This window comes from Crocodylus siamensis, chromosome 4 (assembly GCF_052110815.1).
Source record: "Crocodylus siamensis isolate JL-2025a chromosome 4, ASM5211081v1, whole genome shotgun sequence".
NCBI classification, from domain to species: Eukaryota; Metazoa; Chordata; order Crocodylia; family Crocodylidae; genus Crocodylus; species Crocodylus siamensis.
In genome coordinates this window covers 115,064,908-115,572,051 of record NC_143398.1, presented here as the reverse complement: position 1 = coordinate 115,572,051, position 507,144 = coordinate 115,064,908, and the positions used below count along the sequence as shown (strand labels likewise).

At 43.7% G+C, this 507,144-nt stretch overlaps 8 protein-coding genes across 39 annotated transcripts; 2 read left to right on the top strand and 6 right to left on the bottom strand.

The window, feature by feature from the left end:
• Positions 1-2,518: 2,518 nt before the first annotated feature.
• Positions 2,519-25,760, bottom strand: LOC149866383 (aldo-keto reductase family 1 member B1-like). Its single transcript, XM_090041105.1, has 10 exons — positions 25,695-25,760; positions 17,855-18,022; positions 16,111-16,227; positions 15,415-15,492; positions 14,425-14,547; positions 8,525-8,631; positions 7,767-7,848; positions 7,190-7,273; positions 5,505-5,587; positions 2,519-2,558 (listed from the first exon to the last, which is right to left on the bottom strand). The coding sequence occupies exons 1-10, from the start codon at positions 25,758-25,760 to the stop codon at positions 2,519-2,521; spliced, it is 948 nt and encodes a 315-aa protein (XP_089897231.1).
• Positions 25,761-40,552: 14,792 nt separating this feature from the next.
• Positions 40,553-74,039, bottom strand: USP18 (ubiquitin specific peptidase 18). 3 transcript variants are annotated; one of them, XM_090043505.1, is made up of 11 exons: positions 68,379-74,039; positions 61,781-61,951; positions 60,113-60,209; positions 58,543-58,688; positions 56,214-56,293; positions 54,898-55,044; positions 53,649-53,744; positions 52,193-52,363; positions 50,472-50,603; positions 46,086-46,135; positions 40,553-45,597 (listed from the first exon to the last, which is right to left on the bottom strand). In XM_090043505.1, the coding sequence occupies exons 2-11, from the start codon at positions 61,941-61,943 to the stop codon at positions 45,549-45,551; spliced, it is 1,131 nt and encodes a 376-aa protein (XP_089899631.1). In that variant the 5' UTR covers positions 61,944-61,951; positions 68,379-74,039; the 3' UTR covers positions 40,553-45,548. The 3 variants fall into 3 exon arrangements, with proteins under 3 accessions (XP_089899631.1, XP_089899629.1, XP_089899632.1); XM_090043503.1 differs by having other exon boundaries at positions 61,781-61,967; positions 68,379-68,836; XM_090043506.1 differs by lacking the exon at positions 50,472-50,603 and having other exon boundaries at positions 61,781-61,967.
• An 825-nt stretch (positions 74,040-74,864) lies between these two features.
• LOC149866381 (tubulin alpha-8 chain) lies at positions 74,865-83,938 on the bottom strand. 8 transcript variants are annotated; one of them, XM_090043496.1, is made up of 6 exons: positions 83,842-83,918; positions 83,574-83,754; positions 78,488-78,710; positions 77,627-77,775; positions 76,287-76,967; positions 74,865-75,188 (listed from the first exon to the last, which is right to left on the bottom strand). In XM_090043496.1, exons 2-6 carry the CDS (start codon positions 83,574-83,576, stop codon positions 74,895-74,897), a joined length of 1,350 nt encoding a protein of 449 aa, XP_089899622.1. In that variant the 5' UTR covers positions 83,577-83,754; positions 83,842-83,918; the 3' UTR covers positions 74,865-74,894. The 8 variants fall into 8 exon arrangements, with proteins under 8 accessions (XP_089899622.1, XP_089899624.1, XP_089899623.1 ...); XM_090043498.1 differs by having other exon boundaries at positions 83,574-83,701; positions 83,842-83,887; XM_090043497.1 differs by having other exon boundaries at positions 83,574-83,718; positions 83,842-83,882.
• A 7,504-nt stretch (positions 83,939-91,442) lies between these two features.
• LOC149866380 (tubulin alpha-8 chain-like) lies at positions 91,443-113,362 on the bottom strand. 3 transcript variants are annotated; one of them, XM_090043491.1, is made up of 6 exons: positions 113,225-113,362; positions 108,833-108,972; positions 102,561-102,774; positions 101,703-101,851; positions 100,662-101,342; positions 91,443-99,735 (listed from the first exon to the last, which is right to left on the bottom strand). In XM_090043491.1, the coding sequence occupies exons 2-6, from the start codon at positions 108,959-108,961 to the stop codon at positions 99,442-99,444; spliced, it is 1,467 nt and encodes a 488-aa protein (XP_089899617.1). In that variant the 5' UTR covers positions 108,962-108,972; positions 113,225-113,362; the 3' UTR covers positions 91,443-99,441. The 3 variants fall into 3 exon arrangements, with proteins under 3 accessions (XP_089899617.1, XP_089899615.1, XP_089899614.1); XM_090043489.1 differs by lacking the exon at positions 113,225-113,362 and adding an exon at positions 112,955-113,084; XM_090043488.1 differs by lacking the exon at positions 113,225-113,362 and having other exon boundaries at positions 108,833-112,511.
• On the bottom strand, positions 113,270-123,699 carry PEX26 (peroxisomal biogenesis factor 26). 3 transcript variants are annotated; one of them, XM_090043493.1, is made up of 6 exons: positions 123,483-123,698; positions 121,678-121,818; positions 120,919-121,232; positions 118,183-118,329; positions 117,249-117,400; positions 113,270-113,404 (listed from the first exon to the last, which is right to left on the bottom strand). In XM_090043493.1, exons 1-5 carry the CDS (start codon positions 123,626-123,628, stop codon positions 117,297-117,299), a joined length of 852 nt encoding a protein of 283 aa, XP_089899619.1. In that variant the 5' UTR covers positions 123,629-123,698; the 3' UTR covers positions 113,270-113,404; positions 117,249-117,296. The 3 variants fall into 3 exon arrangements, with proteins under 3 accessions (XP_089899619.1, XP_089899618.1, XP_089899620.1); XM_090043492.1 differs by lacking the exon at positions 113,270-113,404 and having other exon boundaries at positions 114,434-117,400; XM_090043494.1 differs by lacking the exons at positions 113,270-113,404; positions 118,183-118,329 and having other exon boundaries at positions 114,434-117,400; positions 123,483-123,699.
• A 35,313-nt stretch (positions 123,700-159,012) lies between these two features.
• MICAL3 (microtubule associated monooxygenase, calponin and LIM domain containing 3) lies at positions 159,013-390,248 on the top strand. 15 transcript variants are annotated; one of them, XM_090043473.1, is made up of 45 exons: positions 159,013-159,132; positions 238,900-239,283; positions 248,204-248,411; positions 249,942-250,058; positions 251,725-251,826; positions 252,597-252,752; positions 253,312-253,412; positions 257,468-257,725; positions 258,327-258,442; positions 260,110-260,236; positions 261,070-261,163; positions 262,290-262,437; positions 263,514-263,710; positions 265,248-265,360; positions 265,899-265,961; positions 266,945-267,118; positions 268,298-268,390; positions 274,050-274,148; positions 276,299-276,355; positions 278,031-278,120; positions 278,237-278,353; positions 281,521-281,628; positions 285,537-285,644; positions 286,471-286,657; positions 291,844-291,932; positions 292,609-292,696; positions 315,707-315,902; positions 330,033-330,271; positions 331,404-331,493; positions 334,963-335,100; positions 337,315-337,377; positions 340,730-340,834; positions 341,421-341,540; positions 341,942-342,033; positions 345,222-347,082; positions 348,102-348,196; positions 349,892-349,927; positions 352,815-352,865; positions 355,260-355,367; positions 356,122-356,215; positions 362,698-362,748; positions 377,157-377,222; positions 379,573-379,672; positions 383,051-383,124; positions 383,210-390,248. In XM_090043473.1, the coding sequence occupies exons 2-45, from the start codon at positions 239,020-239,022 to the stop codon at positions 383,392-383,394; spliced, it is 7,038 nt and encodes a 2,345-aa protein (XP_089899599.1). In that variant the 5' UTR covers positions 159,013-159,132; positions 238,900-239,019; the 3' UTR covers positions 383,395-390,248. The 15 variants fall into 15 exon arrangements, with proteins under 15 accessions (XP_089899599.1, XP_089899600.1, XP_089899598.1 ...); XM_090043474.1 differs by lacking the exon at positions 159,013-159,132 and adding an exon at positions 159,186-159,295 and having other exon boundaries at positions 278,240-278,353; XM_090043472.1 differs by lacking the exon at positions 159,013-159,132 and adding an exon at positions 159,186-159,295.
• Positions 390,249-394,993: 4,745 nt separating this feature from the next.
• BID (BH3 interacting domain death agonist) lies at positions 394,994-428,350 on the top strand. 4 transcript variants are annotated; one of them, XM_090043471.1, is made up of 6 exons: positions 394,994-395,070; positions 420,891-420,959; positions 421,823-422,039; positions 423,497-423,633; positions 424,450-424,638; positions 427,432-428,350. In XM_090043471.1, exons 2-5 carry the CDS (start codon positions 420,951-420,953, stop codon positions 424,633-424,635), a joined length of 549 nt encoding a protein of 182 aa, XP_089899597.1. In that variant the 5' UTR covers positions 394,994-395,070; positions 420,891-420,950; the 3' UTR covers positions 424,636-424,638; positions 427,432-428,350. The 4 variants fall into 4 exon arrangements, with proteins under 4 accessions (XP_089899597.1, XP_089899593.1, XP_089899594.1 ...); XM_090043467.1 differs by having other exon boundaries at positions 424,426-424,638; XM_090043468.1 differs by lacking the exon at positions 394,994-395,070 and adding an exon at positions 396,004-396,079 and having other exon boundaries at positions 424,426-424,638.
• Positions 428,351-435,019: 6,669 nt separating this feature from the next.
• Positions 435,020-505,622, bottom strand: BCL2L13 (BCL2 like 13). Of its 2 annotated transcripts, XM_090043466.1 has the most exons (8): positions 505,483-505,613; positions 500,271-500,503; positions 498,505-498,691; positions 474,869-474,976; positions 471,386-471,542; positions 465,200-465,269; positions 458,252-458,395; positions 435,020-436,052 (listed from the first exon to the last, which is right to left on the bottom strand). In XM_090043466.1, the coding sequence occupies exons 3-8, from the start codon at positions 498,623-498,625 to the stop codon at positions 435,237-435,239; spliced, it is 1,416 nt and encodes a 471-aa protein (XP_089899592.1). In that variant the 5' UTR covers positions 498,626-498,691; positions 500,271-500,503; positions 505,483-505,613; the 3' UTR covers positions 435,020-435,236. The 2 variants fall into 2 exon arrangements, with proteins under 2 accessions (XP_089899592.1, XP_089899591.1); XM_090043465.1 differs by lacking the exon at positions 500,271-500,503 and having other exon boundaries at positions 505,483-505,622.
• Between the last annotated feature and the right edge of the window lie 1,522 nt (positions 505,623-507,144).

Sequence of the window (507,144 nt, the reverse complement as noted above, 5' to 3'; positions counted from 1 at the left end):
TCACCTCCCAATCATGCATTGCGTCCCACCACATTTCTATAATCCCCACTATGTCTGGGCTGGTGTCAGCCAGCAGGAGGGTGAGTTCCTCCTGCTTGTTACCCACACTATGAGCGTTTGTGTAGAGGCATTTGAGGCCTCCTGTGGATGTGTGTACTGACCCCCAAGTCCCAGCGTTACTCTGGCCCCTATCTCTTACCTGTTTATTCGCTTCTCTCATTGGGCTGGGCTGGGCTGTACTTGTGGGTGCTGTTTGGTCTGGCAGATTTAGGAATTCTAAAAGTGGGGTGCATGAGTGCCAGGAACAGTGGCAGCTGGTGAGTTCCCTCTTCCAGGTGCTCCTTTTCCTTCCCCAGTCCCCTTGGGTGTCCAGCACTCACAAGCAGGTGCTGGAAGTGGGGACCAGCAGCCACTGCTGCCACCCTCAGCCAAGCTCAACACCCTGAGTAGCCACTCCCCATATTTGGAGCCCATAGGAGGAAGGAGAAAATGTGGTTAAAGGGAAAGAGCAGGGACTCATCAACTGTCACTCCTGCTGAGTAGTGCACAATCCTGCACAACTACTCCCTCCAGCCCCTGGCTGGAGCAGGGGAGGAGTAGTTCTGGGTCTTCCCCTGTCCCTACATCAGTTCAAGACAGTAGCAACAGTTGCTGGTCCCTTCTTCCTCATCGGTTCCCAGTTCCCTTTTTGCTTCCCCTGGGCATCCATGTCAGCCTGGGGCTCCAGCCATGCTTCAGAGTTCATAGGGGATCCAAGCATTTAGGGCCAATTATATGTCTACCTAATCTATCTAGACCATATTTCTAGGATTGTGGGACTCTGTCAAAAAGAGTTCTGGTAGGCTGAATCAACCTCATTCCCCTTGTCCATCAAAGCAGATAATTTGTCAAAGATTGTTTATCATGTTGTTGTGGAATGTTTTTTTCCCTGAAAAAATCCATGTTGGCCATTCTCTTATCTCATGAAATCTTCTTGTAACTGGAGGGCACATCTAGAATTCAGAGATAAAATATAACAACTTTAAAACCTAGACCTATAGATGTCTGCCTCTCGTTCAGTTTAGAGTCTTAAAAATAATCTAGGCTTTAGGTGCATTGTGTTTTTGAATTTAAAAAAAGGATTTCCTGCTGCAAACATGTGTCTTGTATCAATGAAACTACACTAAATACTTCTATTTAGTAAGAAAGTAGAACTGACAATCTGTCTGTTCACATTTGGACAAAATTTTTTTACATTGAGTTTACTAGCTTGCTAGAGCAGGGGTGGGCAGTTTTTTGGGTTCAGGACCACTTAAGGAGTTTTTGGTGAGCTGTTGCAGGCAGAGGGTGTGCGTGCTGACCTAGGCCAGTGCAATGGGGAAGTGGGAGGGCAACTGATCCTATCCAGCCCCAGGACCATCCATCCTCCATCCACCACCAGGGATGGATGGAGCAGGTGGGTGGGCAGGCAGGGTCTCCATGAAAACCAGCCCAAGACCCCCACAGGCAGGGTGGGCTCAGCTAAAAAGATGAGATGGGGTCACAGGTGTGTAAGGCATGGTGTCCAGGAGTGGGCTGGGGCCCAAGGCAGAGCTGTGAACCACTTTCCACATGTCCCTGCAATGGATGCTGGTTCACAGGCATGGATGTGCAGGGAGTGGATTGCAGCTACATCCTGGGCCTGGGCCCCAGCCACACACTGTCACCACCCAATGATCGCAGCCCTGACCCCCACCTCCCTGTCCAGCTCCTGGACATCGCTCTCTGCTCACCATCCCATTCACCCAGCCAAGCACACCCTGCCCATACAGATCCTGAGCTGGTCTCCCTGGAGACCCCACCTATCCACTTCATCTGGTACCCCTGGCTGTGGGTGCGGGGAGGACAGGCCAGGGTGCCAGGAAGCAGGGCAGGTTCTGGTGATGGCATTAGAGATACTGGTAGCAACAGCCAGGTAGAGTGAGCTGCTGCTGTGAGGGCTGCCAGGAAGCTGAGTTCAGGTGCTGTGTCACCCCTGCCCCACCACATGCCCGGGGGCAGTGGGACTGGCCCCATGTGCCACAGCCCAAGATGCCCCCAGCACCTGAGCTAGGCAGGGCCTAGGGACCCATCACAGGCCAGACAGTATCCCTTGGCGGGTTGGATCTGGCCCACACCATCTTTGGTCCACCCCTGAGTTAAAAAATTCTGCAGGTCAAAAATTGCTATAATTTTTTTGATGACTCCTTAAGAAGAGTTTGATGGAATATATTACAGGCAAGAACATGCATTTATATCCTAAAAACAAATAACAAATATAACTAAAGGATTACAAGAATTGTAACTGGTAGCTGTAAGAAAAGCAGCAAAATAGAGCAGGCTTATTATTTCTTCATCTGATTTCCTATAGGTTCCCTTCTTCCACCAGCCAATATAAACTATATTTATGCTGCAGGTAAGTAGCGCAAGTGAAAATGCCTAATACATCAGCTGAACAGAACCAAAGAATCCCAAAATACAATCCTTCCAAGCCATAGGACATGTCATGACAAGGCTAGTCTTATTCTTCTGGAAAGGGATAGTCCTTGTGATTTTTGCACCTGGAGAGAAAGGGAGGTTTAACTGTAAAATCTTCACAACAAAATACTATAAGGATATGCATAGATGCAAGCCCAAAATTAAAAAGAACTTCCTGATGGATGCTGTGCATAGTTCAACCCCTTCACTACCAATGATACTTCACCAGTCTCTCTCACTGCTTAATTCATACAGGACTGTTGAAGTTAATTCTCTGCTTTTTGTTATGGGGGATTTGGATATTTTGCTACTTAAATGGTCGGGCTTAGCCTCCTAATGCTCAGCTAGTATTCTTTTTTTCTAGCTTAGCAATTACTTCAAATTTTGTCTAAAAATCTACTCTCAGGAAATAATATACATTTTAATTATTTTGTACAGTTTCATATAAAACTAACAAATGTCTACACTTGACGTAGAGTACAAATGTATAAACTGTGAAAACTAAGTAGCAGAGCTGAAAATAGAACCCAGTAGGCATGGGTCCAACCATTCTACCATGTGGCCCTTATTTACAGGAGACCCTTGCCAGGAGGGAGCGCAGAAGCAGTGGTAGGAGCTCAGCAGCGGCAGTGGGAGCCCGGCGGAGGCACGCACGTAGCTCCCAAGGAGCTACTGTAAGTGTATTTAGGATTCAAGTTCAGCATTCACAAGTATTTGAAACTGCCGAACCTGCAAATAGCGAGGATTTCCTGTATCTCAGTGGAGGGATTATTAATTTTTTTAAATTCACAGAATAGGCAATATGGGCAGGTCTACATGTACACTGTCATGCACAGTACATACACGTACTCTGGGCATGGAGGGGGCAGCATTTTAATTAGAGTGGATTTGAGAGCCTCTCTAATTAAAGTGCCACTGCATTTCTTGTATCAGCATCCCTGCACTTAAAACTGGAGGTAGAGGCACTTGAACTAAAGCTCATTCAATGAGCTTTTATTCAAGCACCCCCACTGCCATTTTTAAGTTCAGGGACACTGATACGTGAGACTCTGGAGGCTGCCAGAGCACAGCAACTGCCATACTCCAGCAGACTTGATTAATCAATTAATTGAGTCTGCTCTGATGCACTGAAATTCCAGTGCGTCAGAGCAACCTTAACACTCGTGTAGGCACCCAGAGGTACTAGACTTAATGGACATTAACTAAAGCACATTAACATACATGTAGACACACCTTATGGGCATTTATCCACATGCTCTGGAGTGGCAGTGGGGGGGGGGTGCTTTAACTAGAGCAGTTCCAAGAGCCACTCTAATTGAAGTACCCAGAGCATCTCATGTATCAGCATCCCTGCACTTCAAAAAGGCAGTGGGGGCACTTTATCTAAAGCTCATTGAATGAGATGCTGGAGGCTGCTGGACCATGGTAATTATCATGGTCCAGACTCGATTAATCAAGTCTGCTCCAGCATACTGTAATTACAGCATTTTGAAGCAGCCTCCCTGCTTATGTATAGGTACCCTATATGTCTCTCTCCTAGGGCTGTGAAGAGATGTAACATCTGAAGTATCTCAAATGCCTTTAAAACACCTAAAAGGGCCAGCCATGGCAGATGCATAGGCCCTCTGAAGTACTCCAAAAGTGGTCAGAGGGTTCCAAAATTGTGCCTCAAAATGAGGTACTATTGGGAAGCATTTCACTTCCTCTTGCATCTGCACAGGGACAGGAAACCCAGAGGTCCTCCAGAATCCCACAGTGATCTGATCTACACCTCCCCCACCACCACCGAGATACAGGAAGACAGGAGAGACAAACTGATTGAGTGGTTCTCCAGGCCCCATCCTCATACCGCTCTAGTTCCTGGCGGGGAACAGGGTCTTTGGTTTCTCAGTTCCAGGGAAAATGGAACAGCAAGAAAGCATTCGCTAACCTTGGCTCTGCTCTCCTGTCATGGACAGGGATGGGAGAACAGGTCACAACAGCCTAACACCCTTTGGCTGGACAGCAGGTTGCTGCATGAAGCCACAGAGATTTTGAAGTGCTTCAGGTGCAGAATGCTACAGGGGTCGGACATATATCTGATGATAACTGAAACACTACCTTTTTGAAACGTTTCCAAGACCATTACATATTCATTTTAAAAGTTACGTCTGTCTGCAGCCTAAGTTTGCTCATTTAGATCTTTCTACAATGACATTTATTCACATTAAGCAAAAAAAATCTGAAGTCTATCTATTTTGGAGTTGTAAACAAACATTGCTTTTGCTAACATATGACTTTGGAGTAATTTGATGTTCAAATTGGAGGGAAAAAAAAGCAAACTCTACCAAGGCCATGTCTACATGAGACACTTACTGCACAGTAGCTCGTTGCAAAGCACGAACCATAACACAGTGCTACTGTGCAGTAGTAAGGAGCTACTCACATTGTCAGCATCACCATGAAGACATGGAGAGACACTACTGCACAGTTACACTGGTAACATCTGCACAGTCAGAGTCTTGTGTAGACATAGCCAAAGGGTACCAAATGACTAGTGCTCTAGTGCAGTGGTTCTCAACCTTTTTTGTACCAGGACCCATTAGTAAACATCAATGGCCAGTCCCTACTCAGTGCCCCTCACTCCCAACGCATTGTCTCCCCACCCCCAGACCCCTGGTCCCCCAGTGTGTGGTGGAGAGTGTGCAGCAGGAGGGGACCCAGTCAGCTCTTTGCAGGCTGGAACTCTGCCAGCCTGCAAGGGAAAAGCAACAGTTTCCCACATTTTTCTCCTTTAAAGAAGAATCAGTTTTAAATTTTGTTCACAACGCATTCACATATTCTTGTGACCCACTTTTGGGTCACAACCCACAGGTTGAGACGTGCTGCTCTAGTGAATGCTATCAGTGAATTTCAGTGGCTACGGATGGAACTTTTTGTGTAAGCCAATGGCTCAGATTTCCTATTCACTCTTTTACTACATGGCTGTAGATGTTATTAAATAAATAGACTCTTGGCATGCATTTGGCTACATGATTAGAGACACTCACAAGGTTATGGAACTGATTCTATGTCTTTTCTTAAAGCTGAGAATGGTTTTCATCTCTTTTTCAGTTAATTCGAAGTCAAACACCTGCAAATTTGAGAACAAAACAGAACGCCCACACAGAAAAATATTTCAGTTCTATAAGAAAGAGGTTGAAATACATTCATGTAAAGAAACTAAAGATGTATATGGAAATGAAACACATTTATTTAAGTGACAGGAGAAATCCATCTTTGTGAAAAATGCTATAATGAATGCTCAAAAGTTATGAAGAGTTATCTAAACTTTGGGGCCAGGTGTTCCAAATTTAGTGGCCTATCTTTCTCTGTTACATACATTATAGGTCCCATTGACTAAATTAGGAGTTTCCAGTGCTTTTCACTTGAGAACAATGTCAGTTTGGATCTATCCATGGGAAAAAATATGTTCAAATTGTTGGCATTTTAATCAATAGCAGAATCCTTTTGTTTAAACTTCTTTCTTATACTGGGGGAAAATAGTTCTCAAACTTTCAGAAGATTTCAATGAAGAACTCAACGGCATAGAGTTCAATGGTAAATTTGGTGTAATTAGGGCAGTGATGTGCTGTAAAATACTGGCAGTGCAGTATTTTTAAGCATTTCAGAATTATTTTTCAGTAGGGCTGACCCAAGTTTTGTTGTGTAAGTTATTTTAGGCTTTACATAGTAATATTTTCAAATCTTGTTTTCAGGAAATAACATATTCCTTAACAAGCTTCTGACACCTGAGTTTTCTCTCAGAAGTATAGCTCTATACATGATAATCCCACATGAAAGACTGATTTAATAGTTCTTAGCTGCTGCATGGTTAATTAAAGTCCAGAAGAATCAAAAGTCTGTGAGGAAATAACGTACATTAAATGAAGGGCTTCCAATATTTGGGTATAGCATAGCATTAACTTGATTTATGATAATAGAAGAAAATATGCTAGAATTTTAAAATGGAAACTGATAGGTTTCCTCGTCAGTCAGTGGAGTTAAGTTCAGTCTTCTTTTTCTGCTTCATCATTCTAATGAAGGAGATTGCCATTTTAAAACAGCCTTTGGCATTCACTGCAATGATAGGGGCAGGTTCCAGCCAAGAGGGCCAAGGCCCAAGCCCTCACAGCGGAATAAGGACTTACCCAAGCTGAAAGGGCCAAAAGCTGAAATAGGATGAGATGGACCAAGAGGGCCAAGCACCCCAAACAGGAGGAGGCAGACCAGGAGCCCCAAACAAAGGGAGACAAGCTGAAGGCCAGACCAGGCTGAGACTCAGAAACTGGGCTAAAGGAAATGGGCCTAGGCTGGCTATCTATAGCAAGAGTAACTAGCAGACTAAAGCTGAAGTCCATACAAGCTGGTATGTGGCTCTATGGTAACATCTGCAAGGCACGGGCATGGCTATAGGGGAGCACAGATGCAACAAATAACTCATAAGGTGACTGATACCCTGGGGCACTAATAGGGCCAGGAGGGCCCCAACTGAGTGTCTCAGTGTGGAGCTGGGCTGGTCTCACTCTGGGACCCTGGTGGCAGCCTCCTTTTCACACTAAGACTAATTACATCAAGGCATGATAGGTGTGGAAGAAGGGAGGGTACCCTGAGGAGCCGGAATTGGGAGCAAGAGTCAAGGGGCCACCAGGTGGTGTCATGGCCACCCTCAGAGGCCAGAACATGCCACACTTACCTTCAAATTTTCCTCTATATGATGGGGAGTGACAGATTTGGGAATTACACTCACATTTCTTTGGACCTGGAACCGAATCACCACCTACAAAAAGAGAGGTTGTGTGTCATCTGTGAAATACAACCCCATATCCACTCTCATATGCCATGGTGAATAATTCTACTAAATCAAAGATAAAAAAAGCAACTTAGCAGAGCCACCATGATATATGCACAGGCTCATTTAATCGCTAGTGTTAATAATGACACAAAAGCCAAGTGTAAACACAATTGGCAAAAAATTTGAAACTAACAAAGGATGCTGTATGTAGAAGTTGTAACTACACATTTCGATAGGAGGCCCTCCATTTTACCCACTTACAGTTGCGGTCAGTTTTAATCTTCTCCTCTCCTTTTGTACTACAATTGGATTCAAAATGACACATTTAAAAGCATCATACTGCAAAAGACATTTGAAACTGCAAGTGGCCCACATCCCAAACCTTTCCTCACCATTCTTTGTAAAAGTGGAAATTGGCCCAAGAGGAAAGTACTTTACAAAGAGGAAAAAAAATACAGAAAAGACAAACAGCCTGTACCTGAGCTGAGGTTTTCTTGTGTTTGGCTGCAATTTCTTTAATTTGGGGGTCATCCAGGAGGGAAAAGTCCTCAGGCTTGGGCCTTTAAGAAGAAAAAGTAGACCCTATCATGGCAGGGGAAAACATAACCTCCCCTGTCAGATATAATAGTGATAAGTTTTTGGTCAGTTTAGAAGTGGAGGAGGATAAACCATGGATTGTATGTTTAAGCTTACCTCCCACACCACTCCTTTCCCATTGGCTTTCATACTTAATATTCTTTTATAAAAAATGAGCTGAGTTATGCATCTAGGTCAAAGTACAGCTCATTGCAATATCCTCCCACAGAGTATTCTTCCACCTAGAACTCATCACCAAAAATACTTGTCTCCTGGATTCCAAGAGTTTCATCCTGGCTAGTTGCAGTTTCCATGTCCTTCCTGAGCACAGAGTTTCCCCACTAGATTGGTTAGAAGACTTTGAAGCCTTCTATGCTCAACCAAATCAAATCCTCAAAGCTCATCCCTTTCAAGCTCAGTTGAGTAAAAGACTGTAATCACCGTCATATACATGTTGTACTTATGCATCTAATAATTCAATAAAAGATCCATGGTTTCTAGGGATTTAGGTAGACTGGCAAAAAAAATTAAGGGTTTTTATAAATCTATAATACTTTTTCAATTTTTCTATTAGTGTCATCTCTGTGTCAAATACTTGAATTACGTCACTGAATGCACACCTTACCACACAGAAGGTAAGAAGGTACCGAGTAGTCTTACCACGGCCATTGGGGGCTTCCAAGGGGACAATAGGCAGTGACAGAGATCCCTTTGGATTGGCAATATTTAATCAATTCTTCTTGAGGAAGGTATGGGTGACTCTCAATCTACAAAAATAAGCACTAAGTTTACTCAGAGACAGACAGTACTATTGCACTTCAAGTAGTATAGATATTACGCTGACTTCCTGTAAGAGATACAACAGAATGAGCTCATCTATCTCATAAATCTCCCAAGCCCACAGAAGGCAACAGAGAAAAGCCAGTCAGTGCACTTGAAATTGTCTCTTTAAAAAGGGCTGCACTCTGAGGGTTGAGTGCAAGGAACTGAATCAATTGGACTTTCAATTTCCCTTGATCTGGAATATCTCACTGTACACAACCTCCATCTTGTTACCAGTTACAACACAACATCACTGTAGGCTTGCTTCCCTTCAATAATATACAACATTACAATAAGCTATTGTCTTCTTAATAATACCTTGCCAGGTTCTTCCACTGAGTGGAATTCTGACTACAAAAACTGTGTACAATGTTATCTTATTTTTCACTATTAATTATGAAGTTTAATATGCAGAAATTATATGTATGTAGTTTCCATTAACCTCAAGTAGAATTAAACGTGCAATCCAGTAGACTAGTGAAAGTGGAACAGACTCTGACTGAAAGACTTTATACGTTTCTTCCCAAACACACATTCTACTTTTGATCAGTAATGCTATACAGCTAACTGGGTTCTATACAGAAGTCAATAACATCTAGATAGCATCTTACATAATTCAAACTTCCTGGGCTGCTTCTGTTAGAAGTTCTTGGACTTTCTTATCTCTGTCACAATGCTTGTGATGGGCTGCCAATATTTCTGCTTTTGTTTATGCTTACATTATTTATAATGGCTACTTGACAATTATACAACTGTTACATGACCCTTCAACCAAAATTCCAGAATAACCTGGAATGTTGTTCACTGTGTAGCTACAGCTGCTTCCACCTAAGCTGCTTCTTCCTATGCATTTTCCATTGACATGGCTATTTTTCCTGAATTGTAGTGGCTACTGGAACAATATTCATAGACTGTTACTGGAGATGCAAAGTATAAAATTCCAGTCGCCTCACCCAGCTTCCCCACGTCCTTTACTCCAGACACTGTCCCAGTCCACGTCTCTCCTCCACAGACACTCCTCTCAGCTCATCTCCTTGCCCAGACAGTCCTAGTCTACCTGCAGCAGTTTATCCTTTACTGAGTGCATCTACAGGAGATGTTTTACTCAAGATATGGATTTTATTTTAAAGATCTCCCAGCCGGGGCCCTGTGTCCACAGGGCTTGGGCTGAGAGAGAAGGATCTCCCATCCCCCAGCTCTGTGATTGTAGGGTGGGGCTGGGAGCTCCTTGCCACCAGGGCAGGGGAACACTGTCCCTGCCCAGGCTCCAGTGTTGGAGCCACCCCAGCAGCAGGAAGGGTCAGGGAGCAATATCCCAGCCCCTGCCAGGAGACAGCTGTCTCCTGACTCTGTGCTTCCCGCCAGCCTCTGGGCTAGCGCCTAGGTGGAGCCTAGAGCTCCCCCTGGTTGCTTCAGGGGCCTGGTGCAGAGCCACAGGGAGTAGGAGCAGTCTGCTGCTAGGAGCAACAAATCTGCTCCCACATACCTGCACATGTAGACATGTGCCCAGGAGAATTTATTCAAAAGTACTTTACTCTAGAGTAAACTGCTCCTGGATTATTTGCAAATGTAGATGTGCCCAGTCTGTCTCCATTCCTCCCTCCTGACTTGTCCTTCCACTCATATTCTCCATCTCCAGTGACAGTCCCTTACACCAAACTCCTCTCCCAATCCCTGTGGGCTCCAGCTTTCATTTGGTTCCCAGCAACTTATCCCAGTCTGTCTTTCTCCCAACTAGTCATAGCACTCCACTTGTATCCTAGCTCCTTGTCAGATCTGACTACCATTCCCCAAGTGCTGCTTCCCTGTCTCCTTGTTCCATCCGGGCTTTAAACTAAGCCCGCTGAGGGATGGGGGGACTACTACCACTGCTGACCCACTGAGCAACCCTTGCAAAACCAGCAGGCCAAGGCACCCCTGCCCCAGCCCTGGTACAATCTGTGGGCAAGGCAAGAGCCCCCAAGGGGACACTTGCCTGCCTGTACACAAATGACAGGAGCAGGAGGAACTTGTCCTCCTGCTTAACGCAAATAATTACGACGTCATAGGGATAATGGAAACCTGGTGGGACTCCACCCATGACTGGACCATGGGTATAGATGGCTATACCTTGTACAGGAGAGATCGAGTAGATACAAGGGTCAGGGGTGTAGCTCTCTATGTTAAGGAAAGCTACATGTCCCTGCAAGCTGATGTTGGCAACCAGGGTGAACAACTGGGGACCCTCTGGGTTAAAATCCATGGAGAACACAGCACAGGGGACACAATGGTGGGAGTCTACTACAGACCTCCCACCCAAAGTCCTGAGCTTGACCATGAGTTCGTCCAGGAATTGGCTGAGGCCGCATGCTCCAGGACCATGGTTGTCATGGGTGACTTCAATTACCTGGGCATCTCGTGGGAGGATCATTCAGCAAAAACCGAGCTGTTGCAAAGCTTCCTCTCATGCATGGATGACATCTACCTGACTCAAGAAGACTATGGGCCAACGAGAGGCAAAGCACTGCTTGACCTGGTACTGGCTATGTGGGGAGATGGAGAAAAAGCAAGGGCAACATTGGACCCCTGCTGAACCAGATGGGACAACTGACAACTGAAGCTCAGGAAAAAGCCAACCTATTAAATGGGTACTTTTCATCCATCCTTCATCAGTCCCATGAGACGCCCATGCCTGCAACAGGACAGGGAGGTCCGGGTGAGGGAGATCCCCTGCCCTCCATCAATGCTGACCTCATGAAGGAACACCTTGAGAGGCTGGATACCTTCAAGTCAGCCGGCCCTGATAATCTGCACCCCAGGGTACTCAAGGAGCTGGCGAGCATCATAGCCCAGCCTCTGACACAGATCTTTGAAAACTTCTGGCGCTCTGGTGTAGTGCTCAAAGACTGGAAGAAGGCCAATGTGGTTCCTATCTTCAAGAAAGGGAGGAAAGTGGATCCAGCAAACTATAGGCCCATCAGCCTGACTTCTATCCTGGGGAAGATCTTAGAAAAGTTTATTAAAGAGGCCACCCTTAATGAACTGGCCAACACCAACATCCTGAGGGATAGCTAGCATGGGTTTGTTGCAGGTAGGTATTGCTTGACCAATCTCATTTCCTTTTACAACCAGGTGACCTATCACCTGGACAAAGGAGAAGAGATTGATGTCATATATCTTGACTTCAAAAAAGCCTTTGATCTGGTGTCCCATGATCACCTCTTGGCGAAACTGGCCAATTGTGGCCTTGGGTCCACCACATTCCGCTGGCTGGGGAATTGGCTCCATGGTTGGACCCAGAGGGTGGTAATTGACGGAAGTCAATCATCATGGTAACCTGTGACCAGTGGGGTCCCCCAAGGCTCTGTCCTTGGACCCATTAATGTCCTTGGATCTTCATTAATGATGTGGACATTGGAGTCAGAAGCAGACTGGCCAAGTTTGCTGATGACACCAAACTTTGGGGCAAAGCATCTACACCAGAAGACAAGCGGGTGATCCAGGCTGACCTGGACAGGCTCAGCAAATGGGTGGATGAGAACCTGATGGTGTTTAATACTGAAAAACGCAAGTTTCTCCACCTTGGGAAGAAAAACCTGCAGCATCCTTATAGGCTCGGCAGTGCTACACTGGCTAGCACTACAAAAGAAAGAGACTTGGGGGGTCATCATTGACCACAAGATGAACATGAGCCTGCAATGCGATGCTGCGGCTAGTAAAGCGACCAGGCTCAGGGGTGATCTGATAGCCACCTATAAGTTTATCGGGGGTGACCATCAGTATCTGGGGGAACATTTGTTCACCAGAGCGCCCCAAGGGATGACGAGGTCAAATGGTTATAAACTACTGCAAGACCATTTCAGGCTGGACATAAGGAAGAATTTCTTTACTGTCTGAGCCCCCAAGGTCTGGAATAGCCTGCCATCAGAGGTGGTTCAAGCACCTATACTGAACACCTTCAAGAGTAAATTGGATGCTTATCTTGCTGGAATCCTATGACCCCAGCTGACTTTCTGCCCTTTGGGCAGGGGGCTGGACTTGATGATCTTCCGATGTCCCTTCCAGCCCTAATGTCTATGAAATCTATGAAATCCATTCCTTCTCTGCCCATCTTTCAGTTCCTTCAGAAATCTCACTCTCTCAGTCTGTCCCAAAATGTTCCCATCCCAAGAAATTCAAGAATCTCTCCACTCTTTCAAATCCCAATCTCTCCCACAGCAGTCAGCCTTTTGTTCCTTTCCCTGTCCTCTGTTCTTTACTGTTGACTCTTTGAAACTATCTACACTCCTACACATACCATTCCCAGTTTGGTGCTTGTCTTATCTGTATTCACAGAATGTCATAGAAAGTTTTCTTCTCAGTGCTGCCTGCAAGTAGATGTGAAGAGCAGAGGAGAGAAAAAACGTGTCCTCACAGTGAATTTACTATGCCTGAAAGAATCATCCTCAAATGCATTATCCTGTGAAAGCAGCATAGCCACAGATGCCCAGCACTGTGTGTGAGCTACTTAGCATGGAGGTAGGCTCATTGGAGTCACGTAACGGTGCTATTTAGCTTATCCAAAGCATCGCAGAGACACAGCCAAATAGTTTCTGGTACAGGAGGTAACCCATGTAGAATCTTAATTGAGCATGGCTTTGCCAAGCATGGTAAATTTGCCATGGAAGCATTCCTAATATTTCCCAGGTCTTAGTTATCATGCCCAGCCAGCAGCTGCCGAGGGCTGCAAGGTACAGCCCATGTATGTAGTATGTAAATAGATTCTCTGAAATATTATATCTGCATAGCTCTATTAGGTCTCTAATGAGCATGTAACAACTGTTCATTGGCTTGCGGTTAGATTGAATTTGGGCATATTTTCATGGGAATATCAGAAGGCCAAATGTTGTGTTCCTGTTCTAAAGCAGAAAAGTGTCCCCCCCCCCCCCCCAAGAAAAAAAAAAAGGTTGTAGCATTACTCTCATGTAAGCAGAACAGATTTTCTCACCAGCCTTGCTTTCAGATGTAGTTGGAAAATTTCAGCCGAAATAGTTTAAATAAATTCAACCTAAGGCAGGGGTTGGTAACCTAGAGCCAGCAGCAGGCCAGATCCAGCCCACAGACATGGGGCTTCAGAGGCATTCGGCAGCAAGGGGCTTCAGCCGTGGTTGCTTTTCCCATGCCACCACAGAGAGAAATGGTGGCTGCAGGACTTCTCTTCCTGCTGCCATGGAGAGAAGAAGCACTGGTGGTAGCCAGGTCCTAGCACCCACCTGACCACCTGTCACTGCCTTAATTTGGGTCATTCCAGCTTGCAACCTGAAAAGGTTGCTGACCACTGGCCTAAGGCATGGATATCTAGCACAGATAGTTGTAGTTTAGATGCATTTTAAGAAGCTTTTTAAGAAGGGCCTTATAATGGGAAAGACTGGCAAGAACTTGCTAGTAAGTGGTGCCTTTAGTTCTAACTAGTAGCAAATAAAAATAGCCTCATGTTCTCAGGATGTTGACCATCTACAGCTCCCATTAAAGACTACAGACGTTGCAGCTTCTCAGCACTATGGAAAATTGGGCCATTTATCTAGATGCCATTAGGTATCTAATTTCCAGCTTCCCAAGATGGCTGTTTTGGAAAGAAGGGAATTCTTTCTTTTGCATGTACAGTATTCTATGTAATGCTCCTACCCCTTCCAAAATACAGATGTAAAACTATGTCACCTATTTACAATACTCTTCATCCAGGCCTTCTCCCAATACCCAGAATTCTGTGAAAAATTTACCTGGTTATTGGCTGGTTTGTATTTTAAATCAGGTTTGCTCAAGAGCTGCTCAATCTGATTTTTGTTAAAGTTGGCAATTCCAATAGCTTTCACCAATCCAGTTTCCACCAAGTCTTCCATAGCCTGAAGAGACAGCAGACTCAGACACTATGTATAACTACAGGCTTATCTACACAGAGAAAAGACCTAGTATAGTTACTTGGGTTGTAAGGTCTTTGGTATAGATGCTGTCTTTTGGTTTGGCATTTATACAGCACCTAGGCACACTGGGTTCATGGTCATGACTGAGGTGCTGGAGTACTACAGTGAAGTACAGGAACACAATAAAAGGGATAAGATTCTGGAGAAACAATGGTATAATGAAGAATAAGTTTCATATTTCAGAATAGAACTCTATTCACAAACTGAAGTAATTCCTTCAGAATAAAAATACCTCCCCCATGTGGAGTTAACCTGGGATAGCTATAGTAGAACAGTTACTCCAGAAAAGCACTGCTGGTCAATTTTCTCATATGTAAGTATATAAAGATGATAAAAACACTTAGATGGGTTTGCTGAGTATGGCATGTTTTGCTGGTCCTAAAGTTCATCTGAGAAGGAACTGCACAAATATAGTTTTGCATTAGTAAGATCCTGAAATTTCCACTTTCTTCTCCAAATCATCAATAAAGCTTGCTTGGTTTATAGAGGCCCAGTTGTCCCTTCTAATTCTGATGACTGTTTCATTCTTCTCTTACTCAAAGGATTAACCTAGTACAGTTGAGCACACAGAGACCCTGACAAGAAAGTGCTACTGTCAGTAGTAGGTGTAAAAACATTTCACTTCACAAAGAATAATGTAAAAGGTGTCAGAAATATAGAGCAAATCAGCTATCCTGGATTCCTGATGTCAGAAAGTTCCTCAAAAACGTTCCCACTAGGAAAAGAATGCAACTTGCTGCTGAAGAGTACAGAATAGCAAACAAACACAGAAACAAAGTTGAAGCTTACCTCCCACGTTTCCAGAAAATGTGTGTTACTGGGAATCATCATGCCATTTTCTCCTATGGGAAAAAGTTCCTCCCCTGCCTATTGTGAGACAAAGATAGTGTAAAGATATGTTGCATACTCAGTTGTAAGACAAAGGGGAAAAAATGAGCCTTGGAGAACCTAATGAAATATCCTTGACTTGAGCATCTGGCTTGGAGAAAGGAGACAAAAATAACAACTTTTACTAAGATAATTAACTTATAAGCACATGGTTGTTTTCTGACCCCAGGACAAGGGAGCACAGAAGTCTGAAAGCACAGAGGAAGAAAAAACTGACCATTAGTAGAAAGCTGTGGTAGAGAGGAATTCAGTACTGACCACTCTCAGACATAAATGTTGCAGAAGCAGCTGACAAACCAGCACTGAACTTTGATGAGGCAGAAGACCTAGATTTGATTTGGACCAACAGCACCATATTCCAGAAGGGTCTCGGGATGCTGAAGAAGCAAGAAAATGGTCAAGACCATGGGAGAAATCTGCTGCCTTAAAGATCAAAGACTACATTTCCTTCCAGAGCATTATAGGAGTGGCACCAATATGCTCAGATAGACAGACAATCTTCCTGGTCTGGAATGGTCCTTTCTTCTACCTGACAGATCAGAAAGGGAAAAGTATCTTGGATTCTCACAGAAAGGCTTAAAATTCAAACCACAGTACCTTGAATCCCATGGGCCAATGAATGAGGTAAAGGTCCAAGTAGTCCAGTTTCAGGGCAGTGAGAGTTTTCTGGCACGCTTCTTTCACCAGAGATTTCTCATGGAATGTGCACCACAGCTACCAGGAGAAAATATAGATGGATAGTTGCCTTTAGATACTTTACCAAGACTCCTGAGTGGAACAGATGTCTGTCACCCCAGACTGAAGCAGATCTGGGAGCACTGCGTCCTCCCCCACTTTTCCAGGAGAGTGAAACATGGTGGAAATTTCTGGGAATGTATAGGTTAAGTGAAGAACATTTGACTACAATGGGCGCTTTTACACGTGCTCCGGAGGAGGGGAAGGGGGCACATTAATTAGAGTGGTTCCAAGAGCGACTCTAATTAAGGCGCCGCAGAGTCTTATGTATCAGCATCCCCGCCCCTCACAATGGTGGAGAGAGTGCTTGAACTAAAGCTTGTTCGATAAGCTTTAGCTAAAGCACCCCCACTTCCATTTTGAAGTGTAAGGATGCTGATACACAAGATGCAAGAGACAGCTGGAGCATGGTAATTACCACGCTCCAGCAGACTCAACAAATCAAGTCTGCTCTGACGTGCTGTAATTACAGTGCATCAGAGCAGCCTCCCAGCATGTCTACAGGCACCCTGTGGATTTTTAAATTAAATTTACATAAATTGTGACATAAAGGTAAAAGTCAAAGGAAATGAAGCAAAAATGCAGGATTTGACCCACACAATAGTTTTCCAGTAGATGGAAAGCAATTTATTTTTTTCTAATATTGCCGCTCTGGGAAAATAAAAAATAGAAAGCATAACATACAAGAATGTATAGGCAACTCAGCAGGGCTCAGCAAGCATGTAATAGCAATTCTTCCTTCCTCATAGTTTCTGAAAGCTCACACCAACTCCTGCCTCCATAGATGGCAACCAATTCATACTAAGAGAACTCTAATCTAATGGGCATTGGATAAGAAATATCATATTTTCATTCCTTGTATCCACTTTACTTACAAGGTGGAACAAAGAAAACAAAAGACAGCCCTGTATACCTGTGACATTTCCAGTGCTACATTTGTAGTATTCCATGCAATGAGTGTCAAGGCTTGCACAGATGAAAAAGTGCATTAAAATGGCTGAAGCCTTTAAAAAGTGACCCACAAAAAAGGAATATATTTGAAATGCTTCCTGAAACATCTGTACACTCTATGGAACACTACATGGGATTCTGTGGTCCTCTGGCATTCCACAGTACTGTGCTCTTCCAGAAGCAGAGCAAACAGCTAGTGAGCACACTGCAGAGTGTTCAGCTGTCCTCAGGAGCCACTGGAGATTGAGAGGCATGAAAGGAATCCTTTTTTCCCAGCTCTCAGGCTGAAGAGCAAGAATCCCTACTTGCTTAAGCCTCTGGTCTCCCAAGGCTCTGGTCTCTTTGGGAGATGGCAGGGGACTGAGCAACTCCCTGTTGTGTTCCCCAACTGAAGAACACCACAGATGTATGCTGTCATCATAATTTTGAAGCGTTCTGGCAACAGAATATATTTGGGAGGCCTCATAAAGCAAAATTCAAAGAAGTTCAAAAGTAGGTCTGTCCATGACCAGAATTATGCCATGGATACAAACAAGCTATTTTCTAGTTAACTTTATACTGTGGAGATTGCATGTTGTGTTATGTGTCCTTTGCCTTTCTTTCTGCCAGATACTTACCTGACCCCTTGCTTAGGCTCAAGTAGAAAAGGTTATACCTTACTGATGATGAAGAGGTCTTCCCGTGTTACAGCTCCCTCCTTAATTTTCTCTTGAATTGCATCCCCTAGCTCACTCTCATTCTGGTACATATAGGCGCAGTCAAAGAGGCGGTATCCAGCATCAATAGCAAACTTTACTGAATCCTTTGCTTTTTCTAGGTGAGACTGAAATGAGACAAGAAAGACAAAAATTGAATTGTTCTAAAATGAAATAAGCAGTGGCAACTTTGAGTCTTAATCCACCTGCAATTATTGTTCAGTTACTTTGACAGCCAGGGCTCTAGAGGAATCATACATAGATCAAGTTAGACAGATACAAAGGTACATGGCATTACACAGTCTTATCTAGGTGAAAATCTGGCCAAAGGACGGATCAGGAAGATCAAAAGGGTAAGAAAAGGGCAAAAGTCAAAGAACAGGACCCAAAGGATTTATTTTCAGTCACTTCAGAAAATGTTTGCTTTGAAAACCGTGCCAAAAGCTAAAGTTTGTTCATGAAAGACTTGTAAGAATCCTTCAGACTGTTCTTCATAGCCAAAATATATGGAGATACAATGTTGTAGGTGTGGAGGAAGGAAGGAGTGTCTAATAGTGATTCTGAAGTATATGAAGCAAAACTTCATCAGGCTTAAAACACCCTGGTTTCAAACTAATTTCAATAATTAGATTTAAATTCTGTTTCTTCAGTCTCTGTCAGAAGATTGTCCTCCAGGGAATTCTCCACATGATCAGAAAGCCTCATTCACCTGTTTCATATTCTGTTTGCAGCCACACACACTCTAGGCACAAACAGAAATTATGTTTGTCATGCAATTGGTCCCTTGAAAGCACTCTATAGCCATGCCTTTACACAAAGGCATGGCTGCAGAGCACTTTAAAAGGGCCCAATCCCATGACAATCTCAATCCTCATTCCATGAGAGTCCAGATGAAGACGCTCCAAAGTAGAGTTCCTTTATTAACTTGAGCCTGCACATGCTCAGGGCAGGGCTGGGCTGATGCAACTCAGCCCTGTTCCTGGTACTGTCTTCAGAATGGAAAGGGGGAAGGGAGCAGATGGAGTTCCATCTAGGGTTTTTTCAGCTGGCACTGGATGGTGGGGTGAGTGAACTGGGGCTCCCCTGAGGTGGGAGGGCTCCAATCCTCCAACCCTCTAATTCAGTCCAATCCAGGCCTCCAATTCAATCCTCCAACCCTCCACTGCCAGCTGAAAAAACCCACTCAGCTCCCTCTGCTTCCTTCCCCTCCTCCCATTCTGAAATGAGCACTGGGGCTGAGTAGGGAGATGGGTGGGGCTGGGTAGGGGAGAGTGGCTGAAGACTCACAAATTGCAGCTGGATCCCCCAGCCCCTGGGATCCAACAGCAAATATCTGTTGGGTCTGAGGGACTGCTGTAACTCATTGCGCTTCCTGCTGTGGCGAAATGCCGGGCTAGCGGCTCCGGCACCGCTTAGGGGAGCCGCGGGCTTTGCGGAGTTGTGCGAGCGCGCGGCTTGTGGGGCGGGATTGAGGTAGCTCTTAGCCGCCCTCGAGGTTCGCCGAGTTGGCACAAGTAGACGACTTAGAGTAAGTAGTTAGTGTCTCTTAATCTATAGGGTGTCCGTTGGTTCACGAGGTTCCAGAGCCAGCCCTTGCGTTCCAACAGTGGAGCTAGTCCAAAGCTAGGTGCGGCTGCCGGCTCCTTAAGTTCCAGAACTGGTCAACGGCTCATTGATATGGAATGTTAGTCATAAAAGTTATTACGGAGTAGATATAGAGTAAAATAAAAAGATTTATTCACTCACCTGGCCTCACCCTCTTACAAGTAAGAGGGGAGGCCGGTTGGAACGAAGTTGCAGTAAATACAAGTATAGCGAGCGTAGATATGCTGTCTAAGCTATGATGAGAGGCAGTCGAGAAGCGGAGTCTCCGATGTTTCTTCAGTTACAGTATGCCGGATACTAAAGGGGTCCGTTGGTTCACGAGGTTCCAGAGCCAGCCCTTGCGTTCCAACAGTGGAACAAGTCCAAAGCTAGGTGCGGCTGCCGACTCCTTAAGTCCCAGAACTGGTCAACGGCTCATAATTGGGAAACACAAAGCAATACTGTAACACAGTGAATCGTTGTCTGTTGTCGGATTTCTGAGGCCTTTATCTTCGCTGGGATACGCCCAGGCGGGGAGGCTGAGAACCGGTCTGCGGGGTGATCAGGCCCACAGAGTTTTCCAGTTGTCGTCTCTGCTGCTTCCTGCTTTTTGCCTCTTTTATAAATGTTTGTTGGACTGCCTCTATGACACTAACTATAGTATACAGATAGGATAATTTTCTTTTACATAATTATTGCTAGGCAGATTTTCTACATAAGTTTCATTTCTGCAAAAATGACACTTTTAGATAAGAAATGAAATTTACAGAATGCGCATGTGTAGCTTAATGCCAGTGGAGAGAAGTACAAAGCGTTCATTTTGATTAACAGTCTACTTCAAGGTTACATAAATGTGAGAGTGCCGCGCGGCAGTTACACAAAAAAAAGAGAAAATAATATAAAGTCTTTGCTAAAAACTATAAGATAGTTACACCTGCGAAGTACCACGAGTCACAGTGGGGAGCTGCATGTCTGCCTGCATCCTCTGAGAATGACAAGCTGAAAGGATGTCTTCTGGATCACAGAACTTCTGACGAGAGACAAGATCCACTTCCACCCTCTACAGGTACTGAGCACAAGTGTCCAAAAAACAATGAATTTGGACATAACTTTTAATTAGCCACAAGAGTTTCATAGGTTGTAGGGATGGAAGGGACCTGAGCAGATCATCAAGTCCAACCCTCTGCCTTGGCAGGAAAAAGTACTGGGGCCAAATGACCCCAGCAAGGTGTTCGTCTAGCCTTGTCTTAAAGACCCCCAGGGTAGGAGGCAGCACCACTTCGCTTGGAAGTTGGTTCCAGATCCTAGCCGCCCTGACAGTGAAGTAGTGCCTCCAGCTGTCTAGTCTGAATCTACCCTCTGCCAGCTTGTGACCGTTTTTTCTAGCCACTCCTGGTAGTTCTCGGGGAAACAGGGATTTCCCCCAATGCCTAGTCCCCTCTGACTAGTTTGTAACAGACCACTAGATCCCCCCTCAGCCTTCTCTTTTGGAGGCTGAACAGGTTCAGGTCCCTTAGCTTCTCCTCGTAGGGCCTGCCCTGCTGCCCCCTGATCATGCGAGTGGCCCTCTTCTGGACCTTCTCCATGTTTTCCACATCCCTCCTGAAGTGCAGCGCCCAGAACTGGATTCAGTACTCCAGCTGCAGCCTGACCAATGTCACATAGAGGGGGAGGATCACCTCCTTGGACCTGCCTGAGATGCATCTGTGGATGCATGACAAGTTGCGGTTTGCCTTCCTGACCGCATCCCCACACTGTCGGCCTATGTTCATCTTGGCGTCAATGATGACTCCAAGATCCTTTTCTGCCTCTGCACTGACGAGAATGGAGTTCCCCAGCCTGTAGGTATGGTGCCGGTTGTTCCTCCCCAGGCGCATCACCTTGCACTTGTCAGTGTTGAAACCCATCCTGTTCTCATCCGTCCACCCCTGTAACCTGTCTAGGTCCGATTGCAGCCTATTCCTCCCATCTAGCGTGCCCACATCCCCCCACATCTTGGTGTTGTCAGCAAATTTGAACAGGGTGCTTTTTACCCCCTCATCCAAGCCACTGATGAAGATGTTGAACAGTGCAGGCCTGAGGACCGAGCCCTGGGGGACCCCACTGCCCACATCCCTCCAGGTTGAAAATGACCCATCCACCACCACTCTCTGGGTGTGGCCCTCCAGTCAGTTAGCGACCCATTTGACTGTGTAGGTGTTGACACCACAGCCCCCCAGTTTCTTAATGAGAACGGGGTAAGACACAGTGTCAAAGGCCTTCCGAAGTCCAGGAAGACTATGTCCACTGCTACCCCTGCATCTAAGGATTTTGTGACCTGGTCATAGAAGGCCACCAGGTTGGTCTGACAAGACTTGCCTCATATGAACCTGTGTTGGTTGACCCTAAGCATAACTTCCCCTGCTGGCTCCTCGTGGACATGTGCCAGAATAATTCTCTCAAAAACTTACCCAGGATCAAGGTAAGACTAACTGGCCTATAGTTTCCTGAGTCCTCCTTCCTCCCTTTTTTGAAGATGGGAACCACGTTGGCCCTCTTCCAGTCCTCTGGCACCACACCAGAACACCACGAGTGCTCATAAAGCCATGCCAGGGGTCCCGCAATGACCTCAGGTAATTCCCTCAGCACTCTGGGGTGGAGATCATCCAGATCAGCTGATTTAAATATGTCCAGTCCCTCCAGAAGTTCCATGACTAGATCCTCATTGACCCTTGACCTAGGTGCACCTCCCCTGGGGCCTGAGGGGGTTCTGGTGGGGGGGGCTGATTCAGTCCCTGCTTAGGAAAATGGAGGCAAAGAAGTTGTTAAATAGATTAGCTTTGCCATCTGGTGTGATCACCAGATTTCCTAGCGTGTCTTACAGGGGCTCCACATTACCCGGGACCTTCTTTTTGCCCTCTATGTATTTAAAAAAGGACTTCTTGTTGTCCTTGATCCGGGAAGCTAGTCCCAGTTCCATCTCCGCCTTGGCCTTCCTGACTAACCCCCTGCATCCCCGAGCAACCGCAGTATAGTCCTCCCTAGTGATGGTCCCTCCCTTCCATTGGGTGTGCGCCTCCCTTTTAGTTAGGAGACATTCCTGGATGCTTTTGGTGAGCTATGGGGGCGTTTGCCCCTTTTGATCTGTGTTGGGATTACCTCACTTCGGGCTTGGAGGATCGTCTCCTTAAGGAGCGACCACTCTTCTTGGATACCTGACTCCCGTCTCCTCCAGGACCTCAGTGCCTCCCCCATTATTCTCCTTAGCTCATTGAAGTCCGCCCTCCTGAAATCTAGGGCTTCTGCCTTGCTGCAGGCCTTTGCCACTTTGTGCTGGATGGTGAATTCCAGCAGGCAATGCTCACTATCACCCAGGTGGTCAAACACCCGCAGCCCCCTCACCAGGTTGTCACCTGTGGCCAGCACCAGGTCTAACAGGGCATCTCCCCTGGTGGGGCTGTGCACCTCCTGGGTTAGATGGAGGTCCTGCATTTTGGCTAGGAACCTACGTGAGCGGTCAGACCTGGCTGACTGCTCTTCCCAGCAGATGTCTAGAAAGTTCAGGTCACCCATGATGACCACATCTTCTGACCTAACTGCCTCCATGAGCTGACTTAAGAATTCCTGCTCTTCCTCTTGGTTGGGAGGTCTGTAGTAGACCCACACCATTAAGTCCCTTTACCCTCAACTGCCTTGTATTCTAATGAACCTTTATGCTGAATAGATTTTTTGATATGCTGTGCCTCACAAGCCCTGAAAAAAATTTGCATTGATGCAATGAATTATATGTTTAATTCCACAAAATTCCTAAGATTTTCAGTATTCCTAAGATCTTCAGTATTCCTAAGTTTTTCAATATTAAAATTCCCATAGAATCCTGAAGTTGTCTCTATTTCTCTGTTAGCCAGGGATCTTTTTTTTTATATAGTCACACTATACTCAACAATTTGCTACTCAATGGCTGCATCTACATAAGAGGCTGACTAAGCAGTCATTACTGTGCAGTCATTTAGCACTTGTATAAACAAGTATTAATGACTGTGCAGTAACCCGAGTTACTGAACAGTAGCACCGATGAATGCTTTTTGTGTGATGCTACTGTGCACTAGCCTAATACTATTGTGCAGTAGCATCACATCATGATTTTTGCTACATGACTCTATTGCAGAGTAGTATTGGGTTACTACATAGTCAGCGTCTCATGTAGATGCACCCACTGAATAAAAGAAACAGAAGAGCAGTTTTAAAGGTGGGTTGCTAGGGAAAATGAGGGAAGGAATAATCATTGGCAAGTCCATGGCCTATTGGGCTCAAACAAGCCCTATATTGAGGAGGTGACCACAGAGACACACAGAAGTACAATGCAAAACTATCAACAATGCTCAGTTCTGGATAAGCACAGCTTTGGATTTAAATAGCAGTTTGAATCTGAATGGTATTTTTGGCAAAAAAGACTGATAAATAGTCTGAATTTATCCAAAATCATGTATGGATAAGAGGCAGTTCGACGAAAATTTACTTCAAACTCTGAGCTACACATTCCTACTTTTACTTCAATATGAACTAAACCATATCATCATTGAGCACTATTTTTAAGAACACAGTTCTGAATCCATACTTGATTTGCCTCACTTAGAAAATGAAAAATCCCCACTTCTTGAATGAGGTCATTAACAAACAGGGACCTGATTTCAGGTTTTGAGAGTATCTCTTCCAGGTATTACTCTTGCAGCCTGAATTAATCTCTTGTTATATAAGCTTCTACAGCTTCTTCAGGTAATACAGGAAAGCTGGTTAGCTGTGACATTAGTGAAGTGCCAGTCATGGTAGACTATGCTGAACAATCCAGTGAGCAAAACATATATTCTGTGTAGTAGCTACACGTTGCACGAAAGCTTTCTGTAGGAAAGAGATCTCTGGGGAGAATGTAACATAGGTGCAACTTTCTTCATCCTACAGCAATGGTGACTGAGTTAAAAGGAAGACAAGAATGATAATTTGCTCTAAAATGCTATGTAAGATGAGACAATATTCAAAAGAATAATGCTTTTACAATTTATTTAAATTTTATTCAGCAGCAGCATCTACATGAGACACAAACTACTACTACAATACTACTCTGCAATAGTGTCATGTAGCAAAAATCATGATGTGATGCTACTGCACAATAGTATTAAGCTAGTGCATGGTAGCATCACACAAAAAGCATTCATCGGTGCTACTGTTCAGTAACTCGGGTTACTGCACGGTCATTAATACTTGTTTATACAAGTGCTAAATGACTGCGCAGTAACAAATGCTTAGTCAGCATCTCATGTAGCTGCAGCCACTCAGTAGCAAATTGTTGAGTACAGTGTGACTATAAGAAAAAGATCCCTGGCTAACAGAGAAATACAGAGACAACTTCAGGATTCTGTAGGAATTTTAATACTGAAAATCTGAGGAACCTTTTGTGGAATTAAACATATAATTCATTGCATCAATGCAAATTTTTTTCAGGGCTTGTGAGGCACAGGATATCGAAAAATCTTCTATTCAGCATAAAGGTTCATTCAGAGATTTCAGAAAGGAAATTGTATAGGAAACACTGAAATAACATAATGAAATATAAATGACAAAGTAATGAGTACCCACAACTGGAGTCAAGAGGAATCAAAGAAACTTTGCACCTTTCCTGCTCCCATTCACAAAAAAAGAGCAAATGAAAAAAATTAAGATATATAAATACCTCTTTTATGTACACAACAATTTCAAGAATTAAGAATGTTTGGTAAGTAAATATAGAAAGAATGTGACATTTAGCATAGCTTTAATAAAAAAATTGATTGTATCATAATTGTGCCATCTTCTGGCTGAATCTATTTAGTCTTTTTTGTTCTGGATCTTTGAGAGAATTCAGTAAGTCTTTAAAAACCTCCTTCCTTAGCCTATATTAATGGCAGGTGGGAAATGTAGTATATTATTGCAGTGACAAAACATTTTACACTGAGGGGCAAGAATCAGACATACATTTTCACTTAAAGCCTTAAGTGACAACAGTATGTAGAAGGGACCTCCGATACCTTGAAAATTTCAAGACAGCAGGTGCCAGGCAAAGCTACAATACTTGCACAGACAGAGGCAAGACATTTAACAAACCTCAACAGCTTTGTCATGTCACAGACAAGTGGCAAACTCTTTACAATAAGCACATGAATCATATTATAGCACTCAGGTGCTATCAGCTCCTACAGTTACCTGCCAGGTGCCCAGTCCTAGGATGGGCATCTTTGCCTTTGTGTTCAGTTCTACGTAGGTTGTCATGGCCCATCTATTATAATTTTCTCTGGAATGCAACCGTGTGAAAGAATAAGAAAACCCCTGGCAAAACCTTTAAAGAGCATCTTGCCCCACCCCACTGTTTGGTGATTGGCTGCAGACAAGGAGAACAAAAAAAAGAAGCATCAGGATGATGAGGTATCCCTTTCCCTTTGTCACTTGGTTCCCACTGTCAGTAGGTGTGAAACATATCTTTGTAGAATTATCATATTTTTCTCACATATAACACATACCTTTTCCCCCCAAATCAGACCACCAGAGTGCATTTACATGACATGCTTACTACACAGTAACCTAATAACACTGCTCAGTAGCATACCAGGCTAATGCACTACTGCTCAGTGTTATTAAGCTACTGTGCAGTAAGCATCACTAGAAACCAATGCACTGGCACTACTGCACAGAAGTGCGAGTTACTGTGCATTCATTTAGGACTTGGTTATCCAAGTACTAAACTTAATGCACAGTAACTACAGTGCATTAATGAATGTGTAGATGTGCCCTCAGTGCAGTAGGGAGAGGCACACGTGCCATACAGTGTTAAGGTAGGGGCTTGGGTCCACAGTGCAGCAATGGGGGAAGTCCCTGTAGGATGCAGCCCAGGAGGCCCAGGGCTCACCCTGGAGTGGCTCATTGGCATACAACACACACTGGAGCAGCCCGCAAGACATTCAGCTGCCAGCTGCTTAGAAGTTGGGCAGCCCTAATTTATGAGAACAAACGAATGTAAGCAGGTACAAGTCCATGTTATCTGTCAGAGCAATCAGGGCTGGGCTGATGCAGCTCAGCCCCAACCCTTTGTGCTGTCTGCAGGAAGGGAAGGGGTAAGAGGAGGAGGAGCTGCAGGCTGGGGTTTGCCCCGCCAGAGCTGGAGGGGGGGCAGGTGGATTGGACCCCCCACCTTTGTGCCCCTCTCCTTCCAACCTTGCTTCAGTTCAGGCCAGGCAAACCCCAGCCCGCAGCTCTCCCTCCCCCTCCTTCCTCCCTTCCTGCAGACAGCACTGGAATTGGGGCCAGGGGCAGGGCTGCATCAGCCCAGCCCCAATCATGGGACAGGAAGGCAGACTTGATTTCCACCCACCCCCAACCCGACAGGCAAATGTCTGTTGGGTCAGGAAGGATCACTCTAACTCATGGTGCTTTATGCAAAACACCATGAGTTAGAGTGGGGACCTGCACAACTGTCAGCACCCTTAAAGGAAAAATCAAGCCCAATGTACCTAGATATCAATTTGGTTTTTACATAGAACCAGATAATATCTCCATCAGTTATAGGCTAGCTATTGAAGTATCACGCCACTGACTACAGAATGAGGGGCAAATAACAAACAGAGTAGTAAGACTCCCCAAAAGGGAACAATATAAAAGTTGGAGTGAAGGCAGGGGAGCTACTACAGAAGTTAGTGTTGGAACCCCCATTATTTTAAGTTCTCATTATGGCCTTTATACTGGAAGTGAGGTAATCAACACAGACGGCACAAGGATATTGAGCTCCAACATGAAGCGGGGTAGAGGTTACTCTCAATTACAAGCAGAAGAAAGCATAAAGTGCAGCCACCTTCACAGAACTGAAGTTGCTTTCATACTTCTTTTGCACCTTACTCTTAAGGAAACTATTTAAAAAAAAGGTTTTATCCATGAAAACATGGTCAGCAGGTTTCTTGTCAATTAAGAACCAAGATCTATTCCACCTATGACTTTTTTCTAAATATAGTAATTAAATGTACAATACATAACTGTATTCCAGCACAAGCTAGAAAGCCATCTTTGCTGTGCCTCACTCTTGTACATCTCTCAGCTATACCAGGACAGACATTCTAGCCAACACTATTTCCATACAATTCTCACGGGTCCTGACACCTGGTCTTAGCACCCCCTTTTTCACCTAAACAGCACATGTGATCCTGCAAGAGTTGAGCACTGTTCAGCTAAGTGCGCATACCCATGCTTAACTTTAGGCATCGGCAGTCCCATGAAGCCAATGGGACAATGCCTATGTTTGATCTTTATTGTGTGTGTAAGTGCTTTCTTGAAGCCAAAGCGTGCAGCAGCTTGTAGGACTAAATTATGTACTTGACTTCAAAGAATGCTGACGTCACATCTGTTCCTTTGGTTGCTGCCATTGGACCTTTTTATAACATTAATGTTAATCTTTTTAAAGGAGTTCTTTGAAGCCCAGGCCCTTATCAGTATAATATAAAACTTCATTTCCAATGAGATTCTGTTTAGGAGGTACCCAAGCATGTATTCCTTATACTTACCTCAAAGACAGTAGTCTTCATAGTTCAGGTTAGTGAGTGTCCATTAGGGTTGTGCAAAGCTTTGGTCCCTGATTCGATTTGGCGGAGATTCAACCTGATTCGAGTGGCCAAATCTCCAAATCCAAATCAAATCTGAGAACCCTTTAATCTTTCTGAATCAATTTAGAACCCTCTGAATCGATTTGGAGAAATTCAGACAGATTTGGCAATTTGGACGTAGATGCAGCTTTAAATGTTTTTTCTACATACATCTAGGTAGCAGGCGGCTTGTGAATGCTGTAGTGCTGAGGCAAATGCAGTGTCCCACAGAAGTGCAGAGGGCTCCCCAGGGTGCTCAGCAGCAGACCCAGAAGTGGACCAGAAGCACTTCCAGTCCACTTCCTGGTCCACCAGGGAGCATGCGGGGGGGTCGCCCCGCCCCCCTACCCCAGCTTGGTGACTAGTGCTTCCTGGGTCTGGGGAGGCACCTGGGGTCCCCCTGTGACCAATGGCCGAGCCAGGGGGGCACAGGGAGACACCCAACAGGGTCCCTGGCAGACCCAGAAGTGGGCTGGAAGTACTTGCAGTCTACTTCCGGGTTCGCTGCCAACCATGCTGGAGAGCCCCACATGCTCCTGTGGAACACTCCATGTGCCCCAGCATCACAGAGATAATGAGCTGTGCTGGTACTTCAAGGGATGTAGAAAAAAACTTTTAAAGCTGTGCCTGTGTCTGAATCACTGATTTGCCAAATTAACATCAAATCGTCAGATTCGGATTTGGCCAAATCAAATCAGGGACAGTGATCTGATTCAAAGGATCAAATCACTGTTCCTGATTTGAGCCAAATCCAAATCAAATAGGGCCCATTTCACACAGCCCTAGTATCCATGTGCTTTGTTTTCAATTCTTTTTGGTGGAATTCCTAGCTATCAGTGACTGGTATACCATACCCCTGATTAAGAGCAATATCATTCCTTTTTCATTGATAGGTTCAAATAAGTGAAATTCAGGGAGGCAACAGAAGTTGCTATAGAAATGGACCAGTGTAAACTTTAGGTCTGGAATGAAGTGTGCTGAACAAGCTGTTCAAGAGAAAATTACAAGTGAAAGAGTCAAAAGAGGGGGAAATGTATTTGACAAAAATAAAGTAAACAGGTTTTGTTTTACTAATTCATTTTTCCCTATTCCTTTGTGTGCTCATTAGTTTGTCCAGTTTATTGAGAATGTTGTGACTTAAAACAAAGCCAGTGCCAAAAGTTCTCCCTTTAGGGATTATTGCTTGGGGAACTGTATTCACCTCTTAAGTACAAGGTTCATAATTATAGATGTGAAACCAAAGATAAAACAGGTGCTACTTGCCACTGAAAGTACAGGTCACCATGTAGAACTTCTCTCTGTTGTTCACAATGAGTCTCCATCTTCATATGTACACTAAAGATGACATTTTCTTGTTTATTATAGGTACTGCTAAAATGCAGCCTTATTGTGAAACAAAATTTTAAAATGGCAATTATTCTTATGCAACAAGCTTGTTGTCTGTGTACAATCTGCAGTAGAACAAATTTGCCACTCCTTTTAACTCTACAGAGACAATGCAGCTAAAGAGAATGAGCAGGACTTTATTCCTTGTGGGATACCATCAACAACAGTGTTTACTAAATTCCAACCCATTACACCTTTACAAACTCATTATAAGCAATGGGATTATTACCATTGTAAACCCAATTTGAAGACAACAAGTTTGAAAAAATAAGAACACTACTTGGTTTGCAGCATGTTTATTACCGGAGAGAAAGATCTGCCAAAAGGAAAGAACCCAGCTTCATTTACAGATCCCAGGCTGAGCTGCAGAACTGATGACTAAAAGTAACATCTTTTCACTAGTAAACTGGATACATCTGATACAGAAACACAGGACACTACAATGTTATTTTTGCAATCAATCACATTTCAAGGCTAGAATCACACTTCAGAGCACTATTGGCAAAAAAGGACTATGAACCTGAGATATTCCTGATTTATCTGAACTGATTTCTTGAAAGACAAGTTTTGAATGCACTTCAAGGTCTTCTAGGATGCACTGGAACATAAAGACTCATAGCTCAATAACATCTTTTATATTCCTTTCTATTTTTCTAAGGACTTGCTCCCAAAATCATGGAGCAGAGTCAGGCAATAGCTACAAATTTATCCAGAAAAGTTTTAATGTGGATATATGAATTCCTCACTCCATCCTACTTCTTAAGGAAATATCCACTTCTTGTCCTCAATGCACGTGAATCTTTCCATTCAACTACCTCACATCACAATTCTTCGGTTAATTTTAGAAGGTTGAGAAGTTGCATTTCATTGAATGTCTTTAGATTATTGGCTGTTGGGGAAAAACCAATACAATAACTTTAAGTTTGTTGTCAAATTCATGCAGCTTTGCAGTATTTTCCAGATGTAATGGACCAGGTCATAAGGCAGCTTTGTTTAGTGGTTAGGCCACCAGGGGAGGGCCAAAGGCAGAAATGTAGGCCAAATTGGAGGTCAGGAAACAGATAAGTTACCATATCTAGAGGAAAATTAAGGGGAAGGTCCATATCACAAGCCAAGTCAAAGTTCAAGAGTCAGAGAATGAATTACCAAATCTAAGAGGCAAGGCTTTCTTAGGAGAATATATTTTATTGGACCAACTGAATAATATAGTTTCTGAACTGATTTCTTGCTAGACATGCTTATGCAGTATGCATTTGGTCCAATAAAAGCTGTTCCCCTAAATAGTCTTCCCTCTTTCATAATTCCTGGACCATAATGGCTAGCATCACTCGTATATTTCCAAATCTAAGAGAATATCCAGAAGCCAGAGTCCAGGAACAGCACAAGCAGAGTCAGGAAAGCAGAAGCAGATCACAGAGGCTTGCCAAGGCAGACCTTCACCAGAAATCGTTGGCTGGCCCAGAGTCTACTGCCAGAGCTGGAACTAAATGGGTAGGCTGTTTTCAAAGAAGCCAGTCAGGTGGTAAGCTGGAATCATTAGCTGGGGTAGGGCTAACACTCAACACTCCAAGTAGGTGTGGCCCACCAGCCTCAGCTGTCAATTTTATTTATCTCTTCCTTATCCACAATCCTCTCTCTCTAAAGGTAACTGTTTCCTAAAAAATACTCCATAAACCTGAATTAAACCTCCTGCATGAAGTAATGATCTATAAGCACTGACAAAAGTGACATTTGTTGTACAATTGTCCACCTGAAAGCATTCTACGGCCCCCTGAAAGCAGGCATATATGCATGGCTACTAGGGCTGTGTGAAACAGCATCATTCTGCTTCAACTTCCATTTCAACGTTTCGACGGAACGGTATTTCGTTTAGTTTTGAAAGCACTGTTTCATTTTGTTTCATCAAAACTCTTTGGCTGTTTTGATGCTGTTTCAACATTTTACCCAGAGCCAGCACTGGGAAGATCAGTACTGCCGCTAGTCCCAGCCAGCAGCACTGGCCTCCTGTGATCTGGGAGGCACATTGAGGACCCGTACCCCCAGGAGCAGTCCAGCACAGCCCCTGCACCTCCCGGGGCTGCAGGCAAGTCCCTGATCTGCCTGCTGGATGACAGGAGGCTGGTGCTGCTGGCTGGAGCCAGCAGCAACACCGATCTTCCTGGCACAGGCTGTGTCCAGCCAGCAGCACCACCCTCCTGTCATCTGGAAGGCAAACTGGGGGCTCACCTGCACCCCTGTGCCAGACTGCTCCTGGGGGTGCAGGCCCTGATCTGCCTTCCAGATCACAGGAGGCTGGTGCTGCCACCTGGGGCCAGCAGCAGGCAGGACTGGGGCAAATCAGCTCATGAGGAAACCAAACCCTGCCTTGAGGTCAGGGTGGGGGCAGATCCCCAGAGAAGCTTTTTCTCATAGATTCATAGATGCCCCAGTCAGAAGTGACCTCAACAGATCATTGAGTCCAACCCCCTGCCAGATGACCCCAGCCAGATGCCTATACAGCCTTCTCTTAAAGGCCCCTAAGGTAGGGGAGAGCACCACCTCCCTGATTTGCCCCAGGTCCCCACACAAGCTGATTTTCCCCAGGCCCCACACCAGAGCTGATCAGAGGAGGGTGTAGGGCCCAGAGCAAGGCAGCTCATGCAGGGACCTGCCGCCATCTTGGGATCAGGGTGGCAGCAGGTCCGTACATGAGTTGAGTTGACCCAGGCCCTGCACTGGAGCCAATAGGACCCCTGGCTGTCAGCTCAGCCCTGGCTCTCCCCAGCTCCTCAGATAGGCTCTGGTATAGGTGTGCAAAGATTGATGATACCTTCTCACTGTACCCCCCGATCTGAGTGGTGCGTCCGTCAGAAGCGGTCTGGTTGATGGGAAGACCGACAATGCACTCCCTTGGGAACCCCCCAATCCAGGCTGTGGGGTTTTTAGAAGTCGTCTGGCTACACTCCGGAGGAAGCTTCCAACCTGCCCGGAGCCAACTTTACCAGCGTGTCAGTTGAGCTGGGTTGGCTCTCCCCAGGTCCTGGCACTTATTTCCGGTGGTACCCTCCGGCAGGAGGAGGAGAGGTGAAAGGAGGAGACAGAGCTGTCCGACAGGTAAATTACTTGACTGCCGGTTTGGACTGGAGTGTCCAGGAATGGGGCAGCAGGCCTACTGGGTCTACAGAGCTTGGAGGACCTCAGGAAACATGATTCCACATTAATCTGCTGCAACAGGTGGCCAGTTAGGCTGACAGTGCACCAGTTATTGAGATGGAGAAGCCGATTGCAGCCACAGCAGTTGGTATCTCGGGCTGAGCGAGGCAAGCAGCAGCAGTCACTGGAATCCCCTGCGCATTAGTGAAAAGCAAGGAAGTGGACACTTTTTTTTTTATCTGTTTTCTTGCGAAAATAATTTTTTTTCTTTTTACCAAATCCCCACATTGGACAAGTGATGGCCAGTGCCAGTCTGGGGAAGTCATCACCCTTCCCTAAACCAATTAATCCATTGTTGTGGCAGGAGAGACTTGAGAGGAACCCTGACCTGATTGGCTGGCTAGCATCTGCCTCACATAAGACAGGCAGGTGGATGTCAGTGGGATGCAGAGGCCTGCGTCCATATGCAGTGATATCCTGACAGCAGGGCCGGGTGCAAATCAGCTTGTGCACAGACCTGCTGCCACCCTGATCCCAAGGCAGCAGCAAGTCCCCGCACAAGCTGATTTGCCCTGTGCCCCACACCCTCCTCCAATCAGCTCTGGTGTGGGGACACAGAGAAAATCAGCTCATTCAGGACCCACCACCACCTTGGGATCAGGGTGGTGGCAGGCCCATGCACGAGCTGATTTGCCCTGGCCCCTACACCCTCTTTCGATAGGAGGAGGCAGGGAGGCAGGGAGAGCCAGGACTGCACTCCCCAATGGTCGGGGGAACAAGGACTTCACCAGTGCCTGCTGGTCCCCTCTGACTAGTTTGTAACAGGTCACTAGATCCCCTCTCAGCCTTCTCTTGTGAAGGCTGAACAGGTTCAGGTCCCTTAGCTTCTCCTCGTAGGGCCTGCCCTACTGCCCCCGATCATACGAGTGGCCCTCCTCTGGACCCTCTCCATGTTGTCCACATACCTCTTGGAAGTGCAGCTCCCAGAACCGGACACAGTACTCCAGCTGCGGCCTGACCAGTGCCGCATAGAGGGGGAGGATCACCTCCTTGAACCTGCTTGAGATGCGTCTGTGGAAGCATGACAAGGTGAGGCTGGCCTTCCTGACTGCATCCCCACACTGCCAGCCCATGTTCATCTTGGAGTCAATGATGACTCCAAGATCCTTTTCTGCCTCTGTACTGATGAGAAGGGAGTTCCCCAGCCTGTAGGTATGCTGCTGGTTCTTCCTCCCCAGGTGCATCACTTTGCACTTGTTGGTGTTGAATCCCATCCTATTCTCCTCCGCCCACCCCTGTAACCTGTCTAGGTCCGATTGCAGCCTATTCCTCCCTTCTAGCGTGCCCACATCCCCCCACATCTTAGTGTCATCAGCAAATTTGAACAGGGTGCTTTTTACCCCCTCGTCCAAGTCACTGATGAAGATGTTGAACAGTGCAGGCCCGAGGACCAAGCCCTGGGGGACCCCACTGCCCACATCCCTCCAAGTCGAAAAAGACCCATCCACCACCACTCTCTGGGTGTGGCCCTCCAGCCAGTTGGCGACCCATTTGACTGTGTAGGTGTCGACACCACAGCCCCCCAGTTTCTTAATGAGAACAGGATGAGACACAGTGTCGAAGGCCTTCTGAAAGTCCAGGAAGTCTATGTCCACTGCTACCCCTACATCTAATGATTTGGTGATCTGGTCATAGAAGGCCACCAGGTTGGTCTGACAGGACCTGCCGCTAATGAACCTGTGCTGGTTGCCCCTAAGCATGACCTCCCCTGCTAGTCCCTCATGGATATGCACCAGAATAATTTACTCAAAAGCTTGCCCAGGATCAAGGTAAGACTAACTGGCCTATAGTTTCCCGAGTCCTCTTTCTTCCCCTTTTTGAAGATGGGAACCACATTGGCCCTCTTCCAGTCCTCTGGCACCACACCAAAGCGCCACGAGTGCTCGTAAAGCCGTGCCAGGGGTCCTGCAATGACCTCAGCCAATTCCCTCAGTACTCTAGGGTGGAGATCACCCAGACCAGCTGACTTGAATACATCCAGTCCCTCCAGAAGTTTCCTAACTAGTTCCTCATTAACCTTTGGCCTAGGTGCACCTTGTTTTGGTTTTGCAGTTCTGAGCTTGAAATGAGTCGAAACAGCATCAAAACAAAACAACCAGTGAAGCTTCGCACAGCCCTACTGGCTACAGAGTGCTTTAAAAGTGGCCGATCACATGACAAATTAACCCTTATCGTATGAGGGATCAGATGAAGGCACTCCACTTTGGAGCACCTTAAGGAACTTCTGTTTCCTAGGATTAATTTATTCAGCCCCAGGTGTTGTCTACAGATAGGGAGGGCCAAGAAGGGCTGGGGAGGGTGGGAAGTGAGCTGCAGGCTGGGGTTTGCCCAGTCTGAACTGGAGGGGGGGCAAGTGGATTGGAGCCCCCCACCTTGCAGTCCCCCCAGGCTGCATGCTCCAAACAGGGACTCACAGACAGGGGATCGCAGCTCTGCCCCGGTTCCTTGCAGTGGTGACAGCCTGGTCTAGAGCTGGGGTACAGCTGCAATCCCCTGCCTGTGTGCCCCTGCCTAGAGCATGCAGGCTACAGATTGTGGTGCTGTCCTGGCTCTGGAGCAAGCTACCCCCATCACAAGTTCCCAGCAGCTCCAGAGGAGCCCCCTGCTTTGATCTGCCCTGTGCTCTGCCAGTGTGGCTGGGGCTGGTCTCCATGGCAACCCCAGCCTTGCGCTTCCATAGTGCAGGTGCAGCTGGGGACTCCATGGAGATATCAGCCCCAGCCATACACAGGGACTGCTGGGAAATGGAGTCTGACTCCTGCTGGCCAGACTTTGCATGTCTCTGGGCTAGGAAGTGAGGGAGGAAGTAGTGTAAAGGTAGAAGCTCTGCAAGTGAGGACATTGGTCAGTATGTGAAGAAGTATGAGGTGAGCCAGGTCTGGGGTATTGCAATACAGATGAGCAAGTATTAGCTACCCCTCTCCTCCAGCTGTGCTGAGGGCCTGTAACAATTTCAAGAACAAGGTATGGCAGATGAGATCACAGGCTACCAGGTAGTTGGGAGAGCAAGCCAAGTCTCTCCCTGAAAGAGGGCAATAGTATGCCCAAGGGTCATAGCTTGAGGGTGGTCACAGCTTCCTCCACAGCTCTCTCCGCACAGCTCCTTTGCTGTTCCAATAACTGTGCCTCTGTTTTCAGCAATGTACTTCTGTTCTGACTTTTAGCCTGATGGACCATTTCACTCATGGGCCCAAGACACCTCACTGCAGTGTACCTCAGCCCTGACCTGCTGTTTCTGCTGCAGGTCAAGTTCCCTCCTTGGATAACTGTCAGTAACTCATTCCATGGTGTATTATTTTCTATTCACTTGTCGTGCCTTACAATACTTCTGGAAGAAGCCATGCAACTTACCTTGTTTTCTATGGCTGTTTATAAGCACTCTAAGCACTTTAATATGTTAGTAGCTGCTTCCATTGCTACTTTGGGACCAAGGAGTTGGCAGGAGAGGGTCTCTTCCATACCTGCTTACACTCTCATTAAAGAATGCCTGCATGTTTCCCATCTTTGCAGAGTGACTGATTGTTCCTCACTTATTTAAGGTTTTTTAATTTTCTTTAGTAATTTTGTGCTGTTCTTGTTGTTTGTGAAATCAGGTGGTGTATATCGCAGTCAGGAGGTGTCCCCCTCACACCATGCTATGTTTCAGGAAAAATATATTTGAAGACTATGTACAAGTGTCTTTTTGGGGAGAAAGGTGGTGAACTTGAATACAATTCAATCACTAGTTACAGTCTGCAGCATCTAGTCTCTGTTTCCTGTATTGTATAGCTGCAAGCAATACACATTCTGCCAAACAAGCACTAGATGTCCTGACACTATATTTAAAGACTGTCCTGGAAAAGAAAAGAGGATTTGGGGTAAAGGGATATGGAGCATACACATAAGCAGTTACTGTGCAATAGCTGACACACAGACAATCTTCACCCCTTGTACATCAGTTTTAAAAAAAAAGTGGCTATTGACATTAGCCATTGCCCACTGATGGAGCCATTTTTGAGTGAGAAGATGAGACAAGACACTTGACAGAGCGTTGCAGGTGATTAATAATTGACTTTTGTTTCAGGTCTGATCATTTGTGTTCCTCTTATAGCATTGGGCTCATCCTTTTCTTACAGCAGCTGAGCATTTGTGCTCCTCTTCTTAACAGGATGTTCTTATGGCATCAGGATCACTTGCATGTGGGGATGTAGCAAAATAATTTTTCTGAAATTGTCATACTATTATAACTCTTAAATAGTTACTGTATTTACTTGCATGCAAGGCGATGGTTTTCCACCAATCAGCATGGGGGAAAAGCCACTTGTCTTAATTCACATACAAGGAAACATCATAAAATATAGTGGCTATCGTTAAACTTCTACCCAAAGCCACACGTGCTCAGAAATGAAAACCAAGTATGAAGTTGATTAAATGCAGCCAACACTGAGCGTAACTATAAAATACATGGCCCATATTGGGCAAACAGACTGAGGGGAACCTTTTTGTGCAGCCCTGAACAAATGAACAGTTGGTGTTCTCCCAGGAAAAAATGGACACCAGGCCTAGAGGTGCTGCAATACCAGACTAGCACTGGAGCAAGCTCTAGTACTCTTCTTTGATGCTAACAATGCTGATGGGATATCCTAAGGATAGCTTAGTACAGCCTATTGGATTAAGACATATGGTAGTATGCATTAAGTACCATCCCCATCAGTGCTCTCCTTTTACAGTCATAGTGAGCCACTATGTTGCGTACTCTTTTACTTACTCTTCACTATTGCAGTTGAGCTGCGACTTTCTTCCCCATTTCAAATTATTCCTGCTTCTTAACCAGCCTTAAATGTCTGGCAAACTTAACCAAATGGGGCCTGAAACAGTTTACCCAGAATCCCTCTGTTGTCCCTTCTCTTGGCCTGTTGCATATGAGTATTTCCCCACCCTCCATGAGGTGAAACTGGACCAGGTTGCCCTGTACCTTGCCTGCATATAATTTTTTAGTGGATCCCAGGACTCATGACAAGGATAACCGGTTCTAGTCTTAAGTTGGGGGTTGCTAATTAGCACACTGATCCTTTGAGGGGAGTGGGAGTATGTGGGGGGGGTGATTGTGACAGGTAAATGATAGGCACACAGATGCATGGTTGTGGTATTGTAACAAGAATGATGGTGAACTGTGTATGTGTGTTTACAGACTGTCAAGTAAAGTGGATCAGTCATGAGACCAGAACTGTAAAGGTATGGGGGGAGGGGAGGATGTATGTACATGTGTATTTATTTTTGTAAAAAAAATAATTTGTACATATATAAGCAAGTGCTAAATTGTTGTTTAAAAGTGTGTTTATGGAGTACCTGTGCTAAAATTTGCAGCAGTCTCAAAAAAAGGTAACATGCACCAGTTCTGGATGAAATAAGTTTATGGGTGCTATATACTAATTACTACAGCCATATTTAATTTCAAGGTCAGCGTTTTCAAGGTCAGTGTTTCCACATACTCAGGGAGAGCAGTCTGACAGTAAGGAGAGGGGAAGGGACTTCAGTGGCAAGCAGAGGGTAAGGGAGCTACCTGACCCCCTAGATTTATTTTCCCTGTTAGAGCAGTAAGAGAACAAATTCAAGGCAAACCTCCAATCACTAGATTCTACACGTAGAAAAATATACATGTATAAATGTTCCACATATAGAATTTAATTATTGGAGGGGTTATCTTATAATCAGGGTTGGCTTACATTTCAGTAAATAGAGTACTTCAGGATAGATGTTTTGTATTCTGTAAAAGCTGTGCCTTTTCACAATTCTACTTAAAATACTTACAAAAAGTGGAATAGGTATTCCAAATCAGAACTGGAAAAAAATCTTATTCTGGAATGCAAGTGTCCACCCAGGGGCTTATAGTGAAAATAAAAGTACCTCTGGCCACTTCCTTGTGTGAAAAAAAAGAAAGACATTAACAGGGTGCTATGTATAAGTTGCAACAGGTTAGTAGACCTTACCTGAAAAACTCCACCCTGGGGGTGTCTACACAAGATGCTAACTGTGCAGTAGCCTAATAATACTGAGCATGGACAGTGCTAATACGTTACTGCACAGTATTATTAGGCTACCTCACAGTAGCATCACTAAAAAGGTGTGTGCTTACCAATGCTACTGCACAGTAACTCAAGCTACTGCGTATATGTTTAATACTTGATTATACAAGCAGTAAATCAAATGCGCAGTAACTACTGTGCATTAATGAATGTGTAGACTTGCCCCCTGTTATCAAGTGCTAATTCTATGGGAAAAGAATTATATGGGTCCTGCTGTTTTACTGAGGCAAGTGGGACTACTCATGTTAGCATTAGGAACTTGTACAGATAAGCAAACTAGCTACTGGGTTTGGCCAGCAGGAGCTTTACGAGAGGTCATTCCTAGACACAATTCAAAGATTAAAGCTTCCTTAAACTTAAGATAAACTAAGCATGTTTGTTTTGTAGGAATGAAGAGATTAAAAAGATGTTGTAATTATCCTGAAAACAATGAGAAACCAGTTACAGTTAGACTTAAGACCTACAAACATGTTAAATTATAGAAGCATAGTTGGAGCACTTGAATTTAGCTTCAATCTTAGCTATTCATGGAATAAACCTATTATTATCAGTGCAGTTTGTGCTCCCCGGTCAAATTAAAGTGATTTTAAAACACATTCTTTTTTTTAATCTGATGGTGTCACTACAGATCATTCCTGTCTGCATGTTTTTAATGCTGTTGGGAAAACTATGATGGAATATAAAGCATAGGTGAAACAAACATTGCATAGTGTGATATGCAGGGGAATTTCATATCTAAAATACATTAGGATAAATGTATATAGAGATTCAGTCTTTGTGATTATACAGATCTGACAGTATTTGTTCTCCCTTTAATTTTTTTATATCACCTTAATATCCTTGAGGTGGTCCAGTCCACTCTGAAAAAGTCAATGAAGGCTCTTCAGTTGGACAATATCAAACACTTTCTTACTCATTCATAAAGAATTCTTTCTTATCGTGAGAGTCTTTCCTACAGCTCACTCTGCTTGAAGTCAGACAGTACATTAACTGTTTGACTCTGATATTTATGTAAAGAGAAGTGTTTTTCCTTATATCAAGGCTATACAGATAATCAAGGGAACAGACTGATTAAGTAATCATTGCGCCTCAGAAATAAATTTGCACTTAATGTGCTGTGAATATTGGATTGGGTTTTTTGGGGGTTGTTTTTCTTTTACATCTCTAATTCCAATTCCTGGAGTTTCTCTAGAAAGCAACTAATGGAAAACAAACTGAAGGCAGGTTTATCAGATGATATTTCCAAACAAAAAGAAACAAAAACTTAACTTGTGGATAGAAATGGACATGACTGTTGAGAAGAGAGGGATTTGTGCCACCTAGGAAGGGGCTGTCATGTTAAAGCATAACCTTAAGATACCTTTGCAAACCTGTCATCAAAACTTTCCAGTCCAAGCATGAGATCCACATACCCATGATCATATGAGAAACATGCAAGATCTCAGTTTATGAAAGCAAGGTAAACCTTAACTAACGAGGTTAAGGAAGAAACTTTACCTGAGGGGTTTTATTGATACCTGCTGTGGCATTTCTTATGCCTTCTTCTGAAGAAGCTGGCTCAAGTGCCTTTTGAAGAGGACCAGCTGGACCAGTGGTCTGCTCAGCACAGCTATTCCTATGATCTCACTTTTCCAAAAATCAGAGTTATTCCCCTGGGAGAGTGGTAGCACAGAGCATGATACAGTCATGTGAAGTTACAAGATTGCTAATAGATTAATAAAAGCTATGATACAGGAGCATGGCTAGAGCCCTTGCTGCTGCTTTTCTAATATAAATGAAGGATTTGTCAATCAACAAAAGCCATATTATTTATTTCCCCTCCACAGAGAATAAGCTGAGCTTCTTTGGGCATCTTTACATGAGATAAGGGGTTGCACTGATAAACCTAAAGATTAAAAAAAAACGTAAAATAAACGCTACACTCCTAACCAAACACTTACATGGTAGAAAAAGCTTGCATTTAGATCCAATACAAAAGGTAAGAAATAACGGACAGGGGGAAAAGGAGGGGGAACTCTAACATTTCCCTCCTTTTATGTCACTTTGACTGTTCCCTTGACAGAAAAAATATATATACACCACGTATGAGTTATACCCTTTGCCACATTTCATATGTGATATATGTGGCTCCTCTCAGGAAAACCACTACCCAGTTGATCAGAGAGCACACAGTCTTCTTGAAAGATGCCCAGATTTAACATTGTAGAAGGCTCCAGATCAGAATTGAAGCACCCAGTGCCTCTAGCTCTCAGTTTCATTGTAAGTCTTGTGATATGCCAGTATTCCTCATGAAGCTCCAGCTCTTAGAATGCTATTATTGTATGAACATCTCAGCTTTTATTTAAACAAACAAAATAACATTAACTTTATTTCATGGTTATAGAGTAACAACTGGAAATATAATCCAAGTGACCCCTAAGGGCTCAGAAAATGAAAGTCAAATAGAAAGAGCTTCATTTTATTTAAACCTCATGGTTTAAAAACTAATCTAAGAATATCTTACAGCCTGTGTGAACCAGAAGAACTTGGAATGAGGATGGAAGGGAATGATAACACAGGGTGCACTTTAATGTGAAGTAGCGTATTTTACTAAGCATTAAAGCATTACATAAAAACTGTGCTAATACACTAACATACAGTAAAATAGGCACTGCACATTAAGCATCACCAAAAAAGTATGCACATTCACTACTGCACATTAGGGCAGCCTAAAGCACATTTATTTAGTACCTCACATTAGAGATACTAAATTTAATGTGCATTAGGAAAAGTGCATTGTGACTTCATCCAAGCTCTAGATGGTGCTATTTAGCCCCAGTCTTGCAAGCCACATTACACAGGCACCTTTGTAGCAAGCACCAACTACATCTGCCTTGTCAGATGAACCTTGTCTTGTCAGATCTCTGACAGATATAAAGGTGCAGGCCTGAAGTACATTGGGCCAACTTTAAAATCAAACAGCTAGAAATGATCCTGAATGACACAGAGCTCAAGCATAAACCTACCTGCAACCAGATAACACTCTAAGTTTAGGTTGCCAAGGGATTCATTGTAGTACTATACAGAAATCTGGAGCCCAAGTACAGTAAATTCTGGTTGATTCACTACTGTAAGGGGAATGCAAATAATGGCAAATTATCCATTATCAGGAGTTGATTAGTAAGGAGGGAGGATCCTAGCAGGGAATTGTAACAGCAGCCAATTAAACATAGCGGCAAATAAGCTGAAGCTTAATGTATCATGCTGGAGAGCCTGAGTGGGGAAAAAGGGGCTACAAGATAAGTCAAGAGGAATAAAGTTAGATTCATTTGCACTTTGTTCTGCTCTTCTTTTCTCATAAAAGTCATTGATTTGGGGAGGAATGAAATTCCACAGAAATAAGTTTGTACTCAGGGAAGTTACAAGTTGTTATTGTTGTTTAGATGAGTTTCTCCAACCTTCAGGTTCACTGCAAACCTTGTGATATGCAGCATTTCTCATACAGTGCCAGGTCCCAAAATGCTGCTATTACATAAGAGTCTCAGCTTTCATTTAAGCACAACATACTAACTTTACTTCTTGGTTGCGATTCTCCTTCTCATATTGTGTTTTTAAGTTTATATCTATATTCTAATTCAGGAACAAAATTGTAAACACATTTCTCTGAGATTGTTTTCATACAGGCTAGGTACAGATATTCAAAAAGTCAGAGGCAGAACCAAAGTTACATTGTTTTTTGTAAGCGGCATAGTTCAGATTGGTAGCAAACAGTCACCCTTGGTGGGAAGCAAATCTTGGATCACTTTTTGCCATTTTGCAACCAGTCTGTGTGCTGAACTTCTATTCTGATATGGGTATAGACTGGTTTCTGATCATTTACAGTGATAAAAGTGCAATGTCTGCACCTGGCCTTAGATGCCTGATTTGTAGATGCAGTCAAATATTTAGATTTCAAAACAAGTGCAGCTGCAGGCATAAATAATGATGCCTGTCTTTACAACTACAGCACTGAAGGTCATTTTGCGAAATGGAGGTAGGAGAGGATGATGATGTTAAATGATCAGAAATATGTATCAGGCCAAAATGATAAGAACATTTATATTGTAGATTGGTCATTATCTAAGAGTGTGATGTGTTTTTATGATGCACACAAGGAGAGTTCCATGGGCTACTTAAAGTAAAAGGCGTGTATATAGGCACCTTATAGACCAGTGTTTCTCAGCCCATGAGTTGTGACCCAAAAGTGAGTCGCAGGAATATTTCAAAGGGTCACAAGCTGCAGCAAGGCAGAGGGGCAATGGGAGCAGGGGAAGGGGGTGGGGAAGGGCTGTGTGGCCGGGCTGGTGTGCTTGTGGTGGCAGGGTGACTGAGAAACACTGCTCAGGGGGGCAAGTGGGGCCATGACCAGGCTGCCTGGCACAGTGCAGCATCCTCAGTCCAGGGCAGGAGGTGCCATAGACCTCCTTCTCCCTCCAGCTTGTGCTGGGGCCAGACTGCCGCTTGCATGAGCCAGGGCTGCCCCAGTCACTGCACTCCAGCTGAAGCAGGACAGGGGCAGCTGGAGGCCCTTCTGGTAGGGCTGGGAGATAGGGGCGAGGCAGGAGACTAAGGGGCTGGGCACCAGCATGGTCAGAGGAATGTGGGCTGGGACAATTCATGGATCTTTGCAAATGGGTCCCAGTAGGAAAAAGGTTGAGAACCACTGTTACAGGCTAACCAAGGCAGACATAGATCTATAGGTATATATGAAGCACAAACTTTCATGGTATGAAACTCACATCACTAGATTAAAAATAAATTATTTTAAATATCATATATTTTATCTTCCTAGAAGTAGAAAAGGCACTAGATGCGCTGGTAATAGGCATAGCAGGAAGGAAGTAAATAATAATAGATACTATTGGAGATATTTTCTGTCTATGTCACTGTTTGTATAATCTGAAGTGTCCATTTTTCTAATATTTCAAGTTGAATGTAATCTCTGTCTCAAGGAATAGAATAGAATAGCTGGAGTTCTAAAAATCCAAAATATTGTCCTGATGGCTGATACTGCCCTGGGTTCCTAGAAAATGGTAAGGATAAAAGCTGACTGCATATGATGATGCATTTTTGGAAACACTCAATCGTCAGCCTCTGGGTTTTTGCCAAGCCCCATAATAAAGGTAAAAGTGCCACAGCTGCACAGTCCCCACAATCTTCTATACACTATTCTACAATCAACCACAGCACATCAAATAACTGGTCTTATTGGTCAGTAACGTTCTCCTACCATTCAAGCTAGGAGAACTATAAAGGGTCCTCTCTGGCCATTGTTACCCTGTCATAACTAAGCACTTGTCCACTTCCAGGCCACTTCTATACCTGACTGCCTCCAACAGTCCCTCTTCTCACTTTTAGCCACTCTCCTACTTGCACCCTGCTCAGTTCCACAGCTCTAAGGTTCCTTAGCTATTGGGATCAGTCTGGCACAAAGTCACTGTTGCTCTTATCTTCTTTAGTGGCCTGACAAACTGCTCCATCTTCCATAGCTTACCTTATATGTAGCCCCAGGTTGGGTGGAGTTGGAAGAAGGTGGGCCTCTTCCCCGTAAAGAGACATTTACCCACTTCACTAAAACCCCCAAGTCCCTTCTCTTACAGCACAGTTCAAGGACCTATGACACTGTGGCATCTAAGGCCTCAATGAAAGAATGAACCTAATTTCCCATTGATCTTCATGAACAACAGGCATACATTCTGAGCCAAAGGCACTAGGAAATCAGAAGCACGTGGCAGGGCATAAAGATTTTTCTGCAGGGATAATGGGATTCACTTTATAACCAGCTGATCTCTCCAGCACTGCTGAGGAGTTAGCAAGAAATGCACTGGAGGAGCAGATCCACCTAAAAGCATGTTTACAGTGTTGTGCCATGCAAAGATACCTGAACTGGATACCAGCAGCAGCATTACTGAATTTGTGCAGCACTGCCTGCACTTTGCCTCTCAACAGAGCTAACTGCACTGGCTTGTGTTGCACTTACACTGCTGTACTGCTTCTTTTACCCAAGCTTACTCCAGCATTTGCATGCACTTCATTGTGCTGGCTAATGGGCAGAGGAAGAGGGTACAGTCATTGGCTGCAGCAGCTGTGAGCAACAGGAACAATTCCTATAAATCAGAAAAATGGTGGGAAAAATAGAATATATAGGCATGCTGAAGTTATATCTCCCCTTCCCCTGTTTCAGGGCTCTTTCTGAAAAATTGTTACTCAGCTTTGAAAATGTTGGCCTTCTTGAACTTCCTTTCAGCACAACACCTGAGCCTGTTCTCTTGTGAAGCCAATGACAAAATGTCCCTAATCACCATCTGACCTACTGAACTTCCTATCCACCAGTGGTCCTCCACACACACCCACACATTCCTTGTGATTCCACTTGATCAAAACTCCTACCATAATTCCTGTTTTAAGAAGCAAATCTCTGGGTTGTTATCAATTGCCTGTTGTGCTCCATCCCAGAGGTAGTTGCCTATCAAGCAAGTCTTGCAAAGATATCTCCAAAAATCTCTTGGACATCCTTCTGTACTCCAGAAGGACCTTTGTATTTACAAAGGTTCTATGTAAATACAAAGAGTCTCATAGGGCTCTAGGAAAAGGGCATCAAAAAAGGATCTTGTAGTTCTTAAAATGCACCTCAGTGGCCAAGGTCCAGGCCTCTTTTCAAGTGGCTCTTCTGTTAGGCTTCATTCAAAAATTGTGAGGCTGCCATTCTTCTTGATGAGTGTTTTACCTCCATAATAAAGTCAGGGCCTGCCCTGAGACATTTGTGAATGAAGCTATTCAGTGTTCTTTTTCATGTAAACCAAGAGATAGGCAGTTTCACCCCTGGAGAAGGAAAAAAAGGGAAGGGGATCAAGATGACTGTAGTTAGATGCTCCAGTTTGCCTCTTTTCAGTTTTCCTACTAGAGGTAATATGACTTAATCCTCCTGTTACTTCTGAGACAGGGCTGTAACTGTGATAAACTAAAGGTGATGCTCCTGACAAGACAGATTTTCTCTGTCTTGCTTTCTTATGATTTATCAGTATATGAAAGGGGGAGGGGAGAGGAGGGAGGAGGGAAAGTGCGTTTTAGGGGAACCCAACAGAAATAGATAGTACATCACTATCCCTATGGTCTGTGTGATACTGATGGTGAATAAGGAATAATAAGATCACTGTCACTCACAGACTTGTGACTATACAGTACTAATCAGCCAGACAATTACTATAATATGAGAATCAATTCATTCTAGAGAAATAGAGTTTAGATTGTTTTCCACCCTACCACAAAGCTCCAGAGTGACTCTCAATAAAATGGAAATATGCCCTTACCAACGCAGGTCCGCCTTTCCGTAGGTACATTTGATATCATCCCATGATACCTGTAAGAAGCCAAACAGCAAAAAAGATGATGTTTAGACACAATAGATAGCATCACAGCGATTCCCAACAGGGTTCTATATACTGCCTTTGAATAATTACAGGCCCATCCATCAAGGGATTCAATGCATGATTGCTGGATGACCATTTTTGTCAACTGCACCTGAAAATCGTAAGTTACATGCTTGCAGAAAATGCAAGCCATTCTGTTTACTGCAAACTATTACAGAGGGAGGCACTGGGTGCTGTCATGGAGACTATTTTAGTTATTTCTTATTCTTGTTCTCTTAATCTTAAATAACAGTCACTCAGACTACAGTATCTGTTACATAAGAAAAGTACAGCATTTCTAATAACTGGTCCATTTTCTCAGTGGCGAGTGAACTGAGTTAGGCTCCGAAGCAGCAAGAGACACATGGGTGAAAGCCCGCTGCACCCCCACTCCCCTGAAGCCCCCCAGAGACCCCCCAGCAGTCACGGAGCCCCCCACCAACCCCCAGCACAGCCGGAGGCAAGGGGGGTACCCATGGTGGGAAGGGATTAACCCCTTAGTGAGTGGGAGGAAGGGGCTGAGTAGAGTTGGGCTGGGTCTCACCCCACCCAGGCCCCTACTTTGCTCAGCCCCCCAGGGAGCCAAACAGGCTGCGCAAAAAGGTGTGCTTGTCTGCCGGCGTGTGAGTTAGCGCAGAGTTCGCGCAGGAGGGAATACGGGAGGGCTGAGGCCCTGCCTGTGAGCCCTGCCAGGGTAGACAGTCCAGGCCGTAGCCAGCTTACCAGAGGCATGATGTGGATGGGCATGCACCGCACCCTGCAGCCCCCACCTCTGGCACCTCAGAGACGGCCACCCAGACGGCGCCCGTGGTCCCAGGCTCCACACAGACAGAGCCCCTGGCTCTTGGCTGCAGGGGCTGCCTGCCCTTTTTCAGGCTCTGGGGCCCGGGAGCATGGCCACCTCCCCTTGTGGGGTCTGCTCCATTTTGGGGTCTCTGGTGCGCCAGCTGGAGGAGATCCAGGCCACAGTCCAGAGACTGCATGCCATCAAGGACTGTGAGCAGGAAATATAGACTCCTACTGCCAGGCCCTTCTCCCCTGGGAGCCGGAGGGTAGACCATGGTCTCCCTCCAGGACAAAGGAGGACTCCGGGACCTCCCGCTCTGTCCAGTCAGGGACATGGACCAAGGTGGTCAAGGGCCCTAAGGCCCAACACACCAAGGCCCCTGTCTTGCTGGAGCTTAGCAACAGGTACGCACTTCTCGCTGCTCCAGTGGGTACAACCTGTGGGCAAGGCAAGAGCCCCCAAGGGGACACTTGCCTGCCTGTACACAAATGCCAGGAACTTGGGGAACAAGCAGGAGGAGCTTGTCCTCCTGCTCAATGCAAATAATTATAATGTCACAGGGATAACGGAGACCTGGTGGGACTCCACCCATGACTGGACCATGGGTATAGATGGCTATACCCTGTACAGGAGGGATCGTGTAGATAAAAGGGGAGGGGTGTAACTCTCTATGTTAAGGAAAGCTACACGACCCTGCAAGCTGATCTTGGCAACCAGGTGGACAACTGGAGACCCTCTAGGTTAAAATCCGTGGGGAACACAGCGCAGGGGACACAACGGTGGGAGTCTACTACAGACCTCCCACCCAAAGTCAAGAGCTTGACCAGGAGTTCGCCCGGGAACTGGCTGAGGCCACATGCTCCAGGACCATGGTTGTCATGGGTGACTTCAATTACCCAACATCTCATGGGAGGACCACTCAGCAAAATCCGAGCAGTCGCAAAGCTTCCTCTCATGCATGGATGACCTCTACCTGACTCAAGAAGTCTATGGGCTGAAATGCAAAGTGCTGCTCGACCTGATACTGGCTACTGGGGATGACCTAATCAGCAACCTAGTGATCGATGGGAAGCAGGGTGACAGTGACCACAAGCTCATCACCTCCACCATCTGCCGTAAAGCTGGCAAGTCAGTCAGCAACACAAAAGTCCTTCAGAAAAGCTGACTTTGACAAGCTCAGGAGGCTTTTCAATGAGGCCCTATGGGACCACGACCCCAGGGGGAAGGGAGTTCAAGAAGAGTGGCTGCTCCTCAAGGGAGCGATCCTCAGTGCACAAGCTAATTCTATTCCATCTCGGAGGAAAGGCAGCAAGAGGGCACAGCAGCCACCCTGGCTCTCCAGGGATCTAGCAGACCCCCTGAGGCTAAAAAGAAAGGCCTACAAAGGATGAAGAATGGGATTCACCTCCAAGGAGGATTATTCTGCACCGATCCAGTCCTTCAGGGAGCAAACAAGGAAAGCCAAGGCTGCAACTGAACTCCAACTAGCTTCGTGCATCAGGGAAGATAAAACGTCCTTTTTCAGATATGTGGGGAGCTGGAGGAAAAGCAAGGGCAACGTTGGACCCCTGCTGAACCAGATGGGACAACTGACAACTGACGCCCAGGAAAAAGGCAACCTATTAAGTGGGTACTTTGCGTCCGTCTTTCATCAGTCCCATGAGACGCCCATGCCCGCCATGGGACAGGGAGGTCCAGGTGAGGGAGATCCCCTGCCCTCCATCAATGCTGACCTCATGAAGGAACACCTTGAGAGGCTGAATACCTTCAAGTCAGCCGGCCCGGACAATCTACACCCCAGGGTACTCAAGGAGCTGGTGAGCATCATAGCCCAGCCCCTGGCACAGATCTCTGAAAACTCCTGGTGTTCTGGTGAAGTGCCCGAAGACTGGAAGAAGGCCAACGTGGTGCCGATCTTCAAGAAAGGGAGGAAAGTGGATCCGACAAACTATAAGCCCATCAGTGTGACTTGTATCCTGGGGAAGATCTTAGAAAAGTTTATTTAAGAGGCCATCCTTAATGGACTGGCTGATGCCAACATCCTAAGGGATAGTCAACACAGGCTTGTTGCGGATAGGTTTTGCTTGACCAATCTCATTTCCTTCTACGACCAGGTGACCTATCATCTGGACAAAGGAGAAGAGATTGACGTCATATAGCTTGACTTCAAAAAAGCCTTTGATCTGGTATCCCACGATCACCTCTTGGCAAAACTGGCCAATAGTGGCCTTGGGTCTACCATGATCTGCTGGCTGGGAAATTGGCTCCGTGGTCGGACCCAGAGGGTTGTAATTGATGGAAGTCAATCATCATGGTGTCCTGTGACCAGTGGGGTCCCCCAAGGCTCTGTCCTTGGACCCATATTGTTCAACATCTTCATTAATGATGTGGACACTGGAGTCAGGAGCGGACTCGCCAAGTTCACCGATGACAACAAACTTTGGGGCAAAGCATCCACCCCCGAAGACAGGTGGGTGATCCAGGCTGACCTGGACAGGTTCAGCAAATGGGCGGATGAGAACTTGATGGTGTTTAACACCAAAAAATGCAAAGTTCTCCACCTTGGGAAGAAAAACCTGCAGCATCCTTATAGGCTCGGCAGTGCTATGCTGGCTAGCACTATGGAAAAAAGAGACTTGGGGGTCATCATCAACCATAAGATGAACATGAGCCTGCAATGCAATGCTGCGGCTAGTAAAGCGACCAAAATGCTGGCTTGCATCCATAGATGCTTCTTAAGCAAATCCCGGGACATCATTCTCCCCTTGTACTCAGCCTTGGTGAGGCCGCAGCTGGAGTACTGTGTCTAGTTTTGGGCTCCACAACTCAAAAAGGATGTGGAAAAGCTTGAGAGGGTCCAGAGAAGAGCCATGCACATGATCACAGGTCGGGAAAACAGACCTTACGACGACAGGCTGAGAGCCATGGGGCTCTTTAGCCTGGAAAAGCGCAGGCTCAGGGGTGATCTGATGACCACCTATAAGTTTATCGGGGTGACCACCAGGATATGGGGGAACGTTTGTTCACTAGAGCGCCCCAAGGGATGACAAGGTCAAACGGTCATAAACTACTACAGGACCTTTTCAGGCTGGACATAAGCAAGAATTTCTTTACTGTCTGAGCCCCCAAGTCTGGAACAACCTTCCATCAGAGGTGGTTCAAGCACCTACATTGAACACCTTCAAGAGCAAATTGGATTCTTATCTTGCTGGGATCCTATGACCCCAGCTGACTTCCTGCCCTTTGGGCGGGGGGCTGGACTCGATGACCTTCCAACATCCCTTCCAGCCCTAATGTCTATGACATCTATGAAATCTACGAAACTGCCATTTACCATGATACAGATGTACAGCAGAAGGGCACAAGATGGAGAAAAGAGCTCAGAACCCATTCAGTTGTGCACATCTACTTGAACTAGAAGTGCTTTTTGTAAGCCTAGGCAGAGACTAGAAAGAGTGAACAGCAGAAAAGACTGAAGAGCTGGGGCTCTGTTTCCTCACCTGGCAGACGCTGGAATCATTGAAGCAGTACCACTGGTGGTCTGTAAGGCTCCGAGTATAGGCACAGTAGTGGCCAAAGTTGGCTGATCCCAAGTGAGCAACAACAGCAAAGAGATCATACTGCCAATCAACCTAAAAAGAGCCACAAAGAGCAACACTGTCACTGCAGCAGCCTCAAACTGTTGAGCAGAGATGATAACACAACAGATGTTATTGTCTTCATGAGAAATATGCCTTCTGCCCCACAGCAGAAGAGGGCAGTGGCAGTTTAAGATTTATTGGGACCCTGGGCAACTAGGAAACTGGAGGCCCCCCACCAGGCAAGAGCAAGTTCTCTCTGCACCCACCAAGGGCCGGCAGCTGGGCCAGCCCAGCCTCCTTTGTGCATCTGGGGTGAGTCAGGGGGCACAAGCACCGCTAAGGTGAAGGCAGCCTCAGCTCTGGACCAACCCAGCCCCTCCATCTGGCAGATTTTGCACAGCTGGGGCTGCAGTCCTCCAGTGCTGTGGGATGGGCTTGGGCCAGGGCCTGGGCTGAGGCCAGGGCTGGCCTGGGGCTGAGGGGTGGGGCACAGAAGCCACTGCCACATGCATGGAGTTCCACACCCACCCCTAGCCCCTGACCCTGGCCCGACTGGAGGGGAAGAGGTGCACACTGCCGCTCTGGATACCCATGACCATGATACCTGCCTGGACTGTGATGCCTCCAGCACCCCAGGGGGGCCCTGAGAGGGGGCAGGACAAAGATAGCCTTGTCCTGAAGATCATTTTCTTCAGTTTTGCCTAAAGGGAATTCAGTTTGAATATCCTGTTCTTCCAAACATCCATTTACTTATTTAGGAACCTAAGCCCTATTTAGGCCTTTGTTAATCAAGACCTTTGAAACCAAGGTTTTCAGGGCTTCATAATCATTATGGGTGAGATAAGATGAGCACAGCAGTCTTAAATGCCTTAATCTTATTGCCCACATAGCCCAAAGAAATAGCTGTAAACAGGGAAGTCCCATGGACATTAGGGGGAATAAGACTATGGCACACCACCAAAACTGCTTTGCAAACAAAAAAGGCAACCTCAAGCCCTTGCTGGTACTATACCCTCCTTCATTACAGGAAGGTTAACCAGTAGATCCACATAGCAACAGATCTCCCACCTATGTCTTTGCTCTGCTAATACTAACTCTTCCACAGGGGTAGAAATGAATCCCTGCTAATCACAGCCCTGTGAGATACAGCAGTGTGCAGGTTGCTCTGAGTGGACTGCCCACATCCTGACTTCTCATCCAGTGTGAAATGCAAGATTTGCTGCTCATTACCTCTCTGGTATCCATGAAATGGGTTTACAGAGCAAGGCAAGAGTTGCCAATTAAATACTCGTTATGATTAAGTAAGACATAAAGGTTCTTCTCTGTAACATAATTGGAAGCAGAGCAGCACTGGGAAAGTTATGATACTAGTCTCAAAAAAATATACAGGTTCAAGATTTTGAGATAGCAAGCAACTTAGTCTGCTGATTTAGCCTAAGTACAAAACCTGCAAAATGACAAAAAGTTAAAATCACAGGGTATGTGACAATGTTAGGTACAGGTTAAGCCCAGAGCCTAACCCCCTTACAACGGTACTGAACAGTGAGATAGATGTCTCTCGGACTTGTGAGTCTACTGAATGAACAGAAAGAAGGGTAGGTGATCTGTCTCTTTAGGTGAAATTAAATAAACCACTTCACCTTGTCTTTGGCATCTGCATGACACTGCTCTTGTGTCAGGATCTCACTGAAATTGAGGCTTTGTGGGAACGGTAGTGAATGGCTGATCTTCTGAATCCTAGTGGATTTCTTGCAGTAGAATCGTTTTAGGTGAAGGGTCAAGGTCAGTGGCAGCTGTTTTAGCCTTGTGCCCTGCAATGCAATAAACACTGGAGCTGAAGACTAAGGAATTGAGAGCGATTTAAGATGTTAAGACCAACATGAATGACTTTAGGATATAGAGTGGTCTGTGCTACAGTGAATTAAGTCCCCTGCTTTTTATTTTAGAAATTCAAAGTCTGCTTGACTGGAAATGCTAAAGGTTTACATACACACTGGGTTATAAACTATGTAAAGAATCCATGACCACAAAATCTCCTGGCTGTACCATGGTTTGTATCTTAGTTTTCGAGTGTTCATTCTGTGCATTACTTCTCTGTCTCTCTTTTATCCTTCCCTGAAGCATGTAGCTCTCTGTGTGGTTAGACAAGACTACAGGAGGTAATGCAGGGATAAATGCAATCATGGTTATAGTGACAGAAGCTATCATTTAGAGATGCTCCCTAGTTTGAAAAGTTGGGAGTTTTAGGAAATGGTTAGTGAGTTAGGAGACTCAGGTAGTAGTTAAGTTAGAGAGAAAAAGGATCTGCAGAGGTTAGCCTATTGCCCCCCAGTAAAGTTTGTTGTTTAGTTCTCATTCATGTATGCCTGTGTTCATTGAACCCAATGGTCACTACACTGGCAACATGTGAGATGCACAGAGAAGCATTGTAGGATACTGCTATGAGCAGCAGGGCTTCCCTGCAGAGTGCAGGATGGTTGAGAGGTAGGTCCATGGACAATTTCCCTTTCAGCAAGTGCCTACAAAGAAAACCTTAAGTGGTCTACCCTATCCTGAACAACATGCACCTTGGACAATATATGCTAGAAGGTTTTATAGTTTTCTTACAATTTGGCAACACTCAAATATCTTATCAGTCCAATAAAATCTCACTGATGAGTTGGAATTGGGGTTTGTTTACAGCCTCTGTCACTCTAGCAACATAACCAAACCAGGAAAGTCCTGTAGTAGAGAAACAGCAAAGTCCAGCAGAAGGTATTTTTGTGCTGGTATAGCTACAACACTTTGTCAAGGGTGCTGACAGACATGCAGGCCTCTGCTCAAACTCATGACGCTTTACAAGAAGTGCCATGAGTTACTGACCACTACCCACCCAGCCCAACAGACATTCTACAGCCTCTCTGTTCCAGTGCTTTACTACTCTCCTGTTGAGCGTTTTTCCTAATACCTAGCCTAAACTTCCTCTACTACAACTTGAGACTGTTGCTCCTTGTTCTGTCATCTGCCACTACTAAGAACAGTATAACTCCATTGTCTTTTTAGCCACCCTTCCAGCAGTTTCCTATTTTATAGGAGTTAGAGAAAATATTTTCTTACCTGCAGACATGGTGTTTTCTGCTTACACTGTTCACAGAAACACATGTCATTGCCAGTCAGCTGTTCAGGCTGGAAAAAGTGCTGTAGGGAATCCTCCTAGAAATACACAGAAGGTTTCTATCAGTCAAAAACAGGAACTGAATTCATCCAAGTTAGATTTCTACCACTTCTTCATTTCAAGGTATTTAGTATGAAGGCCCATACACAGAAGAGACATGCGATTTCAAGGTGCCTGGTGAAGGAAATAGTTTTTTTTTCTCTTGCTTTTTTCTGATAAATAAGATCAAAAACATTTTACTTCTTTAGTTTTATTTTTACCTATTTTGTTATAGGTTAGACCAGTGGTGCTCATCCTTTTGGTCCTGTGGGCCAGATGAGTAGTAAAGGATCCATCTGCAGGCTGGATTTAACCTTGAGGCCTAGCACCCTCCCACTTCCTCCACACATCAGGATTGGACTCTGGTGGCTTAAAACCACCCCCTCCCAGCCTCTGTGTGCAGGGATTGCATCCCTGGGGTCTGGGACCACAACTTCTCACCCCCCATACGCTGGAATTGGGTCCCAGGGGGCTGGCACCGCCCCCCCTCAAGCCAGAATTGGGCCCTGCCAGCCTGGTACCACCCTCTCCCAGCCCCCAACACTGGGATTGGGCCCTATGACCCAGTGCCAACCTACCCAGCCCTGTGTGCTGGGATTGGGCACCAGATCCATCACAGAGCTCAGGGCTCCCTTTGGGTCTGGAGATTTGGCAACAGGGGTATAGTGCCACCACTCCCCTGCCACCAAATTTCTAGATCTATGAGGAGCCCTGCAGATCATATGACGTAGCACTGCAGGCTGGATCTGGCCTGCAGACTGCAGGTTGAACACCCCTGAAGTAGACAAATTCCCTGTTTCAGCATTCAACAATCACTCTTCACCCTATCTAAGGTACATTACTGTGATATCTACGCTCTGCGGATTACATGCAGCTATTACTATGTGTTTTACATAGAGAGGGAACAGTGGACCAGATACCAAAATTATAACCTCCTTTCAGAAAGGAGCCTCAGGAGCTCTATCTTCCATGTGGAATTCCTCCAGGGACAAGTAGAAAAGGCAAAGATTAAATAGCACCCCAGCATAGATACTATATAGATACTAGACATGGCTCCTAGGAAAGGAGGCTCTTGAATCAGATTCCAGTGCCTTAGTGGAGTTGACTCTTTCTCCTAATAAAAGGCACAGTGAGAAGGGATGCTGAACCTACCAGTGTACTCAGCCAGTGAGATCTGGAATCAAACATTGGGAGTGGGAGAGTTATCATGTGGCTGTCCCAGTTTGTTTCAAAGGAACACCTCTGGCAAACCAGGTAGTCCTGCACCCAGATAGTGTACAAAGCAGTCAGCCTTTCCACCTGAAGGGGTAAAAAAACCAAGAAGAAATGGATACAAATCATACAATACATCTGCTAGTGGCTATACTTGGACACTCACTGATGTAGTGTCACTTCTTTAGGGCTTGAAACCAGATCTGGCACTTGTCTAGAAAGAGAGTACCTCATAGCATTGAAATAAGGACACTATAAATGCTTCACAGAAGTTAAACAGATGAACTGCTATTGTAGCAGATATATATATGTAAGACATCTACATGTATGTAATGGAGGAATCATATGCAGCTGACAGGTGTTCATTTAAAGGAGTGATGAAATATAATCCCTGATCCTGAAAATCATGCCCCCTTCCATGCCAAACGTGCCTGGCAAGATGCATGATTTTGGAATCAATTCCCAATTGCACCCTACTAGTCAGTGCAGAATCATGATTCCAGACTCCCCTATACTGGAAAGTTGAAAGCCCTGTGCCCCAAAATCCACTGGTTTTCAGATGGCTCCACCACTTCAGCAGGACCGGTTGGAGATCTGGTGCAGTCCTAGTCCTGCCACATGTTCAATTTAAGATGTGATGGAAACCAGCCACAAAAATTAACAGACTAATAGCATTTTAAGTGTAATGTCTCCCAAGGGCCATAGTTTTGTACCAAACCTACAATGTGTGTTTGTCTCCTGCATAAATAAATTGAGCTACTGGTTACTGCTTGTTCATAGCCTAGGAACCTCTCATGAAAAAAACTGCCTCCATTAAACATGTAAGCAGTAGCTGGCAGTAACTGAAGGAAGCTGACAGATACTAAGGCAAGGAGCAGTGACCATTTGAAAATAACACTGACTCATATTTCTGTAAATCTGAAATTGGAAGAAAACTGAGATTACCAAACCTGTTTTTGTAAAAGATTTTCTTTTTCTTTATTAACAAGTAGCTCCTGCAACAAGGATAATTATCCCTTTGGCCTGGCCTGAAAGAAGTTCAACTGAAATTTAACTGAAACTTGAAATGACAAAGTCCTTAGGAGCTTGATTCCCGGTGATTGGGAGATGAGAGAATAGAATCCAAAAGATAAGGCTGGGACTCCTGGACCTAGGACAAAGGCTGGCTGGTAAAAGGGATTCCTGTTAGAAAAAACAGTAAAAAAATTCTCATCCCCAGGGATAGATTGCATGACTTTTTCATTCATCACACTTACCAGGTCCGTGTTTGTGATTTGACTCTTAATGAGGTTCCAGAGGACCAGTAATAGCTGTGCAGCATCATGCTGGACAAACACTGGACACATCGAGACATTACAGTCAGTATTATGAACAATAAATCTTCCTCCCCTGATCCCCTTTCAGAGACATGAGGTTCCCACCCACTTCTTTGCCTCCAATCCTCCCCAGTCTCCATAGTACACCAGCTGGCTTTCCAACTGATGAGAGAAGGGTGATGTTTCCTCAGGATCCCCATCAGTGTTGTTTTTGAATTATCATTATATCTCACTACAGAAAAATGTGAGCCACCTACTTCCAGGCCAGCACTGTTTCATAGTTTCATAGTAGCTAGAGTCGGAAGGGACCTAGGTAGATCATCTAGTCCGACCCCCTGCCTTAGCAGGAAAGAGCACCGGGGTCAGATGACCCCGGCAAGGTGCTCATCTAACTTCCTTTTAAAAATCCCCAGGCTAGGAGCCTGCACCACTTCCCCTGGAAGCTGGTTCCAGGCCCTAGCCACCCTGACTGTGAAGTAGCGCCTCCTAATATCTAATCTAAACTTACCCTCCGCCAGTTTGTGACCGTTATTCCTGGTCACTCCTGGCAGTGCACGGGGGAACAGGGACTCCCCCAATACCTGCTGATCCCCCCTGACCAGTTTGTAGCAGGCCACAAGGTCCCCCCTTAGCCTTCTCTTGTGGAGGCTAAACAGGTTCAGGTCCCGTAGCCTATCCTCATAAGGCCTGCCCTGCTGACCCCTGATCATACGAGTGGCCCTCCTCTGAACTCTTTCCATATTGTCCACGTCCCTCTTGAAGTGTGGCGCCCAGAACTGGACGCAGTACTCCAGCTGCGGCCTGACCAGTGCCGCATAGAGGGGGAGGATCACCTCCCTGGACCTGCTCGAGATGCATCTGTGGATGCATGATAGGGTACGATTGGCCTTCTTGACTGCCTCCCCACACTGCCGGCCCATGTTCATCGTGGAGTCAATGACGACTCCAAGATCCTTTTCCGCCTCCGTGCTGGCAAGAGGAGAGTTCCCCAACCTGTAAGTGTGGTGCCGGTTCTTCCTCCCCATGTGCAACACCTTGCACTTATCAGTGTTAAACCCCATCCTATTCTCATCCGCCCACCGTTGCAACCTGTCAAGGTCAGCTTGTAGCCTATTGCATCCTTCTAGTGCACCCACATCCCCCCACATCTTAGTGTCATCAGCAAACTTGAACAGGGTGCTTTCTACCCCCTCATCCAAGTCACTGATGAAGATGTTGAACAGTGCAGGCCCGAGGACCGAGCCCTGCGGAACCCCACTGCCCACATCCTTCCAGGTCGAGAAGAACCCATCCACTACCACCCTCTGGGTGCGGCCCTCCAACCAGTTGGCGACCCATTTGACCGTGTGGGCATCGACACCACAGTCTCTCAGCTTCTTGATGAGGACAGGGTGAGAGACAGTGTCGAAAGCCTTCCGGAAGTCCAAAAAGACTACATCCACAGCAACCCCTGCGTCTAATGATTTGGTGACCTGATCGTAAAAGGCCACCAGGTTGGTCTGACAAGACCTGCCACTGATGAACCCATGTTGGTTGCCCCTGAGCATGCATTCCCCCGCAAGGCCCTCCTGGATGTGTGCCAGGATAATTTTTTCAAAGAGCTTACCCGGGATTGAGGTCAGACTAACTAACTGTTCCAGCAACACTCCCTGCCAGCACAAACTACTAAGGACTAGGCAAGAACACTGCACATGGATTTTCCATGGCAGCCCAAATAGCACATTTAATGACCCAGCTAGATGCAAAGGTAAACTCCTCAGCTGAAAGGCTGAACCTGGCCAGTTCTTCTCTTCGTGTTGATTTGATAAGTTCTGAATCAGAACAAGGCTTATCTGCTCACAGACTGGGGTGAGTTTGGTATAGTTTAACCACCTATCTTCCTGCCCTCCCTTCCAACTGGCACTATGAAAGAGAGATCAGCTTAAGAAGACATATCAAGCAATAAGCTACCTCACCCTCTATATCCAGTACATCCCACTCCCCTCTAAGACCCATCTGCTTTCCTTTCCTAGAGCAATGCAGGCTGTTACTTAAGAATATGGGCAACCAGCTCATGCCCTAGCCCTAGCCAAGAAGCAGGTTGCTCTTCAGGATCCACCTCCCCAAATCCCTTTCATCTGCCAATATGGAAATAAGGCCCAGCATCTCAAGTGTCTGCTAGTGGGATACAGCACACACCATGTGGCAATATGTCACCACTTCTCCCTTTCCTAAATCAGATGAAAAGGCGGGTGGGGTAGTACATAGGGAATAGTGGGCTACTGCTTACATTCCACACCGTGCAGTGAGAGACAGCGAGAAAGTTCCAAGGGAGATACAGCTTCCCGTTTGCCACGCTGCATCTCCTCCAGCAGCAGAAGCATCTGGTATGGGACATTCTTCCTCTGCTCTGCAGAGCTGAATGGCACTGTGATCCTGTGAACAGAAGCAGCCATAGGAGCTGTGCGACAGAAACAGAAAATTTCCACACCTGCAGTTCCTGCTCTTGGTAAGAAATAGGGCAAAGTTAAGAGGGGAAATGGGGTAAAATAGTAACTTGCATCACTCCTTAGAGTGCCTGGGTTTTACCATGAAAAGAGATGGCTGGTAGATACAATTCAGGACCTAAGTATGCAGTGGAGTTTCGTGGCTGTATTTCAACACTGGAGACCTAGATCCAAATTGTACTCCCTTTGCTGTTTGACTCTAACCAGCAACGTCTGTGATAGTTTGAGCTCAGTCCTATGCACAGCTAAGTAACATCAGGTTCCATTACTACAAGTAGCTTGGGGAATCAGCCTGGATGCTTGCCTGATAGAAGGAATAGAGCAGAACTAATTTAAAAAATTTGATAGACCATGCCCTCTGCCTATGAGGTGTCAAGTGCATCAGCCTTCCCCTCGCCTCCCACTTCCCCCAAAATTATCTGCGAGTAAAGGGCTGTGCTTTTGGAACTGTGGCTTGGCTTCTAGTTAGCTCCTTGCTATGAGACCCTTGTTCAGTGAGCTGGAAGACCTGGTATGTCCAGGCAATCCATTCCTGTGAATGGACAGGCCATGTAAAAATGGAGTTGAGTGAGTGAGGTGGTGGTAGTAGCATCACTGGGCGCGAGTAGATGAAATGGGAGCCCTAAATTGAAGCAGTGGGTTTTAAAAAATGCCACTTCAGTTTAGGGCTGATTAAACCCCTATGTTGTGCACACACCCCACTGAGTACCTGCCTCTCCGGCAGGGAGGGGAGGGTGAGCTGCCACCAGGTGGAGTGGTCCAGGGGCTGTGGGAGGGGGCCTGGTGCTTCCCTCCATGGCAGTGGTGCCCCCCCTGCTCCTCCTCTCCCTCACCCGGGTGGCACCCACCCACAGGCACCTGGTTCAGGTGGTCCTGGGGGATACCACAGCTGCAGAGGGAAGCACCAGGTCTTTCCTCAGCTCCGGCAGGCAGGCTCCAGGGGGAGGAGGGTGTGAAAATCAGGCTCCCTGCTTTTCTTGGGTGCAGCCTGCCTTCCCAGGCTGCTGCCAGGCTGCCTGCAGGGCTCCCTGCAGAGCCATGGAGATGCACAGAGCCCAGTGCTTCACTCTGCAGCTGTAGGGGCAGCAAACTAAAACTCCTCGAAGGAGTCATTTAAGGTACATTACATTTAAGGCAATGACTTTGAGGCTGCACCCCAAGTCATTTAAGGCACATTACACCACCGAAATTCCTACAGCAGCTGGAATTAATGCATAATATGCCGCCGAGGCATGCAAACACCGACACCATTAAAGCAGTGCAAAAGCATTTAGCCCACTTTAAAGTGTTGTGCACACCACCTCCTGGTAGTATAAGCTCAGGGAGTAGGCATTCTGCCTGCACATTTCCTACCTTCGCAGTATCACAGTGAAGTGTCTGTTCATGAAAAACACTTGGAGCAAGGAGTTCAGGCAGCAGCTCAGTCCAACGTTGTACAGCCCAATTGCTCCTATAGGCACAGAAAAGAAAGTGAGGCTTACATCTTATGTGCTGTGAGAGAGCTTCAATGGCACTGGAAAGATGGTAAATTTCCTGTTAGGCATTTACAGCTTGCTTAACACACAACCCCAGCACCTTGGCCAGGATTGTGGAAACACCAAATCTCCTCCCTCAAAATTGTAAAAAACAACAAAAACAAACAAAAACAAATGGAGTGTCATCTGGATATGAGAGGTGTCTATAGAGCCTTCTGTAGAGGTAGCCCCAAATCATACAGTGCAGATCTGGGTTTGAGTTCATAAAGTGCAGATCTGCTCCCCTGGATTCAGTGTTCCCCTTCAGACACATTTCAGATTTGGTTGTCAGTGTCAGGGAAAGGAACAAAGTTGAGCAAAGGGCAAGGAATTTTCACTCAGAGCCTCATGAAAAACAAAGGTATACAGGTTTCCCTCCCTTTATGCTATACTGTACATGCATTCCTGGAAAACAGCGTATAACTCAAATTCGCATAAAGGGAATCCACTTTACAATGTCACAAATAGGGACAGGTTCCAAGACCTCAACTATTCTGACCCCCAGACCCATTTTTATCACTTTTACAGGACAATTTTGGTACTCACCAACAGCAGACAGTACACACAAGCACAGGGCACTATCATAATGGGGACACCAACTACAGAAACACGTCACAGACAACGAATGAGTAGTACAGATCCACACAGGAGACTATATTTTGGTGCGTGTCATTCCCACAGTGCACTGCACAAAGCAGCTGACTGCCGGCTTCCACCACACTGATCGCATAAGAGTGAATTTTCCTTGCATATAACACATTTTTGGTATAAAAAGAGTCATCATGTAGGAGTGAATTCACACATACAGAACCCACATAAATCAAGGGAAACTGTATTTTGTGCTGAGTGCAGGTGGGGTAAGTGATGGGTGCTTCTGAAAAGTTTTACTTTTGGAGTAATCAGCTCCACCCAGACAGAGAGAGAGAGAGATGCATAGCAGTAAGGAAATGAATATAATAGGTGATAAGGAAACAAGGGTTCCAGAAGTTTATGCATACAGCAGGGGCAGGCAATTATTTTGGGTGGAGGGCCGCTTACTGAGTTTTGGCAAGCCATCGAGGGCCGCATGACAGGGGCAGATAAATATTAATTTTCTAAATTTTTTAGGGGCCCTGCAGGCCAGATAGAGTGGCCTGGCGGGCCACATCCAGCCCCCAGGATGCATTTTGCCCACCCCGGCATACAGTGAATGGGGATGAAGAGTGACGCAGGCAACATCTAACTTTCTTCAACTGTCATGACGAAGCTGCCCAGTTGAAGATTTGGAAAGGAAGAAACTATTTGGGATCATTTTCCGCAAAGTACAAAGCTTTCACTTGGTAGGGCCAAATATGTTGTCCTGGCATTTAATTTATAAGAATCCGCCATGTGTGAAATCAAACGAAGAGAAAAAGAACTGGGGGACAGAGAGAGAGAATGAAGAATTCAAGAGAAAGTGAGAGAAAGTGAGCAAAACACAGAAAAATAGAATGAGAAAGAGGGAGAGACATTTTTTAAAAAGCATTACCATTATTTAAGTCTGCCACACCATAGACAGATATTAGCTTCTGATCTCTGCTCTTCATAACTTTCTCTGTATCCTTTTCTACTTCTGCCGCTGTCTGCATGTTGAAATTCACTGGCAGCTCTGATTTGTTGCTTCTCATTTGTCGTCCAGTTCCCTGGCCCATAAACGGCACTAGGCAACACAAAAACTAAGAAGTATAGAAAGGTTGGAAAGATGTATAGTACACAGCAAAATAAAATTAATTTTTTCATTTGAAGTTTTCACAGCAAAAAAGATGGAATATCAAGAAATAAATGTTACTATCATCATTATGTTTTGGTGGGTTTGAGCTGGCACTCCAGGTCTCTGATGTGAATTGGCATGGCAGGAGGAATGAGGCTGTCACTTGCACTGCACTTCCTATATTTGTTTTGTTGCTAAATAAAGGTACAGACATAAGTGTAGCTCCCCAGTCTAACTCATGGCACTTCACAGAAATATTAATATTAAGAGTTTACAGATTGCTAGCTTATAACCAGAGCTGCAATAGTTTAGCTGCCAAATATCTTGAAGACTTTGTTTGCTTCAGATGTTTTCATGTGACCAGGAAGCCAGGGTTCTGTGCATTTTCTCATTAAAATGATATGACAAGGCCAGGACAGAAAATGTAATCGCCACATGATGAAACCCCCAAAAATAGTACAATTTTTCCACACTTCTTAATCCTGTAGTTGCAGCACCCTCTAGTGAAAGAATTGTGAATATCCCCTGGAAAGAAGGTCAAGTATTGAATATTACATAGATATCTGTCGAATAGAAAAGAGAGTGCAACAAATAATCAGCCTTTTAACAGAGTGTTCTGCTGTGTGTGTTAAAAGCAACCTTTTATTCCACTACAAACCTGGTGAATTTTCAGAACGGCAAATCTCAGCTTTTCCTGCCTTTAAACTGATGAGTTGTTTATCTGTCTGTTTTGTGTTAAAATGGCCTGAATCCCTACTCCACCACCCTGGACTGAGATTTTAAAGGAGCCTAATGAAATTAAGCACCCAGCTGCTACTGAATATCATTTATCCTTCTTTCAAAACTTCCATCCCTATTGGTTTAACAAGACTTTTACAACTCTCATTGAGCAATGGCATCTTGAAATTATCCTTATCTTTAAGGACTGGGTCCACAGAATCCATCAAATCACCAAAATAAAGCTAAAAGATGCATTCAAGCAATTGGACACCAGATATTGTCCATCCACCTGCGTGTTTGTCTATCCCAAATTGAGAATCACCCTCTAAATAATCACAACCCAAAAATCCTGAAGTTCAACATAATACAAATGATAGCTTACAAAGCGTTAGACTTCAAAATCAACTTCAGTGTCCTGAAAAGGTAAGAACCAAAGGCTCTTTAATACAAGTAGAGTATTCACTGTCTCACATATAAGCTACATAAGTATCTAAATGATGCCCAAGATATAATAACCACTTAGGTAGAAGAGCTAACTAGAATCCAAACAATTCACTACTTCCCTGGAAGTTGAGCTAGGAAAATATTTTTAGTATCATAGGGCTGATCCTACCAGATGCCAGGAGACCAGATTCTCAAAAGTACTTAGGCACTTTCATATGTTTGAAAATCTGATTCTAAGTGGATGTGGAGGTACCTCTTTAATGGAGGTAAGGGACAGGGATTTAGTCTTAGGGTTTGCCCAATCTAGGGAAATTTGGAACAGTGTAAATACATTAATGGCAATACCAAATGAAGTAGATTGTGGGCATGTCTACACAAGACAAGGTTTACTGCACAGTAAACTAATCTAGTAAAGCATGATTGGGGCACAGGGCTGGGAAGCAAGCAGCTGTCTGGGGCAGGGGACAGTTTCCCAGCCCCTGCCCCAATCGGCTGATCAGGGCATAGGTCTGGGAGGCAGCTGCCCTGGAGACAGAACAGCTACCACCACATCCCCCAGAGCCAAGGCCTGACCCCAGTGCCCCCTACCAGCCTGGGACTGACACCTGGGGGAGCCTGGAGCCCCCCTGGCTGCTGTAGTGGGGGCAGAGCAGGGCAGGAGTAGCCTTGCACTGAACTGCTCCTGTCGGGAGCAAATTTGTTCCCAACAGGTGCATGTATAGCTTTCTGGGGAAAGCTTGCCCCAACAGCTTACTGTACCTTATTTTACTATGTAGTGGGAGCATTTCCACAACACAGTAAATTCACAGTACATTAATTCTACTGCACAATAGCCCTGAAGGCAAAAATCATGCTAATGCACTAATGTGCAGCAGAATTAGCCTACTGCACATTAGGGCTGTGCAAAAGTTCACCAGCTGTTTCGATTCGACACTGTATTTCAAGCTCAAAACAAAGGGCTTTGAAACAGCCCCAAAACAAAACAAGGCTAGTTGAAATTTTTCGAAAGTTTCAAAGCAGCCAGCAGCAAGGTGGCGGGAGACAGGAGAGAACCAGAGCTGAGCTCCCAGCAGCAGCCTGGAGCACAGCCCTGGCTCTCCCCATCTCCCGGCGCCGGGCTGAAGGAAGCCAATCACAGCACAGAGGAAGGGAACTGAGCCCAGGGTCAGTTCCCCTCCCAAGCACTGTGATCAGGCTGGGGAAAGAAACTGAGCCCGATTGCTCAGTTCCCCTCCCCAGCCCCACGACTGATCAGGCTGGGAATGGGAAATTCCTTTCCCCAGCCCAATGGTCAGGCGAAACATTGAAACGGTGTTAAAACAGCCTCACTGTTTCGACAAAGCAAAATAGAACAGCTGTTTCAACTCAAAATGAAATTCAAAACAAAACACTGTTCCATCCAAACCTCGAAACTAAAGTCGAAATGGAACAGTGCCATTTTGCACAGCCCTACTGCACATTAGCATTACAAAAAAAACATGCCCTGGCGCTACTGTTCAGGAGTGCTGATTACAGTACATTAAGTTACTGCCTGTTATTAGAGGTACTAAACGTAATGCGCCATGATTACAGTGAATTAATTAATATGTAAACACACCCAATCATCTTAAAGCACATTAGTAGACACACCCACAGAGTCTTAACTGAGACGACCAGAAAGCAATCAACATTTCCTATTCAACAGTCCACACGGGAGGGGGAGAGCTAAACAGAGACAAAAATAAGGTGGAGAAAATTTGTGGGAACAATTACAGTTTATGGAAAAAGAAGGACCAGAACTTCAGGCCACTCAGAACCAGAAGATTTGGGCAGGTGAAAAGTATTTTTAATTGGTTATAGAAGAAAAAAGGAAATGAAAGAAAGACTGAAAGGTGCTGAGAAAAGGGAAGACAGGCAAAGTAAAAGAATTAATAGAGGGGAGGTGTCAGAGAGATCAAAAGTGGGAAAGAATACTGAAGGAAAGGAATTCAGAGAGGACAGAGGAGAACAGGGCAACACTTAAAAAGAGGCTGAATCAGAAAAGAAAGAGAAAACTGTAGTTTCTACAGTAACTGACACCTTTTACCTTCTAAAATACAGGCAAACTTGGTTGTAATCTATAAAGAGATGGGGAACTTTTTAGGATAAGCGGCTAAATGTCTCCTTTTGTAGTGTGTTAGTTTTAGCTATGGCAAACCAGACAATAAAAAAGTCACATTTTTTCAATGCGTAAAAAAAAAGTAGCTGTGGTTATCCTGAAGCTATCTGGCTAATTTAAATTTGCTAAATAGTGTTGAATTCACCAGGTAGTTTCAACTGAGGGAAAAAAATCAGATTCATAAAACTGCCTGACAAGGAGGTGGTTCCATTTTTTACCAGCTAGCCCAGTGGTCAAGCCACAAACTAGGATGTGAGATAACTAAGCTGTTTCTGCTTCTGCACAGTCAGAGCTTACCATATTTTGAACCTGAATCACATTCCTTCTAAGAAAAGTGACCAGTGACTACACTGCAGGGGATTCTGGTCTGTAAGTAGGCGGAAGAAGGGTGAAGGGTGTTCTCAATTTTTTGCTGTTCTATTTTGTATAAACACATAAATAGTTATTGTAGCAGTGCCAGGGAGCCATGTGAGTGCCCCAGTCACCAACCTATATCTCTCTTGCTTTCTAGGATTCACTGAATATTTTAGTACCTTATATAATGTAAAAGGAAATAACAGTAAAAAGTTTAGAACAATTTATATTAAACTGTATAGCATGCAGAGACATTTTGTTGTGAATGGAGTTAACTCTTTCAATCAAAAAGTATTACCTATTCAACAGCCACCTTGGAGTTGGGGGGAGAGCTAGATAGAGACAGAAATGAAATGGAAATGATTTGGGGGGGTCATCACAATTTATGGAAAGAGGAGGAGCAGAACAACAGGCCAGTCAGAACAGGAAGACTTGGGTAGGTGAAAAGGATTTTTTTAACAGGTTATAGAGTGAGCCTTCAAGAAAAAGACAGAACAGGGGTTAGATACAGGGCAGTTATAACAATAGCAGGAACCGAGAAAAGCTTGAGAGCGATGAAGAGTTTTGGACCAAACTCATATTTTTCCAGTTTGGCCTCCAAACCAAAAAGGGAAAGAAAAGAATTAGTTGCAGCCCTCCCATCATGTGCTATGAGCTCTTAAATTAAGAGCTACTTAATCTAAAAAAATGCATTATTACCAAATAATCAGGTTACATTTTTTTCAGACAGCATAGAAACTTTAAGATTTTACATTATATTTTAACACAGTACCTTTGTTTTCCAGCAGAGTATTTAGAAATCAGTAGAAAAGTTTTCTTCCCTGTGTTCACAATTCTCTGAATATTTTAAAAACAGATTTTGTAGCAGATCCCTAAGAGTCCCACTTGGCCCACAAAGACTTTGTCCTAGCAAGCCAGGAAGTGGGGTGCAGAAGAGCACTTAAGTTTCTGTTCCACCCAGGAGAGTACACAAACACCAGCAGACTCTCCCTGTGCCTGAAGAAGGGTGGTTGTGCCCAAAAATTTGTAAAGAACAATTTTTCCAACTGCTTAGTTGGTCTAATAAAAGAAATCACATTTACCCAAAGAAATTTGTCTGCAAAAAAGCAGTTAAGTCATTATGCTGTTTCTCCAGAGCTGTGAGTCTAGTCCTACTCTGGACTCATGCCATTCCCCGTCCCCCACGGATATTCAATCCAGCTGTAAAGGGGACGGTAGTCATTTAGGTCTAGGGAATCAAGGGAAACCAGTTATGATACCAGGTACGTCACTCCCTTTTGTGCTGCTTTAAAACCTTGCATACTTGACCACACTAGCCTGATAGGCTTGGATTGGTCTCTGACAAGGGACCCCACTGAAACCAGATAAGGCCATTTTTTCCATGGGAACTGAGATGGGGAAAAGATGATGGTAATGGCATTAAAATCCTTGATTTTTGCTTAGAATCAGGCCAGGATCAGAATTTTCTCAGGATCAGGTTAAGAATTTTTCTTATAATAGGATAATAAAGGTAATAGCCTATTACATGCAATAGCCCTATGATTGTACATGCAACATCATACATTTCTCTTATAGAGCAGGGAAACCATATACAAGAATGATAATTTTAAAAAATCATTCTAGATAGTGCTGCAAAAGGCAAGGACTTCTTAGGGTGACATCTTTTATTCGACCAACTGTGTAGTTGGGATAAAGTTAGACAAGGTTTCAAAAGGTTTCACATTTGTTTAACTTTATCCCAGTTACCCAGGTCCAATAAAAGATGTCACCTGCGGAAGACATGCTCTGCAGGCAGTTGGGGAGGTTAAGTTGCCACGTCCTTATGTCTGAGCTTTATCCTACATGTTTCAGGGTGTAGGTTGTAGCCGTGTCAGTCAAAGGACGTAGGTGGACAAGGTTCTTTGGGTAAATCCGGTATCTATTATTAGACCAACTAAAATTTTATGATTTTTTTTATTAATTTAGAATGTTATCACTTTCTTTGGGTAAATCCGATAACTAAAGTTGGTCTAAAGATATCGGATTTACCCAAAGACCTTTGTCTGCCTATATTCTTAGATGGGCACAGCTATACCCTTTAGGATAAAATTAGACAAGGTTTCAAATCTGATATCTTTTATCAGACCAACTAAAATTTTATTAGAGCATTTTATTTTATTAAAATTTTAGTTGGTCTAATAAAAGATATTGGGTTTACCCAAAGAAGGGGATATTCCAAATTCATTTTAAAAATCATAAAATTTAGTTGGTTTACAAAAAGTATCAGATTTACCCAAAGAACCTTGTCTGCCTATGTCCTGAGACCAACACCACTACAAACTTTGGGATAAAGTTAGACAAGGTTTCAAATCTGGTATCTTTTCTTAGACCTACTAAAATTTTATGATTTTTTTTTAAATGAATGTAGATTATCACTTTCTTAGGGTACATCCGGTACCTTGTATTAGACCAACTAAAATTTAAGTAGGTCTAACACAAGATATGGGATTTACCCAAGGAAAGTGATAACATTCTAAATTCATTGATGCCTCATTATAACTAGCCTCATTAGAGACTGCATACAAAAAGACTTTGGCTGGCCTAACCCAATTTGACATGGCTTTTAGTTGGTCTAAAAAAAAAAGTCTGGGATTTACCCCAAGAGCCTCGTCTGCCTGCGGTCTTTCTCCCTCAGCCCGCACACCTGGCCGCAGTGCTCCGCTGCCCGTGCAGAGTACTTACGGAGAGCCGTGCGACGGGCGCTCTGCTCCGCTCCTCTGCCGCCAGCAGCTGTGCTCAGGGCTACGGCGCGCCGGCTCTGCCTGGATCGGAGCTGCACCGCCCCCGAGCAGCACGGCCCCAGCTCGCCTTCAGTTTTGATTTCCCGCTGCCCAGCTGGGGAGGATAGAAAGTGAAACTTAGCGGCAGGAGAGCCTGCTTCTCCCTCTGCAGCCGCTGCGTGGAAACGTGACAGGCACCGCCAAGAGCCTGCATGCACCGCCCCGCCCCGGCGCTCTCTCTCTCTCTCTTTCTCTGTCTCACAGGAATCCCTGCCCAAGGACCTCGGGGAGAGAGGGGCAGCACAGAGAGCCACAGGGTCAGAGGCAGCCAGGCTTATGCTGGGCTCAAAATTAAGTCACTGATCGCTGAAAATCCCTGTCCGGGTGGACTAGAAATAGCCCTGGGGACGGGGTGGGGGAGTTACATCTGAGGGAGAGGGGGTGAAGGCAACCCTTTGTGTGACAAGCAGATGTATTGTAAAAACAGGTGAGCACTATAAGCTGGGGGGTTAGAAATAATGGGCATGTCTACACTCTTATTTCTTTCATATGCAGTGCCATAGCAAGGGGGGCAAGTGCCCCAGTCGCCAAAGCAAAGGGACACCAACAGGCACTGCCCAGTCGAGGTGGGGCATGGGGCAGTGCCGCAACCGGCTCGTTTGGGGGCGCAGGGATGGGGGTGGCTCCCACTGCTGCGTGCACTCCTGGGCAAGCATGGGGGGCATTTGCGGCTGCCACTGCAGGCTTTGCCCCAAGCACCAAGCTTCGTTGCTCCAGCGCTGTTCATATGGCTTTAGAAGAATCAAGGTGTATTGTCACAGTTTTCATTCCAAATTCCTCAACCAGACCAATGCCCTGCAGGAAAGCAAGTGTAGCTCCAGGATGTCACTCTCAAAGTTGTATCTGGGGCAGGATGTTGTGATGTGCTCCATGGTTTGGTCAGGGTTCCCACCGTTGCAGCCAGGCAAGGCTTTTAGGTGCCACTTGTACATCAGGTGGCCACGCCGGCCATGTCCAGTGCATATCCTATTAAGGGCTGTCCACATGCTCTGTGGAAGATTGAAGCCTGGTTGTTGCGTTGTTGGGTGGGAGACAAGGTTTTTATTTGGGAAAGTGTTTTGGCAATGCCCAGACTTATTGTACTATGCATTAGCGCAGCTGGTAAAAACTGCTAATGCACTATGTGCAGTAGATTAGTCCAATGAGCATTAAGCATCACAAAAAAAGCATTTGCTTGTACTAAAGCACAGTAGATTTAGTCCAATGAGCATTGTCACCAAAAGAGTTCATTTGCGCTACTGTGTAATTATGATGCATTAATGAAAATGTGTAGACATCCCCATTATGTCGCAGAAGGATACATTGCATACAAATATACAAATGTATGTCACAAAGATACATTTGATAGTGGTCAAAAGTACAGGATAAATTGCACAGGCATTCTATACTAGAAAGTATATGGTATTAGGAAAGGGAACTATCAGAGAAGGAGTCATTTCTCTGCTGCAGTTCTTCCTCTTTTATAAGGATACTGTCTAACGGTATTGTGAGGCAAGGCTTTTTATGGGGTGTGATAGTTTTTATTGGACCAACAGCCAGGTTAGAATAAGATTAGATGAGCTTGTTAATGTAATGCATTGCATATGGGACCTAACAATATTCTGATTCAGCCTCACTCCAGAGCTTGAAAATAGGGTTGGGTGCCCTTGGATATTTGTGCCTGCATCCTAATATTTATTTAATTTATGCGGAAGACCTTTTCAATCAGCCATATTTAACTTTTTTTTTTCCATCATGAATGTTGGGCAAGGTGCCATCCAAGTGATGAAATTTCCAGGCACGTGAAAAAAATGCTGCTTGTCTTTGAATACCATCTGCCCTCTGCCTGTTAATCCAGGGGAAAGGCAAACAGGGAAATGCACTTTTTTCTTTTTCTTGACTCACCTTCTCCCACCCAAGCATCCAAAGATGTCTGCTAGGACATCTAAATTCATTAATTCATCTAAATTCATCAACCTGTAGGTCACGACCCAAAAGTGGGTCACAAGAATATATGAAAGGGATGCAAACAACCTTTAAAAATGAATTCTCCTTTAAAAGAGGAAAATGTGGGAAACCATGGCTTTCACCTTGCAGGCTGTCAGAGTTCCAGCCTGCAAGGGGCTACCTCTGCCCCACACACCCATCCCCTGCTCCACACACTGGGAGGTGACAGGCAGTGGGTAGGGAGTGAGAGGCATTGAGTCGGGACTGGCCATCAATATTTACAAATGGGTCTTGGTACAAAAAAGGTTGAGAACCACTGTGCTAGGACAACATGCACAGAACCTGAGAAGTTAAAATTAATTGTATCTGCTAAGGACACATTTTACACAAGCAAGTCATCCACCAGCATATTATGAGAACTGACAGCTGAAATTCAGTTCTAGAAAATTACTTGGGCATTGGGTGACAGGATGTGCTAATCATGATTGCCTTCTGGCCAACACTGGTGATGGAATCTGAGAATTCTCAAATTAAAAGGATCTTCTGCAGTTTGAACTAAAGAGCCACAGCTCTTCAGAGAGGGGTTGGGGCAGTTTACATTCTCAGTGGAAGAGAGGGACTTGCTGGCTCCCACATCTCCTTGAGCTGAGTAACTGATTGTGTTGATGCAACTGCTGGGAAAAATATGCAGAGATGAAGGTTATTTTGTTAATTTGGTTTTATACTCCAGGGGCAAGTAAACCACTCACATTAGTTCTGTACAGAACAAAAAAAGATATGGTTTGTCAAAAGAATAAGCAAGACTTTTTCTCTGCACTAGGTAATCCCTTTGTTCCATGTTGTAGGTAGGAAAAAATACTTGGGAAACAGGAGACATAGGTTCTAGTTCTCAAAGAGGAGGTTTGGACATGGGAGGATGATATTGGCTACATCATGTAAGCATAATCTTTAAAATCCTTGTATGTATTTATAATTATAATTACATACGCGTGTGTGTGTGTGTGTGTGTGTGTGTGTGTGTATAAGGGTCCCATGGTACTATATATATATAATGCCATATATATATAGTGCCATGGGGCCCTTATACATGGTACTATATATATGTAGGGGGGGGCCTATATGTGTGTATAAGGGCCCCATGGTACTATATACCATTATATGCACCTATATAAAGTACCGTGTGTGTGTGTGTGCGCGCAAATCCTCACATGGTATTTAATTGGAGGCATGAAAGGGAGATGGATAAGAAGGGAAATTTCTGGGGGAATGGCTGTTGGTCTTTGATGACAGCACTTTTGCCACCTCCCAGAAGAGGGAGGCCTCCTGAGGAAATTCCCTAGAATTCCCTGTAGCTTTCAGGTAAATAGGGAGAAGCAGTTGCCAAGCAGCCAGTTTGCTTGCGTGCAAGCAGATGCAGCCGTAGTAGGGTGGAGCTTTGGGTAGGTGTGGATTTCAACAGCAGCTCAACAAGTGTGTACCCAAGCCGTTCCTTCCAGGTAACTCTTGGGATGGCCGTTCCTGTACTATTCTTTAGACCGGAAGTGACATCCTCCATGCCAACTGTCTCCTTTAGCCTTCATTTTTCATTGAATGACCTCCCTCTCAGATGTCTGTTCTTCCCATCTTGCTTTACTTCTATTTCTACTTATAAATGTAAGAACTTACTGTGTAATGGACATACGTCTTTTTTTAATATTGCATCTCCATAAGCTGTCTACTTTCTTTTCATGTTCTTGATTTGTCTCTTTAGAGGTGGATTCTCCTACCCTTATATCAAAATATATTTTAATCCACAGTAGCCATGTTGTAATCCTTAGCTCTTAACCATAGAGGAAGGTGCTAGTTTATGGTTAAGGGCTTCAGAATCTGTCCCTTTCCTTGTTCACTCCTTGAAGCAAGGACCTTGTTTACTTGCAACAGTTGAAAATCTTTGCAATGCAGTGACCTATTAAAGTTAGTACTTGTTAGGAGATAACTATTGCCTTAAAGCAAACAACTTTGCAATGCCCCAAGGGCACTTAATATGTGCTAAATTGCTTGAATGTGCCATCTGCTCATGTTTTAACTGAACTTAGTAAGTGTTAAGTTGAACACTTGGTGTAACTTCACCAGAGGGTGAAGTTACACATTACACTAAATCTGTGGAGCATTAAGTGGTGTTAAATTAGAATATGTTGTAAGCAGTCACACATTAATACCATTTATTACCTGCACATCTCTGACTTGCCCCTAAAGGGTTAGCAAGCAGGAGTGTGGCTAGGAGCCAGGACACCTTGGCTGTATCCCTGCTTGGGGAGGGCAAGGTGAGGAGGCTTGAAGCAGGGCATCCTGGGATGCTGGAGGACAGCACATTGCTCATTTACTCTTTGTAGTACAGCCCAGAGTTAACACTTGCCTGAAGTACAGTGCCATAGCAAAGGGGTGGGGGGCAGAGCAACCACCCCAAGCACAAAAGTGAAGGGGCACCAACAGGTGCTGCCCAGCCTCATATTAGAAACTGCATTCCCCACATAAGATCCTCTGTGATAGAGGGGAGGGGCTAAAATAATTGTAGAATGTATTTTTTCTAAGGCAGGTATTGCTTAAGTGTTATCTATTTATACAGTGCTTGGAACAATGAGACCATGATCCTCAAATGCCCCTGCAATAGGAATAGACTATAATAGCTATAATTATAATATTAAACTACACTGAGGAAGATTTTAGAAGCACCTACATGAGTTATGCCCCCAATTCCCATTAAAAATAAATGGCAGTTGAGCAGACTTTAAATCTTTTCCTAAATAAGTAAAGTGTTAAAAATGTGTCAGCGCCTCAGCAGGATGCTGGGTTGCTGGGTATGCTTCAGAGGTTTCACTGTACTTTCACCTTTACTCTTATTTCTTGTGCTTACATCCATTTTTTTCAGAAGTGCACACATTTCAGAAGAAAGCCACTAACTTTTGTCTAAAATCAGATATTTTTGTAATTTGCCAAGAACTAAGAAAACCTTTGAGCTGCCATATTTCTGTCAAATATTCTTTTTTTGATTTATCTGTTTTTCCTGTTTCCTTATAAAACAAGAATCCAAGTAAAGAAATTCAATGCAGAATGCTTCCAGGAGTACGCAGTAGGAATTTAACAGTTAAAATCACAAAGCCAGCAATGGAACAACTTAAGCTTTGCAACAATTGCATTAGTTTAGATGCTTTTACATTAAATATTATGTTACTGGTTTAGACCCCAGCTCAGGACAGTACTATTTAGAAAACCACTTAAACATGTTCCTAAGTTCCCATAGCATCAGTGATACTTACCTGTGTATTTATAGCACATGATGAAATCTGTCCTGAAGAGGGACATTTTTCTAAACTGAGACACTACTCCTTAAGTATGATGTTTAGTATATTACTACTTATATACTTAATGTAAAACATGCAGAATGTACAACACTTATAAGGTAATGTTGCACTGGGAACTTTTAACTACAGGCAGAGTATAGGTGAGGCTTTTTGATAAAAGTTTGTGGAGCTTTCATGGACAATAATGACTGGAACTGATTGACATCCTGTGATACATTGTGATATTTGCTCACCGTTATTCAAATTATTTTGCCTATTTAAATTATTGCATTGATTGTCCACTTTCAGATGTTACCATCCGCCATTAAATCAAGGCACAGGCAGCACAAGTTGTTTCTGGATGGAACAAGGATTACAGAAGAGAGAAGAACCATTCAAATGGAGTAAGAGGCTTTGGGACCTTTAGAACTCATGAAAGATGGTGCAAACAATTTTCCATACATCAGGGAATTATCAAATTGCAACAATTTCACAGGAACACAAAGGGGGGAAATCTCCTTTTATATGCTACAATTTTCAAGTTCCTGTGCCCAATAAAAACTGCTACCACAAGAAAGGACAAATATTTCCAAAAAGTGCACAAAATTCCATATTTCTATCAAAAATGGAAGTTCCATGGATCAAAAGAACAGACATATCTCATGTTGGTCACTCACTCACATACAAACTGAAGAGAGAGACAAACTGTGAAGCAAAAGTGGGCTCATTTATCTGTTTTCACATCTCCCGGCACCCCCAGCAACAAAAGGTAGGGATAAGCCAAATTTGCTCTATCTACAGTGTTTCCCTATGATTGTTTTACAGATTTGTATAACTGAGCCTGAGGGCTGAATGATAGTGATTTTATTACAGATGCAGTGGGTTAAACTGATAATTGAGTGGGACTAAGAAACTCATTTCTCCCAGGCTGAATTGACGATAAATAAAATTTAAACTGCTTTTCTTTGAGCATTTGAGTGGGGTTAATGCATTCAGCTCAGGTGGTCATGTTCCAAAAGATAATTTCCCTGTGATTTGAGGAGAACTTTACTGGCCCTTTAATTTTCATTGTCTACATTTTACATGAACATAGGTTGCCAGACAGGACAGTACACACATGCAATAGAGAAACACAGAGGCAATTCCATGCTAAGTGAAGGACAAAGTGTATTTTAAAATTCCTCCCCATCATTTTCTTCTTCCACTGAGTCAGTTCCCACTTCCTCATAGTCCTTTTCCAGTGCAGCCAAGTCCTCTCGGGCCTCTGAAAACTCCCCTTCCTCCATGCCTTCACCAACATACCAGTGCACGAATGCCCTCTTGGCATACATCAGGTCAAACTTGTGGTCCAGCCTTGCCCAGGCCTCAGCAATGGCTGTGGTGTTGCTTAGCATGCAAACTGCACGCTGCACCTGTGCCAGGTCTCCTCCAGGAACCACAGTGGGAGGCTGGTAATTGATGCCAACCTGAAAGTAAGAAGTAAAGAAAACAAAAGTTAAAGAAAAGGACGATAAAAACAAGAAACATCATAGGTGGGTGAAAAGGGGGCAGGTGTGAAGCGAAAAACAGAGTACTGAAATTATGTAATGTCAAATATCAGCTAAGTTGCCCTTTATTTAACTATTCCTTGTTCAGCTATAACCAATAAAAAACAAGGCAGAGCAACTAAACTGGGTACAGGGAACCAAGAGGGGTCATGCACTCTACAGTTGAATGTCACTGAGATTATCTATATTCTTCTCAGTGTTTAATGCCCACAACTGCTGCTCAACATGAATTACATTGTTGTATCCAGCTGTAAGGAAAATATGTTCCACCTACAAACTTTCAAATCAGGGCCCATCCCCTGAGAAATTTAGATTAGTTTTCCATATTTGCTGCTGTTAGCCTCTGGAAAACAAGTCTGTCAGTACTGCTGAATAGCCAGCAGTGGGAGTGCATGACTGGAAAATCACATTCATGACTTATTTAACAAGATGGATTCTATTTGTTTTTAAAATTATATTAATAGTTTAGGGGACAGTCTGACCAGCTTCTTTAGAATTTAATTCCTAATTTAACACCTCTTTAGTTTAAAACTTTCTTTAGAGTTGACATTTCCTACACTGCCAAACAAGCTAATGCTTAGGGGGCTGCATCAACAAAAATATCCAAATTCCAAAAGAGACACTGCAGATTTTACACACACACACACACACACACACACACACACTCCTAACCATTCATTTCTCTCACAATCATAAGTAGCAGAGAAGTGAAACCACATGTTAGTCTAGACCAGATGTGCTCAACCCCAGTCTGTGTGCCAGACCTAACTCACAACACCTCACAGGCTCCCCATGGGTCTGGAAGTTTGGCAGCAGCAGAGTGGTGCAGGGCCCCAGGGCTCAGTCCCAGCATGTGGGGCAAGGAGGGGGTGGTACCAGGCCCCAGGGCCTGATCCAACTCATGGACAGGCTCTGTGCCACTCATCTGGCCCACAGAACCAAAAGACAGGTGGTCTGAACTACTTCACAATGCATCTTTAGTAAAAAAAAAGGGCAGTGCACTTTTGCCTTCCTCACCTTGAAGCCGGTGGGACACCAGTCCACAAACTGGATGGTTCTCTTGGTCTTGATGGCAGCAATAGCTACATTGACATCTTTGGGGACCACATCACCCCGATACAGCATGCAGCAGGCCATGTACTTTCCATGCCGTGGGTCACACTTCACCATCTGGTTGTTGGGCTCAAAGCAGGAACTGGTGATTTCTGCTACAGACAGCTGCTCATGGTAGGCCCTCTCAGAGGAGATGATGGGTGCATAGGTCACCAGGGGAAAGTGGATGCGTGGGTAGGGCACCAGGTTGGTTTGAAACTCTGTCAGATCCACATTGAGGGCCCCATCAAAGCGCAGAGAGGCCGTAATTGAAGAGACTATCTGGCTGATGAGGCGGTTAAGGTTGGTGTAAGAGGGGCGTTCAATGTCCAGGTTGCGGCGGCAGATGTCATAGATGGCCTCATTGTCCACCATGAAGGCACAATCTGAGTGCTCCAGGGTGGTGTGGGTGGTCAGGATGGAGTTGTAGGGCTCCACTACAGCAGTAGAGACTTGAGGGGCAGGATAGATGGCAAACTCCAGTTTGGATTTCTTGCCATAGTCCAGGGAGAGCCGTTCCATCAACAAGGAAGTGAATCCAGATCCTGTGCCCCCACCAAAGCTGTGGAAAATCAGGAATCCCTGCAGCCCAGAGCAGGCATCAGTCTGAAAAGGAAAAGAGAGTAGATACAGTTTAAATCTGAGACTCCCATGACCTCCTCCTGAGACTGAATCTGGAACATTTATACCCAGTACATAGCACAGAGTTCAGCAAAGCTTTCCTGGAAAAAGATTCGTTCTCTCTCTGTCCTATGCCCTCTTCAACAACCCAGCTGAGGAACTATACATTACACTGGAGATTATCTTAGGCCTTTCACATGTCTCAGGTTTAGTTTTACCGAATCACTGGATGAACAAATACCTAGCCATACACTTATACACCAATATGTATCAATACTGGCTCTGATAAAGTGATAAGGGTTACAGTTTCTTATTCTAGGAGTCCCTGTTTAAATGGATTTTCTCTCTAAAGCAACCTCTGAAAACCCATAGTCTGTGGGCAAGATATGACCTGGAGAGTGGCAGGGAGGGAAGGGGCATGCTTTGGACCCACATTGGATCATTCTTACCTGCCACTGGAAAACCTTGCTGACTCCTGCTCTAGTATCATCCAATCAAGTGGGGTATGATTGACCAAACCTCTCTGACTGGGTGAGCTCTCTACTCTGAGTCAATGAGACTACCTGGAGCCAGATAAGATCTCTGTTCTGTTCCCCTGCCTTCACCACAAATCTAAATATCATTTCTTAAGGAATGGCACTTACCAGTTTACGAATACGATCAAGCACCTTGTCAATGCTTTCTTTGCCAATGGTGTAGTGACCACGGGCATAGTTATTAGCTGCATCTTCTTTTCCAGTGATCAGCTGTTCTGGATGGAAAAGCTGTCGGTAAGTGCCAGCCCGCACTTCATCTGTCCAAAAAAGTAAAACTGTGAGAAGCCTAAAGCAGGCAGGCTTCAATGGCAGTCAGTTCTGCTGAACATACTACACAGGAATGCTAAATGGAAGTACTGTATACTTTAAATCATGAAAGACCATTCTCTTTCAGATAAAAAGCTCTGTGGTGTCACAAAGAGAAGGTACTGGACCCACTGGAGGAAGAAGAAATAGATACTTTTTATTGCAATCAATTTGTTGTGGCAGTGCCAATTTGTGGAAGAACTTGTGGAAAAAAATAAGCTTCTGTACTGACTGGAGGACAAGCCATCAGAAAAGAAAGGAGCTTTGAATGAAATGGTGATTCCTCAAAAAAGGGAATGGAAAATTCTCAGGAAACCTTTTCAGAACATTCATTCTCCTCTCTCCAATCTGAATTGGGGGAATGCAGCATTCAGACCACAAAGTAAAATGCCATTATATACAAGATGTAAAAGTGATGAAGAAAAGGTACACAGATCATCTCACATTTATTAAATACAGGCCTCCTTTGATCTACCATTATCAAAGTCCACCTATGAAGGTAAAGGAATCTAATAGAATTTGGTACTAAAAGTCTCAGAAATATTTTATGCCCTAGCGATAGACCAAGATAAAGAAGTGCTACATTGGAGACTGGTGAAACACAATACTGAAAAGCTGAAGAGTAGGTTCTTTTTCATTTTCCGAGTTTAATTCTGTACTGACCTACTACAGTTGGTTCCAAATCCACCATGACAGCTCGTGGCACATGTTTTCCCGTGACTGTTTCACTGAAAAATGTGGTAAAGGAGTCATCATAATTGGGTTTGTTGGACGGATTCTTGAAGGTGCCATCTGGCTGGATGCCATGTTCCAGACAGAAGAGTTCCCAGCATGCGTTGCCAATCTGAACTCCTGCCTGACCGACGTGAATGGAGATGCACTCACGCTATAGGGAGAGAACAGAGGAAAAGTCAGAAGAACCAATGCATATCATACCTCCTTCTTATTCCTAAAAATTCTTTATGTCTAGAATACTACTGTGCAGAAATCTGAAACCAACTTCTAACTTGTTTTGGTCTGAATTCTCCAATGCTATGTGCACCCGAAGAATCACTGTGCAGAAGAGCCAGGGAACTAGGACTTGCCCACTTTCTTCTGTATGCAGTAAGAGTCCCAAATATTATTTACTAATGGGAAACTATGTATTTTGCTGTAGAACTATACATATGAATAAATAGCATCCCTCTCAAAAGGTAAGTGTATATTTGAAGGTACACATTTGAAGGTGTGTGTTTGTGTATGTGTAGCAGAAGCATGCATTTATATATGTTTATGCACATACAAACAGGAAAATATATGCAGGCACACAAAATGTTACCTTGCTTCACATGGACTGACAGACCCCAGAAGAGGAGCATGTGCCAGGTCTATTTATTTTCGTTCCTGGCGCAGACCTGACGCAGCTGTGTGGTATTTTTCAACTATATGTAATCCAAGAGAAGTGCAATGTCTTCTGATTCCTTAACCCTATTATGGCAGGCTGGAAAAAACTGCTCTAGGAACTATACATTCCCTTCAAAACTTATTTGAGATTCTTCTAATATGATACAGTTCTCTCTGAGACCCCCCTAGCCACCCATGTATTTACACCCTGCATGAGCAGGCATGGCTGCTCGAACAATGTTATTGCAACATAATATGAGCATATGCTTATATGTTTAAATAATTTTGAACAGTTATTACCATGGCATCCAGGCCCTTTAGCTAGAGAACAGTAATGTGAAAAATAAAAGCATCGAATTACATCCTCAACAAAGTAAGTGTGTCTGCCCTGAAGCTCTTTTAACTACACAGGAGTATGAATTTCAAATATCCCTCTGGGAAAGCCCTGCTGCTGGCTTTGATATGTTCAAATATAGATGCATATACCAAACACTTCTGAGCTGGTTTTGAATGCTATGGCATCGTTTAAATGACAGTTCTTTCCTTCATGTTCACATATAATAGTTGTCAAGCCAAATTCTGCTGTCAGGTACACTTGTATTAGCCCTTTACTACCAATAGAATTGCACCAGTGTACCTGAGAGTTTAATCTGAAGGTGGTAGAACAGCATTGATAGTGATGTAGGTATAGATGTACTGTGGAGAGTTATTTAGGTGTCACTGGTAGTATATTCTGGCCATGGAGAATTTTAATTACTGGTGATGTCACAAAATAAATACTTCAGTGTGAGTCTACTGGACTGGCAGTAAAAAAAATGAATCTCTTCCTTTGTAAACTGAGCACATGGGATTCATAGACACATGAAGCACGATAATCCCATGACAAGTGTTCACAGGGCGCGTCTACATGTGCACATTTACTGCGCAGTAGCCAAAATAACTGCATAGTACGGGTGCGAGTCTACACATGCGTATCCATACTTATGCAGACTTGAGCATAAATTTGATACCTGCATCATGCAGGTATCAAATTTACGCCCAGTTAGTTACTGCACAGTAACACACATGTAGATGCCTTACTTCGCAGTAATACTGTGTGTATGGACTGACTTGAGACTAACTTTAGTCCTAAGTCAGTCCACACACAGTATTAATACCTCTAAATTACTGTATGTGTAGACACTTATTCCTACCTACTGTGCCATAATTTACTGTGAGGTAAATTTAAGCCAGTGTAAATGCACGTGTAGACATGCCCACAGAATAGCATTCAGAGCAGAACCACATTTAGAAGTTGGGCATTGTCCTTGGAACCTGAGGAGCCCCTCTGCTCTCTGCCTCACATTAACAGATGGATACTGTCTGAACCTTTCTACTTCCTCAGACTCAAATGAGTGGGGTATTGATCCAGAGATTTAAAATTTGAGGATTTAATTTAGGATTAACAAAGACCACAGATCTCTTCCTTCCCTCTTAGTTCAGGCCTTCAGTCCCACTGATTTGATATGTTGCCTATTTAATGTGAATTTCTTAGTTCTGCCCTTGGAGCTGGCCAGAACTAATGTCTCTCAGCAAGAGGGAGATGCATCTACTCCCATTCTTTCTCCGTGCCTCCCTCCCCCTCCCAGACTACCTACAGTTTTGAAATGCTCTAACTGCCAGGGTGGAGAGAACAAAAAAAAGTAGAACAAGGTTTTGAAAGCAGGGTTTTCAAAATAAACAGCTTCAAAATAGGTCACTGTGTCTTTAATATTGAAGAGACTGGACTTGTCTTAGAGTGCCAGATAGAGTAAACAGATCTCTCTAAGACATTTAAATCTTGAGCCTACTCAAAACTCATATTTCACATTCCTTCTCTAGTAGCCTGGGTCTCACATTTGCTCTTATCAACTATGCTGCTGATCCAAAGCCCACAGAAGCTAATGGAAAAACTCCTATCTGCTACAATGAGCTTTGGATCGAGCTCTTCCTCTAAAATGCTCTTTTATAAAATCAGAAGCAGTAATGTTAGCAAAAACTTAAACACAATTTAACTTAGTTTTTAAATATACTGGGACGGCTTTTAATCTTCTGAATGTATCTGCATTGCTATTTCTGAACAGTATGCTATGTAGCAAACCAAGAGACATAGGTGCTGACTTTTATTTTTGCTGGAGGAAGGGAGGGGCAAGATGATGGACATGTGGAAAGTTTTACAGATTTCAGGAGACAGCCCTCTTCACAAGGGGGGCCAGGGCCTTCAGGCCTCCACATACTTGGCACATCTGCACCTCTGTGTGCAGTTAGGTTTGCCTAAGTAGACGGGGAAGCTGTGTTAGTATGCCTGCTTGTAAAGGGAGCATTCTAGATCCGGAGAGAGCACTAGTTCTTTACCAGGAAGGAATGACATAGTTCTCAGGACCAAAATAAAGCCCTCTAGAGCAATACCCAGGTTGAAATGGGTTTTTCAGCTGCATCTATAAAAAGGCTCCCAGAGTTAATAATGAATCTACCAGAAATTCCTAAAGATGAAATGCCGTTTTTTCTTCCTTTCAGCAGTATTTTCTTTCTCTCTCATGCACACATATGTGCATATCAACACCCACAAAGCCAAGCCAGGAACATATGTGTGTATATGTATGTGTGTGTGTGTGTTCAATGAATAGAGATTCACATGATTCTTATAAGGGTTACACTAATTTAACAAAACACTGACTTTTGTGACTATTTCAACTACATTTTTAAAGTGACTTCTTTTGAGTTTTCTAGTAGGAAGCTACAAATGATGTGAAATGCTATATTATCCATATGCTACTAAACTTAAGTTTCAGAATTACAAGCAAAAGGCACTGAACAGATTGTTCTGATTGTAACTCCACTGACTTAATTAGAATTCCACTGAAGGAAAATATGGTGTGCTATAATTTTCCCAGCCTGCATTTGACACATTCTGAATCTCACTTGCTCTTTGTATTCAGTAGCAGGAGTTTCTCCTTTTACTTTGTGATGTATCAGTGAGATCAGGGCTCTATGACACAAACAACTAATGACTGGCAAAAGGCTGATGTCATAACAGGGCCTGTGGGCATCCTTGAAACTTTCTTGGATCTGTGGTGATTGGAGACTGCTCACAACTCTTAAGAAAATAGAATCTAAAATCACAACCTTAGTGAACTGTCCAACCCTCGTACTGGTTTCTTATTCACAGTATCATTTAAAAATATATTTCCCTACCTAGATGAAAATTTCTGTATTTTTATTTTTGTTTCATTGCCATTGATTGCTGAAGTTATGAATTCTCTGACTCTACACAGGAGCTCAACAGATACAAAATTAGTGTTGTGGCCCTTTCATATCATATGGGATATGCTGGTATTTTTGTGTGTTCAGAATGAACTTTCCCAGCATGGATTCTGTGATGGATTAGAGGGATTTGATAGGAAGGGTTTGGTCTATCCTTGGATTTTCTTCTTCTCTGCTTGTCTGCTTTACAGGTAAGAGGAACACTCTGTTAAGCAACCTCCCAGGTGTAAGGGTTTCAATCTTCCACTTGAGGAATGAAGTAGAATAAAATGACAAGGAATAAAAGCACTCACTTGGCAACAAATGGGCTACTCTGTTGTAAAGGCTGGGCCAACAGGTATTCTCAATGCAGTTCACCTGCATCAGTACCTGATTGGATCTACCAGCTGAATCTAGACCCTGAAAGCGAAAGCAAGCTAAACCTTTTGCTTCTCATCAGGCTCCACAATAGGACATATAGCAGATCTCCCTGACTCCTTTCCTCTTCCTCCCCCACAAATCCTCCTATGCCCTGTATGACAGTGGCATTCCCATGGTCCCACTTACCATAATGTCTCCAGTGGTGTTCACTTCCCTTCTTGGTCAGCAGTAGCAGTTTTTGATACAACTTTCTCTGCTGTTGTGTGACTCTGAACTGTAAAGTAGGGGGGGAGCCTGGGCCATGCACCAAACACCTGCTGCTACTCATCAGTGTCATAGTGCAGGGTGGGGAGTAGGTCACAATCTCCACACCTCTTCCCATTTATATCACTAACTCCTATACCTACTCCCTCCCCACACACACAGAGTTCATCCCTATTCCCAATATTCAGGACACTACAAATTCTTCCCTACAGACATATAAAATTGGAGCATAACCTAATTCAGCATATATTGCAGATTCTTTGACCACTTAGATACACGCAAGATTAAATTCAGGCTCTCTGTACCTATATACGATTCACATATTCATATTCTCTCACCAGTAGCCTTTATATGTGCACAAGAATCTTTCCCAGGCTCCACTACAGAAAGTAGAGAAAACAAAGGAATGTGAAATACAAACAGAGCAGGAAATAAAGAGATGGAGAATAAGTATAATTACCATTCTGGTGTATTATACCACTGCTCTTGTCCAGTCCTTTCTATAGCTTCTTCTGTGTCCTTGCTTTTGTCTGACTCCCCTTGCATATCCTAATTTATTTTATTGCTTCTCTTTGCATATGTCAGTACCTGGGACCACAGTACAGCTGTGAAATATTCAAGTCAGAATCCAGCTGGTTTAACTGAACAAGAAGAGAATTGGCTTCTTGTTGCAGTGCTTATAGCAAAAGAATAGCTGAATGGATATACGCACACGTACAAGTACTTACATCCAGGGACTGCTTTACTGTCTGCTGCTTCTGCTCCAGGCTGAAAGTTGAAAACAGGAAACCTATCTCAGACTCAGAGCTCACATTACAAGGAGTATAACACAGTTAACTCCTCAGAATCTGAACAGTCTGTTCTCTCCTTTTCTTAGAATCACATTGTGTATATTTAGCTATTACAGTACAAAATGTACATTTCTTATTATTTAAGGTAAATTCACCTTACACAAGTTAGTACTGGGCTATTGTACTGTCCATTGGTAACCCGCTTTTAGCTACCGGTATATCTTTGCTTAATTCAATTCATTGTTTGCAGCTAGTTGGGGTGGATTGCCTTTTTATTTTGGAGTGGATTGTACTATTATTATAGACATGATGGTTCAGGAAATATGTGAGACACACAAACTCTGATGGATTTCTTATCGGGGGTGTTGCACAAATTATCCACCTCATCCGCACGCTACAACTTCACTTCCAATAATCATCACTTCTTCCAAACCATAACCACAGCTGTGGGTCACAAAGATGGCCCCTTGGAATGCCAACCTCTTCATGAGCCACCTGGAAGAAAAATTTATAGAAAACTACAATATCAAACTTGCACTATACCTGTTTGGTCCAGTTAATGAAGATATATCTTCATTAACTAAACAGAACATCAAGACTCACTTATTGACTTCCACCACAGATTTAACAACTATCACCCCTCAGTCAGACTTTCTCTGGAATACTCCTGCCTTAACATCAACTTTCTAGATAACAATTCATATCCAGAATAGCACCCTGCATACCACTATACACAGAAAACCCACAGATCACCATACCTATATCCACAAGACCAGAAATCTTCCAAAGCCTATCAAAAAAGTTGTAATCTACAGCCAGGATCTCATATACCACTGGGTCTGCTTTAAGGAGAACACTCATTGTGCTCACCTGACTAACCTAAAATCTGCCTTTATATAACCAGGACACTCCAGCTGAAAAACAGACCACACATTTGAAAGAGCTGTCCCTCATAGTAACTTGCTACAATATCAAAAGTATTTTTGACCACACACCCCTGGTGGTCACCTACTACCCCACACTGGAAAAGATCAAAAGAATCATCAGGTAACTACAACCTGTACTTGACAAAGATCAGACCTTGAGAGAAATATTCCGAGACCACCTGGTGATGGTTTTCAGACCAATTCATAACCTTTGCCCAACTCACAGGCAGGAGTGAGCCCACCTGCCATCCATTAACCACCCACCATCAGGCCAGAATTCTTGATCCCGGCAGAGAAAGCCACCATGTAGATGGATTGGGAAGCTTCCACCTGCTCCAGTTCATTATGGCCTTGGATGGTGAGGAGCATTTTTTTGGCATACACCAAAAGGACATTCTCATGGTCAGTTTAGTAAACACCAAACTCAACAACCACTTGCATAAGAGCCAAAGGAAGGGCCCTGTGGTGATGGTATAGAGCTGGATGTGGGGAGGCTTGACGCACTTCCCATCCAAAAGTGATGGATTCAATCAGGGTCCAGTTGAGCTTACCCCTTTGGAGGTACCTGGAGAAACCATATGAAACAAGGACCAAAGCCAAATTCCCTCCCTATGAGGTATCTGTTGGCCACTACTATCAAACATTTTCTCCTGGTTGAGGAACAGGAGGGTGAATGATTGGTAGTCCCTCCAAGTGAGCTTGAGGAGATCCTGGACCATGTACAGGTTATCAAAGATGATGCACCCTGGAATTGTGTACATCCAGTTGGGGTGAACTACATCTGCCAACACAGACCTCAGCCTCAACAAGATGGCTTTTGCTATGACCTTTAGTCCATGCAAAGAAATGAGACTGGGCACCAATTATTTAGATCACAGGAGTTTCCCTTTTGGGGCAGTATGATCAGCACACCCCTCTTGCTTGACAGGGGAAGCTCCCCATTCGTTTCAAATCAGACTGCAACACGATCTATTCAATGGGTGGTCTTCCAGAAGACATGGTAGAACTCCACTGTCTTACCACCAATACCCAGAGATTCACTGGTAGACGTCAGGCAGAAAGCTTCTGATAACACCTCAACCTGGTACTGGCTACAGGGGATGACCTAATCGGCGACCTAGTGATCGATGGGAAGCTGTGTGACAGCAACCACGAGTTGATCACCTTCACCATCCGCCGTATAGCTGGAAAGTCAGTCAGCAACACGGAAGTCCTTGACTTCAGAAAAGCCAACTTTGACAAGCTCAAGAGGCTTGTCAGTCAGGCCCTAACGGACCATGACCCCAGGGAGAGGGGAGTTCAAGGAGAGTGGTTGCTCCTCAAGGGAGCAATCCTCAGTGCACAAGCTAAGTCCATTCCATCTCAAAGGAAAGGCAGCAAGAGGGCACAGCAGCCACCCTGGCTCTCCAGGGATCTAGCAGGCCTCCTAAGGCTAAAAAGAAAAGCCTACAAAGGATGGAAGACGGGATTAATCCCCAAGGAGGATTATTCTGCACTTGTCCAGTCCTACAGGGGACAAACCAGGAAAGCCAAGGCTGCAGCTGAACTCCAACTAGCTTTGAGCATCAAGGACAATAAAAAGTCCTTTTTCAGATATGTGGGGAGCTGGAGGAAAAGCAAGGGCAACGTTGGACCCCTGCTGAACCAGATGGGACAACTGACAACTGACGCCCAGGAAAAAGCCAACCTATTAAATGGGTACTTTGTGTCAGTCTTTCATCAGTCCCATGGGACACCCATGCCCGCTACGGGACAGGGAGGTCCGGGTGAGGGAGATCCCCTGCCCTCCATAAATGCTGACCTCGTGAAGGAACATCATGAGAAGCTGGATACCTTCAAGTCAGCCGGCCCTGACAATCTACACCCCAGGGTACTCAAGGAGCTGGTGAGCGTCATAGCCCAGCCCCTGGCACAGATCTCTAAAAACTCCTGGTGTTCTGGTGAAGTGCCTGAAGACTGGAAGAAGGCCAATGTGGTGCCTATCTTCAAGAAAGGGAGGAAAGTGGATCCAGCTAACTATAGGCCCATTAGCCTGACTTCTATCCTGGGGAAGATCTTAGAAAAGTTTATTAAAGAGGCCATCCTTAATGGACTGGCTGACACCAACATCCTAAGGGATAGCCAGCATGAGTGTGTTGTGGGTAGGTCTTGCTTAACCAATCTCATTTCGTTCAATGACCAGGTGACCTATCACCTAGACAAGGGAGATGAGATTGCTGTCATATATCTTGACTTCAAAAAAGCCTTCGATCTGGTATCCCATGATCACCTCTTGGCGAAAGTAGCCAACTGTGGCCTTGGGTCCACCATGATCTGCTGGCTGGGAAACTGGCTCCATGGTCGGACCCAGAGGGTTGTAATTGATGGCAATCACTCATCATGGTGTCCTGTGACCAGTGGAGTCCCTCAAGGATCTGTCCTTGGACCCATATTGTTCAACATCTTCGTTAACGATGTGGACATTGGAGTCAGGAGTGGACTCGCCAAGTTCACCCATGACACCAAAGCATCCACGCCAGGTAAAAGGCGGGTGATTAGGCTGACCTAGACAGGCTCAGCAAATGGGCGGACAAGAACCTGATGGTGTTTAACACTGAAAAATGCAAGGTTCTCCACCTTGGAAAGAAAAACCTACAGTGTCCTTATAGGCTCAGCAGTCCTATGCTGGCTAGCACTACGGAAGAAAGAGACTTGGGGGTCATCATTGACCACAAGATGAACATAAGCCTGCAATGCGATGCTGTGGCTAGCAAAGCGACCAAAATGCTGGCTTGCATCCATAGATACTTCTCAAGCAAATCCCGGGACGTCATTCTCCCCTTGTACTCGGCCTTGGTGAGGCCGCAGCTGGAGTACTGTGTCTAGTTTTGGGCTCCACAATTCAAAAAGAATGTGGAGAAGTTTGAGAGAGTCCAGAGAAGAGCCACGCACATGATCAGTGGTCAGGAAAACAGACCTTACGACGACAGGCTGAGAGCCATGGGGCTCTTTAGCCTGGAAAAGCGCAGGCTCAGGGGATGATCTGATGACCACCTATAAGTTTATCGGGGTGACCACCAGGATCTGGGGGAAAGTTTGTTCACCAGAGCGCCCCAAGGGATGACGAAGTCAAACAGTCATAAACTACTGCGAGGCCATTTCAGGCCGGACATAAGGAAGAATTTCTTTACTGTCCAAGCCCCCAAGGTCTGGGACAGCCTGTCATCGGAGGTGTTTCAAGCACCTACTCTGAACACCTTCAAGAGCAAATTGAATGCATATGTTGCTGGGATCCTATGACCCCAGCTGACTTCCTGCCCTTTGGGCCAGGGGCTGGACTCGATGATCTTCTGAGGTCCCTTCCAGCCCTAATGTCTATGAAATCTATGAAACACAGCCAAATTGAGACAATCCTCCAGCTGGTCCCAGTCACCCATGCTGACCTGTGCTAGTCTCTCCCACAGGACCTTACAACATAGTAATAAGTTGGATCTGGACAGAAGAGTCCCATGTAAAAATCTCTTGCCCTTTCCCAGAGCTCACTGGGATCTGCGAGAAGATACCATCTTCTGTTAGGAGGCAAATGATGTACTTCTTGACACCACTCATTTTCTCCAAGGCATAAAAGAAGTAGGAGCTACAGTCAATCTCAAAGAGACAAATGTGCCATGGGCAACGTGTTTGTCCAGAGCTTGGAGCTCTTCCTGCTTCTCCTGACACTCTCTGCTGAGGGGCAGGTTTTCTGGGTTAGTGGCAAGAAGCCTCTCTAGCTCCAAGACCTGCCTCTCTAAGAAGTCTCACCAGCTCTGTGCCAAGGGAAAGGTCCACCTCTGTTTTGCCAGACTAGCCAAAACTCCCAGAAGGAGCTGCTGAAGGGGGCTAGAAGAATGCTAGAAAAGTATATACTTGGACAGTGTTCAGGAGAGAAATATAGATACTGTCTAGCCAGCAGTGTTGTGCTTGATGTTGCTTACCCTTGACAAAGGTGAATGTAGGGGTCTCATCAGAGCTTTAGGCACATCAGATGTCCATCAGGGAGTAGTCAGTGATGGCCTCTTTTGAGATGTTTGCCGTGGCCTGGCTATACTCTATGCTAGTCCAGTCCTCTGCCCCAAGTATGATGCTGAAGTCCCTGCCAAGTACCAAGCACTCATGAGGATTCAGGGTGCTGAGGTAATCAGCCACCTGCTAATAGATTCACATCATCTCCAGGCAGGGGCAAATCCAGAGGACCCTGCAACCACCATGTCCACTTGCCGTAGGTGTAGAAGGCATCATGAACGCTGTGAGCCCACTGGTCATTCTTAACATTCTGCTTCTTGGGCCCCTTTGTCTCCCATACCAGGGCTTTTACATCTTTGAGGGCCTGGTGGTAGTCCCTCCACCTATCTAGGGTGCACCGCACCCTCTTGTCCGTAGGTCCTCCAGGAGTTCAAGGGAACCATAAATGTCCCCTCTTCTCCACTGCCTCTTGAGTGGTGGCCTCTATGGCAAGGAAAAGCATCACCTTGCCAGACATCTTGGAGGCCACCATGATCTTGGAGGCATCCACTGCTTCTGCCAGAGTTCACACATAGGGTTGCATGTGGAGCACAGCAAGGACCTGAGCCCCCTGGTGATGTTGTGGAAGGTACCCTGGCTGCCCAAAATGGCTTGTGCAGAGAGACAGTGGAGGCACCAGAAAGGGCAGCTGTAGATTTCCCTTCATTTGCCTGAGCATAGCTTCAGGTACTCGTCCAAGCTCTGGAGCCTGCAGACTTGGTGGAAGGCTGGATGGGTGGGGTGCCAGTTAAAGAGGTACCTCTCACCAGGGATGGATCTGATTTGGCCTTCACAGCTGATTTGGCTTTTCCCTTGCCCATCCCCTTTGAGGAAGAGGAAGCAATTGAAGAGCCCTTGCCCCTGTCTTCATTCTGTTTTTCAGCTGCTATGGCTCCATCTGACGGGAGACTGTCCAGGTGAGGCCTCCCTGGTCCCTTCTCCCACACCCTGCTTAACTTTTTTCCTCCTTGTTAGAGGCTGCCAGAGAGGCATCCCCCTCAGGGGGGATCTTGCGCTGCCAAGGCAGTGGGGCAGGGAAGTGTGTGTAGAAGGAGCACTGGGCTCTCCTCTTTGCTTAGGAAAGAGGGAGCTGGCTAGTCAGGAGCATGCATCAAGGGTTTCCTCCTCATAAAAACAGCATGGGGGGTGTGGGTTAAGGCTTAAAGGAAAGTCAAGAGTTTCCATTACCTACTCTCAGCTCCAGAAATCCAGCACAGCTAGCTAGGAGTAGCATGGAGTGGTAACTGGGTAAAATGGACCACTGTTCTGACCATCTGCGCACATCCAGAAGTTCATTAATGCACAGTATTTTCTGCGCGTTTAGTTTAGTACTTGCTTAATGAAGTATTAACTAAATGTGCATTAACTACAGTTACTGCACCGTAGCAGTGGCGCATGGTTTTTTTTGTGATGGTTACTGCACAGTAGCCTAATAACACTGTGCAGTAGCTTATTAGCATGTTTTTTACCGGCATAATACTGCACAGTGTTATTAGGCTACCATGCAGTAAGCGTCTCATGTAGACGCGCCCTCAACGGCACTGCTTAAGATTTTACATTCTTACATATAGATAAACCACCTATCAGGAACAGGGGCCAAATCTTAATGAATTTAGCACAATAATTGGCTAATCCTAGAAAACCATGTATTTCTGGGGGCTTTTCTGGGGACCATGCTACAACTACTCCCCTTCTGCCTCCCCCACCCTGCACTCCTAATTTCTTCTGGTTCTGTATTTCTAACAGATGTTGCCTGGATCATGGAAGTCTATTTGCAATTTCTGCAGGTGGGAATCATGCTCTTTTCTATCACTCTTCTACTCATTAACCACGCTATAACAATGTCACCATCCATGTTTTGAGTCTTTTGCACCCTTATCAGATCTGCTAGATAGCATGTTGTCCCATTTATGGAGCTGGGAATGATTAAAGTATGGAACATTTGTACCTTTGAAGGGACAAATTTACCAGTCCCTCTGTAGTGGAGTGGCAGCTTGACCTGAGTCTTATTACAAACCTCTGAAGTAGGGAACACATGAGATTAGCTAGGCATTTGAAGGTTGGAGTGTGGACTAATGCCACTGAGAATCATGTTTGTCCATTAATAACTAATCACTGCCATTCCATTTTGGTAAGTTTAAATTGATGCATGTCTGAAGTATGTCAGTAGGGCACTGTCGCTGTGGATCATATGGCTAACTAAAGGACTGTGAGCTTCAGAATAGACCATTTAACACCTTTCTCTAGCACTTATTCATGTTAAACAAAAAATGAAAGCAAAACAGGAGAGAGAAATGTTCAGGTGGTTGTGCAGTCAGGCTGGCTGTCTTATTACATGAGTTGACAGATTACTACTAGGCAGGTGGAACTGAAACAGATTAGTACCTTGCATTGTTAATGTATTGGCATATTGTATCACTATTTACAGTTCATCAAATGTTATCATCTAAGAAGTCAGATTGATCTCTTTTTTCCTTATTAATGACAAGCCACAAGTAAAAAAAATCTTGTTGACACAAAGAGCAATAGCAAATGGACTATAAAAGCTTAAAGATCTTTTGTATAAAACTCAATCCTTTAATCTTATTGCCACCTAACAAAAGAATTGTGAACACATCACTTCCCAAAGTTAGAATAAATTAAGCCACAGATATTATACATATCCCATGTTATATGTATCATGAAAATATTTTCTTTAAATAGAGGGCAAGTCTGCATGTTTTAAAATAACTTTTTGTTCATTTAATCACAAAGGAACAACACAATATGTCATAGTATGCATTTCAAAAGGGTTGTTTCTCTTCTGCAAGAGCCACTGTCATCCACAAAATCTGTTTTTACATCTTGTACATGTAATTAAATTGCAGGTACAACCCTGCAGCTGCAAAAATAACTACTTCGTTGTGGTACAGGTGGAGCTACAATCATTCAGATTAGGAACAACTTTTCATTTTACAAATACAAAATGAGGCACATCAAAGTAGCCTCCTGAACACTTACGTGAAACATGGTATAATTCTCTAACATGGCTGAAATGTATGTGTTGTGGGTTTGTTTCTGTAACAATACCGATTATTTTTATTTAAAGAAAGACAATGATGACAAAATAATAATACATCAAGCAATAACAATAATAATGACATGCTGTTCTAAACTAAAAAAAAATTAATACCATTTAAAGGTGCAATCAATATTATATAAAAGAAATCACAAAGCCTTATCATGCATTCTTACGTTACCCATAGTCAAGCTATTTCTTTTGTCTGTCATGTCATAGACATTAGGGCTGAGAGGGACCTCACAAGATCATCAGGTCCAGCCCCCTGCCCAAAGGTCAAGAAGTCAGCTACGGTCAAAGGATCCCAGCAAGGTAAGTGTCCAGGTGTTTCTTAAAAGTGTCCAGAGTAAGTGCTTGCACCACCTCTGGGGGGAGTCTATTCCAGGCCTTGGGGGCTTGGATAGTAAAGAAGTTTTCCCTTACGTCCAGCCTAAAACAGTTTTGCAGGAGTCTGTGACTGCTGGACCTTGTCATTCCCTGGGGCGCTCTGGTGAGCAGGCACTCCCCCAGATCCTGATGTACACCCCGATGTACTTATAAGCAGCCACCAGGTCCCCCCTGAGCCTGTGCTTTTCCAGACGGAAGAGTCTCATGGCTCTCAGCCTCTCTTCATAAGGCCTGTTCTCTTGTCCTCTCATCATGTGTGTGGCTCTCCTTTGGACTCTTTCAAGCTTCTTCAAGTCCCTCCTGAATTGTGGAGCCCAGAATTGGATTCAGTACTCCAGCTGCAGCCTCACCAAGGCCGAGTACAGTGGGAGAGACATTCTGGGTCTTGCTTGAGATGCATTGGTAGATGCAAGCCAGAGTTTTGTTCGCTTTGCTGGCTGCGGTATCACAGTGGTGGCTTACTTTGTTCCAACCGTGGGGTGAAGGCAGCTTCTCTGACAACTTCTGTCAGCTTTGGGCCTGAATACAGACACACATTAACACCTGCATCTAGATGGGATGTCATGGGTATATTACACCTGCATCTAGATGGGATGCCGCATCAGCTATATTCCTGAGTAGGTGCTCAGTGTAGGCATCATTACAATGCCTCCATACAGCAATAGAGGAGGAGAAATTAGTAGCCTGTTAGCCTATAGAAAATGGCTATCCTGGGGCACCTCTGGATGCACACTCACAAGGACATAACTTTCAGTAGCACAGTTTTACCCTTGATTGTTTTTCCAAGGAAATTCTACACTGGACTCATGCAAGTCAGAGCTGTACAACTTCTGGATAGTGGAGGGACTGCATGGTGCACAGGTTGCAGACCCCCGGGGTTTCCCTTGCCCAGCTCTCCCCGACATGTGCAGCCCAGGCAGCTCGGCTCTTTCACTGTGTGTGCAAACAGCACAGACTCACTCACATGTACGTGGTTCCCCACTTGCAGCATGGGCAGCCCAGATTTCCCCCTGCTGCATGTGAAACAGCCTCCTGCCACCCAGCCCCACCTCAGAGCAGAGGTAGAAAGCAGAAACCAAAGAAGGAAAGGGAGCTGGTCACCAGCCACCAGCACAGAAAGGTGGGGGCAGTGGCAGCAGCTGGGCAGGAACTTGGGAGCTGTATGTTAACCCTTTTTGGGTATTTGTATCTGCATCATTACTATGTTAGAAGGATTCCCAGAACTTTTAGTACCATTGTCCTGTAACCTGTGTACTGCAGATACTGTTACTTCTAACGCTACGTCAATTATAGTTATTATCTGTTAACCAATTACACCAAGCCTATCAACATACCTACCTCTACAAACCAAACCTATCACTACATGGCTGTGTTTCTGCTGCAAGGGACAGAACACTCAAAAGTTGCTTTGAAGTCTGTTGGAGTTGAGGATACTTGGCCCAGTGAGGCTCTAGGCACTTACTGAGAACAAATCTCTTCATTACCTACGTTATAGTGGATTGTTAGTTGGTGAAGGACAACAGAACTGACCTCTTTTCAGCATCAGCACTATCAGCCACAGGTAAAATAGCTGTCTTGCCTTCCCTGCACACAGCCTTGTTCACAGGGGACAGAATACTTCCTAAAACCCAGTTGTCAGCTTGATTCTTTTTCTGCATTGAATCACAGGAAGAGAAAAGGGGAGGAAGAAGGGAATAAGGAAAGGTGATACAGAGGGTGCGGGGCAACTGAAATAAGAGGGCAATGGAAAAAGAGGTCAAGCCGAAGAATCTTGTGGAATGAGAAGAGCTCTGGGAATCAGGATGAGGAAAAGGTCTGTCAGGCTGGGACTGGAAACAGGGAAGACATTGTAATGGAAGCCAGAGTAGAAGAAGGCCTGGTAGGGTAAAACGTTTAGGATAAGGGGTAGGAGTCATTTGTCTGTGGGGGTACACTGAGGTTGAATGAAGAGGCTGGGGAAGGAGAAGGCAGTTGGGAGTGGGGACAGTGGATATGGGATGGTGACACTGGACAAGGAGCCAGAAGAAGGGATGCCAGGTCTGGGTGAACCAGGCAACAGGGACTGGACGTATAGACTGGGACTTGTGCAGGGCACCCAAACAGAAAGACAAGAACTGGTTGGGCAAGAAGCCTACAGCTAGCATGACAAACATGCATAACAGAGATAGTAATGGGTAGGCATGGAGAAACATATTAGGAAAAAGAACAGGAGGTGAGGAGAGAGGTGGGCAGGATTGGAGTGGAGAAATAAAAGGACCCAAGCCTAAGGTTCAGAAGAATCTTACCTACTAGGGAACACTCCCCTCCAGAGCCCCTCCACTGTCTCCCCATTTTACCACCCGTCTGCTGCCAGCAAGTGTCTGTGAAACCGAAAGGGAAAATGTGGGGCTTGCTCCTTTCTAATGTGGGCCCACATAAGGGACCTGTAATAAAGAGCCAGAGGGCTCCTATTATTTTAAGAGAGAGCTACAGCAAACTAAGCTGGCTCTAGGCAGGCTGGTAGCTAATACACAGGCTAACTGCTTGTAAACCATCTACCAGCTTACAGGCAGACCTGTAGTTACATGGTAAGAAGGGTTTCTACATGTCAGGAACAAAAGGAATGTCAAGGAAAGTGTGGGTCCCTTACTGAATTGGGCAGGCATCCTAGTGACAGATGATGAGGAAAAGGCTGAAATGCTCAATGCCTTTTTCACCTTAGTCTTCACAGACAAGGTCAGCTCCCAGACTACTATACCTGGAGGCACAGTTTGGGGAGGAGGTGAGCAGCCCTGTCTGGTGAAAGAACAGGGTAGGTACTATTTAGAAAAGCTGGACATGTAGAAGACCATGGAGTGGGATGCAATGCATCCAAGAGTGCTGAGGGAGTTGGCTGATGTGATTGTAGAGTTGCTGGCCATTATCTCTGAAAACTCATGGTGACTGGGAGAGGTCCCAAACAACTGGAAAAAGGCAAATATAGTGCCTATATTTAAGAAAGGGAAGAGGAGAATCCGGGGAACTGCAGACTTTCAGCCTTACCTCAGTCCCTAGAAAACTCATGGAGCAGGTCCTCAATCTATTTCTAAGCACTTGGAGGAGAAGACAGTGTTTAGGAACAGTCAGCATGAATTCACCAAGGGTAAGTCATGTCTGACTAATCTGATTGCCATCTATGATGAGGTGACTGGCTCTGTAGAAGTAGGGAAATCAGTAGATGTAATATACCTTGACTTTATTTGGCAAAGATTTTGATACCATCTCCCACAGCATTCTTGCAAGCAAGCTGAGGAAGTATGTGTTGGTTGGACGAAAGAACTGTAATAGAACTGAAAGAACTGGATAGAAAGCTGGCTAGATTGTTGGGCTCAATGGGTAGTAATCAATAGTTCAGTGTCTAACTGGCAGCCAGGCTCAGCCCAGGAGCCGTTTTTGTTCAATATCTTCATTAACAATCTGGAAGATGGGATGGATTGCACCCTCAGCAAGTTTGCAGATAACACCAATCTGGGGGGGTGTAGTAGATACAATGGAGGGTAGGGCTAGGATTCAGAGTGACCTTTAGGTTTAAGGGAGGTTTAAGTTGGATATTAGGAAAAACGTTCTCACTGGGAGAGTGGTGAAGTACTGGAACAGGTTACCTATAGAGGTAGTGGAATCTCCATCCTTGGAGGTTTTCAAGGCTCAGCTTGACAAGCCCTGGCTGGAATGATCTGGTTGGGGTTGGTCTGGCTTTGAGCATGGGTTTGGACTAGATGACCTCTGAGATCTCTCCAAACCCTAATTTTCTATGATTCTGTAGTAGTGGCTGCCCTGAGTGGGGAGGGAATAACTCTCCCCAGGGGACAGTCACAGAGCAACAAGCTGCAAAGAGATCTAGTATATAGACAGCTCAGAAACCCAGAGCTGCTGTCAGCTGAAACAAGAGACTCTAAAATCTGGAAACAAGATGCCTACAGGGAAGTAGGACCCAGTTTTGAGGGGAGCGTAGTGGTTCAGCCAGGGAGCTGATGCTTATGTTGAAGCGCAATCAGTGGAGAGTCTATGTTGCAACCAGAGGGCTTGTTCTTTTGTTATATTTTACTGGTGGGCCAGTTTAGGACTAGACAGGGAGGTCCCAATAGTGACTGAGGGTCACAGCACTCAAGGAAAGTGGAGACCAGGGACGGGGGCCCAGAGCCCAAGAAGGGGTGAGACTAGAGCTGGCATAGTGGGCCTAGGCAAAAAGCCCCAGCAAGAGAAAAGGGGCAGATGAGGCCCCAACAAGGATACAGAGGCCTGGAGAAACATGATATTGAATGGGGGGCTGAATGCCCACTGCAGTGATTAACTAGTAACACTTAGAAGGCATCGACATGTCTGTAGGGGAGGTTGGAGATCACAAAATTAGTCCTTAAGGCAGGGGTAAGCAAAATAAAGCCTGCAGGCCAAATTCAGCCCACCAACCGACTGGATCTAATCCATGGCTGCTGAGCTGAACATGCTTTCACTGAGATAGCCCTGGCCATGCTCCTATCCACGTCAGTTCTGGCAGACCTGTTCCTGGTGCTACTCTGCTCCCCTTGTCTTCAGTGGGAGCCACCTGGCTCTGGCTGTGGCTCTCCCCCTCCCCCCTGCCACCCACCCAGAGCAGTGCAGCTGGAGCTGGAGCTGGAGCTGGGGCAGAGCAGAAGCAGGAGGAGGAGCCACTGCTGGAGGTCAGGGGATCACAGCAGCATCCAACTGGCTGCAGCCCCACCAGAAGCTGTGCACTGGCTGGGGCTGCAGCCTGTGAGGTTATTCTGCTCCCTTTGCCTCCAGCTGCAACTCCTGTTTCTGCTCCTGCCCCTGCTGTGCCACTGAGTGGGGAGGAGCTTCAGCCAGGCGCCTTCTGTCCCACGGGGGCAGCCGTGGACTGGGCAAGCTCTGCTGCATATGTCCCCCCCCACCTCCTCTTCCTCCCTTCTCTCACCCCTAGCTAGCTCTGCTGCACATACCCCCTATCCCCCCACCCCTATACACACTCCCCACAGGACAGGGCATGCAGGGAGCAGATCGTGCCCGTCCCACTCCTGAGCACTGCTCCCCACCTGCCAAAGTCCCATAGGGAGTTTTGGTGAATTGTTGCACAAGGGGTGTGGGGAGGGGGAAGGTGCTGATCCAGCCCACAACAGCTCATCAAAACTTCCTTTATCATCCTTGGACCCAAATAATTTCCCACTCTTTCATTAACGTGACTAGTGCCGTAGAGCACAGATGGGACAGGAGGGCCCACTAAGTGTTTGGAGGGCAGGATGGAGAGCAGTGGGGTTTGGGAGGAACCCAATGACAGCTAGTAGATAAGAACTTGCTCTGGGACCTTGGGCACCCTCCCTTTATCCTAGTAACAATAACAGTAAGGTGTAGCAGGAAAGAGGGCAAAAGAGGGTGGGTACCCAGAGCCAGAGCCAAACAGGTGCTGCATGGCCAGCAGGGGGCATCATGGCCACCAGGGGAATCACAGTCACCCTTAGGGTCTGGTCTTGTTACAGGACCCCAGAGAAGATGACAACCTACTATTACTGTACATTAGCTGATATGGCAGAGATGCATGCAAAGAATCTAAAAGTTTCAATGATTGTGATGAACTATGATGATGATGAAATTTCAGTGATGACGATGAACTGAATTCATGGCACAAGCGGGGTGCGCTGGGGCTCCTTTAATTTTGCAGGTTCCCCCATACCCCTCTCCCCCACTGCTAATTGGTGTAGAGGCCCCACTTACGGCTTGCTGCTGATCAGTGGGAAGTGAAAACTGTGGTTTTAAATATGGCGCTATTTTGGCTTTCTGCCACTAATTGGCTGAGGGGCCGCAGACAGCCCTACTGTTTGCTGGTGACTGAAGGGGAGGCAAAAACAGCACCATGTTTAAAACCACAGTTTTAGCTTCCCTGCCAAACAGGAGGGAGTGGCAGGGTCCTTGACTAATCAGCATTAGTGGGGAGCAACAGGCAAGAGGCAAGGTGCGCAAGGAAGAACATGCAAGGTTAAAAGAGCCGCCATGCAGCCTACTTCCACTATGAATTTGGTAGGTCCCTAACTATGGGGTAGAGTACCACATGATGGAAATGCTGAGGGGGGTTGGTTTTCTTTTCTAAAAACTGAAAAAATAGTGCACAAAAATACAAAAACATACTCACATTTTAAAGCCAAGCTTAAAAAGGAAGTTAGGCATGCCAAACTCGATGCCAGACTGAGTGACCTTAATTTAGCTCTTTAGTAAAATATGTATTATGGATGCAATCTTTAACTATATAACCATGTACTATTTTTATCACAATGTCTCTTCCTAACTTATTGTGTTAAATAAAGATTAGCTAGTTCTGGGTCAGGGTTGCATAAGATCCCTACCTCATTTGTTGTATAAGTTGGAAAGTGTATAGTGAATGAAGTAAGAGATTGCGGAAAGTTAAGAAAGGGCAAGTGAGTTGAATGCTTCCCTGAAGAATTAAATTCTATTCCTGGCTCTGCCACAGAGTTCCTATGTGATGCTGGGCAAATCACTAGAATCAAACTATTCACATGCATCCATTCAGTCTGTGCTCTTTCTTTTTACTGAAGTGCTATCCCAAGCAATTACAGTACCATCAGAAAGCAAGAACAGGGTATCCTTCAGCAGGTCTTTGGTAGAGCAGGTATTTGATAGTCTTGAATGTCCACATACTTTTTTAAGCAGGGAAGATTTTACTAACATAATATTTTAAATTTTTGTATTGTCTAACTAGTTTTAAATTAAGGATAAACAATGCTATTGCTATTCAGTAATATTTCTTGCTGCAGTAGTAACCCTATAACTGTTTAAGCCTCACTGGCACAATTATATATTGTATATTAAAGCAAATATGATACACTCAAATTCCTCAAATCAGGATATTTCTGGGACCCACTGTATTCTATTGGAGCTCCAGAAAAATCCTTTTATCTTAGGATGTATTGGAAAGGACTGGTGCTTCCTGGAATCATGAGTTGGTGTGATCATGACCATTGTCTTTTGATTCAGTGAGTCAGAAAGAGTATTTTTGGAACTTGGACCTTTAGATACTCACAGACCATAGAAACTGCTATGTTAATACAAGGAAGAACCTACATGTGTGCCATAAAGAGATACAGAGACAATCTTATGCACACCAAGGGAGCAAAGTGTATTTTAAAATTCCTCCCCATCATTTTCTTCCACAAATGAGTCAGTTCCCACTTCCTCGTAGTCCTTCTCCAAGGCGGACAAGTCTTCTCGGGCCTCTGCAAACTCCCCTTCTTCCATGCCTTCTCCGACGTACCAGTGCACAAATGCTCTCTTGGCATACATCAGATCAAACTTGTGGTCCAGCCTTGCCCAGGCCTCAGCAATGGCTGTGGTGTTGCTTAGCATGCAGACAGCACGCTGCACCTGCGCCAGGTCTCCTCCAGGAGTTATTGTGGGAGGCTGGTAATTTATGCCAACCTGGAAGTAGGAAAAGTAAGATTGATAAGGGAAAAAAAAGGAAGAAGGAAAAGAAGAGAAAGGAAGAAAAGAGAGAAAAAACACAAGTAAAAAAAACATGTAGGAAGCATTGAATAACTTCATATGTGATTGTGAAGAGTGGATGACTTACAATATTGATATTATCCTAATGGTAAGTGCCATCCATAGAAACATTCCATTCACAACCAATATCCAGGAAACCAGAGAGGGAAACAGAAATTGGGCACAGGACTACAAATGAGGGTGTAACAGTGTTCAGTAGAGCACTGTTTTAACTGCCTGCCTCATTTTTTCTCCCTTAACACATACTGGTACCATACTTGCCTTTTTTGTTTTTTACTCCTGATGCAAAATTGAGAATAAACTTTCATCTAGCTCTTCCATATGAGCTAACACAGAAAGCATTTTCCACCTGTACATATTCACACTCAATATGCATCAATATGGATTATCTGGATTCACTGCTGATGTCAGCATGGATCTGAAAATGATGTCTATTAGAGCTTCCCACAACCAGAAGCAAGTACCGCGCACTTATACTGAGCTGTTCAAGACTAGAAGCTATCTTTATAAAAAGAAATTTCATCGACAAAGCAATTATATTCATGCTTCATTTACTCAGAATGTATTCATTTGTTTTGTTTTTTAAATAGAACCTTTTGTTTTGATTGTTTAGGTTTCCCAACAGTTTCTAAGGACTTTAAGTATTAAAAAAAAAGTTGGCATTTCCCAAACTGCCAAACAGCTCATGCTTTGGAGGTTGTGTCAAAATTCCAAAGGAGCCACACACACTACTAACAGTTCACTTCTCTCTTCAGTGAAAACAGAAGAGGTGAAACCACACTTAAGTCTAGACACACAATGCATCTTTACTAAAAAGGGCAGTACACTTTTGCTTCCATCACCTTGAAGCCTGTGGGACACCAGTCCACAAACTGGATGGTTCTCTTGGTCTTGATGGCAGCAATAGCTACGTTGACATCTTTGGGGACCACATCACCCCGATACAGCATGCAGCAGGCCATGTACTTCCCATGCCGTGGGTCACACTTCACCATCTGGTTGTTGGGCTCAAAGCAGGAACTGGTGATTTCTGCTACAGACAGCTGCTCATGGTAGGCCCTCTCAGAGGACAGGATGGGTGCATAGGTCACCAGGGGAAAGTGGATGCGTGGGTAGGGCACCAAGTTGGTCTGAAATTCTGTCAGATCCACATTGAGCGCGCCATCAAAGCGCAGAGAGGCCGTGATTGAAGAGACTATCTGGCTGATGAGGCGGTTAAGGTTGGTGTAAGTGGGACGTTCAATGTCCAGGTTGCGGCGGCAGATGTCATAGATGGCCTCATTGTCCACCATGAAGGCACAATCTGAGTGCTCCAGGGTGGTGTGGGTGGTCAGGATGGAGTTGTAGGGCTCCACTACAGCAGTAGAGACTTGAGGGGCAGGATAGATGGCAAACTCCAGTTTGGATTTCTTGCCATAGTCCAGGGAGAGCCGTTCCATCAACAAGGAAGTGAATCCAGATCCTGTGCCCCCACCAAAGCTGTGGAAAATCAGGAATCCCTGCAGCCCAGAGCAGGCATCAGCCTGAAAAACAAGAGAGAATGCAAGGAATCATTCTGCATCTCTAAGACTCCTATGACTCCATCCTCAGACTGAATCTGAAACATCTGTACCCAACACACAGCACAGAGTTCAGCAGGGAATTTCCTAGGAAAAGTCCCAATTTTTGAAGGGGGTTGGAGCCATAGGGTGATAACTCTAAGTTGCAGAAACCTTATTTCATGGCCTCTGTCTGAGTAGCCATCCACCAGGAGCTGACCTGTGTTCCCAGGACCTGACAGTCTCTATTCTGAGCCAATGACCTCAGTGGGACTAAAACAAGAAGTGATATCAACCACCTCTGCCACCAACCCCACTTCTCATTTACAATGTACTGACACTTACCAGTTTACGGATACGATCCAATGCCATGTCGATTCTGTCTTTGCCAATAGTATAGTGGCCACGGGCATAGTTATTAGCTGCATCCTCTTTTCCAGTGATCAACTGTTCTGGGTGAAAAAGCTGTCGGTAAGTGCCAGTCCTCACCTCATCTGTCCAAGAAAGAACAACCGCAAGGTTTTTTTAATATGCCATAGAGACCCTAAATAACAGACCTTTGTATTGGCAAGAACATGAAAAAAGAGGTCTGAATGCTACAAAATATGTTGACTCTGGTAAAAAGTTGTGTTGCTAAGATAAGGTGCACTAAGTTCCAGAGGCAAATATAAAAGTGGCCTTTCAAGCCACTACAACAGCTACTCTGTGGTAGCAATATGCTAATTTACAGTATGATGGTTGTGTCCAAACATGGAAGTTGTCAAAAGAGGGGAGATTTGCAGGAGTAAAATGCTGGTTTCCCAGAAAAGGAAGAGGGAATCTCAGGATCCATCCTACGCCGCCCCCGCCCCATGCCTTTATTCCTCTGTCTGTGATCTTTGCTGGAGAAAAGAAGCACTCAGATAGCAAAGGCAACTATTACCACAAACAGGAGCAGATATTCATGAAGAGAGGTACAGTAGACATGTTGTTGGAGCTATTGAGCTATAGTAAACTCTTGTCTTGGTTGATTGCAAGGCAGGGTATCTATAGCCAGGTATAATCAGTGTTATCACCTTCTCCCACCAGAAGCTGTAATCCCCCTTGAGAGATGATACGGTCCTTGCAAGTTTCTGTTTTTAAAGGCCTGAAATAGCCTATGTGTTCCTGATTATAGAGTTATCCTTAATCTTTTCAGTTTTCTAGGATTTATTTTGTACTCACCTACAACAGTTTGCTCCAAATCCACCATAATTGCCCGTGGCACATGTTTTCCTGTGCCTGTTTCTCTGAAAAAAGTGGCAAAGGAGTCATCATTGTAGGGCTGATCATTGAAGGTACCATCTGGTTGAATACCATGTTCCAGACAGAAAAGTTCCCAGCATGCATTGCCGATCTGAACTCCAGCCTGGCCAACATGAACAGAGATGCACTCACGCTATGGAGAGAAAAGAGAAGAGGTCAAAAAAATTAGTGCACATTATTTTTTCTCCTTTCAAATAGTCATATGAGCTTGGCTTACCTGCATTCGGAAATCCCAATCCAAATTCTCAATTTGATTTGATTTGATTTGATTTGGAGTTCCCAACCTTGCCTACATAACAGAAACTAATGTACACAGAGACCTAGAAAACTGTGGTCTAGCCACTGTTTTTCACATTCAATACAAGTTGCAACTCTTATTTACTAGTAATAGAGTGAATGTATGTTGTGGCAGAACTAATCTGGAACTGTGCACATGCATGTCTGTATACACCAGACATATGCCTGTAAAAACAGAAAAATGTTTGCAGGTATGTAAAATGCTGCCTTAAGGATTGTGATAGATTCAAGATGAGGTGCATGTGCCAGGCTCATTTATTTTATCCTTGGCTAGTACCCAGCACATGTACAATATTTTCTAAATAATGCCATCAACACATTCTGACCATGGAATCAAATATATTTAACTTATTTTTATAGTGGTCATGTCATGTCAGCTAAATATTTAATGAGAGCAAGCTAAAACACAAAATAAAATAATTGGATGCTGACAGAAATAAATGTGGTATTTATTGTGTACCATAAATGTGATACTGTGAATTCAAAGGGGACCTCTGAGAAGCACATATTCAAACATAAGACCTTGGAGAACATTTCCCGGCCAGTCATAAGATATGTCTCTTCACTATGGAGCTAATTTAAATTATCTACATTCAAATTACTTCTCCACTTTGGCAGTGTATTCACCTATATGTGGCACTAAAATTTCTGGGGATGAGTTTTCTCCCATGAGTTTTTGCACTGCAGGAAGCCAAGATTTTTTTTATGAAATCTTTCCATGTAAATTGTTAAAGAACTTGTCTGTCCTTCCTGAGCACACATATAGAAAGGCACTAGAAGACAAGAAACATTTGAACAAAACTAGCCCTTGTCTACACTCCGGAGTGCCCATACAAGCAGCTGATGAGTTATGATCAGGGCAGATCCAGGGTGGTGAACTTGTGCACTTGCACCCCACTTTGATTCTTGCTCCACCCAAATTTAAAACCAACAGCCTGTCAGTGGTAGCAGCATTTCAAGTCAGGCAGTGCTGTGGGAGTCAATTGACTTCCTGGCTTATTACGATCTAACTGATCCCTTCTAAACCCTTCATTCCAAGGGTGTTAATGACCCTCTCTTCTTCTTAATGAGACTGATGTTCCATCAATCAAGCTATCCTTTGTTCTACTGTTTTTCTAATGATTTTTTTGCTTCAATCTTAAATGGAACAAGAGAGCCCTAGGCCCCTAACATATTAGTAATGCTTCTAGTTTATTTTTAACTGGAGGAAAAAATGGTGTTTTATATGTAATGATGCACCTCACCATCTGCACCTCCCTTTTCCAAATTCTAGGTCTGCCCATGTTTATGATAAATTGAGCTACACCACCTGAAAGGGTAGGCTAGCTGAATTTAAAAACACATTAGTTATAAGAGTTTTTTGTGTGGACAGAACCAGAATTAGAGGCAAAACTCAAGCTGCAACTCAGGTTAACTTTGGAATGAAGATAACCCTTTAACTAACTGGCCTTATATGATCTACCAATAACATAAGAAGCTCTGAACATCAGTAACTCATTTAAATACAGCTTATACTGAAATTCAGTTTGAATAAATGTCATCAGGGACTTTACGTTGTGATCTGATATTTTCTTGGCATACAAATAAAATTATAAAGATTTTTTCCTAATTGCCAGGATTTCAGCCTAGGATTTGGCAATCAAGCCAATTTCTTTCTTATGCAGATTAAGCCTTCTGTTAGACCTGTACAACTCCACTAAAGTCACCAGCATATCACTTAAAGCATAATTTAACCTGAAGAATCTCTCTTGTTTATAACAAGACCATTACCTACAAATAGCAATAAAGTCCCAATTCTGTAAGATGATCTGTCACTGCAATGGTAGAGGTCAAAGAAGAATGAGGAATCCTGGGGGTAACTAGAGTTGTCACATTACCACTTCCTCAGTTCCCTTCTTTTCCATATAACCAGATAGGGGCTTCCCATACTGTATCTGTTCAGTGGCCTAGCATCCTATCCAGCAGTGGTTAATACAAACTATAAAAGAGAAGAAATTCAGAGGAATGAGCTTACTGTAGAAGTTGTTTTGGAACAACCTGCTCACAAGGAAAGTTTCTTCTTAACTTTGATACTATGACTTTAGCATGGAGAAGCTATTCGCAAAAGGTTATCTGCAGTATACTCAATCCATATCGATAGGAGCTCCAGTCAAAAAAAGCAAAAGTAGGTTCTACCTCCCTTTTTTATCTCTTAGAGTAAGACATCTCAGTGTACGTGATGGTTAACGCAGGCTACTAGGGTCTGCACACCAGACAATACAGCACATAATGGGTTCAGGATTTTTTTTAACTAGTGAGCAGTAAACCACACTTATCCTTATTTATGAGGAATTCTTTCCAGCAAGACCTTTAACCACAGACTTCTACATTGAACAGATGTGAATTTTGCTACCAAGAGAATATGATAGCTATTTCTATGTCACTGGTACACTAGTCTGGTTGTAGTCTCTAAGCAAGAGTTTGGTGCCCAGAAAACAAACATATGTTCCAGAGACTCATTTTTTCCTTGGAAGTTTCCTGGGCACATGTTTCTAGAGTCAAAGACAATGCATGCTGTGTGGTCTCAAAGGTATCACATACTCTCTCAGACTTAACGGGGTCTCTGTGATACTGAAGGATGACAAACTGGAAGTGGATTCATTTTATGAAACCTGTTAACCATATCTTAGATTTTCAAAACACAGGCTTGCTAAGAATTAATGTTTTCTTTTTTATTTTCATTCATACCAGATTTTTTGGAGGGGTTTGGTGAGAGTAAGCGTTATATAATGTAATATCTAATTTTTGGTTTCTTGTCCTTGCCTGTTTCTAATGTTAGACAGAGCATCTTATACAAAGTTTTCAATATGATAGCTCATTTTTCAAAAAAGGAAAAACCTCTGCTAAATTTGGATGAAAGCAAGAGTTGTTTTCTGGCCATATATTTTCCCTCTGTCTCCTCACAAAAGTGAAGCCTGCTTTGGAGAATTATTCATTTCATAATAGGATGTGTCTCTCATAAAAACTGCAGATCTTTTACTACTCCCCAAATAAGATACTGTTCCTTTCCTTCTGCCTTTAAGATAACTCCCTCCTGTAACTTCCAGTGTCAGAACTGGTCTGCATCAATTCTCATACTGTCCCACACTATCTTCCATTTGGAAACGCTCTGAGAAAAGGAAAAATAGCAACAGAAAAGAAACTTGAAACTATGTTTTCAAATAAATGGCTTGAGAACTGGTCTGAGAGTGAACATTTCTGAGAGTGAAAAGCGAGTACCTACCTCAGAGTTTCTAGCAGAGTAACTCATTTCTATAGACTATTTAAACCCTGCTCTTGGCTCCAAACTCATATTTAGAATTATCATTGCTGGCAATCCAAGGCTCACATTTGTTCCCATGAATTGTATCCACACTACAGTATAATAAACCAGCCCCTGTAGTCTTCAGATGTTTAGAGCACAATCTAATTTAAGCTTCAGGTCTATTAAAAAGGGTTCTTATCCTTTGGATTAATCTGTTGGATTATATTTACTACAGCAAGTTCATGTATGTGTTTAGATCTATCTAGGTAGATGGTAGTTCATCATCAAAACAAAGCCTTGTACTATCAACGATTATAATTTGAGCCCAGAATGGATGGGAATTAACTAGGAGAGATTTCTGTTTCATGGAAGAGTGTGCCATTGCCAAATGTAAGCATGAATGTTCTCGTGGAATAATGGTTCATTCTATCATGCATAGTGAAGAAGGAAAGAAATGGGAGAGTTTCTATTTCAATAGACTCTGAATCCAGACTTTTAACAATTTATTTTTCAGGATTTTGTTTTGAATGGGGTTGCTTCCCATTCTCTTGAACATCCAGGCCATGATTCTCACTTAACTAATGGCCCTCTGGCAAACCAAAGGGGCCTTACAGTGGGCATAAACTACTTTTGCATCTACTTTAAGACCCCCTTACACTGACAGAAGTACATAAAGTGGCTTTAGTTTAAATGAGAATTGGAAATAGGGTGTAAAATGAAGACCAGTACAGAAGTTAACAACAATCATGAAAAATAAACATTTCAGTACTGTTTTGAAATGGTGGTGCCATAGCTCCTCATACTTAGAAATATTTTCTAGAATCCTATATAGTCTCATTGTACGAGAACTACACTGTAATATTAAAATAAAAACCAAAATGACAAGTGGCAGGCACTAAGTAATTAAAAATGACAAGACCAGGTTCATGCAGCTAATAATTCCACTATTTGACTAGGGAGAATTTGGCTCAGTATGTTTTTCCCAGACTATATTTGACCCATTCTGAACCTTGCTCTTTTAGTGGCCTGCCAGTGACATCAAGGCTGTGATGTAAACCATTGATTATCATGAGGGCTGTGATGTCATGAATGGGGCTTTGCACAACCATGACTGTAAATAGGTAAAAGTGCTCACCTACATCTGTTCATGTAAATTTTCAAAAGTAACTTTTAATTTTACATTTACAGCATGATCCCCACCCTTCAATTAATCTGATTTTTCTAAGAGTGGGTATTCAGCCCTTTCTAAAAGTCAGACTTCTAAATTTCACCGGTAAAGTACCAAAAATCACTAACTGCTTTTGCACATTTATGCTGTGTACATCCTAGAACTGTTTTCCAGAACATTGCATTTTCTCACTCTTCTCTTGTATTTTGTACTAAGTTGTCAGAAATAGCAGTGGAATTTAGAAGAGTAAAATGTTTTCCTCTTAGGTGTAATTCTGTGCTTGTAATTTGGGGTCATTGCCTTTGTATTCACTGAAGTTATGGATTGTACAAGAGACATATATACAGGGATTACATAAATGAACCCAAATGTACTTTATCATAGTCACTTCCCAGATTATAATCAGATGTTCATTTGTCATCCATACTCATCGGGGGTACCGAGCACTTAACATTTTATTCAGTTAAAAACAATATTGGTGCCTCAATTAAAAATGTCAGTGTTGCCAGGTTGTTTTTTTGTTAAGTTTAGGTTTTTTGTTTTGTTTTTTGAGGAGAAATATGTTTGGGTACAGAGAAAGTTTGGTTTCTCCACAAATTAGATCTTCTTCCTCCTCTGCAGAAGCGAGAGACACTACATATATTAGGGCTAGCGTCTCAGCTCCAGAATTTCAATTTTCCTCTTACCAGTTAAAGAAAAAAGCTCCCCATTCTGGTCTCTTCTCTTTCTAGTACCAGAACACCTGCCGTGCCTTAGGGTTTGACCAGGAGCATCCAACCCCATCCACATTACTCCAATCACTAAAAAACTGGACAGAATTTAGAAGAGATGGAAGAATACTTGTCTAGGTCTGAAGGGCAAACCTTACAACTGGAGCCTGAAGAAGCTAAATCACTTTAGCTTATCAAAGAGACAGTTAGGTGGCAATTTGTTGATGGTTTGTATGTCTACACAAGCAGCAGATACCATGTTTAAACAAGAGGGATCTTTAATCTAGTTGATCAAAGCAAAGGATCCAATGGCTAGCACCTGAAGCTATAAAAATTTAAACTGGAATTAAATTTTTAAGTGAGTTTAAGATCAGACTGGATTAGATTCCAAATCACACGTAGTATATAAATTAAACTTGGATGTCTTTCCAAAAGATTTACTCAATTTCAGCTAAAACAACTGGGCTCGGCGCAGGAACAAGAAAGTGAAATTCCCTGCAGGATGTTAGTTTAAACAACCACAAGCCCTATGAACCAACAGCATTAATTTCTGGGCCTGTCTACCTTCAATTCGATTCCAAACTCTGAAGCAAAAAGCATCCTTGATCCTCAACCCATCAACCAACTCCAAAGCAAAGCAGGTTACTGTAAAGAGACAGCGATCTCATTGTCCCCATCCCCGCAGAACATTTTGTTCCCTCCTGGAGTGGGGAACTCCTGCATTTCTCCTTACCATGGTGCCTCCAGTGATGTGCTCTTCTCTTTTTGATGAGGACCAGCAGCTTTGGATATTGATGTTTCCCCTGCTGTATCTCTCTCTAAGCTGCTTGGTGGGAGAGCACACAGGCCATACATCCCACATCAGCTAGTGTCCTACAACATCACAGTGCAGATATGAAAAGAGGTCATAATCTCCCCAAGGCAACCTTCACTTCTCACCCACTGCATGATTACATCACCAACCTCCTCTCTCTTTCTCTCACACACATATTAACAAGGCAAGCCCATTGAAACCACATACACGCCCCCCCCAGTCCATTTTTTTCCCCAGTAATCTCTCATACTCATCTCCCTCTTCCCTGAGCTCATTCTTTATGAAAACTTCCCCATTAATTCTTTACAATAAATTTGGAGGTGGAAGATTTTAAGCTAAAGGCTTTCGTCATTGAAGAATTTTACATCAAAACATTTCTTGGAAACATATTCATTTTCCAGTCAGCCTGAGAACAAATTACATATCAGAAACCTGATCTTTTTACTCAAAGCACAGATGTTTTATAATGACTTTCAAAAGTCTCAGTTTCATTACAACCAGAAAAATGGTTTAAAAAACAGCTTTTTAAAACTGAAAAGTTTTCACAAAGCAAAATCTAAGCCAGGTAGACTTATGATGTACACCATATTTACAGCCCATTTATCCAACAATCCTTTAAAGGATGCTAAGTAAACATAAAATGGTATTACTTAACAGTGTTAGAGAAGTAGATTTCTTTTCACTTTGCATCTATAACAATTACATTTGGATCATGAGCCTCATTAGACAGATGTTTTGCTTTCATTTTCAATTCATCTTCATTTCCTGTCTCACCCCTCTCTGAGTAGTGTTCACTAATCTGAAATTCTATGAAATCCTCCTTAAAAACGGGGAACCAGTTTTCAGATCCACCAAGCATCCAAAACTCCAAGTGAGAAAGGTTCAGCTGTAGATGCTGTACATGTATATCAGAGGTGAACTACCTATGACCATGTGCCAGATCCGACCTGTGAAGCCATTTGAATTGGGCAGCTGACATGGGGCTTCAGCAGCATTTGGTACTGGCAGCAGTCACCCTACCATGGTGGGAAAAAGCACCAGCTGTGAACACTTTCCCCATGCCACTGCTGTGAAAAGTGGTGGCAGCAGCTAGCACCTGCCTGCCCACTTCTGACCCAAAATGGGCCAATTCAGCCCACAGCCTTAAGGCTAGGGACAGACATTATACATAAATCAATTTAAGTGATCAGAAACTGGTACACCTGTAACAGAATACAAGTTCAGTGCACATAAACCCATTTCAAAAATAGCTGAAACTGAATGGTTTAAGATAAACATGGCTAAAGTATCAGACTTGACTGATTTAGGTCAAACCAGTTTATGCAATATCTATCCCAGACCCCTTCCTGGTTTAAGTTAAACCAGAGTCACCCAGCATCCCAGATGCTTTGCAGCTCTGTGTGTGGCTCTCTGCTCCAGAGAATAGATTGGTCCCACCCTTTTGCTCCCTAGTCAGAGCTTCAGGGGAGACTGCAGCACAAGTAGGGTCTGCCTGGCTTCCCTTGCTGCTCAAGCAGGGATTCCCTGCTCTCTTCTATCTTCCACAGCATGGACCCTAGCCCCATGGGTCCGCATATGGCTTTGTAGACCTAATCAATAGGTCAGCAGTAATGCCCCTCCTTCCTTCTTCGGAAAAAGCTGTTTAAGAAGAGCTTGAACTAATGAGAGGCATTTGTTTTGTTGATGGGCTGAGCCCCCTGCTGGCTTTATCAGTTACCTTCATAAGGGCTGCAAACCAGCAGAAGCAGGGAGAGGGAGATTGAAAAGCTCAGTATAATCGATAGATGCATGCACTGCACACACACACACCCACCTCTGAGTGCTAGCGAAGGGCTGGGGTCTGGCAACACTCCCACCCCTTGAGCTGTGAGCAGGGAACAGCTTGAGGCGGTGCAGGCCAGGGTAGGGGTTTACACCCCACCCTAATAAGAGCATCCTGCTGGGGCCTGACTATACCCCTGAGCTCAGATCTAAGGAAAGGAAGGGATGGCTGCTCTAGTGCCCCCTAGCTTCTAGCCTGAGCTACTACAAGCATGTGCCTGCATTTCTTCAGTCCAGAGGGAATGTCTGTATGATTGAACTGAATCCAATTCAAACCAATTCAACCTGGGCAGGTTAGAGTAACCTGCAAAGATTGAATCAATTCTGAATTCAGGATTTCTGAATGTCTGTCCCCAACATAAAAGGTGGCGATCTGCCAATCTACATCTCTGAAAGTTAGGTGCTCAGTATCCAAATCAGGCCAGGCTGAAGCCAATGCACAGAACCAGGCCACTGGGCTGCCACGTGCAATGTGAGCCCTGTGCTGGCCCACTGTGCCACAGTGCATGAGGCTGCTCTAGCTCATGCACCACCTACAGCACACTCTGGCTTCAGAGCATGCTCTGCAGCAGCACAAGTTCTAGACCCATGTCTAGCTGGCATCACTGCCTCAGGCCATGCACCACATGCAGTGAGCCCTGGGGTTGGCCTGTGCTGCATACAGTGCACAAGTTGGACCCAGTGTCATGGCACTTTATGCAGCACAAGGGGTCAGACCCAATCCGACCCAGTGTCTTTCATCCAGCCCACAGGGCCAGATGAGTTTGACACCTCTGCTATAGATTGTTCATAGCAAAATTCTCTGTTATTAAGTGTTTCTTCTTTCTTGTTTCCACAGTGCTCAAATGTGGATTAAATTAATCACGGGAAAGGCATCAAGCCATACAATAAGCTGTGTCATGCATGAGCAGTAGAGCTGCACTGATATATTGGTTGCATACTGGATCAGCACCACTAACAGAAAAATGAATGGGATTGGCAATTGACTTCTTTGGGCTGATGATGTCACTGATAAATATCATGTACATGAACGCAGCCACAGCATGCACGCAGCCAGGAATGCAACCTGACAGCTTGAACAGCAACACCCTGCCAGTAAGTCTGTGTGGGGGGAATGGGCAGATTGAGGCCCTCACAGTGAGGGAGGGAATGGGGCAGGGGCAGGCACTCCTCAGCCAGGGCAATAAATAGGACCCTGGGGCCAGGAGCAGGACAGAACCACAGGCAGTCCATCCAGAGGGTATGGAGGGCTGGGGAGGTGGGGGGAAGCTCTCTGCTGCTGCACGTATCCCTGGGGGAGGCATGGGGGGCATCTGCCCCCCAGATCTGAGCACAGGGCAGGGGCAGGCAGGTTGTCCACTGTGGGCTGCACTCAAGGTGGGCTGGGGTGGGGTGAGTGTCGGCACTGGGAGGGGTTGCTACGGGAAATTTTGGGGTGGCTATAGATACCCAACCCCCACCTAACACCACCCCTACTCAAGGCACTCTGCCCTGCTGCCTTTCCCTCAGGAGCCCTGGTGCCCTGAGCAGGTGCAGTGCTGAGGGCTACTTGGTGGGGTCTAGTCACCCCTCTCAGCACTGCCGCCACTGCCTGCCCCATCCCCACCCCACCCGCTCCGAGGAAAGCCCCAGCACAGTGCCCTCCCTGCCCCTGCCAGGAAGTCTGGTGCAACCCCTGGCCCAAGCCTGCAGCAGGTAGCCCGCCCTTGCCCCGTGCACGAATCCGGGGAGAACTTGACCCCCGTGCCTTTCCCACGAATATGCACAGTGGCAGAGAGCTGCCCCACCTCGCAACCCTTGGACAAGCCACCTGCGGTTTCATCCCTCTCTTGGCCTGGGGGTCCTATTCATTGCCCTGGCTGGGTGGCACCTGCCCCTGCCCCACTCCCTCCCTCACCATGGGGGCCTCCATCTGCCCGCCTCATCCCTCTGCCTTCCTTCACACCCCCTCCCGCTCAGACCTACTGGCAGGATACTGCTTTTCAAGCTGCCCAGCTGTATCCCTGTAAACTGGCTATTGGATTGGTATCAGCCAATATGGCTGGTTAATAATCAACTATCGGTATCGGCCAAGAAAATCTTTATTGGTGCACCCCTAATGAGCATGTTTGCAGTAGCGTGCTTTCTGACTAAAGAGTTAGTTCCTCAACTGCACAAGCAAATCTGATGAGTTTGATCCAGGCTGACTTGAATAAACTTAATAAGTGGGTGAATACAAACCTGATGATGTTCAATACCAATAAATGCAAGGTACTCATGTTCAATACCAGTAAATGCAAGGTACTCCACCTCGGGGAAAAACAACCCACAGCACTCTTACAGGCTCAGCAGCGCTACGCTCGCTCACACCATGGCTGAAAGACACTTGAGGGTCATGATTGACCATAAGATGAATGAGCCAATGAGATGTCGCAGCTGGTAAAGCAAACAAAAGTCTGGTTTGCATTGATAGATGCTTCTCAAGTAAACCTAAGGATGTCATCCTCCCACCTTGGTGAGCTGAAGTACTATGTCCAATTTTGGGTCCATAATTCAAGAAGGATGTCGAGAAGCTTGAGAGAGTCCAGAGGAGAGCCATGTGCATGATCAGAGGCCTTATGAAGAGAGGCTGACAGGCATAGGACTCTTCATCCTGGAGAAGTGCAGGCTCACGGGGGACCTGGTGGATGCCTATAAGTACATAAGGGTGTACATCAGGATCTGAGGGAACATCTGTTCACCAGAGCGCCCGAAGGGATAACAAGGACTATTGGTCATAAACTCATCCAAGCCCATTTTAGGCTGGGCATAAGGAAAAATTTCTTCACTGTCCAAGCCCCCCAAAATAGATTCCCTCCAGAAGTGGTGCAGGCACCTACTCTGGACTCATTCAAGAAATGTTTGGATGCTTACCATGCTGGGATACTTTGCCCTACGTGACATCCTGCCCCTAGGGCAGGGGGCTGGACTTGATCTTCAAGGTCCCTTCCAGCCCTAATGTCTATGAAATGATCCCCTTAAAAAGACTGTAACTTTTCTATGTTCCTATAGAGACCTTGCTATTAACTACCAAAATTTAACACTCATTAACAAATAGCTAATGAATAGCTGAAGTTAGTTTGTAACAAAATATGGTTATTAACAAATGTATTGAATTATCATAAGTGCATGGGGCAATGTCAATGAGGGCATTTAAAGTAGTGGTTTAGTGACAGAAGGTAGCAAAGGAAGAATGGTAGTAAGCGTGTTATTTCAGATGCTATAAATTCTAGGGGCTAAAGCAATTCAGTGGTTTGAGGGCAGACGTATGCCTAAAGAATTCTCACTGGTAGATTATCTGCTCATCTGTATGCAACAAAGAGAACATTCCATTAGCTCCAGGCCTTCACCTCCCTCTTAGACAATCTTGTCTTTGTGGAGGCCACCCTGTTCAGTGGCATTTTTCAACCCTTCACCTGCAGAAAATATGTAGAAGTGTAGATATTAGCATCCTGCAAGACAGGGGGAGACAATGGAATCATCCCAAACACCTACATCTGGAGCTATTTGTTCAGAGAGACATACACAGTCTCTCTTTCCCCTTCAAAATACACACATATGAATTTGATGGCAAAATAATCTCACAGGTATGAGATATATGGTGGCATTTCCAGCCGTCCCCACCCCAACACGACAACAAAAAATTTCTAATTAAAGGTAAAGGAAAGAGAAAAATACAACTAAAGAAGAATCAAATACTTTATTTTTGGTTGTAAATTTCTGCCATTTCTGCCAATTTTGAAGTCTTAAACAGAAAGACAAAAAACACTGGTTTTCAAGTAATGATGCAACATATTTAATTTTTAATCAAAAGTTAAGGAAGATGCTCCAAGCAATTATTGATGAATCTGTCAACCTATTCCATGAAAATATAGACCCCGACTCTGCAAACACTATGTACTTGAGTTCAGTGGAACTAGTAAGTTGATTAAATTTGCTCAACTCCCTGACTTAAGTTACATGTGTCTGCACCATCAGGGCTGCAGTATGCACTCAAACAGAAATATTTCCCAAAGAATGATTAGAAAACTCTAAAAATGTCAACACACTAAATGTAAGTATTTCTTTAAAATATCTGCCTTATTAAAGATTGGGCACCAGAATATAGAGCAGGGGCAGGCAATTATTTCAGTTGGAGGGCCACTTACAGAGTTCTGGCAAGCTGTCGAGGGCCACATGGGTTGCTCTGCTCCTTGACAGGTGCCCCGCCCCTGGTCACCATCTTGGGACCAGAAGTCCCACCCCCTAACCCCTGACCTTTGCCACCAGAAGTCCCTCACCTTGCCCTCATAAGTACTCCTTTCGGCAAGGCGCGTTTGCCATCTCGGAACCAGAAAACTACCAAATTATATTCTAAAAATCAAACATCTATTATAACATTTATTAATTTGATTTCAAAAAATGTTTTGTCTGGATGTACATGCGTTTGTGTAGTGTACAGAGGTGACTGCACAATAGCTTAAAATGAAGTCTTACTCTTGTATATTGTGGGGGGTGGGGGACATGGGGGTTGCTGCCCTGCTCTGGACCCCCACTGGCCCTGGGGCACTGGTGCAGGCCCCACACTCCCGCCCAGCTGTCACTGCACTAATGCCTGTCCAACCGCTCACTGCCACTCACCCCCTTGCCTGCTGCCACCATTCCCCTGCTTTCCTGCCCGCTGCCACCGCTTCTCCCATCCCCTACCCACAGGCTGCTCCTGTACAACATGGTTCCCAGCTGCATCGCCAGATCACAAGACTCAGCAGGAACTGGCCCAGCTGGAAGGACTGCAGCCTCCCCAGAAAACAAGAACTGGAGTTTTTACTGCCAGGTTGATAAGGGGGGTCAAGGCTATATTCCCCACTTCTCCTCCCCCTCCCCCACCCCGTCCTTAAGTGACCTTGCCTAGTTTACGTCACAGTAACACTGTTATGCCTCATTTCCTCTATGATTTTATCTTATGATAAAAACAGACATGCATACCTTCACCTTTCTTTAGCAGTGAAGGCTCAGACTCAACAGGGTTGGGACAGCTAGCAAAGCATGCAGCTCTGTGCTGCTGCCATTTTGAGAGACTAGAAATAGTTACTACCTGACATGGACATTGTAAGAGGCAGACGGAAATACACAATGTATAGAGGGGACTGTGGTCGCAGGACACTGTGCCAGATTCTGCAGTGATTTTCCAGTAGGAAGAGGAGTTTGGAGAGTGGATTGGAATCTGCCTCAACATTTCTTTTCCTTTATGTAATGTTAGCAGCAGCAGTCAGCTAAGACACCTGATCTACAGCCCTCTCAGAAGACATAAGGGAACTATTGGCAGAGTGTTCTCCATGAGGACCCTTTGACTCCTGTTTGCTTGCTCCCCCCAAAGTAGCATTAATCTGCTGATTATCAGAACAGTGTGCAAAGACTGCAAACTATTTGTTACAGCACTGGGAAAGCATGAGTTGGAAGGGGGAGGGGAGGAGAGAAGAAGCTGTATTCTGTTGTCTATTAATTTAATTGTAAACAGAGTACAATATTGCTACTGGATGGTTACTCCTAACCAGGCTAGGTTTTAAAATATTTGTTGGATGTCTAAGTAAATACTATTACAGAAGACACTTAAGAAAAAAGTGAAAAGGGGAGGGAACTTAAGCTATTTAGCAAGTTCCTATTTCCCAACAGATATGACAATAATAAATATAGAGCATTTTAATAAAAACAAGTACAGCATGGTTGCCTCTCACCAACCACATATATTGTTCATCCAAACCTGAGCATTATCATTGACAATTAGCTAATAGGCAAGAAATTTTCTAATGTCTTATGCTGAGCCCAGTGTTCCTGGACAGGGGAGAGAATGACCTGGGTGACCCATCACCTCGATGTATCTACTTAAATGTGATTGTTAAATCCAGAATGCCTGTGCTAAGCATCAGAATCACAAGAGAAAACTCTGGTCCCCGTAAATGATGGACTCTTGTTTTCAGGCCCCAATGTTTCATCATGTTTTGCAGAAATGGCCTACATCTTAATGCTGCAAAAACTGGGTTCTGAAAGGGTGCCCAGGCAGGACAGCTGTTTGATTCCCACTGTTCAGTACAGACCCAGTACTGTGACATCTTTTACATGCGTGCCCTCTGGAATTCCACTCCCACTACTCAGAAACAATCTCAAACGCAACTGCAAAGATGGCACATCCTCCCAAAATGGCTGTCACTGCAGTTGGCCACACAACTCTCATTTCAGAGCTGTTCAAAATCAAATCATTTTAACAGTCATCTAAGGAAGGTTTAGATTATGATAGGAGCTAAAACCCCTCATGCCCACTTCTCCATACAGAGAACCATGCCCCAGAGCCTGACAAGGGAGACCAGTAACTAAAGACATTTCAACCTCCACAGCACTGAACCAGGTCCCTACTTTGAAAAGAGAAAAATGATTTGTGCTGAATCCCATATGGGGTCATTTTAACAAGTACACTGGTCTTAGGGAAGAACCTGATACAATCCTTATGACAAGCTGTCACCTGCATATTACAGGAGTCAAAAAGACTTGCTTCAAACGTCAAAACCACTTAGTCTTGAACTTGAGGCTTGTGGGGTGGAGAAAACACAGCTGCCCAGGCCTGATGGAAAAGGTGGATCAGCTTGTAAAGGAAGGGCAGGGATGTGGGAGCAGCTGCAGGGCAAGGGAAAAAAAGAGAGAGGGAGAGATTTGTTACAGAGGTAAGTGCAAAAAACATTACATTCAGAGTTACACTGGTCTGATCCCGACTAGGGCAAGTGGAAGCCTACTTTCTCCTGACCAGGAGCAGGAAGCTTCAGGGCAAAGAGCACTCAACTCTGGTGAGCTACACTGCAGTACACAAAGGCTGATTTGGACATTAGACTCACCTGTCAGTTGAAGCCTAGCAGCAGGGTACTATTAATGATTATATTTCCTAGGACTATTCCAGTCACTAGAAACACTCATTGCAAAGTGAACTTATTAAGTACTAATAAGTGCATTTTAGGGTAGTTTTGCTTTGCCTTGTACCTTAATTGGGTCTCAAAGTTAATGTCAGAATTTTATTTTCCCTTTCTGAAGTCCTGTGGTAGCAACCATTTTTACCAATCTGGACTTCTGACTGCCGCCACTCCTGCAGCATTTCTGGCTGACAGATGGATATAGGGCCTAGAGTATATGTGGACTTCCACACCCCAAAAGTCTGTGCTCCAAAATAATTACCTACATCACCACCTGTTGGGAAGGCTGAGGAATGTGTATCCAGCTGGCCTACACATTTCATTGTAATAATTCAGAAAGAAACTGAGGGTAGCTGAGAGCTGCCACATACCCACCACTAATACACCATATTCTAATGAGAGAAGCATGAATAAAGCCCATCTCTAGCAGTTTCTGATTTTTTATTCGCAGCCATAACAAATGACATGTAACATGCTGAAGCCTTAATCCCATACCTGGGTCGAGTCTCACCACAACAAGGTATAGCATAAAAGCAGCTAATAGCATCTTTTTGTAAGAGATAAAACAGAAGTGGCTTGACATGAACCTCAGTACTCTATGTAGAAGTTTCAGCATGCTCAAGAACTTTTCAGGTAGAGAGCCTGGAACAAGAGACAAAAAGTAGTGTGAGAAGACAGGCAACACAAGACAGAAACTTATGTCTTGAGTGACCTTCAATATCCCCACTTCGGGGCTGAAGCAGGTCTTCACTGACTTCATGACTTCCACGGAGATATCCTCGGGAGCAACTGGGCCAACATGAGACAGGGTATGCTTTGTTTTTCCTCTGCCTGAATACAGGAGCTCCATTTATCAGGGGAGGTGGGGATGGAGGTCATTAAGACACCTGTCATAGTTGGACCCCTACCTTCTAAAGGGCAGATCCCTGTCCTCCAGTATCCTCGCTGGGATAGTGATCTAAACTGATCTGTCCCCAGAGATTCATGAAGCCACTGAGATTCCAGAGCCCCCTGGGGTATGTTCCCACTGGCCTTGCTGGCTATTCTGTCAATGGCTTTGTCAGTTTGTGGAATAGCACACTGACTATAGCCACAGACCCAAGGGCACCCAGGCATCCACTCCCTCTGTGGCAGCAGCACAGTTCCCCCCTGGTATGCAGGAGACCTGAAGCAGAAGGGCAGGCAGTTAGAAAGAAGATGGCTCTTAACCCATATTGAAGATGACTGACTGTGGTGCAGATTCTTCTTAAAGACCAAAGGTATGTCAGGGTGACAGTGAAGATGCTTTTCTTCTCCACTGCCACCGCATCTGCATCTGCAAACTGCAGTTCAGCAGAACTGTTCCAGGTGCTGAATAGTTTAGCTAACCCAGAATGCCCCGCTCAGAAACCAAATTGTCTAGAGTCTGCAGTGAAGAGTTTGTCCTTTCCCACCCAGCTTGCCCCACCTTCCTCACAGACAAAATATAGGAGTATTTTGGTATATTTTGGTACAGTGTTACAGGACGATGTGTCTTGGGGACCACTACTTTTGTTAAAGAGTCAGAGTTCAGAGTTGAGGAGGTTGTTTTGTCCAGTTTATATGGATCAGTTTCAATGACTGTCACCCACTGACACAGGATGTACTCTGGGGGGGATACAGGCAACCAGCTATGACCTGGGTCTGTGCCCCTCCTAGCTTGTAAATAAAATGCTAAGGGAGACTGAAGTTATTGCTGGCAAGGACTGTCAATGCCTCCCCTTGGGTGGGCAAGGGACCAGACATTCTAAAGTCTGAGACTGTTCAGCCTCTATTACTTGACTCTGACTCCCCATCTAACTACCAAGCTCCACTACCTATCTCCAAGCTCCCCTTTTTTGGGGCAGATAATTGAACTGTGGTCACCCAACAGCACATATAAATGCAATTTGATTTCTGAAGCCTTGTTAGTCTGGCTTTTGCCCTAAATACAGCATGGAGGCTATCCTAATGGCCTTGGCTGACAATCTTTCCTTGGAGATTGACTAGGGAAACTGTGCCCTGTTAATCTTGCTAAGATGTTTCCTTGGTTCAGTTGACCATGAGGTGCTGAAAAAGCATTTGCATAGCCTGGAGGGTATATGTGGGACCACACTTAACTGGTTCTGCCCTTTCTTAGGAGAGAGGTTCCAGAAGGTGGTGATGAGTGATAGTTCACCATCCTCTTGGAACCACCCTATCACCCTGTTCAATGTGTATGCAAGGCCGCTGGGTGAGATCATACAGATATTTGTAGCGTGGTGACATCAGTATGCTGATGACACCCAACGTTTTCTTTCTTATCTAAAATAACCTGGACTCTGCAGGCTGTCCTTTCCCGATGCCTGGCTGCAGCTGGGGACTGGATGCAAATGAGCCAGCTAAAGCTGAATCCAGACAAGACAGAGGTGATGGTGATGGGCAGTCAGCATAACCTGGAGGGCAGGGTTTAAACACCTATCACTGATAGGGTTCGGTTTCCTTCTGTCCATCAGATTCACAGCTTTGGGGTGCTCCTGCATCCTCTGCTACACCTGGGTCACCAGGTGGCAACAGTGCTTAGGAGTGCCTTTCACCAACTTCATTGGTATAAAGGTTGCAACCTTTTCTTTCCAACTGAGATCTGGCCACCATCATCTATGCCTTCATAAGCTCAAGGCTAGACTACTGCAATGTACTCTTTGTGGGGCTGCCCTCAAGGACCAGCCAAAGGTGCAGCTGGAGCAGAATGCAAGCTTTCTAATGGGGGTGAGTCACATAACTAGCTCACTAGAGTCTGCACTGGCTCCCAATAGATTACCAGGAGCAATTCAGAGTGCCAGTTTTGATCTAAAAGGCCTGGGCCCTGCCATGACCATCTTCTCCCATATATCCCATTATGGTCTTTAAAGTCTAGGATCTCCTGTATGCCCCCCTGAGCCTTTGTTGGGAAGTGTGGTATATAAATGCTAATACATAAATATACAGTACAGCCTCTGCATTCCCACAGCAATCTTCATAGGGCAGCTTTATGAAAAGAAACACTGTATTCATCTCTGGGTTTCCCCAGATTTGCCTGGGCTTTATCAGAGATGTGACCTCACAACAGATACTGCAATTCAGAAAGTACCAAGGTAAGGGGACAGACAACTATTATTAGACACCTAAAAAACTATTTTGGCCCAATCTCAATTGCTTGCATTTCTAAAATCTGCAAGAAAAATGCAGGAGTATGAAAAGGAAGAGAAAACCTACCCAATGCCCTCTGCCTCACTGTGACAGGCTGCTCTCTGGGAGTTGACTGCATCTCTTCGTGGTGTACCCACTGATGCTTCCTCTCATGAATGGTACTGAGAGTCAAGAGTTGTTGCTCCTTGTCAAAAACTTCACAGCTCTGTGCCAGTTCCTCTGCTTCTGCAAACTGTCCAAGAGGCAGCAGCACATGCAACAGATAGAGCTCCATCACGGTGCCATATGAAGGAAGGCTTTTGTTGGTTAGATCCCTTAACCACTCATTGCCAACTTCCAACATCACATGGGGCTCCCTTACTCTGCTATATAAAAGGATACTAGAATGCAAGAAAGATAAACATTACAAACACAAGCTGTTACCCTCTTGACACCCTCAAGGATAAAAGATGCTGCAGAGAATGAAGTGTCCTACTTGTTCTTTCATTCTAAAAAGGTTTCCTCTGAACAAAGGCATGGCAGCACAGCTCCACACCCGGTCACAAATGGCATACATGGGGCAGTACCAGCCGCTGTGCTGCTGATGTCGACGACATGGCCAGCCACCAGTGCAGCAGCAGCTACTTCTCCACCCCTTTCTCAACAGACACAGTGCCTAGGGATGGGGCCGTGGCTGCCTCCCCTCCTAGTCCTACTCTCATGCAAGGCTGGAAAAAGAAGGGTGGCAAAAAGGAAGGAGAAAAATGACAGAACATGCTAAACGTATATGTTGCTGTACCTGGTTACTTTAGACAGCACATCTAGAAATTATTGGCAGGGACTCACCACAGCTCCAAGATTTTTGGAGGCAGATGTTCAGGGGTGTGGTAATACCGCAGGACCCAAGAAAGTACTTCTCTCCACCGGTTCATCTCTGACAGGGCCTGGATCCCCACAATGCACAGGGAACATTTCACTTCTTCTGAGCTGTCCAATGGATGAAACAGGCCAAATAAGCACTTTGCTGAGAAATGTGGTTTCAAAGCAGTTTCAGCTAATAGACCATTCCAGCAGCATGAATGGAAATATTAAGGTCAGATTCCTCATTCCATAAATGTGCACAGACCTTTTAATAGTAATAAAGATTTGTCCATATTTGTCCACATTTATACATATTAATAAAACTAAAATAAACCCAGTTATATCTAAACAGTCATTCAAGGTGTTACTAGAAAAGCATGACAAAAACTGGCATCATTATTATTAGTACTGCAATCACAATATAAATTTAGCATTAGGATAATTATTAGGATTTCCAAACTAAATAATACATGGTTTACAAAACACACTTCAAAACCAACCCCGTCCTTAACCTCCAAAACAAAATTCAGTGAGAAAAGACTCTCTTCTACCCAAGGCACTGGCCTGAAACCCATGAAATTGGATTCAGTTTCTGTTTACATCCTCAGGACCTGTAACCAGTCATTTAATCTTTTTCTGCCTCAGCTCTCCCTTTACAAAAGGGGACGTTTCTTTCTAACGCTTTTGATCAATCTCATCTATTTAGTCTACAGGCTCACTGACAGTCTGTATCCTCCAATGTTTCTACAGCAGGTAGCACCAGGAGGTGCTGGTCTGAGCTGGGGACACTGGATGGTTGTGTTATACAAACAATGAACAGCAATAAAATGGCAACTGAGAAAAAAAATAAAATACAAATAAAACCAAAACAACTTCCACTCACCTGCAAACTTTCAAAGTATCGCACTGTGCATCTTAAACCAGACAGTTCTACTTTTGGGACTAACTTTAACCCCTTCTTCCAGGAAACCACCATCACCAGGCCCCTCTCCACTTCCTTTAAATACCTTGGTGCACTGTGGGCCAAACTTTTCAGCAGATGTTCCACAAATTAGCCTGACACCTTCTCTGAGGGCCACTCTGATCCCCTCCCCCAATCTGCTGCTTTGCTTTTTGCCTCTTACCCCTATGTTCCCTCCTCTATCTGCTGCTCTGTCCCCTGCCTTATGCTCCCTGCCTGATCTGCCCTGCTTTCTGCTCCCTGCCTTGCACCCCTGTCCAACCTGTTGCTCTGCTTTTCTGCTCCATCCTGCACTCTCTGGCCTGTCTGCTGCTCACTTTCTGTTCCCTGCCCTACTCCTGCCTGTCCCCATCCCTATCTGCCCCATGTCACCTGTGATGCCCATGCCGTAGGCTGACCACCGCCATTCTGGCAGCAGCCCCTATCTGCTCAGTTCACCAGCGGCCAAATATTTTGGCAGACGTGCCACAAATTAGCCCAGCACGGTCCTTGAGTGCCACGCTGATGCTCTCCCCCAACTTGATGTATTGTTCTGCTTTCTGCTACCTGCCCTGTGCTTTCTGTCTGGCCTGCTAGTCTGCTTTCTGCCTGCACTGCTGCTTTGCTTTTTGCTTTCCACCCAGTCGTCCGCCCCACTTTTTGTTCCCCCATGTGCTTCCTCTCCGATCTGCTGCTCTGCCCTATGCCACAGACACCCCCTCCCTCCCGGTCATCCCGCCAGCCCTGTGCCCGCCGCAGCGATGCCCCTGGCGGAGGCAGGCGGCAGTGCCCGGGCACGCGGCAGGGCTCCCCCGCCCCTCCCAGGCCGTGGCCGTGGCCGAGGCCGTACCCGGGGCGGCCGGCCAGGAGGTCGCAGCCGCGCTCGCAGGCGTCCAGAGAGGCCGCGAAGTCCACATGCACCACGAGCAGATCCGCGGCCTCCTCCAGCAGCGCGGCGGCGGCGGCACCGGGCGCGGGGCCCGCGGAAACCTTCATGGTTCGCAGCCGCCGCCGCCTCCTCCCGCCTCCAGGGATCCCGGCCCGCCGCGCGGGGCGCCGGGAAGTGTAGTCCGCGCCCGGGAGCTGGGCGGCGCGGAGGGGGAGGGGGAGGGGGAGGAGTAGGGCTGGCTCGGAAAGAGAGCAGGAGTGAAGCGCTGGGGTGGGCGCCTGGAGCGGCTGTGGGGTCTCCATAGACCAAGCTCTGGCTGCGATGATCTGGCATCCAGGGGGAGGCAGCTTCGCTGTCTCTTGTGGGTTAAGAGCGAGTGTAGTCGCTGCACTGGTCTGTTACCCGAAACACAGTGGATTTTAAAGGGCGTTGGCAGCGCCGGATCAACCTAGCCACGTGCTCAGGGCCCTAGGTGAAGAAGAGGCCGAGTTGTGTTTATTTTACATAATCTAATTATGGAGAATAACATTTTTTGGTAATTCTTCTTCAGCTGGGGGCCCATGAGTTTGTTGGTCTAGGGCCCACTAAAGGGTTAATCCAGCCCTGGGCACTGTGTACTGGAAGGTGCACCCCTGTCCAAGACACTGCAGACAGGACACCCTCCCTAGGAGTCTTGTAATGAGCTCCCTGCTGGCCAGCTTCCCACCGGAGAGAGGACCTGGGGGACTCCTCCCTAGCTTGTTCCTGTGGCCTTTGGTTAAAGGCAAGTAAGTGACCATCCAAACCCCAAACCTCCAGACTTGGGTCTGCACGTAGGATGTCTACCAATGGATTTGGGAGTATCTGAACCCCCCAGCTGAAAAATCTGGGGTGGAGGGTACTTGTTGGCTGTAGCCCCATATCAAAAAGGATTCGGAACTGATTTAGCTGTTTTGACCTGGAATACAAAAATGTTACAAAGGGAGGAAAAAGGTATAGTTGCGGATGGTGCTACTTTAAGCAGGGGGTGGGACTAGGTAACCTCCTGAGGTCCCTTCCCATTTGCTTATTATATGAGCAAACTCTCATTTGCCATTATTGTATGAGCCATTCCAGATGGTAGGCCAATGCTATAAGCCCCCTTTAGTGTTGGGGGGGAGGGGGCATTAAGAGCACATGACCAATGGCTTAGGATCACATAAAAGACATAACAGGGGCAGGAGTGAAGGTCATGGGTTCAGGACTGCACTGAGGCAGAGGAGACACAGAACAGAGCAGACTGGACAGCACCCAGAGGCCCTTGAATGCATCCAAGGAGCCAAATGGACACAACCCAGCAGAGCCGGCCTTAGGGGTGAGTGACATGGGCAACTGTCTAGGGTGCCATAGTCAGGGGGGTGCCATATTAGTAAAGTTTCTATTTTATTTTTACTTGGAGAAAAATGTGTGTTGTATTATGTGATGGTGCACCACATCCCCTGCACGCCCTTTTCAACATTCTCTATTCTCCCGTGGGCATGAGCTTCTTTATGCAACACTCTTTCATCAGATTGTATTATTCTAATTAAATGCTATGAATGACTATTTGTAGCACCTGGTAAAGTAGGTTGTCACCTAGGAAAGCTTATGCCTCTTTGAACCACTCTGTCTGACTTCTCACTCTCACTTTCTGCCTGATGTCAGACTAACATGGCTACCCACCTCTCCATTTGCTGTGGCATGTAATTCTACAATAAACACCCAAGGGATCAGAGACAGCTTGTGACCCAGGGCCTGATTTTAGAAAGTTCTGAGCACCCACAGCATTGGGTGAAATCAGCTGGACCTGAGGATCTCTGAAAATCGGCCAGGTATTTAAAAAACTCATTTTAGTTACAGTACATGAATAACAAAACAGGAACCAAAGTTGGGGCATTACCCCACAATCTTGGGAACAGTGGGTTGTCGAGAGAGAGAATACTCAAGAGACAGGAATTTCCACTCCGCTACTGTAGGCTTATTCAACAGATAGCACACATACTCTTACACCAAGAAATTCACTAGTTACCTTGCAATTGAGTCTTGCTTCCTGTTCTACTGATCATATAGTCCAGGGTCTTGCTGAGACATTCAGGGACATAATGCAGTAGTCCAACAACCCTTTCTTTCCCAAACATTCTTTATACCCTTTGTTACTTGCATATTCATTATTTTTACTAGTACTACTACTACTACGGATTATTTGCAGGTTATTTATGATAAATTTCTCACTATTGAGTATTTTTCTGAAAACTTATATACATAAAAGCACCCATCCCTGCATACCTTTCATAAAAACACCCATCCCTGCATACCTTTCTTACACATTCTTCCCCCTACTGTCACTGACAGTTTTTGTGCATTGACAAAAATTGTAGCTGCTTGGTCAGTTTTAACCAGATAGTGACTTGCTCAGCAGCTCAACTGCTATGCAAAATGTGAGACATTGTGACACTGGTTGTTCTGTAGTTACTGCCAGTGCTGACAAGTTGCCACCTAATTGTTTTTCCCTCACATTAAAATAAGAAAGTGGGTTCTGTCCAATCCAGGTAAAAGGCCTGCAAGTGTTTTTTTTTTAATATTACTATAGGTACTTCAGTTATTTTATGGTAGTGATATTTTTTAAAACGTGGTACTGTGATCTGCATAAAGGGGACTGATACTAGAAGTCAAAAGTTCTGTGTTCTGTTCTGGTCTCTGCCACTGACTTGTAGGACCTTAGGTCAGTTTTTCAGGACATTTTAATAGCCAAACCTTATATTGAGTTTAACAGGAACTGTAAATGCTTGGCATCACCAAAAATCAAGTCGCATAACTTTGCATTAGTTCTTTTCTACCTACAGATGCCAACTACAGAAATTACATACCAAATAATATGCAAGAGGCAAGGATTTTTTGGAACAATGTAGGTTTATTCGACTAACTGTACAGGAATTATATATGGTTGCTCTAATAAAAAATATTACCCAAAAAATCCATGCCTTTCTCATATGTCCTGGGCTACAACATCACTATCAAGGCTACAACATCACTACAATATAAAGTAATACACATGGTTTGTTCTGTCTGTTATTTATGTCAAGCTACATCTGCTGTTTTCAGACCGAGAGAAAGCAGTCAGTGCCTGAAAGCTTGTACAACATCTCTCCCAATACAGTTGGTCCAATAAAAGATGCTACTAAAAAATCCTTGCTTCTTGAGCATTTTTAAGTCTGACATGCACAATTGTCCTAAATATTTACCATCAGACACAAGGCTTCCAGGGAAAGTTTTAATGGGAAAACATAATGGGAGGGAAATCTCTAAATGAAAAATTATTTTCTGTAGGCTACAGGGGGAGTTGAATTTTGTAAATCTAAATAATTTTATTGTTGTTACTATATATGGGAATTAACATCATCTACACACAAAGAATCAAGAGTCGGCGAGAGCTAAATAAAGTCATAGCTTGACTTGTTCCTGTAAAATTAATGATTTTCTTATGTGGCCTTAAATTGAGGGTGGATTATTTTAGCAGGTAAATTGTAAAAACGAGTCTGTGATTTAAGGGCATTTACTAATCAGGGTGGTACCTGCATAAAGTTAGTCAGTACTACGTATGTACAAAAGAGTAGTACGTTGTAAGAGATATAATAAAGGTCTTTCTGAGACTAGCCAGTCTCATCCACAGTGCTGGATTAACTGAGCCTTATTTTTTTGCATTTAATATTAAAGAAGGTAAGAGTTCTATAAATGTCAGTGACACAACTCTTGGTTGAACACAACTACAAGATGGCTTTTTAAGAATGCGTAACACTTGTGTGAGGTCTGCTAACCTTAACCATTTATTCATATTTGTCAGAGCCTGAAACTTCTCATTGGATGAGTCTACATGTCCACTTTAATGCATATTAACCTATTTAATGCTCATTAAAGCATCACATTTAAAACTATATTGTTTACTTAATGCATGTTAAAATAGGCTAATGCATATTATCTGTCACTTAAAAAGCATTTGCTTTATTTAATGCATGTTAAGCCAAGCTAACTCACAGTTTCCTGATACCTGACAATAGGGGGTGCCTGTACATGAGCACGGAGGCTGCTCCAATGCACTGTTAATCCAGTCAGCTGGAGCATGGTACTGTGCACCAGCAGCCTTCCTCATCTCTCATCTCTCCCTGCCTTTCAAAATGATGGTGGGGCTGCTTGGACTAAAGCTTGTTGAACAAGCCCAGAGGTACTAGATATAATGTTCATTAGCTAAAGCGCATTAGTGCATGTGTAAATGCGTCCATTGAGAGGAAAGGCAAAAAAACCTCCCACCATTTACCAGTACTTAATAGTGCAGGATGAAACCTACTCATCCATGCTCATGTTCTATATAAAGTTTTAAAATGAGCTGTGGTATAGAGCAGTGGTTTTCAACCTATTTTCATTTGCAAATCCCTAAAACATTTTAAACAGAGATATGGACCCTTTTGGGAATTTCAAATGAAGGTACCACCTCCCTTGAATTTTAAGTGTGGGCATTCCTATACCTTTTTTCATTATAGTCCAGACCAGACACAGGTGTGGGAGAACCAAGCGCCTGCCTGGGGCCCAAACAAAAAGGGGACCTGAAAATGGTAATTTTTAAATGATTATCTTCATTATCTCTGGCAAAAGGAGACCCGATACTAAAAGTTTGCCCAGGGCTGCCAAAGTCTAGGTATGGTGCTGATCATTGTAATCTATCATGAACCCCTTAGACATAGTCTGTAGCAGTCTGTGGACCAACAAGCTGAAAATCACTCATATAGATAATTCTTTGGCTTATTTTGTGCAGCCAGAAAGCTTTTTTCATTTACCTGTAGAAATGTCACGCTGTTTTCAGTATTGTATGCAGTACTATAATCAGAAAATCCACACTGTCCTTGGAGACAGGGCCTACCTTATTTTTACAGATCTGTGTGTGCAGGAGAAACAGACAGTGTGTTTCTTAATGTATATCTTGCCTCTGTCTCTTAGGGTCTAGATCTGAAAGCTTGGCTTTGATTCCAGCAAAGGTGCAACGTTCATCAAAGAGTTTTACTACTTTGACAGCAAAGGTCAAGTTCCCCACCTCTTAAATGTGCACAAGACTGGCTCTGGAAAAACTGAATCCAAGCCAAAGTTCTCCAGCTTTAGCTCTCCTCAAGGGAGTGAAAAATATCAAAGCAGCTAGAATCAATGTGATTAGCAGATTACATTTCTTGTTCCCAACACAAGGTGTCACACGAGCAACATACAAAAAACTAGAATATACATTTATTTAGCCAAAAAGTTTTAGACCCTCACTTATCTGGACCCCTTATTTTTGAACACTCGGATTGTATGAAGTCCCAACTTGATCACTAGCAATTAAAAACCGCACGTGCAGGTTTTATTTTTTTAAGTCGGTTTTGCATTAATTATAATAATGTTCCTGGACTGTTTAATATGTTTTTGTTTATTCTTCTTCATGGTTGATGCTGTTTTATATCAGAGATGTCTTGCATATCTGAACATTTTGCATATCTGAACAGGGGATGGGTTTCCCTGTGTTTCCATAGGGTTCAGGTAAATGAGAGCTACGGTATTTTAAAAGAGGGACTAAGGGTTTGGAGTCAGGTTGAAGCTACTGCATTCATTGGCAAAAGGTAATTAGCTAAAGTTGAGATCTCATTATTTTCCTCCCAAATTATAAGGCTTAATTATATGGCCAAATTATAATTAGCTTTTTGAGCTAATAAGGGGAAACTATTTATGATAAGGTCAGACTTCTGGTTTTCTTTAATGAGAAATTCCTGTTTTTCTTTCTGTTTCTCTCTCATACTCTTTCAAAGCTCTGCAGGGGGGTTGAATATAGCTCCCTTCTAAGCCTACCAGTGCCAATAGCTTTACAGTGTACTAGATAAATTTCTGCCTTCCTCTCTCTGCCTCTTACACCCCACTGTGGTTTCATAATTATAGTGGCTTCGTAGTGCTTAGGGTCAGGAGGGACCTAAACAGATCATCAGGTCCAACCCCCAAGTGTTTTCCTCAAGTGTCTTTTCTTTGCATGAGTATTCAGGCTTGTCTTTTACAACTGTGTTGTTTAAAACTGATTAAACCATTTGTCTGAGCTACAAACTTGGTATGACAATCAGCTTTTTCACCATGGTTTCACAATGTGCATGCCATATTATCAAATTCTACATATGCTTGTAGCTGGGATAAAGTCATTCTTCCTCAGTCAGGTCTCCGATTATAGGAAGCACAGCACTTTGCTTGCTTCACTTGCAGAGGCTAGCTTCCTATAATCAGAGATCTGAGGAAAAATGTCTTATTTTCAAAAGTGTGTCCAACTTCATCTCAACTACATAGTTGGTCCAATAAAAGATCTCACCCTAAGAAATCTTTTACTCTTGCATAATTTCTGGACCATGATGGCTACAATATTACAATATCACTGTTACCCTAACATGTTTGCAAACATTGTGTAATTTACATAAGAATCAGTATCACGGTGAGAGAACTCCTTCCAACCACATACTTCCACAGGACAGACAGAATATTTTATGTTATCTTATCTGAATCACTAATGGCCCATTGTTGTACAGTCACTTAATGTAGGAGCTCTGCAACATATATGCCTGCAACATGTATGCGCTTCAGAATTTGGATTAAAAGCTCAGCCTTACCCATGACTTCTGGTGGTTGCTTTTGTGCTTTTTCCATATAGTGATGCGATGGTGGTGGAGAAGAGCAGCTGTTCCTACCATAGGGAGGTAGGCAGATATTCTGCAATTGTAGAACTTTCCAGCCCACCTTTGCAATGTGCCATGTTATCTGTGACAGGTATCCAGGTTGTAGCCATGTTGGCCTAACGGAAAAAGCAATCAGGACTTGTAGTACAGTTGCTATCTTTTTATTAGACCAATAAGATTTTTGAAAAAAAGATTGTTTAATTGCAGGCTTTTGTGCACAAACACCCTTCATCAGGCATCTGAGAAATTGTAAAAGTTCTCCTGTTTCATTTCTACCCAAGAGAACTTTTAAAATCTTCTCTGATGCCTGATGAAGGGTGTTTGTGCCTGAAAGCTTGCAATGAAAGAGGGTTTTTTTGGTCGGGTTTTTTGTTTGTAAAATGTTTTTTTTTGTCGGGTTTTTTGTTTGTTGGTTTAATAAAAGATATCATCTCTACTGTGAGTCCTGATGTTATCTGTGAGGCATTTATGTGCTATGGTGATGACTGCAGTATGAAATCCTGGACAGATTCAGTAGAGATCCAAAGAGCATAATGTTTTAGCTTTTTTTTCTGGTTTGGTTTTAAGGTATAGTTTAATTAAACAGTCACACCAATTCAGCACACACTTTCAGAGGGCTTCTTATTTTGTTACAAATACTTCCTGTTTGTGTGCTGGAAAACCTTCCTTGTTGGAAACTACAACTCCCAGCGTGCACTTGTAGAAGAAAAGTCAGTTGCCCCACTAGTGCCCAACACGAATTCCCAAATATGGATAAGGAATCAATTTTGAAAGAGACTAACAGTCACAAAATACACCCCACTGAGAGCAGGGCCAGGAAGAGGAGAGAGCAGAGGAATAAGGTAAGCTCGCAAAAGCAGGCATACTGTTCAAACATGTTTTACTAAGAATATAGCCAAAAGAATGTTGTTCCTTGGAAGGAAAGAGCAGTGGGCAGTGTGGTCTTGATGATATGAGAAGGAGTTGCTTGATTTTTCTTTTCGAGCAGGAGGTTGTTTTAACATGAGGAAATTAACAACAGAAGCAAATGAGCTCCTCTGAGCCCCTGTTTCCTTGCAAATGCCCCAATCAATGAAACACAAAGGCAAAGATCAAGGCAGAGAGACAAGACTGGAGGGAGGTGGAACTGCTGCGAAACATCTGGTTTGCATAAGAGACGGGCTGAGGGCGTAGGAAGCTCAGCTGGATTGGAGGACACTCAGTAAATCCCAGGATGAAAGTCCAGGTCTGCTCTCCCAAGACACAGTGCAGTGTTTTTGTACTTCTCTCCCTATTCCTATAGCGTGGTACTTGCAAGGGGAGCCCCCCAGTAGTTATCATCAATGCCGTAAACAGCTGGAACTTGGTAACAGGTTCATTTCAATTGACCTCGCTCATGATTTTGGCAATGGGTTAACAAGAAAAATTAAATGACAGATCAAATCGGGTGCTTTTCTACTTCTAAATGAGAGACAAACCAACAGCCAGGTAGCTGTTTTGAGGAGACTTGTCTCTCTCAGGTTAAACCAACGTTTCACCAGTTGTATCATCATAGGACTGGTACAGTTATATTGCTTCAAACTCCCTCCCTTCAGCTCTTTGTCTGTTTTGCTTGTGAGGTGAGTTAGGTAGGACAGAGCCATTCTCCTGCCAGAACACAAGACTATACAGGGGAGCTATTTTTGTATATCAGGAGAGACTGAAACCTCAGATTATTCTAATAAATGTACCCCTCCAGACAAAGCCTGACTTCCAGAGAGTAGTTTCTGGGATCAGAAAGAACTAAATGGAGGGAGAATAATTCTTATCAACAGGCAGGAGGAGAGAGATATTTTAGAGTACCTTATCACATGTTTGTTTCTCCTATGCCTGAAGAAGGGTGCTTGTGCCCAAAAGCTTGCAATTAAATCTTCTTCTGTTTTTTTTTCCAAAAATCTAGTTGGCCTAATAAGAGAGATCACCTCTACCACGAGTTCTGATTTACTTTTGCCTCAGGTAAGACATTTATCTTTGGCTAGGGATTTCTTTGACCAGACAAATCATGATTACAGCAACTGAAATGCTTTTCTGCAGCAAAAAAACAGTGATGTGAATGTAACTTGTTTAAGGAGATGTGTTTTGTATTTTTATTATTTGTAAATTTGAAGGGCTTTCTTTTCCTCACTACTGAAGGAGATCTAGAGATACAGGCACCTGTAACAGTTTTCTGGGGCAAATCACTTCAAGTATTAATCCAGATTTGACCAGCACAGAGTCACTAGGCAGCACAGCTGGAAGTTGGCAATCCCTCACTTTTTCTGGCCTCTTCTATGTCTGTAGGCTGTTAATATGAGATTAGTAGCATTAGGAAGACTGAGCTGGAAAGTGAGGGCTTCTATTTGATTTGAGGAGAAAAGAAATCTCATAGGTCCATGTGAAGACAGGTGGCACAGATTGCATCAGAAACCAGAGCAAACAAAATACAGCCTCTAGGATAGCCATGGAGTTCAGCAATTTAGTCTAAAGCCAGCTATATTTCAAATAGGGAAATGTGACCCACAGGAACTATACATCCTGGCATATGATCCTGCATCTTGATCTGTTTTGGCTATTTGGATTAGAATAGGGCTTTACATCTGAATCCTAAATTTGTTAGGGGCAAGATTTCTGAGTTAAATACAAAGATGGCAGCTTACAATCTGCTGTGTTCCAAATGCCAGGCACCCTCTAGTTTTTGGCAAGTTCTTATTTCAGCTTTCAGGTAAGTGCAATTTGGATACTCCCATTATACATCTTTTAAAAAAAGATAAAACTGAGGTCCTGCTTTCCCATTTGAATGTACATAGTTTTTAAAGGGAAACAGTCAACTAGAAATCTAGTAAATTTTAAAGACCAAGGTGAAGTAGTTTCAGCTGGCTTATTTGACCTGGGACCACCTGCTAATATTTACAGCCAGGTTGTCCTATTATTAAAGCATTTGACTTTATTCTGGTTGCCACTTGGAAAACCTTTGCAAGCTATGGGAAATGAGTGTTCTAGATAAACAGTAAAGGTTATTACATGGAAAACTAGATTTCGATACAAACTGCAAATACAGAGAAAAGTATTTATATTTATAGGTACCTTATTCTTTTTAAGGCAGTTGTCTGATTCTCTTTTTATTGGTTGGTGCTTCAAATGTAGAATGAAGGGTTACCTGAAATGATGTTTAGGTGAACATTTTAGAATAAAGGGGGTTGACTTTATATTGCAGATATGCTTTGCTGTACGCTAAATAAGCAGAGAACTATGTCAACAGGTCACAGAATTTGAGAGGCAACATCCAAATAATAATTACTTTTTAATTGTTTATAATAACAATAATGTCCACTAGTGGGTGGTATTTCTGATCGCTTTATAATGACCAGCTTTTTCCTTTATACCAGCCACTCTTTAATTCTCAGAAAATACTAACAATGGTGGCCAGTATTGGTCAATGAAATCTTTGCAAAGTCCTGCATCTCTTTGCTACCTTTAATTCAAAGTTGCCAACTTTTATAACATTTAATGTTTTGTTTTGTTTCCTTAAAACCTACCTGCTGAAATCAGTTTATTAAAGACTTACATTTTTTAAAGTATATTTTTGCCTCATGATTGCAGAGTACGACTTACCAGTATGAACCATAAATGCAACAGAAGACAGATAATGAACTTTGGAAAATAATTTTTGGATTTTTTTTAATGGCTGTGGTTCTCACCCCCCGCCCTGATTTTAATCTCAAACATCTCCATTTTTTCAGTAGTAATCACTATAAGTTATTGACATTGTACATGCTAAATCTTGAAAAATAGGATACAGGAAACATTATATATTGGTTAAATGCTTTAGCATTAGCATTTCAGTGTTCTTTTTCAGGTTCTCTTTTGATTGGGCTTTGTGACGTTCATGACAGTGTTAATGAAGGTTATTTTATAAAAGCTGTACTGTGAAGTTGCTAGGTAACAGTTACAGTGTCTACACTCGGAATAGGATTAGCTAAAAAGAGGGTTCTGATGATGCCGTGTTTTTATCATGTGTCTTATTGGATGAACTTATCACCATTCCACATTCTTTTTGGGACCATGAGGACAGAATTCATAAATTGTTATTTTTCTAATTTGTCCTTGAACAATATCCTTGTTTGGGTATTTCCTCACGTAATTTTAAATGGCCAACATTAGTGCCTCATTGCACTGGACAACAAGGTTCTTTGAGTAAATGTGATATATTTTTATTAGACTAACTAAATAGTTGGAAAAATTGTTCTCTGCAAACTGTTGGGCACAAACAGCCTTCTTCAGGCATAAGGAGAGTCTGCTCTTGTTTTGTGTTCTCCTGGATGGAATAGAAGCCAATATGCAAAATGCAGGTCTGTGAAAATGCAGATACATGGCAATGAGTATCAGAGGCCATAGGAGATGATGGGTGTGAGACAGGTAGGTGGGGAGGAAGAGGGGGAATGTTGACCTGGTGACAGAATGTAGCTGGTAAAATGTAGAGAGGTTGCCTGGGGTTATCAGATGGCCATTGTCTATATTTAGTCCATGATTTTTTTTGTATCCAGTAGATTTATGAAATGAAGTTCATAGGCTAATCTGCGAAAAGTGTTTTATAGCTTCCCTTTGAGGATAAGAACAGAGAGATCAGAGAGAGTGGTTGTCTTTTGAGAAGTGTGCAGCCGCAGGTAATTGGATATTTTTGTCTTTGATAGATTTTTGGTGCATGTTCATTCTGGTACGCAGTTGTTGTTTGGTTTCTCCTACATATCTTCCATCAGAGCATTTGGTGCACTGGATGAGATGTATTACATTTCTGGAGGTGCAGGTGTAAGAGCCAGGAATGGTGATAGTTCTGCTGTGGGGTGTAGTTATTGTGAGAGTGGTAGAGATGTGTTGGCAGGTTTTTCATGTTTTGTCCTGGCATGGCCTGGATCTGTTTAGTGTTTTTTGGGCTGTAGGGAATTTGCGTCTGGGTGAGGTTTGGTGCTTGTTTAAAGGCTAGGATGGGTGGTTCTGGTATCTCTTTAAGAATTGGGTCTTCTAGTATGGGTTGCAGTTGTTTGAGGATTCTTCTGTATAGTTTCCAGGGAGGGATGATTCATAGATTCATAGATGCCAGGGTCGGAAGGGACCTCAATAGATCATCGAGTCTGACCCCCTGCATAAGCAGGAAAGAGTGCTGGGCCTACATTACCCCAGCCAGATACACATCCAACCTTCTCTTGAATACCCCCAGGGTAGGGGAGAGCACCACCTCCCTTGGGAGCCCGTTCCAGACCTTGGCCACTCGAACTGTGAAGAAGTTCCTCCTAATATCCAGTCTAAATCTGCTCTCTTCCAGCTTGTGGCCATTATTTCTTGTAACCCCCGGGGGCGCCTTGGTGAATAAATACTCACCAATTCCCTTCTGTGCCCCCCTGACGAACTTATAGGCAGCCACCAGGTCGCCTCTCAACCTTCTCTTGCGGAGGCTGAAAAGGTCCAGTTTCTCTAATCTCTCCTCGTAGGGCTTGGCCTGCAGGCCCTTAACCATACGAGTGGCCCTTCTCTGGACCCTCTCCAGGTTATCTGCATCCTTCTTGAAGTGCGGCGCCCAGAATTGCACGCAGTACTCCAGCTGCGGTCTGACCAGCACCCGATAGAGGGGAAGTATCACCTCCTTGGACCTATTTGTCATGCATCTGCTGATGCACCATAAAGTGCCATTGGCTTTTCTGATGGTTTCGTCACACTGCCGACTCATGTTCATCTTGGAGTCCACTAGGACTCCAAGATCCCTTTCCACTTCCGTGCCACCCAGCAGGTCATTTCCTAGGCTGTAGGTGTGCTGGACATTTTTCCTCCCTAGATGCAGCACTTTGCATTTGGATGGTATGTCATGACTAACGATGTGTGATTCATGGGGATTTTATTTTCTTACTGCAGGAATTCTTCACATGGTATCCAGGTGGCTCTTTCAAAAGTGTGATCTTTCTCTCTGGAGAAGTGTCCTTGTTGAGTGAAAGCCCCGTTGAGATTTGTGAGGTGATGATCACAGGTGTTCTCCTCACTGCAACTTCAGTGGCATTGGAGGGTTTGACTGTATATTACAGCTTGTGTTTAGGGTGATTGCTGGTTCTGTGCAGATATGTATGTTGGCTGTGGGTTTTTTATATATGGTGGTTTGTATTTTACCATTCTGGATATTGATTGTATTGTCTAAAAAGGAAAATATTCAAGAGAGTCTGATAGAGGGGTGATGATTATTGAAGTTGTGATGGAAATCAGTCGCAGATTGCAGGTTTTCGGTGCGGATTATGATGATGTCATCTATATATCTTAAGTATAGCATGGGTTTGATGGTGCAGTTCTTGAGGAATTCTTCTTCCAGATGGCCCATAAAAAGTTTAGCATATTGTGGAGGCATTTTGGTGCCCATAGCTGCGCCCGTGGTCTAGAGAAGTGTTGGTTATTGAAACTGAAGTTGTGTGTGAGGATGAAGTGTATAAATTCATTAATATCTTTAGGTCTGTACTCTGAGTTCAGGGTGTATTTGATTTAAATCAAATTAATTTAAATCATGATTTCAATCACTGGTCAAGAAGCCTCGGTTTTAATCATTGTTTTCTCCAAAAGGTGCATTCTTGTTGTGTGATATCCTTTATTAATTTAACTCCTTGAAACTTTGTACTTTTAGAGAAAGGTAAGGCTTGACTGGCTGTACACAAACTTGCAGAGAGACAAGAGGTCTGATGGGTGGGCAATCAGGTCTATTATCTCTCATCTCCATATACTGTCGTAAACAAGGATACTATTTCTACACAACAAACTCTCCCTATGCCTGAAGAAGAGTGTTTGTGCTGAAAAGCTTGTAAATTTTTTCTCCTCCCCAACTATTTAGTTGGTCTAATAAAATATATCACATCTACCCAAATAACCTTGTCTGCCTATGATCTCTGGAATCACAAATCCACGGTTTGAGAACTGAAACTAAGCATGACAGAGATGCTTAATGGGATCTTCCAGACTGAGCACTGAGTCCTGTTGGGTAGAGTGGTTTTCTTCAATCTTTGCGAATCTGTAGAGGAGCCTCTGGGAACCCTGTAAGATTGGGCCCCTAATATAGTCCTTGGCCTGTTGTGACTTATTTATAAAACTTCTCAAAAGGTTACATGAATATATTGCCTCAAATAGTATATAATTAGAAGTTAAAATCCCTATTCTATGATGATATCTTTGAGTTTTAACATATCTTAAATTAAAACTATATATCAGCTTTTTTTTCAAAGCATCTTAACAAAAATAAATACAATTAAATTAAAAGATTGATTTTTTTTTTTTTTGATTTTTTTTTTTAAATAGTTGATGTTTATCCACCCTATCTGAGTTGTAATCTTGCTTCTGTAGACATGTATGGCAGGCTTGGGTGCCATCCTGGTGTGGGATGTTGGTATATAAGCTGGTAACATCCATGGTGGCTAGGAGAGTACTGCTGGGAAGGTGGTAATGTCTTTAAGGTTTCATAGAAAGTCTGTTGCGTTTTGGACAAAACTCGCTTGTTGGGTGACAAGAAGTTTTAGGATGGATTCAGTTAAACCTGCTATTTCCTCAGTCAGGGTTCCTTGGTTGAATATTATTATAGGTTTGTCTGGGTTCCTTTGTTTGTGGATTTTAGGGAGCATGTAAAAAGTCCCTGGGTTGGATAGTGGGGAAGTCAAGTTCTGTAATTTTTCTTGTAGTTTAGATGGAAATTATTTGATGGTGGTTTTGAGTTTTTAGGTGAAAAGGGGAGTTGGATCTCCCCATTGGCGACACATAGGGGTTGCACATGGGTGCACCCCCTGGAAGCATCAGCTGCAAAACCGAAAGTACAGGCGGAAGTGAACTTCTGGTTTTTTGCTGCTGGCTCAGCGATCGGCCGCTGAGGGACCCTCTCTTGCCCCTGGTTGGGGATTTGGCTGCCAGGGGATCAGGTGATCTGGTGTCCCCCAGACTTGGGAGGCACCAGTCACCCATGGATCTTCCTCTAGTTTTTTTGTAGTTGCATTGGAAGCTTTGACGAAGTATGTGTAAAATGAATTTACATAGTGTATTTACTCTTGCATATTGGTTCTCTGCCACTTTCTTCCTTTTCTTCCTTGTTTCTTTCGGCTCATTCAGGTAGTGTCAGAGCAATGCCGGGTGCAGAAGAAACTGAGATTGGGTTTCTAATTAATCTACGGGTATTTGCATCTACTTGTTTACTTTTCAGCACTGAGAGAAGGGCATCTAGGAGAAACCTGACTGCTTCCTTCCCTGAGTTTTACAGCTTTAAGTGAAGCCTGAGTCAGGAGGACCATCTGTTTAAGGGAGAGTAAGTTTGTAGTTCAGTGCTTCCCAAACTTTTCTTCATCATGACCCTATTTATGACCCCATTTCCTCAGCATGGACCCTAAGTCCCAACCCACAGCCCCTTACCCTCTCGACCCCATCTGTTGATGTTGCGACCCCACTTGAGGTCACAGGCCACAATTTGGGAAACACTGCTCTTTTTTAATAGATGAAGAAAAGATTCAGTCAGGCTTTTTTGCACTTCAAATTCTCTGAGGTGGTTCTGACTGTAAGTTTTCATAATGCTTATCTCTGAAGAGTGACTTGCTGTGATTTCAGTGGCAGTCTGACATCCTTAAATGTCAAGGCCTCTGGAACTTTTTGAAACTCCAAACTGCTTAAATCTATATCCTTCTGCCTTTCAAATGATGGATCCCTAAAAGGGCTGCTTTCCAGTTTCAAAATGTGTTGGCAAATATGGTTTAATTAACATGCTTTTAAGCCTTAGCATAGGCTGCACAAATTTTGTTTGCATTCATTTTTTGGCTAGTCAAAGGGATGTCTAGATCTTTTTTAAATAATTCAGGTAAACCTTTTACTTACACACACTGCCACCCCCCCCCCTTTCGTTCTATCTAAATCAGGTAGGTTTGGCCAAAAAACAGGTCATTCCAAGCCTGCTTGGATTAGATCAATTTCAGATGTGAAAATTAGACCAAATTTCCTTAGATATGAAGCTGATTGGCTGAAGAACTCCTGCCATTACCCAAACCCGTAAAATTTGATCTCTCTGGGCACATCTACTCATTAATGCGCCACATTAAGTTTAGTACCTGTAATAACAGATAGTAACAATGCACCATAATCGGCACTACTGCACAGTGGTGCTGGCACACGTCTCTTACGCGGCACTAGTGGCATGTTTTTGCCTGCTGTGCTAATGTGCAGTAGAAATAGTCTACTGTGCATTTAGCATCTTGTGTAGACAGGCCCTCTGTGTCTCAAATTGCAGGTAATAAGTTGGGAGTGGTGCTGTTTCCCATATATCACAGAAGGACTGGTCAATTTATGACTTGGCTAATATTTTTTTTAATGCTTCAAGATGAAAGACCCTAGTAAAGAGCAAAGGAATAATATTTGTAGTAGTCATAGTAAATAAGACTAGTGATACGCATTAATAATTATTAATTATCATACGTGATAACTTAATTTCAGTAATAAAATTTACTGCTACTATTTTGGTTAAAGAAAGTAGTTCTAACAACCCCATGTTGAGAGCTTTGGTTAAAATTTGGAGGAGGGGGAAGAGGAGAAGTTGAAAGGATTCTGCTAGAAATTGATACCCTTGGTCCTGCATTTCAGTGTAGGATGTACCATCCTTCAGTGTAGTAGTGAAGGGATACTGGCAGGCCACCCAGCAGAGGAAAACTAAGTGTGCATTGGGAAGGAGCATGATGGGTTGATTCTGGGAATGGAAAAACTAAGTGATCGATGTCCCTGAAAAATGTAGAGGAAGGTCATGGTGAGGTGAATAGAGAGAGTGGAATATGACTGGTGATGTCTTTGGAGATTGGAATCAGAACCTTAAATAGCTCACAAGTACTATTCATGTCACTCACCCATGTTAACACTTGAACTCTGTATTCCTCACATTCAAGTTAAGTGGCATTTAACATTCCTTTTGCACAGTTAGCTTCCTTATCAGTAGCCTTGTTCTAAGTGTCTTTGAAAGGATTGTGCTCTGGTGAGCTGTGATCACCCAAGGAAATTCAAATATAGATAAGGTCATTCTCAGAGATGGGATCAAGGAACTCTGAGTCCCCAAAGAGCCTGACTCAAGATAGCTCTTACTAAATTAAATTAATTATAATTCTAACTACATTAAATGAGCAATGCCATTACAGCCATTGAACATGTTTGCATTCAATGTAAAATGAGCAGAATTTATTCCTCAATCCCTGCTCAAGCAAAGGCCTGAAACATTTGTTTCCCAAATGTGCTGTAATCTATGTTGGTGCTCAGCTGTAACAACTAACCTACCATTAGAAAATCCAGGCCTACCCGCAACAGGAAGCTTTCAAGCCAGGAAGAGGGACCTCTGCCATCCTGACTCATTTGGTGTCCTGGTCATCTTTTTATATCCCTGGATGATTTCAGGGAGAAGATGAATCTTTTTTTTTTTTTTTTTTCAATCTCTTAAGCCTGCCTCTGCCTGGAGTGTCTGAAATTGTTTTAAAGTGGTACAGCAGTAGCTTTCAGGCTGTTTTATCTTGTGAACCACTAAGAATTTCCTTCTAACCTCCCAAACCCTCTGAAGAAAATATAGTGTACTGTTGTAATGAGTGATGTGGCTGCATTCTTCCTCTCAACTTTATTATTTTTTTTCTGCACTGTTTTTTTCCTCTCATGGGGTATAGCACTATGAGGACTGAACCTCCCCTCCCCTCCCCTGCCTCGCTGGATGAGTTACGGAGGTCAGTAAGAGATGCTATGGTATATTGGCAGGCTTCCTCACACTTTTTGGTGGGGATTGACAAAGCTGTATTTCTTGAAAAGGCAATTCACACTGAAAAGAGTCCAAATATCCTACAACTAAACCATAAAGATTATCAATACCCATGAACAATAGCTGCCCGTGTGTAGGATTCAATGGTTTCAATAGTTAATCCTATACAGAAATCCAAATCTATAATAGAGATTAAGTGGGGGAGATTCACTTAGTTCAACCCCCAGAGAATTGTTTCATGCTGTTATGCTGATGGATATGCCTATACACATCATGTGAACCATCAGTGGGTAAAATGCTGCAGAGCTGAGAAGCTTCTTCCTATTAGATGACACATTGATCTCTGTACAGAGCAGCAGCCTGGGTTAATGAGCCAGAAGAAGCTGATTGCCAGATCCTGCAGTGTGTTTGTGGCCACAGACGAGGAGAATCTGCACCCTGCTCTCTCTCCTTGCTTGGTGAAAGAGGAGAAGGGGATGCTGTCATTGATTGTCTCTACCTTCTGCCCAGTCTCCTTCCCCTTAAGAACAGCCTTCCTGCTGCTTTTGTCCCTTTTACTCCACTGGGGGATCAGGCTATGTGAAAGGAGCTTTTAGAAACTGCTTTGGGACATCAGACTTTAGCCGTGCCTTGCATCAAAGTCTTCATTTAATGCTCACATCCAGCAGAGACATCTGTCAATCAGGATGGTGAGGAACAGTCATCATTTTAAGCTTTTATAAGCAAAATACTTACCTAGTACTCACTGAGATTTTGCCACACAGAGGCATGGGCTCACGTTATAAGCAAATATACACATTCTTCAACACATTTACTGTAGACATGCCTGTCAGAAACCCACACCAACCTTGATGTTCCCCTTTTGGACGCTTACCTACACCACTGTAGGCAACTTCTGCAATTTTACCATAAGCCTCACAGTATTTGTTGTTTTTTCTTAAAGCCCATAGTGACAGACACGAATCTGTGCAAGATTAGCTGTCTTTAAAAAGGACAGGAAGAAGGAAAGAAAGGAAGAATTAATTCTGGACTTCCAAGTTGTGGGTGAAACTTAAAAAGGCTAAGTGAATGAATGCTTAAGGCAATGTAGAACAAAGAAAAAGGCATCAACAATTAATATTTGGAAAAAACAAAACAAAAGCTCTTGATGTTTTAAGTTGATCCTGGTGTTTTGTGGTTCTTGAGGCTGGCAGTACTACACGCTTGCTGGCATACCCAGACCTCATCACTGACACTGGTATTCTCCCTGCCACGTGTGGGCTTCAGTTGTACTACCTTTGACACATGGATGTCCTATTGCCCTCTTGCTTATACACACAAACATTCACCTGTAGAAGGCTCCAGTGCTATTGTGAGCCCCAGCATGAATGTACAACCTCTTCTTTCAGGTTTTTATGTTAAACAGCAGTTGAGATCACAGCTCGGGGAAGATGCTCGGGGTCTGGTTTTTATACATGTCCTCTCAGTTAGGTGTTCTTAGCTCCCTCCCTTTCACTCTTGCTGTGCACTATTCATTTGTGTCCCTCTTGTATATCTGTCTTTTATTGCTCTTTCCCTTCTCTGCCAGTCTCTGCTCTTCAGTTGCTGGCTTACCAAAGCATTGGTGATTATGTTTGGTTGTCTGCCTTACTTTATGTACCCATGAGGGAAAGGATGTTGCTGTGGGTTTCCACCTGGAGAAATCTGACAGGCCCTTTGCCATCCTGACCAGCTAGCTGTCTCCATTAGCAACATTGTTTTGGGGACTGTAAGAGCCAGAATGGGCAAGGTTCAAAGAAGCCTGTCTTCATACCTTACAAAACCATGCCTGAAGCTGCTTATACCCTGTGGATAAGTAAGGAATGAAGCATTGTGGGACGGGACTGATTGGAGTGAATATATTCTGTCTGACTTCTTTTTTGTGCAAGAAACCTTGTACATAGCAACATCTATCCTCCTGAAAACTAGAGCTCCTCCTCCTTCACTCCCCTATGCCTTCTCAGTTGGGAAGTAATTTTGTGCTAGTGGCTATGAGCAAGGCTAGGAAGAAAGCAGCTTTTAAGGGTGTTTATCCTGTCTGGCAGTATAATTCACTGCTGCAATCTATTTGAGCATAAGCCCCTCTTCAGAGACTCTGGATGTAGCTAAAGCAATCTGAGGAGAAACTATTTGGTTCAGATCTGCTTCCCAGGTGTGTATTCAGTGGAAAATCTACTGAGTTTAGAGAGACAAGGAATTCTGATGCTGTAAGACCTGAGGAGTCAATGCAGATAAGGAAAAGGGGATGGGGTTCTCTTCCATTTTGTGTAGCATCAACAGAATACGTTATTACTTTCCAGTTATACTTGTGTAAATACAGTGACAACATTATTGAAGGCCTGGTGGTTTTATTAGTTGTTATTACGAAAAAGGGGAAATAACTGAGCTTGAATTTTTGTTCTGGGAAGAAGTAAACAAACAAACAAACCTCTCCCGTCTCCTTCCCCCCCCCCCCCAAGTAAAAATAAAATGCCCTTTTTTCTTTTGTAAATTGAGCACCTCTGATCTGAGGAGACAACAAACACAGAGCACACTGACTCCATTTGGGGTGTTGGGTATTCAGCATCTCAGAAAATCCAGCCCGAGGTGGTGAACAGGTGCTTTAATTTCATAGATTTCATAGACATTTGGGCTGGAAGGGACCTCGGGAGATCATCAAGTCCAGCCCCCTGCCCAAAGGGCGGGAAGTCAGCTGGGGTCATAGGATCCCAGCAAGATAAGCATCCAATTTACTCTTGAAGGTGTTCAATGTAGGTGCTTGAACCACCTCCGCTGGCAGACTGTTTCAGACCTTGGGGGCTCGGACTGTAAAGAAATTCTTCCTTATGTCCAGCCTAAAACGGTCTTGCAGGAGTTTGTGACCGTTCGACCTCGTCATCCCTTGGGGCGCTCTGGTGAACAAACGTTCCCCCAGATCCTGGTGGTCACCCCTGATAAACTTATAGGTGGCCATCAGATCACCCCTGAGCCTGCGCTTTTCCAGGCTGAAGAGCCCCATGGCTCTCAGCCTGTCATCGTAAGATCTGTTTTCCTGACCTCTGATCATGCGCGTGGCTCTCCTCTGGACTCTCTCAAGCTTCTCCACATCCTTTTTGAATTGTGGAGCCCAAAACTGGACGCAGTACTCCAGCTGAGGCCTCACCAAGGCCGAGTACAAGGGGAGAATGACATCCCGGGATTTGCTCGAGAAGCATCTATGGATGCAAGCCAGCGTTTTGGTCGCTTTATTAGCCGCAGCATCGCATTGGAGGCTCATGTTCATCTTGTGGTCAATGATGACCCCCAAGTCTCTTTCTTCTGTAGTGCTATCCAACGTAGCACTGCCAAGCCTGTAAGGGTGCTGCAGGTATTTCCTCCCAAGGTGGAGAACCTTGCATTTTTCGGTGTTAAACACCATGAGGTTCTCGTCTGCCCATTTGCTGAGCTTGTCCAGGTCAGCCTGGATCACCCGCCTATCTTCTGGCGTGGATGCTTTGCCCCAAAGTTTGGTGTCATCGACGAACTTGGCCAGTCCACTCCTGACTCCAGTGTCCACATCATTAATGAAGATGTTGAACAGTATGGGTCCCAGGACAGAGCCTTGAAGGACCCCACTGGTCACAGGGCACCACAATGAGTGACTGCCATCAATCACAACCCTCTGGGTCCGGCCACGGAGCCAATTTCCCAGCCAGCGGATCGTGGTGAAGCCAAGGCCACAACTGGCCAGTTTGGCCAAGAGGTAATAATGGGATACCAGATCAAAAGCTTTTTTGAAGTCAAGATATGACATCAATCTCTTCTCCCTTGTCCAGATGATAGGTCACCTGGTCATAGAAGGAAATGAGATTGGTCAAACAAGACCTACCCGCAACAAACCCGTGCTGGCTATCCCTTAGAATGTTAGCCTGGGCCAGTCCATCAAGGATGGCCTCCTTAATAAACTTTTCTAAGAACTTCCCCAGGATAGTGAGCCACACTAATTAAAAGTGCCTGACTGAGTGTCATGTGCATCATCATCCCGGCACTGAAAAGATGGGAGTGGGGCACTTCGACCTAAAGATTTTTCGAGCTTTAGTTTAAAGCTCCCCACCGCCATTTATTCAGTTCAGGGATGCTGATACACATGACACTGTGGCTGCTGGAGTGCATTCATTTCTGCATTCCAGCAGACTGAATTAATCAAGTCTGCTCTGATGCTCTGATTTGTAGTGCATCAGGGCAGCCTCTCTGCTTGTGTGTAAATGCCCTAGGTGTCTAGGGTTGAGCAACCAACAATAGGGGCACCCAAAATGAATGCACACTTCTGAAAATTTAGCTGTCTGTGACCTTCCCTAGGCCATGTATGTCAGTGGCAAAGTTTGGAACAGAGGACAGCTCTCTACCTGCAAGATCTGTTTTAGCCACTCTTCTTCATCTTTCTGGATATTATTACAGTCAGTTCTCAAGGAAGTCAAAGCTGGCTCCACTTACTGACCCATTTGAGATAATCCAGATCCCAGTAGCTGGAAAAAATTTCCTGTTAGAATCAGTAGTTACAGTTTATTTCAGGACTGGATTAGCTGGGAGAGTGCTTTCAGAAAAAGGACTGCAACCACTGTCACATGGAGTAAGTAGAGACTCATCTGTTATCACTAAGGTGCAGTTGCTGTAAGTGGATAGCTGCAGTGAGGTTGGAATTTGAGCCTGGCTGCAGGATGGCAGTGCTGGTAAATCAGTATTGGGCACAAGACCTTTACTACATTTTTAAACACTAGATAGGGCAAGGGATTGGAGTCCTGAAACCCTTGGCAGCCACAATACAGTGATGATGAACCCAAATGTGCCTACTTGTTTAGTTTGGCCTGAAGCTGGGGCATTGCTGGCTTTTGCTTAAAGAGACTGCAGGAAAAAGGGAAACGCCTAGAGAGCAACAACAACAGAAATGATAGTCTGATAAATAAACAATACCTAGCATTTATGTAGTGCTGCACCCATGCAAAGCATGGTACAAATGTTCACTAATTTATATAGGTAATGCAAGAAAAATAGAATTAAAATTATTAATATGAAATTCTGTATGAGGAAAGATGGAAATGCCTGTTTACTCATTGAGAGCTCTTCCTCAGTTTTGAATTAATTTAAGATATCGTAGATATCCATTTGAATAACTACAGGTGGAATTTTCTGTTACAGGACAGGGTGAAAAATCTTCTTTCATATGATTCATAGCATAGTATTATTCTAGAGAATACTTAGTGTTTTATTCAAATAGCATTGGCTATTGTACTGGCTTGACTAGAACTTATAAGAAACACCAAGTTAATGATTCAGGCATAAAGTAATGATCAGTGGGTGCATCTAAATGTGCTTTAGTGTGGAGTTGACTAATTAGCTCTGCAGTAAAGCGTCAGTGTCTGTATGTTTGCCCATATTAGGACTCAGTAAACTAATTAACTCCAGCATGGGATAATACTGTCCGTGACAATTATTATGTGGTAGAGTAATTTATGGTGCTGCAAAACATGTGTAGATGATGACTGGGGTTGGCTGGGTCATGAGGGTGCTACAGTGCAGGGGTGCTGTAGCACCCTCATGCCCCAGCCTGTTTCTCTGCTGCCACCAGGAGCCCTGGGCTGAACCCCAAGACCCACTGCCAGCCTGGGACTGTTCTGCCCTGGGTCAGTGTACTGCAGTCCCATATGCATGTGAAAATGCTCCAGCACAAATAGTGATGGACTGTATTTCTTCACCCTAACTGCATGTGTAGATGTACCTAGCATGTCTCAATTTCTCTTTCCCTCCTGAATAGCAAAACATTGCAGAATTGGGCCCATTATAGGGAATTTGTACTTCATTTCCTGTGGAGAATCCAGCATCAGCTGCTGTTGGAGACTAGCTACTGTGATGAATGAACCCTTGTATGTCTGTATGGAAGGGAAAGAGCAGTATCTCTCTGAATTGATCTGTTAATAGGCTTATGTATCCAACAGAAGTGAGGACTTGAGGGTTTTTCTTTGGAGAACCAGCATTCACCTGATTCCCAGTCACTACTGTTAATTTATTTGTCTTAACTAACTGCAGACAACTTATGTGGTCTGTACATAAGGTAAACTCCTTAAAGAGCTTAATGTGCCACATGCGTCTAATCTAAGTCAGTTCTTCAGTGTACCTGCAGCCTGGGAACTGGATAGCTTTAACCAGTCCAATACGTGCAGATAAATCCAACTCTATTCAAGAAAGTAGTGACTTAGCTGACAGATAATTGCTTTGCTATTCTGCCACATTCCTTCATGGAAGGGAGGATGTGAGATCTCTGCCCATGGGGTGACCCTCATTGTGAACAGTGAGAGCTGTAAAGCTTCTCTCTTCTTCCCCTTCTAACTGTGCTGGGGAGGGAGGATCCTGGCAGCTGGGTCTAGCGCAAGCTTTAGCCTTTTGTTTCAGTGCATTTTTCCTCTTGGCACAATTCAGAGGCTTTCAGTGTTGAGCTTCCAGAATCACATGATAAAATATTTGCACAGCTGCCTGAAGACAGAGAGAAGGAGGGGGAGAGAGAATCCCACTCTCCTATTGTTTAAAACTGAAAAATCAGAGTTAACATAAATGTAATCGCACACAAGTGCTCTCTCTCTGTCCCTCCCTAGGTAATAGACCATGTTTCATCCTGCTTTCCCTACTCTCTTGTATCCTGCTGATTTCATACATCCTTCCATGACCCCTTTGAAAATTCCCCCTACTCTCATAGGATATACACCCTATTGTATGCATTAACTTGCCCCCATGCATACAATTCTTTATCACATTCCCTAGTTACAGACATAGGACCAATTCTTGAAGTTTTTATCCCAGCCTTATTTGGGTAAAGCTCCCGATGAAGTCATGGAAAGTCCAATGATAAATGAGAAGTAGGAATGAGAGAGAAAAGTAGTTGGAATTATTAATATTAATAAAATTGCTGAGCTCCTAAACTCCTTTTTAGAATCTGCCTGTAACAAGGGCACTAAATAAAAAGTTTAGACAAGTAGGAAGTAATAAGTACCTTATAAACATAGTTATGAAAGTCAGGAAGTGACTGAAGAAAATAAGTTATACAAATCATGGGATCCAGATGATAAAACATTCTATGGAGCTGGTGGATTGTTAATGTGCTTAAAATTCCTACAGAATTAATGTTGAAATGTCATGAAGAATAGCATTGCAGAGGCTCTTCATATAGGGAAGAAGGATAAATGTGGGCATCCTAGTCTTCAAGAAAGGAAAGAAGAGTGATCTGGGAGTTAAACCCCCACACCCTTACCTCTTAACTTTAAACCTTAGGAAAGGAGTGTAACACATAGTGAAAGAAAAATTAATGGTGAAACAGGCTAGTGGTATCAAGAGCAAAGATGACAGGTCTTGCCAAACAAACTTTTGCAATTTTTTTTAAAGGAATTAACAATTTAGTAAGTGAATTATAAGTGCAGTAAATGTAAGTGAAGATAAGATAGATGCAATATATTGAGATACTTTGTCATAATTTAGTTTGCTTATATATAAGATGAAACGTACTTTAGAAAGAGCCAAGGAATAATCATGTTGCTTGATAAATTAATTTGAATACATCTGCATTGGTAAAAAGAATTAATAGATCTTTTCCAGCTTTAAGTCTATTTTTTGTGATTTGGGCATCTAGATGTATTCCCATTAGAGGCACTCTGCTTTCCTAGTCAAATATCCTTTCCTCTTACCCTGTTTTCTCACCAGAGCCCAAACCACACAATCCTTTACTGTCTTCATGACTCCCACCACTCATCCTGCTTCCCATCTCTTACCTTTGAGCACATAATATTTCCCACCCCATTTATTTTCTAGAAAATCTTTATTAATGTCTCCAGTCCTGAACAAACTCCATTCAAATGAAACCTCATGTTTGAGTTCTTGCTAATGCCAAGGTGAAAAAAGCAGGAAGGGAGATTGATAGATGGTCCGGTGATTGCAGCCATCCAGCTATGTGTGGGCAATTTGTACTAGTTCTATGAATGTACAGTTGCTGTAGTTCTGTACTTTGTTTGTGGCTAGGGGAGTGGACAAGCATGGACAAAGTCTTTTTGTGCTGTCCTGAATCTAATGGTCTGAGTGTCACTTCCAGTTCTTCAGCCACTACAGCATTTGGCTTGTGAAATCATGCTGATGAGGTAGCTGATGAGAAATGGGCTGCTACCCATTAGCTGCTGTCATTTTTATACCCTCCTTGATGAATGATGGAGCTGAGGAGGTTTTGTGATCCCATTAAACACCTCCAGAGCAGCTGCTAGAAGATGCAGCAGCAAAATGAAACTGTCACGTGGTTGAACCTGGTCTGCAACACCAATCTCAAACAGCAGCCCTACAGGCTTCATAAATCCTGAGAATCCCTCCCTGCCTAAGACAGTCTTAGGGAGGTAGCAGCCATATTTAGAAAGTCTGTACATTCACAGAGGCAGTAAACCTTTTCCAACAACACATCTCCTATGTTGTTCAGAAGATCAGTAAATTAAACCAAATTGAATTGAATTGTACATAAAACCACCGTTTCTCCTCCTGAGGGTGCAAGGGTAGTTCAGTTTGCATTCCTCTTCTGGTCCCCTTTGCTGCTGTCAGCAAGAATTGTATCTATTCTAGTCCTCGTGTGGATTTTTATGATGTGTCTGCAAGGAACTGAGTGCAGACCAACTACTCATTTTACACAAACCATTGAGCAGCCCTCTAGGATAATGGTAGCAAAGCAGTCAACTGGCTTCATAGGGGACTTCAAATCCACTAGGACCAGTCCTGAGGGAATGGAGTTGCTTGGTGGAGAGAACTCAGTGTTGCCAACACCAGCAATTTTGTTTTTCTTGAAGTTCCCTGTCTTAGATCATGCAAATGCATAACATTTTTAAATTTTTTTTTTTTATATAAATATGAAGTACTAGCCATTGGAGAAAAGCTAAAGGATTGAATCCTACACTTAAACAAAGCCAGATTTTTTTTTTTTTTTTTTTTTAATCTACTGGCTTTGGGATGGGAGGGGAGGGTGATTTGCAATTTTGCATTCCTTCTGACTGAAGGTGCCATTCTGAGTAAAACCTCCAGGCTGGTTGACCCTCTGTAATGACAAAATCTCCAGTTGGTATTGTGAGACTCCCTTCCTCTAGGGAGCTGCTGACTATAGCCTGGGAAAGATGGAGACTGACAAACCTCCCTTCTCTTGTGCCAGAGTCAAATTATTGGTAAAGGAGAGCAAACATGTAGGGTTTGTTTGTTTGTTTGTTTGTTTGTTCCTTGCTCTTGTTCCTGTCACCTAGATGCATACAAAGCAGTGCTTGTTACTAGTGTCCCAAGAGAAGAACTCTGGTACACTAGAAGAAGCAGTCAGCCTCAAGAAAAAACAACGAGAGGAGCAGCATAGACTTCATTACAGTTTTAATAAGAACACAAGATAAAAGGGATAGTCTAACTTGCAAAAAAAAAAAAAGTGCACAATCATTGTCCAAGGATTTTCTTTCCAGAATTCAGACAAGCCTAGTACTCAGGATTATTCCTTGTCCTGCAAAATAAAGTCAGCTCCTGCCATCCCAGTTTTTCTCAGCAAGGGATGCTGTGCAGAGCATGGTTTAGAACAGGGGTTAGTAACTCCCAGCATGCCCCAGCTGAGCATGGCACGCAAGGCTATTTTGCTTGGCACACCACCACCAGCCCAGGCACTAAGCAGCTGCTACCAGCCGCAGAGCCGAGGCTGCTTCCAGCAGGCAGCTGGGAGGCTGCAAGCCGTGCTGCAAGCAGACGGTGCTCCATGGGCCAGGCTGCACCTTCCAAGGTAGACATTGTGGTTTTTTTCAGCACTCTGGCCAAAAAACGTTGCCTACCCCTGGTTTAGAAAGTGACGGCATAGTTCACAGCTGTTGTAGTCTCAGGTTCTGCCAGCAGGTGACGCTGTGAACAGTGACATTAGAGTTACTGGTAATATTTATGTCATTTCTGTAATGGACACATTTAGAACAGGTAGGAAATAGGTCTTTTAGGGTACAGAAAGAGCAACTGCAACACTTCAGTTTAGGGAACAGAAGCAAATAAACCCTGCCTACTCTGGACTGTGTAGATCCTCTGCTGTAGACACAGCTTACCCTGCTTCCTACTCTGTGGGTCACAGAGATGCTATTGGCAGGAAATATTCTTGCTCTGGGTATTGTTTGTTAGTATCACAAATGTCAAATCTGCTTTTTTGTCTCGCTCAGGGAGCCAAAACTGCAATCCCCTTCCTGCTATGTTTCTTCAGGCACTTACACACTTGTGTTGTGGCTAAGATGTTTTCCACAGGAAGGTTTTCACATGACACCAGATTTCTCAAAGGACATGATTAGCTTTCTCAGGGTTATGTCATTCTCAAACCTCACCAGTGGAGTCACCAAAGCCAAAAACTTGGTTTCTAGAAAAATAGACTTTAAAAAATCATGTATAGATTGCCATGGTTTGAAGGAGCCTCTAAAGAGAGGCCAACCAACATTTTCTGTCCTACTACTGCCTCTGTGTTACCATGCCACCGAGACCACATCTCTGTTGCCATGACAACAGTGACGAAGCAGCAGCTAGCACCATCCTCATGCCGTCTCCAGGAGACCCAGAGGAGATGCTGTGGGAAAGGCTTACAGAAGGAGATGCACAAACTATATCCCATTTCCTTTTCACCTTGGTTTTATTCTGTGCCCCCAGAGGCACAGGGAGCAAAGGTATGAGTGAATGGTTTCCAAAGATGAGCCTGTGCACAATCACGGCTTGAGGGGAGGGGAGGGGACCCTGCTTTGGAGATTTGCTACAATATATGCTGTTGAATTGTGAGCACCTGTCAGGAAGGAATTTCATATATGAAGAGACACCTTCTTTTACAGCCCTGCTCTGTGAGTATTGATCCAGTCAGCATTTTACAGATTCAGAGTCAAACAAGTTTTATTGTCTATATTAACTGCAAGATGCTGGGGAGGTTTTTGCGGGGGAAGGAGTTGGGGAGGGGAGATCTTTTGTTTTTCTAGGGGAAGCGTTTTCCTTTGTTACCTGTCTATTTTAGTATGCCTCACATAACATGCAACAAAAGTACCATGTTGGTGCATGTTTCTAGCTACTAAAGTTCTGCAGAATTGACATGCCAACACACTTTTCCAGGTTTCCGCTCCCCAGGCTCTAAACCAGTTCCATATACTAGCAGATCAGTTACTAGGATTTGCACCGGGAGCTGCATGATCTAAATGCCAGTGAATTGGTTCCAGGATTTATGCTCCCTGCCAATAATTTAGCAGGATCCAAAGACCTTATCATGAGCATTTGCATTCATGCTTCCAGCCACAGCTATGTAAATATATTTGTTTCTCTTGCCATCACAGAACTTATAACTGGAAGGAGTGCAGGAAGTTGCAGCTGATTCACATTCAGGGTAACTTACTGTGACTCCAAAGCTGTGTCAGCTGCAGTGAGCTAAAAAGATACCTCAGCTACTCAGCTAGGATTACTGCTATGCTGCATTGATTCCCTGTTACTCCAGCATAGCATGCTGGTTTTCTTATACATAACATCTACATGTGGAGAGTAGACATGCACACAGGCAAACTGCAGGGGAGACTCCTCTGTTGCTGAATGTACAGATCTATAAAGAGCCCTCTAGTATAGAAATGCATTTTGGATTTAAAATTTAAAAAAAATACAAGTAATACAATCTGGAGGTATGTTAGAGGAACACGAGGCTTTTGTGGGGATGGAAAGAAAAGACAACAAAGAGAATGAGTGCACTGCAGTCCTGAAATCCTTCTCGCGCTGGGGACTGCTCAGATGAAAACTAAGGAGATTTCTTCTCCCCCACCCCCACCAAACTTGGTGTTTGTCTGTTCCTTGGCTAGACAGCAACACTGGGGCATCTGTAGCAGTAATCTTATTAAGGCTATTGAGCTAGGATTGCATTCTGCTGTCAACAGGGGTTTAGCCTGATAGAAGATGCTCAGAGCCTGGGTGGCTTTTGTAGCTGAAGGTAGAGAGACTACATTTTATTTCAGAAAGAGCAGGCCTCACCCGCCGAAGGCACTTGATCCAGTCCAGCAGAAAATACAGATACTACCTGGTCTGCTCAATCAAGCCTCAAAAGGGAAGTTTATGAATATGGTTCCTGCTAAGGCTAATAAGAGTGTGTACGTTCTTCACATAGTGAAGGCAGAATACACCCCCTCAGTGTGCAACTAAGATAAGATGTGCCTGTATGAGTGCTGGCATGAGGTTCTAAACTAGTATAGCAGAAGAGAAATCAGAAATGAATTATTTGTTCTTCTGCTCACCCCAACAGCAACCAGAGCAAGATGGATCCCTATGCTGAATCCTGCTTTGTCCAATTTGTTTTAAATACTGCAAGCATTGGAGCTTTCTCCACTGTGAGAAATGATCCTAAAATCAGAAATTCCTCAGTACTAGGAGATGTTTCTGTAGTCAGTTGAAAGCTCCTTTTACTCTTTCCAAAGCCCAGTCCTTCCCCCCACTTCCAAGTACAGTACACTAAAACATCATAAAACTCTTGGCTCCATTTTTGGAATTCTGCATCTTGCAAATCTTGGTAGGCAGCTGTCTCCTGCTGTGGCCAACAATGGTACCAACCTGCAGAAAATTGCTTGAGTAGACCCCAGGAAGACAAGGTTCTTTGGGTAAATATAAAACCTTTTATTAGACCAACTAAATAGTTGGAAAAATTGTTCTTTATGAGGTTTTGGGCACAACCACTCTTCAGGCATAGGGAGAGTCTGCTGGAGTTTGTGTACTCCCTTGGGTAGAATAGAAGTTTAAGCCAATATGCAAATGAAGGTCTGTGGCAGGGAAGATCAGAGAGGATGGGAGTTAATGGGTGAGACAAGGGTAGGTAAAAAGTAACATGAAAGAGGGGAATGACTAGTGATAGAATGTAGCTGGTAAAATGTAGAGAGGTTACCTGGGTTATTGGGCAACAGGCAGGTTATAATGTGCCATAAATCCAATGTCTATATTTAGTCCAGGGTTTTTGTATCCAGTAGATTTATGAAGTTAAGTTCGTAGGCTTGTCTATGAAAGGTGTTTTGTAAATTCCCTTTGACGATTAGAACTGAGAGATTGGAGAGGGAGAGAGTGGTTGTCTCATGAGAAATGTGCACCCACAGGTAATTGGGTATTTTTGTCTGATAGATTTTCAGTGTGCGTTCATTCTGGTGCGCAGTTGTTGTTTGGTTTCTCTTGCATAGTTTCCATCGGGACATTCAGTGCACTGGATGAGATTATATTACATTTCTGGAGGTGCAGGTGTAAGATCCCCAGACCCTAGGCATCCCCCCCTCTCCCCTTGCTGAATCAACATGAGCAGATGAATTCACTTCTTTGCAGGATTAATGCCAGCATGCCAAGCACTTCATAAATATATAGGAAGAAATGGCCCTAGTCCCACAGAGTTTATCAGCTAAAATGTTTAACAGATGTTCTGGGCTCTGGGAGAAGAAGATATAAGGTGCTTAAAGCAATACTTTAATGAAGTCATGCACAAATTAGAAACGACTGACACATCCTTAGCACTTGATGGCACATAGCTCTAAACTCTCAGGATAAACAAATCCTCTCAATATAAAGTGGCCTCATCTATTTTCTAGGTCCTGTTTATGACCCCATTGATAAAGGGTGGGCCTTGGATAAAACGTAAGTTTCATGCAGATTTCCTGTGGCTGTTGTTTTTTGAAGTCCAAAAGACAGCCTTTCTACCTGTACACTTGAAAGTCTTGACAAAACTAGCACCGCTGCTTCTTCCACTGCTGCTGCTTCTTGGAGGTCTTTCCTAACAGAGCCCTACCATGGATAAGTGAAAAAAAAGTATCAGACATGCTTAAAAATCTAAAACCTTTCTAGTTACTTCCCCACAGTTATAATCAGCACCGCTATGTTTGGGAATACATCTTGTTCTACAGCCCAATTCAAGGCGACAAAGCAGTTGCCATGAAAGCAAAATAATAACAAACAAAAACATTTGGATTTTACAGCCCCAAATGCCAGAGTTTGTACAACTTTACTATAGCCTGTAAAGAACTCTACCAGAACGATGCATGACCTGGTTAGCCTTGTTTTCTTTCCCCGTGCTTGTTTTGACCAAGATGCATCTAGTTGCATTAATCTTTGCTTTTCCTCTACTAGGGGATGTTGTGCTTACGTGTTCTGTGTATCAGCTGGCTTGTAGAGTGCTGATGATGTGGATTTTTCTCATAAAAGTGATTCAGTTTCTCTGCATGTTTATTTTGTTTTGTTAAAAGCAACTACCTTATGGGTTTGGGTGCTCTTGTAGTAATTCAAGTATATAAAAAGAGCCAATCCATTAGGAATATAAAGCAAATGAATTCTGAAGCTAGACCCATCTGGATTGTCTTCCCTTTTCCCCAGGACCCTGCATAAGGATTTTGATTAATCTTCTATCCTTCTATTAGCCTTTGCTTGTAATTGTTTGAAGAACAGCTTTATTCCAGGCTCTGTGGCTACTTGCATGTTTCTGCAATAGCAAAGTGAATTTAGAAAGTGTTTTCTGAGTTTCCTAAGGTCCCTACAGTCCTCAGTAGCAGCAGTGAAACTGGCTGGCAGCTCGTCAGAGGGTATGGACACATTTCCATTTGCAGCCCTTTCAAAAAGGCAGCAGTAATTGTTATGTTCTGTTACTGGTGGACAAACCAGGAACAATACAAAGCTAGCAACCCACTCCAACATTCCCTGCTTCAGCCACATTTGGTTGCTGGTGCTTAAGAAAGCCATGAGCACTCAAGGCACCAGGTAGGTACGTCTGCATGTAGAGCCAGGAAGACTGTTCCTCAAAATTTATGGTTTGGAACTGTAGTTTTGTTAAGGGTTCAGAACAAAACTAAAGATAAAAACTTTAATTTTATGGAATCTGCTGACCTGGCTTTTTCCGCTCTCAAATTGCTAAAGTAACCATTTGTTCTTGGTGAGTGAATAACTTAAATTGTCTCTAAATTAATTGAAAATAGATTAGAATAGTGCTTGTTTTCTTTTCAGAAAGTGTTCCTAGAAACTTATGTGCTATTCTGCTTCAGCCTAATGCACATAATAATGTTCCAGATCTGGCTTTTTTATTTTGTTCTTGTGTTTGAGGGAGAAAGGAACAGAATTATAGCATAATTTATTAATGTTGCAGTGCTTTAATCAAATGCTTAAACAATGAGTAGCTCTCTCCATTCCTGGGCAGGCCAAATATTTGGTGTCTTCTGCATCATATCATAGGCCTTTCAGGCATAAGCGCCATGCGTGTAGCCATGAGTGACTGGTCCCTCCTGAATCTGGGGACGCAGCCGCATAATCCGCTGATGGTGGTGGCCCTGTTGTGGGGGGGAGACACCAGCCCTACCGACAGCATCAGTTTTGACCATTGGGGGGAGGGGAGGTACTGGCCCTGTCAAGGGTGGATTCTGTATATCTTAAGGTGCAACATTTGTCAGTTTGAGTTGGTTGCTGTTTTAGCCCATGAGCATTAGTTTGGAGCATTAATTACATGGGTGATACAGTATCCCTAGTGCCCTTCCTCTTTAAAAATTAGCTTTTCACTTGCTTAAAAAAACCCCTCCATATGTGGAAATTCTGAGAGAGAGACACTTGGAAATTATAATTTGCTGTTCCTGTTAACTAAGATTACATTTCTACAAAAATGGGTCAGGCACCTGGCAAGAGGTGGGTTCTGGAAGGTCACCAGAAGGAAATCTTAAATATTTTCAGATTCTTTACTGGATTTTTAGGGTAAATTGCAGTCTTTATTTCTGCCCATTGCTTTAACAGAGATGTAAGGGAAGTGGAGCAGTTTTGTCTAACCAAGTGTAATTAGTTTAGACCTTTGCTCTCATAAAGTAGTGTGAAAAATCTTGTCAGATTTTGAGGAGATAATGATGCAAATAACTCTGTCATATCATTAACCTTTATGTGCCCTCATAAAGAAAAATGTCAGAAGATGTATAATTGGATTTGAAAAGCTGTTTTATGTTGGAGTACAGGTGGCAGCTTTCCCACTTGTGGAAATCTTTTGGGTTTTAGTATTGTACAGAGACTACTGTTAGACAGAACCTCCTTCCTGACTGTTCAGGTCCAGAACGAACACTCGCCCATTAATCAGTGAAGATAACAGTATGTGTTGGCTTCTGACAGAATTATTTAAAGTCTATTTAGTCTCTCCCATGTATAAGCCATTACCCCATCTGCCTATGTCTTTTAAATAATCTGATCTATCTAGAATGGTCTTGTGCTTTAAGAGGGCAGCATCTTTTCAGGAATGGTCACCTTGACTGAGCTATCATTACTAACACAAGCTGCTGCCTCACTGCAAAGAGCCACATCTATGACCAGTGTGAATCAAGCTCTTACTGTCATTTTGATCAGTTTCTGTGTATGAATATGCAGATTTGCTTAGGTAAGGACAAATGTTGCCTTTGCCATGTTTTTCAACATGCAAGCTGAGTCAGCATGCTGCAGCTCTTGAGCAATTGTAACCAGTGGCTCTAATTTATACACTTGTGGCAGTTTGATCACTTAGAGGAGCCAAGCATGGGTCAGCTAAAGAGCTTCCTCCATCTGTTGTCATATGGGGATATTGCTAGTAATGTAGGAATCATGAATGTGACTGGCTGATATTTTGTCACTTTGTGGCATAGCAACAATTTTGTTAGACATGCAGTGAATTATTTGCAGTTTATGTTGTTTACCTCTCTTGAATGGTATCTATGTACCTATCTTTTTCAGAGACAGCCTGTTATTGTAGTAGCCAAGTGCCTTCTGTGTAAAATCCATAGCAAACTTTCTCCTGGCTCCATAGAGTCCCTACCACTTTTATTTGGGAAGCTAAAACTGTGTAGCTTAGGTTGGAGGCATGTGTGTGGTTTTGGGAGGGGATGGCAGGTGAAAATAAAAAAGGAGGAGTTGAATTGTGTCACTTCTGGTGGAAAGCTAAATGGTGACACCTTAAACTCTCTGGATGGTGACACTCCCCAGAGCACTTCTAGTCAAGAAAAGGATCTTGTGATTTTTCCCTGTCCTATCAGTAATTCTCTTTACTTTGATCTAAGGGGTTAATCAGTACCAGAGTATTTTTACATTTTAGATCACAAAATATTTTTATCAGGAGGAGAAAGTGGTGATGAGGCCAGGCATTTCAGCCCTATGTGATGTACAACGAATGCAGGCAGTGGCCCGTTTCCCTGAGCAAAGCCAGAATGGAACAGCAGGTGACATCCTTGACTCCTAGTTACTAGCCTCTTTCTAGCAAGCGTTTCACCCAAAAGCATCCTCTTCACTGTTTAAGGTTCACCTTACAAGGGCTTCTCTGGCTTCCTTCCTTGTGTTTGTCTGCTCCTGCTCCTTTGTTCTGGCTGGCTCGCAGCTTCATCGAGCAATACCCAGCCTTTAGGCGCCAAGGAAAATCCTCAGAGGCTACCGCTTAGCTCTTGCTCTGGTCTTGTAGTGCAGGCTGTGTTTTCAGGCAGCGGATCCTGTTGTTCCAAGCCTGTACTCCATAGAGGGATGTACTTGTATCCTGAATGAATGGCATCAGTGATGTCCCTGCCCTGCCCCTAGTATCGGTGACGTCTCCCTCAGTCCTCAGCACAACCGTTCTCCGCCCCCTCCCCGTGCTTTAGGAAAGCTAGGGAGCATCCCCAGGGGCACCGTGAGCTGTTGCTCCAGGGTGTCGTTCTGGCTTTTGATCCAGGGTGTCAGATGTTCCACCTGTTTAGAGGGGAGGCACTACTGCCCGTAGCCACTAGACGCTGCCGAGCCGCTCTCACGCCCAGCTCTGGCTCCGCTCCCCGCTGTCACCTGAGGGACTGGCACGGACCCTTTAACGCCGCCCTGCGGCGCCTCACTGCGCTCTTTTTCGGATCTCCCTTCCATGCCTCCTATTGGCCGGCTCTTTCCCCTCCCTCCGCCCCTCGGCCGGGCGCGGCCAATGGCGGCCGGCCCTTTTTGTAACCGCGTTCGGAGCGTACCACGACTCCTTGCTTGGGGGGGGTGGAGGAGGTAGGTACCGTTCGAGTCGGACCCCCAGGGCACGGTCGGCGGGGGAGCGGCTTCCAGGCCCGGGGCCGCGGGCGGTGCGTGGCGCTTTAAGGCGGTAAGGAGCTGCCCGGGAGGGAGCTTGCGGGGGGCGGGTGCTCCCGGGCGCGCGGCGGCGGCGGCTCCTCCCCGTGTTCCCGGGCGGGCACGCAGCGAGCTCTCCCGCCTGCTTGCCGGGGAGCGCGGCGGCCGCGGGTGGGGAGCGGCGCCGGCAGCTGCAGGTGAGGAGGGCGGGCCCGCGGGCAATGGCTGGAGGGAGGCTACTGGGACGGGGCGGCCCGCGGGGTCCCTTCCCGGCCGGCCGCCTGCAGGCGAGGGGAGCCCGGGCAGCCTCTCGGCCGGGGGGAAAGGGGGCATCGGTACCTTGCGGTGAGCCAGCCGGAGGGTGGGTGGGTGTGTGAGTGCGTGTGTGATGCATGACAAGCTTTTGGAAGCTGAAGCTCACTTCATCCATCTCCCAGCCTCTCCGTAGGTGGGTGCGCACATACAGACGTACTTCAGCTAGTCTGTAAGGTGCAACACCCCACCACCACCCCGACTATCATTGACTTTGACCACACCACAGTAAACAAATCATAAAGCGAGTGGTGAGAAGAGCGGCTGGCTTGGCTGCACCCCCCCTGCTCGTCCCAGGTTTTGCTCTCCAGTTGAGGCTCCTGTGGTATTTTTTTCTTGCTGTAAAGAAGGGGGCAGGGGGCGTCAAGGGAGCTCTGTGCTGTTGCAGAGCCTGGATGTGGGGAAGTTCAGAAGCTCTCAGTGAAAGTTGTGGACAAATGTTAAGCTTTCAGTTTAGTGATTTGAAGTGGAGCTGTAAAGGACCCCTGGTTGACAGACGGTTATTTGATACCATCTTTTCACATGCTATGTTTTAAAAATTGAAGTAAATAAGTGAACGTAGCTTTTTTTCTAGCTCTGATGTTCGCTTGCACACAGTGAGGGAAAAAAATGCAAATCCAAGAAGTCAGTTTAACTCATACTCTTCACCATTGTGTTTTTGGCACTGATCTATTTGGGTTGCTTGTACAGCAGGGGCATGTTCAGTTGGTTAAAAATAACACACTTTTTAGTGGGAATTAATTCTTCAAAATCATGGGAATATTTATTTTGGTCTAGTGTTTTACAAAAACTTGTTTGCACAAAATCCAAACTTGGAGTCAAATTGGAGTTGACAGTGTTCCTCTGACCCGGCCAAGAAATCCACTGCATGTCTACAGCTTACAGCTCAAAGCAAATGTTTTACACCCTAGTCATAAACTAAACACATAACTTATGTTTAGTTTTACTAAAGTTTTACTTTCTAAAGTATTTCTCTTCAAGAACATTGAATACAAATCTAATTAAGACCTGTTTCTTGCTTTCTTAGAATATGTATACAGAATATAGATTTATAGAACTGCAAAGCCCTGCTAAAGAAAAAGGGTTAAATAGTATGTGACTATAACGTGGGAGCAAACCTAGGCACAGCTGGGCAAGGTCAAGTTGACATTTTACCTTAACCTTCCCTGCCTCTTGCTTTCTGTTAATGTGCAAGTCTGTAACTGTTTTTCTACCCGGACTCTCAAGAGTCTTATGGAAGTGTCACTTGAGAAACCTTAGTTGTTATGTGGTTCCTCTTTAGAGACTAAAGCATTGTTACTCATTTTGTGAGAAGGTTTAAATTGTTGTAAATCGCTTGGTAGTGCAGAGCAGATGTTAGATTTTTCTGTTCAGAGATTTTTCTGTTTTGACAGATCTGATCAGAGACTGATTTGTGGTGTGTGTCTGACTTTGCATTTTTTAAAGTAATTTCCCAGTACTTTGTGATAGTTATGGTCTTCCCTCAGCTTTCTCATGTGTATCTGCAGGGGCTCTGATGCAGCAGTTAAGGCTCTTTCTGTGGCTGTAACTAGAGCTACATTAATGTTTAGGCTAGATGCTTTTTTGTTGTTGTTGTTTGAGCAGATTCATAGATCTTGGGGGCTGGAAGGGACCTCATGAGATCATCAGATCCAGCCCACCTGCACTTAAGCAGGAATGACTGCTAGGGTCAAATGACTCCAGCAAAGTGTGTGTCCAGTCATCCAGATAAGGGTGCCTCTCATAACATTTCATTAATGTTGTAGGACATGGTCTATGGCAGTGGTTCTCAACCTTTTTTGTACCAGGGCCTATTTGTAAACATCAGTGGCCAGCCCCAGCCCCCCCCCCCCCGTGTGTGGGGCAGGAGGTGAGTATGTGAGGGAGGGGGCCCCAAGCAGCCCCTTGCAAGTTGGAACTCTGGCAACCTGCAAGGAAAGTCACCGTTTTCCAGGCTTTTCTCCTTTTAAAGGAGAATCCATTATTAATGTTGGTTGATCCATTTTTTAAGTTTGCTTGCAACCCTTTTATACAGGTTTCCCTCGCTTTATGTGGGTTGTGTGTATGCAAATTCACTCTTACACAATGACCCTTTTTATACCAAAAATTTGTTATATGCGAGGCAAATTTACACTTCTGTGATCGGTGTGGTCGAAGCCTGCAGTCAGCTGCTTTGTGCAGTGCACTGTGGGAGTGCTGTGCACCAAAATATAGTCTCCTGTGTTGAATCTGTGCTCCTTGCTCGTCTGTGACGTGTGTTTCTGGAGTTGCCATCCCCATTATGGTAACATTCACTACCACCCTGTGCTTGTGTGTAGTGTCTGCTGTTGGTGAGTACCAAAATTATCTTGTAAAAGTGATAGAAATGGGTCTGGGGGTCAATACAGTCAGTCTTGGAAGGTATCCCTATTTATTACATTGTAAAATGGGTTCCCTTTATGCAAATTTGAGTTATGCACTGTTTTCCAGCAACACATGTACAGCATGAAGCAAGGGAAACCTATATATTCCTGCAACCCACAGGTCAAGAAACGCTGGTCTGTGAGATGGGTGTAACTGACCGTTCGTTCACCTCCACTGGCAGTATCAGTAGCAAATGCTCTTAGAGAGAAAGAAGGGAGGGGAGGGCTTCAGCAGTTTGATTATGTGTCATCTAATCCTTATAATATGGCAGCAGTATGGTGGGGGATGGAATTCAATAGGCAAAACCCACTCTTGGTATGTAATTTCTACAGGTTACGTTGTTGTAGCTCTTACAACTTCATTTTTTGCCAGGAGAAATGTGGCTTAGCAGTTGGGGTTGGAAAAATCCACTTGCCCACTCCAAGGTTACGTTTGTGCTATAGATTTTGCTAACATGGCCCTCTATCAGGAGTATGATTTGTACTGGTGAGGACCCCAGTGCAAATGCAGTTATGTTGGCTGAATTATGTTTTTACCTATATTGTTTCTGTAGGTTGTACGGTATGTCTACTTTGTGGGTATATAGCATCACTGTCCAGGTGAGAGTGCTTTGCTGAACCAGTATCCCAACACAAGTAAAATACTGCTTGTGTAGGCATAACTTACAAGATTTTCTTAGGTTGATGGGGAAAGAACTTTTTTAGCATTTGCTTGAAAGGAAAATATGTTTAGCAAGTAACAGCCCAAACATGAGCTGTATGTAAATCTGTGCAAAGTGCCTTCCTCAGTCTGCACACAGTACCAGTACAGAGGCTGTTGCACCAAGATTTTCTAAGCAGCTTACTGAAACTAAGGAGGTATTCTTCAGTTTCAGGTGTTAACCATAAAGTTCTGACCAGCAGAAGGATTTAAAAATAAAAGGGGGTGATGGGGGAGGGATCACAGTCATTATGCTGCTAGTAGGAAAAGCTGCAATTAGTGGCAGAGACCAGCACTAGCATCATTCAGTGGAAAGGAATCTGGACAATGGAAGCAGAGTAAGAAGTTACCCCAACCATTGGCCTTTTTTCAGTGTTTCCAAAGAAGTGCTAATCTTCCATGGTAATTGTACTGGGGATGCTTTGCAAGACTATATCAGTAAAAGGAAAAGGATAATATGTATGAAAACCTCTTTATTCCAGTTGAGCTTAAACTAAGCACTGAATTCTGGCCTGTGTTCCTGCAGCTCAGGTTGTGGGAAGACTTGCTTTTGCTGCTGTCCACAGCACTACCATATCGTGGCTGCTTTCATCCTTGTGCTTGCATCCACAGCATGTCTCTAGCTTGACCAAAAAGCATGGTGATGCTTTTAGCAGTTGGGGATATTTGATGAGAAAAATGTTAAATTCCCAGGAGTGGGATGAGATGCAGGGAAGAAGCAAAGTAGTCTTGCTGTAGACTGGTGCCTGGACTTAAAAGATGTATTCAATCATCTGAAGTTTTAGATTTGGTAGCAGAAAGAAACCAAGAGGAAAATCTTACCCTTCCCCCCCCTCCCCCCATCTTGAAATAACATCAATTTAAAGTAATTGGGCAAGGTCAGAAAGACGCACAAAATTAAAGCCTTTGTTTTCCTGATGCAGTAGTTGTTTAACCATTTGAACACCAATATTGTTAACCTTTTAAATGGTATCTTTGCTATAGAAAAAGCTAGAAACTGATTTTTTTTATTATTATTTAGATTTATACCACATGCTATCCAGAAAGGGGGGAACTTGGGGAGAAGAATAGAAATTGCCTTTGCGAGGTTTGTACCATAGGTGTCCCATTTTAACTGCTTCCTCTCTAAAGCCTTGCATAAAGGCTTTGTCTAAATCTTTCTCTGTTTATAAAACAAAACAACCTTCCCACCCCTTTCCCCAGAGTTGTCAGCGCTTTGTCTTTGATCTGTAAAGGAGAAAATGTCCTGTGCTGCTCATAACCATTCAAAACCCCTCTAAAGAAATAATTTTTCTTGGTCAGTGGGGGCTAACCACTATGGCAGGCCTGATGCAAATTGGCCCACTACCCTCCAAGTGCCACTCCACCCCCTTCCCCTGACCGATGGGCTGCTTTATTTGCTTCCTGCCCTATGTTCCCTACCTAATATGCTCCTATACTTTCTGTTCCCCTCCCTGCCTGTCAGAGTGTTGTGTGTCCCCTCCCCTGCCTTCCTGTGCCTCATTGGACTCGCCTGTTGTCTTACCTATGGTTGGTATCTGTTGGGCAATGTTGCAGGGCATTAAGGTGACTGCTCCTTTAAGAGCAGAAACTGCCTAGAGAGAGGGCCCTAAAAGCCAGACAGAAACCCCACAGGTTACTATGGCAGCAGGCTAACAAGGGAATTAGCCTGCACCTGCACCCAGTCAGCTGACCAGAAGAAGGCAGGGCCCTGGGCATATATAAACCCCAGGGCTGAGACCAGCAGGAGTTAGTTCTCTGGCAGCAGTCAGGGGAAGGAGCCTCCAGAGAAGAATTGTCCAGAGATGCTGTGGCTGCTTGATATGCTGCATATAGGGCTAATGGGGCTCCAGGAACTCACCAGACACCCTGGCCTACAAGGCACTTGGGTACTGTATGGGGGAGTTTGGCTCTTTTAAAGGAACAGAGTGTACCCTGAACTGCTTGTATTATGTTATAGCCCCGGGGCTCATATTTTGGTGGTTGTTTATAAACTGGTGGACTGGGCTAAGGCTACAGGGGAAGGAGGAGGCCTCATTGGGGGCCCACTACAGTGTGGAGAGCCCAGTGCCGGAGGGGCGGAGAGACAAAGGGGCTGCAGAGAGCCCAGTAATGACTGGAGGCTGAGCTGGGCTAGGGCCTCAGAGAGACAATGTGTGAATGCCATCCATCTGTGAGGCTTGGGGTGTGGTAAGGGGGCAGTTTTGGAGCCATGCATCTAGCCCATAAGTGTGAGGGTGTTCTGTGAGGCATCCATTTTGAGCAGGACCCAAAAAGGGGTCCAGGAACCCACAGGGCTTAGCGGGGTCCATTCGGACTGTGTTCAAACAAACTTGAGGGCAACCTCCCTATTTATTATAATTACCAGTAAGATGTGGTAGGTGAGAAAATGGGTGCCTGTTCGGCAAGATTGGCGTGGTCATGGAGCCCTAAGGGCATCGCGGCCATCCCTGGGGACCCCATCCCGTGACAGGCAGGACCATTTTTGTTCTATGTTTGTACAGAATATAGCACAGTGGAGTTCTGGTTCCTAGCTAGGGTTACCAAGTGCTCCAAGACCGTTAACTCCTGTCAATGGTGCAAGAGTCCCTGACACTTGTTTCAGTGCGGGCTGCTTGGTTTTGTCAGTGTTGTTATATGTGTATTACAAACCTAATTCAAGCTGGGAAACAGCCCATTTATTGCATTTTTTTTTTCTTTCTTGTAGCTAGTGCTGTATTGCCCTTTATTGTCTGGCCGTGTTGTTTCTACAGTAGTTTCTCTGATTCTGCTGGGTTTTGAAGAGACTTGAATACTTCAGATCAGTTTAATTGAGGAAACCCTGTCAGACATTAACTAACCTCTATCCCTTTCCATAGCTTTTGAAGTAGCTAATCACAGAGTACATAAAGTTCATTGCTAAGCTGTAGGGACTGTTGATACTCTGACATTGTACAGGGAATCTTTTGCTGAAGTAGACAGGGCAACAACATTTGTACTGCTATATTGAACTGCTCAGCTTCGAAGAGCAATGAGTAGAAATGTTGATGGTCACTTGAGTTGTGTGTAGTTCTACTATTTTTAGCCCCACAGAAACTATCAGAAACAATGCAGCAGTCAGAATTTGCAAAACTGGTTAACGTAGGCAAGGCCTAGATGTACAGTTCTGCTTTTGCACAGCAGTTGCTAATTTTGTACTTACAGTTGGGCACATGTTCAAGTTTGCCCTTCAGCACTTGCACATCCCTGACACACAGTGCATCTTGTGCACGCCAAAGCTGTTTACACAGTACATGCTGTGCCCCAGGACCTAAAGTTTTATGTCATAAGGGGACACAAGGTGCATGCTAAATGCATCCTCTGGGTGTTGGCCTTCAAACTACTTATCTCCTCATCAGCCCTGAGGCTGGAAGTTATTGTAGTGTGTGCCCTTGTGAGGCTGGAAGTGATTTCATTTTTATTAATGCCAAGTACTCTACAGAACTTGCTTTTGAGTAGGATAGCTATGGATCTGTTGGGAGTGCCGGCTATTTGTTGCCAAAGAGGTCATGTCTGAGGCAAACCATGCTGGAGGGCCTTCTGGGATCTAAGCTGGCAGTCACAGGATTGAGGATGGTGGCAGGAAATTGCTCCACAGTGAACTGGAGGTATATGTCTAGAGGCTTGAATAACGTGATCTAAACTGCGTTTGTTAGTTTACCCAGATCTTGAGCAGCCATCCTGAGCCCAGAACCAGCACTGAAGGGTGTGTCCTCTGAAGATGAGTGGGATGAAAGCTGTCATGCTTCTGTGAGAGCCTACATGAAAGAGAACTTTCAACAAGTGCCTGTTTTTATTTAATGAACTACAAAAAAGCCCCATAAAGCACTGAAAATGGACCAGTTTAAATTTTAATCAATTTAAAAGCTGGATTCAACATGCACTTTGGATGTAGATAAACCTTTTTCTCCTTTTCTGGGTGGTCTGTCCTGGCTGTTGCAGCCTCTGGCCTTGTGCCTGCAGTGGGGAGGTATAGAGGTAAGAACATCTCTCATTTGTTGTGGGGGATCTGGATGGGTGGCAGATAATAGAACAAGGAGCAATTATGTTAAGTTGTAGCAAGGGAAGTTTAGGTTGAATATTAGGAAGAACTTTCTCACTAACAGGGTAGTAAAACACTGGAGTGGGTTACCCAGAGAGGTTGTGGACTCTCCATCCTTGGAGGCTTTTAGGTCCCAGCTAAACAAAGCCTTGACTGGGATGATCTAGTTGGGGATTGTCCTGCTTTGAGCAGGGAGTTGGGTTAGATGACCTCCTGAGATCCCTTCCAGCCCTAGTTTTCTTTGATTCTGTGACTGATATTTGATGAGCAATGGAGCTAGGTGTTTGTCTGGGAGCTCTGTACAATAATTTGGAAAAAGATTTCACCAGTTGTTACAAAATAAACAAGCCTCTCTTGAGGGACAAGACAGTAGTCAGGAGGTGTATGGGACTGCAGACTCCTTTAAATAAAACTGTTGCTTGTCTTGCTGTCTTCACAGAACAGTGCCATATTTGATCCTACTAGGGGAGCTAGAGAATGGCAAATGGCTTTCCCAGAAGTGTGGAACACTTGCGCCTTGCACCAGATGAGCAGGGGGAGGGTCAGTTTGCCTCTTGGCAGAATTTCAAATACTAGATATTTTATTGCCCATAAAATGAGTCTTGTGACACAGAGTGCATATGAAACATAGTGAATTATCAAGCAGAGCAGGGTTGCTGGTGTGACTGGGGCGCAGGGAAGGCAGCTTCTTGCTAGGTAGCATTTAGTTTCTGTAAGAGGGTGACTTTCAGCAGTTTTCCTTACCTTGGGTATGAATGGAGCACTCAAGGAGGTTGCATGCTGCCATCATTGTGGCTGGTGAATGATGGGAATCTACCAAGACCTCTGGTTCTGGTAGAGCAGGGAAGTAAGCTTCAGCCTTGGTGTTCATGGCTTTCTGTTACTAAGGTCTTTCTGTATGGCTCTTCAAAAGCTCCTTAGGGAGATGGATTGTTTCCTGCAACTTGGCTGTCATTATTTTTGATGCTATTCTCATGGCTTCTGCATTGGATACAGTATAGCTGTTGCATTACACCTGTGCAGTGGTTCTCAACATTTTTAGGTGTGAAGCACCTCTCAAAAATGCTGACTTTAGTTTTCATGTGGTTTGACTACAGAAAACTAATAAAGCAGTCCTTTTGTTCCAAGGAACTTGGAAATACCACAACAGGTCAGAATGTTTTAAACACTGAGTGTGCCCCCCACAAGCAGAAACGTGTATTCTCTGGGGACAACTAGCAGCAGCACAAATATGGGCCACTGTTAGTTGTCCCTGGGGAACACCTCTTTATGTGCACTGTGGCGTGCAGCATGTTTCCCCAGGTAGAGCAGAAGAGGGGAGGCTGGGGCCAGCACCTGGGCTGGCCCCATCGGCCTTACCTGCGGTCCTGGAGGCCTCCTGGGGCTCTAGTAGCAGCAATCCAGGTGTGCAGAGCCTTGGCAGCAGCTGGAATATAACTCTGACCAGCCAGGCTCTGGTTTTGGATGGTGCATGCTGCAGCCACATGAGCCACACAGCTTTTTTCTGGCACTAATTAGTAGCATGGCAAATGCCTGCGTGTGCAGCATGTGTGGTTTGCAGCACTGCAAACCACATGGGTGTGCTTGTCTAGACACACCCTATGAGTTCCTATTTGAATCATGTTTGTACACCTAACAATACTAACATTGTGTGGCACCCCACAGCACAAAAGAGTCTCAAGGCACCCTCGGATGCCGTGGCATCCTGGTTGAGAATCTTTGCCCTAGAGCTTAGAAAACCCATCCAGGATAAGTGCTCCATTATGCTAGGTCATTGGCGCTCAAACATTTTTGGGGTTGCGTATCTCTTTTTAAAATCTACTGCTGTGTGCCCTATGATTCTGCCATGTGGATAACAGAAAATAACACATCTCAATTGCCACATTGTAACTTTCTCAGCAAGGGGGGGGGTAAGTTTCACTTTTTCCTTTTTATTTCCCTTCCTCTTTCTGCTTTCCCATTCCTTCCTTTTGTATGTCCCTAGAATGTTGAGCATACCCCCACGGGTGGGAAACACTGTGCTCTGTGCTGTACTCTGTGGGGGTGTGTGGGTGGGTGGGTGGGTGCGTGTGAGAAATAAAGTGCTCTGAGAAACTTACAATATAAACTGATGAGAGAGGGAAAGGTGAAAGGAAGCACATATTATCCCAGTTTAACAGATCAAATAAGTGCCAGCAGTCCATGTTTAAAACTAGGCAGTGGAGGCAGAGGTTGGAAAATCCTGGCTTCAAAGAAAAGATTGTTCACTGAAAAATAAGTCATAATGAGGTGAGACCCATCCTTTGAGGTATTCTGTGGCGGCAGTGAGTACAGCAGGAGAAAATATGGTTCATGGTAGATGGGGAGGAAGGCACTAAGGTTGGTGAGTTGTATGGAAGTTCTTCTGTCCCAGAATGACAATTTTCCTGCTAAATATACCAGGCTTCTTACTTCACGGGTATATTTTCTGGAGTGATTTAATTTGGATTAACAGTTGCCAATTTTGGCATTATTCTGTCAGAGAGGAATCAATTTAGTGTTGAGTTTGAAATGCTGTTGCTACCGCTGTGCTTTTAAAATGACAACCTGCTCAGACGGTATCATGTGAGGAGTTTCTTCTTTTTGTGGAGGATGATGTAGGATCACTAGTAGCTTTAGTGTTAGCTGTTCTCTGGGGTGTTTATTTTAATATCAGCTGGAGATGTAGCCCTCTGTATGCTTCTTTTGGGGATAATGGTCACCAAAGCTCTAGGAGAAGCAGAAGAGAAATTTGCTTTTTACTAGGGTTGGCTGCAAACTTTCCTCTGCTGCTGCCTTTCTAGAGAACCAGAGGTTTTAGATGCTCTAAAATTATTTGACAAAATCTTGTGTGTTTTTCCTCTAGGAAAGCCTTTTATGGAACACAAAAAGTACAAAATACAAACCTTGAATTATTTTTGTCCAAACTTTTTTTTATAAGTCCAGAAATAAAGATTTCAAGTCAGAGGTTTCATGGCAGTACCTCACATACCTCCATTCTTTTCTCCTGTGCCCCAGAATAATGATTCTGTCTCAGAATAGTGATCTCTTCCAGGAGGGAGACTTCCCCCTTTCCTCACGGAAGGAAAAGCATAATGTGTCACAGTGGGACCAGGGAACTACAGCTCCCATAAGCAACTCTGTGACTGCACTTTTTAAAATATTTTTGTATTAAGAGGAGAAGAAACACTTCATTAACGCTTGCTTGCTTGCTCGCTCTATCAAGACTTGGGCTTTGAAACTTTCCAACCAAGTTACTTTTTTTTTTTTTTCCCTCTCCAACTCTTCCCCCTGACCCCCTCCTCCAACTCCTGCAGTGTCCAGGAGCTCCCCACCATGACTTGTCATGAACTATGTTGTCTCTGGTTGCCATTCCTGTGGGGATAGGTGAAGACCAATGTCCTACGGGAAACAGGTTGCGATGCAGCAAGCATTACAAAAGAGGTGTAGATTTTTCTCCCCAAGTCTCCATTAGTTTGCTGCCCCAGGGCGCTTGTACATGTGATGAAAATTTAGGTGGCTTAATGGCATTACACGTTATGTGAGTTTTGGGGGTTTTAAATTGGTTTGTATCGTCATAAAGTAGACCACATTCCCAATATAGCTTAGTTTGCAACGTTGCAAATTGGAATGTTGCAGCCATTAGTCTATCAGCTCGACCCCCCCCAGCTGTGGGATAGACAGGGAGGCTCTGCTGGAAAAAAGGATCGGGCCCCTCACTGCTTTTGCTTTCAGCAGCCCCCTGTGGCCCCCGAGGAAAGGGCTGGGGGATGTGGCAGGAGGGCGGCTGTGTGTGGTGGGAATGGTACATCAGGTGCTGGCCTTGGAGAAGAGTTGGATCAGGCACCTTCAAGCTAGGGCAGCACCTGGCCTGCTAGCAGCCCACCTTGCCAGGCCCAAGGGGTGCCACCAGGCTGTGATTCGGGTAGGTGACAGTAGTACCCCCTTGCTTTCCTGGGGGTGTGCGCAGCAGCAGGAGCCACCCCCCTCCCGATATGCCTCTGGACAAGCTGCGGTTCCATCCTGCGCCCTATCCTGGCTGTGCAGCCCCAGCCCCACTCCCTCACTACTGGGGCCTCGATCAGCTTCCCCCACTTTCCTCACAACAGACTTACCAGCTGGATCCAGCTGCTCTCCATGCTGCTGGGCTGCACTCCTGGCTGCCTGCGTGCTGTGCGTATGCATGAGACATTTATCGACCGCATCAGCCAAAAAAAGGCAATTGCCCATATAAGAAAAATGGACTGAATTGGTACCAATCTGGTATGGGACCAATGTATCGGTGCACCTCTAAAACAGTTTTTCCTAGTGTGTTCTGTGTATCCCCTATGACCTTTTTAAGTTCCCCTAGGGGTACACGTGCCCCTGGTTGACAGCCACTGAAATAGAGTAACTGTACTGGATTTCTGAGTCAAGGTTTGAGAAATGCACATGGAACAAGCAGTTACAGATCAGTGACACAAGGAAGTAGAAGCAGGGAGAAAAACCCAAGGTATAGAGCACAGGATCCTATTAAGGTCATCCTGGTACCTAGGTCAGAACTTGTACCGCGGAATAGTCAGTCCATCAGCAGTTGATAGACTGCACTCCTCACTGAGGCTGACTTCTAACTGTTGAGCAGAAGTTAATCTTGGAGGGAAAATGGTGAAATATTATCAAAGAACATAGTAAATTTAAAAGGATTATTTTCTTCAAATCCTTCATTATGTTAATCTTAGGCGCCTTATAACAGCCAGTGCAACTTTCAGACCCTAGTGTGACTTAAAACTAAGGGCCTGTCTGGCAACCTAATCAATGAATGGGAGTGGTTCTCAGGTTGCCTGCTGAATAAGGTAGGTGCCATTTACATTTGGTTCAAAGTTGGAAGGTTTATTTACAAATGCCTGGATTAGACTTTTTTTTCTTTTGTGAGTTAAGCTTTAGATTCTGCAGCAAAATGTTAAAAAGTTGAGGTGGGTCATTATATAATGTACTGCACTGTCTTGTTACTGGTGAGGGGAGGCTAGTCCTGAGGGGTCAGGGTGTCTTGGCCTGGGGTCTGGCTGTCATTAGATCCTGGCTCCTATTCCTGAAATTGCTACCAACTTAATATCTTGTATTGCTTCCTCTCCCTGGTTCTGTTTCCCCAAATGTACAATGGATGTATTCTGTATAATAGGTTCTGAGATTCTTTGGCCATACATGTGCCTGATATTGTTATTTGGTATGCTGGTCTTTCCTACCCCACTTCTCCATAACAAGCATGTTCTGTGTCCTTGGTTTTTCCCTTACTCCAGCAAAATGTTTTAGGTTGTGAGAACAAGGTCGTGTCTGTGAGGAGAACTCCTTGTGTGTGGCAGTCTCCTCCATGAAGAGGAGTATTTGGCAGGCATTTGCTTTTTATGAAGTGATAGCATTCAGACCCTGCAGAACTGCATCTTCTAGGGAAACTGTTACAAGTGTCAGGGGAGAGGACCCACCCTCAGCCCTGCTGCAGGGTTCAGAGGAAGTTTGTTTATTTTTTTATTCTAGGGGTGAGGCACTTAGGTGGCCCTTTTGGAGGTGGGCACTGGTGGGTGAGGCTGTCCATTACTGTTCAAGCATTAAAACTGAAGCATTTTCTTAATCTCCAGAATTGGTCTGTAAATCACTGTGGCTTGATTTTTAAGGGTGACCTTGTTGGGGGTGATGGGGTTTGAGGTGAGCCTGTCCCAATACCAGGCTGGGGGTTTCTTTTTAGGGGTTAAAGCTGAGTAAAGTGGGCTGAGAGCAGCAGTCCTTACTTAGGTCCGTGAGTAATTTCCTTTTATCCTCAATCTTTGGCTCATTATTTGCTCCATTTATTCTCCCCTTTCTGGAGGAGGGGAAGGGGTTTATCTCTGTTTTTGCTTTACTTGGTTTCCTGTTTATATTATTCTGCCCCTCTCCCTCCCCCATCCACCGATGTCACCTCCCCGTGGCAACTTGTCGCTGGCTCAGAAGCTCTCCATAAGGGTTCCCCACCCCAGAGTGTGTTGTGTTCAGCTTGCAGGATCTGCTTCTGTGAGCCTGTGCCTGCTCTGAGCACTGCAGAGAGCACAAGGAATGCAGAGCACAAGGGGGAAAACACTTTTCAGGCACACAGAGTATTAGAGCTGTCGCCCATTTTGCTGCTGGCAGGCTGTCAGCCCCCTGGGGTGAGTGAACATATGATGCAGTTACATATATATTGTTTTGAGGATGGAGGGAAATCCAGCAAATAGCTATGCTGTTGCTGAGAATGTGGGTGAATATGCAATGAAGCCTGGGTTTAATATGGAGTCTGCATATCACAGCAAACTGGCTTTGATGTTAGAGCTGGAACTTGGCTGAATACCCAAAGAGAGAGAATACAGGAAAACAGATTTTGGGGGTGCAGAGAGATTGGTTGGAAAGGAAAAAGTAGGGCGGATTTGGGTCCTCATGACCTTGAGTGTCCCTTTCTGCTACATCATCCATATTTAATTGGTACTTGGATGAGTACTGCTGCAGGCGTCTGGGTATAACATGCTTCACACCTCTTAGGGAGCCCTTTTGCTCTTTGAACAATATCTTAAGTAATTCTTGTCACCTTCTTTTTTTGTACATCTTTGTTAAAGGCTCCAGTCCCCTGGGTTCCTGAAATGACAGATACATTGACAAGATTTTTGCTTGGATTTCTATGGAAATGAATAGACTATTTTTTTAAATTTTTTTTTATTATTGAAATCCCCCTGCTTTCCCCAGACAAATGAAACTATAGATCTGCTATGTGTCTGCAGCAATGGTTGCCTGGCAACTAAGAGGCAGTCCAGTTTAAAAAAAAAATGGTTATAGGTCTGCACTGCTGAGTAGATTCATCCTTCCTGCACAAGTCCTTGCTCACTGTTGGAATGCCGTCTTGCTGTTCTTTAGCTTTGGGGCATTGGTGTTTTTTACTTTTATCTCTTACAATTTTTTTATACTTTCCATTGTTTGTAAAGTCTCTCCTAGAAACAAGCAAACAAAATTCCTTTCCTGCTTGACTTTGTGCTTTTCCATTGGAAGAAGTCAGCATCCTTGGGCTGATATGGTGGTGTTATTACAAACAGCACAGTTTGGGGCTGGACTAACCTGCTGCTGTACTGGCCTCAGCGGTTACTCCCCCCCCCCCCAGTGCTGTTTGCTTTGCAAGTAAGCCTTTTCTCTTTTGAATAACTAAAATACTTAAACAGGAGCAATAAAGTTGTAGTTAAAATACCACATCAAGAAATGCTGTCAGTACAGCTCTGGATACAATTTTACTTTTACCAGGTTACCTGAAAAGTAAGGGCATTCCTTTCTTCTCTCCTCTTCAGACTCTCCTATGTAACCCCTGTATGGAGAGATGAGATCATTATAATTGACTTTAAGAGGGAGTGCAGAGTTGCTGTAAACCTACACAATCCGTTGTAACTTTAATCTGTCTGCTCTTTTCTGCAGCAAATGGGAGTGAATCCACAGTCATTTAGCAGTAATTTCATTCAGGGATAACCTCTCCCAGTTTTGCTTCCACTTATTGTGAGAGATTGTAGACGCATGACACGGTTACAACTGATCAACCAATGCATGTTCTTAACTGGTAAAGCCCTCCCCAGCCCCTCTTATTTTGATAGTTGTCTAAAGGTATGGACAGAGAGAACTTCTGAGGCTCAAGGTAGTTCCTGCAACCTCCTCTTGCTTATAAGATTTAGCATGTCAGTGAACTGTCTGAAGACTTCAGGTTGTGTCGAGTCTATTGGGCAAACAGCTGGTTGTAGTCTGTTTTATTGTGTACCTATGTAAGGAAAAAGATTTGGGCTTATTTTTCTGCTTATGCAAGAGCCCAGGTGGAGTAGGGAGGGGGGTGATGTTCATTGTTGCTTTCACATCCTCTCCCTGTACTTTGCTCTCTAGTCATCAGGATTTCTCTCCACCCTGTACATTGTTCTTCTGATACAGGTGGTATTTCCTTTCTGCCAGCTGGAACTGTTCCCTTCATTGATTTATGACTAACTTGCCATTAGAACTTCTATGCAAATGATGCGCTGAAGTGCCTTTTCATCTACAGACTTTCCAAGTGCTTTCCAAAGGGCTAAGATCCCTGCCCCCATTTCTCAGATGAGATAAGTGAAACGAAGAGGTAACACAACTTCTTCAGTATCACAAGATGAAAACTTGGACAGCCCCCTGTGTGAACGGTGCGTCCAGCTTAATCAAAAGTTGCAATCTTTACAAATGCACAGATGGAATCCACACACTGGGTGATAATGTGGCTCAGATTTGGAAGTTGATATCTGACTCCATACAAAAGAGGGAGAGCATCACATAACATGTTAGTGAGGTAGGAAACGGAAACTGGATTTTCCGATTCCTATCCTGTTTTGTTCCACTAGACCAGTGGTCTCCACAGTGGGGTCTGCACACCCCAGTGGGTGCGCAAGACGATGCATTGGGGCGTGGGAAGAAAATATTTGAACTTCTATTTATATTTATTTTTTATCTTAAAAAAAAAAGAAAGAAATTAAGCTTTACTAATATTTAATATATGGATTGACACTGGCGCCCTCACTCCATCCATATGTCAGACGGTCATGTGTTTATAAATAAATAAATATACATGTATTGGGGGTGCGTGCTAAAATTTTTTACTGATAGGGGTGCGCGCTAAAATTTTTTACTGATAGGGGTGCGTGATCAAAAAAATTTGGAAACCACTGCACTAGACCACAAATGCCTGTGTCTAATTCTGTGCTAGCTACATGTTTGTGTGGTTTGTTTGTCAGCCAGTGCAGATGTTGGTAGATGGGGTATTCAAACCTACTCTTATGCATGTACATATTTTGAATCGGTGTATCATGAAAAGTCCTTATGAACCACTGTACATGTATAAATGGAGGTGTGGAGAAATTACAGCATTATGGCTCTGCTCCTTGCTATATGCCTATTATTGTATATAAATTAATACTTTGTATAGTATTAATAATGTAAGCTAGGAATAAAAAAAATCACTATTGTATTGATTTCTGCTGAATTTTTCAGCTTAAACAAATTCCTTATGGCTGTGATAAATTTTTGCATGTGCACCAATAGGGTGTTGCAGATGAGTAATTCCAGAACTACTTCAGCTGCTGTTGGTTTTATCCTCAGCAGCAAAATTAAACTGAAAAAAATTCTTATTTTTGCTTTTGTTCGGAACGGGATAAGCAGCAGTGGAACTGACAATCCACTGGGTTGCAGTTTGGTTTTCAGGCTCCTATCCAAAAAAGGTCTTGAATGCATGTACCAGCTGCTGCTAACATTTCCCAAACAAGTTGGTGAAGGAGTAACCATCCTCTTCAAGCAGGCAAGAACTGGGGGAAGGAATTGGTGGACTGGGTGGCAGTGTTGGGAAGAAAGCAGTTTAGAGGTGAGAAGAAAGCTAGAGCCTCTAGGTCAGGGTCAAAATCCTTCTGCTCAGGGTGAGTATTTAGTCTCTCCGTAGTGCCTAAAGCAGTGATTTCTCAACCAGAGAGTATGGCACCCTGGGGTGCCTTGAGATCCTTTCAAGGTTGCCATGCAAAGACACCTCTGTTAGGTGTGCAGACATGATTCACAAGATAAAGCTAGTTTCAAATAGGAATCCATAGTGTTAAAAACATGCTGACTTGTTATGGCCTTTCAGAGTCCTTTGCAGCAGAAAAATTATTTTATTATTTTTCTGCACTCAAGAAAAGAGTCAAAACTAAGACCTGCCACTTTCTGAGGAGTGCTTTGTGTCTGTTGGGGTTCTCTGAATCTATTGGGGGTGCCTCAAGCCTAAAAAGGTTGAGAATCACTTGCCTAGAGCCTTCTGAAGGGCAACAACACCTCTTTCATATTAGTGTCCTGAAGACTTTCCTGGCGCTGAGGCGCTATGTGTGGAACCACAGTTGTGAATTTTCAGATTCTTTTTTCATAGTTGAACCAGCCTGGTTTACAAATTTGTCCTTTCACATAAGCTAAGCATCTAAATAAGGGGTCACTTGGTCCTGAAATGACTTGTTGTTGGATGCAGTTTCTCTCAAACATTTAAAAAGATTTACAGCTAGCTGAAAATATGGACTTCACATAAACTATCTTTCTTGCAAGCTCTGATGTATAGGAGTATGAAAAAATTGCACCCCACTCCTTGACATCACTAAGCAGGCAAAACCCCAGGTGTGGGTGCAGCTCAGTGAACAAACAGTGCTTTTATTTCCTTGGCTTATGCTACTGGCCTAAGTTCTATTTATGCTTCAGCACTGCCAACAGAGCTGTAGCTGCAGAGGCTTTGTTGTGTAGACAAGACCAGGAAAGCTCACACTGGCAGCACAATTGCCAGTAGTAAAGTAATGAACTTGCCTGTAATTTACCCTGACATCTGATTTTAGGGCCAAGAGTAGAATTGTCCCCAGTTTTTTTGTATTTTCTTTCTCTGGTAGTTATGGTGGTGGTGCTTAGACCAGAAGTTTGTTTCCTCCCACCTGCCAAAGGACTGACTTGTGGAAGACAAATTACAGCTATGAAGAAAACCAGTTCTGATCTATCATTTCTTTGGATTGTCTCTCTTACAGTCATAGCTTTTGTCTTTTTGCAGACTTCCCATTCTTTACCTCCTTAAAAGTCTCCAGTTTCTCAATCCAGAGCTTATTGATTTTTTTTTTCTCCCTGATGCCTGCTATAAATTTCATCTTTTTTAAATTGCTGCTTATTAAATTTACATAAGCAAATTCTGACTATTACTTAGTCCACCAGTCTGCTTGAATTGTTGTGTGAATTGTCATGTACAAATCCTGAAGAGCATCAAAAATGAATTGAAATAAGATTCTTGATGCAACTACAACTTTAATGCATTTTTGAAAGGATATGCTAACAAAGTATTTACAGTCTCTTGCACCTGCATCTGTGTGCAGTTAATGTATCTTGCTTTTCCTTGTCCTGGTAAAGGCAGAGGCTGGTGGTATGGTTTTGATATTGGCAGCAGAACATCTCACTCTTATACCACAATGTCTTTTGGTATGGATATTTATTAAGGTGTCTACTCAGGGTTAACACTAGATGACAAGAAAAATTATAATAATGACCCATTTCAGAACCCTTGCTTTGCTGATACTAGGAGATTACTGGGTAGTCACAAGACAAGAATCAGTCATGACCACACCAGAAGGATTATCACAACTGGTATATTCACTGGTATCAACATACACAAGGTAAACATGTATAAGGTGCAGAGCTTGCAGTGTTGTCATCAATGGAATAGTAGGCTGCAGTTCTTGAGAGGATCTCATGAGGCTTTTTCACCACACACAAATACATTTAGAGTTGCTGTTGACATTCAGTGGATGAATGATTCCTTACCCAGTTATAAATGTCTTGATCCACTTTAGGTTTTGTAAATATCCCATCTTGGCTGATTTAACTGCAAGTGTATTTTTATGAGTGCCTCTTATTGTTTTTTGTGGAGTGTTTGGGGATTTTTTTTGTTTTTTTCCCCCTGAATCCACACAGAGCTATTTACTTTTGGATTGTCCTGTGGCAGTGAGTTCCATAAAATAATAATGTTGTTTTCAAAAAACCTTTTTCCTGGTTTTTGAACTGGTTGAGTCAAGGGCCAGCATAAAAAATAATAGGACTGTTTTAGCTTTATGTGTATTAGTAGACTTGGAGTATACACATGAAGCTATCCAAGTCACTGGCTTTTAATATGAGTAAGAAATAAAAATGGAGGCATCACTATTGACTTGAAAATATGTGACATTTTCTTACTCGGTTCTTCATCTGATGCCAGCTCATTTCCTTTAACTGTGAACCGCTTTAATTTTTTAAAAATAATCTAGTTTGAAATAACCTGTGGATTCTAAATCTGTTCTTTACCCTGCTGTTGGCTCTTTAGAGAGAAATAACTAACAAGTTATTCCCAAACCAGCGCCTCCACTGGTGATGTGGCATAAAGTGAATTGGAACAAAAAAGCATGCCAGATAAATAGGAGCGCATGTGCAGTTTGCCAGCTTCAGGAAATGTTTTTCATGCGACTGACAATTTTATCAATTCTTAAAAAGCATAAAGGTAATCCCAAACTCCTCCCTCATGTTTTCCTTATCTGTCTGGCTTGTCTGCATCTTTAGTAGTACAGTATACTATAAATATAGTTCATTATTGATGTGTTTCTTATACATGGAATTTTATCTTCAGTTTTTTGACTTGGCTTTTTTTTTCCTGGTTAAGGAATGCTCTGGGGTGGCATCACAGGTATAAAAGGACCAGAAATTTGGTGTCCTGTCTGTTAAGGAATGATCTTGGTTTTTTTTTTTTCCAATTCTTCTAAAGACTGGCCTGGGGAGTGAAGGAAGAAACTGCAAGTTTTGAAATACATTGGTTGCCTTGTGGCAAAAGGTTCAGTGGTAGAAAGTGGGGCCTGGTGTGTAGGGGAGTCAGCAGAGTTTTGTCTTAACGGTCTACCTAAGACAGCAGGAGGAGACTTTCATTTGTCAAATCTTGCTGCTGGCAGTGCTGGCAAGAATCTGCTCTTTTGTCTTTTGGTGGCCTCTTGTTTTCCTTCGACTACTCTGACCTAAAAGCTTGTGTTTGCAAGGGAAGACCATGCAGCTGCTGCTTTGTAGATAAGCTAGTTATAGGTCCCTTCCAGCTGTACTATCTTCACAAGGAAACCACCTCCCCCTTCTGCTGTCATGCCTGCAACAGAAGTCATCATGTAAAAGGCACCTCTCTCCTTCATATATGAGGATCATGTTCAGTACACGTTTCCCTTGCTTTATGTGGGTTTTTATGTATGAATTCACTCTTATGTGATGAACTTTTTTATACCAAAAATTCAGTATGTGAGAGAAAACACACTCTTATGTGATTGGTGTGATGGAAGCCCACAGTCAGCTGCTTTGTGCAGTGCATTGTGGGAATGACACACAGCAAAATATATTCTCCTGTGTGGATCTGTGCTGCTTGCTTGTTGTCTGAGACATGGGTTTCTTTAGTTACCATCCCCCTTATGCTGCCCTGTGCTTGTGTACTGTCTGTTCTTGGTGAGTACCAAAATTGTCTTGTAAAAGTGGTAGAAATGGATCTGGGGGTCAGTGCAGTCGAAGTCTTGGAATGTATCCCGATTTGTTACATTGTAAAGTGGGTTCCCTTTATGTGAACTTGAATTATGTGCCATTTTCCAGGAAAGCATGCACAACATAAAGCAAGGAAAATCGTAGATGACCTCACTGATACAGTTCCCATGCTGCATCTTCAAGTTGGCTCCCATGATAGGCCTGGATTCAGATGAACGGTTGCAGTTCTCTTTGTTGGTCGCTGAGACTTGTGAGCCTGTTGGCTTCTTGCTTCCTCTGCTGCTGGCAATTCTCAGCAACGAGCCACAGATCCTGCCTTCAACCAAAAAGGGACGTGGTCAGAAAACCCAAAACACCACCCAGTAAAGTGGTGGAAGAAAATACAAATACACTTCTTATTTTAAACTCAACTACAAGGAGATTTTACATCTTTGTTAATGTGGTTAAAAGAAAAACCTGTTGTAACCATGTCTAAGTGCTATGCAAATTTCTGTCAAGAGCAGCAGCTTTCTTAGAGAAGAAAATAGAACAGCTCAATTGGTTTCTTGCCACATGCTGTGGTTGTGACGTGGGCAAAAAAGACTTCTGACCTGGGTACCATAGGAGCAGCAGGCCACACAGTGGTTGTGGCATGAGTGGCCAGAGCTTAATTTTGTATGGGGAGGTGACAAACAATAGTGTTAGCAATTGAGAACTTTAGAAAGACTCTTTTAAAATAGAATACATATTTTTTTGCTGCCCCACAGTGAATGAAAATTTGTACTTGTACCCCATCCTCCATGAGCTGCTATTTTCAGAAACAGAAATGTGATAGCCATGATTGAGCATTGCAAGACCTCACAATCTTGTGAGATGAGACCTCTCATTCTTTTCTTCCATCCAGACACCTTAAGAAAAGGAGTGAGTTTGGCTGCAATTGTTTATATGGAACATTAAGCTTTTCTAGTCCCTTGTGAGCAACTCTGCCTTTGGGGGTAAGATCAAGAAGCTTGTAACTCTGTTCTTCAGATTCTTATGGTCTGCTATGTATTTTCAGGATGCGTGAATACGTGGACTCCATTCTCACTGTTTTGACATTCCACTCTTGAACACGCTGTCCAGTTTTAGTAGCAGACACTGAAGTTACAGCTTTCAGGAGTTGGTGCAGTATGTGTTTTGTTTGGGTTTTTTTTCCCACCTCCACTAGATATAATGCAATTAATGTAATTTGCCTTACACTTATTCGGCGGGTATGATGCTGACTTAATTTGGTGCATTGGATTTAAAGGGATACAACCCATTTTAAAATCTCATTTGAAAATGCTTTACCTATGGTAGTCTGCTAAGGGAATCACAGGCTTTATCTTCTGAGTTTTCTTTCAGTTTGTTTTTTGCATTTGAAGGCACTTGTTTTATACACAGTTTCACTACTCCCTTGTATAGTCAGCTTCTCCTGTGCTGAAAAGGCCTTGATAAACATCACCACAAGAGAAGGAAAAAAAAACATGTTGGCGTTTTAAGAAAAGTTTAACAACTCTATCGGGTCATGTCTCCTGGTTCTACGAGGCCCTTGGTGATCTCTTGGCATCTTTGCTGAAGTCCGTTGCCCTTTTGAGGAAAAGGGGCATCAATTTTTAAAGTTAAACTCTTCCTGCAAGTTAAATCTTTGCACATTTGAGTTTCTGGGATGAAAAGCTCTGGGTACAGGCAGGCCTAAAAATTAAAATGTTCCAGAGGGCCAGTTGTACAGACATCTGTGCCCTTCAAAATGTTTCAAACGCAGCTGAAACACTCCCATTATAGACCTCTTTACTATTTTACTCTTGGTGCATGGAGGCAGTACAGAGGAGCTGGGCTGGGACTGGATCCAAGCTTATCTTTGTCTACCCTACCAAACTTCTGGGGAGGCCCCAACATCAGGCCCCCACTGATGTTGGAGGTGGATCCTGACTCCAATCTCTTCCACCCCTCACTTGTTGGCTGGCATTTGAAGAAAGCTGCAGCATTTTGAAATGTTCCTGCTAGAATCCTTTCCTTTTTCACATCCTTGTGGCAAGGTATTCAGCAGAATTTGCAGACTTGTTGAGCATTTCTGCTACGGCCTTAAACTTGTGAGCTCTGGACTGTCAACCAGGTGCCTTAGTGCCTGCATCACCCCAGTCTCCTTCCTGCTAGGAATGGCATGGGGGTGTGTAACATTGGCTATAAAGCTTCCTTTGTGAAGTTTATTTGTGCGTTTCAGTGGGGCATGTTTCTGTTGCATCTGTCTGCACCTTATAAGGGCTGTTGTTACCCATTGTGCAGACTGGCCGTTTGAGTTGTGCCAACTGGTGCATCCTGGCAGCTGGAAATAGAACATAGATCTGCTGACTTGTAGCCTGAACATGGCCATCCATACACTTTCTTGTCCTTTTCTCCTTCTCACTTACTTCAGACACTTCTTTTGAATTTAATAGGATATTTTAAAGACTTTTCACAGGAAAAGCAGACACTAGTATTTAAGATGAAGCCTCCACAGGGCAAATCACAGGCCTGTACTAAAATAGTTTAATTCAGAACATGATTGTGCAGGCGGGTTTAATCAGTTTAATCAAACTGGAAAGGAAGCTACTGCTGATGTTGATGAAGATGAGGTGTAGAAAAACCAGCGTTATTCTGGTTGGGAAAAAACCAACCATTTTTGCATTGCAACACTCTTTGGGAACAGAACTTCGTAGGGATTTATCATCCAGGCTGGTGCTAGAAATGAGCTGTAGTCTGCATGCCGATGCAGCTGTTTTGCATCCCTTCCATGTTTGGAGGAACACAAAGCTCTCTGTTCAGGAAGATGACTCTGGGGGCTGATGTTTTAGAAGAGGTTTGGCTGTATTGCTGGCTGTTGTCAACTTGCTCAGGACTAGTTGCAGGACTGATAAAGCTCTGAGCTGACTTCTCATGTCTGTGTGAGAAATATGCCATTGCCTGGGTAGGGAGAGCTTGGTTTGCACAGAAGGATTTATTTTCCTGTGATAAAGTTCTGTTTAATTCATGAGAGATGCTGGACTCTTATCTTCAGACAGTAAAGCCTTCCATACCTGGATAGGTAGGATATAGCATGGTTGGTATTATGGCAAGAGGTATATTGTCTATGCACTTCAAGTGCCAAGATTAGAGAGCCTTCAAGAATGAGAGCATTTTGTTTGCCCCTTTTCCTCATTTTGTAGTTCACTCTCCAGTCCTCTGCCTTTTTGAGATGGCCAACGATATGCCTGTTGTACAGAACATTGTTATACTATGAGCCGAAGTCTTTAAGAGGAGGCTTGATGCCTACCTAGCTGGGATCATTTGAACCCAGTTTTTTTCTCCTGCCCTGGCATGGGGTCGGACTTGAAGATCTATAAGGTCCCTTCCGACTCAACTTCTATGATTCTATGAAGTGAGACCAGGACTTTTCAGAGAGGCTGCCAGATGGCTAACAGCAGCTTTTTGTTCTGCTTTGCCATTATAAACCCAGAAACCTAGTGACCTGAAGTGTCACCTCTTATTAAGTTACCAATCCCCAGATGTAAGTAGTCCCATGATGAAACTTTCATACTTCAGCAGCAGTTTTTCCTTTTCATACCAAAGCACATTTTCTGTGGAATTTTTCTTGGGGGCCGGGCATAAAGCACCCAACTCCTATTGAATGTCATTGGGATTTGTACAGCTACCTTCCTTCAGCTCCTTTGAAATACCAGCTTTTATGAATATTCCAAAAACAAACAGGTAAGCACAAGAGTGTGTGGTGGTGTTTTTAAGTAGACTTGAGAATAAGCAGTGCTACATCAGTACTGTAATTATCTCCAAACCAGGCATTCCAAAACCAGGAAATGGAGTAAAAAGTGGCACTCAAAAGATACCAAAGCATATTACGGTTGTTGCAAAGTACCTTTCCATATATAACCCTGACCTTTAGATATATAGTTTCATAGTTGGTAGGGTCAGAAGGGACCTGAGCAGATCATCAAGTCTGACCCCTTGCCTTGGCTGGAAAGAGTACTGGGGTCAAATGATCATGCAGTGACCACAGAATTGTGGAAAAGGGTGATTTGGTATTAAGTGTCATGTTGTTGGTGAGGATGGGCTAATTATAAAAACCTAGCTTAACTGCAAATTAATTTCAGTATGTCTTGCTTGCGCATAATATTTCAAAGAATTCCAACTATTTGGATGTTTTGAAGAATCTATATTAATCAGATAAGATTTGGCGGGGGGGGGGAGGGGGAAGAAAATTGGCCCATCTGTATTTGGTAAAACTGTTTTGAAATGAATTGCCTAATTAATAGTTGCTTCTAAATGTCCATAAAATTCATAGTGTCCAAAGAAAAAACACTGAAAGTTTGACGAGAAGAAGCCATGTTTTTGTATGCATCTTGGAAACTGAATATCTACTTTGAATACAAAATGTGACTCTCCCTTTTGTGTAGAAGCAATTAGATTCCTCCATGACAGTGAAACATTGTAGTCTGACTGTTTTTTTTTAAAGCTTGCTTGCTTCTTTCTTTTTTTTTTTGTGTGTGTGTGTAATAATTATCAGCATTTTAAATTAGAGGCCTGAGGAACCTCAACAAAGTACTGCTCATTTGTTGATTTAAATACTGTTTTTTATAAATACATATTGGTGAAAGCCTGGCGTGGTGTATTTGTAGGTAAACTTCCTTTGCCTGGTATTGGAACTGTTCAACAAAATGATGATCTGCAGCATTCTGGGATATAGGAATTGAAAATCAGGTGGAAACTGATGGCTTGCATTCTAACTTCTGCTGCTTTTTAAGAAAGTGGTATTACTGCCTTTGCTTCCAGACTGTGGATGTCTTGTATGGCAGTTTCCTTAGAGTTTGAAGAGACTTAATTTTCAGAGGGAAATTTTTCTGTGCATTGTTGATCTTTTTCTCTGCTGTGGTCAAATTTTTCACCCACATGTCAGGAGGGGGGGTGTCATTCTGCTGCCTGCCTGACATTTCTGCCCCCTTCTCTTTTTGATGTGAGGCTATATCTCATGAATATTTGAACAAATGTTAGGGATCTGATTAAATAAGAGTTGAAAAATTTTCATTATGTTGGCAAACATCAATGCCACAGATGTTGATGGTAAATAATTATTGTTTGTAGTTTTTATGGGGCAGTAGTTGCCTTCAGGCATCTCAGATCATATCTAGAATGGTTGGCAAAGGATACCCTGACTTCTTCACTTCCAGGTCACAACTTTTTTTTTTTTCCCCTCTTCTTACTCATATCATACCTTTTAGTAGATGTGGGTGGGCGGAGATTTTTCTTATTCATACACCTTTGGCCTGGATGACATGGGTAGCAGCATCCTTCAGTGTATTATTCATCTTCCATGGAGATTTTCATCAGGCTGATCTCAGGAAGGAAATGTCATCTCTGTTTGTGCAGAAGTTTAATGAAATACAACTCAAACTAGCTATGTAATCCAGAGTGCGGTGGGGACCGTAGAGAAGCCACCATCACAGAGTACTTTGTACCCTCTACTTGACTGCTGTCTTTCAGTATTTACTTGTGGATGAAGGGTTTTTTTCCACCCCTCCCTCTTACCCCCCTGCGGTGACTGTAAATACATCTGCAGCTGAGAACCTGCATCTGATTGATCACCCAAACTACTGAGCAGTCTGTTGCCAACATGTAGCTGGTGGGAGGCCACTTAATAACGAGGTTTCCAGTCTACAAAATTGGTTGTGTCATGGAAGTGAGAGTGGCCTGTCCAGCACCTAAAGAGGAGTTGCACCTCCCTAGAGCTTGGCTTTAATAAAATAAAAATAAATCGCACAGAAGTAAGTTGGAGTGGCTTTCTGCACAATGCAGTATTCTTTACTGTCTAACTCTTAATTGTCTCTTTGGTGGGGTATTTAGTGTTTCCTCTGACTTGTTGGGACTATATCCTGCGAATTGCTGCCAGTGATCTGACAGTCATATCCTTTCCCTGATTCAGGAGACAAAGGGAAGGCTTCCCAAGGTGAGGGGGAGGAGGAAGTAAATTTCTTACAGATGTATGCAAAGTTGGGGTATTGACTAATTGCAGCAAGAGGGAAGTGCTTGACTAATATACTACCCCATAGGTTCAGATTTAATTCAGTGTTCATTCCTAAAATCAGACAGATGCTGGGAATGTTTCAACATCTCCTTTTTCCTTCCTCCTGTTGGCTCCTCCTTCCCCCCCCCCCCAAAAAAAAAAAAAAAAAAGGGAAAAAAAATTATTCCAGGAATGACTTTGCCAGTACAGTGCACCTTTCTGGAACCCACACCCCCAGTTGAAGTTGGGAGGACAATCTTTGTGAAACCGAAAGAAAGGAGACTTAAAGAAGCTGCCATTTGGCTGCTTCTCTCCACCTCAGAATCCTATCCTGAGGATGGGTTTTGTTTTTGTTTTTTAAAACAAAGCAAAAGAAAAAGGAAAAAAAGAAAAGTTTCTCATGGTAGTTCCTTTTAGTTCCAGGCTAATGGTACCCAGCCTTCCAGGCCAATGGACTTGAATGGGTTGCATGGGGTCAGTCCATAGGCCAGGTCCCACACAGGACTAGTACATTAGGTCAGTCCAAAGGTGTGACTCTTCCACAGGCTTGGATCAAATGTGCAGGGCTACGTTATCCAGTCCATGTGGCTTCTCATGGACCCAGAAATTTGTCAGCAGGGGAGCAGTAGTTAACACTGCCACCTCTCTTCCCTCCTGCCAAATTTCCAAACCTGTGGAGAGCCTCACAGGCAGTATAATGGCTCCACAGGTTGGATTTGTCCTATGGGCCAGAAGTTGAGCACCAGTGCTGTAGATTGGGGTGCTCAGCCTCTGGCCCATGAGACTGATTCAGCCTGTGGAACTGTCATCTGGTCCCTGAGGCTCTCTACACGTCTAGAAATCTGGTGGCTGAGGAGCAGTGGCAATGAATATTCATTGCCACTGCTGTGTTGCCAAATTTCAAGGTCCCATGAGGTTGGATTGAATCCAGGCCCTGCCAGCCCACTGCCAGCCTGGCACCACTCATGTGGCCTGCAAGACTAAAAGGTCGGGCACCACTGTTCTACGTGAAATGGTCATTATCCCAGCTCATTCACTGCAGCAGTCTATGCATGTACATGTCCTGAATAGTGTAGCCTCTTTCTAGAAGGTTGCTGTGCTTATGCAGACATTAGACAAGGCAGGGACTTGCACTTGTTCTCTTTATTCCTAAACTAAAGGTTAATGCCATATCTTTACTATGTTTCGTTCCCATATGCAGCAGATCTACTGATTCTTTTTGGAGTGGAGAGTCTGTGTTGACATGTTGTGACTGCATGTGTTTCTGGGGAGATAGTATAGGCTCTTTAAACTAAGAAAGTAACTGCATCAGTCATATCTGAAGTTGTTAGCTGAGAACATTTTCTGTAGTAAATCTGATTCTGAGCAGAGACCCCTGGCTTTGCTGAAACTTGATTTGAGTAAATGAAAGATGAAGGGAAAGAATAACACCTGGCACACCCGAAGATTAATTGCATTTTGAACCATGGATATTGTGCTTTAGAAATCTAATCACAATCCTGAATGAATACCCTATTATGTTATCAACTATGCAGGCACCTTTTTTCTCTCCTCCTTCCTTCTCTGGTTGAATCTTTTTTCCAGCAGGAAATGTCTGACCAGAGAATAAATGCTGTCTCCAGCTGGAGGCTTGCAAAGCTACTAGTAGCTGTGAAAATCTGGCTTCTATTGTTAGTTTGTGGCTTCTGTAGCTGGGTACAAACAGGAGCAGAATCTGTGTAGTTGCCTCTACCTTCCCAGGTCACAGGAAGGAAAGAAGAGTGGGGAAAGAAGCAGTCTATTCTGCTATACCTGGTTTTGTTAACAGAGTCAATATTGTGGATGCTTCTTAACCATCTCCTGGTGAATAGCTTTGTTTATCAGCAGCGCTGGTCAGATGCCAGGGCTTTGTCTGTGTGCTGCTACCATCTTCCTGCCAGTTTTGCTGCTCAATAGGGGAGACGGCCTCCTAATCATGTCAGCATGCCAATCCAGTTAGCTAATACGATCTAAGGATAGCGTTGTAGTATATCTCACACACGCAAGGCCCTTGCAGGGTATAAATGTCGTATAGAAAAAGATGACCTCTGTGTAGGTTGTGCCTCTTCTTTTTATTTTTATTCTTTGAAATGGGGAGGGAGATATTTGTGAATGCTGCTTGATACACAAGAGTGAATGCACCTTAGAGCAGTATACTTTCTCCATTCTGGGGGAACTGGTTTTGGGAGTGGCTGTCAGTGGGTTTCCCTTTCCTGCTAATTTAAAGGAAGAATCCATCTAGCATTTAATTCCAGTAGCCAAAACCAAACCCTTGCCTGCTAAAATCTTACATCTTTCTAACTATGTATGTTTGGAAAAAAGTTTTTTTTCCCAGGACCAAGGCCTGGTTGGCAAGGACACTATTTAGTACCTTTTTGTCTGGACTCTATTATAGTGTCAAATAAAGCACATTTCCTTCCTCACAGATTATATGCAACTGTTTGCTAGTTGTTGCAATTCTGAAGGCTTATAAGTAAATATTTTTTTCACTTTGTTTAGTTCATTTATTTAGCAGTAATACCTGCAAGATGTTAGGCACTCCTATTTCTTATGGTGCTTAGTGCCTGGAGTGGATTTGTTGCTTGTCTTAATGAAGCACACTGGAACAGACTAGTTAATGATGACATAGCCATGCAAGAAATCTTTCCAAAAATGCCATTACATTTTTATCTTAAAAACGTTTTATCTTAACAAACAAAGGTGAAAGGGAGCTTTCAAGGAAAGAAATGCTAAGAAAGACACAGCAGTGTGTCTAGGGCACATGTCTGGGGAATATAAGAAGTTGCTAGTAGTGATGTTATGTTTGTTATTTTGATATCAATTGACCAAATACACTACAGACTTCAGGTCCCTTTGTGCTGTACCAAGGCCTGGAGTTGTGGGAAAATTAAATCTTTTCCCAGAATAGTGAAGGTACCATGGGTAGCAAGTAGGTATCTGTGATGGTGATGGAGAAGACATGGAAACTATTGCTTTGATTTTGATACAAATTAATATTCAAGGTTGCACATAAAATAAACGGATCATGATACACTAGCCTTGTAATGTCTTGATGTATAAACTGAGACTATATAAGCAGGGCATATTGTGTGGTGGGTTTGCTTTTTGTTGTTAAAGTCCCTTGTTTTCATAGATTTCATAGACATTAGGACTGGAAGAGACCTTGCAAGATCATCAGGTCCAGCCCCCTGCCCAAGGGGCAGATTGCCAGCTAATGTCAAAGGATTGCAGCAAGAGAAACATCCAAATGTTTCTTAAAAGTGTCCAGAGTAGGTGCTTGCACCACCTCTGTGGGAGTCTGTTCCAGACCTGGGGGGCTCAGACAGTAAAGAAGTTTTTCCTTATGTCCAATCTAAAACAGTCTTGCAGGGGTTTGTGAACGTTGGACCTTGTCATCCACTGGGTGAACGGATCCTGATGCACACCCCTTATGTACTTATAGGTTATAGGTTGCCACCAAGTTGCCCCTGAGCCTGCGCTTCTCCAGGCTGAAGAGCCCCATGGCTCTCAGCCTCTCTTCGTAAGGCCTGCTCTCTTGTCCTCTGATCATGTGCATGGCTCTCCTCTGGACTCTTTGATTTGTCAAACCTCTGTTGGACTCTGTTCTACACTGAAATAGGGGTTTTTGAGAGTCAAAAAAATGAAAAGGAATTTTTGTGAATTATCTACTGTATATTGGAGATATCACTTAGAACTTTTTTGATTTACGCTGCTCACAAATCATATGGTAATGTTTGGGGGAATGGGAGTGTGTGAGGTTGTGATAGTAGGCAGCTAGATTCTTGAAACATCAGTATTGGCTGCTCTGACTGCTAATCCTGTTAATTGAATTTTTCTGTTAAGATTGGGACTGAAATAATTGAGGGTTGCTACAAATGTTGGTCATTTTGGTTTCAGAGTTGACATTCAAGATAAGAGAGTTCACATTTCAGAGCTAATAAGGTCATTATTTCAGGCGCTTCCTGCATTTGAAGAAGACAACATTGTACTTGGATATTTGGCTTAGCTTTCTTTGTAAGAGTGAGAACTAAATAGTTAACTATTTTGCAATGAGAACTTTGTTTTGGAGTAGAATTCTATAGCACTATGGAGAGAGCACATACTAAACTGCAAGAAATGCAGAGCACTGGATACACATACTACTGAAAAGCTCTTCCTTTTAAATTAGATGATAGAGCTCTTGCCTTTTGGATTTGAAATGAAAAAGATCTGAGATTTGTACATACTTGTGCCCAGTTAGCATGTTTTCCTGTGTTACTCACCAGTGTAGTTTGTGCCAAGAGTGTGCTGCATTGGAGCAATTGAGGAGTTTTCTTAACCCAGTGTTTCTGTTCAATATACAATATGCCTACCAGAAACACAAGTTGCTATTTAGATCTGCAGCCAAGGCCACAGCCTTATTCTGAGAGAAGCTAATCCATTTGGCTGAACTGAGCTGCAGAGTGACAGCAAGCTGCCTGCAAATATCCTTTCTTAAGGCAGGGTTTAAAATGCTCTGCTATTTAAATTAAGGATTTAAAAAAAAATAGAAGTGTAAATGAAAAATCCTTAATTTTCAAGACAGAATCTATCTGGCTATAGCTTATACAAAAGCTTGGAAACATGACACATGATAAAATATGAGGAACTGGGGCTTAGCAGAACCTGTTGCATGTTGGAAACCTTGCTGCATTACAGCATTCAGCTCTCTCCAAGCAACCAGGGTAATGAAAAAAAAATCAGAAGGGTGGAATTTTCTATAAACAAACATCTAATCCTGGACGCAGGCAGGAATCTGAAGTGCAGTGGCTAAAGGTTATGCTGTACTTCACAAGGTGAAAAGGGGCAAGCATGAAAAAGTGCCCCTAAAAATACTTTTATGATCAACGCTCAGAGGCTTTCTTTCTCAGCAACCCCCTCACAGAAAAAAATCAACGAAGTGGCAGGAAACTGCTGTTAGAGCTGGACTTGGGGATATCTTAATTTGTCCTGGAGGGGTCAAGTTTCTGTGCTGCTTGGTGCAAGGTTGGTTTTTGGGTTTTCTTGTGTGCAGTTTTGTTAAGACTGTTGTATAGGTAAGTGAAAAGAGTTTGATACATGTATGTGGAGTTTATAGGGGCAGACTAACCTTTCCTGTTTAAGTAGGAGTTAAAGGCACTTGGTTCTTGGCAGAATCAAGCCCTAACTGCAGTCATGAGGTGAAGGAGCAGATGCACTTTTATCGTTTAGAGTTGTCTGTGTGAGTCACATTACTTCTGTAGTGCCAATACGTGACAACAGACACATTGCATGAGCTGGCACAATCTGTACATCTGTACAGCATCACCACCTGAGCTAAAGGAGAAGACATGGGTCTTGTCCACTGGTGCCTCTCTCCATCTTTTTAATCTGAGACAGTGCTACTCTTCACAGACCCAGTAATTGGGAGGAAGGGGGATATGCAGGAGAAGTAGGGACAGATGCCCACACTGTCTGAACCCTGCACTCAAGAGTCTTCTGCATCACAGAGCAAAGGTGGGTTTGTGTTTAGTCTGTCTGATTATGTCAGCTGCGTTCGGTATATTGGACACTCTCATTTGGTCTGCTTGCAAATGATCGCTTTGTTTTAAGCAGTTGCACTGTTGACCAGAAGGAAACAAAGGGGGAAATTATTTTAAATCCCAACAGGGCGAACATTTTTTTTGCCTTGTGTAAAATCATGCACAGTATCTGTGCTGTAGTGAACCATATTATTCCTCTCCTATGCACCCCCAGATTAGGTGGAGGTGGGGACAACTTCTATGACTCTCCTGCCTTGCGAGTGCTGTGGTCACTTTTGAGCTTGTTGTCATTGGTGTGAGTAAAAACCCAGAAAATGGTCACTTGTGTGCAAGGAACTTTCCAGATAGTGAATATATCATCTTGCTTGAAGTGTTCTGGGTTGTGAATTGAATTCTGCATGTAGTTAAACTGACCATTATGTGCTGGTTAGGGATCAGAAAGTATTTTCTGTCCTGTCAAAGCCTCCAAATGCAGCCTTGTCTTGCTTGAAAAAGGTTAGTCCCAGATGACAACCAGCACAGAATAACCTTTTGCTTGATGCTGCCATATCTAAAATCACTTATCATTTATATAGTGCTCTACGAACAAAGTACCTAATATTGCTACCTAAAAGACTACTTTTGAGTCTTTCTTTAAAAAAAAAAAAAAAAAAAGGCAGGGAAAAAATGGCAAGAGCTTGGTGGAGTACCCAACAGCTTTACAATTCCATTTAATTTATTTTAATGAGCCACAAACACATCAGGAGGAACTGGTTAATTATACCAGGGAAATAGGAAATGGGCTAGACACATAGTATTGTCGAAAGTGCAGCACATTAAGCCATGGTTATATCTTTCCTCTCTTACAGCCTTTTGTGTAATATTGTTCATAACCATAAAACACTTTTTATGGCACATATGAGGTTTTTAAGCTCTCTGTCCCTAAGGTTGTAAGGGTGAGAGAGGTATAAAATGTCTCTAATCTCCAAGTGATACCTGCTGTTTTCTAGGCTTTCATAAGACTCCTAGAGCAGCATTGCTCAACCTTTGGGTCCTTGGGCCAGATAAGTGAGTGGCTTGAGGCCCATCTGCAGCCTGGATCGGACTCTGTAGCCCAGCACTGCTCCTTTCTTGCCTGGTGCACTGGGATTGGGTCCTGGGGGCCTGGCATCATTCCTCCCTGCCTGCTGTGTATTGGAATTAGGTTCCAGGGGCCCAGCACCACCCTGTCCCACATGCTGTGTTCCAGGATTGGGTTCTAGAGGCCTCTCACCGCACCCTGCATGCCAGGATTGCATCCTGGCAGACCAACACAGCCCCCTTCATCCCCCTGCATGCTGGGATTGGATCCCAGGAGTCTTTCACCACCCCTTCCTTCCTCTGCGCTCTGGGATTGAGGCCTGGAGCCTGGCCATGTATGCTACCATTAGGCGGCAGATCCAACGTGCAGGGCCTGGGGCTCCCCATGGATCCAAAGAGTTGACATCACGGGAGTGGTGGCATTGCTTCCCCGCCACAATTTCTGGACCCATGGGGAGTCCTGCAGGCTGCGTTACATAGTGCTGAAGTAAGGTTTTTAAACTGTTTAATAGCATTGCTCCACACTGAAATCTTAAATGTGCCAAGACAAACCTGCTTCGTTCCACCTAAGTGGCATGACTTGATGGTCTGTATGTGATGGCAGTCTCTCATGGTTTTGTTCATTGGTGACACTAGCAGTGTTAAGCAGGTGCATTATTCCATGGACAAAATCTCATGCTTTTTTTTTTTTTAAAACAAGTTTCAGCTCTGTCTGCAGAGAACGGAGTCTGCTTGTTAAGTAGTGTTCTGCATTTTCAGTTTTGACTGAATTTCACTGGGAAATTACTGGATTTTTTTTTATTGAAGTTATTCAGTTTTTTACTGACATCCTGTTTTTCAGTGTAAATCAGTAAAAACTGATTGAGGGGCGGCAGGAGCTGTCAGTGGAGTGGGAGGCAAGGGGAGTGACAGTGGCCACATGGAGGCCAGGGGAGGGTGGCTGGAGCTGCTGCCTGGGGGCACAGGGCTCTTGGCTCTGACCCCGAGAGGGGCCATGGGAATCGCTTCCACAGTGAGGGGGTGGGTGGGTCCCAGCAGCTCCGGCTGCAGCCCTGCCCCAGGTACTGGGAACTGTGAGCCCTGCTGTGGGACAGGCAGGACAGCCTGACCCCACTGCCTGTGGCAGATGCTGTACCTGGCTGCTCCGCATGGGCCCTCGGGGCTGGAGCTGCTGCCTGGGGATGTGGGGCTCCTGGCTCTGAGGGGCCAGTGTTGGTGCTGCATTCCGACCTCCCCCCACATCTGGCTGCATGCCACTCCCCACTTTGCCCCAAGAGCTAGGGCAGCCCTGCAGCAGGCTGTTGCAGCACAGGGAAGGGGTGTGGCACAGCCTGTTGGCTGCTCCTGTGGCTGCAGCAGGGGACAAAGCAGGGGGAGCTGTCGGTGGGTGCAGGGCAGAGGGGCATGGCTCTTGCTGCTACGTGCTCCCTGGAGAGGGCTGTAGGCTGTGGGCTTGCGCCAGGCTTTTCCTGGGGTGGGGTGCATGCCCTCAACTGCGCGTGGGACAAGAGCAGGCTGCCGCTGCTGTCTGGGGCTGGTGGCGATATTGGGCTCTTCCCGGTGCTTGGGATGGGCAGCAGCCTGCTGTTTGTCCTGTGTGCAGATCTGGGGGCACGCACCCTCCAGGAAGAGCCTGGTGCAGCTCTCCAGCCTGTAGCCCTCCTGGGGGATATATAGCAGGAAGAGCCACAACCCCTCGCTCCCCCTGGCCTGTACACTGACAGTTCCCCCCTACTTGGCTTCCTGCTGCAGCCCTGGGAACGGCCAATGGGCTGCACTGCACCCTTCCCCCCCACCCCTTCCCTAGTCCCAGCCTTACTCCTTAATCCCTCACTGCTGCAGGAACATGTTGTTGTTTTTTCCTGATTTAAACCAGTTTTTTTTCCTTCTTCTTCCTCTTTTCTTCCTTTTATCCCAATTTCAACCCCGGCTTTTGTTTGGAAGATAAACCCTGAAAAATTCCCGGAATTTTTTTTTTAAAAAAACTGAAAATATAGAACACTATTGTTAAGGCATCTTGTCAGAAAATTGCAAATATGATTTCAAATATCAGTGGAGTTTGCTGCCTATAAAATGCTGCCTATAAAATATTAACATAATAGTTCCTGTGTCTCCCTGTTTTCTCCCCCATCTTGTCCCTGAATTATGGCTGAAAAGGAACTTCAAGTGCACTGAAGGGGCATCTCAATTTAGAGGCCTGTTGTTATAAAATAATGTGGCTCATCCACATTGTCCAGAGGCTTTTTCCCGGGAGCAGCTATAGCTGACGGCATCTCTCTACTTCAGTTTGTTTTTTCTCCTGAGAATCGTTTTAGGATGCTGTCAGCGCTCTGCTGGCATATTTTAGAATGGTGTCATACTGTTTCATTTCAGTCCCCAAATTATTTCAGTAGTAGATTAGAAAGGTGGTTAATTTACCTCTTTGTATGTATATGTTTTAGCAAGGCTTGCAGTGCAACCATTCTGGAGACAGGAGATGCATTGCACTCATGTATTTCTTGGAAGAATCTTTTATCAGAGCAGCTGATGAGGCTTAAGAGCTATTAGGATGCTTGCACAACATGGTTCACTTTTTGATACAGGAGAGTGAATCTAAATATAACTTTTCTTGCTGCTTGGGCTCCCAGCGCTACTCTATGCCTTTAAGGTATGTAGGCAAGAGAGCAGCTTTATCATTATATTTTTGTATTATGATAGTGCCTAAGGACTCTAGTCATGGACAAAGATGCTATTGTGCTTAGCACTCTACAGATGCACTCCAAAACAATCCCTGCTCTGAGGGGTTTGCAGTCCAAGATGGGAGTAAAGCAAATGGGCATGGAAAGCAAAAGAAAAGTGATTTTTGTGCTTGCTAGCTCTGCCTCGGCAGTCAGACCATCCTTATTGCTTAACCAGTGTCCAGTTTTTATTGTGCATATCAGAGCAAGGAGCAGTTCTTGTTTTACTGAGGGATGTGAAGAACAGTGAGGTAGCTTTGTGTACGTCTATATAAAGCTCTCTCTGTGCTTGAGAGGCAGCATGGGAGAAAGTGCAAAGGAGCTAATTTGAAAATTTTAATAAAGAGTGGTGAAAGTATACATCACTAGCTCACTGAAAGCAGGAGTTGAAACACAGGTTTTGGATGTTATCACTTCACCGAGCTCTTCAGCCACACATTTAGCACTGTAGCATTAATCTGGGGTCAGTGCTTCTAGCAGGAATATGTGGAAAAGTCCTCCCTGGTTTACAGAAAATGCAGTGTCTAAGTACAGGCCTGATAAACGGCTCCGTGACACTGTGGCTAGCAGAGGGTCAGAGGCTGCGTTTGCTTCATTCTGTTATCTGTAAGCCATTTCTTTGTACCTCTGGGTAGAAACGAGGTCCGTTTTTGCCAAGGATTTCCAGTGGCATGGCAGTGGGAAACATTTCAGATCCTTTCCAGAGTTGCTGCTTTTCAGAGGGTCAGGATTGTTTTATTTTGCTGATGCAGAATCCTAACATTTCATTCTTCTTTCTGTTCTTTGCTAACCTTACAGGCCTTTTGAGGTTAGGGATTTGACTACGAAAAACTAACTAGAGATGATAGATAGGCCTTAAGAGAAATTGTGGGTCAGGGGAAACGGAGTAATAGAAGTGTTTCTGAACGTACTTTGTTGTGAAATTATGAACAGTTGTAGTATATTGGTGAACAGGGAAGGAAAAGTGAGTGCTGCTTCTAAAGCAGTGGGGCTTGACCTTTTTGGCAGGTGTACCACACCCTCTGTGAATGCCACTCTGATTTCTTTCTCTTACCCAAGCTGCTGCTCATATTTCTACTTCCTGTCCATATTCCCTGCTGCTCTGCTCTTTGCTTCCTGACCAATGCCATTCTGGCACCGGTCCCTTCCCCCATCTGTCATATGCCAAATGGAGGCTGCCCATGTCATTTAGCACCCATGCCGCAGGTTGCGCCTCATTTTCCCCCCCCCCCTCCCCCCAGAGCAGAGCTGTCCATGCAACCCCTGATGAAGTTGGGGACCCCAGGTTCCCACATGGAGCCTAGAGTCAGTCTCCAGGCTCCCCTTCCCTCCTTTGGCTTGCACATCTTGCCCCCCACCCCTCAGTGCAGCTCACTGGCACAGCAGTAAATTGGATATTTTTCTATAAATCTCCAGCCCAGGTAGAGGGAAGAAACTGTGTCTGTCCAGTTGATGATAAATCGGGCTTTTCTCCACTGGTATTATTTGGAACTGTGTTTGTATTGAAGGATTGTGTTTATAAAACAAAGTCAACCATCTTCTCCCCTACTTTCCATTTTTGGGATAAACTTATTAGGTAGATGGTAAAGGATGCTTCTAATTAGCCTCATCTGTATCCCTCTGACAAGTTAAAAATAGAAACCCGTAACAGTAGCATGCTGCCAGACCCTAGCAATAATGTTTTTTCATGGTCAGAATGCCCCTCACCCACAGTTTTCTTCAGTGGGCCAGATTCTTTATTCAGGTGGTTTTGTGGTGCTCAGCTTGGCTCTGATTTGAAGAGAGATTCTTCTAACCTGTGCATCCCAGTGCTGTGGGACATCCAAGTCCCTGCAGCGATGCACATGTTGAGCGGCAGCCCAGCAGTGGTTAATTTCCAAGGGAGCCCTGAGGGGCCCCCTTCTTCGTTCCTGCACTCATTAAGTTTTCATGGAATGTTGCCCTGCTGCCCCTTAGTGAAGTGGAGGATGAGGTGGTACCATTCTCTTCCACGCCCCCATTCCTGTTGTTCAGGGCTTAATTTAATAATATGCTTGAACAGCCAGGGAGATCTTGTTAGCTTGGCTCAGTATTTGTAAACAATATTTGCTCTGTAACATTCTTCCGTGGGCTGCCCCACTCCCCCCCTCTACTCACATGCCCTTGGCCTAACTAAACAGCTCCATTCATGCAGGCGAAGTCCTTCCACGGAGCAAATGGGATGAAAGGGACCAGGCCTTTAGTGTCTGACTGTGGGTGGCAATGCTGAAGACCTCTTTTTGGATAGCAATTTGAAGCCAGTCTCTTTAAAAGTTGTTCCCTTGTCATTTTTGCCTTCCCCTTCCTCCACCCCTATCTTTCTGTCTTCACGTCAGAAATCTCCCTTTAAGCTTCATGACAACTCAGAGGACTTTCTTTTTGTTAGTGAAGTCATTGTACCCTCTAAAATAAAGGATTTTGACTTGAAATAATCGACTTTGGGGATTTGCAGTAAGTGATAAGAGAGCCAACTGCCATGTCACTAGGTCTCTCTTACTCAAGCATTTGGTTGTGTGAGACTAGTATTGAAATAATTTGTATAAGTTGCATGTATGGTTGCCAACCTTCTAGGATTGCCCTGGAGTCTCTAGGACTTGAGATACAAAACCCCAGGAGACTGCTGAGTCACCCAGGAGATAAATAATAGGGAATTCTTTAAAATAAATATTAAATGTTGACTCCAATTTATACAGTAGTCTAGTCGTTTTTTTTTTAATGCAATAGTAATGGGCATTTGCCTTCCTGACATCAAGTCTGTGCACTGTAATGTCTGTCATTACGTCATGTGATAAAAACTTCTCCTGGAATAGATTCAAACACAGTTGGCAATCTTAGCTGCAGAGTTGAGGGCCCCAAGTCTAATGAAGGTAATCAACGGCTGTTACACTTGCATCCTGATCTATCACTCCTCTCCTTAACATTGCCTGTGGTAGGTAGCCTTCTGCCTTACACCTGAGTTTCTTTTATAATCTGTCAGTGAGCACAGCTTCATGGATGAAGCAAACTCCATCTCTCTTGCATGTTGATTGGTGGTTGGTGATGTAACAGCATAATTCACACTAATCGGTCTCCCTGGAGTGGAAGACTGAAAAGCAGGATGTTAGCCAGCAGGCATTCCTCTGTTTCTCTTGTCCTAGAGGAATGGTGAAGTAGGGGATCAAAAATACTGGAGCTGCTTGCATCATTGCACCACTTCAGGCTAAGTGTAGACTCTGTCAAGGGGGTACTGGAGTCTTTTTCATAGTTTCATAGTTTCTAGGGTTGGAAGGGACCTGAGCAGATCATCTAGTCTGACCCCCTGCCATGGCAGGAAAGAGTACTGGGGTCAAATGACCCCAGCAAGATGCTTATCTGACCTCCTCTTAAACACCCCCAGGGTAGGAGCCTGCACCACTTCTCTTGGAAGCTGGTTCCAGACCCTAGCTGCCCTGACTGTGAAGTAGCGCCTCCTGATGTCTAACCTAAACCTACCCTCTGCCAGCTTGTGACCGTTATTCCTGGTCACTCCTGGCGGTGCTCGGGGGGAACAGTGACTCCCCCAATGCCCGCTGATCCCCCCTGACTCGTTTATAACAGGCCACAAGATCCCCCCTCAGCCTTCTCTTTTAGAGGCTGAACAGGTTCAGGTCCTGTAGCCTCTCCTCATAGGGCCTGCCCTGTTGTCCCCTGATCATACAAGTGGCCCTCCTCTGGACCCTCTTCATGCTGTCGACATCCCTCTTGAAGTGTGGCACCCAGAACTGGACACAGTACTCCAGCTGCGGCCTGACCAGTGCCGCATAGAGGGGGAGAATCACCTCTTTGGACCTGCTCGAGATGCATCTGTGGATGCATGCCAAGGTGCGGTTGGCCTTCCTAACTGCCTCCCCACACTGCTGGCCCATGTTCATCTTGGAGTCAGTGATGACCCCCAGATCCTTTTCTGCCTCCATGCTGACAAGAGGGGAGTTCCCCAACCTGTAGGTATGGTGCCGGTTGTTCCTCCCGAGGTGCATCACCTTGCACTTTTCTGTGTTGAAATCCATCCTATTCTCGTCTGCCCACCCTTGTAACCTGTCTAGGTCTGATTGTAGCCTGTTGCATCCTTCCAGTGTGCCCACGTCCCCCCACATTTTAGTGTCATCAGCAAATTTGAACAGGGCGCTTTTTACCCCCTCGTCCAAATCGCTGATGAAGATGTTGAACAGTGCGGGCCCGAGGACCGAGCCCTGCGGAACCCCACTGCCCACGTCCTTCCAGGTTGAGAAGGACCCATCCACTACCACCCTCTGGGTGCGGCCCACCAGCCAGTTGGCGACCCATTTGACTGTGTGGGTGCCTACACCACAGCCCCCCAGTTTCTTAATGAGAACGGGATGAGAGACAGTGTCAAAAGCCTTCCGGAAGTCCAGGAAGACTATATCCACTGCTACCCCTGCATCTAATGATTTGGTGATCTGATCGTAAAAGGCCACCAGGTTGGTCTGACAGGACCTGCCACTGATGAACCCATGTTGGTTGCCCCTAAGCATGCAGTCCCCTGCTGGCCCCTCCTGGATGTGTGCCAGCATAATTTTCTCGAACAGCTTGCCTAGGATCGAGGTAAGACTAACCGGCCTATAGTTTCCCGGGTCCTGGAAATGGGGATTTTATATTGTAGCAGAACAGAGAAGTGCTCCTCAGAAAGAGAGCCCTTTATGTAGTCTGCATTTTTCAGAAACAGTCGCTCTAAAATCTGGTGCACTGAAGCGAGGATAAAAAACCTGGTGTGTTGGGGGCAGAGAGGCGATTAAAATGGTAACTAGTGGAAGCTTATCTTGTCCATAGTTATTTTTGTGGGAATAATCCTTCTTGGTGCTGCTCTGACTAATAAAAGATTTTTTGTAATGAGCACTGTATGCACTTAACAGCTAAAGACATGTTGATTTACTAGTGAAAAACTTGTCTTACTGTACTTCACAAATTTCTATCCTCAAATTCATGGTAGCACCACTGACTTAGTCACCTGTATGGATTATCTGATCTGCCTGGGTAATGTGGAAGTCGCTAATGGTTTAACAGTGAAACTTGCTGAGTTACAGTCCTTAAACCTGGGCTGAGACACTGCCTCTAATTTTCTTAGGAACCCTGTATTTTGGTTTTTGGGAAGAACTATTTAAAGACAGCTGTCTCAGAAATTGCAGTTGCTCAGTCCATGACCTCACTCAGCCTGCTTAGGCAGAGCTTAATTCATTGCTTTCTTGCAAACATACAATCACTGCACTATCTTTAGCTGTTTTGTGGTGTAACTGTAATGGTCTCATTCTCCTGGGGTGCAGATGATTTACATTTTCCTGTACTAACCAGACTCTCGCTAAGAGGGCAAATATATTTCCCCTTGCATGCTTGCTGAAGCATTACTCAGCTCATTTATTAAGCAGCTTGCTTTCTTAACTTTTTTTCTTTTTCATGTGCATGGTATATTAGATATACGTTTTGAACTGACTAACAGCAGGAAAGAAAATCTTTATAAAAGCGAGATTTTGATCTGCCCAGCATTGTCTGAAACTTTCCCTTTTCCTCCTTAAAACTCACTGTGCTGGATTTATGGACATGGAGTGCATTGCAAGCAAAAGGTGGTAAGATGTCTTATTGACAAAAGTTAGAAACATGGCTTCAGGTATCCATGGGCATATAGGAAATGCACACTTGGAAGTAAACCAGAGCCAGGACACAAGAAAATCTACTCCTTTCCTAAATGTGTCTTAATTACAGTGGGATTCTAGTAAAGACCCACAATGACAAAATTGCATAGTCGTTTCCGTTCTGTTGTCCCCTGTCATGACTTTCTGAAACATCCAACTTCAGGGATGACATTTTCCAGGCATTGTTTTTTCCTGAAGGTGACTGTTGCAGCCAGTCATATGCAAGCCTCCTCCTCTCCCTCCCCTGGGCAGGTGGCTGGGTGGTGTGCATGTGACCTGCACATGGTGGGCACCACTACACTATGCCCCACATCATTTGCCTACAAAGCCCCCCCACAGAGCGGCACCCCTGCCCTCACCTCATGGCCCTGCTCCCTCAGCCCCCACACCCCACTTACCTCTAGGCCCAAGGGGCAAAGGGGATGGCTCTGTGGTGGCAGCGCTTGCCCGCAAAGCCCCCCAGCCATCATGCAGCCGCCACCACCCCACACTGCCCAGAGCCATGCAGCTGGTTGTGGGGCATAAGCAGCAGTGCAGTGGCAGCTGCTACATACAAGCCCCACTTTCCACTCCCTGGCCAGGCAGTATGTATGTGGCCTGCAAGTGTTGGCTGCCACCTCACTGCCAATACTGTGCTCTGTGCCACTTGCCCAGAAAGTCATGCAAGTGGCCATGGGATGGTAGTGCAGGGTGCAATGGCAAAGTTGTGGTAGCGGCCTCTGTGTGCAAACACTGTCAGGCTGGCTGGTGCATGTGTGGCCCGCAGAGTGGCACCCCTGCCCTCACCCCCTGGCTGTGCTCCTGGGAGTGAGCACAGGGTCTTCCTCCCCCCACCCCTTCTTGATCTATCCCCCCACAGCACCTTCCCTTCCCTTGACCCCCACATGCTTACCTGCTGGGGTGGGTGTCAGTGTCTGTGTGTGCCTCTGTCTGCATGTCTGTGGGTCTAGGGCCCTGTTGCAAGGGGCATCAGGAGGGCTGTTGAGACTGGGAAGGAGTGTAGGGCACTAGCGGTGGAGGGGGGCCTTTAAAAACCCAAAATCTGTGATAAAAATTAATTGGAGAATTTGCAATTCTTAATCAGAGAAAACCAGGATCCCAGGCCATTATGCATGCAAGGCTTTTAAGTTCCCCACACTTGAAAAAAACCCTAGGAAATTTTTTAACATTTTTGTGCAACATTACAATGGAACAGATAAGGTTTCGGTGCTGACATATATAGAAGTGCCTTGATTTGTTGCAGTGAAAATGTGCCTTTACTGTATAAAAATTTTTAAAAGTAGGGCAGAGAAGCTTCAGGAGGCCATCAAGACCAAGGATGCTTAACTCTTGGCCTGCAGGCGTGATTCAACTGCTGATTCCATGTCATCCAGTCTTTGGGGCTGCCAACAGTTCCCAAATTTGGGGGGAGTGGTGGTGCTGTGCACTGGATTGGGCATGCAGGGTGGTGTTGGTCTAAGTCCCAGCATTTGGGGCTAGATTGGAGCACATGATCCCAGTGCATGGGGGTGGCATGGGGCCCAGTCCAGGCACAAGGACCTGGTCCACAGATAAAGGTTGAGCTTCAGTTATCTAGACCAATCTCGCTGCTCAAGGAGGGAAAGTCCCAATGAAGAACAGTCCTAGCTAAGTGTTACATACTTCTAAAAATTATATTTTGCACACATTTTCTTGCTGATGTTTTTAAAGGGAATACTTAAAAATAGTAACATTAGTTATGCTAGCTATCCATATCCTATAAACTTCTGAATCTGGGCTTTTTTGAAAATGAGGTGGTTTATCATATATGTGTTTTCATAGAGAGAATTGGACACAGGACCTAAACCACCATGGACTACATAAAACAATAAGGTTGCAGATACTTAATACTCAGAATTTAATTGCAATAAATCTCTCACTGTCTTTATTATTGTTGTAAACTCTTTCTAAATTCAGTTTTTAAAACTCATTTTTTGATGCGTACTTTTGCCAGCTTAAGGGAAAAATATTTGTTTTTCTTATTCAGCTTAGAAAACTTTATTTTTATGGGCATGTTCATTCCTTGCTTTTCGTGTGGGGGTGGAGTGTATTTTTGAAAGGGTGATTTTTGTTACCTGATTCCTTTTGGAAATCTTACTGTGTTAGTAAGTGCCTTTTAACTCCATCTTGTGTCCCTTTTGGAAATCTTCCCCTCCCTTCCCCCTTGCCTCCCAATTCGCTCCAACCAAGGTATAGAATAGAGTAATTGGCACTTATTTGAACTTTACGTATACGTTGCATGAAGATTTAGAAAAGTTACTTCTGTGCAAACTAGATAAATAATACACGCTAGTAATTTTCTAATATTTCTCTAAAGAACAGGTCTTAAGATCTTAATATAGCTGCTATTAGAGATCTGTTGACAAAAGGTAAAAAAGTAAGTGATGGAAATAATCCAGTCCTTGGATAAATGAGAGCCTAACACTTAAATAAAGTCTAGTAGCTAAATTATTAGCAGGAATCCTGTTTTTCTCTGTTTAAAAATGGCATATTCTCTGATTTAACCCCTCCCACCCCAATCCATGTTTTTCCACAATTAAAACTAAATATAGCTATCTATATATCATAAAATGCATGTATATAAAATATAGGTATCAGTTGAATACAATGTTATATTGATATATTTACAATTTTAAAGCAATTTAGAAGCCTACCAGTGCCTCAGTCATTATAATAAAATAAATTCTAAATGCCTATACATTTTAGGTCTTGAATTTTTCGTTTTTTTATCATGGAAAATCAGAGCTCCCCTTGCCCACTTTGCTCCACCCCACTGCTTTTTGGTGCTAAGCAGCCCTAATGTTAGTCCCCATGCCCCTGCCCCTCACTTCCAAGCCACAGCCCTCCCTCCCCGCCCTGCTCTGCCAGAGCCCCTTGCTTGACCCTAGGGCATTGGGCTGCAGTTGGGTCAGACCAGCTCCGGGCAGAAGCAGCCTGTGGGGTCTGGTGCCAGAGGGAATGTTGTGCCACCATGGCCACCAAGGTGCGGGCTTGTGTTTCTGCTTGTATAGATATTGTAGAAGACAAATTTGTATCAATTTGTTGTAGGTGCCCCTGTGCCTAAAGGCTGTGCTCATCCAGTTGGACCATATCATAACCCATCTTGTATACAAGAAGGCTGTTTAGGGTTGTGTGCAATAAGCTTTGGTCACTTCTGACTTTTTGAATGCTCCACTGTGGGCAACCTCAGTGTTCTTAAGTTTGTCTTCAACATGTAGTTTAGCATCAGGTTTAACAGTTGTTTCTTCAGTAGTTATCTGACATCCCTGCTTCCATCATGAGAGGCGGTGACAAGCAGTTGTAATAAAACCACATCATCTGGAGTTCAGTATCTCTTTATAGCACAGAATAGATTGACTGAGCAAAAGGCTCTTATGTTCTCCAGAAACCTGATCTGAGAATATTGGGCTCCATGATAAAAACGTAGTGGTTGTTTGCTCCCTGGATCCCCCTACCTCTTCCTCTGAAAATATCTCTGCTGTAAATGTGGTTGGTGTGGATACTTTTTTTTATTTCTCCATAAGTCTTGGTGAGGTGCAGTAAGCAGATCAGCTTCTAAACTACATTCTGTAGCTATATGTGTGAATGTAGGAAGAAAACTACCTTAACAACCTTTGCAGGGTTGTACATGAGTTCTTTGAAGTCAGCTTGCTACAGATAAGCTTGCATCTTTGTAGTTTTTGATATGCAAGTATGAAACTTCTTCATTATAGTAGGTGTCTGGCAAAGGTAGAACATTAGGGTATTAATATCACACCAGAACTGTGGGCGACTTGAGATTTTAAATGCTGTAAGGAAACAAACAGTTTAAGCTCATTGTTTTGAAAGGGCATGCCTCCCACAACAACAAACCATTACTGTCTCAATACTTGCAAATGCAGTTGTGGATTTTACTTAATTTCCTTACCAAAAATCATACATATCAAACATGTCATCTTGCCAGCTATGTTTTATTCCTCAGTGTGGTTTTCTTTCTTAGTACTTTCTCCAGACTAACTTCAACTTATTTGAGCGACATAACTTCCCTTGAGATTGTCAAGTTAAATTGATACCTACCCACGTATTGATTCCCCCCCACCTTTTTTATAAGGATATCTTGATGATTTGCATAATTTACTTCTCTATTTAATAGCTTCTAATTCCATTGCTTTGCTTCCTCTTAAATAAGAGGCGTCTACAAAGGAAGAGAGATTACTTGAACTTCTAGCAGTGCAACTTCTGATTTGGGGAAAAAAGAACTAAAAAAGGCAAATTAAGGGCCAGTAACAGAATTTGCCTTGTTATAGAGCTGCTGGGAGCCTATACACATGCACCAATGCTGCTCAGACATGCTGTACTTGCAGTGCATTGGAGCAGACTTGATTTAATCAAGCTTTCTGGAGCAATGGTTAGGCTCCAGGAGTGGCCAGAGATGCGTGGGTGAAAGCCTGCTGTGCCCCTGCTCCCCTGAAGCCCCCCAGAGACCCCCTAGCAGCCATGGAGCCCCCTGCAAACCCCCAGCACAGCTGGAGGTAAGTGGGGCCCATGGTGGGAGGGGTTAACCCCTAGAGAGTGGGAGGAGGCAGCTGAGTGAGAGCTGGGCCAAGTCTAGCCTAGCCCCCCAGGGACCCATGTGAACAGGCTGCATGGAGTTCGTGCAGGAGGGTGCTTGGGAGTGTCCGAGGGCCTGCTTGTGAGGCCCCTAGGGTAGACGGTCCCATCCGTAGCCAGCCTACCAGCGGCATGATGTGGATGGGCACGTGTTGCACCCCGAGGGTCCCCTCGAGGTCTATGGCCACCCAGACGGAGCCCATGGTTCTGGGCTCCATGCAGACAGAGCCCCTGGCTCTCAGCTGCAGGAGCTGCATGTCCCTTTTTCAGGCTCTGGGGCCTGGGAGCATGGCCACCTCCCCTTGTGGAGTCAGCTCCCTTTTGGGGTCTCTGGCACGCCAGCTGGAGGAGCTCCAGACAACAGTCCAGAGACTGCGTGCCATCAGGGACTGTGAGCAGGAGATAGACTCCTACTGCCAGGCCCTTCTCCCCCGGGAGCCAGAGGGTAGACCACAGTTTCCCTCCAGGAAAAAGGAGGACTCCGGGACCTCCCATTCTGTTTAGTCAGGAGCATGGACCAAGGTGGTCAAGGGCCCTAAGGCCTGCCACACCAAGGCCCTGCCATGCTGGAGCTTAGCAACAGGTATGCACCTCTTGCAGCTCCAGCAGAGCCTGCTGAGGTGCCAGCTCCTGCAGGCAACCCAGGCTCAACTGCAACTACTGCCCCCGCTCTCCCCAAGGCAAAACATAAGGTGTTTGTTGTGGGGGACTGAGGGGGCAATCTGCCACCCTGACCCCTTAGCCTAGGAAGTCTGCTTCTTCCCAGGGGCCTGCATCCAAGACATTGTGGAGAGGATCCTTAAGCTCCTCCAGCCCACAGACCACTATCCCATGCTCCTTATTCATGTGGGCACCAACGACATGGTTCGGAGCGCTCCCAGCTGGGTCATGAGGCACTACAGGGATTTGGGAGCGGGGCTAAAGGGTCTGAGGGCACAGGTAGTGTTCTCTTTGATCCTCCCAGTCTCGGGGTATGGGCTGAGGAGGGAGAGGAGGATCCAGGTAGTTAACCAAAGATTGCGGCGCCAGTGTCATCGGGAAGGCTTTGGTTTTCATGACCACAGGCTGCTCTTTGGTGAGAGAAGCAGGAAGCTGCTGGGAAGAGATGGCCTCCACCTCTCTCCCCTGGGGAGGAGGCTCTTCTCAGCCAGACTGGCTGACCTGCTCCGCCGGGCTTTAAACTAAGCCTGCTGGGGGACGGGGGGGGAGGAGAGGGGCGGGGACTACTGCCACTGCTGGCCCACTGAGCAACACTTGCAAAGCCAGCAGGCCAAGGTACTTAAGAGAGCCCACCCCTGCCCCAGCCCTGGTACAAACTGTGGGCAAGACAAGAGCCCCACTTGTCTGCCTGGACACATGCCAGGAGCTTGGGGAATAAGCGGAGGAACTCGTCCTCCTGCTTAATGCAAATAATTATGACGTCACTGGGATAACAGAGACCTGGTGGGACTCCACCCATGACTGGACCATGGGTATATAGATGGCTATACCCTGTACAGGAGGGATCGTGTAGATAAAAGGGGCAGGGGTGTGGTTGTCTATGTTAAGGAAAGCTACACATCCCTGAAAGCTGAAGTTCGCGAACAGGGTGGATGACTGGAGACCCTCTGGGTTAAAATCCTTGGGGAGCACAGCACAGGGGACACAACGTGGGAGTCTACTACAGACCTCCCACCCAAAGTCAAGAGCTTGACCAGGAGTTTGCCAGGGAACTGGCTGAGGCCGCATGCTCCAGGACCATGGTTGTCATGGGTGACTTCAATTACCCGACATCTTGTGGGAGGATCACTCAGCAAAATCCGAGCGGTTGCAAAGCTTCCTATCATGCATGGATGACCTCTGCTTAACTCACGAAGTCTACAGGCCAACAAGAGGTAAAGTGCTGCTCGACCTGATGCTGGCTACTGGGGATGATGTAATCGGCGACTTAGTGATCGATGGGAAGCTGGGTAACAGTGACCACAAGCTCATCACTTTCACCATTTGCCCTAAAGCTGGCAAGTCAGTCAGCAACATGAAAGTCCTTGACTTCAGGAAAGCCAACTTTGACGAGCTCAGGAGGCTTTTCAGTGAGGCCGTAAGGGACCATGACCCCAGGGAGAGGGGAGTTCAGGAAGAGACCTCCCGAGGCTAAAAAGAAAGGCCTACAAAGGATGGAGGATTATTCTGTACTGGCCTGGTCCTGGAGAGAGCAAACCAGGAAAGCCAAGGCTGCAACTGAACTCCAACTAACTTTGAAAAGCAAGGGCAACATTGGACCCCTGCTGAACCAGATAGGACAACTGACGCCCAGGAAAAAGCCAACCTATTAAATGGGTACATTGTGTCGGTCTTTCATCAGTCCCATGGGATGCCCATGCCCGCTATGGGACAGGGTGGTCTGGGTGAGGGAGATCCCCTGCCCTCCATTAATGCTGACCTTGTGAAGGAACACCTTGAGAGAAGCTGGATACCTTCAAGTCAGCCAGCCCTGACAATCTACATCCCAGGGTACTCAAGGAGCTGGCGAGCATCATAACCCAGCGTCTGGCAGGGATCTTTGAAAACTCCTGGCAGTCTGGTGTAGTGCCTGAAGACTGGAAGAAAGTCAATGTGGTGCCGATCTTCAAGAAAGGGAGGAAAGTGGATCCGGCTAACTATAGGCCCATCAGCCTGACTTTTATCCCAGGGAAGGTCTTGGAAAACATTATGAAAGAGGCCATCCTTAATGGACTGGCCGATGCCAGAGCAAATTGGATGCTTATCTTGCTGGGATCCTATGTCCCCAGCTGACTTCCTGCCCTTTGGGCGGGGGCCTCGACTCAATGATCTTCCGAGGTCCCTTCCAGCCCTAATGTCTGTGAAATCTCATGAAATGCCAACATCCTGAGGGATAGCCAGCATGGGTTTGTTGCGGGTAGGTCTTGCTTGACCAATCTCATTTCTTTCTACAACCAGGTGACCTATCACCTGAACAAGGGAGAAGAAATTGTTGTCATATATCTTGACTTGGGGGGAAAAAAAAAAAAAAAAAGCCTTCGATCTGGTATCCCATGATCACTTCTTGACGAAACTGGCTAGTTGTGGCCTTGGGTCCACCACGATTTGCTGGCTGGGAAATTGGCTCCGTGGTTGGACCCAGAGGGTAGTAATTGACAGAAGTCAATCGTTATGGTGCCAGTGGGGTTCCCCAAGGCTCTGTCCTTGGACCCATATTGTTCAACATCTTCATTAATGATGTGGACATTGGAGTCAGAAGCAGACTGGTCAAGTTCATTGATGATACCAAACTTTGGAGCAAAGCATCCACACCAGAAGACAGGAGGGCAATCCAGGCTGACCTAGACAGGCTCAGGAAATGGGTGGATGAGAACCTGATGGTATTTAACACAAAAAAATGCAAGGTCCTTCACCTTGGGAGGAAAAACCTGCAGCATCTGTATAGGCTCGGCAGTACTACACTGGCTAGCACTATGGAAGAAAGAGACTTGGGGGTCAACGTTGACCACAAGATGAACATGAGCCCGCAATGCAATGCTGCGGCTGCTAAAGCAACCAAAACACTGGCTTGCATCCATAGATGGTTCTCAAGCAAATCCCTTGACGTCATTCTCCCCTTGTATTCGGCCTTGGTGAGGCTGCAGCTGGAGTACTGCGTCCAGTTTTGGACTCCACAATTCAAAAAGGATGTGGAGAAGCTTGAGAGAGTCCAGAGGAGAGCCATGCGCGTAATCAGAGGTCAGAAAAACAGATCTTATGACGACAGGTTTAGAGCCATGGTGCTCTTTAGCCTGGAAAAGCCCAAGCTTGGGGGTGATCTGATGGCCACCTATAAGTTTATCGGGGTGTTCACCAGGATCTGGGGGAATGTTTGTTCACCAGAGCACCCCAAGGGATGACGAGGTCAAACAGTTATAAACTCCTGCAAGACCGTTTCAGGCTGAACATAAGGAAGAATTTCTTTACTGTCCAAGCCCCCAGGGTCTGGAACAGCCTGCCATCGGAGGTGGTTCAAGCACCTACATTGAACACCTTCAAGAGCAAATTGGATGTTTATCTTGCTGGGATCCTATGACCCCAGCTGACTTCCTGCCCTTTGGGCGGGGGGCTGGACTCGATGATCTTCTGAGGTCCCTTCCAGCCCTAATGTCTATGAAATGGTAACTGTCACACTCCGGTGTCGTGTATCTGTGTCCCTGTGCTAAGAAATGGCGGTGGTGGTGCTTTCAGGCTGATTTGCCGAGCTTTAGTTAAAGCACCCTTGCCACCATTTTTCAGCACGGGGGTGCAGATACATGTGACACTGGATGCTTTAATTAGAGGAGCTCTTGGAGCATGTGTATAAATGCCTGCTGTGTACATAGGAAGAATATATGGGGTCTAAAAGTAAGTTTACTCAAACATAAAAAGCCTAATCATGCATGCTTCTTAAAGGGGCATATGAAACTTGAAATAAATTTTCCATAAACTGGAAATGAATTAAATGGAAAGATTTAGAAAATTAAACTTTCTGCTCTATTTTTTATTAATTTTTGCATTTTGTCTTTTTTGACAGTGAATACAAACTGCGTAGTTTTAGTTTCTATTTTAGTAAGTTTTTCTAGTTGTTCCTGGGTTCTAGTATGCTGGCAAAGACCCACAGTATTTTCTTTCGTGCCCCCACATAAAATGTGCACCCTTTTTTTGGAAGACAGAATGTAGGAAAAAAGATTTGTCAGGAGTCGTGGGCGACTGTGACATGGAGGCATCCCATGAGGCAGCAGGACTTTCTGGGGTGCCACAATTCTTGGACACTGTTTCTCAGAAGGATTTACTTCTTGATATAAGGCTAGGCCCCAGCCCTTGGAAGGGCAATAGTGAGACTGTTAGCTTTTTTACTGTAAATAGCTCTTTATGTAAGTTCCTATAAAGAAAGTGCTGTTTCCATATCAGAAGCCCCATCAAGATGATACCAGCAGCTCACTTGCTGCTTCAGGCAGAAGCTACAGTGTTCAGCCAATAGCTGTGACTGTGAGAGGGTTAACACAGGACATGGTCACCCTGGCAGCTGCATTGCATGCACAGTGTCTCCAGGATTGCTGCTTTTTGCAGTAAAGAAAATGGCCTTCCCACTTAAAATGCACATCCCTATTTTTTGGGGGGAAGGGTGCATATTATATGAGAGAAAATACAGCATGGGTGATGCTACATAAGTCTCTTTGGGTAGTACCTCCTCCTTTGTACTGGAATCTTAAAAGTTTTGGAAAGCCTTTGTTCTGTGTTTGCCCAAGCAACGTCACTTTAGTGTATTCAAAGGTCACCAGGTTTGGCAGTTCACACAGACAATTTAATTGCTTCTGCCTCACCTGTTCCCTAGAAACAGCCAACAGCTTCTGGGAGACCCACAAACCTTTCCTTCATTTCTTCTTGCTTTTAAAAAAAGTGATGATGTAAAACTCGTGGGTGGGAATAGGTAAGAAACAGAGCCCTTCTATATACCAGGTGTCTGCAATTTGTAACCTACAGGTGGGATCTGGCTCCCAAGCAATGCCATCTGCCCTATAAAGCCAGAACATTGGTGGCAATTTGGTTGGCAGAAGGAACCAGGAGCAGTTGGCAATGGAGGAAGCAGCAACTAGGTAACAAGTGTGTTGATAGCAGTTCAGCAGCAGGGGAAGCAATGTTAACCTACTTTTTAGGCAGAGCTTGGTTATTTCAGGCTGCCGTTCCTAATAGGTTGCCAGCCCCTATTGTATCATTTACCCTATAATAATACCAAGTGATCCTGCTCTAATAAACCTAATCCATACAAAGTGGGGCTCCAGAAAAAGATGGTGACGTCTAAATACTGTTTGTTTAAAACCTGTTATGTAGTTACAGTTAGCTTTTGAAAGGAAAAATGTCTTCCTTCTATAATAGTGTCCAGATGAAGGCTATTAAGTGGTCTGTGCCAGTGGTGCTCAACATTTCAACCCCACTGGCCAGATGAGTGGCATGGGGCTGGTCCATGGGCTGCATTGCTTGTGGGGTTTGTGTACAGGACTGGGCCACATAAGCCTGGTTCAGGCCCCACACTGCCTCAGACTGGCCCCCTACACACCCAGATCCAACATCAGGCACTCCAGTCAGGCTCTGTGTGATCTCAGTCTGCCCTCCATGCCTACATTCTGCCTGCATCACTCCAATTTTAGCCCTGCACTGCCTCAGCCCCACCCTAAGTGCTGGGATCTGGCCCTGTAACCCCATCTAATGTGTCCCACTATTCAATCCACTGGACCCACCATGAGTTTAGAAACTTGTCAGCAGGGAAGTGGCAATTCATGCTGCCACCACTTCCCAACTGTCGAGGTTTTGGGCCAACAGGAAACCTGTGGGGCAAGGGTAGGGAATTACTTTGCCTGGAGGGCCACTTATAACAAGTTTTGATGAGCTGTGAAGGGCCACACATGCACAATCTTTCAGATGATGATCTTTTAACAAATAGATTTTTAAAAATCCTGAAATATCTACTATAATGCATTTAATTTTTATTTTTTTTAAAAACTGTATTTGGCCACAATTTTATGTTTTCATGTAGTTTTGTGTAGTGTATGTGGAGGCGACTGCATAATAGCTCAATATAAAGTCTTAGGGGGCAGGGGTCATATGCAGTGGAGCTTACCCAAGTGGTGTAGTGCATGTGCAGTCCCCTGCCTTCCCCTCCCCCTGATCTGGCCCATGGCTACTCCTTTACCACCCTGCCCATTCCTGCTCAGGGCAGCCTGTGCTGTGCTCCCACCTGCACCTGCCTCTTACCTGCCAATGGCCCTGGCCACAGCTGTCTTCCACTCACTCGGCTGCCCACAGGTGGCTGCACACTGCACCAGGTGGGCAGAGTAGGTGGAGGACAGCCTGGAGCTAGAACTGGAGCCTCCTGCACTGGGGCAGGAGCTGCCTAGCTGTAGCTTTCTCCCACCTGGCTGAGTGTGTGGTGGCCAGCATGAGTCCCCATGGCCACTGCTGCTTCCCCAAGCTACCTGCTGCCCAGTGCAGTGCAGGAGGAGGAGGTGCTGGAAGTGGGGAGGAGCCAAGTAGTACCCAGGCAACTGCAGTAGCAGTGGAAGCAGCCCTGCTGGGAAGCTGTACACACAGTGGCCAGGGCTGGGGCGGTGCCTTGATGGGCATGGGGCAGGTGCAGGTGGGTGTGTGGTGCAGGATGCCCTGGAAGGGAGCAAGTGGGTCCATGGGTCCAGAGTTGAACACCCTGATCTGTGCCTTAAAATTTAGTTGCTTTGCCTCTAGATTGAATAGCTTCAGCTTTATGTTTTTCAGTTTAAGTAAGCTTTAATTAAGAACTAAATAATGGATATTACGTTTCACTTTATATTCACAATAATGGAATAGGAGAGTTCCTGTTGGAATAAAGGCTGAAAGGCACAAAATAATCTGGAATTTATTATAATTACTTTAGTACTAGTATGAATCATAACTTGCAGCAGACTTGTTATGATTACTTTGGAAACTGATAAATCTTACTAGTACTAAAATTTAAGGTTTCCTAGATACTAATGCCTTTTTTTGTTAGTCTTTTTCCCGCTCCAGTTTCATTTTGACCAAAATCCCTCAAGACAAAGGGCAGACATTTAAAGACAAAAACTGGCAAGGTAGCAGAATAAAGCTTGTAAAATTTCCCGAATTTCACCTAAAAGCTAGCACCTCTGCTGGAGAGTAATTCACAGTTAATCCTTTGTTACTTAGACTGCCAGCAATAGTTTGCATGTGCAAAGAATCCATCAGATCTTAGATTTGCAAAGCTAGTTTGGATGGCTGTAGTATTAGTAATAGCTTTCAGTTGTTACCATTGCAGGCTGGATTTGAACCAGTGAGCTGAAGTGGAAAAACTGTTTTCCATTACTAATACCTGAGCCAATTCTGACAGTCACCCCATGGAAAGGGATAAAAGGAGAACAGAATAAAACATTGAACTTTTAGGGAAGCAAACTTTAACAAACTGCAAACTTAGCCAGTCTAAGGTGCAAAAGAAGTCCAGGAGAGTTGATGGTTTCTTAAAGAAACATAATAAAGGTCCCAAGAATATAATGATTAGAAACATAATAAAGAAATGACTTGACTAAACCATTAGCTCTTCAGCAACTGGATACTTCTTGTAAGATTTTTTTCAAGAAGTAGAAACTTGGCCATGTTACTAAGGATGAGTATTACAAATACAGTAGTAGCATATAGGTAAAATCTCAGTTTTTATGTTCTGTGCTTGCTGTAATAGAAGAGCATTCTGTAAACAAGAGGTAAAAGTGAGTTATTTCTGCCTCCTGCCTCCCTTCTCCCATCTCTCCCAACTACCATATTTACTAAAATACAAGCCAAGGTATTTTCCCCCACATCAGCATGCGAGTCTTTTCCTCATCTTGTAATAGTATACAAGGAAACCATTAAATACATTATCTATCATTAAACTGCTGACAAAAGCAGTATGTACTGAATAATGGAAATCAACTATGAAGCTGATTTTAGGTACAGCCAATACCAAGCATGACTATAGAACATGTACTCATATAGCGATGGGAACCTTTTTGCGTGGCACTTAAAAAAACAAAACAAAAAAACCCCAAAACAACCAAAAAACAGATGGTTGCTTCCTCAGGATGGAATGAGCCCTGGGCCTGGAAGTACTGCAATACAGGCTAGTACTCAAAGCAGCCACAGCAAGCTCTGACACCCTCTCCTGCTGCCAAAAATGCTGATTGGAACTTACCACAAGGACAGGCCAGCGCAACCCATCTGAACAAGATATGTGACCATTGTGCTCAGTCTCCCTCTGGAGTCTTTCAAGTCACTTCATTGAATGCATTTTGACTTCCCCTTCACTCGCAGCTGAGCTGCACCTTTCTTTCCCATTTCCAAAATTCCTGTTTTTTCACCAGACTTAAATGTCTGGCAAGCATCACCAAATGGAGCCCCAGACATTTCACCCAGGGTTGCTCCCTTTCTCAGCCTATCACACATCATTAGTATGGCCCTCCCTTCTGTGAGGTAGATGCAGGCCAAGTTGGCCTATGCCTCATCTGCATATAAATGTTTGGAGGATCCCAGGACTGGTTCCAGGCATGAGTGGGGGGCTAATTCGCAAATAAATCCTTTGGGGGGGGGTTGGCTTTGAACTCATATTATGCATAGTTTGTACTACATATAAGTAGGTACTAAAGTGCTGCTTGGAAGTGTTTGTGAAGTACCTGTGCTAAAATATGCAGCAGTTCCAAAAAGGGCAAAATGTCTCTATTCTGGATGAAACTTGTATACCTGTAGTAACTTGTGCATATGGTAAATTATGTTTATTTCAAGGTCGTTGTTTTCAAACTTGTTCACCTCCATATGCTCGGGAACAGGGAAACAAGTGTGTGTGGGGGCAACGGGGAAGGAGTTACTTGACACCCCCCCTCCCCCGATTTTATTTTTCTATGCTGTAGCAGTAGGCAGTTGACAAATTCAAATTCAGGGTAACCTCCAATTATTATTTTCTGTACCTAGAAAACTATAATAAACTAGTGAATTGCCCATCAAGAATGATTGGGGGGCGGGGGGAGAAGGTGCAGGGACGGAGCACCACAACTCCACACCGCTGTCTGTATGTCTGTCTGTGTGGAGTGCTCATGGTTGTTTCAGTAAGCATTGTGACTGGCTGCCAAGACAACCAGTAAGAATATTACAGACAGACACACAGATGGACTAAGCCCTTTATATCTGTATATATTTATAGAGAGACAATGTTTAAATTTTCCATATATGGACTCTAATTATTGGGGGGTCATCGTGTATTTGAGTAAATATGGTGTATATAGTTGATTCAGTAAAATATTGCCCAAAAAACCCTTGCTTCTTGCATGTTTCAAGACCATAATGGCTACAACAGCACTCCAATTCTACTTAGAAATAAAAGGAAGATCACGGCTACTTTAGTCCCTTACTGAACGGGGAGGGAAGGTAGTGCTGGACAATGTAAAGAAGACTGCATCAAATGTATTTGAATTAAGAGTGCATAAAAGGGTTAATTAGTACAGCTAGCTTTGGGGGTAGGTAGTCAGCCAGAATATGAAAAGAACAAGGTAGAGAAGGTTCAGATTAGCTAGATGTCTTCAAATAATCAGGTCCTAATGAGATTTCTGAAGTATTCAAGTAGTGGCTGAAGCCATTAGCTATTGGCTTTGAGAACTCATGAAGAAACAGGTGACCACTTTATCTTTTTTATAGACCTGTGATCACTATATCTTCCTTTTTCCAGTTCTTTGGGACCTCACCTGATCCCTGTAAGGTCTCATAGTCAATAGGCCGTTATGTATGAGAGAGAGAGAGGAAATTTGCTTCTTGGGAAATAAAGACTGGTCAGTCTAAACTTGACATGCTGCAGTCTCTTTTCAGGTATCACTGAGCAAACAATTTCAAAAGCACCTAGAGGGTGCCAGGCTGATAAATAGCAGTGAACATGGCTTTGTCAGTATCAACTTGTGTCTAACCAATTTAATTTCCTTCTGCATTGGCAGGGGAGAAGGGCATGTGATATACCTCAATTGCAGCAAGGCTTTTGATACTGTTTTCCATGACTCTCGTGTGAGGAAGCTAAGAAGATGCAGTCTAAGTGAAACTACTCTAAGGCAGATGCGTAACTGGTTGGGTGTAGAATAGTCATCCATGGTTTAGTGTCAAATCTGGGGCTTGGGTTTCCCCAGGCAGCTGTCCTGGGTCCAGTACTGGTCAATATCTTCATTTTAATGACATGATAAATAATATCAATGTATGTTTATGAATGACACCACTCTGGCTGCAGTTGCAGGGACTTATAGGGGACAGAGTAAGGATTCAGAATTACCTTGATTTATTTCAGAACACTTCAATGATTTAATACAATGAAATTTAGTAGAGATGAATGTAAAGTGCTACACTTAGGATACAACAGTTCAATGCCCAACTACAGTATGGGGCATGACTAGCTAGTCTGCAATACTACAGAAAAGGATCTGAGGTTATAGTGGCCCAGAAGCTGAAAAAGTCAATGTAATATTGATGCAAAAAAGCTAATAGCCTGTTGCAGTATATTAACAGGAATGTTTTATGGTGATTTTTTTCCTGCTCTGTTCAGCAGTGGTGAAGCCTCACTTGGGAGTAAAATATCCAGTTTAGGCACTGCATAACAAGAAAGGTGTGGACAAACTGTAGAGGCCAGAGAAGAGCAGCAAGAATTATTAGAGGTCTAGAAAACATGAGGAAGCCTAGATGAGTTGGGAGTATTTAGTTCAGTGAATACTAGGGAGAGTAGGGGACTTAATAATACCCTTTGGTATTCAGAGACTGTTATCATATCAGGGAGATGGCAATTGCTTTTTTGCCAGCTGATGACAGGGCGCTATTATTTAGATTATATCCTTCCCCATCCAGAAAGGTTCGGTGGCTTACAATACAAGACAAACAACCCACAAGTTAGGAACAAGAACAGGTTCCCCAATTGACACTTTAAAACTCCATCCCCATCCCCATCCTTCTCCTTCGCTGTCTGTTACCCAGTAGAGCAAAACCTCTGACACCATCCAAGTATGCAATATCTCTTCCCACTTCCTGCCTCATTTCCCCCCACCTCCTCCCCATACTCGCTCGCTTTTAGGTGATGCAAACACTTAATTGGGCTGGTTTAGGCAGAAATGATCCTACATTTAGTAAGGATTTAGATTAGATGACCTTTTGCAGTCTGTTCCAGCTGTGTTTTTCTGTGGTGGCAGTACTGAATAAAACTTGGCTACCCCTATACTAGCACTGTTACTGTTTGCTCCACAGTAGAATCTGGATACTTTTGTATGTCAAGAAGGACCTGCTTAGCTTCTGTGATTTTACTTCATATGCTGCAGGTTCTCTCCATCACCTAGAGAACCTCAGTGGGCCCATGCAACTGTTTTCTGTAGCTGGCGTTTTATATATGTGTATACTTTGAAAACCTTCATCTTTCCAGGGAATTGGGAACCTAACCCTGCAAAATAACTGGGCTTTATTTAATAGAATGAGAAAACAAACTTGTCCTAGAACAACACCATGTAAATCCTCATTCAAAAATTCTTCTGATACACTACAGTAGCATGCCAAATAGCCACACTAATTGGGGCTGCACTTTGTGTGGTTGCAATACTCATATCTGAATGTTAATCTCTCAACACCTGATTGAAAATACCCCAGAGCAAAAATACATGCATTTTGAAGCACAGGCAGCCCTTGGACTTAGGACACAATTGGTTCCTGAAAACCCTTAAGTCGAAACGTAACTTGGAACCAATTTTCTCATAAGAAACAATGTTATAAATGGGGGGTTGGTTCCTGAACCAAGGCCTGATACCTTACTTTCACCAAAAATACCCCAGAATTTTGTACTCAATCAATTATAGATGAGTAATATAGCTACATTAATGTATTTATATTGTAAATAGCAATCATATTGATTTATAAGGACTTCTTTGAGGTGACTTTGCTGGACTTTTTGAAGGGCTCTTGGCTGGAGTCTTCTCAGGAGTCTTGGCTGCAGGTTTTTGTGGAGTCTTGCCTGCTTTCTTAAAGAAAGTGTCCAAGGAAGTTTTGGACAGATGTTCTCCAGGGAAATGAGCGATGCAGCAAACTTGTTCGCTGGTGTTGCATTGCATCGGCTCAAGCGTTGTAAAGTTGAAACTGGCATTATAAAGTTGAAACTGGGTGTCAGTTTATAAACGTTGATGTCAGTGCGAAACATTAAGTTGAGGACTGCCTGTACGCTGTTTCCTATACGCTAACTTTGTTAACATAGTATTATTGGTTTTAATTTGGCATGGACAAAGGGTTTTTTCTTTTCTTTTTGCTTTTGGGTTAATGATACATCACATGACAATGGTGCATGACTAGAGTGTCGTCATTTGGCACAGTATACTGATAGCTGGGATAAGTAAAATTCCCCTTATCACACAAGTGTCATTGCTGATTGCTCTAATCTCTGGAGAACGTGGGTGGATATAGAGTATCCCTAAACACATGGGAAAATAGATTTTTGTTTCTTTGTCAGAATTTTGGAATAGAAGCTTTTATAAAATGGCTTTTTTGATTATTAACATGATTTAAGTATTGAAAATACAAGCTTATATGGAACAGTATGAAGTAGTGTGACTTCATATGAACAGCCACCATAAACTTTGACTAGCCATTTCAGGAATAATCCTTTGTATGGTCACTTGTCACCAACATGGTGGTCAATAACCTTCCCAAGCAGTTATTGCATTCAAGCTCTTCAACCAGTCAAAAAAATCAAATCAAACCAAAACAAGCACCCAGCTGTATTAGTTTTATCAGCCCACTGACAATTCTCACAGAGGTTGGGGAAACTCTACTCTTAACTAGAAACCGCTCCCCATACTGAAGATTAAACTCCATTTTCATTAGCCCTTCTCTCTTTGTTTCGAGACGAGACTGGCTCTATTTGCTTCAGTTCCTGCTGTTTTATTAAAGTACAAGTGACTGACTTGGTTGTTTGTTTGTTTTTTAAGGATTAGCTTTTACAGCTTTTGGGTTTTGCTTAGCGCTTTCCAAGTCATTTGTAGCATAGTTTTTGAAGAGCTAGTACATACTGAGAACTCAATTTATATATAAAGTAAGTAATTTTCCTTTGTTTGTACGCAAGTCCTACATTTCCTCACTATCTTTTAGGAGAGGCAGCACAGTGTCACAAAATAATGCCTGGCTTGGGCTCTGAAGAACTGTCTTTTTTTAAACCTTGCAGTTCATTTGACATCTGAATAATTATTCGCTATAGTCACAATGCCAGGAATTGCTTTCTGCCCTTGGGAAAGTGGCATGAAAGATTTTCCTTTTCTGTCACCTCCTGCTAATTCCTCTGTGGCCTTTACATGTTAGGTTGAAGTGCCTTCTTTCCCTACCTCTGCTGTCCCCAAGAGCCACAAATTGGAAGACTGTTCTACCAGTGCCTTTTCTTATGAGAATTGTAGTTTGCTCTAGAATCAAAGTATTCTAAAGTTTATCAGCTGTGGTTTCTTGAGGGGGGGTGTCTGTCTGAATGTTAGTGCTGTCCTGGGCACCTCATTTGTTTGGTGTTTTTGTCTGGTAGGTTACTGCTGAATTGGATTGAGGATATGGACTTGCAACTGTAGCTGTCAAAGTGTCTGTGTGCTTTATTCTGTCCACTGCCTATTAGCCTTATATATTCCTGTCCAGTATACCACAAAGTCTGGGAGTAAACGGATAGCTTTTCTCCTTTAAAAGATAACTGAATCTGAAGATTTTAATTTCAAAAGTTGTTTACTCGTTTTGTCTCTTATGACTTTTACCTTTTTAGGGTGGTGCATCTCTTGGCTTTGGGTTGAGTCTCTGTGTCGTTACTTAGTATTCTGTTGTTATGCAAAACTTATCTTTTGTAGTGATTTAAAAATGCATATCATTGTACTACAGTGAGTATTATGCTCCTAGGTTAGTGGTCATAGAGCTCTTCGGTTTGACCCATTCTTGTCTCATTGCTCCTTCGGGCAGGTTTGCTCTTTGTTCTTTCCCTTGAACAGTCTAATCTAGAAGAGCAAGAAGACAAGTTTTAGTTCTCCAGATAGCTTGCTCATTTCTTAAACCATCAAAACAAAGTGATTTTGGTCGAGCTAATGATACGGCAGTCTGCCAGGCTAATCTGGTTCTGGCACCCTTAGTTGTGACGCATGTTGATACACCATGGCTTGACTGGCATAGACTGTAGTCTTTCTTTCCATGCATCTGTGCTCTTTTACATGGATGGAATTTGACTTGTGTGTTCAGGGGAAGACACTGGAAGAGAAGCAACTCCTAATGTGGGCCAAAAGTTTTTCCTATGCTTAATTCCCAGTGTTACTTTGTATGGCAAAACTAAGCCATTGTGTGCGAAAGCCTTGGCCAGGCCCTATCTATATTTCTTCTTCTAGAAGAAATTCTTGTACTTCTGGATCTTCTGCCTATCCCACAATCTTTTCTTGACATTTGCTCTGTTTCATCTGCTGGAGCTTGTCTATACTTGAAATTTGTAAATGAACTTATTTTGTATTGCAGTCACTTGTCTACAAACAACAGTCTTCTTGTGGTTTAATATAGTTAATTAGTAAACCCACTTATAAAGATGATTTAATGAGATGCAGGATGTATTTGCCTTTAACAAATGAGATGTATCCCTGTCCTGAAAGAACTGTGAATGTGTCTGCAGTGTGCTTATGGCTGCTTTGCTTGCTTATGCAGATGCTTATCTGTTATTCTCTGTTATACCTGACTTTTCCTTATCGGATATTAGCTCTCCATTTAAAGTGCACAGCCAAGAACGCTTTTTCTTTTCAGTTTTGGCTTATGAGGCGTTCACATCTATCAAACTCCTGATTATTCACTAGTCATACCTGTACTGTGTCATGATCCTATACTGAGATCACAGGCTTCATTGCCCCTTTGGGAGAGGAGCTTAACGAATGGCAGTTCATGCAGGTATACACATGGGTATTGTGACAAATGCAGGATAGGATGCTTAGCAGGTAAAACCAAGGAGTTAGACTGGGCTGTAGGAATATTAAGTACATTAGAACCTAGGGTAGAACCAGCATGGCTTGCTAGCAGTGTGAGGCACTGTGGTTGCTTGGGATCCTACCACTACCCATTACAGATTGTGGATTTCCTGACTGACCAGATCCTGGCATCAAGGAGCGATTTTTTTTTTTTTTCTTGAGCTACCAGGCAGACCTAATAGCTGAAGTCAGGACCGCATTTAATTGTAACTGGAGATCCAAATTGTATGGGGAGGGAAAGGGGCACAATTCCAGAAAGCACTGAATGATATTGTATTAAATCCTTGCTCCTGCAAAATTGTAATCAACTTAGTTCCGGGTGCTGTCATGGTGCTGTACCTTCTTTCTGCCTTCAAGGCTTTTAATACTCCCTTCCCTGCTTGCCAGCTGCTTAGAATAATGACAGTGCTAGAGCTGTGTACTGTAACTTTAAACAGTGTAAAGCCTTGCTGTATTGCAGTGCGTATTGGCTAATCTTAATACCTATCCCTAAAACAGTGGTACCTGTGAGTTAACAGGAGACTTTGGACAAAGTGGCCTTTTCTTCATAGTAACAGCTATAGGGAAGGAAGACTACCTTATTTCTACATCCCTCTTTGGTTAACATTCTTAGCTTTGAGCCACTTTGATTTCATTGTCAGGTATGTTGACTGAATTATGCTGTGTAGACATTTCAGGTGCAGCTTGTGTTCTAACTTAGTGTGTAGACTGCATAACCCTACAGCTGTCTTTGTACTGCCCATGAAGCTTGCAGTTTTCACTCATTCCTGCACACGCAGCGGGGATGCTGTCCTGGCAGACAGCAAGATGGTGTAATGTATTTAAGAGACTTTCAACAAAATCTTCCTTTTTGTTTTGGGGACATTTTGCAGTTCACTCCAAAATAGCTTGCAGAAGTTCACATGAAATTACTGTCTGTCTTTTGTTGCAAGCACACATGGAAACATGGCAGGCATGGTGCAACCTCTCTGCCAGTTATTTTTACATCCTGTATGGAGCAGAATTGCCATCTTCTTAACATCGTCTGTGCACCCCAAACTTGAGGAGCCCTATACAAATGGGGACACTGTGGAAGCAAATAACCAGGTCTAAGCTCCCCAAAGATTGGGAAGAGCAGATGGAAATAATTTCAAAATCAAGCAGGAAGCAACATTTTTGGCTGGAAACAATAATTTTGTTTCTTTACCAACCATGCCAGTTCTTTTCTCTAAAAATGACTAGCATGTCAGCTCCTGAGGAGAGGACAGAGAGACAAAACTCCTGGAGCCAACTGCTTAAAACCTAACTTTGTACAAAGCCTAACCTTGCAGTCTTATGAATGTTCGGTAAAGTGTATGTGTTTTGGTTTTTTTATGTGGGTGTACTCAATATTCAGCTTGATGTATACAAAATAGTTTGCTATCCATGGTCATTTAATGTGGATCCTTTGTTGAAATGTGTGGCCTTGCTGCCTCAGTAGGAATGTGCCTGTGTTTAGTGTCAAAACAGCAGGAAGCTGGAATTGGTGCTATCACAAGTAATACCCACCCTATGTAATCACTTTCTTAAATTGAAAGGTAGTTAGCTGCATTAGTCTCCAGCCAGGTAAAAGGCAGGGCGGGATGGCACCTTAGAGCTCCTATACACGTGCAGAGAACCTGCTCTGATGTGCCTGATAGTCTGCTGGAGTGTGGAAATTAATCTGCTCTAGCATCACATGCATTGGCATCCCTGTGCTAAAAAATGGCAATGGGACACTTTAAACTAAAGCTCATTCGAGCTTTATTTCAAAGTCCCATGCCACAATTTTTCAGCAGGGGGACACTGATACATGTGATGCTCCAGGTGCTTTTAATTAGCATGTTTTTCAGAGTCATGCTAATTAAAGCACCCCCCATGCCTCCCAGAGCATGTGTATAAACACCCTAAGCGCATTTTTACATATGTAAGTCCTGCAGTGCTTTGAAAAGCACCCAGCACTGCATCTATTACAGTTGTATAAGTGGCGAAATGCCCATCAGTGCTGAGAAAATGGCAGCAGCATGCTTTTGAACTAAAACACATAGTTCAAAAGCACACTGCTGACATTTTCTGTGCGCTGACGTGTTTCACCACTTATACAACTGCATGCAGTGTAGTATGGTGTACGTCAGCTCACGTACGCAGCAGACTCAATTAATCAAGTCTTCTCCAAAGTGGTGGATCTCTGGCATGTTGCAGGACAAAAAGGTATGCGTATAAATGCCCTTAGAGACTAATTAGTTCAGAAAGGCTTAGGCTTGTGTAGGTAACAGCCTGTTCCATCAGATGCTATAATTAGTTCCAGGTGCTGTCACCTACAAAAGCTTATGCCTCTGAATTAGTCTCTGAGGCCACTTCTACACATTACAAATATTGTCTGGTTAATTGTGAAATTAGTTGAAACCAGCTAGATGTGCAAAGTACCTATCCTGCCATAGAAAGCTCCAACCAGCTATAAAAATGTGTGCTAACTTTGTATCTGGTTGGTATCCAGCTTTGTTTTGCACATGTAGCAGGGTTTCCCTTGTGCCTGGGAGCCCTGTCAGCTGACTGTGCTCCCAGCACCAGGGGTGTACCATGCCTAGCTGGGGCTGGGAGTCCTGCCAGCGAAAGGACTCAGCCCTAGCAGCTGCCAACTCTGGGTCCCAGCAGTGCTCCATGGCTGCAAACACTGGGTTCTGGCCGCTCACCTCCTAGTACCAGAACCTAGCTGGATACTGGAAGCCATGGGGTGTGGCTGTGATCTCCCAGCCCCAGGAGTGTGCAGAGCCCTCCAGGCTGGGAGATCATGGCTGCTATGGTCACTCAGCCCTGGGGGTGTGTGGAGCCCTCAGAGCTGAGAGATTGCAGCTGCAGTGGGTCTTCCAGGTCTGGGGGCTTCACCTGCCCCTGGATGAGGGGGGCTCCCAGCTGCGGGAGCTTGCTTCTTGCTGGTACAGGGGGAGCCCAGGATCAGGATGTGTGGCATGGTGGGAGACATGATTGTGTGGATCATGCATTAGATCCCATTGTGCCTTTTATCTATATGTCTAGAGGGGCAATGAGGTGCCACCTTTCACAAACTGAAAGGGCTTAATCACAAAACCACCTGAACTGCCCCTGAAACTATTCCCATTGGAAGGTTTTTTCAGGACTTTACTCCTGGTTAAAAACCTTCTATTTTCCAGGCCATTTATTCATTAGTTGTCTTGTATCTATTTTTTCTTTTCGTTGCATTGTCTTTTAGCTACAATTGTTCTTCTCCATCCTTAGCATTTACCCTTCTGGCCTGTTTATGGAGAACAATCCTATCCCTTTTCAGTCATCTTTTTGCTAGGTTAAATGAACAAATAACCTGTTTTGATTTCCTTTCATAAAATATATAATCATTGGAATTAAGGCCTATAGTAGCCTTTTTCTATAGCTGTTCCACTTTTGCATTTATTTTTCTTGAACATGAGAGACTAGAATTGTAAACTGGGCAAGGCATAAAAAGGATGCTACTATTTCCCTGTTTCTACTGGCAATATCTGGCTTAATGTGTCCTAAGGTCGTATATACCTTTTCATAGCCATGTTCTATTAGCGGCAAAGTTTTTTCTTACGATACTAGTATACTCACAATTTGGGCAGAGTGCCAAAAACACCCTCAACTTCCATTTGTAAAATAATGGCATCCCAGGGTCAGACAGTGGGGGAGCCAATCCTTGTTACGGTCCTTTGTTACGGTCGCACAGCCCCAACCCCTTCACTTGTGTCTGCCCCAAGGCATGCCTGCCAAGCAAAATATCTTCGCATGCTACACTCTGGCACGTGTGCTGGGGGTTGCCTACCCCTGCCTTAAAATTCCAGTGCTTTGCACAATGCAATGTGAAACAGTAAAACACATACAGCATAGTAGCACAAGGCACCCACGGTTGTATAAAAAGAAAATTGAACAATTATTTCAGTTTTCCTGTGCTGTGTAGCTCTAATAAAGAGCCAAAGTACTTTGATTGTGGAATAGTTGTGTGGAGTACATATGGCATTTGCACAATAGTTATGGATCACTTAACGCATACAAAACCAGTAGCAAGTTTCAAGTATAGACATGTCACTGTTGAAGAGCAGTGCTTGATGTAGCCTTTCCTGTGAGTAACTTGGACATCCTTAACCATCTCCTCCTCCCTGAGATATCCTTGAAAGAGAAGACCCATTTTTCCTTGGCCATTTTCCAAAGGAAGAGTGAATTAAAAAGGGAAGATAGAAAAGTTCTTGAGGAGGAAAAGCAATGAGAGAAGCTTTCTGTGTCCCTGCATAGTCAGCACGAATACTGCTGAATGGCACCCTTATACTTATGTTAAATTAAACCTTCCTTATTTCCTCCTCTGCTGCCCCATCTGACTAATTCATACCAAATCTTGTCATGTCCCCACAAGTGCAGCACTATGCAAGCACTCTAGCAATGCCTGCCTCTGGAAATGGCGATTGCCATCTCATTTCAGAAGCTACACATGCCAAAGCCTCAGGGGAAGGAGAGTAAATCTAAATTGCATGCCTGCCTCCACATACACCTCTTTCCTGTGCAGCTGATTTCCTCACAGTTTTTCACTTGCTCTAGGCACTGAGCTTGGCATTGTCTTTGCTGAGAGAGGCATCTGCACCTTGGGCCAGTTGAAACTGTTTCAGCATTTACTGGGAGTCAAATGTCCAGCCAAGTGGGGAATATATAACTTGGTTACTATTTTTAAGCAATGTAACAGTATGTACAAGTGCTGTTGACTTATGGGAAGCTTTCACAGTCAGGGACAAGTCCTGGCCTTACTCCACTGTCAGTTCTCTGTAGAATCTAGGTCACTGCTCCTGTAGGGAGGAGTGAGGTGTTAAGATACACCCCCCCCTCCATGGGAATTGTTGCCATTTTACCATGCTATGAACAGTCATCTCAGTTCTGTGCAATTTTCTTGCAGACATAACTGAAAAATTACTCATATAATGGGAGCTTTTACCAAGGTGCAGTTTGTTCCCTTCCTCTGCAAAGCTTGCATTGTTTTCTCTTTCAGCAACGAAGATGAGTGATGGGTAGACCTGGGTAGCAACAGTGAGATTCTGGGGATTTTTATAAGGGAGATGAGATCTGTCATGTCCTGTTAGTGTGTTGAACTCATTGGACAAGAGTATCTTACTGGGTTTTAAAATATTGTCAGAGGGCACCAGAACATTTGTCAGTTACTCCTTTTAGAACAGGAAAAATTAAAATTAAACCAACACAATTATGTAAGGATTAGTACTAAATTAAGATTAAATTATTATACCTTTAGGTGGGGAACTCTGGTCGGAATGACCAAGAGACTTAGATGTAGCAACCCTGAGCGTAGCCATGCTTAACATTTAAGTGTCAAGTTTTAGATTTGGAATTTGCAAATCCAGGTTAGATGCCCAAGTTCTCTGTACAATAAATAAAGTTAGTGCTTTAGAACTGGATATACAACAGCCTGTGTGCTGTGCGTGTGGGCAGGGACATCTAAACACCCAATAGGAAATGTTGAAGAAAAGGCTGAATCTGGAATCCTGTCAGATTCCAAGGTTTAGCTGACTGGCACTGGGATTCATGGTCTGAAACCCCCTTCTGGATGTTGATGCCTAAATTGTCTTTTTGGGTATGGATGGCTTATTTATTCTCTTTGAAACCACATCTACTGGTGGTGTCACTACCCACTTTTATTATACAACTAGCCAATTGCCTGTCGTGAATGATGGAGTATTTCAGGGAGTGTTTTCATGCCCCCTGCTCACTCTTCGGGGCCAGCCATGCAAATAGTCCCTCTGCCACTGCTGCCGCCTCCTCCAGCCTCTGGTGCAGTGGCCCTGCCCCCGCCTCCGCCACCACCTCCCTCGGAGTAGCAGGGCTTCTCCCTGCCTCCCTTCGCTGCTCCCCTCCTTCCACCTCTCCCTGCTGCCTACCCCTCCCTGCTGGCTGTTGTTGGGGCCAGGTGACAGGAGGGCACCACCGCAGTGATTTTTCCCCTCCCCTCCCCTCCTTCTTGCCCTACCACTGGGTCCCGACAACAGCCACCACCGTGCCCCCCCCCCCTTTGCCCTCAAGCAGGGAGGTGGGGGGGTGAGGGGGAAGTCCTGCTGGTCGGGCAGCCAGGGTGTGTTCACTGCTGCCACAAACTTCTCCAGCAGTGCTGCAAAGTTGAGCCCGCGCAGCCAATTGCCACCCACCCTCTCAGTGGCGAATGCTCAGTTGGCCAAAAGCATTACAGACAGGCAGACTAGGCCCTTTATTATAATAGAATAGTTGCAAATAGATTGTTTGCCCACAAAGTGGGAGACCTGTGATTTTATTTATTTATTTATTTATTTAAATTCTGATTTAGCCTCAGGAGATTGATTGCCCTGGATGGGGGAGTCATAGGTTCTATCCCTGCTCTTGATGCTACTTATGTATTTTTTTATCCAATGACTCTTCAAAGTAGAAAGTTCCTGAACCAAGGGCCAGGACTGCCACTTTTACTGGGCTACTGTGTCATGGATCCCCTTGATTACTTGTTCTATGTCTTCTCAAACGTTTGTGTTCCTTTCCATACAGTTGCACAGCTTTCACAGGAGGAGTGGAGGTTCCTCTCCCAGCCATACCTGGTCTAGCAGATGATTAGGGTTCTGTCCTAAAAAGAAGGGAAATAAAAGTTTTAACCCACTCCAGTTGAGGAAAGCCTGGGACTTGCTCTTCCATTTTTTGGGTGAGCTGTGTAATTACTAGGCTACTGTATAAAAAATGGGTGACACTACCATCAACAACTGTGGTTTTTGAATGAAGATTGCCAAGGCTGCCAGGTGTTTTGTGTTGAGATGAACACTAAGTGTGTGTGTTTAGCTATGCTCTGAGCTCTTCCCTGAGAATCTAAATTTAGTAGGACTTAAGTTGTGGGGATACCTCATTTGTGAATCTCAAATAGCCTTAGGTGGGAGAAACACTAAGCTGCTCAGTTTACTTTAGATTGCTGTGCCTCTAGGCATGTAAAATAGCAGACTTTTAGGTGACTAAGTGACTCAGCAGGTAAGAGTTTAAGCATCTATGACCTCCCAGGTGCTTGAGCAGTTAGGCAGATTTTTTGCTTGCTGCATTTTTTGATTTAAGTGGAATTTAGGCAGCTACATTGCACTGTACACTTTTGGATTTTGGTACACTTTTGGATCTTACTCATGGATACTGTGGTGATAGGGAAGATGCCAATAAAGCAATAAGTTGCTGTTAGTTTGAGCAGGGCCCTTGCTTTTACTAGGGTTAGGTCTACCAGTCTGTTTTGGTGGTATGCCTTTCAAGTAGTTGGTATGCATAGTATGTCTCCTAATTCTCACAAAATTCTTATGTAGTTCATTAGTGAAGGGGGTGGGGGTTATCTGAGTCCTAAGATGTTTCTCATATTCTGTTTGTTTTACCTGGCAACCTTGATGCTTCATTTTCTACCCACAGATTTTCTGTTTTGTAACAGCCCTCCCTGAATTTTTCCTTGAATAGAAAGGGATCACTGTTGTTTGTTTGTTCCAGCCACTGTAAATTAAGTATTTTCTGGGTTGAGGAGGTCTTACAGCTCACATATTTGAATTTGGTTGCCTGCCTGCCTTCCTTTGAAGGTCTGTATTAAGATTAAGGTATTTTTTGTAAATAATCTATTTGAGCTGTTTTGTGCAATGTACTTACACATGCTCTTGATGAGTAGCTAGTGAGTGCACAAGGAGTAAGTGGGGAGAAAGGGGTGGAGAATTATCAGACTCTTCTGTCACAACTCCCTGTACTCCTTCCCTGCCTCCCTTCCCTGCCTGTTCCTTCTCTACCTGCTTTCTTCAAAAAGGAAAAAATAAAGCTTGCCATTTCTACATACCAGAGTTGCTGAAAAACTGGAAGCAGCAAACGAAATTTGCTTTCTTGTGTGTGTTTTGCTTACATTTGGCTGTATTTGGGAGTGTTTCCATTTGGGTGCTGAGAGTCTGGTATTCACCAATATGCTAAGGGGGTGTCTCTTGGAATTAAAAATCCAGACAGCCACCTTCTTAGGATAAAATGGGAACTCTCAGCTTCATTCCTGCTGTATTAAGGCATTTAGGTGAAAGCAGGCTTGGTGATCTCAACCTTGTCTGGACCACATAATTCTATGCAATTAGCAGTGTGTGCTGAGCTGCATAGGGCAGGACAGCTAGACATGCTGCAAGGAAGACCTGAAATGCACTGCTGGAGTGGTACAAGGAAGGGCAAAGAGAAATTTACATAGTACAAGCAAGTATTATATCAGGCACTCATCTTCTCAGGTTTTAAACTTTACAATAATTTTTATTGCTCCTCAGATGATGCATATACCTAGTATAACTGTTTTTCCATGACACACAGATGATAAATTTAACATGTCTTGTTTAGCCTTTTCCAGTCACCTTAAGATCACCACCTTGGTAATTTAATACATGCTTCTGACAAAGTGTGGATTGTTGACATTAAAACCACATTGCATGTAGCCAGTTAGTTTGCTGTCTTGAAGTTCTTTTGGCATGTAGACTATACTATAATGTGACTTCTGATTACCTGTTGTCAAACTGCTGCGCTGCATGACTTTTGGCATAAGGATGATGATGGAACATGCAGACCTCAAAGGAGTAAAATGACTGGAAATGCTGTAACCCTGTCCACAACATCTGGCTCTTCATTAGATTCATAACAAATCTTTAGTGTTGAGTGTGTGTGTTTTTAAACTACCACCTCTCCTCTACACAAGCTGTGCCCTTCCTGTGGCATAGTCTGCTGATTCAACAAAGACTAAATTAATCTGTGTTTTGGGTGGTGTGGTTCCAGACCTGGTGAGATCTGTTATAAGGGAAATATGGATCTTTGAAGTGGAGCAGTAGAGATTAAAATTTTTCTCCTATGAAACATCCCTTTCAGCCGTTACTCTGAGACCTCTTTTAAACCATGGTTTTATTACAGGATAGCTGTTCAGTTATTCAAGGGAAGTCTCTAGCCTATAGGGCTTGCTTGAAGTGATGTCTAATCAAGCCCAGGCTTTCAGACATCCTCTTTGCGTCCTAGTGGAGGAGATCAGCTCTGTTCAATAGTGAAACCTTGCCGCCTTGGGTGCATCCAGATGAGTGTGGCTGTGTAGTATATGGTGCTGCAAACATGTTTGCAGTGCCACATAGCACGCAGCCAGCTGTTCTCCATGCTGCAAGGGCATACTGCCTATGCATGCACTTGGGGCCGGGCACAGGCATGGGCGAACTGGGCAGCCGCCTGGGGCCTGGACAGAAAGGGGGGCCCCAAAACTAATTTTTTTATCATTATTATCATTGTCTGTGGCGAAGGGTGGCCTGATACTAAAAGGTCACCCGGGGCCGCCAGGAATCAAGTTACGATGCTGTGTGCTGGGCCTCGGCCTCCCCTGCCCCACCCAGGGTAACTTGCCCTGTGCCAAAGTGTGCATGGCACAGGCATTTCCTGGGGACACGTAGCTGTGGCGCAAGGTGCACTGCTGCTACTTGTCCCCAGAGAACGAAACGTCCATGCTTGTCTGGCCGTTGTCTGTGGCAGGGATGCCACAAAACTATCGTAGATTGAGACTGAAAGGGGTAGATGTTGCACACCCCAGAACATCCCCATTCGAGGAGTCTTTAGGAATGAGGTCTCGGGCATGACGGCTGCCCCTGCCTTCACCTGGAAGGAGGCTGGTGGAATGTTGGAGCACCAAGGTTCCGTGGCAGTTGGCCGGCAGGGAGGGGTAGGCTAGAGGTCATGGTGGCGGTTGGGGTAGAGCAGGGGGGAAACGCTGAGGATCTTTGGGGAAACAAAACCTGTCTCTGAAAAACTGAGGGTACTAAGCCATGTCTGCTGCAATGACTGAGCTCCTCAGGAACGGAAGGGCTCGTTCCTAGCATTGGGGCTGTAAGACCAATTGGGAATGAACTTCATCTCAGGGCGGCAGGCTGGTAATCAAGTGTGCCTTAGTTTATTCATCTATAAAATCAAGAGATCAGACTGGTAAACACTTAAGTTCTTCATGGTCTTTGGCTTAAAAATGCCATGTAAGCGCCTGTCTGTTACCTTTTCAGTGTATGAATCGGTATGTTGGGGCAAAATCGGGAGCAGGGACAAATCCTCAGAGGATGAGGAGGAGAAGCAAAATTCACCCGTCAAATAGCAAATGAACCTTGTGGCAGCTGTTTTCCTGTATGGGGGTTTGTTTTATTTGTTTGTTTTTGGGTTGAACCTGTCTGACAGGGGACTTCACTTTACTCTCATTTTCTCAATAAGATTAAGTGCTCCGCTTCCAAGGTTCGTTTGGTTTGGCAATCCTACTCTGTACAGAGGGTGCGCATTTCTCCATCTCTCCAAAAGGCATTTCCTTCCTTGAGAAATGAAATTTTTCTGTTATTGTGTCAGGAGAGCAGAGTGCTCTTTGCACTGCTGTGATGATGCCAAGATGTTAAGTCCTGAAAGAAAGAGTGTTGCTCCTGATTTAAAAAGTGGTTATTCCACCAAAGACATTGCTTGCCAGAAGTGAGGATTTTGAATCTCAGGGTTGCCACCCAAAAGTGGAAGGCCACAGTCAGGTGTGAGCATTATTGTATCCTGTGACTGCATCTCTGCTGTCATTCAGTGTGAAGTGCAGCACATGAAGTCATGCAAGCTGAGTTCATCCTCTCCTGAAGCTGGTCTTGTGGATAGTTGGCATGCTATGCCTCTGTGATCTTTGTAAAGAGAGGGTAAGCAAATGGATGCACCGTATTCCCTTATTTCTCTTTTTCACTCATCCTGCAGTGGATTAATGCCACTTTTGGACATCTCTGTAGTTCAGGACCATTTGATGAATGATTTAAAGCTGGGAACAGGAATGCAAAACGCTTAACTGCAGGACTAAGCTGTGCAATTCTTGCCTTGCTTCAGAGAAGGGCCTCAACAAAGCCACCAAGGCTTTTTGGACACCAGTAATCTAATCAAAAGGTAGAAGGGGGAAAAGTAAACTGTTCCTGTGTTTCTTCCCCACTTGGATATGCTCTTAATATAGGGACCTCAGCTGTGGTTGTAGGCTAATACAGAGGAGACTGCACAATTGAACTATCCTTGAGGCCACCCAGATGGTAATTGCTATTATGAAACTAGATCATTTCGGTCCATTTATCTATCCCTCATAATGCTTAATACAGACCCCTATATACAAAGATCTTACCCATCTATATATCCTTTTCTTTGTTGGTTTTTTGCATTTGTTTTCTCAAAGCACAGACTACTTTGAGCTCTTGGTATACTTTCTTTTGATTTTTTTTTTTCCTTTTTAAAAGAACTGGTTCTCATTTATGTGTTAATTCATGTTTAAGCTGTCTCTGTCATTTATGTTCCATGTAGAGGATGAGGCAAGAAATAGAAACCTAAATGCTCCAGCCTTCCTTCCTCTTCTTTGCTGAAAGCCATGTTTTGCAAGTTAATTTGAAAGCAAACATGCTTTAATTGCTGTTTGCTTGACAGCTGAATTTTATGGAACTGGCAGATTTAAGTATGATGCTGATATTCTTCTTTCCACTGGGTAAAGGACTTCCCCATAGTACACAGTCCAGTACAGGTGTGCTACTGGTCTTCATTTCATAGATGTTAGGGCTGGAAGGGACCTCAAAGTTCATCAAGTCCAGTCCCCTGCCCAGGGACAGGAAGTCATCAGGGGTCATAGGATCCTAGCAAGATAAGCATCCATGCATTTCTTGAATGAGTCCAGAATAGGTGCCTGCACCACTTCTGGAGGGAGTCTATTCCAGGTTTTGGGGGCTCAGACAGTAAAGAAATGTTTTCTTATGTCCAGCCTAAAACAGTCTTGGAGGAGTTTATCACCATTGATCCTTGTTTTTCTGTGGGGTGTTCTGGTGAACAGGTATTCTCCCAGATCCTGATGTACAACCCTTGTGTACTCGTAGGCAGTCATCAGGTCCCTGCCCCCCGCCCCCGGGTCTGTGCTTTTCCAGGCTGAAGAGTCCTGTGGCTCTCAGCCTCTCTTCATAAGACCTCTTCTCTTGCCCTCTTATCATGCTCATGGCTCTCCTCTGGACTCTCTCAAGCTTCTTGACCATCATCCTTTTTGAATTGTGGAGCCCAGAATTGGATGCAGTACTCCAGCTGTGGCCTCAACAAGGCCGAGTACAGTGGGAGGATGACATCCTGAGATTTATTTGAGAAGCATCTATGGATGCAAGCCAGGGTTTTGTTTGCTTTACCAGCTGTGACATGTTCATCTTGTGGCCAATCATGACCCCCAAGTCTCCTTCAGCAGTGGTGCTAGCAAATGTAGCACTGCCGAGCCTATAAGTATGCTGTGGAGTTTTTGGGGGGGTTTTTGTCTGTCTCCCCCCTCCCCCTGTGCAGTGGAATATCTTACACTTATCAGTATTGAACATAGTCAGGTTTGTATCTGCCCCCTTATTAAGTTTATCCAAGTCAGCCTGGATCACTAGCATGTCCTCAGATGTGGACGCTATGCCCCAAAGTTTAGTGTCATCAGTGAACTTTGTCAGTGTGCTTCTGACACCAATGTCCACATCATCGATAAAGAAGTTAAAGAGAACTGGTGCAAGGACAAAGCCTTGGGGGACACCACTAGTCATGGAGCGCCATAATGATTCACTTCCGTCAATCACTACTTTTCTGGGTCTGACCTCAAAGCCAATTTCGTAGCCATTGGACTGTGGTATAGCCAAGGCCACAATTGGCCAATTTTTCCATGAGGAGGTCATGGGACACCAGATCAAAGGCTTTTTTTAAAGTCCAGATATATAATGTCAATCTCTTCTCCCTTGTCCAGGTGATGTCACCTGGTCATAGAAGGAGATGAGATTGGTCAGGCAAGACCTACCCATGAACCTGTGCTAGCTGTCCCTCAGGACATTGCCCTCAGCCAGCTTATCCAGAAAGGTCTCCTTTAATAATTTTCTCCAGAATCTTACCGGGGATTGAGGTCAAGCTGATTGGCCTGTAATTTCTAGCATCTACTTTCCGCCCTTTCTTGAAGATGGTCTTCTTTCTAGTACCCGCATTTCTTGTTTGCATAATACAGAGCTAAAAGCAGTAAGGATTTTATTTATAAGTTTTGCTGGCCTAGACATTTGTTTGCCTTCTGACATCCCTGATCAGCTATTGTGGGATTGCAGGAGCCATTTCTTTAATTTTAACTTAAAAAAAAACCCAAAAAAACTGGAATTGAAAATGGTTTATTTTGATTAGTTGAAATAAGATTTTTATTTTTATGCTGGATTCCAGTAAGGGTTAATAGATTGCTGAGAAATTTAAGTTCTGAGGCGTGTCTCAGGCAAATGTCTGTAAAAGCAAAAATGCAGAGTATATCAATCGTAATGGATGAATCCTCTTTGAGAGAAGTATTCTAAATAGAGCTGATCAGAATGTTTATCAAACTCTTTATTTTCCTTAAAATGTACTGTCAGGTGGCCAAAATAGTTTGTGAATTCATGTTGAATGCAAAAATGAAGAAGAACTTCAGAAATGTTGGAATGGTTCATTTCAGCATTTCGCGCATCTAGCCTGTGGGAGAATGATGTGCATTAAAATTGCTATCTGATTTTAGAGCAGAGGTTGAATTTGTGATCCAACTCCAGCACATATCACCTCCAAGAGCTTTTTGAACCGGCTTTATTAGACCTATATCCATAGATGGGAATGAGTTTGGGAAGCTCAAACATTTTCTTACTGTTTGTACATCTGCTTTAAAATGTTTGTGCAAGTCTGAAACACCACCTGGAACTTAATGCATTGCCTCTCTCTCTGGGGTCTTTTTTGGTTTCTTTTGTCCTGGGCATGAGCTGGAGATCCTGAGTGTACTTGCAGAAGTGAGTCAGTGACAACCTCTTGCTATTGTTGTAAATAGAAACACAAGCCCTGTTCCTGCATGCACAACAAGCTTTGTGTTTCACTCCCAACACATCAGTGTACCAGCCAAGGAATGTGCAGAGTTTCTGAGTCAGCAGAACTTTGCCTTGAGACAAAAAAACATGCAGGATAATGCAGACCTGAAGATAAGCCAGCAATATATATGAATACTGTGGAAACCTGGCAGATGCTTCCTGCCTGCCCTTGCCTTGGCTTCTATAGTCTCTGTGATTTCTGGCTTGTTGCCCTAGCGTTTTATGGGCTCTCATGTTTGCATCAAAAACGCAGAATTATGGGAGGAGGTGGATTAAAATGATGGAAGTATATGTGTAGAAGGAACAGCTGAGTTTGACCTTCAGGAATAATTGGTTTAAATATAACTTCTTACCAAGTGGGAAGTGGAGAGAAGTCATCAGTGACTCCAAGATGAACATGGGCCGGCAGTGTGGGGATGTGGTCAGGAAGGCCAACCGTACCTTGTCATGCATCTACAGATGCGTCTCAAGCAGGTCCAAGGAGGTGATACTCCCCCTCTATGTGGCACTGGTCAGGCTGCAGCTGGAGTACTGCATCCAGTTCTGCACACCGCACTTCAAGAGGGATGTGGACAACATGGAGAGGGTCCAGAGGAGGGCCACTCGCATGATCAGGGGGCAGCAGGGCAGGCCCTATGAGGAGAGGCTAAGGGGCCTGAACTTGTTCAGCCTCCACAAGAGAAGGCTGAGAGGGGATCTAGTGGCCTGTTACAAACTAGTCAGAGGGGAGCAGCAGGCACTGGGGAAGTCTGTGTTCCCCCCGAGCACCACCAGAAGTGACCAGGAATAACAGTCGCAAGCTGGCAGAGGGTAGATTTAGGCTAGATATCAGGAGGCGCTACGTCACGGTCGAGGCGGCTAGGATCTGGAACCTACTTCCAAGAGAAGTGGTGCTGGCTCCTACCCTGGAGGTCTTTAAGAGGAGGCTAGACGTACACGTTGCTGGGGTCGTTTGACCCCAGTACTCTTTCCTGCCATGGCAGAGGGTTGGACTAGGTGATCTACTCAGGTCCCTTCCGACCCTAGAAATTATGAAACTATAAACTATGAAACTACACAAAATAGAAATGTGATGTTGTGGCATTCATCCAGTTGGTGGGCTGGGGAAAGGGTTTTATATATCATCATGCTGGTGTTGGTTCGCTTATTCCTCTTGCATTATGAGCATTATCTTGGAGTGCTTTATAGTATGCTTCTGGGGGTAGTAGATGCATGATGTGGTCTTTTATGAGGCTTATGTAACTCCCTTAAGGAGTACACTAATTGCCTTGAGAGAATGCAGCCTGGGAAGCATTTTTTTGCTGTTCTGAATGGGAATTAAGATGAAAAATAAGAGAAATGGTCGGTCCCATGCTGTTGTGCATGACTCATTGGTTGCTAGTGATCTCATGCTATATCAGAAAAACAGCTTCATTTATGTCTGATGCTCTAAGACAGTTGTCCTTATGAAGTCTGAGTCATGTTCTGCAGTACAACTCATTACCAGGATCAGGATCTTGTAGGTGAAACTTGGTTGTTTCTAATAAAAACTACTGTTTTGTGTTTGTGGCTTTATGTAACCTGTCTTGCCATTCTCAAACCGGAGTAATAACAGTTATGTTAGGTGGGATGAGGAGTGTCCAAACACTGCTGCAGAGCATGACATGTTAGAGGGGAAGAGAGACAAGTTACACTGTTTCATTCTGCTTCCTGTCTGCTGGAAGCATGAAAAAAAACTGGTGAGAATTTGAATTTTTTTAAATCCAAGACCACACACTTGCTTGCTTTTTCTTTTTTTTCCTCTTTCTTTAACCTGGCCTCACCGTAGCAGCCAAACAAAATTAACCCCCCTCCACCCTCCTATTTTTATGATTATTATGAGTTTTACTTCCAAAATCTGTCTGCCACTAGAGTTCTGTTCCTGCTGATCACTTATCCATTGCATGCTGTAAAGGTAAGCAGCACTCAGTCCTTCCTTAAAAGAAAGGACAGGATAATTTTGTTTTGAAAAATTACAGACACGGGGAATATGTACAAAATACTGTATCCACTAATGTTGATTTAAGAGCGAGACTAATTTAGCACCCAAATCACACTATTACTACTTGTTCTCAATAAAGCAGTTAAGGCAAGAATATTGATACAGTGCCCAGGATGGGTCTAAGTTAGTACTCTCCTGTGACACAAGTACATTGGGGACGGAGCATCTCTTTCAATCTACTGCTATTCTTTCTTCCTCAAGCGTTTGGAAGGTTTGGGAGAATAAACTCTGTTTTTATAAGTATGGTAGCTTTACCGCCTTTCCTTTTAGGTTATTCTTAAACAACGTTCTGTTCAAGGTTTCTGTAGATGTTGCACTGCCCTTCAACATGCTCTTTCCTACTCTCCATGTGATCTGGGTAGAGATGCATCTTTCTTGTTGACTGAAACCCTGAACATGTATTACATTTGCAGTGTCAGTAGCAGGTGTGTTCTCCAATCATGCATGTGCTTTCAGGTTGGCAGGAAACACCTAGGGGAACTAGGGAGGGAGGAGGAACCCACCCTTTGCTGCTGCTGCTTCGAGCTAGAGTGGGCCAGGAGCAGCTCTGAAGCATTTCTCCCTGTCCCCCCACACTTTCTTCCCTCTTCTTCCCACTGCAGGGACAGCAGCAGTTTGGAGGGGAGAGCTCATGTTGCTGCCAGAGGGGAAGGGAAGGGAAGGGGTGCCAAGTGAGGGGTGGAGACAGGATTCTTACCTGATTTGGAGACTTAAGTCCCCCTTGCCTGCAGTCCCCCTTGGCGCAGTCCGAAAGGGGGGGGGGGGGGGGGGGCGTCTGTACCACCTCAGGATCCACATTTCTGTGTGCACATCCGCTGTGGCGTGCAACAGGGAAGGGTTTGGTCCTCTGGCATCCTGCAGTGCTTTTCTTTCTTCCTCTTCCCCCTTGGAGGGAAATGTAAAGTCGTGGAGGAGGAGAGAAACCAGACTATCAGTGATCACCAGGGATCCAAGTTTTTTTGTTCGTCATGGAAGAGCAAGGTTTTTTTTCTTTTAAAAGGGGAGAAACACAGACTTTTTACCTTTTTTAAAAGGGGAAAAACATGGGAAAACATAGGTTTCCCTTTTGCAGGCTGACAGAGTTCCAGCCTGCAAGGGGCTATTTGGAGCTGGAGGGAGTGGCCAGCAGTACAGCCAGTGGTGGAGAGCCAGGGAGGGGGAGCTGGCTCCCTGCTGCTATATGCACTCCTGGAAGGGGCCTATGGTGGGGCATGTGCCCCCCCCCCCGGATTTGTGCACAGGCTGGGAGAGGATGCTCTGCACTCTACCTGGACTGCAGCAGCTGTTGTGTCCTATAGCCTTGGCAGCTGAGGACCCCCTCTAGCAGGCCTGGGGATGGACAGGGGGCTGTGGGTTGGGAGAGGGGCACTGGCAGGACTGGGGCAGGCTGTGAATTGGGAGTGAGGGGCACTTGCATGGGCAGGGGCAGGGCACCAGCATATCAGGGCTGCTTAGTGCCAGAGAACAGTGGTGGGAAAACAGCTGCAGTTGGGCTTTGCATTCTGGTGAGCAAAGGGGGCAGGGGGAGCTCTGATTTTCCATGATAAACCAAAATCAAATGCCAAAATATATAGGTATTTAGAATTTATTTTATTATGATGATTGAGAAATTGGTAGGCTTCCAAATTGCTTTAAAATTGTTAACATATTGTGTTCAACTGATACCTATAAGTATAATGGTGTTTCATTGTAATTGCAGAAAATCACAGATTTGTTTTTAATAGGAGAATTCAGGATTTTTTTATCAGATAATTTGGGATTTTTAAATGGGGAAAACCAGGATCCCTGGTGATCACTCTCCCATATGCTTTCCCTTTACTCTCACAATCTTTAATGTTACCAAAATTCATTCAGCAGACTTGAAAATTGATAGTGCAATGATTGTGAAGTGAAAATTGTTAAAAACCTCCTGAGGAATGGGAAAGGGATTGGGTAAAATATCTGTAGTTTGTCTGAAAAAAAACCCAGATGTTTTATTAAGCTGTTTTTAATGATTTTTTTGGAACCATCTCAGGTGTTCAGCTGCCCTCAATGAGAACTAGTGTCTTATGATTTATGGAAAAGTTGAACTTCTTTTGTAGTTCAGTAACCAGAGGTTTAGAAATATGAGTAGTCAGTGAATGCAAATTCAGTTATTTATTTCTGTTCTTTCTTTCTTTCTGTTCTTTCTTTCTTTTTCCCCTCTCTCTTTTCTAGGTTAATAATGCTTGTAGCCCAGAGGTGAAAGTAACTGGTCAGAACAACATCAGGAAGACCAGCAGACTGGAAGAGCACAGCTGCCCTCACATCAATAAGGGCAGCTGGTGAGCGGAAAGCATGGAGGAAAGTGGGAATGAAAAGGTGAATCAGGCTCATGTTCTCTTCGACAGATTTGTCCAGGCCTCAACTTGTAAGGGAACTCTCAAAGCTTTCCAAGAACTCTGTGACTACTTAGAGCTAAAGCCCAAGGACTACCGTTCTTTCTATCACAAACTGAAGTCCAAGCTCAACTACTGGAAAGCCAAAGCCCTTTGGGCCAAGTTGGATAAGAGGGGCAGCCATAAAGACTACAAGAAGGGGAAAGCATGCGCCAACACGAAGGTAAAAAAAAAAAAAAAATAGGCCTTTCCAGAACTTTCCCATAGAAGCCAGTACTGAGCTCTTGCCTAACTCAGTACTGTAGCTTGCCTCCAGAATCTGCAGGAGAATTAAGGGTGAAGGGAACATCTGCTTTCCAGCTGGAGATGTTTGTGAGGGAGACTGGGTAATATCACTCTTAAATGTGGTGAAAGACTGAGAGAATTCTGCAGATGATTCTAGTTACAATTTAATAATTAATGCTTTAGTAGCCATGTTGGCTACCAAAGCAGCTTCTTTTCCACCAGACTTAACTGCCTAGCTGCATTTAAGTGAAACAGAGAAAACCTTGCAAATGAATAGAATCCACAGAAGGGTCAGCTAGACTAACTGCATTCTATATCTTGGGTATTAATGATGTAGTCAAGTTAGAAATCTTCATTATAAGCCCCGGCTCTGGGACACCTATAAGCATTGTTTAAAAATATTTACCAGGCATCAGGGGCAGAACTAATGCTGCCACCTAAAGGTGAATAGAAAATATTTGTTTAGAAATTTTTGCAAATGTATTCCTTTAGCTTGTAATTTCTCATAGTTTCATAGTAGGTAGGGTTGGAAGGGACCTGAGCAGATCCTCAAGTCTGAACCCCTGCCCTGGGTAGGAGAGAGTGCTGGGGACAAACGACCCTGGCTACGTGATTATCCAGCCTCTTTTTTTTTGAAGATCCCCAGGGTAGGAGCAAGCACCACTTCCCTTGGAAGTTGGTTCCAGATCCTAGCCGCCCTGACTGAAGTAGTACCTCCTGATATCTAGCCTGAATCTACTCTGTCAACTTATGGCCATTATTCCTCATTACTCCCAGTAATGCTCGGGGGATCAGGGATTCCCCCATAGCCTGCTGGTCCCCCTTGGCCAGTTTGTAGATGGCCACCACATCCCCTCTCAGCCTTCTCTTGTGGAAGCTGAACAGGTTCAGATCCCGTAGTATCTGTAGATGCATCACAAGATGTGGTTAGCCCTCCTGACCACATCCCCACATTAGCAGCCCATGTTCATTTTGGCATCAATAATGATACCAAGATCCTTTTGTGCCTCTGTGCTGACAAGAAGGGAGTTCCTCAGCCTGTAGGTATGCTGCTGGTTCTTCCTCCCTAGGTGCAGTACCTTGCACTTGTCAGTATTGAATCCCATCCTTTTCTCATCTGCCCACCCCTGTAGCCTTCTAGATCTAGTTGCAGCCTGTCCCTCTGCTCTAGCTTGCCCACTTCTCCCCACATCTTAGTGTCACCCACAAATTTGAACAAGGTGCTTTTCATCCCCTTGTCCAAGTTGCTGATGAAGATGTTGAACAGTGCGGGCCCAAGGACTGAGCCCTGGGGGACCCCACTGCCCACATCCCTCCAGGTTGAAAAAGACCCATCCACCACCACTCTCTGGGTGTAGCCCTCCAGCCAATTTGTGACCCATCTGACCGTGTAGGCATTGACGCCACAGTCACCTAATTTAATGAGAATGCGGTGAGAAACAGTGTCGAAGGCCTTCCTAAAGTCCAGAAAGACTACATCCATTGTGACACCTGCATCCAAGGATTTTGTTACCTGGTCATAGAAAGCCACCAGGTTGGTCTGACAGGACCTGCCTTGAATGAACCCCTGTTGGTTGTCCCTAAGCATGATCTCCCCTGCTGGCCCCTTGCAGGTGTGCTCCTGGATAATTTTCTCAAACAGCTTCCCCATGACAGAGGTAAGACTAACGGGCGTGTAGTTTCCTGGGTCCTCCTACCTCCTTTTCTTGAAAATGGGGAGCACACTGGCCCTTTCCCAGTCCTCTGGCACCTCACAGGTGCTTGTAAAGCTGTGCCAGGGGTCCTGCAATGACCTCTGTTAATTCCCTCAGCACTCTGGGGTGGAGATCATCTGGACCTGCTGATTTGAATATGTCTGGACCCACCAGAAGTTCCCTGACTAGGTCCTCACTGAACCTGGGCCTGGCAGCGCCTCCACTGGGTCCATCAGGGATCCCAGTGGGGGGATGCCCTGGTACCTGCTCAAAAAGATGGAGGTAAAGCAATTGTTAAAGAGGCTAGCTTTGTCATCTGGTGTGACCACCAGATTTCCTAGCATATCCTGCAGAGGCCTTACATTACCCGGTACCTTCTTTTTACCCTCTATGTAAAAAAGGGCTTCTTGTTATCCTTGATCCAGGTCGCTAGTCCTAGTTCCATCTCTGCCTTAGTCTTCCTAACAGCCCCCCTACAGTCTCGAGCAAATGCTTGATCTTTCTCATTTAAGTTCTATGTAGAAGGCAGTCAGGTACATTTAAGGAAAAAGAAAGACTGATTCATTTTAAAAAGTTGGAATATGCTGTACTTGGCAATAAGAAATTTCTGCTTTAAGCCTGAAAATAATTCATTAAACTGAACTGCAAGATCTCAATCACATGCTGCACTATGAACTTTAAAGAAGGGGTGGGCAAAATATGGCCTGTGGACCAGATCTGGCTTGCCAGTTGATTGTATCCGGCTTGCAGAGGGTGCCTGCCAATTGGTCCGATTTGGCCTGTGGCTGCCCCCACAGTGCTCTAAATGGGGCCAAACCTAGCCTGGGGAAGGCTGCACCACGCTTCAGCCCATGCCTGCTGGTCTGGCCTCAGCCAGCATGCACAACTTCTAGCAGGGCTGTTCCTGGTGCAGCTGCAGCCCCCTGAGTGCTGCTCTACTCCCCTTGCCTCTAGGAGTGGCTCTTCCTCCTACTCTGCTATGCTGCTTCTGACAAAGAGGAGCTTCAGCTGGGTGGCTCCAGCTCCTAGCTGCCTTCCACCCACTCTGGCCTGCATGGCTGAGTTGATGGAAGATAGCTGGGAGCTTCAGCTGTGTGGCTCCTGTCCTGCCCATGGGGTCCAGCACCAGCTGCTTGTGAAGCACCAGGTCATCAGAGTGGGTGAAAGGCAGCCAGGAGCTTGAGGCAGAGCCCTGCACACTGGGGCAGGAGATGCCCTACAGAAGCTTCCTCCCAGCCTGGAGTGGCACAGCAGGAACAGAAGGAAAAGCTGCCACTAGAGTCGAGGGGAGTGGACCAGCACTAAGGTGGCTGCAGCTGCACCAGGAGCAAATGTGCATGTTGGCTGGGGCCAGGCTGGTAGGTGCAGGCTGCGCTGTGGTGGGGACAGCAGGCATTCCACTCCATATGAAACACTATAGGGGCAGCCATGAACCACGCTGCCCAGGCAAGGTCTTCTGCACACACCCCTTGCCCCCTCCTTCTCAGTTCCTGGGACCTAGATCCCAGGCAACTCCCTCTTTCCCCTCCCCCACACACGTGCGCACATGTGTCCTGCCTATACACTTCCCCCCCCCCTCCCCCCAACAGGGGCCACCCTTTGCCCCCACCCTGTGATCCTGGCCTCACCTGCCTCTCTCATTCCTGAACACCACTGTCTGCAACAACAGCTCACTAAAACTCCATATGTGAGATGGGGCCACGAGAAGGTTGGGGAGGAGGGGTGTTGACCTAACCCACAGCTTGTCAAAACTCCCTATGTGGCTCCTGGGCCCAAATTATTGCCCAGTCCTGCATAAAGACTTTATTTTGGTATAGATGGAATCTTTTTCAGTGATTGTACATTTTAAGTATTTTCTTGTAGCAAGTTACTTTGGTAAGTCATCACCCAGTTTTTCTTTAAAAGAAAGGTAGAAAGGAATTTTATGAATTTAGCAAAGGATTATGTCCTGCTTTATCCAGCGTGACTGAGGCATTCCTCATTACTACATATTCATATTCCCTGAGGAAGCAAAGGCATTACAGAAATTTCTGTTTAATGCACAGTCATCTGAGATTTGGGTGATTTAACTTCAGCTCATTACTTGGATATTAGAAAACATCTTGTTTGGTTATGAATTTTTCCCGTTTTGCATGTTGTTTGTTTATAGGGTGGGTGACATTTGTTACTCATCTGAATTTCCACAGCATCTAGAAACCCTTGTCATGGTCTAGGACCTAATTATGTCAGGTACCTTAAACCAAGAATTGCACACAGTATTTTGCTCAGACTGGAACACTTGGATACTGTAGCATAAACACTAAGGGCTGAATCCTATTTCATCTTCACATGCATTAGTGGCACTTACGCAGCCACGTAATTTCAATTTTTGGTGCTTTTGCACAGTTTGAACTTCACTGCTTCCCAACGGAGCCTGCTCAGTAGGCTGCACTTTGGCTGGTAAGTGGCCAAGCAGAACATTGTCACTCAAGCATACACACAGTCCTGGGTAAGTTCCAAAGCTTTAGTTCCAGGAAAATCATGATGATGGTAGAGAGAGAGAGACCCTTCCACCTATAAACTCAATAGCCTAGTGGTTGGGCGTTTGCCCAGGGAGCGGGAGACTCAGGTTCCTCCCCTGAAGAGATTTGAACCTGTATTTTTACTTTTCAATTAAGTGCTCTTACTACAAGGCTACAGGCTAGGCATTATCCAAGGTGCTCTCCTGTCCTTTTCCAGCCCAGCCACCATTTCACTTCTGGCACTTAACGTAGGTCGAATCCAAATTGTACATAAACATAAAAAATACCCAATTACCTAATGCCAAAGTGTGTGACGGTAAAATAGGTAAGTATATGTGTGTGAAGGTAAAATGTAAATATGTGAAGGTGAAATAGGTTTGAGCCCTAATGATACGTAACATGTTGCAGTTCTACTTATCGCTGAATAATCTCCAGTGCCAAGTGTTTTCTAAGAGTAAACTTGCCTGTAAAGTACAAAGCGCATTGCAGCTATAGCCCTTTGTTTCCCATAGTTTAAAACATTGTCCTGTATATGCAGCTGCAATTAAACTACTGTTGACACCTCATAAATCTTTTATACAAGTGCTTTAACTTCTGCTGGAAGAATGTTAGACTTGAGTTTGTCAGTGGCCTTTACCTGTGAAAGGATTTGAAAGTGGGTTAAAAATGCATAAATACTCATGTTCTTGGGATGCTTGAATTACTTAGTCTTAGAGCTCTTGTGGGGGTAGGATAGACAGCTATTAATGTATTCTTAGATGCCTTATATGCTACATCCAGACCATCTCAATTTTCAAATAGGTCTTATACTTTTATTTTAAGAAAGCATTGAGGTTAGAAAAATTATTGGTAATTAACATAGTTGAATACTTGGTGGACCTGAATTAGAACTATCCAGTGTAAAAGCCATTTTACTCATTTATCCTCTATCATGATTAATTCACGTTCAGACTGTTATAAGAGAAGAGAACTTGCCTGTGTAAATGTGGTCTTGCTGCTTATTAACTCCCTTAGGGATTGCTGTTTTTAAAAGAAAGGAGTTGTCATTTAACTGGCAAACTGATCAGCTGTGAAGTAATACTTATCTTATATTCTTTCTTGGAAAAAAGAATAGAGTTTAGAGTTTGAAAATTGTATCAAAATTGTATCATCAACAAAGAGAACAGTACTGAATTGAAAATATGCACCAGATCTTGTTCTGTGGCTTTTTGCTCTATTACAAGTTCTTAACAAAGGGGGGGGACCTCTGTCAACAAATGATGAATGGGACACTTAGGATTTAATCTGGAAGCCTTTTTTGGAATTGCATTGCAAATAGCTTATATTTGGGCTGACCTCCTTTTTGGCTGCTTGCTTTGTTTATTTGATACATCTGGGAACCTGTGACTTTTTTTTTTCCTTCCTAGCTTTTGGATTGTTTCTATATCTACAGATTTGTGGTGCTTGCCTTATGCATTATAACTGCAGAATATAAAAATATTTGTCTTGCACTGTATTTGTGGCACCTGTTTTAATAATGCATCTTATACTGTTTGAACTTTATATGAGTCTACTATTCTTCAAGTGAAGGCCAATTATCAATTCATTTGCACAATATATGGGCCAACAGTAGCTCCTTACACCTGGTTAATTATAATAACTGAAAACTTTGGAGCATCCAAAACAAAGGTCTGTTTTTTAGGACAGTACATTGTCAGTGATTTGGCCTCTGATTAATCTATAGTGTACTTAGTTGCTCAAGAAATACAGACATCTGGTAGAAGCCTGAGAGAGAGAAAAATACTATGAAAAAGCTTTGACTGTTTATTACAAAACCATGCTCTGGTCCATTTGAGCTAGTTATACTGAATGCAGGGTTTCTTTTCAGGCTGTAGGCTGGCATACTGATAAGAAATATCAGTGTGCCATCTTGTTTTTAAGTCCCATGCAGATGTACTGGCACATAGTCTTGTCACATAATTTAAAGAAGGCTTACTGAAAGTGCAGGAACAAACCATCCCAATGTGCAGGAAGACTAGCAAGTATGGCAGAAGACCAGCTTGGCTTAGCAGGGAGCTCTTTAGTAAACTAAGTTACAAAAAGAAAGCTTATAAGAAGTGTAAACTTGGACAAATAAATAGGGAGGAGCCTAAGAGCATTGCTGGGGTATGCAGGAAAGATGTCAGGAAGGCCAATTGGAATTGCAGTTAGCAAGGGATGTAAAAGATAACAAGAAAAGTTTCTACAAGTATGTCAGTAACAAGAGAAGGATCAGGGAAAGTATGGGTCCATTACTGAATGGGGGGAGGCAACCTTGTGACAGAGGATGCAGAAAAGCCTGAAGTGCTTAATGCCTTTTTCACCTCTGTCTTCACAGGCAGGGTCAGCTCCCAGACTACTGCACCTGGCAGCACAGTTTGGGGAGGAGGTGATCAGCCAGCAGTGACAAAAGGTTAGGGACTATTTAAAAAAAAATCTGGACATGTACAAGTCCATGGGGCCAGATGGGATGCACCTGAGGGTGCTGAGGGAGTTGGCTGATGAGATTGCAGACCCACTGTCCCTCATCGCTGAAAACTTATGGCAATCGGGAGAGGTCCCAAATGATTGAAAAAGGGCAAACATAGTGCCCATATTTTAGAAGGGGAAGAAGGAGGATCCAGGGAGTTACACACCAGTCAGCCTCACCTCAGTCCTAGGAAAAATCATGGAGCAGATCCTCAAGGAATCCATTTTTAAGCACTTGGAGGAGAAGGTGATTAGGAAGGGTCAGCATGGATTCACCAAGGGTAAGTCATGCTTGATCACCATGATTACCTTCTATGATGAGGTGACTGGCTCTGTGGACATGGGAGACCAGTGGATGCGGTATACCTTGAGTTTTAGCAAGGCTTTTGATATTGTCTCCCGCAACATTCTCACAGGCAAGCTAAGGAAGTACAGGCTGGATGAATGGACTGTAAGGTGGATAGAAAACTCGCTGGAGCATTGGGGTTAGAGAGTAGTAATCAATGGCTCAATGTCTAGTTGGCAGCTGGCATCAAGTGGAGTGCTGCAAAGGTCAGTCCTGGGGCTGGTTTTGTTCAATGTCTTCATCAGTTACCTGGAAGATGTTGTGGGAGCTGAGCCACATGACTTATAAGGAAAGACTGAGGGGGAACTGGGCTTATTTAGTCTAGAGAAGAGGAGACTGAGGGGGAATTTAATAGCAGCCTTCAACTACCTGAAGGGAGGTTTGAAAGGATGGAGCTAAGCTGTTCTTAGTGGTGGCAGATGACAGAACAAGGAGCAATGGTCTCAACTTGCAGCAAGGGAAGTTTAGGTTAGATATCGGGAAGAACTTTTTTACTAGGAGGGTAGTAAAACATTGGAACAGATTACTCAGAAGTGCTGGACTCTCCATCCTTGGAGGTTTTTAAGACCTGGCTAGACAAAGCTTTGGCTGGGATGAACTAGTTGGTGATTGTCCTTCTTTGAGCAGTGGATTGGACTAGATGCCATCCTGAGGTCTCTTCCAGCCTTAATTTTCTATGATACTGTGATACTGCTAATAGTACTGGGCATGGCATTTTTAAGGTGATTATATTGGTCACTAATAATACGTATGGTAGAGTGAAAATTTGAGGTGGGTGGGTGAGACTTAAAGGAAATTGTATCTTGTCTAGTTGATCAAAGGCCATATCCACTATATATAGTTTCCTAAAACTGTCAAGCTATTGCTGCTTCCCTGATGACAATGGTAGGAGCCCATATGTCAGTAGGATACATACCAGAATATTGTACAGTGCTGCTTAAAATTAATGACTCACTGGTTAAAATACCAGTGTTCCCTGTGTATTGTCTACCCTTCTGCTCCAACTATTGTTCTCCCTTATGCAGGTCAATGACAGAAGTACATTTTTGGGGTGGGGAGTGGAGCAAGGTAATGTGTATAGAAAAGCGCTTCTCAACCTTTTTGGACTTGAAGCACCCCTTGGAAAATGCCAGCCATTAGTTTTTACTCCATTTTTTACTACAGAAAAATAATAGAATAACCCTTCTATTGCAAAGAACTCTGAGCACAACAGGTCAGAATGTTTTTGACAGCATGAATTCCTATTTGAAACCTCTGGGTTTATTATGTAATCATGTTTACTCACCTAATAGAGGTAACAGTCTGTAACACTCCACAACACCCTTAAAAGGATCTCAAGGCACTCCAGGGCACTGCAGCACCATGATTGAGAATCACAGATATAGACAGATAGCCCATTCAGTATTTGGCCTGTGAAAGAAAAAGCTTAAGTCACCTGGTCTAAAGAAAGACATGTGAACTCGAAGCTTGACCCTATGGAAACAGTGACATCCCCTCCATTTTTATATAGGTTGGAGAGTTTATATCTTAGCATGGTTCTGAAATGATATTTGAAAAACTGTGGATTACTTGTATGCTTCTTACCACTTCCACTGCTGTGACATGCTTGGTTTGTTTTCGTATTGCAGTAACTTATATTAATATATCACAATGATAGCACAAGGATAAGATTTAAAAAGCTTGTTCCTGGTGCAATAGGAGCTTGTGTTCCAAGCAAACAGCACTTGAAGTACGTTCCTGTACTGTGTTTTTTTTAAAGCTGTGAAAGAAATACATCCAAGGCTTTTCTATCTAAAGCTGTTAAATCACTTTATGCTGGTTGTTTTACAGTGTCTCATCATTGGGGCTGGACCCTGTGGCCTTCGTACAGCCATTGACTTATCTTTACTAGGAGCTAAGGTAGTGGTCATCGAAAAGAGGGATGCCTTCTCTCGCAACAATGTTCTCCACCTGTGGCCATTCACCATACATGACTTACGGGGCCTTGGTGCCAAAAAGTTCTATGGCAAGTTCTGTGCAGGGTCTATTGACCATATCAGTAAGTAAAGCGGCTGTTAGTTCTATATCACCTTTTGTTTGTCCCTGGGAAGAAGGTGGGAGATAGCATGTGGTGGTGATTCGTAGAACTCAACCTTCATCTGTAACTGCTCTGATCTCCTGTGCCTGTCAATGATGCAGTTCCACTTCATGTTTTGTATAGGCTTTTTTAGACTACAGCAAGATAAAAGATCATAGTTGTGGCTGTACTGGGTGCTGCTGCAGACACCTATAATATGCTGTAATATCAGCATGCTGGCATGTCATGGCCCTATTCTTTTTTTCTACCTTAAATCAAAGTTAAGAACCTTCCCCCTCCCCTTTCATAATGATGATTCTCCCAGTTTTCAAGTGGTGCACTCACATCCCTACAACTGCCTCACTAGTTCCTTTCCTTAGATGCTTTAAACAAGTTATAGCAAATGACCCGATTCTCTCGAACAGCATACTTTGCGTATATTCCTGCAAAAACGGGAACAGTTCTGGCATTGTTATTTAAAAAGCAGAAGTGTTGTAGTTTTATTTACACGAGCAAATGGAAGACCTTTCCTGCATAAGTTTATAATCTGTAAATTTGGAAGAGTGGAAGGGAATGGTCAAGATGGCTTTAGTACTTTAAAGTTTTAGAGCAAGCTGTGAATAGGATTTTGAGGAAAGATGAATAAAGTCCCTGAGAAAATAAGACGATGGGTTCTGATGAATCAGATCTGGTGTCCTTTTTAAAATTGGTTCAAACAACCATTCAATCAGCAGGCTAATGCATTTGATTTTTTGATAATATATTAGGTATGTCTCCAGCTGGGTTTTTTTGTTAAAAAGCAAGAGGGATATGCTTACCACATGACAAAACTGAAAAGTAAATCTGGAGCAAATCTGACCTAGCAATGGCTGATAAAATATGGCTTTTAGTACAGGAGAAGGTCCATCTCATGCTACGAAGTGATGGATTTAACTAGTTGAAGGTTCATTTGAACTTTTAATTGTACAGATTTCCCTTTCCAGTTTCTAGTTGTCCATAATTTTATTTTTGATTCCATATAGTCCCAAGTTTTTCTTGTTCCTCCTAAAACAGCTAAATGGTTAGCATTTAAAAGCAGCATTTTACATTGCAATGTCTGGAACTAGCCAAGAGGAGTCTCCCTGTAGAATAGTAAAACCTCCTTGATTTCCTATAGCATGCCTGCTGACTTCCATATACCAGTCCCACCTCCAGAAGTTATGCTAGTTTTTGAGGGTGGAGGAGATGAAAAGCTTGGTGCCCTGCCACTAGACTGTGTGTGGTCAGTTTACATGAACTTTGAATTACATGTCTTGGGACAGGAAGGTAGTTGTTGGATGAACTCCAGCATTGGTATGAGATTTTGCTTTTTATCTGTGTTATGGTTTACAGAAATCTGTAATTCCTTCTAAACTTCATTCTGAGAGGGCGCTGTAGCAATTTGGCTTCCATAATTTCTGTGTTGATGAATTTATTTAACGTGTGTGGTTTTTATGGTCATACAGTACCTTATTGTCTTTTGCTATCTTGCAGGTATCCGTCAGCTCCAGCTCATCCTCTTGAAGGTTGCCTTGATTTTGGGAATAGAGATCCATGTTAATGTGGAATTTCAGGGCCTTGTCTACCCTCCTGAAGACCAGGAAAATGAGAGTAGGTAGAGTTGAAATGGATAGAAGAGATGGCAAGGAAGTGAATGTGATGCTTTTCAAAAGGAAACTGGCTGACTTGATCCCTAATAGTTTTTTATTCTTCCTAGTACCCAATTCTGATTTTTTTTTTTTTTTTTTTTTTTTTTTTTTGCCTGCCAAAACTAAGATTGTACTCTACAGTAGTGTATATTAATGCATTCTACAGGAGTGGTACAACACAACAATTTGCAGTAGTTCCTGCAGCATTTTGGCTTGTCATTCCAAAATACTGAATGACTTTTTTTTTCCATAAGTGCAACCCCTTGCAGTGTATGCATTCAGACTGTTTATATCACTTATCCTACAAGCTTGTTGTCAGATTTGTTATTAGCCACACACATTCTGTATGGATGTGAAATTTGACTTGCTGCATACTGGGCAAATGTTTTTGCTCATGTAGTAAAGTGGGCATTACAGTAATCTTTCCGACAGGCTTTTGTATTGTATCTGACTCATTTAACCCTGTTTGTCTAAATGCCCTGGCAGGCCACAGCTCTTTGGCACCCTGATAAATGACAAGATGAGACTTAGGGTGGAAACAGACGTCTCCTTTGTGCTATCAAAAATGTTATGGCATCACAAAACAAAAGCAAGCAGACATCCAGACTTGCTGCTGCACCTTAAATGCTCTAATTTATGGTCGCACTAGAAGATGGTAATGAATTGAGCGACTTTATTGTGGCCCATGTTTGTTTGCTTATGGTGGAAGAGCTTGGGCAATGTGAAGCTCTTTGGGCTCGCCGGGCTCGCCAGCCTCCCTGTGGTGAAGGTTCCCTGGGCTTGAGGGGCCCAGTCCTGCACACCCCAGGATTTCCCAGACAGGATCAGCTCCCTCAGGCATTGAGAGTGCCTGCTTCTTTCCCCACTTGTGCAGATGTATCCCTCTAGGGATGTGTCTGGATAAGTGAGGTAAGTTTGGGTTTGGGGTGCATGTTTGCAAGCAGGGAACCCTCACTTGCAGACATGCATCCTGTACAGTATGCAGGAGAATTCTTCTCCAAGGGGTTTCCTGGTGCATGCCTGCAAGGGTGGGAACTCCTGTAGGGGGGGTCCCCCATCTGCATTTGCAGCCCATGCCCTGCACTGCTCCTAGAAACATGCACCGACCTAGTGTCCATTCCTGGCAGTAGTATGGATTTACCTACCTGCACCAGCAAGCACGGAGGGGGGGGAATGGGAATCTCCCCTCTTCACTTGCAGGTACACATAGGGAAATCCCTTTCGGACAGATTCATCTGCGTGCATTCCCCAAGTTGGGCACATCTACAAATGGGAGTTTTCCCTCACTTGCAGACATGCCACAAGTCAGGGCATGGCAATCAGCTGTACTGTCACAGGTCTGTAGACATCCCTGGAGTGCAATTACCTGTGCCATGACATATGCCAGTACATCTGATCCCACTTTACCAAAGATGTCTGTTTCTGCCCTTTTTCAAGTGCAGTCATGGATAGTATAGTGCCCCTGAAAAAGTGCTAACATCACCTTTAATGATGTGCCTTAGTCAAGTGGCCTCCCAAACCAGGAGTATTGCATGCAATAAGAGCTGGTTTCTAGGTTTCATTCTATGATACGTGTGTGACGGTAGATGCACTGAATATGTTACCATTAACTTAAGATTTATCCACAGGAATAGGTTGGCGTGCACTGGTTCACCCGAAAACACATCCAGTGTCAGAGTATGAGTTTGAAGTAATCATTGGAGGGGATGGCAGGAGGAACACCTTAGAAGGTAATGGTTCTTGATGAGTCCTCCTTGGAGAATTTTCCACAGCACATGGTTTGCTGTAGCTTTGTCTGTCTTGTAAATATTCTTAACAGAGTGGGACAGAACAGATTTGCAATATCCAAGATACTCTCTGATCTCTTGCTAAACATTAAGCTTTTGTGTCTGTAAAGAAGTTGGGAATGTAGAGGAAAAACTCCTTGCATCCTTCAGGAATCCAACTCAGCACTTGCATTACCACAGGATATAGCTAAGGTGCATGTTCTCTGAACTCAATCTTTACATTTCCCTTTGGTAGCGAAAGATCAGGTGTGTTGAACTAGTTAACGTTTGTCTTTTCCTCATTCTCAGCATTTTCTTTATGGTTTTGTTACCTAAAGCTGTATTTGCAGCATCTTTTTGCTTTGTGAGATCAGGAATGGAACTAGCAGATGTTTTAATGAGCTGGTTGGAGATGATATCTTGCATCATTGCTGCATGCAACACGACGATATTTAAAGTGGAGGCAACTCGCTTGTATATGGACAAACGTTAACCTAAATGAGGTCTCTGAAAAGATAGCTATATTTTCCTGGTAAAGACTTTTACATGAAGCATTGTTTGTTGCTTCCTCCCCAATCCCTAGAGAAAAGTTTTAAAATTTCTAGTTTCTATATCGTTTGAGCCCTTTCTGCCTATATCTAAGAGGAACCCTCTCTAGGGTAGGCTGAACTTTTTCTGTAGTTGAACCGTATTTCTGTATCTCTCTATATTTCTTTGCTCTGTCGTCCACTTAGGTTTTCGCCGAAAAGAGTTCCGTGGCAAGTTAGCAATTGCTATCACAGCAAACTTCATCAACCGCAACACCACAGCTGAAGCTAAAGTGGAAGAGATCAGTGGTGTGGCCTTTATATTCAACCAGAAGTTCTTTCAGGATCTTCGAGAAGATACAGGTTTGTATGCGGTACCCTGACTATTAGAAGTGGAAGAATTAAGCTGATTTACCAGTTTTTGACTCTAGCTGTCTGTTTCAAAACTGTCTGACCCTTGATCCAAAAAGTATAATATATTATCCCTCTTTCCCAGTCTGATTTGTTTATTCTTTAAATGCTTGACACTCTTTGCCTACAAGTATATGGCTATCTCTTCAAACTTTGGGATGTGCTATATGTTTGTAGTGCTCCATGGAAAAATCAGGGTGCTGAGTCTCTCTCTAGCTTAGAGCTATGACAAAAAAGTCAACCCATTACAGAGGGAAACAGTATAACTTTCACATATAGGTAAAAAAAGAAGAAAAAATCCCTTGAGAGCTTGTGAATTAAACTGCTTAGTGCAGTCCTATTTGCTAGGGTTTCCAGCTCCTATAATCTGTCTGGCTCTGCGAAGTTTTGGACTTTGGCAGGGCTGTTCATCACACTTAGAGGTAGGGGGTGTTGGATGAGTCTAGTGTGCTCTTGTATTGCAGGTTGTGTTTTTGCTGTAATAGCACTTCATCTCTTCATTCTGTCACAGGCATTGATTTGGAGAACATTGTCTACTACAAAGATGATACTCACTACTTCGTCATGACTGCCAAAAAGCAGAGTTTACTGGACAAAGGGGTGATACGACATGTGAGTATTAAATTCTTTACACCTATAAACTAGCTGGTTTGGATGCAATTTGGCAGTTTGCAAGAAGTGACTGTGTTTCTGAAAGGGATGAAACACATGATCATTGCATATATTCTAGGGCATTTTGGCCTCTTCAGAATGGTTTGATACAAACATGTTTTAGGACATGACTTGCATGAGTTTTGAGCAAACTTTGTGGCAAGCACCTTGTTGAAGAAAGACTCAATATATCGAGTCCTTAGTACAGATTTACAAATGGTACTCTGCCCTTAATTTATGTCTGCTTCAGGAAATAAGGTTTCTAATCATAGGACCATTAAATATCTTCCCATGTCTGCCCCAGCCCCGATCTGCTGCATGGCACATGCAGCAGCTGCCAGTGACTTCCATGCATGCCTCAAGTTGGTCAACCCTGTTCTGGGAATATATATAAGATGAACATGGGCTGACAGTGCGAGGTCACGGTTGGCAGGGATAACCGCACCTTGTCGTGCATCCACGGGTGCATCTCAAGTAGAGCCAAGGAGGTGATCCTCCCCCTCTATGCGATGCTGGTCAGGCCACAGCTGGAGTACTGTGTCCAGTTCTGTGCGCCGCCTTTCAGGAGGGATGTGGACAACATTGAAAGGGTCCAGAGGAGGGCCACATGCATGATCCAGGGACTACAGGGCAGACCCTACATTGAAAGACTGCAGGACCTAAACCTGTTCAGCCTTCACAAGAGAAGGCTGAGGGGGGACCTGGTGACTGTCTATAAACTCACTAGGGGGGACCAGAAGGGTTTAGGGGAGACACTGTTTCCCCTAGCACCCCCTGACATGACAAGGAACAATGGACACAAATTATTAGAGAGTAGATTTAGATTAGACATCCGCAAGAACTACTTCCCAGTTAAGGTGGCTAAGAGCTGGAACCAACTTCCTAGGGAAGTGGTGCTGGGTCCTACCCCGGGGATCTTTTCCCCTAGCACCCCCTGGCATGACAAGGAACAATGGACACAAATTATTAGAGAGTAGATTTAGATTAGACATCCGCAAGAACTACTTCCCAGTTAGGGTGGCTAGGAGCTGGAACCAACTTCCTAGGGAAGTGGTGCTGGGTCCTACCCCGGGGATCTTTAAGAAGAGGCTTGATGACTACCTGGCTAGACTCATTTGAGTCCAGTCGTTTTCTCCTGCCCAGGCAGGGGGTCGGGCTTGAAGATCTACAAGGTCCCTTCCGACCCTACTTCCATGATTCTATATAACCTGCCGCCTCATATTTAAAATAAAATGACAACAACAGTAATTATAATTGTTGTTGTTATTACTAATAGCATTACTATTATTTAATACTATATGCCCAAGGGGCCCTTGGTTGCCTCCACTATCTGAATCCCTTCCCATCTGTTGTGCGCCTTCATCCTCCAGTCATTCATGTTTAATTGCTGTAGGTCTGACACTACATCATGTAGCCTTCTTTGTCTTGATTGTTCATGAGGCCTTCTCTCCTCTGGCACTCCGAGGTGCACTTGCTTGGGTACCTGGATTGCTTCCATTCTTTCAGCGTGTCTCAGCCACTGTAGCCATTGTACTCTGACTTCCTGTCAAGGTTGGGTCTCTGTACAATTGATGCAACTCTGTTGCTTTTTAAGCACTGTTCTTGTGTTTTGGGATCATAGATTGTAAGGCTGGAAGAGACCTTGGAAGATCGTTGAGTCCAACCCCCTGCACCAGGCAGGAAAAATCACCTTGCTGGGGTCACCTGACCCTACCTGTTACTGTCCAGTCTCCTCTTGTGGATTTCCAGGGTAGGCGATTTACACCCTCTGGAGGGAGCTTATTCCACAGTCTGGACACCCTAATTGTGAAGAAGTTTTTTCCTAATGTTGAGCCTGAAACAGTCTTCCAGGAGTTTGTGGCCATTACTCCTGGTTTTCCCCAAGGGCTTCCTGGTGAACACTTGTTCACCGAGCCCCTCATGTAGCGCTAAGCTGCTGCCAAGCCTTCTTTCAGCCTTCTCTTTTTCAGGCTGAAGTCCCAGGTCCCTCAGCTTTTCCTCGTATGGCTTGCTGTGCAAGCCTCTAATCATATGGGTGGCCCCTCTCTGGACTCTCTCAAGTTTTACCATGTCCTTGTTAAAGCGTGGTGCCCAGAACTGGATGCAGTACTCCCACTGGGAGGGCTCACCAGTGTTGAATTAAGCAGATGAATCGCCTCCTTGGTCTTGTTGGAGATGCATTGATTCAGGTGGAGCACTTTACATGTTTTTACATTGAATTTCATCTGGTTCTGACTTGCCCAACTTGATAGCCTGTCTAGATCCACTTGTATCTGCAGCCTATCTTCAAGCATGACCACGCGTCCCCATAACTTGGTGTCATCTGTGACCTTGGCCAGTGAGCTCTTCACCCCCTCATCCAAATTATACTGTACATCAAAGATTTTCTGTAAACTCTCCCTTTCAAAATGAGCTAGTGGTATCTTATTTGCTTGAGAGAACCTGGGTTTGACTGCTGTAGATTATACGTGGTCTAATTTATGATTTTATAAACTTGAAGCTTAGTTTTCCTTAGGATGAGCCTGGATGACAGGAGGTTTTGCAAAGCAATGTACTCTCTATTTCCTGCTTCCATTCTTCCATTAATTCTTCATACTTAATGTCTCATATTAATCAAGAATTTAACTTCTCCTAGTGGGTTTGTTCTGCAGTATCTCACATGTCAGTCTGACTTTGAGGAATGTCATTTGAAATATATTGGAGGAAATCCTAGATAACATCTGAAAGCTTAGTCCAAATGAACATAAGAAATAAATTACTTTGTTGTGCATAGCTATTATACAATAAACTTTTTTTAAATAATGCTAAAACTCATATTTGCTGCTTGTTGACAGACAGACAAATTTATTCTGAATTGGAAGAAGAGGAATTTACCATAAGTCAGCTGTTCTGCACTGTCTGTTTTGTATGACCAATCCTATCCTGTGGTAAATGGAAGCTGAACCAGGGCAGCTTATCTTGTGCTAACTGTGAAAGCACCGGAGTGAAGGACTTAACAAACAGTCTATTTAAGAAAAATTTTTGGACTAAATAAAATGGTGGTAATCTGCCCCAGGTTAGCTCCCACTTACCTTGGAATAGACATAGTTGCATGAAGCAGTTACCATAGAATAGCTGACATGCAGTAAGTTCCCTCTCTCACCCTTCATTTTACGATTAATTTGTTTGTTTGTCTACTTCTTTCCAACAGAGTTCTCAGGATTTCAGTCAGATGCTTTTATGTAGTCCTCATTTAAGCTTTTTTGATTCTGACAAGTTTTTACAATTACACTCTGAAATTCACACCCTAGAAAGATGGAACAAAAATAGTTTTTAAATATGCGAAGTGGGAAAATAATTTTAACAAATGTCATTACTATATTTACCTGAATACAAGATGACTGTGAATGTAAGATGACCTCCCCAGTAATTAGACAGCCCCCCCATCCCCACTGCCTTGTGCTCAGTTGTTAACATGGGGGGGAAAATCCCCTCACCTAAATGGGGGGGGGGAAACCTCATCTTCTCATCAAGTAAATATGGTAGTTGTTTTTGAAGGAACTCATGATTATAAAGGGACAGTTATACTTGATTAATTGAGTCTGTTCCATGTTCCAATTAGAATGCTTCAGTGACGCCTCATTGTCATGTGTATTAAGCGCCCCCCACGTTTCCAAATGGCTTTGGGGGGCGGGGAGGTGCACTTCATCAAATAAGCTTTAGTTACAGTGCCCCTTGGCCATTTTGAAACATGGGGGTGCTTAATACACATGATGCTGAGGTGTTTTAGAGCAGTTCTCCAGGATGCTTGCTAATTAAAATGCTCCCCTTCCTCCTACTCCCCTCCCCAAGTACTTGTATAGGCAGCCATTGTTTGTTTTTTTTTCTTGGAAGCCTGGACACTAGGAAATATGAAGGAATTTGGAGAAAGAATCTAAACCATTGGACTTGGCAATTGTAGGTGGTTTGCATGTGTCACACTTAAGTCTCCCTCCTCACAAAGCTATTTTATTCCAGTTTTTCTCTTGTTTGGGTAGGACTATGCAGACACAGAGCTGTTACTCTCACGGGAAAATGTGGACCAGGAGGCTTTGCTTAATTATGCCAGGGAAGCTGCTGACTTTTCTACCAATCAGCAACTGCCATCTTTGGATTTTGCCATCAATCACTATGGACAGCCAGATGTGGCCATGTTTGACTTCACATGTATGTATGCATCAGAGAATGCAGCTTTGGTGCGAGAGCAGAATGGCCACCAGCTGCTAGTGGCATTGGTTGGAGACAGTCTGTTGGAGGTGAGTGTTAAGCTTAGCATGTGAACCATGAATGGAAGCACAAGCACTACCAATTGCTAGCTGTCAAACCACTGAAATGAGTACAACTTTCTTTTGTGTTTCAGGAATTCTTTGAGGGGGACAGTTACTGTTTTATGTAATAAAGTGGGAGGGAAGAAATGCTGGGAGTATTGCAAATAGGAAGTGATCTTGTGTAGTAAGCTGAGTGTGTAGAGAGACCTGATGCATCACCATTTGTTCCACCTGCTTTTCATTGTGGCTGGGACCTCTAAGGAGTCTGTACTAAAACAGTTTATAATCACCATTCTGTAGTTATCTGAAATTGTGGTTTTGAAGAAGTGCTTGTAAGCACCTCTAAGCTATGAATCATTCTAGGGAACAATGGAATGCTAGCTTTGGAGGAAGCTTAGAGAGAACAATGGAATGCTAGCTTTGGGGGAAGCTTCCATTAATCCAGAGATAACCAAAGTCTTAAGTTTATTTGTGAACTATGCTATGCCTGAAGACTGCCCACTGAATGTATTCTTGGTACTGTTTTATTTTCTTTACTCAAAAAGTAATCCTTTTCTTGTTGCATCTCTTTTGCAACCTGTTATGTTAGCCATTCTGGCCAATGGGAACTGGAATAGCCAGAGGTTTTTTGGCTGCCATGGACTCCGCTTGGATGGTACGAAGTTGGTCTCTGGGAGCCAGCCCCCTGGAGGTTCTTGCAGAGAGGTAATGGGGAATAATTGTGGGCAAAAATACAGTTTTTGAACTGTTCTATATCAAATGATTTTGGCCATGAAGTTGGTCTGCAGACCAGATCATGCTAACAGATTGGCCCCACATGTTGGATCCAGCCCATAGGGCTGAACCAATGTGGGTGCCATATGCAGTGTGCACCCTGGACTGCCCATGTGCGCTGCAGGTAGCACTGTGGGCTAGATGATAAAGCTCTGCGGACTGAATTCAGTCCATGGGCCGCATCTGTTCCCCTGCAATAGGAGAACATGATTATTAGTTGTTGGTTTTTTTTAACTTGTCTGTACCATTTGTTTGTCATCCATCACTATTTATTTTTTTACTTATTTATTTTTAAGAAATCCAATTTATATGCAATTATTTTCATTCCTTATAATAATTTGCTCTCTGTCTCTGGACTATATTTTTGCTATGCCTTTGAGTAAGGGATAAGGGTGGTCAGAGCTGAAAACAGAGGTCTGGACAAGGGCATTCCATGCATTTGTGATACAAGACTGTTGACACTGAAAATATACTTTTATTTTTTTCTCCTGGCTCTGGTGTTCTAGTTAATTAGATCCATAAATACTAGTTCTGATCAGAGATGTGTGTTTTCTGGAAAATTTTGAATTTAAAAATTTTCCAATGCCTTAAATAGAGTGTAATCTGATTTAGCATGTTTGTATGACTTGTATTTAGTAAACAAAACTAAAAAGTACCCCCATGATAATTTTATGTCCCAATAGCCACAAGTATTTGAACTGAAATATTTGATTAGGGAAAAAAAAATAAATAAGGCACACGTCATGCAATTTAAATATTATATTCAAATTCAAAGCTTTATGTGGAAAGAAATTATTTTTATTGGAAAACTTGTAAAAATGTAAAGACAATATACAAGAGCATATACTTCCCTTACATTGTTTGTTTATATTTTACAAAGAAAAACAAGGGCACTGAAAACTGTTGACACCCTAATTGTAACACACCCAAAGAACTGTGCATGATACGCCGTGGTTGTCTACTCATGTACTTCAACAGAGTTTAACTCTTTTCTACTGAGGTCATTGCAGCACCTCCAGTTTCACTGTCACTATCTGTACAATCACTTGCATCTTCTTCTCTAATTGTGCTTCTGACTGATTCTCCAGAAGCAAGAGATTTTGAGAAATGGAAACAAGCTTAGCAGTGCATTCATTTGGGTTTTGATTTGATCTGCACAGCCAATTAGTTGAATACATAGCTTGATTTTTTTATTTTTATTTTTTGGTTTGGATTATTATGTAAGTGTATTTACCCTCCTGTTTACAAGTCAGTAAAACATATACGTACTCTCTCTCTCTCACTTCCTTGGGATAATCACTTGAAAAACGTTAATTACAACTTTGCCAAGCTTGTGTAATATTGTGTTGGCATCCATGTATCGTTACTGATTAATTTTATGAAACGATGAATTTTTAGAAATGGAAAATTTCCTATGGGAAAAAAAGCACTGGAAAGTTTTCTGTCACACATCTCTGGTTCTGATCTGCTTAGTACCTGAAGGGGTGGGTTTATCATTTTGAGTGTTTTAACTGTCCTGACTTCAAGACCTTTGAAGGTGACCAAGGGAGATATTTCCTTTTCCTGTTTATTGATCAGAAATTATTATTTTTCCTTAGAGAAAGCATTTATAGGCTGCTGCCTCAGACCACCCCTGAGAACGTGACTAAAAACTTCAGCCAATACAGCATCGATCCTGCCACCCGCTATCCCAATGTCAATGTCAATTTCCTGCGGCCACACCAGGTAACTGAGCTGATATACCTTTAACATCATATGATCTGTGTCATCTTGTAGCCATTTGTTTATCTGAATATTTTGGGCACTGGGAGTGTTGCAGATACCTGCACTTAAATATTGAAGACATCTCTCAAAAGCATTGAAAACTTGTCATTTGTGGTCCTGAACTTTCATGGGTTTTGAGTTTAAACTAGGTGAGTGATAATGTTGCAGTATTTATAAAAACAATAAGCATTCTGTAGCTGCAAATTGGTGTCCATAGTGAGGTGAAGACTGAAAGGACAGCATTGTTAAATATCTGTTCTTTATGGGCCTTAGACAGACATTATATTTATTGGATGATTATTGTGTTAATTGTGCAATAACTTGTAGCATGCTACATGGTCAACTAATTGATGGTGCCATAAAATGGCAAACCTTCAACAAACTTGTTCTACATTTAATGTGATATACCTTTGTGGCTGGTTTCTCTGGCACTTTGATTTGAACATGTGGCATATTAAGCCTTGTCTTGCCATGCTGCATAACAAAGCTTAAAAGTGCTGGGGCACAAGGAGTTGTTGGACTCCCCCCACACCCACCATGTTTCCTGCCTTGCCATATGGGAAACCATCCCAGTGCGGGTGTGGGGAGCCTATTGGATGCCTGTCAGATCAGATGCTTTTAAAAGCCTTGTTCTGCTTCCCCACCTGTAGTCCTACAGCTCTTGATAGAATTCTCTGCTGTTTGAACTTTGATAAAGAAGGAGAATTTAGTCTTCAAGGAGTATAGCTCTTATTTACATAGACTTCTCTTGCTGCTTGATATGTTGGGCATTCATAATCTTCACACACTTATAGGTGCGGCACTTATACAATAAGGGAGATTTGAAAGACATTCACTTGGAGATAGAGAATTTTGTGAACTCCAGGACACCAAAGCTATCTCGGAATGGTAGGTCCAGTTCATTCTTTCTCTCCTTTGTACGCCTCAGAAGTGGGACAGTGCAGAACATGTACAGCTGTGGGGCTGTAGAATTGTCCTCCTCCACTTGAAAAGTGCCCCATTTTTTCAAAAGACTGGCTTTCCAAACAGTTACATTTTCAACTATAATTAAAATAATTCTCCTTGCTATTCTTTAATAATTTTAAAGAGAGGTTTCTGATTACCGTCTTGAAGAACTTGCTTTGATTGTGAAAATCCAGCCTGCTTTTGATTTGGTAGCAAAGCCCCCACTCTATAATGCATATAGAAATGATGGCAGAAAAAATTTATTTCTGTAGATGCTCAAGCTTTCTCTGTTATGAAATGTCATCTTTTTGCTGACTAGATACTGGACTCACACTGTTTTAGGAATTGGGTGCCCTGCACTAAGAATTTTAAATAGTTGTCTAGTCTAACCACTAGAGGGGTTTGTTGAATCTTTCTAGGGCTGTAGTCTTTTTGACTAACTGAGCAATATTTGGCATAGGGCTTTACTCAAGTCTTCTGTTTTATTAGTGTACCTTTCTGCCATGGTTATACAATTACTTAGAGTCTGCATATTTGTTCTTTGGCTTGCACCAGTGCCACTTGGATCTGTAATCTTGTCAGATCTTTTAGGTAGGCAAGACATGACAAGAACAGGTCAGTACATTGACTGGAGGTATTCAAGATAAATGGAAGTGCTGCAGAAAGCAGTTAGAAATTCCACTATTTGAAATGTGATATCCAGGTTTCAGGGAACACTAGGCTGCTACAAGTCTTTTAGATGAAACTTAAAACAAGATCTTGGAGCCATCTTAAATTTTCTGAGATTTTTCAGAAGAGCCAGGTTGAACTGCCCAAATTGTACCTTGAGTAATTACTTATCATCAGAATAAAGCCCTTTCCCTGCACTAAACAGGATAGGGCATTCATCACTTCTTGCCCTAAATAAAATAATCTCTTGTAAGTTGTCTCTGGTACAGGGATGCTGCTGTTCCCATCTAGAAATCCTTTCTCAGGGTTTGAGAGTCCTATAATATATATGTCATGTAATGTACTTGGTGAAAGATGCAATATAAATCGCAACCTTTTAAAATCATAATGTTTCTTTCAGAGTCAGTAGCTCGCTCTAGTAAATTGCTAAATTGGTGCCAGAGACAGACTGACGGGTACTCCGGTGTGAATGTAACAGATCTCACAATATCATGGAAGAGCGGTCTAGCATTATGTGCCATTATCCATAGATACCGTCCTGACTTGATGTAAGTGATTTGACTGTTTTACTAGAACAGGGAAATTACAACCAATATAGGGGCAGATTTGCAAATATTTTGGAGGATAGTGTTAAAAAACAATGACATTGTGGTATGTGGGAAAAATAAACTGAAATAATTCAAATTAGACTTAATAAAATCTAATGTAGAATGATTCACTTGCAAGGGAAAAGGGCTGTAATGGTTTGAATATTGGGCAAAGTTTCACTTGCTCTTTTAGAACATTTGATTAAATCATTCCAAATTGTTAGTGACTGAAATACATTATCACCCAACAGCTCTTTACCAGCCTAAGTGAATTTAGTCAATTTAATTCACAGTTGACTTATTGCTGTAACCTTTTTTTTTACATAGTTTCCTTATTAGCTAAGCCATTTGAAGTAGCTTTTCAGTTCTAGAAAAGGTCTTCTCTAATCTGAATTGACATGCAGTAGGGAATCTAACACTGCTACGATTTGTGCAGTACCCTTTTATGTAGGTACTACCCAATTAAGCTGCAAGAATAAAAATGTGCCCAAATCCTATAATTTGCAAAAGGAAAAACTTTGGAAGGTGGAAGTGCCAGCAAAAACTCTGGTATTATGATGAAGGTCTAAAATGACTTCAGGTTCCTACTGAGATATTATCAAAGAGAAATTCTCTAATGTCAAATAGTGAAGATATGTTAGTGGAGAATTGTGTAAAACAAACTAAGCAGTTGTTCTGTCTTGTCTCTTAGTAGTTACATTTCTGTTGGTGTACTAAAGTTAGGCAGAAGGGAGGGTAGTTTTGCACCTTATAAACTAACAAAAGTAGATAAATATATTTGTAGCACAAGCTTTTGTGGGCTGAAGCTTACTCCATCAGATGCTCTGTACTGAGGTTAGCACACCCAGTTAGCAGGCTGTCTGTTAACAGCACTGTAATTAAAAAAAAAAAAAAAAAAAAAAAAAGCATGATGACAGGACAGTTGAAAAAAAGGGTACTTGACAGTTTCATAGTGAAAGCTGGAGAGCACTGCTTTTCCTATCAAAACAAACCATACGCACCTTGATACATGTCGTCTTTTTCCCTGCCCCTTGCAGAGACTTTAATTCTCTGGATGAGCACAATGTGGAGAAGAATAACCAGCTGGCATTTGACATAGCTGAAAAGGAGTTTGGAATTTCTCCTATCATGACTGGAAAGGAAATGGCATCTGTTGGGGATCCAGATAAACTGTCCATGGTGATGTACCTCACACAGTTCTATGAAATGTTCAAGGATACCATCCCTTCCAGTGGTGAGGCACTTCGGAGTAAATCATTTAGATTTTGGTTATGGCTGCTGTATACATGTTGTCTGCTTCAACTTACTTTGTGTTCCACCTAGAAAGAGCTCATGATGGTTGCTTATTGGGTTCATATTTTAAAAAATCACCATTCTGTTAGTGCTAACAAGTGCCCTCCTGGCAGTATGAGGAGCCAGAACAAGGATTTAAGATGTCAGTTCATTTTGTCCTCCTTCCTGAAAGTGGACAGCAGACTGCTGTGTGAGAAGTTGGCAACCTTGTTGTTTCTGGTGGCATGTGTTGTTACCTGAGTAAACAGAGAGGGAACAGAGACAGAAAGGCTACCCAACCTTTAAGTGTTAATTCAGCTTCTTTCATCAGTGCTAAACTTTGATTTAGCACTAATAAACAACTTCACTCCTTCCTTGTTGCTAGTGAGTGCTGATGCCTCATTGCTGGCATGATCCTGCTTGCCAGTCAGCATGTAGTACTGTTGTTAATTTTGGAAAGTGTGACAGCATTGAATTGCTGGTGTACACAAAATCCAAACAATTCAACTTCTGTTTAATGGAAAGAGAGTCCAAGGGATCTTATTTTTATGAACTAGAATTAAAACATGGAGTCACGTAACCCAAGTCTTAACCACACTATTAAATTCTAAAAATAATGGTTGAAGTTTTTTTCCTGGATTCTGAGTACCTAAAGCAGAATCAACCCTCAGTACAAGGCTGTCCAACTGACAGGCCTCATGCAGCCCTCAGGGGGTTAATTTGAAGCCTCTGAGTTCCTACCTGGCCACTGCTCCCTATTGCTCTGGCTGCAAAAGCAGCTGGGGGATCTAGGCCTTCCCTCTGGCTTCTGTTTTCTGTGCCTGTCCCAGGTGGTGGCACTGCGTGTGAGAGCTGGCAGTGCAGTACAGTGAGGGACCCTGCAGCTGGTGAGTTGGAGAAGAGGAGGCACACATTGGAGTGGTTGCTCAGGTGCCTGGTGTAGTGGTGATGGCATGCATGGTGTCTGGGGAACTGCCAGTGTGGTGGAGCAGTGAAGGAGGCTCTCCACATGAGCAATGGTGGGGGCTGCCTGCGTGCATTAGGGGACAGGGCCTGTCCACTTGTGCCAAATGGTGCAGGGGTCAGGGTGGTCACCTGGCTCACACTGTTATGGCTTGCATGGGGTGTACTCCACAGCCATTTTGAAGTTGGACAGCTTTGCAGACATACCCTTATTTAAAATATACCACTATATTGAAGAATGTTTGGTGTTATTTAAATACACACTTTTTATTAATGTAAAATACAGCGTGACTCTGCTCGTGACTCTTTTTACTAACATTGATTATGCTGGTCTACAAATATGGAAGTAATCAAAGTATACTCGGACAATCCTGAGTGCTTTTGTCAAATGTTCATGAAGTGGTTCGTTTTAAAGTTCTAAGAGACTTAAAGGCATAGAGTTCGAGTGAGTGAATCCCTTGGCTATTTTGTGGCTATTGCTAATTGTATGCAGTTTCCCTCTGTGTTTAGTAATATCACCTGGGGTTTTTTTATAGATAATCTGGACCTGAATGCAGAAGAGAAAGCTGCGCTAATTGCCAGCACAAAGTCTCCAATCTCTTTTCTTAGCAAACTGGGCCAGAGCATCTCTCGGAAACGCATGCCAAAGGTAGCCATATCTTACTCTCTGTAACCCTGAAATAACTAGTGCTTGCCAGGCTGCAAATGTGTGCTTGAAAAGTGCATGTGTATGTGTGTACACCCACCCTATAATCCAACAGGTCACTGGTTTCCCTGTAACTGTAGCACTAAACATGGAATGTGTATTGTCAGTTCATGAAATGCTTGATTGAAACTATCTCAGCATGACTTGGGAATTTTGGGTTGGAGAGAGTGTGAAAAGAAAGTGTGAGCATCCTAGGAAGAGAGTTGGTCTGAGGCTGGTAGCTTGAGTCCAGAGCATCACCTGTTGGTTCTTCTCCCAACTAACTGAATTTCCATGAAGGACAGTTTCAAATGATAAGGTTTGGTTCCTTAAGTGAAGACTAGTAAGTGGAGGGAACCCCTTTTTGTTTACAGGTGGAAAATAAGCATAGGGAATTGACCTGTTCTAATATAAATGTTTGTGTAATGCACTGACAAGACTTGTTGTGGGCCAGAGAGAAAAAGTTGTACAAGTATCTGGATGCTTTTTTTTTCTTTTGTAGGACAAAAAGGAGAAAGAACTGGATGGTGCAGGAAAGAGGAGAAAGACCAGCCAGTCAGAAGATGTAAGTAGAAAAGCAGACAAAATACTCAAGGAAAAAGTACGCGATAGAGTGGAAACAGGAAACCTAGCCTTATCTAATATGATATCTCCTGAATTGAAGTTGATCCTAGTAGGAGCTTACAGTTGTCATGTTTGTACCAAATACAATTCTGGCTTCTGAGAAACAAAAATAAGGCAATATAAATGTAATGTTCTTAACAAATCCTGCTTTTGTTTTCTTACAGTTTCGTGACTTGGTTAGGGCAGTAAGGAATGGCATGGTTTTAGGCTACAGAGGTACAATAGTGTCAGCAATTCTGTTCAAATTGAAACTAGAGCTTGAATTTTCTTGGGAGCGACTGCAATTTTAGTGTACATAGCTCATATAGGGAGTGGGAGAGTGTGTATAATACACATGTGCATATACCCATACTTAGAGTATGCATGTCTAGATAGATACTTCTGAGATGAAGGCTTCCACTTTGTGTTCTAATTCAGTGCTTAAGAATGGCTCATTGCTTTATGACAGGGGTGTCAATCATCTGGCTCATGGAGGCAGGTTATATGCCCCATGAGGTTACTCATGGTCTGTGAGAGACCCACCTCTGGATCTGTTCCTCGGGGCCAGAAATTTGGTAGTAGGACAAGTAGCAGTGGCATTAACCCCTATGGCTACCAGAATTTGCCAGTGCTGTTGGCCTGTGAAAAGCCCTGTGGAATAGATCCTTGCTTGGCAAATGAGTTTGACATCTGTGTGTCATGCCAACGGATTTGTGAGTCTTCTGAACTATAGATATTTCAAGAGAAAATAACATCAGTAGTATTAAACAAGGTTGAAAGTAAATGGAGGAGGAGGATGAGTAGATGAGTGGACAAGAAAAGCATGAATTTGGAAATGTGGGTTAATGGATTTGGCTGCTGTGGTGTTGAACTGCAGAAGTCTCCTTTTAAATGAAAAAAGCAATTTAAAGCTTCCATTTACTTTAGTTTTTACTGGTTTATTAGGAGGAAGTCCCACGAAGCTACCGAGAGGAAAGACCCACGCTTGTGAGTGCCCTGACAGAGAGAAGAATTGATGCCTCCATTGGGAATCAGAACAAAGTGAAGTCCATGGCAACCCAGCTGCTGGCCAAATTTGAGGAGAATGCACCTGTGCAGTCCACAGGCCTACGGAGACAGGTAGAAGATGGTTTGATGCTTATAGACCTAAAATTCAGCCAACAAGTTTTTTCATCTGTACTGGTATGGTAGAAACCCTTTGTTTTCAGGAGGATGTGGAGAAATGTCATAGGAATGAGGGTAGCAAAAAGATGCACTGTTATAGACTCAGTGGTGAGATTTTGCATTTCTCCCTCAGTGTATGCTCTTGTTAAGTGAAGGTAAATGCTACTTCAGGGAATAGGAATCCAAGGGATTTGGGGATTTAAAGAATATAGTACTTAATTATTAGGAGTATAGTGGCAAAAAGCGTATACCTTTTGTTTTGAATTTAGCTTCCTGCTACCACAAGCACAGTGTTACAACCTGTTTTGCAACTCATTGATCTCTATGGTACACATGGCTTAGATTTTTTAACTCCCACTATTCTAATTGAAAAACTCTTCCAGAGCCTTACTGCTCTTATACTTAAGAACCTTCTTCTATTTTCCAACATGAATATATTTATGGATGGTTTATAAACATCTGCTCTTGTGAACAAGAGTTAGATTCTTAATAGTATTTAGGCACCTGGGATTTTTGCCTAGGGTAGATCTCCTGTATTATTCCTTGTGGTGCCTTTTGTCTGGATGCTAAGGCCACCCACCATTTGGGCTTTGTGTACAGTGTAGTTACTGCTGTGATTTCTCTGTACTTTCAGTGTACACAAGCTATCTTTAATCTACCTAGAGTGGATACTCCTAGCAGTGTAGCTACAACAGCACTGAGCTCTGCTGCCATAGTTAGACCACTACCAGTACTTAAAGCTAGCAAGGGTATGTCTGTGTTATGCTGCAGTCTCAGCTGTGACTAATGGGAACTGTTCTACAGTTGCATACAGGAATCTAGGTCTGGAAGGGGTCTTCTGGTCCATTTTAATTTATTCCCCCACGTTTCCTAAGCACTGTGTACTGTTCACACGGAACAAGGAAAGTGCTGAAGGAATCTTAAAATTCCCCATTTTTGTTTATATTTCATTTGTTTGTTTTTCATATATTTTGTATTTTACTTGATAACTAATTCTTCCCTACTCCATTTTTTTCTGCCCAACTGTGTGCGTCTCATTTTGTCTCCCAATCCTTTGTGGCTTTCTTTGTTTCTTCTGCTATTTTTTCTTCCTCCATGATCCATCTCACCTTCCTTATGACCTGCATGCGACAGCCTGTCCTGCCTTACCAAGAACGTGTTCTCAACCAGCTATCCTACAGACAGCGAGAGCAAGGCCGCCTTGCTCCTATGCCTCAGTGGAAACAGGTAAACAAACCAGATGAATCTGATACGATTTCCACGCCTTGTACCAGTTTTCAGTACTTACTGCTTTCTGCCTTTTAATTCAACATTTTTCTACATCATTTTGCAAAGGCCTTTGTTTGGATTGATTTGACTAATACTGAATGAGGTTGAGATCTCTCTCTAGGAGCGACCACAGGGTTTAGTGGTTCAAGAAGGCTAGCAGTCAAAATTCCTCTCCTTCCTTCCTCATCCCCCTAGCACCCGTTCCAGCTTATTCCCTCAGGCTGTTAGTGGATATTTTTGCAGGAATTTTGCCTTCAAAGGATGCTGAGTATAGACCTCCAGAGTAGAATGCTATCCATACGAAATATGAGGAGTGCCTGGAACATATCTTGAGTTTCCATTTAGAAAAGTAGAAATTACTCAAGAAACTCTCCCAGCAGTTGGAGCTGAATGAATCATTCGTACTGGTGTATGTGGTAGAAAGTAAAAATGTTCCCTCCATGATTTTTTTGCTGAATATCCAGGCTCGCTGTTCCTGTCATATGTTTTCTCTGCTCTGCTGCTTCAGGGGCTTTCTTAATCACTGGGGTTTGTCTTTTTCCTGTTTGGCAAAATTCCTAGTGAGACTACTTCCAGATTTGACAGAAATCTCAATCTCTTTAAACTGAGAATTTCTAAGCATTCTTTCCCTGCCTTTTCCCCATCTCCAGAGCCAAGCGCTGTCTTACTGAAAATTAAAGGACCTTTGCATTTTCTATCATATGGTAGACCAGAATGGGGAGCCTCAGAAGAAAGACTATTAGGGGTCAAATTTTGCATTTTCTCACTTATAGTCTGTGCTTCCTGTTCTTACAGTTGGCATTCTTTCAGCTCTGCAGCCTAAAATGTTAGGCTCTTAATCTACCCTCTTTACAGACAGGTAGGGTTACTACAGCATGGTGACTTCTGGCCCTCCTAATTTCCAGTACAGCTGGCCTCATCACCTCCATGAGGATATACAAAGATGTAGACACTTATATCTAGCATCTCTATCAGTTTCTTATCACAATCTGGTAAGAACACCTTTTTGAGACGGGAAGAGAAGAAACCAGTTTGGTTCATTTCCTCCAAATCTGTGGATTAACAGTGAACTCTTTAAAACAGCAACAACAAAAAATACCTTGGCTCAAGCCATGTCTTACCTTGAAGTTATTTACTATCATCAATATCAGGTGTTCTTAAGGTTTCTCTCCAAGAAAAGGGAACCAAATGAGAGGAATTATGCCTCACGAAAGCTTCATCAACAGCTTCACTTTTAAATTTGCATGTATAGGTTTCCTGATTCTGCTTGCTCACTTTTTGTCTCCTAGACAATTTAGAAAGAAATCCCATTGTCACCAGTGGTTCAATTAAATTGGGGCCAATGGAACCCTATGTAGACAGCACTGTAACAGTTTTTTTTTGCTATACCAATTTTGATCACTTAACCTTTTATTTATTTCTAGAGTAACAACCAGAACCTTGTATACACGCAGCCCCTGAATTTTATGCTTGACCTTTACTGGCCTTTTCCTGAATAGCTTTCTTCATGCATAAGTTCTTAACTAGACTTGAGGCATCCCTTGGAAAATGTTGGCTTTTAGCTTTCATTTGTTTCTTGACTATGGAAAAATAAGAGAGCAATTCTTCTCTTGCAAAGAATTTAGGAAGACCACAACAGGTCACAGTGTTTTTGACACTGTGGATTCCTATTTGAAATCTCTGGGTTTATTCTGTGAATCATGTATAGTTGTTTGCACATTTTAACAGTACTAATGCTTCACAGCACCCTGCCGCACCCTTTAAAGGATCTCAAGACACTGGTTGAAAATCACTGTTTTATAGTTGAGAGAAGGAGAGCTTCTTGGGTCTAGGTTTTGTGTTGGGCTTTCTATGCTGGCAGTTGAGATGGAGAAGGAGAATATACATTGTGTTTCATGAAGCAAAATCTTAAAGAGTCATATGTGCTGTCATTTGTGCTGTCATCCATTCTCTAGGAAATGAGGAAATGGCTGGCCTGGGGGAACAAATCTTCTCAGTTTCCACTTGCAGAAAGACAAAAGCCCTAGGATTGTTTTAACAGGAGCATTGACTCTGTGTTGACTTGGAAGATCAAACTGAGACTAGGAGCCAACCTAGTTGGCTTCTTATGATGAGGACCCCCTTGACAGAAATTTTTGCTGCAGGAAGTTCTGAAGAGACAACTTGTTACGCTACTGAAGAAGTTTTCTGGCTACTGGGAACTCCTAACTGAATTGATATTTCCTGGACCACAGAATGATGATGAGGCTAGGCATCAAATGATGAGGCTAGGGCTCCAGCCTGTTGCTGGAGCTGCTGTATGGAATACAGCCACTACCTACAGGATCTTTGGAGGACTGTGATTACTAAAATGAGCCACTGTTGGATATAGAAGAAGCAGAGTCGTCTTCTCCAGCTGCCAGAGCTCACAGGAGGCATCTTGTGAGCTGTGTGACTTACATGGCTTAGCAAATGTCTTTTACTGTGGTGAGTGCCCAGCAGAAGAGCAAAGGAACAAATCTGAAAGCAAAGTGGTTTCCTTATAGCTGAGGAAAAACAGGTGGTCTGGGAATCATTAAGTACCATTGCCAATGGGCAGAATGAACTGGTGAGCTTTCCAGAAAAGGAAAGCAGTCTTTTTCCCAGTGATTGTCAGATCTGGTCCCCTATCTTGAAGCTGCTTGGCAGAGGAAAACTCCAACAGCCACAAAGCGAGATGTAGGAGAGAAAACTAGAGAGTCACATAAGAGGAAGTCTGCTGTTGATAAAACACTTGCATCTGTCCTGGTCTGTTATCGGTTGGTATCTGTCGGGTGGACTGCCTTGGTAATACTCCACAGCAGCCAAGGCCAACCTCTGTTCTGCCCTGTGGCTGAAAAGCTTATAGTTGGACAGCAGTTTCAATCAGAATGAGATGTGAAATGGTCTTTCATTAGTTTTTTCCTGGAGAGGAAATATTCTGGGTGAGATGGGGAACAGGAGTCCCAATAATGGCTGTTTTTGAAGCAATTTTTCTTTTTGTTACTTGGCCGTATGCCACCAAAGCCCTTCATATGTGTAAAGGGCTAACTTCACATGTGGTCTGATCCCTTCTTACTCATCCCTGAGGTGTTTCAGTTGAAAAAAAATCTATGTCTAGAAGCAGAGATAGTAGTGTAGTTGAGGGAAGTGCAGTTGTAAAAGGCATAAAATTGTTCCTGCTTCAGGGTTCTGACTTGTTAAACTGTGAATCTTCAAGTACCCGATTAGATGAAAATCTTTCCTGCCTGCTCTGCTTCAATACCTAGCCCGTCCTGCATTTTCTGCATGATCTGGACTAGATGTGGTTGGATGATGTGTGCCATAGGGCTATGATGACATATCTATAACCCTGCTGTAGGAGTTGCAGCAACTTATTTTGATTTCACAGCAGCTAGTAATGTATAAGATGAAGCAGTATGTGTGCAGTGTCTCATGGATAGTAGTTTCATTTGGATTTTTTTTTTTTTTGTGGTGAGGTTTATCAAGTGAACTCCTAATTCTGTAAAATACATTATGTAGCTTTTGTCCTACAACTTTCCAAGCCAGTTTGGCTGTCTGAGGAGAGGGACTCATGTCAGTGACAACTGGAACAATAGAAAGAAGTATGGTCTATCACAGGGGTTGGCAACCCCTGGCACATATGCCAAGGCATGGGATACAAAGGCATTTTGCTTGGCATGTGTGCCTTTGGGTGAATGGTGGAGAAGGAGCTGAGGCTGCACTGCCACAACAAAGATAAAGTCTCTCACAATTTCTTTTGTCTGCCTGGAAGTATGCGTGCACCTGCCACCAGCAACAAGCCAAGACAGGGCTCCACAGACCTCGGTGCAGTGGCTTGCAATCTTCCCGCCACCTGCTGCAAGCAGCCTGGGCTCCATGGTGGGTGTCAGGGGCTTGCCCTGAGCCGTGGCCAGCTGTGGTAGGCTGCTGGGAGGCTGCAAGCTTCTGCACCAAGATCTGCAGAGCCCAGGCCTGGCTTGTTGCTTGTGGCGGGTACATGAGTGCTTCGGGGCAGATGGCAGGGAAGGGGCCAGGGCTGCACTGCACAACAAAGATTGGGCCCCTTGTGGCTCCCCTGCTATCTGCCCCTGGCATTCCTGTATCTTACAAGTTGAGATTGTACTGTTTGGGGACCCTGGTCTATCGGGAAGACGTCCTTACTCTCAGTGTTGATGATGGTGAATTATTGTAGTCTATTAAAATTAATTTTGTCCTGGGTTTCCAGGCTCTCATCTTGTGGTCATTCAGCAGTTCTCTTCATAGATCTATTAATAGCATCAAAGTATGTGTGTGATACACCAGTGAGTTTGCACTCGGGTATATAATGTATGCTTACATAGTGGAGGTTGCATGTTTGCTTGCTTTCTCTGCAAGTCTACTATGTATTTGGAGGCCTGACATTTTTCCTTTTAGGATGGTCAACTGGAGGAGATAGTTGTAAAACATGCTTCCATAATTCCACAAGAACTCAGATCCTGAAGACATGCAATTACTGAGCTGATGAGATGACCGGGGTTCATCAGGAGCTGAGATATCAAGTGAATACCAACTTCAGTTTCCATATGTTCTATCTGGTTGTTTTTAGTACTCAAATTTCTGTTTGCATTTGGTTACTTTTTCTTCTTTTCCACAGTCTTTTTGTCTTTGTATACACTGAAATGTATTTTACTGAAGGGCTGGGTGTATGCCCATTCCATTCTGCATTGTTTGGTGTTTGTTATCTTTTGCTACCAGGAAACAAATATGTAACTTTTCCTTTCAGATCTCAAATTCTCATTAGTTAGATGCTACAGGTACTTTTATTAGTAAAGCATCTATTTCAGATGTACTTGGCACATGAGGTAAAAGAAAGGCAAAAACCAAGAAAGAGATCAAACACTGGGGGGGAGAAGGGGTACATAAAAAGGCTATACATAGCAGAAAAAGAATGCACTGTGGCTTGAAAATAAAAGGGAGACCAATGAAGAGCATCTAAAAATGCAAAATGGAGTGTACTAGGAAAGAAAAGGTAAAAGACTCATCATATAATGCTCAGATTAGCCAGATTATTTCTATATCATATTTTCTGCACATTGTTGCTGTTTTTACTTACCTTTTCCTAGTGCCCCAGGAAGTTCCTGGATATCTGTTTAATTTGTCTCAGGTGTGGGGAAGGAGTTGAAACTGAGGAAATAGAAGTTGTTGGTGATAGGATTTGAGGTATATTACTGATGAACTTTAGGCAAGTGTAATTAGACCAATGGGATAGATGTTTTTAATCCACATGTGATACAGTGACAGGTAATTTTGCCAGATGTATGCTGAACAGTTTTATCTGTGCCATATAGAGTTTTATTTGTGTGTTTTCACTAGTGATGAGGGTGCAAAGCAGAAATATTGATTATTAATATGAAATGCTACATTTAGTAGTTGTCCTTAGAAGTATGTCAGACTGATTAATTACAAATCTTTAATTTCAGCAGAAAAGTTAAATTGTCTACTGTGTATTGAACTGTGACTCTGTTCTTTGGTGGTCAGCGTCTACCCCTACTCTGCCTAACCAAAGCCAATTTTAAGGTTCCCTTTGGCTTTACTTTTCTTATTTTTTCTCTTTTTTTCCCTTCCCTTTTAAACCAAGCCAAGGAATACGGATCGTTCTCGGACCTGCCCTAAAAAAGTGATCACTCTCTATTCTTCCTCCACCCCACCTTCCTCTCCATCGTTTTCCAGCCAGCAGGTGATTCACTCTGCATGCTCTGCCCTTCTCTCCCCTCTTCCTTTCCTGCTTGCAAAAGGGGCTAGATGAGTAACCAAATCAAGTCTATCAATGGGGCATTGTCTTAACCCACTTGGTGGAGCCTTTTAGTTTTCCTTCATAAGAAATGCAAATAGTCACTGAACAGATTGTATCAGAAATTGAACCATAATACTTTTAGGCGCAAGAAAAAATCCTGGGATTTCAGTTGATTGGCATTTTTGTTGGCAACAGCTATTTCTAGTTTTGTGTTGTGATGGCAGAGAAGTTTGATGCAAAATGTTATCAACAAGTGTTTTCTTCTAACTGCATATACACAGTTCCTTTAAGATCAGTATGTTTATGTGAAGAGGAGAATTTATTATAGTTAGGTATTTCACCATCCCAGGACACTTCTGCAAAAGAGAGGTTTGTCTAGGAGGTGTGGGATGGGAAATGAAGTTCAGCATTCAGCTTCAACTTCCTGCATTTTCAAGCTGCAGCCTTTCTGCTGTTTCAGTCCCATCTCTCCATCTCCACTTCTCTTTTTTTAAACAGGGTATTAAGGGGATGTTGTCTGGAAATCTTTTTTCAAAGACTCTCTTTGAGTGCTCTGGGACTGTCATAATGGCATATATGCCGCTTAGTCCTTCCCATTCTCCCTAACAGCTCAAGTTTGATATGTCTAAATTTGAATTTGCAGTGCAGATAGAGCAGTTACTCTTAAACTATAGAAGACTTAGTCATGTGCATGTAGGTCTGCTGACGCACAGATTTGTTGGCCTATAACTCATATGACAGTCAAAAGTCTGGTTAGTTTTTCGTCAGCTCATGTGGTTGATCTGTGTTGCGGTTTTTTTTTTGTTTTTTTTTTTTGTTAACTGCTGCTGTCACTACTTCCTAATGTAGCAATAAACTCCCTTTCCTTGTGGAAGATCCTGAGCTAATCATGAGGTAACACACTCAACTCCACTGCTCTTCCCTAGTGATGATAGGAACCATACAACTACGTTCCTGTAGAGGCATTTCTATAGGTTTCCCTTGAACCACTTGCATACTTGAAGTTGAGTAAAGATGTGTTCTGTGCTGCAGCAATTAGGCATAGCAGAATCAAGTGAAGGAAAGGAAGCTATTTAAACCTGAACTGGATCTTAGCTGATTACTATGAGTCTTGAGTCAGACAGTTGACACGAGTATCCCCAAGATGGGGAAGTATTTCCTCCTTCATACAGATGAGGAAACAGTGGCAAGAAGGTGCCAATTTGTTTAGTTCACATGGGGAATCAGTTTCTAATTAGGGAATTTTATTTTCTAGTCTTGTGTTTAGTCCATACATTGATAAATAAAACAAAGGTCCCTTCAGTTTTTTATCTTCTCTCCATTTTAACTCCTTCCAAATATGAGGTCCTCCTTATGTCAGTTGCTTGCTCACGTTAGCAATGGCTGCTGGTTTGTTTATGGATCTGTATCTGTTTGTTTATGGATTTACCACCTTCTGCCTTACACTATCCAGGGAACTTTTTGCATATCTTCACTTCAATAAAATTGGAATACACTCAGCTTCTTTCCTTTGACAAATAGAGAGGCTATTCCCATTGTTACTGAATAGAGCTGATACAAAGAATTAATTTGGGGGTAGCACCTTTAATGGGGGCATATTTTTCCTCAAAACAGCTTCTCTTCCTGAAGTTGTTTAGCCCCTACATTGTAGCTGTTTTCACTGATCTATGTCCCTGGTCATAGATCTTTTGTACACTAGTACAATTTTTGCAAACTTGTGTCTCTGTGCTCCTAATGCACTAATTGCCACTTCTTTTAAACTTCCCATTTTTCTCCTTTGATCTAACATCACACTGCAAGAATGTATTAAGTGTTTCTGTCACTTTCCTCATACTAATGGCATTTATTTGGGCAACTGGTATATACTAGTTAATTGCCTTAATAGACTTCTGAGACCTGATTTCTACTTCCCTCCCCCCAAAGGATCCAAGTGGTTGTTTATTTTTTTTAAAAAACTATAGTTAATCAACTTGGTCATTTTTCAGCATGATGGTCTCTTTTCTGACTACGTTGTAAGATGACTCAAATCAGGCATGTCTGAAGTGGAAATCTGGATGATGGTTGTTCTTAAGCTCACACTTTGTTGTCTACAGACACACAGGGAACCTGGTGTTGACCCCCATGGGGAGCAGAGTCCCAGACAGGAAAGGGTAAAAGAGCATGAACTAGCAGCATGGATGCAAGTAGCGCAAAAGTGGCAGTGGATGTGTGCAATATTCCAAGGAAGCTTTACAGGGGTGGAGGGAAGCACAGTCCATCCCAGTCCTGCTATTAACATGCTGGAGCTGCTGCAAATTAGTTAGGAATGATGATTTTGTGTAGTGTCTATATACTTACTTGCTTAACAAGCACTCATGAAGTGTTTGTTTGCTACCTGCTTTATTTTGCCGTAGATTGGAACTTTGGCTCTCTCCATTCTTCACTTCTACACCTCTTTGTTAAAGTGGGCTGTGGCTGTAGCAGAACAAAAAAAGTTTAAGCTTTTGGGTTTTTTGTTTGTTTCATGAGCACACAGTTGCATCATTTCCATAGCTTGCTTTCCAGTTCATTCAACAACTGGCGTTCCATCCTGCTTTCTACAGGCCAGGTTACAAAGGAGAAGATAAGGACTAGTTTAGTTTCAAAGACTGAAGAGTTCTTCGTAATGAAATTCTCAGCTTTTAGCCTGAAGAGTCCAGAAGCATACAGGAGCTTGGTCACGCTTCACGCAGTTAGCCGATTTGGATCCCTATTAACTAATGAATTGCCTCTTCAAGAAAACCATTTATAGGTCAAACCGTAACTAGGAGCCAGCTAAGAAAAATTACTGTGCCTTGCAAAGAATATCCTACATAGCAGTCCCATGATCCTGTAAGGTGAGCAGGATGATTTCTGACTGTCATCAGAAACTTAACAGGCATCTTTGCAGTCGCACAAGGGTCTACAGCTTGTTAACTTTACTTGTAACAAAAATGGCATGGTAGGAGGGACAGGTGGGATTAAGCTGCTTAAAATAGAGAAGAGTGGTGATGTACAGTCTCAATGGGATAAGAAGAAATATATCAGTTATTAGTTGTGAACAGTCTTGTGTTCTGTTGTTGTAATACATGTATCTGTTAGACCATATAGCCAACAGTTCAGCATTCCGTCAACAGACAAAGTATGAGCCTTCTCTGTATAGGATACATCCTATTCAATTTACTTTTCACCCCCGAAACAATAAGACTTACTGAAAGCTGAATGATATTATGGATTAATGCCCCTATCATTCCAACAATAGGCCACGTGCCACTCCTAAGTAGATTCTTTTCTGTGTCACTGAAGTATCCACACAGCAGATGAATGACATCTGCTCAAGCAATACCTGGACTAGAATAGAAAGGGGCTCAGCATATCATGATTAAGGCTTGTTGACAGAGTTGTGTTGGAGGATGAAGGTAAGTCAGAAGGATGGGATAATAGATATGCTGGGACAGAACTGGGAAGCTTCTATAGTGATGTAACCACACTATGCCTGGTTTTGTTGTGTGCTGTTAGATGCTCCCCACACTTATTTTCTTGATGGCCTTACTCTCAGATGAGTATCCTAATGAACAAAGGCCGAGAAATAAAAATGACTGTTCCTTGGTCTGGAAATCTATAAAGCAGATCTCTTGACAAAAGGCCAGGGGTGAGATTTGATGCCAAGGACAGAGCTGTTTTTGACCACTCTAGCCATGCTTTTTGGCTAGGGTAGGGATGACTTTATTTGGATGGAATGGCAAAATAGAAGCTGCTTGCTTGCTTTTGGTTGCAGAGGTCTGTGGAGAAGATGCTTAATTCATCTGTTTCTCCCTTACCCTTGAGTGGCCAAATCTAGAGCTTCTAGTTGGAATAATGTTGGAAGATAGAAGAGAAGGTTCATCTAGGAGGTCGTCTTGCTCGTCTCTTCTGCATGTGAGCTTTTGTGCCCTTTTATTTGGCACTGGCCTTGTTTTGAGTTTTACTTTTGTTCCTTTTTGGTTTTATATTTTCCCCTGTTTCGTTTATTTCCTCCTCCATTCCTTATCCAGCAGAGATCTCATCGGGTTTTTTCTGATGATCAAGTGCCTGAGCAAGCACTGAACATTGAGCAGAGGGCATGTCAACTGCCTGTCCTGCAGGAGCCAAAGCCAACAGTCAGACATCAGGTGACTATTGCTCTGTCTTGTCTGGCCATCTTCTGTCTGTTTTGCAGTTCTGTAGGATTCAGGTAGTGTGGCTGCTGGGATCAGAGTGATAGAAGTGTGCACCAGAATATAACAATCATTGCAAAAAAGAACAGTGCGAACTGTCACAAGAACTTTTTTGTTTTTCACTTCACTTCTTGTCTTGCCAGTTTTCAGCATACTTCTTGGTTCTTACCTGGTTTTGCCTGGTGTTTGCTGTTTCACCATATAGGATACAAATGACAAGAACAATCACCCCTAAGCTTCAGGGCACATGCTGATCACCACCTGGACTAAAGAAAATCTCCTGGCATGACCCTGTACTAGTTGGAAAGAATTACTGGGAAATTTCAGTTACTAATTTCCAGAGTAGACACGTTCACATTCCCCCCCCCTTTCAAGGCACTACATAGGCCAGTTTTGTTGTCTTTCTTCCAGTATTGCTGCTTCTAGCAGTAACGCTGGTGGTTTATGCAGTTTCTCTTTGCTACTGCTGGTGAAATAACATTTTTTCCTTTTTGCTCTTTCTCCTCTCCTCTTCCACCTGCCACCTCTGACCTTTTGGCACCTGCTGCTTTGGACAGTGGCATCTCTAGTTTGGAATCACTTGGCTTCCTCTACCTCTCCTCTGCATTATACATCAGATCTTTAACAGTCTTTGGCATGTGGGAAGTTTTGGGGGCAAAAATGTCTACTTCGAAGAAGCTTGGCTATTTTAAATGTTTTTTCCTGTATTTACTGTTGTGAATTAAATTTCCAAACCAGAAAATGATCCAGTAGTGTAATCCTGAATCTACATACAGACAGCTTCAGGGGGGTTGCTGTTGTAGCTAGCTTTTCCAAGTTGTGTCAGAGTGAAGGTTATAAGAATCAGAGTTTTGGACTGTTGCCCTTGGGAACATTTGTGAATCAGTAGAAGTATTGTTGGTTTGGGGGTGACTCAAACTGCTAGTGGGCTATGGATAGGGAAGCAACCATAGATAGTTGGGTGAGAGGTCAGATTTCAAATGTATTAGCTTAAGGGTATTATAGTTAAAGGTCCCAAACATAGTTCATGTACATTTCAGCAACAGAGATTGTGCTAGCATATTAATTTGTGTAAAGATGCAACCTTCCTGTCTCTGTGTACTGCTTGGTGGCTTGGTTGTTTAGTCCTGTAGCTATTGGATGCCTGATAACAACATTTTTAAATTATCTGGGTATGTGGAAGTGATATATGGAGTTATATTTGCAGACAGAGATAAGATATTGACATGTGTGATTTCTGTGAAGATGCAGCAGAAAAAAGAGGTGGAAAAATACAGAGGGAGAGGCAGAGAGTACAAAGTAGAAAAAAGCAGAAAAAGGAGTAGGTTGTAGGAGAGGAAAACAGGAAACAGATGCTTGGATAATGTAGGGAATGATGGGCCATGATGTAGAATGTTAAGGAAAGAAAACAGGAAGAAGCAGTGATACTAAGCAGGAAAGAATGTATAGCAAAAGCTAGAGATTGTTTTTTAGGGACTTTAAAAATATTTTAAATAACTATTAGCTGATTCAAAGTTGCGGTTAAGTAAAAAGTACCCATATAAAAATGACACAACTGCTATTTTCCTTTAAACTGCAAGACCTGAAGTAGCACAGATATTTTTTGCCATTGGACTAAGTCCTCAAGCTACCAAATGTCAGATATCTTTTCCATCTTTGTGTGTGTCTAAAAACAGCTGTTTTTGTGGATCATATAAAAATAACTGTGACGTAATTCCTTCGCTGTCACTGTCTTAGGGTTTTTTCTTTTAAAATGTTCACCTTCTTACAATCTTCTGAATACTTTCCCACCAGATTATAACTTACACTAGCTGACAGAAACTAATGGATTGTGATATTTCTAATGATTGTGTTCTGCTTCTATACTAAAGGTGTTTCCTGGCAGATGGTGATAATGGACTGGCAGAAGCTGAGTGGGTTAAGAGGTGCATGCTGGGTTAGTGATCTCTGGGTTCTTTTCTGAAGAATTGATTTTGGAAAGATTTGGCTTTTCAGCTTTGGCATTTAGCCTATGCTGTATGATAAGAAAGAGCAGAGGAAGAATTAGTGGTTACTCTCCTTGTTGGTTCTCACTTTTAAACTATGCTTGTCTCTTGGGGACAGGAATTTGTAAAGTGCAGCAAGTAAGCAAGTAAAGATAGGAGGTATCTCTCTGAGTGGGAAGAACAGAGCATGAAAAAAATCATGGCATAGTTTAGGGAAAGATGCCTATACCTGCTTTTTCCTTCCTCTGCCTAAGCCTTACGCCACAGCCTGTTTCCTGTTTTGGAAAGCAGGAATGTGTCAGAGCTCATTACCTTCTGCTAGCTTGTTAATTTTGTTTTCAATGAAACATATATTTAAAGGATGAGCAATGTGATTTAAAATTAAACCCCATGTTTCTTGTGGATTCTAAGGTGAAAATTCATTGCTAGTTTAGTAGTCGATCTTGTAGTAGAGATGAAGATGCTGAATAGTGGAGGGGTGAGAGGGCTTTTCTCCATCCCCACTCCTAAAAAGGCATAAATGTTGGATCTCTTTTAGTTAAAACCTGGAAAGCAATCTCTCAGCAGTCTTGGAAGCATGTTTTTGAGCATGTCCTGTACACTCACTCCTGCTTACATGCACGAAACCTGGAAATACAGTGGTGAAGTCCCTCCAAAGGCACCTCCTGGGGCTCGTGATGGGTTTGAAGAGCAGATGTGGGAGCAGTTTCAGAGTGGCTTTGAATTTCTGAGTTTGACACATGGGAGCCAAGAATGGGTGGGTAGGGTAGATGTTTCCCTGCCTAAGAGCACAAGGAGAGGGTAAGAGTACCAGAAATTGTTTTAGAATCTTCATGAATGACTGACTTTGTTGTATTGCAGAAAGCAGCAATTCCCCAGGATCCCGAGCTTCTGTGCAATTAGATAGCTGATTCCAAATTACATTTTGGGGTGGAGGGGGGTGGTAAAAAAAAACCTTATAGCCCAAGGAAGGCCATAGCAAGAGCAATTTCTTTATTGTCTGCCTTGTCACCTGGAAATGGAAGAGATAGGGTAGGTGATTGCCTCCGATAGCTCTTAACGGTTCCTGTAAGACATTTTATTTATTTTTTGTCCATATCCCTCTGTGATTTGCTTGATTATTATTTTATTTTTTAGCCAGAGACTGAACCGTCTCGTCGATTCTTTGTTGACCAGTGGGAGCTCTCCCTTAGTCTCCGCTCTTCCAACCGCCCTGCTTCACCCTCATCTGATTCCCTTCGACAGGTAGCATGGCTTGGGTCTTGCAAGCTGCACTCAGCTGTGCCTATTTGCCCCACCTCATTCCCACCAGCAGAGGATGTGCCACAGAAGATCGCTAGGCTTGCAAGGCTTCACCTCTTTCATGTGGCTGAATGTGGTGCGTGCATTTAAATATACAAGTGTGAAGCCAGAGGCACTGTGGCATATCTTGATTATTCCAGGCCATTCAGCCATTGGGGAAAAAAGTATTCTTAAAGTTGAGTGTTCATGGAAAAGGTTCTGGTAAGCCAGATTTGAAGTCTTAAATAGCCTCAAATCACTTCTTTCCAACAATGGTATTTTTCTGGCTGTGGAATAATCTATAACGACATACAAGCTATTTTTTAAGGTTTCCTGCTCCCTTTTGAAAACTTTAAGCAGATTATAGCTTGGGTTTGTATGTATGCTTTTAAAGGGAAAGACTGAGATTAATGGAGGGAAATCATTCAGTATTCCAAACAAGTGGGTATCACTTGAAAATTACAGTGGTTGCTGATTGTGCTACAGGCAACAGAAATTGGTTGTCCATGCCACAGAATGTAAAGATTCTGCATAAGCTAAAAACCACTGCCCAGGAGAGACCCAAGTCAAAGAGCACAGAAGTTGAAAATTAAGGAAAGAAAGCAAGACTTAAACTTATCATAGCTGTATTAGTTTGAGACGCTCAATGATCCAGAATATTGTAATGGACAAATAGTAAGATAAAATTTCTCTCACAAAGAGAAATTTAGGGCTAGTCCAGAATTTTCCATCAGGACTTTTTTTTAAGGCAAAACTTCTTTCCATGGACAAGAATGAACAACCTGAGAAGTTTTTGTTTTTTGTCTAGAAACTAGAAACTTCTTTGCCAAAAGCTTTCTATGAGGGGGAGGAAAAATAAAGGATTTTCTGACCAGCCACAATTATGAACTAGTATCAGATGAGATGTGATGCATAAGAGTAATGAAATTAGAAAGTAGGAAGGTGGGAAAGGTTGTGAGCTACAAAGGTCAGTTTAGGCATATGCATTAGCTGAGCTCTGTGTTTTGGTTAGAGAAACAAGGCATGCTTGGAATAGCAGAAGGTATAAATGCCTTTCTGATAGGAATCATAGAAAAGTATGACAGAAAGATCATGTTTATTCCTTCACATGTTTGCAATTATATCTCCTGGAAGGTAGGGGTCAATTTCAGAATGTCATGTGGTTCAGCCTACTGCTCAAGGGCAGGTTCCTCCCTGAGTAAAGCACCCAGTCAAATGTTTGTCTAACCTCTCTTCAAAACTTCCAGTGATGGAGATTCCACAGCCTCTCTTGGGAGCCTATTCCAATGCCTAGTCACACTCTGTGATAAACTTCAACTGAGCTCAACCTGAATTTTCACTTGCTGCAATTTGAGACCATTTTTCCTAGCCTTGTCCATAGAAAATAATTTATTTTCTGTGGCCACCTACCATATAATTACCCTCTAGGTATTAGTTATCTAATCCTGCTCAGTTTTTCTACTTTTAGACACTAAATAATCCTAGTTCTTCTAGTCCAGCCTCAAAAGTCACTTTTCCTAGGCTTCTAATAATTGTTGTCACTTTCCACTGGACTCTAAATTTGCTCAGATCTTTTTTGAAGTGAGAGGACCAAAACTGGACACAGTAAGCCAGGTGAGGCCTCCCCAGTGGCAAATAGGGTAGAAGGATCACTTCCCTTGACTAGTAAGTGAAATCTTCTTAACATAGCCCAGTGTGCTATTGGTCTTTTTTACAGCTAGAGCATATTGTTGGTTCATATTCAGCTTATGGTCTACTGTAACCTCAGGTTCTTTTCTGTAGTACTGCAGCCTACCTAGTCATTCCTCAGTTTGTATTTGTACATGTGATTGTTCTGTCCTAAACGCAAAACTTTGCATTTGTTTTTGTTTTTAATTTTGTTCAATGGATTTCAGACCATTTCTCCAATTTATCAAGGTCTTTCTGATCCCTAGTGCTGTCATTCAGAATGTCTACAACTGCACCCAGCTTACTGTCTCCACAGATTTGCTAAATGTGCCCTTCAGTCCCATCCTCAAATTTGTTAATGAAGATATTTAATTGTACCAGACTCAGGATATACCCCTGCATGAAGATACTACAGTGTAGTGGTTAGATTATATAGTTACATTTCATACTTGCCTAAGAGATTTAACATTTTCTGCTAAAATCTAAATATTGGGACTCAAACATCTTAGGGTTCAGACAAACCATCAAAATTGAAACAAGTCAAAAGTGATAGGCACTTGCATGGAGCTGCTGTCAGGGTAATGGCTCACTCGTATTTCAGAGTAAATGAAAGCTATACCAGAGCAATTTAGCCCATTCCATGTGGGGCAAGCTGCCCAAGTGTAGCTGTCATTTACTATGTGGTAAGAGAAGTCATAGGGACAGTTACTCTAAAGTGTGTGCAAATCCCTGCTCTTTCCCAATTAACTAGTTGCAGTTTGATCATTTTACATTTTGTGATTCTTGAAGAACATGCAAAAATGTGAAGATGTAAACATCTGTAAACTGTTGATAATTACAGCAACCAAAGCATGCAAGAGCAAACACCATAATAGGTGCATACATTTTAAAACTTTTTTTAGCAAAATACAGTATAGAAATTATGTGCAGGGATAGGTAAGTGCATGTAGCTTTGACAATGAATGGTTTTTTCAAATAGAAACCCTGTAGTACAAATGAGGAAGATTTCCAGGGTTTTGAATCTAGTTCATTGCTTCAGAGTAGTGCATTTCCCAACTGCTTCACTTGACCAGAGTCATGTGGTCTCAATGTGGAAGGCAGAATTAATCCTTCACTTGCTGAAGAGGCTTGAAAAATGCCTGTTTTTAATTCTGGAGCATTCAAAACATCCCTCATCTGGGTAAGTGACATGGCCTAGGGTGATGTCTGCTGCTGCACTGAGACAATATGTGGTGCTTGCATTAAGATTGGATCTTTATTAGGTTGTGAGGTTTATTCCCTCAGTCAAATAATTATTTTCAAATGCCATGGGTGTTTCCTGCATGACTCATTTTCATGAAGTGTCCAAACTTAGCTAGCAAACAAGCTTATAAATTTCTCATCTCCCACCTCTTACACTGAGATGTGTCAGGCTTCCTAGATGTCTGACTACCAATATTGTAAGGTTGATTGCAGCCTAACATCAAACCCAAATGCTTGGGGTCGTGGTACCCAGGAAAAATATCCTTGATAGAGAATAGTTTAGGCATAAAGCTGCATGCTCAGCTAAACATAGTTATGGTACTAGGCTCATCCTCCTCCATTCTTCTCATGTAAAGTCTTGAAACCCCTTGTGTGTTGTGAGCACTCATGCATGCAGCTTTGGAGGTATTAATTTTTTTGGAATTGCTGTGGCTCTGCTTGAGCTAACTATTTTTATTTTTCTCTTCCCTTGGAAACTAGTTGTTCCCTATTGCAAAGAAACTGAGTGAACCTTCGTGATCACACCTTTGAATTTGGTTATATGAAATACCTCTTTTATGCCACTTTTCCTCAATGTCCATTTTTACCTGAAGCCTAAAATTTGTTTTGGTTTCGTCTCCCTGCAGGGGGAAGTAGATGTTCTTATCGTTCATGAACAAAATATTCTGTAAACAAAAGAGACTTTGATTCATCTTCTTTCTTTTAATTGCAGTCCTTCTAATTATGTAAAGGGACCAATTGTAAACCTCCCTTTTAGCTACTTTTAGTCTGGGCTTTGCTAGTGATCACTGACGACACTGGTTCTGCTGTTTTTCCACAGTCACTCTGCCTGTGTTGTCCGCTGTTTCAGCATGGTTTGATCTCTCTGCACCTTTTCATCACCTTTATCATTTTTTGTCATCTTTTTAATTTGATCTTTTTCTTTTCTCACTTCCCTGTGTTTTATCCCTTCCATCTGGTAGAAGTATATAAAGATGTACACAGGCGGAGTGAGCTCATTGGCTGAGCAGATAGCCAATCAGCTTCAAAGAAAAGAGCAACCCAAAACCCTTCTAGACAAGAAGGAACGGGTAAGAGAATGATGTGCAGAAGATGTGTGTTTGTGACTAGAAGTTCTATAGGTCTGTGGTACTGTAAGTGTTTAGTTGTCTTGAAAGAAGCTGACAACATCTTAAATAATTTTAGTAAATCTCACTTCCTTTTTCTAAACCCTCTCCCTATCCTCATGCTTTTTTCCAAAATCTGCCTGAATTCTGTTGTCAGCATCCTAGGGTCCTACACATTGCAGAGAGACTGCTTTGAGATACAGCTCTATCTATTTCAGAGCCAAGGTATGTGATCAAGTTGGGCTTTCTGTGGATTGATGTGTCCTGGAGAAAACATCTTTCTTGATAAGTCTCAAGGAAATGTAGAGCTAAGAGCAGTATTGCTGGAAGAATTCCTACAGACCAGTCTGTTTTTGACTATTAGGGTTGAGCTGCATTTGGAAAAACTTGGTTTCAAGGTTAACCTGAGCCTCTGTCAAGTGAATATAAGCAGGGTTGGAAGTACAACTGTAAACTGTCTCAGCTGACATAGAGAAGATTTCCAATTTACATTTCCTTCAGTCAGCTGTCTCCAGAGCACCATTAATAACCTTGTGTGGAATTGTCAGCCCATAGGTCTAATGGTCTGGGAGTTGTAACTTGCTCCTGATTTTATTCCTCACAACTTCAGAAATTACCTTGACTTGCCCCATGGACATGAAAGGTTAGTGACTGGTACATAAGCTTTCATTTTGCTAAGTGGTGTTAATGGATGTATCAGAAATGGTATCACAGAAATGAAAAAAGGTGACCCTACAGTGGAGATGTGATTGGACACAAGTGACTCTAAATCTGCCTCATTTCTGTCCAGGGCTCATTCAAAAAGGAGTTCCCCCAGAACCTGGGAGGCAGTGATGTCTGTTATTTCTGTCGTAAACGGGTCTACGTGATGGAAAGGTTGAGTGCCGAAGGCAAGTTCTTTCATCGCAGCTGCTTCAAGTGTGAATACTGTGCTACCACACTTCGCTTGTCTTCCTATGCCTACGATATTGAAGATGGTAAGAAAAATTACTGTTAATTTTCCTCATATACAATAAAGACTTTCACTCATTTGGAAGGCTGCCAATTTTTTCACTCACCATTAGTTTGGTGAGTGAAAAAATGAGAATAATCTTTCTTCTTGAAAATAAACCTCTCAAACCATTAAGGAGTTATAGATATTTATATATCTCCTTAACAGCTTAAGTAAGAGTTATATAGATAGCGAGAGAGAGAGTTATTTCTCAGAGACAGGGGAGAGATATATAGATAGATATAGAGCTCATTCTTGCACTCTTTTGGCCAGCTCACGTAAACAACACTATAACTGAACTATTAGCCAAACATTTACTTACTGTTAAAAAAATCGTTGCTGAAATGGAAGCAGAACAGTGTTGTGTTTGACATCTAAGGCAGGGGTGTTAAAGGTACAGCCCTTGGAGTGACATCATTCATCCCCTGGTACTTCCCCCAGGTCTCAAGAGTTAATCCACGTGCTGTACACAGTGGGCACATCTACACAAGATGTTTACTGCACAGTTGCCTAATTAATTGCACAGTAAATGTCTCAGCATCTACCTGTGCACCCCTGTTAGGGCTCATGCAACTAATAAGTTCCTCAGCAAGGTAGTACTTGTAAATACAAGTAAAACTCTAGAATTTTTTGTGTGCAGCAGTACACGTGTAGACACTCACCTGGCTGGGTGGTACATAAGGGTGCTTCAGTGCGGGGGCCACCTGCAGGCTAGCCCTACATTGAAACACTCTTTTGCCTCAGCTAGTCTGTCTACAGTGCGCTGAGCCCAGACGGAGCAGCCCCAGGCTCTGGGAATCCCTTCTACCTGGGACTGCTCTGATTGGGCTCCACATGCTGTGCATGAATAAACTCCAGAGTTATTTGCTTCCAGGCACACATTAAAATGGCACACCTAAGAGCAAAAAACTTCAGAGCAGTAAGCTCCAGAGTGCACTAATTGTACATGTAGACATGCCCAGTGTACACTGGACTAGCCCCAGGCACTGCCCCAGGATGTGTGGCCTTGTGGACTGGCCCCACATTACTCATCTGGCCCATGGAACCCAGATGGATATTCCATCTAAGGTGATCTTATAATACAGATCCTCGAGTCCTGCTTCAATACCAGGAAACTAGGAGAATCTTTAAGCCAGAGTTTAAAAACATTTGGATAGCATAATACAAAAACAAACCGCTTTCTGCAAAGGAACATATAAAAAAAAGATTGATAATCTGTGGATATATTAACTTTTTACAGACTGTTTGAGAGGGGGTTTATAGATGGAAATGTTGAGTAGGAAAGCAAAGGATAAATGGGCATATAAAAATTGAAAATGCTGTATAAAAATGGTGACTAAATGAACAGCACAGGGTTTGCTCCTCTATATATGAGAGACCTCCGTAAGAGAGAGAATGAGTGAAAACCTCATAAAAGTGAGGTACGAAAACATGTTGCTGACCTACTTTAGCAAAGTCAAGGGTAGAAAAGATGAAGAGGAGCTTTGTAAAGATCTTCACAAACCTAAGGAACTGAATGATGCAACAGCAAATGAAATTTCATGTCAAGAAGTGCAAGGTATACATATAATTTAAATCACATGCGCAATGAATTGTGACCTTCTGACGAGTAGTGACATGGTCCTCTGGCACTGTTCAACTGACCAGTGAGAAACATGATCATGATTGTTCGTTTCCCTTAATACAGCCTATGTAAGAACTGCCATAAATAATATATCTCTAACCACTGTTCATTGTTAGTCCTTCCATCTCAGTAGAAAAAAGGGCAGTTTAAAAACAACATGGTACATGAGTCCATGCACGTTGTCATGAAATACTAGACATATTTAAGAAGATGTGGTAACCATAGAAAATGGCAGAAGACCAACTTGGCACTCACATTTACTCTTACTTACTGTCCCTTTCATACAAAAATAAAACAAAAATCTTAGACTGAGAAAGCATCTACCGAACCTGTGGAACACACTGCCACAGAACATAAGGAGACATGTCTAAATGTCACATTGGTATGCGACTAAAAATAGCGCTTGCATGAATGAAGACCATATAAGGGTAGCAGTATTTCAGTTATATTTTCCCTGAAACTTAACAATCTGCATGTTGTGGATAGACCAGGGGTGGGTAAAGTCCAGCCCATGGCCCAGATCCAGTCAACAAGTGGACTCCATTTCCCAGCAGCCCCTGCCGGCATGGGTGGGGCCAGTCTCCATGGAGACCCCAGCTGCAACTGCCCTGTGATAGCACAAGGTTGGGGTGGTCATGGAAACCAGCCCCAGCCATGCTGACAGGGCAGGGGGCTCCTCCAGAGCCACTGGGATCCTGCAGTGGGGGCAGCTTGGCCAGGGCAGAGCTGTGATCTGCAGCCTGCGCGCACCCCTGCCCTGACTCTGACAATCTAGTTTTGACTATACATGAACACATATACAGCATGCATAAAGTAGCAACAATTCTACTATGAAGTAGGCAGAACATAAACCTCAGCCTTGCTATCACAGCAGAGCTGGGGCTGGGGTCTCCATGAAGACCAGCCCCAGCCATGTGGGCAGGGGCTTCTGGGAAATGGAGTCCAGCTGCTGGCCAGATCCTCCATTTTGCCTACCCTTGGGATAGACCCTGTAGCATAGGTGGGCAAACTGTCTTCTGAGCCGTATATGACTCCCAAGTAGTTTAGATATGACTCTTGAAAAAAGTTATTTAACACCAAATTATTTTTGCTGGGAGGCTGTGTGAATATCTGTGTGTGCATCTTGACAGCTACGTGTCCTACAGCTTTCAGTCATGTCAGGGTTTTGGTTGGGTTAAGAAGTTTGGCCACCCCTGCTTAGTAGCCACTGACAGTAATACATTTCCTCACAGGGACTACTACCTTTAAGCCAGCTTCTCAGTAAGAAATGGATAGGCCTCTAAAACATGCCTGAAGGTTCACAAACTTGCTTTGTCAGAACAATTGGCCAATGGTAACTCTTGAAATCCTCATAAAAACAAAGCAAACCAACAGCCTATTTGGTAATTAAAGATGAAGAAAATGGTTACTTCTACACACTCACCGTTCACCAGTAGCCTGTATGTGATAGAATGCTCTGATTAGAAATTTTAGTGCTAATAAACTGGGTGTCTCAATTGCCACAGTAAAAATGGTTTCTAGCAAGCATTTACTCAGTCTTTTGCCAGCAATTAAGCAAGCTCCAGTCTTGGCTTCATCTAGGTATAATGAGGCTAACACAAAGTTGAGACCCTTCTGCATAGCAGTACCATTGTTACCCAAGCTTTCTTGGTTTTTCTAGCAACTTTATATCTATAGTGGGTATGTCTACACATACGCTTTAATGCACAGTAGTATATTTTATTACACATTAAAGCATTGCATAAAAAAGTGCTAATGTACAGTAAAATAGGCAGTGTACATTAAGCATCGCTAAAAAGGCATGTGTTTTTGCTAATGCACATTAGGGCAGCCTAATTTACATTTATTTAGTACCTCACGTTGGAGGGCACCCTTGCATGGGCTCTGGGGGTCAGGGAAAGCAGTGCTTTAATTGGAGTGGCTTCCAGAGCCATTCTAATTAAGGCACCGCCACGTCCCCTGTATCAGTGTTCCTGTGCTTAAAAATGACAGTGTGGGTGGTTGAACTAAAGCTCATCAAACAAGCTTTAGTTCAAGCACTCCCACCACCACTTTTAAACATGGGGACACTGATGCATGAGATGCAGGAGGCTGCTGGAGCGCAGCAACTGCCATGCTTCAGTGGGATTAATAGAGTCTGCTTTGATGCGCTGGAATTCCAGCACATCAGAAAAGCCTCAGGGCTTGTGTATAGGTGCCTGGAGGTATTAAATTTAATGTGCATTAGAAAAAGCACATTAATGCATGTCTAGACACACCCAGTGACTAGGAGCATCCAGATAAACTCTGTGGTACAGTACCTAAGAATCCTTGGGGCAGATTAAAAAGTATACAGTACTTAACTCTAAGGTTTTTCTGAGAGAGAAAATAATAGAGCTATTAATGTATTACTCATCTGTTTGGGTTAACAAATGAATTCTGTAGTCCATGACATTAACTGCATTTATGGAGCTATAAAAGAAACACTGTGTACCCCTTTATCTGAATTTTACCTGTCAAAAGACCAATATTCTTGATGCTGTGCTCAGGTATAAAACCATATTGCAAGGAACTAAGAAAGTATCAGGATTTATGTTTCCAGAGCTGTCTCACATGTGTTTCTTAGAAATGTTACCCTGAAAGGGAAGGTTAGATGCAGAGCACTTTTTAGAGAGACTGTCAATATAAAAAAAAAAATGGTTTGTTTGGTTTTTTTTGAGCAGGGACCTCTTGCATGAGAGATGCTGTTACCTTTTCCTCTCAAAAGAAGGTGTTTATAGACTTCTAATAGTTGAACCCAATGCGTTTTTAATTGCTTTTTAAAAGCAAGGAAAAAAACAAGGGTTTAAACTGCAGTTGCAGCTGTAGGCCTTCCAAACATCTCCCAAATCTTAAAAAGCAAAACTGGTCAGACTCAGAGAGGACTTTGAAGCAGAAAGGACCAGCCTGGATTAGGAGAAGCTGCTTTAAATTAAGATAAAGGTGTAGGTAGTAACTCAATGAGAAAAGCAGTAGAATTCACATGGCAGGACTGAGGTATGTTCATGCAGAGTGCTTGTAGGACTTTTTGTCTAGGTGAGTACAGACTAGCTTGCTCAGTAGTCCTGTAAAACCTCTTGATTGGAAAGGCACAATTTAGGTAGACTTTCCTTTTAGGAGTAGTCACTATATTATCAGAGATGGTTTCTTTGGAGTTAACATAGTCTTCTCCCTCATTCCTCTGCCAGTTGTATTCATTCTTGCTTTTTCCAGAGCTGTTTCTGCCAACTTTTCATGTGACAATGTCTTTGTTCCACACACACTGCTGTATTGTTAGTGTATGATACCACGCAGGCCTCCCAGCTCTGCTTTGGTGTGTGATTGGATGTTAGCTAAATGGCTGTCAGGCACCCAGTGGGAGAGAAGCTGTTATAGGGAGGGGGAGTGAAGGACTTGAGTTAAAACTTCAGTGTGTTACTCTGAGTATAGTGGTAAACAGGGCAGGGGCAAAGGGAATGGAGATGAAGTGTTATACTGTGTAACCTGCTGTGGTTTCCTCATTACTTTTATCTCTCTTGTTCTGTCTGCAGGTAAATTCTACTGTAAACCTCACTACTGTTATCGACTCTCTGGTTATGCTCAAAGGAAGAGGCCAGCAGTGGGTCCTCTGTCAGGAAAGGTAACTTTTTATTTCAATTTCAAATGTTGGATTGAGGGTTTTGAACATGTGTTTGCCAAAAATGAAAACTCATTAATATATCCTATTCTTTTTAAATGCCATGCCATTATAAAATGGTAAATTTAAGAGTAATCCTATAATCACTGTTGTCATTTTTTTGTGGGACTCAATTGTTTGATCCCATATTGGATGTTGGTATCAATTTCATGTAAACTGAAGTAGTTACTACAGGTATGCCAACACTAGAAGAATAAGAATTACAGAGTTGACCAACATTTCTAGTTTGAAAATGTTTCACTGAAATAGAGCAGGTGATTTTCATTTCCCTGCAGAAAATGAAGTCCTAACTGTTTGTTGCTCACAGGAATTGCAAGATGTCTCAAACTTCAGACATATCTCTTGGGTTTTTCAGATGCATAAACTGATCTTCAGAATTTAAGTAATCTGATGAGGAAGCATGGGGAAAGAGCATTTGAATGGCTGGATCCTCCACCTGATTGTTGGGTCCATCCCCTGCTTATTCCATGAATAAATGCATGCCACTGTTCCAGAGGGCTGCCTTCGCAGTTGACTGTGTTCAATATGTAAAACATTCTGCTCCCAATTAAAAATCAATCATTTCAAGATTTATGCATTTTATTTTCTGATTTGTTTTTTCTTTTCATTAATCTTACAGGACAGCAAAGGATCCTTGCAGGACACGATGGCAAGTGATGGAGCTGGCCGGACGAATTCCACAGCCACTTCAGCAGAGAGAACCCCAGGTAGCTCCGCTTCCTTCTTTGGCAGGGTGGTGCAGTACTCTCTCGGCCTCTTTGACAGAGTTAGGGTGGCAAGCCAGCGCCTGCAAAGTACAGTTTCCTCAGTTGGGCACCAGGTAGCCCAAAATCCTTTGGACTCCTTTTTCATGTGTCAGTTGATGGCTTTTGGTGTTCCCTTTCTCTATGTCCAGTCAGAGGTTCTTGTGCAGATCCTGGGGGAGTTCTGTTGGCAGCCTGTTGACCAATAAAGCTTTAAAACGATTCAACTATGTAAGCTGTATAACTTGTGTGAAATGTTGATGCTGTATAAAAGCTTGAATATGTTCTTTTGCGTGGTGGCTTTGGGACCTGGACATTTCCAGTTCTTTCAAGGGCATTGCCTGAAATCATTCTAGGTAAACACAGATATTCAGTTCAGGATTTTCTTGGACTGGACCCAAGTAAAAAGGCCTACTCTGCAAATCTGCAGATTTAGTTTTAGTAGCATTAAGGTCTCTCTGATGGGCTAATGTAATGCCTGAAATTGGATTTCTGTGTTTGTCTGAATGCTAGGTACTGTACCTCATCCTCCCAAGCTGCTCATTTAATCTGCTATCTGAATAGAAGACCTTGCTGTTTTTGGATTGTGGCTACTTTAGGATTCTTGGTGTCTTCCGCAGCTAAAGGGAACCATCTTTAAATTCTTGAGCTCTTTGGTGCTAGCAGGTCATGTTGCTCTCCCTTTGCTGCCAGAACAAACTCCTGGCAGTGGCTTTGGGAACTGGGTTGTGAAAGCATGTGCTTCACTGCTAAAGATATCCAGCTTGTAGGTTAAAACTCAGATTCCTTCTATCACAGGAGAAATGTTCTGTTTATGCTACATTTGGCCCAACCCTCAGTTTTTCATTGTTCAAGACTGCAGTTTAAGGTACTTGGAAAGGGAAAGAGGGATAGAGTTGATTTCCAGCCTACGTGCCAGAATTCTGTGGAAAAACTAAATCAGTTTCTTCGAGGAGAGTGGGACTAATTGGTTGGTTTTATTTTTGTTTGACAAGCAAAAGATACGCAATTACAATGCTAGCTTAAAAACATCTTTAACACCTATTTAGCTTAAATCATTCTTTGATCTGCTTTTATTTTTGTTACAAAGCATGCCTAAAATTATAGCTGAATGTGATTAGACAGATTTTTTTTGTTTTTTTTTACTTGCATATTTGACTGTACGTCACATGTAACTAGTTTTTCAGTTTCCTTTTTCATTAATGTAGGATTTCTATGTAGCAAAAGAGTAGAGGGTATAAAGGAGAATGTCAGAGTAAAATCATAAAAATAGACTTGATGTCTCAGACAGGTGTAGTGTCCAGAACTGCTTTAACTTTAAAAAAAAAAAAAAAAGGGAAGTACATTTAAAGATCCTGTCTCTTCTCAACAACAGGCTTTTCTCTAAAAATAAGGGGAATTTTTATATGGGACCTAGCCTTTATGAAGAATGGAAAAAATAACTGTTCCTCTGAACACACCTTCGGGATGTTCAAAGATTATATAGAGGTTGGTGTAGGGAAGCAGGCAAAAGAAAGGCTAAGCCTGATTTGTCAGTCATTTTACTAAAGCAAGCCCCCACAGAGATGCTCTCTGCTCTGATGTAATTATTGCAATAGATACATAAACTAACTAACTCTAGTTGTAAACAGATATTCAGAAAATAGCAAAGAAATAACACATTAGGCTAGGCTATGTTTTGCTATACACGTATGACCAAATAAATAAAAATCTGAATTTGTTGTTACATGCCTGCCATGACCCTATTGACAGATCTGTGATTTGAGTTCATGAGAGGAACAGAACAGGATGTATTTTCTCTAGAAAGAAAAGTTGAGATGTCTGCCTGTTTCTCTTTGCTTCAGCTGTTGTACTGAAAGGGAGTCCTATTGTATAACTTGTAAAATTCTGGCTTTTCAAAGGGAGCATAGAGATGCATGTTGCCCTATGCATAGCACCAACTATGTGGGGGGAAAAAACCCCATCCAGGTTAGTTTACTGTTAAAATAAGCATCGGGATTGCCTGTAGGGCAGCATTGCATTGCATGCTTGTATGTATTCACATGTAGATTTAGCAATAGAGAGAGATTTGCACTACTTTATCTCCCATACCAAAGTCATTTTCAGGTGAGATTTCATATACCTTTTTAACCAACATGAAGGAAATTCTAAGTATATCTTAGTGCTCTACAGGGCAGAATAGAAGGAACAGGAAGATGCTAGCTAAAAGCAGTGCTGAAAAGCTTGCTGCAGCTTCATTAACTGCAGGTCAGTTCTCCGCTTTTGTAGCCATATATAGTGTAGCCATCTACTTTTTGGATCCTGTTCCTGCTGGTTGGGTCAGGAAGTTTGTGGCTAGTGTTTATGATTCTGTGGGTTTGTTTGCTTGTTTGCTTTAAAAAAGAGATTTAACTTTAGACTCCTAGGTTGGGAAATGCAGTAAAAAGTTGGGGTTTTATTCACAGGTAACGATAGGGGTGTTGCAGGATACATCTCCATTAAACTCCTGATTTTTTTTTTTTTTTTTGAAGCACAAATGACTTGTGCTTGTGTGTATGTCTATCTGTAATTTATTAAATTGTGTTAATTAAAGTTTGTGTACACTGTAGAGTAGACCAGTACTGTAAGCATGTGCCTGTCTAAATTGAAACTCTGGGTCAAAGCCATTTTTTCCAAGTCTCCCTTTGGGCCAAACTCCATTAAATGCCACACAGCATTAGCAGTGTCAAATCTCATAAACATCTGAAACCAACTTCAGGGATGATGTGAGTGTAAACTGATTGCAACATCAGTAAAAGAAGGGAAGTGTAATATGCCAAGCCTGTGCATTTGATGGAAGTGCAAAATGAATGTAACTTTGAAGGTGGAAGAAGGGAGCTCAGGGAGATGTGGTGGGACTGCTAATCCTTACATTCTTAACTTCCTTTGGACCTCTTTCCAACAATGCTGGGTCAGATTCAGCCCTGGTAGAAGCAGGCAGAACTCCTATTCAGTAGACTGTTGTAACAGTTTGTGCCAGGGATGACATTTGGTTCTCACAGAATAGCAGATTCTTACACTTCTTCATTTGCACTCTCAACCTTAGCCAGTTTACACTCAACATCTCCTTTACTCATCAGTTTGCCACAATGGGTGCTTACAGACATGGGTACAGGGGAAACCAGCACTTTAGTTTCAGCTTGGCATGCCCCCGTGCTGAGTCCAGCGCATGCCCAGAAGAGGAATTGCATCAGTTTGACCTGGCTTGCCCAGCATTTGTATAGCTCACGCACTTCAGCCGGGCTTTCTGGCACTTTTATTGATAGCCTGTTCCTCTTCCAGTAAAGCGCTGTGTGGCTTGGAGTTTTTTGGTATTTTTTCCCACGTCTGTCAACACTCTTTGCGTCTAAACTAGCTGGAGTGAATAGGTAGAGCCTAAGGGACATTCACACTTTTGAACACCATTCAGCTGGTTAAGTTGACAGAGGTACAATGAGGTCACACTAAACACTTTCATTTGGGATGTTACTAACTGGATCAGCATGTGTTAACTTTGCTAAATGTGTCAGTTTTTCACAGTGCAGACACCGTCTAGCTGGATTAAATGTATTTATCTTCCCTTGTGTTGCAATGGCTATAGTTTTAGGAAGCAACCCCTGACCTCCAAGTTGAGTGGTTTGTCAGATAGAATTTTTGGTTCCATTGAGGGTCTTGTCTAGTTTCCATTGAGTGTATGTGGCACACTCAAGGGACTCTGCAGGGGATATTCAGAGTACAAGCTGGAAAGATACAGGTTGTTCTTCAGCTGGGGAAATGGTAATGAAGTGTTAAGCAGTCAATGCCATTTTCTCCCAGTAAAAACAGGACTCTCCTGTGAAGGAAGGGTGGGGAAATTGGTGACTGTGCTTTCAGTGCTGACCTCTGGCATGCTTGTGGTAGATCTGTAAGCCTTCTCTGTACTTTGTCTGCCTGTTTGTTTCTCTCTCTTTCTGCAATTGCCTTTGTGCCAAAATTGCTGTTGCCAACAAAGAAAAAAAACCCCACTTGCTTTTCAACTGTCTCTTCCTTTGATAATCTGTAACCATTGTCTCTTGAATTTTTTAAATATGATTTACAGTTTTTTTATGTAGTTTTAATATGCAAGTGTTGTTTCTCTGTTTGTTCTAAAGGTCTGTAAGAATTTATTTCCCAACTTTTAGTACCCTCTCAGATGGACTTGGAACAGTCTCTTCCCAGGCAGGATGCATGATAATGATTCTTTCGATGTCTTTGGGCAGACAAGTAGGAGATTCTGGGGTAAAATGTTTCCTAGAGTAGGGTAGCACTCTGTCAGTAAGCTCCTTCCTTTCCTACACACATCAGAGGGTTCAGATAGGAAAGGCCTTATGGGGAAAATCTCATCTGATGCTTGACAACATACAGTAGTAACAGATTCCATGATATTTAAGATAGTTGTTGAACTTAATGAAAGACATGTTGGGACACAAAATATAAACTACAATGAGCAGCACTTGCCTGCAACAGGTATGGGAGAGAGGTAAAAACTTCCTGCCATATAGCTCCATGAATGGAGACTGGCTGCATATAACAATAGGAATACAATAAAAAATGCTGGAAGCCCACTCATGTACATGCCACATGTACAGTGAGTGCAGGACAGTTCTTTTGTATGGACTCTACATAGTCTCTACACAACAAACAAAGTTTTTGGCTCATATGGAAAGCTCTTTTGATGATTTCAAGAGTGAGAAAAGGATGGCTGTTTCCTATGCACCCCTTAATGCATAGGGACTTCCCTTGCCATCTTTTTACACATGCAGCTTTTCATGGTCCCTGGTGAACACACACATGGACCTTGTATAGAATCTCGCTTGGGTGTGTAAATAAAGTACAAATGAGTTGTGTGTAGTTGAATGTGCTAGTGAACTTTGCTTTTATAAGTTGTCCACATGCCATTTTGCCTAAATTGTCCATGCCTTACTTGTGAACTCAGTTCACACCAACAGAACCCTATTTTCTCATACAGAGGAATTTACCTACACCAGAACCCTGTGTTTGTAGGTGATTGTATACAATCATGAACAAAGTCAGTGTTGGTTTGGTTTAGTTTTCTGTTTTGTTTTGAAAATTTGGCCCCATTTGCTTTTCAGTTTTAAACTTTAAAACATGTTAGTACACCACCTGTAGCAATCTTATGATAGTGTTCTGTTTGTCACTTGCTTTTAAAACACCTTCTTTAAGCATACCAGTCTCTAAATCAGTTTTTTAAAAACTGCCTAAAGTCATTGCTTCAGCGTGCACTATCAAAACAGGTACATCCAGATTTGAGGCAGGGGTCAGAAGAAGACTTCCTCTGCTTTTTTGCCTTAAACTTTTACTGGAGTTGGGAGGAGTAGTAGTAGTCTGCATTTTTACACATTTGTGTAAAATCCTTCTCTGGGGTTCTGTATACTCGGAGAAGCTGATGTAATTTTACCCTCTTCTTCAACCTACACAAATGTAAACTTCAGAGTAATGCCCCATATTTCTGGAAGCCGAGTAGGATATGGATTGACTGATTAGAACCAGGTCCCTGATCAGTAAATCATGTTCTCCTCCTGTAGTTGGGTCTGTTCTCTTTTTAGGATGTGTGCCAGACTGTTCCTAGTCCATCACGTTCCTTTTCAGTGTTCTTACCAGGATTTGTTTGAGGAGAGATTGCCATGGGAGAGCAGGTCTGCCTACAAAAAAAATCTGAAGAGAGGGAAGAGATACATGGCACTTAATGTCCAAAATATGTTGAGAGGTACTAACATAAGGGTGGTAGAACTAAATACAAAAAAAGCTATTGGAGATGAGGCAAAACATGCCAAAATGCTGAAACTGATGTGTTTTGCTCAGAACCTGATCCTGCTGAGAATACTGTCCTTGGGAGAAGGAGGGCTCCCAGCTCTGTCCTTCTCTTTAGCTTTCAGACCTGTAGGCTTGTTCCACTGAATGACTTGTTTATTTTTGTGATTATATGTGTTTTCTGAAAGATGATGTGAATCTTTCTGGGTACTTTCAAAAACTGCATAAAACGTTTGTTATGCCTTAGGAAAAGAGATGTCAAATCAGTCTAAAAGAGACCTTGCTGCTTTTTGACTTCCTGAGAAATCAAGGAAGTTTTTTCTCTTTGAAAAAAAGAATCTGATAACTATCTCCTGGGTGCTGGGCTTCACTCAGTGGAACTGGAGTTTACATGAAACTAACTTTCTTATGGAAAATGATTGAGTGAGATTATCGGTGCCCAGAAAGGGTCTACATGTCCACTTACAGCTGCTTTAAATTTTTTAATTTATGAAATTATTTTTAACCTGTTTTGTTTTGGGGTGTGTGTCTTTAAATTATGTAATTTCTGGTTTCTATGTTGTTGTGAATTTAATTCAATATTTGTTGAAATGTTCAAGGGAATAAATACCAATCAATCTTCAGGTTTCTGAGTGTTTCTTTTGCATTCCCTCCTTTGTTTCTGGCAAAGGAAAGGGCATGGGGAACAACCTTTTGGTGGGAGGAGATTGAAACAAATAGACCTAGCAAACTGAAATACCTAAGAAGTGATAGGGGAAGCCCCATCACGTATACCATTTGTAACTGGAAAGTACTAAAGAAAAATTCAGAGAGTAGTCGTGAAGTGTCAGGAGATAGATTTGATGAGCAGCATGCTTTGTGTATATTTACTCCTGAATTCCATTATCATGTTAGTCTTTTCACTGCACACCTTTTATACAGAGGTAGAGAGTAACACATACTTCTGTAGAAAATATGTCAAAACTGCTGGAATTAAAAAATCTGAGATGCCCTTCTAAGGTCTGTTTTGGATGAATGGGCTCAACATAAATTGTTTTTTTTCCAACTTATCTTTGCAGCAGAAGGAAAATGTTTCATTAGTGCTTCCCAGCATTCCTTCTAACCCAGTTACTCAAGCCTTGTATCCTGTATCCTACCAAGCTGTCAGCTGCCAGTATTTGTGGCACTTGACAGTAACACCTAACTGTCATCCTGACAGTTGGTAACTGGGTTGCTCTCTCCTGCTGTGACAAAGATCCAGTGAAAAAATAAAGCAGCTTATGTTTTTATGAATTTACAAAGGGAGCTAGCTGTCAAAGCAAGTCAGTATTTAGATTAAATAACCTCAAGGGTCCATTTATGAATCTTTTTTTTTGTTGTTTAAAATGTTTTTAAGGTGAGGAGTCAACCTGTGTCATCAGTGGTCGTCTTTTTCTTCTTTCACCCTTTCTCCTGCTGATACTAGTCCTGTGATGTCCTGACTTCCACCAACACAGTGAATTGAAGTTTTGCACTGAGTAGTTTTGATGCTGTCAAGCATGTAAGGGATTAGTCTATTTTAAGAATCCAATCTGTCCCCTCCCTTGCATGCTACTTATTACATCATTGGCAACTGAAACTGAATAACAGCAGATGGCTTGGGGGATTCTAGTTGTGGAGGGGACGTTAAAAGCGTGGGGAGATAAAATGATGTGTTCATGTTGATACTGCTGAAAGACACATCATGTCTGCTGTGCTGGTGGTAGCATAGGTGGTGTAGAGCCAGGGCTTGGTCCCCCCAACACCTTTCACACCAGCCAGTGATGGCAGCAACAACATGATGCTGCCATCCTGCAGTGCCCAACGCTGCTTGGTGTGTAGCCACTCTGCCGCCTTGTACAGCACTAGCACTCTGCAATGGTTCTGTGGGAGGGAGGGCTGGGGGTCAGGCAGGGCTCAGCCTCTCCAAATAATATTTTCCCCCCACTGCTTATGAGGTGGTAACCAGAAGAGTTTAACCTGCAAATAGGTTTAAACCTTGAAATGTTATAAATAGAATGTGAAACTAATCTGTGAGATTTCTGTTGGGAAATAGAAGCATTCCATGCTTTAAGAATCACTTTTTGATCTCTTCCAGCCATATTGAAACCCTGGATTATGCATAGTTTAATGTGGTAGGAAAAGAATTCAGAGCCAGCTGGAGGGCAACAGGGTTCCTGGATCTTTTCTGGGACCTTTTGAAGTGATTTGGATTCTCTCTTCTCCCCAAACTGTTTCTGTTGCTATATTCTTCTCCTTTAGCTCCATACTAAGCAGCTATGCTTTCCATAGGATTGTTTCCCACATGGGTGATACCTGTTATGAAACTGCCTGTCTTCCCTTTTTCTCTTATTACAGAATGACAGGTTATTCTGGAGAGCTGTTTTAAAGGAAGTACCTTAGGAAGGGAGAATCTGAAATGGATGTGTTCTGAAAATTATCCACAGGTGTTCATTGTAAATTATTATGTGAGGGGTGTCACCTGATAGCATCAATGTAGCAAAAGGATCAAGTTGGAGGCTGGTTTCATCCCTTCTAGTCTGTCCTCTTGGGATCAACCACTTGCTTCAGGGGTTTCAAAACCTGTAGTGGCTGATCTCATCCCCATTACAAGTTAGGTCAAATGTTCTCTCTGCAAAGGGACAAAATATTTTCAAATAAACTACGGGAGCATAAGTTTGTGTTACGGGATAATTCCCAGAGACAGTGTCCTGTTTTTCTGTGAGGTCTCCACAGATCTTTCTCATTTTCCACTGTTTCCCCTGTGATTTTTTTTTTTCATTGTAATTGTATTGCTGTTATCTTAGACTGCTGACAGTCTTAAAAAAAACAGCCCAAAACACGCTTTACCAGAAGAAGCAGCATGTTAGTTTGACTGGACTCTGCAGCGTCTGTATAGATTGGGTGCTTCAGAAGGGCTTTTGGTGCTTTTATCTAATGCTGATTCAACCAGCTGTTAGATAAAAGTGCCAAAAACACCCCAGTAAAGCACCAGATCTATACAGACATTAGACAAGCCAAGTCTAACTAACGTGATGCCTCTTCTAGGCATGCACTGAGCTTCGCACACAGAACTTAAAGTAAAGCACCATAGGGGGTGGGGAGTTCACATCTGCAAGCAGGCCTAGTGCATGATGAAAATTGTGCTCTACATTTTGCCATGATGGAGAGGGTAGAAACATTCCAGACAATGTTTGTCCCCTTACAAATTTGCTCCTGGTTTAGAAATCCTGTTTATAAATGAAGCAAAAGGTCTCGCTTCTCACCAAGTTCTCTATCCCTCCTTACATCAGTCTCTCCACAATGTGGGATGGACTGTTACAACTATTTATTAGTGAAGAAGAAACCCTGTGTACTGTAACTAAATCTCAAAGAATCAAGCTATCAGAGATATCACTTTTGTTAAATTGTTCTACAAATGGATCAGTTAATCTAGGAATGAGGGAAGAGAGAAAGTGGAAAACTTGGGTGTACCAGACCTACCTCCTGGATCTACAGTCCTATAAAGAGAAAACATTGAATGTTAGTGCAAGAGCAAGGCACATAATGAGCTTCCAGTTGATAGTACCTATCTCACTTTAAAGGGCTATATTAAAACTTGACACACGTGCTCAGGCAGGTAAATGGTACCTTCATTTTATAGACAACTCACCACAGTTTGCTGACTTGTTTCAGGTTACAGAGAAAGTAATAGACCCATTAATAGAACAGCGAAGTCCTGCTTCCCAATTCTGTGTGATAATTGCATTGTGTTATCCCTGCTTCATGAATGACCTGGTTTTGGAGTAGTCACCCAAATGGGATAAACTCCATAGAAGGTCATTTGTAGCATTAATCTCTTGCTGACGTTAAAAGCGTGGGGAGATAAAATGATGTGTTCATGTTGATACTGCTGAAAGACCTTGTGAAGCATCTCTTATCCCCTGTGCTTTAGTTACTAGAGTGATCTGTAATGAGTCCTTAGTGGGTACTGGCTACTTGACATTCATTTGCTGAACTTGAAAGCTGAGCTTCATTACAACCCCCTCCAAAAAAAAAAACAAAAAAACCCCCAAACAAACCAAAAACCCTACTTTGAGTCATATTTTCAAACTGAGGTGCCTACTACTAGGTTTCTAAGTCTCAGTTTAGATTCATAAGTAAAAATGTTCTGACTCTTGGCACACTGAGCCATCAGGAACCTCACAGAAGTCAATGGGAACTGAGCAGGTGCAGATATAGGAGGGGTTGTGGTGGCATGGCTGCACCCTGCCTTTTGGATCATGCTACAGAAGCAGCAGGTAGGGACTTTAAATCTCCACAGCAGGTGATAATCTCCTCTGCTCTCAGCATTCACTCTGTTCCTTTCTGTGCTCTGAAGTATCTCCTCTTCCCTGCCTGCTGCTGCCACTGCCTCCAGCTGACCAGGGTTCAGGGGGAGCTCCATAGTTATTCCTATCCTACTCCAGCCAAGCTGTGCAGGGAGCCAGGGACAGCAATAGCAATGATGGTGGATTCCCTCTCCCTGCCAGGTCACCCTGGGTTTTCCGTACCAGTCCTGGAGCTGGCATGGGGAGGGGAAAACAGTTTTCTGCTGTGCCTGTCTCCCATGCAGTCAGTCCCCACAGCATGGGTGAGGAATGGTTGGGACAGCAGTGATGGTAGGCATGTCTCCCTTACCCATAGCCAGAGGTGTTAGTAGAGAAGTCAAGGGGAGGAATGGGAAGAGAGGTGCCCCTAAGCATGGAAAGAAAGGGAATAGGTGTTGGGGGATGGTTACCTGATTGGGGGACTTTAAAAAGTGCCTATCCATTGCTCCCACAGCGTGTTCTGGTACTTTGTGCAGGTAGAAGGCTGGGAACAGTGGCTGCAGCCCCTGCTTTAGCATTAGTTGATGCTCCAGCATTGGTTGCTGCTCCTGTACACCCCCTCTTTAAAATCCTAGATTCGCCTATTGGGATATTCAACAGCATTTGGAATATTAGGCCATTTTTCTGGAACATCCCTTAATGGGGATTTGGAAGCTTACCTTTTAAGTTTGAAAGGGTTGGAATAACCTTGACCAGATTTTTTGGTCATGGACCCCAAAAAACTGATTTTTTGAGTTTTGGATCACTCTGCCAACCAAAGGCTGGACTGAAACACTTTTTTCCCTGAGAGAAACAGACATTAGTATAAACATTTCCATTTGTCATAAACAAAGCTAGAAGAGTCAGATACGGTAGAGGACAAACTATATACCATGAATTCTGTATTTCTCTTTAGACCTGCAGCTTTGTTATCGAGAGCCCAGCAACAGTGAAGAGGAGATACAAAATTAATTCTCTCTTTCTTTAAAAATTTCTCCAAATATATGTTCTTATCATGTGTAAGTAAGTACATCTGCCCTGTGTAGCAACTGAAACACCCAGAGATCCCTTCATCCCAGTTCAGACATATTTGGCCATGTAAGAAAAAATAGCATAAAAAAGGAAATTCAAAATACTGGTTGTAATGTGCAGAAGTAATAAGGGAAAAAAAATCATTACATGAGACAATTGAGAGAAATGGTCTGAAAAGTGGGGGGGGGCAGGGAGTGAAAGCCGCAGATATAGTATCTGTCATTCATTTCTTACCATGGTGAAGCATGTTTTAAGACAGAAAAAAATAATCCGCTTTCCCTATAGAAGGGGGACCTGTACCATGGTAGATGCATGTATCATCACCTGCCAGTAACTAAACAAAACTTAAAGTATAGAATAATCAACAGTTTGTGAAACTGAGAAAAGTCTGGAGGAAAGTCAGAATATTCTGGCAAAAAAACATTACTACTGGTATAAATCAACTGGATGAGAGCATTCCATCAAAATCTTTCCATAGGAAGTTTCCACTGCTTCTGGACTCCCATCATGTGTTTTATTCAGTAGAAATACCTTCTGATCCTTCCTTGTTTTGGACTTTATAGACTTCTTCAGAGGAAGCATTGCATAGTCACTCATTGACCCTGTTGGCATGGTCCTCAGATTTCCAAAATAATCAATGTAGTTGATGAGTTTTGAGAATAAAATAATCTGGGATTTGGTCATACTGCAAATATAGTCGTATTTTTCTTGGACAGATGCACGTTTAAAGATTAGCAAGCAGTTCCATTCAGCATTCTGTTTAGTTATTTACATTTTGCCTCAAAAATGTGTTTAGTCTGAATTTCCCTATACTTACTGGCATCCCAAAACCCAGTGTTTATTTTATGGAAATTTTCATGAGTCTTGGTTGGTTGGTTCAGAAGTTAGCCACATCTTTGGGGTGATCTTAAATTCTTTTTAGGTCCACATAACACTGCTGCAGAGTGTACGTTTGTTTAGTGTAATGTCAAATTTGATATGTGCCTTATCTTTAATGAGTAAGTGTCTTTTATGAAAAATTGTGTTTGAAATTATAGCGGTTTTCAAAATTCTAGGGTGTTTCAGAAAACTAGTCACAAGATATGAAACACTGCATGTTTGCAGGTGTTAGGTAGTTATTTCCTCCAAAATCTAGGAGAACGATATCGAAGGTAGCCCCTTGTTATAGAGCACTCTGCATTGTAGCAGTTGCTAATGGTATAATGCAGACAAAGATGTGTCATATCTAAGACCATCCTGGAATGGGTTGATTGTGGAAATAGTGCTAAATTGCAATTGATGAGATGATCTAGATTTGTATGGATGGTTTCATCAGAATAGAAGAACTAAGTTATGGATCTGATTTATTACTTGATTTTTTTAAGGCTTTTGCTTATGTATAATTCTTAATAACTTTATTTTTGATACTTTAGATCAAAATATTTGCCAAGAACCCAGACAACAATTTCAGAGAGAGAAAGCAGACATGCCTTTTATATTAATAGTTTCACAACATACTTTTGGATGAAAATGTTCAGTTCTTTGCTGGAAAGCACTACTTGCACATTTAGAAATACTCTTGATAATTTTATGCATCATGATAGCCTGACTAATTCAGTGAGTGTATAATTTAATAAAATTTTTGGTAGCAGTAAAATTAAAAGTTACGGACAGGGGGACAGGAGCAAGAAATGAACACCAAATGCATGAATCTGTAGTTGTAGTGATGCAGTAGGCTGGACACGGGAGAATTCCATTATAATATAATTACAATAATTCTTTTTAATAAATATTACATCATAAGAATCATGGAAAGAAGGTATATGAACAGGGACCCCAGTGTGTTAAAAATGAAGCATCACGCCTATGCTTTCTCTCTGCTTTTGTTTTTTTTCAGTCCACTATTTCTGCTACGGTAAGTAGGGTCCCTGGTGGCTTTTTTGAGATAGGATAGTTTAAACAGCTGGCAGTACAGAACTCAGGCCTTTAAAGCAATGCTTGTCTTTAGCTAAAAAAAAATTTTGCTCTCTTCCCATGCTTCAGTTCCTTTTGAAATTAAAACTACCTGACAACAGGATGTGGATGTTCAAACTACTGTAGAGAGTTCAAGAACCCAGAGGATACCAAATACAATTTTTAAAAAAATGGTGAATTACTTGTTTGACAGCAAAGTAAATTTTGATACCTTTTAGAGTGCCTAAATCAGATATATAGCATGAAGTTTCCTAAGCCCAAGCTCATTTCATCAGATTCTGTGATTTGTTACCAGCTATGCTACATACCAGGTTTATGGGCATGTTAGACATTCATGATTTACTTGAAGAAATCGCCTAAATATTATGGACCTCACCTTTTGTAATGTTTTGTAGTGTGCTAACAATCAGAAATAAAACTGAAATTGTACAAATGCTAGGATTTTCTTCCAAAAGTGCAGTGGGGAAAACCAGTTTTTGTACTGTTCTGAAGCATGGATTAGATGACCTAATGTCTTTTTTTTCTGTCTCCAGCCCTGGGGTCTTTCCAGGGGTCAAAACAGCTATGTTCCTGGATTATTCTCTACCACTCTGGAAGAGTAGGCAGTTTTTATGTATGGTTAAACAAGTACACGCACTGAGCCTTAACTTTCCATTACTTTATAAAAATGTTTGGCACTTTACATCCTCAGAGCTTCAGCATAACTTCATGCTGCAAGTCTGTGGGTGGGTTTTGGCTTTTTTTCAAGTGACAGGAAGAAGTTAAAGGTGACCCTCAAATAAAACTGATATAACTATATTCACTTCAGGAATATAGTCTGCATATCTTTAGTAACAGAATGAAGACAGACACTCCTTTGAATCAGTAGCCTGTTTTTCAGGCTTTGCTTCACCTATGCCTTTAGAAGGATCGCTTTGTTCTGAATGTCTTTCTAAATCTGTTTGAGAAAAGCACCAAAATTATAACATCTCTAAAGCAAATATAGAATGTGATAATATCTTGTGTCACATGAAAACATTTTGATGAATTTAGCAGGAATGAGATCAAACTTCTATTGTTTATAGCAAGGTCTTAATTCTAACTAGGGGGTATTGAGTATATGGAGGAGGGCTTTCCTTTCTACAATTAACTTTTGAGAATCTTCCCTCCCAGTTCCTCAAATATTTTGACCTTTCTTAAAGTTATTGTGAATTATGCTGAACTTGAAAACTGGCCTTGAACTGAGTAAATACTTACTTTATATTTTGTTAGTGGTTGGGGGGATGGGACAGTTTTTGACAGGAATCTTACCAAGTTTTTTATTTTCTAAAGTGCAGATTGCAACATGAGGTATTGAGTCAAGGAAGATTCCTTCTTGTAAAACCTCTTGGACAGCTTTGGAAATGGCGCTCGTTCTTTAACACCTCCATAACGCAGGTCTCAGCATAAAGGGATCTCTTATTAAACTTCTTCCACCATTGCAATCCCCAATGCTCATTTCTCTAAATGTGCCTTTTCCTGATGTACCAGGAATCTTTGCTTGCACAACAGTTTGAGAAACACTGAGCTGTGGCATGCCAGTTACAATGCGAGTGTTGACATGTTGGGCACTGGGTGGAAAACACTCTTGCCTTTATTGGCTATTCCAAGTTTACCTTTCTATGCTGGGAAAGACCTTTTATTTTCATTTTATGTTAAAAGCCAGAAGAGACTGGAGGCAATTATGATTCACTAGTTGTATCTCCTGTATTACACAGGATTTTCATTGGTAATTCAAACCCAGTAACTTTGGTTCAGTAGAGCATATCTTTTAGAAAACCATCCAGGTTTAATTTTAAAAACTTGAAATGAAGAAGAATCTGCAGTTTCATTCCTCTTGTTCAGCATGGTATGCATTTTTTGTGTAGAATGCTGAGTATTTAAAAGATGACTGAAGAATTTTAGATGCTGTCCATTGAGATATTCAGCTTGCAAACTTCCGCTCGTTTTGAATCCTGTATGTGGTATTCTTGATATTCCCATATGACGTTGTGCTTCTTCTCATCCCAGCTCCTTGTATTTGAAGTTTTTGCATTTAACAGAACCTAAGCTTCATCAGGAAACAGCAGTAGCCAGCCTCATTGTGGACATAACTGTCTGGCATAATAAGTAAAGGAAGAAGAAAAAAAAGTCTGGGGAGACCAGTCAGAATGACATAGGTACTTGGTGTTCATTGTACGTTGCAATTCAGATAAATGCATCAGCTCCTTTATTTGAGCAATATCTGTATCTCTCATTTCTATCAAAATATGTAGGCTTTAAAGCTGTGCTATTTACGGTTCAATGGAACCTACAGCATATGCACAATTTTGAAATGTGGGAGTTGGCCTGCATGAAGAGAGAATGTGCAAGAACTCACTAAACCTGCTGAGCTCTTTTTCTACATGGTTTCTTACAGGTCCTTAAGAGAAGTGATGACTTGCTCTTCTACCCATTTTCCCCTTTAAAGTCTCTTTGTCTTGTTCCTCCAACTTTAAGACGGCACTTCGTGCAGGGTTGAACCTTGTTTTATGGCTTTGTCTGGGATGCAGTGCACTCTAGGATATTAAGCCTCAGGTCTTAGGTCCTAGGTCTTGGGTATAGTTGGAGGAAGTACTGGGGTGAAGGGGAAGGGATTGCTAACTGAATCTGTCAAGACAGACCAGTAAGTCTTAGCCAACTGGCAGTGGTTAGAAAGGCATCTGAAAAAAAGTGCCAGAAAAGCTCACAAAATAAGATTTGATACTGAAATATACAGTTGTTTTTTTTTTAAATAAGGATTTTATTAGATACTTCTAACATGCTCCTTCACCATCAGAAATCCATGGTGAGCTGCAGACAAGCTTGAGAAATTTCACCCCAGAGGATGATACCTATATTTAAAACGCTTGAAAATGGAGGCTTACCTCTCTCTCTCTCTTTCTCTCTCTCTCTCCATTCATTTCTAAGCTGAAATTTTATTAATAAATTATGTGCACTCCGTATTATTTAAGTGCCTGGAAGAGGGTCGCATGTTCCTTCTCTATTGTACGTCACCTTTAATATTCTCTTGTTGCCTTAGTTTTGATACTTTTATTTACTAAAGAAGAAAATGCCCAAGTGGGATCTATTCAATTTCAGGTTTTAAATTGTATAAGAATTCAAGGAATTCAGAATGAAAAATGTCATAGGAAGTATATTGATGCCTTCTCTCTTGTGCATATACACTCCTGTAGATAGCCTTGTTTGTATTATAGTAGCTCTCAGGCCTCAGCTGAGATTGAGGGACCAGTTATGCTAGGCATAGTATTGAGAAACATATTGAAAGACAGAAGGATAGGGAAGCTTCTCAGGCCCCAGCAGCAATCGCAATTGTTTCTAAAATAAGAGGATAGGAAGGAAAGCTTTCATGCAGAAGAGTAAGGCAAGGGGCACTTCAGCACTGGAATGTTATCTCTGGATGCAGGGCTCTTTACAAGAGTTAGGCTGCGTCAGGGATGAGATAAATAAGGAGCTCTGGCAGCTTTCACACAACAGCTAAGCAGCCTATTCTGTTAGGAAAAACAGTTCCCTAGGGATGATCTATGTACTGTTCATAGTCGGCAGCTCTTCTAAAATACAGAGCCATTGAGTCTGGTCCTGAAAATGCTTTTCCTATTTAGGATGTCATTTTTAGATTTTTGAGCTGATTCCTTGATGGGTGACAAGCTACTTCTAGCATTCAGGTGCCTCCTAGTGTTTTTTTGGTTAATGACATATTTTTCTTTTTATTTCATCATATGCGGTTTCATTGGCCCCTTTCTATCAATTTGTGAGCAGCTTCTAGTTTGACTACATTGAGTCTATGTACATCATGCAGCTGTTGTTCAGGGGGAACATGTAGTGGTAGGTGGGGGTTAATCAATGTGCTCCTTACAAAGGTATTCTACAGGTACTGCTATAGAGTAGCTATATGCTTGTTTGTGAGCAGTATCTTCCTCTACTGATGTCTTGAACAGCAGCCTTGTTATCTTCAAGTACTCTTTGGCAGTTTTTTTAAAACTGGGGCATGCCATGGCTTACCAAGGAGTATGCGTCTAAATTTTAATAATGGTGGCATTATTTCTGCTTGGTGAACACAAGGTGAGTAATGTCATTGGCACACATTGACATCTGTGACATTAGTGTCAGGTGAAGAGGCAACAAGCAGCAATACTTTGCAGGTAAAGGGGTACGTAGCCAAAAAAAACTGAAAAACCACTGTTCTGTGGGAACCATTTACTGGAATAGCGTGTGTCACTAAGAAAGAAATGTCTGGGGAAGGTTTAAATTTTCTTTTCTCTAGCATTGCAGACCCTAGTGAACCAGGCGTAATCTTGGCAATGTTATTAATCTACTGAATTGAGCAAACTGGCCAGCAGTCATCAATCTTGCTCCACCTATTTTTTTTGTAAGAAAGCAAGTATAAGCCAAGCTGCTTGTATTAATGGCAGTACTCCTAAAGCTGTGAAGTAGCAATTTTCCTTCTCTATTTAATGATGCAGACAGCTTGGAATCAGTTAATATTTGTACATTTGTGTTTAATTGGCAGGTCTGACACTGTTTTTATTGACATCCAAGTGGAGCCTGATAATTTTTTAGAGACTAAAAACAAATCCTTGGTGCAAGGTGTGTCCAATTAGGGCTATCTACTAGAAGTCTGTATTCCAAGCTAGCAGTAAGTTGAGCTTCATAGATCCTATTCTCTAATAGAAAACTGTATTTTTCCTATGCAAAATAAAATGGAGGGTTCTGGCCAGTTGTTCTGAATTTCATACCTATAAAGAATAAAATCAGTCTTACATAATTCCCCAAGTGCATCTGGGAATGTTCTTCCCACTTTCTTGAGATTTTATGGAGTATAACACATGTGAGGCACACAGGCATACCTTATCTACACTCCCTTGTCATACAGCTTACACATAACTTTTATCCGTTATCTTTATTCTATAGACACTTCCACTGAGACACTTCATATGTCCCCATATACTGTGGTAGGGTTGATTTTAATTCTCCTTGCCCTATGCATGTTGGGGGGATAGAGTTATAGGTACAAGTCTACTAACTTTTACCTAACACACATGCCTGGGGGTTGCTTACATGACTATCATTAGCCTGTATAAATGTCAGTTTGGTTTCCCTCTCTAAATGGGGAAGCTCCTACAATTTTTATCTCTGTATCTTTGCAGTGAAATTTTGTTTTTCTTAGTGGTCTTAACCATACTCTGAAAATAATTCTTCTGAGGATCTGACAAGAAGACCAAGGCTCTGATGAAGAAAAAAAGGTGAAAAAACCTGTGGAGAAGCAATTCCTTTTATCCTTTCTTATATCTCTGAACTACATGGCTGTATTGCAGAATAAGCAGAGTAGGCAAAAAAGAAAGAGGACAAGCCAGAAATAGCATGTGAAAGCTGTTCATGCTGGGAGAGCTGGATCTAACTAGAATACACTGTAATCTTCAAAGTCCAGTATGGAAAACTTGTTTTGTGAGAATGCACTATAGACTTTACATGGTCCTTTTCCATTATCCATAATCCATTTCGCTTGCTGTTGCCCAGGATTGGCAGATTAGCATTCCAGGTCAAATCCCTTGATGCTGAAAACACAGAGCTGGAGAATGTAACACAGCTTACAAAAATAGCTTTGGTTGACGTGGTATCACCATCTAGGCATCTCAGAGAACGAACTGAAGCATGAATCCTAGCCGTTAAACAGTTCAGTTCTGTTAAAAACAATTTTAAAATGCTGCCATAATGTAAGACCTTTTTGCTGCAGCAAAGGGTAGAGACCAAAACTATCCTTGGAAAGGCAGGACAGTTTTCTGACCTTTGAGTAGGTTTATGTGGTTTAGATCATATGGCAATATGGTGATCCCTACCCACATTCCATTGGACACATTCGCAATGTAAAAGATCTTCGTAAAATTAGAGAGAGAAATACTGGCAGAAATTATCACTATGAAGTTTTTTTATTATAAAATGAAAACTTCATAATTTTTACAAAAAAGAAGCAAAAACCTAACATCCAGAGACCTGGAGTGTTCCACCTTTGCTCCATCCAGCCTTTTGTTTGAGCTGAATTTTCATACCTGGAAAACAAGTTCCCCACAACAGAACTGCTTAGCCAGGAGATTCATTGATGTTAGGGTCAGCAGGGACCTCAGTAGGTCATTGAGTCTGACCCTATGCCTTGGGCAGGAAAGAGCGCTGGGGTCAGATGACCCCAGCTAGATGCTTGTCCAGTCTTCTTTTGAAGACTCCCAAAGTAGGGGAGAGCATCACCTCCCTTGGAAGCCCATTCCAGATTCTGGCAACCCTTCCTGTAAAGGAGTTCTTTCTAATGTCCAGCCTAAATCTGCTCTCCATCAATTTGTGGCCATTGTTCATAGTTACTCCAGGGGGTTGCACTAGTAAATAGAGCATCACCTATTCCCTGCTGCCCTCCTCTGATGAATTTATAGACAGCCACAAGATCACCTCTCAGCCTTCTCTTGCGAAGGCTGAAAAGATCTAGGTCCCTCAGTCTCTCCTTGTAGGGCCTTGCCTGAAGGCCTCTAATCATACGAGTAGCCCTCCTCTGAACCCTCTCAAGATTCTTTCCATCCTGCTTGAAGTGTGGCGCCTAAAACTGGATGCAGTACTCCAACTGCAGTCTGACCAGTGCCGCGTAGAGGGGAAGCATCACCTTCCTAGACCTGTTTGTTATGTATCTGCTAATGCATGATAAAGTATGGTTAGCCTTGTTGATCACTTTGTCACATTGACAACTTGTGTTCATCTTAGAGTCAACTATGACTCCAAGATCCTTTTTTGTTGCTGTGTTGCTGAGATGGTCATCCCCCAGCCTGTAAGTGTGTTGGTGGCTCTTTTTTGCCCAGGGACAGCTCTTTGGACTTGTCTTTGTTGAACAGCATCCTATTTCATTCTGTCCATTTTTTCCAACCTGTCCAGATCCGCCTGGATCTGTTCCCTGCTCTCTGCTATGTTAACTTTGCCCCAAAATTTGGTATGTGCATTCCATCAGCCTTTACATCTTAGCAAAACAGGAAATTTATACCCTGCTTGCCATCAGACAACTTGGAAGTATGTAGAGTGCTTGAACTTTTATTTGAGCTTAATTTGCTTAAAAGGAACTTTTCCACCCAGGGGAACCTATAACATCTTTTTATTCTCCTGTGCAATTTTAAGTTTCATTTCTACCTGGGAGAAATGTTACAAGCTGTGCATTCTCCTTTACCTGAGGAAGGGTGTGAGAGTCCAAAAGCTTGCAAGTAAAGAAAAAGAAATATTGCAACTTTTTAGTTGGTGTAATAAATAAAAGATACCACCAAAAGTCCTGAATATTTTTGCCTGTAGACTAACACAGCTAAAACCTGTATCCCTAAAAAATATTTGAAACTTGTATATCAATCAAGGGGATTCTTTCCTACAAGTTTTATCCCAAATAAATAATCACTTCATAAAGGATAGTGGGAATAACCAGAGAGTCTACAAGGAATTGAAAAAGGTTTTAATCAGCAAAGAAAGCTGTGTCCTGGAGATTGTGAGATTTACCAAAAGTCTTATGGTTAGACTTCATAAATGAAATTAAAGCAAATAGCAATGTATTCTTTAACCCGGTAAATAAAAGTAGAAAAAGGAAAGAGAAATGAGGATAGGGTTGGCACTGAAGTTTATCTAGGTGCATCTCGATCATTGAATTACTATTTTGCCCGAGTTTTCAGCAGGAATGAACATGGAGGCAAAAGCAGTACATGGATATAGAAGTGATCGCACTTGGGTAGGAACATGAACTCAAGCTTATCTGGAAGACTGAAGACCAGATAATATATATTCTAGAACATTTGAAGAACTGGCGTATCAAATTGTAGATTCAGTAAGGGGGATTTTTATCAGTTTGTCCAATTAAATGTCACACCATAGGGCTGGAAAATAGCAAATATAGTAGTCCTGTTTAAGTAAGGAGGAGAAAATAATGTAGACAAGTACAGATCTGTTAAAATGATTTCAATAATATGAGTCTTTGCACAATTTTTCAAGGAAAAGAATAAAGATAGGAAGTAAATAAAAAACAAGATAAAATACAACATAGGTTTACTAAGGGAAGTTGTGCTAGACCTATTTGATAACTAAGTCAACTAATTTACTAGGCAAGAGAGATGCAAGGGATTTCAAGCATTTAATCTAGTGTTGCCTGAGAAATCAGTAGTTAAATTAGGGTGATTTGGGTGAGTTCAGGCACTGTGTAAAGTACATAAGAAACTGGGTAATGACAAGTGATGCTGAAAGGGGAAACATTGCATGATGTGTTACTGACAGAATTCCTCGAGAGTTGATTTGGAAATTAATCTTATGTAATATTTTGTTTAATGACCTTGGCACAGAAAAGCAGAAGCATGCTAATGAAATTTTATGATGACACAAATTTGGGAGGCATCATCAACACAGAGAGGAGTTGGAGTTTCATACAGGAAAAACTGGTTTACAGTGAGAAATGGAGTGAAAAAGTGGGATAAAATTTTATAGTAGAAAGTACCCTAAGAAACTAATAACAAGAATCTGTTACAAACCGAGTGATCATTAGGTAGTAACTGGGAATAAAAAGATCTTGGTATATTAATGAATCACAAGATACTATGAGCCACCATGATGCAGCTGTGAAGTTGACAAATGTGTTCCTAGGATACATCAGGTAAGGTGTTTTCTGCAAAAACAGGGACGTACAAATGCCATTGTAGACAGATTGGTAGGTCTTCACCTCAAATGCTACATACAGATCACCCATATAAAAAATAATAGGAATTCAAGCTGGAGTGGGTGCAGAGATATGCTAGTAGGCTGATCAGAGGATTGGAGAACTTATCTTGAGAGTTTGCCTTGGCTGGTTTACCTCCATAAAAGAAGGCTGAGAAACAATGATCGCTCTTCATAAATAAATTGGGTGTGCGAAAGGGGGAAAACCCCAGGACGGGACAAGAGCTATTTAGGATGAAAGCCAGTGGCACAAAAACAAACAGGTGTAAACTGACTGTGAATGAGCCTAGGCTGGGAATGAAAACAATGTCTAACCATCAGAAGCCTGACATTTGGGAGTATCCTATCAAAAGGAGCAGTGGGGAAAGAAACCAAAATTTGGTTATAAGTTGAAACTTGGTAAGTGTATAAACAGAGTTATAGAATATGATTTTGTGTGGTACTAGGGGACTGGGTTTGATAATGCAACAAGTATATATTCAGGTTTCATGTTCCTTTGTCTAAGGAAAATCAGGTTCTGACTGAGGTTCATTGGCATATGGCTCCAGCCTAGAATTATAAAAGGGGCAAGTTAGACCTAAATTGTGTTAACAGAGTTGTGGTTGAAGTTTTTGTGTATATTTTGAGAGAAAGTATGTTTAGGTCCAGAGCAAAGGAGACCTGATGGGTCCTCAGGGGCTGACTTTTCCCTAAGCAATAGCAGCACTCCTGCTGCTGTCTTGAAGTGGCTTCAGTGGCAATAGTTCTGGCTTCCTGCAGTAGGAGTGTTCCCTTGTCTCCTTTAGTTGAGGCATTCCATATCTTTGGAGGAATAGATAAGTCCCCATGGCAAAGGCCTCCCTGTCCTTTCCTGAACATGGCCTTGGCTTTTGCAACTAGAATATTCTTGTTTCTCCACAAAATCAGAACGTGTAACATTTTGTTAGTGTCCATTGGCCAAAAGCAGTAACAACTTGTCCATTTTACACTATGACTTCCTTTCAAGTTCTCTCAGTAGTGGCTAACATGGTATCCATGTGAATTACTCTTGTGCCTTATTTTCCAGTGTTAGTCTTACACCCCAGCTCTGAAATTGCTTCCAAAAACTGTTTTATCAGATTTATTGTCTGTTCACTGGTTTGCTCTGTAGGTCCTAATATAAATGGATTGGAGGAGCCCAGCCTTGCTAAACGACTACGTGGCACACCTGAGCGGATTGAGCTGGAGAATTATCGATTGTCACTCCAGCAGGAAGAAGAACTGGAAGAGGTTCCTGAAGAGACTCTGGCAGAGCATAACCTGAGCAGTGTGCTAGACAAGGGAACGGAAGAGGATGTACCCAGCAGGTTAGCATGTATAATGCTTATGTCTTTATATCCCTCCACAATCCCCCTCCTCCGTCCCCTCCCTCCCTGCACATGCCAGATTTGTCAGCTTGCTCTCACAGATTGATAATATATATGCAAAAACAAGGCTACCCTTTCTTGCAGGCTTGAGAGATGCATCAGGACTTGAATATTTGAGTTGTTTAATATTGTTCTTAAAAAGTTATCTATTACATTGCAGTTTCTCATTTTCAGTCTTAGAAGGAAAATATTTTTTGGAACATTTTAATTAAAAAATCTGTGTTGTTTCAGCGAGTAGAACAAATGATCAGAGGGGAATATGTTTTCAAACACTGAGAGATATTCTGCCTCTTGCACTCTAACTCAAAATCCTCTTTGGTTTAAAGCTTCAAATGTGACATGCTTAATGCTGCCATGCTGTTGCCATGTCTGAGAGGACTCGGTTTGAAGTAATAGCAATGGCTGTTGTAAAACAGTAAACCCCACTTGCAAATTGGTTCATCATTTGAAAGAAATGAAAGTGAGTGCAGGAGTCAGAAAGGTCACAGGCATGGACAGTAGAAATCTCAATAATTTTTGCAGCAGTAATTTAATACAATAATAACCTCAATTATACGAGATGAAAGTGACCTCATTTGGAGTATTTGATAAATTAAAATTAAGCACATTTATAAATCTTTGTGGAATCAGGGTATCCTGGGTGAATAACTTATAGGACTATCATAATTGCATTTTGAGCTCTTAGCGGCTGATAGCCTTCCTGGATTTAAATTGGTCCAGTGCTGTCTGACCTTAAAAGATGGACAGTTGAGATCACGTTAGCACATAGATGTCTGATAATAGCTGGTGTCTGTTCAACTTCCTTTTTTTGTAATGGTAATGGTGTTTCTTAATTGTTATATTACATTCTTAACAATATTTAATTTTTAGGTGTTTTGTTTTTTATTTTTATCTAATAACTTATTTGGATCTTCTTTGCAGTATTATGTGGGAGACTTGAGTTTTCTTCATGTTAGCTGTCCTTTCCTTTCTTCCCTGCCCCTCCCTCCCCCAATCCTAATTTAGTGCAGATTAGGCAAACATTTTTCTGGGATGGTTTAGACAAGAAAGATAGTACCCTAAGTAGGTGTTTAGAGTGGATAGTAGGTTTCTAGCTAGTGTTGTTTTAACTAATTATAAAAATATTGACTTTGCTATCGATCTTAATACTGTAGATTTCATAGTTCTTTTCATCCATAGATCACAAGACACTAAATCAGCTTTCACTGGCTTTGAAGTCGTTTTGTTTTTGGCCATGAATGCAGCAAATTACATAAATCAAGAATAGCTGCGTCTGGTAACTACTTGAGTAGGAGATCTCTAACAGGGGAAAAAGGAGTCAGTGGATCATGTATAAGTTTGGATCCTCAGGCAACAGTTTCTATTTCATACCTTAGATTTGTATAATACTGTAGTTTCTTAGAATTTAAGGCTAGATTACCAGTAGAGTAGTATATTGTCAGGTCTTCTGCAAATCACAGGTCATTCAATTTTTCCATCTTCCTTCTAATTGGCTCTGGACCTTGGATTAGACTAAAGCATTTCAGCCTAGGAATGGTCACAGGCAGAGAACAGAAGAAAGAAGTGCTACCAGTGCCGGAGGCCCCTGCAGTGGCATGCCATTGATTTTGCTCCGATACTACTAGTAAGCAATTCACACTGCATGATACAGGAAGACAGAAAACCATCGAGACCTTAGCCAATCTGACCTGAAGAATATTTGTTTCCAACTCCAGATCTGTCTATCAGTTTGAACATGTGAATAATAAATGTGAGCTGAACAACTGAGAGAGGGTTTGGTGCCACATCCTGTCTTTAGAGGAAGATGGGAAAAGAACAGAGTGCATCAAACCAACTCTGTATTAAGGAGAAAAATATCCTTCAGACACCTACAGGCAACTGGCTAAAGCCCTGAAACATGAGATTTCATTACATTTGTTGTCTTAAAAGCCTCAGTGTTATGAGTTGGGTTTTTTTTTAAGGACAGTGCAGAGCTGCTTATTCTTCCTGTGCCCCATGAAAGAAGGGAATTCACAGATAGCTCATAGTTTCAAGGCCTCTGAGGTCTGGAATCGCAACCATCTCCACAGCACATGAGCAAACCACATAATTTCTGTTCTAGTACTTAATTAGTCTCATTCTTAGGAAGTTGTATTGTATGTCAAAAGCTGAATTTGTCTACCTTTGACTTGTAGTTACTACAACTTCTTATAACTTTGCCAGCCCAAATGAAAAGTTCTCTGATCATAAGGCATGCTTTTCAGCCTTTAGATTATTTTTGTGGTGCTCCTTTGAACTTTTTTTGATACTTTCCCATCCTTCTTAAAGTGCAAATACAACAACAGTATTCTAGTAGCAATCTTATCAGCTCTGCCTACATAGGCAAGATCACTTTGCTACATCTATTTAGTATTCCCCTTTTTACTTGTCTAAGGATTACATTAACTGTTATGTTTGCACTGCTTCCTCCTGTCCCTCCATTCTTCTTCCCAGTGATGCCAGTTAAACAATATTTGTTTAAAGGAGTTCCCAAAGCTTTGGCCCTGAAGGGACATTTCAAAGTGGCAGTCTTGGTTGGCAGGCCACATCAAAGTGTGTTGCAGGCCACACTTTGGGAACCCCTGATTTAAGTACTGTCAGGCCACATCAGAGGGGCTCACAGGCCACACTTTGGGACCCTCTGGTTTAAAGTATTAAGTTTTGTAAAGAGTTTGGCAGTACTGATGTTACAGTGTAAGTTAAGGTATAGTTTCCTTTTTCTCTCTCCTTCTATTGAACAATATTCATTGGTATTTTTTTTTATTTTAACTTGTAAATAAAATGAGTTTAATAAAAAGTTTAAAAAAAAATAATTCTTTTTAAAATGTGTAGAATCCAACCCTTACACAAAATTTGCACTTTAGAGAAATAAAAATAGCTTATTGGCCAAACAAAACAAAAAACCCCAATTGCAGTGTTCTCATCAGAATGTTATCATCAATGCTATAGACAAAAATCTAAATTTAATGTCTGGGCCCTGCACTCCACTGTGAATGTCTGTCGTGACTCTTAGGGATCCTGGTTTTCTCTGTTTAAAACTCCCCAATTCTGATTTAAAACCTCTAAAATACAAATTTTTCCACAGTTAAGATAAAAGGCCACTATATATATAGGTATCAGTTGAATACAATGTTTTATTGATATATTTACAATTTTAAAGCAGTTGGGAAGCCTACCAGTGCTTAAATCATTATAATAAAATAAATTCTAAATACGTATATATTGTGGCATTTGATTTTTACTCATGGAAAATCGGAGCTTCCCCTACCTCCTTCATTCACCAGAAGGAGCGTCTTGTGTCCTGTCCTTGTCTTCCACCCACTGCTTTGTGCTGCTGAGCAGCCCTGATATGCCAGTCCCTTGCCCCCACCCATGCCATTTCCTCTCACTCTCAAGCCACAGCCCTCCCAGCCCTACTGGTGCCCCTCACTCCCAAGCCACTGCCCTCTACCCTCAGGCCTAGCCCCCAGTATGTGGGGAACAGAGTGGGTGTGCAGGGCAGGTGATGTGTTCAGGGGGCATGTGCCCCCTTTTCCAGATTTCTACACCACAGGGTGCAGAAATCAGCTGGGCTGAACCAACTTTGGGCAGAAGTCACCTCTGCAGCCCAGTGTGTGGGACCCAGTGCAGGAGGAAGTGCTGTGCTGCCAAGATGAGGTGCCCCCTACCTGCCCAGCAGCAGCAGGGGGCACGACTCCGTGCTGCCCCCACTGCTGCTGCACCTGACCGTGGCAGCATGGTGCTTCCTCCTGTGCTGGGTCCCACAATTGGTCTCACCAACGGGAGGCAGCTGCTGTGCTGAGCTGGTCCAGCCCAGCTGCAGCCCTGTGCCCCACTATGAGAGCAGAAAACTGGTGGTGCTGTGGCTTCCCCACGTGGACATAGACACAGCTTTAAATGTTTTTTCTGCATACCTCTAGGTAGCAGATGGCTCATGACCCATGACCGCTGCAATGCTGGGGCACATGGGGTGTCCCACAGAGGCACAGGGGGCTCCCCAGCATACTCGGCAGCAAACTGGGAAGTGGACCAAAAGCACTTCCAGGTCTGCCGGGGAGCATGCCAGGAGGCCACTGAGCACATGGAGTTTCCCCACCCACACTCCTGTGGGATGCTTCATGCGCCCCAGCACTGCAACAATCATGAGCCATGCTTGCTACCTCAGGGTATGTAGAAAAAACTTTTAAAGTTGTGTCTGTGTCCAAATCACTGATTCTCCAAATCGCCATTGAATTTTCAGATTTGGCCAAATTGAATCAGGGACAGTGATCTGAATCAACAAATCAAATCACTCTCCCTGATTTAGGCCAAATCCAAATCAAATAGGGCCCACTTCACACACCCCTGCTTGTCGACTGTATTGGGGGCAGCTTGACCTGTTGCTCTGTACAGGCGACTTAATACATGATGATAGTCTCCAGTGACTTTAGTTGGGGGGTTTTGTTATAACTACATTCACATAGGTATATTTCTAACAAGGTATTTAATTGTGTATTTGGAGTCTGTAAAGCAACTCAGCTCCCTTCACTGCTAACTGGATAACAGAAAAAATGTCTTATCTAGTGCACTTTCTCATGTGGCACATAGCTACTAACTTGAAAGGAAGAACCTGTGTACTAAGACATTTCCATCTCCTTTCACTCAGCCACCCTGTCATTTTTCCGTATTCAAAGGTCAACACCGAAGTGTGGTACAGATAAGTGCCAGAGAAAGTAAAGTGAGCTATGGGGAAAAGAATTTGTGCTGTGGATATTACATAAGATAAGCAGGTTAGTTGTAGAACAGCAGCTGGATCCATGGAGTAGTCATGGCAACATCTTGGACAGCAGTAAACTTTATTGACAGCACACTAAAAACCCAACAGGCAGCATCTGTCAGACTTACTACTATAGTGAAAAGTAGGAAAGCTTGCTATTAACTGGGGGTGGGATGGGGGACTGGGTATGGGATGGAATGGCCAGACACATTTTTTATCTCAATGACAGCATCTGTGTAAAGTTTCTGGGATAAGCTAAGCGTTCTCAGGAGATAAGCTGAGTCTCCGACCCATGGCATTGTTTGTGATCTGATTCGTAATTTACCCTTTAAAAGAAAGCAGAGCTTGTTAAAAATAAATGTTTAATTTGAGTTTCATATTCTTATTGAAAAAAAAGACATGTTGTAGCCTTGCTAAACAGTTAAAAGAACTTAACTGGCCCATGCACAAAAATTAACAGAGTACGAAAAGTAGGATATAACCATAACAACAGCAATCGTAGTAGTAGTAGTAGTAATATAATACATTTATTGTCTTTTCTGTTGAAATATATTCTTCACAGGCAAGTGGGTAAATAACATTTTGCAAGAATGTGTTGGTACAAAATTCTTAGTTTTTTTACATATAAATAGGAAATTATAGTTCTAAATTTAACTTGAACTCTGTCTCTGAATTTCATTTATCTATAACTGTAAGAAATGTATATTATGATCTAGTACTTGCTAAGGATTATCAGTTTCCCACATATTGTGTGATTGTGTTAATGAAGGCCTGCTTGTCAAAAACTGATGTTTCTGGAGAAGTTATATTTTCCAGATTTATGTATTATTTAAGTTTTTTTACGTTTCAGCTCATCAGTTTTCATTTCTTATCTGTGTACAAAGGTTTCTGCCAAAGGCATCCATTTGTTGAACGTGGCTATTGCTGTGAGACAGAAGCAGCAAAAGGAGAGCACCCATTATTCCTCATAAAACACCCTCAAGATTAAACCAAGTCCAAATAAATCATGATGGCTTCAGATGAGTTTGAATCAGTTCTGACTTAGACATGAAGCATTTGCACACTGCCTTAGAAAGTACAGTTTCTTTTCTGACTAGTGTCTTGTTATAACAAAACCAAAAAAGGACGCCTTTTTTCTCAGTGGATCTTCACCGTGAAGATATTCTGAATTATATTCTTGTTTCAATAAAACAAATAACTTTTTTCCTGTTATCCCCATAAAACCAGATACATAAGTAAGAATAAACTAGATTCTTTGCCATCATGTGAAATTTCAAGAGGAGTGTGTACTAGTTCCAAACCAATTACACTTGAGCAAACTCATCAAAAGCTTTGTAGACTTGTATAAGTGTCATTGAGGACATGGGTTTGTGCACGTGTAATGGAAGGTTTTCCTTAGTAACTGTTCATAGACACAATGTTGCTTGTGGGTGTGAGCTTTACCCAGAGATCCTCTTGACTTGGCAGTTTCCATAGTGTGCCCTCCAGCACTGCCCTTCACACACTTCTCATGCTGAGGACATTAAAGGATGGGTACACATTTCCTGCTCTTCAGTTCTTCTCAGTTTCCTGGAGAGTCTGAGCTTTTCTTTGTCATTCTGCTTCCTAACCTACTTTTTGTTCAAAGCCCATGCACAGCTTCTTTCTCTTTAACCTTACTATTTTCTTTTATTCTTTGTCTTCTATTTTTTTTCTTCTATTTGTTACCCCTCTACTTCCCTAAGCCTTCTTGGAGCAAAGTGAGAAGCTTTCACACTTTGGACTTGGATTGTTTGTCATCCTTGTCACCTCTCCCACTGATGGGTTTTAATTTTAGATGTGCCATATGGTGCCATCATTTTAAAAACCTCCTTTTATTTTATTTTCTCCTTCATTTTCTCTTTTTGGTGACCACTTCTTATTTTTATTCATCATTATCACTCAGGCACAATAATCTCCAGTTTTCTTTTATGATGTTTGTATCACCAAGGTCTCACTGTACCTCCACCTCAAACAGTTGTTTCTTCTACTCATAGTGGGTGGATGAATCCCACCCTCTACTAGCAGAAAGGTATAAAATTCAAAGTCTTTCAAATTAGGATGAGAAGCAGGAGAAAGATGAAGCTTCAAATGTTCCTCTTAGGCCATTAGGTCAGCTTCAGGTCTGCAAATGAAGCCTTCAGCCTGACACTGAATACCATCTGGCACTGTATCTCCACAGTGGCTTCCTTTTTCAGCACTAGTGAGGCACTTGGTCCACCCTTGGTACTCCAGAAGTAGGTAATGAATCATAACTGCAGACACATGAACAATTGCCTCATTTCAAAAGTAGGCAGACATCACTTCCTCCCTGAGGAGGTTGCTGAGTCACAGAACAGAATGTGAGATTTCCTGCCCTCCATAGTTTCCTAGAGAAATTCAGAGACCTGGGCTTCATAGCACTGAGATCACAGTGGACCTGTCCAGCAGGACCACCATTGTCACTGAGGACCAAGCCTTTGACACTGGGCATGCCTTCAGCTTCCCCATTATGTTTAATTAAGAGAAGACAACCAAGCTCTCTGTCTCTCTAAATCTGACTGAAATGTATTGATGCTACCAGTTTCTTCACTGTTACTGTCACCTCCCTTGATTTTCCTCGAGGGGACTGTAGAGACTGTTTAGCCATGTTCTGCTTCCTGGTCATCAGCCCTAATGGACTAGTGATTCTCCAAAGTGTGGGGTTTTTTGGGGGGGTTTTTTGGTTTGTTTGTTTTTTTCCCCCCCTTCCTGGGTCACCCCTCAAGGAAGCCAGGTACCTACCAAACAGGCACCAAGCCCTGGTGCTTCAGCCTCTGTTCCAAGTACGTTAGCATTGACTGCAGAGGTAGCTTCTTCCACATCCATCTCGTACTCTAGTTCCCACATGGGGCACATGTAAGAATCTCCACCTCTTTCCCTTTTTTTCCCTTTGATTCTACAGGCCAGAGAAAAGATCTAGACATTGTGTTATTTGTCTACAGGGTAGTGACCAGCCAGCAGCTCATTAGCACTAGAGATGTTTTCCTTCCTTTCCAGCATACCCTTATTGGTTATAGAACGGTTTTCCAGCTCAAGAACCGAAGCTTTAAGTTCCTTATCCGCTCTCCTGGCCCTCCATCTTATCCTTTTCAATTGGCTCAGGACAGCAGGCCCAGAACTGGCCCATCTGTCCTCAGGAGCTGAGGTGCCACACACGGATTTTTGTGGGTTTTCTTTTCTACAGCTCTCCTGTCTCCAGCATGCTACACTGTCTGGGGAAGGGAGGGATGATGGTAATTTTCCTGACTTGGTAAGGCAAGTGGCAAGGGTTGATACCTTATTTCAGGATTTGATTGAGCCAGTCGCAAGATTCCTACCAGCTGTCAAGAATTTTGATGTGGTAGAGAGATGCACATAACCAGCTGTTTTTCCTCTTCCATCTTGAAACGTACTGGCTCACTTCTGTTCAGGTTGAACTTAGATAACACTGGAGTGCTAGGTCCTGCATGCTAGAGCTTATGGTTTTGCCACACAATTCTACATGCTATCTACTACAAATTGCCTTCTTCATGCCTTCTAAGAGATACTCTTTGTAAGAATTTACTCCAGGAGGATTTCCACTCCTTGTGGAAGTTGACAGTGTTTAAGAAAGTTCCCAGAGACCTCAAGGCAAAGTGTTTTTACAGAGATTGCTTTCTGGTTCCATTAAAAAATGAAAAAGGGAGATTGGTAACCCTATTTGGTGCTTAAGAAAGCTAAACTAGTTCATCTGCAAGCTCAAATTCAAGCTGGCCACCGTAAGTCTGTCTTCATGTGAAGGGGACTAGCTGGCATCTCTCAATTTACAAAATGACTATTTTTACATTTTCATAAGGCTGTTACCCATGATTTGTAATGGGACAGGACCACTCTTCATACAGGGTCCTCCTCTACAGGCTTTCCACTTAGGGTGTCTAACAGAGGTGCTTTCAATAAGTGTAGTGCATCTATGGAAACGGGATTGCACGTCTCCCATATTTGGATGATTGGCTGATATAAAGTCCCCCTCCATAAAGTGCATTGGAATATCTTCACGCATGAGTGAAACTTCTTTATGCGGCCTAAGAGTCAACCAACAGAAATTGTTGTTAAGCCTAGTGCAGAGAGATGAGTTTGTAGGGTCAACCCTAGACTTGACATGGATCAGTATTTTCCCAGCCGGCTGCCTTCATATTTCTTAAGGTCTCGCTGAGGTATGTGTGCAAATGAAGGATGCAGTATCACAGTGGGATCTGAAATTAGTAATCATTCCTGATGCATTGTATGAGATCTTATGACTCACTCTTTAACAAAACAAGTTTGAAAAGTCTAGGTCAATCCATGTTTGGTAGTAAGCTGTATGTGTTAAGGGCATATTCCAACAGTGCTAAGAGTGACAATTAACAAACTGTTTCTGAATCTGATGCCTAAGACATGATTAATAACCCAAGTTTGCAAAATTCAAAATACATGGGAGTTTGGTGGAAGAAACAAAATGATGAAAAAATATGTCATTAATTTTTTTAATTGCACAAAGAACTGAAAATTCTTTGCAGGGATGTCAGTGACCAGTTTAAAAGATAACTGTTATTTCTTTGGAAAACATAACCCAAGAGAGATTCAGCAAATGGAAACTTGCTACATAATTAGAAACTCACTTCTTCAGTGTACATTGTTAGAATATTGCTTTATTTTTTCTTCAGTTTAAGTCAGTGGAAATGCATTTTCAGAACTGTTTTTAGTAGGCAAAAGTCGATCCTCTGGATCATGGTGTACACATAAGAGGTATAGTCAGATGCCTGCTGAATCCATTTGTGGCTAATGAGCCAAATTTGAGAACAACACAGCTTGTTACAAGTTTCACATGTTGTCTGAGTTGGAGTCCAAGTTTGCAGCATGCTGCTTTCTTCTTTCCTGCTTTGCTTCCATCTTCTGGATCAAAACCACTTCATGTACACCTGCACCCTGTGCCAGATGTTCCCTCCAGATCGATCAGGATTCTGCACACTCCTTTCAGCTTTCTTTGTTGATGTTGAATGACTTATATTCTTCTTGCACGAGTCAGGGTACCCCATAGAGGGCGACTCTACTTTCTAGAGCCATCTCGGATGTCACTATAAGAATATTTTTGAGTATATGGTCTCCCATTGTCTTGGCACGGCTGATCCATCACAACCTCCTCTAACTGATAGTGGTTCCTAAGTGTGTTTAGTCCTGCATACTCTAGTACCTCTGTGTTTGGTATTCTGTCTTCCCATTTTATTTTCAGGATCTCACACAGACATATCATGCAGAAGGTACTCAGTTTCTTGATATGTCTAGCATATGTAGTCCATGTTTCTGAACCATAAAGCAGGGATGACAGCAAGCAAGTCTCACAGATTCACATCCTCATCTTAGCTGATATTTTGCTGTTATTTCATGCATGTTTCTGTAATAGCCCCAAGTTCTTAGCTGCTTTTATAGTTGTTAGTTCAGTCTGAAGGTGAAGGTTCCTGGTGATCGTAGAATCCAAGTAACAAAAATTGTCTATGTCAGGTATTGGTTTTTCTACCTTTTGGTACATGATCACAGTCTTCTTGGGTGCCTGTACACACCACAGGTGTCAATCCTCATTAAATTAAATAGCTTTATAAAATTTAAACTTATTTATTTTGGAGCATTGCATCTGTGTTTACATGCAGTGGGTTTTCAGATTAATTCAACCAGGTCCTTGGCCAGCGCTGCAGAAGAGCAAGATGGTCTAGTGCTGCCCACCCATGCCACTAAGCTGTGGAAGCAGGGAGCTGGCAAGACCACACAAGAAAAAAAAAAGAAGTGGAAGCAGTTCGAAGGGGTGGACTACAAAAAAGTCTCAGCACCATCTGGTGAACAAAGAGGTTCATTACATGTCTTTGAGCACCTTTGTGTTTGCACGCAGTGAATCCATGGACATGACACTTTAATTTCCAGTGTGCTAAACTAAGCTACATCTGAGGGGTTTTAGTTTAATGCACAAGAAAGACTTTTAAAGCATCAGGAAATCCTGCTTGTGCAAACAGACATGCAGTTGCAGTGCATGAAAGGGCAAAAATCATGGCGTGTACATGAGCCTCTTGAGACTAACTGGGGGGGATGGTAAGTCTAGGGCAGCCCCTATTCTGCCATACTCTTGCCTAGGCATACATGCTGAAAATCTTGGTGTTATCTGTGCTGGCCAAAGTGATAAAGGAACCTGCAGGCTGGAACATTCAGACTGACCCCCTGGGTTCGATTCAGACTCTGATTTATGGAAAACAATACTACTAAACTATTAATTGGTTAGACTTGGAATTGACTTTGCTGCATTATCAGAAATTCAGCTCTCAGATACAGTCTATCCAAGAGAATGATTACACCATATTTTGACATGGGAAGCCAACAGGAGAAAGGAGAGAGCTGGGGAGTAGGTTTTGCTATTAGAAACTACCTACTATCTCTCTGTGAAAACCCCATTGCTGTATCTTTTCGACTTATGATGCTCAGAATACATGCACAGAATGCCTTCATCACATTTAGTGCCTATGGGCACCTATATACAATGCTGCTCTGATACACTGTAATTAAGCAGTCTTGATTCATCGAGTTTGCTGGAGTGTGGTAATTACAATGCTCCAGCTGACTCCAGCATCTCATGTATCAGTGTCCCCGCACTTAAAAATGACAGTGGGGCACTTCAACTAAAGCTTGTTCAACAAGATGTAGCTAAAGTACCCCTTTCACCATTTTTAAGCATGGGACACTGATACACAAGACACTCCTGGTGCTTTTTAATTAAAGCGATTCTCAGAGCCACTCTAATTAAAGAGACCCTCCCCCAGTCCTGGAGCATGTGTATAAACACCCTGTGCACCTACCTTTCAAGCTAACAACAAAGACGAGAATGTTTTCTAACAACAATTTGAATATTTGGAGAAAACGCACAGAAACAATACTATTATAATACTTGGCAAATTCAGTGCAAGAGTTGGTTGTAGTTTTAAGAACTGGCCTGGTATTCTGGGCAAACACGGAGTTGGTAACATGATTGAAAATGGTCAGTGAGTGTTAGAACTTTGTGCAAGGCAAAATCTGTGTTACCAACACCTATTTCACTGGGAAAATCACAAAATAGTCATAGAACTATCCAAGATCAGGGTACTGGCATTAATTAGATCTAAAACTGACCAGGCGTAACCATCTGAAACATCCTGCATACGAGGTCTTATCACAGTGTCAACTGTGACACCGACCACAACATAGAGCGCTTGTACACGTGACACCATTGCCAAGTACACAATGAAAATGGCACTTTGTCTGTCTTAATGACATCACGCTGCGGGTGTGCTGGAGTTTTGGGGGTTTTAAATTAGTTTACATTGTTGCAAACTAAACTACATCCTGATGTAGCTGTCAGCTTTCTCCCTGGCTGCATGAGAGGTGTGCAGGCTCTGCAGAAAAAATTATCAGGTACCTGCTGAAGGCAGAAGCAGTGAGAGGCTTGATCTTTTTCGGTTGAGCCTGCCCGCCTCATCTGCAGCCTGGGGGCAAGCTGCTAGGGGGCCAAGAGGCCCCTGAGCTGCACTGGTCCTTCCCTCTGAGGTGGCAGCACCCCCTGGGGCCACCTTAGCAGGCTGGATGCTGCCCCAGTGCAAGGTTGGGAAAGAGTTGGATCATGCCAGGTGCTGCCTCTGAGCTGGGGTTCTTAAGAAGAACCAAGGGATATACTGCAACAGACCCCTTGTAATGTTTAATTAGGAATATAAGGAACAGAACTGTAAGGGACATTTTCGTCCCCTCCTAACACAGGCAAGCATATAATATAATCCTTATTCTAAATATTTCAAGATCTGTTTTTTAAAACTTGGTTTCTTGCCCTTGTTGGAATTAAATAGGATGACTGCCAAAATATTGATATATTTATTTTGTTTCCTTCTGATTTAGACATCAATTTGAGAGTAGTGGGATCTACATAGCTACCTCCCAGTGTGTGCATCTACACATGCACCCCTCTGCACAGTTGGTACTGTGCAATCCCGGTGGCACATGGTTTCTTTTTGACCCTGCTGTGCAGTAGCAGCAGCATCATGGTTAGTGCTGATGCTGTGTCGCTGTAGCAATGAGCTACATTGCCGTAGCTCATTGCTATGGCAACATAGCATCTCGTGTAGACATGCCCAGTGTTTCCTACAATATTTTGTCTCTTGCCTTCCATATACAGCATGCATGCTTCCTATACAGGATATAGTACATTCTGTAATTTCAGAGGGTTAATCTTGCACTGCTTTCTAGCTCTCTTGGACTCCTCTGTTTATATCATTTGTATATGTTTTGATGTCCTGATAGTTCTGTGACTATAAGTGTGCTTTTCCTCAATGTTTAGCAATTTGTCATGCAGTGGGGAAAATTCCTAGTAAAATTGTTTCCAGGTCTTTCGGAAAGCTTCTCATTGGAGATGTCTTCATGTTCATTAATGTGCCTTTGCTACTGCACGTTAAGCTTAGTCCTTCTAATATGAGGTACTAGATAAAGGCATAGTAGCTGTGCTTTTATTTCTTTCTTTCATATAACAAAAATGGTGTATGTATCTTTATTTTTATGCACTTTGGCGTTTTTGTCAATTTGAGAGCGCTTGGCCATCAGAGACGTTAACAGGGATCACTACATGGAAGTGACTCTCGTCAATCCCTGTAGCTGTGCCTAAAGTACAGTAGCAAATTCACACTTTTTTGTGATGCTTATGTACAGTAGACTAATTCTACTGCACGTTAGCATGGTGTTTGCTGTGCCATGCTAATGCTCAGTAGAACAGTCCAGTGTGCATTAAGGCATCGCCCACTGAGGGACAAAACTGTAAAATCCCACCAGGGGTAACCCTCCCTGATAAAGGCATGAACTCCCATATGCTGATTCTTCCAACTAGTCTTCTATATTAATGTCTTCAAAAAAGATGTGACATGATTCAAGTCACACCTCTGTTGTACTGAACCCACCTGTACGTGGGTACTATGGCAATGGGTGCAGTAGCTGGTACAAGTAACCCTCCCTCTGGCTCCTCTCCATTAAAAGGAACTTGTCAGAGGACCTGTTTTAGCAGTTGTATCCACCTGCAACCCACACCACAAGCTGTTAGACTTGACCAAATGCTGCAGTCATGTTATCTCTAAAGCATAACAATGGAAGATTGAAAGCAGAAGGGGGTTTCAGTGCCCATCTTTGATCTGTATTAACTGAAATGTTTTCCAGCTGTATATAAATTTAGAGACACCATTAACTGACTTCTCTGGATCACTTTTTTGCAGTAGTTCAGAATCTGAAATGGAGGAAGAAGAGGAGGAGGAAGAGGAGGAACCTGTTCAGCCACAGCTACCCACTTCAGACCTAGGAGGTGTACCTTGGAAAGAGGCTGTGCGAATCCATGCCCTACTAAAGGGAAAGAGTGAGGAAGAGCTTGAAGCTGAGGAAGACCATGCAGCTGAAGACGGGGAGGAAGATGAGGAGGAGGAAGAGGAGGAGGAAGAAGAAGAAGAGTCTAGTGAAGGTTAGAAAAATATTGATTTGTCCTCCCTTTCTCATACAGGGTCAAGAAATACTTGTGTTCACAGAATGACAAGCATTATCACTGGACAGGAAACCCCTTGCTGGGATAGGTTCCATCCATCTTTGTTCTCCTCTAGAACACTTACAGGCTGATGGGAGAGAAGTAATACATCTAGGTGGGACTGAGTGGTGTTCCTGTCTGACTATGTTAGTAGAAAAAGCCATTCACTGAGTTTCTCAATTGGAGGTGTCAGACCAAATGCCATCTCATCTTTCGTATCCATTTTTTCCGACTTTTCTGTTAATGTTACTTCGCGTGGTTATGGGGTTGTTTAATTTTAAAGTTAGTTTTGGAAAAAGGTGTTAGGCCTTTCTTTGTGGCAGTTATAGCACTATTGGCAGCACAATATTATTGTGTTATCATGGCTCTACCAGTCTTATAGCTTCCCTGTACAGCATGAATGTAGTCTAATACAAGAAAAGTGTATAATGCTTGTCTCTGCTTTCTCTGGATTTAGTAGTCTAACTGGATCAGTGTAAATCTATGCTTGATTCAATGTGTTATGAAGAAGGATAATTTGTGTCTTAATGCAGCGTTCAGAAGATGGAGCTCCACCTTTACTGAGAGGTGGAGCCTTTCTCATGTATTTGGTACCCAAAAACTTATTTAAAATCTCTCTCAAACATGCAGTGGTCCAAAAAGATGTTCTTGCTTCTCATATTTATTAGACCATTACAGCTGCAGCATCACTCCAACACTGCCAATTCTATTTATAATCAATTGGTGCAGGTAGCAAGCATCCCTTTTAAAAAGACTGTTTGGCTGCATATTTCCACATGAAAAATTGAACTCTATAGCTGAAATCTTTCAAGAAAAAGGCACCAATTTAGGTTCAGTAAAGTGTTCATTATTTGTTAGTCTATTGAACTGTGATGTTCCCAGACCACTTCTCTGTCGAGTGCAATTTGTTAGTCAAGGTGCTTTGAGTACAGTGGAAGTAAGTCTTACTGGATTTTCATTCTTTACTACTTTTCTTTCTGATTCTGTACTCTCTCTGTGTCTCTCTATATTACTCATGTGTGCACATATGTCTCTGATTCTAAATGTGGATGTGTGGCTCCCCCTGCTGTAGAGGGAGAGTATTGCCCTTGGGAGAGAGAGCTCCAGCAGGGCCTCTGGCTTCAACATCTCTCAAACGAAGAGGACATGGGTACATTTAAAGGTACCCTTATACCATTGCCACTTCTGCTTCCTGTTAAGGGGGTAATATTTTAAAGAGCAGGTCCCACATGAAAAAGTTTCTTTATTAAATTGTGCTTACCAATTTCCTTAAGGTTGATGCAGGAAATATTGTTAATTACTTCACATCATCTAAGAGTGGACGTTATTGAACTGTACCGCATATTTACTGTTCCTTACATGGGCAGATGGGGAGATCTGCTTGAGCTTCAGAGAGCACTGATATACTTAAAGTAATTGTAAGATAGATTTGAAAACGCTTGGTAACTTCCAGCTTGGCCAGTTGCACTGTTTATCATAAAGCACTGCAGTGCAGTTTTGATTTTAGGGTTACTTTATTGAAGCAAAATAAGCATAATCATTCATGCTTTCTTGATTGTGTGTTTATATGAATTAGGATATGTGAGATGAAAGGCCAAGTACCTTCACTCAATGTATTGGTTGCACTGTAACAAGGACTCTTGTACCATATGGCTATATTATAATATAGTTCCTGTATTTCTTATTTCATGGCAGCATAGGACTGGAAGGGGTCTCCTGAGCCATTGTGTCCAGCTTCCTGTATTCACAGATAATCATTTATCCAAGGAAACCCCCCAAAATCATCACTTTAAATCCTCACACACAGCTACAAGACACAATATTTTTATTTTTTAATGCTGGATATTATGAAAGATGTTATAGGGTTACAAGAGAAAATAGTATAGGAAATTATCAACAATTTTCTCTGCTCTTTTGAGTATATTCTAATTTAATTCGTACACTTTCTTGGCCCTTGAGTCAGGCTGAATTTCCAGGGTCACTTTCACTATTGCAGAAGTTCAATCTAGGATGCTAAATTTTCTCCTATATACCATTGTTGACAGGGTGGTTTAAAGTAGCCAGATGGCTAAAGAGCACAGGTGAAAGTTTTGAAGTCTGCCTTTCTCCCTTAACTTTTCTTTATCTTAGTTGCTTAACAGCTTTAGACACAGCTCCAAAGGAGCTGGTTTGGGAGTTCTGGGGTAGTTCCCCATTACTATATTGATTCAAAAGTTAAATATTGAGACAGTTCAGCCACTTCACTGTGGTGTTCAGCCATACCATAGAAGCTAAGGAGGAAACGCATAGTTCTTCTGAAATTCACTGACTTACTCTTTCATGAAAACAAGGTCCAGCTTTCTGTAAAGTTTAGGAGCCAATTGTGGGGGAAGCCCACAGCAGCTGCTATTTGAAATTGATCAGCTTGCAGTCCTCAAGTGATCAAACATCAGAGGAATGCTGAGTTTGCCTGCTAGCCAAGCCACAGCACTTCACAGATGGTTGGGCCTTTTCATGTTTTTATGCAATTGAAAAGTAAGCTGACTGAAAATTGGCTCCTTAAAAAAAAAAGGCTAGATCTACACACATGGAGGCATAGGCTTAGCTAATCCCATGTGACTTGTTGGGCCCTTCCTTGATGGTGGCATGCTGTTTTAAATCACAATAGTCAGCGTATGGAGCCATATTACAATGTGCAGATCAGGTGGGACCTGCTCTTTCTGAGCCTTGCTGAGTGACCATATATTTCTTCCCATTCCCAGCTGCTTCTGGTAAACCACATCCTTTTAACACAAAAGTGTGTGGTATAAATACTAACTCTACTGATCTCAGGGCCTGCATGTGCGTGCCTTGGAGTGCAGTGAGGGAAGATAAGACAGTGTCCCTTGTTTGCCAGTGAGTCCAGCCCTATCAGCCACTCCTGAACACCCCGACTTTTGTTCCCTCCAGGATATCTAGTAGCTCTGATTTTGTCATGTTTTTATATGATTTTGCTGCTTGGATGAGGGATCCTTTTGTTGGATAAAATTGTTTAACTCAAATTTTGAATCACATTTCCTCTTTGCACATTTGTCTGCCTGGTTTCCTTGGCCCATTTGGTTTAACTACCAGATAATTTTGTGTTTACACACATTCTTTCTGCATTTCTCAATGTCATTTTCTCCTTCATTTGTAAGGTCAAATGTGGCATCCCAATCATTCCTCAGACTGAAGTCCTAAGTGCTGTGCTATGATGCTGTAGCAGAACCAACCAGTCTGGGATGAGGACAACTCATTCAGAGAAAACAGCAAAGGAATTATGGGCACAAACCCAAAATGCTGCCACCCTAAATTGTTTCATTTCCAAATGCTTTTCCAGTGTGTCAGAGTCATCCTTCCCCCAGTTACGTTTTTTACCATACACTAGTTCTAAGCTTCTGAAAAAGTGTCTGGCATTTTGTCCTGAATTGTAGGTTATCTGCAATCAATGAAGGCTTGCTCATTGCTTTGCATGGCAGTTGAGCATCTTGCCCCGCAGTGTGAGCAGCCCACTTTTGATGAAGACTGGAACATTTTCCTGAAGTACCTCCATTAAGTTAAGCTAAATCCTAACCACTGCTTTATAACATGAAAAAGCAGCAGGCAGGTCTCAGTCACAGTGTTTCTCTCTCACACAGCTGCTGACAGGGAACAAGCTGGAAAAGGCACAGAAGGGCTGGAAACAGAGGGTTTTATACTTTTTTTAGTCCCACCTCACAGACGCTGCCATTGGAAAGGTAGCCAGGGAGAAATCCTTTCCCTGGCCCCCATACATAGGTGATTTGCTTTTGTGAAATAAAATCATAATATGCTTATATACCAGTAGCAGTAGAGAGAGGATCTCTATGTATTATGATTTCTGCCTCTGGGATAAAGGGATTATGGTGTGAGTGCTCTGCAGCACTTGTAGTCTCTTGGCAGTTGTGTTTGTATAGTGCCCCTAGCAGGGAAAATTATGCGAGACTCTGTGGCTGGCCAAAGAGTATTGTTAATGGAGAACAGTCAGCCAGAATGCGAAGGAGAGTTAAAACGCTATAACATGTGGCCAGATCAGCCATTAATGATTCTACCTAATCCCCTTCCAAGATCCATTTCTTTAGGTCTTAATGAGAAGGCTCACATAACTTAGGCCTGTGCATGAAAGGTTGGAATTCCTTTTTATGGAGTTGGACCTTAAGTGCAGACTGTCCCCCTGCCTTTGACAGCAGAATATATGTGGCACTATTCAGGCTGAACAGGCTTAGCAAGGTGGAAATCTATTCTGCAGTTGCCTACCAGATCTCTCCTGGCTATCCAGAGAATATCTTCCGCTGCAGTGGAGCTGCTTGCAATAGAGGTAATCTGCTGTGAAGTCTCTAAATAGCATCAGCGTGCCCTTGGAATGGCATTATTCTGCTTTGGTCTGGAGTGGAATACCAGGACGATGAACTTGCTGTGTGTTTGTATATGTGTGCACACGCGATGCCAAGCTCTGTCTGTCTTTCAGACTGATTTAGCAAGTAATATTTTCTTTTTTCTTTCCTTATTTCCTTTCCTGTGGTGTGTCCTTTCTCTTCTACTTTCCTGCCCTTTTCCTCCATGTCCTTCCTTCCTCCCCTATCTACATATGATCTGCCATGTCCTTGGTCTGCTAGCTGGGAACCTGAGGCTGCAGCAGATTGTAAATCCGGTTGATCCTCTTGAAATCCTGGCAGATGTGCACTGGACACACATCCGTGAGAGAGAGGAGGAGGAAAAAATGGTTCCAACCTCAAAGTCCTCCACCTCCAGAGGTAATCTCCCCTGCAGCTGTTTAACTCTGTTGCTTTTATCCCCTTGAAGAGCAGCCTTTTTCAGAAGGGTGAAAAATGATTGACAGGCTGTATTTCTTGAAACCAAGCACTGGTTAAACATTTTGCTTTTCAGTTCACTCTATTTTAAATGACTGCTTCCACATACTGGTTGTGCTATAGAGTTTCATGGCTGCGTGTCTAGTTAGACTCTGTTTTACATTCCCCTTCAAAATGGAAATTATTTGAGATGGCGGGCAACAGATTTAAGAGGCTCAAAGTTTTAAAGGAAATAACTGAGCCTTCAGGGTGTGTTTAAGGATTCTAAACCTGGGAAAACAAAGTAACTTATTCTGTAGATGCTTCAATGAAGATTTGAACAGATTTAGATTATATATTGAATACATTTTGATACTGCTGCTTTAAACACTATAACAATCTCTGGCAAGAGATTGGTATATTCAGGGAAGGAGATAGTCTAAGCCAGTAGCTGCTTAAGTTCCTTGTATTAAGATTGGACAGTGTGTTTTTTCAGTGAGATAATCCTTTCAAGCTGTCTTTACTTGTAGGTAGCTTTGGCAGAAAAAAATGCCTGTGTGCTAGTACCCTCCTCAGCATCTCTCATGCAGTCTCACTGTGGCTTGCCTTCCACTTCAAACACCACATTAGACTCTGTTTTGGTCACATCCTACAAGCTAAGGTGCTTTGGTTATATTAGAAACCTGGAAGGTAAAGCCAGGTTTAACAAATGTATGGTTTGCTAGCAGACCGTAAGCTAACAAGTCTTCCCTCCTAAGTCCATACCAAATCAGAGTGGTCTTAGGAGAATTGTGCTGCAGAAGGTGTTATCTTCCAGATATGAGGCAAAGTCCCTAACACTTAAAAATCACATGGTACATGCCTAAAGCTGTGGCCTGCTGAATGCTGCCTAAGGTTCCTTTGTAGTTTCAGCTTTTTTCTTGCTGCAGACTGCTGTATGGAGTTTTCATTGCTATGTTTTTACCTCAAAGGTGACCATGTTTGAGAGATTCTTTCTATAATAGCATTTGGTATAATGCCTTGGGATTTTTTTGGAACACATTAATCTATAAAGGTATGAGATCATTATTGTCCCCTAACCACATCTGTATTATATGTAGATATTCCTGCACGGTGTTGCTTGAAGTTTAATAATTTTGGGTTGGAAGTCCTCATATTGTTTCTTGAGCTTATCACTCTTAAGGTGAGCTTAGTTTCCATTGCTAACGTCAATGTGTACAAAACCAAAGTGCTATAATTTTCAGTTTTCCTTTACACCTACAATTTAGTTTTATATTTTTCCAGCAACATACAAGCAAATAGAAGTTAAAACAAAAATAAACCAAAAGGTCTTTTCCTAACTTCCTATCTCCATAACACAGCTGTCTCCGTGATAAACTGTAAAAGCTGCCAGTAAAGTGAAGGAATACTTCTGCTGACCCTTTTCAGTAGTGAAGACAATTGTCTCTGTGGCATTTCTAACTTCCTTCAGGAAGCAGACAACCTTTCCTTCCCTTCCACAAAGAACAGGCCAGTCTGAAAGACAAAAGTCTTCCAGTCTGTGAATTAACTACTTCATTTGGACTGTGATATACTGCAACAATGAAGATGTGTTCAACTGTAGTAGTGAGTTGCTTCTAAAAGGGCTGATAAAGCATGGACATGTGGATACATAGTCAAATTTGACAGACAGAAATCAGTATCTATATACAATTGAATAACATCTGTTGTGTGTTATTCAGATTTCATCTACAGTTAAAATGATTAGAGCTAAAGGACCAGGACTACATTGCTTATAAACAGAAAATACTATCTTTTATGATCTTGGGCTGCAATGGGAGTTCTTCCTGTTGCTTAGGCATCTCTTAGTGCTGCTTCATCTTCTAGCTTACCTCCTATGCCATTGTTCATTTGACTGCAACAGCTGTAGTGTGCAAGATACTTAGGACTACATACTGTCTTCAGAAACACCCTTCTTCCTTATGATATCGGAGAGAGATCCTCAGGGGAGATTTGTCCCGAACGATTTGTCTTGTCAGCTCCGTTTTAACCTGTAGGTCTGGTGTCTGCTGTTTAACATCTCATAGGTTTTATTCCTGTTCTTGGTTTTGAGAGTTGTCCCTCTGTAGCATTTCATTTTCAGATACTTTCTTATGTCTCACTTTTGATTTATTATCATTTATTGTTTTTTAAATTCAGCATCCGACCTTCCCTCCGTACGCCATGAGGCGGTGCAGGCGTGGCTGGAGACAGTCCCTGGAGGTAGTCTGGTGACGTTCTATCTATACCAATTCACAATAACCCTTCCCATCCCCTCTCCATGCCTTCAGCCGCTGAGATGGTACCTTAACCCCAGAACTATGGCCCTGTCGCTATTGCATGCCAAGAAAGGGGGTGCGTGCATGCATGCCTTGCTCAAACAGTCCATTCTTGCATGAACTGGACTTTCATCATAACCCTTTCAAAGGCAGGCCAAGCAGGAAAAATGAGGAGAAGGAAGTCAGGTTATAGCTTTTTGGCTTGGGTTATCAAACTGAAGTATAGCTCAATCATCCTTCCTGAGCCTCTTCACTAAGAACTTGGGGCTTGCTTGAAAATGGGAAGAGTAGCTGAGAGATCACTTCAGGTTGCATCTGAAAGGAATTACAGCTGCCTGTTGATGAAAACAAGACAGAAAAACTATCTGCAAGACAAAGCTGGTAACTCTGGGACCAGGCATGGTTCTGGAAATAGTTGTACTTCACTGGCCTGTAGCTGAAAGAGTACAGGTGTCAATTGTTCTTCTTAGATGGTCCTAGATTATCTTATTAAATATAGAGATTTTAGGTAGCAGGTAGATGCTATAAAAAGGACCTAAAGAAATAGAATAGAACAGAGATAACTTGCAGAAACTTGGTGTGACCTATAGCTGAGTTACCTTCACATATGGAAGTAATTAGCTCACCGCTAAAACTTTGCTTCATTTGCTGGTTTGGCAAGGCAGCAGTGTTTACAGAATAACTGCATACCAGCCCGGCAAGTCATGGCTGCTGGCCGATATGGACAGAATGCTGAACACGTAGTTTCTGACTGCTCTAGTATATAGTTCTCAAGTTACTGTGTGGAAGCTTTTGGCCTTTTGCTCCTTATCCTAACCACATATATGTATATGCACAGTATACGTATAACTATAACCAGCCACCTGCAAGCTCTCTGTCTCTTCCAATGAGCATTGCACCAATATGTTACTTGTCTGCACATCTGAAAATGTACTGGGGGGGGGCATTGTTCAAGTATTTTAAAGAATTGATTGTCATCTGTTCAACCTTTGCTATAGAAAACTATACATCATGATTTCTGGATGAAAGAAAAACATGCATATAGTCAGTGTCAGATTTTCCTAATTGTGTGGATGACATTTTTACACATTTTGCAATAGTTGCTTGCATTTAATGCTAATTCTTTGCTAAAGGGATTTGCTTTGGGTAGTAGTCTTTCCAAAATGCAAGTAGCTGTTACACACACACACACAAGCAACAATCGGGTCAGTAAAAGGAGATGACAAAGATTTGGTTTAGTTAAGTACATTTATAGATATCATAGTGGGAAGCTCCACCTTTACAACTTGACTCAAGGAATAGGCTTACAAAGTACTTGGAGATAAACAAAGCCAGGTTTTTATAGCATATCATTTTCTCTAGTCTAGGGCAGCTGTCTATATGCATCCTTTTGCCTATGCAATAGTTGAAAGCTAACCTGCTATAACTTAGCCTTCTTTCTTTGAACAGGTAAGTTGCCATGGGTTATTTCTCATTTACCACGAAAAAAAGAGCCGACAAACAAGTTTTTATTGTAAAATATCTGATTCTGTAATTCCCTATCCTTGTGTGTCTTGCTTTAGCTTATGTACTTGTGCCCTTGGTCTTTTACACGTGAAACATGTATGATTCTGGGTATTTACAGAGGTTTATTGTTTTAAGGGCACAGACCATGTCACTCCACTAAGGGATGGTAACAACTGTTGGGGTTCTTGCTCCTCTCTCTTCCCCCTCTCCTCCCTCCCCGCTTTAAATAAGTTATGTACCTATTCACTGTCATTATTCTATGAATGAAATTTGTTAAGTGGAAGAATATTGAACATTGGCATCTGTTTACATCATAATGTAATATATGCCCAGATTTGTGTGCACAGTTTACATGCACAGTCGCTGTGACTATGTATGTATGTGCTCATTCACATTAATTAGGCCTGTAACAGCTTAATTGAATGTCTAATATATTATATGAGCATGGAGTTGTAAGAACTTCTTACACAAATGAAAAACTGCTCAATAGTCTTTGCACAACAGAAACTTCTCTGACCCCTGCTTTTTTGTTTAAAAGAAAAGCCTAGATTGTATGTGAAGTTGTGAGAATATCTTAAACACAGTGTAATGAGCACCCACAGGAGTAGCTCGGCCTATAGTATTTGAGATGAGACAAAGGTGAGTATTACAGAAGTTGTTTGTTGGCTTTTGTGAAGTGTTAGTGAGATACCACACAGGTAGGTCTTGATGGTTCCTTCTGGAATGAAATCGTTTTGCATGTACTATTGTCAAAGGCCTTTATTGGTTTTAAGTTCAGGAATGCTCCTTTATACTGATTATTTAAAATAGACTCTGGGCTCTGACACAGAGCAGACTTCATACAGCTTCCATTAACATAAAATATGTGTATATATCTGTGTATTCTGGGTCTTGCTTACATGTATAGCAGCCCATACTATGCTCAAATTGTTTCTTCAAGCAGCAGTCAGGAAATCAGCAGCACACTAGTCAAAGCAGTAGAGAAGGTATACCCAGGGTCCTGTGCCCCCTCCCCCCATGTTCAGTTTATACTCTCTGCTGTAGCACCTGTCTTCTTCTACGTACGCCCTCCACAGTTGATCACTGGAGAGGTGCAGCCTATGGTAGGAAAAAAAGGTTGCTAACCCTAGTCCTCGAGCATGTTGTAGCTGCATAGAGTTAAACAGTTTCCTATGTCTTAATGGTCAACTTTCCTAGGTAGTTACCTTGTCAGATTTCAGATCCCTCAAATGTCTGTTTCCATCTCTAAGTGAGCTGTTGTGATAAAGTTTGAGATTTCAGTTTTGAACTAACACACATCTGCTAGCATGTGTGGTAACTGCAGCTTCTTTGTGATAAAAATATTTTATTGCAGAAACAACAGCTTATTCTGGTTTGATCATTGCCTCTCATCCTTCCTTAATGATGCACTCAGGTACATCTTGGCTGAAGAAAAGAGGGTGGTGCTTCACTAGACCTGTTCCTCTGAACTGCTGTGACTACTTTGCAACACCAGTGTTTGTGACTAAACTCACCTAAAGGCACAAATACCTTGACTACTCCAATTTAAGCCCAGGAGTGTCATTTGATTATATGATGAAAGTGTGAGTGAGAGCATGCATGCGTGTGCCTGTGTGTGCATATGCCTGTGAGAATACTACTGCTGACAGTTCAGAACACTGTAGTTTGGAAATGATGAATAAACATTCCCATGCTGGCCACTTGTAGCATAACACCAGTGCTTTCCCTTCTAAAGAGCGCTCTCTCTGTCTCTCTGTCTCTCTGTCTCTCAACACTTCAATACATTCTAGCCCCATGTGAAGAGAATGATGTGGAGGATGAAGTGTGCACAGAGCCTGCAGATACAGAAGGAGAAGCAGGAGAAGATGGAGATACCGGTGCAGAATTGGATGATGGTATTGTACTATTATGCATCACTAAACCTTGTTACAAGAACAAAATCATGATGGCCAGGCAGCAAACATTTTGTATAAGACCAGTTCAGTCAAAGCAGATCCGTGCATAGGAGAACTCACCGCAGATAAGTGAGAGGGAAATACTGTTGAAAGGTAAAATGAAACTGAAGATCTTCATCTGATTAGAATGAGTTACCCACTTTGTTGGAGGGCTCCATCTTGCAGTCCTTGCTCACATTAGTCCAACTGAATGAAAGAAGCAAGAATTCATTAGAGAAAAAGGCTTTAAGGTTGGGCCTAAACCTTTCCCATGCCATAGAAGATATAGACATTTTCCAGTACAACCCAGAAGAATATGGATCAAACCAAAAAACTTATTTGTCTGACATCCATATTCTTTTGTGATTCCTATTAGCATAATGGAGTGAAACATTTATATACTCAGGTACTGCAGTCATTATCAACCTATGAGTAAACAGCAGTAAGATGAAGGATGTAGAAAAGGTATGGATCTCCTCATGGTCTTATTCAAGACCTCTTCCCTTCTATTTCTTTTACTTTTTCCCATCCAAACCAATGATGGTAGATGACATCCCATCTGATGCAGAAGCTGAATATCAAGAAGAGCCAGAGCTCAAAGTCTCTGATGAAGAGGAGGAAAAGGCAGTGGAGGAAGAGGTAGTTAGCCATCACTGTATGACAAAGGGTAAGCTGTATTCATTTTATCTTGCACTCCAATTAATTATTTGAATTGTTAAGCTGAAATACTGGGAAAAGCAGCCACATACTCTAAATGTGAACAACCTCATTACTCCCCATGGCTTGGGCACATACTTTCATTTAAATTCTGAGAAAAATGTTACACAGTCATGATAAGCTACAACTTCTTAAAGCATGCAAGAATCTTCAGAATGAACAGATCCTTGGACATGTGGGGCTAATCACCCTGCATCATTAGTTTCACTTACAGATTCTCAAGCAAGTTCCAGATGGACCAATCTAAAATTTTAAGTCTGCCAGCTCGCTTGCGGTTCATTGTGTTCATACAGACTTGCAATGTTAATGGACTCATTTGTTTTTTTTATGCATGCTCTCCATTTTCTCTAGATCCATGCAAAGTCTCCCTCCCCATCCAGTCTCCCTGTGAGAATGTTCTTCCTCTGTCTCCAGTTGATAGTCCCAGACCAAAACAAACAGAGGTAAGAAAGGTACTGGTGCTTTTAACTTTGTATATATCAAAGATGAAGAAGAAACTTATACCATATGTAACACGTCCGAGCGCCAGATGTGTCCCGGTGCATCTGAGACATGTTATCAGGGAACTCTTGTGCTTTCAGAGTTGCCCTTTACCCCAAACCTCTCTCTGCTGTCTTCTGCTTAGCAACTGAGAACCAGCTGAGATATGCCAGGAATCAGCCCCTTGGCCTGTGGTGCATCAACTTTACCAATCTCATCCAGGGCTTTGCCAGCTCTTAGCAGAAGGGATTTTGACCTCTGGAAGGAACTCACCCTTGTCCAGTCTCAGGAAAGATGGATCTCTGTAAAGAAGGCCTGTCTATATGGTCAAATGCTCTGGAATCACAGTTAACACTGACACTAAGTGCATAAAAAGATAAAAATTATTCATTATTTAAAAAAAAAAAGCATAAGAATCAGTAACCATGTGCTAAGATGCAGAGAGACATATAAGAATAAACAAACAAAAGAAAATATCAGAACAAACCTGTTCCTACTCTGCATTTAAATCCAAGGATGCAGTCCCTAGCCAGCTTCAACTGGTTAAGAAGCAGCTTCTCCCCCTCTCTCTCTCTCTCTCTCTCCCTCTTTTGTATGGTGTTAGATATCAACTTCCAAATCTATGAGCTTCTCCCTCTGACCTCATTGCTAGGGCCTTCTGCAGTTTCTCCTGCCAGCTTGCTTTACTCAGGCTGATGGACTCCAGGGTTTTTGGGGGGAGGGGGTGGTATTTTTTTATTTTCATGTCTCGGGCCAAATTGGCCAAACCAGTTCCAAATTCCATTGACTGACTGCACCAGAGCTCAGTCTTTGAGGTCCACATGGTGTTACCACCAGCAAGTATCTTATCTCCCAGACTCTTCAGCCTGGGGCTTCAGATACTCCCAAATCCATAGCAGGCATCCTACATGCAAGCCCCAATTCCAGAAGTCTTGGGGTTCAGGTGCCTGTAAGTCTTGTTTGCCCTTAGCCTAAAGACCAAAGGATCAAGCTAGGGAGAAATCCTCCATCTCCATAAAATAGTGTGTAACTAAGATCCTCCCAATGGGAAGCTATAGTACACTCTTGTAGGGGGGTCCCACCTGCAGTGCAAAGGACAGGTCTCCACCTTCAACATTACAGATTAGGGAGAAGGGGATTTCCCTTTCCAGGTACAGCAAAACCACCTGGACCGATACTAGCTTCCACCATGGTGGTGATCATGGCATCTCCTCTGCTAGTGTTTCCCCAGGCCCAGGGGACTGAGGACCAAACTATGTTCTGGAGGTAAAATTAGAGTTACTAATCTGGCTATTTGCATACCTCCCCATTGGACTCTTGGGGAGGGCATGCATACTATGCATATAACTTCCTGCCCACCCACCTCCCTAAAGGTACGTGTTTACCAGACTAAAATGTTTCCTGATCTAATTAAAACCAGTGCATTCTTTCAGACATGGAGATTATTAGTCCAGTACCCCTAAAATAAGATACCTTCTCTCACTTTATTTACTCCACAGTAAAAAATGTTTTCCTTGTTCCTAGGGGTTGTACATGTTAGGGTTTCTCCTTTTAAAGTATAAAGTTGTTATTGTCTGGGAGGGCCTCTGAGAGTACACCCCTTTCCTGTAAAATACTGATTACATTGGCCTCTCCTTCGGTGCTAAAGAAACTCATTGTTTACCACTTGAAAGTTGTTATCAAGTTTTGCAGTCATGGCCCCATTATAACATATGAGAAATGCATTTTATTTCAATACCACAGTGCATATAAACATGAGGATAATAAGGCTAAATGCAGCTTAACATTACCTATATGTATGTAGAGACTACACATGCCGTGTCAGTAAAACAATCTCAAGAAACCATAAAAGACACCCTATATACCCCTTAGGTTTGTGACTCTGTATTTATCCGAAATCCAAGACAGCTTCAAAGTTAAAATTAACCCCCAATAATTAGATTCTATACATGGAAAATTATAACAAATGTATATGTATATAAACTATTTATTTGGAGGAGTGTCTTAAATTCACCTTTCCCCCTAGCCACACAGCTGCAGCATGGAAACTGGGGGTGGAAGGCAGCAAACTGTGTGGGGTCAAGTGGCTTGATTCCTGCCTCTTGTCCCCAGCCTGTCCCCATACTACTTGCCTCTGGTGCCTGTCACATTGCAGTCTTCCTCCACTCCCCCTCAATTGCCTCCTCTGATTGCACCAGTGCCTGGCCCCCAGCCTCCACTTGCCACCTCTTCCCTGCCTCCCTCCCCCACCCCATCTGTTTACCATATGTGGCAGATTTGTCTCAGGCTCCAGTCCCAGTGCTGGTCTGGCAGCAGTAGCAGTGGCAGCCCCAGGCCTGGGTCAGGGCAGCTCCTTTTCTGCCAAGACAAATCCCCTTTTCCTACCCCATCTACCTCAGGTCTAGGTCAAGCCCCAAGTCAGCCATAGCTGGAGCAGCCGCAGCCAGCTCTTTGGTTGTCATAGGCATAGTAGTACTCCAAAAAAGCTGCATCTTGGAGTTGAATAAATATGGTACTCCTCTTCATTTGCTTGTGTAGCTAAAATGAGTTGCATGTTTTACATGCAGTAAAATAGTCCTGTTCAAGTGATGGTCAAGTTATGGTGTGCTTCCTCTGCAGCAGTGCCGTATCAGATTCAGAAATTGTATTAGTGTGCTTCAGATGAATGAAATTCACTCATCTACGTGAAATTTATGACCCCTTGAATCATTAGAGGAGTCCTGGCATTGCAGTATAAGCGAGCCTTTAGACAGGAACTGCCTCCCATTTCTGAGAAGCAGTCCTACCACAGCCAACTCTGGGTATTGTAGTCAAGAAATCTTGAAGAAGTCAGATCTACTTTGGGGAAGGGGTCTACCATTATGTGTTTACTTGGAGTGAGGCAAGGGGAGAGCTCCCTGGAATTTACCCCTTTTATTTCCAAAATTAAATTTGCCATATCAATTTGCAGTTTAGACAGCTTGTACTAGAACATATACCAAACAATAAATCAGCTCTTACATTGCTTTCCAGAGGAAAAGGATGTCAAATGCACTGTTTCATAGTTTGAAGCATCAGTCTTTCCTCTCTCAAACTTTCTCTGAAAGCCTAAGAAATGAACTAGAAATCTAATTCTTAGTGACTATTAATGATTACTTCTTTATTTCCATAGGAAATTAAGAATCCCCTCACTGGGCTGACATGCATGGACAAATCTCCAGAGACGCGCTTTTTTCCTGAGCCTGTTGTTCTTGAAGAAAAGACAAAAGATGAAATTCCTAAAGATCAGAAGGTTCAAAGCTCTTCTGTGTCACACTCTCCAGTACTCTCCCAACCAGTTGCATCACCAGAAGCTATCACACCTGCAGCACCAGTGAAATCTCAGCCCCCAACACCCACACTGACACCCTCTACTCAGCTCCCTATTTGTTCCCAACCTTTACCCTCTACTGAAGCATCCATTCCATCCCCAGTCGAACCTCCAGTGTGTTTTCAACCTGTTCCAGCCTTAACATCCACTCCTCTGGTCAAACTTGCTCTAAAAAGCCATGATAGTGAAGTGGAAAAGTTGGGGAGTCCTACTACTGCAGAAGAGGCCCTGAAGCGGAATAACCTTGTAGAAGAGTTCTGGATGAAGAGTGCTGAAATCCGGAGGAGCCTGGGGCTTACTCCAGTGGACAGAAATAAACGGTCAGACCCTAATTTCAATATATCAGCCCTTGAATCACCACCTCTGAAGTCTTATCACACTAAGAGTGCTTCAGAGCAGGAGGGTATCCATCTTGTTAAACCTGAACCTGTCCCAAGAAGGCTGACTACACCCAAGTTAGAAAGTGAGCAGATATCTATGCTGACTCCAAAATCTCCATCAGACAAAGAACTGAAGAGTTCCAATGAAGTAAAAAGAGATCTCTCCAGCAGCTCTGGACTCGGCCTTCAGGGCAGCTCATCTAACATGAAGACGTTGGCAAGCCAGAGCTTCAACACTTCTGACTCCACCATGCTTACTCCTCCATCAAGCCCTCCCCCACCACCTCCTCAAAATGAAGAACCAGCAACGTTGCGTAGAAAAAGGCATGAGGCAAATTGGCAAAATGAGGTAGAGTCTAAGCCAATTTTAGCAACAGCACCAGCACCCCATGCACCTCCACTTTATGAGCACAGCCATTCTGCCAAAGAGTCAACTGAGGCCCCAAAAGGCGAGGTACGAAAGTCATTTGCAGAGAGTGTGGATGAGATTCCATTTGCTGATGATGTAGAGGACACTTATGATGACAGGACAGAGGATACAAGTCTTCATGAGAAATTCTTTACACCCCCTACCAGTAGGCCAAGACCAGAGAAGCCTCTTCATCTGCCATTGGTTAAAGAGAATGGTGGACCACCATCAGGGGACGGGGCAGTGAACCAAAGGAAAAGGATGCTGCCTCAAGTTTCTCTAGAAGCCAAGGAACTAGCTGAGGAAAGAATGCGAGCCAGAGAGAAGTCTGTGAAGAGTCAGGCATTGCGGGATGCCATGGCTAAACAGTTGTGTAAGATGAAAGATATGGAAATGGCTGCTGTTGCTGGAGCCTCCAAGACACGAAAAGCATCTACTATGCCCATGACAACCAAAGAGCTGGTTTTTGAGTCCCCAAAGCATTTGGCTTTGAAAGTAGCAGAGGGCCCCATGCTAAAACATGATGTTGGTAATGAAAGATTCCCCTCATTCTCTGCTGATGTGGGTGTGCATGAAGGGTCAGTCACCTCATCAGAAGGCTCCAGTGGGAAAAGTAAGAAAAGAACTTCTCTCTTTTCCCCTCGTAAGAACAAAAAGGAGAAGAAATCCAAGAATGACAGCAAGCTGTCTGACAAATCCAATGGTGGGGCAGAGGAAGCTACCAAGCCCAAATCATTGTGGAAATCTGTTTTCTCTGGATACAAGAAAGATAAGAAGAAAAAGACTGATGACAAATCCTGCCCAAGCACTCCTTCTAGTAGTGCCACAGTGGAATCTGGAAAGCACAAGGGCTTTCCACTAGTTACCGCAGCAGGTATAATACATTTGTTAACCTATGTGTTATACTTTTGTTATAGCAGGAAATTCTTTGCAAAGAAGTTATTCCAGCTTGCTGCTATGCTGCGTTATGCTTGAGTCCATTCTCTCTTACCTACTGTGCAAATCAGGTTGACCCTGTACACCTTTGTTAATAGAATAAGTAGCTGGTGTCATTGAAACAGATTGTCTAATAGAAAGTGTGGTAAGTTACCACTTCTTTTTCATTTGGCTGAGTCTACAGGATTAGTCATTTTTGTAACTCAGCCTAACTCATTAGAAAGGAAATCTATGCTGTGGTGATTACCACCTTTTATCCTATTTGAATTCCCATTCCAACTCATGAATTTACTTTCACTGAACCTAGTATGAACTGCCTTTGGAGATTACCATGAATATTCCTTCATAAACTAGCAAGTAAATGGATATTGAAAAACATAACTATTTCTTCTGCCCTCTGCTCTTACTCTGTAGTCTGCCATCTCTATACTAGTCTAAAAATAGGAATTCTGTGTTCATTCATACATGCAGACCTCTTGTATGCTATGAAGTGCATAATCGAAGCACTTGAATGACAATTCAAGACCCTTATGACAGAGGCTAAGCATCTGACTTCTGAACTTGTACCAAAATGGAGCCAACCAAAATAATTTCAAATCTGCTGTCATCTAAATGCTCGGTCCATTTACTGGAGCTGTGACTTTGATCCAGGGAAGAGGAAAGAAGGTCTTGGTATTTTTAATATAATTCTCAAATTGATTTCCTTGAGAACCTGGTGCTCCCATTCTGCTAATTTTGTCTTATTTTTTGGTTTCAGTTCATAGAGTAATGCTTTTGTAGACGTTATGTTCCCTGGTAATGCAGCAGAGAAAGATTGATAGTATTAACTTTTTTCGTAAGATTAAGTCGGTCAGGATTACAGCTAAGGTGCAAGGTATCTGTGGAGAGAGAAAAAAATACAATTATAGTTACTAGTCTTCTAATTTTATCATCTCATTCTTATTACTGATTTCTCAGATTTGCAGCTCCGTCGACACTTGAGTTTCTCAGAGGACTCTGACCTCTCCAGTGATGACATTCTAGAACGATCTTCTCAGAAATCCAAGCGAGAGGTAGGCAGACCAGAAGCAGTTTGGATGTGGTCATTCTTTGTCATTTTTGCTATTTCTGCCTCACAGATGGTTTTCATATGAAATGGCTGACAGAAAGTTGAGCAGGATGGCATCCCTGAGACTTATTGTTTCAGAAAGGCTTATGGTTTCATAAGCAACAACCTACTTTGTCAAACTGACCTGCTTTGTTGTCTGTGACAGCTTATGCCCCTCTGAGCCAATTAGTCTCTAAGGTGCCACCCTGCCCTACCTTCTGCCTGATGTCAGACTAATACAGCTTACCTCCTCTGTGCATATGAAATAGTTGAATCAAACCTGAAATCAGCCAGTCAGATTCAACAATGTTAAGGTTCCACAGTGCCATCCTGTGGCAGATCCGTTGTCTGACTGCCACATTTCCTTACAAAAATGTGTATATTGTCTTGTTCTGAAGGTGGGATCATTTGTTCTTGTAAAGATAATGCTGACAGTCTATTGCAACAGAAATGTCATGTCTCAGCAGTAGATATCAGTGGTTCGAAAGTTGCTTAGAAATTTGCTTTTGGAATATTGACACTGTAAGGTGAAGGTCTGGTTTCAGTACCAAAATGGAGCCAACCAAAATAATTTCAAATCTGCCACATTGTTGTGACAGTAGATCGATATGGCAGAATTCCAAACAAACTACAGACAAGGATGTTACTCAGCCAGGAATAGCCAGGACACGGCATCTACCAAAGAGGAAACAACCAATTTGTGGTTCTGCAGGTGGTATGTGTGTGCCTGTTTCCTCTGGGAGAAGGGGGATGTATGCAGTGTGCTTTATGATTTTTTTGTCTGCAGAGTTTCTTACTCTGCAATTGTTTTTCCTCCCATTTTGTAACTGCTCCCTGTGAAGAATCTATGGGAATTCAGCATGTTCACATAATCTCTCTAGGCATAATTAATGATTATTTGGTTGAAGCTGTGTTTACCTGTGATCAAAAGATGTGCCAGGAGCCAGGAACCCTGGCATATTGCTTATTTATATTTATTATTTAAATAAATTAGAGGCAGTGGCAGTGTTGAAATAGGGAAAAGTTACAGCAAAAATAAAATTAAAATATAAATATGAGCATCTTTCTCCTACTCTGAGGGATTCTTGGATCTGCACTGGAGTGTGGAGAGTGAGTTCAGCTTTTTGAATCTCAGTACACCAATTCCCAGCTCAGACTTGAACTATGGTTTTGGAAATAAACAAGTGATTTTCTTTTTGTTTCTGCTGCTGCTTTGCTGAACCCTAGCTCTTAATGGAGAACTCTCATTAGCAAAAAAGAGCCTTACAGGGGAATGTTGTAGATCTCCACTCAGATGGTCAAAAGTTCCCTCACCTCAGTCACAAACCCAGGCTACAGCAGATGCCTGATTCAGTGGGGGAAAGGACTTGGTTGATTTGGGCAGGTTGGTAGTATTGTAAGTGGAAACACACCAGGAGGTGCTTTTCATTGGGACCTGTAGTTGGATTAATGAGCCCTAATAAACAGGGCTAGGGAGGGATTACAGAACTGAAGTAAAAGGGACTGTTTCCTGGGTTACTCAAATTTCTGAGCTTATCGCCCTTCTCAGGTGGGAGAAAGTTTTTATTCTGAGAACTACACTATTTTTATATTGGATTCCTTTCTTTTCTTTTTCTCTTCCATTCTTTCCTTGCATGCTCACAAACTGTTTCATGAAAAGTTTTGCATTGTACCCAAGATGCAGAAGAAGGATGAGGTATTTGGGGAAACAGAGGAACAATATACAATATGAAGGTTTCAGATAACAGTCATGTTTCTGTTCCAACTTTTGAACTAACTGTGAGGGGGAAAAAAAGCAAGACTGAAATAAGTAACATTTCTGCTCTCAGAGTTGGGGCACTGTCTTTAATAGTCACATTTTCCTTCTATCTCTGTACAGAGCTCCATAATATAACATGTTTTTTGCAGAAGACAGACCCCTGGTTGCTGAGCATTCCAGGGCCTGATGATGCTGGCAGGTGTTCTCAGTATCCTGATACCAAACAAAATGGACGTAGTCTTTTTTTAATTTTCTAAGCCCTTTCACACTAGCAGTAAAAAGCCAAGGGTATGGTTTTCTTGTCTAGTAATCTCCCATTTGCTGTTGCTGAAGTGACAGTTAAGGAACTGTTTTCTCAGTTCCTGCCTGTGCTTTCTAGGAACAGTGATTTGGGAGTACATGCACTCATTCAGAGGGACCATACCACAGAGATGTCAGTCAAAGGCCTAAAAAGAGATCGTATGTCCAGGGATGTGCCTTTATACCACACCTGGGAATGCTGCACTGCTGAAAGAAATTAATCTGGCAAATTGACAGCACTGATGTTAGGGTTTGTGCCTTTTAACTACAAACTGCCTCAGCCAGCTGCTTATTATGAGGAAGAGGTGGCTTTCTTTGTGCTACATAACTTTTATCTGAACTCCTTGTAGACTAAAATCAGCTGATGCTGCTTTTCTTTGGTTGCTGTATTGACCTTGCTTCCCAGAGGGTTTGCCCTGTTTAGTCTGCCCTTAGCAGCATTAGTGATCAGCAGTGAATTATCTTGGCATTGCCTAGTCTGGTGTCTTTTAACAGAAGCCTCATTTAAAGAATGGTAATGTAATTCCCCTGTGGGGTGTGTGCTAAAAGGCATACGTCTGGGGTGTGCATGTGTGTGTGTGTGTGTGTGTGTGTGTGTGTCATTGTTAGTGTGCAGTACATAGTGTTGTGATCAGGTGCACTTTTCCTGTTGTGGGCACTTTGCTTAAATACTAGAGTTTGCATATTTTTCAGATTTTCATTTGTGATTGATTTTAATTAAATGCTGGCACTTTGCCCAGGATGGCATGGTGCCCTCTGCTTCTCATTGCACAATGGAAATTAACCTTGCTTAAAAAAAATTAGGCAGTGTATAGTCACTTCACCTCTGTGGTGTTATATTCTTTGGATAGATGAGATAGCAACTGCATTTCTTCCTTTTTGAGTTGAAATTACAAGACAAAAGAGCCAGTTATTACTGACTCTAAGCACAGCTCCTCAGTGAGCCATTGCTTTTGCTTTCTGCAGTGAAACGTTCCAAAAAACATGCATCAGGATTTAGCCTGTACCAATGTAGTAAGTGTTGCTATCTCTATCCCTAAAACTCCTTGGACATGTCTTATTAAGGTAGCCAATATTAGCTTCCATTGATTTATGAGATGCATCCTCCTCTCAAAGAGTGTTTCCCTAGCTTGCAAAGTGATGAATAAGATCTTGGTAGTAGAACCCAGAGCTTGTTTTTAATGTACAAAAGGGCAACACTTAAACGATATATGCCCCAGAACTTCTGAGAGAGCCAGTAAAACAGAAATGAGGGAAAGTGCGTCACTGAGACAGCAAAAGAGCTGCAGCTTCTGCTGCTCTGAAAGCTTGAAGAAATTACACGAGATGTTTACTGTGGAGTTGCCAAATTAGGTCTGTAGTAAACTTTTCAGCGTCTATACATACAGCCCTATTAGACCATAGTAAACTAATGAGCACCACCATAGGTTGGTGTTAACACAAGTACTACCCTGTGGTGGCTTTATTTAGTGCTCTGCAACCCACTGATGGGGCTGGCTAGAGCACAAGGGTGCTTCAGTATGGAGGCCCTCTGCCAGCTAGCCCCAGGCTGACCCTTTGGAGACCCCTGCCAGCTGGGGCTGCTCTGACCTGACACAGTGTGCTGCAGTTCTGGGTGCACATGTAAATTCAGTGCCTGGCAGCAATAAACTCTCATGCGTACTGTGCTGGAGTTTATTCAGTTGACTTTGTTGCGTGTGTAGATGCACCCACAGAAACGTGAGTCACATGACAGTCCAGGTAAAAGCAAAACCCAGTTATATGGCACTTGCTTAATAAAGAATAGGGAATTGTTCATTTACACATGAAATGGACAGTCTTCATTGTTACAAAATTGTATTGCATCTACCTTAGTGGGATCCTGAGCCTTGACTTAAGGTTCCTAGGTTCTAATGTAATGCAAATGACCACAACACTAATGTTAGTGAATGTGAACCTGTGATTTAGAGACATTCATCACTGTTATTTTTGGATAAATTTGCTGAAAGCATTTTCTGTTCCTGGCAAGAAATAAAGGATGAACCAGGCAAACCTAGAGTCTTTCCAAACAAAATATTTTTCTGTTTCTAAGTGAACTTGGTTGTATGTGTGTTTATTTTTTTAAAAGCAGTATATGCTTGACTGAACTGGTTCATATCAAACAAACTAACCTCAAAGCAAACTCACCTCATTCTGTCATTCCAAACTTTGAACATGCATTTTGTCTGTCTACACATCTCCATATAGTTATTGCCAGAGAGGGGTTAAATCCATAGTGTTCTGGGGCCACAGAAACCTCTGAGGGGATCTCCAGGCTGAATTGCCTCCCGTAAGTGGGAATCACCTTCAGCAGTGCATAAATTGGTTTGTGAGGAGACAACTTCCATTGTGTGTAACTGAGCCGCACCAAGTTCATCATTTGTGCCAATTTTGTTGCATTTAAAAAGAGCTTTGTTTTATTATTTTGCATTAATTTTCAATGTTGAACTGATTTTGCTCCATTTTGTTTGTTTTATTTTTTTCTGTTATCATTCCCCTTTTAAAGTCGATTTATGTACCACACGCCTTGGCATTCAAGAGATCATACTCGTCAAAGGTAGTGTCTCCATTCCCATTAGCTGGCCATTGTTGCATGCATGCCCATTTTATTAACCCATTGAATCCATAGCCCCACACCACATTTGCACTAACACCATGACCCTTAACTGTGCATGCATGAAATGTTAGCAAACATTGGCAGCAGAATCTTCCTTGAAATTATCTGTTATCTGGAAAATGAATCCTAGGACCCAAAACTTTGTGCCTTGTTAGAATGCATGCAATAATCAGTGCAATATGAAGTACAAAAAGAGGGTGGTTCATCATGCTGCAAGATATCCTGGAGCTTCAGGTGCTTTTAGAACCCTTAGCCTCATAATCTGCTGATTTGCTAGGTAGACCATGTACTGCAATATGTGTTTCAAGAACAGTCTCACCATACAAAAGCAAGTGACTATGTTGGCTTTCAGGATCCTTCAGTACTCTTGGATACCCCCTGAAATCTTAATGAAATTCTACCTCGGGCTGAATTCAAAGGACGGAAGTTACATTCATTTTTCAGGAATATCACTCTTTCATAAACTTCATCACCACCCCCAATTTAGTCACAGGTAGAATCTTAGACTCTCATACAGAATCATTTACTGTCAGTCCCTATTAATTTGCCTTTTTAACTTGAATATTCTTTCTGGATTATGAGCAAAAGAATGGAGTGGCAAAATACTAACTTATTTCCCTTGGAGAGCTGGTGATGGTCCCTATACCATCCCTCTTGGTTTAGAAGTCTAAGAGGTTGCTGCCTGTTGACTAAACTCTACTGAAGATACACGTTGAGAACTAGCTTACAGAAATGGACTTTTCAGTTAGGACTTGTAATAGCATAAATTCACTAAGAATAGACGAGACAGATAATTAGATAAAATAGAGAAAAGAAACTTAGGTCATCTTTTCCCAACATTTTGACCTTTGGCTTGATGTGTCCTGATGATACAGTTTCAGAATTGTCTTTGATTATGGAGAAGAAAGTGTCTGTTTCCCTTAATTGTTGAATCTGTGTGTGTATGTGTGTATATATGCACACAGTTATGAAACCCTTTTAAGTCCTGTAACCAAGTATCCATGTAGGCTACAACACAATCAGCCAAAATCACTGAAAAGGTGGTTGTACCTTTTACACAGACAAGTCATGCTGTTACAGTCAGTCTTGGTTCCTCTTTCAAGCATGCTTACATTCAGGTCTCTTTGAGCTTGCCTATACAGTGGAGTTGCATCTTATATGGGGGTTAGGTTCTAAAGTCGGCGTGTAAGGCGAAAATCATGTATAGTCACAATTACCCTTGGACTTGCCCAGTGGTACAGTCTGCTCCCTCCCCCATCCAGTGGTACAGTCCCTCCTTCCTGCCCAGGGCAGCCTGCACCAAACTCCTGCTCTGCCAGGGTTCACAGCTTCCCAGCAGGGCTGCTCCCAATGTAGCTGCTTGCCCCTGTGCACAGCGCTGTGGGGGGCAGCTGCAGGCTGAATCCACACAATTGGCACTCTGGGGCATATGCATATGATGAATTTGCATAAGTTAAATGTGCATATGATGCGAGTCCACTGTACATACAGAAATTGCACCAATTTAACTTCAGCCACTACAAAGTTTACCAGTTAACCTAAAACAGCTTTATCAGATTAACTCCCCCATGTGGACACTGTTATGCCAGAATAAAAGTGCTTACATGGTGGTGAGGTGACGTGGAGGGGTGTCATACCAGCAGAACCAAGTCAATTTAAATTCATATTTAGCTTATATAAGTATAACTTTCCCAAATAGACAAGCCTGTAATCTGTTAGTACAGAGTGATTTTAAGAGTGTCCACACAAAGGGATTGTGCAATTTTAACTAAGGATTTGTGCAGATAAACTGTTTACCACAAAGTAGATAGAAGGAAGGATTTCCCATGCGTCAGCTGCTCTGTGGTAATTGTCTATGTGCACACTTTTCACTTAGGGAAAGCTTAGCATCTTCCATTGAGTTTGTTTCAGTGAGAGTGTTGAATGACCACAGGTTAGGTGTTGTCTCCTGCAGGGTAAGGACATGTCCACCTATCACAGAGCAGGTCTTATGTGGTAAAGCTCTGTCCTTTTTGATGTTCAGTAAAGAGTTTATTTGCATATACTTTAAATCTTTTTAGAAATAAACTTAATTAAATGAGTTCAATTTTTCTATGCAGACTGGGTCTTTAGACTTTGCAGTTGGCCCACACACTTCTTCACTCCTCGTTGGCCTGGAAAGTGTCACTTGCTTCACTGCAAACACCTGTGTACCTAGAACAACTTGACTGTTTGAGAAAGGGCTGCTAGTGAAGGATCAGCTCTTTTGCAAGGTTAAAGGAGAGGAGGGACCTTCCTTTTCACCAATACTTACCTGTATGCAAGTGAAATCTTCTTTTGTTTTTCCATTTGCAGAGAACTTATACAGAGGAGGAACTGAATGCCAAGCTCACCAGGCGAGTGCAGAAAGCTGCCCGGCGACAAGCCAAGCAGGAGGAGCTAAAGCGGTTACACAGAGCTCAGGTAGTACCTGAAAATGCTTTTGTCCTGGAAAGACATGCTCTGTACTGTCCAGGCAAGCCACATTATACAGTCACTCAGCAGAGGTGTGCAAGAGGAAACTATATATGTATTTATGTATTAGATTTACATGCTGCCTCTTCCTAGAAGCTCAGGGCAGCTTACTCTCCTCTATATTAATATAATTTTACTGCTTCCATTCACTCTATCACGTTGGGTGCCCTATCTCAAACATTAAAAGTTTCTCAAAGCTATTGTGATGAAGCAGAGGAAGAAAAATGGCAATTTGTGAATATCACATCGTATAGGCTCGTCCTATAGCTGGACATCCTACCACTGCATAAAAACACCATTAATTGAGTGTTACAGCAAATGACTGAATAATATTTGATTCTGCTATGATAGTGATAATTGTATTAGCCAGATAAGTTGTAGTGAGATTTTGATGCCTTAGCTGTTTCCAAATTGATTTATTATTTGAGCACCCTTGCCATTTGTGTTGTCATCCTAAGCAAACTGCACCACCTCTTGCATTGGGGAGTTGGAATATTGCCTGTTTGCCCTAGTTTTATGAAGGAAACGCATCTCTCCTAAACAGAAGTAACCATGACCTGCCTCTAAACCATCATATGTCAAGTTGAACATTCTTTTTGGAGTTTCTGGGTGAAAGGGGAGGAAGCAATCATTTGGGCCCAAGTGACTGAGTGTGACAGTATGAAAATACTGATGAAAGTGCTCCCCTCCTACTCTCTAACAGATCATCCAAAAACAGCTGGAGCAGGTAGAAGAGAAGCAGAGACAGCTGGAGGAGAGAGGGGTTGCAGTGGAAAAGGCCCTTAGGGGAGAAGCAGGTATCTTACAGTATTTGGTTTGTTTTTAATGTTTGTTAATTAAATGCTCATGCAAGAGCTGATAACAGTTATGCAAAAGTTCATAAAATTTTAGTTTTTAGAGACAAGGGGTGCACTTTGAAAGTGCAAGTACAGTATTTTATCCTGGAATCAGATCTTGAATCTGTTCTTTTTTTCCCATTGGAACTTTGAGACCCAGTTTTTCCTGATGATCTTCTAACTCTGGCATTTTACTCCCTATCAGAAGTCTCTGATGCATTTGCCTTGAGTTGGAACTCAGGAAATGCTTGTCTATTCATTGTTGGAGCCAAATATGTTGGTCTGAATATTAGTTGCTTCCTAGACCAATTGCACAGAGGTTTTCTAGTGGGGACTTGCATAAAACTGCTATAGTAAGAAGAGCACCATTTCCCATAGGTGAGGGAGGAGAAATAACTGTGAAACTGTGTGCGTGTTTTCTGTAGCATGTTGTATTATCCAAGTTAGCGTCCTTTCAAGGGACCATCACAGAACAGCTTCAGCAGGTACTTTCTCCTCAATGTACAGCCCAGCATACTGATAACCTTCTCACTGAGTTATAGATAGCAGAAATCCACACACGTACCAAAAGGTGTCACCATGTCATGTTGTTAAGGGAATGTAGTATATGTATGGCTAAATGAAATGACCATTACCAGCCCAGGGTGGAAGGTTATATGAGAACATGCATTTTGAAGGATACATTTCTACCTTTATTTCCCTGTGAAGCGCCAATTCAGCAATACTAATCCCATGTTAAAATGAAAAGGTCCAATAAGAAATACCCAACAGGCAAATGCAAGTGAATATGTCTGGCAGGCCTGGATGTGATCACTACACCACATAGGGCCTAGAAATCAGAAATGTTAATAGTTGGAGAGCTGTTTGAAAGTTGGCACAGCTTGGTGCCTTTGCATTATGGTGAAAGTGCAGCCACCATTTTTGTAAGGACTGCACTTGTTTGCATGCTAAAGAGTCACTGAAAGAAAGATCTGTCATGGTCTTCTCTAGTTACTACTCAGCCATCTCACTTTATGTTTCTACCTCAGTCGGACATTCTGAAAGTTTCTGTAGAAACAGTTTAATTCATAGTGGCTAATTAAAACAAAGATCTTCACTTGAGTCATGTGGTCAGCATAGGAGTACTTGCTTGACCACTTCACTGGATTTTACGTTCCAACTGACTGCTTAATGTGGAGGTTCAAAAACTATCTGATTTAATAACACATCTGCAATGGCACTCCTATCTCTATACTATTTTTGCATTTATATATAGCCTTACTGTCTTTCCTGAATTACCAGTTATTGCAGTTTATTAATACAACTCTCCTCTCTAGTTATTCCTTTTTTTTTCTCTTTCATCCTGAATTCTTTCTTCTTTGTCCTCCTGCTGCTGACATCCAGATAGAGAGTGCCACTGCAATCTAGAAGAAGCATCAAAGAAGTCCAGGAGTAATTGAGAGTGGTTTTGGATATCTGATGAAGGGAAAGGGAACTTAAATTTAGGGCCTTGTATAACTTCTTATAGAACTTCACAAAAACCTAAAGCCAACTCTGGCTTACCTTGAATGCTTGTGACCATTTCTTAAAGGAGGATTATGGGACTACACATTACTCCATGTTCTATTGAGAGAGACTCTTGCTTCAGCCAGCCTCTAAGAGGTGTTCTGGGCTCGTAAAACACCTTATTTCCACCAAATGGTTGTTCTAGTTAAGTTTTATCTTATCAAAAAGGATTCAGCAGTTTGGACTCTTCCAAATTTTGCAGAGGATGAACAGGAAATGCATCTATTCCAGAAAAAGTCTTAAACCAATGTTGGATGAAACACAGGTCAAAACATAACCTCTCTCCCCCACTTCCCAAGCATGCCCCTGTGTGTGTGTGTGTGTGTGTGTGTGTGTGTGTGTGTGTGTGTGTACTTACACACACACACTACACACACACACACACACACAGATGCACATATATCTTCATCTTAAACACAGCATACATCTTGTTTCTCAATGGAGACAGTGGCATTGCCTCCGACACTCACCTGGCAATGATTGCTGCATCTGAAACCATTGCAAATGCCATTATATAGCAAGGTCTTGAGTCTTGCTCTTATGTTTTGGGTCATGTATGATCAGGCCTGTCTCTTAATGAATTCTTGTAAGTAAGGGGGTTAAAAAAGAGAGAAAATGTATACGGTGCTGATGCAACATCTAAAGAGGACCACTTCTGCTTAATAGTTTCCTACAGATAGAAAAATGTGCTGGTATTTAATTAGGGTGAAGGAAACACAGCTTTATTATATAGTTTGTCAATACAGAAGCTGAAATCTAGATGTAGAGAAATAACTATGCAAGATCATACCAGTGGATCATCTAGTCCAACATCCTCTCTTAGGATTTAGGGCAAACAGATTATTTGGTACACTAAATAGTGTAGGGAATACCATGCATCAGCTAGCTGCTCTGTGGTATCTGGGTATGTTCATGCTCTTACTCTGTGGGAAACCTCAACTTCGGTATGTTGGTTCTCAAGTTCCATTTACTGCAGAGTGAGAGTATGCATGAAACTAGTTGCTGCAGAGCAACTGACACAGTAATTCCATGTCCCTTTTAACTTGGTCATACTCTGAGATGGTAGCCAGCATTGGATGCTTCAGGGAAAAATACCAAACTGTAGTAAGTATTGTGTGTCCTAAGGAGAAATGTCTTTCTAACTTTAATTACAGGTTCATTTTTGTTTTGAAACATGAAGGTTTAAATTGGTGTTATTGTTATTAATTTTAGATGTTCCTATAACGTGCTAGATATGTTGGTCCTCCCTTCAGGTTTATAGAGTCTGCCAAGCCAATGGTAGGAAGAAGCATGCAGGTAAGGTAGGCAAAATATGGAACTCTTAAGCTGTTTTCAGTTGCCCCTTAAACTTTCCATTTCTAGCTTTCCATTGTAAAGGGAAATCCTGCTTCTCCAACCTGCTGGAGTTCTTTGAGGTTGCTAGCAAGGACATGGACAAAGGGGATCCAGCTGACACAATGCATTTGGACTTTCAAAAAGCTTTCAACAAGGTCCCTTGCTAAAAACTTTTTTAAACTCAGTTACCATGGCGTTGGAGGAAAGGTTGTCTCATGGACTGAAAGCTGGTTAAAAGATGGTCACTTTTTTCAGAATGGAGGGAGGTCTAAAGTGGGATCTACATTAGGCACAATTTTGTTCAACATTTTCATTAATGATCTGGAAGTGGGGGTGCACAGTGAAATCTCCAGGTTTGCAGATGATACCAAATTATTCCAGGTAGTCAAATCCCAAACTGACAGAGAGGAGCTGCAGAAAAATCTTACCAAACTGAGTGGGTAAAAATATGGCAGACAAACTTCAGTGTCAACATATGCAAGGTAATGCACATGGAGAAAAATAAGCTTAATTATGTGTACACAGTGCTGGATTCTGAATTAGCTGATATGACTCAGGGAAGGGACCTTAGAGTCATTGTAGATAGTTCTCTAAAAACATCAGCTCAGTGTTCAGCAGCAACCAGAAAAAACCAATAAAATATTGAGATTGTTAAGAAGGGAATTGGAAAAAAAACCCAGGAATACCATCATGCCATTTTACAAATCCATGGTGCACCCACATCATGAACACTGTCTGGTCTCTGCATTTCAAAAAGGATGTAGTAAAATTGGAAAAGGTACAAAGAAGACAACCAAAATGATGAGAGGTATGGAGCAGTTGCCATACAAGAAGAGGCTAAAAAGGCTAGGACTCTTTAGTTTGGAAAGGAGAAGGCTGAACAGGGATATGATAGAGGTCTATAAAATGGAGGGTGTGGACAAAGTGAACAGAAAACTGTTATTCACAAAGTCCCAGAATATTAAAACTAGGAGGCTCCCACTGAAATTAGTAAGAGACAGGTTTAAAACTAACAAGAGTAAGTACTTTTTTACACAATGCATAGTTAACTTGTGGTATTGATTGTCACAGGAGGTGGTAGAGGCAGATAGGATAGCCAGGTCCAAAAAGGGACTAGACAAATTCCTGGGTGACAGATCCGTTAATAATGGTTAAACAGAATGGTTGGAGATGTTTCCTCTGTCATCTCTGAGCCAGCAATGGTGGATGCCAGGGATAGTAATGAATAAAGGATGGATCACTCCAGATATATCTGGTTCAGTGTTCTCCCTCCAGAGCACACAATTCCTGCTAGTGTCAGAGATAGGATGCTGGGCTAGATAGACCACTGGTCCGACCAAGAATAATGCTTCTTGTGTTCTCAGTTATTATTTATACTTTGTATGCATTTACATGTTTCGTAGCAATGAGTCTCATGAACTAAGGCATACATTGTCGCAGTATTTCCTTTCAGATTTTCTGCCTTTTGATTTCCTCCCCCTTTATTCTTTTATGATAAAAAATAAACAAACAAGCACCAAATCTGTTTTTCAGCACCATTCATCATCTCTATGTCCCCTTTCGATCTCTTTTCTACCCTGAAGAATTTTAAATTTCTCCTAAAATTTAAATCTTTTTGTGACTTTAATTTTTCCTATTATCCACCTTTGTACTGCTTATATTTCTGCAGTATCTTTTTGAGATAGTGACAGAAACTGCGGTATTGTTGATGAGAATTCATCTACCCATATGATTCATTAAACTAGTTTCAATTAATCTATTCTATATACATCTTAACATTTTGTTTGCTTATTGACTGCAACTGAGCAGATTTTTCCATCACTCATGGTGGTGCCAGACTCTAAGAAGTTATGGTTAAGTTAGGACCTAGCCATAACAATTAACAGCTCAGTTTATTCCTTCCTATTTGCATTACCTTGTATTCATGAAAACAGAATATCATGTACCATCATGTGGGCCCATTCACCTAGTTTAGTTTGGCCCTTCAAGAAGTTCCTTGATCTATTTTAGTTTTGACTAGCATAAATATTTTTATCTTCCAGTGTTTCCGTCTCATTGTTCACACTTTTTTTTTCAATCTATAGTAAATATTTGATCGCTACAATTATTGTACAGGTGATGAGGCACACTACTGTTACTCTTTTGCCCTGTAGAAATGTGAATATTTAATTATTTATTCTTATGTTTAATGTTCTGATTTGACTCTACTTTTGATTCTTAGGAGACATTTGTCTCCTTCCATAGCTACTTAGTTTCCTTAATAGCATACCAGGCTACTCTGTCTTTGAAAATCTAACCTATTGATATTTCCACAGATGAAATTCAAGCCATAGAAACAATACCTTTAAGCATTCTGGTCTCTAGATAAAAATTTCTATGTACTGAGGTACTAGGTCGTCTTTTTGCATCACTGCTGCTTTTTAAGGCACAGGAAGATAAGCAGTGTTGAAGGTTTTGTTCTGCCTTCTGGCTAGTGCTCCATGGAAGATGGCACTCTGTACATAACATAGGTATTAGCAGTGTTTGCATATAAATTCACTGGCCTGGTGAAACCGGTTGGGTTTGGGCTCCTTCTCAGGTTTTATGTTCTGTTAACTGATTTCAAATCAGTAACTAATGAGGGAAGCATCATCTTAAATATTTCCTGAAGCTTTTTTTTCCTCTTCCTCTTCCTTTATAGTGATCTTGGGTAGCTGGTTTTAAAAGACAAGGACAATGTCTCTTACGTTCAGATCACTGTAGGACTATTAAAGAGTCTTTCTTCTTTATGAATTGAACTACTTGCAGTGGGAAATTATGTGCTCAGCCAAACAGAAGGAACTACATTATACATCTTACCCTAAAAACCATAGTGTAGAACCAGACTGCTGGCTAGCCCTTCTCTAGCAGAGGTGCATATACACACTGTATGACTGCACATTTGCACAACTACACAAACTCTTTCTTTCCTAAGCATATACCTACATTAAAATACATGTGTTTTCACCTGTACATGCTCCATATTAGCAGATGCATATACCTTGTCTTCCTAAGATGCATGTATGCATGCAGTTGCCAGCTGTGGCAGCATACAGTGCCCTACAATCACGAGCTGAACCCATGCACTCTCTTCTCATGCTCACCTCCCAAGAAATCAATCCTTATACCTCTTCTGCAGCTTCCCTGATAAACTATATTGCTTCCTTCTGACGTGTTTTTCAGCATGGAAGCAAATAAGAATAGTTGTTACCTTCTCAGCAAGAAAAGAAAACAAGTTGGTGTCAAGTCCTGGTATAAACTGAATGAGGTGAAGAGTCTCTGTACAGACCTCTTGCCTTTTCCTCCTGGAAATCCATGCCTGCCTGCCTGCCTGCTGGGAATTATTATTCTGTCCCCATACTCAAAAAATGTGTGTGTGTGAAAATATGTTTACATGTATGTGGCTGCATGATTTTTTGTTATTTCTGTCTCTGTCTCCTCTCTCTTTCCTTCTCTTGTGTCTGTCTGTCATATATTGCTTTGATTTTGTGGTGTTAGGGTGGGTATATGACTCAATAACTCTCTTCACCACTTCCTTGTTGTAGACTATTGGGGAGAGTCTTATTACAGTGACCTCATCGACTTGCACCTGGGTGGTATGTATAGCGGAACCTCTGCTGACACTAACCCTGCTGACACTCCTCCTTCCCACCCTTCCCTTCACCTACTTCTCCCATCCTTGGCTTACAAACAACAAGAAGAAACAAGTCTTGCACATAACTGATTGGCTACAGCAGAACCCCTTTTCCAGCTCAAGGAGAGGAGATCTTGTCCCACACCACAAACTATTCATAAGAGATTTTGTTCCACAGCCAGATAGTCTGTCCCTCTTCTCTTCTGATTTACAGAGCTTAATTCTGTTTCTAAATTTCTAAATTTGAATATCTAGCCCTTGAATGTCAGCCGCCTGTCTTGTTAGTAAGAAGTCAATTCTGTAATCTGGTAATCCTTCCCAAAGACAGCCTCTCCCTCCAGGTTTTATCAGGGTAAAGAATTTATTATACAGTGAGCCAGAGGATACAAGGACACAGAAACAAGCATGTGCAAAATGCAGGAGCTGCTCACACTCTGGGGAAATAAATCAGAGGCAGTGCTCTCCTACTTCTCCTTTGGCTCCTCTTGTTTCTTCCAAAGGAATCCAGAATGTTTTGATGTCTTGACAAGAACAAAAGGTTCCTATTAGGAACCTCAGAAACATTGGTGAGTGAGGGGTATTACTTCTCTCATTTTTCCTTTACTGGAGGGTAGAAGGGAGTCTGCTCTCAGAATCCAGATCTCTCTTTCCCTAAGACCTGCTTTGCAACATTGGAATGTTAATCTGGAAGCTTCTTATATTAATTCTTTATCACACTCACCATGCCAAAAACTACATTAAAGTGAATTGCTCTTTTTATTGGATGTTGGGATTAAAATCATCCCTCTGACATTCCAGTTCTCCTCTCTTTGATGAATGCTGCTGCTTGGATCCCTTCATATGTGGTTTTAGTATAAGATTGTAAATTCCATTTTTCTATAGTTTGCCCACCTTGAAAATTAAAATCCTTTCCTTTGCTGTTTTAGCTTCCTCTCCCCCTTCCTGTGGCAATTTCCTATTTTGATTGCCAAATCTACTTTAGTAGAGTTGGTGAGCAACCAGCATTCCCCATGTGGACTCATCAGAAAGCCAACTGCTCACTTGATTTGTCTTCTCCAGCTCTCATTCCATTTGTTTTTAGAATGTTAAGTTATTAAAACCAAAGTGTATTTATGAGTAGGGAAAACATTTGTGTCTATATCTCCAGTATGACAAGGATGGATGGGGCTACCCAAGTAAATATACTCTAGGACTAATTCACAGCCCATTGCAGACAGTGGGAGTCTTTCAGTTGATTGTAATCTCTCCAAGTTCAATTTGCTTGTGTGCTTTTTTTTGTTACTGTCACTTTTTTCCATAAACTTTTTCCCAAGATGTCCCCCCAGCCTTAGCTTCCCTATTCCATAATGTGACTAGCTAGCCACTGAGGATAATTCCAGTCTAACATCATACACCATGCCTTCGGGGGGGAAAAAATCATCATCCATATTCAAGTATCAGTGCATAAGGTTTCCCCCCAACCCTCCCTTTTCTTACCCTAAGTTGTTATCCAGATCCTTTGAGATGATTTTCATGCAGCTCTCTCTCCATGGAGCCCTGTATTTCATTTATTACATCAGTCTCTGTCTTTCTTTTCTGAAATATCATATACTGAGAGATTTTGAAGAGCCCCCAGATCTATCAGTTCTGTCCCTGCACCATCCTGTGTGGTCAGTAGGAGCTGTAAAAGGGTTGATGCTGAGTAAACTTAACAGATCCTTACTCCTGTCTAATGCTATCTCCACAGTATCTCCTATCCTTCTCTTCCTCCTAATGCCTCTGTCTCTAGATAGAGACAACAGTCCCATCAAGATCACTAATGATGGCTAAAAACATTAAAAGCAATGCGGTTATTAATCATTTAAAGGGACACTGTCATTTAAAAAACTAATTTTTGTGCTACAAAATCTCAAATTATTAAAATAAAAACCCAATTTACTTTTCACAGTTTCTGCTTGTTTGGTTTTTGTATTTCTCTCAGCTTGGTCAGTCAAGCTAAACCAGGGGTTGGCAATGTTTTTGGTTAGAGTGCCAGAAACAGCCACGACTTCAACTTGGAAGAAGTTGACGTGCCAGAATTGGATGGCAGGGAATGTGCAAGGGGCCCGATTCTTGTGCCAGTGCAGCCCCACCTGCACCTCCTTCCCCGTTGTCTGACCCAAAGCATGTGCACACCTGCCATCAGCATTGAGCCAGGCCAGGGCTCCGCAGACTTTGGTACAGCTGCTTGCATCCTCTCAGCTGCTTGCCACAACAAACCTGGGCTTTGGGCAGACTTCTGCTGCTGGCCATGCGGCAGGAAAGCAGGCTGCTGGCCAGCAGGCAGCAGGGAAGCTGCAAGTAGCTGAACGGAGCTCTGGCCCAGCTTGTTGCTGGCAGTGGGAGAACACATACCTTGGGGCAGACGGCAGGGAAGGAAGCTGTGCTGTCACAACAAGGATCAGGCCCCTTGCAGGTTCCCCACTGTCCATACCAAGGCACACATGTCAAGCAAAATGTCTTCACATGCCACACTGGTGCACATGCTAGGGGTTGCCAACCCCTGAACTATACTGTTTCTTTTTATTTTCTATTTATAGTCAGTTTTACTTTGTATGCTACAAGTCTGCTTTGTCTGAGTTTTTAATACTTCATGGGAATGTTCTTGGTTAATAAATCATGACATTCATATTACATCTTGAAAATATTTTTCCTTGACAATTAAAAGTAGGCCAAAATGCAGTCCCAGGCAGTATCCCTTTAAATGCAATGAATCAGTACAACCTGCTGGGTTATATGGATTTATAGTTTAGTTTTTGTTACCTTTGTAATTTGTTTTACGCTTGTTTTGGGGGCTGCCAGAACACTTAATGCCAGAAAGAGATGTGTAGTTTTGAAGCTTATGGAAGAAACTCATCTTCTGTATTGTTCCAGTTTAACAGTGAATTTAAGCCTCAGTCCAGGTGAGGGTGGGCCACTGTATCTCTATGAAGGGACACTGAAGTCACATGAGCACCACATAGGTGTAGCAGTCTGCCATTCTGATTGTCAGTTCTTAGAATGGGGCTTTCTTGTCCTACAGAAAATTATTAATAGCTAGGGCTCCTACCTGGATTAATGATAACTTTGTAGGAAATCTGCCTTTGACACCTGAACCCAGCTCAGAGGAACAGGTGAGACCACTGAAACCATCCCCAGGTAGAAAATGAAAATTGCTAACAAAAAAACCTAATAAATTGAATTTTAAATGTTAAACCTCTTACTATAATTAAGACACTTTACTAATTTAACTTTAGCAACACTGGCTGCATCTACATGACACTAACTGCACATTAGCCTGTGACTATTGCCCAGAGCCATTCCTCGACATGACTGGGCAGTAACTCCGGTAATGACTGTGCAGTCAGCGTCTCGTGTAGACGTGGTCACTGAGTTACTTTTCAGTAAGGCATAATGAATCACGTAGCAACTTTCATTGCTAACCCTGGGATCCTGGTTGAATTCCAGTTTGTTTCATTCCATTCTGTTACCCTAGATGTTCACTGTCACTTTATTTAGATACCGCATTCTTCACGTCCTGTTCTAAAATGTCATGCATTGTTGCTGTTAAACAGATGCTGCATTTCAGTGGTAGGTAGCTGTTCTCTCTCTCTCTCTCTCTCACACACACACACACACTGTATTAAGCAGAAAGCTGTACTGTGTTTTAAAGATGTTGACGTGAGGCACAAGGAGTTAGAAAATATCGAAGTTATAGCAGCTTGTGCAACCTTAATTCAGCCTCTTGTGTATACATAGTTTCAAATTTTAACTGCCAGATCATGGGACCCCAGCCTCATTCCATGCAAAACATGAACAACATTCACTTTACGATTAGCTATTCAGTCATTTGTTTTCTTCTTATCATTCCATATGTGGACCCACATAGTGAAAATTACTGAAGCTTTTCTTTGAAGAATTGCCAAGTTTTTATTTTCCTATGGTATCTGTATGAATTTACGACTCTGTGAAGTGAAGGAGTGGTAATAATCCATTTTGCAGAGGGGAAATAAAGCACAGCACAACTAAGGTTTTCAAAGGATCTTTCAATTTTCGGTGCACAATTTGAGATTTCTAGCAACTGATGGTTTCAGAGAATGTTGGGTGATATGGCACTCCCCTTGTTCAAAGGACAGCTCTGATTGACTTCAGTTATCTGAAAGTGTTCAGCCCTTGTGCAGATCAGACCTCAGGCATGCAAAAACTGAGCATCATACAGTTAGTGACTACCTGTGAAAAGTTTTAGTTATTTTTCTTAGCACCACACAGGAACTCTGCGTAAGAGGTAGGTATCACATTCAGTTCTCCAAGTCAGCCTTCATCTCTTATTGCTGTGAAAACAAACTGTTCCAGGAACTACTAACATACTTTCTTTTTCTGCAGTTCCCTGGCTCATTCACTATACAACTTCCAACTTCTGCAGCTGTGAAGTAGACCTTAGTCATTCCAGAGCAGCTCCATCCTGTGCATTGAATTAATCAGAGGTTTTGTAAGCCCTGATACAGTCTGCATTTATGTCTTTGTCATAATGCATATACACAAATCAGCCAGATTAAAGTTGCACAGACAACCTTAATTTTGGCATGTCCCAATTTTTTCAGTTTTTTACTTTACAGCTTTAATGTTCATTTAACATCGTTTTTGTTTGTCATTTATTTGGGGGGGGGGTTAAAGAAAATTGAAAAAAACCCAGAAAGTCTTCACACCACATCATCTTGATTCCTACACAGGCGATTAACAGAGCTACAGGTCCACTATACAGACTTCTACCACTTGAGCTAATGGAATAATTTCAAGCAATCCCAGGTTGTCATCTTGGATGTAGATCAGTGCTAGAGATTGATGGGATATTTGGTCAGTGTTTTTTAGAGGTATTTGCAGACAGCCCAGCAGTAGTGAGACTGGAAACTTGACATGGGAGGGAAGTGTCTTTAGTAGCCACAGGCTCTTGGGTCCATTCACTCCAAAATTGGTTTTTCACCAGTCCCACAGGACACCCCTGCCCATTACAGGACAGAGGCCTGGGTCAGGGAGGCCCAGTCCTTACCCTCCATCAATGCTGACCGCATGAAGGAACATCTTGAAAGGCTGGACACCTTGAAGTCAGCTGGCCCTGACAGTTTACACCCCAGGGCACTCAAGGAGCTGGCTAGCATCAGAGCTCAACCCCTGGCATGGATTTTCAAAAACTCCTGGTGCGCTGGTGAAGTGCCCGAAGATTGGAAGAATGTCTATCTTCAAGAAAGGGAGGAAAGTGGATCCAGCAAACTATAGGCCCATCAGCCTGACCTCTATCCCGGGGAAGGTCTTAGAAAAGATTATCAAAGAGGCCATTCTTAACAGATTGGCTGATGGCAACATCCTGAAGGATAGCCAGCACAGGTTTGTTGTGGGTAGGTCTTGCTTGACCAATCTCATTTCTTTCTATGACCAGGTGACCCATCACCTGGACAGAGGAGAAGAGACTGATGTCATATATCATGACTTCAAAAAAAGCCTTCGATCTGGTCTTCCATGATCACCTCTTGGCAAAACTGGCTAACTGCAGCCTCGGCCTCACCAAAATCCACTGGCTGGGGAATTGGCTCTGTGGTAGTATCCAGAGGGTGATGGTTGACAGAAGTCAATTTTCATGTTGCCCTGTGACCAGTGAGGTCCCCCAGGGCTCTGTCCTTGGGCCTATACTATTTAACATCTTCATTAATAATGTGGACATTGGTGTCAAAAACAGACTGGTCAGGTTTGCTGATGACACCAAACTCTGGCGTAAAGCATCCACACCTGAAGACAGGAGGGTGATCCAGGCTGACCTTGACAGGCTCAAGAAATGGGTGAACAAGAACCTGATGGTGTTTAATACTGAAAAATGTAAAGTTCTTCACCTTAGGAAGAAAAACCTGCAGCACCCTTACAGGCTTGGCAGTGCTACGCTGGCTAGCACTATGGATGAAAGGGACTTGGGGGTCATGATTGACCACAAGATGAACATAAGCCTACAGTGTGATACTGCTGCTAGTAAAGCAAGCAAGATGCTTTCTTGTATCCACAGATGCTTCTCAGGTAAATCCCAGGATGTCATCCTCCCATTTTACTCGGTCTTGGTGAGGCCGCAGCTGGAGCACTGCATCCAATTTTGGGCTCCAGTATTCAAAAAGGATGTGGTAAGGCTTGAGAGGGTGCAGAGGAGAGCCACACACATGATCAGGTCAGGAAAGCAGACCTTATGAAGAGAGGCTGAGGGCCGTGGGGTTCTTTAGCCTGGAAGAGCGCAGGCTCAGAGGTGATCTGGTGTCCACATATATGTTCATCAGGGGTGCTTACCAGGATCTGGGGGAACGTCTGTTCACTAGAGCGCCCCAAGTCATGACAAGGTGAAACAAGTCACAAACTCCTCCATGACTGTTTCAGGCTGGACATAAGGAAGAACTTCTTTACTGTCTGAGCTCCCAAGATTTGAAATAGATTGCCACTGGAGGTGGTTCAAGCACTGGCTCCGAATGCCTTCAAAAGACATATGGATGTTTATCTTCCTGGGATCCTGGGATCCCTGCTGACTTCCTGGCCCTGGGGCAGGGGGCTGGACTCGATCTTCTGAGGTCCCTTCCAGAAGCCTGTGTCTATGAAAATGTGATCCCTTTCTCCCCACCTCCTCTGATCTCTCATTGTCTCATTCCTCTCTCTTTCCTACCAATGTCTCTTTAACCTATTTGCATTTTCATCAACTACCCAGTCCCAGTTTCCCTTCCTCAGGCTTCTCATCTCAGTCCCAGTCTCATTGCTTAACAAATTCTAGTCTCATTCCTTCAAACTCCCGGTCCCACTTTACTTGTTCAGTTATTTCCCAGTGTCCCTTCTAGGTCCCTCATCCAATCCATCTTTCATTCCTACCCTGGTCCCAGTCTCAGTCTCCTTTCCTAGCCTTTTCATTCTTTTCCGGGTGTGTGCCTCCCTCCTTTAATCTGCTTTAAAAAAATTCAATTTTACTGGTCAAACCTGCTGAAACAGGGACTTCTTTATATAATGTTACTCTTACTGAGTGTTATTGTCAGATAAATAAGTTTCCTCTTATTTTCATTCCTTTTGGTTCTCAGGTCATTTGGCAGCAAGTTCCCTTCACTACAGGGTTGAAGTAAAGAAAGGAGCTTGATAAGTAGTAGATAGAACTTCAAAATAATGTTGGTTAGCCACCTCAGGTAAAGAATCCTGTCATCTTTTATCCTTCTGCCTGTGGCCACATCCCTGATTAGGAAGGGGTATCCCCTTTTTAACTCACAAATGCAAACACAATGTGCCAGTTTAGAAAAGCAGGAGCAGTTGAAGAATTTGCAGAACAAATCTGTTTTGGTTTTTGACGGTTGCCAGGAGTTCTGATAAGGGGTTACAAAACCTCATCTGGATGGGTACATTGTCGCTTTTTTTGCTTTAACAGATTCTTTTCCTGGATTTTCCTTTTAATCCTTTTCATCTCCTCTGTTCTAAGTATAACCATTGATGTATTTTATATAGTGCTCCATTTCATAGTATTCCAGCTGCCCTTTCTCTTTTTTAATGCAATTTTTACCAGTAAGTTTTAGTCCAGCCCTCTGGATGCTGCATTTGTGAGGGAGTTTTGCCCAGAACTGCTTTTCACATATTGCCAAACCACCTTGGTTAGCCAGCAGGATGCAAACCTAATTCCTTGGTCACAAAGCAGTACTTCACAAAGGATCTGGTCCCATTTGGCTTGAAGTGTATCTGTTTGAAGTTGGTGTGAGTTGCAGAGGCTCACCACTGCTTGTGGAAATCAGCTCAACTCCTATTGCATGAGGCTTGTGCAGAATGGGGGTGCTGCATTTGGTGGTCAGGTTAATTTAGGAATTGAGGTGCTGCCACACACAGGTTTTTCATTGTGCTGTCTTTGTTCCTGTTTAATCATGCTTTCTGCTTCTCCTGGGTTTATGAAACAGCATCTTACAGCAGAGACAGGAGGAAACCAGTGTGGGGCATTGTCCTTCCAACAGTGCATGACTTGGAGGAATAGATTCAGAGTGTAAAAGAGAAACAGAAGGGAAAGTTGACATAAGCCAGGAGCTATTTTTGTGTATAATGTTGTCACAAAGTAGTTTGTTATAGGAAAATGACTTGTAATATGGCTTGCAGGTGCTTGCATATGTAAAGGTATTAATATACATAAAACATGTAAATATATAAATGTATATAAAATGGGTAACTCTAAAATTGTTCTTTCTGTAACATTTACAAGCAGAGGTGTCCTCAGTTCAACTCCCACGTAAACTCTTAAGTTATAGTATGGATTTCAGGAGAGAGTCCAGAGGAGAGCCACGCACATGGTCAGAGGTCAGGAAAACAGATCTTACAGTGATAGGCTGAGAGACATGGGACTCTTTAGCCTGGAAAAGCGTAGGCTCAGGGGTGATCTGATGGCCACCTATAAGTTTATCAGGGGTGACCACCAGGATCTGGGGGAACGTTTGTTCACCAGAGCGCCCCAAGGGATGACTAGGTCGAACAGTCACAAACTCCTGCAAGACTGTTTCAGGCTGGATAAAGGGAAGAATTTCTTTACTGTCTGAGCCCCCAAGGTCTGGAACAGTCTGCCAGTGGAGGTGGTTCAAGCACCTACATTGAACACCTTCAAGAGTAAATTGGATGCTTATCTTGCTGGGATCCTATGACCCCAGCTGACTTCCTGCCCTTTGGGCAGGGGGCTGGATTCGATGATCTCCCGAGGTCTCTTCCACCCCTGATGTCTATGAAATCTATGAAACAAAGACAGTATTTTAGCAGTTAGTGAATAATTTTTCCACCACAGAGATTTGTACCTACCTAGCTGATAGTTGGCTGAAGCAATCAACTCATATATGGAACTATCAGTTTGCAGACTAATTTAAAGACCTGTTTTTTCCAGCTCAGGTTCATAGTGACAAAATGGTATTACCATCCGTGGGCTTTTGGTGATGTGAAAAAATTCATACATCTTGTTCCATTTTTTAGAGTGCAGACTGCTACAATAAGTACCCTTATGGTGGCCCCACTGGACAGGCCAAAGACTATAGAAATGGAGCTTCCCTCTTATCTTTAGATACCTCCAGATTGTATCTCGTTTGCAGAAGAGTAGAGGAGGCTTACATTTCCACTGCCTACTCTATTTCCATGCTGTGGGGAGGGAGAAAAGATCGTTTTCTAAACCTGACTATTATGGGACTTTTCACCAGCATTACACTGTATGAAATTTGCTTAAAGTGTTTAAAGATGGGTGGATTTTTTTTACATTTATCAGCCAAGTGTCTTGGTCCCATTGGCCTTGCACTGCTTAGGGAAATGGTCTTAGTACCTTTCTAGCAAGGAGGTTGTGATTTTTTTCTTACCTAGATAGGGCCTAGCTGTGTCAGCCACACATGTGGAAGCTGGGCTATGCATGATGGGGGAAGATGATGACCTTGAGAGAAACAACAAGGCAAATGGGTGGAGGGTGGTAGGAGATGTAACAAGTGCAGGTCAGGACAAATCATAAAATCTTCAGTACCATTTGGTAAGCCAGAACATAATGTGGTTTGCTTTGCTTTCTAGAGAGCTTATAGTCTGCCCAGCACTGTGTTTAAGCATAGGCCATGGGAATCTGAGCTTTTAAGTAAATAATTCTAGCTTTCAAACATTATACTTCTCAGAATTTAAATGTGGATAAGTGAACTACCTAAAAGAATTACTTTGATAAAGGGATAAGTTTTTTTCTTGATTTATCAAATTAACTTGTTCCTGATAGTCTTCTTAAATAACTGTTAAGAGGCCTTTTCTTAAAGGGATCCACCTGAAGAATACATTTGGTGTTTGTGATGATCAATGGAATTGATTCTCCCGGAATAATGCAAATATTTTCCTTTTTAAAAAATCAAATTATCTTGATTTAAACATCTAGTTGTGAATCTGTTTGCCAGCATTGCAGCGCTCACCAGAATCAGTGAATATGAGGAGAATGTTGTGCCTGAATAGAGGAGGGATAGCAGAGTTGTGCAAGCTGCTGTATGGTTTTGTTCAGTATAATAATGCCTCACAGTACTGTTCGGTGTAATATCATATTGTGCAGTACAACACCATGGTGGGTATCTCATAAACAGTGCAATAATAATTCTTTGCAGTAGTGCTATGTAGTTTGCTGCAGTACAGGCCAGGGAATACACTTCTGTACTCTCTAGCATCGACATGTTTATTTTAATAAAAAGTCTGGAGCCAATTTCAATCATTCATTATATCTGAGCCTGGGGAATCTTTTTCAGGAGGATGAAATATTAGGCATTCCAAAAAGTGAAGAGGCTGCCAAGGAGAGAGGGTTCATTCCTACCCTGATGCAGTTGGATAGGGCTGCAGGTACCTTTAGGAGGGAATCTGAGTCAGCAGGGGAGCAGCAGAGTCAGTAAAGGCTATGGTTTGTGGGTGTGGAAAGAAGGGTGACATACGAAGAAACACCAAGGCTGGGACAGTGGTTCTGGTGTGAAATGGGAGTTGAGAAAAGGAGTCAAGCTAAATTTTAGGTGGTGAAGAAGGAACAGTGCAAGTAGTAATGGAGCCAAATGCAGGTGGGACTGCTTTTTTGGGGTGGTGGGGAGTTCCTGGGAAAATGTTGAAGCTAGGACCAAACCTATCAGGAAGAAAGAAGATCCTTTAAAAGAGAAGTGAGACATGGAATATGGAGAGTCCTTGAGAGTCATACAGACACCAAGGGGGAGATGAGAGTTTTGTAAAGGTGTGTACACAATCCTTTTTTGACAGCATTGTGTGTACCACATCAGGGTGATAGATCAGTGTGTATTAAACACTTCTGTGCCAGTGCTCAGTTAGCAGATGGGCATCAACATTTTTGCAGCACTGTCTTACTGAAGAGGCTCTTAACATTATATTCATATTCCCCATTAGTATTGTTTGGATGCACTGTTCCTGAACCTCTGGTTTTTATAAAAATTGTGACTAGCTCATGTCATTTACTGGGACATGAAGACTGGCACACTTTTGGCATTTTGAAATATTAAAAGGTAAGTTTTCAACCCTGGAAGGAATGCAGTTTATATTGCCCTTTGCAATTTGTGGCATTCAGCACATAATACAACATGTGTTGCATTTTTTTTTAAAAGGCCTGGTGTGAGAGTTTTGATTGTGCAAAAATCAGGAGATTCAAGTTTTCCAGAAACGCTGTAACTTTGCCACTTCGATACATTATCAGATATGTGTACGTATTGGAATATGTTTATACCTGGGATAAGAAAAAGGCTGCAGTTTGAACATACTGTAGGTGCAAAACAGTAGTTGCATTTTATTCTTGCTAGATTTATATGTTCCATGGTGTTTTTCAGGAGACTAATGTTTATACCCACTCCTGATATCTCACTGTTTGGTGCTCCAGTGGTGAAAACATTTACTAGCCTACAGTTGTGCACACATAGTTAAGCCTATTCAGATGACATATCAGGCCAGGTCTGATTGATTTTTGTGTAAGACAGTCAAAGTAAATACAAATTTAGGCTGTCTGTAGTTGCCACTTCAGGAACTCCTTGTCATCTTAGAACAAAGATTCCCAAACTGTGGTATGTGTACCCCTGGGGATATGCAAGACATCTCTGGCGGGGTATGTGGGATAAATTGTGTAAATGGTGGATTTAATTTTCAGTATAATAATTATCATTTAAGGGATTAAAATATGAAATGTATGATAGTAGAGTAGGAGTATACAGGCAACTGGTAAATCTGGAAGGGAATGCACAATAAGAAAAAGTTTGGGAACTTCTGCCTTGGAACAATTCTGCACTCACCTGTAAGTGACATAGTATCTTCCTAGCATCTGTAACTAGAAACATTCTCACAGCATAATTTGCTGCACGTTTTGACTCATTTGACACTGTGCTCAATGCTTTGTTAGACCCATAAAAAATTGTTTTGCTCAGCAAACTCTCAATGTAAAAGAGAAAATTCAAGCACGAAAATACCCTTATGGTAATTTAGAATATTTCCATATAGAGACAGATATTGCTTAGCACTCTGACTCCTTACAGAAATGGCCTTCTGGCAGGGATTTGAGTGAGGAGGTAGAATTCAGATGGTGTGTATGTTACAGTTACTTCTAGAGTACTTCTTTCTAAATCAAACAAGGCAGATCATTATTTTTATATTCAGGCCTACAGAACCACTAATAATGAAATAAACAGAGCTGCATTTTTTATGAGACTGCCCTCCCGCATGTGTGTGTACGTGTATACATGCTCTCTCTCTCTCTCTCTCTCTCTCTCTCTCTCTCTCTCTCTCTCTCTCTCTCCAAAGCTTAAACATTTTGTTACATTGATTGCTTGAGGATTTCTCAAAAAAAAAGACTTGTTGACTGAAAAACAAGTGTCAAGATTTTTCCACCCAGGGAACTGAAAGTAAGACGGGGTCTGGCTGTAAAGTACAATGACTATTCTGCACCAACTCCTGGGGTAGGGAGAGGGAGTCCTCTTCATTTGCACTAGAGGTGTCTTTATGTGGTTTAGGTGAATCCACTTTAATCGTAACTCTAAAAAGGCACTTGTAGATGAGCCCTAGGAGATTTCAGTGCAAATGTAATTTTTAAGCAAGGTCTAAATGACTGAAAATAAGTGTTTGAGAATATGAATGTCATTAAAGGCTGATCTGATGCTTTAGCTGTAATTATCATGCAACCAGTTGTGGAACCCCTCCTTAATGTCACCCCTCCTACTCCCAGTGCAAAAGTTTTTTCCTGTGTTTGAGAACCACACTGCTCAGCCACAGGATTGCAAGCTGATGTACTGCCTCTGTGCTGCTGTAGTTCTGTGATGGTCCCTTCTGAAACTTCTCCCAGTTCGGTGGTATTCTGGGGCTGTACTCTCAATCATACAACCAGAGTTCTGTGAATGTCTGTGCATTATGCATTCTTCTCATCAGATAATCATGCCTTCCACTGACACAGGCATTCCTTCCTTTTTTTAACTACAGCTGTACATTCTGAGTAGCTAGTGGCATACACCACCAGCTCTGGCATCCAGGGACTTCACCTTCTTGTTGCAGGTGGTCACCTGTGTTACTTTCAGAAATGTCAGTGATTACTGGTGGACATGTCCTAGTCCCTATAATATTGAGTGCTGCTGAAAAGCGGATTCTCAGTGTTCAAGTAGTTGAGCTCTTCTGTACAAGACACATGTTTCTTTCATCAGATACCAATAGAAAAGAGGAAAAAGACTTACTGTGTTATCTATGCTACCATTACCAATGCAGGATTCAGTGTAACAGGCCTCAGAGACCTGTGCCGTTGCCTCACTTTGTGAGGTGGGAATTGGAATGTTGACTTTTCAAGTGTTGGCTCCTTTTACACCCTGGTTCAAGTCCTTGAAAAACAGTGAACACAGAAGATGGACTAGTCTGCCACTTTCTTGCTCCTTTTCTGTGACTGAGACTTAAGGCTAAAGTGTTAGCATGTTATGGAAGTTGTTACATTAATACATTAACGTATTTTCAGGTATTCAAGCAGGGTGGAATAGAATTGCATGTTGGTGGCTGATAGGGGAAAAATAATCTGGCTTTTTATTGTTACAAACTGCTAAAATGAGTTTTGGGTGACCTTTTCCCTCCCACACATACTGAAATGTGTCATTTTTTGCCTATTTAGGTATTGTTTCTGATTCTAAATGCTGATAGACTAACAAATACATGTGCTTACCAATGTTTGAGACAGAGTATCCTAGCCAACAGCTTCTCACATGCCACATCCCACATATATTAACCAAATTTTCCCTTCACAGCCCTATATCTCAGGGACCTCTGTTCCATTAAAAAAGGAACATTTTCACTACCAGTAGAAGCTGTTGTGATAAACTTACCATGATAAATCTTTAAGGTAGGGTTGCTGTTTAGTGTTGGTACCATACAGATACAAGTGGGACTTTTTGTAACTTCACTTAAGAAACCAATGTTGCTGAAGGTAATTAATCACCCATCCTCACTTTGGTTTCCTGGAATCTCATCTATATGGTATGGTATTAGAGTTAAGACAATGCAACTGAACGTACGCAATGAGCAGGGAAAAACTCAAAAGTAATCTGTCTCCAGGAAGATATGTAGCTCAGTAAGTTTTCCCCAGTGCCTCAGTCTGCTTTTGTCCGTTATCTGTGCCAATGAGGGATTTTATTCATCTGTAGATTGTTTCCCTTGTTTCTGCTTCTCCATTTCTCGTATTTTCGTTTCTTTTCTTCTTGTTGTTTCCTTTCTTTCTCACTCTTTTATGCTTTTTGTCCTCTGCTTGTCTTTTATTTCACCCCTTCCCCCCTTCCTCTCCACTTCCAATTTCCTCTTCCTCTCCCCCATTTTCCTCTTCCTCGTTTGCTCCTTTTGAAGTTGAGCCCAATGCCGGGACACCACGTCGTAGACCTCTCTCCTTCTGCCCTTGCTGTGCCCACGAAGGTAATGTAACCTCATGCAAACCCCATGCCCCTCAGCCTCAGCTGAATTGTCATAGCAGCACTAGTCAGCTAGTGACTGAAGAAACCAACCCAACTCCCAAACTCCTTTCTTTCTTTCCTTCAATTAATCTTCTCAGTAGAAATCTTGTAACAAGTTTGTATGAACACATGGCAATTTCTTAAAGGTACAGTATCCCTTTTTCTGTTTTAAGTTGTGGGGAGAGACGTCTCAAAGTCCAAGGGACACTGATTTACAATCGCGGCTGCAGCAGCGTCACACTGCAAAGCTCCTGTTTTCATTGGTGATTTTTCTCTATTCTTCATGAAGGGTGTCTGGGAGATGGGGGTGAGAGAAGAGAATCTCCTTCATTAACAGGCTTATTCATTTGTATGTATGGATTAAAGGAATACTGTGTCCTTACAAAGACTGGTTTGCAAAATATCCCTGAGTTTTAATAGCCAACCAACCTAAACCAGACCAGTCTTCCATAATCCGTGTCTTGCGAGTGCGTTCTTGAATTTGTCCCAAATGGAATTTGCCATAGAGTTTCCATTGCCAAGGCATGGGGGAAGGGATTGGGATGTGATCATGGTGTAGTTTCTTGCGAACCACTTACTCTGCTTTCCATAGTGCTCCCTCACATCAATTGTCCACCCTCCCTCCCCACCCCTCCCACATTCCTGTGCTCATTGGCTATTTAAAACAAAAATCAATCTATTTCACAGGGCAGTAGCAATGTGTATTTGGCTGTTTCTTAGAGATTTTTATTTTCTTTATATCCTGGCACTGGAAAGGGTGGGGAGATTTCCCAGTGCTTTCATGGCTCCCCTGAACTGGATATCTGCATGTATAAATTCCCCTCTCCCATGGCCAGGTGGGCATATTGTGCAGAGATGCTCAGAAAGGAATGCTTAGAACTGAGCAACAGACTGGTATAAAATCCAGAGAGCCAGAGTCTGTTGTGGGTGGGTGTGGATGAGGGGCAGCATTTCCTAAGGGTTCACGGACTCTGTATTTCAGCTGCAGGTATTACTAAGCTATGCAACAGCCTCACAACTGCTTAGCAGGATGTACAGGACCTTACTGTTTGGCTCCAAGGGAACACTGGAGTTAGGGATGGAGGAGGGCCACAGATTTTGTTCACTGGCCATTGGAGTGAGATGTATGTCCAGTTTTTGCAGGATTTGGTATTAGAATAGAAAACCTGCTGCTTGGTTGTTTCTAGCACATTAAACAGACTGCCTTTAAAACCAAGAGAAGCTGCTTTTAACATGGATGTTCTGTGTCTATAACATCTAATTAGTCAGAGCTGTCAATTAAATCCCTGCATCCTAGTTCTCATCTTTAAAGCCCCAAACCTTCAACAACTTCCATGCAGGCAGGCAGGCAGACCACTACAACCAAAGTGCGGTTGCATGCAGTCATAGGGATCCATCTGTACTTGGTTCATGGCTGAATCAAAGACCCAGAATAGGAATTGCCTTGAAGGAGTGTACTCTTGAGTTTGACATGCACCTAACTCATTACAGAGACTTTAAGGAACCATAGTATGGCAATTCAATCTGCATAGCTCTTGACAAAAGTGGAGTTTTGTCAGTAGGCTATTGGATAAGGGCAGGTTGTTCCTTTTAAGATAAAGTACATTTAAGAAAATGAGAAGTAAGTTGGGTCATCAAGGCCCAGCACTCTTTTCCTCCTACCCCTTTTTACATTAGCAAGAATAGGTAGGCTTCAGTGTGTCTCATTCTAATACTGATGAATAATACTGTAGGGGAAAACTTACTTATAGGATACTGTGGACTGTTGTTAATAGATTGCACACACAGAAGACTTCCCAAAAAGGGCAGAGATATATGGGAAAAACATCTAATGGAGAAGCCAGTGAAAAGAAAGTTTTTCATTAGACGATGACAAAAGGGCACTGATTCAATTTTATGTGGTTGAGGAAAGGAAAAGTACATCAAAAGGCTACAATTGTAGGGATGGAGATCTACCAGTCAGTAAACTGCTTGAGAACTAGAAGCGTTAGCAAAGTTCATCAAATGAAAGTGAAGTAGATATGAGTCATAAAATGATGGACTTGGGATAGTGGGAAGAGAAGAGAGCAGTGGTAAAAGGGATTCAGGAAATATCCAAGGAGGAGAGAATTCTTTAGGAGGTGACTTCCACAGTTCTGTGCCCTCCTCTTTGTGTGCTGTGGGCAAACTAAATGGACCCGGCTTGGGAGTGCTCTGGCAGCATCTTGCTTGGCTTTCTTTGCACAGTTTGCCCCCATTTGTGTTCCTGCCTCTTGGGCTCATAGGGATGTCAGGACATCAGCTGAATGCTTAAGAAGTTTTTGTCTTTGCAGGCATGGGGAAGAAGGACGATCCAAAGCTGATGCAGGAGTGGTTCAAGCTGGTGCAAGAAAAGAATGCCTTGGTTCGCTATGAATCAGAGCTGATGATCTTGTGAGTGAACAAGGGCTTTCTTCACAGTGTGTAGTACAGCTTCAAAGATGACATTATACACAACTAGTGCTGGAGGGCCTGCTTCTGGCACTATCTTCTCTATGTTGCCAGGAGGCCAATAACATGTTGTGAGCAGCTGGGTTCGCTGGGCCCCAGCCCTGCACTGCTCAACTTCCTCCCTGGTTTACTTCATATAGTACTTACTAAGCTTAAAGAAATGACAAAGTGGGTGCCTCTACACAAGATGCTTAATGCACAGAAGACTAATTATACTGCACATTAGCACAGTGGGGAAGTCTGTGCTAATGCCAGTAGCATCACAAAAAAGTGCATCTGAGCTAATACACTGTAGCGCCAATTACAGCACGTTAAGTCAGTATTTGTCATTACAGATACTAACTAAATGCACTGTAATTACAGCTCATTAATGAACGTGTAGACATGCCCAGCAAGTATAACTAGAGAACCTTTAATCATTGTCAGCTGGTGGATCAGACTGGCTAGCAGAGGGTAAGTGCTCAGGGTTTACGTATCTGACAAATTACTTTTTTTTTAACCTGTTAAACATTGAATATCTATTAAAAAATCAGATTCTAATGTCAGCTTAAGAAAATCAGTTACCATATGAGTAAAACCAGTTAACATATGGGTACCTATGCAGGTGTATCCTATTTTACCACTTTAGATGTCCCCTTATTGTCAAACCTTCCTTCACACCTCTGTCTTCCTGGAAAATATCACTTGACTTATCTTCCAGGTGCAATCGACAAAGCCATTGAAGTTCCCTGCTAATAATATTTTGGCAGTCTAGCCAAATGTAATACTATCTTCCAGGAAGGGAAAGGGGAAGAGGGGGGAGCTTAGTTAGAAGCAAACACCTTGTTAAAATCAGGAGAAGGGCAGGGAGGGAGGCCTTATTGAGCCAAGATTTTGCTGATGGTTTAGCAGACAGTGTCCGGGGTTCAGGACACCTAGTCTGCCCAACCTTATGCATTAAGAAGCGTCTCAGATTCTCAGCTAATAAATAACTAGGGTACATTAGGAAAAACCCCTACTAGAAAAAGAACTAATGATGTACAAAAGGTCAAAAGATTTGAGTCAGTCCAAAAGTGTGGAAACTTAATTAAAGATTAGGGCCCTGTAACAGTCCTCCTAAGTATTTCCCATACAAAGCACCCCATGCTCACAAGTTTATCCCTAAATTCTGATCTGTAATTTCAGTGGTGGATAGTCTTTGGAGAGAATGAGTCAACATTCTCCTGGTTTAAGGAAGGTAATGAATGTAACCATCTTGGCTGCCATTCTACCCCTTCTTTTTTAGTTGGACATGTTTCCCAAATAGCCCTCTTAGTCTTCAGGCACGTCCCATGACCTTTCATCTGGGCTCAGATGCTGCAGCTCTTCCTCAGTATTTATGGCCAACGATGTGTTGCATGCAATTCTAACTAGTTTCTGAGCAGGCACAGGTTGACTCTGGGGTTTCAGAAGCTCTGGTAACAAAGTGCTACTCAGGCTGGTGTCTGAGGAGGTAGGGCACCTTGATGTTCATTAGTTGGTAAGTAGTTTTTCTTCAGGGCTCCTGTACCCATGTAGGTAAAGGTACAGTGCATCTAATACAAGATCTGCGCAATTGTGCTTTAGATCCCATCACACCTTATTGCTGGTGCAGGGGGAGCCCAGGATCACAATGACTATGAGCCCCACAGCCAATGACACCTACTGTAAGGCTTGCAGGAGGGGCAGTGTTGTCAGCTGTGGGGTTTCTAGCAGGGACAGTGGAAAGAACACTGCCACTTGTGTGAGCCCCACACCTGAGGAGGCTCACAATGGCGGCAGCGTTCCCCCCACTGCCTCTGCTGTGAGCCTTGAAGCTGATAACACTCTCCCCACTTCAAGCCCCACAGCTAAAGAGGCTCACAGCAGGGGCAGCGCTGGGAACGCTACTGCCGCTGCAAGCCTTGCCAACTGTGGGGCTGGCAACGGGTGGTGTACCCTAGCTCCTCGGTTGTTGGTGCTCCCAGCCCCAAAGGAGTGTGTTTGACCACACGTTCAATTAATAGTGAGATTAGAATAAGCTAACAAAGTTATTACATATTTGTTGTGGAACAGTTTTGCAGTTTATTGTTTGTTTTATCATTCCATCAATTGGTTGAATGTATAGCTGTGTCACAACTTAATGTGTGAGTAACTGGTTAATCACACCTTAAGTGTAACATGTAGGGAGTTGCACATGCGCAGAAGGTAAGGATTATTTTGGTGATAGCTTTTATTGGAGCAGCTGCATAGATGACAGAGGTCAGACAGGCTTTTGGGCAGATATTGTCTGTCTTCAGGTCTGGAAAAGAAGCAGACAACTTGAGTTGAGTAACAAAACACTGGCATGTATACAACTCTAAGTACAAAGACAAACAGTCTGCATCTGATGAAGTGAGCTCTTGCTCATGAAAACTTATGCATCTCTGATTCAGTTAGTCTGTAAGGGGCATCTCTACTCTGCCTTCAATATGCTTAAGGGAATGTGGGGGGTGGGGAGCTGTAAAGTAGGAACAAAGACAGTGGCTTCAAACAAGAGAAGTGCAGTAGACTAGATAACCTAATTAGTTACAGAGCAAGATCATTCAAGAATCATTATTACACTTGAGGTAAAGGGAGGTTAGCAGAGGTAGCCCCTAGATTGCAATGAGCCATAAAGCTATTGTCTGGTTTTAGTCCACTTATTTTTTTTTATCTGTTCTACTGCACTTCTCCTTACTGCTCTTGAGCTTTCTGTTTTCTAGCTCAAACTATATCTGCTTCTTTCCCAGACCTGAAGAACAATTTGTGCCTGGAAGATTCTCTAGCACCACTCCCTACTATCCAGGTGGTCCAGTGAAAGATGTCTCTAAAAACAATCCTTGCTACACGTATATTTCCTGTCCCTCATCACTTGGCCCTACTACTTGCAAAGAAGTAAATTGTGTCTTCTGCAAAAATTGCAGATGTATCTGCTCCTTCCCATTCTCCCTATCTTATACTTTAAGTGTAGGTATTAACACTATGAATAAGACTGAGAGAGAGCAGCTGGGCTGGTTGGTACCCAACTACATGAAAAAGAGACTCTCCCCCAAAGTTCTGTTTTTTTCCATCTGTCCACTACTTGGGACTTTAATCCTCCCAACTCTATTTACCTTCTCAGATTTTGTTCCAGTACCTTTGTGTAATGTCTTTTGGAACATCTCTGGACCTATGCAGCCATTTTTTCCACACTTAAAAAATGGAAAATGTTAATGATTCAGCACCAACAATCTTTGGCCAGATTTGAATGAGGATTGTCTCCCAGCCAACACATCTGAACCTACCTGAATCTTATGTAGTCTTCTGTTTTGTTTCTCTATTCAGTGCTCGGGAGCTGGAATTGGAAGACAGGCAGAGCCGATTACAGCAGGAGCTCCGGGAAAGGATGGCAGTGGAAGGTGAGTATCAAGAGAGGCAACTTTTTATGGAGTGTGTGCATGTTTCCAGTCCTGGTTGCTCTTACACTTTTGGATTTCTCTCCAGATCACTTAAAGACAGATGAGGAGCTATCAGAGGAAAAGAGGATCCTGAATGAGATGCTGGAAGTGGTGGAACAGAGAGACTCTCTAGTAGCCCTTCTTGAGGAGCAGAGGTTACGAGAAAAGGAGGAGGACAAGGACCTAGAAGCGGTCATGCTCTCCAAAGGCTTTAGCTTGAACTGGTCCTGAGCTAACACCCACCTCTGCTGGTTTGTGTTGTCCAGTTGGCCTACACTGAGTCCGCCAGAACTACCTGGCTCAGGAGATCTTGAGGAGGAAACCATAAGATTCCTACAGCACGCAAGGATTCAGTTTCAAGCACCTAGAAGCCTTTTGATAACTGGGATTAACTCCTAAGGCCTCAGTTCCACATGCCTGCACACCAAGTCGAAGACTAAGACTGCACAGCCTCCTTAGGGCCTGGTACAAAGGGGCCATTGTGTTTTTACAATATGAGGGAGAGGAATAAACTTTGGGGACAGAGGAAGAGGTTATTATCTTTTAGAGAAGTAACCCTTCACCAGACTGGATTTGCTGCAGTTATGTTCCCCCCCATTTTCAATACTAGGATTTTTAATAAAAGGGAGGGAGTGGCTACCCTCTTCCTGAAAACCACAGCAGCCTGTAGCAGCACTTGTGGAAGAGTTAACCATCCAAAGGACAGCGCCAGTGTTCCAGAACAGCACCTTCATTGTTTTAGTCTTCCTCCCCACCAAAGAAACCTGAATTTAAACATTATGCATGGACACAAAGAAATGTAGGTAGTCTGTTCAACTGAAATCTTCTGCTCCTTGTAGCTTTTGCAGAGACTTGGGTATTGGAGGACTCTTTCCATCATACTCTTCAGAATGCTGCCATTGTTATGGAGAGAAAAGAACAAAAAAGTGGGGAAGACTCCCATATCTCCCTACATGTTGCTACACACTGGACAGGCAGTCACTGCTGGCCTTGTCTTCATGGCCACAGTTGAAAGGCTAATGGATTTCGGGTTGTTTTTTTTTGTTGTTGTTGCAACTGTTTTGACACTGGAACATATTGACTTTGTGAGATGTGGCAAGTGTGTTGAGGGGATCATCAAACAGAAGTCTCTGACTTTTAAACCCCAAGCAGGAGCCATCGTTGGGTGACTTGTTGATGAGACACTTCAGTGTTTGTTTTGATTATTTTTTTTCCTCCTTATTTTGTTTTTGCACATTGGAAATGAAGCTTAAGACCTGCCTGGGCCCTTAGTCACTTTGACCCTTTTATGTCAATTAACTTATTTTTTTAATACTTGAAAGAAGATTCATTTTTGTACCTTTTAAGAAACGGACAAGTTTTGGGTGTGTGCCTGCTGCATCCTACGACCTCCACTTTAAATGACTGGACTGTTGTTACCTGTGTCTATTTATTAGCGTTCTGATTAATAATGTCAATGTTACATTTCTTGGATCATTGGGGGAGGGAAGGTGTTAACTGCAAAAGAACAAGACACTGCTGCAGATTGGTCCCTGCTTCACATAGAGAGCAGTATTTGTGGACCTGCATTTGTATCTTGTCCTGCCCTCCACTTTGTGGTTGCCTGGACATCCACAGGACTGTGAGAGCCTGGTAGTGTTCCTAGCAGATTTTTCCTCTGCATTTCAGGATTCTTCTCTAAACTCTAACCATCTTATAATTTATTTAAATATTAAAAGTTTGTAACAAGTCAAAACTGTGACATGAACATTTCCCCCATCTTTCCCTCCCACCTAAAGAGTGAGCCCTCTCACTGTCCAATCCACCCATAAGGAAATTGCACAGTTACTGCAGTGTCTGCCAGAGGAGGCTTTTTTTTTGGCCTAATTACTAGGGCTGCTGTGTTTGAGCTAGGAGGGCGCTTGTTGTATTCCTACACACAGTAGCAAGCAGATGTACACTCAGCAATTCAGTCACAATTCCGGGAAAGACCACTTACTAGACTCCCAAAACTTAAATTGATCCCACAGGGCTTACCTTAAATAGTACTGTGCATAGGGTGTGATGTCTGATGCCAGGCATCACTCTAACTTTGAATTACCCAGAAGAGTTTGGTTGGAATTGCACCATTAATGGGCTTTATTTAGCCTTTGTTTTAATGGTAACTGATAAATATATTCAGCTTGCTCTTCACCTGTGTGTGAGTGATAGCGTCACTCCCAAACAAATCTACATAGCACCACTGAGACTGCTAACCCTGTAAAGTGGATATCAGACTGTTGATGAAACTGATACCTGAAGCCCTGGGGTCCTTTTTTATAATTTGTTGCTGCATCATGCTGCAAGTCCTTTACTTGCTTTTTCTTATATTTATAATGATGGAGAGACTAATATGGTTTCTTGCTTCTGGCTATCTACATTCCCCAGAAAAGTTGTGTATGCTCCTATGGAAACGCTAAATAGCCCCACACCTAAGTTTTCTTGATGTCATATGCCACCCTCAAGGACCTTCCCCATGCACCATATTTGCAGCCAAAGAGACAGGGATGGGATGCTCTCTAGAAGTATCAGCAATGCTGTTTAGCAAGCGTTGAAAACATGCTTTCTTCCACATTAACCCAATGCTCCTTCCCCAGCTAGCATGGCCTGAACAAACTGTCTACAGTGCTTCCTTCCCTTTCCTAGAAGTAAAGAAACAAACATTAAACCCGAGTTCTCATGGTGCAATGCAGAGAGCTAACTACTATGTCACTTAAAGGTGTGCATGTTAACAAGACTTGTTTGACACCCATAAAAATACCTTCAAGGTACTGGCACACTAATGGAGCGTCTCCACATAGAACAAGTCTCTCTACAAACCAGTGCAGTGAAGATGTATTAGCTGCAGGTGCAGAAACAGCAGTGGGAGATTACACACTGTGTGCTTGGAGTTCCCCATAAAATACATCGGCTCTTATGGAACAACAATTCTAGACCAGAAATATGCTGCAACTGTAAATGTTTTTCAGTCAGAGGACGTTCCTCCCCAGGTTAAAGGTGCACCATATATTTATGTAGACTATAGCTGATTTTGAACTGAAGATCATTAAATGTGAACTGCAAAGCAAAAACAAAAAGAAAAGGATCCCTCTCCCTCCTTGTGTGTAAACGTGGCCTCTTACCAACATGCTGTAAAGATTTCTGCTTGTTTTTCACAGAGGAAATATTAGATCCACACCTTTCCCTTCTATGCTGGGGGACACTGGCCAGCTCTTTGGAGGACTTGAATAGTGCTACTAGTGTAGTGTTGCTGTAGCTGTGATGATCTAGGGATATGAGAGAAACAAGATTTGTCAGGTGAAAAAGTAACTGTTTTAGGACTTGTTTAGGTGAGAGAGAGAGAGAAGAGACTTATTGGGTAGCAATTATCACACAAGGCAGTAATGAGTGATGGACTTTTGTGTCCTGAACTAGGAGTAAGTGAATCTTCTAAAATTGCAGCCCTAAGGGTTTCATTAGGGTTCTGCAACACAAAGGGTGCAAGTGAAGAGAAGTGAAGAGTAAATATTGCACATAATATGGGAAAACATGTGAAGTTTAATTAAAAACAAACACTCAGGCCTTTTATATCAGAAAAAGTAGGAAAGGCACAATATGTATTTGCTGTTAAGTAAACCTTTCAAAAAACGAATGGCATAACCACTAGTTTATTTTTTAAATACATGTTTTACATTCAATATTTTACAATTTTTTTAATGAAAAGTGACTCTTGTGACATGAAACCATCTGAACCTCTATTTCCAAGCTGTTGATATTTGTGTCACAATTGGAGTAGCATGTTCTAGCTCTTGGACTGGAGCCATCAGCATTGGGTAGTAACACATAGAGCACTGTCGGCATGTAATCAGTGACATGCTTGTCTTGCATGTAAATAAAGCCAGAGGCCCTTAACCTATGACACGTGAGCTGGTATTAGTACTGATTCATGCCGCCATAGATAGTGTTGACTGTGCTGGACTGGTGCAGCACTGTGCAATGGAGTAAAGGTTCAGTTAGAACCCAAGCTCTGTTTCTATTCCTAAGCCCGCAGACAGAGGACATGCAGGAAGCAGAGGCCTTGTTTCCTTGGGGATGAAGAAATAACATCCGGCCAACCTGGGTATGAAATTGTCTGGATGTGGAGGGGGGACCATCTAGCCCATGTTCAATTTAATGTGAAGGGCTAAGCCTTCCTAGGGAGTGAGGGGAGATGATTCTAGCTGCTAATGATCCTTGTCACTTGCCTGGTGTCTCCCACATGTAGGGTTTACCCTTCTTGATGGTATCAGCTATATTCATACTGCTTCTCCACTGAGATCTTACTTGATGGCACAAAGTAGGACTGGCTTAGCTTCATTGGTAGAAAGCACCAAAATGGGTGTGTTTCAGAGCTGGAAAGTTTTTTCTTTCAGTTTCAAAAGATAAAATTCCCATTGCTACTTTGAAGCCTAGCTGTACTTTCCAGAGGCAGTGCTGATCTTTTCAATCTGACTTGAATCCATACTGTTGTCTAGATGGTGGTGTCTTCCTTTTTGGTATTTAATTGCGTTTTCAGTTGGAAGATGATGTCACATTATTTTCATTGATTTACTCTTTGCACTGAGTGTAGATAATGCATATGTTATTGTACTTTTCCAAAAACAGTTCCTACCATAGACAGTCTGGTGTTAGAGAGGTGACTCAGATATGTTCACTCTGCTTGGAGAACACTATCTGCTGTGCTGCCTGACTTTCTGCAGGCTGCTCCAATGATTGCAGGGGAGTTTATTTCTGCTGCCTGAAAATAGGCATTAAAAATACAGATATTGATGGCAGCATGCTTAGTTCCTATGACCAGTCACAAACACTTCTTCCCACCCAGTTCACATTACTGTGCTATAATCCAGTATTCACCCGATTGGAACTTAATCTACAGCAACACAGGAAACCTGTAAGCCTCCACTCCCCTCACTAGGCTAAGTCATTCTGATTTTATATGCATGACAGATGCTTTTGCCCCCTTATTCTCTTGTCCAGGGTAGAATGAAAGTAAGAATTCCCCATCTTTGAGTGCTGATATTTTATATATCCTCCATGTGCTCCAGTCTCTTTGCATCAGAGTGTTTTCCCCAATCACCTGCAAGATTAAATTTTCATGAACCCCACTCAATAACCCCTCCAAGCCTTGCATGCCACTTCCCTTTGTAAATATCTGAAACCTGAGACAGTATAGCAAAGGGTCCCTTGCTTTGGGAAACATGGCAGCTCTGGCACAGCACTGCCAGCATGAACTGGAGTTCATGTGGTAACTTGCTGCCCTGGGAACTGGTGTACAGAGAAATTATATGACCATGCCAGATGGCTTGATGGGATGCCATGAATTCAGTGTTCAAGGGTGAGAAGGGAAGATAAAAACCAGCACCTGATGCAGTCTGTGGACAAACTAGAACCACTGGTTCTTGGATGGAGAGACGTCTGGTCTACTTGGATTGTTTTCTTACCTGCTGCAGTTTTGCAGTTCTTGTTCTTAGGATTTAGGGGAAACAGGGGATAATGGTTTTATGTTCCTTAATGCACATTGTGGACTGAGCTGAAGGACAGCATTTTCCAGCCTATTGTGAAATGGCAGTGAGTGAAGGTGGAAGAAGTTTTACGTTTCCCTGTTCATGGTATAGAATGGGGTTACCCTGAAATAATCGGCAGGGTCAAACAGAAGTCAGACCAGCTTGCATTTATCCAGATCAATTTATGCCAACAGAGATATGATAGTGAAACAAGGTCAGCCTGTGGTGCAAACCTGAATTTGGGCCTTATGCAATTTAGATCTTTCTTATATTAGCACAACTTGGTAAGACCCAAACCCAACCAAGGGCTTATGTTTCCTTTCCCACCTATCCTGAACCTGGGGAGAATAGTGAAAAGGACGTGACTGTCTTGGTTCCAACTTCCATATACAGTTTTGCCTCTTTAACTTAAGAACCCCACTGTCCTCCTGGTGCCAGAAGGTATCTTTTCTTGTTGCAAACTCAAGTAGCAAACACACAGAATTTTAGAGCACACAGCAGCTTTTAAAGCAGTAACATTAATTTGCTCTTCCTCCTCCTCCTCCCTGTCCCCCCAGCATTTAATGTAAATATTTGTGTGTGTGTGTGTGTGTGTGTGTGTGTGTATTGTAAAGACTCTAATGGATCCTTGGGTTACCCTTGTGGTCAAGGAATCAAACTCTTGGGCAATGCCTTAGAATATGGTACTTGCATAAAGCCAAGCACTTTTGTGTGCACTCCAATGGTTTTTAAATATTTTTATATGTCCTAACTGAAATTATCTTGGAGCATTGGAGAAATCTAGATTGCATGATCTAGAACAGCTGTTGGTTCCATTTTTTATCAGTTGATCCTAAAACATTCATCACCACTACTTTGTTTTTTTTAAATTCTTTTCAAATGAATTTTCAGATAAATGTTTATCAGACACTGGTGTGAGGAAAGTGTTACATCATGAAATGTTTAAAAAAAAAAATGTGAAAAGCCACAGTGGCTGTGTCAAGCTGAAACTGTTACCAGCTGCAATAAAGAGAACTCCAAAACATACCATGAACCAGCCTGTATATAATTCACAGAGAAGGAGATTAAATCCTCCTTGATTGATGCAAGACAACACAAGACACCAGAAGTTTCCCAAACATTTGTGCTTTTGGGAATGACATCATAGGTAAGGTAGCTTGGCAGACGAGGATGTCATTAAGGGTGTAGATGTGAAGGGGAGAGGCAGATGCCATGTGTGATGACATTGCAGTAATTTAAATAATAACTATATGTGTATGAAGTGCAATCCACGTGAAGGGATTTTGCTTTGGCACCTTCCTCTTGGGATGAGAGGAAACTGATATTCAGACTGTTCCAGGCTTTTTTCATTGGTGTGTATGGAATGTTAATAGAAAAGTATGTACAGTGTACCCTACATGTATAAAACTTCCAGCCTGTTTTCTTCCATTTGGTTGTGTTTTATTGTTCGTTTTTATGCACACTTGCTTTGTTGGTATTGAGATTTAAGCACCTCAGGTGGCCAACTGAACTAAAAAAATAAAGTTATTAATTATTTTTTTTTTCTTTCTGGTTGTCAGAGTTCCTGTCTGTTTCAGTCACCACTTGCTCCCAAAATGGACTTTAACCAAGACCCAGGGAGTGAGGGAGGCTGATCCTGTTGGTAAGACACAGGCCTAGTAATCAGGAGGTCTAGGCTCTGTTCTTGTTTGTGCTTGAGTTACTTTGGGACTTGGGTGTGAGTCACTTATCCTTGTGTCCAGCTGAAATATATCGGGGCTTTTTGCTGAAAAGGCAAACAAGCCTGCTACTCTGATAAAGCCAAAGTGCTCCATCTTTTCAGTATTGTATGTTGCTTCCTCAGTTCCTCCAGCAGAGAAGCCAGCAAGGACAGAAGATGAAGCAGCCGAGAAGATGCCAATAGAGAGGGATTGGAGAAGCAGCCAGAATAGTAAGAACTGGCACTAAGTCATAATCCTGGGACTGAAAGGAACACACATCCCAGACCCCTGCCAGTTGTGAGTATTATTTTAAAAGGAAATTACCATTGTTTTTCAAGTTGCTACAGAGGGCACGTGCTTAACGGAGCAAGGAGCACAATGGATCCAGCAGATATGATGCTTGCGCCGGTGAAACAACTGTTTGTTTGCTTATTTCTTTGAGGCAATGGTTTTTATGGTGGTGTCTTTTATTCAGACCAACTGTATAGATGGGAGAGATGTTAGACAAGCTTTTGAGCACAAAAGTGCCTTAGGTCTGGGAAAGAAGCAGAAAAAGTCTTAAGTTTAATTACCAGATAAAACAATGGCTTGTGTGCAATTCCATGTGCAAATTAAGTCTAAGAATAAATACAGAAGCTGTCAGCACGTCACCAAACAGATCGTTCTTCTTGCATAGTTCCTGGGCCATAACACGTACAACACCTCTTCCTGGAAGATGCCTGCGGTTGCACTAACATAGTGACAGAGCCCCTGAAACCAGCAGCACTACCTCTAAAGCTGTGGTAACCTGGCAAAAAGCCAGGCTCAGCCCTTATTCTATCAAAGATCCTTTTAATGTGGTGCTTGTGCATGCCTTTGTCCCCATTCTCTTGCCATAGGGGATGCCATTGAGCAAGTGATGTGTTGTCACTGCATCAAATGCCTGTGTTCATCACTGCAATGCATTTCCATCTGCTTACCTGCAATAGCAGTGTGGGCTGTTCCCCATTCTCCTTAACTCAACGTGTCATCAGAATCTGCTCCACAATGAACCACCATCCTGTATGAAACCTAAAAATGCTGAAAATTGCACCAGTGCACTTCTGTTCCCAGTCTCCTTGTCCTGGGCAGCCTCAAGGATGATGCTCAATATACAACTTTGTCTCTGGAAGGACTCAGGCTAAACTCCAGCAGCTCCTTAATCTCCAGACTGGAACAGCCCTTTCTGGACATCACCTGAATCAAATGTACAAGCTTTTGCCCTGATTGGTCTGTAATCTCCCCTTCATGAGCGAGCCCATTTTGGCAGGTTTGCAAGTCACCAGACTTTATGCATTGTTCACCCAGCAGGAAACGTATAAGCTATCTAGGGGAAACCCAACTGGGGAAAACTGAAGTGCTGAATCTTAAAACATTTTATGCAAACAAATCTTTCTCAGAATGAGTAATTAAACCTTACTGTGGCAAACTCTAGTTAATTTACTATCCCTATGACACTGAAAGGATATTCTTGCTTTCTGCTGATGGGATATTTTATTGCTCTTTCTCTCACTGTCCTTTTTCCACAGTCAGCTTGGGATTTCCATCACTTCTGCCCGCTGGGTGGCAGAAGTGAAACAGATCAAGTTCTTGTTATAAGCAGATGACATTTTGAAGGCTGTCAGATGTTTTGACCCTGCCTATCTTGATGGCCCCGGAGGTGATAACAGCAGAGTTATCTCTGGCTTGCAGTGACTTCCACCCACTTGCCCAAATGCGGAGGGATAGAGAAAATGGTCTGGTTAAGGCAGCAGGGTGCCCAGGTGGCTGTTGCACCCAGGGCCAGCAGCTTCTGGTTGCCACTGCTGCCACAATCACAATCACACACCTGCAGCCAAAGTGGTTTTGTTTTGGTTTTTTTCCCCTAACCACCTCCATCAGTGCCCAGGACAGTTGGCCCTGTCACCCTACCCTAACTATGCCACTGAGTTAAGGCGCTGTACTGGGACTCGGGAGAGCGGCATACATTGCACAGCTCTGCCACTGATTTGCTCTGTGACAGCAGGCAAATCGCTAGCCCTCAGGCACTGCAGGGAGCCATCTGTGATAACAAAGATCTGCCTGTTCCTACTCTTCATCCATTTTACCTGTTTAGATTGTAAATTAATTGGGGTAGTGGCTGTCTCTCATTACATGTCTGTACAGCGCATAACACAACAGAGCCCTGATCACAGGGCTCCAGATGTTATATGTTTATACACATGATGAAATGCAACTCATTTGAGCCTTCCGAGTGTTTCCCACATCACAGTTAGCCCTTGTCTTGGCAGGCCCTGGTGGTAGGGAAAGCTACACACTGTGTCCACAGCAGGTTAGGCTTGAGGCTGTAAGACTGTCCATGAAATAACAGAGGTCTCCTATCAGGGAGCCCAGGGTTGGTAGTCTGATGCTTTTACTTCATACTTAAATGAAGTGGAGCAATCTGGGAAGGGTAACATGTTTACATCTTCTGTCTGTTTTCCCCTGCAGACTTCTTCCATTGTCTCATCCGTGAGGATATACTGTTCATTCAGCCCCACTCTGCCAGTGCCTTTTCCAGAGAGACAAACCAAGCCAAGGGAGAGTAATGGGAGCCTGGGAGCTATCCAAGTGCTTGAAGTTCAGCAGACAAGGCAAAGAACTAAAGAAAATGTTACAATGGTATTGGTGCTTGTAGTCACAATATGTAGCAAGGGAGAGAGGTAGGGCTTTTTCTGGGTTGTGTTGTGATGAGTTCAGGGACTGGCACATGAGGCCACAGTCAGTGAGGTACACTTATTGGCTTAAGGAACAGCAGTGCTGGGGTAATGAGCGGGCATGTCGGGGGTCTGTCCTCCAGGTGCTGAGATTGGATAAAGCCAAAGATCTTGCTCCTTGCTTCCCACCATTTATCTCCACATCCTGTAACTTTCTGGGAATAACAATCACAGCGATAACAAAAGGGAAATTGTCTCGCACCAAAAGCAGCTACTGAGCAGCTGGCTCTCTGGCTTCCATCACCCACCCATGTGCTGAGTGGGAAGTCCTAGTAGCGAGTCCCATGGGTGACAGGCTTGATGTAAAAATCACGGTTCGTTTCTTTGGAGGCTCATGAATATTAATGATCCTTCAGGCACACATTGTTGGTGATACAAAAGGTATATATTTGCAAATAGGGTCAGAGAGAGAGAAGACAAAAGATCAAACTCTCTGCCCGCAGGGAACACTTCTTAGCAGGCTTTTATCCCCTCTCTCCTGAGCACGTGTACAGAAGCAGGAACTCTTATAACTCATTTTCGGTTCATACAAACATATATGAAATGATGTCACATCATACATTGCATGTGTATTATAATTAACTACTTAAGTATGCGGGGCGGATAGGCTTATATGTATTAGTTAATTGCGCTTGCTCAGAAAGTACTTTAGGTTACAAGAAGTTCAAACTCAAGGACAAGATAGCAATTATTCTTATCTACCCTGAGAAATGTAGGGGGCATGAAAGGAAGTGTGATTTAGTGTAACAAAGAGATAGTAAATTTGCAGAACAAAGAGAGAGTGATACCTTAATACAAAGAGCCCTTAGTAGCTTTTTTTCAATCTCCAACCCCGCTTCTTCCACCAATGAGACAGGGAGAGCTAGCAGCTGTGCTGTTCTAACAACACTATTGATAATGCATTTTTAATAATATTTCTAACAGGCTTGTGCTAGACAAATGCCTCTGTGGGTCCCAGAGGCTACAGCTACACGAGATGCTTAATGTGCAGTAGCCTAATAACACTGCAGTATGGCGTGGACAGTGCTAATATACTACTGTGCAGTATTAGTAGACTACTGCACAGCAGTGTCACTAAAAAAAGCATGTGCTGCTGCTAATGCACAGTAACTGTAGTTCCTGCATATTTACTTAGTACTTCATTAACCAAGTACTACATTAAATGTACCAAATTAAATGCACAGTACCTACTGTGCATTAATGAATATGTAGACATGGCTGGGTGCTGCATGGACTGGAGTGGGTGGAGCAGGGTTCTGGCCAGGAGCCCCAGGATCTTGGTGGCACCAGAAGGCAGGGGAGCATGTGTCGTGGACAGACGCCAGTGGAGCGGACCAGGCGTGGTACCAACGCGGCCCTGGAGCTTGCTGCCCGGCTGACCTCACCCATCCCAAGGGGCAGGCTGGGAGCAAGGCCCGGGATTCTCTTCACCCCGCAGGGTTCTGAATCGAGGCAAAGGTTTAAGCTGGATATTGGGAGGAACTTTCTCAGGAGGAGGGCAGTGAAGCACTGGAAGGGGTTAGCGCGGGGGGGGGGAGAATCTCCATCCCTGGGGGGATTTAAGGCCCAGCTGGACAAAGCCCTGGCTGGGGTGCTCCAGTTGGGGCTGGTCCTGCTTTGAGCAGGGGGCTGGGCTGGCTGCCCTCCAGCGGCCCCTCCGCCATGACCTCTTCCGTGACTCGCCGCGTCCTCCGCCCAGGCCGCCTCGCGGAGCAGCGAGCGGGGCGGGGCGGCCCCGCCCGAGCCCGGGACGGCGCAGGACGAGCCCGCGCGCCAGGGCGAAGGGGCGGCCCCGAGCGGGCGAGGAGGAGCCACGTGGCAGCCCGACCCCGGCGAGCGGCGCGTCCCGCCCAGGCCGAGGGGGAGGCGCGGGCAGCCGGCCCGGCCCAGCGCCATCGCCGGGAGCGGCGCGCGGTGAGTGCGGGCCCCGGGCGGGCGGGACAGGCCCAGGGAGCTCGGCCCCGGCCCCGGCCCCGGCCCGTCTCCTCTCCTCCGCCTCTGCCCGGCCGGGGCCGCTGCGGCTTGCGGGGGCGTCGCGACCCGGCCCAGGCCCGCGCTTGTGGGGCCCGGCCCGCCGCCTCCCTCGGCTCGGCTCTCCGGGTGTGCCCGTGCAAGACCCGCCGCGCATGTACATGCCTACACGCATGCATACGTACACACGTGCCAGGACTTACACAAGTCCACATTCATGGGTGCACACAGGTCGCTACACACGTGCACGAATATGCATGCACGCACGTGGATATAGGTGGACGGGAGCATGCACATGCAAGTCCCCCGTGTGCTTGAACATGCAGGCACACACACACGCATGCATATATGTAGACCTAAATGCGTATGCCCTCACATACACAAAGACCTGCATGAACGTATACATAACCATTCACGCATACCTGTGCTCACATGCACACACATGTGGACATGCAGGTCCAACCCCTTGCTCCAAACAGGACCATCCCCAACTATGTCATCCTTGTGAACGCATGCATGCACATACAGACATGCACACATGCACCTATACACATGCATACCCAGAGAGAGATTTGCCAAGAGCAGAGACAAGTGCTGGGAAAACAGAGGTAAAGAGATTCAAAGGGTGGAGCTACCTATTCTTTTCCAGTTGCTTCCACTTGCTCTTGGCAGAGCAGTCTCCGGTTGTGCTCTCTCTCAGACACTTTCCTGTTCTTTAGTGTGTATCCATCCGGCCTGATTGTGTCCCTTGTCCTGATCTCTTCCTCTTTCTTATGTCTTCTGCTTCCTCCAGCCACTGCCAAATTGGCCCCTCTTCTCATCACTTCCTGCTACAACGGGGCTGTCCCCGTGGATTGCTTCAGTAAGACCTCTCCTGCTGATGCCACAACCTCTTTCTTGCTTTCTCTTGCCCCGAGCAGCATAACCAGAGCTTCACCCAGCTTCCTGGATGGTAAGTGTTCTCGGACACAGAGAGCACTGAGTTGTGACTTCAGGCAGGGGAGGCTCAAGGGTTAACTCAGTTGAAGAGTGTGCATGATATTTGAGGGTAGCTGTGTAGCAAAGTGCTGGTCTCTGGATTTCCTCAGCATAGGTGTGTTTTGTCCAGGCTCACAGCGGGGGCATCTGCGGGTGGCAGTTCCAATAAAAGCAAATGACAACCTTTAAAGATGGGAATTTTTGGAGCTGCTGTTGAAAGGTTTTTCTCTACCAGGAGCTAAATTATAGGACTGGAAGGGATCTCCAGGGTCCCCCAGCCAAACCCCTGCACAAATGCAGGCTGTGCTATTTCTGAGCCATGCAAGACAAATGCCTGCCCAGCCTCTCCTTGAAAACACTCGGGGAAGGAAATTCCACGGCTTCCCTGGGCAGTTTGTTCCGTTGTCCTGCTGTCCTGACAGCCAACCAGAGCTGCTTCCAGGACTTGATCAAAATGTGCTTTGCTGCAGTTTAAACCCATTGCATAGAGCAGGGTAGTCAACCTGTGGCACAAGTGGCCTCTTGTGTGTGGCACATGGCAGATCAGGGAAGGGACAGGCTGCACAAGAACAGATAGATAGGGTAGGAAGCAGAAAGCAAAGCAGCAGATGGGGTAGGGAGCACAGAGATGAAGCATGAAGCAGGGTAGATTTGCTTCCTATAGACTAACAGAAATGTGTGTGTATGTGTGTTTTATTTAATTATATATTAAGCAGTTATATGCGTGTGTATATATATGTATGTATGTATGTATATATGTATATATATACACACACGTATACATACATATATAAAAGCTTGTGCTATTATATATATTATAACCCCTGACCTTTGCCACCCAAAGTCCCTTCTGTTGCCCCCAGAAGTACTCCTTTTGGGAGGGAGGGTTGCCATCTTCAAACCAGGAAAAAAACCCAAACCACGTGCTTAAAGCCAAACACCTACTATAACATATTTTAATATATATTAGAATAGCTCAAGCTTTTCTACATATATGTGTGTGTGGTGTATATATATATAGGTATGTGTATATAACAGGATATACACACACACACACACACACATATAAATAAAATGTTGCACAAGTTTTTGTGAGCGTGGGTCAGGGAACAGAAAGCAGAGCATCAGAAGATCAGGCAGAGGAAGGGAATTCTGGCACTTGGGAAGGGTGCAGGGTTAATTTGTAGCATGCCTGCCAAAAAAGTTGGGCCCACTGGCCTAGAACATCCCTGCCACCTGACTTCTCATACTAGACCAGGGGTGGGCAGTTATTTTGGTCAGAGGGCCAGTTACTGAGTTTTGGCAAGCCATCGAGGGCCACATGACAGGTAGCCCAGGGCAGATAGATATTAATTTTCTAAATTTTTTAGGGGCCCCACGGGCTGGATAGAATGGCCTGACAGGCCGCATCCAGCCCCCAGGCCGCAGTTTGCCCATGTCTGTGCTAGAACTGTAACCCTCAATTGGTGCCTAAGCTGTTTCTTATATGATCAAGATGGATTTACTTACGATATGATTATAAAACAAAATTATATTTTATATTCTATACAAGTGTATTGCATCATGTCTGGGCTGGGGTTGGCTTGTGTGGCAAGAGTAGCTAAAAGCTGAGCCCCAGAAAGGGTTTTGAAGTGTGTATGCTGGTGCACAGAGTGAGGTGTCAGAGCTGGCCGTGGGCTTTGAACCTGGAATCATCATCTGCAGCTTGAGGTGAAGGACTGGACCTACATCCTCAGACATATGTAGGTGCCTAGCTCCAAGTCAATCAAGTCTGCGTGTGCTTTATCAGTAGGCTTGACAGGATTTGATTTTTTACCTATAAACATTGGTAAATGGCAATTTCACTTCAGACCAATGGGAAAATATTTCATAGAATCATAGAAAATTAAGGTTGGAAGGGACCTCAGGTTCTACTCTAACCCTCTGCTCAAAGCAGGACCATCCCCAACTATATCATCTCAGCCAAATTATTTCAATTATTATTTCTATTGGTAATAATCACAATTTGTAGAAAGGGGACTGTAACAGAGAACTCTTACCCTTGTTACTGGACAGTGGAGAAAGAAAGGAGGGACAGAGGGTGGTGGGGTTAAAGAGGGAAACAATGGGAGATCTAATGACTCATCAAGCAATTAGCTGCTCCTTCCAAGGGGTGGGGAAACTGGCTGGAAGGATAATAAACTACTTAAACAAACCGCCTACCCAAAGCAGGGCCAGGGAGAGGGAGAGTATTGCAGGCTGCAGTCTGGGTGGCAGCAGGGACCTGCCCAGGCAGGCCAGCTAAGTGCAGTCTGGTGTTCCCAGAGCTCTGGGACTGTTGCTGCCTTCCTCTTCTGGTCCCTGCCCAGCTTTTTCCTGATGAATGAATACCTATTTAAAGCGGGTACGATTGATTGATTTAGGGATATTTACTTTTTATATTTTGACACATGTTTTTATAAAGCTTTTAACAGTACACTGTCATTACTAAATTGTTTGCCCCCCACACTCCTAATTTTGTGCGATCCTGAAAATAAATCAGTAAAAATAGAAATAAGTGCTTAAAAATAAGCATTGATTGTAGCTGCTGAAATGTATTAACACATAAACATTGAATTCTGCCAGGCCCATTCATCAGGGAAATATCTTTGAGTATCTGGCCTAAGTGCTTTTGGTGCTGATTGTAGAAGACTGTTAATGTAACTCCTAGAGGTGGCTGAAACTTTTCTTTTGGACGAATGGGCTTGTTGAGTTTGGTTTTGTTTTGCTATTTTGATTGGCTTGATTGTCTATTCCCTACTCCACCCCCACTTCATGATGACATTCACTGTCATTTCAGTGTTTTTCTGCTTGTTCAATTGCAAAACTTGAATCGCAGTGAAAACAAATATGTTGACTTTGTGAAAAAGAAGTTGCTTTCTGATCAGCAGAACTGCCACTACGAAGTGACAGTAGGCTTTTCCTGTGCCAGCAAAGTTTATGTAAGCACAGTGGGAAAGATTTCTAGGACAAGAAGTGTGCATACCATCTGAGTATCTAGCTCTGAGACACTTTGCAGTCCACATCTACCCCTTTTTCTGTTTTTCCCTGCTATTGTTTATAACTGTCTCTCCTTCCTTCATATCTACTATCCTTCTTAGTTATTTGTTACAGCAGCAGCTTGGAACCAGCCAGGAATTTTGTCTAGGTAGATTGTAGCATCAGTTTGCAAATGCTTCAGGGCAGGTTTTGTGCAGGCACATAGTCCTCCCACATACTTGCCTTTGCCAACCATAGCTCTGGTTGCACTCTTTTTTTAGCAGTGTTGCTTGTACTAAGAAGTAGCTAAATGAAAATAGCACTTTCCTCAGCTGATGTTGCTTGTGTAATAATCTGTTTGAATTTAGAGATGATATAAGAAATGAACAGCTGAGAAGGGAGAGTTGGGCTCTATGCCTCCTTGTGCGTTATCAGCAGACTTGTTTAGCAGAGTCCAATCAGTTTTGCCCATGTGCAGAACACGGTGCACTGGTGTTGCGATGCCTGCAGAAGCTCTTCCTAGGAAAGGTTTCTGTCAATAAATAGAAACAAGGTGGTAGCCTTTTAAATAGTTTGCATGTCCTCTAGGGCAGTGGTTCTCAACCTTTTTTTGTGCTAGGAGCCATTTGTAAACATCAATGGCAAGTCCCTATCCAGTGCCCCTCGCTCCTGACCCCCTGCCCCTAGGCTGCAGCCCCCCAGTGTGTGGGGTGGGGGGCCCCAAGCAGTTCCTATCAGGCTAGGACTCTACCAGCCTGTAAGGGAAAAGCTACCATTTCCCATGTTTTTCTCTTTTATAGGAGAATCCATTTTTTAAATTTTGTTTTAAAGTTCATGACCCTTTCCTATATTCTTGTGACCCATTTTTGGGTCACGGCTGACGGGTTGAAAAATGGTGCTGGAGAGGCACTCGCTGTGTTCTAGATCACAGAAGCTGACAGAAACCCATCAGCGCAGCAGTGTACATCTGGCTGTGCCTGGCATGTTTATGTGTGTTTAGCAAGTATGAGGTTTTGAGACCACATTTATGTCTATGTTGTTTCCTTGTGCTATTTTGTGCTTATGCAAGAAAGATGACAGTGCAACCAGAAGAAAGCACCTGGTTTGATTCATGAGTTGCAGCCTGAATTTGAAGAGCAGGCAGTTTTATTTATTGATTTTTCTTAATAAGAGTGAGCACATTTGTTCTTCTATCATTGAAGCATATCAACTCAGGAGCCACACAGTGCCATTTTGGGAGGGCTTTTTAGCATACAAACATACTTCAATGCTATGGGGCCATGCTTGTACTGCAGCACTTCCCAAATTGTGGGCCCTGCCTCATGTAAGGAAGCATGAATGGTATCAAGGAGATGGGGGGGGAGCATACATGCATCACAGCCTCACTACTTCAGCCACTCTCATATCCTGCCATCATGTCTTTTAAGCGGAAGCAGTGGTGAGGGAAGTGGCGGCAGCAGCACCTGCAGGACAAGAGTCTGTGTCTGACTGCTGTGGTAGGGCTTAAAGTCACCAGGCTTGGAGTGCTGTTGTATGTTGTAGCTAGCATATGCTCAAAAGGAACGGGGACCTGAATGAGCAGTTTGCACAGGGACCATCAGCCCAAGCATTGCTCTCTGATTTATCTAAGCAGCTGGTGTGAGATCCTGGGTTTTACTGGAACAGTTCAGTGCTCTTCTCTTGGACTGAGCTGATCTCTGGCAGGGAGCACACAACTCATCTGACTGTATCCCCTGCTCAAGTGAGTTGACTGACTGAAATGAGCTCTTCATTTGTATGTATTAGGTGTTTCCCCAGACAGTTGCAGGGAAGTGTATGATTTATTTGCATAGCACTTGCCTTTCCCCATAAACCATGTTATTGTTGTCTGTTAGTCTATAAACCCCTGGGCAGGGTATAGCTGGGCTAGGTGGCTGGGGTGGCTGTGACGCCCCCTGGTAATCACACAGCTCCTGTACTCGCCCTGACTCCCCATCCTTCCCTTTTGTCTGCATGCCTTGTACAGTGGAGTCGCATCTTATGCGGGGGTTAGTTTCTAAAGTCAGCGTGTAAGGCGAAAATCGCGTATAGTCAAAATGATGGCATGGATGCTAGATTCGTTGTGGCCATATGTACGCACTATTCAACACAGACAGTTTTTCCTCCAGTGTTGTAATAGATCGCCGTGTCTTTGGTTGAGCACCAGATGAAGTAGTTACCTTGCGTTTAGGGACCAGGTTGTACAAAAAATACGTATCTTTAAACTCTAGAATCACACTCAGCACGGCGAGATACTCACACTATGAGAGGCAAGCTGGAACTGAGACCGACAGAGGGAACAGCAGATTCACGTCTCCCATCTCATGCTCATTGAGTGGAATAGCGGGCAGAATCACCCACACTATTCAAATCGTTATTTTTCTCTCTTTTTTGCCGAGCACATATAGTTGAATTTGTGTAAGTTAAATGCGCGTATGATGCGACTCCACTGTAATTAATTAAACTGATGGAAAGGGAGGCTGTCCTAAAATCCTAGTGAGCTCTGGTCTGTGCTTGTAACTAGTGACTCCCTCCCAGACTCCACAGGTCTCAAACTCACCCTTCAGGCGTTAGGTCGGCCATCCTGGCCCATTGGTGCTTTAGTGCGACAATTGCCTTAAGCACTAATTCTGTGGCTTTCCACTTCGCCTATGCACATACCCCATAGGTGTTACCAAATCACTCATCAGTGGGTGCTCAGCCCAGTTTCCACTTGATCAGTCTGGGCGACCTGGCCTGTGTCAGTCTGCCTCTTCTGGGGGCTCAGGCCTCTCTGCCTTTCAGCTGTCTGCCCCTCCTGGGGCTCAGGTTCCTATGTTCCTAACTGGTCTCTGCCCCTTCTGGGCTATGGGCTTCCTGGCCCTGTTGATCCTTGCCACACTTGGAGCTATGTATCTCACCCCTCCCAGGCTACGGTCCACTGGTTCTTGCCCTTCTCAGACTATATTCATTAGCCCTTTTAGGCTATGGGCCCTTAGCCTCCCCCCTCTCAAGCTAGGATCCCACCCATTCTTGGGCTACGGGGTCCCTGGCCCCAATACCACCCTTCTTAGGCAGGATATTCAAGTCACCCTCCCTCATCTTCCTAGCAGAAGCCTGCTTTGTGTGTCAAGGCCTGCCCCCCTGGTAGGGCTCCCCATAACTGCCATGTGCTTCCTTGGCACCCTTGGGATCCCCTGATCTCCCCTTCAGTCCCAGTCTCGAGCTGCCAGTAACAACTCCAACACAAACATAAGCACGCTGGTATTAATGCAAGTCCTGTTCCTCTTGACTGTAATCTAGGGGTGGGCAATTATTTTGGCTGGAGGGCTGCTTCCTGAGTTTTGGTGAGCTCCCAAGGACCATAAGGGTAGCCCTGCCCCTGGACAGGTGCCCCACCCCCAGGTCACCATTTTGGGAGCAGAAGTCCCTCCATTTACCCACCAAAGTACTCCTTTTGGGAGGGAGGGTTGCTATCTTCAAATTGCGGGGTGGGGGAAACCAAATCATACACTAAACGTCTAACACCTACTATAACATTTTAATTTTATTACAAAAATTTGTCATGACTTGTGTAGTATATGTATCTGTAAGATGACTGCATAATAACTCAAAAATACTCTTACTCATATATTGTGTGGGGGGGTGTAGGGTGTGGTTAGGGTGGCTGTATGTGTACAGTGGGTCATGGGGTGGTGTGTATGTGGGGTTTGTGAAGAGGTGTGGCTGCATGGGGGGGCATGGGGTATGTATGCACCTGTGGCAGGGTTGTGGGGGTAGGGTGTGGGTGTGTGGGGACCCCTCCGCACACTCCCTCCCCATGGCACACAGCCCCTGCCAGTGACGGCAGCGAGCAGGTGGCGCTTGGGGCGCATGTAGGTGCTGCTGCCCAGCGGCGCACGGCTCCAGCCAGTACTGCATGTGGTGGCAAGGAGTGCAGTGGGGCTGGCCCACCTCTACTGCACCAGGCTCCCCGGGGTGCATGTACAGCTCCCGGCATTTGCAAGCCACCGGAGGAAGCCCTGTGCGATGGAGCCTCCAGTTCCGACAGAGGGGCTTCCCCTATTGGCACATGAGTGTTGGGAGTTGCACGTGTGCTGCAGGGAGCCCCATGAAGTTGAGGCAAGTCAGCCTGGCTGCACTCCTTGCCACCTCGTGCAGCACTGGCCAGAGCTGCATGCCCCCAGGTGATAATGCACGAGCAGGCTATGAGCACCCCGAGTGCCTTTTGCCTACTGCTGCTGCTGGTGGCAGGAGCTGTGCATCCTGGGCAGGCGGGGGGAAAAGAGTGTGGGAGGGAGAGGTCCCCATGGCTGCCACCGTCACTCCCACACCCTCTCCACCCCAGCTCCATACTCCTGCTAGTCCAGGGGTGGGCAGTTATTTTGAGTGGAGGGCCGCTTACCCTTGGCAGACTGTCGAGGGCCACATGGGTAGCCCTGCCACTTGACAGGTACCCCACCCCCTGGTCACCATCTTGGGACCATTGTCCCAGGGCTAGCACTGGTGGGGCCCAGAGTGGGGCACAGGCTGGCAGGGGTCTGTGGAGCTGGGCTGGGCTGCACCAGCAGGGAGAGGGGGGAGCTGGCCTGGCTCCATAGAGCCCCTGCCGGCCAGGACCCGATGCTCCTGCCACCCTGCTCTGGGCCCCACTGGCACTGGCCCTGGGACACCAGTGTGGGTCCTGTGGTCCCACTGACTTCCTGCCCGCTCACACCCAGTGCCCCCCAGCCCCGTGGTACAGGCGGGGTGCAGTGCACAGCCCCAACCCCGTGCTTGCCAGCACAGAAGAAGCTGGTGGTGAGCACAGGGAAGTCACCCCTCACCTGCCACATGGCCAGCGCCCTGCGTTGCAGCCAGGAGAGTGCCTTAATGGGCAACTCTCTGCCCAAGTAATGGGGCTTCTCAGGTGCCTCTTCAGCTGCCTGGACTCTCTCTGCTGTGAGGTTTTTTCCCTTAAAAGTAACGGGAGCGTTAATTTCCCTGTTACACAGGAGTTGTCTTCAGAGCCAAGTCTTGTGCAAAGCTGTGTAAGTTCTGCTACAAAGGAAGCTTCCTACACTGCGAAGCTCCAGTTTGAATCCCTTTCAGCATGGGGATATTGAATTCTAGCTCCTGCTTGAATTTGCTGGTGCTTTGGAGAGTAGAGGCTCAGTTCCTGCGTGGAAGACTAGCTGCAATGTGGAAAAATGAATCCTAGCCTGAAATACCCAGACTCAGGCAGAGAGTGTGCAATGTGACTCTTGTGTTTGAGAATGGACGTGCCTGTAAGCCACTAATGATTTTGTAACAAACTCAAACATGAGACATCCAATGGCACATGACCTAGGAGCCTGCTGTTTCCTGCATTGCCTTTCTGCCTAAAAGAGGACCAGCCCACATGGCCTGTTATATACCCCATTCCCCCCTGCCTTGCTGAGCTAGTCTGAGTGGATCTCCCCACCCTCTTATTTTTCTGCATGTGCTCAATGCTGGGTGTGAACTCCCCTTTCTGTTCCACTTTCCTGAGAGTCTTCCCTGTTCTGTGTCACCTGGAACTAATCTAAGCACAGGTGCCAGCATGAAGCTAACAAAGTCTGATGCCTCCAGGCATTTACAGAGCCCAGTTTCCTGTTCCCTCCAATTTGTCTGCCTGGGCTTGATCCAGCTCTACACTGCAGTTAGCTAGGATCTGCAGTTCAGTCCCCATGTGAACCTGAGGAAGAGGCTAAACACATCAGTAACACCCCAGAATGTCCCGAATGTCCCAAAAATATGCTGCCATCATTATGGTTAAGTCCCTCTTTCGGCATAAGCTGCTCTCACCCTCCCTCGTGCCCCAAAACAAACAGCCTGTCTCCACTGCACGGACTCTGCTGCTGTAGTTTTCAGCAGAGCTCCCTAATGTAGACTGAATGTATCCTGACAGTTTTTTTCTGTCCCAGTAGCTACCCCATCTCCTCAACCAACATAAGCTAAGGACTTTGACCTATGACACGTTTACATGGGTACAAGAGGCATTTATACCAGCTTTAACTAGGAGCAAACAGTGTTCTGACTTGCACCAGGGTAATTTACATCAGAGCTATGCAACTGACAGCCTGCAGCAGCATACATCCCCCGCAAAAGGGTTAACATACAGCTCCCAAGTTCCTGCCCAGCTGCTGCCATTGCCCCCACCTTTCTGTGCTGGTGGCTGGTGACCAGGCTCCCTTTCCTCCTTTGGTTTCTGCTTTCTACCTCTGCTCTGAGGTGGGGCTGGGTGGCAGGAGGCTGTTTCACATGCAGCAGGGGGAAATCTGGGCTGCCCATGCTGCAAGTGGGGAACCATGCACATGTGAGTGAGTCTGCTGTTTGTGAACACAGTGAAAGAGCTGAGCTGCCTGGGCTGCACACATGGGGAAGAGCTGGGCAAGGGAAACCCCGGGGGTCTGCAACCTGCGCACCATGCAATCCCGCCACTATCCAGAAGTTGTACAGCTCTGACTTGCATGAATCCAGTGTAGAATTACCTTGAAAAAAAATCAAGGGTAGAACTGTGCTGCTGAAAGTTATGTCCTTGTGAGTATGCATCCAGAGGTGCCCCAGGATAGCCATTTTCTATAGGCAAACAGGCTACTAATTTCTCCCCCTCTATTGCCATATGGAGGCATTGTAATGATGCCTACACTGAGCACCTACTCAGGAATATAGCTGATGGGGCATCCCATCTAGATGCAGGTGTAATATACCCATGACATCCCATCCAGACGCAGGTGTTAATGTGTGTCTGTATTCAGGAGCAAAGCTGACAAGTTGTCAGAGTAGCTGTCTCCCTTGTCAGAGTAACTGCCTCCACCCCACGGTTGGAGCAAAGTAAGCCACCACTGTGATACTGCAGCCAGCAAAGCGAACAAAACTCTGGCTTGCATCCACCAATGCATCTCAGGCAAGACCCAGAATGTCCCTCCCACTGTACTCGGCCTTGGTGAGGCCGCAGCTGGAGTACTGCATCCAATTCTGGGCTCCACAATTCAGGAGGGACTTGAAGAAGCTTGAAAGAGTCCAGAGGAGAGCCACACACATGATGAGAGGACACGAGAGCAGGCCTTATGATGAGAGGCTGAGAGCCATGAGACTCTTCAGTCTGGAAAAGCGTAGGCTCGGGGGACCTGGTGGCTGCTTATAAGTACATCAGGGGTGTACATCAGGATCTGGGGGAGTGCCTGCTCACCAGAGCGCCCCAGGGAATGACAAGGTCCAGCAGTCACAGACTCCTGCAAAACTGTTTTAGGCTGGATGTAAGGGAAAACTTCTTTACTATCCAAGCCCCCAAGGCCTGGAATAGACTCCCCCCAGAGGTGGTGCAAGCACTTACTCTGGACACTTTTAAGAAACACCTGGACGCTTACCTTGCTGGGATCTTTTGACCGTAGCTGGCTTCTTGCTGTTTGGGCAGGGGGCTGGACCTGATGATCTTGTGAGGTCCCTTCCAGCCCTAATGTCAATGACAAGTGAGGTGGTGCTCTCTCCTACCTTGGGAGTCTTCAAGAGGAGGCTGGACAGATATTTGGCTGGGCTGATATGACGGCAGCACCCGTTCCTGACCAGGGCAGAGGGTTAGACCTGATGATCTGTTTAGGTCCCTTCCAACCCTAAGAACTATGAAACTTTAAATTTACTTTCATAGACATAGACTATGTCAGGAAAAATGTCTTCATTGTTGGAACAACGAAGTCAGTGGAATAGACTGCCTAAGGAAGTTGCAAACTTTCCACTACTGGAGGTATTCAACAAGGTTGGACAACCACTGGTCAGGGATGACGCAAGTGTATCTATGCCTCAGTTCTGCTATGGGTATTTCCCATGCTTCTGGACTTTGCAGGTTGCCACATGGGGCTGGGAGGGAGTCCTGTGCCCCCCACCCCTCTGCCGTTCTGCTTTGTCAGGTTTTTTTTTTTGTCTTTTAAACCTTCCTCAGAGGCATTAGGTGTTGGCTGCATCCAAGGCTGTGGATTTTGACTGGGGTGTTCTGATGTCCCTGCAGGGACCTTATGGAAGTTCCTGGCTAGGGGGTCTTGCCCTTGGCTCTGGGTCAGACCAATTGCTGTATTTGGGATCAGGAAGGAGTTTTACCTAGTGGTCAGGAAAGGTGGGAGCTTCTGCCCTCTGTAGCAGCCTTCTTCCTGGGATCTCTTGAGTTTATATTAACAGTCTTTCACATAAACAGGATGTTGACTGCTGTGGTCCCCCTTCTTTACCAAGTTAGAATGTTGTCTTGTGTTGTGTCATAGTTGGTGGTAGTTTTTACTAAGAGGTTAGATTATGAATTTGTTTAGGATGGCTTGGAATGGGATGATCCTGCCTCTGGCAGGGGAGTGAACTGACCTCCAGAGGTCCCTTCCAGCCCTACTTCTCTGATTTCTATGGTTTTGCTGACATCTGTGCAGGCAGAAGGGTGTGACCTCTCCATACACCCTAGCAGGTTTTGCCAGTTAAGCTGTCTATGAAAGAGTAGGCATATGCTATGGTGTATATACACAACTATCATAGTGTATGCCTAGCCTTGGTATCAGAAACAGTGTGCTCTGAATCCTTGTGGGAAGTTTTAGGGCAGTTTGCAGCCACTGAAACTAGTGTCCTAGGCACTGGCTAGCACTTAACATAATGCTTCCCAGCAGGGCTGCCTCTGCTGAAACAAATCCACTTGGGACAGGTGATCACTGATTGTTTTGGTTTCATATTTTGCTTTTTGGGCCCAACAGATTTTAATGCCCTGGTGATTGCTGAAGAACTCTTTGTAATACCATCTTGCATTCGAGCTGTATGTGAAAGTGAAATACCACTGGTCTCTTATGCAATTTTTATTTCTTCCTTGGACTTCAGATTTTTATATCACTCTGTCATAACTGGAAGAAAATAGTATGCAGTGGTATCAATGGAAAGATAGGTTGGGATATACTGTATTGTGTGACTGCATAAATCTGCCTGCTGCCTTAGCAATAACATTTGCACATTCCGTGAAACCAAAGCCAGCCAAATAATCCCTGTCGGACACAAGAACCTTCCACTTCCATTCTGTGAAAGGTGGAGATTCTGCAACTTGTTAGGAATTTGAAAGTGGTGATACTTCCCAGCTCCTTATAAAAGTATGACTCGAGAGAGGTGGTTGAGTGGGCTCCAGTTAAGATTTGTCAGAGGTAACTACTGATTTTTTGGGTGCCTCAATCCTTGGCTGTCCAATTCCTGTTCTGCTCAGGAAACCTGGTTTGTTTGTTTTTTATAACTCTTAAGTGCTTGTCCTACAGACATTGAGTACTGTTAAGCTGCTTCAGGTTGGTCTACCTGCATCCCAAATCACTCAAGAATCTTGGCCTTCAATTTTATTTTCTTTTACCCTGACATCTGTTAAGTCTTGGGGTGGTATCCTCAAAAGTGCTGGATGGGAGGATTATCCTGTGCTACACTACATCCAGATTAAACAAAGGGACCTGTGTTACTCTTCCCACGCATGGAACATCTTGCTTGCTTGTCTATATTAATAGATTGTTACTTCCTACCTGCAGGAAGTTGGCCTGTTAACTCGAGGCTTATAGTTTTTCTGCTTCTGTCATTGTGGCAAGGAGGGGAAGCCAGTGACAACACATTTAAAATGCAAGCTCATGTTTTGGAGAAGCTGTTCCACAAACATGCACAGCTCCAAGTGTGACTGATCTTTGTACCAGGCCTCCAAAACCTTTCTTTTTTCCTTTTTGCCTCAGTGGTGCATGGTTCTGACTGGACAAGTGGGTAGGAGCATCTTGAATGATACTAGAGACCTGGCTGGAAAAGGATTCCCTTGAAATGAAACAACTGCAAACCAGAAATCTGGCATGTTCCTGATCCTCCCATCTGTGCACTCAGCCTCAGCTTTAATCGGCTCTTCCTAAAAGATGTTTTTTTTATTTGCAAAAATATATATTCCTATGTATATGTATCGCAGTACTTCTACCAGAACTGTCCTGTGGCTTCTATAGCTTGCCTGACAATCCAAAACACATCATTGCCATTACATCATACACGTTCCCATCACAGTGTCCGCACGACACTCCTACGTGTCCATGCACCTGCGTGACCATCACCATCATTTTGCCCGTGACAGACACCCTAAGCTTACCCTGCCCCCCCGCCCTTGTCTACTTCTTTCCCAGTTCTTTCAGTCATCTCTGTCATTGCTTCTCTCTCACTGTCACTGTTGTCATCGCCATCATCATCATAGTCACCTCTATCTTCAGGAATCCCACCCCTGAGCTGGTCTGTGCCAGTCCATCCCCTTCCAGATGATCTCGTTCATTTCCTCGCTGACATCTTTCACTGCTTCCTTGTAGTACCCTTGCATCTTGTTCAGTCCCATCTTGACACAGTCCTCTATTGAGGAGTCTGTGCACACTTATAGGAGCAGGCTCCTAGCCTTCCATAAGGCATTTCTAAAGGAGAGAATGAATTGGTCACGGTGGGCCATTGGGGTCCCCTTTTGCTTGCACAGGTGCCCAAACAGTGCCACTTTTCTGGTTAGGGTTTGTGATTCCTTGTCATCATCTTGAATATAAACATTTTCCTCCAAACCCCTTGGGAAAAGGACAGTACCACAGGAGGTGGTTGATTTGTCTCTGCTTTCTATGGGCAGGTTTCCCTAGGGCATTGTATTTGCTTTCACTGCCCCTGTATGTAGTGCTACGCCTGCACCGGGAGTGCGTGGTAGGCTACTTGCCAGTTTGTCTGTGCTCTTTCTGCAGGTCCTTGTGGAAGATCCTCTTCCATGTGGCCTGGCAGCTGTCTTTGGGGAGAAAGTTTGTGGTTGACACCGCATCCTGTTTCCTCAGCACCACCTGCATTTTGCAGTGGTTCATTAGGGTCGTCGGGATTTCTTCCTGTAGTTTGTACTTGCTGCGGAACTGCTTCAGGGTTCTGTGAGCCACGGTGGTTCCCAGGTAGGTAAGTTCATGTGCAGCAGTACATATACCCCCCCGGTGTCAGCATGTGACTGGCAAAATACTCCATGAAGCAGGATGTTTTAGCCCCTGCTCCAGTTGCCAGTTTGCAGATTTAGCCCAGTGGAAAAGCAGAATATCTGGCATTCCTAGGCCCCTTGTACATTTCATCTAGTACAAGGTTTTCCTCTTCACTCTCTCTCCTATCTGGAGCCCCAAAAGAAGATGCATATGGCCCTCTGGATTTTGTGGACAATTTGCTCTGAGGGGAAGAAGACCAGTGGAGGTGTACAGAAGCACTGGTAGCAACACCTCTCTCACGAGTGCCACTCGTCCCATCCTCCATTGACAAATGACATGTGTGTGTATATGTGTTTTGAGTGATTCATATTGGCCCAGCATTTAAATGTTTGATTGTCCTATAAGTATACTAGACTCCTTCTGTTGTTCTTTTAGAAAGTATTCCTGGCATCATTGTACGAGTCCAGGACAGGAATTCGTGTCCTGATGTGCTGTGATCTGAGGGCAACCTAAGATGGGTGCAGCTGACAAGAATGGTGGGATAGTGCCCTAGACAGCCTGGCTGTTGCACCATGAGTTATGATCAGTGTCTGAGGGTCTGTAACTCAATGGAGTCAGGGGAGAGGAACCTTGGCTTCATATTTCATCCCTGACTGTTGGCCTGTGCCCAGTGGATGGCTATAAGCTGTGGTGTGGAGTAGAACCAATGATTATCTATCTTGGAGTACATGCCTCCAGGAGACTAGAGTGACATGGGGAACTGTTCTGGATATACATGTGGGGAAACCACAGGTTGGCAAGGCCTGTTGGGAGCATAGCAGCTCCTAGAGCTTGTCATAGTCCCTGGCCCAGCCAGCAGCTGTCATAGGAGCTCGTCAATGCTACACCTGAATTCAAATTATTGTAAAGTGGTCTCAGGTGCTGTCCTCTCCATCCCCAGGGCTGAACCTGCTGCTGTTCCTGCAGAGCCTACGAATGGATGACCAGGCTTGAGTCTCTTAGCTCCAATTTTTATGCATGATCACTTTCTGTATCTCTTGCTAGTTGATCCATGTCACTTTAATCAGTGAATTATCACTTGCAAGGAACTGACAGTCTTGGCTCATGTCTGTGCTATAGCCTGTGGTACTCAGTTGGGTACTCGCTATCTGTGACTTCACTCTGGATTCTAATCTAAGTGAGACCTTTGTGCTTTTCTCTTTTTAAACCCCAGTTTGTTCATCATTTATGACTGTCAGACTTTCATCCTGTGTTTGCTCATGGCCAGAGTTACTGAGCTGCTCCACTTTTCTCTCCCAGTTTGTTTTTTCTTCCTACTGTGATGTTATGAGGTCATTTTCTTTTTCTTTTTTTTTGCTTTTTGTAGTCATTTTCACCCTCGGATTGTATATAGGCCGTGGTGTAAATTTGCAACCAGGATTGAATATACCTCGATATCATCACTGTAGAGTGACTCTGGAGAAGTTGTGCTGTGAGGAAGAAATCTCTTGAGCAGTTATCCCTTTAATAGCAGCAATAGGAACATGGTCAATAGGTCTCAAATTAGCTCAACAGATGCTCTTAGCTCTCTCCTCTAGGGTGGAATGGGAGAGGAAGGAGGGGGATTCTTGCCATCAAGTCTTGTTCTTGGGTCAAAAGGCCCAAGATATGGCTCCCTCAGAAAGAGACGGGAGTTTTGCATACTTCTGTGTGGGCAAGCTGTTGGATTGGCTTGCATCTGATCTCTGTCTATGCGCCTGGCTGTGCAGTTATTCTGCTACCCAACAGACAGCGCCAAACTCAACCTCAGAACAAAATGTTTGTGAGTTTTGAGGAAGACCATATCTCAGCTTTGCTGCTGGCCAGCCCTGAGTTCCAGATGTGAGGAAGCTTGTGCTCTGTGGAAATTCAAATCAATATCTTAACTTCATAGCTGGCTCTGTCCTCTCTAATTGCCTGAACCAGAACTGTAGACCCAGGCTTTGGAGCAGTTCAGGTAGGTGTTTTTTGTTGCCTTGTTATTTGAGCAAAAAAAGCAGAACTGCATCTGTGTAGTGGTTTCTTAATGAGGCCGTAAAGTGCATTTTCCGTGCCCCCCCCCCCCCCCCCCGGTCTTTTTTTGGTAAGAAACCGCAGCTGTGAAAGCCTCCAGTCTTTTTTTTGTTTTTTTTTCCCCAGGAGGGTTCATAATAAGACAGCTAAATTGCTGTGTTCTTTCTCATGCGCTGACGTGTTACAGAGCAGAAGGGGAAAGGGCCTGCAGAGTAAATGAAACTAAAGTCTGACAGGGAAGATTCCTTTCCCAAGTGGGATTATTTAATAAGAAATGGAAATGTGACCTGGCAGACTGAGGAGGACCCAGAGAACCCAGTACAGTGACTTACCTCATCTGGAATAAAATCCTTCCACAAGTGCAAAGGAGGTAAACGTGTGAAGGGAAAGAGAGGTCATTAAAACTGAACAGACTAAGCCCTTTCCTGAAGACCACAAAGTCACTAGGACCTCTGACAGACATTATGCTTAAGATGTGATGAACTAGTTAATTATGTCTTGAGTGGAGACCCAGCCACATGTTCATTTAGTTAACGGCATGGTAAAACCAGGAATAAGCCACAGTTATTACACAAAATGTGTAATAACTTTGTGGCTGGATCCTATCACACCTGTCATGGCACATGTGCCCAACGCTACCAGCCTCTGCAGCATGCAGGAGACTTTTAAGACTCCCATGTGCTCCAGAGGCCAGGAGGGGCTGACAGCTGATCAGAGCTTCCAGCTGGAGCACACCATGCACATGTGGCATGGCAAGAAGCACTGTTCCCACATCAGATTCCATCGCGCCTTTAACATCTGCTGGGGGCCTAAAAAAGTAGCTTTCTTAAAAACCGCCACCAAATATGCCTAGGTGGTAATGCTCACATCACAGCACATACAGAACTCATAATTTGGGCTCATTTTTGTACCCCAGGGAGGCAGAGAAGTCAAGGCTGGAATACTCCAGCCCTGGGGTAGGTGACAGGGTTGGATCAGAGAGCCAAGTGAGTTTGAGGGGCACATGCCTGTGAGCTCCCCATGTTGGGAGGAAGTTGGGTATAGGAAACACTGTGCATGCAGTGAAACTGCTACCAGGAAAGAGGAAGTGATTGCATTTGTTTCTATTCGTGCTGGTGAGCTGCTGCTGATCCTTGATTAAAGAGGTTTGAAACGGCGGTGTTTCTAGTGGACGTGTTTGCATATCTTGCTGGAGGAAGTGGTCTAAAGTGAGATAGGCTCATTCAAGGAGAGGTCCTGACGTCTTTGGCTGAGTCCAAGCATCACAAGGCTCCTGTGCCTCTGTTAGGTGGCATTGAAGGTGCTCATGAAGATGCAGCCTTGTGTGTGTGGGAGGTGTCAGGAGCACAGTCCTGTGGTTAGGACTATCAGCTCTGTGGTGCTGTTATACTCTTTGAGTGCCAGGAGATGCTACTTTGTCAGTGAGGATGGATACCATCTACTTGCATCTCTCCTCTCTCTGGTGACTTACTGCTTTCTGTATATACACTCCCGAGAAGTGCTTTCTGGAAAGCAGTCCAGTCCAGCGACTAGGGCTCAGGAGATGCAGATTTTACTCCCGATTCTGCCATTTGTCTCGTAAGGGACCTTGGGTGAATCACTTTCCTTTGCTGTGACCCAGCGTCGCCATCAGTGGAGCGGGGATGATGCTTCCTTTACTGCATGAAGAGCTTGGAGAAGTGCTAGGTGAGAGCTGAGTGGAAGTCCCCAGCAGTGCTTATGACTTCTCCCTTGTGAGGGAAGAAACTTTTGCTGCGTCTGTTATCCTTCAGTTGCAAACAGGGTGATGTACATCTTGTGTATTTCCCCTTGCAGATGACTGATCTGCAGTTTCAGTTTTCAGCTTTAAAAACCTCTTTTGCACATGAAGTGAATGTGGCAGGAGGAAGATAAGCATCCTGACAGAGGGAACAAAAAGCAGGCAGCACCCTTAACTGATACTGCTCTCCTTTATGGGAAGTTGCTCCTGTCTAGATTATATTTTTGAGAACTGAGACCCATCTGTGAAGCAAATGGCCCCGTGAGTGTCTAATGCTGGAGAGGATGAATATTCCCAATGATGACTGAGGCTAAAACAATGGCTCTTCAGAGAGCTGCCAGCCCCTTGGGGCACCCAGTGGGAGGGCCTGCTGGTCTTTGCTCTCTGCACAGCGATGACACCTCTTCCTTTGAAGAAGTTGTGGCAGTGGTGGTGGAGTGACTTTCCGTCATCCTAGCCCCAGTGAGTGGCATGTGTGGTTCCTCCTCCAGCATTATACAGCAGTCCTGTTTGTTCAACCCTTGGTCTGTGGGGCAATGCACAGCCATGAGTCAGACTCAAATGCCTGTGCAGCTGCAGCCAGGGCCGGGGCCAGGAGAGGAGGGTTAGAGCTTGAGGAAGCAGAGCAGAGATTGGCCATTGCCTGCGTTTGGGAGGGAAGCAGTTATAATTAGCCGGAGGAAGCAGTAATGGGTCATAGAGTTGAAAGGGGTGTCTCCACTTGCTGAGAGCAAGTGCTCCGTGGGTGCGTGCACATGCACACGTGTGGAGAGATTTATGGGAGCCAACTAAAACGAGGTCTGACTGCAAGCCGCCCATTGCTTCTTGCTGAGGAAGTTTTTGCATACTCGTGCTGAGAGGAGGTAAGTGTTTGCTGCTGTGCGTTTGCAGAATTTGTATTACCCTTCCGTGAGGGTCTCCAGGATCTTACAAGTGCTGACTGCCAGTGCTTCTGATGGTGACACAGGCTTTATAGCCTTGCGTCTATATCTAGTGCCTTGTAGAGCAGCATGTCCAGCTTTGGCAGGGCAAGAAAGAGGTCTTGTGGTGTTTTGTGTTTGATCTCATTCTTACTCAGAGATTTCCGTTGACTTAATGGTAGAGGGCAGAAGCTGCACATACAGAGATGCATAAGGCTGCCTTATAGGTGCAGTCCGAAACTCCGGACTGATTTAAGCCGGGGTGGATTTGATTTAAATCAAACTGATTTAGATCATGATTTAAATGACTGGTCAGGAAGTCTGGATTTAAGCATTGGTGGGGGGGGGTTCTACAAAAAGTGCGTTCTTGTTGTTTGATATCCTTGATTCATTTAATTTCTTGAAACTTTGAACTTTTAGAGAAAAGTAAGGGCTTGACTGTGTGTACACAAACTTGCAGAGACGAGAGGGCTGATTGATGGGTAGGTAATCAGGTCTGTTATCTCTCGTCTTCATATACCACTGTTAACAAGGATGTTATCTCTGGAGACCACAAACTCTCGCTACATACAGTTGAAGGAAGGGCATTTGTCCCCAAAAGCTCGCAAAGAAGAATTTTTCCAAATATTTAATTGGTCTAATAAAATATATCCCATCTACCCAAAGATCCTTGTCTGCCTGTGATCTCTGGAGACACAAATCCATGGTTTGAGAACTGAGACTAAGCATCTCTGTGATGCTTAATGGGATTTTCTAGACTGAGCACTGAGTCCCATTGGGTTGAATGGTTTTCTTTAATCTTTACTAATCTATAGAGGAGCCTCTGGGACCCCCATAAGATTGGGGCCCTAATATAGTCTATGGCCTGCTGTGACTTATTTATAAAACTTCTAGAAGGGTTACATGAATATAGTCTCAAATAGTATATAATTAGAAGTTATAATCCTTATTCCATGATATCTTTGAGTCTTAACATATCTTAAATTAAAGCTCTTTTATATGTGCTTTTTAAAAAGCAACTTAAAAAATAAAAATATAATTAAATAATCTGATTGAAATTAAAAATCCAGTGTTTAATAAATATATATTTAAATCCACCCTGGTTTAAGCTCATTTCTTCAAAAGAATTGAGGGTGCTTCCAGTGGAGAACAGACATCTTTTTCTCTTCTGTGTCTTTTAAGTACATGCATGTAAACTCTAACTAACCTGGTGACCTGCAATTTGCTTCTGTTCCTCTGCATGCAATCTGTAGAGAGGCTGAATGTTGTTTATACAAAATTCTGATTATATAAGGGTTTTGTAAGAGTTCCCTGGGGCTTTTCTATAGTGTGTGCCTTTTATGGAGAGGGAAACATGGTAAGACGTTAGCATTAGATGAACCAAGAACATATAAAGAGCATGGATTGTACCAGTGTGACTGCTTCCATTGCAGTTGTAATCCAGTTTCACAATATTTGACATAAAAGAGCTGTGGAGGTCTTTCCTAGCTACTGCAACACAAGAATGCACAAAGAAACTCTATGGGGTGACAGGGTCACAGCAGAGGAGACAGAGTTGTGATAATTTCAGCAAAATTTAGTTTTAATATATTAAAATACAGATCAAATTGGAAAATGTGACAACCATTCTTTACAACTGGATTAATTTGAACTTTTGCTTTCCTTTTAGCTCTGCCCCCAGTTCACTTCTACTGGCTTGTCTCCATTTCCTTGTCATAGAACATCAGGCTGGAAATTATTCAATGCAGAAGATGTAGATTAATCTTAAAGTCTCCAAATTCATGATCTCCAAGACTGCAAAATGAATGATCTCCCAGTGGGCATTTTGAGGATCCTAGTTTTCCAGCAGCTTCCAGCTCTGGCCATCAATGTGGTGCCCTGAGCATTCGGGAATGAAAGGGGATACAGCATTGCCTTTAATTTTTTTTGTGGGCCCAGTGGAAGAGGCGCTTTATAAGAGGGCAAGTTTTCTGAACATGCCGCCTGCCCCAGCCCTGGTGTCTCAAGCTGGTTGCCCTAAGCCAGGGTTGTCAAACTCATCTGACCCCAAGGTTCATCAACACTGCTGGGAACACCACGCCTCCCACCTAGCATTTCTCAGAGTTCTTTACAAAGTACAGGAGGTATCGTTACCCCCCACTCCACTGAGGCTGGTCTGCAGGCTGGACCCAGACTTATCCCCTGCGCACCAGCCTCAGCCTTGCTGTGCACAAAGCACGTGGGGCACATGCTGCTCGTGGCATGCCAGTTGAACCCAATGTTACATGCAACACATGGAGTATGGGGCATGGGCTGGACATGACACTGCCAGCAGCTCATGTTCCAGACCCCCTGCGCTGTGTGCAGTGCCAGGTCCAGCCCATGCACTGTGCACAGTGCACGCCCTGTGCCAGCCCCATGTGCCACATGCATAGCAAGCCCCAAGACTGGTGCATGTTGCATGGTACAAGTGGGGCTGGGTTGGCCGTGCACGCTGCACACAGTACAGGGCCAGCATGGGCACGCACTGCATGTGGCGCCCTGCTGGACTGGCCCTATGTGCTGACTTCAGCATGGCCTGATCCAAAGCCAGTGCCCAGTGCTGCAGGCAAGGTGTGTGGCACCAGGTCTGGGGCTGGGCATGGCACTTGAGGTCAGTCCAAAGACCCACGGGCCAGAACATGTGGCTCCACAAGCTGCATCCAGCCTGCAGGCCACATGTTTGACAACCCTGCCCTAAACTGTTACTTACTCTTGGTTGTTTAAGCAGAGACCTCTAAAATTTATCATTGGCACTCAGCTCTACCAGGGCTTTCCAGTGTAAGCCTCTGGCTAATAGGGCTTCTAATTCTTATGTCACCTGCCAGTTTGTGCACTGTTCATAGCCTTTGACAGAGTAAGCTGTCATCTACAGAAGCATAGGCCTCTCTGAACCGGTCTTGGGTGCGGTGCCTTCTGCCTGACTTCGACTAGCATGGTTAATGGTTTGGGCTGCAGAGTGGAGTGAGCTGTCTCCCCAGACCCGGCTCCTGTGACTCACTTGTGTGCCGGGAAGTGGGGGTAGGGAGTATCCTCACTTGTTTAGTCATGCCTGCCCTCTCCACTGCTGCTCAGACTCATGTTTTGAGCTCTCTAGGGTGGAGTGGAGGGCAGGCTGGGGGCAGGGTGGAAGGAGAAGGACTCCTGCACTTGAGTCAGAAGGCTTTCCCCGAATTTCAAGCGGGACTGGTGAAATCAAGCCTCGGGCTTTCCTAGGAAGTACAGGATACGTGGCAGCCTCTGGGGAGAGGCGCTGCATTGTTCCATCCTTCACTGCGTGGAAGGTCAGGCCAGTTGCTCCAAGCAAACTGGGGTTCGTCCTCACCTGGCTGCACTCACACTGACGTGCGGGATTTCCCTCCTCTCCTCGTGGGCGGCCTGGCTGGGGAGGCACATGCGGATCTGAGCACCCAGGTGGGCCTTGCTTGCGCGCAAGCAACCGTGCTGTGTAGCCATGCACCGGTGCACCGGCGCTGGTGCTGCACTTGCTGTCAGTGCCCCCAGGTCTCCTGAGGGAACGGTGCACAAGTCTTGCTGCCGCAGTTCAGTCAGCTGCTCTGATCTTTTTGTTGTGCATTGTGGGATGTCTGCCCTCCTGGGCATGTGGGGTAGGAGGGGCTGAAGGGTGGCAGTGGCCCAGGGATTTGGCCCAGGTTCACACTGCAGACGGGAAGAGTTACCAGCCTGAATGGAGGCAGCACGCGGGCTGGCTGTTGCCCAGCATGGGCCAGGCAGCCTGGGTGGAAAACACCAGTCTTGTGGCAAAAGTTTTATATATGTGCATAGGAAGTGGTGAGGGACCGCACTGCACTGAGAGCCCGAGGTCACGGTGCGGTGGACATGGGTGCCAAGATAAGTGGGATGTTAGAAAGCTGCCTTTGCACAGCACCCTTCCTTCCCCGTGCCCTCAGCTGATACAATACAAACCTTGTGGGAGTCCAGGAAGGGATAGCAAACATTGCAAAAGAGGTACTGCTAAGGGGATACTAATCACTTCCTTTTATTCTGGTGCTCTTGATGCTTGTGGGGTTGTGAGATGGGCCATTTCCAATGGGAAGTATGTGCCAGCCACAGCTTTGTACTGATGACCAGAGAGAGCCAGGTTCCTACCTTAAGTGATGTAACTTGAAGGTCTGGTGAAGATGAAGCAGCAGTCTGTAGATTTGATAGGAGCTAGCATAGCAAGTTAAGTTAGTCTTGGGGTTTAACTGGACCTCACGGGTGGAAACAGCTTCCCAAAGACACTGCCTCAAGTAAGCTAGCACCTTTTGGCTTTTTGGTAGTGGTGATCTAGCGTGGGGGGGTCAAACATACGGCCCGCAGGCTGGATCTGGCCCTTGGAACTATTCCATGTGGCCTGCAAGTCGGCTCGTGGGAGCCAGAAGGTGGAGGGGCCCCTGCTGCAGTGTTCAGGTGCAGGGTCCCTGAACCCTGATAGACAGACATGGCCATTTCAAATGGCTCCTGCTGCTGCCTGATTGCAGCCCCCCCCCATGCATGCCTCTGGACACCTGCTCCATGCTGCCCAGCCAGAGCCCTGTGCCATCGCATGCCCCTGGCTCTACACTGTCATCTGGCCAGAGAGCCACGCTGCCACCCAGCCTTGGGCCCATGCTGCTGCTTGAACACAGCCCCCTACAGTTGCTTCTGGCCCCTTGGATCTGGCCTGGGAGGTGCCTTTGTGGTCTGGGGGAGGCTTTGATATACACCTGGTTTAACTTAACAGTGCAAGACAGCTGTGATTTTGAGTATTTCTGTGAAAGTGTTTGTGTGCACACTTGGGGATCCCCCACCACTTTTTAGCCTCTGTGTGTGTGGTTCATCTTTAAAGGTTCATTCTAACTTCAATTGAAGGGACTCTTGTTGTGGTCTTTCTTTTGATTTTGATACTAACTGGTTTCTACTTTCATTTCCTTTTGCTCACATAATCACTACAACGCTGAGCTTTGGTCACCACTTTGCCAGCTCTGATGGGACAGCATGTAGGCGAGGGATTGTTGTAGTAAAGCAGACTCCAGACTCAGCCTCTCATCACTGTTTGGTGTCCTCCTTCCACCCCCTTCCCATTCCAGGATAATGTGCATCTCCGTCCCAGGCAGCACCTTCAACAAAATGGGCAGGGAGCCAATCGTGTTAAAGACTTAGTTCCCTTCTCAGCTGACAGTGGGGTCCAGCCAGGTTGCATCAGATGTGCACTGTCTGTACTGGGAAGTCAGCATACGCCAATGCTACCTCTGCAGCATCTGCTCTTTGGGCAAAAGACTTAAGTCTCCAGGGTGCTCTCAGTTGTGGCACCATTTATCCATGTTAACCTACGTTAAAATCCCCTTCTTGCTCCAGCAGGGGAAGCTGTAGGTGTGTGGGAGACTGCCTTTCTCCATGTGTTTCGATACTAGGTGGTGGGTTGGTTTTCCCCTAGCAGATTCTCTGTGGCTCCTCTGTGCTATGAAGCATCGGTTTAAGTGTTCTTGGAGGCCCTCGGCAGGACACAAATAACTTAGCTCTCAACCAGGCCAGGAACTTCTCTGTTGGGTTATTTTCTGTTTGCCTGTGTTTTTGTGTGCGTGCGTGTGTGCGGTGTGCCAGTGTGTTGAGAGCTTCAGGCACAAAATTGGTCAGTGGATTTATTTTAAAATGCATCAGGTGAAACAGGTGTTGCAGAACTAATGGCAACTGCTCTTCTTAGTGCTAGGCTGCCAAAATTATCCTTGTGATGGGCTGCACAACATGGAGAAGCCAAGAGGCAAGGCTTGCTCTTAAATAGCTAAGGAGAACAGACCTCTGGCTTTGCTGTCGTCACAGCCATTATCCGTTAGCCCTCAGGCTCCTTTTGCTCCCATGCACATCCATGTGACAGGAAGGCCAGAGCCCCTGGCTCAAGGAGGATAGAGGTGCTATATCCTCACAGCTCTACCCTCTGTACCCCTGAGCAGGAGCCTCTGTGCTGGACCAGCCTGGTGTTCACAGCCTTACCAATGACTGTCAGACTGTAATGGGGAAGCCTGCCTGAACATCCCAGGAAGACTCAAAGTGGGGCCAGGTTGCCAGCCCAATGGGGCTATCTGAGCTGAGGGGCTTGCAGACACATTGGCATTCTCTTTTTTTCTCTTGTAGGAAGAGAGCTTGTGGGCAGAAAGCAACGGGTGACACAGCCACCCCATCCCAGCAGCCCTCATGGACCAGGTCAGTTCCATACAGGCTGTGCCTCTCAGTGCTACACAGCCAACTTCTCAAGACCGCTAGTCACCTCTGAGGAGCCCTCAGCTTTGGGGTCCCAACTGAGGCCATTTAAAGGGCCTTCATTTTAGAAAGTGCTGACTGATCCCTACTTTCTGGATAATTCAGTTTTTGCATTCAGCATCACTAGTCATTATAAGGCAGAAAGTGCATTTAGCCTTTAAACATTAGGAGGGGAGCCATGTCTGTGCCCTTGTTTCATAGCTCCTGGTTGTAGCTGAGCTTTTCAAGCACTACATTTCCATGCCCTCCTGTGGCCATATGTGCAGGCAGAGTGCTCCCTGCCCTGTGAAAAGGACAGGCCTACATGTGTGAGGTCATATTCAAAGTGCTCTGCCTGACACTGTCCCAGCTAGCGGCCACAGTCATTACTGACTTGGCTGGGCCCCTTCACATGGTGGCATGAACAGGGAGGCTTGTAACTTCAGAGTCTGTTCTTCAGAAACGCGAATCCTCCCTTAACATTGCTTGTACTGAACGGGTGTCTGTTTATATCAAGAAACTGCATAATTGATACGCACACTAAGAGGCTGCTAACCTTGAATTTGGGAATGTGGGTGTGCACATGTGGTTCATCTTTAATGGTTCACTCTAACCAGGCACGTCATCTTTGCAGCCCAGAACGCACAGGACTGTGATCCTCCACCACCAGTACGTGGAGCCAGGGCAGTCGGACTGCTGCCACGTGACTGCGGTCTCACTGGGTAACATGAGTCAGGGTTTCTGAAGGAGGTCACAAGGCAGCCGTGTTCATGTCAAGCCAGATTGCCTCCTTGCCCATTGGTTTAACGCTGACTGGTTATTTCTAGCACACATGCAGCGATGGATTCGGCCAGCTGGAGAGCCTCCTCCTGTACTTCTTCCTGGACAACTCCCAAGACTGCGCCTTCAAGGAGAAGCTGCAGACTCTGAGCTGCAGACACGCAGTCGAGTGTGCGTCCCATATAAGACCCTATTCTTTTTCCGATGACGGAGAGCTTCAAACAGATGGGAACCGTAGCGGCCATTTCCAAAATGGCGAGCCAGGTCAGTGCCTTTGCCCTCATATGCACAGCTTGTCTCTTCTGTAGCAGACTGACCCAGAGAGTGTTTTCTCCACTGGCAATTGTTTTGTTCTTGATGCGGTCAAATGGGGGTTGTTCAGCTGGTGTTTGGCACCTGTGCCTTTTATTTCTAGACCACTAATCACAGGCCTTGGGTGGTTTTTTTTTTTTTTGTTCCCCATCGTTCTGGTATGTTAAAATGGAGCCTGAGGCTAAGGCAGTGGTCTTGCTTCAAGCAAGGGGTGTGCTCCCTGAAGCCTTGCTTTGTGCCTCGGGAAGTGACTGGATCAGCAGTGTAAGGATGCAGGCAAGCACCTGGGACACCGGGGGCAGGGGAGTGGCAATGGATGGCTGCCACTGCTTGTGATTTGTGATTGCATGGTAGCCAGCAGCTGCCACTCTTTGCCCCCACACTCGCAGCCCTTGTTTTTTTTGCTCTGCCCTAGTTGTGCCACTGGTTTGGATATTTGGCACGTGCTTCCTAGTTTAGGAACAAGGACTTCAGGAGCTGGCCTACCAAGCAAGGACTCCTGGGGCTGAAGCTGGCCCCTTTTGGTAGGCTTGTATGGCGGGCAAGCGATGTGCAATGGCTAGTGGAAAAATAAGGAATGGTAACAGCAGAGGGCTGTGATGCAGCGACTTTCCCCCTCCCTCCAAGTGCCATGAATTACACCTTGGGCTGTAATTTTATTTAGACTGGGATGCTGAGCAGGGTTGGGTTATGGCTCATTGCTTGGACAGATCATCTTTTCAGAAAATTTGGTCCTGCAGTATGCAGCACTCAGCCCTCATAATAAGCCTTGAACTCATGTCCCAGAGCAGCATCAGGGGAAAGTTTGCAAGGCAAAGATGGTGCATCTAGAAGAGATGTGAGGTAAAAGCCTGACTGAGGTCATAAAAGATCATGTGGATTTTGTTTTTCCTTCAGGGACTATGAGTTTATGAGAAGCTGTGTCTAGGCTAAATTTCTGTTGAGAGGTAGGTAGCCTTGTTAGTCTAAAGGCAGGGCAGCATAGCACCTGAGACCAGGTCAGTTGCTATGACTGGCTCAGACACGCACTTTTTTGGCAACAGCCTACTGTCAGGTGCTATGAATAGTGCACAAACTACCTAGCAGGTGATGATATTGCATCTGAGAAAAAGCTCATGCCTCTAAGCCAGTCTGCCAAATTTCAGTTTGATAGCTATGTGTTACTCTCTGGCAGTGCCATCTGAGTGGTGTACATTTCTTCAGAGCTGTTGTGTGGCACTAGTGTACTCCCATTAAAGAGCTAGTGTGTTCTGCTCCTGAGGTGGCTGACATGCTGCATACAACAGCTGATGTGAAGTGGTGCTGTGTGAAGCTGACAGCAACAGTCTGTTGCATCTGCTTGTTTACACCAAACTTAATTTGGGGACAACCGCATGTGAACTAAATCCTGCTTCAAATCTTGACTTTAGGTTCTGAGATGGGGGAAATTTACCAAATCATTGGCGCTCAGCTGGCTGAGATTGGGGACCAGTTGGCTGCCGAGATCGAGGCGGGACCAGTAGATGATCTTGTGCAGCAGTTCCTGAATGCAAATCTCTCCAGTGAGGTAAATTAGTGCCAAGCAATTCTTCACTTAATAAAAATGGCATGGGTCCCTCTAAATGTACTCAGCAAAGTCATTTTGAAACACTTCTTGTGCTGCATGTGGTCCTGAGCAGATTTCTTTTACAGCTCTGCTGGGTGACTGTCAGATGCACTGAGTGCTTGTAGTACTATGTGAAACAGGTGGAAATTGGACCCTGGGCAAGGGTCAGCAGTGGCTGTACCTCTGCTCCTGTCACATGCATAGCTGAGCCTGTGTTTTAACCAGTATAACCAGTGACATGCGTTTGTTAGCCCTGTGACACTACAGGGCTGGGTGCTGCAGCAGAACCAAGCTCTCCTCTTGTTCTGGAGACATCAGACCCTCCTTCTCCTCCTTGGAAGGATCTAAAGCTGCAAGTTTCTGTTTGCTTCCATGGGGATCCATTGTCCTCTTGGGACCATGTGTATAGGCTTTGGCTTACTCAGCCATTTGTGTCTGGGATGAGAAGTTTCCCAAGCCCTTTTCTGCTGCAACTTATGGCATCTTGGGGGTTTACCCTGCAGGCCCTTTGAGGCTGGTCAAACCCTGCACACCAGTGGCTGAGCAAGAAGGGTTGGAAGATAACGTCAAGTCAGCTTGTTTCTGTTAGGGTTGTTGCAACCTCTCACTCTAGGTAAGCTGAAAGCCTGCTCCATTCTGGCTGTGTTGCAAAGGGAATTGAGATAGCAGCACAGCGGGGAATGTTTGTTGCTGTCTTGGACTATGTGGAAACTGGTGCCCTTGTGACACAAGTCTTCCTTCCTCCTGGCACAGGAAATAACAAGGTGTCTGTCTCAGGTGGTGGAACAGCTCCTGAAATGTGTCCCCTCAGACATGGACCAGGAGAGAACCCAGCTGGTGCTAGCAATGGTTTTAGCCAAAAAAGTAGCAAACAACATGCCATCCCTCCTACAGCAGGTCTTCAGTACCACTGTGAATTACATGAACCGGTACTTCCATGACTACATCCGTAACATGATCTGACAGGTAAGGACCATTGTGCCAACCATGGGAGAGTCCCTCAAAGACCATAGCAAACTGGGCACAGGACTTTAGGGAATGGTCCTGGCCAGGTAGAGGGCTGGGGGTGACCTAGTATGGCTCTTCCATCTTACAGCAGCTGCATGTCTAGAGAACATGGGGGTCTATCCACTGCAGCATAGGCACAAGAGCTGGCAATGGCTGCAGTCTGTCTGCTGAGATATTAGTGCTGTTGGCAACTGAGCCAGCCGCAGCCAGAGGCATAGGTAATTGGTATGGAGGAGGTGACTCCATTAGCCATCTGCAGTTCTCTCTCATTTAAGTCAGACTTCAGCACAGTGCACTTGGCTGTGAGGGGGAAGTACAAACAGACAGACACCTATTCTACTACCAGTTTTTCTGGCAGTGAAGAGCCTAGTTTCAGTGCTGACACACATTCCCATCCTAGGTGTTTGTGTGTTTGATGGTTCAGCTCTGTTACACCCACTGCTGCTTAGCAGTGAATGAGTAGGAGAATGTCATGTCATGAAGAGCAACTCAGTGCTAACAGCAATAAAGGAAGAATTGACACAGGCAGACAATGAGGTTGAAACAGCATCTTTCCCAGTGGGGTGCTCTAACCCCCATGCCACAGGGCAGGCATTATCCCCAGACTGCTCCAGTGCTGTGTCACTGCCCCTTGCATTGGCTAATATAGCTGGAGGCCATGCAGTGGGGGGGAAAATCTCTCTCCCCCTAGGAATATGCTCCCTCCTGAGAAGTATCCTTCTCATTGAGCCAGCCTATGGCTTGTTCTCATCCTGACTCCATGTATCTCCCCCTCATGGCTGCCTAGTGCTCAGAAAGAGCCCCAACGAAGGCCCTGCATTACACTAGCTTGTAGCATGCTGGTGGAAATAGTGTGCTAAGAGGCTGGAACGGTGTAGGTGCAAACTCCCTCTGGGGGAGCAGGGTTAGAACTTGAGTCTCCAGTTCCCTGGGCAAGTACTGTAGCCCCTTTGCTGTTGGTGCTAATAGGTGTAAAGGCTCCTGCTGTGCTCTTTCCAGGACTTGGGCTCAGATAGCACAGGCCAGGCCGACTTGCTAAACTCTCATTTAAGTGCAGCTGAGGTCTCAGATCTCAGGCCACCTGCCTGCTGACCCTGAAAAGCTGCAGCATAAGGGGCTAGATGCACGAAGGGATGTAAAAGGCTCCAAAATTTAGCTAGTGAAACTTCCCTGGGAGCCTAGCGGTCTTCCTAGAACACCTTGCTACTCAGCTGTCAGGCTATCTGAGCCCAGGGCAGAGGGGCTGGGGTGTTGCTTTTTAATACAGTAGCTCCCTGGTGAGTGTATGCACCCAAGAGGGCAAGGACCCAATTCAGTTGTTTCCTCTGCTTGAAGGAATCTGAACTTGCATCTCCCTGGAAGGGCCTGAGACCTCAGCCAGAACAGTAGAGTTCATTCAGCTGAGTCTCTTCTGTGAAAGCTGTTCTACATTGCATGGTAATACAGTGAACCAGGAGAAGTGACACTGCGGTCTTGGCCTTGTAGGGGCAGGGAAAAAATGACATTCACCTAGGAGAGGGCTAGTTCCTGATTGCATGAACATTTTAAAATAAGTAAAACGTGCATAAAAGGAGGAACCTCTGCCTTTAGCATGGCGAGAACAGTGAGCAGGAGGCAATCAGGAATGGAAAGCCTTAGACATACAGGCCTTGTGGCTCTCAGTAGGGTCCCTCTGCCCAATACTTCCTGTTGTTACCTTAAGCAGCTCCCCACTCACCATGCTGCCAGCCATGGCTCCTGCACTGTGGGGTGGACTGCTTTGTCACGGGAACAGATTCCATGACAAAGGGAAGTTGGGCATTGCAGTCCTCAGTCCTCTTGTGAGGTTGGCCCATGGCCTAAAAGAATAGGTCCTCTTGGAGGAATGCCACTAACTTACCAGTACATCTCCCAGGCAGGTAGGTTACTGACCCACCTGCTCATTAACTGCTGGTGGTTCTTATGCCTGGAACAGAACTGTGACTTACCCAGGTTTGCACTGTATCTGCCAAGGAGCATCTCTGGGAGGGACCTGAAAATGCACTGTTGCTCTAGTGCCAAACCTGCCTAGAGGAGAGGCATCTTAGCCTGCAAAAGTACATTGGTCAATGTGAGCTGTAATGGCAAAAGGACAGTCCCCAGTGTAACTGCTGCTACTCAAGAGGGGGCTTGTTCTTCCATCGGGCATTTGAAACTCCCATAGACAAGGCCATAGAGCAGTGGTTTTCAACCTGTGGTCCACAGACAGCCCCCTTGGGTCTGCAGACTGCATCTAAGGGATCCATGAAAGATTAGTATGATCAGTCAAAAGTAAGTGAATACCTACACTTACTATTTACCTACACTTATAAAATACAAAGGGGTCCACACCTCCATTTGAAAATTTTAGGGGTCTGCAGAAGAAAAAAGATATGCTGTCAGAGTAACAGAAATCTGGTGTGCTGGCATGAAGCATACTAAAGCACTGTAAATTGTTTCATTAGGATAATGAAAATGGGTTGCAGGGAAGACTAGATCACAGACAGCAATGAAGCATTGGGAGCCTGCCTTAAACCTAAACTCTTCCCTTTTCACAAAGAGGTAAAGCAAAAAAGGGTTTGACAGAGTCTTTCTAAAATTTCTCAGCTCCCTTGCTGTTGACTGGTGTGACCTGCTCCTCCTCTGGCTAAGCAGAACCCCTCCTAGAGAAAGACAGTGTGCACCCTTCTCAGTGAAATGTCCTGACTTCTTGTCTTTGCTAACCAAACCACTGTCTTGTTTCTGTTTCTCTAGAGCTGGATGAGAGAGAAGTTGGTGCCGCTCACAGGCCTGGAGGGGTTTACAGCCTAGAACTCTAAAGGACTTGTTCAAAAAGGACCACTCTTTGTGATTCCTGTTGAGAGACACCAATAGAAACCCATTATTCTGTTCTTAGACTTTCATAGAGTAGCAAAGCAGCACCAGTAGTTTTAGCTGCATGATTGTTCTGCTGAGACATGTAAGACTAGTGCTTGCCCTTTCTTTTTACCAAGTATTAAAAACAGTGCTTTTTACAACAGACTCAGTGCAGGTGCAGATCTTTATATCTCAGGAAAAAATGCCAGTTGGCATCACGCTCAGGTGTTCCTTGAAGCTGAACCTAGCGCAACTCCTGTGCATGAGGGGAGGATGGATGTGTGAAGTCTCAGCACATTTCCAATGCATTACCAATCATCTGGGCTCTAAGTAGCTGCATCATCCTGAGTTGAAGTGGGAGTGAGCAGCTATGCTGCAAAGCCTTTCCCAGACCCTGTTTTTTTCCTGATGTTTTACTCCCCTGTGTGTTAAAAGCTTGTGCAGATATTTGCTGCTGCTGGAGCAGTTGGTGTTTCTCTTTTACCCACAAATTTGTGCCCAGATAAACCAAGCTTCCCAATCAAGGGAGAAGCAGGTTGTAAGATGGTCAGACTGTATCAGGGGGTGAACTAAGCTGCATATACTTGAGCAGAACACACTTGAGCTTTATGTGTGGCCACTTACTGTAAAGAGAGGGAAACTAGGAGGTTGGCGCTTCTTTTCATCCTGTTAAGCACCTCTGCTTAGCTTACTGGAAAGGCTGTCTCACCCTGAAGTAGTAGTTCTCTATAAGCTAGGCCACAACTTCTACACTGCCTGTAAATACTGTCTTTAATCTTAACTTAAAAATAAAATTGTCAGCTCTGCTGTAAATGTAGCTGTGGAACAGAGTTTGAATTTGCAGAAGCATCTGTCTTTAAACCATGCTTTTAAGGTACTATTAAAACCACTGTCCTGAATCCCCAACTCCCTCAACTTATTTTATGTTCCTGCATTTTTTTAAAGGCTGTCATGGGTTTAGATCTATGGTAATAACGAGTGGCAGATTTTACAAAGGGAAGTCACCCCATTTACTGGCACTGAATCACATTTTTCCTAGGACTCCCTGCTGTTCAGGCACCAAGTGAGGGGAACAAGGAACGAATGGATGCATTTTAGCAGTAATGAAACTAAATGAAAAAGTCTGCTATTTAAACCTGCACATTAACTGGGGTGTGATTAGATGCAGGTTACTGAAGCACCTTTCTGGCTATCTGCTATCATCCTTGGTGCCTATAATGTTCTAGGAAATTAATACAAGAATAGTCCACACTAGGTTGGGGGTTTTTTTTTGGAAAACCGTACCATTTATTAAAGTGCAACCTGGGGTCATGGTTTTACACTGGTGTCCCACTGGGGAGGAAAATGTACATACCCCCTTCAATTACGCTGAATAAGAACCAGTGGAGCTGGAGAGAACTCCTTTAGTTCTGGAAACACTTTTATAAACCAAATGGCACAAGAGGCTTCAGTTCCCTGCTCTTCCCCCTCCCCCCGTAGTGTGCTGCGCTTGCATATTAAAGGAACAATCAACCTAAAACAGTTCCTTGAGTAATCAGCAACTGCTAGATGTCAGGACATCTTTTCATACCGAGTCAGCCCAGCCCCAGAGCCTGATATTCCTGCAAGGCAAGTGACTGCCATCTTATTTCTGTAAATGTAGTGGAAGATAGTCTCTTAATCCATGGACATGGCATTTTGCTTCTTGGTTTGTTATTCAAGGGGCAGTCTTGTAGTCCAGGTAGACTTTTAGCCTTTCATTATTTGAAAGGGAGCTTACTACTGTGAAGCTGGAAAACCAGGAGGAAACCCCTAACATGCAGCAGCAGTATAATGCAAGCTTTCCAGCCTGCTCAGTCCATATGGCCACTGTCCCTCACCCTTCCTCTCTCACCAACTCACCTACCCACAGCACATCAAGAGGAGTTTCTGATACAAATTTTAACTACAGCTCCCATTTCTTTTACAGTACAAATTCAGGCTACTAACTATGAGGGAGCAAGTCACTCTGCCTAAGAGACCTAGAACAGGCTAACTGTAAATAGAAGGTATGTTAAAGTCATACAATCCTTTAGAAAGAAAAAGTGGCCAGGAACTATATAACCAGCATTCAGTTTTCTTGGAGATGACGTATATCAAGCTGCTGTAGTTATCATTACCCAGCTATAACTAATCAACAGGTCTCTATCTTAACCTTAGCAGATGTGACAGCAAACCAAGAACAACTGCTTATAACTACAACAGTGCTTTAGTTACCTGCTCCAATATGCTATGTTCAGTAGCTGCCTTGTGAGAGATCTGAGAACTACTTGGATCAGAAAAAATTGGCTTGTGCTTCAGTTAAACCAGACTAGCCCTTTTCTGGTAATACCTCAGTTGCACTCTGAAGCACAGTGCCAAAACAGCCAGACTCAAAGCAATGTCAATGTTGCCTCTCATTGCCAAGAGTGCTACATCTCACCAAGTCTACATGCTGCCTCTGCTCTCAGCCTTACCCTCCTGGAAGTGAACAATACTGACATTCCTCCCCTCTGTAACCTGCAGGATAGGGGAAATGTGTAGAGGAGAGAATACACAAGTGAATCATTCAGCTAGATGTAATCCAGAGGGACAAGGTAGAGAGAGTCCTTTGAGGTTTCATATTTAAAAGGAAGAAGAATAAAAGCCAACTCTACACTTGTTTTGGCAGCCTAACAGTGCAGGGGAGCACTATGCTAACAAAGCTCTGGTGGAGATGCATTTATGCCAAAACCCTGCTTTTGGAGTTTTGGCTTGTTTGAGTTCATTGATGAAACTGCATTGACAAAAAAGTGCTTTGAACAGTGTGACACCTACTCTGAGAGGGTTTTGCTGCTATGATAACAAGGCTAGCAAAACTTAAGTGTAGAGAAGACTTAAGTATTTGGAAGGTATCATGCTTCTACTACTATCATTTATAAAAATGCTAAACTTTGAATTTCATTCCTTTAAGACTAAGTCTCTCATTTTTATCAAGGGTAATAGAGCACTACTTTTCTGTGTGTAAGGAGATGCTTGAAAGAAGAGCAACTGGATTGTGCTAACTTGTGAAATTCCTTCTCTAAGCAGAGACAGCAGATATTCTAACAGCGAGATGTTCTCTAGATGGAGGCTTGGAAAAAAACAGCCTCTTGCCCTGTTTGTAACAGTAGCCCTCCTCACCCTTCTTACTCCCATTCCCCCACATTTGCAGTCACTTTGTGAACTTATCTGCACATTCAAAGTAGATGCAGCAGATGGTGATGCTAATTTTCCTCACCAAATTAAGAAAGAATTCCTCTTCTACTAGGATGGTCATCCTAGTTCTCCAAAACAATGTCATTTATGTATTGGTTAAACCTCAGCCCTGGTAAGCATCTATTGTTATCTGCAAAACTAAACACTTCCAAAAGTAATTTCTAGCCATCTGTTGGGGGTTTTCTACTCAACAGATAGAGGCAGCTTGAGCAAGTACCTGAATTCTTGTCATTGTAGCTGGCTCCAGTGAGCAAACATGCATTAGAAGTCAGAAGCATTGGGTTCTATATTCCTGGCCCTATCACTGAAACCAAATCACTTGGGCACCTAAATCCTCTACTGGATGTACCCCCAAGTCCAAAATTGTCACCCTGAAGTGCCAGCTCAGCCACTGCCCAGCCCTTGAGGCACCTAAACTCCACACAACTTGACATTAAAGTTCCTCAGGTGCTTAGGTCAAGCCCAGAACTGCCACAGCTCTGCTCAGGGCTGAGTAGCTTGGTACTGAGGTCACACCTAATCTTTCCTGAGGTGGTAGGATGCCAGCTTTCTGGATCCAAGTGCTGTAAAGGACTAATCTGGTAGGTGATCTCAAAGCACATCTTGCACACTCGCTGCCAGAACTGGGTACTTCACAACTCAGGGGAGGCAAGGAGCATATCCCTATACCCTAGTGGCCAGGGCACTCATTGGGGTTGCCCCAGGTTCTGGTCCCTGAACTGTTAATGCATTTTCCCATGATTATTTAATGGACAGAAAAAGGGAGGCACCTACTTCTCTTCCTCCACCTGTATTTTGTGAGAACAGGTTAGCTTATGTGCTAACTCCTTCAGAGAGGTCACAGCACTTTAAGCTTAAGTAGAGGAAAGTGCCTCCTTGCAGCCCGATGTAGGGGTAAATCAGACCCTGCCTCGTGTATTTCCAACTTGTAAAGCAGGGCATCCTTTCAGTGGACATGCCAGCTGGTGAAGACCCCATTCCTCAGCCTCCAACTCTCCCCAGGTACTGACAGGGAGCCCTGGGGCTGCAGATTCTGCTAAGTGGGAAGATCTGCTAGGGGCATGGAGGCACCCTCAAAGTCAGGCCCTGCAATCCTGAACATAGGAGTGGAAGCCCTTCTTGTGGATCTGACTCCAAGGGGTTAGCAATTTTATCACAACTTAAGGATGTGCAGCAGACAAGGGTAAAGAGAAGGAAAAAAAGAGTTCAAGATAGAAGTTTCGTTAAGGTAAAGTCCACTCTGGGACATATTTTGAGGCACTTAATTTTGGAAAGGAGGAAGGGGAGGTCCAAGCAAAACAAATGGTACTTTAACAGAGCATTGTATGAAATCAGGCAACTAGTGTCTCCCCTCTACCAATTCTAAGAACTACACTACCAAGAGATGGTGAGCACAACTTGGACAGACCGGTAAATCCTGCAGTCCAGAACTGCGTGTGGTTCCTAAACCACAACCTACCTTACAACAAATAAGTGGTCCTCCAAGATGGTGACAGTAACACTATACTTCCTGCTTCTCTCTGGGTCATTTCCATGCTGGTGCTGGCTACAGCTGCATCAGACCTCAAAGGTAGCAGTCAGTAGAGCCCTCAGACACCCAAATCCATAACAGGCCATTTCTAGCTGATGGGGAGATCCTAGAACACACTAATATAAAAGAATAAATATAAAGTATAAGCATTGGGGGAGAGGAAGTCATACTCTTTTTTAACTGTTATTTACCAATAAGAGCTTAAGATGGAGAACAATCTTCATAGCTGAAACCAAAAAGGGGGAATCTGTGTGACTGTGATGGAAGACATTTTGTTCCACTTTCACAGCCCTGTCTGACTCTTGCATCAAGGGGAATATCACCATGATAAGGATTTTTTTCTGGCCTGAAAGGAAATACTCTCTACCTTTTGTCCCCCCATCAGTAATCTGTGTTCTGTTCCCCTATTACTGGACTGATGAGTAAAGGATGGGATAAAAAGACATTTCATAATTTCCACACAAATACTCAGAACGCGGTCAGAAGCAAACCACACAGTGGTAGGACCCACTGCATGAATAAGGACAGAGGAGCTTTCCCACCCAAGGAACATCATTCCCAGAGAGAGCAGGAGTCACCAGCCCAGATGTAAGAACAGATCCAACTCCCCTGGTGTTGGCAGAGTACTGAGCCCACCCCACACGTAAAACACCCTTTGATACACAAGACACACTAGACACTGAACAGCAAATCCCCACTTTGGCTAGGCACAGACTACCCCAAATGGCAACTCTCCTGTCATCATTTTAAATGTTCTTAATTTTAGTTCAGTTAAACGAAGACAAACTGAAAACCACTCTCACATCTGTGACAAAAGGATTCCTGAAACCTTTCTTACTAGACTGGTCTACAGGGAAAAGCAGAAGAGGCAACTATGGCAAGAATACAGCCACAGTGCCATTTTGCTGCATTTGTACCACGAAAAAACAGAGAAGACAGGGAAGAACATACTATGACAATTCTGCACACTCACAGCAATGAGGATCTCACCAGGATGTGGCAAGATAAGGGAAGGAGGAAGAACTAGGTTAATTTTACAACACAGCAAAAATATTTCTAAGGCCAGCTTATCACCACTTGTGCATGGGGTAAAAGCAGTCCAGCTTATAGACCGTAATAATCAGCAGAAAGAGTGCACAATTCCTGAGCTAAGCAGGCCCCCTCCACAGCAATGGCACCAGCTATACAATCCCTTTCCCACTAGATTCTCTCCCTCTAAAGTTTCCCTAACCTAGAACTTCCCTCCAACCCCTGGAGCCCTCTCAAGAGAAGTCACCCTAGCACAAGTTTAGAGCACAAAATCCCTGAACTCTGCTGGGTTCCTGTGGACTGCCAGCATTAGGAGCCCTAAAGGGGTGGAAAGAAAAAGGGATATGAATTAATTGCATTTGAAAACATCAAATAAAATAAGAAATGCATGATGTTCTCTTCATTCTCAGCCCACTTATTTGTAAGAAACAGAAACAGGTGTATCGCATCAAGGACAGCGATCAAGGCCATTAGAAATAACATTTTTTAGGCTTTAAAAAAAACACTTTAGCTTGCATGAGGCTTTGTTTTTACTTTCTCATGTTTCCCTTCACCTGTCTAAGCCGCAGAGCCAGGATAAATTTCCAAAAGAAGGCAGTAGATTTACCTGGGGACTCTGAGACTACATCTGTAAAGTTGCAGTATAGACTTCACTATTCACAAACAACATTTGTGACCAGCGGGCTAGGTTATTTTATTCCAAAGTAACTGCACTGTCACTATTTTCACCCATCAGCTACATTTATTGATTCTTTCTGTCTTGTCCACGAGCTGCATAATGAGACTGCACTGTGCTGACTCCCCCTAGGCCCAGGAGCCAAGGCCAGAAATGAAAGGTTCACTGCTGTTTGCCTTAGTTATACCTGGAACAACTGAGATTCTCTCTGTTTGTCACAAGCAAGGCTGAGTGAAGGCTATAAAAATCCTCTGTACCTACCCTGTGAAAGACAACAGTAAGCTAGGGCACAAGGTAAGGACAAAGTAGCCATTTAACCTTTCAGCTTCACCGAGTGCATCAGCCGGCAAGCCTCAACCTCCTGCTCAGATTTCTTCATGCAATTATAAGGTTGTTATACTCTACCTGCTGAATGAGCGCTTGTATCAAAATCATTGTCAAATGGCGGAGTGACTCCCACAAGAGCCATGTCTGTGGTAAATGAACTGTGTCAGTAAAGTGGGCCGGGGAAGCAGAGGTGTCCTCAGACCAACAGTTGTAGCACACACTGCTCCGCTGGCAGCACAGAGGGACTCTTCTGCACCTCTCTCCAGACATCATCAGAGCTCAGACATAATACAGATAGAGAGGCAGCATCTGTACAAGATGGGGCTTCAGGAAGTATCTGGGGCTAAATAAGTGTGATCAAAGAGGTATAGAAGAAGCACTCTCCTCAACTGGGGTTGCAAAGGAACCTGGGAGGTTATAAGGAGAAGTGCAGTACCTGAGAGGAAGCTGAGACCTAAGGGAGACCAGCCTCGCGCTACAGGAATAAGCTGTCATTTTGTTTTGTTTTTCGGGAGGTGCGAAAGGAAGTGACAGGACAGCGTAACTGCAACAGCAGGTCAGTTGCAAGCTAAAAATCCCAGGGGCTAGCAGCAGCTGGCTCTCTCCTTCCCGGGAATTCTCTCTTCCAGTTTCAGTACACAAGCACCCCTTTCTTCAGCACCCGCACTTACAATTCTTAAATTTACAGATTTTTTTTTTTTTAAATACCCCTGTACTTTAATTCTGGGGGGAAAAAACCGTCCCCACTCGATTCCACTAAAAACATGATTGTCCATAGCCTTGGGCACATTGAATACCCTCACCCCATCACCATTTAAGTTACATGAATGTTCAATTAACAGCAGGCAGCTCAACCTTTAGAAAAATTGGATCCTGCTCCCTCCCCGCCTCCATCTCGAAGCCCTGCTACTTTCTCCTCAGCGCCAGTGCTACTCCCACGGCCACAGCCAGGATGGCCACTGCAGCGGCCCCTCCATACAGCAGTATAGATTTGCCTTCTGGCAACAGGATGGGTTTCTCCTCTGCAGTGGCAGATTTCTCTTCCATTTCTTCCAAGTGGCCCTCCTTTCCCACTTTTGTTTCCTCTCCTGGAGGCAGTATTTTCTCAGGTTCTGGAGCAGCCTTTTCTTCTGACAACACTGGTTTCTGGGCAGATTTACTTAACACAGGGATTTCAGGTTCAACAGGTGCCTCAGCTACTTTCCCCTCTTCCTCGTGTTTCACAAGCAAAGGTGCCATCGGTCTTGCTTTTTCAATAGCAGAAATTACAGCTTCAGGCTCTACCTCCAGCAAAGACACAGGGGTTTCTGGGAAGACCTCCTGAGCAGTCTCAGTCTCCACAGCCGACACCACTGCCTCCTCAATCCCCTCTGGTATCTCCTCCTTCTCCACGTGTACTATGTCAGAGTTGGAAGAGTTATTCTCACTCCTTTCTTCACCACCTCCATTGCTGTCCAAGCTCTTGACTTCTTCAGGATCCATAGCTACTTGCTGCCAGGACTCAGGTCCAAGGGATACTGGCAAGCTCTCTGTGTGCCAGCTCTGGCTAGCTGACAAGGAGACAGGCAGGCTCTCTGACTGCCAAGATGCAGTCACTGTGGGAGACTCTGGGGGGCTCACCTGACCAGAGTTGTCACTGGTTAGGATGTAGATGTCATTGCTGTCCTCCGCTACAATCCCAGGGTATTCTTCCTCTTCAGAATCCAAACTAAAGACAGTCCCCTAGGAGAAATAAGAACACAGATCAGACTGATAAATAACAATGTTCAGGGCAGACTGGAAGCATCACAAGGCTTTGCAACAAAACCAACAGGCAGGGGGTAATTTGTCTGCACAAACCTACTGCAGTTTTTGAAAACTGGGATCATTCGAGATAGAGCTCCTCCATGGATCCCGCCTTTCCCTGCAGCATTTAGTAAGCTGCAATATTTAGAAAACAGAAACCAATGAAAGTAAGTTAATTTGTTTTAACAAAAAATGTGTAAGAGATGGGTTTCACCTTCTGCTTGCTTAGCATATGTACTGTCTAGTGCTGAACTACCTCTACACCTCTATTAACACTATAAATCTCGCTATGCTACCTGTAACTCTGCTGCTCTTATCTCTTCCTTCAGTCTGTACGTAACTTCCTTCAGTTTGTTAACTATCCAACTTTTTGTATCGCCTACAAGTTTGATCATAATTTAAATTAAACCACAGAAACAACGAAAAAGCTATGCCAAGTGAAGAGGGAAAGCTGTTTTTTTATTTGAGTAAAATACACTATGCCTATCGTAAAAGCCTGGTACAGGGCTACAATTCCCAGACAGAGATGGTACATGAAAACAGACACTTCCCCGCTGGGGCAAGTACAGCTCTACAGATTCCCATTTACCACCCACTGAGAAGCTGCAAACCACTGCTCTATGGTCCAGGTGTCTGTTATCTGGAGGGGGAAACTGAAAGAGTAAACTCATTTTAAGAACAGGCTGGGTAAAAATCAACAATTTTTAAAATATTGATTTTTTTAATGTAAATCAAATTTTGTATTTAAATCATTTTGGGGTTTTTTTTTTGTTAAGATGCTTTCAAAAAATAAACATATATAAAAATCATTTTAATTTAAGACACGTTAGAACTCAAAGATATTATCACGGGATTGGGATTATAGCTTCTAATTATATACTGTTTGAGACAATATATTCATGTAACCTTTTTAGAAAAGCTTTATAAATGCGTCACAACAGGCCATGGACTATACTAAGGACCCAATGTTATGGGTTTCCCAGAGGATCCTCTATAGATCAGTAAAGATTAAAGAAAACCACTCAACTCAGTGGGACTCAGTGCTCAGTCTAGAAGATCCTACTAAGCATCTCTGTGATGCTTAGTTTCAGTTCTCAATCTGTGTGACTTGTGTCTCCAAAGATAACATCCTTGCTGACAGCAGTATATGGAGATGAGAGACAACAGACCTGATTACCTACCCATCAGCCCTATTGTCTCTCTGCAAGTCTGCGTACACAGTCAAGCCCTTGCCTGTCTCTAAAAGTGCAGTTTCAAGAAGTTAAATGAATAAAAGATTGTTGGGGGTGGAGTAGATCTGGGCAAAGAGGAAGAGTTGGAGATAAATGCAAGGAGGGAGGGGCAGCAGAAGCAACAGAGAAACATTTTGAGAATATTCCACAAGTTCTGAGGGATAAGTTTCTGAATATAGCCTCTCCACTGATTTGAGATCTAGTGAGGGAATACCCATCATGGCAGCAGGTTTGTCAGGCTATAAAACAGACTGTTTGGGAATATTTGAATGAAGGTTATATCAAACAACAAGACTGTACTTTTTGTAGAAAACAATGATTAAATCAAGGCTCCCTGCAAGTGGGAATTTAAATCAAATCTAAATCAAATCCACCCTGTTTAAGAACAAAAAAACAGAATCAGAGAAAAAGGGCTGAAGTGGACCCTGAGTGGTTGTCTATCTCAGGGCTGTCCAACTGGCGGCTTGCAGGCCATGAGTGGTTAACATGCAACAAACAAGCCCCAGTGGCTGCCTCTCCCGCTGCATGGGGAAGGTCTATGCAAGCGAAGGACAACATGCCACTGGCTGCACTCCAGTATCGCTCGCATGCTGCACCAGTGGAGTGGGCGCACCCACAGTGTGTAACCTGCACGTTATGCATCTTGGAAACTGAGTGTGATGTCTGGCTGCACCAAAGTTATACAGCCCTGGTCTAGTTCAACTGCCTGATGAAGGCAAGATCACCTCTAAAACATCACCAACAAATGTTTGTCTAACCTGCATGTCAAACCCACTGACAGATTCCACAGCCTCACTACGTGTCTTTGTTTCAGTGCTTACGCAGCCTTCTAATTAGAAAATTCTTAGTCTCCCTTATTGCAATTTATACCCATTACTTCTGTCATGTCACCTGCAGACATAAAAAAAACAACTCATAGGCAACCTTTTTAAAACACCCTTTTAGTATTTGAAGATGTATCACCATATCATCTTCAACCTTCTCTAGACTAAATAAATCTCCCTCTGTCCAACCTGTTCTCATGCATCATATTTTCTAGATATCCAGCCAATTTGCCAATTTGCTTTTCCTGAAGTGCAGTACTCAAAACCTGGACACAACACTCCTGATAAGCAGGGATCCTGGTTTTCTCTGTTTAACAACTGATGATAAAAACCCTGCAGGTTCTCCGATTAAAAAAACCCAAATCTGCGATTAAAATGAAACTCCACTGTGTGTGTATATCTCTCTCCCCCATACACACACACACACGTATGTATCAGTTGAATATAACTTTTAAATATTGATATATTTACAATATTAAAGCAATTTGGAAGCCTACCAGGGCCTCAATCACTATAATAAAATAAATTGTAAATCCATACATTTTGGCATCTGATTTTGGGTTTATCATGGAAAATCAGAGGTCCCCCTGCCCCCTTCACTCACCAGGACACAGGTCTAGCTAAAGCTGTCCCCCACCACTGTTTTGTGGCACTAAGCAGCCCTGATATGCTGGTGCCCTGCCCATACCATTGCCTCTCCCTCCCAAGCCACAGGCCCCCAGTCCTGCTGTTGCCCCTCACTCCCCAGTCCTGCCAGAGGGGGCCCCCAGATACCAGGGCTACAGGATCAAAGACCTGGATCTATAGCCCCCTGCCCCCCGCAGTAGTGCCCAAGCCCCAGCTGCCCCCTGGAACTCTGCCGGCCTGCAAAGGGAAACCCACCGTTTCCTGTGTTTTTTTCCTTTAAAAGAAGAAAATCTGGGTTTACTGTGGCAAACAGAAAACCCAGATCCCTGCTGGTAAGGCCTCATTAGAACAGAAAAAACATATTTCTTGCCTTATATGTGATACTCTTCTTTATACACCTTGGTAAACCACTAGCTTTTTTTGCAACAATGTCACATTTAATTATAGATTCTCATTCAGCTTGTGATCCATTATAATCCCCAAGTTCTCGTCTGCAGAACCACAGCCTGGGCAGTTGTTCCCTGTTGTATTTGTGTATTTCACTGCTTCTTTCTAAACACAGTACTTTGTAGCCCCTCACTGAATTTTACCTGTTTATTTCAGACCATTTTCCAATTTATGAGTCATCCTGAATCCTAGCCCTCTACCCTACTGTCACATACTCAGCTTGGTGCCATCTTCAAAATGAAGTGTGCACCTAAAGATGGGTGTGATTACAAATGAGACTTGAAAAAGAACAGATGGAAAATACTGTTTACCATGTGACATTTGGCTCAATAAAAAGTATGTGCAACAGGCACAGATTCGGTTTGTTTCCTCTGCTCCCAAACAAAGTAATTTCAAGCCTAAAGGGTATTTGGCAGGCTTTACAGCACTGGTCCCTTTCAACTTTTGTTATTCATTCACTTCCACTTAAATCCATCTCTAATCCGTCTAGCTTCTTCACTAAATCCTACTTGCTCTTCATCAAGTTTGCCTAGACAAGCCCATTGTTACTTAGAAGGTGTAACCTTTCCAGTTCTGCTCCCAGAAATGTCTTGCTTCAAAAACTTCCACCCTCCCACCTTCCTCAGAGATAGCCTCTTCCATTCCTCACAAATGGGGTGGATAAAAAGGGAGTGCAATGGCATGTTTGCTTTGCATCCCTTCAGCTGTGCCACATGTGAACTCTTGGCCTAGGGTCTGGTCATAGCTCCTGCTTCTGTGCAGCTCCAGAGCCCAAAAGATGAGAGCTGCTGCTGCCACTCATCCTCTCCCTTCCCTGATGCTGAATTCAAAGGGGAGAGGGAAGGAGGGGAAAGGCCAAAAGCAGCACAATTCACCCCCTGGGCTCCAGAGTATGCGAAAGCCCCAAGCAGCTGATGGGCTCAGTGTGTATGTATAGCATAGGCAAACTTGGGGGGGAAGGGGAGGGAGCCATATTTCTCCTGATGCATGAATCCAAGTACTTTGTCCCATTTCTGATCTCTTTCCATATTTTATTGTTCCTTTACTAAATCTGCAAACATACTTTCTCTCTTAGCGCATCCCACTCTCTCTGCCAACGCCCCATCCCAGTTTACATTTGCAAAGCCCGACAAAAACAGCACCACAGCATTAGTGGCAGACTCAAGGACTAGGTTTTGCAAGTTGCCCCTAACTTACCACTCTGATGCAAGTAACACCCTTTATTCTGACCCCCTACACACACTACACCTCATTTCTGAGTTCCCTAAAGAAAAAAAATCAGCAGATAAGCACTCTAACCTTTACAATGCATGTCAAAAAACCACAGAGCTTATTCACACTGAGCCAAAAAGGAAAAGACTCTTCTTACTCTCCTCATCAGGCTAACAAAAAGTTTAAAAACTTCTTTAAGTATATCAGAAAGTCAAATGTATAGGTACCAACTCCGTGGGTGCTCCAGGGCTCAAGCACCCACCCAAAATATTAGTAAGTGCTCAGCACTCACAAGCCACAGCTGTTTTCTGCTTGCAGACGTTAAAAAACCAAACAAACATCCTTTACTGAAAGCAGAAGTGCATTACTTCAATCTGGCTCTGCAGTGTCTGTCAAGAACCAGTTTGGTGCTTCAGCAGGGCTTTTGGGCACATTTAGCTAGAACCAATTCAATCAGTTATTAGATAAAAGTGTCAAAAAAGCCCCACTAAAGTGCCCAACCTTTACAGATGCTGCAGAGCCTGGCTGAAATAATGCACTGCCTCTTCTGTGCTTGTGCAGAGTTTGGCACAGGAGTGTTCCAAGTTTAAAGTACTATTGATTTCAGTCATGTTGAGCACTGGGTTTGTTTGTTTTCTTACATCTGCAAGCACCCACCGGTAAAAATAAAAGTTAGCATTTATGGTCAAAAGGAACTGTAATGGCGGAGGGGAGTTGGGACACTGAACTGGGACTAGAGGAATTCAGGCTTAGTTCCTGTCCTGTTCCTGTTATGGGTTTCCTATACGACTATTGGGAAGTCATTTAATTCTTGCTGTGCCTTAGTTCCCCACCTATAAATTGGTAACCAACAATTCTTTACCTCAGTGAAGCACTCAGATACTACTGTGAGGGAATGAGCAAAAGCACACATAAGAAAATAAGCAACTTGGATCTGTAAGAGAACAAATACCAGGTTATTATCTTAAAAAATATAGTTTCCCTTGTCTACTAATCTTGCAAAATATTTAGGACTTTACTGAAGTATTTGGTGTTTGACAGAAACCTTACCTGGAAATTCAATTTAAATTACACATTTAAAATTATTATCTGGATTAAAGACTAACTGAAACAGACTTCAGAAAAAAAAACAGTAAAGGAAAATTAATCAAGCAGAATTTGAAAATGGATAAAGGGACACACTGAGTGATACAGGGATCTTCACAAGGCCTTGTTTAATTCAACACCTTTAATGACTGGGAAGGAAAGAGAAATAAATTTAAACACTCTGAATTTTGAATGTAAATCTGACTCAGGAATGCAAGACTTTAGTTTAATATTTTAAAATTATAATTAATTTGAAAAATAATGACCAGCCAGCACTGGCCAATAAAGCTGACCTCAGTGGCCCAGTAAAAAGTAACTACTCTTCCAAAAAGAGGGTTATAGAAAAAATGACTGAAGAATGAGGGGGAAAATTAAAGATGATGTGACCCAAGAAAGAGACCTTACATCAAATCCTACTACAACCTGTTTGCAGGGGAACTCTGACAGACGCATCCAAGCGCACAACCCCAGACGCTAGATCGCTCTGTCCTATTCAGGTGACACCTCAGCACAAAAACCAAAGTGACTTAGGGCAGAACTCACCTGTCTGGGAAGACAAAGAAATTCAACCTACTCTTCAGATATTTTGGTGCTGGTACACTTGCTGTTTAAACTGCCAGACCTTCATCACTTTGTAACTGGTAACATATAAAGAAAGCATGTGCAACGTAATGTAAGGTAGTATGTAAACCCCTGATATCCATCTCTGAACGTAAGGAAGGGGCTGAGTCTCAGCAGATCCTGAAGAACTGCAAGCTAGCAGATGAACTAAATATGAGCCAAAGCCTCTTCTCAGTTTCATGCATCAGGTTACCTTTCCCTCTACCCAGCATGAGCTTCCAGCTCTCCAAGCTGCAATCAATTTTCTGCCCAAAAAACCCCATCCATATATCATTCCTCCTGCCAACCCTTTACCCCGGAACAGGTATCTAGTCTTGTTTCTTAATGCACCACTGGTAGCTGCTTAGATTCAACAGCTGTGTGTCTGGTGTTAAGAATTTGAACAAAATATTTTAGCTTCTGTCTCCCTGTATAACTGTCATCTCTAAAATTTGAACCAAAACTCTTCTAAACCCCGCCCCACTCCTAATGTGTATTTACATTTTCTCCAACTCCACCAGACGCCCTGCATCTGCTGGAGTCCGGTACATCCCCAGTGACACATTTAGGCACAAGCAAGGCAAGCTATAGCTTAGGGCCTCACATTATGTAGAGCCTCTAAGCAGAAGCTGCCGGACCAGAAGTGATCACGGACCAGCAAACCACAGCCCCACAGAGCCGGGAGCAGAGACCGTGACTCCTCACACAGGGCCTGTTGTTGAGGTTTGGCCCACCCCCGTGCCAGAGGGGCTGGAAGTAACTTTGTGTTCTGGCCTGCATTTCCAGCCATGGGGCTCTGCAGTTTGCTGGCTGCAGCCAAAGCCGCTTCCAGTCTGCAGTTTGCTGGCCTACTGCATGGAAAGGTTGGGAACCCCTAGCTCAGGGCCCCACCCTGTCATAATCCGGCCCCTTAGATCCCCCACCATTTTCAGCTGATTTACTCCTTCTCAGAGGCTTCAGATCACAACTAAGGACAGTCAAAGTTACAAGGAAAAAAATATATAGGAGGTTGTTTTACAAAAAATTATGTAAATAAACCCATCAGGATGCTCACAACAGACAAGGTGCTACTAAAACTGAGACATGGGCTTGCTCCCAACTACCAAAGTACAAGGCTGACAAAGAAAAGTGCAAGGTGAATAGAACACCACTGCAGCCATCATTAACTATGTTAAGACTAGCCATAAAGCCTCACAAGCTGGTTCAATGATTAAAAATCAGAATGAGAGGCCTCTAGTAACACTAGACTGCATTAATATATGCAGAGGATCACAGCTTCATTGTGCAAGTTTGGTTCCCTCATGCCTGTGCCAACAGAGTTCAGATTTTTTTTGGAAGCCATATGCTTTAACAGAAGTTCATCTATTTCTCTGAAGATATTAATTCTGAGAACAAAGAAGCAAGGCCTAGATGTACACTATGAAAAATCGTAGCATATTTTAGGATGGGGAGAAAATAAAGAATAAAAGAAAAAGCTGGACAGATCTTGAGGATTTAAAGGTCTTCAGTGATAGAAAACTCAATGGCACTGGTATGGGAAAGGCTTAAGTTTCATGTCCTGCACTGCAAAGATTTAACTCACAAAATAAAATACTTCAAGTTGGAAGGTCAGCTTCCCCACAAATGTCATAGACTTATACGGACCAGCTCACTGAAGTCGGCAGCATCACACACACACACACACACACACACACACACACTCTTCATGTCACACTCAATGCTGGAAGAAAGAGATGGATGAAGGGAAGGGTAAAATCAAGGGTCCCATTCAGGTCCCAAGCTGAAAACGCACTGGACCTCTTAAGTATTTAGGTACAAACCAATCATAATTTTGTTCCTTTATTTGTTTGAAAATCTCTGTCCAAAGTTTTAGTTGAAAATACAACACAGTGAGGAATTATTCAGGACACAAGAATAACAACAGTTTTTGTGATGCCTTAGTAAATTATTCTGAAAATCAAGAGGATAAAGCTAGAATTTCATAGGGTTTTTTTAAAGCAGAAAATGAATAACATTTAGAGCAATTCTGTCAATTCATCGACAGATGCAACCCTGCAGCAGAGCTCCTACAGCTAGATTAACTGGGGCTAGATGGAAAGTCTAAAATTAACTGCATTTTTTAGATATAAAAATTAAATAAGATGATAAAATTTGTTTCCTTACTCGTAGCTTTGTCTATTCTGAATTCAAACCCCTGCTCCCCAGAGCTGAGAGATGGACATTTTCCATATTTTGAGGCAAAAGCTTACTAAAACCATCTCGTGGTAGACTCAGGGAACTGCAAGTAAGTCTTTCCCTAGGCCAGAAGCATCTCACATGTGGCCTGCACAGCTGCATCATCTGGCTCCTAGCGGGGCTGGGAATCTGGGGGAGGAGTCCACTGCCAAAATCTGGAGTACTGTATAGAGACGCACTGGGCATGCATGTCAGCAGTGGGGGTTAAGCAATGGCTGCATTCACCACCACAGCCACTGCTACTGTGTCCAGATCCAGCCCACAAGGAGCTCTGTGGTCTCAGTAAGTTTGAGACCCTTGGCCTATGCCATACTGCCACCAAGTCCCTCCCTCAACTCTTTGGGGAAGGAAAGGCCAAAATCTGAGTGCACTCAGCAGGACAGCACTCCATCCTCGGCCAGAAAGTATAATGACCATCTGCAGTACTTGGGAAACCCTGGAAAAGGAAATCAACTTGTCACGAATGTTAAAATGCATAAGCAGTAAACTATTTTTTGGGTCCAAGTATGGGAGGAGAAGTACCCCTTCTAAGAAAGGCTCTCTTTTTATAGAATAGAGTACTACAAATCAAATGCAGATATTAGATGAAACTCAGATTTTAGACATTAGGGCTGGAAGGGAACTTGGAAGATCATCAAGTCCAGCCCCCTGCCCCAGGGGCAGGAAGTCAGCTAAGGTCTAAGGATCCCAGGAAGACAAGGGTTCAAATGTTTCTTTAAAAAGTCCACAGTAGGTGCCTCCACTGTCTCTGAAGGCAGTCTATTCCAGGCCTTGGGGGCTCAGACAGTTTTTCCTTATGTCCAGCCTAAAACAGTCTTGCAAGAGTTTGTGACTGCTGGACCCTGTCATTCCCTGGGGCGCTCTGGTGAGCAGGCACTCCCCCAGATCCTGATGCACACTCCTTATGTACTTACAGGCAGCCACCAGGTCCCCCCTCAGTCTGCGCTTTTCAAGGCTGAAGAGTCCCATGGCTCTCAGCCTCTCTTCGTAAGACCTCTTCTCTTGCCCTGATCATGCGCGTGGCTCTCCTCTGGACACTCTCAAGCTTCTCCAGCTCCTTCTTGAACTGTGGAGTCCAGAATTGGATGCAATACTCCAGCTGTGGCCTCACCAAGGCTGAGTACAGCAGGACGACGACATCTTGTGATCTGCTATGGATGCAAGCCAGAGCTTTGTTCACTTTACCAGCTGCAACATCGCACTGGTGGTTCATGTTCATCCTGTGGTCAATCATGACCCCCAAGCCTTTCGGCCGTGGTGTACTGCCGAGCCTATAAGTGTGATGCGGGTTCCCCCAAGGTGGAGTACCTTGCATTTATCTGTATTGAATGTCATCAGGTTTTTGTCCGCCCATTTCCTAAGCCTATCACAAGGTCAGCCTGGACCACCAGCCTATCCTCAGGCGTGGATGCTCTACCCCAAAGTTTGGTGTCATCGGCAAACTTGCCTAGTCCACTTCTGACACCAATGTCCACATCATTAATAAAGACGTTAAAGAGTATAGGTCCAAGGACAGAGCCTTGGGGGACACCACTGGTCACAAAGCCCCATAATGATTCACTTCCGTCGACTACCGCTCTCCGGATCTGACCTCAGAGCCAATTCCCCAGCTATCAGACCGTAGCCAAGGCTGCAGTTCACCAATTTTTCCATGAGGAGATCATGGAACACCAGATCAAAAGCTTTTTTAAAATCCAGATATATGACATCAATCTTTTCTCCCTTGTCCAGGTGGTCATAGAAGGAAATGAGATTGATCAGGCAAGACCTACCCACAACAAAGCCATGCTGGCTGTCCCTCAGGATGTTGCCATCAGCCAGCTTGTCAAGAACGGTCTCTTTGATAATTTTTTCCAACATTTGCCCAGGGACTGAGATCAAGCAGATTGGCCTGTAGTTCCCCAGATCTATTTTCCTCCCTTTCTTGAAGACAGGCCCCACATTGGCCTTCTTCCAATCTTTGGGTACTTCACCCGAGTGCCACGAGTTTTCAAATATCCTTGCCAGTGGCTGGGCTATGATGCCTGCCAGCTCCATAAGTACTCTGGTGTGCAATCTGTCAGGACCAGCTGACTTGAAGGTGTCCAGCCTCTAAAGGTGTTCCATTATAAGAACTATTCTGATGCCGAGTATAAATTCACCCTCACCCTGGCCGTCCTACATCATGATAGGCTGGGTGGTCCCTTTGGGCTGGTGAAAAACTTTTTCCTGGGTGTCAGTTGTCCCATTTGATTTGGCAGGGGGTCCAGTGTTGCCCTTGTTTTTCTTTCGACTCCCCACATATCTGAAAAATAACTTTTTGTTGTCCTTGATAAGTGTAGCCAGTTGGAGTTTGGTTGCAGCCTTGGCTTTCCTGGTTTGCTCCCTACAGGTGTGGACCAGTGCAGAATACTCCTCCGTAGTGGTGATTCACATCTTCCATCTTTTACACACCTCTCTTTTTAGATGCGGAACATCCACAAGTTCCCTGCTGAGTCAAGGGGGTTGCTGTGCCCTTTTACTACCCTTCCTTTGAGATGGGATGGACATCCCTTGTCTTTTCAGGATCACTCCCTTAAGGAGCAACCACTCATCTTGGACTCCTCTACCTGTTGAGTCATGGCCCCTTAGGGCCTCGACAACAAGCCTTCTGAGCTTACCAAAGTCAGCTTTCCTAAAGTCAAGGGCTTCTGCATTGCTGACTGAGTTGCCAGCTTTGTGATGGATAGTAAAAGTGATCAGATCGTGGTCACCATCTCCCAGCTTTCCTCTGATTCTTAGGTCACCGACTAGATCATCTCCTTTGGCCAGTACCAGGGTCCAGCAACGCTTTACCCTTCGTTGGTCCATAAACTTCTTGAGTCAGGTAGGGTTCATCCACACACGCGAGGAAGCTTTGTGACCATTTGGATCTGGCCAAGTGCTCTTCCCATGAGATGTCCACATAGTAGATGGCTTTATCGTTATTTAATTAAACAAACTTGACTGACAAAACATGAAGAGACGCTCCAGTGTTCCACACTTACCTAAAAACAGCATTAAAAAGAAAACATCAAGATCCTTACCTTACTTTTCTTTACAGATATTTGTTACATGCACCAGAGATACATTCTGCATCTGAAAAAGACTGGGGAGGCTGTCCACACAGCAGTAAATGGAAGGGAAAGAATCCATGAAAAGTCTAGCAAAATGTAGTTTACCATTTACAAAGAGCTTGAAAACCCCACTCACAGAGAACAGAAGACAACACACATTCAAAGAGGCATGTTACAGTTGCTGGGCAAGCCATACCTTGAATTTTCCTCACTCTTGTGTAAAATCAGGGGTTAGATGAGAGAAGAAAGTTGTAATGTCACCTCTGAAACGTGGTTTCCATATTGGTGGGCTTGGATTCTATTTCTGATGATGAAAAAAAGGCTTGGAAAACCATCAGAAATGAAGGCCAATGTGGCTAAAACATGCTGGACTTTTCCAAGTAGGAAAGAGTAGAACTCTAAGACCACATGAAATGCCAGGGGAGAGAGACAACGCTGAATTTCCTCAGTACTAGTGGGTAAGAGAAAATTAAACAAAAAGAATACAGAGAAACTGGTAACCTGGGTCAAAGGTTCAGCAAGGTCTGTATTGATATAAGGGCACAAGAAGTGGATGTGATAGCGAAAAAAGGGATACCAGAAATCTGTATTAAAACTTAAGGAGGCCTGTAAGCAAGTTTTGCTTGTCGCTCCAATTTGACCAGTAAGAGAGAAACATAAAAATATTGTCATTTTTCCTTTTGGAATGGTGAGGTTAATGGAGCACTTTCACTATGTGAGCTGTAATGAAATCAAACAGCTGTCAAAAACTGAAGACCTCTAAGGGTAGCAGGCCAGGATAAAAAAAAAAAAAAAAAAATGCAGGCTTACTCAACGTGAACAGCCAGCTGAAATAAAAAAATGTTGCTATTATTTTTCAAGAGCATGGGAAGCAATCTACCCCAGAAGAAAAAGAGGGGAAGGAAGGTAGAAATCATCATTAAAATTCTCTAAGAAAAGAAATTTAAACAACTAACAACTATCATGGGCTCATTTGGTTGTCAGGCATGGGGAGAGTCTTCTGTACAATTATTCAGACCAGAATCCATAATACCACTAACAACAGATTTTTGTATTATCTGTCCTTGCTTGTATCATATCTTTGATACTATTATTCTGTTGTTGAGTTTCATAATTCTGGTGACAGCATCTACAAAGTAATGACGCAACGGAGAGCAAGCATCGCTTTCCAGAAATTCACCAAAAATAAAATAATGAAGTGGTCAGAATAAAGAATGCTGGTATCTTGGAGGCTGACCCAGAAGGACCCCACACAGCATTTAAGCATATTAATGACTGAAGCAGCAAAGTTACAGATTTATACTTGAGCAAATTAAAGAAAGTGGCCCAAAAAGTTTTTGCCAATCAAATCTTACCTCTGTCTTATGCACTTCAGTGTAGGAAATAAAACTGGAATGGGAAAAGGGGAAGGGATCTAGGATTTAGGACAAGGGACTGGGAAGCAACAGTTCTATTCCAGGCTACCAGCACAACATCATACAGCAAACTCATTCACATCTTCTTTACGTTTTTAAAAGATGAGGAAAAACATATTTATTTGGACTTTGGGAAGTTTGGAGGGGTGGGCCTCTTAGGACCCCACTCCTCAGATTGGCACGTGAACTATTTATGCAATTTAAATGGGCACGTGAATGGTTTCAGCTTCCTCTCCCCCACTGCACAGAGGTTTACCATCATACTTGCTTACACAGGTGCCCAGCACTCGTGTATCTTTCAAGCCACGCTTGCAGTGCTTTTGGCTGATAGCTGCCTTTCACATCTAGCCATTTGTGCTAATGGACTATGGCACGTGCAGGGAGCAGTGCAAGGACTTGGATTGCAGCCGCACAGAAAGTAATCTGCTCAGTAAGTCTCTACCAGCCCTCTTCTGAACCCATGAGCTGACTTGATCAGCAAAGGGTGAATAGCATCAGTGCATATTTGTATTCTACTGAATAGTTTCTCTTCCCTGTCTCCTAGAGCTCACTGCTGACATCCACCCACGTCACATGCTTCTCCTGTTAGCTGATGCCATATTATCCCACCACAGGAAAACCTAGCATTCTAAACACTAGATTTCAATCAGAAACAAATCCCTGCACCAAATTCAGCTGAAAGGTACAACAAATCTCAAAACACACCAATAGTTCGAAACTCATGTAAAATGTGTTCCAAAAAAACTTGTGGGTCTCTTTGGATCAGCACTTAATAAAGTTTAAACTAGCAACTGATGGTCTGCTCTGGTATCTAGCCCTTTGATCACTTTGCTTTTGAAATGCAAAGAATGATCTGTTCAGATAATGGGAGTGTTAAATGGTCTCAAACTCATTTTCCAGAAACAAACCAAAAAATGCCCAAGACCAACTGCAGATGCTTCCTCAGCCTGACTCGGGGTATTTTTACCTGAAAGCTTGCAAAGAAGAATTTTTCCAACTATTTGAGTTGGTCTAATGAAAGATATCAGATTTACCCGAAGAACCTTGTCTGCCAAGTCTAAACTAAAACACAAACAACATGGTCCACTGAACCAGACTTCAAACTGACCTCCTGTCATGATGGGACTATGCCCTATCAGTCATGAGCTCTGGGACTAGGTCAGAGGGTAGGATTGTTTAGTTGTAGACAATCAGGTAGTGCTATGAAAACAATAAACTTGAACTCTCACTAGAATCTTTTAGACATTGTTTGTCAGACATGCAGGAGCGCCATCTTGTGGAGACACCCATGTATTTTTAATATCCCTTGGACCCCCTGCAGTTAAATACTCCATGGAGAATCTCAAGGAGGATAATACCTCTGAGGACAGTAAGAAAAGATGGTAAGAGCCAAAGGTCTCAGCAAGGAAATTGCATGTGGGGGACTTTCCAGTCCCCTTTTTTACTTTCATTTTAAAAAACCCCAAAACCCAGGGTCTACAATGTCAGTCAGGAAGTTTTAACGGTCTGAGTTACAAACTTTAACTTGCGATGCATTTGGGCTAGAGATCGAGCTGTTCAAAGGTGGGGGAAAAGCACCAAAACGTTATGGATTACTATCCACTATGACAATCTTAACAAGTCTCCCTCTATGACACCAACATTTCTCATACATAATTAGTTTTTTCCAGGTATAGAAACAATGCATGTTATGCTTTCAAGGTCTATAACACAGCAAAATCTTCACACTGACGAAGCTCCGAGCTGATTCAAAGAAAAAAAAAGAAGAAAGAAAGAATATACCCATGTATATATTCTGCTATAATCAAGGCTGCCTCATTTTAGCCTAAGCTGCCTCAGACTAGAGAATTAATTTAAACTGTGTCACATGTTCCATGGATCAACATATTTTGTTTCTCCAGATGCCAGTACATTTACAGACCAATTTTTAAATCCAGATGCGTCACTAATAGTTATACTCCTCCAGAGAAAAAGGTTACACCAGGGTCAACCAGCACTGCTCAGCTGAAAATCCATTCTTACAGGCTACCGATACATTGCTTATGATATGTGGTTAGAAACAGCTCCTGGAATAAGTGGAGCCAAGGGTAAGCCAGAAAGAATCTGTGGCAATAAAGTGACATTCCTACATTAACAGCATAAAAAAGGGAGAGACCACTACCAGCCTTTTTTCAGTGTTCTTAATAGCTAAGTTATGCATTTCAAGATCTATAGCTCTAAGAATAGGAATGCTTTAGTACACTAAACAGGAAGAAATAAAGGTACCCTCCAAAGGTAATTTCAGATAAGGTAGGAGGTCCAAAATGATCCAGAGAAAATAAAAACATTAGATCAAACTGACAGATTGAGATCCAGTGATCCTGCCAGTTAGACCCCCAAGGACAGAGCATTTGCAGAAGCAAGCTGCAAACATTTGGAAGTCTGATCCACAATACAGAGCAGCTTGTGCAAGACCCCTTCATACACACCCATTACTATCTGTGGGTCTCTAGTCATTTAAATAGATAACAGAGTTTAGAAAGATTTTGATTAAAAACAAGAAAAAATGTGTGCCCCACCTTCCTGCCCAAAAAGAAGGTAGATGGGAAGGAAGGGACAAAATGTTTGCAACGAGTATAAGAAACATTATCCAGTTCCCTTGGAAATGTGGAACAGATCCTAAAGTGACTTGAGCAGTTTATCTTTGACTTGTAATAACAAAGACAAATCATGTCTAACAATTACAAAACAAATCACACCAACAATACAACCACTGCTCCCACCACATTCCAATGATATTGTAGCTATATGTTCTCAAAGTGAGCTTGTTCCACTCCCTTTTTCCACCATCTGCAGCAAGCCAATTTTAATGTACAAAACTTTTAAGATGCTGCCCTGGCTAGCTAAGCTCCTCAGCTCAGTTCAACAGCTAAAAGATTATTTATTCACTTCTATCAGTTTGAGATAGTCTGAATACACGTAACTTGGCTTTAGCTCGATGAGATCAAACTGCCCACCCAGCATTCTGTAACTGCCCAGTGTTGAAATACCATTCTCCATCGAGGCACAGCACACAGATGCAGTATCATCACAGAAAAGCTGCCTGAACAAATCTTTTCTACTATTGTGCTGAAGAAGTTACGTAGGGAGAAGTGAATGTTCGATCGATATATGACACTGCAGAATTGTGAATTATAATGATTTTAAAACAAAAAAAAAAAAAAACCATACAGAGAACTTTCCCTGCTTCCCCTTCCTCCCAGCTCCACCACATTAAACATGTTTATCTTTCCTACAATGCAGTATTGTGTCTGTAGATTCTTGCATTGTCATCCCAAAGCAGAATCCTGAGATCCTATGGAAAAAAACATTCATGTCCCTCAGTGAAAACTAATTACTTTGTTTTCCCAGGGTGAAGGCAGGGTACAACTCTGGTACAAAATATTTATGCATCAGAAGAATGGAAAATGCTGTATTGCTGTATACAGTGAAAAAGAAAGAGGGGACAGAAGAACAAAATTTCTTCTCCCTCATTCACACAAGAGCTCCAAATACTAGTAGCAGTTTAAAGTCTAACATTTAAATATAACAATTCAAAATTAGTATTTGCCTTTCCACAGAAGATGTACAATTATTGTTAAAAAATTAAACTCAGAGTAGGATGCTACGAGCCTGTCCCTTGCCGTGAGCTAGTCTTTTACAAATTCAGCCCCAACCTTGAAAGGGGAGAATAATTCTAGCTCTGGGTCACACTGCAGCTTTAATCTTTAACAAGTCAGAAGAAAGAAAGGAATTTACATTTAAATAACTCTAGTAATATTTTGTATTTAAAAAGAAAAGGCTTACTGGCATATATTTCTTATTCACATCCCTCCTAAAAGCCAAAAGCAGGTGGGACTAGAAAGTAAATGTGAGAAAGAATAAGCAGTAGCTACCTTTCAAAAAAACAGTCTTGCAGCTCTTCCCCCAGGCTTTCCTAAAGATTCTTTTCAATGCGAATGAAAGCTAGCCCTGACGAACAGGTAGGCTGAGCTTGAAATGTACCTACAAAATTGCCTTGAAAGAAAAAGCCTTACCAAGCTGACAGTCTTACTGTGCACTTTTCCAGGAGATCAACAGTCGCTTCTGATGCAGCAGCATCAAGGCTACAGAAGTCCAGACACAAAGGGAAGGACGGGAGAAGCGCGTATACTACACGTCAGTTTGTTTATGCCCTTATATAGCTTCAGGGCAAACAGAAGGGCTAAGCTGCCAAATGAGACTAGCAAATGCTTTGCAATGGGTAAAAATAAAAAGAGAACAAGCTCACTGTGTGACCATTCAGGCTTCAATAAGCACAACATCAGGAAAGAAAAAATCATGACTGCAAGCCATTTAGAGAGCTGTCTGAAAACCTTTATATAAAATCAGGCCTGCCCCTCAGCTCTGGAAGGAATCCATCATAAATTTAACGTTGATTATAATTAGTGTTAATAGTTGAATAGACAGGAAAGAATGAGCCTCTTCCCGTTTTCCTATGTGTACCTTCAGAAGACAGGGCTTTTGGAGATTGCAAAACAAATCAAGTAATCATTTCAGCTACTGTTTAGTTCATAAATATATCATATTTACCCAAATCAAAGGCACCTCTGAATTCAAGACAAACCCCCAATAATTAGATTTGATACATGAAAAATTTATAAATGTTACAATTTTCCATATATAGAATCTAATGATTGGAAAGTTGTCTTAAATTTGTCCATCATCCCATCATTGCAGTGGGGAAAGCAGTTGCAAGGAGGCAGGCAGTGGGAAGGCAGTAAAGGGACAGGAGTCAAGTGGCCTGACCCCTGCATCTTGCTCCACCACACCTTGCGCCCTGCTGCCTGCACCCCCACATTTACCCAACCCAGGCCTGTGCATACCAGCACCTGCTCCCACCTCCCCCCAGCCTCTACCCTCCCCAACCCACTGCTGTTTATCCTCAGTGTGAAGACAAGTGCAGGGGGAAGCAGTGGGGGAAGGGGAACAGAAGCTACAGAGAGGGGCAGGCAGAGAGCAGAGGTGGTACAGCTCTGACTCTTGCCTCTGTGTTGAGGCCAGCATTGGAATTGCTGCAGCAGCTGCCTGCTCCCCAAGCATCATGAATCCAAGACAAGGGGTTCCCATGTTAAATGGGAGAGAAAACCTTGTCTTGGATTTGAGTAAACAGGGTAATTCATGTGGCAGTTGTAGCTAAAATGTCAAAGATGCTTCATCACAGGGAGGAGTCCCTGTGATGAAGAATTCACACAGACAGACAAAAAACAAGACAGGCTCAAGGGCAAGAGAAAGGAATGCAATGTGCAGGCAAAGCAGTCAGGCTCTCCCCTGCACCTCTTTTCCAAGATCAGAATCTGTCTGCCCATATTTCTACTGGGGAGAAAGATGGGAAATCTGAAATTAACTTCTGGGCTAGGGACAGAAGTTACACATAAACAGGTTTAAATGATCAGAAACTGGTTTAAACCTGTAACAGAACAAAAGTTCAGTGCACATAAACCAGTTTCAAAATGGCTGACACAGGTTTAAGATAAACCTGGTTGAATGTCGTATCAGGCTTAGCTGATTTGAGTCAAACTGGTTTATGAAACTTCTGTCCCAGACCCCTTCCTGGTTCAAGTTAAATCAGCAACCCAGCAGACCTCGGGGGCAGCAAGAAGTGAAAACAGCACCCCCCAGCTCTAGCACCCCCAAGCTTCTGGCCTGGGCCACTGCAAGCATGTGGCTGCATTTCCTGAATCAAAGGTAAATGTCTGTTCACTTCAGTTTCAATTTAATCTCTGCAGTTTAGACTAACTTGTAAAGACTGAATCAATTCAGCCTCAGGCTTTTTGACCGTCTGTTCTTAGCCCTGGTGTCTGAGGCTCTCATGGTAGTAAAAGGCAGTTTCCCCCCACCACACTCCATGAGAAGCTCTGATTTTCAACTTCAATTTAGCTTCTAAAGAAGTTCAATCCTGACACTTACCCAGCCCAGCCCCTGTTCAGTTAGCCTGGTGATCTTCAACCAGGTTGCGATGGCAGCCTGTGGTGTCTTGAGATCCTTTAAAAAGGTGCTGCAGGATGCCACACAACGTTAGTACTGTTAGGTGTGCAAATATGATTCACAAGATAAGCCCTGAGATTTGAAATAGGAATTTAGAGTGTTAAAATAATTCTGTCTCGTGGTTTTTCTGAGTTCTTTGCAACAGAAGACTTGCTCTATTATTTTTCTGTAGTTAAAAAATTAATGAAAAATAAGTGTTAGCACTTTCCAATGGGTGTCTGAAATCTGAAGAGGGGTGCCTCAACTCTAGAAAGGTTCACAACCACTGAATTAGCCACTTCCTCACACCCAAACATCTCCCAACCCCTCAAAACAGTCTAAAACTAGAAACTGCTCACATTCTGGGGATGCACGAGACTGCAAAAGCATTATCCTTATTATTGCAGCAGAGTGAAGTTGATTGGCTCATGTGTCCGAATAATATTGGCTCCATGGGAAGTCATCATAGAGAAGGAAGGCTCAGCTTATCTCCTCAACATCCTGAATATCTAATTTTTGAAAGAGGCTGGATCCAACTTAAAAGATGACCCTCTGCTTTGAAAAATTAAGAGTGAACCCTAGCCTACATGGTGATCCTAAGAAGAGAGACAGTCGTGCTGACAAAAATCTCTTAAACCCCTTCCTCTGCTGTGACTGCCCAAGACTACGGGCAGAGATCATTTTGCCATTTCTTCAGTTTTAGACAAGCTCAAACTAAGCAGCGCTGCACTTGGCTTGTTCCTCTTGCACAGCTTCAGGATGTCAAAAATAACCAACTAGAGAGACCTGGTTGCACCTGCTTCACACAGTTCCAGGACCACACCAGAGGCACAACTTGGATTTTCACCATGATAATTCACTGCAAACAGCCAGAGGCACAACTTGCATTTTCACCATGATAATTCACTGCAAATAGCCAGGGCAATGCTATCCCCTCGCAGCTGCAGCATATGGGAACCCAGGTAATATGCTTCAATCCACATAGAGCTACTCCCACAGGTTCTGTTTAGAAGTAGCCATAAAACAGGTTTTACCCAACAGCTTCTTATGTATGCATGTATGCAGTTCTGTTCACTTCAAACATAAATAAAATGTCCTACCTTCATTCCAGAATCTGATGATATACCCCATTCCTCACCCACCACATTGTCATAAAGGGGCACACATCGTGTGGATTATATACTTCCTAATCCAAAACGGAAGGGGAAAAAAGCAGATATCAACTAATAAAACCAAACGTTTCCCTTACAGGAAACAAAGGATAAAACCATACTCATTCCCTTCTACAGAAACCATGTACATAAGGGTCCCTGCCCCTACCCGGGAACAGCTGAGGGAGTTACTGTTGCCACATCTATTCAGCGAGAAAGGGGTTTTTTTCTCACCACTTTGTTTAGTTTTCTTTCCTTTTCTCCTGATTCAAAAATAGCTCTGGCTTGTTTACTACACTGCTTGTGTCATTCTGATTTTTTTGCCCAAATGGATATATACAGAAAGAGCACAGCCCATGGAACATAGGCCACTCAGCCACATACATGAGCCCACAGCCAACACAAAGCACAAGCTCCCACCCTCCAGAGCCACAGGGGGAAGCTGTCCACTTTCAACAGCTTTGTTCTGTAATGTATGGTTATAAAAAAGGCTTTAAAAGTGGAGCTGGAAAACAAACATGAGCCTATTTAATGACAATTCACCAAAAGCCAATTTTATAAACAGCATGATACCAATACATTCTTCTGCCTTAAAACTGCAAACTGGAATCTTAACCAACCAAAGCCAATGTCTGCATGTATCTAATTAAGGCCTGAAATGCATAGATGACAGTCCTGCCCATCTGGCAAAAACTGAAAGACAAACATCTGGAAAGCAACCTAACAGTACCAGTAGAAAGAAGCAGTAAACCCTGCTGCCAAGAAGAGGGAAAAGTCAGGGAATGAATGTATGAAACAGTTTGCTCCCTGAAACAATGATTCTCAACCAGGGTGCTATGCACCCTGGGATTCCTTGACAGCCTTTCAAGAGTGCTGTGGGGGCATCATACAATATCAACACTGTCAGTTATGCAAACATGAATCACAAGATAAACCCAGGGATTTAATAGGAATTCAGAGCATTAAAACCATTCTGACCTGTGGCAGCCTTTGTGAGTTCTTCTGCAACAGAAGACTTGCTCTATTATTTTTCTGTAGTCAAAAAGCAAGTGAAAACTAAGAGCTGGCCTTTCCCTAGGGGTACTTTGAGTCTAATAAGAGCACCTTTGAGTTTAAAAAGGTTGAAAACCACTGCCCCATGAAATTTCCAGTGAAAATACAGAAAAATGAGAAGCTATCCAAACATAATTTTTCCTGTTAGGACTTTTTAATCAGTGGATTTTCCTGACCAGCTTTACTTCTACAATAAGACCAACTAACATTTCGCTAATCCCAGATTAATTGTTTAAATCTGGCAACCTTCCAGAAACAAATGAATCTCAAAGCCCATCCTGTCATAATACAGCTCCAGCTGAATTGCCAATACATCAACAAGCCACATGCAAACTGCAGGGATTAGGAGCTATATTTCTGGTAGATTCACAGTACTGGACCTGCCTCACTTCAATACAAGCACTGTGAATGTTTTTTCAAATACAACTCTCAATTTGCCATGAATATGAAACAGCAATCTAAGACACAATTTCTGCAAGAAGATTTTGCTACAAGGGGGTCTGCTTATTCCACAGATTTTTATACAACCCCTATCATTGTAGTATCTGAATGCTTTCCAATAGTGCATTAAAAATGCTGATTAACATGGCATATTAAAAAAGGCAAATCTGACACCTACTGCATTTCCTGTGCAGAACTTCTGAGCTTGTTCATCCTCTGCCAAAGACAATCTGAAGTTTGTGAAAGGAGAGAAAATACTATACAAACAATGTCCAACATTCATCTACCGTGGGAAAATAAAATTATACAGACTGACCTCTGTGGCTCAACGTATCTGGAACTATAGGACATTGGACTTGCTTCTAAAATGCAATATTCTATGTACCAGAAGTAAAAAGCATCTCATCAGAAGCCAGCCACACAACGGCAACATTTATGTCTTAATATGTTCAGTACAAGGTCCAGTCAGTATTTTCCATCTGAACCCCTCTTCAACTCAGACAGCCCTTGTAAACCCAACCCAAGCCATATCTCCTCTTAAGAATCTAAGCCTCCTTTTTTCTGGAGACCACGTCATCCCTGCTCTCAACTTCACATGCTGACCACTAGCAAATCCTCTCAGCCTCACTGTAGAATGACTAGCAGAGCATGCGTCAAACCATACATCTGGAATCACACTCTCAAAGGGATATGAAATTTACTGTTGCCTTCTTACCCATCCGCCTTGTTGGATTATATAGTCTGCAGAATAATCTTCTAGATATGTCACTCCAAAGTGCACAAGTGCGCTGAGAGGCTCCTGGCCCCGTTTTGTCAACTCCATCAAGAACTGCTGCAGCAGAATCAGAGGCACCAAGACCTTCAAAAGACAATGATTGAAAATGATAACATTTCCTAGATTGGATGCTACTGCAGATGAGAAGAGAATGTTCATATAGGTTACAAATTAATGGCCTAAGTCTTCAGGTGTCTCAGCTACAAAATCCTCTTTTATGCCCATTTCAGTATGTTCATAACTATCCAACAAAAATTCTTCCTTTTGTCTTTCAATTGCATCCTTGCTCTTGCCTCAAAAGTGAATTACTTTGAGAAGTCTGAGAGAAAGGGAGTCAAATAAGGTATTAAGTGATACACATACAGACATTCCATGATGTAAATACCCTACACTGCCTTTGGTTAAGGAAAACAGCTGAACTCTTAAACTTGGAGTTTATTCTCATATAGCATGCAAGTATCTCTCAGTTCCAAGGCTGCAAGCAGGATTTGGCCAACTTTGGAAAAAATGGTTTGAATTAGAGCCATTAACTTTTGAAAAAGCTCTTGGAGCAGATACGAGAAAAAATATTAATGCTTTAAAGAACCCAATAAATGCACTTCACATCTATTCTCTGTAAGGACCAGCCAATCCCCTGTGGGCAGGAAGGATCATTGGAGTGCTTCATGAAAAAGGTACAGTCCAGGCTGATAATGTTGCTTAGTATGAATCATAAATGCCTTGCTAGTCTCCCTCATAGTACGCTGTTTTGCAGCTTCTTCCCATTGCTGATCCCAGGCATAAGTAGAGGATGCAGTATAGGGGGAAAAAGTGCAGGAGAGAGGTAGAAAAATTGTAGAGACTGGTGTAGACCATGGAATGGATACATACACAGATGAAGCCTTGTGAAAATGTACATGGAGAGCATAAAGATGCCAGCCCACCAGTGAGAGGGGTAGCATGTTTTGGATCACTAGGAGCTGAAAAATGGAGGACAAAAGAGGTCTTGTCCACAACACAACAGTGTATATTGTTACAGTCTGGATAACTGATTACATAATTGTGACAACACTCTTACTTTAAAACTGCATTTTCACATATTTCCTGTCATCTTAAACTAAAATTTCTCATACATTATTCCTGGCCAGAGAGAAAGGGACAGAGCATACATGGGAAGGAATTAGCATAAAATAAATGATCAACGCTTTATTTTCTACAGATGCTGTGGGTACACCACACAACTCAAACAGTTCACATTTTTAAACCTCCAACAGGACATACGGATAGTTCTTGGAAGGAAATGTGTGTTTTAAGCTGGAGGCATAAGAGACTGGTAAGGAAATGAAGCTAGTATTTTGTACTACAATGTCTTTCTTCCCTTGCCAATTTAAACGTTTGATCTTCCAGATGCTCCCTAAACCTCAGTCAGGCCCTGCAGTACTGAGAAACAAAGGAACAAATAAAAATATTGATCTCCAGCTCAATGTAGGGCCTGATTTTTTTTCCCAATGGAGTCACTGACTTCACGAACAAGAACAGCTGGACTAGTGGTAGCATAAGGCTGTCCAACAGATTAAAAACCTACAACATCTTTATCTTGGTTATCCAGAGAGTTATTGTTTTATTATGAGCAAAAGATGCATGAACACATAAGTCAAACTTGAAATTTTAATTACGCAAACATAAAACTTTAAGCTGCAAAACCCCATAAGTAATCACAATTCTTTTCTCTGTTGTATAGACACATTAAAAGGACCCTTCTTCACAAGACCATGCAAGTATATCTTAAGAAATAATGCTACAGGGTATCTACAATTTGATTCACAGAGAACATGTTCTAGTTAAGTACAGCACGCCAAAAAATGAAGACAGGTGGGAAAATTTAATGGAAAGGACCGAACAACAATTTTTTTATTCCAGAAAATTGTCACCCAAATTTTCTGATTAGCTAGAACAATGAGGCAAAATATACTCTCGGTTACACTACTGGAATCCCACCAAATTCAGCAAGGTTGTACCTGCATAACAAAAAAGAAAAGTTAATCCAAATACCACTCATGGCTCATTCCAAACCACACAGGAAAAAACTAAAGCAGCTCTGAATTTGTGTAAAGTACACACAGAGTATTCATACCACATATAACCTTTAGCTGTGATCCTTATACTTCTGTTGTCCTACCTCTGGCTTCTTTAGGTGCTAAAGTAATATTTTTAACAGAAAAAACTGTTACAGCTGCCTAAGGGGTTAAACAGGGTATTTGTCAATTGTCTGGTTGGATATAGGAACCCAAATCCTTTCCTGGACCTGGCTCTTTACGACTGAAGGCTTTCATTCAGATTCCAGTCACTAGCCAATAAATGGATTCAGCAATCCAAATAGGCCAAGGCATACTGGAAATAGTCCAGTGTGTTTTACTGAAAATAGCCATTATATTTAGTACTAGTCTCTCTCCCATTTGTGCATATTCAGCAATTTCTGTGAAAATCTGTATTCTTTAAACCTGGCACATTTCCAGCTCTAAACTAGACGGCTCATAATTGCACCTTGATCAAATAATCTGATCGCTGTATATTCAACACAACAGGAAAAATCCTGCCTTCTCTCACAGTGACAGGTTGCAGTAAACATGCAAGAAAACTACTCTGAATCTCCAGTGTGTGACCTGGACTCTGGACCCATCAGGGGTTCAATGCAGCTCTTCATGTCAATTAGCCATATCCCACTTAAGATAGCCTGAAACAGTTCAAACTCCAAAGAACAGAGCAGTACAGAAATATCCCTATCTGCACCTTGGCCAGGAGCTGAAAGAAACAGAAGCTAGCCTAAAGAAACTCTCCCACAGTCAGCTGCAGTACTTTCTGGATGCTAGACTAACATGTCGGTTCCAGGACAGAAACCAGAAACATACCCCAGTTTTGAAAAATGTGACTAAACCAACAGCTTATATCAGGATCAGGGAGTCAAAACTCCTCCTGACATTTCTAGCTTTGTCACAAAGTTGCTGATTTTAAGTGTCTCAACTTTTATGCTAGATTCCCCCTCTGGAAAAAAAGATGCACTACTTACTTCATAGGGACACTATAAAGTGTTTTAGGGTCAAAGGCATTCAAAAGATTGGGGGGGGAGGGGGAATCAGTATTTGAGCTTTTTCTGACAGGTAATATGCATCAAACCAAGTTTTACTTCTGCCACCAGCTTCTTCCTCACATCAGTACAGTGTTGTTGCAAGAGATCATACCATTTTTCATCTAGTTACAGAAGGCTCAGACACACTGTTTTGATTTTAAAGTTTTATTTCTCTGTACTACTTTACAGGCTATCCATGGAAAGAAAAGCCTTTTGCTATGCAAACTGTCAGGTCCTAAACTGAGCACATAGGAGGAGGCAGCTTGATTTTTTCTTCTCTTAAAAAAAAAAACAACCAAACACTTTGTCCTTCCAGCTCCAGATACTCTATTTCTTCTAATCCAAATTAATCACAAAATCATATCAAAAGAGGAACCCAGGATTAAGCAGGCAGGAAAGAAAATTCATGGGTATAACACTTTATTAGCAGTTCCCTACTGCACCTCCTGTATATATATGGTTCTCTAATATTCCATGTAATTCTCTGGAACAGAAACCTCCCAGTAGCATGTAGGAAAAAGTGCATTTTTTGTTTGCAGGGTAGTCAAGTTAGACGGAGTTCCCATTTTCTTAATTTACATAGTACTACTCGATACGTTAACTAAAATGTTTTCTCTGCCACTGTCAAGCAAACTTGCAAAAGCAAACTTGACAGGACATTTAAGTAAAATTTAAGACTTAACATTACTGCAGTTACAGCAGTATGAGAAAATAATCTGTTTAGAAAAAAAATATAGATAGATCTCTTTTCTCAGTTTTTTAAAGTATATTTTCTATGGAAATGGCAGCCATCACCCACTTAAAAAATGTATCTGTTCCTACTGCTGACTTTCCTTTTATACAGCTGTCATTGCAGCAACAATTTCAGTTGGGAAAGTGAACATCTGGACCAGATAAAGGGACACTGTTACCATTTCAATTCAAAGTATTCCTGATAATAAAAATATAAGACAGAGGAAAACTGTCAAAGCAGAAGAATTATGTTTTAAGTGGAAGGCTTTTCAAAGACTCCTATGTTGGCAACTCGCCAGGGTCTCTGGCTACAATAGGCTCTACCCTAATACTGTACATGGCAAATGACAAAAGTATTCTTATCAGCCCAGTCCCATACTTGGCTGCAGTATACCTGTTAATTAGGCCTAACAAGTCTCCTCAGTTTAAAACTACATCCTTCTTAAAAATTATTTTTGTAGTAGCCTTGTTTCTCTCACAAGTCAACTAAGGAAGACTGAGCCTGCAGCAAAAGGCATCTCTGGTGTTCAACTATCCTGTTATTTTGTTACAAAAATGTGCCTCGGATAGGGAAGAGGAATTTAAAAGGAAATGAAATTAATACAATTTTATTCAATTTATTTAAAAAAGTATTATTAAAGGAACTGCCAGATATTCCTGGAGGATAAAGATGGTACATGGGCATATTTTGTATTTATTCTACAGAATGTTGGTTCTTGCTTGCTGACATATTACCACATGGTTTAAAAGTTTTGCACTGCAACAAATCAGACAGTTCTGGGAAGCCAACACCAGCAGGCACCATGTAATGTTTGGCTGAACAGCCATAAAACACAGACATCGAAAGCATCTTTTCGTTAGGATTCTCAGCTGAAGCTGTACTAGGACTGGGATCTCAGACCAGAAGGAGCTACACAGGCTGAAAGGGCTGAATAACATGACCTAAAGGTAGAAAATATTTCCTAGGGTCTATGGCTGCAAGTCTCAATTCTAGTAATTTACAGCTGAAGACTACCCATATTTTAAGTAAACTTGGTGAGGAGAAATCCACTAAAGAAAGTAAAATATTCACACAATTAATGAATCAGGTTTAGTTTTTGTTTTGTTTTAAATAAATTTAGTTAATTGTTAAAGTACTTCTTGGTAATTACTTCAGAAAGACTGGTTCACTCTTTTATACTGCTATGACTAAGTATTTTTTAATTAAACTTGTAAATAAATTCTTTGTTCTCTCCTTTCCTAGAGGCAGCTGTCTAGGAAAGCAGAGAACATAAATCTAGATTCTAGAGCTAGAGTCTACCTAGAGGCCTCTAGGTCTACATAGAGGCCTTCTTATTGAATCCCCTTTAATATGCTCTCTCTGAAAGTGTTACACAAAAGTAAAAAAGGACTGGTTTACTGATTCCCAGTCTGGCAATCAGCCAGTCCTGAGGATGCACAGACTGCTGGAGCATCTTTGATGTAATAATTCTACTTTACATTAAACCATAGCGCTATAATCCAAACTCTCTGTCCCTATTGGTTAATACTTTGAAATGCTGTACATGCTTAGAAGTACTGTATTTTAAACAATATGCCTAGTGTCAGACACAAGACTTCTTGTTGAACCGTTAGCTGTTGGCTAAGAGAAATTTCCATCTAAGACAATAGGATCTACTACAAATTTAAAAAACTAAAGACCCTACATTCGAGACAGTTACATTTTGTGAAACTTTGGGGTTACAACACTCATTCTTCTATTTCTTAGTTCACATGTACAGAAGAAAGCAATATTTAACTTTCTTCTGATTACGGTGTTTGAGGGACAGATTATTAAAATTAAGAAAAAGATGGTTATTGACAATACCCTATTTCTGGTTAAGAGACTCATGCGACTCCACAAGATAAAGCCCTGCAGGGAATATATGGCAAGATGACTTAGAGCAGGCAACCTTTAACATTTTTCAGTTTCTAGGAAAATCTATGGTCTTTTCAGACAAAAATGAGATCTCCAGTAGAAAGTTATGCCTACAAACATTATAGTAAAAGAATTTATTTTTCTACATCTGAGATTCATCAGTTTTCAACATAAAATCTCAGGTACCATAAAAGCTCAAAAAGTAGGTGTCTATAAGTATAGAAGTACCAAACAGTTCATTAAGACTTTTTTTAAACAGTGTTATTCATACCAGCTAATGGAAAACTATATTGAAAGTACAATATTATTGTTCAGATTTTAAGTTGTAGAAGTTAGGAATTCAGAACATAAATGTCTGGAAATTTTATTTCTAGCTTCCTGGTCTTTGTATTTTAATAATCCCATAAAACCTCAGATTATTCAAGGTCAAGCAAAAAAATTAAAATCTTCCAAAATGTCTCAATGTCACCATCATTTAATACAGTAGAAAGTGGTTTTGATGGTTTAATAGGCAGTGCATTCTTTCTAGATGAATGCTGAACCAGTGGTCTAGCCAATACTACGTTGTTTTTCAGCGACAGAAAAGAGGCGGCAGGGAAAGAGACAAGCGACAGGGGGCAAGCTGCCTTCCCGTGCACTGCCTATCCCTCACTCCTCTTCACATTGCCTATCCCCTTACTGCCTCCCTCACTGCCTGCCCCCTACCACCACGTTCTCCACTGCAGTTGTGACAGGGATGAATTTAAGATGATCCTCCAATAATTAGATTCTATCTGTGGAAAAAGATTGGAAAACGTATAAATTTTCCATGGACAGAATCTAATTATTGGAGGGTCATCTTCAATTCAAGTAAATATAGTACTTAGACAATACTGTGGCATAAAGTGGTAAATTTAACAAATACCAGATCTATTAAATAAAGTCTAACAAAAACTTTAAAAATTATACAACAACTAAAGACCTACCATTTCAAAGGGCAAGTTATCAGACAAAAGTTTCCAAGTGTATTTTGTTTAGTCCTGGCCCTATTTTACTCCTAAATATCTGAAGTCCACAATTTTTGCTTACCCTACAATGAGACTATTTTAGAGAAAGGCCTCCCAGTTAGCTTCAAATTATTAAGACCTTAAAGTCAAGACAATGTGATTAGTACCTTGCTCCATCCACTGGCATGAGCAGCTGCCTCCTGAGTACGTTCTCGGTATTCCTGGTAAGTCACTGGTCTGTAAAAATTAAAACAACACTAAAAGTTATACAGAGAAAAATAGGAGGAAAAAACCTATAAGAGTTCTTATTCTCAGGTGCCTAAATGGTCACACACTCACTGCAAGCATAAGCTATCATACTAGCGAAGACAATTCCAAGGCCTATCGAATCTCATGCTTGAGGATATAAATCATGACCAAGATGGGGTCAAGAAGACATTCCACTAAGTCAATACCATCATATCATTCACTCAGTTAGATGAGCCACAGGGCTTTTACTAAATGAAGAACCCAATGCAGACTACCATCTGAAACAGGCCACTGAATTACTAACCCACTCACCTGCTATAAAAGTGCCCATTTTCCTTTGTATCACATCTTTTGGAGGGAATTCCTGATTCTAAAGGTTATGAAGCTCTAAAAGGAAATCTTAATAAAATCTGCTGCACCTTGAGGTTTAACCAGAGAGACTTGCAAGTAAAAGATTACTTAGAAGCATTGATTATTTGAAAAATGTTAATGATGCATTAGGGTTAAATCATTAGTCATGGGAAATGAAGTACTTTTGATTACACTATCAACCTTTTGCATATAAACATAAATGCCCTAGGACCTTTTGTTTTAGAATTGCTAAATCCTTCTCTTTCTAAATACTGGGATGAGGATGATGTACTTTTTGTAGTCTCTCCATTTTAGGATGGGAAAAAGGATTTTTTTTTGTTTGGGAAGTGGTTACAAAACATAACCTCTGCTAAAGTGACACACTACCTACCATAGCTCTTTCAGGGAACACAGGAGCATTTCCATCTCTCTCTAAAGCCAGTGGACATGCTAACAAATTTTCCTCATGTGCAATTCTTCCCTCTTGTGACTGGAGGAAACTCTGTTTGACATACAGGTAAAACCAGTGAAGCACTGACCAACATGTTTCAGGGAAACTGCTCCCACAGCAATACCAAGGGCAAGTTAAAGGCCAGGATCTTGTTTAAACAGAGAAAAAGATTCTGGCCATGGGTAGCAGAAACAGTAACCTCTTGTTTACATCCAGCTGGTAGCACTGTATGATCTAATGATATATTATGCTTTGTATGTGGTAACAAAAGACGTTTTACCTTTTCATTTGATTTCATTTGCAAAATAGCATCCGATATTACCCAATGAAATATGATCATGTAACTAAAACCATTATTGTAGTGAGCACAAGTAGAAGACCAGTTAAGGCTCACAGTGGGACTAATAGCATGACTTGCTATTTTAAATACAATGCCTTAACTTTTTTGGCTCCTTTTTAAGCTAGTTTAAATGAATCAGTAGGTTAGGAAGAGTATTATCAACTTCAGAAAGATAATTATTAGGAGATTATGTACCAGACTGGAGCTGCTGTTTAGAGAGGCCTGATGTGGTACACCTTTTCCTACCAATTCCAAACTTGTTTAAGTTGAAAAGGGATTCAAATATATTCTGTGGTCATATGACTGCAGGCTATAGAAGTTCTGATTTTATCCAACTTTAATATGTGGACAAAATAACAGTGGTAGGGATAAAACCAGTCTTTCCCCAATACACTGTACACTAGGCATGTTACTAGGCATTTGAGAAAAGTGACTACAAGTAACTGAATTTACTGGGTAATATTCTATATCAAAATAATCTTTGCCATGAGAAAAAACAAGCTCTCCCAGAATATCAGGTATTCTCATTTGATCATCCATCCAAATACTAACTCAGTTAATACATGCTTAATTAAGAAAGGTCTCAGACAAAGATAAATCTCTCAATTCTGATAGCTATACACTGAAAGGCCCCTTCAACTGCCATGCACACATCCCGTATGCTATGACCCCAAAGGATGTACTTATAAACTTACAATACTGTTAGTGGAGTTTAGTACGTTAGCTCTGGAAAAAGTGACAAGTTCTAAGTTTCTTCCCTAGAAACAAATAGGTTTAAATCATTGCAGGAAAGGGCTGTTGAGCTTAGTACCTTAACTGAAATGTCCAAACCGTTTGGAAGATATTCTAAAATTTGTAATGCAGCATATAATGACTTATCAGCACTGTAAAACTGAATGGAATCACTTGCGGGTAGAAGCTCCTCTAGATTCCCAAAGATGTAGATAATCACTTACTTGCATGTCTTTCTAGGATATAGAAAACAAATTAACAACTCATGCCAAGATCTTCATAGCTTGCTATGTATTCTTTTTAAGATTTGTGTGTTTTGTGTTACTTCAGGGGTGGGCAAAATATGGCCTGCAGGCCAGATCTGGTCTGCCAAGGGATTTTATCCAGACCATGGCAGGTCCCTCAGCCCCTCCTGGCACAGGCGACTGGGGGGGGGGGGTATGTGCCCCCCCGAGATTAGCCACCAACTCAGCACCGGGCAGTTTTTTGCCGCACGGGCCAAGGGGCATGTTGGGGGGCACTAAGCTGCGGTACATAAGTACAGGAGTGGATATGGGGCTTTTGGCCCACCCCGGGCCCACCCACAAATTGCGTGCCCCTCCCCCACAACTCAGGAGACACCAGTCACCCCTGCCTCCTGGCCCAGGTGTGGGGGGGCAGCCTGGGCTGCTGCATGCGTGGCTGGTCCCACCATGCCTGTGTACACAGTGGGGCTGGGGTGGCATGGCAACTGGACTCAAATTGCAGACAACCCCAGGGGTGGTAGCTCCTTCTGTCTTCTGCTGCCAGTGTCTCTGCTGACACCAGACCCAGACCTGCTGCCTGGGTACCCCAGCCTGTCCACCCTGCATCCACCACCAGGGGTGACAGATGGAGCAGGCAAGCACGTGGGACCTCTGTGGAGACTAACCTGGGACCTACCATGGGCAGGGTGTGCCTGGCTGGACAGATGGGATGGGGCCACAGGTGGGCAGGGAGCAATGTTTGGGAGCAGGACAGGCAGGGCCATGCAGGGAGTGGATCACAACTCTGCCCCAGGCCAGAGGGGTGCTGAACCAGCCAGCAACAACTTGTCAAAACTCCCTAAGTGGTCCCCCAGCCAAAATAATTGCCCACCCCTGTGTTACTTCAACACCAAGCAATTTAAAATGTGTCAAAAGGAACTACCTCCTACACAACTACAAACCTTTATCTTCCTTTTTTAAAATCAATGCATGCTCCCAGAGCACACTTATCCTTAAAAAAAGTATTTCTGAAACTATTGTCTCTCATTCTTGGATAAGAATTTGACCAGCCTTCCCAAGAAAGGTGTAGGGCATTGTTATCACTAAGTAAGAGCATAAGATAATTAAGATCAAAGGGTAACTTTTTAAATAGTTACAATAAGCATGTCAAAATAAAGCTTAAAATGAAAGCATCTCTTAACCGTCAACAAAGTCAAAAGTCAACTGCAGTGTTATAATCCAATAATTCTCTAGGTACAACAAAGTAAACTTCCAGGGAATTAGAGGGGAAAAGCCTATCATCTTACAAAAAGAAAATGATTCCCTGGCAAAACATTTCATTACCTCTTATCAAGAAAAAAAAGGAAATCAAAAGCAAGGAAAAACAAACAAACAAACCAACTTCCCTGTCTCTATAAGGGCATCCCATGAAAAATACATGTCACAGTGTATTTTTAAAGGAGCATGTAGATGGGTCAACTGGTTTTGACAATTTGTAAACACCTGCAACAAAGACTGTCTGAGCAGATTGCTTTTACCACACAAATGAAAGATCCACAAGACTTCCGTATGTGTGCAGAGTTACCTTTGGGTGTTGGCTGCAGCCAAGGTGGAGGATTTTGACTAGGGTGTGCCATTGCTTCTGCTGGGATTTAAATCAGGAAGTTCCTGGTTAGGAGGTCTTTTCCAAGATTGGATCTACCGCCATATTTGGGATCATGAAGGAATTTTATCTCATGGTCAGACTGGTATAGACCGTGCAGATTTTTGCCTTCCTGTGTAGCAGGGGATGTGACCTTCTTCCTGGGATCTCTTGAGCATAAATTAACAATCTTTCACAGAGGAAGGATGTTGGCTGCCACGGTCCACCTCATTTACCTATGTCAAATTAGGTTACGTCATGTTTTTGTTGATGGTAGTTTTAATAATGTGTTAGATTATGGATTTGTACAGGCTTGTTTGGATAGGGATTATCCTGCCTCAGGCAGAGAATTGAACTAGATGACCTCTAGAGGTCCATTCCAGCCCTACTTGTCTATGATTCTCTGAGAGAGGTAATCCAAAGTCACTGTTAACCTGTGGAAAGCTTATAAGTATAGTTCTCAATTTCTTCTTGATGCATGGTGCTAAAGTGGAACCAACCAAGTAGCTAGTATTCATTATTCTTGCTCAAAAGAAGATAATGAGAGAAAGAAATTATAATTATCCACCTAACCTAGTGTAACAGCATAGAGGTAGCTCTGTTAACCATCATGCACAAAGCAGAATTTCATTTCTATGAGCAATGCAAACTGGACATAAGAGCAGATACTGCAATTAGGAGCTTCCAAGGGGAAACTTGGATGGATGACTATATACTTATATTGGATAGACCAAGAAACAAATAAATTCAGACACCGTTTTCATGCCCAAGAAAATGCAACTCCCACTCTCCCTCCACTGACACCAATTTCATGTTTAAAATAGCTGTGCCACTTGGTTCACTGCAAAACACTGCTCAAGGAACTACTTACACATTTCATTAACTCACTAAAGCTCGAAGTTACTGCCTTTATTAAGGCACAGATATGCCCTCTAGGAACAAGATGTCTATGAGAACTGAAGTTTAAGCTATACAATTGAACTATAGGATCTCAATATCAAGGTGTTTGAACTCTGCAGGAACAGGAATAGGAGAGGAGATCTGGGGAGAGTACAACTAAAACTGTCAGAGACATGAGGCTATCAATCCACAAGTTAGACACACAAGTCAGGCACAACCAAGCTAAGTTTTCTACAGTAGCCTTCACAGTTGTATTTTATATACAGCCTTGACAACTGGCTGCTTCTGCTCATGCTTTCTATGGACAAATTCTGGACAACAAATGCAATGTTATATAGGCAGAAAAAAATTATCCAAGTCACTCGAAACCCAGGCTGATAATTCATACCGGAAAAATGACAGGCACTGTAGAGTTACTGGGACTATCAACCACTTTAATCAAGACAAGTATGCCAAGGATTTAGTCCAATAGACAATGGCCAACATGGCATGGTAGGAAGCATACTACTATGCTACTGTGCAATAGTAGTGAGCTACTGTACAATCAGCACCACCTAAAAGCCATTTGGCAATGCTACTACTCAGTAACTCCGGCTACCGTGCAGTCATTTAGTACTTGTTTCTACAAGTGGTATGAACTTGTACTTGTTTATACAAGTGTTGAACGCCTGCACAGTCAGCATCTCACATAGATACAGCCAATCATCACTACAATGAAAGGCCACAGTCCTTGCCACTATGGGTAGCACAGGTGCCCACATTCACTTGAAAAGACACAGTGAATCAGCATGTCAAAACTCTATTCCTGTCTTATGCCAGCTCCTTGAGAACCCACCCCCCACTAATTATACATATTTTTTTAAGAAAAAGAAACTGACTTACATTTAAACACGTTTCTGTGCTACCTGAATGTAACTTCTCTATTATTTCCTACTTGTCCCTCATTTTAAAGGCCAGGAGTGTGACAGGCTGAGAGGTAGGTTCCCACTATGAAAATGTGGAAGTAACTCCATTGGCAGATGTGCAACCCAAGACAAGTTTAACAACATCTGGGGTACCTAAAATACAGAGATATCAACAACATTAGCCCCTTAGTACTGTAATACCACATCCAGAGCCCTAACATTACTTTTAACTGTAGGGTAGGGAAAACAAATCTGGCTACACTCCAGCATCCAGCAAATCTGGTGACTGTCAGCTACCAGTATAACCTGCAGTTTCAAGCATGTCAACTCAATCAAGTAGGCTCAGTGCTCATAAGTTAAAAGGTTAATAGTCTGAAAAATACTCCCCAATGTAATGTTAAATACAGCAAAGTAGTATTCTTATAAAGAGGGCAAGTAAAGGAAGATCAGAAAAGAAATAAATACCAGAAGGCAGTTCAGTCAAATTGTTGGCATTCTAGCAACACACAGCATTTGAAGAGGGTGTGCCTGCCATCTGAGGAAACAGATGGTAACTTACTTGCTAAGCAGACTCTGCAGTGCTTTGTGTAGAGGTTCCTTCAATTCCTGGGACACTTTCTCTCCAAGATGAGCTAGACAATCCTCAATTGAGCTCTCTGGATTAGCAGGACTGAATACAGGGGAAGTGTGGCAGTCAAACCCTGTGCTGGAGAAGGCTAAGGATAAAGTAAAACAAAAAATTCTGAGGCTAACTTTATTTAGCTTTAACTCACTAGTTACACGAAGTTTACTTTAGGCAGTGAGATGCCACTTCAGGGGAAGAGTGCGCTTGTATACCATTTTCAGGAAGACTGCAGTGGAGCCAAATTCAGCTGTAGAAGTCTGAGTTATAACTCCATTCTAATGTCTTTCTTAACAGAAAGATCCACCACAGGTGAGTAAAAGTAAACTGCATATATTTTTGGCATATACAATTTCAACTCTGTGACAGACAATAAAATAAAAAATAACATAACTCACATAGTGTGCAATCTGGCCATACATGGACAGAGCTGCAGCAGTACCAAAAACCAATTGTTAAAACAATTGTTTTATAGGTCTTTTTCATCTCCTGATTTTATTGAATCATCGAGTCACTCCTGCCGGTGAAGCACTCTTCCTCATAATACACTGCATAGTCATTAGAATTTTAATAAAATAATCAATGATGATCAGAAAATAGTGTACAGCCCAAGAGACGACATGATCCCTCCCAAGATTAGATTTTGGTAGTACATACTGATTTGGCCAGAAGCAAACCAGGTCCTTCATGCACAAACTGGACAAACGGGGGTTACACAAAACTTAGCTATTTTCCTTGATGCATTTTAAATTGTAACTTTGTAATTTTTTCTACTTAACTTCCTGATAATGAAAAGGAAAACAATAATTCCTACTGACTTCACCAGGTGCTTCCAGTTACATAATAAAAAACGTGCATATCTACAAATTCAGCCTTAAAGGCCAACCACCAATAAAATGAGTTAAGGGTGCACCTGAGGAGAGGCAAAACCACTGCTCTGCCCTGAATCCTTCAGTTGCTGAGAGATGATTTAGCTCCCGTGATAAATCAGAGCAGCTGAAATGCGGATTTAACTGATAAGAACTCATAATAGCCTACTAGTGACTGCCACATCAACTTGAGTTGCTGACACATAGTGAACATTGTGCCACACCTTAACCAGTTCCAAATGGTAAAGTGTAGTTATTTGGCTTAATTTGCCCATGTATAACTATTATTATTTACTTTTTAATAATTCAAAACGATGAAAGAAGGTTTCTATAGCTTTCCAACTACTTTTGGGAGAACAAACAGGAAAAGAAAATCAAGGAAATGAAAATGGGAAATTTATGAGCATTAAGACAAAGAAGTATTTAAAAAGCTTCAAAAAAAGACTTTCATTATCATTTGAATGCCATCATGCTATGCAGTCAGCCTCAATTTGAATGCCATCATGCTATGCAGTCAGCCTCAATTTGGTGAGCCTCCATGGCTCACCAAAAGCATCCGGGAATGTCTCCTTGCTAAAAAGGAGGCTTATACCCAATGGAAAGAAGGGGTCATCACCAGGGAGGACTATTCTGTAGTTGCTCAGGGATGTAGGGGGGTAGTTAGGAAGGCCAAGGCAGGGATGGAACTGGGGCTAGCTTCCCAGATTAAGGACAATAAGAAGTCCTTTTTTAAATACGTAGGGGGTAAAAAGAAGGTCCCAGGTAATGTGGGGCCCTTGCAGGACGCCATGGGAAATTTGGTCGTCACACCAGATGGCAAAGCTAACATGTTTAACGATTTCTTTGCCTCCGTCTTCCTAAGTAGAGACCAGAACAGCCACCTCCCTGCTGGGCCCCCCTCAGGCCCCGAGGGAGGCACACCTGCGCCACGGGTTAGCAAGGATTTAGTTAGGGAGCTTCTGGAGGGGTTGGACATATTCAAGTCAGCCGGCCCAGATGATCTCCACCCTAGAGTTCTAAAGGAACTGGTCGAGGTCATTGCAAGTCCCCTGGCACAACTTTACAAGCACTCGTGGTGCTCTGGTGAGGTACCGGAGGACTGGAAGAGGGCCAACGTGGTCCCCGTCTCCAAAAAAGGCAGGAAGGAGGACCCGGGAAACTATAGGCCGGTTAGTCTTACCTCGATCCTAAGCAAGCTGTTTGAGAAAATTATGCTGGCACACATCCAGGAGGGGTCAGCAGGGGACTGCATGCTTAGGGGCAACCAACATGGGTTCATCAGTGGCAGGTCCTGTCAGACCAACCCGGTGGCCTTTTACGATCAGATCACCAGAACATTAGATGCAGGGGTAGCAGTGGATATAGTCTTCCTGGACTTCCAGAAGGCTTTTGACACTGTCTCTCACCCCGTTCTCATTAAGAAACTGGGGGGCTGTGGTGTAGGCACCCACACAGTCAAATGGGTCGCCAACTGGCTGGTGGGCCGCACCCAGAGGGTGGTAGTGGATGCGTCCTTCTCAACCTGGAAGGACGTGGGCAGTGGGGTTCCGCAGGGCTCGGTCCTCGGGCCCGCACTGTTCAACATCTTCATCAGCGATTTGGATGAGGGGGTAAAAAGCACCCTGTTCAAATTTGCTGAAGACACTAAGATGTGGGGGGACGTGGGCACACTGGAAGGATGCAACAGGCTACAATCAGACCCAGACAGGTTACAAGGGTGGGCGGACAAGAATAGGATGGGTTTCAACACAGACAAGTGCAAGGTGATGCACCTCGGGAGGAACAACCGGCACCATACCTACAGGTTGGGGAACTCCCCTCTTGTCAGCACAGAGGCAGAAAGGGATCTGGGGGTCATCATTAACTCCAGGATGAACATGGGCCGGCAGTGTGGGGAGGCAGTTAGGAAGGCCAACCACACCTTGGCATGCATCCACAGATGCATCTCGAGCAGGTCCAAAGAGGTGATCCTCCCCCTCTATGCGGCACTGGTCAGGCCGCAGCTGGAGTATTGCATCCAGTTCTGGGTGCCACACTTCAAGAGGGATGTGGACAGCATGGAGAGGGTCCAGAGGAGGGCCACTCGTATGATCAGGGGACAACAGGGCAGGCCCTATAAGGAGAGGCTACAGGACCTGAACCTGTTCAGCCTCCAAAAGAGAAGGCTGAGGGGGGATCTTGTGGCCTGTTATAAACTAGTCAGGGGGGATCAGCAGGCATTGGGGGAGTCACTGTTCCCCCGAGCACTACCAGGAGTGACCAGGAATAACGGTCACAAGCTGGCAGAGGGTAGGTCTAGGTTAGATATCAGGAGGCGCTACTTCACAGTCAGGGTGGCTAGGGTCTGGAACCAGCTTCCAAGAGAAGTGGTGCAGGCTCCTACCCTGGGGGTGTTTAAGAGGAAGCTAGATGAACATCTTGCTGGGGTCATTTGACCCCAGTATTCTTTCCTGCCATGGCAGGGGTTCGGACTAGATCTGCTCAGGTCCCTTCCGACCCTAGAAACTATGAATTGCAATGACCTAGGGAAAAAGTCCAAATCCCAATGTACCTTCCAAAATTTCTTCATCAAGGTGTTTTAGCTTCTCCTCAGTTTCTGTCTTAATCTTCTCTAGCATCTCTTTCTCCAAAGCTTGTAATGCTACTGTCGGTTGGGTCCCTGAAACAAGCCAGAAAGGTTAGTCAAGCATGCTGTTTGTAGGACAGATACATTAATGGAGGCATTTAATGGATATTAAAATAGAAAGCATTCTTACTGGAAAAAATAGAAGTTAAATTTCTCACAACAATGTGAAATCAAATGTTTACAAGTTTTATTATGCACTCAGAAAAATAAAGCACTCTGATGTGCACAAGATAGAATGTATGTTTAAATAATGATATCTAAAACAAGTCAAGTACAAGAAAGGCCATGAACAAAATAATGAAAACTACCTTAAATCCAAAAATGAGCTGCAAAGCTGTTTTTAAAGAGCATAATCATAAATCAGAAGAAACAAACAAGTAATAGGTTTCTAATGACAATGAGTCCAATCAATCAATATTTACCATTCATGTGTCCAGAGTCTGGAACAGACTCCCCCCAGAAGTGGTGCAAGCACCTACTCTGGATACCTTTAAGAAACACCTGGATGCTTATCTTGCTGGGATCACCTGACCCCAACTGACTTCCTGCCCCTTGGGCAGGGAGCTGGACTGATGATCTTGCAAGGTCCCTTCCAGTCTTAATGTCTATGAAATATCAAGACACACTAAAATCAAGGCAGACCACGTAAGAAGTCACAATGTTGGTCTATTCATATCCACCTGCCTTATGTAAAAGCAGTAATGCATCAAAAGTATGTGAAATACAAGACTAAAAGCTTTGCAAAATGCTACGCAAATTTCAAGTAAGCTAGCCAACCAGGTCAGATGTGTCATTTTCCAGATATTGAAGAATCCCAAAATCTTTAACTATTTCTTACCTTATTTCTTCTCTTGTTCACAGAGTCAACATGTAACAACAAATCATCTAATGCAAACCTTCCAGTCATATTCTAAGTATTCTAGCAATGCAACTAAAGCAAATTATTTTAGATATGCCAAAGGCATTTTTCTCATTCAGGATAATGCAGAATCCCAGCTATTTGAATGATCGTAGTCCAGGAAAGAATCCATCTTTGAATAGGTGAAAAATCTTTAAATATTAAAGTTATTCAGAAACTGCCTGCTGGATTTTATGGATACCTTTCACAATAAGTCAATGTCTCAAGTGGGACAGATCCAAAAATCCTACTCAACAGTTGCTCTCTGGGGAAGGTATTAGCTATAAAAAATAGGTGTCTGGGAGGAGTGTTCAACCTCAGAGTTTTGACATCTATTCACCTCTTTTTCCTTCCCTCAACCCAGCAGTTCTGAACACCCAGCCTACAGGCCAGGTCCAGGCCATGGAACCATGTCATTCAGCCCAAAGAGTTCCTTAAGGGTCTGAAAATATGGCAGGTGGCATGGGACAGCCTTTATTGCCACTCTCCTGCTGCCAGATTTCTGGATCTATAGGAAGCTCTGAAGGCCAGAGAGCATGGTCCTGTACTTAAGATCAGAAGCACAGGGCCAAGGCAGTACGGAGCCAGATCCAGCTGTGCGGGGCCCGATCTGGGTGCCAGGACCAGGCCCATGCCATTCACCCAACCCACAGGACCAAAAATGTAAACATCACTTTCATAAGTCCACTCTCAACGCTTCTCTGACTTCTTTCTTATTGACTTTCATACAAGTTATGGTTTCCTGTGATGTTAAAAAAAACCAAAAAACAAACAAAAACCCTATTCCATTTTACAATTCTATTCCTGCCCCCTGCCCTTCAATTACCAAGTCAATGGTGTCCTACTGTATTCTCCACTTTCTTTGCATTCTGTAAAACATGGTTCACATCCACTCAATCCAAAAACTGTTCCGATTGCAAAGCTACTCTCAGTAGCTCATCTCTTTTTGAACAAACCTATTATTGAAGTCATTTGTCCTCGTTTCTTCTGCTTTGGTAGCATCTGCAACTATGTTTTCCTAGCTCTCTTATCTCTGACTATTCCTTCAGTATTCTTTTATGGACTTCGCCTTTTTCTCTCTTCCTCATGGTTTCACCTTTGTCCCTTCCATAATGATTTTATTTCTGAATACTCTTTCCTGCCATCCTCTCAATGCTGACAATTTTCAGAACTCCATCTCTACTCCCCACCAATCCCCTCCTGTATACTGCTGCTCCTGGATATCTTGCTATCATTAACCCTTTCCCCTGATTTTCCCCCCCATCATCAACATTTGCAGTCTAGACAGCATTGTTACTTCATTCTTCCTCCCATCTTCCTCAAACAATTCTTGTAAATTTTGGGAGCTACACAATATGCCCTTTCCTTTAACCTTACATCCAAGACTCTAAATCGTGGGCTAGTAGAGTTGTTCTTTCTTGACTGATGCAATCTTACTTGGCTCCTGAGACTCCCTTCTTGCCTCAGATGTACTCGCTCTCTCCCACCCTGACCCAAAAATTCCAGAAAGGTACCATCTCCCATTTTAGGTAACAAAGAGACACACACTAATGCATTATCAATTCATGCATTTCCTCTTGAAATGGCTGAATTATTGCTTCACTATCAAGCCCAACAAGTTTATACACATACATAGCCCTGCTTTAACATAAGCCTCACCCTGCCCTGGTTGAAAGGAAGCAGCTAATTCAGAAGGCCACCCATTCTCACGGGACTAATGTGATGTTGATCGCACATGACAGGCTGTCATACTTGATAACAAGTCATGTGGAAAATTTGAGGATGAGAATTCCACTGGTGCCAGCATACAAAAGAGCTGTTTAGATAACCAATGCTGCAAAGTCAATGGTTTCCATCTCGTAACACCCACAGCTTTGCAGCAGCTGCTAATTCCAACAATATGCAACCATTCAGTGATGCCTGGGCACAAAAAACCTATGCTCTGCTTCAGTGTCTTTAGAAGGGGCACCTAGAGCAGAGATCAATGGACTTCAGGTTCTTGCAACTCCACAGTCTTCTGACCCTCAAAATATGAAGAAATGCCCAGTTTTAAAATACAGGAAAGTTCTTAGGCCAGTCCCCTTTTTCCCAATTAAGTAACTTCCAAAGCTGTTGGCAAATGAGCAAAAGGAAAAAGCACCATCCTATGTTGATTTTAAACGGCATCCCTTGGCTGACCAGAATTCGCACTAACCAGCTCCTTAGGAAGTCAAACAACTATCTCTGTTTGAAAGAACATGTCAGCCTAATGCAAAACCTTAGATGACAAATGGATCCTTCAAAACCCCTCCCCAGCCCCCAAATGCCACAACTCCAATTCACAAAGTTAGTCATGGAAGAGTATTCTGCTTATTATCTGAAAGCTTTAAAATTGTTCCCTGCTGCATAAATATTTTCCTACTATAGAACTGTAGTGTTAAGGGTTTATTTTTCAGATACAAGGTGATAACATGGAAAACAGTGAAATTAAATAGAATCTTCCTTCCAAAAGACTGTTAAGCCAGTCTCATCTTCAGTCCGACTGCTATACAATTGAGAAACCAACTGTCAGCCTTGCTTCCATACACTTTCTTTGTCTGACATTGCCTTCATTTTGTTGGTGGTGAAGTCAATCTGAATAACTAACTAAAAGTGGCATGTCTGACCACTTCTGCTGGTATCTGAAGGAGTGAAAACATTCCTTGACCTTAAATTATGGACTCCACTGCATCCAGGAAGCGGAGGGGAGGGGAGGGGCCAGCCCTGCTGTGGAGCAGAGAGCCCCGCCCAGCCCAGAGAGCATGCTGGGATGCTGGGGGTGTCTGGTTTATCTTAAACCAGCAAGAGGTCTGGCACAGACAAGATATAAATTGGTTTGATCCAAATCAGCTAAGTCTGATACTACATTTAACCAGGTTTATCTCAAACTGGTTTCAGCCATTTTCAAGCTGGTTAATGTGCACTGAACATCTGTTCTGCTACAGGTTTAAACCAATTTCTGATCACTTAAACTGGTTTATGTGTAATGTCTGTCCCTAGTCAAAATATCTATTTATGATGACATTACTGGCTAACATGAGAAGGTGACTTGTCTCAGATAAAATCGGAAGGTCTTCTGATGGAAGGAGGAGCCAACATAGGAGGTAGTGCTGAGAAATGTGTTGGTTTTCCCTTTGGCCTACAGTGACAGGGAGAATGCGAGGCTTTCCATGAAGCATTCTTGGAAGAAGGTCAAGCTCCTACCCCTTGAGCAGCCAGCAAAGAAAAGCCTGGGATGGTATAGGCAGACTTCCCTAATCAGAGGTTCTGTCACACCCCCACTCAGCTCAGTTCTGGGAAGGGAGGGGAGGGCTGTTCTAGCACCCCTTGGCTTCTAACCTGAGTCACTGCAGGCATATGGCTGCATTTCCTTAGTCCAGAGAGAATGTCTGTCCAGTTACAAACCGGTTCAGCCTAGCCAGGTTAGAATAAACTTCAAAGATTGAATCAGTTCAGCCTCAAGCTTTTTGAATGACTGTCCCTAGCCTTCTACAATAGATCTCAGATTTCCACTTAATACTTGTACGCACATAGAGGCCTACTGCTGAGTTTCTCAACTTTTACTCTGAGAGACTACTGCATTAGGTAGCCCCTATACTGAATTGAACTACAACCTATTGACAAATAAATTGTGATATTTATCTCTTCTCCAAAATGCCAACTAAACCAGCCTCTCGCTTCTTTACTTTTCATTCCATCCAGGAAGAGCACACACTAACTGCTGAAACTTCCTTAGCCTGACAAAGGGTTTTTGAACCTGAAAGCCTGCTTAATAATTGTTTTCCAACTATTTAAGTTGGTCTAATAAAACATATCAGATTCACCCAAAGAACCTTGTCTGCCTATGTCCTTAGACCAACACGGCTACAACTTACACCCTGTAGCTGGCCATTTTGGAATTTATGAGATTCCCACTATAATGGGTGAAGTGTTTAAAATAGAAAATGCAGTGTGTATATGTATGTATATATCAGCCAATCAGAGTGCGAATACAGCATTATGGACAGCAGGCAGCAGAGCACCACCATGATAGTGGGGACAACGGGGACACAGTTCATGAGCCCAGCTCACGAATCCGCTCTGCTCATCTGGCCCAGGCCAGATAGGTTTGACATCCCTGCTCTAAAGCACCCCATATTCAATTGTTTTCCAACATTGTAAGAACTTGTCCAAATATTTTTAGACACAGATCTAAGATCAGTTGGGTCTGAAGTTATGCCAGGATATTTCTTGGAAGAAGAAATTATGTAGTTCCAGCTAGATCTATTCCTCTAACGCAGTGGTTCTCTAACTTTTTCACTTCAAGACAACTCCTTATAATTTTTTTTTGGAATGCAGGGGCACTCTGGCTGAGAACCACTGATCTAGAATTCAGTACATGCCAGGTAAGCATGGGCCAGAACAGGTCCTCACCCCACTGTGCCCTGCTTTTTCCACCAGCTGCTCCCTTCCAGGCCCTAGTGCTATATGAGTGGGCAAGCGTTCCTCCTCCAGGGACCTGAATGTTGACAATAGAAGCCGTGTGCACCTGTAGCCCATCATACTGGCCCTAGAAGCATGGGAGAAGGCAAGGGAAGGGATGGAAGATGAGCCAGGCTACAAAGTGCAGCTCTGCAGCCCTATGGCCATGGGTCCATGTATACATGCAGCACAGCACACTGCTCGTCTGTAAGATACTGAGGTACCTGGCAGGAGAGAGGAGGAGTAATTCCTTAACTCCTGACATAGGGGCTGCACACTGCAACACCCTCAGAAGGCAGCGCAGGGTTGGGAAAATGGTCAATCCGGGCGGCAGCTGGACTCCATTTCATAGCAGCCCCTGCCTGCATGGCTCCCAGCCTGTCTTCCTGGAGAGCCCAAGAAACTGGGGGCATGACAGCATGGGGCTACAACAGGACAGAGCTGCAGAACCGGGGCTCTGCCGCAGCCTGGCCTGGTCCCATGCTGCCACAGGCCCATGATCCTGGCATTTCCAAGTATGTATTTTTACTATAAGACTTCCTTTTTTCAGTCTCTTTCCTGTGATTCCCTCAATCTGAAGGGTCTCATTTCTTCTTTTCTAGGTAAATCCCCTAGAAAAAGCAGGGCACGTGGCCAGGCGGGGAGCTGCTCCAGGGCTAGGGTCGGGTTCTTGCAGCAGTAACAGCACAGGACGGGGCCAGAGCAGAGCCGCAATCTGCTGCCCACATGCCCCTGTGATGAGCGTGGGTCTATGGGCAGGGATGTGTATGGAGCAGATCACAGATCTACCCTGGTCCTGTCCTGTGCCCACCTTAAGATCCTGGCCTCAAAGCAGCTCCCCACCTGGCCATGAGCCCTGCTCGTGCAACTCCTGGCCACTGTCCATAGAGACCCTGGGAGCACAGGTCTGAGCCAGGCTGCACTAGGGCAGAGCCCCCAATTCTGCAGCCTCACACAATCATGCCCCCACACTCCTGGGGTCTCCCTGGAGACCAACCAGAAGCTGTGTGGGCAGGAGCTCACCATGGGCCCAATCTGGCCCATGAGCTAGATTTTGCCCACCCTGCTCTAGCATCACCCCTATTGAAAATCAGTGCTCTAGAGCAGTGGTCTCCAAACTTTTTTGATCACGCACCCCTACCAGTAAAAAAATTTTGAGCACGCAGTCCAGTTAGACTCTGGAGTGGTGAAAGACACACAGGTGAAACCCCACTATGCCCCCGCTCAGAGCCTGTTGAGTTGCCAGCTTCCACGGGCAACATGGGCTTAACTGCAGCTACCGCCTTCACTCTCCCCAAGACAAAACATAAGGTGTTTGTTGTGGGAGACTCCACGCTGAGAAGGACTGAGGTGACAACCTGCCACCCCAACCCCTTAGCCTGCAAAGTCTGCTGCTTCCCGGGGGCCTGAATCTGGGACATTGTGGAAAAGATCCCAAAGCTCCTCCAGCCCACAGACCACTATCCCATGCTCCTTATTCATGTGGGCACCAATGACACAGCTCGGAGCGCTCCCAGGCAGGTCATGAGGTGCTACAGGGATCTGGGAGCAGGGCTAAAGGGTCTGGGGGTACAGGTGGTGCTCTCGTCGATCCTCCCAGTCTCCATCTATGGGCTGAGGAGGGAGAGGAGGATCCATGTAGTCAACCAAAGATTGCGGCGCTGGTTCATCGGGAAGGCTTTGGCTTCCATGACCCCGCCCACTCTTTGGCGAGAGAGGCAGCGAGCTGCTGGGAAGAGATAGCCTCCACCTCTCTCCCCTGGGGAGGAGGCTCTTCTCAGCCAGACTGGCTGACCTGCTCCACCAGGCTTTAAACTAAGCCCGTTGGGGACCAGGGGGACTACCGCCACTGCTGGCCCACTGAGCAGGCCAAGGCACTTAAGGGAGCCCACCCCCACCCCAGCCCTGGTACAATCTGTGGGCAAGGCAAGAGCCCCCAAGGGGACACTTGCCTGCCTGTACACATATGCCAGGAGCTTGGGGAACAAGCAGGAGGAGCTCGCCCTCCTGCTCAATGCAAATAATTATGATGTCATTGGGATAACGGAGACCTGGTGGGACTCCACCCATGACTGGACCATGGGTATTGATGGCCATACCCTGTACAGAGATCGTGTAAAAGAGGCGGGGGTGTAGCTCTCTATGTTAAGGAAAGCTATGCATCCCTGCAAGCTGATCTTGGCGAACAGGATAGATGACTGGAGACCCTCTGGGTTAAAATCCGTGGGGAACACACAGGGGACACAACGGTGGGAGTCTACTACAGACCTCCCACACAAAGTTCCGAGCTTGACCAGAAGTTTGCCCGGGAACTGGCTGAGGCCGCATGCTCCAGGACCATGGTTGTCATGGGTGACTTCAATTACCTGACATCTCGTGGGAGGATCACTCAGCAAAATCTGAGTGGTTGCAAAGCTTCCTCTTATGCATGGATAACCTCTACCAGACTCAAGAAGTCTATGGGACAACAAGAGGCAAAGTGCTGCTCGACCTGGTACTGGCTACTGGGGATGACGTAATCAGCAACCTAGTGATCGATGGGAAGCTGGGAGACAGCGACCATGAGCTCATCACCTTCACCATCCGCCATAAAGCTGGAAAGTCAGTCAGCAACACGGAAGTCCTTGACTTCAGGAAAGCCAACTTTGACAACCTCAGGAGGCTTGTCAGTGAGCCCCTAAGGGACCACGACCCCAGGGAGAGGGGAGTTCAAGAAGAGTAGTTGCTCCTCAAGGGAGTGATCCTCAGTGCACAAGCTAATTCTATTCCATCTCAGAGGAAATGCAGCAAGAGGGCACAGCAGCCCCCCTGGCTCTCCAGGGACCTCCTAGCAAACCTCCTGAGGCTAAAAAGAAAGGCCTACAAAGGATGGAGAATGCAATTCACCTCCAAGGAGGATTATTCTGCACTAGTCAGGTCCCACAGGGAGCCAACCAGGAAAGCCAAGGCTACAACTGAACTCCAACTAGCTTTGAGCATCAAGGCCAATAAAAAGTCCTTTTTCAGATATGTGGGGAGCCGGAGGAAAAGCAAAGGCAATACTGCACCCCTGCTGAACCAGATGGGACAACTGACAACTGACACCCAGGAAAAAGCCAACCTATTAAATGGGTACTTTGCGTCAGTGTTTCATCAGTTCCATGGGATGCCCATGCCCGCAACAGGACAGGGAGGTCCGGGTGGGGGAGATCCCCTGCCCTCCATTAATGCTGACCTCGTGAAAGAACACCTTGAGAAGCTGGATACCTTCACGTCAGCCGGCCCTGACAATCTACACCCCAGGATACTCAAGGAGCTGGCACGGATCTTTGAAAACTCCTGGCACTCTGGTGTAGTGCCCGAGAACTGGAAGAAGGCCAATGTGGTGCCTATCTTCAAGAAAGGGAGGAAGGTGGATCCAGCTAACTATAGGCCCATCAGCCTGACTTCTGTCCCGGGGAAGATCTTAGAAAAGTTTATTAAAGAGGCCATCCTTAATGAACTGGCTGACGCCAACATCTTAAGGGATAGCCAGCACGGGTTTCTTGCAGGTAGGTCTTGCTTAACCAATCTCATTTCCTTCTATGACCAGGTGACCTATCACCTACAAGGGAGAAGAGATTGATGTCATATATCTTGACTTCAAAAAAAAGCCTTCAATCTCATATCCCATGATCACCTCTTGGCGAAATTGGCCAGTTGTGGCCTTGGGTCCACCATGATCCACTGGCAGGAAAACTGACTCCATGGTCAGACCCAGAGGGTAGTAATTGATGGAAGTCACTTATCATGGTGTCCTGTGACCAGTGGGGTCCCCCGAGGCTCTGTCCTTGGACCCATATTGTTCAACATCTTCATTAATGATGTGGACACCAGAGTCAGGAGCGGACTCGCCAAGTTCGCCGATGACACCAAACTTTGGGGCAAAGCATCTACACCCGAAGACAGGCGGGTGATCCAGGCTGACCTGGACAGGCTCAGAAAATGGGCGGATGAGAACCTGATGGTGTTTAACACTGAAAAATGCAAAGTTCTCCACCTTGGGAAGAAAAACCTGCAGCATCCTTATAGGCTCCGCAGTGCTATGCTGGGTAGCACTACGGAAGAAAGAGACTTGGGGCTCATCATTGACCACAAGATGAACATGAGCCTGTAATGCGATGCTGCGGCTACTAAAGAGACCAAAACGCTGGTTTTCATACATAGATGCTTCTCGAGCAAATCCCGGGATGTCATTCTCCCCTTGTACTCGGCCTTGGTGAGGCCGCAGCTGGAGTACTGCGTCCAGTTTTGGGCTCCACAATTCAAAAAGGATGTGGAGAAGCTTGAGAGAGTCCAGAGAAGAGCCATGCGCATGATCAGAGGTTCAGGAAAACAGACCTTATGACGACAGGCTGAGAGCCATGGGGCTCTTTAGCCTGGAAAAGCGCAGGCTCAGGGGTGATCTGATAGCCACCTATAAGTTTATCAGGGGTGACCACCAGGATCTGGGGGAACGTCTGTTCACCAGAGCGCCCCAAGGGATGACGAGGTCAAACGGTCATAAACTACTACAAGACCTTTTCAGGCTGGACATAAGGAAGAATTTTTTTTTACTGTCCAAGCCCCCAAGGTCTGGAACAGCCTGCCATAGGAGGTGGTTCAAGCACCTACACTGAACACCTTCAAGAGCAAATTGGATGCTTATCTTGCGGGGATCCTATGACCCCAGCTGACTTCCTGCCCTTCGGGCGGGGAGCTGGACTCAATCTTCTGAGGTCCCTTCCAGCCCTAATGTCTATGAAATATACGTAGATTTATATTCGTGCACCCCATCAGTAAAAAATTTTTGAGCACCCCCCCCCCAATATATGTATATAAATATAAATATAAATAGAAGTTCTAATATTTTCTTCCCGCACCCCAACGAATCGTCTTATACACCCCCTGGGGTACATGCACCCCACTTTGGAGTCCACTGCTCTAGACGTCCTGGTGTCATGACAGTTTATGTCCTACAAAATAATTTCCAAGTATTTGGACAAGTGCAGTGGGTTCTTTTTACCCCCATCCTGGATAGCAGCTCTTTAATTGCCACAGCAGCACTCTATACTAGAGATATCAAAAACAAAAGATGCAGCAAGATCTCTCTCACGCAATGATCTGAGCCTTCTCTTTATGAGAAGGATTACCTCTGGGAATCATCCGTCCAAAACGCTTAATGTGGAGGTTGTATAAGGTTTTTTCTTTTCCTTTTTTTTTGTGGGGGGGGTGAGGGGGAGTACGGGGAAAGGAGGGTGGGAGAGCATATGTTTGGATAAAATAATTTCAATTTCTCTTAATAGTTTCACTATAGAGACAACAGCACATCAATTTTATGAAAGGCAGTCTTGCTTTCTCCTTCAGAGCAGTAGTTCTGGATTGTCCGAATCATTGAACACCTTAATTAAGGGGCGAGCAATTATTTCGGGCGGAGGGACACTTACTGAGTTTTGGCAAGCTGTTGAGGGCTGCATGGGTAGCCCTGACCCTTGAAATGTGTTCCGCCCTGGTTGCCACCTTGGGGCTAGAAGTCCCACCCCTTAAACTCTGACTTTTGCCACTAGAAATCCCTTCCCTTGCCCCTAGAAGTACTCCTTTGGGGAAAATGGTTTGCCATCTTAGGGGGGAAAAAACAAATTATATACTAAAAATCAAACACCCATAATAATGTATTTTAATTTAATTTAAAATATATATTTTTGATCTTATTGTGCTTTTGTGCTGTATATGTAGAAGTGGTTGCATACAAGCTCAAAATGCAGTCTTACCTGTAAATTGTGTGCGGTGTGCATGGGTGTCAGGGGATATGGGGTGGGTGTGGGGGTTTGTGGGGATGTGTGTGCATGGAGTGGGTTCTGGAAGCCTGCCCAGCAGCAGGGTGGAGGGGGGTGCTTTTCTCCCACATTCAGCTGCAGTTTGTTCATCACTGGTGCTGCCAGTCTGGACCCTGTGGCAGCTCTGGGCTCACCCAATGGGCTGAGCGGCAGCGGCAATACCAGCAGGGCACGAACTGCTGCAGGGGTGGAAGAAAAGCGACTTGTCCCCACAGCCACTGGTGCTCCCTGCAGCAGCCTCTTGGAGCCCACGCAAGGCTGCCTCTGCCCACTCTCTGTTGCCACCACTGCCCCATGGGTGCTGGGGACACAGCAGAGGTAGGACAGCCCTGTGTAGGCTCTGGGCAGCTGCCACGAAGTGCCAGCAGCAGGAGGGGAAGGGGCCGCTTTTACCCCGTGCTGAGCATCAGCTTGTTCCCTACCCACCACCACTACTCAGCCTGGATGGGTGAGTGAAGGGCACACAGGGTCAGGGCTGCTTCTGGTTGTCCCCACCTGTGCCACGGGGCTGGAGCAGGCAGGGCTGGGAGTAAGCAGGCACACAGCAGCAAACGGCAGCCAGGCGGGAGCACAGGACCCGCACTGGTGCCCTGAGGCCAGCACTGGTGGGGCCCAGAGTGGGTGGCAGGAGCACAGGGTCCCAGCTGGCTGGGACTCTATCGAGCCAGGCTAGCTGCCCTCTCTCCCTGCTGGTACAGTGCAGCCTGGCTCCACACACCCCTAGCCAGCAAGCACTCTATGCTTCTACCATTCCACTCTAGGCCCCAATCAGTGCTTGCCCTGGGACATTGGTGTAGGCACCATGCTCCCACACACCCACTCCCATCCACTCCCCCCATCCCCGCCGCCATTTTTCCAACATTTTTCCCGCTCCCCACCTCCTTCTTACCTGAATTCCCCACTGGGGCAGAGAGGCACAAACAGCCCCATGGTCCCAGACCAGAAGCTCCGGTCAGGAGAATGCCATGGCTTCCCCTGGGTCCCATCTTTGACAGGCAGCTGGGGGCAGATAAATATTAATTTTCTAAATTTTTTAGGGGTCCCACGGGCCAGATACAATTGCCTATCAGGCAAGATCCAGCCCACGGGCCATATTTTCCCACCCCTGCCTTAATTCAATTGGGGTATTGAAACTTCTTGGGGCACTGCTCTAGAATATCAGGCAGGCTCTCAATATAATCTTGGGACAGAGAAATTAGTGAAAGAGAAGCTACTCACTGGCAATTAGAGCTCTTGAAGTGATTTTCAGTAGAGATCCAACTGGACTGTATTTGTGCACCACTGCAAATCCCAGAATTCTCACAAAAGTTTGACCATTAGACACTACACAGATTTGATCTATAGGTATAGAGCCCTCCCCTCTTTATAACGCCTGTCCTAGAATAGGAAATGCTTTCCCTCAATGTCCAGCCATGGCACTAAACCTTGTGTGTCAATACTATGCAGGATTCATTGTTCCTACATGCATTAAGAGGAGGGATTCAAAGATTATAGCATTTCCTTCTCTTCCCTCATCTCTCTCTGAACAAAAGCAACCGTTTTCAGTGCAGTGTGAAGCTAGTCTTGGTTTTCTGAAACTTTCAAACACCTTGAGACCAGATGAACTTGTCCTGGAAATGAAGTCCCAAAGAAGAATACCGAACCAGTGCCAAGCCCAACCTGGGACCCTCTTCCAACAGCAAAAGGGAATCAAGACTCATTTGTCAAAGGCTTAAAGTAAAAAACTACAGTCAGATGGAGCTTAGGGAAAATGCTCCTCAGCTAAGTAATTTAAGAAGGTTTAAGTAGGGCCTATGGAATCAAAGTTACTTAAACTTTATAAAACTTATTTTAGGAGAAATTACTAAAAGCTAACAACTCTAATATTCAAAAAATATCAAAATAGCTCATAGCTGGGGGAAACAAAACAAGAAAGTAGACCAGGGAAGGAGGAAAAAACAGGAGTTTTGAACTGCTGCTTTGTCAGCTGGAAGGAACTAAAGGCATGTGGGAACTATGGCTTTTTATATAAGCTTGCCTAAGGGTTTGTGTGCAAATGGATTTAATTCAGGAACAGCCCCATATGTAGACAAGTTTTAAGATGTCCAATAGCCATAAATAACAACATTTACTTTATTGCCAAAAGCCAATCTACTTGACAACCTATTTGAAAGGGAAACAAAAACTAAATAAAGTGTTTCTGAACCAAAGAACAACTTTAAAGATTAAGTCCAAAGCCACAGAAACATTCAACATTGTGTGCTGGTCTTTTTTATAAGTTAGCCATAACAAGGATAATACTAAAAACACATGACACTATATTACAAAACTTGTTCACCAATAAAATTACAAATAGGATTCAATGCATAAGATTTTATTCTATATAAAGGAATGATCACGTAGCCATGAAGTTAAGTATGGTCTAAATGCCAAGGTCTAGAAACCTGCTATAGGTACAAATACTTTCTGGCAATCAGTAGCATTTCTTGAATACTAGGGGGGAAAAAACAAGAAAAACAAAAAAAATCTAACATTTGAGGTGGTGTCCACATCTCTTAGCAGCTGGACCTGGGGTCCCATTATTTTTTTCTTTTAAGATATGGACTAATACATTTGTAGAAACCTGTTTTTAGTTGCTGTGCAACAAGGGATGCTTACAAAATTCTAAAAATTAAATTAATTTTCATTTGTTGTGAATACTTAAAGTTCAAGGTAGATACACCAAGGTGCAATTTCCAGTTTTTCTGCATCATAAAATAGCATGACCTAAAACTGTTGTCTTCCTCTAGCAGACATGTTACGCATTCAAAACCATTATTACAGCATCTTAATTTGTTTTTCACTAAGTCATATATATCGTTTCCTGGTTCAGACAACTGTGCCAGGACATCCTGTCTGCTGTTGTGGACCACAGCTTGGATGCGTCTGAAAATGAACTTGCAAAATCATTTTGTTTCCCTAGAATGTCAGGCTAAAGCTGATATGCCATTTCTGCTTTACCTGGCTACAAAGCAAGACAGAGCAACAACATCCACACTGATCAGTCAGTACTCTATAAAAATATACAAATGACTACACTACATAAGATTGAAAAGCATGCTCAGTCATGAGATAACAGAACACCTAAATGTTCACAGCATTAAATGTTTTCCTTGAAAGATCCATCAACACTTCAAGCAAGTTTCGTTGCTTATACTAAGATAAAGTGACAGTAACTACACATTAATGTACAAGATCAGAATCCTTTCATTCTTCAACACTTTGGTATTCAACTGTAAAGTGCTGATGAAAAAAAGAGTTGTAGATTATTAGAAAAATCAGTTTTTGATGTTGTACTATCACATATTTTGTGACAAAATATTGCAGCAATGTCCAATGACTACCTGAAGGATCGTTCCAAACAAGATGGAGCTAGACCAGGGACAGGCAATTATTTGGGCCCACAGGATACACAGCAACTCCGGAGAGCTGTTGCAGGCCAGTCAGGACACCTCCCCTCCTGCAACAGCCTACAGCCTGCGTGCCCTGCCAGCTCCTCCCTGCCACCACTACCAGTGCTCAGCAGCCACTGAGCAAAGTCCCAACCCCAACCCCAGCCCACTCTGCACCCGCTCCCGACTCACCCTGGCTGGAGTGGACCAGCTCCAGACCAGCTGAAACCCACACTCACACTCTCGACCCCAGCATGCCCTATGCCGGCTCTGGACTGACTGCCTATGCTGCACAGTGATGGCAGCCAGGCAGAAGCTGCTGCTAGGCATGGGGAAAAAGCAACCACTTCCCCCTCACTGCTATGAGGCCCTTCTTTCTGCAGCCACCTCAAACAGGCATCTGGGCTGCCCGGCTGCTCCTCTCTACTGCCACCACTGCCCCCTAGGTGGTCCAGAGGTGATGGTGACAGCAGTGCAGAGGAGCTGCAGGGCAGCCCAGGCACAGGCTGCAGAGGCAAGGGGGAGGCAGCTGCTCCTCCCCCCAATTCCCAGCAACAGCTTCTGTCTGGCTGCTGCTCAGGATAGGTGTAAGGCACAGGACAGGCCAGAGTTGGGGCTGTGTGTGCAGGCCACTACCAGTACCAGGGAGAGGAAAGCAAAGCATCTTGGGATACTGGAAGACTGTGCCGTAGCTTCTCTCAGAAGAGAATGTGTACGTTTGCTCTCTCAGGAAGAACTCTCCGAGGAACAACTTGGTTGTTCCCAGGATTGATTTTTCTCCTGGAGCAGTCATTTTTACTCTGGGAGAAAAATCTGTGTACTTGTGGTTTCCCCTGGGATATCAGCCATTCTCCCAGGAGAAACTGAATGTCCATTCTCGATCTCTGTGATATGACATTAGTGATATATTCCATTCCTGCAAAGTGAAGGTACATACTCTTATCTGGGGAGGGATTACAAGCAACTGCTTCCTATTTTCACTTTTACTAACTCTCAAACCACAATTTTACTGAACTGTATGGTTTTATACAGGGATGGGCAATTATTTTGGGCAGAGCTTACCCAGTTTTGGCAAGCTGTTGAGGGCCACATGGGTAGCTCTGACCATTGACAGATGACTCACCCTGTGACAGGTACCCCGCCCCCTGGTCACCATCTTGGGACCAATGTCCCAGGGCCAGCACCAGTGGGGCCCAAAGTGGGGCGCAGTCTGGCAGGGGTCTGTGGAGCCGGGCTGCGCTGCACCAGCAGGGAGAGGGGGAACTGGCCTGGCCCCATAGAGCCCCTGCTGGCCGGGACCCTGTGCTCCTGCTGCCTTGCTCTGGGCCCACCTGGTGCTGGCCCCAGGACACACCGGTGCGGACCACATGCTCCCACTACCTGCCCACTCACTCCCAGTGCCCCCTAGACCCACGGTACAGGAAGGGGGCAGCGTGCAGCCCTGACCCCTGCTCGCCAGCAGGGAAGGAGCTGGTGCTGAGCACAGGGAAAAGTGGCCCTTCCCCTGCCCCACGGACAGTGCTCCCTGCTGCAGCTGCTCGCAGCCTGCGTGGGGCTGCGAGCAGATGCAGTGTGGGGCACCGGGCACAGAGCTCCTTTTCCCTGTGCTCAGCACCAGCTTGTAACTCATCACCACTGGCAGCCTGGGCCCCATGCTGGCTCCAGGCTCACCCATCAGGGATGCGCCACAGCAGGAACAGCTGCTCAAGCTGGAGGACAGCAGTCCCCCAACTTGCTGTGCTGGACAGTGTTTGCTGCTGTTGCCCACCCGGACCTCACGCGCTGGGCAGCCCAGAGACAGCAGTGGCAAACAGTGCCGGCAAGCAGGGCAGCCGCTTTCCTCCATGCTGAGCAGCTGCTCCCACTGCGGCACAGCCCCAATAAGCAAGCCCAGAACTGCTGCAGGGCCCAGGCTGGCAGCAGGGGCAGGTTACAAGCTGGTGCTGAACACGGGGAAAAGTGGCCCCTCGCCTGCCCCGTGGCCATCACCCCATGCTACAGCTCCTTGCAGCACGTGGGGCTGCCTGTGCCTGCTCAGGACAGCCCCGCATAGACTGCGAGCAGCTGCAGCAGGGAGCACCAGCCATGGGGTGGGGGAAGAGCTGCTTTTCCCCATGCTCAGCTTTTCCCCAGGGTCCTCCCCTGCCTGTCCCCCACCCACACCCCTTACCTGAGTTTCCAGCATGATGCAGCCACATGGTCCCAGGCCAGAAGCCCCTGGGCTGGGGCCTCCAGCTCAGGGGGTGAGGCCAGGTGGGCCCTGTTGTTGCAGGAGCCCACCAGGGCTTCCCCTGGGTCCTACTGTCCCTGGCTCATGTCTTTTTTTTTTTTTTTTTTTTTTTACGGGAACCAAGGGCCAATAAATATTAATTTTCTAAAATTTTTAGGGGCCCCACGGACCAGATACAATGGCCTCATGGGCTGTATTTTGCCCAACCCTGGTCTTATACCATATTCATTACTATACTACCTGAGCATCGTCAGAACTGGACTATGAAAAATGACTAATATCCATGATATATGGCTTGTTCTTTCACCCTCTCCCCAAGACAGCAGCACGTATAGTGGAGTTTTTTTGGTTTAGGAGGAGTTCTGGGGGTGGCCTGAACATATGTTTTTTGTTAGAAAATACAAGTTTGAAGAAGTGGCCCTACATCTGTAACAAAAGATGGCAAGGTTTGTGAATTCCTAAGGGAGCTCATTTCAGTCTCAAACTGACCCTCTGATTCCCATGTAAAGACCTGCATCACACTAGAGAAACAAAGCTGTCAACCACAGTCCTCATCCTGGAGTTTTCATCTCTCTCTTACACATCCTGAGCCCAGGCCATGACATACTTTAAAGATAAGAACCAAAATCTTTAACTGTATTCAAAATTCTTTGAGAGTCTGAAATAAGTGAAGGACATGTATGAGACACCTCCTGGTTGCCTATACAATTCAGGAGATATAGGACAGCGTGGCCACACACACCTTCCACCTCCTGACCTGCCGGTAAGTATCATTGCTGCCAGCACCCTTGATGAGGCCACCCGCAAGAGGATCACAAAGCAACCTACCAGATGTGACTTGGCCACCTTCCTCAGTGGCTCACTGGAGTTTGGCAGAGATGGCAAGGACTTGGCCTCTCTGTAGAGCCAAGCCCACAATTCCATGCCTCGGGAAGCGTATTGGCTGCGCCTGGATGTGGACCGAGGAGCTGGGAGTCTCCCTGCAACCAGCCCCGCATGCCGACCATGTCACCATGATGCTCTGCATGAGGACCTTCCTGGAGCAGTTCCTGAAGGACGCCGTCCGCAACAAGTACACCGGCAACCGGAGGGCCAAACCCGACCAGGGCAAGGTCTTTGATGTTACTTCAAAGTGGGACTTGAAGAACCACTTCAAACCCAGCGGGAGCTTCACGTGCTTCACTGACTGGCACTTCCTCCACCGCACCCGCCTAAACTGCCTGCCTCCGAATGGGGCCGCGCGCTTTGGCCACGGGGACAAGAAATGCCGACGGTGCAGCTACGCAGCAGAGACCCTCCCCCACATGCTGTGTAGCTGCAGGCCGCACACTAGAGCCTAGCAGCTCCGCCACAACACCATCCAGCACCGCCTGGTAAGGGCCATCCCAGCTGCAGTGGGAGACATCTCTGTAAACTGCACCTTCCCAGGCTGCGAGAGCCAGATGCACCCTGGCACTGTCATTATGAACAAAGAGGCCAAGAAGATCTTGATCATGGACATCATCTTCCCCCTCAAAAACAAGCGCCAAGCCTTCACTGACGGCTGGGCTCGCAAATGGGAGAAGTACACCCTGCTGGCCAACAGTCTGAGGGGCCGCAGCTATGACAGTACGGTTGACACACTCATCGTGGGAACACTCAGCACCTGGGACCCCAACAAGAGCAAACTGCATGCCTGCTGTGTCTCCCACCGCTACGGCAAGTTAATGCACTGCCTCATGGTGTCCGACACTGCTGGTCCCGTGACATCTACGTAGAGCATGTGGCAGAAGGACACCTCTGTTTCTCCCAAAAAACTCTGCTCTGTGACAATTTGGTTAAGATGGGCCCTGCATAGGGTACACACTTTACCCTTTCTCTTTAGGTAACCTAAGCTGGATACATTCCTGAGGGAGGGGGGAAAACCTGCTCCCTCTGCATACGTGACTGGCATCACACACCTGTGCTCCCTGGGGGTTGGCCAGATGTGAAGCACCCCCAGGGAGGCACTTGGAGCCTGGAAGGTAGGCGCAGTGAGGTGGGTGGCTCAAGGCAGGAGCACCCCCTACTGGCCCACCATAAGGGCCAGTGGCCTGGGGGAGAGCTGCAATCTGCTCCTTGCATGCCCCTACCTACAAAAGCAGCACTCGTTGCAGGAACGTGTGGGCAATGGATCATGGCTCTGCCCCAGGCCTCAGCCCTACACTATCATGGCCCCGTTATCCTGATCACAGCCCTGGCTCCACTCACCTGTCCCATTCCTGGATGCCACTCTCTGCCTGCAGCTCGATCCCATCTGTCTGGCTGTGCGCCCTGGCCAGTGGGTGCAGGGCAGATGGGCCAGGGTGCCAGGGCAGAAAGGATGAGTCCGGCAGTGGCAGTAGGGACTGGCACTGGCATCTGTAAGGAGTTGCCACTGTGGGACTGCTGGGAGGTCCAGCCACCATATCACCCCAGCCCCACTGAGTGCCAGGAGGTGGTAGGACTGGTCACATCTGCCACAGCCTGCGTGGGGCAAAGGAACCTCCTGCAGTCTGGGCAAAAATCCCTTGGCAGGTTGGATCCAGCCTGTGGGCTGTATTTTGCCCATCCTTGGACTAGGGTGACCATACACCCCAGTTTGGCTGGCAAGTCCCAGATTTCGTGGGTTATCCCAGTGTCCTACCAGTTGTTGAAAATCGAATCAAGAGTCCTGCAATCACAGAGGCCTCAGACACAGTCCAGCAGAGAGGAAGAGCAGCATGATACGCCAGACAAGCAGGCACACGAGCACTGCTGCGGCTGTGTGGAAGCAAGGCAGGGGGACTGGAGTGGTGCTCAGCCCAGCCCAGCCTCCAGCCATTGCTCAGGAGAAGCCAGGCTCCACACGTGTGGGTGAGGGTACCACCTGCTCCAACAGTACCTGGCTGTCCACCAGGCACACAATGCCATTCCACCTCCACACTGCCCTGCATGCCCTGCCTCTGCCTCAAGCACTAACTTGTGTGGGGGCAAGGGGGAGCAGTATCCCAGATTTCCTTAAACCTAATATGGTCATCCTACAAATGACTGAAGGCTTCATGCCTGGGAACAGTTACCCAAGAATTGCCAGAGATGTAAATAAGCGAGGTCATGCACTTGTCTGCCAAGAGGCGACAGCCTCCTAACCAGCCAGAAATTATAACAGTAGCCAAAAGGTAATGTTTTCAGTATGAAAGCTTAGTGTCAACAAGTTCGAGAGCACCTCTAAAATCAGACTGAATTGACTGATTCACCAAAAGAGACTGAGCAATGATTGCACTCTTAAAACTGCTTTCCCCTGCCCAGCAGCATTGCCTTTGATTTGCTCAGATTCAGTTTCTACTAACTGTTCCTTAACCACGTACTGCTTTTGTACAAGCACTTAATCTTTGTTACTCATATTCTGAAGAACAGGTAAAACCATGTGCCATCTGCTTATTGCTTACGTCTGTGCTTTTTAACTAGTTTACCACTTTGCCCAGTGTTACATGCCAGACCTACACTGACATGAACTGCAGCTGCAAGGTAATACAACAGTTATACATACTTGTAAGCGCAAGTCCCACAACTCAGAAACATGTACCAAAGGCAAATGAGTGAACACACTTTTTCAGTCAAAATGAGTATAGAAAGAAATTCAGAAAAGTTTCAGAGAAAGAGATTATATAACATATTTCAAGATAAATTAAAAACTACAGAAAACATAGAAAGCAGAGGCAAAGACATTAAGAGCAAGATAGGAAACATGAGGCGAAGCAAAGTTGTGCAAAGGCGTAAAAGTGAGGATACATAGTAAAAAAGAAAAAAGAATATGGGTACACCAATAAAGATTTTTTTGGCCAATACCAATAGCCGATGATTAAGCAACCATATCAGCCAATCTGATAACTGATATTTAGTAATAGTGCAAGGCATTTTAAAACTACTGTTTCTTTTGCACTTAACACACAGATATACACACATACTTGCCTCCTGCCTGCTCCAGCCCCAATGAGGAAGGCAATGACAGCATTATTTCCACATATCGCCCCCTTGCCCACAGCCCTGCTCAGGCTATGTTGCTATCCTGAGCGGGCAGGGTGGACCCTTGAGCAGACAATGGTACTGGGCACATTTGGAGACACAGAGCACACCACTGCCTCAGTGCTGACGGACCCCACACAGCCAAGTTCCCACGGTTGCCAGGGAGAAGCTGCTTTTGCAAAGACAGCCGGTACCTCTAGCGGAGCAGAATGTCCCTTCACCAGGCACTTCACCCTGCCCACGCGCAGCCTGTCTCTGCAGCAGCCCTGGTATTCAGGCCCTATGTGCACAGCGTTGCCATTGCAGCTGTTTCATAGTTTCATAGTTTCATAGTAGCTAGAGTCGGAAGGGACCTAGGTAGATCATCTAGTCCGACCCCCTGCCTTAGGGGGTTGATGGTCTCTTTGTTGCTGACCACTCCCCAGCATTCCCTCCCCCTGCTCGCTGGGACCTGTATTCTGCCACGGGCTCAGGATGGCAGTGGAGCATGGGGACTGGATTATCCTCACCATAGCGCTCCAAGTACACGGTGGTAATTATTGGCTATAACAATGAAAAAAATCTGATAATATTAATTCTCCTTTTATCGGTGCCGATCTAATAGTCAACCAATATATCAGTGCACCCCTAGTAAAGAATAAAAAAATTAAACAGTAAGAAACTGAAAGTTATCAAAAGGATTCAAAACAAGATGAATGTGAAGTGACACTGGCAAAGCAAAAAGAGCGGAAGTTAAGTGGGAATGGTATGTTGACGTTTAGGAAGGTAGTGAAGGTGTGGGGATGAAAATGGGAGACATCATAAAATCTGACAAAGATGATCTGTATGTGGAATTTTTTTTTTTTTTTAAAGAGGTGAGCTTAAAGCAATAAGAATGGAAAAAAAGATTTTTCTTTTAAGTGTTACTATCCTAGAATAAATAAACAGAATGTTTGAGACTACATCTTTCTATAGTATAAATAAACATCTCTTATGCTATCTAGCAAACCTGATACCTAGCAATCTTTACTCAGGAGTTCAAAAGTCCCATTAACCAAATACAGAAACATTACCAGCACTTTCCTCAGGTCAACTGAAATACTATCATACTTAACTAAAATTCTTCTTACATAATTCTCTATTTCCTCCCAAAGGATTTTTTTTTATATTTAAATATTGAAAAATTGTTTCAGAAAGAGACTAAAAACTAAACATTTCCATTTCAATCTTACATTTTAGCATACACAGCTGTCTTTCTTTCATTAATTTTTTTTTTTCTTAACCGATATGTCTTGGTCAAAGTGTGGTCTGGTAGTTGTGATGGTCCATAAATTATGCGAGTGGCAGGGATATTTTTTTGGACAAGCTTTTGGACCTGAGGAATTGCAAGGTTTTCTCAAAAACTTGTCTAAAATCCCTTCCAACCAGGAAGTCGGTCCAATAAAATGGGCTCTTAGTTCATTAAAGATACAACAGTTAAGATTATACAGATTTTGCCCTCTGATCAGCAAACTGAAGGGGCACAGGCTTGTGTTAACCTGCTCACAGCTGTAGCTATTGGCTGAGCACTGCAGCTTGTACTTGAAGCAGGAGTAAGTTGTTGGTAGTATCTTGATGAGGCTTGTGATTGGAAATAGCACTTTATTTACTAGAACTTCTATAAAAGAACTACTTACAATAAAGTAGCAGTCTTGCTACTGCTCTTTGCAAGTGTATGGGGCCTAACCTTATGTGACAGAAGTTCTTCTAGAAACAATGTCCCAGTAGTGTGACACTGCAGAAAACAATCTGCCACACCAAGAATTTCCTTATGTCTCACTTTCTGAACACTACATTTCCAGGAGGACATACTCTACAGCACACAGTCAACCATAACACTGGAATAATCTTTCTTGCTACATTCTGCCTTCCAAAATCAAGGTGGATGCTTTATTTGCAGGAAGGGAGGATGAAGGGGGGTGTTGCATGAAATAAAATGTTTGTCTGGTACTTGCCATGGAAGAATAAGAGATGTTTCGCCCTAGAAGTTACTATATATAATTACATTACAAGCTAATGAAGGAAAAGCAGCAGCTCTTCAAATAGGATATGTTTTTCCCCATAGCTTCTGTCTCCCTAGAGTTTGGGTTAACAATTAATCTTCAAGGAGGAGTTGTTTAAAAAGGATGTGAATAGAGAGAGGTTAAGCAGCTAGTGCACAAGTCAAAGACTGCTCCAAATACCAGTACAAGAGATAAATAAGCCTAGCATTAACTCCTGAGCCCCACACTAACAAGGCTACTTACCGTAAAATATAAAATAAACTTTAAAACATTTTAGTTCTTCAGCAGTAACAGTGAAAACAATAATGTAGACAAGGAACAAGCGCTGAAACCATGGCGTTGTCTAAAACCACTGCAGAAACTTAGATACAGCGATAAAAATCACTTGACCTCCTATTTACACCATCATTATTTGTAAAGTGACAATGGAGAGTTGCCTAAAAAGTGCTACTGCAAACAGCCCTTTCTGACAGCTCTCAACAAGGATAACAGATATCAATGATATTCCAAGAAGTTGCAAAATTATTTTTGTCCACTGTCAGCTCTTCTTTTTATTTTAGGAATGCCCACATGAATAAAATACACAATTCTAAATGTTTTCTTTACATTTACAGATACAACAGTAAGAAGCTTGCAGCACTTAAATTAATTGCTAAAGCAGTCTCAGATATAAATACAGTACATTACCTTGAACTGAGGGAGGATGTTGCTCTTGTGGCTTCTCCTGTGACAACAGCCCCAGGTAGCTGAGAACAACATACTCTGTTTCATAGTGAAATCCTACAGGCACAGCAGCAGAGGACGCCATGGAATTGGCTTGTAATGCTCTACAGTTAAGGGGCACGTAGTTTTTCCTCTAGTTAGCAAGTGAATACTGAAAGAAAAAAAGAGTAATTTTTGTAAGGAAGAAGGCCATGCATTATCTTACAGTAAGAGAAATCATGACACTGGATTCTGCTTAAAAACATCAACACAATGTTCTATCTCAGGGCTGTCCAACTTTTAAGCAGCTGGAGGCTGCATCCCATGAGGGCTACACCAGCGGGGGCCACACACTGCACAGCCTTCAACAGTTCAAACTGCAGACCACCTGGACAACACACTCCCTCACTGCTGCACCACATCCAAGAGCAGTCCTCCCACCATATGCAAGCTTCTCCAGCATCATCCTGCCCCATGGTGCAGTGGAGGAAGCAGAAGCCTCCCAGAGATCCTGGCTGTTGCTGCAGCCAGAGCAGTATAGGATGCAGCAGCTGCATAGGAGCCTAGGGACCACAGGCACAGTGGGCTGCACATAGCCTGCCAACTGGACAGCCCTATTTTATCTGAATAACCTATGGAAAATGTATACACTGGCATTCAGTATACAAAGCCTCACACCTTACAGCAAAATGAACCTCTCAAGTTGAGAAGACTTTTTTTTTTCCCTTTACCTTTCATACCATCTGAATACATGTGTCTGGGGTAAAAGATACCTTGATCTTCCTTACAAACAAAAGTTTCTCCAGGTAGAGATATGCAAAGGGGACAAAGTCAACTAGAAACCTGAGGAGAGTTTCTCTCCCCATCCTTAATCACTAGACAGTAGTCAAACATTTCCTTTGTTTCTACTATTTTTCTTGGGTTTCCAGCATGGTTGATGTTCATACCTTTTACACAAATTGACCATTATCATTCAGATTAACTTTAATGATCTAATACAGGGGGCGCTAGCTGGGGATACACTTATCCCTAGGGATACTTGGAAAGGTGATAGGGGGTATGCACAGGTAGGGACGGAGCATGCCCTGGGGCAAAGCAGCGGTGTCTCCCCAACACGTTCCCACACATTGCGCAGGCGTGAGGGAGGGGCACGCCAGGCACCACCAGCCCCACACAGCACACTACCACGCCTTCCCAACCCAGCTCGCTCTCCTGATTGACCATTGGGCTGCTGCCCTGAGTCAATACGCAATAGCGAGGAGGCATCGTGGCCACACCCTGCCTGCAGATCTGCAAGAGCAGTGAGGCGCAAAGGGTCTGAATAGCAGGGTGAGTGGGAGCGTGTTTCTGTGCCTGCTCTCAAGAACAGGGCGGGGGGGTAAAGGGCAGTGGTGCCTCTTTTCAGACAGATGTGGGGCAGTGGGGTTCACATGCTACCACCCCACACTGCCATGCACTGCCCCACTCCACCACCACACAGCACTTTCCCACAGTCAGTCACACATGCAGATCCACAGGCTGCTGCAAAGCCCATCAGCAGCCCGCAGAGCCACACATGTGACTGGCTGTAGGAAAGTGGTGTGCAGCAGCAGTGGGTGGCAGTGGCAGCCACATGAAAGCCCCCCTCCCCACCCCACTGCTCCATGACCAGCCACTACCACCAGAACGGGGACACTTGTTAAAAAAGGTTGAAAACCCCTGATCTAACAGAAGCAGAAGACAGCACATGGTCAGAAAGAGAAAAGAAATACCATTTTCTTTGGGAGCCCTGGAGAACAATTTTCCTTCTAGCAGCTGATTAGGAAAACTGGATTTCTTACACAGGCACTGTCCCTTAGTACCAATGGATAAGACAGAAATGCAGATCTCTCTAACAGTGACATAGGACTGATGAACATTCCATGTCCTGGTACAGGGGTGGGCAAAATGTGGCCCGCAGGCTAGATGTGGGTCGCCAGGTCATTCTATCTGATCCGCAGGACCCCTAAAAAAAATTTAGAAAATTAATATTTATCTGCCCCGGTTACCGGTCACGTGACCCTCGATGGCCTGCCAAAACTCAGTAAGCAGCCCTCTGCCCAAAATAACTGCCCGCCCCTATCCTAGCACTTTTATATATTTCCCTTTATAAGCAGTCAGATGAGAAGAGCAGCAAAGAACAGAAGGTCAAGAGCCAAAATAAGACACCCAAGAAGGGCCAGAAAGAAGAGTCAGACCTCAAATAAAGGCAAGAAAGAGAAAGGGGAAAAAAAGGTTTGAAACAGAACTTTTTAAGTTTTAGGTCAGAGGTGTTAAACATACGGCCCAAGGGCCAGAGCTGGCCCATGGAGCTCTACCATCTGGCCCCCAGTACTGCCCCCGAGTCATCAGTGCAGGGCCAGTATGCAGACCAGATTGGGCCCACAGACCTTATCTCATTCCCCTAGCACAGCTGATCCAGCAGCTGCTCCAGGAACCATGTGGAATGAGTACTGGAATGGTGGCCACCCCAGCCAGACTGGGTGGTCTCTGGGTCAGGCTCCCCGCTCTCCTTCGTCTGCCCAAGGCAAGGCTGCAGGATTATTCTAGGCCTGGAGAAATCGGGCAATTTCCTCCTCACAGTCGGGACCCAGGTCCTAGGAGCTGGACTCCAGCAAGGGAACGGCCCCTTCCACTCCTGGTGCTGCCCTGCCAGAGGCAGGGTAAGCTCTCATGTCTCACATGGGAGACTGAATGGATCCAGCATTGGGAAGGGCAGGACCCAGCTGGGCTGAGAGGCCGGGGAAGAACCCTGCTCCACACGGGGGGGTGGGGAAGGGTAGCAGCTGCCTCGGTCCCTGACAGGCTCTGCCCCCAGGCCCTGGCGCACAAACCTCCAGGCACTGCGGGTTAAGTCACTCTGAGCTGGGCCAGTCAGCTCCACCTCAGTCACGTCTTTGTGGCATTTGGCACCTTTTACAGTGCCTGTCCCAGCCCCAGCCTGTAGTCTGTGCCGCACCAGTGCCTGAGACGCCACAGCAGCTGCTCCACTCCACTCCAGCCCAGCCCGGCAGTGAGGAGATGAATCCAGGGTCACCCTAGGTCGCAGGAGGGAACCCAGGCATCCAGGGGCCTCAGCCCCACAGGCAAGAGGGAACCTAGGCATCTGGGGCCCTAGCTAGAAGGCATAATTATTGGAAAATGTTATTAGCTACAACAGCAAAAAAAGTCAATAGTCAATGTCATGTCCTTTTAATCAGTGCTGATCCGATAAGCAACCAATATATTGGTGCACCTCTAGACTCAACTATACAATTCTTCTTTTTGGGTACTTAATAGTATCCTGAAATCCTTTAAAAGATATATTTGATAACTGGCTCCTCTGCTGCTCACTTGATTCTAACCAAACTATATAAGTTTAATGGCTTTTGAGTCTCAACAGTTATATTTCGTCTCACAGCAATTTTCTTACACTTACATAGCACCTTTCATCTGAAAGTGCTTTATAGATAAAATTCTAAATAATGTTCATCCACCAATAAAATTCCATTGTTTTAGGGATGCAGCAGTACAAATCACTATGCTGCTATAGTTTGGTACATTACATTAGATGAAAAAAAACACCACAGCAAACTGAAACTGCAAAGCAAATGGAGTAAGCAAAAACATGCTTAACTGAATTAGGCCAGGACACCAACTATAAACTGTATTTTTTTAGTTAAAGATCCCAAGGCTCTTTTAACATCAAACAATTCTTAGGACTTCATTTTTATGCTTATCGTGAAAGATGTCACTCTCCACCAAACAAATGTACCTCAACAAATTATGGAGTCTTTGCTCAATACAGTTCCAATACATAGTATAGTGCTTCAGTATTATCCAAAAGCAATTCTGAACAAGTAACAAAGCACTGTCCTTAAACTAAATATTTGGATCAACAAAGAGAAAGGAGGAAGAACCTACTGACATACAAAAAACAGGAATCCAAGCAAACACAGGTAACTCCATGCGTTTGGAATCAGACTGAGACCCAATTCAAAAATATTTCAGTATGTTCAGCTACACAGCTCTGACATAGGCTGTTCAGATAAAAGTTAAAAAAGTTTCCCCATGGCTTTTTGTGGAGCACAGCATAGATGTAATAAATAAATACATGAGAAAAAGAATAGGCTACAAGTGAAAGAGTCTAATTATTTTAAGACATTCCTGGAAAATGCTCAAATACTGGAATGGAGGATGGAATAAACAGCTGCATAAAAAATAATAAAAATCTTGAGCTTTCACTGACAGGCTCAGTCTTCAGAGAATAGCGATATTTCAGAACCACTGGCCATTGCTGAGAATGGCCTACAATGCAATAATGTAGTTATTCAATTTAATCATGATGATTTAGTTAAGATTTTTTTTTTTTTTTTTTACAGAGCAAAGAACACAGAAAATATTGATTTTATAGAGTAGGCATTTCAGACAAGGTCAATTTTCAGAAATGATTTTTAAAGACAAGCCAAACAACTTAGAAGACAGAGGGAGAGCACTCCTTGCATAGACAGGAAGAAAAAGCATAGATACACTTAGAGGAGAGAGAAAAGGTTTATCAAAACTGACATCATTGCTAAAGCAAAGGGAGATAAGTAACATATATCTTAAAAGCAAAGACAAGAAGTTCGTGCAAGTGAGTCACACAAGAACAACAACTCTTTATCAAAATAAATGGCTTAAATTCATTATGGTGAATGGCTCTCATATTTCCTGAATGCCCTGGATCCCTCAAAAAACACTACATCTATTCAAGATAATGTGTCCTTATCCTTTTCACAACACATTTCTGCCCAAAGGAAAAAAATCCTCTTACCTGTTTCAAGCTGGTTGAATGGCTCAGCAAGGCAAAGTTGGCTGGCCAGTCATACTGACATTTCCTCATGCGACCTGTCACACACTAATCTACAGCAGGGTCATGCATCAATTACAGTATGAGGAAATACAAAAGCTACGCTCTAATGTAATAGCTATAATTTTTTGGTAAAGAGACTGATAAAATTTAGCCCCTGACTATGGGATGACATCTTAGCGCACCTTCAGCTACTTATTTGCCATCCATAATTTACAAGAGAAAATACAACTGTATTAATATTCTGCATTTAAAGACAATATGCCAGATGGCACCAAGATGCATGAGTATCTATTTAGGGACAGAGATCTGCCATACACAGTTGAACTAGCAAAATACACTTATTTGTTGCCATGTTCACAAAGTATTATAAAAAGCTAATATCCTTATAGTGTACCATTCAATTTTCTTGGAACAGCCTTCATTGAGAAAATACTTTGTTATAACTTCTGTATTGCATCTTATTTGAGACGACTGTCCTGTCAGGGGGATACAAGCTACACTTCAAATTGGTGCAAGTCATCAGCTGCTAATAAAAATCACTCCATACTGCAAATATAATACTCTATCCTGCTAGGGTGATAGTCCACAGCACGACCATTCTCACTTAAACCAGGCCAGCCAAGGAAAGTGAACTGGAGAGCAGATAACTGCAGTTAAACCTTGCAGTGAAAACACAGCAGGACAGCACATTTCTAAAATACTCCACAATTCCGGGACCTTATAACATTTGGAAATTAGTTTGACTCTCAGTTCACTTATAACACTGGACACCTCCCCATAATTTACAAACGTACTTACATGGCATTTCTACATACCAAGTATCAAATCCCAGTGAATTTTACAGGCGATATAACACCCATAAAAATCACACCTCATACCAGAACAAACACCAAGGTAGCAAAATGCTCTATGAGTTTAACTAGAAGCAACGCACAAAAATTTTGAACCGAAACTACATGTGTGGACTTGTTTAAACTTGTTCTCAGAAACCAACTGCTACATTTCATTCCTCTGCTAGGGCTCCTCATGACGCCAACTTATGTAGAAGTTAGAAAATAAGTAACCGCACCCCTCCGAGGAACTGCCACTTACTGCCTGGAATGGGCATTAAGATATGCTAACTGTTTCTAGGACATTAAGAAAATTCAGTTTAAACTTCCCAGCTCGTACTGAAAACATGAATCAATATTTCATCCATTACTATTCCTCAAGTGACACTTAATAGATTGAGATACTGGAAAGGAGCAAAAGGCTCTATGGCAGTCCCACCTTTGGGCTGTGATTTTAGTTAAAATGTTCACTTCATTTCACCATTCCATAAACAAAGCTCGATTTTTTTTTGAGGGAGGGAAAACACCAGCAGGATGAAGGTAAGGCACAGGCTCTCAACCTTTTCCAGCTCTGGCCCCACACTGTCACCCTTGATAAGCTGTCGCAAGCTCATCAGGGCAGCACCGTCAGAAAAAATAAACAAGTTTTCATTCAGCCAGCGATGCCATTCATGCCTCTCAAGAGCTGGTTGAATGTGTCAGCTCAAACAGTGGGTTCCCAATTGGCACCAGAGTTGCTTTGGGAACTCGCCTTGAGTTATTTGGGCAACAGGTGAGATCCAGAAGCCTGGAGAGGACCTCGCAGGAGCCAAGTGCACCTGAGGCAGCTGAGAGGGCAAAGGGCAGCCCCCACCTGCAGGCTGGCGCCTCCACATGCCCACGGCCACACGGGCGCTGGGAGGTCCACAACAGGCAGCTTTGCCTCCACAATCAGGTGTCACCTGACCCAGCAGCTGCCTGCTGCCCACTGCCTTGGCAGGGGCCGGGGGTTGGCAGGGGCCCGAGGCAAGGCTGCCCTAATAGTGCCAAGCCCCAAAGGGTGCTCCAAGGGCTAGGGAGGGGGCGGCCCCAGGACCCTGTCCGCTGCAGGACTGAGGCCTGAGGGCTCCCCCACCCTCGCAGGAGTCACGTGGGGGCAGCACGAGGGCACGCGGCAGGGAGTGGCGGTTCAACGGGCGCAGGGCTCCCCCTCCGAGTGCCGCCGCCACGGCGGCCCCTCCTGTTCTCTCTCCCCCCGGGAGGGCGCCCGCGCGCGAGGCCGCCTTCCCAGTCCCCTCCCCTCACCTGAGTGTCGCGAGGTAGGCGGGCGGGGGGAGGGGCGGCGGGAGCGAGCGCTGCCGCGAGCCGGCGCGTGCGGCAGGCGCTGCAAGCTGCCCTAGTTTACAGCCGCCGCCGCCATGATGGGGGGGGCAGGGGGAGGAGGAAGATGGCGTCACTTCAGCGTCATGGCGTCACGGCCCACGGCGCGGGGGAAGGAGCGGAAGAGCTCATGTGACTCCCCAGCAGCTGCACGTGCCGGAGCGGCTGAATCCCGCTCCCCCCCCCCCGCTTCCTGTGCCAGGAGCCGGTTTCCAGCTCCGGATGCGTCACTGCGGCCGGCGGCCAATGGGAGCCGCTGTGTAAGGGCCGAGTTCCGCGGGCTGCACATGACATAAGTGCCCAGGAGAGGGCGTGAGGCGCCGGTGCTGTAGCTCGTTGTTCCTGCAGGACGTGGCAGCCTTAACACGCTTACCCTAGGGGACCTGGCTGTTGCGTATGTTCCTGGCGGTGCCGCTAGGCTTGGCTGCGTGCTCAGGACCTGGCAGCGTCGTCTTCGCGTGTGTGGGGTAGAGGTGCTAGCTGGGAGTCTCTATGGATGTTATCTTACAAACGGGTGCAGTGGGAGGGCGGCGGAACCTCTGGACAGACCAACGCAAGCGGATAAGGGCAAAGGAGCGTATGCGTGCGCGGAATTGGGACAAGGGGAGAGAGAGAGAGAGAGAGAGAGAGAGTGTGTGTGTGTGTGTGATTCAGTACGTCTCTGTGCGGGGGAACGAACACAACACGCCTGTGTGCGCGTCTGGGATGTGCAGCGTGTATGCATGGGGAGTGGGCGGGACTAGGACATGCAACACTTGTGTGATCTTATTAAAAAGCCCTGCAGAGAAACAGGTTTTCAAACAAAGGTCCCCCCGCCTCCACTCCTGGTCAAAGCAGGGTTTCTCAACCGGTAAGACCCAGGTCGCGGCAGTGAAACCGGAAGTGCCGCTGGGAATTTCCGGTTTCGCTTCTCCGCGCTTCGATTGGCCGTTTGGGGATCCCGCCCCTTCTTCGACTGGCCCCTAGGCCACCCCCCTCTCTTCGACTGGGGGGACCAGGATTTTTTGACCTTACATAGGTGGGACATAAGGTGCAAAAGGTTGAGAACTGCTGCTCTGAGGGACTGGTTAGGATACAGCTGCCTACAGGTCCTGCCTGGCAGTTATCGCAGGGGACAGAAAGACAAGGGGCAGCCCGGAGGTTGGGGCTGACAGAACATGAGACCAGGAGAGAGCTGCAAGACAAGGGAAACTCTGGAGGGTGAGGACTTAAGTACCACCTATCTGAAAGGATGGTGCGTATGTCCATGTTACAGTGAACACCCTTTTTTGACATTAGCAATCCCTGTAAAAGATTTCTTGTTAAGATACGATTTTTAATTGGCAACTACTGTAACTTTCACAGAGGTAAACAAGATCAATTTAAATAGCTGCCAAGTGCTTTTGCATGATCATCTCATTAGATGAATTAAGGTAATCAGCTTGGCAGCACTGCCAGAAAGAAGCAGTAAACAGAACCCATCCCCCTGCACGGGGGATAAGACGCACTCCATTCCTCACCAAGGTGTACAATACCACTGCTGGACTAATTGGACCAGTAAGCTAGCCTGCAACAGAGTAACTAGCATTGGTGAACAGGGAAAAGTTG

What these genes read in the sequence shown, in the direction of transcription:
- LOC149866383 (XM_090041105.1), bottom strand. Translation starts at nt 25,760, where the DNA reads ATGACAACCTACGTAGAACTGAACACAAAGGCAAAGATGCCCATCCTA. An exon ending in ACCTCTTCATCATCAGTAAG is followed by an intron (nt 16,228 to 17,854) that starts GTATAACCTTTT and finishes TTCTCCTGGTAG; the next exon opens with CTGTGGTGCACATTCCATGA. An exon ending in GGAAGCCCCCAATGGCCGTG is followed by an intron (nt 7,849 to 8,524) that starts GTAAGACTACTC and finishes TTCTTCTTAAAG; the next exon opens with GCCCAAGCCTGAGGACTTTT.
- USP18 (XM_090043505.1), bottom strand. Translation starts at nt 61,943, where the DNA reads ATGGGCCAGGGAACTGGACGACAAATGAGAAGCAACAAATCAGAGCTG. An exon ending in CTCACTGCACGGTGTGGAAT is followed by an intron (nt 56,294 to 58,542) that starts GTAAGCAGTAGC and finishes CGATGTGTCCAG; the next exon opens with TGTTTGTCCAGCATGATGCT. An exon ending in GGAAAGGCGGACCTGCGTTG is followed by an intron (nt 45,598 to 46,085) that starts GTAAGGGCATAT and finishes TTCCTTCTCCAG; the next exon opens with GGGTGAAACTGCCTATCTCT.
- LOC149866381 (XM_090043496.1), bottom strand. An exon ending in TTTGGAACCAACTGTAGTAG is followed by an intron (nt 77,776 to 78,487) that starts GTCAGTACAGAA and finishes TTTTTTGGACAG; the next exon opens with ATGAAGTGCGGGCTGGCACT. An exon ending in TTGATCGTATTCGTAAACTG is followed by an intron (nt 76,968 to 77,626) that starts GTAAGTGCCATT and finishes TTTCCTTTTCAG; the next exon opens with ACTGATGCCTGCTCTGGGCT.
- LOC149866380 (XM_090043491.1), bottom strand. Translation starts at nt 108,961, where the DNA reads ATGTGGGATGTATGGCCTGTGTGCTCTCCCACCAAGCAGCTTAGAGAG. An exon ending in ACATCACTGGAGGCACCATG is followed by an intron (nt 102,775 to 108,832) that starts GTAAGGAGAAAT and finishes TTCTCTCCATAG; the next exon opens with CGTGAGTGCATCTCTGTTCA. An exon ending in TGGATCGTATCCGTAAACTG is followed by an intron (nt 101,343 to 101,702) that starts GTAAGTGTCAGT and finishes CTTGTTTTTCAG; the next exon opens with GCTGATGCCTGCTCTGGGCT.
- PEX26 (XM_090043493.1), bottom strand. Translation starts at nt 123,628, where the DNA reads ATGAAGGTTTCCGCGGGCCCCGCGCCCGGTGCCGCCGCCGCCGCGCTG. An exon ending in CCAAAAATCTTGGAGCTGTG is followed by an intron (nt 121,233 to 121,677) that starts GTGAGTCCCTGC and finishes CTTGCATTCTAG; the next exon opens with TATCCTTTTATATAGCAGAG. An exon ending in TGTGGTGAGACTCGACCCAG is followed by an intron (nt 117,401 to 118,182) that starts GTATGGGATTAA and finishes CTTGCCCTGCAG; the next exon opens with CTGCTCCCACATCCCTGCCC.
- MICAL3 (XM_090043473.1), top strand. Translation starts at nt 239,020, where the DNA reads ATGGAGGAAAGTGGGAATGAAAAGGTGAATCAGGCTCATGTTCTCTTC. An exon ending in CCATCACTGTATGACAAAGG is followed by an intron (nt 341,541 to 341,941) that starts GTAAGCTGTATT and finishes CATTTTCTCTAG; the next exon opens with ATCCATGCAAAGTCTCCCTC. An exon ending in CCCTTGCTGTGCCCACGAAG is followed by an intron (nt 377,223 to 379,572) that starts GTAATGTAACCT and finishes TTGTCTTTGCAG; the next exon opens with GCATGGGGAAGAAGGACGAT.
- BID (XM_090043467.1), top strand. An exon ending in TTTCCAAAATGGCGAGCCAG is followed by an intron (nt 422,040 to 423,496) that starts GTCAGTGCCTTT and finishes TCTTGACTTTAG; the next exon opens with GTTCTGAGATGGGGGAAATT. An exon ending in ATGCAAATCTCTCCAGTGAG is followed by an intron (nt 423,634 to 424,425) that starts GTAAATTAGTGC and finishes CTCCTGGCACAG; the next exon opens with GAAATAACAAGGTGTCTGTC.
- BCL2L13 (XM_090043465.1), bottom strand. Translation starts at nt 498,625, where the DNA reads ATGGCGTCCTCTGCTGCTGTGCCTGTAGGATTTCACTATGAAACAGAG. An exon ending in TGATGAAGAAATTTTGGAAG is followed by an intron (nt 471,543 to 474,868) that starts GTACATTGGGAT and finishes CTTTATCCTTAG; the next exon opens with CCTTCTCCAGCACAGGGTTT. An exon ending in TAATCCAACAAGGCGGATGG is followed by an intron (nt 436,053 to 458,251) that starts GTAAGAAGGCAA and finishes TATTTCTCCTAG; the next exon opens with GGGACTGTCTTTAGTTTGGA.